Here is a 576716-nt window from a genome sequence, read left to right on the forward strand (position 1 = left end):
CGATTCCCGAAGTATTCCTCAAGAAAGCGAAACACTTGTTCGGTCCGATGTGGTCGGGCTTCATCTTGCATAAACCATTCAGTACCTGGTCGATCCTCTAACGCTTGCTGTGTGGCGACAAATTGTTCCAAAATTGCAACGTAACGTTCACCAGTGACCGTTTCTCGAATGAAAAAAGGGCCAGTACTGCCTCTGCTGCATACTGCAGCCCACACAGTAACTTTAGGAGAATACAGGGGTTTCGCTTCACACCAAAATGGCTGCTTATTCACGTATCCATTCAGGTGGAAGTGTGCTTCATCTGTAAACCAGATGCAGCCAACATCAAATCCTTCACTATCAGTCATTGTGAGCATCTTATAACACCATAGCTCTTATGCTGTACGGATTTATTTTGCTCTTGTTTCATTTAATGTTACATCATTGAGCTTCTGTAAATGTGTTTGATTGAATAGATAACACATAATTGTATACTCCTTTCTTTGTACAAACTTTGATGTCATGGTTTGGTTCAATGCAAAGTAGTATGTCTGTCGTTTAAATTCTTTGTCTCATTTGGAGGGAACAGAACTTACTATACATAAATGTAATTCTGTGTGAATAATTTTTGGCAGAAATGTCAATATGTGCAAATGTTCTGTTTTATTTAATGTATTTGCTTACTGTTATGTAAACTGCTGATCCTCACTTAGGGTTCTTAGTTAATTTGTATGTAAAAGGTGTAGTGGGTCCCCTCAGGATGGGAACTGTGTAGCGCGCGCAAATTGTGGTTGGCGTATGTAGAAAAGGTGGAACTGATAGTCAGTCGGGGACGAGCTACCAGTCGGGGACGAGCGACCAAACTGTGAACTGCCATGTAAAAAAATTGCATATTGTGCTGGTTCCGAGACAGGCTTTTTCTGCCACTTTCCAATGCCTCGGATGGATGGATAAATAGCTAGAAGTATTCTGGAATTTGTATCTATCATCGCCACCAAGAAATGACAGAGTCCAGCAATTCTACCTGCAATTCCACCTACCAACATGCAGTTGCCACCACATTGCGCAATCATTGCATCGGAATACTACAATGATGTACAGTGAAGGATCAGCTTAATGGATGTTTTAGTGTGCACAAATATAAGGTAATTTATACCTAAATTTATGTACCTACCTTAATTTTTTCCTAATCATAATACCTCTCAGGTTCCTTCCCGTTTGAACTGAAGTAATTACCGAGTGTCCCTACTGAAAGAACATTTATGACCAATGTTATGCTAATTATTGACTCTTGAACTTAGTGAAAAGAAAGTTAAAGTTAATGTGGCAAGAGAGTGAGTTAAAGTAAATGTTGCTCGCTGAAAATAATTTTCCTATTAAAACTGCTTACTAAAGTGCTGTGGCCAACTGCAAAATTAAAAGTTCTTAAGACTGAGGCTTATAAAGTTTTGCTTAGCAAATGATCACCTTGCTATCTGTAGTAAATTCAGAGAGGTGAGTCAGTTTCTTGCAATTTTGTCAACATTGTGTTTCGCTGTAGTAAAAGTGGAAAACTGCAATAGTAGGAAATTATATGTTCATGATTGCTAAATGTTTGTCTCTCTTGTGTATTGGAAGTGCATATTAATCGTATAATTGGATCCACAGTTTGTCTATTGTGTTAATGCTGAGTAACAAGTAACGGAAAGACCATTAATTACGAAAATCATAATTTCTTTCTTCAAATGATAGTGAGAAGCAACCTTTCAGTGGATTCCAAGTAACTTTCATTTTAAATAGTAAAGTATTTAACTGAGAGAGACTTAACCTATATCCACTTATTGATTCTGCAGTGAATGTTAATAGTAATGTTATAAAGACCATTCAGTTTGAACAAGCCCTGAAAGTTATAGTGTGTTTCGTCATCTATTATAATTTTACAAATAGCTTGTACTGCTCTAGCTGTTTGTTCCAACCTTAACGTTAACATTTGCAGGTGTCAGGGTTCATTGCACTCGCGTGTGGCCAAGTCTAGGTTGTGTTTGTCCGTTAAAGTTACGCATACCTACTTTCTTAAACGAGAACGTTAATCTATCTCTTGCCCAATTAGGCTGGCGACCGTTTTCCATTATCAGTTAAACAGTGCAGATAGGCAAAATTTTGTTTGTTACTGTTCAAACATTTACGTAATTCTGACTTTCACTTCCGATAAGCCACCTCCGTTAGGTACAACACGGTCAACATAACAAAATTCCTCTCAGAGGGTAACACTGCGCTGTTGCTTTATACCATAGTTGCTTTAACAAGATAGGTCTATTTGACGACCTGCTTCCAACTTTTAAGGTTATGGTACAGCAGTAGCAGACGATAGTGTTATAATCTGATTAGCAAAGGCAACCCTTTGTTGCACAGCTCGTACAGGTATGGCCTGGTGCGTTTGAATTTTTGATTGGATACATGTGTATGCTCTTTCTCAGTATTTTCTGCGTGCTCGAACGCTTCAATCCAGTCTCAGATGCAATTCTACGGACGGATGAAATTGGATTTCGCTGAATAATTCCAGAAACTGTGGCGATATTTTCAGGCGTAACTACGGTTTGCTTGCGGCCAACATGCCCCACTAGATCATCAGATACGCTGCCTCTTCGTTGAAATTTTGCGAAGAGCGTACGAATGGTTTTCGCATCGGGTCCTTTTGGAACATTAAATCCTGATTGAAAACTTCGCCTTGTTGCCGTAGGACTCTCTTCTAACCTGTGGTACTCTAGCACCAGAAAAACGCGTTGTTCAATGGAGTACATGGTTTTAAACTCTTCCTTCGGTACACTAACCTCCTTTCACGTTTCAATAGGGGAACTGATCGCTCTGGACTTCGGATCACTATTTATACTAGGCATTACGTATGTCGATTACAGCGCCATCTGTTAGCAGCTTTTGTAACTATTATTTCAAACTGCTGTATAAACTTTTTACAGCTTTCACAATAAACATACCGTTTACTGCATTCCTCTATCGATCTTTGTTTTCGAGATATTTAATTTTGAAATCAGTGAGTCCTTTTCTGGACACCCTGTAAGTGATTTCTTATTTGCGGTCTCATATTACAGCTGAGGCAACTGCTTATGTCATATTAGCATCAGCATTTCCATATTTAGAAGGCCACGCGGGAAATCAAGACATCAGCATCATTGAATATGACCATGTCATCATTCGATGGACGGGGTGTGAGGAGAGGTACCGCACCCCGCATCCCCCGCGCTCTCGCACAGTAGATAGTAACCTACAATGGCGTGGAAAAGCTGTGAACTCATGACATCACGAAAATAATTTTATACACAACATTAAGTAAGAGATAGCATCTGAATTACTTGAAATAGCGATAATATTGTCAGCTATGAATTACTGATTTCTAAAAATTCATTTAATAACTGCCTCACTACTCACATTGGTATATTTTTTGTTTATAATTATTTCAACAACCCCGCTTCCTCTCTGCCCCATATGGGCAGAGGATGGGCTGCCATCAGGACAACACGCTTTCTTCACCATAGAGCACTAACAGCAATTGATGAAAGAATGACAAAGTACCGGGTGGTCAAAAAGTCAGTATAAATTTGAAAACTTAATAAACCACGGAATAATGTAGACAGAGAGGTAAAAATTGACACACATGCGTGGAATGACAAGGGGTTTTATTAGAACCAAAGAAAGAACAAAAGTACTGCTAGACAGGTGAAAGATCTCTTTCGCGCGTCGTTAGGTGATGCTCGTGTGCTCAGTCGCCACTTTCGTCATGCTTGGCCTCCCAGGTCCCCAGATCTCAGTCTGTGCTATTATTGGCTTTGGGGTTACCTGAAGTCGCGAATGTATCGTGACCGACCGACAACTCTAGGGATGCTGAAAGACAACATCCGGCGCCAATGCCTCACCATTCCTCCGGACATGCTTTACAGTGCTGTTCACATTATTCCTCGACTACAGGTATTGTTGAGAAATGATGGTGTACATATTGAGCATTTTTTGTAAAGAACATCATCTTTGCTATGTCTTACATTGTTATGCAAATTACTGCTATTCTGATCAGATGAAGTGCCATCTGTCGGACATATTTTGAACTTTTGTATTTTTTTTTAGGTTCTAATGAAACCACATGTCATTCCAAGCATATGTGTCAATTTTTACCTCTCTATCTACCTTATTATGTGATTTACTCTTTTTTCAAATTTATACTGACTTTCTGATTACCTGGTATATCAGTTTTACGGATGCAAATATTTAAAAAGATTTTAAAATACAGTCTAGCGACGACTGCAAATGTACAGATTGGGAGCTACAGCTGTACAGAGTGATCTTCTTCGCGTAAGGTTAAAAAGGGAAGTAAGGAGTGAGACAGATAAAGATAAGAAAACAAAAATTGTTATCTAAAGCTTTGAAAAGGAAATGAAATGGAAACGTTGGTTAAAGGGAAGGATCTACGTTCACTAAAGACCTGAAGACCTGTGCTAGTGAAGAATGGCTATAAATTTATAACCTGTTGGTTGATATAAGTAGAAAAAGTGTAGATAGTAACGAGGCCATTGGGAAAGCAGGAAGAAAGGAGTGTAGTGGGGGCAGTGCCATGACATAAGGAGAGGAAGGGAGAGGATGAAATGAAGAGGGAGAAAAGGGGAAGGAGCCCTCATGTGGAATGGAAATGTGTGGGAAAAGCCATACCTGATGGGTTGGGTAAACATCGAAGCCGATTTCATTGTCTGGGAGACAGAGTCAGTTCAAGTTGTGCTGGGATTGCAAATTGACTGTGGGTAGGCATAGTGACTGTGGGAAATGTATGTAAAGGTGTGGCACCATACCAGAGTCGCTGGTAAGAGGGGAGACAATGCGATTAATTGAATCCACTTTCTGGACTGTAAAGAAATGATGGATTCGATGTGGGTGAGGAGGGGTCGGAATATGATGAAATAGTAGAGGTTCCATGTGTGGACGATGAATGGATGTGGAGTGCATGGCGTTCATGAATTGGTTTGAGCATACAGAACTTTGGTGAAGCAGAGATCCATGCACTGTTTGCATAGCCTAAGATGGATGGATAGAAGCCACACTCGTTAACAGGAAAGAGGTGGTCTTTGTTTATGTGTTGATGTATACTTTGGGAAGAGTTGGTTTCTAAGACCTTCCAAAAAATTGAGATGAGACAGATGGGCAGTATGAATGGTGTGAGTAGGACATTTGTGTGTTTCTGGAAAAGCAGAAGTTTCCATAGTTGTTTATAGTAACCTGTGGAAAGGATATCGGTGAACAGAGTTCCAAGGGTGATTAGAGAGGAGCAGGTAGAATTCTTTATGGTGTCTATGCGTAATGCAGACATCGCCAGAAGAAGAGTTGCGCTTTTCGAGGAGTACTTTTTTATGTTGTGTAGCTTTACTCTATTATGGGCTTTCTGCTGGATGGTTGTTCCTTAAGGTTTCCAGGTTAGTTATCAGGTGAGGGTTAGTTAAACATGTTTCAGTTCATTAGTTAAGTGGATTAGATGGTAGTAAATGGTAAGGTAGAAGTCATGGAGATGGAAGGTGCAGGTCGTTTGTCCTATAACTATTGTCTGTGTTTTGGAGGGAGTGAAGTACAGGAGTTATTGGTTGCACCAGTAGATGCACTGACTGAGATGGAGGAATCGTTGGGATTTCTAGAGTGTATTATAGAGGGTGTGGACTGTGGTCTTTTCATTGTACTGATGAAGGTGAATTGATGGGGCTGGTTTGGGGATATCATCATTGTAGGAAGGGATGAAGGAGAGAAAAGAGGACAGAGCCTTGGGGCACTGCTGCAATGGTATGGGGGTACAGGAATTGGCATAGTTCGTAGTAACAAAGGATGAGCGATTAAATAGGAATGCAGTAAGGCAGGCATGGATATTTGGAAGTGCATATGGCTGACGTTTGCAATGGAAACTCGAAAGTCATATATGGTTGTAGGTATTCTCTAGGTTGAGGAAGATAAAAATATTATGTTTATGGCATGTGAGATTATGGGATAGGAGTTAGGTAAGTTCCACAAGTTAGTAATCACAGGAAAAACTGGGATAGAAGCCACACTCGTTAACAGGAAAGAGGTGGTCTTTGTTTATGTGTTGATGTATACTTTGGGAAGAGTTGGTTTCTAAGACCTTCCAAAAAATTGAGATGAGACAGATGGGCAGTATGAATGGTGTGAGTAGGACATTTGTGTGTTTCTGGAAAAGCAGAAGTTTCCATAGTTGTTTATAGTAACCTGTGGAAAGGATATCGGTGAACAGAGTTCCAAGGGTGATTAGAGAGGAGCAGGTAGAATTCTTTATGGTGTCTATGCGTAATGCAGACATCGCCAGAAGAAGAGTTGCGCTTTTCGAGGAGTACTTTTTTATGTTGTGTAGCTTTACTCTATTATGGGCTTTCTGCTGGATGGTTGTTCCTTAAGGTTTCCAGGTTAGTTATCAGGTGAGGGTTAGTTAAACATGTTTCAGTTCATTAGTTAAGTGGATTAGATGGTAGTAAATGGTAAGGTAGAAGTCATGGAGATGGAAGGTGCAGGTCGTTTGTCCTATAACTATTGTCTGTGTTTTGGAGGGAGTGAAGTACAGGAGTTATTGGTTGCACCAGTAGATGCACTGACTGAGATGGAGGAATCGTTGGGATTTCTAGAGTGTATTATAGAGGGTGTGGACTGTGGTCTTTTCATTGTACTGATGAAGGTGAATTGATGGGGCTGGTTTGGGGATATCATCATTGTAGGAAGGGATGAAGGAGAGAAAAGAGGACAGAGCCTTGGGGCACTGCTGCAATGGTATGGGGGTACAGGAATTGGCATAGTTCTTAGTAACAAAGGATGAGCGATTAAATAGGAATGCAGTAAGGCAGGCATGGATATTTGGAAGTGCATATGGCTGACGTTTGCAATGGAAACTCGAAAGTCATATATGGTTGTAGGTATTCTCTAGGTTGAGGAAGATAAAAATATTATGTTTATGGCATGTGAGATTATGGGATAGGAGTGAGGTAAGTTCCACAAGTTAGTAATCACAGGAAAAACTGGGATAGAAGCCACACTCGTTAACAGGAAAGAGGTGGTCTTTGTTTATGTGTTGATGTATACTTTGGGAAGAGTTGGTTTCTAAGACCTTCCAAAAAATTGAGATGAGACAGATGGGCAGTATGAATGGTGTGAGTAGGACATTTGTGTGTTTCTGGAAAAGCAGAAGTTTCCATAGTTGTTTATAGTAACCTGTGGAAAGGATATCGGTGAACAGAGTTCCAAGGGTGATTAGAGAGGAGCAGGTAGAATTCTTTATGGTGTCTATGCGTAATGCAGACATCGCCAGAAGAAGAGTTGCGCTTTTCGAGGAGTACTTTTTTATGTTGTGTAGCTTTACTCTATTATGGGCTTTCTGCTGGATGGTTGTTCCTTAAGGTTTCCAGGTTAGTTATCAGGTGAGGGTTAGTTAAACATGTTTCAGTTCATTAGTTAAGTGGATTAGATGGTAGTAAATGGTAAGGTAGAAGTCATGGAGATGGAAGGTGCAGGTCGTTTGTCCTATAACTATTGTCTGTGTTTTGGAGGGAGTGAAGTACAGGAGTTATTGGTTGCACCAGTAGATGCACTGACTGAGATGGAGGAATCGTTGGGATTTCTAGAGTGTATTATAGAGGGTGTGGACTGTGGTCTTTTCATTGTACTGATGAAGGTGAATTGATGGGGCTGGTTTGGGGATATCATCATTGTAGGAAGGGATGAAGGAGAGAAAAGAGGACAGAGCCTTGGGGCACTGCTGCAATGGTATGGGGGTACAGGAATTGGCATAGTTCTTAGTAACAAAGGATGAGCGATTAAATAGGAATGCAGTAAGGCAGGCATGGATATTTGGAAGTGCATATGGCTGACGTTTGCAATGGAAACTCGAAAGTCATATATGGTTGTAGGTATTCTCTAGGTTGAGGAAGATAAAAATATTATGTTTATGGCATGTGAGATTATGGGATAGGAGTGAGGTAAGTTCCACAAGTTAGTAATCACAGGAAAAACTGGGATAGAAGCCACACTCGTTAACAGGAAAGAGGTGGTCTTTGTTTATGTGTTGATGTATACTTTGGGAAGAGTTGGTTTCTAAGACCTTCCAAAAAATTGAGATGAGACAGATGGGCAGTATGAATGGTGTGAGTAGGACATTTGTGTGTTTCTGGAAAAGCAGAAGTTTCCATAGTTGTTTATAGTAACCTGTGGAAAGGATATCGGTGAACAGAGTTCCAAGGGTGATTAGAGAGGAGCAGGTAGAATTCTTTATGGTGTCTATGCGTAATGCAGACATCGCCAGAAGAAGAGTTGCGCTTTTCGAGGAGTACTTTTTTATGTTGTGTACTGTGTATGGTGTATTTAATTCTGTTTGTAGTATGTTGTTTTCAAGTACTGGAAGATGGGAGCCAGTGGTGAGACAGCAGTGCTTCTCATTCGTGGATTTTAGAGAACTGTCTCAACTGGGATGGATAAGATGTTGGATGGATAACATATTGGATAGATAAGATGCAAGTGGTCAGTTTTGCTCAGGTTGCCATGTAAGCTACAGTTGCGGTGGAGCAGCAGATAGCGAAGTATGGGGTTATTACCGGGGAGTGAAAGTAATGTTTTCCAGTGCTTCGAAGAGTTAATGAGAATTGTAATGTAGGATCTGGTGCATGTCGGGCTCCAGTAGTGGTGCTGTGTTCCATTTAATAAATTCCTGTTGTGTCCCTGTATTTGCCAGTAGAGTGTGAGTCTGCCAAGTCAGGAGTCCACAAGGAGTGTTACAAGCGATGGGATACTTTGAGAAGTAGGAGGGCTTGTGGGGGCATAACTGGGAGAGTGAGTGTATTTGGACTTGGTAGGAATGTGGGTAGATTTAACCTGACAAAGTCTCCTGCAGGAAGGATGTGGCATGAAGGATATAATCAGGTTGCTTTATGGTCAGAGGGCTACCTTCTCATCAGGCACCCTATAAATTCTCATTATGCATTCCAGCTTGCACTGGAACTGAATGGGCCTAACTTGTTGGGAAATTAAGATGAAGGGCATGGGTACGAGAGTTGAGTATGAAATGGTGAAGAGTTCACATAAGTGGTCACTTCAGTCAGATTAAAAACTTCTGCAATGAGATGCCCAAGTAATCAGGGACATGATAGGACCATATATGGGCCAATATTATTTTCAGTACAGGTGTGATGTGCGATGGAAACAGTGCCAGAATACAGGGTCTTGATAAAATGACACCACCACAGGAGACCTGCAGTTGATCTAGTACTTGTATGAATGTTCAAATCAGTGACAATAATGCATGTGGAAAATGTATGGTCTATGTGGGTGAAGTAGAAATAAGAAATGACGTTATGAGATCAGATGTAAGTGGTGGCATAGGTGATGGTGAGAGATTGGATAAAGATCATAATGATAAGGAGTTCAGTGCGCTTGTAGCTAAACATCAATTGCAACTCTGTCTCTTCACATCGGAACAAGGTTATCCATGCAGTGGATGTACGATGTGATTTGAGGAACGTTTCTTTAAGGATCAATGTATGGACATTGTGTTGGACAGGATATGCAAGAAAAGATGTTTTTTGGTGGGTACAGCATATTTTAGTGGTGTCACGCCCTTTTAAGGAGTGAGAGTAATTTCTGTGGGCGAGGACTACAGGTGGTTTCGAGATGGGGTATCAAGGCAGGTGGGAACAAAGTGGATGTTGCGGTGGGAGCAGGTAGGTTTGTTATTGAGATGGAAGATGGAGTAGATGGAGAGTTAGGAGGACAATTGTTATTAAGTGGATAATGTTCTCAACAATGCGAGTTGGGTAGAGGGAACTGTTCAGGCAAATGAGAGTATCAGTGGGACAGAATGGGCAGTCATGTCGGAGTCGACTGATTGTGAATTAGCTTTGATTTCACAGCCTAGGTGGTGTGGATGTCGTTGCAGGTGTTGCAGGTAGGAGGGGATGTGAGGATAGGGCATTGTTTAAGAAAATTGAAGGCATTTGCAATGAGAACAGGTTTGTGGGGTCTTACGATCTGCTTTGAGGCGATCATTATAATGGAGACATATTTGGCAGCAGCAGGCCTGAGGACGTAATCTGGAAGGTTCGACACTTTTGTTGTGCAGATATATTAGGACTCCCTCTTTAAGGGGAAGACCTTTGGTGGTAGCAGATACAGAAAAAAAAAACCAGACAAGGCGAATGGGGCCAAGAGCAGTGCCAATCTGAGAGGCTTTTTATATAGTGAAATAAGGGTAGCTGTTGAGTTCAGATCCAAGTTCCTCATTTGTGATCTCGAGGTCGACCCTGGTGATAACTGCATTGAGTGTTGGAGAACAGTTGGGGTTTCTTGGGCCTGGGTGTGGTGGTGAAAGGTATGAAGGAGGATTTGGGACCAAAAGTAAACTGAGTATTATGTTGTGGCTGGGGTGTCAGTTTGAAAGATGGGATTCATACACTGTGATAAGACACTGTTTTCTTGGTATGATTTTTTGGATGTGATGTATTTGTAGGGTGAAGTATTGGAGATTATGAAATTTTGCATCTGGGTTGGAGAGGATATAGGTGGGACAGATAGGAGACGATGTTGGAGAAAAAGACGTTGCATCCCTGTGGTGAGTGTCATCAGGTTCTGTTCTCGATTTTTTATATATCGGAGAGGGATAGACCCAGGTTTTGGTGATTTGCTAGTTCTTTGACGGCTGTTGGAGGGAAGAATGGTTGTGGGATGGGGTATGGCAGGATATAGCATTCTTACGAGTTAAATGGAAATGGCACCGGTCCTCCAACGTGGCTGACATTGCATCATGCAGTTTCGCTCATGGATGGTTTTGATTGGAAATTCATATGTCGCTACTGTTGCTCAGCAGGCTGTGATGCATGTAGCAGTGGTAGATGCGGTGGAGGCACGTCAGTGAGGATCAGAAGAAAAACACTAGAGGGATGTGGGAGTCATGTGTTGCTGCTGTTTTGGTGCAGAATATGTAATTGGTTGGGGCGATAGACATGGGGGGGGGGGGGACTGATGAGGTGCTCCATATGGTAACACTATGAGCAGGAAATGGGGAGATACAGATGATGGGCATAGTAGGACTAAGGGAATGGCGGCATTGTTTTTTGCGAGCAGTTGCACTACACTGGTAAAAAAGCTTGGTTTAACACACAACATAGTTGTAAATTAGTTATGGTCCTCATCCATGATGCTTCTTCTCAAATGCAACATTGTTTCCAGTCATTCTCCATGTAAAAGGTGCTTTTCAAATGTAACAGTAATCTAAAGTCCATGGCAAAGTAAGTCTGGAGTGCAAAGAAGGTACAAATTAATTTACATGTATAATCATTGTCACCAAATTAAAAGAGGAAAACTGTAAGGAGTGTACTACAAGCTGTTTTTTTTTCTTTTTTTGGCTACGAACATTTGAAATTTTAGAATATATGCATTGAATGTGACAAAACTGACCAGGTTGTTCTGATAACAACATACAAAACACGTATTCACTATAATACTACACTAAGGAATTAGATACACAAGAAAACTGACGCTTTTAATGTATCCAATTAGGCCTAATACTGGCGTAAGCAAAAATACACCCTCAGTTCACGTTGCCACATCTATGATGTCACCTAATTATAAAACGGCGCTAGAAAATGTAACGTTTTGTTGTCTGTGTAGCTGAATTTTGGGGAAATATTTTTCTTGAAAGCAATAACACGTTTAATGTATTTAATCAACTACAATACACACACACACACACACATACACATGCACTACAGAATTCTCTTGTTGAGGAAGGAGGGAATAAGGTTCTAAATTACAATTTATTACTAAACTGCAGGTCGGAAGAGACTGTTCACAAACGCACACAGACAGACACACACACACAGCTAACTTAAGATGGTAAGAGTCATAGCTGTGACATTTCCAAAGACAGTGTCAGAGTCGCAACATTGGAAATAAATAAAATGACTTACCCTTTATTGTGAGACAACTTACTATTTGAAAGATCACTGAAGCTGCAAAATTTAAATACTACCACATTTAAATTGTCTATAAAGCGCATTAAGATGGATGCTTATTGTAATACAAGGAAGAGGTTCACGAAAAATAAGAGTAAAAATTATATTTTATTATATTAGAATTTCACACACCTTGCAAGCAAAATGAGGCAACAAATATGCATAACGGCTAACGCCTAATTCAAGACGTTAACGCTAAACAACTGCTATAACATGTATTAAAATGATGGTATGGACTATAATGAACATATAAACTGTGTGATCAAAAGTATCCGGGCATCTGGCTGAAAATGACTTGCAAGTTCGTGGTACCCTCCATCGGTAATTCTGGCATTCAATATGGTGTTGGCCCATACTTAGTCTTGACGACAGCTTCCACTCTCACAGGCATACTTTCAATCAGGTGCCGGAAGGTTTCTTGGGGACTGGCAGCCCATTATTCACGGAGTGTTGCACTGAAGAGAGGCATCGATGTCGGTCGATGAGGCCTGGCACGAAGTAGGCGTTCCAAAATATCCCAGAGGTTTTCTGTATATATTCAGGTCAGCACTCTGTGCAGGCAAGTCCATTACAGGGATGTTATTGCAGCGTAGCTACTCAACCGCAGGCCATGCATTATGAAGAGGTGCTCGATAGTGTTGAAAGGTGCAATAGCCATCCCCGAATTGCTCTTCAACAGTGGGGATCGAGAAGATGCTTAAAATATGAAATCCAAGTTTTCTTACCTCCTGTATAACTGTCACAGTACTTGCAGTGGATCCCGTTGCAGTTTGGAATTCCTGTGTGATGGTCTGATTAGATGTCTGCCTATTACATATTACGACACTCCTCAATTATAGGCGGAAACAGTGGTCCTAGGGATGTTTAGGGGTGTGGAAATCTCGCTTACAGACCAATGACACCAGTACACTAAATCACCTAACAACGTTCGAAGTCCGTGAGATCCGCAGAGCACCCCATTCTGCTCTCTCACGATGTTTATTGACTACTGAGGTCGCTGATATGGAGTACCTGACGGTAGGAGGCAGTACAATAAACCCAATACGAAAAGCGTTTTTGGATGTGTCCGGATGCTTTTGATCACATAGATGTGATTCCAAGTAGTTCACGAGCATCACCAAACGACGCGCGCAAGAGATCTTTCACGCGTCTAGCAGTACTTTGTTCGGTAATTTAGTGAGTCACAACCAGGTGTTACATCAAAGATTTTACCAACCTTCATGGTGCTACAGCTCAAATATACGCTGAATATGAAGTCCTCTACTACATCGTTCATGTTTGGACCTCCACTATGCCTAAAAGAAAATGACTGTAAATATTAACAGAAATGGTACTTCACCGTTGCAGCGTGACAGCATGACATTGCCGATTTGAAGAATCAGCCCCCTAATGGTGATTTTTGAAGTCGTATAATGGAAATACATAAGAATGAGCTACTCTGCGGCCGGAAACATTCTCATCGTATGGCAGTATTATTGGTAACACCGATTAGCTCCTGCTTCGTAAATACGACGTCATATCCCTTTTTCCCTTTCTACATTTTTAGTGTGGAGGTAATTTTGTTTTTGGAGTATTATCAGCTATTAAGTGACTAATGACGATGTTCAACAGCTGTTTGTAGATTATAAACATGTTTCGAGTTGCTGCGATTTGAGTTTAATATTGTTTCTATTGTAAGCAATACAGAATTCTTTTGTTTGATAGTGCTTTTGATTAGTAAAATTTGTTAAATGAAGTACTCCAAAAGTGTATATATTCACTGATTAATTTTTGTTATATATGCTGTGAAATAACATTTGTGTCACAGAAAGACAATCTCACGTGTCTTGTGAACACTGCCTACCACAGTTGCCTTGGTACAAAGATAGAAAACAAGGACCACCCAAGGTCTCCATATACAACATGCAACTCTTATTCATTCACACTACGATACACACTAAAAGAAACTATTTGTTGCTTTTGCTGTGCCTAATACATAATGCGTCGGCGTAACTCCTAACAACTACCAGAAGACATTCCCTGTAGGCACACCACTATCTGACCACCTTCCATTGCTATAAATGTTACATAAATGCTGTAACACATATTACATTTATATACAGCATAAAGATGTTATAATACTTCCTGTAAGCACACCCATCTCCCACTGCTACCTGCTGATCACATGATCAACGTAAAAGAAGGTGCATGTATGTCTCGAAATATAGCTGCAGGCATCTAGCTGTAACATTATTTTATATACCGATACGGTCTGAGGCGCTGCAGTCATGGACTGTGCGGCTGGTCCCGGCGCAGGTTCGAGTCCTCCCTCGGGCGTGGGTGTGTGTGTTTGTCTTTAGGATAATTTAGGTTAAGTAGTGTGTAAGCTTAGGGACTGATGACCTTAGCAGTTAAGTCCCATAAGATCTCACATTTTTTATATACCGATACCTGTACAGATAGTCGTTTTCTTGCCATGTATGGTGGTGATGCTGCTTTGACACTCATAAACTAAAATATCTAATTTCTGCGTTCTCCGGTTTACTGTCATAGAATCAGTGACTTTCGTGAAGGTGGTAATAGGCGATTGCTGTGTTTTAGGCTAGCTAGTTTCGACTAACTTTCCTCATTATCCAACTACCCACTGTTTTGGCAGATGAATTGCCAAAAATAGCATGTGGAACTTGGTCGAAATATGCCAAGGCCATGGAGGGCGAGGGGGAGTGCCTCTGGTTCCCAGCCAATTGCACGCAAGTGCATCCAAGCAGAGTGTTTATTGTAATGTGATTGCGTGTAGGTAGTCGTCTGCTGTCCAGCATGAAGCCTCGTCAGTAGCAGTGGCCCGCAGGGTGTCTTCTCATCCTGGTCTCGTCTGATTATGCCGTAACATAGCTGCAGCAACAGCCTCACCTGAGAGGCGCAGACTACAGCTGTTCACCAACACACGAAATTTAACTGCCACTGGTTCTGTCGCCCCAGCTCTTGCAAATGAGTTTGAAGTTGCTATAAAGATAAGAAATACGCAACGTGTCGAAGGTGAAGTGCAATATTCAGGGGGTTAGTCGGCCTATTTATACAGTATGACAAAGTACACAGACAAGAAAATGATCCATCTCATACTTCTGTTGATGTTGCCTATGACTGTATATAACAGATATCCTAGATGAGTCAATGGTTGAATTAGCTTCACGGGATGTCGTCATTTACATGCAACGTTCGAGTGTTCTGTAGAAGTATTATCTATACATCGTACACAAGCATTTTCAGTAGATACACTAACAAACTGGTATCCATGTATAGGACTGGTGTACTGCTTCCGCAAAGAAGAGTGTAACTATAGACCGAGTGGAGCAACGATTCAATACTAGATTTCCCCCTGTATCAAAAGTGTAAGCGTTCAGCCCAACAAACTCGTAGGGGCTGAGTTTATGAATGGTACTCCAACGTATGTGTTCGCACCTATTGGACTCGATATAAAACAGACTGCATTTAAGGCTGATAAAAGACGGCTGTTGAGAAATACTGTACTGCAGTGCAGTTATTGTGAATAAATCATTGTTATTATTCACCCCCTCCCACATTTGCTAGTTAGCAAAGAAAGTGGAGGTGATGTGTCGACAAATTAACTTCTTACCTATCTGTAGCAAGACACACACACACACACACAATTAAACGTACACTGCCCGTGTTCATTTCGTTACCATGGGATGGCGCAAGCATGTAGGGTTTTTCTGCTTCAAAACTGGCTTCATTTTCTACTTCAAACTCGTAATTCTGGAGTGGGGCTAGAACTGGCAAACTATCTGAATTTAGAATAGTTTCGATAGCAGAAGGAAGATTAGGGTACTGAACTGTTTCTCTTTTCCTCACTGACAATTCAGCCCGCAGAGGCGAACTCAAGAAAAATTAGCAGCTGTGTGTATGGTTTCTAGTGTCCAACCCAATCATGGGCACAGAAAAAGCGACAAATAATTACTTTTAGTGTTTCTCGTAGTGTGAATGAATAAGAGTTGAATCTTGTAAGAGGAGGCCTTTGCTGATCCTTGTTTTCTACCTTAGTACCAAGGCAATGCTGGTAGGCAGTGTTATTGTGTCACAAACGTTATTTCACAAAAATTGTTCAGTGACTGGCTTCACTTTTGGAGTACTTCATTTAAGAAATTTTACGATTTACAAGCACTAGAAAACAAAAAAGTTCTGCATTGCTTACAATACAAACAATATTAAACTCAAATCGCAGTAACTCTAAACATGTTTATAGTCTACAAAGAGCTGGAGAACATCGTGTTTCGTCACGTAACAGCTGAGAAAACTCCAAAAACAAAATTACACCCAAACTAAAGATGCAGAAAGGGAAAAATGGATACGACGTCGTATTTACGGAGCAGGAGCTAATCGGTCTCTTAATGGTGGTTTTTGAAGTCAAGAGATGGATATACATGAGAATAAGTTACTCTGGGGCCCGAAACATTCTCATTGTATGGCAGTGTTATTGATAATCCCCCACCCCTATTGCATTATTTTTTTTCCTTTTTTTTTTTTTATTACGACTTGTCACTCTGCCACAAAGCAATGCTGAAGCACGGTACCCAGTAATACTTACAGATATTTTGCATAAGCTGTGCTTATTGTAGATCCGAACATACATGATGTTGAGGACTTGATATTAAGCGCATATTTCACCTGCAGCGCCTTCGAGGGCTGGTGGAATCTCTGAGCTCATATCCAGTTGTGTCCGACTAACTGTAGAGTAGAACTACTTCTGTATCTGCACGTAAGCGTCTCTGTGTTACACTTAATAACATCACTTTAATATATTTTGCGGCATTTCTTTAGACTTTATAGCAATGGAGGGTTGTGACACAATGTAATGCTTTAGGCGTTAGCCATGTTTGACTTCATAGTGCTTGCAAGGTGTTTGAAATCATGAATATAAGAAAACTTGCATTTTGTGCCAATTGTCGTAGAGCGTTGTACAGACAATTTTCATGTGTGCTATATTTACATTTTAGAGCTCCATAGTCCTTGCTAACAGCGAGATGTCAGACAGTAAATGGTAAGTAATTTTGTTTGTTTTCCACATGTCGATTGTAATACTGTATTTGGAAAAGTCAAATCTCTCACTTGAACTGTGTTTGCTCGGCTCCTTGCTAGTGTGTGTTCGTAAACTGTTCGTTTCGTTCTTCAGTTCAAGTGAAATATTGTAATGAAGCACTTTATTCCTCCCTGCCCAATAAAACAAATGTGTTAGGTGTATCTGTGTTCTGTAGTTGGTTAAAGGTTATCTCATTTTCGCGAGCGATACATACTTTCTAAAATGCAGCTGCAAAGATTGAAAACACACTTCACGTACTTAGAAACTGCTGCAACTAAAACATTGTGTTTTCCTCTGCATTTTAGACCGCTGTGACATCACAGATGATGGACGTTATTCACATGGACGTTGCAGCATTGTTTTCGCGAATATAAGCGCTACTGGGACTTAGATAATAGATGTAAACAGAGCGCTTTTCTCGTTGTTGATTTTATTGCTTACATTTTAGCGTATTTTGACAGAATTGTCGTAGAAAATAAAACAGTTTATAAAGATTCTATAGAGCCTTCACACAACAGTTCTGTCTTCAAACTTCGTCAGAGTGGGCCGTTGCTAGTCGTAATAACAGCGGTAATAAACAGTCAATACCGATTATATTTGTTCTAGTGAATAACATGATTCATTATATGTGCCCTTGAAAACAATATAAATTGGGAGACATTTACGTCAAGAGAAGACTGAACAGTTATATTCACTGTCAATTTGCTTATGTGCCTACCTGCGTAGCATAGTATTTTAGCTAGGACGTATTTTTTCTAAAGTTGTAAGTCTCTTCAGGTCAGTTTTACGACATAGAATCTAAAATGTCAACTGTTACTAGCTATTAAACTAGCATAAGAGTATATATATGGAATTTAGGACGCTAATTTGGCGAAGATGTGTACATATGGGAATTAACTGGCATTTTCTTTACAATGCAGATATATTTTTTCCGACATATTGCAATATTGTGACACTTGACAAGCATAATTGCTGTGGAGAGTGGTTGGAAACAACGTCGTTCAGTTGAGAAGCATAGTATGTTTGGAAAATAAATGATTTGCGACTTGGTTACGTCCTAGACCAAACGCTTTTCATAAAACTAACGTCTATGGCTTTTATCACACCAACGCAAGTTTTGTACAGTTACCTTTCCGTTACAGTCAGAACGAATAGTGATACAAATAACCAAGTAGGCAGGTTTCTACAGAGGAACCACCTATTGTTGATTGTATCCAGCTAAGACGTAAAAAAGGAACTGAATTTCATTTCGCTTTTCAGGAATTGCAGGATAGTAGTTAAGATTAGACGCAACTATGAATTCCTACTTCAATATTTATTTCTTATTATAAAATATTGGTTTTAAATTATTTATAGCGGTAAATCCTATCTACTCGTTTGAATATTCCATGAATAATGATATATGGCATCAAATGGTTTTTAGCAACGTGTCTGGTGACCTTATATGATTGTGTAGTGTACATTCCTTCACGCATTCATGGGATTGTAAAAGTGGTCCCTTATGTACTAATCAAAAAACGTCATGCGTTTCTAGGTATAATATCTATAAGGTAAAATACGTGTGTGCATAATTATGCTCAGACTTTTCCTGACCCAAGGTGACATGTCGCAGAACCTGTAAACCAGACGACCAGGCTCATTCATTGTTGCCAACATTATGGTTTCGTTCCCCTTAGAATTCTGTGTCCTACATAAAAGAGTCCAAATGACAATCAGTTATAAGCCTCATCGAGAGAGTACACCAAGTTCAGAATGAATCGACTAGGGTGATTACTGTATGAGTCTAATGTACTGATTTCATTAACTTTGAACCATGAACGATATCAAACAAATAACCAGCATTCTAATATCGACGCAGCTGGACATGCTGACGAATTGATCATAATGCCTTGCTACCGACTGAGAGTTCAAGATGTCCTGTTATGGCTGTAATGGTTCTTTATTTACATGGCTAAAAATGGCTCTGAGCACTATGGGACTTAACATCTACGGTCATCAGTCCCCTAGAACTTAGAACTACTTAAACCTAACTAACCTAAGGACATCACACAACACACAGCCATCACGAGGCAGAGAAAATCCCTGACCCCGCCGGGAATCGAACCCGGGAACCCGGGCGTGGGAAGCGAGATTTATTTACATGACCATTACGGTACTCCAACCCCAGTTCTCGATAGCAGTAATATCGTACTACTCTTCTGCGAAGTAACAGACATATTTTTGTGACAATACTCGCATTTGGTTTTATTACTATATAGATACTCCGATGTATCAATATGTTAGAGTGATATGGTTCTTGTGTGTATTCATTTCTGTGAGACTGTCATAATCTTCGACTTACTTGTAACCGTTTTGGCGTGGATGCGCACAGAGCAGTCTGTGTTTCACTTTGCAGAAGTTAAATTGTTATTTCGCTTTGTGAAAGAGCAGTCAAGTCTTCTGTTTGGTTAAAGTGGAAATTAAATATACGAAGATGGATACAAAAGTTTTTTCCTGATGATGTGACTATTAAGAAGAAATATATGTGAATTTACAAGTTTAATGAAAATGTGGATCGTGAACACCAAGGCAAAAGTTATTTCTACCATACCATTGTTCTGATCTGGGATTGTTTGATCATTAAGAATTTCCTGAAAAACGCATTTGTTAGTTCTTCAAATATTGCTAAAATATAGATCTGGACCTTCAGTCAGTCAAAGTGGAATCACCCTAGAATCAACAAGATGAGCCATAACAACTTCGACGAAATCTACGTGGGAATCCATTCAAGATAAGTGCCAAAATTAACGAATTTATTTTACAGTGACTTCATTATTTCCATTCTGACGATACCATCCACAGTCAATAACTTTGTTGTTGTCCGATAAAGCAAACATATGCTGCGAGAGCAACATTATTAATCCGATTTCCAACCTACTTTCCAAGTGGTGGTATTGTTAGATGGCCAAAATCTCTAAAGATCTCTTATGTGTCCTCATAGCGGTCACTGAAATAAGTAACCTGTGCCTGCACAATTCAGATTCGTGAGGATACTTTGACAGTCTCTTACAATGTCCACTCGCTGGTATTCACCTCAGTATCCCAGTTTTCTCATTATTCCATGCTATACAATGTAGTGTCACTAGCCACTCTTTGAGTAAAAATTGTAAGACTAAAGCAAAAGTAAAGAAAGTAGTGTGGAAGTTGCTGGGGAGTGTTGTGTTAACGACCGCGAGCCGTTAGCCACAAGGGTGCGGACACATCGGTCACAATAACAGACATGTTATTGGATTGCGAAGCTGGGATAGCTGTGCACGGATGTAAAGTGTAAAGCAAAGCGCTACCTGTGCAGCCAGCAGGCAAGTCTCGTTGTCATTGACAACATGATTAGGTGCCTGATTTTAGTGGAACAAATGCACGCCAGAGGTATACAGAAAAAAAACTTAATTTCGAGGCTGTGGGTCACTTCTCGTCGCCGGAAACCAGCATTACCATGAAGGCGCCAGAGGAACGCTACACAGCGATACGACTGGGTCTCGCCACCAGTAGCTATGAGTTTGTGACCTGGATGCACCTGCTACCAACAGTAAGTTCTTCTTGAGACGAGACGCCACAGCCATGCCTACCTACCATTCACACTAGCTGGCACCGATGCTGAGTTCCTAGTGGGACATAGTACAATAGCGCCAGCCACCTTCCAACTCTTGCCAAGGGGCAGCGAACTGTACCCCGCACGGAGAAGCACTCGCGTACTGCCACGGTGATTTCCGCGGAACGAGGGGTCACCGGACCCCCACGACATTGAGAAATGTAGGTCGCCATTGACGTCAATCATCTTGGCTTTTAAAGCCTGTCGGCTGACCACGGACTTCTATCAGCAATGCAGAGTACCGACGCAGCAAGAATCGAAGAATGTAGACAGTTGATATGTGAAATATTTCTTACCTCGTGCAGCATACTTATTATTCGACTAAAGAAGACTTTAGAATCAACTGCAACGGGAGTGAACAGGATTACAAGTCTTCGAGCACAGCACCTGGCGCCCTCTTTGCCACATTAACCTACAAAATAGTGTAACAATCTTGTTTATTTGTGTAACTTGAACTCAGCGATTTTAGGCTCTATCTTATGTTCGGCCAGGATTTAACGTAAGGACAAATGTTTTGTTAGAGAATCGTTAATTAATGATATTCATTATATTATTAGAAATAATAATAATAGTTAACAGAGGTAAAAGAATGATTTCAACCAGATAATGCCATTTTGAACAACAGTGCTGACTAGGCACCAATAGGAAAGGTAATACTGAAATTAATACTACTGCTACAACCAGTACTACAAAATATATATGAAACTTTTCGCCTAACATGCAAAGGTCATACGGAAGTTAGGTTGTCGGGAAAAACTTTTGCGAAAACACAGGACAGCTTCTAAAAAGATTATTTTTTGATCGTCTATTATATACTGATATAGAAACACGTTAGCGCTCATAAACACTTTCTAAAAGGCCAATGCTTCTGTAGTATTCCGAATTAATGTCTACAGCAATTTGACCCATCGGCACTTTACTGAAGGTGTGCCCTGAAGTGTGCTAGTGAGCGGTATCATTCTCACCAGATCTGCACTTTAAACAGGACTAGCGCGGAAAGAACCACAACCGCGTTCTGGACACTAGCTGGAAGATTTTCCTGTGCAGACCCAGTAGGAGGGAGTTATGAGCTACAATATTGGCCGATGGCAGCTGTATGAAAAAACTTCTCCCAGGCTCTGTAAGTCGATTCCTTTTGTTTCCCTACCTTTTTCTGTTCCCTTTTACTCTTTCTCTACATCTTAGTTATTATTTAGGCAATTATAGACGTTTTTATATTGAAAAAATGTTTCACCTTTCAATACATATAAGCTCTCTTCCATCCAACGTGAAAACCAAACACGAAATTCAAAAACAACCATTTGACTCTAAACTCTGCTCATGATTATTGCCATACACAAATTCCTCATTATATCTAAACACATAATGGAATTCAGATCCACTGGCATCTGAAAAACCGCGGAACCCTGGAAGCAATTTTCAAATGAACACCATTACGAAACCTATCTCTATTCTCCTTTTTGCTATAACTATTATTTTCTATTGAGAGGAAGAAGACTTTCCTCGGACGTTTGTCCTGCTGTTAAGTCCTTTATACGGCCTTAGTATTTTGTGTTATCATTAGTATACGTTTTGGCAGTGCTACTAAAAATGGTACTTTGGAACGGATTATTGAACAGGATACTAGCGTTTCTTGACCAGTCTTGCGTTACTAAATTTGTTTGACTTTGTAATTCAGAGGTTCTGCTCACATCTTGCAGTTTATGACGGACGACATACAGCAACTGCTCTAAAGTACTTATTGAAACAGAAACTCACAAGTTTCAGTGCAGGAGCTATACTATCGAAGAAAGTTTGGTGCCCTGACTCTAATCTCCCAGCCATTTAATCCAGGCATTGTATCAAATATGCTGCATACGATATAGTAGTGCAGAAAGCAGAAACCTTACGTGCATCACTTGACGAACTTTCTCAGAATCTTAGTCCAACGTTTGCATTGATCAGCTCTTCATGTTTTCATTCTTAACGTGTAATGCAGATCAAACCACGTAATTGAGCATTGATAATCATAGACCACGTACAATTATATAGCAATTGCCTTGAATGTAGTAGCACATTCCAGTAAGAATATCTCTTATAGCAAATGTCTTAACACATAAAGCTCAGAAAACAGATAATACTCTACAGATGGAGACCACCTTGTATAACACCAGTAAGCAGTATCAACAAATCGTAGACAGCTAAATCTCACCCACCACAGTCCAAAACATATCCACTACATCAAAATTAAGCACCAAAATTGACATTAGCCACTTCTCGCAAAGGGACGTAAACTACTTTGAAGTTAAAATCTAGGCTTTAGTTACCGTTAGACATTTTTTCCGTGTTGCAGATGACACGCTCCATTATGCACATATATAGGACTGAAACGGTTCTGACAACATGTGCAATGTAATGCAAAGAACATTTTAGTTAATTATTGTGAACTTTTTAAATTGTTCGATAATTGCGGTTTCCATTCCAGAAGCGATTTGCAACCGTAGATTCCTAGACATGTCCGTGTTAAGATTTTTATCATCCTCAGAATGTCGTAGACTTAGAAGTTTCTCGCAGAAGACGTCCTATATGACTGAACGTCGCTCGATTCGACAGAAGAAAATAAACTTAATTCCCCCGACCTTCATTCGAAGACCACGCACGTACTGGCACATTTCTTTGAAAAGATCAGACGCCCTCGGCGGATGCCGGTCGTTGGCGTACCCCTTCGATATTGGTGCCATTGTGATCCCAGCCTAAGTCCATCCAACCGCCGGAGGGAGGAAAGAGCATATCACCTCCAACAGGACAATGCCTAATTCAGAGTTTTACTAATTGCATCAAACCAGTCTTTCGAGTGGAGACCACAACACCAAAACTAATTTACGTACTAATTCATGGTTTCCGAACCCTTTTTCAAGGTAAGGACTATATTCAAAATATAGACAAAACAACACAGTCTTTCCACTTCAGATATTAAATTTGCAGAAAGAGTGAAGGTGGTAGAACAAAGCTCTAACGTGATTTACGTTTAATGTATGTTGGACTCGACATACAATTGCATTATCACTTCAGCGACCTAATAACATCGTATCTCAAAGCGCTAGCTGTCGGTTAAAATGCATGATCCAAATCCAGTGTTACAATATTGAATGTACAAAAGGGCTTAAACGTGGCAGAAAATGCGGATATATGGTGGCGTTAGCTGCCACCAGTGTTTAGAACGGTAAACGATTTACAACGGCGCAGTGAGCTGGCAGACTATTACCAGAATTGTGGCGAATGAGCCGGAGCTCCAGTCATTTCCTGTACAGTGTTGCCCCACTGCGTCAGTCACAAATTTCTTTATCGTGTCACGCTTCGTTAAAAAAGTTATCACAAATACACATATCCGTATGTGACATGATTCACCTGTAATTTTTGCAGTTATGTTCGATATGAACAGACTTGTTGCTAAAGAAAAGACTGCTACGAAACAAGCTCTTTAGAAACACTTCTAGTTATGCATATTTTCATAGTCATATTCGAGAAATATGGTAAATGGAAAGGCATAAGCTGCTCTCCATTGTCAATTCATGATTATTGTCACCGAAGTTTCCTATATTGAATGTAAAACAGTACACCAGCACTGTTAGCTTTGTTTTCTTCCTAGATGCAAAGTGTAGACTCTTAAAGGTACATACGATGTTAATACGTCCATTCACACAGAAAGGACGTTAAGGGACACCGACAACGATCCTTTCGTTAGTTTTGAGAGACGTTCGACAAATTTTTGATGGTGGTATGAAGAGATTTTTGTGAAAAAGATATTCTTGAATGACCGCAGAATTAGCTTTATCATTAGTCTTAGACTTATCTGCAGAGACAGTCATAAAACATATTAACACTTATCAGTGGGTAAATATATGTATTCTTAAAATGTCCGTAGAATAAACGTGATAGTGCCTCCTAAGTAGACTCATCTATCAATTGAGTCGATACCTTCATATTGTTATATCGTTTCACGTAGTTCAGATTACCTATCACAGTCTGTCACAGTGTGTCACTTACAACAGGTAAATTTATTCATTTATTCGTTCTCCATTACCGTGTATATCACCGTAAAGTGTCACTCCCATTGAAAATGGGGGAGAATGTCCTTGTATAGGTGAGCCATATGAAAGCAAAAACATCGTCTGAGAGAAGTTGTTGCCAATAAACACAGTGTAATATTTACTTTGAGGGGCTACTATTAAATAGACTTTGATAGCTCTATTACCCAGGAACAATTAAGCGATATGATCTAGCTGACATTTTTACATACGAACATTATTTCATCTACAAAGTCCAGGCAAGTGTGCGAGGCCGGTTACGCGTATTTCTTTGTTCACTAATTATGGTTTCAGAATTTCTCTCATCGTTTTTTGGACCACACCACAGAACGAGAAGAAACTAGTATGCTGTTGAGTAGTCTGATCAAATGAGGATACATTCCACTGTAATGGAATAAAGAGGAACTTAATAGCAACTTTCAAGCCCATAGCTTATCACGTAACAAGGTACGAAAAAAAAAAATTCGTAAGTGTGGTTGTTGACGACGTTGATCTAAGATTAAAGAAATGTGGGCCACGTAATTGTACTTAGTATAATCTGATTGTTTACATGAGGTGTTGATATTACTCTCAGTAAGTAAAATGTTGTTAAATAACTTCACTTTAATATTTGTCTGTCGTGTGAAAAGTATTTATAATTACAGTGTGACTCGAAAACGAATGCGGGGTTTCAGTTATGTGCTACATTAATTGCTTCCCTGAGCATTACGATCGGCCCTCCGACCGGCCATTACGATCACTGCTTCACGAATGATCCAGCCACTCGAATGCAATGTGACTTGAGTAAATATGTACACCGTCTAAGTTTTCAATTCAAATTCAATCAAATTCAAGTATTATGAAAATAATTAAATTTTTTATGCAATTCGTGTTTTTTCATGAGACAATTTTAAACGTCCCTAACCGAGTGTTCATTTTCCCATATTTGCAATTTATTGAACAAAACTTCCAACATCTTGACAGAATGAGAAGTACGTCTATACAGAGAAATCACAATATAAAGAGGTTGATCAACGATTTAAGATTAATTTAGTGTGCCGGTCGGAGTGGCCGAACGGTTCTAGGCGCTACAGTCTGGAACCGCGCGACCGCTACGGTCGCAGGTTCGAATCCTGCCTCGGGCATGGATGTGTGTGGTGTCCTTAGGTTAGTCAGGTTTAAGTAGTTCTAAGTTCTAGGGGACTGATGACCACAGCAGTTAAGTCCCATAGTGCTCAGATCCATTTGAACCATTTAATTTAGTCTATCCACGTAGGTAGAATACGTAAAGCTACAGAATATTGTCATGTTACCAGCTGTACGCAAAAATTACATGGATATTAAATAATTAACGCAACCAATGTTAGTACAAAAAATCTGATAGACACACGTTAAAGTCCTCATAAAATAAAAATTTGTTTTGCCTTTATATAACTTCATAGCACACTAAAACCGGAGTATTAGTTGTAATGACTTCGAACAATTGAATACTTTCACAAAGTTCGCTACAGACAGTTGAAATAAACTGCTGGGAAACAGCAACAGGTTTTCTTATCCTTGTTTCTTCTGGCAGTCTTAGAAATTGCTATCGCACAAGAGTAGTTATTAGCTTCATACTCGCCTGGTATTTTCGGAACAATTGGAAGTTTGTAGTCGTTCTTGTGACTGTAGTTTTGACCTTTCTGGCAGACTGAAAGGCGCGATGCCTCTACCCATTCCTTCGAAGGCAGCTTCTTTATTCAAATCATCGAACTGGCGGATGGATGACTGACGTCCATCATAACGCTTTCTTTGCCACCTGGTCAAAATCGTCATTTTAATCCAATCGTGAGCTTAGGTCCCGTATACAGCACTCAAAGAGCATTTACCTACCACGTGTGTCTATGTGCCACGCACACTTTTCTGTTACCCACTTTTCCGCATATATTTTTGATATTTACATTCCCTACATTGCACGTTTGGGTTTTTTTTTTACTCCCGAGTGTGTTGGCTGTCCTTGGAATGCAACGGTCAGTATTCGTTTGTTTCTGCTGTTTGTAAACAACACGCTAGAGGAAACAAGTTTAGTAAGCCTTCTGTACAACAGGTTATGTCGTCTGGCAACGATGTTTCTAATTGTAATTCTTCAACAAGCGCATCGTCAAAGAAGTTCTCTTCATTTTAAAAGAGTTAAAACGAATTTACTGTAAGTGACAAGGGATGCAGTAACATTATGATAAATCTGAGAATATTATCGGATGTAATTTCTAAATTTGTATAATGTAGACAGTGTGATGAGTCACAGAGTGTGAAAATTTGTGAGAGTCCAGTTGGAGAAAAGGCCTAACAATGACTTTGGATTTAATTTGCACTAAATGCTCAGCTGTGATTTCATTTATGATCTCTTAAAAACCAGATGCAAGTGACCCTTATGAAATCAATACTAGATTAGTTTGTGCACTACGATCCTTTGGCAAGGGCATGGCTGCAGAGTGAACATTTTGTTCAGTGATGAACTTACATTAATCACCAAATAACTTTGAAAAACTGGTTGCAATATTACAAAAAGCTGTATGTGATGTTAGTGAGGAAAGCATGAAACTGGCTGCTAGGGAAGCAGTGGAAGAAAATGTTGGATGTTCAGACATTGCAGTTGCACTTGACGGAAGTTTGCAGAAATGAGGACATACTTCTCTGAATGGAGTAGTGAGTGCCACGAGTGAAGACGCAGGTAAAGTGTTGGATATGGAGATAATGTATAAATATTGCAAATGTTGGAAAGTCAATGAACATAGTTGCTAATTTTAGAGGAACAAGTGGTGATACGGAAGTTCATGGAGTACAAAAAATATTTCATCACTCCGTAGAAACAAGAGACATACGGTACACCAAGTATTTGAACGATTGTGACAGCAAGGCATACAACAATGTGGTGAACTCTAAGCCATATGGAGATGCCATTATTATCAAAATACAATGTGTAGGCCACGTTCAAATACGTTTGGGAACAAAGCTGAGAAAACTAACTGTTGATACGAGAGGAAAAGAAATTAGAAGATGGAAAATTGTTGACCGGACAGGGTCGCTTAACTAAAACTGAAACAGAAAACTTGCAGGTATACTACGGGTAGGCAGTTAGCCATGTCATCAGGAGAAAATTCGTGGTGGAAATACAATAGGACTCAGGCAAATGGAGAATCTTATTCTCACCAGCATTCGCTTCCTTCTGCTGTCATTACAGCAATTAAACCTATTTTCAGAGACTTGGCTCATCCTGACCTTCTAAGGAAATGTCTGCATGGGCAGACACAGATCCCATATGAATGCTTCAACCAAATAATTTGGAACCGCCTTCCTAAAACTGTATTTGTAGACATGCGCACAATGAAACTAGGAGTTGATGATGATGTTATTACATTCAATTGTGGTAATGTTGGAAAGTGTTGGGTACTGAAAAAGCTGGGAATTCATCCTTGTCAAAATATAATCACTGGGCTGCAACACTGCGATAAAATGAGGATAGCCGATGCATACAGGTGTGCATCTAATATGGCCAAGAAAGCAAGACAAACATCCAGGAGGAAGAAAAAGAAGCTGGAAGAATTGCTAGAAGCCAAAGAAGGGCTATCATATGCAGCTGGACAGTTTTAATTAACTGCAAGTAACAAATTTCAAAAGTTTTTCCTTTGAAGCCAATTTCCTGCAAACTGAAATATCATAGATCAGAAACTATCATAGATAAGTGAATGAAATTTTCAGAGACTCTGCATAACACAAAAAGCTACCTCTGGTACTACATTCATTAATATTTCCCCTTTAGGAAGTTCACAAAAAATATTTTCTGCAGGAAAAAACTTAAAATTTTTTGTTAAGAAAAGTTTTTCTTAAAAATTATAAAATGGATAAAGTAGATTTTAGTACAGTTGACTCTATTAGCATCAAGTAACATACACTAAAAATATTAACGTCCTGCATCAAACAGTTTTTTTCAGATATGTGTCAAATACTTGCCTATGTACCACGGTTAGATAGGCAGGGTGTGGTCCCCTTAAACGCTACTTGTTCTAAGTCCCGCAGTTTTCTGCATTGTTACATTCCTCTCTACAGCCTCCTAGGCTCTGGTAATCCAGTTCACTGAAATCGGGACCAGAACTAGGTCCAGACTTTGTTTTGAATAGCCTTTTTGAGCATGTAAATAGGTGTACGCTTAGCAGAGTTCTATAGCTGTAATAGTTGGTATGACAAAGGACAATGTTATTTCCTTCTGATACTGAGTCTCCCTGTACTGACTCACGTGTTGCATTATTATCTCTACGGAGATTCGATACTCCTGCTCACTAATGATTTTTCTGTGGACTGTACTGACTCAGATCCCAAACTGTGGATTAACGTAGTCAGATTCATTGCCAGTAGCACCTCCATAGGCTTCTCTGGTCATTGCAATTGATGCAGTTGCTTCAGTTAAAAGGTTGTTCTTAATTTGCGGCATTGTCTGGTGCCGCTTTGCCATTGACTTAGATTTTGCCGCACTTAGCTCGACTGCTGTTTCTTTAATGTTATTTTGAACTTATATTTTGTCTTTTTTGTATGCACTACTACACGTAAAAATTATTATCTGCTCCTGTCTCTTGTTTATTTTCATTATAACACCTGATGATGGGCATGTAGGAGCCCGAAATCGGTAGTATTTAAGTACTGAAAAATAGGAAGAACCTTACAACTGAAGCGGTATTTTCAACCTCTGCCAAAATAAAGCGGAATACTGTTCAGCACACTGTCTCTGTACATTTGCACTCTGTTTCCGTTTTCCGAAGGTGATTCGTTCTTTCTCATACTACCTGTGTCTCAATACTTTTGTTCTTCTGCGGTGGTCTGTTACATTTTTATGTTTCTGAAAATTTTGTGTCTTCTTTTCGTGTCTGTAGTAATCTTCCCATTTTGTTAGTCTATTCTTTGCTGAAATATCAAGATGTATTTGGTCTCAGAATTTAATGTTTTACGGAGAAATAGCTGATACAATAAATTCTAGGCAGCATCTGTGCTCTGCTCATCTCCACACGCTTAAACTCCATCGTCCGTTGCAGTACTTTGATTCTTTTCTCAGCATAAAACCATTTGACTTTATCCACGACGAAAACTGCTTGCTTTCCCTTAAATTTAGTACGCTTTTCACTTCTTACAGGACATTTCGACGTTCATATGTCATTACACATCTGAGTCTCAGCACGGATTGACTTCTTTACATTGTCACCTCCTCATTTACTAAATGTTATCGTAGGTAACACTTTCCTAATGTACCAAAGAATTTGATATATTAATTACACTTGGTCTACGTATATAGAATAAAGAAACATATTTACAGCATGTGTTAGGTTTCACTTACATTTGAGTACAAAATACAGAGAATAATTAAAGGCATTCAAAATACACGGAAGCGCCATAGACATTGGTATAGGCATACGTATTCAAATACAGAGATATGTAAACAGTCAGAACTCGACACTGCGGTCGGCAACGCCCATATAGGACAACAAGTGCCTGGCGCGGTTGTCAGATTGGTTACTGTTGCTACAACGGCTGGTTATCAGGATTTAAGTTTGAACGTGGTGTCATAGTCGGTGCATGAGCGATGGGTGCAAATGGCTCTAAGCACTATGGGACTTAACATCTGATGTCAACTCAGATCTACTTAAACCTAACTAATCTAAGGACATCACACACATCCATGCCCGAGGCAGGACTCGAACCTACGACCGTAGCAATGAGCGATGGGACACAGCATCTCCGAGATAGTGCTGAAATGGGGATTTTCCCGTACGACCATTTCACGAGTGTACCATGGATGTCAGGAATCCGGTAAAACTTCTAATCTCCTACTTCGCAACGGCTGGAAAATGATGCGGCAAGAAAGGGACCAGTGACGACAGAAGAGAGTGATTCAATGTGACAGAAGTACAACTCTTCCGCAAACTGCTGCAGATTTCAATGCAGGGCCAGCGACAACTGTCAGTGAGCGAACCATTCAACGAAACATCATTTACATGAGCTTTCGGAGCCGAAGGCCACACGTTTAACCTCACCCCCCCCCCCCCGCCCCACAAAGCTTTACGCCTCGTCCGGCCCCAACAACACCGTCATTGGGATGTTGAAGTCTGGAAGCATGTTGCCTGATCGGAGAGTCTTATTTCAAAGTGTACTGAGCGTATGGACGTGTACAGGTATGGAGACAAGCTCATGAATCCATGGATCCTGCATGTCAGCAAGGGACTGTTCAAGCTGGAGGAAGTGGTGCAGGGGTAATGGCGTGGGGCGCGTGCAGTTGGATTGGTATGGGACCCGTGAAACGCCTACATACGACTCTGGCAGGTGACACGTACGTCAGAATCTTGTCTGATCACTTGCATCCATTCACGTAAATTGTGCATTCAGACTGACTTGGGCAGTTCCAGCAGGACAATGCGACACCCTACACGTCCAGAATTTCTGCTTAGTGGATCCAGAAACACTCTTCTGAGCTTAAACACTTCCGCTGGCCACCAAACTTCCCAGACATGAACATTACTCACATATCTGGGATGCCAGGAAGTTTCATATCTGGGATGGTTTGCATGATGCTATTCAGAAGAGACCTCCACCCCTTCGTACTCTTACAGATTTATGGACAGTCCTGCGGCGTATATGGTGACAATTCCCTCCAGCTCTACTTCAAACATTAGTCGACTGAATGCCACGTCGTGTTGTGGCACTTCTGCGTGCTCGCGAGGACCCCGCATGATATTAGGCAGGTATACCAGTTTCTTAGGCTGTTCAGTGTTCATACCATTATCCGTACATGAACGGGTAGTGATTAAAATGTCAACTGGCATACTGTGTCGAAGAAAATAACTATTATTACATTCCACGGGCGTAATTTACAACTGCAGTTCTCATACTAAGTTCTATTTCTTTACAAGTCTTACTACAATTATTTCATGTAGTTTTCACTACGATTATTTAAGCTCGAAATGTAATGGAAAAACATTACTTAATCAGTGGATCTGTAAGCAGAAACAAAAAAAAAAAAAAAAAAAAAAAAAAACTGGAGGGAAAGTGATCACAACGACGCACGCTAGTATTAAAAATTCCTACAAATAAAGGTATTATACAGTATTTTCTTATTTTACAGCCGTACACGTTCTACAGGTTAGGTAAAATACGACTTTTACATATCTATCTTAATCATCATTATATGGTGGAGATCTTGTGCATTTCTTGTAGCTTTTAGACACAGCATCTGACTGCATACACACTGCTAGACACTCTTAAATAGTATCAATATCCATCTCCATTACAGGTCAGTTTCCTATATTTTACGACCTCTGCATAGCGCTGATGATGGCATTATAAATGCGAATTAAATTTTATGCACGCACTTACTCGCTTCTATCGTCACTTATTTGCTCGCCCTAACACTGTACGGAAGTGAACTGCGCGAATACGTTCTAAAGCTGCAGGGCATAATAATATAACAAATTCTTCTATCCGATTCTCTACTATCCAAAACTACTAACATTTTTAACCCTTCTCTGCCCTCCAGATACTTTCCAACAACCTGGAAACAGGAACTCATAGGGCCATTAGCGAATCAGAAACGTGACAGACAGGCCTTGAACTACATGTGGCGTTCTACCAGCATTATCCAGAAGTTTACTTTATGTAGTTAACTAATAGTTTACTCACTATTTAAGTTCGAAATGCGCTTCAGATTAATACCAGTCCGGTTTCCTGAAAAATAGCAGCATGACGACAGCTCTTATAGAAGTGACTGACTGACGAATTGGAACAAGGCGTGGGTAAATAAGAGGCCACTATAATGCATTTTGTGGATTTCAGCAAATCTTTGACATTGCCGATTTTGACATTATATATGCTAAATTCACAGATGAAAACTGTTTTTAAAGTTCTGCGCTTTGGTTCCACTCATACCTTACAATTTGCCAACAGTGTTTAAGGGCTGGACCAAAAGGTCACAATAGAGCGATGTAGTGTCGGGTGTACCACAAGGATCAGTACGGGCAGCATTATTCTTCTCACTATGTGTTATCGATGTGTGAACTATACTCTGCAACTATACCTATACGCTGAAGACATTCAGGTACATCTATGTGCAAGTTCAACGAACCTGTGGACAACAATCCAGCATGTAAATGCCGATTTACTTGCCCTGCTGGTGTGGGCCGCGAGGATAGGTTTGAAACTTAACCCAAGTAGAACGAAAGCAAACGTATTGGCTCATAATAGACTAATAAACTCTCGATTAAGTGATTACGTTTCACCATTAATCCAAAGCTGCAGAGAAATAACATATTCCTCTTCTATAAAGAATCTAGGAATAATTCTTTCAAACTGGTCTGAACACGTGACTACAGTCTGTAAGCAGCTGACAGCGTCGCCTTACTCGTTGCAAAAACTAAAAAGAAGCTCAAAGAGACGCTAATACTCCCAATACTTGACTACCGTGATTCCATTTCATGAAAAACTTACGTACGAAAACTCATGCTGGCTGGAAGTGGCGATGAATGCTTGTGTACGATACATTCGTGACATACACTTTTTCGACTGTGTTTCATCAGTCTACGAGCAATTATCATGGATATATGAGAATAAGCGTACAGACTGTCATACGCTATGTTTGCTCTACCGTCTTCTCAGTTATTGCACTCCCTCTTATTTGCTTGCACTCTAAGTCTACCGTCTGAATAGCAAAGCAGAAATACACTACTGGCAATTAAGATAGCTATACCAAGAAGAAATGCAGATGATAAACAGGTATTCATTGGACAAATATATTATACTAGATCTGACATGTGATTACCTTTTCACTCAAAATGGGTGCATAGATCCTGAGAAATCAGAACCCAGAATAACCACCTCTGGCCGTAATAATGGCCTTGATACGCCTGGGCATTGAGTCAAACAGAGCTTGGATGGCGTGTACAGGCAGCTTCAACACAATACCACAGTGCATTAAGAGTACTGACTGGTGTATTGTGACGAGCCAGTTGCTCGGCCACCATTAACCAGACGTTTTTAATTGCTGAGAGATCTGGAGAATGTGCTGGCCAGGGCAGCAGTCGAATATTTTCTGTATACAGAAAGGCCCGTACAGGACCTGCAACATGCGGTCATGAATTATCCTGATGAAATGTAGGGTTTCGCAGGGGTCGACTGAAGGGTAGAGCCACGGGTCGTAACACATCTGAAATGTAACGTCCACTATTCATAGTGCGGTCAATGCGAACAAGCGGTGACGGAGACGTGTAACCAATGGCACCCCATATCATGACGCCGGGTGATACGCCACTTTGGCGATGGCGAATACACGCTTCCCATGTGCGTTCACCGCGATGTCGCCAAACACGGATGTGAATACCATGATGCTGTAAACATAACCTGGATTCATCGGAAAATAGGACGTTTTGCCATTCGTACACCATCGGTGGCGCTCCTGTATGTGATGCAGCGTGAAGGGTAACCGCAGTCATGGTCTCCGAGCTCATAATCCATGCTGCTGCAAACGTTGTCGAACTGTTCGTGCAGGTGTTTGTTGTCTTGCTAACGTCCTCATCTGTTGACTCAGGGATCGAGACGTGGCTGCACGATCCGTTACAGCCATGCGGATAAGACGCCTGTCATCTCGACTGCTAGTGATACGAGGCCGTTGGGATCCAGCATGGCGTTCCGTATTACCCTCCAGTACCCATAGATTCCATGTTCTGCTAACAGTCATTGGATCTCGACCAACGCGAGCAGCAATGTCGCGATAGGATAAACCGCAATCGCGATAGGCTAAATTCCGACCTTTATCAAAGTCGGAAACGTGATGGTACGCTTTTCTGCTCCTTACACGAGGCATCACAACAATGTTTCACCAGGCAATGCCGGTCAATTGCTGTTTGTGTATGAGAAATCAGTTGGAAACTTTCCTCATGTAAGCACGTTGTAGGTGTCGATACCGGCGCCAGCCTTTTGTGAATGCTCTGAAAATCTAATCATTTGCATATCATAACATCTTCCTGTCGGTCAAGTTTCGCGTCTGTAGCACGTCATCTTCGTGATGTAGCAATTTTAATGGCCAGTAGTGCAGTTCTTCTCAACTAAATAAAATTCTCTCTCTACCATCACATTACACAGCCATCTTCTCTAAATAACTGTCTGTATCAGAACCAGACTATGGATCAATCTTCCTGTAAAATCAGAGAAATTCTTTCCAAATTTAGAAACACAGCTAATGTCCTACCTGTCCATCACAATAGACATCTTCTCTATTAATTCTGTATCCTATAACACTATACATTCCTTAAAATATGCAAAGCTAACTTACATGATGCTAAACGGACTTTTCTATCATTATTATATTTATCCTTGTTATTAGTGTGAGTTATTATTACCATTATTCTTATTCTTATTGTTACCATTGGGAATGTTTTGTAATATCTTCGGTATGTGTTGCTCCTCGGAAGATACAAGAGGGGGCTTTAAGGCACTTATCTGTTCAAGGGAAATAAGTAATAAATAAATAATAAGCAACAAACCGTCAAATCAAAACTGATTTTCATACAAATGAATGAAGAATTATGTCTAACGTTTGTCCTGTTTTGAATGGTTACAAGGATGCAGCTGTTAGAATGCAACCCATAAAAATACTCACAGAATGTTTTGAGAAAAGACAGATGATAAAGTACTAAGTCTGGTTTCAAAAGTTCCAACACTAACTTCATTGCACTTTCAAACTCTTCTGACAACATCACGTGTAGTCCTTATGACGTTGCCTTCGCCTTTCTTTTACGAGGGCACGGCTATTGATAATTCTATTTGTCTTCTGAGATTACGTATTCTTTGTAGACGTCGTACTTAGCTATCGCCACATGCAACAGCCTTGGTGTCCGAGGGAGTGAGCCAATTCGGTCGAACCGTTTTCTGAAGAATGTTAGCTTTAGGCCGGCCGAAGTGGCCGTGCGGTTAAAGGCGCTGCAGTCTGGAACCGCAAGACCGCTACGGTCGCAGGTTCGAATCCTGCCTCGGGCATGGATGTTTGTGATGTCCTTAGGTTAGTTAGGTTTAAGTAGTTCTAAGTTCTAGGGGACTAATGACCTCAGCAGTTGAGTCCCATAGTGCTCAGAGCCATTTGAACCATTTTGTTAGCTTTAGTTACTGTAGTTACTGTACCAGTTACGTGCGTAGGGGCTCCGGCTTCGTGGGAGAACATTGCAGGCCTTGTAGCCTACGGGACCTCTCCTAATAATACTACCAGCTCGTTTCCAAGAAAGTGGAGATAATGGTACTTTGTAAGACGTTAGTCCCACTCTAAGGCCCACCATATTAAGCCACTCCTTTACGAAGAAGCATTCTTGAGAACTGTCTCACGGCCAAGGCATATGGGTTTTCGTCGGACAGCAGACATGAACTTCTAGTGTTATTGGTACCGTCAGCAGTAGAAGTGGCGTCATCGGTAAAAAGTGTTCACCACATTACTCGGTCTTTTATATCCAGCTAATGGAAAAGTCTTGCATTTCTGCTAAGAGGTATTAATTGAGATCCAAACGATGGCCGAGGCCACGCATGCGTAGTGTACGCCGTATTTTTGTATCCGAAACAACGGTACGCGGAGAAACTCAGCGTGTATTTATTCATGGACTACATTCTACTAATCGAGTAATGGCATCTACTATATACACAATATGTTCATGTGACTGTTCAGGTGAAGTATGACTGTTGGTCATTAAGCAAGCCTCACACTGTTTGGTGAAAACGTGATCAAGAGTCTTGAATGTTGTACTCTGTGCTTAGGGAATCATCTAGCGTATTCTCTGCTAACAGCAGCGGCGTTTCCATCACAACTATCACATCGACATACTCAGATTTTGTAAATACGTGCCGCAGGTTTAGACGATACTGTGGAACTCGCCGATAAATCACACACGAAATTCAGTTACTCAGATTCATTCTCATCTCCACAATTTGAACTTTAAATCAAAAATTAAAATCAATAAGTAAACTCATAACAACTAATGTCCTAACATACTAAATAAAAGGTACTGTCTGTAGCCTGCCGTATCTCTGGAACGAATAAAATTTTGACACACGTTGTATGAAATGTTGTATTCTAATTAGCCTATTGTAGCACATCCTCTGGAATTAACTATTCCTCCCTGTATTTAAGCTTCATTCGCGTGTCTGTATGAGCAATACAAACTAAAGCAATAAATAGTGAGAGCTATCTATTTCTGTAAAAAAGCAGTGCAGTCTAAAGTACAAGGTTACAAACCTTGTCGAATGAATTTCAGGTTAGTTTTTTTTGGCTTCGGTCATTCAGATATATATATCTCAGTCTAGTGTCAGAGGAATGAGTACCTCTGGCTATGTGAACGATTGAGTAGGAAGAAGTAAACCGATTTCTGTTATTAGACTTACGTAACTGTAATCCACAGGCTCTGGAGGGACCACTGGTATCGACCGGCTTCTGTTTTATCATTCTGCGAAACGGTATGCGGGGGTGTGGGGTCAAAACACAGCTCTCCCTGCTGTCGTCGTCAGTTTTCGTAGCGTGTAGCCGCTACTGTTCGGTCAGTCAGCGTTTCAATTGGCGTCAAGAGGATAAGTGCACCGCTTGCCACTGCTCCCACGCAGTTCCGAGAAAGATTAAACAATACATGCCGGCAGTTTCGTTTCTGTCCGCTACTGTGTGAATGAAATTCCATTCATGCGGATTACACGCATAACAGCTGCTGCACAATAACACAAAAGGCAATACCTTTTGTACAGAACGTGAAACAACTTCCCTGTTTTCAGGAATTTGGTGAGCTTCTGCGGGGAAGAGTAATTGTATTTACGTACATCAGTTGTGGACCTTTATGTAGCCGGAGAGTTTTACCGGGAAAGCAAATAATGTACTTTACACATAACTAAACTGAGAGTTTCTTTTTCTGAATTCCTGCACTTCTAGTAGGTTAATTTCCCAGTTGAATAAACTGTTTTCACTTTCTCTGAATAATATTCGTTTTAGTGAACTGCTCATCGATTTAACAAAATAAGGTACGTAATATATCTTAAGGATTTGTACGATTTAGCGAGACTATATCTTTAACGTGAATGTACATTGAATATACGGGTGCATTTTAACTTAACATACCGAAACTAAATGTCTACTGTTGGCCCAGTTGTAATTTTACGGTTCCCTCATTGTCGGCAAGAGTCATTCCGGTAAAATTAGCTCCGTCGCCTGCAAACCCCAATGTGCGAGTAGAGGTTAGGCTGACTCAGTAGCAAAAGGTGTTGTTCTTCTCTTTTTCAATACGTGTAATTCAGTTACAACAGTGAAGCGTTAATTTAGTCGACACAGTGGTACTGAGCGTCCTACAAACCAAAGCATTCGATGATGACACCAAGAAGAGCTCATTGACGCCGAACGCGGGGTAGTCTTTGGTATTACAGATACCAATTATTTACCGTACAGTTCGAGTGTCCGGCCTGGTCGCACCACAGTTGTGCCGTTGCAGTCAAAGCGTTGCGGTCGTGTTATGTCATCAAGATGGTAGGAAATTTCTGTTTTGTTAGGACATTTGCAATGTGTCGAGAAATTTAAATATTAAAGATGGTGGTGAGCAGGAAATTCAAAAATTAGAGAAGGTGGTGGTGAGTGGAAAATTTAAAAATATAATTTTATTAATGAATATTAAATTTAAAAAGTAGAAAGATGGCAAAAAATTAATAACTGAGTGGCAGATTGGATTATTTTTACTTACATTTAATTATGGTACAGTCGCTTCTTCAAGCGAACTGTAAGCAAATGTATTGTCAACACTAGTGTAATTCTAAATAAAATTCCCCCCATGAATCATGGACCTTGCCCTAGGTGGGATCGCTTGATTGCCTCAGCAGTACAGATACCTGCACTGTAGGTACAACCACAAGTGATGGGTACCTCATGGGAGGCCAGAGACACGTGTGATTTCTGAAGAAGGGCAGCAGTCTTTTTTGAAATTGCAGGGATAACAGTCTGGATAGTTGAGTGGTCTGGCCTGGTAATATCAACCAAAATGACCTTCCTGGGTGGTAATGCGAACGGCTGAAAGGAAGAGGAAATTACTGCTGTAATTTTTCAGGAGGACATGTAGATGTACCGTATGTTTAAATGATGATGGCGTCCTCTTGGCTAAAATATTCCGGAGGTAAAGAAGTCCCTCATTCGGATCTCCAGGAGGAGACTATTCAGGAGGATGCCTTCAGGAGAAACAAAACTAGCATTCTATGGGTAAGAGAGTAGAAAGATAGATCCCTTCATCGTGCAGGTACTTTAGAAAACGGAAATTGATACATTAAAGTTAGGGATAATGGGAATGAGAGCATTTCGATGGCAGGAGGCATTCTGGTCGGGTGAATGCATGGTTATAAATACAAAATGGAATATTGGTAATGCAGGAGTAGGTTTACTAGTAAGAAAAAGAACAGGAACGAAGGTAATTTACTATGAACAGCATAGACACGAAGAACAAGTTTATATGCGGACTAGCTGCGCAGATGAGGAGGAGATTGAGGAAATGTATGATGATATAAAAGAAATTATTGAAATGGTTAAGGGGGCTGAAAATTTAATAATCGTGGGGGACTGGAATTCGATGGTAGGAAAAGGAAGAGAAGGAAATGTAGAACAGGAATAATTACTTGGGGAAAGGAATGAAAGAGGAAGCCGCCTGCTAGAATTTTGCACAGAACATAATTTAATCATCGCTAACATTTGGTTTGAGAATCATAAAAGGTTTCATACGCGGAAGAGACCTGGAGACACTGGAAGTTTCAGAAAGATTATATAATGGTAAGACAGAGATTTAGGAACCATATTTTAAATTGCATGAAACTTCCAGGTGCAATTGTGAGCTCAGACCACAATTTAATTGTCATCAAGTGTAGATCAAAACTGAAAAACCTGGAAAAAGATAGGAAGTTAAGTAGATGGAACCTGGATAAGTTGAAAGAGCCGAAGGAAATTATGACCTTCAAGGGGAAGGGGATGGGGGTGGCACTATATAACGGTTGTGTAGAACAGGAGTAAATAATACAGTAGAGGACGAATGGGTAACTTTAAGAGATGAAATAATGAAGGTAGCAGAGGATTAAATAGGTAAAAGGCAAGGCCTAGTAGAAATCCGTGATATCACAGAGATGTTTGGTTTATAAAGGAAGAAAAACGATTAAAAATGAGATTACCAGGAAGCGCAATATTTCTAAGCAGGAATGACTAGAAGACAAGCTTAAGGATTTAGAAATATACACTCCTGGAAATGGAAAAAAGAACACATTGACACCGGTGTGTCAGACCCACCATACTTGCTCCGGACACTGCGAGAGAGCTGTACAAGCAATGATCACACGCACGGCACAACGGACACACCAGGAACCGCGGTGTTGGCCGTCGAATGGCGCTAGCTGCGCAGCATTTGTGCACCGCCGCCGTCAGTGTCAGACGATTTGCCGTGGCATACGGAGCTCCATCGCAGTCTTTAACACTGGTAGCATGCCGCGACAGCGTGGACGTGAACCGTATGTGCAGTTGACGGACTTTGAGCGAGGGCGTATAGTGGGCATGCGGGAGGCCGGGTGGACGTACCGCCGAATTGCTCAACACGTGGGGCGTGAGGTCTCCACAGTACATCGATGTTGTCGCCAGTGGTCGGCGGAAGGTGCACGTGCCCGTCGACCTGGGACCGGACCGCAGCGACGCACGGATGCACGCCAAGACCGTAGGATCCTACGCAGTGCCGTAGGGGACCGCACCGCCACTTCCCAGCAAATTAGGGACACTGTTGCTCCTGGGGTATCGGCGAGGACCATTCGCAACCGTCTCCATGAAGCTGGGCTACGGTCCCGCACACCGTTAGGCCGTCTTCCGCTCACGCCCCAACATCGTGCAGCCCGCCTCCAGTGGTGTCGCGACAGGCGTGAATGGAGGGACGAATGGAGACGTGTCGTCTTCAGCGATGAGAGTCGCTTCTACCTTGGTGCCAATGATGGTCGTATGCGTGTTTGGCGCCATGCAGGTGAGCGCCACAATCAGGACTGCATACGACCGAGGCACACAGGGCCAACACCCGGCATCATGGTGTGGGGAGCGATCTCCTACACTGGCCGTACACCACTGGTGATCGTCGAGGGGACACTGAATAGTGCACGGTACATCCAAACCGTCATCGAACCCATCGTTCTACCATTCCTAGACCGGCAAGGGAACTTGCTGTTCCAACAGGACAATGCACGTCCGCATGTATCCCGTGCCACCCAACGTGCTCTAGAAGGTGTAAGTCAACTACCCTGGCCAGCAAGATCTCCGGATCTGTCCCCCATTGAGCATGTTTGGGACTGGATGAAGCGTCGTCTCACGCGGTCTGCACGTCCAGCACGAACGCTGGTCCAACTGAGGCGCCAGGTGGAAATGGCATGGCAAGCCGTTCCACAGGACTACATCCAGCATCTCTACGATCGTCTCCATGGGAGAATAGCAGCCTGCATTGCTGCGAAAGGTGGATATACACTGTACTAGTGCCGTCATTGTGCATGCTCTGTTGCCTGTGTCTATGTGCCTGTGGTTCTGTCAGTGTGATCATGTGATGTATCTGACCCCACGAATGTGTCAATAAAGTTTCCCCTTCCTGGGACAATGAATTCACGGTGTTCTTCTTTCAATTTCCAGGAGTGTATTTCACTAGGGGAAAAACGGACGTCGCCTACAGGAAAATTAAAGAAACCTTTGCCGAAAAGAGAAAGACCTGTATGAATATCAAAAGCTCAGATGGAACACCATCCTAAGCAAAGAAGGGAAAGCTGAAATGTGGATGGAACATGTAAAGTGTCTGTACAAGGCAGATAATCTTGACGGCATTATCGTAGAAAGGGAAGTGGGCGGAGATGAAGAGGAGATGAGAGATACGTCACTGCAAGAAGAATTTCTATGTATCTGAACTGCTCTTAAGGATCTAAGCAGAAACAAGGCCTCGGGAGTACACGAATATTTCTTCGGACAGCCTTAGGACAGCGGGACCGATGACCGTAGCAGTCTGTTCCCTTTAATCCCACAAACCAACCTTAGGATAGCCAGCCACGACATAACTGTTCCACCTGGTGTCCAGGATGTATGAGACAGGCGAGCTACGCTCGGACTTCAAGAAGAATATAATAATACCAACTCCAAAGAAAGCGGTGGTTGTAAGGTGTGAAAATTACCGAATAATCAGTCTAACAAATCATGGTTGCAAAATACGGGCCAAAATTGCATACAAAAAATTATAAATTTGATGTAAGCCAACCTCAAGGAAGATCAGTTTGCATCCAGGACAAACGTAGGAAAACGTGAGGTAATACTGACTCAACGACTTAGGATAAGGGGAGACAAACCTACATTAAATGCATTTGTAGACTTAGCGAAAGCCTTTGACAATATTGACTGAAATACTCCATTTGAAATTCTGAAGGTAGCAGGGACAGAATACAGGGAGCAAAAGACTATTTACAAGTTATACAGAAACGAGACGGCAGTTTAATACTAGAGGGTCATGATAGGGAAGTATAGGTTGAGAAGGGATTGAGACAGGGTTGTAGCCTATCCCAAATGTTATTCAGTCTTTACATTGAGCAAGTGGCAAAGGAAACCGAAGAAAAATCTGGAGTAGCAATCTAAGTTTAGGGAGAAGAAATAGAAACTACAAGGTTTGTCGATGACATTGTTATTCTATCTGAGACAGCAAACGACTTGAGAGAGCAGCTGAACGGGATGGACAGCGTCTTGAAGTGGGGATCTAAGCTAAATATCAGCAATAGTAAAACAAGGATTAGATACGGAAACGAGACACTTAATTTAGTAGATGAGTTTTGCTATTTGGCCAGCAAAGTACATGATCATAGGCGAGGGAGAGAGAATATGAAATGTAGACTGGCAATGGCAAGAAAAGCATTTCTTCAGTAGATAAACTGTTTAACATTAAGTATATATTTAAGTGTTAGGAAGCCTTCCCTGGAGGTATTTGTCTGGAGTGATCTATGTATGAAAGTGAAATATGGATGATAAACAGCTTAGATAAAAAGAGAATAGAAGCTTTCGAAATGTAGTGCTACAGAAGAATACGAGAGATTAGATGTGCCGATCACGGCAGGTGAGGAGGTACCGAACAGAATCGGGGAGACATGGAATTTGTGGCAAAATGTGACTAAAAAGTGGACTGGTTCATAGGTCACAATCTGGGACATCAAAGTATCTCCAATTTAGTATTGGAGGCAAGTGTGTCTGGTATAGTTTGTAGAGAGAGAATAAGAGATGAATACAGTAAGCAGATTTCAGAAAGGTTTAGGTTGCAGCAATTATTCGGAGATTAAGAGGCTCGTACAAGATAGAGTAGAATGGAGAGCTGCATAAAGCCAGTCTTCGGCCTGAATACCACAGCAACAACAAGCTACTTTACTTTAATGAGCTAAGTGGTGTTACTCAGCAAACACATACACTGTCCACAGTGCTCAAAAATATTTAATCGCTCAGTATGGAGCCACATTTGTCCTAAATATTAGACGGATGGAGTAAACTACTAAATTTCAAATTACTTAAAGAGTGCTGAAAAGTATGCTAGTGGTCTGAAACTTTTTGTCCAACACTTACGCAAAAACAGTTCTTTACAGAGTATAAAATTTATCTGAATGCTCTGAATGCGAAATTCCAACATATCTACCAAAAAAATTAATATATATCAATAAATGCTTAAGTGCACATTAGAAGTGAAGACTGAATTAAATATTTGTGCTCATCTAAATTGTTGTGAAGTATCACAACGTAGATATGTAGGTATTTGCAAGATTAAACTCCTTGGCTGAGCGTTTTGCTTCCGGCTATGAGTCTTGTGTCGCTGACGACCAATCAATGTAATACGACTCGCACCTCTTATATTACAATGCAGCTTTGGCACCACAGCTTAAAGTCTACCTGTCGACGAGAGTACACATTGTTATTTCCATGCCAAAACTCTCCTTACTGCTCACTTCGTACTGGTAATTGTAAGGATATTTAATGCATTGAACATAGTTTGGAGGACCACTGTGATAATTCTTGGAGAATGGAATTTTCAGTCCAGTTGTAATGAATTAGTTTTTATGCAGCAGCATTACTTAACAACATTACGCATGTGTTTTGGGAAACGCATGTGTTTTGGGAAAAGCTATATTGTACTTACCTTGCAGACGGTGGATGTACGAAAACAATACTTCTAGAGAACAGTGGCACAGAGATTTGTATTGACTCTTCGGAATTAATTGTGGTTTCTGTCATAATCTCAGGCTGAGGGCACACCATCATGCAAGGCATACGGCCGAAGATATTATTGCTTGAAAAAGTATACGTATTTATCGTGATGGATTTCAGTTGTCATCATGCAGTGTCAGTATGTAATTTTGGTAAGACCTGGTATGATTTCTAAGGAACCAGCGCTGTTCACCAATACAGTGTGTTCACGAGTGGGTGACAATAACGTGCACCAAGACGATTTATAGTGAGCTATCTGCACTTAGCAGAAAGCTGGACTTCACAGCGATAGTATCCTTAGCAGATAGGACGATGGCACGACACCTGGACAAAACTTGTTATTAGCCGTGTGACTAGGTGTGGGGATTTAGTTAATAAATGCACCTCAGAAACATATAAATAGTAGCAGATTTCGAGACAGAAGCACTCTTTGAATCCAGTGTCACTATCACCACGCCAGGTCCACACCAGAGAACGAGAGGACTGGCCTCCGCGAGCTGCGGCCGTGGGTTCGAGTTTCGGTCAGGCCAGCTTCCACCAACACTGAGAAGTCTAGTGGGACTTAGTGTTATGGCGCCACTGTCTTACTACCTGCACCTGCCGCCGTCCGATTCTTGCCAGAGGGGAGCAAGTCGTGTCCCGTGCACAGCAGTCTTCATTCGACTATGCAGTGGACGTCGCTAAGCACCGCTGATGTCAAGGTAGTGGGTCTGTTAAGCCATCGTGTGTCATCCTGCCTGACGTCAGCACGGCGGGGTGCTGACGCCGTTCATTCTCGCCAGCGCAGGACCTGGCACCTGCGTCACTGCGGCAGGGCATGTCTGCCTCACATTGCTAATGCCATAATGTATATCTGAAATCAACAAATTATTGGTTCTCGGCCATCAGTGTATTTACTGGGCCCCACCCGATCGTTATAACACAATTCACCCTACCGAGCACTACCGGTACCTGTCAGGGGTTAAGACAGCTGATATCGCCACAGTACATCGTCAAATCTGCAACCTACTGTCATTTCGTTGTTGGGTGACTGAGACTATTAATTTTGTTTGTTTGTTGATAGTTATGGCGTCAGGAGCTAACGGTATTGATAAGTGTAGAGTTACTCCCTTGTCAGGCCGGAAGGACCACTGGATACCTAATAGTTGAAGGGTAATTCTAGGAAAGAATGTACGGAGCCTGTGTAACACACACAGTGTAATTTAAGTGTGCATTCTGCCCCTGCGTTTGGTCTGTTGCAGTTATTTGTTTAACACTTCACCATTTCGGTCATATGACTAAGGCAATGCAAGGATTCCAGGCGACTCACGATTAGACAGAAGAAATGAGTATGGGAGTGTGGTAATATAGGAGCTAAGGGTGAGGTAATGGTCAAATAAGGGACACAAAGTGTCAGTGGAGAGCAGGCTATACAATCATTGCTTAATCAATTAATAAAAAAAGTGAAGGCTGAAAATACCCCATTTATTAATATGGCCTGTTTCGACATGTTTAATTGGTCATCTCCTGATTACCAGCAACGCAAAAACATTAAAGTACTTGTTAATTAGGGAATTCAGCCTTTACATGGTGTATACAAAATATCAGAAATATAGTTGCATGATATTTGGTTGGAGGGTTACATAACAATGCGAAAGATCAGAGGTACTATAGTGTGATGTTCACCCATTTTACTGGAACTGGCGGCATAGTGAACACCCGCATCTGGTTACAAAGGGAACTACTGTTTGGGGCTATTCTGGCGCGGGTTCAGTAATGCTCGAAGTCGCTCATATTTCCAGCATTACAACAGCTGGAGACAATGGGAATTTAACTTAAGTAAAAACCAGTATATCTTGTGAATGGAATTTCAGAACAATATGACAACTGTATCTATAGCAATCCGAATACAACTAATCAAATGATTAATACAGGTCCTTAATAATCTTGCCATGAATTTATGAAATACTTTAAACAGAAGCGCTGAACGGCCATTGGTGCCACTTCTTCGTACTTCTGGTTATGACGTTTCCATGGAAATATCGACAGAATGGGTATTCGTAGTCAATGATTGTACTGCATGATGCCATTCCATAGAGACTCTGAATATTGGCCGCCGGCAACTTAAGATGTATGTAGAGAACGGTGTTACTATTGAGACATCGTTCAGATGGCCATAATGGTTAAAGAAGTATTCTTTGAACACAGTTCCCATGGTGTTGTTGTATCAGAAGTCGTAGACCACTATGGACGTATGTAGATAACGACGTTACAGTTACGATGAAAGCGCCTTGTGTCGACTTGAAATACCAGCGCAGGGGTAAGTTGAATTTATGCCACATGTTGCTTCATATTACTACTACTAAAATGATTATTTATTTATTTATTTATTGTTCCGTAGAACCAAATTAAGGGGAAGTCTCCATGGTCATGGAACGAGTCAATACACAAAATTATAAGACGATATTAGAAACAGATAAAACGAAATATAAAAAAAAAACATATTCAGGTGTCAAGTTGTAAATTTAAATAAAGAAAATAAACAATGTAACACTGGAATTTGCTTAATTTTTTGGCTCTTCCAGGTGCTCCTCGATAGAATAGGAGTGAGCCATGAGGAAACTCTTCAGTTTAGACATAAAAGAGTTTGGGCTACTGCTAAGATTTTTGAGTTCTTGTGGTAGCTTATTGAAAATGGATGCAGCAGAATACTGCACTCCTTTCTGCACAAGAGTCAAGGAAGTGCATTCCACATGCAGATTTGATTTCTGCCTAGTGTTAACTTAGTGAAAGCTGCTAACTCTTGGGAATAGGCTAATATTGCTAACAACAAACGACATTAAAGAAAATATATACTGTGAGGGCAATGTCAGAATTCCCAGATTATTGAATAGGGGCCGACAAGAGGTTCTCGAACTTACACCACATATAGCTCGAACAGCCCGTTTTTGAGCCAAAAATACCCTTTTTGAATCAGAAGAATTACCCCAAATAATAATACCATACGACATAAGCGTGTGAAAAGATGCGAAGTAGACTAGTTTTCGTTTTGAAGTGTCACTTGTTTCAGATACTGTTCTAATGGTAAATAAAGCTGCATTTAGTTTCTGAACAAGATCCTGGACATGGGCTATCCACAATAGCTTACTATCTATCCGAACGCCTATGAACTTGAACTGTTCCGTCTCGCTTATAATATGCCAATTCTGTCTGATCAAAATATGGGTTCTTGTTGAACTGTGAGTTATAAACTGTAAAAACTGAGTCTTACAGTGATTTAGCGTCAAATTATTTTCCACAAGCCACATACATATTTCATGAACTGCATTATTCGATACTGTTTCAATATTACACACAAGATCCTTCACTACCAAGCTGGTGCATCACCAAACAGAAATATTTTTGAATCACCTGTAATACTGGAAGGCATATCATTTATATAAATAAGAAACAGCAGTGGCCCCAGCACCGACCCTTGGGGAATGCCCCACTTAACAGTGCCCCATTGGGACTGAACATCACTACCACTCTCAATTTTGCGGAGAGTTCCATTCTGCTTTCTGTTCTCAAAGTAAGAGGCGAACCAATTGTAAGCTACTCCCCTTATTCCATAATGGTCCAACTTCTGCAGTAATATTTTGTGGTCAACACAGTCAAAAGCCTTCGTTAAATCAAAGAAAACACCTAGCATTCGCAACCTTTTATTTAATCCGTCCAAAACCTCAAAGAGAAAAGATAATATAGCATTTTCAGTTGTTAAACCATTTCTAAAACCAAACTGAACATTTGACAGCAAATTAAGTGAATTTAAATGCCCCAGTAACCTTGTATATACAAGCTTCACGGTAACTTTAGCAAACACCGATGGCATAGAAATAGGTCTAAAATTGTCAACACTATCAATGTCTCCCTTTTTATAAAGTGGCTTCACTACCCAGTACCTTTATCGGTCAGGAAACCGACCACTCCTAAAGGAAAAGTTACAGATATGGCTAAGCACTGGGCTAACATACATAGAACAATACTTCAGTATTCTGACAGATACCCCGTCATAACCATAAGAGTGCTTCATCTTTAGTGATTTATTTTTTATTAACTCAATCTCCCTTGTGTCAGTATCATGGAGGAGCATTTCAGGTAACAGTCTCGGAACACTTTTTTCAAAGAGCGCTATATGATTCCCTGTTGGGACTAGGTTTCTATTTAGTTCACCTGCTATATTCAGAAAGTGATTATTAAATACTGTACATATATGCGACTTATCAGTAACACGGACATTCCCACTAGGCACTGATTCTATATCCTCAAACTGTCTCTGCAGACCAGCCACTTCCTTTACGACTGACCACATGGTTTTAATTTTATCCAGAGACTTAGCTATTCTATCTGCATGCCACATACTTTTTGCCTTCCTAATAGCATTTTTAAGCACCTTACAATACTGTTTGTAATGGGCTGCTGCATTTGGATTTTGACTGTTTCTAACGTTTTGATATAATTGCCACTTTGTTCTACAAGATATTGTTATCCCTCTAGTCAGCCACCCAGGCTGCCTGTTTGTGCTAGTACCCTGTTTTGAAAGTTCTAACGGAAAGCAACTTTCAAAGAGCACGAGAAAAGTCTTGAGAAAAGCATCATATTTATCATCTACTGCATCAGCGCTATAAACATCTTGCCACTCTTGTTCCTTGATAAGGTTTACAAAGGTCTCTACAGCAACTGGATCAGCTTTCCTAAACAGCTGATGACTGTATTTAACACGTGTTGCAGCACAAAAATCTTTTAGAGTTAAAATTTGTGCATCATGATCTGAAAGGCCATTCACCTTTTTACTAACAGAATGCCCTTCCAGTAATGAGAAATGAACAAAAATGTTGTCTATGGTTGTTCTACTGTTCCCTTGCACTGTCGTTGGAAAGAATACGGTTTGGCATCCTTTTCCTTGCACAATCACTTATACAATTAATGTTGAAGTCCCCACATATAACTAACTTTCTGTATTTCCTGTAAAGTGAACCAAGAACCTCCTTTAGCTTTAGCAAAAATGTTGTGAAATCGGAGTCTGGGGATCTATAAATAACAACAGTTAGAGGTTTAGCTCCATTAAATTTAACCACACCTGCACAACATTCAAACACCTTTTCAGTGCAGTACTTTGAAACATCAATTGACTCAAATGGGATTCCGTTTTTCACATACATGGCTACTCCCCCACAGCGCAAAGTACTCCTCGAAAATCTGCCAGCCAACCTGTATCCAGGTAAAGGAAGCCTCTGAATTATCTCCTTATTTAAGAAGTATTCAGATATACCAATAATTTCAGAGTCAACATCTATAAGCAGTTCACTAACTTTATCCCTGATACCTTGTATATTTTGATGAAATATACTAATTCCCTCATTACTCGGATACCTAAGCTTTATCAAAAGTGGTTCCTTTGTTAGAGAGACTTCCCTTAAGCAGGAATACCAATCAGCTGACTCCAATCTAAAAAAAGGTGCAGCTCTAACACCCACTACTGCAGGAATTTTCCCATGAGTGGTCCCACCAACCCCACATATGCTGTCACCTATAAGCTTTGCCAACCTCCCCTTCCCACAGCTGTTGAGGTGCAGGCCATGTCTAGTGAAACCCGTCCTGCTGATAGTCTCCACCAACACCACTGAAATGTGACCCATGCTTTCTGTCATCAGCGCACCCCCAAGTCTCATGTTATTACGCCTGACGGCTGTATTAAGATGAGGCCGATCGTGACGCTGAAACAGTTCCACGAAATGCACATTCGTGTTGCCAGTCTGAGTTGCTATCTTTTCCTGGTCACCATCTATGTCATACTTCCCATCCCTATCAATACTATTACCAGCCCCACCTACAATCACTACCTGATCCTCTTTAGTAAAATCCCTACACAACCCCCCTATGTTAACAATCACCTGAGCCGATCCTGCATTAGGCTTCACAATGCTGGTGAACTGGTACTCACTCCCCAGCACTTCCTGCAACTTCTGGCCTATACCTCTGCCATGACAACTACCTAACAGCAGAACCTTCTTCTTCCACTTCGACTTTGCAACTGTTCTAGCCACCGTAACTACTGAGGTCTGCTGCATACTTCCTACATCTACAGCGTGAAAGAACATTGAAGTAATAACTGGATAGCAGAAAAAAACGTTAATTCCAAATAAATGACAGTAAGGGTTCTTGATTACAAGTTTAAGCTTAATAAAAGAAATAAGGAATATGAGTTCTTAATAGTGGAAAATTTATAAGAACTATATTGAAACTATAGAACGAGTGAAGCCAAGAAATCAGTAAAAATATTTATTTTTTTGTGAATCATTCTAAAAATCTTTAATAACTTTTTAAACACACACATACAAAAATGGAAGCCTAAGAATATGAAAAAAGCAGAAGCAACAATCCTTCCCCACATTGTCCTTATTGTTGTAGCAGTCTTCACTCCGAAGACTGGATTGAGGCAGCTCTCCAAACTACTGTATTCCGTGCAAGCCTCTTCGTTTAGGAGAAACTAATCCAACCTACATCTTTCAGAATCTGCTTAATGTATCTCTTAGTCTCCCTCTACGATTTTTAATCCCCACACTTCCATCCAGTACTAAATGCCCCCTTGACGTCTCAAAATGTGTCCTACATTCTTCTATTCAGGTTGTACCACAAATGTCTTCGCTCCCCGATTCTATTCGGTACTTCTTCATTACTTCCGTTATCTGCCCACATGATCTTCAGCATTCTTTTGTAGCACCACATTTCAGAATCTTCTATTGTCTTCTTGTCTAAACTGTTCATCGTTCATGTTTCACTTCCAGGCAAGGCTATACTCCACAGAAATACTTTCAGAAAAGACTACCTGACATTTAAATCTATACTTGATATCAACAAATTTCTCTTTATCAGAAATTCTTTTCTTGCCATTACCATTATACATTTTATATCCTCATTACTTCGGTCATTATTTTTCTGCCCAAATAGCAGCACTCATCCACTACTTTAAGTGTCTCGTTTCCTAATCGAATTCTCTCAGAGTTATCTCATTTAATTCGACAACATTCCATTGTTGTTCTTTTGCTTTTGATTTTCATCTTCTATCCTCCTTTCAAGACACTGTCCGTTCCGTTCAACTACTCTTCCGAGTCCTTTGCTGTATCTAAGACAGTTACAATGTCTTCAGAAAACCTCAAACTTCTTACTTCTTCTCCCTGGACTTTAATTCCTGTTCCAAGTTTTCCTTTAGTTTTCTTTAAGCTTGCTCGTTGTACGGATTGAATAGAATTTGCCAAAGGCTAAAAACCTGTCTCACTCCCCCCTTAACCACTGCTTCCCCTTCATGTCCCTCGACTCTTATAACTGCCGTCTGGTTTCTGTACAAGCAGTAAATAGCATTTCGCTCTCTCTATTTTACCCTGTAGAGTATTCTAGTCAACACAGTGTAACATCCACGACTATATTTTATTCAAAACAATATTCACGACAGCCTTGTGTGTGGAATTTGAGCGAACATTCTCGTGATATTAAAAAAGAAGGAGTTCATCGATACTAAAATAACAATAAATAAATATTGTCATTGACATAATTAAATTTTCTGTGAATCAGAGAACACTCATGCAAAATGATAATGGAAATCTTCATCTTTTGTTTTCTGTGATTCTTCTAGAATAATCCTTCTTCTTCTTCGACCTGTTGTAATGATCGGACTTGATTGATGTCTCGTAACACAGAGGTCTGTAAAAAACTATATTGTGTTGTTAATTAAAATTTGAAAAATAGAATTTTTACGTGGCTGAAATGAATTTTCCTTCATTAAACTATTATTTTATTGTAATTCTCGTCCTATATGAATGTTAAGTTTTCTGCACAGCTACAAACAATTTTTGAGGCGTGGTCCAGACAGGAACTTGCTCAGTGAGGCTTCAGACACATGTTCATGCAAAGAGGTTTTAAACTTACGTCCGGATTCTCCGATGTCTACTTTCTCGCATTCGCTACACTTCAGTTTACACCCCCCCGAGCGAGAGTATCGGTCAATAGCGTTTCCAGTCCAAAGGTTTAATTTATTCAGAATGATGATGGATGCAAAAAAAGCAATGGAAACGTCTGTATTTTTAAAAAGTCTATTAAACATACTGCCTCCTTTGTATTATAATGGGTTCCAGGAACTTGTAGTAATAATGTCATTGTTGGTTTTCTGAAAATAGCAGGAAAATATTTACCATTATTACTAGAGACAGCGAAGTCCCGAAAATTTATGGTTCTTTGATTTTCATGTTCGACTGTGAAAGATCTGGGTGAACAACATTTAAAGCAGTGGTGAAATCGATTAACTCTTCTTTAGATCCATGTTATAATGAAAGTGTGTCATCTAGATGGCATTTTTTTCTGTATAATTTTCCTGAAAAATTGCGTTTTATCTCTACGAAAATTATGATCCGTGTATGACGGATAAAAATAAGGTCCAATTTCCCAATGCTTGGCTATCATTCTGTGTATACGTCTTATAGTCGAAACAAAAAGTGTTGAAGTTTAATGCAGTTTCTATGATCTCAATGAATTCCGAAACTTATTCATCAGACTTCATACTTGTTTGTTTTAGCAAAATGTTTTTAGTAATATGAGTAGTTTCAGCTATTGGAATATATGCTTCCCTGGACGTCAAGACCCTGTACTCAGATAATGTAATAGTCGAAGCTATTGATATCATTAAAAGCAATTTTTTAAAAGACAAAATTACGAATTTTGAAGAAATTACGGAATTCATTCAATTCATTGAATCTACATCAAGCTTTAACAGCTTTTCTTTCGACTGCAACACTTACAGACAGAACGGTGGCCCAGCGAAGGGAAATTCCAACACCATCATTATTGCCGATATTTCTGTCAACCATGTAGAAAACACATTTCCTAGAGGTAATTCGCATATTCTCAGGAAAATTATATATTGCAAAAATTACATAGATGAAGCACTTCTTCTAAGTAACGGATCTAATATAGAATTAAATAATTTAACCACTGCTTTGAACAATGCATTCCCAGATTTAACTTTCACAATCGAACATAAGAATTTTCGGTACTTGACTATGCCTAATAATAAGGATAAATTTTCAGAAAACCGCCAAAGACTCAAGTCACTATTGACGCAAAATCTTGCCATCCACTGAAACAAAAAAACGCCTTCAAATCGCTATTGCCAGTAAGTATGTATCAAAAGTAGTGAACGATCTATGTAAAAATATCGCTCAAAACAACCCCAAACTTACCGCCCATCAAATATTTTCTGAAATGATTTACGGTATCCAGTGGGATTAATAGATTTTTTAAACACACTGACTTTGCCTGTCACCCGCAAAAAGCTTTATAAATTAATTAAAGCTTTCGATTTGGAATGGGATTGGTCGCTTTTCTGGCTAAACTAACATGTAATGATTGTATGCAGTAATACATCGGACAAACCGGAAATAACCTTAAAACACATGTTAAGGAACACGTGTCAGGAACCTAAAGGATCAAGTTGATGTTTGGCCCACAGGTCACAAATCTGTCAAAAAGTCTCATGCTATACAAAATTTCTCTTATACTGTAGTAAATTTTGCTCGCAACCAATTGTGACGTCAAAGTTCTTTCAAGCATTCTAACGTCGATAGCTTCAAGCAACTTATGATGTAACGTCAACTTATACCTGCAGTGGTGTATCACATCGATAAAAGGCACCTTCATCGCAATTGTGACGTCGTTTTCTACATACGTACGTTTTTGATGGCGAATGGCTAAAGCAGTCACAACATCACTATCGAAACAGTGTCCTATATATATATATATATATATATATATATATATATATATATATATATATACGTTTAACCGTTAAGGGACACCTGAACGACGTCTCCACCGTAACACCGTCCCCTAGATACATCTTTAGCCACCTGCGACCCTTATACAGCGTTTTCAAGGAAATGAAGCCTTACAGCACAATTTTTTACTACCAGTAACCATCATGTTGATATTTCCCAGGCGAGGTCATCACTAGAAGTACGAAGAAGATTCGCCAGTGGGCATTCTTTTGGAGCTCCTATTTTAAAGTCTTTCATAAATTTGTGGCAAGATTATTAAAGACTTGTATTATTTCTTTCAACCGTTATGTTTGTATAAGGACATACAGAAACTTGATCTATAATTGTTATAATTCATTCATAAGTTATAATTATGTTTATGTAAGATAAGTTCCAATTGCCTACAGCTAACCTAATATAGCAAGTGCGGGCGCCTTCGTACTCTATATAATCCGTGACCGAAAAGCCACTAACATCAGTTCTTGTTATTTCCACACCCAGCTGTTCATTGCGTCGACGTCTCAAGGCAAAAGGCTAAACTCCAGGATGTAAAAATATCAAAAAAGTTTTGCATCACCTCCGTTCCGGGAATTCCGGAACCTGTAAAAGAAAATTCGAATGCAGATTAACATAAACATTCCCGCACTTTATATTGATCATGAAAACCACACATTGCATGTTGCACCACCATATGGCGAGACCTGCAGAGGTGGCGGTTCTGATTGCTGTACGCACCGGTACCTGTAATACCCAATCTTAAGTCCTCCTGCATTGATGCATGCGTGTATTCGTCGTGGTATACTATTTACGAGTTAATCAAAGCACTTTTGGTCCAGATTGTCCAACTCCTCAACTGCGATTCGGCGTAAATCTCTCAGAGTGGTTGGTGGATCATGTCGTCCGTAAACAGCCCTTTCCAATCTAACCCAGGCATTTTCGACATGATTGAAGTCCGGAGAACATTCTGACCACTCTAGTTAAGCGATGTCGTTATTCTGAATGAAGTCATTCACAAGATGTCCAGGATGGGGGCACGAACTCTCGTCCATGAAGACGAATGCCTCGCCAATATGCTGCCGATATGGGCCCACTATCGCTCGGAGGATGGCATTCAAGTATCGTACAGCCGTTGGGCGCCTTCCATGACCACCAGCGGCGTCATGATGCCATCTCAGAACAGCAGGGAGCCTCCACCTGGCTGCACTCGCTGGACAGTGTGTCTAAGGCGTTCAGCCTGACCGGGTTTCCTCCAAACGCGCCTCCGATGATTGTCTGGTCGAAGGCAAGTGTGACACTCATCGGTGAAGAGAACGCAATGCCAGTCCTGAGGAGTCCATTCGGCATGTTGATGGGCCCATACGTACCGCGCTGCATGGTGCCATGGTAGCAAAGATGGACCTCGCCATGGACGTCGGGAGTGAAGTTGCGCATCAAGTAGCCTATTGTACACAGTTTGAGTCGTAACACGACGTCCTCCGGCTGCACGAAAAACATTATTCAACACGGTGGCGAGGCTGTCAGGATTCCTCCGCGCTATAATCAGTAGATAGTGGTCATGCACTGCAGTAGTAGCTCTTGGGCGGCTTGAACGAGGCATGTCAACGACAGTACCAATCCAAATGTATCTTCTCCTTGTCCGAACAACATCGCTTTGGTTCACTCCGAGACGCCTGTACACTTTCCTTGTTGAGAGCCCTTCCTGGCACAAAGTAACAATGCGGACGCAATCGAACCGCGGTACTGGCCGTCTAGGCGTGGTTCAACTACAGACAACACGGGACGTGTATCTCCTTTCTGGTGGAATGACTGGAACTGATAGGCTGACGGACCCCCTCCATATAACAGGCGCTACTCACGCATGGTTGTTTACATCTTTGAGTGGATTCAGTGACATCTCTGGACAGTAAAAGGGACTGTATCTGTGATGCAATATCCGCAGTCAACGTCTATCTTCAGGAGCTCGGGAAACCGGGGTGATGCAAAACTTTCTTTGATGTGTGTAAATGTACCATGTTTAGTACCTCAATGTGAACGGTATGATATATGTTGCTCACTTCCACAAGAGACAGGGTAAATTTCAATTGCGGAAGTGATTCTGCCTCCTCAGACAAACTAATATCGTGGAAAACAATTTAACTATTACGACTCCTCTTCCTTCCGGGGCTGCAGATCGATTTCCTCTGCTTCACCACTACCTTCTAATCGTCTGGGCACCTCAGTATGATAGTCGACAACCACCGACATTAGCCTCTGAATTCCATTTTTCTGTTGTCCTTCTAACTTCACTGCCCCAAATCTTTAATACTGTCCCCCCAATTAACATGCTGCGCCTGCACTGTTTTGACTTGCCTATAAGATGGTCCACTCACTAAAAAAAATGTCAACAAACCGCCAAGCTCTTGTAAAACATTTATAATCATAGAGAAGGTCGCACTCGCCTCATCTATTTATTCCAGCCTGACGCGTAACGTTTTGTCAGCTGGTCCCTGCGGCAGAGTACCATCTCATCAACACTGCCTTGCATATCCTCCCGTAGTATTAGAATGCTTATGCTTAACCTTCCTTCTTTAAATCCCGAACCCCCAGAAATTCTAGGTATCTCAGCTTCCTGAAACAAATTTACACGACAGTCTCAGTTAGCAAAAAAAGTGAGCTTCAACAACACCTAGCCTGCTATATTTTCCTTCGACTGTTCATCAATATTTTCTTTTTATAAATCCACTATCTGATACAACGAGCCGTGAATATATAGGGATTTTGCGAAATAGAACCTACTGGGTCGATACTGGTTGTCAAAAAAATATTTTTAAGCACATTGACAGGTACAAGTCTGACTTCAATACAGCATTGCTGAGCAGTTGCGTATCATTTGTAGTACTCCTTAAACTTTAATGAATTGAATTTGGTACCTCACAAAATGCAATGACAATTATCCATGCAGATTGCGTAGGTCATTACTAAAGCTCACTTCCAGTTTTCTGAGAAAGATGCAGTCTCATCGGACTAGCAACCTTTGCAAACACGAAAATCTTTCCACAAATAAAATGTATTAAACTGATCATTCCCTTTTTCAAAAAGAAATGCCAGTTGAAATGATCTTTAAACAATCATGCTTAAAACAAAAACAGTTAGTTACTTCACTGCAGTGTGTTCAGTAAGGTTTCTGTTGTTAATGGGCTTACAGCGATTGTCAGTTTTCATGTATATGTGCATCCTGCCTTTAATCTTAACCTGTGCAATAAAACTCATAAGCTGACTTCTCAATATTGACCAGTCAGCTTCCCAACAGTTCTAGCATTGCCTCTCTCCCTCTGGTCTTAACATGTATTTAGGTGTAATAGTGAATGACACTCAAAGTTCGAAACAGCTAGTCTTACTACCAGTTTTAATTATTATTAGAATGAGCGCATTAATCCTTTTGCCGATACTTTACAAATGCACGTATGGAGTCCACTTACGTTCTCTAACATAAACACTAGCTTCTCGTGTCACACAAAATCAGAACTCTAACTTTAAAACGTCACAACGCCTTTTGAAAACTGCCAAATACCGTTTGCTTAAACAGCGTGTCGATCACCATCTGCGATGTCCATCATTGATGATGGATGAATTCCAGATCCATGCACCTTATTCTGGGCCTGTGGGGCTTCTACCAACGGACAACGCTCCCGTCACAATTCTGGCCGCCTTGCTTCCAGTCGCAGAGTCCACACACTGCCTGCTGTCTGGATGCAAAAAGGGACAGTAGGTTTCACAATGGCACTCTCTCTGCCAGTGGCCACAGTCACTTCGAGATCTTCACTTCTTACCCAATATCATTCTGTAACTGTACCACTTCTCTCACTCTTTCCAGCAACAGTTTGTGTATACATTCCGCTTAGTCCATGTCTTTGGTAACAGCCTATTGACGTCATGATAATAACTTTGCGTAATAGATACAGTGACAGGGTTCAGGAGCGTAATTTTTTTATAATAGATTTTTATTGGATCTATTTTTTGTATGAATTGTTTGGCTTCCCGTTCCTCTGTAATATATTACAAAGAGATAGATGAAATTCGATGTTGATTACGTAGTGCGGTATTTGATAGAAAAAAAACATCAAATGTAGTTATTAAGAAGTAGTATAACACGTTCAGATAAACGTCAGTGTAGTGTTAAGACACACAGAGAAATACATGAGATTTACTGACAAGACGTTATAGCATTCAATGTTAACACCTAGTATGAAAACGAGTAAATCAAAATGGCAATGAAATTTACTGATGATGCTACAATCTATGACATAAATATTTTTATTTGTTTGTAATTACGATAGTTTTTGTATACGAAGAAATATCAATATCTAGCACTGTGAATGGTTGGAAAATATTTACCACCAATTCCACATTCTTATTTTTAAACTTGAAACGTCCCCTTAGAACAATTATACACGAGACTGTGCTCATCCTGACACACAATGTTTTCAGAATGAGATTTCCACTCTGCAGCGGAGTGTGCGCTGATATGAAACTTCCTGGCAGATTAAAACTGTGTGCCCGACCGAGACTCGAACTCGGGACCTTTGCCTTTCGCGGGCAAGTGCTCTACCAACTGAGCTGCCGAAGCACGACTCACGCCCGGTACCCACAGCTTTACTTCTGCCAGTATCTCGTCTCCTACCTTCCAAACTTTACAGAAGTTCTCCTGCGAACCTTGCAGAACTCAGTTGGTAGAGCACTTGCCCGCGAAAGACAAAGGTCCCGAGTTCGAGTCTCGGTCGGGCACACAGTTTTAATCTGCCAGGAAGTTTCACACAATGTTTTGTTAGCGCAACGCAATCTGACTTTCAAAAATCCCTACAAAAGAATGGCCCTGACTAACGTTAACCTATACCTTTCACAAATCACTTACCTCACAAAAAATCTTCGCTACTCAAGCTACTGCAATACAGAGAGCGCCACTAATGCCAGCTAAATAAAAGATTCAAACTACTGAAGGCACTAACTACTGATAGGCATAGTTATCAAATGAAAGATTTTAATAGAGAACAAACAATGTATTTACCTTAATAATTTTGAAAACTCATAATATACATACATAGCAGTTCATGACATCCAATCTTAAAAATTTCAAAACTCCGCCATCTCTCTCCCCACATCCACCACTGCTGGCGGCTCACCTCCAACTGCGCAACGCTACGCGCTGTTCACATCCAGCTGCCGCTGCCCAACACTACAATGGCAGACAACAATGCAACCTAGCCACAGACTGCACACAGCACAGCCAGTGATTTTCATACAGAGCGCTACGTAACGTTGCCAATAAGAAAACATAAACAGCCTACTTACAAACTTACTACCATTTCCATACTCTATTTTTTTTTATTTTTCGCCATCGTCCATCTTCAATTATCAAAATTACTGCCATCTACTACTTTAATTTTAAATTTACGTCATGTTTAACTTTTAAATTTACAGAATCTGCCACCTTTAATTTTTAAATGTACTGTCGTATTTAATATGTAAATTTCCCTCACTCCGTCAGTTTTATTTTTATAAATTTACTGCCTGCCGTGTTTCACATTCTTAACTTTTCCTTCATCTACACTCTTGAATTCTTTAAATTTAACGCCATCTGTCATTCTGTATTTTTAAATTTACCGTCGTCCCCCATTTCGTGACGTTATAGAAAAAGGAGCATGCCTTTCGACCACAGTATGATGCCGTCATAGCCGGGGGGCGTAGCTTCTGACGTCACCGCTATGTTACTGACCTGTGTCACGTTACGTCACTTTCATAAAGAAAGTCCTCTCGATGGTTTATAGACACACTACTTACGTCAGTCTCTTTTTCTGACATTTCCACTTAAACTTATCGTCCCACATATTTGCTGTATATATTCCAAACTCGGTATACCGCTACCATTTCTCCAATCTATTGCTCCGTCCTTTTTTTGATCCCGTCCTTTCATCTAACAGGTGTCCTAGTTACAAATATCTACCACAGATTATTGGTCCAGCCTGTAGTAAGTGGTCATTCGTAGGAGCCTAGCGCGGCACTATGTATCGTTGTCCTCTCAAACGTAATGTAAGCCTAAACGAGTTACGTTATACGACATACGAAAATGAGAAGTGATCATCACAGAATATAGTAATTCTTACGTTATTAACAGGAAAAGCAGTTGATTCAAGGTAAAACTTATCATTGGTAGTGAAGAATGCCTCTTGTGGTGAGAGAGAATGCGGACGTCCAGTAGAGATACCTACTGATGGTCGACACAAACGCTGCTGTTAACAACATTAACATACAGTGACTTTAAGAGAAATACTTTAAACAGTTTAGAAACGAACAATGTAGAAATTAACAGGTATGTACTATAGACTGATGAAGGACGATATGCTTAACATCTGTTCTAAACTGTTCACTACGAAAGCTCTCCTTCCACTTAGGTCAGCTTGATTTTCTGTCCTCCCCGATAGCAGTTCCGCTTGGGACGCGACAGCGACGGGACGTGCCGGTACTTTCGCGTAGTCGTAGCGCCGCAAGCCGTGTTTATAGACTGTCTAGGATTGTGACCTGTGATATTCTCAGTGCTTCTTCACTACCGTAGTACACAGGCTTCTTAATTCACAGCGGTCTCGGCCGCTCATATAGCGCAGCTATGGCTCTCAGTGTACCTCGTAAGAATACCCTGTGTTTTGCATTTGACAAATCTTTCAGGAATGTGCAACCGAGGTCTCCAGCAATCCATGACTAGATGGTAGATATTATTGCCATCACGTCCGACCACGTCCACACAGAATATTATGACATGGCGGAATCCTGTTTCTTTGTGAATTTTTTAGATCAGATACAATTGGAGAAAATTTTGGTGAATACTGGTGGGAAAGCAGAGTTTCGACATTGTGATCAGTCGGTGAGTACAGTTTCAATTACTAACCCTGACATCGAATATAAACAAGTGCGAGTGTTCAATTTGCCACCTGAGGTTGAGATTTGTTTTCTTAGAGATGTCCTTGCCAAATACGGTGACAACCGACAGATTAGAAACGAAAAATGGTCGAGCCGTCACAAACTCCTATGTTATAGTGGGATTCGCTCAGATGACATTGCCATTAGAGTCAATATCCCATCCTATATAAAGGTTTGCAGTTATAAGGCTCATGTCATTTACGATGGACAAGTAGGAACTTGATTTCTCTGTAACAAGAATGGCCATTTATGAGATGATTGCCCACGGCGCGTTCTCGTACTTCGAAACAATCTGCAACAACGACAGAGATTAACATTGGCTCATGTCATAACTCAGACGCTTTCTGTGATTGACTCACAACCAAGTGCGTCTGTGTCACAAAAGGTTCAAATGGCTCTGAGCACTATGGGACCCAACTGCTGAGGTCATAAGTCCCCTAGAACTTAGAACTACTTAAACCTAAGTAACCTAAGGACAACACACACATCCATGCCCGAGGCAGGATTCGAACCTGCGACCGTAGCGGTCGCGCGGTTCCAGACTGTAGCGCCAGAACAGCTCGGCCACCAGCGGCCGGCCTCTGTGTCACAGGAGAACGATCTCGGTAAAGACACCTTCCCACCCTTACCTCAGAAAACCGTGACTATTCACCCGTTAGCCGCCGGCGTTGCATTATCTGTCGGCAACAAACGACGCCGTACTAGTGACGGTAGTGGCTCCGGTGACCAGGTCGTAAAAAATCAGGCCGATGACGCGGAGATACGGGCCTCTACACAGGACAGGCAAATGTCGTACGGCTCAGTTACGAACCGCCCAATTCACATTGAAACTCCCGTCGCAGAAACTGTCAATACGGGTGCACTCGATTGTTAACATACAAGAGGCGGAAATTAGTCAACTGATAATCGTAAACACAGAGGATGATGCATGCGGTGTAGAGCATAACTTAAACACCCACCATCTCGGAACTGCTTGCAAACAACGCGAGGAAACGGAAAGCTGCATACAAACTGTCAGTGCTGCTCCAAACAAACACACTGCGTCTTCGAACTTTCCGTTACCCGTTCTCAAACAAGGACTTTCACATACTGCTTACAGTCATGACTCGCAACTCCGGCGTCTTCTGTGACACTTTGGACGACTGTACGACGGCAAAGTAAAGTTAAGTGAAATGACTCCGTGGCTAGACGTAAGTCAAAAATTAAGGTCAGTGCAAAAGCTGGTACAAAACCAGCGGATGTAGGTTCGAAGTCGGACAGTGAGATGGACTGGGCTTCCAACGCTTCCCAACACCCACACGTCTCTGACGATCATGAGTCAAGCTTATTAGTTTTTGTCCCTGAACATTAATAGAGTTAGGACAGATTTAAAATTAACAATGTTACGGCAGTTTATCTATGAGTCCGAAGCTGCCATAGTTCTCTTACACGAAGTGTTAATCTTAAGTTTTCATGTATTAGGAATTGCAACAATCGCAAACACTGCTGGGGACGAGGGTACAGGTATGGCCATTCTATCATGAGACGCAATCCCAGTAAGCAAGATCAAAATTTTTTTACTCCCGTAGAGGAATAGCTTGCCACCATCGTCAATATCTATGCTCCATCTGGAACGACTGTAAAATCAGAAAGAGCTAACTTCTCTAAACAAGGCATCATCTGCATGTTACGCCGCATTCCAACCCAGTTGATAATTAGTGGTGATGTTAACTGTGTGATCCACAGGAAAGATCAGTCGCCAGACTTTAATTACTGTAGGGAACGACATGATCTGGTGCTTCACCTGCAGTTGAAGGATGTGTGGGAACTAAACTTTCCCATCCTAGTAAAGTACACGTACCTGACCTCCACCGCATGTAACTGTCTAGACCGTTTGCACATCTCTGAGAACATTTGCCAACTTGTTCTGGACGCCGATGTCATTCTGGCTAGTTTCTCCGACCATTGCGCCCTCTGTGTCACGATAAATTTGGCCAAACAGCAAGGCAACCGCTACTGCTCTTGCTGCCCGACCTAACTTTCGCAGCGGTTTTATTTCCCTTGGCACTTTTTTTCCTCTGCCCTTCAAACCGCTACCCTTCGTCAGAATTCGACCAATCTATCTCCGGATGAGCGCGTATTAATGGTTAATCCTAACCAGACGTACGCAAACATCGCAGTACCCACATCCTGCGACACCTCACTTTAGTGAATACTAACCCTTATGCAGAGATGGCAGTAGACCTTTTGTGTTGGCCATCATGGCGGTGTGGGCGTGGAGGGGCTCCACCTCTTATTATATGTTGGACAAGGAACCTCTCAGCGTAATCAGTTGGCTCTTCCGAACCTTACAACCCACCGATATGCACCCACCCGTAGATGAAAGTAAAATGCATTAGAAATTACGACATGTCAAGCAGTTTTTTCGTGAAATATGGTATATACACTCCTGGAAATTGAAATAAGAACACCGTGAAATCATTGTCCCGGGAAGGGGAAACTTTATTGACACATTCGTGGGGTCAGATACATCACATGATCACACTGACAGAACCACAGGCACATAGACACAGGCAACAGAGCATGCACAATGTCGGCACTAGTACAGTGTATATCCACCTTTCGCAGCAATGCAGGCTGCTATTCTCCCATGGAGACGATCGTAGAGATGCTGGATGTAGTCCTGTGGAACGGCTTGCCATGCCATTTCCACCTGGCGCCTCAGTTGGACCAGCGTTCGTGTTGGACGTGCAGACCGCGTGAGAAGACGCTTCATCCAGTCCCAAACATGCTCAATGGGGGACAGATCCGGAGATCTTGCTGGCCAGGGTAGTTGACTTACACCTTCTAGAGCACGTTGGGTGGCACGGGATACATGCGGACGTGCATTGTCCTGTAGGAACAGCAAGTTCCCTTGCCGGTCTAGGAATGGTAGAACGATGGGTTCGATGACGGTTTGGATGTACCGTGCACGATTCAGTGTCCCCTCGACGATCACCAGTGGTGTACGGCCAGTGTAGGAGATCGCTCCCCACACCATGATGCCGGGTGTTGGCCCTGTGTGCCTCGGTCGTATGCAGTCCTGATTGTGGCGCTCACCTGCACGGCGCCAAACACGCATACGACCATCATTGGCACCAAGGCAGAAGCGACTCTCATCGCTGAAGACGACACGTCTCCATTCGTCCCTCCATTCACGCCTGTCGCGACACCACTGGAGGCGGGCTGCACGATGTTGGGGCGTGAGCGGAAGACGGCCTAACGGTGTGCGGGACCGTAGCCCAGCTTCATGGAGACGGTTGCGAATGGTCCTCGCCGATACCCCAGGAGCAACAGTGTCCCTAATTTGCTGGGAAGTGGCGGTGCGGTCCCCTACGGCACTGCGTAGGATCCTACGGTCTTGGCGTGCATCCGTGCGTCGCTGCGGTCCGGTCCCAGGTCGACGGGCACGTGCACCTTCCGCCGACCACTGGCGACAACATCGATGTACTGTGGAGACCTCACGCCCCACGTGTTGAGCAATTCGGCGGTACGTCCATCCGGCCTCCCGCATGCCCACTATACGCCCTCGCTGAAAGTCCGTCAACTGCACATACGGTTCACGTCCACGCTGTCGCGGCATGCTACCAGTGTTAAAGACTGCGATGGAGCTCCGTATGCCACGGCAAACTGGCTGACACTGACGGCGGCGGTGCACAAATGCTGCGCAGCTAGCGCCATTCGACGGCCAACACCGCGGTTCCTGGTGTGTCCGCTGTGCTGTGCGTGTGATCATTGCTTGTACAGCCCTCTCGCAGTGTCCGGAGCAAGTATGGTGGGTCTGACACACCGGTGTCAATGTGTTCTTTTTTCCATTTCCAGGATTGTAGATGAAAACTATCTCACGCAGGATTTACCGACGACGAACCTGTTATTAAAAAAATAGACATACCCAATAGCCCGGAATCCTATAGAACTTAAATTCCCCAGTGTTCAATGGAAAACAGTTTGAGATAACATAAGTTTAACCGTCCACACTGCTGAGGCGGCATCCTCATGGTATACAGTGGTAAACGATGTTATCCCCACTAAAGATAGGTTGCATAGAATTGGCTTATGTGACAGTGAATAATGCGTCCGCTGTGGTCTGGTCGACACCTTACGCCATCGCTTCACTTGTGGCGGCCATCTCATTAACTGGAAATGGGTGCATCAGAGGCTGGGCCTGATTACCCGCAGCAGCCCAGCCAGCCACTGCACCGACATCCAGCTCTGGCCGGACACGAAACATTTTCCGCTACCAAGAACAACTTCGTGGTGTGGCTGTTAGGACAGTATGTGACACATACCATCATCCACAATATTGAAGATAATCTCATCAGTTTCGAGGCTTGTATGAGAACGGCACATTGGAAGATGAAACGTTACCCAAATGTCAGGACGATGCTTGGTAACATGTTAGACATAATTTTTTGAAAAACAGGGCATAGGGTAATTCTCAATGCCGGTAAGGGCTCAAATCACATGGACGACGATGTAGCGGACAAAATACACAACAAATAAGCGGATACACCTGTTCCCAGGACTGCTCCCAACATCTCAACGCTGTTTATTAGCTTCATTATGACGTTTTCCTCAATTTACGTTGCCTGTGCATGTCTCGTTATTAGTTTCTATGCTCCAAATTACTTTCTGTGAAGAGTTTGGACGGTTGTGAATCAATTGACACAACTGCTATTGTAGTTGAGACAGTCAATTTTATATATATATATATATATATATATATATATATATATATATATATATATATATATATATACGCTCTCAGGTTAGAATCCTGCCTCGGGCATGGATGCGTGTGATGTCCTTAGGTTAGTTAGGTTTAAGTTGTCCTAAGTTTTAGGGGACTGACGACCTCAGAAGTTAAGTCCCATAGAATGGTTCAAATGGCTTTGAGTACTATGGGACTTAACATCTCAAGTCATCAGTCCCCTAGAATTTAGAACTACTTAAACCTAACTAACCTAAGGACATCACACACATCTTTCCCCGAGGCAGGATTCGATCCTGCGATCGTAGCGGTCGCGCGGTTCCAGACTGAAGCGCCTAGAACCACTCGGCCACCAGCGGCCGGCTAAGTCCCATAGAGCTCAGAGCTATTTGAACCATATGTGTTCTATGTCTCTGTCTGGATTAAAGATGCTATTATCAGTTTAAACTTTTTGTTATGTGTTATAAGCTTAGAAATGGCACTAAGTATATTGAAATGTATTCTTCTGTAAAATGTAGGATATAATTTGTGTTGAAACAGTTCCAGTATTTGTTTTTGTGCTTATGTTCTGCACATGATTGTTTAATAAAAAAAATAAAAATGTACCTGAGTGGTCACCGTGATGGATAGTAGTCCTACAGGCCCGGGTTCTATTTCCGGCTGGGTCGGAGATTTTCTCCGCTCAGAGACGGGGTGTTGTGTTGTCTTCATCATCATTTCATACCCATCCGGCGTGCAGGTCGCCCAATGTGGTGTCGAATGTAATAACACCTGCACCAATGCGGCCGGACCTGCCCCGCAAGGGGCCTCCCGGCCAATTACACCAAACGCTCATTTCTGTTGACCATGTTCTTCTGTCCTTTTTCCAGTTTTAGTGAGGCATTTCCTCTAAGTCCCCAAACTGTGTTGCAGACTTTTTGAGACAGCGTACTAATGTTGGAGTGAACAGAGAAATTATTGTGGTAGATGCAATCATAAATTTGTTTCTGCTGTACACTGGTATACAAATCTTAACGATGGAGGTACGTAACTTCACCGTGTTATGCCACGGCCTAATAATATACTGCTTTGAAACTTGTACCATATACAGAACGAACTGCAGAAGTACAATGCTGAAGTTAACTGAAGGAAATAGACAATGAGACGAACAGCAACAACACTTTATTCAAAGACAATAAGTACGCTGAAGTCACCAAGATCCATGATATTCCGCTGGGCATTACAAAGGTGGGAATGCTCCTTAATAATGTGCGTTCACCATGGACGCACTGAATTAAGGAGCTTTTGTGGCAGCGCGTTCCACTCCTGCAACAGCTCTGTTGCTACCTGCTGGACAGTAGATGATACTCACGGACATTCTCCGATACATCTCCTCAACGCATCCGACTTGTGTTAGATGTGATTTAAGTCAAGGGACTGAGCGGGCCCGTTCATTCGCCGAATATCCTCACGTTCCACGAGCTCCTTCCCCTGCACAATTCTATGCGGCCACATGTTGTCAACCACAAATGTAAACAGAGGAACGAATGGACTGCTCAAGAAAAAATGCATATCAGGAAAAAGTACATGGACCGATGATTGTACCACGTTCGTAGATCTGAAGATTAGTATGCCTATGCAGAATTAGATCTCCCGACGCCATAACATATGGATCATCTAAACGATAGTGTTGCAGAACATGCTTTCCGATTCGTAGTGATCACTCTCCCTATTAAGAACAATGGCGCACCTTTTGTAATGTCCTGGGGACCGACCTTAATCATGGTAGCGTCACTACATTTAATGTCTTCCAATAAGAGTGTCACCTCTGTTCGACTCATTGCGTATTGCTTTCAGTTACCTTCTGTATCGTACTGTACTGCACTGTACCGTACTACACTATACTATAGTGCAGCAATTCTTTCTATGTATGGGCCGATATTCATCGAGGTATGTTACTTGACAGTGATACCTCATTTGAAAGTTCCTTTCCTCCTTATGTTTAGTACACCAGCGAACGCAGGTTCGCGTGGAAGCAAATTCTTAAAATATCATGTACATGTGAGGGCAATCTATGCTCAAATTTCTGAAGAACCTTTTTTTTTTATTTAATTCCTTAACGCTCCTTCGAAAACACAGAGAACACTTTACTGTTTACTGCTGGCCATTGGATCTTCGTCGTGTGCTCTCAGGCACGGAAAGCATGGCTTAGGAGCTTTTTATAGGCCACTGTGTCTCACAGATAAATTACTTTTATATCTGATTTGGGTGGCCCCCTGTTTGTGGCCAAAGTGGCCATCCCTGCCCTTCTTCAAAGTTCGCAGCAAACCTTCATCTGTGGCCGACAAATATCGTTCTCTGAGATTGTTTCGGCAACTGATTGTAACAAACATGTTTACAAATACCGAGCTTTAGCTGTTTGATGTGTTCTTGTACATCAAGGTAAATATCAGTGAGTCTGAATTCTCTTCTGACAGTAGTTACATTAAAAGAACTGGTGGTGCATAAAAATGGGGGAAAACATAAAAAATTCTAGATCATCTCGAAATCATAGAAAGGAGTATTCATAGCTTAATATATCGTTGACATAATAATGATGTTGAAAACTATCGTAAACAGCTGATAAGACGAAATTCAGATTGAAATAATACCCAAAAGCACACAATCTTCCGATGAAGACTTATAAACGAATGCAGAGTAAGAAGTTTAAACGAAAACTCTGTCCCCTGATGGATCACAATAATATTATGCAAAGAATTTTCGTTAGCTTAACCGTGCAATTAGCTTAACCGTGCAATTAGAAAGAGTAAAGTTTAATAATGAAGACTATGCGCAACGTTACCTGGAAGAAATTTAGTATGCGATTTCATAACTGCACCGGCGTCCAAAACTAAAGCAAGAAACTGCTATTTCCCCGTCCTGTGTCTCATTCCATGACTGTCAACAGATGTCCGTACGATGATGTTCTGCACGGTAAATGTCATTCCGGCAACGCACAACAACGCTATCGATGAAGTCAGGGGACCTGTCAAACACAGTGGGACTTCACAGCTGGTTTCATGTCCGCAATCTCTGTGTAAACTGTCACAAAGGGTGCAGCATGGCACAGAGAAGACGCCTACCAGACTCTCTGTGGGAGAAGGCCTAGGAAGAATGGAAGCAGGACAGTCTCAAGCTGATGTTGCCCGATTGCTTAATGTGAATCTTTATGTTAGTTATCTGGTGAGGCGATTGTTTATAGAGACCTAGACTGCGCCCAGAAGACTAGGGCAGGTCCGACCACGTGTGACACAGAAAGAGACCCTTGTTAGGCTGTAACAGCAGGACGGTACCACCTTAGTACTGTACGGCAACTGACATCTGACCTCGCAGCATTCAATGCAAGCATTGTATTAAGGCAGAGTGGCCTTTAATCGTGTACCTCCAACGCGTCTTCACTGAACGAAACGTCTAGAGTGGAGTCGTCAACATGTTACCTGGACGGACGAATAGTGGGACAATGTCCTTTTTTCAGATGAGTCCCGATTTCGTCCAGAGAATGATTCCCGACGGATTCTCATATGGAGGGAACGTCGAACACGACTTCATGATGTAAACATTATGGAGAGAAACCAATATATACGAGGATCCCTAATCGTGTGAGCAGGGATTATGTGGACTCTCGAACACCTCTTCTTGAAATTATACAGGTGAGTCAGCAAGTTTAACTGCTGTCGGGTATCGTGACGAGATCTCGGGACCTCATATCCGGTTGTTGCTACGTGCTGTGAGCCCAGACTTGGTACTGATGGACGATAATTTTTGACCTTATAGAGCACAGGTGGTGGATGTTCTCTTGGAAGATATTTTACGGGTGGCGTGGTCTGTACACCTCCGATTTCAATCCGACAGAGTACGTCTGGGATGCAGCAGGGACACTGGTTGCCACCACCAACAACACTCCAAGGTTTGTGAGCGGCTCTACAGGAGGAAGGGGCATTATGGCCTCAGCATCAGAATGAGCACATCATTCGCAGCATGCGCGTCGTTGTCAGATCTGTAATGCTGGCGTGGGCGGTCACACCCCCTACTGAGGACATGAACCAGTTGTCGGAATGTGTGTGCAAATCCGTTAAATTGAAAAAATGAACAACATTTTTGTCTACAGTTACGTTGCAGTTGTTTAAGTTACGTATTCTTTACGTTGTTTCTACTTCACTGTCGCCTGTTTATAGTGTTTTACGGCAAAATAAATGCAGCCCTAACGAATTTCCGTTTGCTGCTTTAATTTTGGTCACCACTTAATAAGACTCACATTCAGTTCAGCATAAAACATAAACGTACTTAACATGAGCAATAGACTTTACAAATAACCATGATGCTTGACAGAGAGCTGCTAAATTACTCCAGTCTCTTACAGAGGAATAACGATATGAGGTAATTATGAAAGAACTATTCCATGAGCTTCTACGATCGTAATTACCTTTCAGGTATGCATGTAAACATATGGGTTTAACATGATTGATATATAGGCTTCTGTTCTTGATGTAGCCCAATATATCTAATCATGCGTCTCAAGACTGGAATGAATATCTTCCATAGCTGTAAAAAAGGATTAAAACGTACCACAGTGCTGAAATTCTAAGGTAATCTGTTCTCATATATAACCGACGTAAACAGTAGCCGACGAGACAATGAACAAAATATCATTTCAAATTCTCAAAGACATTACTCGATACGATGTCAGGAGGGGAAAGAAACGTTCAATTATCCTCTTTGAACTACACAAGAAGAGCTGAAAGGAGAACTATTCTGTCCACACTTTCATAATTACGGGAGTATTTAAGTTACTGATGAATGGCAGTATTGATTTATATTTTATTACAGTTCAAATTAGCGTAAATAAACCGTTATAGTAGATAATGGAATAAGTAGGATGTTATTCGAATACATACCTGCCCAACCATCGACACGCACACACACACACACACACACACACACACACACACACACACATACACACACACACACACACACTCACAGATACATACATTCACACACTATGAAATAGATAAAATACAGAGAATGAGTATGCGAGATAGTATGGTAACTTAGGTTATTTCAGGAGAAACAACGAGGAAGAAATTGAGTGGTCAAGCCGTTACTAGCAGAATGAGCAATATTGATACGAATGAAATAATTTTTAACACAAATATGCCGATGACCACGATAATAATGGTGAGTTCTACTTTCAGTTTCTACTATTAATTTCTCGATAAACGAACATTAGTAGCCCGCGTTTGTAACGTTAGAAGTGTAACGTTCCTTAAAAAAATGAAAGAATAAACTTTACTATTACGTTGAACGAATGTCTGAACTGTGGAACAGATACAGATCTCGAATTGTTGTGTTGCGTGTTGTAAGTGCTAGTGGTGTGCTTACTTGGTGTGATTGTTAGCAAAACTTTACGAATCGATTGGGCAACTCTCAGTTCCAATAAAGAAATACAGCCATTGCAAAATAAATTCAGCCCCTTAAGCACTGAATCATAAAGCACTGTTCAAAACTAATAACTTTGATCCCAGTGCACGTAACAAATAAACTAAACTGTCTCACCTGTAAAGCAGGAAAAGTGGAACGCTATACATTCTAGTCTCTCATTAAAAAAAAAAAAATGCTAGCTACAGACTCAGCAGTGTGCAATGCTGACCGTGATACTTGAAATACGCATGAAATTCGTTTCGATGATAGACGAGAACATTTAAAAAAATCCAACTCTTTTGAAAAATATACGACCTGGACTGGGAGGCGGTACTGATTGTGGTGAATTACTAACACTCAGTTTTATTAGCAAAGTTATATTTAAGTTAGATTTGGCTTTGCAAAAACATCTGATAATTGAAGTTACGTTACTCACAACTAATTAACAAACAGCAACTACTATCTAACTTCATTAATCCAACGTAAATGCAAATCATCAAATTAAATGTTGCTCTGTTAACAAATCTTAAAAGCATTACAAAAATGAAATATCTAACAAGCCTTTTTATTAATACTGTTTACGTACATTCTGGGGATACTCAGCCATCACAAATCATTAGCCAACTCATCTATACTAACGCGCTTTCAAAAAAAGAAATCATAATCATTGAACATCTATGCCTTATTTGCATGAAGACTTCTGCTTCATTTTTCAACAGTATTGACAGACCTTCATTAATCTAACCCCTGGTAGCTTCACACAGCACACCACAGAGACTGCCTACTCCATCGTCTTTCCCTCACAGATCTACAAATGTGCGCCGAGCGCTCTGTTACTCCTACAAAGCAGTAGGTATCTTTGCTTCTGCAGTCGCTCACGGTCACCGATCCTTATTATCGAGGCTGTAAGAGATATTCATCGTTTATAGTGTACTAGTTTAATTTTTATCTCTTAATATTCTTATCTCATTCTAGTGCCACATTCAAGTTCGCCCCAGTATTCTCTTTTTCACGTCGTACCAAATTAAAGAAGTCACTAAACAACGTCCAAATGTTATGGAATCGAGAGTTGCCATTCCGTCCATAAAGCTATTTCATGGTTCAAATGGTTCAAATGGCTCTGAGCACTATGGGACTTAACAGCTATGGTCATCAGTCCCCTAGAACTTAGAACTACTTAAACCTAACTAACCTAAGGACAGCTATTTCATGTGATACCAGGAGGGGAAATAGTGTGTTCATTTACTGTCTTTGAATTACACATGTAGAGATGAAGGGAAAACTAATTAGGTCTTGATCCATGCTTTCATTAATACCTGTGAATAGTTACGACATAATACTGACCATTGGTTGTATACATGGAAGAACCCTGGAGATACTAAAAGGTATGAGATAGATTATATAATGATAAGACAGAGATTTAGGAACCAGGTTTTAAATTGTAAGACATTTCCAGGGGCAGATGAGGACTCTGACCGCAATCTATTGGTTATGACATGTAGATAAAAACTGAAGAAACTGCAAAAAGGTGGGAATTTATGGAGATGGGACCTGGATAACCTGAAAGAATCAGAGGTTGTACAGAGTTTCAGGGAGAGCATAAGGGAACAATTGACAGGAATGGGGGAAAGAAATACAGCAGAAGAAGAATGGGTGGCTTTGAGGGATGAAGTAGTGAAGACAGCATAGGATCAAGTACGTAAAAAGAAGAGGACTATTAGAAATCCTTGGGTAACAGAAGAAATATTGAATTTAATTGATGAAATGAGAAAATATAAAAATGCAGTAAATGAAACAGGCAAAAAGGAATACAAACGTCTCATAAATGAGATCGACAGGAAGTGCTAAATGCCTAAGCAGGGATGGCTAGATGACAAATGTAAGGATGTAGAGGCTTATCTCACTAGGGGTAAGATAGATACTGCATATAGGAAAATTAAAGAGACCTTTGGAGAAAATAGAACGACTTGTATGAATATCAAGACCTCAGATGGAAACCCAGTTCTAAGCAAAGAAGGGAAAGCAGAAAGGTGGAAGGAGTATATAGAGGGTCTATACAAGGGGGAGGTACTTGAGGACAATATTATGGAAATGAAAGAGGATGTAGATGAAAATGAAATGGGAGATACGATACTGCGTGAAGAGTTTGACAGAGCACTGAAAGACCTGATTCCAAGCAAGGCCCCCGGAGTAGACAACATTCCATAGGAACTACTGACGGCCTTGCGAGAGCCAGTCCTGACAAAACTCTACCATCTGTTGAGCAAGATGTATGAAACAGGCGAAATACCCTCAGACGTCAAGAAGAATATAATAATTCCGATCCCAAAGAAAGCAGGTGCTGACAGATGTGAAAATTACCGAACAATCAGTATAATAAGTCACAGATGCAAAATACTAACGCGTATTCTCTACAGACGAATGGAAAAACTGGTAGAAGCTGATCTCGGGGAAGATCAGTTTGGATTCCGTAGAAATATTGGAACACGTGAGGCAATAGAGACCTTGCGACTTATCTTAGAAGAAAGATTAAGGAAAGGCAAACCTACGTTTCTAGCATTTGTAGACTTAGAGAAAGCTTTTGACAATGTTGACTGGAATACTCTCTTTCAATTCTAAAGGTGGCAGGGGTAAAATACAGGAAGCGAAAGGCTATTTACAATTTGTACAGAAACCAGATGGCAGTTATAAGAGTCGAGGGACATGAAAGGGAAGCAGTGGTTGGGAAGGGAGTAAGACAGGGTTGTAGCCTCTCCCCGATGTTATCCAATCTGTATATTGAGCAATCAGTGCGGGAAACGAAAGAAAAATTCGGAGTGGGTATTAAAATCCATGGAGAAGAAAGAAAAACTTTGAGGTTAGTCGATGACATTGTAATTCTGTCATAGACACCAAAGGACTTGGAAGAGCAGGTGAATGGAATGGATAGTGTCTTGAAAGGAGGATATAAGATTAACATCAACAAAAGCAAAACGAGGATAATGGAATGTAGTCGAATTAAGGGGGATTAGATTAGGAAATGAGACACTTAAAGTAGTAAAGGAGTTTTGCTATTTGGGGAGCAAAAAACTGATGATGGTCGAAGTAGAGAGGATATAAAATGTAGACTGGCAATGGCAAGAAAAGCGTTTCTGAAGAAGAGAAATTTGTTAACATCGAGTATAGATTTAAGTGTCACGAAATCATTTCTGAGAGTATTTGCATGGAGTGTAGCCATGTATGGATGTGAAACATGGACGATAAATAGTTTGGACGAGAAGAGAATAGAAGCTTTCGAAATGTGGTGCTACATAATAATGCTGAAGATTAGTTGGGTAGATGACATAACTAATGAGGAAGTATTGAATAGGATTGGGGAGAAGAGAAGTTTGTGGCACAACTTGACCAGAAGAAGGGATCGGTTGATAGGACGTGTTCTCGGGCATCAAGGGATCACCAATTTAGTATTGGAGGGCAGCCTGGAGGGTACAAATCGTAGAGGCAGACCAAGAGATGAATATACTAAGCAGATTCAGTAGGATGTAGGTTGCAGTAGGTACTGGGAGATGAAGAAGCTTGCACAGGATAGAGTAGAATGGTGAGCTGCACCAAACGAGTCTCAGGACTGAAGACCACAACCACAACAAACTGACCATTGGGAAATATTGGTTCTCGACGAATAAATCATAACGAAAATGGCCTACCGCCTCGTTAAAACAGTAAGATAAGTGAGCACATCTTTATTAAAACAAGAAAGGAGGCTAGGCAGAAGACACTATTGTTGAAGGTGGAATGTCGACGAAAATGAGCTTTATTTAAAGTGCAATCGCGGTCCACGAGGTCGCTAGGAACAGAAGTTTTGTTCGCATCTAACACAATTACGGCGTGCACGCTTTCACCCGACGTCCTCCTCTATTGAATTTGGAACTTCTCAGAACAAACTGAGGGGGCACTGGACGCAGTTTGGGATGATTGTCGCCGTCTTCCGTTGCTCTCTTGTCGGTGGGCTGTGGAGGGTATGAGGCGCGGCGGGGTGAGGGCGGGGGTGGAAGCTGGAGAACCGTGGGGCGCACGTAGGAAATTTTCCAGAAGCAAATGTTCACAGTACGGCGGAAAACAGCAAGCAGCGCTGCATTACTGTTGATTGTGTTCCCCTTTTAATGGGCAGCGCTTGACAAAATTTCTGAGGAGGTTTAAAGCTTTTTCAACTCAGTCACCAATGTAGTAGAAGATACCAGCGGTAAAACTGCCTATTGGCTTCTGTCTCGGGTTCTTCGGCCGACGTTCATCTAATGATTTTTCTGACGTTTCGCCAGCACGAGTGGCTGGCATTGTCAAAGCTTCACCCTCCATTGCCGGTGGTGAACTGGAGCCGAGCTCGCGGGCGCAGACTATATGTACCTGGCGCGCCAACGTCCGAGGGCTTCTCCGCGGTCATTTCCGGTGCGGTTCTCCTCTTGCTACCTGCGACGGTCGTTCGCTGCAGTACGGGAAGCCAGGATCTGTTTACCTTAAGGCTTTCCTCTTTCTTGTTCAAACTGTTCGCGTGTTTTTGTATTTCTACAGCTTCTCTGAACAAGCGCGTGTGATAGTGGTTCTCTACAGCCAGAACTTCCGTGTCGGCGAATTTTATTACGTGGTCGGTCTCATTCAGTGCGTGTTCTGCCACGGCCGATTTCTCCACCTGCCCCAACCTGCAATGTCGCTTATGCTCCTTGATCCTGGTGTTAATGGATCGTCCAGTCATCCCGACATAAACTTTTCCGCATGTGCATGGTATGCGGTATATTCCCGACATTGCAAGTGGGTCTCTTTTCTCCTTCGCCGATCTAAGACACTCTTTGATCTTCCTTGTCGGTTTGAAGATCGTCTTTACGCCATGTTTGCGCGTGAAGCTTTGACAATGCCAGCCACTCGTGCTGGCGAAACGTCAGAAAAATCATTAGATGAACGTCGGCCGAAGAACCCGAGACAGAAGCCAATAGGCAGTTTGTCAACAAGTGGCCACGAAAGCCTCAACAATTTTGTATACCAGCGGTACGTGGTGTCCTGCTACGGGTGAGTGCACTCGTTGTGGAAACAAAGAGCAAAAATCAGTTCACTTCAGATATAGCTGTGTATATCTTTAACAGGTTAGAAAGTACAGAACTAAATGAAGAATAATTGACGTATAAATCAGAAAGCTCATATTCCTCGAACACCCTGCGTACTTTATGAACCCACTCTTATTAGAACATCTGCTGCAATGTGGGAGAGAAGCAATTTGAAACACAACAAGCTAAGTTGTAACTAAGCGCATGGATCGATATACCAGTCTACTGGCAGTAAACGAGTATGATAGCTCTGTCTAGAATTCCAGCTCATATCTTCGTCAGCCATACTGGTCTGCTCGTACTGTCTACCACCAAGATGTATAAACTAACCAAGAACATCTAAGTGGATTCCCCGTAAACCCTCTATTCGTCTTGCATGGGATTTTCATATAATTAAACCTTGTGATACACTACAACATAAGCCTTTACTTCGTGTTACCGTTTTGATTTTCAGGCGTCTCTCTCTTTGACTTTACTCTGTATTTCTGTCCACTGGAAGACACACGAACGTCGGATTGTAAAACCAGAGCAGTGAATGACCAGGTGAATGTTGAAGTTTCAGATACAAACACTTAATTCATTTAGAATGGTCGATGGTCCTGCTATACATTAAACAATAATACTTTGCTCCTCATATTTCATGCACTGTATCTGCACCGCTTAATATAATTTCTCGATGGAATGATCTCAGCTATGACAAAAAGCGAAACAGTTATGTTCATTCACCCTCTGCTCAACATCATTATAGATTCAAACGTAGTGGCTTCCGTAACAACTGCAGACGTCTTTTTAGACACTAAGAAAGACACCGAGAGGAAGACAGAAACTATAGTGTATTGGTAATCGACAGGAGCTTACATATAGTTTCCATAACCTTAGCACACACTACTACGGTAATTTCTTCTTATTGTGTAGTGCATTCACTTGAAAGCTGCCATCTACAGAGCGTAAAGGAGATACGTGATAGAATGAGTCGCCATACTTCAAACAAACGGCTTTTTAGTTCTTCTACTGTCCCAGTAGTGACCATTTCATTAGGAAAGCTGAACGGAAATAGTTCTGCATCAGTTACGTCACATTACATTATTCTTTTGATTCAGCATTGTTCAGTTGAAAAGAACGTTTAGCCCAGTGTATATGAGGAAAAATTTATACCAACAATATATTCGCAGATATAAATAAAAAGGTGAGAGTAACTATGTATTATTCGTGTTGTACAGAAGGTAATCAGTCATCGCTCTCGTCACTGTCGTACGTGATCCATGAGCCACAACGATTGCTCTGATCTCCTGGTTCATATATTACGCATATATATGTGGTGTAAACTATACCTCTAATACTGATTCTTCTGAAAACGCAGTCTATACTCCAGAGTTGTCTACCTGTCTACAAAATGTCACATGGTGAGAAAACTTGTATCTAGGGATACTCTTGTACAAACTTCTCGTCCATGTGTATACACACAGCCCGCTGTTACAAAACTTTCTCTGCCCTCAGATTTCCCACTAAATTTAGGAATATAGATTAAAATTTAAAATACATTAGCCGTCTTAAAGTTCTCATCTGTTGACTGAAGAAACTAGTTACAGCCAGCAATTTACTTTTCAGTGTCTAACACTTTTCCCGTTGGAAGTGTACGATCTCAAAGAAATCTCGCAGCATTTTCGTTGCTGTAGAGAAGAATGGAGATTTTTTTTCTCAATCCTTTGATCACTTCCATGACAGACAGAATAATAGTACGCAATACGATCAACTTCTTTCCTACTAACAGCACTCACGAATTAGTGAATACAATATGTATTCTAAATTGAGGGACATTCCGCATATCATTCACCTGCTAACAAGAAAAACATAGACACAAATGAAGTTGTATTAGACACACATTCAGTTTATTGTTGCTGCTGCTACCTGTCTGCCTCAAAACTGTCACGTCTTTCCCTCTTTTGCCCCTGAAGCTCTCACCACACAGTCGAATAGGCAGTTACATGATGCTTATGTGTCAAACAGCGATCATATCATACATACAACATGAATTTAAAGATATATATTTCTGTGTACTAGTTTGAAAGGAATGAAAAGTTAAACAATTTCATATCTGTACTATGGACGAGGTGAATGCGAAGTGGGGCCGATAGTGCCGAAAAAAAGCTGTAATATAAAAATATGTAGAACAGACGTCACGGCCAACCAACTGTGATACGGGTGACCATACAAAAAAAATAAGTCACGCTGCAAAATACTAACGCGAATTCTTTACAGACGAGTGGAAAAACTGGTAGAAGCCGACCTCTGGGAAGATCAGTTTGGATTCCGCAAAAATATTGGAACACGTGAGAAAAATATTGACCCTACGACTTACCTTCGAAGCTATATTAAGAAAAGGCAAACCTACGTTTATAGCATTTGTAGACTTAGAGAAAGCTTTTGACAATGTTGACTGGAATACTTAATTTCAAATCCTGAATGTGGCAGGGGTAAAATACAGGGAGCGAAAACTATTTACAATTTGTACAGAAACCAGATGGCAGTTATAAGAGTCGAGGGGCATGAAGGGGCAGCAGTGGTTGGGAAGAGAGTGAGACAGGATTGTAGCCTCTCCCCAGTGTTACTCAGTCGGTATATTGAGCCAGCGGTAAAAGAGACAAAAGAAAAATTCGGAGTAGGTATTAAAATCCATGGAGAAGAAATAAAAACTTTGAGGTTAGCCGATGACATTGTAATTCTGTCAGAGACAGCAAAGGACTTGGAAGAGCAGTTGAACGGAAAGGACAGTGTCTGGATGCAAAACGAGGATAACGGACTGTAGTCGAATTAAATCGGGTGGTGCTGAGGGAATTAGATTAGGAAATGAGACACTTAAATTAGTAAAGGAGTTTTGCTATTGGGGAGCAAAATAACTGATGATGGTCGAAGTAGAGAAGATATAAAATGTAGACTGGCAATGGCAAGAAAAGCGTTTCTGAAGAAGAGAAGTTTGTTAACATCGAGTGTAGATTTAAGTGTCAGGAAGTCGTTTCTGAAAGTATTTGTTTAGAGTGTAGCCATGTGTGGATGTGAAACATGGACGCTAACTAGTTTGGACAAGAAGAAAATAGAAGCTTTCGAAATGTGTTGCTACAGAATAATGCTGAAGATTAGGTGGGTAGATCACATAACTAATGAGGAGGTATTGAATAGAGTTGGGGAGAAGAGGAGTTTGTGGCACAACTTCACTAGGAAAAGGGATCGGTTGGTAAGACATGTCCTGAGGCATCAAGGGATAACCAATTTATTATTGGAGGGCTGCGTGGAGGGAAAAAATCGTAGAGGGAGGCCTAGAGATGAATAAACTAAACGGATTCAGACGGATGTAGGCTGTAGTACGTACTGGGAGATGAAGCTAGCACAGGATGAAGTAGCATGGTGAGCTGCATCAAACCAGTCTCAGGACTGAAGACCACAACAACATCAACGAAAAAAAGGAAAAAAAATTATTCACAGAGAAGCAAGAAGTAACCTACGTCTGGAGCGCAGGTAGAATCTAGATCGTTCAATGATATTTGCCATTCCCGCTACACACGTTGTTACATAATCACATATGTATCATATCATTCTTCCATGCATAAAAGTGATGCAGACAGTTGCTATGATTGAAATATTTGAATGACAGTTAAGCAGATAGCTGTGATGAAGAACCTGTGATTTAACTAATCATGTACCTCTGAATTTCAAATAAACTATCAGCAAGATCGGAAGGAATCTAGTACCTTGTCTGCTCTTACAACTCCCCAAAGATTTCATTTTACAATCACCAGATATTCCAAGCATTTGTACTGTCGATATAATCTGACCAGCAATATGTCAGGGTGTCGTAATGCTCCAAATTTAGGGTCAAACAGTACAACACTTAGAGTTGAGATTAAATTACTCCTTCAGTAGACAACTGTAATTATTACAAAATTCAGCAGTTGTATTACCACCTATAAAATATTCGTAACATGAATTTGTGAAATCATTCAAATTAAATTTAAAGGAATACAGTGCAGTTATACATAATCGTATATAAGTAGAATCCAAATTCGAGCTTCATTGGAGATATAATACCGAGGATTTTACAGTTAAATTATATATTTCGATGATGTGGTCAATATAATCATATAGTTTCATGCACAATCTTACAGTGATGCACTGCATCCACTGCCAGAAGCTCATCGGATGATAACATTCGATTAAAGTCTTTAATCATATGTTATACTAATCTACTTCATGACTACCATTTATCCAGCAAATCTGTGAGAATATGTCATTGTGTTATACAAACGTCATTTGTTGCAGGCCACCATTGCGATTATAGTGACCACATTGTTACACTATTATAAGACGGGCCAGGCTCCTTCAGACAAACTGCCGGCATAGCTGTAATGTGCCGTTCTTGCAGTATGGGCAAGGGGTTTATTCCACCAGTGGATTTCAGTGGTGTTGCCGAGTGCATGCCTACACGTGGTATATTGGCATAAGAGATGAGCTGGTACCTTGTATATAGTTGTCAGTTTTGTAGCAGTGTAAGTCGCAGAGCAGCAGTTCCCAAGCACCCAGAGATACGCCACATTAGGAGATGAAGCTGCTTGCAGCAGTCATGAGTTTAGATCTTCATCACAGTTCCAGCATCCTTCTTTAAGTTCGCCCTCCAGCCTTAGTGCCACGTTGCTGTGAACCTTCCTGGCCCATTCCACTAGTAGACAGACTCCTCCCCTGGAGGCAATGGGTCACAGCTCATGCCTGGTAGCTGTCTTCTATCACTACACTGGGTGTGTCCACGAGCTGCACACAGAGTTCCCGTCAGTGTGGTCGTTCTTTGCTGAATTGGTTACCACTGTAGGTTTTCTTTCTGTCTTATGCATTGCTGACTTCTGTTGTTTCTGGCTCATGCTACAGATTCACATGCCATGCACTTAGTGTGAGCTTGTCTCCAGCTGCAATCCTGCCAGGCTCATGCCCTGTTCCCATGGTGCAGTGGTGTGACTGCCATCCCATGAAAATGTAGTGCCAATGCATCAGTTCAAAATAAAGGATTAATGTTGGCAACTGCTTCTCCTGCCTCTCTCTGGGCCTTCACCAGCATGCTACACCCTCCACTATAGGCTATCCTGATATCATGGCCATATCTACATTCCTGAAACAGCTGTAATTGCTAACGTAAGTGGTGGCGGCATCTCCAGTAGGCATGAGGTGAAACATTGTCCATACAGTATGACGCTTTGTCCATGGCCTGCAGTGGCAATATAGTGGGGTGAGTGACAATACTATTGGCTATTTTTGGTGTGTGCGACGGAAGTGGAATATTGGAGGGAGTGTCACCATAGCTCGAGGGCCTCTTGTTTAGGCCAGAGAAACAGACTGATGTGTCTGAGTTTTGGAAAAACTGAAGGACAGCTATTTGGAGCCTGTTAAATATTCACAGAGTAGTCTGCATGGGTGTTCGGCACTGTACACTGAGTTAGTGTCTGCAACTTGTTTCAATTGCCACCCTTACGATCATGCTGCGAGGCAGTGTTTGGAATCTAGATGGTTAGTGATAAAATGTAAAGTGTAATTTGTTATTCGTTTTGTCATGTTGTAAATTGCTGTAAATTTATTTTGTGTGTACTGGGTATGAATGTGTGGTAAAGATGTTGCAATGGCAAGAGTCAGAGACTGTTGATGGGAAAAGTAGCACAATTGTCACCAGATAATGCAGAGTTATGACGACAAACTATGGTTATGAAATCGTGTTGCTCTAGCCAATAGACCATTTGAGAAATCCAGCTGCCACTATACTAATCCTTTCCTGTTGTAAAAAAATCGTCTGAGGATGTGGTGCCGTCGGTCGACGACCTGACAACTGCGGCGGATATTGGTGTTTCGTCCATCAGTCAGTTGTTATAGGTTGTAAAATTATGTCAAGTAGGACAGGCGAAAATATTTGTGAAATGTACAGAGACGTTGAAATTGGGGAGCCGTTGAAGAAGTTAAAGGAGGGGTTTCAGCAAGGGTACAAAATGTAGAAGAGTACAAGATTTTTATATTGCGATTGGCCACCTTACCACTTTGCTATCCGTGTATGACTCATGGCCAGACGCTAACCTTCATATGTCGTCAACCACACATCTACCACCTGTACTCGTACATCCATTTTGTATATTCCGGCACATGTGAGACGTTGTATTTGAAAGTGGCTTGCCGGTATAGGCAGCTAAGTACGATATTGCAGAGCATGTGTTATTCTGATTACGATGCAAAGTTTCTTTGGATGTGCATGCATCGTGATCAGAATAACACAGGCAGTGCAGCATCATATTTATCTACCGATACCGGGCAAGCGACTTTGGAGTACAACGTCTGATCTGTAGACGCATGGTTGACGACAGATGGAAGTTTGGGTCTGGCCTTGACTAGTGCACCGATAGCCAAATGGAGAGAGGACCGCTAGCGATAAGCGCGTAATCCGGCTTCGAGTCCGAGTCCGGCACAAATTTTCATTGTCTCCATTCCATTCTACTGTTAATGGTAGTTCTTACTCGGATTTGCGAATTCATATGATGTGGATTTACATTTAACCAGATATGACTGGTATTCAGTTTTGGGTTTACCGTCCTCCCTCAGCGTGTTGTTGTGTTAGACTAATTCAGCATCCGATTTCATATATTGGTGTCCAGCGTGCTAACAAAATCACTATGTGTAGTGGTATGTTAATTTAGCAGGTCATTGATGTACAGATGGACTGAAGGTGCATTACCAACAAGTTGGTCTGCGTTGTAGCAGAGTAACACACCTCGTTTATGCTTCTGCTTACTGGTAAAGGTAGTTTGTTCCGTAGTACGTTGTTGTTTACGGTTTAGACTACTATTTTCTCTTACTGCAGTCCCTACTATTACGTTCCAGTTAGCATCAAAATGGTTAAATAAAACGAACCTCAAATACAAGTCGAATTAATGAATACTGCAGGAACCTTTATTTAAACTTGTACATAGTACCTAACAGAAGAAAATGATGTTTGAGGCTTTTACATTAGAATGCACAAACTCGTAAGCAAACGTGCTTACTAAATGTGGATAAATTGCAGCTTACATCAAATTATATTGAATTAAAAATGTAGGAAGCTGCTTATTAATGATTAACACCATTATAGAGACAATAAGGCACATATTTAAGAAAAACTTATACAAAGTATTAGGTGTTCTATACGTCTCTTTGGTCGTTAATAACTATATGCGCGTTAGTGCAGAGGGTGACATGTATCTCCCTTGTTCAAGAATATCGATATTCTTTTTTTCTTGTAACATTTTCAGATTTTCTCCATGTTCTCTGTTTTGTGTTAATGTGCCGGGATGCATATGAAGTTTGTCCTTTGCTATGTTGCTGCCTCAAGGAACCCTCTCCGTACGTTATGTAAGTGATTGTACATACATACTACGTGGGATACGTCTCGGCTTCAGTGTGCCTAGACCAGAACAACTGCACAGTAAAAGATCTGCGCCGTTACATGGTTTCGCGTCAAATGGTCTACTTGGCCCAAACAAAATCTGAAGTAGATCAGCCCTGGGGTGCAGAACCTACTAGGAATTGGTCTGCAGATAAACTGCAAGCAATTATTTATCATATAGCTCTCAAGCCGGATGTAATCGGTCACAGGTAGTAAAGGAGTTACTGTGTACTGACCAGTTGTATGAGTGCACTGACTGAAGTGAGTGGCAGCTATTAGGAGCTGGTTCCTTCTGGAACGTTGTAGCTGCCTTTATTGCCTGCCCACGGGGAGCTGCCGTGCAGCTGCTACTGACAGCCGCTGACAGCCCAGTACACAGTGCATGGCGTCACACGTCTCTTAAACTTTTATGACTATGAAAAAATGACTGAATGTAATGCAACGGAATATCTCAAATAATTTCTTTTGTAAACTGCATGCTCGACTGACTGACGAACTGCAACTCCTCATACGGTTTATCATGACGACATACTGCCTGTAACGTATAATAAGTGGTATCTCCATTTTCTAGCGAAATATTTCCTCAAATTTCTATGTCAACACTACGAAGATTCATTTACTGGTCGCAAGTTCTAGAATAGATGGCTAAATAACTATGACACATTGACACAGTGCATTTGATAACGAGTCTACAATTTCTTAATTTCATAGTTTACTTTTTCTCATGCGCACTTAAAGAGCAATGAGGATTCTAAAGCAAGTATAGTTTTCTGACTGTCAAAAGTTCAATCTAAAACTATTTCTAAAAGTAATTGCTAATACCTTCGAAAATACGAATGTTCGTGAAACAAATCTGAATGCACGTATGCTACCGTGCTATACAAAGCCTAACTCTGTCTGCCTGTGACGAAACAAAACTGCCATCGAATAATGACTTAACTAACAATGAGAGTCCTCATGTAATAATAGTGACACATCTCCCCGGATATCTCACGTACGTAAATTCTGAGATAGCTGAAACAAAAAATATTTACGTTTTTCAGTATTAACTGAATATTACACTCACGTACAGAAGAAAGTTCCACAAAACTATAACACGATGATCATTAACAGATTTGTCAAAATGAAAAAGTTTACCATACCATAGTATTTCACTTAACGTACTGCTGTCTGCTACTCTAATGGCGGATATAACACAACGCTCGTCTTTGACTGGCACAAGACTTCATTTCGCAAGACAATAAGCACAAATCAAAAAAAAAAAAACATCCAAATGCAGATAGACACAGACAACACACATAAACATGTATAAGCGATTAAAAAAGCGAATGAAAAATAAACGTCGAATACCTCTGGTCTCATTAGTTACCGTACTTGTAATACAAAGGACAGAGTGAGAAGTTTATGGGTTTATAAAATTATAACATTTGTAACAAAAGTTATTTATGAACGGTACAACTATTATTATTCACTGTGCAGTACTGTAATTATAGCTGCCCTACAGTGACTCTTGATCATAGCCACTTGTTGCAAATGTAGCAGGAAAGCGGAATGTTCGTGCCGTTACCGTAATTAGCGAAACAACGTTGAGTGACGAGTGTAAGACACGCTACACATAATTAACGTGAGATGTATAGCGCCGTCATAATGTCTGTTAGTGTTAATGGTCACAGTTTCATATGTATGGTTTCCCGTTCGATCGCGTCTCGGCACATTTCGCGCTACAAACATCCGCAATAAGAAAGAGCATTAACATGTTTGTAATTTGAATTTACAGTACGAGGTAGGCCCCAAACGATCAGTACTGTCCACAAAGATCACCGTACAATCACATGAATAGCGCAGCGAACGATACACCATACATTGAAGATTAATATTCTTGATATCAATTAACGACAAGGAAATGAATTGTCATATTTTTGCTTAAGCGGTGTGCACCAAACAGTCTGTGCTATCGGCAATAAAAATAGTGTACAACAGAGTTCACGCGGCTTAGAAGTTTGCACAACATTGTCTTTGATATTAATGTGCCGATTAGCAGTTCCGACTAATAGGTAACCCGATTCCTATGGTCATTAATTCCTTGTCCGCGGTACACGCCGAAACCACAAAGCATGTCACGTTCGAAACCAATTATTTAGCTTCGGGCATGGACACAATATACTATTCAGTCCGCAAGACAATAAGCACGGAAACAAGGAAACATCCAAATGGAGATAGAGACAGATAACACACATAAACATACATATGCGATTAAAATACCGAATGAAAAATAAAGATCGAATACTTCTGGTCCCATTAGTAACGGTAGTAGTTACTTGTAATACAAAGAAAAATAAAATAGAAATAAAATGTAAAATAAAATAGTAATAAAAATTAAAAAAATAACACAATAAAAATCACCTTGTTCTCGCTCCCAACTATTTGTTGGTTCTTTTCTCTGTCGACCTATCGATATGTTTCAAAAAATGGTTCAAATGGCTCTGAGCACTATGGGACTTAACAGCTATGGTCATCAGTCCCCTAGAACTTAGAACTACTTAAACCTAACTAACCTAAGGACATCACACAACACCCAGCCATCACGAGGCAGAGAAAATCCCTGACCCCACCGGGAATCGAACCCGGGAACCCGGGAAGCGAGAACGCTACCGCACGACCACGAGATGCGGGCTATCGATATGTTTCTATACCGCTCAACAAACCTCACTTCACATTAAACTCTCAAGTATTCAACATATGTCGATTTACAGTTTCATGTAAAATTACAATCTCACATTACTATCTTCATGGAACAAGGCTCTAAACAAAAAGCTACTCGATGAGAAAAGATACTGCATCTGAACAAATAAAAATAATTCCATTCTTGGCTACTGCATGACGTAACAGAAACAGAGCTGTACATAGGAATACGTACGCAAAACTCTCCTTGAAGCAATTATTCCGATTTATCATGCAAATAAGGCAAAAAACTTAAAAAAATGCACAGGAAAGGGAAAAATAATCTATATTGTTCTGTAGTGTTACCCCACATATCTAAGTGCGAAATATGCATTAACTGAAACCAGTTCTCAAGAATATATGTCAGTGCCAGTCAACGTGTAGAACTTCACTTTTAGTAGTTCGTTAGTTTCTTGTTACACGGATCACATTCAGGATAAAAACCGTGGTACGGAAAACTGTCAACTTATGAATTACCCAGATAATGAAAAATTTATCTATATCATTACGAGGCCATTTACATCCACATCCATACTCCACAAGCCACTTGATGGTGTGTGGCGGAGGGTACTTTGAGTACCTCTATCGGCTCTCCATTCTATTACAGACTCGTATTGTTCGTGGGAAGAAAGATTGTCGGTATAATTCTGTGTGGGCTCTAATCTCTCTGATCTTATCCTCATGGTCTCTTCGCGAGATATACGTAGGAGGGAGCATTATACTACTTGAGTCCTCGGTGAGGGTATGTTCTCGAAACTTCAACAAAAGCCCGTACCAAGATACTGAGCGTCTCTCTTGCAGAATCTTCCACTGGAGTTTATCTATCACCTCCGTAACGCTTCCGCGATTAATAAATGATCCTGTAACGAAGCGCGCTACTCTCCGTTGGATCTTTTCTATCTCGTCTATCAACCCTATCTGATACGGATCCCACACCGGTACTCAAGCAGTGGGCGAACAAGTGTACTGTAACCTACTTCCCTTGTTTTCGAACTGCATTTCCTTATGATTCTTCCAATGAATCTCAGTCTGGCATGTGCTTTACCGGCAATTAATTTTATATGGTCATTCCATTTTACATCACTCCTAATGCCTACTCCCAGATAATTTATGGAATTCACTGTTTCCAGTTTCTGACCGGCTCTATTGTAGTTAAATGATAAAGCGTCTTTCTTTCTATGTATTCGCAGCACATTACACTTGTCTACATTGAGATTCAATTGCCATTCCCTGCACCATGCGTCAATTCGTTGCAGATCCTCCTGCACTTCAGTACAATTCTCCATTGTTATAACCTCTCGATATACTACAGCATCATCCGCAAAAAGCCTCAGTGAACTTCCGATGTTATCCATAATGTCATTTATATATATTGTCAATAGCAACGGTCCTACGACACTCCCCTGCGGCACGCCTGAAATCGCTCTTACTTCGGAAGACTTCTCTCCATTGAGAATGACAAGTTATCTCTTTAACTATTTCTATTCAGGCGTTCCTTTATGTTATAGAACGAGTTGTTGCCTAAAAACATCTTTAATCGACATTTGGAAACACATCTGCCATCATACATTTCCAAGGATAGAGGTCAAAGCGTTTTGCTCCTGTACATTTCACATCTTTCTCGGCGAAAAGTAGATTAAATAATTTGTTGTGTAGATTACTTTTCCCTCTAGTGCTTCACTTCTGAGTACGTTTATTACTCTCACCCATTCGTCGATAAGTTGTATAAGTGAATAAATGTACTGTAACGTTGCCGCTAACATTCCCCGCTACGTAAGATGCGCTTGCAATAAGGACGTATACGAAGTTCAGATCTAATTTTAATTATTTAATGTTGTGCGATGAATACTTTTGGCCTTAATTAATAGCTATCCAAGAATATTATCCTATGGGTTTCGATCCAACCCTTGAGCTAGTGAAAACCTCTGTCCTTAGTAATCACAAACGTCGCAGGTTCGCCCGTCAGCACATTAATCTTGAATGAAGAAACGTTAAATTTGGCGGCCGGAGACTTCTTGCATAAGAGGTCGCGCTCAATTAGGCAACGGCCTCGTAAAAGAGGGAGGAGCTGCGGGCAGGAATTTCACAACCCTCTCACACTCTGTTGCCATTGGGGTGCGAAATTATCCCGAAAGGCGGAAGAGTCAGCAGTTATCAAAGGAATGATATTGCAGAAAGCAATGGAAACAACTGCATTAAGTACTGGATTTTAAGGTGGGTACCCAGGAGAAGATATACATTCAATTCAACTTTATAATGGTGAAGAGTAGCCTGAAGTTCAACAGATTAATCAGAAAGAATCAATAAGCAAAGAAGTGGGACGCGGTAGTACTAAGGAATGAAGAGATACGCTTGAAGTTCTCTTAAGTTAAACATATTGTGATAAGGAACAGCTCAGTAAGAAATTCAGTTGAAGGGAAGTGGACATCTCTAAAAAGTGGAATGACAGATGTTGTAAAGAAAAATATAGGTTCAAAGAAGGTAACTGCGAAGAGACATGAGTAACAGAAAAAATACTGCAGTTGATCGATGAAAGAAAGAAGTAATGAAACGATCAGGGAAGTGTACGAATACAAAAATACAAGTCATTTTGGAATGAAATAAATAGGAAGTGCATGAAAGCTAAGGCGAAATAGTTGCATGAAATATGTGAAGAAACTGAAAAGTAAATAATTGTCGGAAGGCCTGACTCAACATACAGAAGAGTCAAAACAACCTTCTGTGAAATTGAAAGCAAGGATGGTAACATTAAGAGTAGAACATGAATTCCACTACTAAATGCTGAGGAGAGAGCGGATTAAGGGCAGCTATAGGGGAAGGACATGCCTTATAACGTGATACAAAAAGGAACAGGCGGCGACAGGGAAGAGATAGGGGATCCCGTAATAGAATTACAATTTGAAAGAGCTTTGGGTCACTTACATTCAAATAAGGCTGAAGGTATGGGTACCATTCCATGAGATTTTCCAATATCGGTGGAATTTTGTGGCAACAAAACGCGTATTCAACTTTTAGTGTAGAATGTTTTACTCTGCCGATATACCATCTCACTTTCGGAAAAACATCATCCACACAATAGCGAAAATGGCAAGTGCCGAGGAGTGTGAGAATATTGAACTATCAGTTTAACAGCTCATGCATCCAAGTTGCTGACAAGAGTAATATGCAGAAGAATGGAAAAGAATGTTGAGGATGTTAAAAGACGATCAGTTTGGCTTTAAGAAAGGTAAAGGAACGAGGGGGGCACTTCTGACGTTGTGGCTGATAATGGAAGCAAGACTAAAGAAAAATCAAGAAACTTCGTAGGGTTTGTAGACCCGCAAAAAGCGATTGACAGTGGCAGTTCTTGCAAGAAATTCTGAGAAAAATAGGGCTAAGGTATACTGGAAGACGGATTATATATAGTATGTGCAAGAACCAAGAGGAAATAGTAAGAGGGGAAGGCCAAGAATGACATTTTCGGATTGAAAGCGTTTAAACAGGGACGTAATCGTAACCCCTACTGCTGAATCTGTGGAAGAAAAAGCAATTAAGGAAATAAAAGAAAGGTTCAGGAACGAAATTAAAATTCAAGGTGAACGATATCACTGATAAGACTCGCAGATGACCTTGCTATCCTCAGAAAGAAATGGGAAGGAATCAGACAATCTACAGAACGGAATGAACAGTCTAATGAGTAGTAAATAGAAGAAATACAAAAGTAATGACAGGTAGTAGAAATGAGAATAGCCCTAATATTTACATCAGGACTGGTGATTATGAAGTACATGTAGTCAAGAAATTCTGCTACTTAGGCAGTAAAATAACTCATGATGGATGGAGGAAGGACATAAAAAGAGACCAGCGTTGGCGAAAGAGGCATTCATGGCCATGAGAATTGTACTACTATCGAACATAGGCTGAAATTTGTGGAAGAAATTTCGGAGAATGTACGTTTGGAGCATAGCGTTGTATGGTAGTGAAACAAGGACTCTGGGAAAACCTTAAAAGAAGGGACTCGAAGCATGTGAGATGTGGTGCTACAGTAGAACGTTGAAAATTATGTCGACTGATACGCCAAGGTGTGAGGACGTTCTCCGCAGACTCGATAAGGACAGAAATACAGGGAAAACACGGACAAGAAGAAGAGACTAGATGGTAGGACATCTGATAAGATGTCACGGAATAACTTCCATGGTACTAGAGGGAGCTGTAGAGTGTAAAAACTGTAGAGGAAAGCTAATATGCAAATTCATCTAGGAGATAATGAGGACGCAGGTTGCAAGTGGTACTCTGACATGAAGAGGCTAGTACAGGACAGAAATTCGTGCCACAAGACTGACGACACAAAAAAAAAATAACAAAAAAATATCTTCGGTAGCTTACTTCTATATATACCGATCTCGCATGCCTTTCAAATACAAAATCTGCTGTGATTAAATGTTTTTGCAGGTCCACTAATGGCTTTTCTACCTTACGTTTTTACCAAAATGCACTAAACGTAGGATTTTTTACATTATTTATTATTTATAGGTGTAATAGCCCCTCCATGAACCATGGACCTTGCCGTTGGTGGGGAGGCTTGCGTGCCTCAGCGATACAGATAGCCGTACCGTAGGTGCAACCACAACGGAGGGGTATCTGTTGAGAGGCCAGACAAACGTGTGGTTCCTGAATAGGGGCAGCAGCCTTTTCAGTAGTTGCAAGGGCAACAGTCTGGATGATTGACTGATGTGGCCTTGTAACAATAACCAAAACGGCCTTGCTGTGCTGGTACTGCGAACGGCGTCCTCTTGGGTAAAATATTCCGGAGGTAAAATAGTCCCCCATTCGGATCTCCGGGCGTGGACTACTCAAGAGGATGTCGTTATCAGGAGAAAGAAAACTGTCGTTCTACGGATCGGAGCGTGGAATGTCAGGTCCCTTAATCGGGCAGGTTGGTTAGAAAATTTAAAAAGGGAAATGGATAGGTTGAAGTTAGATATAGTGGGAATTAGTGAAGTTCGGTGGCAGGAGGAACAAGACTCCTGGTCAGGTGACTACAGGGATATAAACACAAAATCAAATAGGAGTAATGCAGGAGTAGGTTTAATAATGAATAGGAAAACAGGAATGCGGGTAAGCTACTACAAACAGCATAGGGAACGCATTATTGTGGCCAAGATAGATACGAAGCCCACACCTACAACAGTATTACAAATTTATATGCCAACTAGCTCTGCAGATGACGAAGAAATTGAAGAAATGTATGATGAAATAAAAGAAATTATTCAGATTGTGAAGGGAGACGAAAATTTAATAGTCATGGGTGACAGGAGTTCGAGTGTAGGAAAAGGGAGAGAAGGAAACATAGTAGGTGAATATGGATTGGGGCTAAGAAATGAAAGAGGAAGCCACCTGGTAGAATTTTGCGCAGAGCACAACATAATCATAGCTAACACTTGGTTTAAGAATCATGAAAGAAGGTTGTATACAGGGAAGAACCCTGGAGATACTAAAAGGTATCAGATAGATTATATAGTGGTAAGACAGAGATTTAGGAACCAGGTTTTAAATTGTAAGACATTTCCAGGGCAGATGTGGACTCTGACCACAATCTATTGGTTATGACCTGTAGATTAAAACTGAAGAAACTGCAAAAAGGTGGGAATTTAAGGAGATGGGACCTGGATAAACTGAAAGAACCAGAGGTTGTAGAGAGTTTCAGGGAGAGCATAAGGGAACAATTCATAGGAATGGGGGAAAGAACTACAGTAGAGGAAGAATGGGTAGCTTTGGGGGATGAAGTAGCGAAGGCAGCAGAGGATCAAGTAGGTAAAAAGACGAGGGCTAGTAGAAATCCTTGGGTAACAGAAGAAATATTGAATTTACTTGAGGAAAGGAGAAAATATAAAAATGCAGTAAACGAAGCAGGCAAAAAGGAATACAAACGTCTCAAAAATGAGATCGATAGGAAGTGCAAAATGGCTAAGCAGGGATGGCTAGAGGACAAATGTAAGGATGTAGAGGCCTGTCTCACTAGGGGTAAGATAGATACTGCCTACAGGAAAATTAAAGAGACCTTTGGAGAGAAGAGAACCACTTGTATGAATATCAAGAGCTCAGATGGAAACCCAGTTCTAAGCAAACAAGGGAAAGCAGAAAGGTGGAAGGAGTATATAGAGGGTCTATACAAGGGCGATGTACTTGAAGACAATTTTATGGAAATGGAAGAGGATGTAGATGAAGATGAAATGGGACATATGATACTGCGTGAAGAGTTTGACAGAGCACTGATAGACCTGTGTCGAATCAAGGCCCCCGGAGTAGACAACATTCCATTGGAACTACTGACGGCCTTGGGAGAGCCAGTCCAGACAAAACTCTACCATCTGGTGAGCAAGATGTATGAAACAGGTGAAATACCCTCAGACTTCAAGAAGAATATAACAATTCCAATCCCAAAGAAAGCAGGTGTTGAATGGTGTGAAAATTACCGAACTATCAGTTTAATAAGTCACATCTGCAAAATACTAACACGAATTCTTTACAGACTAATGAAAAAACTAGTAGAAGCCAACCTCGGGGAAGATCAGTTTGGATTCCGTAGAAACACTGGAACACGTGAGACAATACTGACCTTACGACTTAACTTAGAAGAAAGATTATGGAAAGGCAAACCTACGTTTCTAGCATTTGTAGACCTAGAGAAAGCTTTTGACAATGTTGACTGGAATACTCCCTTTCAAATTCTAAAGGTGGCGGGGGTAAAATACAGGGAGTGAAAGGCTATTTACAATTTGTACAGAAACCAGCTGGCAGTTATAAGAGTCGAGGGAAATGAAAGGGAAGCAGTGGTTGGGAAGGGAGTATGACAGGGTTGTAGCCTCTCCCCGATGTTGTTCAATCTGTATATTCAGCAAGCAGTAAAGGAAACAAAAGAAAAATTCGGAGTAGGTATTAAAATGCATGGAGAAGAAATAAAAACTTTGAGCTTCGCCCACGACATTGTAATTCTGTCAGAGACACCAAAAGACTTGGAAGAGCAGTTGAATGGAATGGACAGTGTCTTGAAAGGAGGATATAAGATGAACATCAACAAAGGCAAAACAATTATAATGGAATGTAGTCTAATTAAGTCGGGTGATGCTGAGGGAATTAGATTAGGAAATGAGACACTTACAGTAGTAAAGGAGTTTTGCTATTTGGGGAGCAAATTAACTGATGATGGTCGAAGTAGAGAGGATATAAAATGTCGACTGGGAATGGCAAGGAAAGCGTTTCTGAAGAAGAGAAATTTGTTAACATCGAGTATAGATTTAAGTGTCAGGAAGTCGTTTCTGAAAGTATTAGTATGGATTGTAGCCATGTATGGAAGTGAAACATGGACGATAACTAGATTGGACAAGAAGAGATGTGGTGCTACAGAAGAATGCTGAAGATTAGATGGGTAGATCACGTAACTAATGAGGAAGTATTGAATAGGATTGGGGAGAAGAGAAGTTTGTGGCACAACTTGACGAGAAGGAGGGATCGGTTGGTAGGACATGTTCTGAGGCATCAAGTGATCACCAATGTAGTATTGGAGGGCACCGTGGAGGGTAAAAATCGTAGAGGGAGACCAAGAGATGAATACACTAAGCAGATTCAGAAGGATGTAGGTTGCAGTATGTACTGGGAGATGAAAAAGCTTGCACAGGATAGAGTAGCATGGAGATCTGCATTAAACCAGTCTCAGGACTGAAGACCACAACAAAAACAGGTGTAATCGGTTAATAAAGGGTGGGATACTTCTGACAGTAAAAAACTGGAAGAGTTGTGTATTCTAGAAGTTTAAAGCTATCCCATTTTGCAGCAACACTCAGTAACTGACACATAAACATAATTTACTATTCTCTCTGTTGATGCTTCTTGCTCGGCTTGACGATGATGCTTGTATCATCTACAAATAATACAAGTTATGACTCTTTTTTCAAAATAAATGACAGATCATTATTATAAGGCAAGAACAGAAGTAAACAAATGATCGAAAAATGGTTCAAATGGCTCTGAGCACTATGGGACTCAACTGCTGAGGTCATTAGTCCCCTAGAACTTAGAACTAGTTAAACCTAACTAACCTAAGGACATCACAAACATCCATGCCCGAGGCAGGATTCGAACCTGCGACCGTAGCGGTCTTGCGGTTCCAGACTGAAGCGCCTTTAACCGCACGGCCACTTCGGCCGGCCCAAATGATCGAACTTTATGGGATTCCCATTACCATTTTTCCCCCGTGCAGATGTCCTGACACCTCTCTTTGTTTTGTGCTTTAGGTAGTGATTAATGTAAAGCAATTGATGTGCACAGCTATCACAAAAGGTAGTAATCCTCTTTCAAATTGTATTTTGAGCTAGAGGTTGCAACAACAGCCATGGCTATCTGAGATTTTACTGGGCAATGCACATTCACACATACTGGGAAATAATATCCGGGAAACAAAATTGAAGTACGCCCTCTAACTTCGTTTCGGCGCAGGCACTTGGAAAGCTTCTTATTGCTGTAAAGAAACCAGTAGCAATCGGAAGCCCCTCTTTTTGAACACGATGTTACCTTTGTGTACCATTGGAGGCAGAGAATATAGCCTAGAACTCTTCGTTAAAATTGAAATTTTAGCAATAAAACAAAAAGGTATATCTTTGTTGTAAATATGTACTTAAGCAGCACTGGGTACCAGCTCTTTATTATTAGTAGCTTAGAGCCCTCTGCTTCGCTCATGTATACTTTATAGCCTGCAGAGACTTTTTTTCGCTTTTGTTTAAACGAAATTTATGTTGTTCACAAACTGAAACACCTTCTAAGCTTTTCATGCTAATTGAGGCCATAAAAGCATGGTCTTTTCCGAATTTACTTCTGACCAAAACATTATTCTGGTAGGTAGAGTCCTAAGTTTTTGTTAATCGCGTCTTTTGCGTTCTGGTGGACATATTTCCATAGCAACATCCACACCGTAACCATATTCCTAATATCTAACTGAGACATGTAATACTAATTTTCAAAAATGTAATTTTACGAGTTTTGAATATAACCATATATTTTTTTTAAAATTTGTATGACATATTTCAGGTGGAATTTCCAAAACACTGAAACACGCAGTTATTCATTTCTAACAGGGAAGTCACATACCAATTTTCATAGCTTCAGTTTAAAAAATGCTGAAGTAGTTATGTGATAACGACCAACGAAATAAAAGAAACAGTGTAAGATCCATGCCCTCTCCAAACGTCAAGTTCCTGTCCGTAGCATTGAGCGTAATGGCATAGACATTATATTAAACAAAATTAAAAAGACATTTTGTGCAGACCAGTCTATGTGGAAATCCTTCTGAAATTGTTATTAATTATTTATGACGAATTTCCTTAGTGGATACATTTATTCAGAGGACGCAGTTAAGATGCCTAAAAGTGTAAGGACTTAGTACCCACAGCTTCGCTCACGTAGAATGTATGGTCTGCACAAATTTTTGTTTTGGTTAATAGAATTTTTGTGTTGTTCTCAAATTGCTTTCCGTAATTCTGTCCCAATCATAAAAATTTTATAGCTGGAGGTACGAAAACAGGTATTTGGTTGCTCAGTCTGAACATAAAAAAAAAAAAAAATATGTGTTGAAGCATTATTGGAAATTCAAACACTTGGAGGGTAAAATAGTCTGATCCAAAAGCGATTCTGGTTGCTGGAGTCCAAAATATTTGTTAATCATACCTTTTGCGTTCTTGTAGAGATATTTCGACAGCAACGTTCATCCCCGAACCAGCATTTCTTTTTATATAACAGCGAAATGAAATGCCAGTTTTGATGAAGGTAGCCTTAATTTTTTTAATTTAACAAAACATTTTCACCTCTTATTGCACTCCCTTAGCGACTGAATTTCTAGAAACATTGAAACACGTATTTTTTTAATTGCTAACTGAGAAGTCAGATAGTTGTAATAGATGTAGCGATAAGAATTTTTAGTAGCTCTTTACTAATTATTTACTTTCTAAAAAACTATCGCACGCTATTTTATTCCCTTAGTGGTTGAACTCGCAGAAATGTTGAAACACATATTTTAATTTTTTGTCTGAGAAACGAAGTGCCAGTATCCATAGTTCTAGCTACAAATTTCCATTAATAGCAAAAACCTTTCAAAAAGGTTTTCATTCCCTATTTTAAACCCCTTGGTAGTAGAATTCAGATAATCCCACGTTAAACGAAACCTACAATATAACCTTCTGCAAACTTCAAGTTTGAATCCTTGGCGGTTTGGGCTGGTGATGATGAGTCAGTGAATCAGTGAGTTTCTATTTCACCTTCATAGTGGTTGAATTTGCACGAAGGGTGAAAGACGTATTATCCATCTCCAATGGGGAAGATAAACACCTATTTAAAAGATTTAGCTTTAAAAATATTTTCGCAATGAAAGATACTCATAAAATATTTCAGCCTCCCCCGCCCCCTCCCTACTTTACCATCTCAGGGGGTTGAATTTCCGAAAACAGTGACATGCTTATGTTTTATTTCTAAAAGCAGACAAATACGAATTTTCATAAATTTATGTGATTCTTGAGTTTCTCCCGGCGTATTTGATAATCAAAATATCCACAGGTGTACTGCCGGTCTACAGTGTCCAACGGGCATAATATTTCGGCGATCATACATGTCGCCATCATCAGGTGAACTGACGGACGGAGCTCCTGTGAAGGTGCCGGCACGGAGATCCGTACACTGCGGCTGCTCAGGGGGAACTGGGTTCGGTCGCGGCGGCGGCCGATTTAAATACCCTCCGCCCGCGGCGCGCTCACTTCGCCGTCCGCGCCCCACGCCACCGTCGCGCGGCGGAACAGATTGCGACGGCGTCTGAGATGACGTCGGTGTGATTGCTCTGTCCGCCGTGGTCGTCACAACTATACATTTGCTCAATTTACTCTTGATTAACCCAATCGCTGGTTCCCAAGCCTTGCTAAGATTATAGCCACAGTCACGGTTTATGAGGTCGTCATTGGTGCGAATTTCGATGGCCTCTGTAACAACGCTGTCCCAGTATCTCGACGTCTGTACCAGAATCCTCGTGCGTTCATACTCCATAGCGTGATTTTCCGACAAACAATGTTCAGCGACCGCCGACTTGCTCGGATACATCAGTCGAGTGTGACTCTGGAGTTCACGGCATCGATCCTCGACGGTACGCATCGTCTGACCAATATACGACTTGCCACATTGACACGGAATCTGGTACACGCCGGCCTTCCTCAAACCGAGGTCATCTTTGGCGCTCCCCACCAGTGCACGAGTTTTATTCGGAGTACAAAACACAGTTCCGACCCGGTGTTTCTTCAAAATGCAGGCGATTTTCCCCGAGAGTGCGCCTGTATATGGGATAAACGCAGTGCCTACCTCCTCCCTCGTGATTTCATCCATCTCCACAGGTTGTGTTGTAGTGGTTGGGCGGGGAGCTCGTTGAATCTGCCACTCTGAGTACCAATTTTTTCCCATTTTTTTCTTTCTTTTTTCTTCTTTTCCTCTTTCTTCCCATTTTTTCTTTTTTGCTTTTTCTTCTTCTTTTTTTTCTTTTTTCCTTTTTTCCTTTTTTTTCGAAAAAATGGGTACTCAGAGTGGCAGATTCAACGTGCTCTCCGCCCAACCACTACAGCACAACCTGAGGAGATGGATGAAATCACGAGGGAGGAGGTGGGCACAGCGTTTATCCCATATACCGGCGCACTCTCGGGGAAAATCGCCTGCATTTTGAAGAAACACCTGGTCGGAACTGTGTTTTGTCCTCCGAATAAAACTCGTGCACTGGTGGGGAGCGCCAAAGATGACCTCGGTTTGAGGAAGGCCGGAGTGTACCAGATTCCGTGTCAATGTGGCAAGTCGTATATTGGTCAGACGATGCGTACCGTCGAGGATCGATGCCGTGAACACCAGAGTCACACTCGACTGATGTATCCGAGCAAGTCGGCGGTCGCTGAACATTGTTTGTCGGAAAATCACGCTATGGAGTATGAACGCACGAGGATTCTGGTACAGACGTCGAGATACTGGGACAGCGTTGTTACAGAGGCCATCGAAATTCGCACCAATTACGACCTCATAAACCGTGACTGTGGCTATAATCTTAGTAAGGCTTGGGAACCAGCGATTGGGTTAATCAAGAGTAAATCGAGCAAATGTATAGTTGTGACGACCACGGCGGACAGAGCCATCACACCGACGTCATCTCAGACGCCGTCGCAATCTGTTCCACCGCGCGACCGTGGCGCGGGGCGCGGACGGCGAAGTGAGCGCGCCGCGGGCGGAGGGTATTTAAATCGGCCGCCGCCGCGACCGAACCCAGTTCCCCCTGAGCAGCCGCAGTGTACGGATCTCCGTGCCGGCACCTTCGCAGGAGCTCAGTCCGTCAGTTCACCTGATGATGGCGACATGTTTGATCGCCGAAATATTACGCCCGTTCGACACCGTAGACCGGCAGTACACCCGTGGATATTTTGATTTCATAAATTTAGCTCCAAAACTGCTTTCACAGTGAAATGTTTCCATAAAACTTTCAACCCCAATTTCACCACCATAGCGGTTGACTTTCCAAAAACTGTGAAAAATGTTCTTTTTTTATTTCTAATTGAGAAGTGCAGCTGTACTGTATGATTAAATGATGATGGCGTCCTCTTGGGTAAAATATTCCGGAGGTAAAATAGTCCCCCATTCGGATCTCCGGGCGGGGACTACTCAAGAGGACGTCGTTATCAGGAGAAAGAAAACTGTCGTTCTACGGATCGGAGCGTGGAATGTCAGATCCCTTAATCGGGCAGGTAGATTAGAAAATTTAAAAAGGTAAATGGATAGGTTAAACTTAGATATAGTGGGAATTAGTGAGGTTCGGTGGCAGGAGGAACAAGACTTTTGGTCATGTGATTACAGGGTTATAAATACAAAATCAAATAGGGGTAATGCAGGAGTAGGTTTAATAATGAATAAAAAAATAGGAGTGCGTGTTAGCTACTACAAACAGCATAGTGAACGCATTATTGTGGTCAAGATAGACACAAAGCCCATGTCTACTACAGTAGTACAAGTTTATATGGCAACTAGCTCTGCAGATGATGAAGAAATTAATGAAATGTATGACGTGATAAAAGAAATTATTCAGGTAGTGAAGGGAGACGAAAATTTAATAGTCATGGATGACAGGAGTTCGAGTGTAGGAAAAGGGAGGGAAGGAAACATAGTATGTGAATATGGATTGGGTGGAAGAAATGAAAGAGGAAGCCGCCTTGTAGAATTTTGCAGAGATCATAACTTATCCATAGCTAACACTTGGTTCAAGAATCATAAAAGAAGGTTGTATACCTGGAAGAATCCTGGAGATACTAAAAGGTATCAGATAGATTATATAATGGTAAGACAGAGATTTAGGAACCAGGTTTTAAATTTTAAGACATTTCCAGTGGCAGATGTGGATTCTGACCATAATCTATGGTTATTAACTGCAGATTGAAACTGAAGAAACTGCAAAAAGGTGGGAATTTTAGGAGATGGGACCTGGATAAACTGAAAGAACCAGAGGTTGTAGAGAGTTTCAGGGAGAGCATAAGGGAACAATTGACAGGAATGGGGGAAAGAAATACAGTAGAAGAGGAATGGGTAGCTCTGAGGGATGAAATAGTGAAGGTAGCAGACGATCAAGTAGGTAAAAAGGCGAGGTATAATAGACATCCTTGGGTAACAGAGGAAATATTGAATTTAATTGATGAAAGGAGAAAATATAAAAATGCAGTAAATGAAGCAGGCAAAAAGGAATACAAACGTCTAAAAAATGAGATCGACAGGAAGTGCAAAGTGGCTAAGCGGGGATGGCTAGAGGACAAATGTAAGGATGTAGAGGCCTGTCTCACTAGGGGTAAGATAGATACTGCCTACAGGAAAATTAAAGAGACCTTTGGAGAGAAGAGAACCACTTGTATGAATATCAAGAGCTCAGATGGCCACCCAGTTCTAAGCAAAGAAGGGAAAGCAGAAAGGTGGAAGGAGTATATAGAGCGTCTATACAGGGGCGATGTTCTTGAGGACAATATTATGGAAATGGAAGAGGATGTAGATTAAGAGGAAAAGGGAGATAGGATACTGCGTGAAGAGTTTGACAGAGCACTGATAGACCTGAGTCGAAACAAGACCCCGGGAGTAGACAGTATTCCATTGGAACTACTGACGGCCTTGGGAGAGCCAGTCGCGACAAAACTCTACTATTTGGTGAGCAAGATGTATGAGTCAGGCGAAATTCCCTCAGACTTCAAGAAGAATATAATAATTCCAATCCCAAAGAAAGCAGGTGTCGACAGATGTGAAAATTACCGAATTATCAGTTTAATAAGTCACAGCTGCAAAATACTAACCCGAATTCTTTACAGACGAATGGAGAAACTGGTAGAAGCGGACCTCGGGGAAGATCAGTTTGGATTCCGTAGAAATGTTGGAACACGTGAGGCAATACTAACCTTACGACTTATCTTAGAAGAAAGATTAAGAAAAGGCAAACCTACGTTTCTAGCATTTGTAGACTTAGAGAAAGCTTTTGACAATGTTAACTGGAATACTCTCTTTCAAATTCTGTAGGTGGCAGGGGTATAATACAGGGAGCGAAAGGCTATTTACAATTTGTACCGAAACCAGATGGCAGTTACAAGAGTCGAGGGGCATGAAAGGGAAGCAGTGATTGGGAAAGGAGTGAGACAGGGTTTTAGCCTCTCCCCGATGTTATTCAATCTGTATATTGAGCAAGCAGTAAAGGAAACAAAAGAAAAATTCGGAGTAGGTATTAAGATCCATGGAGAAGAAGTAAAAACTTTGAGGTTCGCCGACGACATTGTAATTCTGTCAGAGAAAGCAAAGGACTTGGAAGAGCAGTTGAACGGAATGGACAAGGTCTCGAAAGGAGGATATAAGATGAACATCAACAAACGCAAAACGAGGATAATGGAATGTAGTCAAATTAAATCGGGTGGTGCTGAGGGAATTAGATTAGGAAATGATACTCTTAAAGTAGTAAAGGAGTTTTGCTATTTAGGGAGTAAAATAACTGACGATAGTCGAAGTAGAGAGGATATAAAATGTAGACTGTCAATGGCAAGGAAATCGTTTCTGAAGAAGAGAAATTTGTTGACATCGAGTATAGATTTAAGTGTCAGGAAGTCGTTTCTGAAAGTATTTGTATGGAGTGTAGCCATGTATGGAAGTGAAACATGGACGATAACTAGATTGGACAAGAAGAGAATAGAAGCTTTCGAAATGTGGTGCTACAGAAGAATGCTGAAGATAAGGTGGGTAGATCACGTAACTAATGAGGAGGTATTGAATAGGATTGGGGAGTAGACAAGTTTGTGGCACAACGTGACTTGAAGAAGGGATCGGTTGGTAGGACATGTTTTGAGGCATCAAGGGATCACAAATTTAGCATTGGAGGGCAGCGTGGAGGGTAAAAATCGTAGAGGGAGACCAAGAGATGAATACACTAAGCAGATTCAGAAGGATGTAGGTTGCAGTATGTACTGGAGATGAAGAAGCTTGCACAGAATAGAGTAGCATGGAGAGCCGCATCAAACCAGTCTCAGCACTGAAGACCACAACATCAACAAACAATTTTGAAGTAAAATTTTATCTTTCGTAGAGATTACTTTAAGAATCGCTTTCATATTAAAATATTTTCGTAAAAAATCTCATACGCTATTTCATCTCTTTGGAGGTTCAGTGTCCAAAAACACTGAAACATGTTTTTTCTTTCGAATTTGCACCCGAGACGTGAAATACCGTTGATCATATATGTAACTTTAGAAATAATCTTATAGGTCCTTAATAATGATATATTTTGTAAAAAATGTGTCAAGCACTATTTCACAACTCCAGGGCTAAATTTCCAAAAATGTTGAAACAAGTATTCATTTCTGACCGAGAAACCAAATAGTAATTTTCTTAGGTCTAGCTTCTAAATTACCTAAATAGCGACATTTTTCAAAACCTTAGGGTTGCAATTTCGAAAAATCTCTTCTTACACGAAGCCTACAGTGTAAGAACCACACCTTCTCGAAGTTTCGAGTTTCAATCCTTAGGGCTTAGTCAGTGCCTCTTATCTGTGGAGATGTCGTATCTAGTGTAATTAGAAATATTTTGATTGCAAGAGAGCATTAATAATATGCACATGCTGACGACAGACTTTTTTAGGTCTCCATTGATGCTGAAGACTCATCGTGTATTATTTCCATGGCAGAGAAAATCGTTAACGACTTGATGGCGATACGTAGAGGGGTGCACCATACATGCACCGTCATGTAGACAGGAGTGACACCACCAGCAGTTGACCAATGGTGGAAACGCCCAGATGCCCCCTACGTAGGGTTGAAACCGGTTGGCGGTATTATAACAATAATAAATGCGATTAAGACTGTTCTTGAATTATTGATTAATCATACTAATCGCTGCTTCTGTCCACAACCATGTTGTCCAAATACTTCCTGTATGTTACCGTCGTTCCCAATTTCTCTCGGAATCGAACCTGCTGTTGATATAAGGAACTTGACTTTCACCTTTAGGCAAGTCTTTCCTTACGGAAGTTATTAATTTCTGAGTTTAGTAATTATTTGGCTCAGTTTGTTCAAAACAGGAAAATCAGTTACCTCTCTTCCGTATTACAGAGAAGGAAATGGTGAACCTCACATATGGCGTAACATACTTCCCATGTTATTTATATGGTAAGAATTTGATAATAGTGACACAGCACGCAACACCTAACTGGCCGTTGCGGTTCAAAGCCCCGTGAAGCAGATTAATCTACTGGACACTAAAGCCTACTGCTGCGACAAGATATTGCAGTGCGTGTCTCATTGCGAATATGGACAAGCGTCAGCTGTGTCATGGAATGACGACAGTGAAAATTTGTGCCGGATCGGGAATCGAACACGTATTTCCCGCTTATCGCTAGGGATTGCCGTACCATTTCGCTGCCCGCGCACAACTCAAGTCCACACTCAAACATCTATATAGCGTCAACTATGTGTCTAGAACCTGTGCACGATGGTTGGTTGGTTTGTGAGATTGAAGGGACCAGACTGTGATGGTCATCGGTCCCTGTGAACGTTAATCCATTATTTGTATTCCAGTACAGGCAACACATTTTACTTGAAAATCGCTTGCCCAGTGTCGGCGGATAAATACGATACTGCAGTACCTGTGTTACTTTGAAATACGATGCTGTGTTCCTTTGGACAAGGATGCTTGTCCTAGGGACACGTGATTTTCGATTTGGGTTCGATCGCGGGTCGTGTTCGGATAGCCAAATGGAAAGACGACCGCTTCGTACAAGCAGAAAACAAAGGTTCTAGTTCAGGTCTAGCACAGATTTTCATTGTCGCCACTCCATTGTTGTCCATAATAGCAACTGTGAATTCATTTCGTATGAAGCATACTGAGTTCGATTTTGAGGTAAACCGTAAAGAAGGAAGAATGCGTTTAATGTCACACCCACATCGAAGCCATTAGAGACGGAGTACAAGCTTGGATGGTGTAAAGGACGGGAAAGAAAATCGGGCTTGTCCTTTCACAGGAACCGTCCAGAAATTTGCCTAAAACCATTGACGATAAACATTGGAAACCTAAATCTGGTTGGCCGGACGCAGGTTTGAACCGTCGTCCTTCCGAATATGAGTTCAGTTTGCTAACCACTGCGCCGTCTCGCTCCTTGAGGTAAACCGTCAATCACTTAAGAATCACAAGAAAGCAGGTGACAGTAGGAGGGCTGGTATGTTACGAATAGATGTCAGACCACTGTGCGTATTTTGCAACAGAGCCACTATTCATAGTATATAACAGTGGTTCTGCAGATAAAAAAAAAATGAAATCAGAGGCCTCATGTTTCCTAACAACATGAGGGGAGAAGTGTTCAGTGAGGCATGTGATGACACGTCAGCACATCAAGGAACAACAGAACTGGATTTGGCTGTACAGCTCTGATGGCGAGCTCGTAAGCAGGTTGTTGAACAATATTTGAAGGTATGTGTAATGAGGCAATCGGTGTATTCCACTAACCAAGCAGGGAATCGATATGTTCAGACAATGATAGATCATTTCTCGAGCTAATGGCGAAGGTAGCTATCGCAAACAGCAAGTGGCTCAGATCACGGTAAATATTTGGTTGTTTAAATTTGGTATCCAAGAGACATTCATTATAGATCAACACCCAACTCCACCGAAGAGTGAATGCAGCAGATTTATTTATTACATACCAGCTTAGTACCTGATGCTGCCCAGATATATATTCATTCCAGGCTGTTATTTATCTGCCAACGGCCTTGCCGCAGTGGTAACATCGGTTCCTGTCAGAACACCGTAGTTAAGCGCTATCGGGCTTGCCTAGCGCTTGGATGGGTCACCGTCAAGTCTGCCAACGCTGTTGGCATTCTGGGTGCACTCAGCTCTTGTGAGGCTAAATGAGGAGCTACATGACTGAGAAGAAGCGTCTCCGGTCGCGAAAACTGCCAACGGAAGGGAGAGTGTTGTGCTGACCACATGCCCGTCTGTATCCGCATCCAGTGATGCCCATACGCTGAGGATAACAAGGCCATCGGCCTTTACCGTTAAGGTCTCCCGAGACCAGTTCGGAAGGAGTTCAGAGTTTATCAATCCCTTTCCACCTCTACCTAAGCTTTTATAGCATTCCTGGTTTCGAAAGTAAGATCAAGCGCATTACGTCCCCAAGTTAATGAGACTAGAGAAAGAGATCATCAGATAACTGATGTACAATTGTCAGAGTATATAACTCTAAGATTATCGAAAGTATGGGCCTATAACCATACGAGGTGGTGTATGGTTGGAAAACATCATCGCCAATCGAACTAGTGAAGCACATAATAGTGAACGCCATTGAGTTGGTATGGATTACGGAAGAACTTTGCGAAAGCCACTGAAGCAAGGAAAAGAAGTCTATACAAAAACTCTTGAAAGTCAGGAAATGAATGGGGACTGGGGACAGCCTAGTCACTTGAATACCATCCTGGACAGTGATTGATATTAATGTGCCTGTACCTCCAGAAAGGAAAGACAAAAAAATTCTTCACATTTTATCAATGTTCGTATGAAATGATTGAAATTATAAGACGGGGGAATGACAAGCTAAAACTTCCTACAGGTTCTACGGTCGTCCACACAATGAAGGTATAGTCGAGGTATCGGTACCACACCATAGGTTGATAAGGTCACAAGCACACTGCCTGGTCTTCGAAATGTCCCATGAAAGAGTTGACCAAACCAGGAGTAAGTGGACTACCCATGGCTACGCCTTCCAGCTGTTAGTAGTCTTATAGGCACTCTGTTGTTCCTTATCTGTATAAACTATATCGGAGGCAATCTGAGCAACAGCCTTAGCTTTTAGCAGATGATCCCGTCGTTCATATTCTAGCAAATTCACCAGAAGATCAAAACCTATTGCAGATATATTTAGTTACGATATCTGTATGGTGCAAATATTGGCAACTGACCCTAAATAATGACAAAGTGTGAGGTCAACCACATGAGTGCTAAAAGGAATCCGTTAAACTTCGCTTACTCGATAAAGCAATCAAATCTAAAGGCCGTAAATTCAAATAAATACGTAAGAATTACATCTACGAACAACTTAAATGGGAAGGAACACGTAGAGAATATTGTGGGGAAGGTGAACTAAAGACTGCGTTTTATTGTCAGAACACAGAAAATGCTATAGATCTACTGAAGAGACTGCCTGCAATACGCTTGTCTGTCTTCTTTTGGGGTATTGCTGCGTGGTGTGGAATTCTTACCAGATAGGATTAACGGAGTACGTGTAGAAACTTCAAAGGAGAATAGCGCGTTAGACCGTCACGGACATGATATAGTATTTGGGTGTGCATCGTTAACACAAAGACGTTTTTCCTTGCCGCGGAACTTCTCAGGAAATTTCAGTCATCAAGTTTTTCCTCGCAATGAGAAAATATTTTGTTGACAGATGTGGAGAAACGGTCATCATATTAAAAAGAAGGGAAGTTGGAGCTCGAAAGGAAGAATATATGTGTTCGATTCTTCAGCGCTTTGTTGGAGTGTGGAATAAGAGAGGATTATTGTGAACCCTCTGCGAGGCATTTCAGTCTCATTTGCCCAGTACCCATTTTGTGTAGATGTAGCATTGAGGTAGAAAAGGACCAATAGCTACCCTTTCTAGATGTTCATGATTGACACACTTGCACTGTGCAATGTTACTTCTTTTATTTTTGGGGTGGGGGGGTGGGGATGTGGTCATCATTCTTCTGACTGGTTTGATGCAACTCACCACGAATTCCTCTCTTGTGCCAATCTCTTCACCTCACCTACGTCATCAATTATTTCTATTCCAATCTCTGTCTTTCTGTCTTTCTCTACAGTGTTTGGCCTCTACAGTTCCCTCTAGTACCATGTAACTCATTCCCTCACGCCTTAACAGATGTCCTAGCCTCCTCTCCTTTCTCCTTATCAGTGTTTTCCACATATTCCTTTCCTCTCCGATTCTGTGCAGAACTTCCTTAATTCTTACGTTAAAAGTCCACCTAATTTTCAACATTTGTATCCAGCAATCTCAAATGCTTCGATTCTCTTCTGTTCCGGTTTTCCCAAAGTTCATGTTTCACTACCATAGAATGCTGTACTCCTGAGGTACATTTTCAGAAATTTCTTCCCCAAATTAATGCCGATGTTTGATACTAGGAGACTTCTCTTGGCCAGGAATATACTTACTGCCATTGCTAGTCTGCTTTTTATGTCCTACTTGCTCCATCCATCGTTGGATATTTAATTGCCTAGGTAGCTGATTTCCTTGACTTCATCTGCTTCATGGACATCAATCCTGATGTTAAGTTTGTCACTGTTCTCAGTTCTGCTACTTCTAATTACTTTCATCTTTCTCCGATTAAGTCTCAGTCGACATTCTGTACTCATTAAGTCTTTCATTCCGTTCCACAGATCATGTAATTCTTCTTCATTACCACTTAGGATAGAAACGTCATCAGCGAATCGCATCAATGAAATCCTTGCACCTTGAATTTTAATTCCAGTCCTGAATCTTCCTTTTACTTCCATCATTGCTTTTTCGATGTACAGATAGAACAGTTGGAGCGAAAGTCCACATCCCTTACACTATTTTTAATTCGAGCGCTTCGTCCTTAGTCGTCGGCAATTATTATTCCCTCTTGGCTCTTGTAAATATTGTATATTACCCGTCTCTTCCTATAACTTACACCTATTTCTCTCAGAATTTCGAAAACCTTTACATTGTCGAACGCTTTTTCCAGGTAGACAAATCTTATGAACGTGTCTTGATTTTCCTTTAGTCTTGTTTCCATTATTAACCGCAATGACAGAATTGCCTCTCTATTGCCGTTTCCCATTCCAAAGAAAAACTGATCGTCATCCAATACATCCTCAATTTGCTTTTCTATTCATCTGTATATTATTCTTGTCAGCATCTTGGAAGCTTGAGCTCTTAAGCTGATTGTGCGGTAGATCTCGAACTTGTCAGGTCTTGCAGTCTTTGGAATTCTGCGGATGACATTTTTCCGAAAGTCAGATGACATGTCACCAGACTCATACATTCTAAACACCAACGTGAATAGTTGTTTTGTTGCCACTTCCCCAAATGAGTTTAGAAATCCTTATCAAATGTTATCTATCGCTTCTTTGTTAATTGATCTTGAGTCCTCCCAAGATCTTTTAAATTCTGATTATAACACTAGACCCCCTATCTCTTTTAAATAGCCTCTTGTTACCTCTTGTATCACATCAAACAAATTCTACCCATCATGAGACTTTCAGTGTGCTCTTTCCACCTATCCGCCCTCTCCTCTGCACTTAGTAGTGAAATTCCCTTAGCACTCTTAGTGTTACCACTCTTGCTTTTAATGTCACCAAAGATTGTTTATACTTTATTGTATGTTGAGTCTGTCCTTCCCACTATCATTTCTTTTTCGATTTATTCCATTTTTCCTGCACCCAGTTTGTCTTAGCTCCCCTACACTTCCTCAGCGACTTGTACTTTTGTGTTCTTGAGTTTCATGGAAAATTTTTGTACTTCCTTCTTTTTTTCAATCAAATGAGGTATATCTTCTCTTACCCATGGTTTGTCCGCAGGTCGTGGTCATGCGGTAGCGTTCTCGCTTCCCACGCCCGGGTTCCCGGGTTCGATTCCCGGTGGGGTCAGGGATTTTCTCTGCCTCGTGATGACTGAGTGTTGTGTGATGTCCTTATGTTAGTCAGGTTTAAGTAATTCTAATTTCTAGGGGACTGATGACCATAGATGTTAAGTACCATTGTGCTCAGAGCCATTTGAACCATTTTTCTTCGCAGTTACCTACTTTGTAGCTATGTTTTTCTTTCCAACTTCTGTGATGGCCCTGTTTAGAGATGTCCATTCCTCTTCAACTGTACTGTCTACTGAGCTATTCCTTATTGCTGTATCTATACTCTTAGAGATCTTCAACCATATCTCGTCATTCTTTAGTACTTCTGAATCCCACTTCTTGGCGTATTGATTCTTCCTGACTAATGTCTTAAACTTCAGCCTACTCTTCTACACTGCTATATTGTCATCAGGGGGTCTATATCTCTGACTGACCACGATGTAATCCAATTGAAATCTTCCCATATCACCCTGCCCTTTCCAAGTACACCTCCTCCTCTTGTGATTCTTGTACAGAGTATTCGCTATTACTAGCTGCAACTTGTTACAGAACTCAGTCAGTCTTTCTCCTCTCTCATGCCTTGTCGCAAGCTCATACACTCTCACAAACTTTTCTTCTACTCTTCCCATACAATTGCATTCCAGTCTCCCGTGACTATTAGATTTTCGTCTCCCTTTACATACTGTGTTAGCCATTCAGTAACCTCATACACTTTATAACTTCCACTTCAGCTTGCGACGTCGGCATGTATACCGTAATTGTCGCTGTCGGTGTTGGTTTGCTATCGATTCTGATAAGAACAACCCTGCCACTGAACTGTTCACAGTATCCCACTCTCTGCCAAACCTCCCTATTCACAACGAATCCTACTCCCGTCATGCCTCTTTCTGCTGCTGTTGATATTACCCTGTGCTCATCTGACCAGAAATCCTTGTCCTCTTTCCACTTCACTTCACTGACACTTACTATATCTAGATTGAGCCTTTGCATTTCCCTTTCCAGGTTTTCTAGTTTCCCTACAACATTCAAGCTTCTGACATTCCACGCCCCGATTCGTAGAACGTTATCCTTTCGTTGATTATTCAGTCTTTCTCTCATGGATACCTCCCCGTTGGCAGTTCTCTCCCGAAGATCCGATAAGGGGACTATTCCGGAAGCATTTGCCTATGGAGATATCATCATGACACTTTTCAATTACTGGTCACATGACCTGTAAATACAAGTTACTTGTCTTCAATGCAGTGGTTTCCATTGCCTTCTGCATCCTCAAGCGGCTGATCACTGCTGACCCTTCCGCATTTAAGGGCAGTTTCCCACACCTAGGACAAGAGAGTGCCCTGAACCTCTGTTAGTTCCTTCACCCTCTTCGACAAGGCCGTCGGCAGGACGAGGGTGACTTCTTATGCGGAAGTCTCTGGTCGCCAATGCTGATAATTAATCAAAATTAAGTAGTGGCAGAATCCGAACCCGGGACCGAGGACGTTTTGATTACTAACCAAAGACGCTATCCCTAGACCACGGGTGTAAGCAAGACGAACATGTGAGCCGCAGCTACTAAGACGCGAGAAGCAACACCTGGAAAGTGTTCTGAGGAGCAGTGGGTATTTCACCAGTTACAAGAGAAGAATCACTTTGCCATGCACTCTCAGAGTGACTGAGAGAATCGGCCGTGCATTGAGCAAACACAACTAAAGATTGTTTATAAACTGACAAAGAAGATGAAAGTGAGTCTGAGATCGGCAAAGGAGAAAAGGGACATACATGCTATACGGAAATATACCGCATATCATACACATGTGGAAAAGTCTATATTGGAATGACTGGGCGATCAGTCAACACCAGAATCATCGAACCTAAGCGAAATTGTATGCTGGAGCAACCAGAGATGTTGGGCGTGGCGGAGCACGCGCTGTGTCAGTTCACATAGTGAAATTCGCCAACGCGAGAGTTCTTACACTACAGAAGAGACACCTTCTTGCTCATGGAAGCTACAGAAAAACAACAATACGACAACAGGTTGCAGATATCAAGGGGACATCAGCATGGAAAAGTATTTCGGCGTCAGCGTGCCATAGAATCACCGATGGATGTTCCAAGGTGACATACGAACGAAAAAGTTATAGGACCCTGGCGTGACAGGTACATATAATCAGCTGCTGCGAGGTCGACTTCAGTTAACCATCAGCAATGGAGAGTGAAACTTTGACAATGCTAGCCACTTGTGCAGACGGAACTTCAGAATAATTACGAGACAAAGGTCGAGCGAACAACCCGAGAAAGATGCCAATCTGGTGTAGCACAGCACATGGTGTTGGTAATAAGAGACTCGTTTTCAGGTATCATCTAAATCCTGTCCTCACTTTCATAGTCGATGTCCATCAATGCGTGGAGTACAATTCACCATTCCGAACTTCCACTCTATTACCTACCAACTTAATGGGTCACTCCTAAGGTTCGAGCAATGTAGTTATACCGGCCACAGTACAATTCGTGATAGAATTAACAAAGAAGGAAGGACTAGGTGTGGAAATTTCAAATAAGAGTGACACAGAATGTAAATAGTACTGTAATATTTTAGGTAATTAACTGGTTTAGCAGCAGCCTGAGATTTAGTAGATCGAACTTTCAACGAAGGGGAGGATTGTAGAGTAACACCCCTCCAGCCTGTGTTCAAAACCTGTCGCAAGGCGGGGAACCCTGCTGTCTATAAAATACTCCCGCATTGGCCAGACTATAGATAAAATACCATGGTCCAAGGCTCCAGTCCATCACAGTGGCGATTGAATTCCCTCGTGTAGTGGGCCAAGACTACACTGACTTGGCCACCTTCATGACCTAAGGCAGGGCTTTCTCACAACAACTTTGGCAAGAATCTCTACAATACTCGCTACTCGGATGATTTTAGCAGCCCATTATCGTCAACTACTGCACAAGTCAAGACATAACAAAGCTGCACGTCCCATGAATTCCCATCACCTTTGTCCACATTTGGATTCTTCTAGCTCCTGGTCTATGCGCCACTGCTAGACCTGAAGATGCCGGGGCTGGAGATGGTACCACATGTAGTGGTCCACGTCCAGAGAGATTTCGTCCAATCTCTTGGGGTCTCCAAAGCATTCTGGGTTCAGGACTTGTTCACCCACGAATCTGGCCAGCTGCATGATTGGCTGGCTGCCCAGCACATAGAACTACCTCCTTCTGACGCCTAACGTTAGTCTGGTGTAGGCGGCTACAGCTAGATATAAGGGTCCTGCAACGTACGTTACAGCACGTGACAATACCGGACCTACGACATGCAGTAACCTTCTACAGTGTAAAGCGAATTACTGTCTGACACCACTTTAAATCTTCGTAGCTCTGCGTTTAAACAGACTCACACTGTCGATAACACATGACAAAGTTAATTATCTTATTCCGCAGCTTTTCATTGACACACCGATTTCCCGCCTGGCCCTGGAAGTAGACGAGCGTTCGTGGTGTACGTCTAGCAGGGCAACAAATTTGACGTCATAAGTTAGTTGCGGGGCCCGCTTGAAGGCAAAGGCGCAAGAGTTACTGTGAATCCTGTGAGACAACACACCTAAACGGCGTCCTTTTTCTGTCGTTGCCAAGGTCGCGGCCATGTGCTATGTTACTATATCAAATGCTGGTTGGCTGTCTACACAAAACACCAAGTCAACGTCATCAGCTTCTGTACTAAACACGTTTCTAAATGGCTGAAATAGCTCTAAGCACTATGGGACTTAGCATGTAAGCTCATCAGTCCCGAGACTTAGAACGACTTAAACCTATCTAACCTAAGGACATCACACATATCTATGCCCGAGGAAGAATTCGAACCAGAAACCGTAGCAGCCGTGTGGTTCCGGACTGAGGTTCCTAGAACCGATCGGCCACAACGGCCGGCGCATGTTACACTATAAAGAATGTTACTGTTGACTGTGGACGACGCTTTATTTCACAACCACCAGGGAGCTGTTAGTATACAGTCCATAGTCTTCCTCACGTTATCCAGCATCAACCGCGCTGGTAGAAAAGGTGTCCGCAAACCCGACACTGTTACTTATGCAACAAAACGTAAAAATAAGTACTTCGACCTACAGGTGCTAAATAACGTGATAATAGAAATACGTTACCTCATGACATGCTACTATCTAATGTATCCGTTTCAAATGGCCACATCATCGATGAAAAATTAAATCATAACCTTCCTCCATGCTGTCTACACCCTCATCATCATCGGTGACTCCTCCCCCACTGACGTATGGAGGCTTCCAACCATTTCCATGCATTCAATTTTCGAGTTAGATTCATCTGCGTGGTTTCTGCATGTTTTCTGATATCTTCTACCCGCGTTCTATTGGGTCGTTGACTCGGTATTGTCTTATCTCTTAGAATCCAGGAAAGAAGTACCTAGCCCCTTCTCCCACCAGATTGTTTAGCTATATATAAGACACACTATTTTAATTTCATTTCTAACGGAGGCAAATTGTCTTGTTCGGTCAGTTCCTTATTTCGTTTGGTTTGGAATCAGTCTGTTTATCTAAATACTAATATACCGAGTATTAATGCCATTACTGAAAACTAGTAAAAAACTCACAGTCTAAACATTCCCTTTGGAATTTATTTCGAGAAAAGCCTGCAAAATTTGTGACGCAGATGACAGGTGAAGATTATCACGGTTCTTAGGGCTCCAACGTCACATCCATCACAGCTGCGCCTACAAGACACTGTCGTCTTCTACCAAGTGCCTGCCTGTGAGAGATGCTGCGCAAACATCTCTTGTTAGTTCAGGCTGCTTCGGGCTTTCAGTAACCCAACCGAGCTGACGTAAAACACATTCCATAAGACTTGTATTCTGGCTTCGGTGAGCGTAACCGAAGTATTTATTCCTCTTAGGATGATATATAGCATGGGGGTTGTTATGGAAAGATGTTACATTTAAAATAAGGATTCGCTTAAGATCTGTATGTCTCTTTAGTTTCTGGAAACAGTGAATCACAAAACGAGAACATACATCATTCCTTGTGTAATTTACTGTTCCTAGACTTTAGTCAACCACGTAGATCTTACTTCAAGGCCGATATTAAACGTAGCATTATTGTATTGATTAATAAAGATATATAAAAATTAAAACTGGCTCCGAAAATTACTCGTGTTGCAGTGTCAAAAAATTTGTTACAAGAGCTGTTTTCCTTACAAAGCTTCCGTAAATGTGGCATGGGTCTAGAAAGTAGGTCTGTGATAATATTTCTCCCCCCGGGTGACTTCAAGTTTCATTAGGGGTTTCAATTACGACTTTCTAAAATTTCCATGAAAGATGATTCACAGCATGTTTTGTTAAAAATAAGCTGCTTCCTACGACATATATACAGGTTTCCAAACTTATCAACTCTCTTAAAATGCGTGTTCCCCTGGCTATAAGAGGAGCAACAGTAAAATAATCTTTCTAGTACACTATGATATATTACTAACGACTTCACTGTTTTTCTAGATCGACATAACATGTTTCATCGATCAACTTTATGTGTACCACAGTCTATCATTCACTCACTTGGAACTTGATGCAAACAGACTTGTCACACGATGATGCCCTAACTTGTTTATCCCCATTGAGTGGTACATAATTGGAACGAAGTGTTAATTTTAGCAGTAAACATCTAATTCTATGTACATTACCTACATTTTGTGCTCCCTAATATCCCTTCTCTCTTTATCATCCGTATGAATGAGTGAGACAGTGTGTGTGTACGCTGAATTTTCCGTATTATAGCAGTACAGCATCTGGCTGTCTGATGCGGTAGCAGAAGTGTAGCCAACGTAGCTTTCTCAGTGTAGGCAAAGAGATTTTCACCCTTTCGGCAGTCATTCGACAGTAGATTAGTTGGTGGGGAAAGCCCCCCCCACCCTGGCATTTTACGGCTACCTGGCGATAGTTCTTTGCAGAGAGAGCCCACTCTGGGCACCCAGAACTGGAGTTTTGGTGAGTGAAGACGGTACTCTTAAGAGCATATCTCGCTGGTGAGTGTAATGATGTGTGAAGATGTGTGGCTGTTGTAACTGATGTACACGTTTGACCAGCAACTTCATTTTCAAGGTCAGTAATCGAATTCTAATATTTTTCAGGCAGTGGTGACGAGTATATTTTCTGCATTTAGTAACGTTTTCCGATCCTTGCTTTGTGTTAGCAGAACACGTGGTGTAGGAAGTTCGTTCCTCCAGCACAGATTTAAAATTCAGTTGTCTGACTTTTCTTGTAATTGGAATGAATGTGTGAATTTTTCTCGTGTGTAAGTGTTCTATTTCTTCTGATTTTATTTTGTTTTAGTTTTAGTACTGTATAGCTATGTCCATGCCACGTGGTGGTAATCGCATCGTGTGTAATTTCAGGACCATCTTGGGTATGTTTTATTCTTTATTCTGTGTGAAATTTTATTGTTATTTTTTGTCTATACAGATTACATTTGTTTTCTGAAGTTTTAACGAGTGTTGATAATTTTGCTTTGTTCTTTTGTATTCAAGGCATTTGCTGGTTTCTCGCGCCAGGTTACCTTAGTTTCACGTGCAAGGTGATGCACATGAATTACTTTGTCAGAAAATTCTTCATAGTATCAGTATTCACAATAAACCAATCATATGGACAGCTGAAAACTTTTGAGATATTAACTTAGTGTGCTGAGCAAAATTGTATTTATCTCTGTTCTTGTGTGTATGAACTGTGTACGTTTGCGTGAACATTTCCCATGAGTGCCTAAGATTTTCTTTTCATTTTCCATCCAATGTACCACAGCACTCAACATAATAACAATATATCTGAGTTCATAAATTACGAAACGGGCCACGACAGATCGTAGTTCAGAATTATCTTATGAATTTTTAATAAGATGTTTTATCTTAATAAACTATGTTCAACTGTCATCAGTGTTTCTGAGACTAAAACGTCCGCTTTTGTATGATTATGTACAATACATCCACCTGGCATTTCAGAAGCGCAAAAGGCAGGCCTTACCCTTGTTGAGTTCGTCTGATTATCTCATTCTTTTTGTTGAGACATTGTTTATTTGATTGAAGGGTTCTACTTAAACTGTACCCGTGTGCACATTTCATATATTACCTTGTATCTATTTGTTAATATTAACGCTTTAGCTATGCTTACCAGTACAGTGAGTAATTCAGTTCTTTTATCAAAATTTCCCAAGTATAATTAAACTGAGTTGCTACACAGAAAAATTTTGTGGCATACTAAACTCACAGTAGATTGCATAGTTTCACACTGGATAACTTTACCCGGTTTTGGTACGCAAATCACTCTCTAGATAACCGTTGACACATTGATAACCATTTATTTGGTGACCCTGCATGCGAACATAACTGGAGCTGTAGAGAAACAGTCAGTAGGTAGGATGTATTAACAGCTTACACGTTGTACCGATACGATGTCTTCTCGTTACTTTACATCGTTGTTCATGTCTCGGACTTGCATAGTTATACATCGTGTATATATGACTTCTGTACGCTTGGGAAATCTTTTGTTTTATTATGTGTGGACATATATTGCGCGTGTCGAGTCCACGTGTGAGGATATGGGTGATAACTGTATTCAGAATGCGTGTGCAACTTGTATTCTTTATGCCCGTGTAAGAAAGTAAACGTCCATTACTTTTGGCACTTACTTGGTTGTAGATATTTGATAGTGATATTTTGCGGAAGTGGGCTTCGCCTATGCTGACTCGTTCCTTGTTCAAAAGCAATAATAGCCACGAAAATGATGACACAATAGAACAGAGCAATCGTTCATTTGCGGTGGTCGAGCAAACGGGAAGTATAGTGGCAGGGATTTCGTGCGTCTCTGATGTAGTTCAGGCTAATGAATAATTTTCACTTGGAAACATTAGCAATTGGCTCTGAGCACTATGGGACTTAACATCTGTGATCATCAGTCCCCTAGAACTTAGAACTACTTAAACCTAACTAACCTAAGGACATCACAGACATCCATGCCCGAGGCAGGATTCGAAACTCCGACCGTAGCAGTCGCGCGGTTCCGGACTGCGCGCCTAGAACCGCTAGACCACCGCGGCCGGCGAAACATTAGCAACAGTACCACCTATGTAAGTTATGAAAAAGTCCAGACATCATCCGCTTTCTTGTCGGATAGTATAGGAAAGATCCTAAGTAGTAGTACTGAAAGTAGAACTGAGTCGCCAATCAACCCTTTAGTAAACCATCAATTTGATGTGAGACAGCTAGTAAAAATATTATCTGAGGAGAATCGTAAGGCGTTAGAAGAAAGTAATAAAAACTATCTGAGGAGAATCGTAAGACGTTTTTCGAGGAAATGTATGAGGAATAGATCAGAAGCTGTCGGGTCTCGCAGTAAAGATGAAAAACGATACATTTGCGGAATATAAGGAGCATATCCTGATTCTCGACCAGTGCGTTCGCACTTCTGCAAGAGGAGCTGCTGCACTCTAGCGAACAACTTAAGCTGCAGGAACAGCGTCTTACGGGGGATTTCCTGCGCAAGCTGATTCGTGTAATCAGGAACACGCTGAGCTGCGGACGCTTGTGGAAAGTCCGGCGGTACAGATACCCGAGCAGATTTGCGGGAGGGTTGACGCTAATAGCGAAGTGATCCATGCATTGGAAGCCGAGGTCGCAAGCATGGCCAGAGAGGTAGGGGACTCGTTCATTAGCAACAGTTGCGACAAGAATGCGCCGATCAGCGTAGATGAGAAGCTAGGGACGAGATGAGTATTGGAAACTGTACTGAGTGGGTGGGAAGCTAATGAATCGCTGATTGCAGAAACAACCCTTGTCCACTTATTGGTTAAATTGAGTTAAGAGCTGACTTCCATGTAATGGCGCTCCCTCTATCGAATGAATGCAGAAACAACATTTGTCCATCATTCTTAATGGGACAAACAAGATCCCGACGTTAAGAGTGAGAGGAGAAAGAAAACTTGTCCAGGGCTAGTGCTATTTCAGCAGCCAATGTTGGCTAGCCTGTTGTGTAGTATCATCTCTGTGTTCGCACGTTTTTTCTTTGTGAAGCAAAGCAGTGCTGAACAGGGAAGATATGGATGTACATGAAGGTGCTGAAAGTAGAAAGAGAAAAAGAAAAGGTGTAAATAATGTTGAGTATCAGCATGAAATCATAAGAAGGTCGCGAATTAAAGGTTTAGAGTACCAAAACTACAGTGTAAAGTTAGTTTCAAAGAAAGGCATTGGTGTGGAAGAATGCCTGAAGAGGAATGAACTGAAGTATATACACTTTTCTACAACATGACATCAAACGACTCACAAGATCCTTATCTCCAAGTGCTGATTACTGTAGGTAAAATTTCCAGAAGACGAAAAAGAGTACCAGAAGGAGATGATTGGGAACGAAGATGCAACAATTTTATTAATTCCAGCACTGGACGATCAGAGATATGCAAGAAAGCTTGCTTATGTATCCATGTCGTCACAAACCAAAGGGTAAGGAGGATAAGCAATCTTCTTGCTTGTGGAAAGTCGCCTAGTGACCAGAGGGGTAAAAATGCATCGGGAAATCAAATCGGTGGTGCAGAAATAAGTTTGATAATTGATCACATAAATTCCTATCCCCATAAAATTACTCACTATGGCACAAGAGAACAGCGTTATTTAAATAACCAACTTAATGTCAAAACCATGCATGAGCAGTTTAGATTACGACATCCCCAAGCAAGTATTTTTAAGTACGAATTTTATTTCAAAATATTCAAAGAACGTTTTTCACTTATATTTGGTCGACCACAAGTTGACACATGTGGTACTTGTGGAGAGCTGCAAAATAAATTACGAAACAAAACACTGAATGAAAAGGCTAAGTGGGTTGCCGCTTCAGAATTGAAGGTTCATAAACGCCGGGCTGCAAAGTTTTCTGCTCGTATTCGTGAAGTACAAGTACTGTGTCAAAAAGCCGAGGATGTTGCAGATATTGCCATGGATTTTATGCAGAATCTGTCAACTCCTGCCATTTCAGTTCAGGATGTTTTCTTCTTTCGGCAGCTCAATGTTAATGTATTCAATATCCACAACCTGAAGACAGGATGTGCAACATTCTACATTTATCACGAAGGCGTAGAAAAGAAGGGTCCCGATGAAGTCTGCATGTTTCTGCTGGATTACATACGAAACGAGTTGCCACCAAATATAAAATACCTGCATTGATTTTCAGATGGCTGCCCAGGGCAGAATAAGAATAATACTACGGTCAGGTTCCTCATGGCAGTTGCAGCATCTCAGCGTTTACTCAGTATTTATCATTATTTCCCGGTCAGGGGCAATTCATTCTTACCCTGTGACAGGGACTTTGCAGTGATTAAGAGCAAAATTCGAGCTGTCGATAGGATTTACAGCATCATGCAGTTTGTAGAACTTATTGTTGCTGCAAGTACCTTTAACAAATACCAGGTTAAAGTTGTTTCAACAGAGTTTGTACTGGCATTTAAACAATGTTGGCGTAAATTTTACAAACGCAATGCATTGTCTTTGGAAACAAAGAACCGCAAAGTGCTCACAAGGAATGAGAAACAATCCTTCACTGTTTCAGAATTCATGGAATTCGAATACAACAGTGAGTGTGGTGGGAAAGTCATTGCAAAACCATACATTGGAAGCCTGGTGACGCACACTTTTCGTTTACTTCTTGATTTAAAAAACAGCAGTAACTCTACCGACGGCTGCAGCATGCGAAAAATGTGTACCACTGAGAACAAAATAGCTGAGCCGTATATCCCTGAAGAGCACCTATCCTTTTATAGAGCTCTCTACAACTGGCCTTCAGTAGACAGCAGAGGGTCTAAAAGTGAATAATAGACATGGCTATAAGCAATATTTCACGAAGCTTGCTATTTACCTGATTGTAATTTGTAGCTAAAGGAAGTTGTTTAGAATCTGTTATTTATACATAAAATAAGAATTTTGGTAATGAGAAATAATATAGCTGATCTTCACAAACTCTTATGTAGCCTAATAATAACAATTTTTGTTTTGAACATAATAAATTTAGAAATAAACTGCTGAATGACACAGACGTACACATCTGGCAACCAACGGATTTCAGAAACAGCACATGTCCACGAACGTTGCGTATTTAAATCATTATATAATCTAATCATTACATCTTTGAAAATAGTGTCTGGACATCACCAGAAACTGTGCCGCTCAAAGTAAAATAGAGCTGTCAAAGAAAATAGATTACTCAGGCCCAAAAACTTCTTTTTCCATTTTTCTCAAAATCTACATGCATGGACTAATGTTGTTTCTACAATCAGTGATTCAAATATACAACACAGAGACCTTAGGACAAAGTTGTGGGAGCGGGTAGTGCACTTCTCTTCTTAGGTACAATTCAGAGAATCTCCAAACGCAGACGGGTTTGTACAGATCGGGACTCTGGTCACGATGCTGATTCGGACGAAGATAGGGATAGAAGAAAGGTAAATGGGGGGCGGTTGCGAGCGATCTCTACGAAAGGAAAGGCACGGATATGACTTTAAACATTTCTCTCACTGGGAAGATTCGAAGTGTTTCGGAACGCTCCAAATGACGCTCATCCCAGGTGTTCATTACAACATTTCCAATTTTCCCTACCTCCTACCTCACCAGACTCTCACAAGATTGAATACATGTGTGGGTACTACGATAATGAGCCAGCTATACTCATAGGGCGGCAGAAGGTGACTGCAAGTCAGTGAAGGAGTTCCAACAGACTTTTCTGTCGGCTTACTGGTCTGAGGCCGCGTCAAACAGGGGATAAATATGATACCGAACTTGGGTCATTCCCGCTATCGAAGCCTGGCTCAGTTATTCGAAGATATGCTGTACAAAAGACAGTTCTCTTACGAGCCTTACGGACCGACAGAACTTATTCGCATTTTCATTACTAAGTTACCAATGAACTTAAGTCACATCATCATTGCAGGAAGATGTACAGACGACATAGAGAGATTTAGGTCCATTCTACAGGAACTGCAGCACGATGCAGGCACTGGCACACAGTGTAGCGGATCACATGCACATGGACAGAGGCATCGCGACCGTTGTCGCGGCTGCTGCGAAAACAGGGAGCTGGACCGCACCCAGAGGCGAGACCGATACGAGACTGAAACGCATCAGCCATATCAGAACTGGCATAATAATAGCAGGGAACATACGTATTGTTACGGCAAAGAACAAAATTACGGTAACCAACAAAACTGCGGCAACAGACAGCATTTTGGGTATCGACAAAATCAGGGGAACTGTGAGGATCACAGGAACCGTAATCAACGAAGTAACCACGAGAACTACAATCAGTCTCTGAGAGAAAGGCGTACGAACGATGGTGCACCGGGTCGTACCCTTGGAGTCGAGATCAGTACAGAAAATCCCAGACACAATCAGGCGAACACTAGTGGACGGACAGCGCAATAATTATCAGATACTCAGGACGAGACGCTGTGTTAAACCATGACAAGAGCGAACGGTCGTGTACCCTTTCTTCGGAAGGAATGATTATGATTTTCTGATGTATTGGTCTTTACCATGAAAGACTGTCTGCTCACGAGTGATTCGGTACAGGTTGTGGAAGTACAACGAAGGTATATTCGTAATTTGGTTGTTGAAGTGGAATTTTATGTGGAATACATGTATTCCCTCCAGTTGAGGATGATGTTATGAGTTTTGTGGCTCCTACTGTGTTATTTAACAGATTGCTTCAAACACTGTGGGTTAATGGATCCACTGTGTAGATAGATGAGTAGATTGTGTCGTTAGCTCTCTTTTAGGCTGAGGTTGTACGGGTTCATCTTTGTTTTTCAGTATTTGTGAGCAGCTGGGAAGTAGTCATGCAGGGTTACACAAGACTGATGCTTGTCTCGGAGATTATTGTAGTTTAGTCGATTAACTGATTAACTGATTCCCAATGCTTAATGAGAAGACTATGCCTATATGAATAATGTTAATGAGCAGATGGTTTTGTTTGCCAGTTCAAAGAACAGGAGGTTGATGCCCAATATTCATGACGTTACGTTCTGTTCAAAGCGCTGATGCCTGGTGCATTGCAAAAGCGTTAGGGAAACAGGGTCGGAAATATGTGATCTCTCCTTGATGAAGTAACTCTCTGTCCAATTAGGACTACAAGGATTGTTTTATTTTAGACGCCTAAGAGTGAAAGGAGGCCAATAATATTTGATTTGATCTTGTAACAGTATTGAAAATTGGCCACCGCTAGCTAATACGTCAGTTACAAGAGACCAGAATAGGGGGATTACATTGATTTAAAGTTTGGGTATCAACTACTACTTGATTATGTGGCAGGTGTGAAGCCAAAGGAGGCTGAACAGAAGCGTACCCGCGAGAATACGGAAGAACTGGTCCATGTCGTGTAAAACGCATTCCAAATCTGAATGAGACGTTCTGGAGACAAAACTCAAAGAGCTTGCATCACATTTCGAATGTGTAACTGTTAAGTGAACGAGCAGTGCGCCGATGGACGCAGAAAATGTCAGGGTGACAACATTGATTTGTCTGTAGTTACTGCTGGTTAAGTTTTCTTTGCTAATTTTTGTGAATTAATTTTAGAAGTTAACTGTAATTGTTATTTTGTGGTTAACTCTAAGAGTTATGTTTTGAATAGTCTTTTATTCTAGGTATACAGAGGAAGAGTTTTTCTGTTTTTTTTTAATTGAGTGAGTAATCAGTGTTTTCTTGCTGAGGTGTTTTTCAAGGCAAGGTTTCTGCGCTGTTTTCCACAGATCATCAAACGTGTAGACCACAGAGGAAGTCAAATAAACCATGGTAGCATAGGTATTAGCTTTCAAAATAATAGTCTTCCTATCTTTTTATATGTTGGTATCATAGGGGTTACACTTGTTTCTAGTAAATTGTCTTAATTCGGAAGATCGTTGTTTATGGCAATGAAGTTACTGGAGTTAGTTTGGCAGCACCACCGAATCCACTGCATTTCCTTACCAGATCTTGTACAACACATCTCCGGACCAATTTCGCATTACGAATAATGTGTTTTATCTACACTGTGTAAGAATTCACTTAATTATCTAAATTTTGGGTCTCACTCTTGTAATGTTCAAAGAGTTCATATATGAATCCCAGTGAAATCTTGCTCATACCATGAACTCTGTGACACGTAAATTCATTTCCTTTTCACACTGAAACATTTTTGAAAGCTTAATAATTTAATTAGGTGGTGACGAAGAAAAATTTTGTGGCACACGAAACTTATAGTGGACTGCATAGTTTCACATTGGCTAAATTCTCCAGTTTATGTTTGCAAATCACTCTCCAGATAACCACTGACACATTAATAACAATTGAACTCTTTTGTTAACATGATTCAAAATACTGTTTTCCAGACCACTTGTCTTACTATGGCGTATTGATGTATCCTCCCTCTCGCTAATCTTAAGTCTTTAGTCATGTTTAGTACGCCTTAACGTGACCTTAAACTTGCGTCTCTCTTTCGTAGACTTTTGGGTATTAAGACTAACAGCTAACCTATGAAACTATCTGTTATAGTCCTCACATCCCATATTACCTGTGTTTACTACATTTTAATTTTTTTTAAATACAGTATCTCCTCTAGTTTGTTCTGTGATATATATATTTCCTTTTCTGTCTCTTATAGTAGGCAACGGCCTTGTCACAGTGGATACACCGGATCCCCTGCTACTCGACCGAATAGTAGTGGCTTCGGTCAAGAATACCATCGTAACGACCGGGAGGGCGGTGTGCTAACCCCACGCCCCTCCTATCTGCGTCCTCCTCGGAGGATGACACGGTCATCGGATGGTCCCGGTAGGCCACTCGTGGCCTGAAGACGGAGTGTCTCTTCTAGTAGTGACAGTGATTCATTTGTTACTGAACAACGGTATCTGGAGCGGATTTCGCATGAATTACCCATTTCTTTTTGCCGAACGTCAAACTACATAATGCAGACTTGTAACGGGACGTCCTCCTCCAGCATTAGTTTTTCTGATCGGTAGTTGTCGATACCAGTATCATTTTTCGAATTTTGGACACATCAATATTATCTAAGCTGCTTTTTGAAAACTTTCATATAATTTTATACACAGTATATTATATTTCAAGCTAAAATTTACGAACAGAAATTACTTTTCTTTAGATGTTACAATCTACAAGTAGTAGCTCTGAATGTACAGATAAAATTATTTTTTTAGAAACTTTAGAAATTACGAATTATTAGCCACACTTTAAGTTTGTGTCATTAATTACCAATCTAGTACTGTTTATTATGTATATTTATGGTTTCATTTATGAAATAATAATCGAAACTTGTATAAATTCCTTTGGGGTATTATTATTTCCACTGAGTGACGCAGTAGTAAGCATGCCTTTGATGTGATCGGACGTATTTCTGTACTTTGGGCGAACAATGTAATTTAGGTTTTGTTCTTGTGAATATTCAAAACACTGTATGATATACTAAACTGTGACAGAATACACTAACGTAACAACAAAAGTTCTGCACCAACAATCTTCATATGTTTTTAGATCAATTGAGCCATGAGGAACTGATATGTGAGAATTTCAGTTTCAAGAATCAGATCCTACACAAGAAGGACTGGAGCCAGCTGTACGCGAAAAGTTAAGTAAATTAGAAATTTTATTGTAATCTACTCCATTCTAAAATTTTTCATAAAAGATTACGCTTATTGTGGACAAGATCTGGAATTAGGATGGACGGTGGAGATTACACACTGCAGGTAATACATAATTCATGTAGACATTGAGTTACAGACACAACATTATCTTATCCTTGGTACATTTGTCTTTCAGCTAATTAGCATTCTTCGAGTCAAATCTTACTGGACCCAAAGCCCCACTAAAATCAGAAAATGAAAATTTAAAACATTCTTAGAGTTTGTTCAGCTTATTAATTATATCAGCAAGAAATATATTAATGTTTTTTTTCTTTTTTCTTATATAGATTGGAGGTGTTAGTAGAATACTGCAACTGAGATGACACTATCATAGCAGTACATTGAGTTTCTTCAAAGCTGTAAGAATAGGTTCTTCTGTTATTTCTGTGGCTTAAACGGATTATAATGCAACAGTTGATTGGAACAAGGGACGTTACTAAAATAGAAGGCGAATAGTAGCTTTGAAAGATGAAAGAGTGAAGGCTGCAGAGGTTAAATATTTAAATAGACTACTCCTAGTGAAAATTCTTGAGCTAAACACGAGGTGTTAAATTCTAACGGCGAGGCAAGACAATAAAAACCTGTATCAAATAAAGCAAGAAAAAGGGAACAAAGACATCTGAAACATGAGTCTCACAAGGAGTGATAAATTCCGAAGCCGGAAAAGCCAACATAGGGAGCAGTAGAAGCATCCAAGGCTTACGGGAAAACTATAGATGTCTTTGTGGAAAAAAGAGGCATGTGTTTGAATGTTAAGAAAACAGACGGGTCGAGTGTACTAAGAAAAATGTGGAAGATTGGAAGATGCAAGCAACATAGACAACGACAACAGAAAGGAAATAAATTTTGAAACAATATTACACATATCGAAGGGAAATACATGAAAATCGGATGAGGGCAGGTCCACTTTCTCCGAGTGGACTAAAAGCATAGTTTCCATCCGCAGGCCTAGATTAGCCTGTCGGTACCGACCAAATTTTGTGTCACCCTTCAATGACGTAACTGGATGCGGAATGGAGGCGCATGGAGTCAAAACACTGCTCTTCGGCACGATGTCAGTTTTCGTAATCTGTAGCCACTATTACTCGGTGAAATAGCTCCTCAGTGACCACCAAAAGGCTGAGAGCATCCCGTAACAGTCCTTCTTCGAAGGAAAGTTCCCTGTACTTCTAGGAATAGAACTCAGTTCCTCCACAAGGCAGTTCGCCGTGCTGACCACTAAACTGCAGAGACTGACACCAGGGTGGTTAGTTTTCCAAGAGATTTGAGATTTGCATGCGTGTTGTCAGCATAAAGCACTCCTCCACCCAGACCAACTCCGCTCTGCAGCCAATTGAGTGTAAGATCAGCTCCCAACAATTTGTATTTCATATGTACATACTGCTTTTAACGAATTAGGTCTAAAAAGTTTCAGAACAGGACAATATGTGCTTATGCGTCATCACATTGCTTCTAGAAGAAAAATATCAGTAACTGTTTTGCCAATCCATGGCTAATTATTAATGTTACTATTAGCTGGATGTACTTAATTCTACAGTTTTTGCTGTTACTGTTACAGACTGAAATCTGTCGCTGTTTCCTCCAGCACCACAGCATGGCTACCCAGCATGTAGCACCTGGTGCTGTTCGACTGTGATGTAGCTCAGCCACAGCAGTAGCGTAACCCTGAGTCTCACATTACATTTTAACTGTGTGTGGATATAAACATGTAAATGTTGACTTAGAACTTCACAGTGACATTGATATGGCGATTGAAACAGAGAATGTTCAACATCTTTGTACTAGGGTACAGTATTCGTGGTACGAATGCTGTCATCTGTGTAATATGATAGACTTCAAACAGGGAAAGATTAGAGATGAATACAGTCCATGACATATTCCTATTAATATTAGCATGTTAAAAGGTGAGGCTACAATTATCGGTATGTATGAGGGGAAATTTCTTGAGGATATGAGCACAGTCAATAAATATTCTAGTCTGATAAGGTTAAGTCCTATGTACAATGGTTAATAAGTTTCTGCAGGCTGACTGTGGTACAAGCGTCCATATGGGAGAGGGGTGTACAATGAATTTGTTGCACATTCTCGCAAGAACGGGGTAGATGCAGACCAAGTGTATCAATGCGTCAATGCCTGAATTCGACCATAGCATACTGTGTAACTCTAAACATAGTACAAGCTGAATTTGCTCAAGGAACACCAATGTATATAAATACACCTATCAGTTTGAATACGATTCGGGCTGAATTCAAAGCATGTGATAACAATTATTAGCCTAATTTTGTAAAGAAGAATGAATGTGCATAAAACTTTCAATAAAATAAAACTGTTCTTATTTACTTCCACTCTACAATGGTGACAGGATCAAATAACATCAACACAGATGTAGCAGATTAGCTCATTGTTTAGCAACATAAATTATACATGGTTTTAAAAAAGAGATACAAACGAAGAATGTTTTGTTTTTAATTTAAATAACATGACAGATCGACAATAAAGTACTTGCACCTGCAGTGATACATTATACTTGGAGAGGAGGAGAATGATTTTTTATTTTGCAGTATATGCACTATACAGGGAGTTGCTGCACCATATGAAGAAAACACTCCCCCCCTCCCCCCCCACACACACACACATACATTTACTCAAGTGAATAGTGTGAGAGTGGGAGGGTCCCAGTCCCATTCACAGAGATGTAGTGAGTGTCGTCAAAACGTGACAGACCGGCTTTTAGTGGCAACGTAACACAAAACTCTTGGTCCCACAACCAAAAGACTACTTGCTGCATCACATCAGTTGGCTCATCATCAGAAGATACACACCTTACAGTCTTTAGAGTGGGAGGGTCCCAGTCCCATTCACAGAGATGTAGTGAGTGTCGTCAAAACGTGACAGACCGGCTTTTAGTGGCAACGTAACACAAAACTCTTGGTCCCACAACCAAAAGACTACTTGCTGCATCACATCAGTTGGCTCATCATCAGAAGATACACACCTTACAGTCTTCCATCGTGAGCACCAATGAGGCTGCACGATGCACACCCTTAATCTTTTTCAGGATGGCACTTGCAACTACGTGATATGCGTACATTTCCGATCTGAGCCTAGCAAACTCTACAATCTACGAGCCATTCGCTTCGCTTTCATCAGACCGACAACTTCCTTGTTCTGAGGTCTCATGCATAAGAATTCCTTCGGATTGTAACTAATTATTTCTTATGGATCACAGCCTTTCACCCAGTAGACGCAACCACATAAAGTACCTTGACATTAACGGAGTCTCAAGTCTGCAAATTCGTAGTGGAATCTGTAGGTACGCGGTTTGGTGAGGTACAGACCACACATACCGATATGGACAGCGTTCCTGCACTCCACTGATATCTTACCCATCTCCACAGCGACTAATTCTTCACTAAAGACATAAAAAGATTGAAGTACCGTTACAGCACTTTTATCCGTCCTATATAGCAAGTTACATAAGAACCAGTGTCCCTTGCAGACGGTGGTCAGTTGCTTTCTGAACATGGTCTAAAAAGCCAAAAACGAGTTCGAAAGAAACAAACATCAATAGAACAGAAACAGGTACTTGTTATTGAACCTTAAATGTGAAAGGATTTGTTATTCAAACAGCTTCCATGACCAGAAATTTAATGACAGGTAAACTCTGGAATTCTCTACACATTATACTTTCAGATTTTCTCCATGTGACAGAGGTAAGTGCGGTACTTTCCATGTCCGTTTACCAAGCATAACTTTACGCCTCTCTTCTCCCTGTCCTAGACTGTACAAGTTACTATCAGTAGCATTGTGAGCTAGAGTCAGTTCCTTCTTAGTGTTCGTAATTACACCATTACTTTCCCTAATGAAACTCACTGACACTATGAGTGGAACACATGCACTAAAGGAGTTACCTATCGACCCGTACATGAACCATCCAGGACATTCAAATCGAATGTATAGGCAGAGATATTAGTCCAGAGGATGGATGTGATAGCAAAGGTTCTGGTGAGTCGATTTCAACCCCATTCAGTTCCTTTCTTATTTCTTGAAAGAGAAAGGCCAATGCACTACGTGCAAGGTGCGAAGTTACTGATGCTGCTGTACCCTTCTTACCTGTAATTCCCCCTTCCAAATATAGGATGCTCTTGCTTGGAACTGTCAGTATATCCTGATTTAGAATACTAATTTGTCTATCGTCATTACTGTTAGCAATTGCTGAGGCAAAAGGTTTGTGGAAAATATCCACCCCCCACAATATCTATCCTGACACTTCCACATCCTTTCTCTGTCCACGTCATATCTGGCAATGTATCCCACACCACAAAACCTAAGGAATTACAGTTTTCTGGAGTGTATAAGCAGCTGTATGTAAGCAGTCTGTCCGCTAGTCTCATAATGACTTCTTTTTGTAATTTCCAAGTTCTTACCTGTATAGTTTCAAATATAGACTTTCGCTAATAACGATGGCCTCCATGACCATATTATGTCGTTTAGCTTCCTGTAGCTGTTTCTCTGAGTTTCATTGCTAGAGTTATGGCAGCTGCTCCTCCTGTTTAGAAACCAATGTTTGACAGGCCAGCAAATGCAGGAATTAAACATAGAATTACGCCACCAGATGTCTTAGGTATTGGCAAAAGCCTGACGTTGTAAAACATCCTTTTCTCCCAGCTTTCTGCCTCACGGCACCTTTCCCCACAGTCACCACTGAAGGGATGCAATTTTTTAAACATCCCTTAACTTTTCTTTTCTTTTTAGCGTACAATGAGGTGAATTGATTGTATGCTTGAAGGTTATTCCAGCGCTCAGTCTCTGTTGGCCACCCATTGCCTTATTGACCACGAATGGAGCAGTACATTGTCCAATAATAATACCTTTTCTTCTCTGTATCTCTCTGGGTTTATCACTTTATATTTAGCCTGCAGCGTGACATTATTTATTTGTAGCGTAGCCCATACAATTCTCCTTGCAAGTGTTATCTAGAATTTTAACCGCTTATCGCCACAAGCCAGGTGCTTATTCAAATTTGTTCCCTGTCCACAAGAGCTTATTATATCTGTAAATATGAAGTTCGACTGGTAGATTCTTGAGAGTACCAACCACACCTGTGTTGATATGTTTCCTCACACTCATATCACCGCATGGTTAGAATACTGTGTGTCCTACTATATAGCATACTGCGAACGTTAACCCAACTGTCGTGCTTTCGTAAGCAGCCTACCCATGTCTTATCTCACTCCATGCCTTATGACCCCCTTTATGAGGAAAATGTCCTGTTCAAAGCTTTTCAGTAATACCTCTGTGTAAAAATTCCTTTCAGTTTCTTCACTATCACTGCCCTTAAAAATATATGTTTAGTGTGCTGCATCTTACGAACCCTAAACATCTCCAAAGAACAGTTTGGTAGGAAACACTTCTAAAATAGAGTTTTGTATTTCTAAATATGTACCAAATCCTCTACATCTAACGTCTGCTTGTGTGGCTGCAACATCTTAACAGACTGTGTATTGTATTATAAGCCCATTGTCATGGACATCTATTTCTCTCTTCTTAATTGTGTGATAGTGACTCATTTATACTCATCAGTATGTTCTGATAAAATGTTTCGTCATTCGTAGGACCCTTGATAATGGAATTGCCTCCAAATGAAGTTTTTATCATCCTGTTGAACTGTTTAACAAAACTGTCTTTCAAATGGTAGAACGTCGAGAAGTGATATATCTTATATCGTTTGCTCTCTACTGTGCCGAGGAGAATATTTTGTCGTACTAGCATGGGCCTGTTGCGAAGGAGGTTGCATTATACAAGAAAGTTATTGGGTACAATCAGCTGAGAGATTACTGATGTCCACCAATGGCTGAGGGGGTAGCTTCCAGCTTTCGATTATGACTGGTCTCATGCGACCACAGCACCACAATTGACGACGTCACAGTGGATAACCACACAAAAGCAGAAACAGAAATTCAGCTTCCTTTCACAGCAACAGCATATGGCAAATCATAAAATAACAGAACGTGCTATTATCAACATAGCAGCGAGTAGCATCGACGTGTGTGCCAAGTTGGCACTTAAAATGAGACTTAACTTGGCATCATCCACTCGGACAATTGGTTTGACTTAATTGATCTGGAAGAGGCATTTCTCAGAATTGTCAGTGAAAATGCAAAAGGAATTCGTCAAATGACGAGCCACATTCTTTCTAAATCCAAGCTGCCTATGCTGAGAATGGCTGTAGATAAATGCAATGATCATTGTGAGCTACACAACAATTTTCTCGTCATAGTCCCAGCAGGGCAGTGCGCACATCATAATGCAAGAAGCCCAGTATGACACGAAAATTCGTTTGATGTTGGAAGAATTAACGTAACAAGAATTATCTCAGGACCCAATACACAGAATACTGAGCAAGATGTAGGAGCCCTTCAAGCAGTATTTACAGGAAGAGACTTTCATTAAAACATTCCCCTCTCAGGGATCTTAATCACTTACATTTTGTGGCCTTCCGAACATCCATAAGAAAACCATTCCCCCTCCCATAGCCCATAATTTGCAGTGACTTAGATCCCTGCAAAACATCTGGCCAGCCGCCATACGAGGTGCATTCAAGTTCTAAGGCCTTCGATTTTTTTTCTAATTAACTACTCACCCGAAATCGATGAAACTGCCGTTACTTCTCGACGTAATTGCCCTGCAGACGTACACATTTTTCACAACGCTGACGCCATGATTCCATGGCAGCGGCGAAGGCTTCTTTAGGGGTCTGTTTTGACCACTGGAAAAACGCTGAGGCAATAGCAGCACGGCTGGTGAATGTGCGGCCACGGAGAGTGTCTTTCATTGTTGGAAAAAGCCACTAGGTGAGTAGGGAGCATGAGGAATCACTTCAAAGTTGTTATCACGAAGAAACTGTTGCGTATCGTTAGCTCGATGTGCGGGTGCGTTGTGTTGATGAAAGTGCACACGCGCAGCCCTTTCCAGACGTTTTTGTTGCAGTGCAGGAAGGAATTTGTTGTTCAAAACATTTTCGTAGGATGCACCTGTTACCGTAGTGCCCTTTGGAACGCAATGGGTAAGGATTACGCCCTCGCTGTCCCAGAACATGGACACCATCATTTTTTCAGCACTGGCGGTTACCCGAAATTTTTTTGGTGGTGGTGAATCTGTGTGCTTCCATTGAGCTGACTGGCGCTTTGTTTCTGGATTCAAAAATGGCATCCACGTCTCATCCATTGTCACAACCGACGAAAAGAAAGTCCTATTCATGCTGTCGTTGCACGTCAACATTTCTTGGCAATATGCCACACGGGCAGCCATGTGGTCGTCCGTCAGCATTCGTGGCACCCACCTGGATGACACTTTTCGCATTTTCAGGTCGTCATGCAGGATTGTGTGCTCAGAACCCACAGAAATGCCAACTCTGGAGGCGATCTGTTCAACAGTCATTCGGCGATCCCCCAAAACAATTCTCTCAACTTTCTCGATCATGTCGTCAGACCGGCTTGTGCGAGCCCGAGGTGGTTTCGGTTTGTTGTCACACGATGTTCTGCCTTCATTAAACTGTCGCACCCACGAACGCACTGTCGACACATCCATAACTCCATCACCACATGTCTCCTTCAACTGTCGATGAATTTCAATTGGGTTCACACCACGCAAATTCAGAAAACGAATGATTGCACGCTCTTCAAGTAATGAAAATGTCGCCATTTTAAGTATTTAAAAGAGTTCTCATTCTCGCCGCTGGCGGTAAAATTCCATCTGCCGTATGGTGCTGCCATCTCTGGGACGTATTGACAATGAACACGGCCTCATTTTAAAAAAATGCACGTGTTTCTATCTCTTTCCAGTCCGGAGAAAAAGAATCGGAGGCCTTAGAACTTGAATGCACCTCATACTTCGCCTGTTAGTCACTGGTGGAACTATATCAAGAACGTGCAATACCCTGACAGTGGCTGCTCACTACTAGAACTGGAAATTCTAACACCAGAAGTTCACAGTGTATGTGCCATAACGTGACAGCTGGTGTCAGCTACTGGATTTCAAAAAGTATCACAAGCATAAAACAAGAGTGTCATAAATAACCCCATCCATCCCCATTGTAAAAAAAAAACCCATAATCACCGCTCTTTCTCCAAACTGTAATGAATTGCTCCTTCCATCGCCAACTAAGCAAGATTAGGCACAGTCAGGCAAACTACGACCTGCTGAAACTTGCATAATCGATATTTTTCAAGATGAGACATAATAGTGTCACCAACTCATTAAGTTAGTTTCATGTCAGCACCCAGTCAACGAAGTCGCAAGACATACTGCCTGTATATACTACGTTGTCATCGTGTCATCGAGGTCACTGACCTTGACTGCATGACCTCAAAAACAAATAGATGGCTACTGCTGATTGGCTGCATTTTCTTAGTGGCAGCTAAAATTCTCTGCTTATCATGATGTCATACTGCTAAAATCATTGACCAATGCATAGTGTCTTCAATAAGTAAATACAGCAACAACCCCAAGGAATTTATTAAATCCCTTGGGCATCTTACAGACGTAATGAAATTGTAAAAATTTACAGTAATAGTTTCAATGAAGGGATACTGATAATCAACAGAGTCATGTTTTAGAAAAAGAGATGAAATAGCAAAACTTTCTCAATAGGGTTGTCTGTAAATGAAGAGGTGCTGAATAGCAGAATACAGCCATGTGAAAGAATACAGCCATGTGAATTACACGTCAGTGAGAAAACTGATGAAATCAAAACAAAACTAACAGATACGTGTGGATGTATGAAGGTGATAAGTAAGGCACCTGACTTCCATCGTCACCCAAAGTATATATAAGCAGTATGCCACCGCAAAAAAGCTCAGTATGCAACAACATTTCGACAACAATGCATAACATTATTGAGGTACACAAGGCTCTTTGATGGATGTTGCGACAGTTAAAATCAGGACAGCTCCGAAGAGATCAGCATCTCTTGTAAAAGCTTAGTGTAATAACTGACAGCGTGAGAGGGGTGTCACACGCAACAGAAGGAGGCAGAAAAGAAGAAGGAAAACAAGAAGATGATGAGGGTCTATACGCTGTTACTGAGTTCATTTGCTGCTGCGGTATTGCTAAGTTAGACACATCACACAGTATCAGCAGGACGAAACCATATACTTTAGGCACTCACCCGGTACCTTTACGTGACAATGCATTCTGAGCTGGGGATAGGGAATTTGAAAGAACGCCCCGTTTGTTAGAGTTAGTATTCTTAAAAACTTGTAATGTTTTACCCTAAAAAATAAATGAGTATGGTCAAATATTACATATGACTAATACACTTATGACATCAAGATGCCGAATGAAACCCTCAGAGAGTGACAAATATAAGGAAATAATTAAACCAGTATTAGCAGCTGAACATAACGCTGGTAAAGCGGTTGAAGTTGAGCACAAATGTCTAAACAATCTACCTCTGGAGTATATATATATATTACAAAGACTTTAATGAAATCATATCAATCATATCAGACATTTAAGGGAGGCACATCACTGAGTAATTATAGAGCTGCTATTCACGAGCTTAAATGCTACCATGTAGTACATTTTTTGCAGACATGTGATGAGGGCTCCATGATTTATGGCAGGCTGATCACATACTCTTCACAGAACTCTCTTGGTCGAATAAAGATTTATAGTATATTTTAATGTTCATAGATACATATTCGAATTTCACTTGGGCTCTACCTGCGTAAGGAAAGATGGGGAAAGGTGCTTCAGAGACTGCTGCCGCCTGGAATCAATCGCAGTCCTGATAACCTTCAAACCGACCATGGAGGTGAACTTTACAGCAGGCACATATCAGCGGGAGTGCAATGATGTGGAGTCATCCTCCCTTCATGACAGTTAGTAGGAAGGCTAGAGAGAATAATAAATTAGCCTTCTTAGCACGCAGCTTCTAAAGACGTTCAATAGGGGTCCCCATTTTCTCCTACAAGGGATGGCAGGTGGAAATTTGTATGAAGTAGGTAGAAGATGAGAGGGATATTGGGTATGTGGAACAGGGAGAGGGTGAGACTTGGCATGAAGATGAGGTACAAGGTGGGAGGAGCAAGGTGGAAGAGGAGCAGAGTGTATGGAGCCAGACACAAGACGCCCATTTTGTGATGATTCAGGTGAAGAACAGGAGAGATAAACAGAATTGGGATGTTTCAAATAACTTTCGGGAATTCAGCCAGGTAACACTTTCAGCGACTGCCGATATTTCGGCGGCAGAACACTGCGCCATTTTCAAGGCAACTGCAACGGATAGGCGACGTACATGCAAATTTAAAACCTCGGTTCTCGGACTGGTGCAGGAAAGATAACACACACATTGAACACTAGTGCCAGCAAAGATGACCAAAGTCAGAGCTATCGATAGTGAGACTACGAACTCGCAGGTGAGGTAGCATTGACTCTGTCCGTCTGTTTTTTGACAAGGGAGAGAGTCGGAATCCAAACAGAGTTTAAACAAAAACCTCCATCCCTGTTAACGAGGTTGCTTGCTAATTTAATCTCAACTGCCTCCTTAATAACATTGGTCCAATAGCTGGACGTGCATGCCAATTTCTCGCTGTTATTATAGAACATGGGGTGACCAGTATCCAAGCAATGTTCGGCAATAGCGGATTTACTTGGCTGCTCTAATCGTGTATGCCGTTTATGCTCAGTACATCGTCCTCCATGGTCCTGATATTTTGACCAGTACATGCCATGCCGCAGCTAAGAGGAGTACGATAAACACCCGCCTTACGCAGACCAAGATTATCCTTAACAGAACTAAAAAGTACTCTAGTTTTGGATGGAGGCCTAAAAACACATTTCGCATCGAATTTCTGTAAAATAAGACAAAAATTGTTGGACGTGTTTCCTTCGTAAGGCAAAAAGGCAGTAGACTTTGGTGTCGACTCAGAATTACCATCAATCACCCGATGTACAGTCGGTCAATATTGCAACGCACGTTCAGTCTGTCTATCACTATAACGATTTTGACGAAACGTAATTTCAAGATGGGACAGCACAGCTGGCAAAGTCTCAGCGTCGGAAACGACGTGTATCCTGTGTACCAAGGTGCGACATGTGCCAGGTGCACCTCATTAACAGGGATGAAGGTTTCTGTTTAAACTCTGTTTGGATTCCGACTCTCTCCCTTGTCAAAAAACAGAGGGTCAGAGTCAATACTAACTCACCTGCGAATTCGTAGTCTCACTATCGATAGCTCTGACTTTGGCCATGTGTGTTACCTTTCCTGCATCAGTCCGAGAACCGAGGTTTTAAATTTGCATGTACGTCGCTTTTCCGTTGCAGTTGCCTTGAAAATGGTGGGGTGTTCTCGCGCCGAAATATCGGCGGTCGTGAAGTGTTACCTGGCTGAATTTCCGGAAGTTATTTGAAAGTTGTATACGCTAGGAGAAACTCAGGTCTCACAGATATGGGATGGTAGATTAAGTGAGAAATTTAAATTTTAGCTGACTATTTTGATGAAACAGTTTCAATCAAGTTCAGTACATACACTGCTCATTTCTTTGGAATTAGGCTTCCAGGGGACTAGTAATCCACAAAAGTCACTACTACATCATATAAGTTCTTCTACATAGCATAAGTGCCATTAATAGTTCTATTCATTTCTTTCAGCATTACGCTCATGCACTGGATTCACAATCATCATAATATAGCTGATCAATTTATATTTAACTATCCATCACTAGGATGGTGGTTAAACAAACATAACAGTTCGTGAACCTTCCTTAGAGTTCCATATGCATAGTTTTATAATGTACAAAATAATTTGTATGAATTTTTGCACTATTGTCACTTCCAGTTCTGTACAGTGAGTTAGAACAATTAATGTCAATTAAATTTCATTTTTTTTTTTTTTGCTTTCTCTGAGGTATAACAATCGCAATTTAAAGTTGCTTTGCTAATCTTCCTTCAATTCAGTGACCTCAGAATTAAGGATTCATGCATTAAATAATTCTCATAACGACTACACCTTAACGTATATTCTGAGCAGTAATTATGTACTATAGGAGTCCGATCTCTGACTCCTTCAGTCTCCAGGTGAGAGCCAGGTTGGATACAGTACTTAGGGCCTACCTAGGGTCCCTAACATATTGCTTGACATCTCATTCTCTCGTCATCCATGAAAATTTTCCAGCAATTCCTCTATGAGTTGTTCTTCGTCCACTATGACCTGACAACTTATTACAGTCATGTGCTTGTGGCAAGACTTCATTCTGGAGGGTATATCTCTCATAGTTCACACCTGTTGTTGTGTGAAGCAGGACCTCACGTAACACGAACACAGATTGTGAGCTGAATTGCTGTCAGCATTAGTAGCTTGGGCCCCTCGCCATTCAGCACTGCTCCAGCCCAATATTTGTGGAACTGCAATTTTTGTAGTCAAAATGTTGGTGTTAGCATGCCTTTCTCCAGACTTGTGTATTACCTCCTAATGAAATTCACTCAAACGAAGTGCCCATCTTCTTAATTTGCTGCAGGGTCCTTTAATCCTAATAACCACTTGAGACCAGGGTGGTCCCTCACTACTTCTTTTGCCAGTATAAATAACAGCGGAAGTGCGTGACACAGTAGATTAATGCTCAGATCACCTTCTCAGGCATGGAATTATTTTTCTCTGCTTTGTTCAGCTGTTGGAATGCTCTTTGAAGTCTATATTCTCTCATAGGACACTCCTATGAGCCCTATTACTTGCATCACCAAACAGAATAACATTTTTAAAAAAATCAGGTAACATCAAAACTGGGTTCTCGCTTCAAACTATCCAACGCCACCTGAAATTTGGTAGAACATTCAGATATTATTGCTTTTCGTAACAGGTGGTTCAAAGCTCTGGAAATTTCAGCAGTTCTTAAAGAACCGACGATATAAATACAGAGACTGATGAAACCCCGCAACTGATTAACTGTCTTTGGCGGCGAGAAATTATTAATTTCTGAGAACATGTTTGGATCTGTTCTCGCACCTTCCTTGCCAATTACATACCCAAAACAATTTACTTTTATTGCTATAAAATTATGTTTATCAGTGCTTAGTGTTAGTCATGCTATTCTCTGTTTATTGAATACCTGCTTCAACTGTCATACATGCTTTTCAGTGTGCTTTGGAAACACTATAAAGTTATCCCAAAAGATTATTTTACGCCATAAAATAATACCTGAACGTGTTAGGGGCACTCTTCAGTTCAAAAGGCATACGACGTCATTGCGAAATGACCCCCTGCAATGGAAAAATGTGTTCATGGTCAATCTCAGGCTCTACATCCAGATGATGATACTCTCTATTCAAATCCATTGTGGAGAAGTTGAGTCATGTCGTCGGGATTCGGTGTTACATTTGGTACGGGAAAAGCATCACTGGTCATTCGTACATTGAGGTATTGGTAATGACAGCAGAAACTATATTTTTAGTTCTATCTGGTAATTTTCAGGAATTAAATTACGGGTGTTCCGAGGGGATATCACTGACCTCAGTAACACCATTAGCTAGAAGCAGGATGATAAAATCTTCCATTTTCGATTTATAACCTTTGGAGCTCAAACTGTATTCTTGTACGCTGAAGCACCATTCCCTGTTGGTAGTCTGTGTTGCATGAGTGGTGTTGCTAGAAATGGACCACTCAGAATAAACAAATCCACAAACTGCAGCAACCAAGCTTCCATAGCTTCTCTATGATTTCCCAGTAAATGTTTCACTTTCTCAAGTAATGCAGATACATTAATGATTGGCTTATGACACAGGTCCTCACTTGATCTCTCAATGACATCTCCCTCCAAAACGTCCAAATTAGCATATAGTAATCCCTTTGGCAGACTCACTTCGTCGCTGGCAAAAGTATCGTGACTGTCTGTAACTGACGTGAAATATAATTCTGTGTAGAAAAAGGTGTGACATCGAATTCTTCGCTAGTTTCCACTGCCTATATAACGTATAATACTTCCGTAGTTATGTCCGTGTTATGTACTCATCCAGAACCACTTCCCTTTACGTTGCTGTAACGTAACACGTGAACCGATCTTCAGTGCATCTGTGTGCCGTTTATTGGGTACTACCTTACTGATCGGTGAACCATGCGACCGTGTAACACTGGAGGAAACAAGAGTCCCACCAAGTTCATATGTATGCTGCAGACGGTCGATTCAGCAAGGATGTCGAGCTCCAGGATTGCAGAATAGCCCCTCCACAAAGCAACAACAGTTCTACTTTCTCCCGAAAATACTTATTTACCCACGTTGAAACTGACAGCATTATCCCAATGACTTCACACTACTATCACCCGTGGCACATAACCGATACCATGCCACTTTCTACCCTAAAATATGCAGAGTGGTTACTGACACGCTAGCCTCTGCGTCCACGAGAAATTTATGTTAGCTGCCATTTAATTTGCCCAGATATCAGCACTCTTCTCTACATTTGTCTCAGTGGTCTAGTGTCCTACTGGGAATGCCATCCGACAGATGAGGCACCCACTTTCCCGTTTGTTTATTAGGACGTTGCTTGTCCCACGCATTTTTGTGACACTCACGCGTACAATGGCCCACCTGCCCACATTCATAACATTGGGATGACGACATTGTTTCCTAATGTGGCGCATGCGTCCACATCAGATCACGGCGATCACTCTCTTTTCGCGTGTAGCCTGGGTTCACCTTTGTGACTCTCCTAGACATACCAAAAGAAATGCCTCTTAGAAATTCATCCAGCCAGAGAACTATTTTCTGCCTTGCACATAATCAATCAGCCTCCGCTTTATGCGTTAGTTCATACGTTTGCGAGTTCAATGTCCTCATCCTGCCAGATAAGGAATCCACTGATTCAACGCGCTTGTCCAGTACTCCACTGAGTTATCCCTCAAAATCTCACCTATTTTGCTTCTGATAGCACTGTATTAGACCGTTATCCAGTTCATCAAATGTTTGGTCATCACTCAGGGTCTCATGGTATAGAACGTACGTTTTTGGGCCATCCACTAAACTTCATCTACCCACTTTAAAGTATGCATCTCGGGACCGACATCGCTTGCGACCACTTTTCCAATTTGCCGGTTACTTTACGTCGCTAATTAAAATAGGCACCTCTTCAGTTGTTTTGCTGGATAACGGCACTATGAGGTTAGCTGACGCTGTATTGGTTGAATCTATGGCTACGCTCAACACGGTTTTATTTTCTCCTAAATCAAAGAGTCCTTGCCTCCAACAACTTAATACTGCTCTATTCGCCTACGCAATGTTCCATTGTCGCACGGAGTGGCCGCGCGATTAGAGGCGCCATGTCACTAATTGCGCTGCCCATCCCGCCGGAGGTTCGAGTCCTCCCTCGGGCAAGGGTGTGTGTGCTGTCTTTAGCGTAAGTTAGTTTGAGTTCGTGTAAGAAGTGGGTAAGTCTAGGGACCGCTAACCTTGGCAGTTTGGTCCCTTAGAAATTCACATACATTCGAACAATGTCTCATTGTCTTGCCCTGCTGCGTTGTACTTGGTAACAACGTGTGTCTGTCATTATTGTAATATGCAACTTGCATTATACCAGAAAAGAAGGAAACTGCACACGCAAAAGACAAATAACAAGAAATAAACTGCACTTAACCTTTAAGTCATATCATAACCCGAAGAGATTCTGTGCACTGGTGTGATTAGTGATCAATCATTCTACACTTACTACAGGTATCTGACATGGCGTGAAGACTTGGAAAGCCATGTCCTGATACATTACGATGAGAACAACTCACTGGCTTCCAGTACACTTATATATTGTTTCCATGGAACTGAGACAAGTCTGCAGGTATCTGCGGTCTGACAAGTACACGATTGGCTGCTGTTGTTCTAGATGTGTGGGTGCGGCGGTAGGCATAAACGTTTTTTCCCCTGGTAACCACTTGTTGATACCAGATGCATAATAGGCTGGATCCCCAATTTCTACACTAGTCGGGAGAGAGGCGGGTGGGATGTAAAGCTGACGATGTAGCTTTGTTCAACAGTCTGAAGGAAACATCAGTGACCATAACATTTTTAGTAAGCAGTAATACGGAACTGTCTTAAAAAGCACCGTGCCACAAGTGGACTGGAAGAGCAGCAGCCTCGTCAGCAGAAGAGTGACAGTACGTGTCCGACATGCGGTTCCTCCAGTGAAGCGAAGCGTTGGGTGGCTGCTGCGACCTGACGTGTCGGCCATCAACCAGTGGACGCGACTCCCTCCAGCTCTACGTACACATCTCCAAAGTGCTCTCCTTTCAGACGAAGATTTGCACTCAGCTATCACGGCCCCAGGTAAACGTGAAGTAGTTATTGGCTAGCAGGGGTCAGCTCTGAGCCCGTGTTTAGGAGATAGGAGTCGACAGCATCGGTTTTGGCCTCATGGATGGTATGAGCAGCAGAAGTGACCCTCCCCCTCGAAAGAGGATTACGAACAGCGTCCAGGTCGTTCAGATCAAGCCTTCAGCTGACCTACAGGTTGATGGTTGCCTCATCGCCCCATCAGCTGCAGTGCAGCCTGATTCGTGGACAGCTAGACGTGACGAGGGTCCACTTCCATAGCATGCCCTCTCAGTGGATAACTGCCGCCGACACAGGGGCTGAGACTACACTCGGGGCAGTCGGCAATCAGCACTCAGCAATCACACATTTGTTAAGAAGGTTGGGATATTTGGGATGGGGCTTCACGTGCTCACGTCATCAGTGGGGATGTCTATAACATGCTTTCTGGTTTTGCCCCCAATGGCATCTCTCCTATACAGACTTTCGCAACTGCTTCTTTCAGAGGTTATTTTTTGGTGGTTTGGCTTCTCAGCACCTAATGTTGCACAGTATATTTCGGATTCCATGATGTCATTATTCTTAACTTGCAGACTTGGGTGCTGCCGTTACCCCATTGTGCAATAGCATCCGTGCCTACCATAACTCGCTCCGCGTTTCGCCATAGCTGGCAGTATAGTGGTCGTTAACACAGGCTGTTGGGCTTCCAGTAGCTGCAAAGGTAGAACCTGACGAATTTTAATGTCCGCTAGGAATACCGTCTTGGGGCGTAACAGTATGATCAGTCACATATCTGACATATTACAGCTTTTAATGTTCGCATTTACACTACAGATACGTCAGTGAATACAATTCATCACTTCATTTGTTAGTAAGAGGTTTTTAACAATAATAATCAAGTTTAGAAACGTCTTCCTCGTCTCTGCTACCTGCTAGCCATCGGTTGGTGTCCAGTAACATTCGATACATCTACTGCCGCGTGTGGAATAGCACTGGAACACCTCTCCGTACTTGATCGTGGATTATGAAACAAATAATAAAATTATAGAATGAATTCACATAAAATTTAGAATGCAGAATTGTAACACATATTCATGCTTGCCTAAAGGCGTTCATTTGAACATGTCAGTGTTTGCACGACTTAAAGTAAACACTACAAACTCCCACCGTCAGATGAGCAGCTCTAGGTTTAAACTAAATACCAATTAACAACTTACGTTGGATGGTATAGCGTCTTGTTCAATTTTATGTATTGATTTGCTTACGCAGGTTAGGTCATCCTTTGTGTTAAGCCCATTTGTCTAGATAAATCTTAAACACTGAGTTAGTAAGCATTCATATGGACACATAGTGAAACCATAGTCTGCCTTTACACGAGTTTTCAGGGTGATTCCGCTCGCTTGTGGGTGGTGAAATTTCAGCTCACTCACTTATCATGGCGTCCTCGTCACCTATATACTTGGTGATAAAAATGACGCACAAGACTTCTTTTTGAATGTCTTACTTGCTTTCTAGACCAGGAGAAGAGATAGACGTCCATAAAAATGCTGCCAGGTCACTTCTGTTACAAATATACAAACGTACTTCATAAAGGTCATTAGGCTCGCTTTTGTTCGCAAGATAAGATTAAAAAACACGGGCGTGAAAAACTTATTGACGAAAGAAACTCTCCCACGAAGTGTCACTACCAAGTAGCATAGCTAGATGACACATGGACCACACACAGAAAGAACTGCTGCAGTATAGCTCAGAAGATAACCGAAAGAAATACGTAGTCAGGTCACCAGAAATGGCGCTTTCATTCCAAGAACTTTTCTTCTTTAAGTTTCGCACTCCAGTGTAGTAGTTTTTTCAGTACCAATACTTCATTTCCCGTAGCAATCCTACTAAAATACCAACTGTTTATTTGGGGCAGTATACGAGTATATGAGAAAAATTAGGACGACATCTACAATAGACGGAATACTGCTGTATATCCCCAGTTAAAGTAGAAAATCACCCACCGCAGAAACGTTCTGTTCTGAGGACCTTCATGCATCGAGCGGAAGCAATTTCAGAGATTAAAAACCTGCAAAAGGGACTGAGACACTTACGAACGGTACTAAAATAAACTGACTGCAACAACCGACAGATCTCGTAAGCCCTCTCTCTGATGACGTATAAGCAAAAGGAAACGAAGAGGCCCGTATTTTTGCTAATCAGTGGCACGTAAGATTAGCCGACGCTTAAAGAGTCATAAAATAGATTCGATCCTTAGGCTTCTATCACAATCTTGACAGTTCTAGAGACCTGTTACTGACGAAGTAGGCCTCAAAATACTAGTAGCATGTAAAATACTATGTGATCGTTAGGAGTGTTATGTTGGATAGACTGTGCGTACCGTTGATCAGGCCGGTGAAGAACACTAGAGCTGCTTCCGCCTACGGTATCCAGAGAAATTATCTGCATTCGATGAAACGTCTGTTACTAAATGAACAAGTGGCTTCTTGGATAGATTTTTAAGAGGGATCATCATAAGAATTTGGGACAGCACCTTCAATGAAGATGGCGGCTTGCAGCTAAGTGGAGCTTTGGACCCGGCCATCGAAAGGTTGAGGTGAGTGCACATTCATGGGGCTGCACCGAACATCAGTGACATCACAGCCGGCAGCGCAGCAGTCTAAGAAAGGCAGGCTTCATCTGACGTCGTCTCGTGGATTTTGAACATGTTGACATGGATGATGCCCTGGTAATTTTATCAACAACGACAAAAAAATGTTCAAATGTGTGTGAAATCTTATGGGACTGAACTGCTAAGGTCATCAGTCCCTAAGCTTACACACTACTTAACCTAAACTATCCTAAGGACAAACACACACACCCCTGCCCGTGGGAGGACTCGAACCTCCGCCGGGACCAGCCACACGTCCATGACTGCAGCGCCCCAGACCGCTCGGCTAATACGGCGCTGCAGGAATTTTCTCACTATATTTCACTGCAGAAACATGCATTCATATTAAGTTCAAAATTATATTTGTCAGAGGTAGCTAGCTCCTCATTATAATCAAAAAATAGCTCCGAGCACTATGGGACTTAACATTTGAGGTCATCAGTGCCCTAGAACTTATAACAACTTAAACCGAACTAACCTAAGGGCATCACACACATCCATGCCCGAGGCAGGAATCGAACCTGCGACCGTAGTGGTCGCGCGGTTCCAGACTGTAGTGCCTAGAACCGCTCGGTCACTCCTGCCGGCCATTATGATCAGTAAAACGCTTTTTGTAAACTGTACAAACTGGAACTGAATACTCAGGGCTGTAAAATGATAACACCACAAACAACTAATTTCCGTGTAGTTGTTTTCTGTGTATAAGTTCAATATTCACATTGTTAAGAACAATATTAAATTAAAAAATAACGTAAAAGTCAGTGATTTTACAGAACTCTTACGATTTTCAGTTAGCTACATCAGCATGCTCATCACTGAAGACTCCAAGGGACAGCGTTTTCAAGGCGGTGCGGAAGACTCTTCCACAGTCTGATGTCTAGCTGCTTTGTCTATGCTCGAATGGTTTTCCCCTCGGATTTCATCGCAAATCTGATCAAGTCCGCTTCTACGTTAACTGGGGATATACAGCACTATTCCGCCTATTGTAGATGTCGACCTAATTTTTATCATATACTCGTATATTGCCTCAAATAAAGAATGGGCATTTTAGTAGGATTGCTACAGGACATGGAGTATTGGTACTGAAAAAAACTACTACACTGGAGTGTTAAACCTAAAGAAGAAAAGTTCTTCGAATGAAAGCGCCATTTGTGCTGGTCTGACTGCGTATTTCTTTCAGTTATCTTCTGTGCTATACTGTAGCAGGTCTTTCTATGTGTGGTCCACGTGTCATCTAGCCATGCTACCTGATAGTGACACTTCGTGGGAAAGTTTCTTTCGTCAATAACTTTGGAACCCCCGTGGTTTTTAATCTTATCTTGCGAACAAAGGCGAGCCTAATGACCTTTATGTAGTATGTTTGTATATTTGTAACAGTGTATAAAAATTACCCTGACCCACCAACTCTGTTCCCGGACGATGCTCGGGAAGCTTAAATACAACCGACGAGAGGAAACGTTTCAAAAGTTGAACTTCAGTACTAAGAAGCGACCCTTAAGGGCGGAACACAAGTCAGATTACCAAAGGTTCGAGAAATAAGTTGGCTTTATATTTAAAAGGATCTCCTTAATACTAGCCGTAACCAATTTTGTGCTACTATGGATATCCAAAAACAAGATGATTATATGGGGAATTGAACCCATCTCTTCCTTAATACGATTCCAGCTCCCATCGTTGTATTCCAGCAGATTTTATAATTACGTTTCCGAAGTGTGGAATTGTTTGTAGATTGTCGTTTTGATTAACACACCTTGCATATTTCTACCAATTTTGTTGACAATCATAAGCAGCCTTGTAAAGAAAACAGTCAACTGGAGAAGTATTGAGGAACAGGTTTCCATATATGCGGTACTATATTAACATCCGCTGTTAGGACCACTGATATGTAACTTAGATTCAGTTTACAACCCTGTCTCTCCTGTAATATTTAACATCAACACTTGTGTGAACGTCTTCCATGCATAAGTGGAAAATATGTATTGCATAACGTCTGTTTTGCAATTGTTTCAAACTCTTCGCCCACTGACAATCTATTCCGATGTAGTGTAGTAGCACCTACGTGCTAATTTCATTCAGTAACAGCAGTGCCAACCATAAGGTAGACATACAATAACGAAATAATAATCAAGATAAGCTATTTAGCGGCCACAAAGTGAACACCGGAGCAAGGAGTAACGCTTTCAAGTACGCCGCACATCCACGTCAAACCGATGTTTAGCAGAGGTGCGTGCAGTGGTCCGTTTCATAGGTACGAAATACCAACCGCTTTCGCTCGAGTTGTGGTAACAGCGCATTAACTAACTAATAACGGCTCGGGGTAATAGAACTACAATTAAACCGCAGTAGGTGTCGTTTTAAACCTACTAAGCCTTTACACAAGCTTTGTCATTGCGATGAGTGTTCAATTATAGCTTTTAGGGTAATTTTGCTACAAATTATTGTACCTCTGTGAAGTTTAAGAAATTTTCTCTTTCATAACCATCCCTGAAACTACAACTAAATACAGCTGGCTCTTCTATAATGTTTACGAAGACTAGTTTTTGATTTTATAAGAATAGAAAAACTGCCGATTTGGGACTCAGAAAACGAGATGGCAAAGAAATATACAAAGATATTGTTAGACAAGTAATTGATACACCAATGCAGGTGCCGAAACAAGCCAATGAACCATTTTTGAAGTAGACTACGTATATCCTGTTAGCAAAACTCCCTCGTAGTAATATATTATGCGTAGTGACGTTGTGGGCTCTGGTGATACGTTGCACGAACTTAGCGTGGGTCTTCTCCTTAGTCGTTATTTGTCCTTCAAAAGTTTATAGTGCATTGTCCACTTGTCTGTTGGACCTTAAGGTTTGTTGGAAAACGGCGTTGTAATAGTTCACGTTGCAATGAACGCCAGAAGAGTCTTTCCGTAATTAACAACATGATATCTGATATTGTAAGTAGGCTGTTTATGTTTTCTAATTGGCAACGTTACGTAGCGCTCTGTATGAAAATCACTAGCTGTGCTGTGTGCAGTCTGTGGCTAGTTAACAGCCAGCTGCCGCTGCCCAACACTACAATGGCAGACAACAATGCAAACTAGCCACAGACTGCACACAGCATAAGCACAGTCATGTATATATTGTTCTAAGAGGACGTTTCAAAATAACTTAATCACATTATCAATTAGACTAACAAACACATATATTGTTGTTGTTATTGTGGTCTTGAGCCTTGAGACTGGTTTGATGCAGCTCTCCATGCTACTCTATCCTGTGCAAGCTTCTTCATCTCCCAGTACCTACTGCAACCTACATCCTTCTGAATCTGCTTAGTGAATTGATCTCTTGGTCTCCCTCTACGATTTTTACCCATTACGCTGCCCTCCAATGCTAAATTTGTGATCCCTTGATGCCTCAAAACATGTCCTACCAACCGATCCCTTCTTCTAGTCAAGTTGTGCCACAAACTTCTCTTCTCCCCAATCATATTCAATACCTCCTCATTAGTTATGTGATCTACCCACCTTATCTTCAGCATTCTTCTGTAGCACCACATTTCGAAAGCTTCTATTCTCTTCTTGTCCAAACTAGTTATCGTCCATGTTTCACTTCCATACATGGCTACACTCCATACAAATACTTTCAGAAACGACTTCCTGACACTTAAATCTATACTCGATGTTAACAAATTTCTGTTCTTCAGAAACGATTTCGTTGCCATTGCCAGTCTACATTTTATATCCTCTCTACTTCGACCATCATCAGTTATTTTACTCCCTAAATAGCAAAACTCCTTTACTACCTTAAGTGTCTCATTTCCTAATCTAATCCCCTCAGCATCACCCGATTTAATTTGACTACATTCCATTATCCTCGTTTTGCTTTTGTGGATGTTCATCTTATATCCTCTTTCAAGACACTGTCCATTCCGTTCAACTGCTCTTCCAAGTCCTTTGCTGTCTCTGACAGAATTACAATGTCATCGGCGAACCTCAAAGTTTTTACTTCTTCTCCATGAATTTTATTACCTACTCTGAATTTTTCTTTTGTTTGCTTTACTGCTTGCTCAATATACAGATTGAATAACATCGGGGAGAGGCTACAACCCTGTCTCACTCCTTTCCCAACCACTGCTTCCCTTTCATGCCCCTCGACTCTTATAACTGCCATCTGGTTTCTGTACAAATTGTAAATAGCCTTTCGCTCCTTGTATTTTACCCCTGCCACCATCAGAATTTGAAAGAGAGTATTCCAGTTAACGTTGTCAAAAGCTTTCTCTAAGTCTACAAATGCTAGAAACGGAGGTTTGCCTTTTCTTAATCTTTCTTCTAAGATAAGTCGTAAGGTTAGTATTGCCTCACGTGTTCCAACATTTCTACGGAATCCAAACTGATCTTCCCCGAGGTCCGCTTCTACCAGTTTTTCCATTCGTCTGTAAAGAATTCGCGTTAGTATTTTGCAGCTGGGACTTATTAAACTGATAGTTCGGTAATTTTCACATCTGTCAACACCTGCTTTCTTTGGGATTGGAATTATTATATTCTTCTTGAAGTCTGTGGGTATTTCGCCTGTGTCATACATCTTGCTCATCAGATGGTAGAGTTTTGTCATGACCGCTCTCCCAAGGCCATCAGTAGTTGTAATGGAATGTTGTCTACTCCCGGGGCCTTGTTTCAACTCAGGTCTTTCAGTGCTCTGTCAAACTCTTCACGCAGTATCTTATCTCCCATTTCATCTTCATCTACATCCTCTTCCATTTCCATAATATTGTCCTCAAGTACATCGCCCTTGTATAAACCCTCTATATACTCCTTCCACCTTTCTGCCTTCCCTTCTTTGCTTAGAACTGGGTTGCCATCTGAGCTCTTGATATTCATACAAGTGGTTCTCTTCTCTCCAAAGGTCTCTTTAATTTTCCTGTAGGCAGTATCTATCTTACCCCTAGTGAGACAAGCCTCTACATCCTTACATTTGTCGTCCAGCCATCCCTGCTTAGCCATTTTGCACTTCCTGTCGATCTCATTTTTGAGACGTTTGTATTCCTTTTTGCCTGCTTCATTTACTGCGTTTTTATATTTTCTCCTTTCATCAATTAAATTCAATATTTCTTCTGTTACCCAAAGATTTCTATTAGCCCTCGTCTTTTTACCTATTTGATCCTCTGCTGCCTTCACTACTTCATTCCTCAGAGCTACCCATTCTTCTTCTACTGTATTTCTTTCCCCCATTCCTGTCAATTGTTCCCTTATGCTCTCCCCGAAACTCTCAACAACCTCTGGTTCTTTCAGTTTATCCAGGTCCCATCTCCTTAAATTCCCACCTTTTTGCAGTTTCTTCAGTTTCAATCTGCAATTCATAACCAATAGATTGTGGTCAGAATCCACATCTGCCCCTGGAAAAGTCTGACAATTTAAAACCTGGTTCCTAAATCTCTGTCTTACCATAATATAATCTATCTGATACCTTTTAGTATCTTCAGGATTCTTCCAGGTATACAACCTGCTTTTATGATTCTTGAACCAAGTGTTAGCTATGATTAAGTTATGCTCTGTGCAAAATTCTACAACGCGGCTTCCTCTTTCATTTCTTCCTCCCAATCCATATTCACCTACTATGTTTCCATCCCTCCCTTTTCCTACTGACGAGTTCCAATTACCCATGACTATTAAATTTTCGTCTCCCTTCACTACCTGAATAATTTCTTTTATCTCGTCACACATTTCATCAATTTCTTCATCATCTGCAGAGCTAGTTGGCATATAAACTTGTACTACTGTAGTAGGCATGGGCTTTGTGTCTATCTTGGCCACAATAATGTGTTCACTATGCTGTTTGTAGTAGCTAACCCGCACTCCTGCATTACCCCTATTTGATTTTGTATTTATAACCCTGTAATCACATGTCCAAAAGTCTTGTTCCTCCTGCCACCGAACTTCACTAATTCCCACTATATCTAACTTTAACCTATCCATTTCCCTTTTTAAATTTTCTAACCTACTGCCCGATTAAGGGATCTGACATTCCACGCTCCGATCCGTAGAATGCCAGTTTTCTTTCTCCTGATAACGACGTACTCTTGAGTAGTCCCCGCCCGGAGATCTGAATGGGGGACTATTTTACCTCCGGAGTATTTTACCCAAGAGGACGCCATCATCATTTAATCATACAGTAAAGCTGCATGTCCTCGGGAAAAATTACGGCTGTAGTTTCCCCTTGCTTTCAGCCGTTCGCAGTACCAGCACAGCAAGGCCGTTTTGGTTAATGTTACAAGGCCAGATCAGTCAATCATCCAGACTGTTGCCCCTGCAACTACTTTAAAGGCTGCTGCCCCTCTTCGGGAACCACATGTTTGTCTGGCCTCTCAACAGATACCCCTCCGTTGTGGTTGCACCTACGGAACGGCCATCTGTATCGCTGAGGCACGCAAGCCTCCCCACCAACGGCAAGGTCCAAGGTTCATGGGGGAAGACACATACACTCCTGGAAATGGAAAAAAGAACACATTGACACCGGTGTGTCAGACCCACCATACTTGCTCCGGACACTGCGAGAGGGCTGTACAAGCAATGATCACACGCACGGCACAGCGGACACACCAGGAACCGCGGTGTTGGCCGTCGAATGGCGCTAGCTGCGCAGCATTTGTGCACCGCCGCCGTCAGTGTCAGCCAGTTTGCAATGGCATACGGAGCTCCATCGCAGTCTTTAACACTGGTAGCATGCCGCGACAGCGTGGACGTGAACCGTATGTGCAGGTGACGGACTTTGAGCGAGGGCGTATAGTGGGCATGCGGGAGGCCGGGTGGACGTACCGCCCAATTGCTCAACACGTGGCGCGTGAGGTCTCCACAGTACATCGATGTTGTCGCCAGTGGTCGGCGGAAGGTGCACATGCCCGTCGACCTAGGACCGGACCGCAGCGACGCACGGATGCACGCCAAGACCGTAGGATCCTACGCAGTGCCGTAGGGGACCGCACCGCCACTTCCCAGAAAATTAGGGACACTGTTGCTCCTGGGGTATCGGCGAGGACCATTCGCAACCGTCTCCATGAAGCTGGGCTACGGTCCCGCACACCGTTAGGCCGTCTTCCGCTCACGCCCCAACATCGTGCAGCCCGCCTCCAGTGGTGTCGCGACAGGCGTGAATGGAGGGACGAATGGAGACGTGTCGTCTTCAGCGATGAGAGTCGCTTCTGCCTTGGTGCCAATGATGGTTGTATGCGTGTTTGGTGCCGTGCAGGTGAGCGCCACAATCAGGACTGCATACGACCGAGGCACACAGGGCCAACACCCGGCATCATGGTGTGGGGAGCGATCTCCTACACTGGCCGTACACCACTGGTGATCGTCGAGGGCACACTGAATAGTGCACGGTACATCCAAACCGTCATCGAACCCATCGTCCTACCATTCCTAGACCGGCAAGGGAACTTGCTGTTCCAACAGGACAATGCACGTCCGCATGTATCCCGTGCCACCCAACGTGCTCTAGAAGGTGTAAGTCAACTACCCTGGCCAGCAAGATCTCCGGATCTGTCCCCCATTGAGCATGTTTGGAACTGGATGAAGCGTCGTCTCACGCGGTCTGCACGTCCAGCACGAACGCTGGTCCAACTGAGGCGCCAGGTGGAAATGGCATGGCAAGCCGTTCCACAGGACTACATCCAGCATCTCTACGATCGTCTCCATGGGAGAATAGCAGCCTGCATTGCTGCGAAAGGTGGATATACACTGTACTAGTGCCGACATTGTGCATGCTCTGTTGCCTGTGTCTATGTGCCTGTGGTTCTGTCAGTGTGATCATGTGATGTATCTGACCCCAGGAATGTGTCAATAAAGTTTCCCCTTCCTGGGACAATGAATTCACGGTGTTCTAATTTCAATTTCCAGGAGTGTATATTAATGGTAATTTATTTTGTTCAGTAATAAAATAAACTGTAAGCTTCATATGGCTGAAAATCAGGTCTGCTGCACAACAACAGTGCCCAGTCATTGATAAAATCAACCTACAAGGGTATGTAGCAATAGTAAATGTGAGTCGAAAACGAACACATAATATGACCAAGGCTCAGTGATAGAAGCCAATCGTGTATACTGTGGAGACTAGTCAACCAACATGAATATGTACAAAGCATCTCACAGTCTGTCCATGAACCATATCAATCGTATGTTAACCTAAAACTGCATTTATTGCCTATGAAACTCCGCTGTCTGTGTAAAATATAAATGACATGAAAGAAAATGGTTAGTAAGTAACAACAAGTAAAAACAAGTAGCCCATCTGTTGCCAACAACTTCGCACACAACTGTAAGGAGAGGTGGGCTACAGCGTGGTGGGCCTACTGTCGTCGTATGAAAGCTGGACAGGAGCAGAAATGATTAGCGAACAAGGTGACACAACCAGCACAAGATTTACTTAAGTTGTATTTCTCCAAGCTTACGAAGACTCATCACAAATAGTGTCGCAGGAGTCCAGCCATGCCATTGTCAACATGTGCGAAGCACGAACGAAGATGTCTAAACGTAGTGGCTCCAAGTGCATGTGGATTGAGCGGTTGCCGCCAGCCACATTATGTTTCGGCGGCAGACGGCGCTCAAAGTACAGAGCAGGTGGAAGTGTAGCTCAATGGACGCTCAACACTGGGTATGTCAGAACCTGGACGACTGATACCGGCGTCAGACCGAAACTTGCCATCCCATTACCAACCTTGATACGCCGTGGGCTTGTGTCGATATGTGATACCACACCATCAAGAGCATAGCATTAAAAACTCAAAAGGACTGCCTTCTAGCCTTTATTAAAGTGTGGGCGTTCTCTGCTCGACGCAGAAGTGAGGTCACCGCAAAATAGTAGCACAAGATTATATAATACTATAGGAACCCTTAGAACACAATATTTCCATATAAGTGAAAGTTAACCTGGTCCCTACCTCCAACTAGTGGGAGTTCCAGCTTTCATGGTGGGTGGTAGCTGGTAGGATTTTGAAAATATTTTCATTAGATTTTCAAGGAATTTTGATATAAAGCATATTTAAGTAATTATTGATGTATCGTTTAATAGGCTGCAAATCTTCTTTTCAAATTTTAACCACTAAAATATCTTCCCTATTTCATGAATAAGTATTGATGTGGAAACTGTGGGTGGTTAAAATTTGTTACTGTTGACAGAGACACAAAAGTGTATGGTAGTTAAAAAAAGTTCAACACCCCTGCTCTACATGATACATAAAGAGCATAAAAAAGATAAATTCGAATCCTATTTGAAGCTGCACTATGTGATCAAAAGTATCCAGACACTCCCAAAAACATACGTTTTTCATATTAGGTTCATATTGCTGCCGCCTACTGACAGGTAAATCATATCAGCTATCTCAGTAGTCATTAGACATCGTGGGAGAGTAGAATGGACGTTTCGCGGAAGTCACGGACTTCGAACGTGGTCAGGTGATTGGGTGTCACTGTGTCATACGTCTGTACGCGAGATTTCCACAGTCATAAACATCCCTAGGTCCACTGTTTCTGAAGTGACAGTGAGGTGGAAACGTGAAGGGACACGTACAGCACAAAAGCGGACAGGCCGACCAACTCTGTTGACTGACAGTGACCGCCGACATTTCAAGAGAGTCGTAATGTATAACAGGCAAACATCTGTCCAGAACATCACACAGGAATTCCAAACTGCATGAGGATCCACTGCAAGTACTACGGCAGTTAGGCAGGAGGTGAGAAAACGGATTTTATTCGCACGCAGCTGCTCATAAGCCACACATCACGCTGGTAAATGCCAAACGACGCCTCGCTTGGTGTAAGAAGCGTAAAGATTGGGCGATTGAACAGTGGAGGAACGTTGTGCGGAATAACGAATCACGGTACAAAAGGTGGTGATCCAATGGCAGAATGTGGGTATGGCGAATGCCCAGTGAACGTCATCTGCCAGCGTGTGTAGTGCCAACAGTGAAATTCGGAGGCGGTGGTGTTATGGTGTAGTCCTGTTTTCATGGAGGGGGCTTGCACACCCTTTTGTTTTGCGTGGATCAGTCGCGGTACGCAGCACCAGTGCTCTTGGGGTAGTGTCTTTGATTCATGATCAGAACGTTTTCAGTTTTGAGTAGGAATCCCGCTGCTGCTTAAGTTTTGATTAATAATCAGCATGTGCGGCCGAAAACTTTCGGCATAAGAAGTCACCCTCATTCTGCCAACTGCCTTGTCAAAGAGGGCGGAGCAGCGAACAGAGGTTCAGGGCATTCTCTTGTCCTAGGGGTGGGAAACTGTCCCTAAACCTGGACAATCAGCAATGATCAACTGCATTCGTGTCGGAAACGTCACAGTTCATGGTAACTGACGGGAAGGCATCGAGTGAAACAGAAAGAGTGTCTGGCGTTCCTCGAGGCTCTCATTTGTTCGTGATCTACGTAAACGATTTAGGAGACAATCTAAGCTGCCCTATTAGACTGTTTGCAGATTACGCTTTCATTCACCGTCTTGTAAAGTCATCACATGATCAAAACGAATAGCAAAGGAATTTACACAAGATATTTGTATGTGGCAACTAAATCGAAATATTGAAAAGTGTGACGCTATCCACATGAGTACTAAAGGGATTCCGCTAAATTTCAGTTACACGATAAATCACATAAACCTTAAGGCTGTAAACTCAACTAAGTAGTTAGGGATTATAATTACGAGTAACATAAATTGTAACCATCACATAGATTATGTTGTGTGGAAAGGAAACGAAAGACTCCAAAGACTAATTATTGGCAAAACACACAGAAGATTTCTCCTAAAGTCAGTGCTTGTCTGCCCTCTGCTGTAGTATTGCTGTGTGGTACGGAATTTGCATCAGACAGGATTGACGGAGCACATCGAAAAAGTTCAAGGAAGGGCCTCTCGTTCTGCGTTATCGTGAAGTAGGCTGGAGACTGTCATGGTTTTGAAACATTAATTGGAATGGCAGTCATTATATTTAAGTCGTTTTTCCTTGCGTTACAACATTCTTATGATATTTCAGTAAGCAACTTTTTCTCAGGGTGTGAAAATTTTTTGTTGACGCCCACCTACATAGCGAGAAGTGCTCACCATGCTAAAATAACTGAAATAAGAACTCGCACGAAAAGATTTAAATGTTCGTTATTCCCGCACGCTGTTTGAGAGAAGAATTAGTTTAAAGGGGGTTCAATGAACCATCTGCCCGGCACCTAACTGTGAATTTGAGGTTAATCATGTAGATGAAGATGTGTATTGGTATTGAGATAATATACACTCAATAACAAACCCTAATAGTTAGTTTCTGCAACATGCATTGTAACACAGAAAACACAAAATCTCTCTCAGACGAAGAGGAGCGTTGAAGGCAAGTCCTAGCAGTTCCTGAACTAGGTAGCTCGCTGACTCCAAGGCAATACTACACTAGTATTAGCACATAATACACAAATCTGGCACTAGGAGGATACTACAAACAATACATAAAATGACAACCATTATGTCTAGTCCAGGCTGGAAGTGATACCTTTATTAGTAGAGACATACAAAATAAACGAAAAAGGAACTGTTATCTATTACTGTACTACTTCCCTTGCGCTACAATGAATAAAATGTCCAATGGAGCGAAATCATTAACTTATTATGGGAAGCAGGACACCATCGTATGACTGGAAGGCAGTAATGCACGAGTATTAGCAGGAAAAGCAAGTGAAACGTCTTCAGAGTACCCTTACGCTACACATAATGAAACCAATCCGGAAATATACGGATAATTCAAGCAGTTAATGAAATTAAACTACATCGTCTACTACAGATCAGAAGTGATAATTGTATAGACAGACAGTAAATGGAAATACGCGGAAAAGGAACTCATGAGTCTATTTTTGCAATCCTTCACATGCACTAAAACGAAAATTCCCCCGAAATCAACTCTATGTGAAGTAAGACCCTGCTCCAAGGAGACGTCAGATTGACGATATTACACACGTCTCTGGCATTTCGCAGTCCACATGAAGAAATGCAACGATCGTCGCTGTATGGTAAATTGCTCCTGTATTACTAAAGACAAAGCAAAGAACTAGGACCGAAACACAATTAATCCTGCAATAGTGCATTAGAAAGCTAAGATAACGCCGCCACATAGAGTGACAGGGCATCTTTGCTACTTGGAGTGAACGTATAGCCCAGACCATGTATGTAACTAGCGACAACCTGCTTGATACTTGGTACTAGATGAGTCTCTGTGTAGGCATGCTTGTGGCAAGTTGTGTCAATGTATGCGGTGACGTTATAATATTTTTCTGAAGCAATATTGCAGGTTTTAATTACGACAATGTCCAAGTCATTTTCTTCATTTTGATAATACATGAACGATTTGCGGTACATCCATGGTAGTTATGTTTATGCATGTAATATATTAAATGCCCGACACGTGTGTAATGTTGTCATTATGACCTTTCCATACACTATGATCCTTCATCATATAACTGATTTCTCGCCCACGATAATTTTGATTTTAGCGCATTTGAAGAATTGCGAGATTAGATTTATGAGTTCTGTTTCTGTATTTTTTGTGTATATAGAATAATACACGTGTCTCTTCCGACCTGGACTAGACGATAGTGTTAACATTTTATGTATCGCTTGTCGTATCCGTGTAATGCAGGATTTGTTTATTACGTGTGACCTGCATGTACTACAATGACTTCAGCTGTCTTAACCATTAACACTAACGCAGTATTTCCGCATAGTCAGGCAGCTACACAGTTTCTGATGTCTTTGGTTTGCATTGATTCCTTCAATATTCGTTTTCCTCTGAGAGTGGTTATGTGTTTCATGGGTTGTTATGCATATGTCACACGACAATAATCAGGTTTTCTCATAAATCTCAGTGCCAGTAATATCCTGTTTAGTGAGGCAACCCACAGATACAGGTAGTATTCGCGTTATTCGTACCACCTAGAGGATTGTAATGCTTGTGTCTGACCGACGGTGTTTTTGGCTTTTGTAATCCTACTTTACGACGACTGCTACCTTCGGTCTTGAGCAGACAACTTGTGCGGTTTGTTATGGACGACAGAGCAGGCATTAACTGGTGTGTACACTAAGATGACAAAAGTCTTGGGACAGTGATGTACCCATATATAGATAGCGGCAGATTCACGTACACATGGTATAAACGGGGAGTGCATTGCCGGAGCTGTCATTAGTACTTATGTGATTCTTGTGAAAAAGTGTGTGACGTGATTACGGTATTAAAAGGCCTTGAACGGGGAATGGTAGTTGGAGCTGGACGCATGTGACCTTTCGTTTCGTAATTCGTTAGAGGATACAGTATTCCGAGATCCTCAGTGTCAAGAGTGTGCCGGGAAAACCGAAATTAAGTTATTACCTCTCAAAACGACCGACAGCTGCTTGAAATGATCACAGGAATCAGTGCCGGACCTACGACAAACGTACCCATTAGGACAGTGCCACGAAATTAGCCATTAATTGGTCACGCCGGCAGACGACCGACTCTAGTGCCTTTGCTAACAGTGAAACCCAACATGCAGCGCCTCTCCTGGACTTGTGAGTATATCGAATGAACCCTAGACGACTGGAAGAAAGTGGCCCGGCCACCTGATCAGATGGGTCCCGATTTCAGTTGTGAGAGGTAATGGTAGGGCTCGACAGTGGCGCTGACCCCACGAAGCCATGACCGAAGTTGTCAACAAGACACTGTGTGATCTGGTCGTGGCTCCACCATGGTGCGCGTTGCATTTACACAGAATGGACTGATTGCTCCAACTGAATCGACCGTTAGTTGGGAATGGTTGTGTTCAGCTACTTGGGGACCATTTGCAGCCATTCGTGGACTTCTGTTGGCATAAAACAATGGAATTTTTATATACAGGGTGAATCAAAAAGAATACCACAAATTTAGGAATTTAAAACTCTGCAACGACATAAGGCAGAGCTATGCACTATCTGTCGGCGAATTAAGGGAGCTATAAAGTTTCATTTAGTTGTACATTTGTTCGCTTGAGGCGCTGTTGACTAGGCGTCAGCGTCAGTTGATGCTACGATGGCGACCGCTCAACAGAAAGCTTTTTGTGTTATTGAGTACGGCAGAAGTGAATCGACGACAGTTGTTCAGCGTGCATTTCGAACGAAGTATGGTGTTAAACCTCCTGATAGGTGGTGTATTAAACGTTGGTATAAACAGTTTACAGAGAATGGGTGTTTGTGCAAAGGGAAAAGTTCTGGACGGCCGAGAACGAGTGATGAAAATGTAGCACGCATCCAGCAAGCATTTGTTCGCAGCCCAGGAAAATCGACTCGCAGCGCTAGCAGAGAGCTGCAAATTCCACAATCAACTGTATGGAGAGTCCTACGAAAAAGGTTATTTATGAAACCTTATCATCTGAAATTGGTTCAAGCACTGTCTGCAGCTGATAAGATTAAAAGAATCGATTTCTGTGATTTTATCTTTGCTCAAATGGAAACAGATGAACCTTTCGTTTCAAAGATTGTGTTTAGTGATGAAGCAACTTTCCACACTAACGGGAAAGTCAACCGTCACAATGTCTGTATATGGGGCACTGAGAATCCGCGGGAAACAACTCAGTATGAACGTGACTCGCCTAAGGTGAACGTTTTCTGTGCCATTTCAGCCAATAAAGTTTTTGGTCCCTTTTTCTTCGAAGGTGCTACTGTAACTGTACTACAGTATCTGGAGATGTTAGAGAATTGGCTGTTCCCTCAGCTCGAACAAGAAGCACAACAATTCATATTTCAGCAGGATGGAGCGCCACCACATTGGCACTTATCTGTCCGTAACTATCTGAACGTCAACTACCCGAGGCGATGGATCGGCCGCCAGGCAGCCCGTGTCAGAGCACTTCATCACTGGCCTCCAAGAAGCCCTGATCTTACCCCCTGCGATTTTTTCTTATGGGGGTATGTTAAGGATATGGTGTTTCGGCCACCTCTCCCAGCCACCATTGATGATTTGAAACGAGAAATAACAGCAGCTATCCAAACTGTTACGCCTGATATGCTACAGAGAGTGTGGAACGAGTTGGAGTATCGGGTTGATATTGCTCGTGTGTCTGGAGGGGGCCATATTGAACATCTCTGAACTTGTTTTTAGTGAAAAAAAACCCGTTTTAAATACTCTTTGTAATGATGTATAACAGAAGGTTATATTATGTTTCTTTCATTAAATACACATTTTTAAATTTGTGGTATTCTTTTTGAATCACCCTGTATAGTAGTACGCCATATCACTGGGCCACTATACTCTCTCTAATTATTTATTTATGTTTCTGTCTGAAAACATTTGATACTCCTGGATTACTTCTTTCCACTTTACAGGATTCTTAGCGCGAGATAGGTCTGCGGGGATAGCAGAAGATGACGCATTTGTGCTATTGAGACTTGTTACATTTGACTTTAACAAGATATAGTGTGGTAGAAGGTTGTCATTATTTCCTGCCATAATCTTGTTTTTGAATGTGTTTTCACAGCTGTAACTGGTTGAAAAGGCCGGTACTGGTGTTACTAATACAGTGATGGTATTGATCGGCAGCCCTTTCTTGCGGCCTTAAATGCTTACTGCATACTCAATAGGAGGACCTGCGTCTTTTTAGAATATTGGTTTCGAAGTCCGATACATTATAAGAACTTTTGTTCATCTGCTCTACCACCAGTGTCCCAATAACTTCAAGATTTACCATGGTCATGCTGAGCTTGTGCTGATTCCCAGAAGTACCTCCCGGTCATCATATGGAACCAACTACATGCACATCACTTACTAAAAAGGAACGAGGAACTATAAAGGCGGGATCGCAACACGATTTATGTCGAATACTGTTTCTTCGTGTGTCATTTGAAATATGCGAAGAGGCCAGTGCAATTTAATTAAATGGAAATGAGGGGAACCACTACATGGAAAGAAAGATAAGAAGATCTTTACGAGAAATGTTTAATAGGTACATTTACTCAGAAGTACGGCACATTACCACTTCAGGTGTGGAGAGCGAAGAGCAGGTTTATTCTTTATATTAAAGTGCTCGTACATTTTGACATTCAGATATTCCTCCATTACAAGTATAAATTTTCAGTTATACGCAAAATAAACTCAATTATGCGTAATTTTAGATTCACAAGATGGCAACTCTTGTAACATGTTTAATGTAATGGCAAACACGTGCCATGTAGTTGTGTGCACTTCTCTTAACCGTTGAAACAGGTGAAAGGAGTAAATGTTGAGTACTGTTACCAGGCAGATATTTTCTCAAATAATAATTTATTAAAAATTATTTTAAATATTTGTACATTACATTTCATGTTCTTCTGAAATCAGAAAAGAACACGAAAAATGGCTATGGAAGAAAATAGTAAACTAGTTAACAACAAGCAAAGCGAATTCGCTGATGCAGAAGTTGGAAATTTGCGCAGTTCAGATCATGATCTAGGAACACACTCTGAAAGTAATTGCAGTGTTTCAACGCATGCTCTTTTCTGAGAGGTTGGTGCTGATCTGGGTGATTGTTTATGCAGTGCCACGTTCTGCATGATGGTGCTCCGAGTGGAGAAAACATTCAAATAGACGATACTTCATGTGAAATTAACATACGTAAATAAATGAACAGCTAGTTTATGCACCCACACAATTATTACGAAAGATTAAATCAACTGAGGACAATATCACAGTGCAATTACAGAAGCAATCTGTGCAACAGGAAATGTCCACTGAACTACAAAAACGATCCAGTTAATCACGAAAGCAGTGTGGTGATTTAGGAAAATTTTATTTTACTTTCAACAAATTCTCAGCGGTGTATTATTCAAGTAGACAATAATTCACAAACAAGGAAGGCTTCATCAGTAAACACTTCTGGGCTTATTTGTTAACATCGAGTATAGACTTAAGTGTCAGGATGTCTTTTCTGAATGTATTTGTATAGGGTGTAGCCATGTTTAGATGTGAAACATGGACAATAAATAGTTTAGACATGAAGAGAATAGAAGCTTTCGAAATGTCTTCACTTTGTTTTTGTTGATGTTCGTCTTATATCCTCCTTTCAAGACACTGTCCATTCCGTTCAACTGTTTTCATAGTCCTTTGCTGTCTCTGAGAGACTTATAATGTCATCAGCAAACCTCAAAGTTGTGCATATGGTACACACACATATTTATTACTTATTATGCTGCCCTTGGAGCAGTACAGATTCTGTCTCAAGAACATACGAAACTAAATGGAACTACGGTAAAATTAGCAAATAAAGTCGATACGTTTGTGGGACAACATAATGCCAAAGTACAAAAGCAATTTGGTACTCATAATAAACACATAGCTGAAGACTTTTCAGCATAACTTTCGCATAATGAAATATAAATTAATGACACATTAGATTCGGAGTTAGAATTGCTGGTGAAAGGGTCGCAATGCTGTGTCTGAAAATACGGTTCTGGAGAAACGGTCTGAACTGGTAAAAATAAAAAGCACTACAAGCAAAGATTTTCCAGAAGGGCATGTGAAAGTCACTCCACAAATTACGACAGTGCAGCAGGAATTGTCTGTAGTTAGGTGCATGTTTCAGGGAACCACATCATCTACCAACAAAGTACGTAATAGTCACAGCAAACCTCAGTACGAAATGGTTCAAATGGCTCTGAGCACTATGGGACTCAACTGCTGTGGTCATAAGTCCCCTAGAACTTAGAACTACTTAAACCTAACTAACCTAAGGACAGCACACAACACCCAGCCATCACGAGGCAGAGAAAATCCCTGACCCCGCCGGGAATCGAACCCGGGAACCCGGGCGTGTGAAGCGAGAACGCTACCGCACGACCACGAGATGCGGGCAAACCTCAGTACGTTTACAAGGAAATTTAAATAAACTGGACCAATGCCAGGACTTTATGCCAGGTATGCCAGACTGCTAAAGCTAACCTTTAACGCAGAATTATAATTCATAGTGGCCGAATAACTATTGCACTGCACACGACATGTCAAGTGAGAGACAGAAGTAGGTTTTATGACAGTACATGTAGTTACGTTATTCCCATTTTTAATTTCAAGGAATCTCGTTGTTAAATGCTAACTTAACACTGAAATTTTCTGATAAGAGAACGCAATTTTAGGCTATTCTTTGGGTAAGTGGTATTTGTACAGTAAAGGCAATAATGTCATACTTGATTTAATGCAAACATCGGTAGCACATGGCAGATATTATTAGGATATCAAGACGAAATTCCTAAAAGTAGAGAGTGCATCTGTGAATAATTCATGTGGTCTCTGTAGTTAGAATAAGAATAACAAAGCCTACATCAATGATTAAAAAAAGCAGAAAAAGAAACCTAGAATCAACCTATCTCTGCTTAGAACAACAACAAAGTTACGAAGTGTACTTATAAACTACTAAGAAATATTTAATGAGAAACCAGGTGTAATAAATATGTGTGTGTACCATATGCACAACTTTGAGGTTTTCTGATGACATTATAACACTGTCAGAGACAGCAAAGGACTATGAAAACAGTTGAAAGGAATGGACAGTGTCTTTAAAGGAGGATATGAGACGAACATCAACAAAAACAAAGTGAAGACAAATGAATGTAGTCAAATCAGGTGATGCTCAGGGAATTAGATTAGGAAATGAGAGTGGTGGAAGAATTTTGCTATTTAGGGAGCGCAATAACTGATGATGGTGGAAGTAGAGAGGATATAAAATGTAGACTGACAATGGCAAGGAAAGCGTTTGTGATGAAGAGAAATTTGTTAACGTCGAGTATAGACTTAAGTGTCAGGATGTCCTTTCTGAATGTATTTGTATAGGGTGTAGCCATGTATAGAAGTGAAACATGAACAATAAATAGTTTAGACATGAAGAGAATAGAAGCTTTCGATATGTGGTACTACAGAAGAATGCTGAAGTTTAGATAGGTAGGTCACATAACTAATGAGGAGGTACTGAATAGAATTGGAGAGAAGAGGAATTTGTGGCACAATTTGACAAGAAGAAGGGATTGGTTGGTATGACATGTTCTGAGGCATCAAGGGATCACCAATTTAGTATTGGAGGGCAGCGTGGGGGGTAAAAGTCGTAGAGGGAGACCAAGAGATGAATACATTAAACAGATTCAGAAGGATGTATGTTGCAGTAGGTACTGGGAGATGAAGAAGCTTGCACATGATATAGTAGCATGTAGAGCTGCATCACACCAGTCTCTGGACTGAAGACCATAACGACAACAACAAAAACAACCTCATCCTCTAAAATAACACCTTATCATATCAAAATATGTGCAACAAGGAATTCCCCATCTCCTTAGACAAAGCAACAGTAATAGCTGGCATTTGTCTGTATATTAATTTCTTCGTCATTTTTTACCAGATCAGTTCCTCAGTAGCTCAACACCATCAAATCTGCTAAAGGAAAATGCCATCTGGATTCTGACAGAAAATTATCAGTCCGATTTTGGTATTCCAAAATATTCCTTGGTAAATTCTCATATCTCGTGCATTCAAAAACGAAATTCTACTTCTACTTTGCCAGTGACGTATTTTTTGTCTGAACGTGGTGCCCATCTGTTTCCAGTGCCAGTAAAGGTCAATAATTTTAAAGTAAACATGATTAGTGTTGCAAGTAGGGTACATTCAGTGTGCGAGAGTGCCTAATCGGCTACTGAACTGACAGCCTCAACTGTAATAAAGGCGCACTAAAAATTTTACTATTACGCATTAAGATACTGTGTGATCACCAGGCACTGTGCTTTTTATTTACCTCCAAGTTATTAGACAGTCGACTCACAACATGGACAGCATTTCTTTCTCAAGAATACAGTTTTGATACGAAACATGTAAAATGTAATGATGTATTAGGAGACACCTCATCACGTCCCCCGCGAACTCTGATCTTATTGGCATAGCAGGAAAAGTTACTGATTACCGAATTCCCTTAATGATGCATATTGTAGGAAACACTGTTTATTGACATGGCCAGGTAACACTATGCAGATCGTAATCGGCACAAAGCCAAGACACTACTCATACCATCTCTTGAAAATCTTATGCAACTCTACACAGGACAAAATATTGTTTTGATGTAAAGACGAAATGTTCAAAATAACAATTGGTGTGTATGTGTAAGAGTGTGTTTGCGCACACTCAGGTCCACGTGCGTGCGCGCCCATGTGTATGTGTGTGTGTGTGTGTGTGTGTGTGTGTGTGTGTGTGTGTGTGTGTGCGCGCGTGTGTATACGTATACTTGATATTTGCAGAAACACTTCCTTTTGGCATAAGCATTACGTTCGGGGGGCATTGCAGTGCATTAAAATCTCTAAGGAAGAGAAACCATTACTGTTATTGTCCCAGCATGTGAAGATATGTAGAAAATTTTGTAAAAATTTCTCATATGTGTCAAAGAACAAATGTCACGGAAAAGCGCTACCGCATGGAATTACACCCTACACCACCAACTTAACCCTGGCAAGTCATATCTGTCGAGGTGGAGGGACCAGTAACTTTAGCATTAGAAGCAGTTGAATACATAGAAGGTCTTCATTATTTTTATCTTTTTTATCTTTTCCCGAAATACGAAATCTATGCCATAAAGACAGAAATAGAGCGTGCTATCATCGGACAATATTTTAGGAACTACATTAAATCTTCATCTACGTCTACATCTAATTGATTGCTCAGCTATTCACAATAAAGTGCCTGGCAAGGGGTACAATTTACCACCTTCATGGTGTCTACCGATCCACTCTCGTACGATCAGCGGGAAAAACGAGCACCTAAATTTTTCCGGGCGAGAACTAATTTCTCTTGTTTTATCGTGACGATCATTTCTCACTATGTAAATGGATGCCAACAGAATGTTTTCGCAATCGGATGACAAAACTGGTGATTGTAATTTCATGATAAGACTCCGTAGGAACGAATAACGCGTTTGTTTTAATGATTTCCACTGCAATTCAAGTGTCATGTGTATGGCGGTATCTTCCCCATTTCGTGATAATACAAAGCGAGCTGCCCTTCTTTGAACTTTCTAGATGACATCGGTCAGTCCCACTTGAAGCAGATCCTACACTGTACAGCAATCCAGGATACGGTGGACGAACATGGTGTAAGCAATCCCTTCAGTAGACCTATTGTACCTTCTAAGTGTTCTGCCAATGAATCGTAGTCTTTGGTTTCCTCTACCCACAATGTTATCTATGTGATCGTTGCAATTATGCGTAACCCCTAAACCCATGACCCTATGGCGCAAGTCAAGGAATCTGCAGCCCACACTGTCACAGAACCGCCTGAACCTCTGATTCAGACCCTCCACTCGGCTCTGCACCAGAGGACCATAGTCAGTGCTATCGACGATGTTGCGAATGGTGAGCTACACCTTAATCTCGCAAACAAGACTGGCACTCTTAACCATTTCCACTGTCCACCCGAAACGAGGTTGTATCTCCCCCGATCCAAACTCAACACTTCACTGGTACTGACATGAACCACCACCTGCAGTTGTTTGCGCCCTGTACTCATGATTGCATCTGGAAGCACCATTTCCCGACCCGGAATGACTCCCCCCGGAATGCACAAGGTGTAGACGGTCCGGTCTTTCCCCACCTTGGCAGCCAAGTTCCTAAGGGGCTCCATTACGTGCGTTACGTTGGAACTCTCAACTACCAGCAGCCCACCGTCAGTCAATGCCCAGACTTTGCGGGTTGAGAAGCTTCTTCTGGAACAGGATGAATTACTGCATCCGGCACAGAGGCTTCGTCAGCTACAGATAACGCCCGCAACCTGTTCGTCAAACGAACAGGGGAGGCCGTACGATCGGCCCCTCGGATATTCTTTCGCTTCCTGCCAGACTTTGTAATGATCTCCAGCTCGATCGCAGGTGAGGGGTCAACCACAGTGCAGACAGCAACCGAGGCGGCGACAGCAGTGGACCGATTGGGGGACACGTGGGACGTGCTCGACGTCCCTCGCATCCCCACTTCCGACCCCATACAGTGATGCACCTTGACAGCAGCCGCAAGCTGTGTGACGGAAGCCAACACAACCTTGAGCTGTGCCCGAAGGGTCACCAACTCAGCTCGATCTGTACACAGCAATCACAGTTCCTACCCATTACTGAAGTCACTCCTGTTTGAAGCTCGGAAAAATGTGTAACACACTAAAAGTGTACTCGATATTAGACCAAAACCTCGAGGCTGTCTCTCACTGATGGTCTAATCGACAGTTGGTAAATCCTTCATATTCCTTACAGTTACTGTATCAAACTTTACATGCAAATGATACAAAGATTTCTTACAGAACTGAAACATTAAAAACATTTTATATCAAAATTTCATATACACAGTTAACCAATGGCACGTTTTTCAGAGCATTTAATAGTTTTTGTATGAAAGTATACAAGTACACAACATTTCAATTGGGTACAAATCATTGACCAATTTTAGGACACAGTAAACAGTTTACCAGTTTACACAACACCATATATACATTCAGAACTCTTAACGAATACCAAAGAAGTTAATAATCAAATAATCACTCAGGCACAACTGCAAATAGAAGTATTAATGCTGGAAGAAAAGGTAAAATGTACAGTCATTGCAGTCACTGAACAATCTAGAACTAGAAGATAAGGTGAACAGGAACTACTGTACACTGGACCATATAAGGTCATTTGGATCCTGCAAACGGGAGATACCTTTTGGCTTTTCTGAAAAGAAGCAAATTTAGAGTAGTTAACAGTTACCAGGATTTCAAAACGTATCTACATGAATAGCAGTGACGATTTCATTGCCCTGAGTTGAGAAAATATAAAAAGCATAGATATTTGTTTAGTAACGTAAAAATCTGCTTAAGCTATTTTGTATTTGAGTATTTTGTCTAAGATGTGCAAATCTACATACTGCATATGTAACATATAACTGTGAACTGTTTTACCTGAAATTTGCTATCAAATGTTAGTCCCTGAAACTAGATACACCAGACAGAAAGAAATCACATGCGTAGAATGTATAGAGATGTACTTCACCTATAGTATGTGACAATGTTCCATACTAAATATGATGATGTTCAGTAATGCAAAATTCTAGAATAATTCTAAAAAAGAAACTCTTACATTCGTTGCTATAAGCTAAAGAAACAGATTTTTTAAAGGGGCAATACCTATCTAGTGGCAAAGTTTTTATGTATATGTGTATATAATCGATGTTAAAATATCTCGAGAGCAATCAGTGGTTGTTTGATCAAGATAGTAAAGCAATTCAAGATAATATGTGCTCTCAAGCAGAGCATAAAAAGTAAATATGAAGATGCAATTAGTGGTCTGGTAAAGCTGTAATATTCTTTAAAGTTTATACTGGTAAAATTAAAATTCACGTGCCTGAATGATGTAAATTTATTGTTAATTCACCATCAGTAGATATGTAAATATAGGTGAGTGGTGGACGATTATCTTAATGTAGATCTTGTATGTACAGTAGGATATGATAGGCTCAGCTATAATTTTGCACCTGCACGTGGCATTTGTTCTGCTTTGAGCAGATGAATCACTTTCAATAATAAGTTAAGCTCTCTGGTCCTAGCTCTATGTTGTGATGAGTCCGTACTGTGGTGAATCAGCTCAATCAAATCAATACCTCACCGAAAAGGAAGGGTAGTTTATACAACGTGACTACCTTAGTAAATAATGACAAGAGAGTAACATCATAAATGTGTAACTAATTTACTTCGTTTAAATTAAACGATAATATTTTATTTTTTTAGTTACAGTAAAACTAATCCGATCAGCGAACAGGCACTTGAAGTTTTGTCGTTTGACATAAATGATAAGATGCCAGAGTGAAATGCAATGTCGCAACTGTTGTGAAATTGTTTTTACATTTAAAAACAAGTAAACAATTGCTACTGAAGTAAGGGCATTAACGTACTGGGTAATGTGTGGGAGAAATCCAGCGTCAAGCGTATTTTGCGTAGTGCAACCGGACGTTTTCCTCACGCCAATTAAGTTGCTCATTGCCTGCTTCTCAGTGGGCAGAAGATTGAGGCCCTTCCGCAGTCTAACGGGGAATCCTGCACCAGAACGCACACGAACACGGGAGCTACTGCACTGTGTCGCCAACTGTCTGTGAGCTTTAGCCGTTCACGCAGCTTGTGACAATTCCTGTCTCGCAAGAGGAACTAGAATGTTGTCACAAAGTCAAACAGGCGACACCGATAAAATATGTTCAGACGACACGATCGGAATTGATATGAAAATAAATGTATTGAGGGCGCATATTGTGTGAAGCGTGAAAGCGATTCAACGTTTGCCGTGATGCATAATATACAGGATGTTTATCAATGAAAATCGGCGTTTTAAGGCTTCATAGTATTTATTATACGAGGGTCACACCAAAATAAACGCACACTATTTTTGTAAAAATACAGTTTTCATTCTGCATGTGTGAAAGTTTTATAGTGTGTAGATACATCCTTCCCGCTTGTTTCCAAACTTAGTTCAATCTGTTCCCATGGGTGGCGCCGTCAAGAGTATGTCTTCAAGATGTTTGCTACACTTGATGTTCGTCAGAAGCAACGTGCTCTCATAGAATTTTTGTGCTGTGAAAACGAGACAATGGGAAATATCCGCAAGAGGTTGAAAAAGGTGTATGGAGATGATGCTGTCGATCTCAGTACAGTTAGTCGGTGGGCAAGCAGGTTACGTGAAGAAAGCGGGCACGGGAATATTGAGGATTGTCGTCGCAGTGGTAGGCCTCGTACTGCACACACTCCAGACAAAGTGCAGAGAGTTAACGAATTGGTGACTGCTTACAGATGCATCACAGTGAACGAGTTGTCACGCTACGTTGGGATAGGAGAAGGAAGAGTTTGCAGAATACTGAAAGTGTTGGCGTTAAAAAAGGTTTGTGCCAGGTGGCAGTGGCTCACAAAGAAACAAGAAAAACGGTATGCAGCGAACTTTTGTAACAGTACGAGAATGGTGGAGATGAATTTCTTGGAAGAATTGTGACAGGTGATGAAACATGGCTCCATCATTTTTCACCAGAGACGAAGAAGCAATTAATGGAGGGCATCATGCAAATTCACCCAAGAAAAAAAATTCAAAACCACACCTTCTGCTGGAAAAGTTATAGCTCCGGTGTTTTTCGATTCCGAAGGAATCTTGCTTGTGGACATCATGCCAAGTGCACCCACCATAAATTCTGATGCATATGTCACGACACTATAGAAACTTGAAGCTCGACTGAGTCGTGTTCGACCACATCGACAAAAGCAGCATGTTTTGCTGTTGCACGACAATGTACGGCCACATGTTAGTCAAAAAACCATGGAAGCGATCACAAAACTCGGATGGACAACACTGAAACACCCAACGTACCGTCCTGAACTGGCTCCATATGACTATCGTCTCTTTGGGAAACTTTAAGACTCTCTTCGTGGAACAAGGTTTGACGATGATGACTCCCTTGTGAACGCTGCCGAACAGTGGCTCCAACAGGTTGGTCCAGAATTTTACCGTGCGGGTATACAGGCACTGCTGCCAAGATGGCGTAAGGCAGTTGAGAGGGATGGAAATTATGTGGAGAAATTAAAATATTGTTCCTAAAGGATGTATCTACATAATGTAAAACTTTCAAACATGTAGAATAAAAGATCGATTTAAAAAAAAATTGTGTGAATTTTTTTTGAGTGACCCTGTTTGAGTTGCTCTTTCATTTGACATATCATTTATAACTCAAAGTTTAATGCAATAAATATTGTAAAGCTTTAAAAACCCGATATTCAGTTATAAACTCCCTGTATATGAAACCAATGATCCCCGCTGAGAGATGAAAAGAAATGACACAGGGAATCGATGTCTCCGTAGCAGGAACAAAAACATGTGAATGACTGAAATCTATTTTCGTGTGATAGGTTCGTACGTAAAATGTAGGGAAAAACTTGGGTTGCATAAAGGTACTTATTACTTTTGCAAAACCGTTGGGAGCTGTATATCTCTGATTCCGCTGTACTGTTGTTACTGGGAACGTGACCAATGCTGGTCAACTAATTGTTCCACGATTGACAATCCGGTTCTTTCTTGATGCCCTAATACAACCCCCTCAGTTCACTCTTTCGGACTGGCAGCGTGCGACAGCCACTGACATCCCTTGTCACCGGTTACGTATCCGTATTTCCATGTCGACAAATCCTGAAAATGTATCAGCTAAACTACTGTAGTTTTTGGTAACTGCTTAATGACTGCTGTCCTGAGCCTTCTTCACACGACAATAGCACGGTTGTTTACGTGGATCTGCTACAGGAGATGTCATAAACCTAAGAAAGCCTAAAAGAAGAAAATGGAAAAAAAAGTTTTTTCCATGTCACTGTGTTTGTGTATAAATATAATGTATTGTATAAACGACGCGGTTGATGACCACTGATGGACTGATTTGAGTTGAAAATTATATAACATGATGTAAAGTTATTATTATTTCTTGTCCTAACCTTGTTTTCGAATTTATTTTTAGAGCTGTAGTCGGGGGCAAAGAACGGTGTAGGTGTTACTAATACTGTGACGCTACTGATCGGCAGCAATTGCTGCGGCGTTAAATGCATTCTACATGGCAAATAAAAGACCCTGCGTCTACTGAGAATTTTGCTTCCGAAGTCCGACACATATAAAGAAGAACTGCTCCTCTACACTAATACCAGCTGTGCACTACCTCTACCCTAATACCAGCTATGCATTACCAGATTTTGCTGATGCTGAGAACATTCATCCTGGTGATTAAGATAATACCCTCGCTCTCTTTTTTTGCTAATAACATCGAGCAACAATATTTAAATAACTTATTAGAGAGGGATGAGGAGCTACAGCCCTGAGTCCTTGTGATTAATACAATACCCTCATCTCCCATTTTTTCCCTAATAACACAGATCAACAATACTTAAATCATTTATTGAAAACGGATGATGAGCTATAGCTCTAAGTCCTCGTCCTCGGCGTTAAAATAATTTCCTCATCTCTCTTCTTTTGCTAATAACATGGAAAAACAATATTTAAATCATTTACTGAAGAGCGATGAGGAATTATAGCCCTAAGTCCTCAATTATTTATTGGATGTATCCCATTCTATGTCTTCGCCTTTCTCCCCTGTGGTTCGTTCTAGTTCCAATGAAGTCATTCCCAGATGCCTTAACAGTTGTCCTGTCATCCAGTCTCGTTTTCTTTTTTTTTTATATTTCCTCCTCTTCACCTATTCTGCTGACGCCCTCCTCATTTCTTATTTTATTATTAATTCTGTAGCACCTCATCTCACACACTTCGATCCCTTTCGTTGTCACACGCCGTTTCTCTCCAAACATATAGCCCCAGAATTTTTCCCCCTAAATTAATGTCTACGTTTGATACTAACAGAGTTCTGTGTTCCATTTCCCTATGCTAGTCTGCTGTTTATGTCCTCCTTCCTTCGTCTTTCTTGTATTATTTACTTGCCGCAGTATCTGAATATGTTAACGTCGTCTACGTAGTAGTCCTTAACTTTGATGTTAAATTGGTCGCTAATCTCCTTTCTGTTACCCATAATTAATTTCGTATTCCTGTAGTTCTCTTTCAATCCACATTCTATACTAATTAGACTTTTCATTCAGTTCACCAAATCCTGTAATCCTTATTTACTTACATTGAAGGTAACAATTTCATCAGCGAATGTTTCATTAACATCCTTACACCTGGAATTTTAATCCCTCTTATTTTGAACTTTCTATGCCTTTCCGCCACTGCTTGTTCGATACATGCACTGAATAGCAGAGACGAATGTTTGTATCCCCTACCATACATTATTTTTATTCCGAGAACTTTGTTCTTCGTTTTCCATTTTCATCGTTGCCTCTTAATTTTCGTACCTAGTGTGTAGCACCCACCTTTCCCTATCGCTTATTCTTACCCTTCCCTGAACTTCGAACATCTTGCACCATTTTACATAGGCGAACTACAGGCACCACTTGACATAGCGAAATTTCTTCCACCACTTTACATAGCCGAACTTGTTTTTTGGCATACAACTAAAATAAACGAGCACAGATTATTCTTACGTCCTCCTTTCGTTATCACACTCAACGTCACAACTCTCTCTCTGGTGCCTTCATCTTTCGTAAGTCGAACTGATCAACATCTAACACTGTCTCTAACTTTTTCGCATTCAGATGTGTATTACTGTTGTCAGGAATGAATGCGTGGGATGTTCAGCTGACTGTGCGATAGCTCCTGCTCTTAGCTGCACTTCCCATTTTCAGATTTGCGCGGGTGACATTTTTCCGAAAGTTTGATAGTGCATTCCATGTCAGCTACTCTCCACGCACTTACTTGAGCAGACGTTGTTTGCCCCTTCCCGCAATGATTTTAGAAATTCCAATGCAATATGTACGCGAAGGACTTGCCCCCCTTCTAACAGCCGTGTACCGCAAGTCTCTAGAGGAACGGAGGGTTCCAAATGATTGGAAAAGAGCACAGGTAGTCCCAGTCTTCAGGAAGGGTCGTCGAGCAGATGCGCAAAACTATAGACCTATATCTCTGACGTCGATCTGTTGTAGAATTTTAGAACATGTTTTTTGCTCGAGTATGATGTCGTTTTTGGAAACCCAGAATCTACTATGTAGGAATCAACATGGATTCCGGAAACAGCGATCGTGTGAGACCCAACTCGCGTTATTTGTTCATGAGACCCAGAAAATATTAGATACAGGCTCCCAGGTAGATGCTATTTTTCTTGACTTCCGGAAGGCGTTCGATACAGTTCCGCACTGTCGCCTGATAAACAAAGTAATAGCCTACGGAATATCAGACCAGCTGTGTGGCTGGATTGAAGAGTTTTTAGCAAACAGAACACAGCATGTTGTTATCAATGGAGAGACGTCTACAGACGTTAAAGTAACCTCTGGCGTGCCACAGGGGAGTGTTATGGGACCATTGCTTTTCACAATTTACACTCCTGGAAATGGAAAAAAGAACACATTGACACCGGTATTTCAGACCCACCATACTTGCTCCGGACACTGCGAGAGGGCTGTACAAGCAATGATCACAAGCACGGCACAGCGGACACACCAGGAACCGCGGTGTTGGCCGTCGAATGGCGCTAGCTGCGCAGCGTTTGTGCACCTCCGCCATCAGTGTCAACCAGTTTGCCGTGGCATACGGAGCTCCATCACAGTCTTTAACACAGGTAGCAGGCCGCGACAGCGTGCACGTGAACCATATGTGCAGTTGACGGACTTTGAGCGAGGGCGTATAGTGGGCATGCGGGAGGCCGGGTGGACGTACCGCCGAATTGCTCAACACGTGGGGCGTGAGGTCTCCACAGTACATCGATGTTGTCGCCAGTGGTCGGCGGAAGGTGCAAGTGCCCGTCGACCTGGGACCGGACCGCAGCGACGCACGGATGCACGCCAAGACCGTAGGTTCCTACGCAGTCCCGTAGGGGACCGCACCCTGGGGTATCGGCGAGGACCATTCGCAACCGTCTCCATGAAGCTGGGCTACGGTCCCGCACACCGTTAGGCCGTCTTCCGCTCACGCCCCAACATCGTGCAGCCCACCTCCAGTGGTGTCGCGACAGGCCTGAATGGAGGGACGAATGGAGACGTGTCGTCTTCAGCGATGAGAGTCGCTTCTGCCTTGGTGCCAATGATGGTCGTATGCGTGTTTGGCGCCGTGCAGGTGAGCGCCACAATCAGGACTGCATACGACCGAGGCACACAGGGCCAACACCCGGCATCATGGTGTGGGGAGCGATCTCCTACACTGGCCGTACACCACTGGTGATCGTCGAGGGGACACTGAATAGTGCACGGTACATCCAAACCGTCATCGAACCCATCGTTCTACCATTCCTAGACCGGCAAGGGAACTTGCTGTTCCAACAGGACAATGCACGTCCGCATGTATCCTGTGCCACTCAACGTGCTCTAGAAGGTGTAAGTCAACTACCCTGGCCAGCAAGATCTCCGGATCTGTCCCCCATTGAGCATGTTTGGGACTGGATGAAGCGTCGTCTCACGCGGTCTGCACGTCCAGCACGAACGCTGGTCCAACTGAGGCGCCAGGTGGAAATGGCATGGCAAGCCGTTCCACAGGACTACATCCAGCATCTCTACGATCGTCTCCATGGGAGAATAGCAGCCTGCATTGCTGCGAAAGGTGGATATACACTGTACTAGTGCCGACATTGTGCATGCTCTGTTGCCTGTGTCTATGTGCCTGTGGTTCTGTCAGTGTGATCATGTGATGTATCTGACCCCAGGAATGTGTCAATAAATTTTCCCCTTCCTGGGACAAAGAATTCACGGTGTTCTTATTTCAATTTCCAGGAGTGTATATAAATGACCTAATAGATAGTGTCGGAAGTTCCATGCGGCTTTTCGCAGATGATGCTGTAGTATACAGAGAAGTTGCAGCATTAGTAAACTGTAGCGAAATGCAGGAAGATCTGCAGCGGATAGGCACTTGGTGCAGGGAGTGGCAACTGTCCCTTAACATAGAAAGAAGGATCCTTTATTGTATGATTATATGATAGCGGAACAAACACTGGTAGCAGTTACTTCTGTAAAATATCTGGGAGTATGCGTGCGGAACGATTTGAAGTGGAATGATCATATAAAATTAGTTGTTGGTAAGGCGGGTATCAGGTTGAGATTCATTGGGAGAGTGCTTAGAAAATGCAGTCCATCAATAAAGGAGGTTTCTTACAAAACACTCGTTTGACCTATACTCGAGTATTGCTCATCAGTGTGGGATCCGTACCAGATCGGGTTGACGGAGGAGATAGAGAAGATCCAAAGAAGAGCGGCGCGTTTCATCACAGGGTTATTTGGTAACCGTGATAGCGTTACGGAGATGTTTAATAAACTCAAGTGGCAGACTCTGCAAGAAAGGCGCTCTGCATCGCGGTGTAGCTTGCTCGCCAGGTTTCGAGAGGGTGCGTTTCAGGATGAGGTATCGAATATATTGCTTCCCCCTAGTTATACCTCCCGAGGAGATCACGAATGTAAAATTAGAGAGATTAGAGCGCGCACGGAGGCTTTCAGGCAGTCGTTCTTCCCGCGAACCATACGCGACTGGAACAGGAAAGGGAGGTAATGACAGTGGCACGTAAAGTGCCCTCCGCCACGCACCGTTGGGTGGCTTGCGGAGTATAAATGTAGATGTAGATGTAGATTCCTTCTGCCTCATTTGATCACAAGTCTTTCAAAGCTCTGACATAGCTGCGACATGAATTCACGAAGGACGTATTCGATAAACAACACACATTTTGTTAAACGCTGAATAGGTCGCAGAGGGAAACATCATTGAGTAGATGCTAGATGACTTAATTATTTCAATGTTGTGCCTTTCGGATATTTCTAACCTCACATACCCTGAAAAATCATGGCTGCACAAAGATACAAACGGTACATGTTATAGTCTTGAGGATCATAAGCGGAGTCTGCTTGTTCACTTTAAAACGTAAAAGAAATATTGGTAAAATAAGTAATTAGAATAATATTGAATGTTCAGATATTTAATTAGGTATGTTAAAAATGTACCTTCTGCACAATGAGTACAGCCTATTTTCTACGCAAGACCGCTACGGTCGCAGGTTCGAATCCTGCCTCGGGCATGGATGTTTGTGATGTCCTTAGGTTAGGTTTAACTAGTTCTAAGTTCTAGGGGACTAATGACCTCAGCAGTTGAGTCCCATAGTGCTCAGAGCCATTTGAACCATTTGAACCTATTTTCTATATATGGTGTTTCAGAAACCAGGTTACCTACGTACACACGATGTGATCTGCAAGCTTCTTTAATTTGCGTTGTACCAGAGGTTTTCGTTTTTGAAAATTAATTGAGAATAGTGGTGTACATTGCAAAATTCAAAACAGTTACAAATGTTGATTAGACAGTTTTCAAAAACGTTACTTAAGTATCAGCTTTTATTTGGTAAATATTTCATATGTGTCATCGTTGCGAAGGTATTCCCTCGAAGCCTAATATGCGAAATTGCCGTTTGGGGTGTATTTAATTCCTTAAACCTGAAATTGTGCACAAACAATGAAATACATACTGCATCGTTTTTCCTCTCTACACATCCACGAAGTTCCAACAAGCTATTTTATTTACAATTGGAAATATTCTCTAGTGAGTTGCTGGAAAATATGGGCTAACCTTCAGGAATTAGAGCGGAGAAAGACTAATTGAGTTTTTCATTGCATTTGAGATCGTAATAACCAATACTTTGTCCAGATATGACGATCTTATGATGGAGCTACTACCATTAATTTCAAACAAAGCGTGCTTCGTACTTTTAATTTTGCTTCTGGGCGAAAAGTTACATGAAGCACATAGTTTCCTCGACTACTTCTCGGTAATACACCGCTTAATATCTTATGATGAATCCCTTTTGGCCTCCTAACCGCTGTGTCTACACAACGAGCTGGGAGGAACCAAAGATGGTCGTCAGCTATACTTGCGCCCACACGCAGAGTTGCCCGCGTCCACCTTGCGAAGCAGGGCCATTTCTTTTAGTTCGCCGACTGCGAATTCTTTGACGTTAACTGTATTAGGTATACATCCATTACCCATTTGTGAAATACGAACATTATTGCCAAACTGGGACTGGAACCCCGATATCCCGCTTCTGACAAGCTGTCGTCTTAACCACTTCTGGTATCCGTGCACGCTCCCCCTACGGACCGAAACATTCGTATGTCTCTCTGTCTATATCGTTATCTCTCAGTCCACTAAATTTCTATTCGTCTTTTTTTCTTTTCTATTAAGTCATATTTTCACTTATTTAAAATAAAATTACAATTTCGTGTAGTAAATTCTTTTATAATTTAGACGTAAGATTCACCACCCTGATGACTGTGGGTGAATATCTCGGTATTTCGCAGGAAGCTGTTGGCTCCTAGACGCCATACTTGATCATGTGTTTCCAGAAAGAGACGTAACAAGTAATTTATGCACCATTGTAAAGTCAATTTCGGTAACACTAATCGATCAATATGTAGCTTAATGCAGCTGTATGCAGTTTGTCAGCTCCCAAAGAGTCTGAAGTTCGCAGTTAATATGTAAATGTCTTTTTTCCTTTTCCTTCTTCTTCTTCTTCGTCTTCACCATCAATAGTTCACTCGTTTTGTTGCATATGAACTCTACCTCTATCCTAGTGCATATGTGTCTTTAGAAACATCATTTGCTGATTTGTTTAGATGTATTCATTGACCAGCGTTCCTAACGGCTTCGTATATTGGCCTTACAGCCGTTATGTTGTGTACCTGTGATGCTCTTTTATGTTCCTGTAATTCCCGCCGAAGAGGACTGTTTGTTCTGGGGTTAGTAATTCCCTACATGACCAGTTTTGTATCTGACTTAGACGGTTTAAGTGCATGTGATAAGGTCATTGTAAAGCTAAGGAGTGCACTATTCTATGGCTAGGATCAGCATGTTTCAGTCTTAACTGCTCCGAGACGTCGCAGGAATACGTGTACATTCTTCTTACTTCATCGCGAACCTCCCCTTCACATTGTTAGTGCTACCACTGATGTGGTACTGAACACCCCTGAAAATCTAAGCGAGATGAGAGTAAATAAGGTGGCCATGTACAGTCTGCAAATAAAAATTCTGCTTCAAGAGTGAACAGTGGTATGATCGTAGAACTGGTAAAGGTAGTTTCGGCGAAGTAAGCACTTTTAGAAATGTCCAGTGGCGAGTGAGTTACTGAATTTCTCCGGTGCAGATGGCAGAGCCTACCTGAACCGTGATCAATTCTCAAAGAATATTCTTAAGAACTTATTTTATTTACCAGCGATTCATCAAGAACATTAACACATTTAATCACACTATGTAAGCAGGGAATTAGTTGCCAGGAAGTAACTGATGAAATCATAACCAAATTACTTTTAACAAATGGGAATTTTATTCACTTTCATAGTGCCTAAAATCATTTTTTTAAAAGAAACAGATTTAAAATTATAATCAGAAAGCACCCTCTAAATATGAAAGTTAGAATTTATTCAGAGGCAGAAAGAAACAAGTTTTGACTCCATGAGGTTTCGGGCAGATAACCTTGCCGATCCCTTTTCACATGGCCGTAGTTACGACCGCTCACAACAGCCTCTGAAAGACTACCCCCCCCCCCCCGTAGGAGGGATGGAAATGGTACAAACACTAACAATTAAAATATTAACCATGCCAACGAATTTGCATCTTGATTTTAACTTCTAAGAAAAGTCTTACGGTGAAAGGGTGACAACTTTATATACTAAAATGATCATTTAAATAAAATCCCATGAAATGCAATCTTATATAAAATTCTACAAGGTTGGCTAAACAATAGTTAAGATGCTCTATAATACACAGATACCGTACAGGCTCCGTTATCACGCTGCCGTAGTAGCAGGTGTACATGACTCATTGGCTAAGACAGAAGTGGCGATTTCTTTCACAGTCTCCGACTCCAATACCGAGGGCTGTATAGCAACGAATGTTATCGCGCATTAACTCTCGACGTTAGAACTCATTAAAAGATGTCCCTGCCACGTAATGTAACTACTTGGGACAGTCAAGATAAATGGAAGTTCCTCTGCAAAAAAGCATGGAAATAATTAGACGATAATAATTACTCACAGTTCGTTGTAAAATAGTTTAATCATCGTGAGACTCTACTTCGCAGCATTGCAATACTTGCAGAAGAATGTTATTTCTGAATAAAGATGTGTATGGCTACACTCTTACGTGAGCCCTTCTGTAGGGGTTAATGCTGAAGCTATCAAAGTTTATGTTCGAAATGGAATCGACTATAGTCATACCAGAGTTAAAATACTCGAAGTTCATGCCGTTAACATAAGACATGATAAGAATATTTAACGTCATGTCTTCGAGGTGACAAGAAGCCGAAAGCTATACAGCAATTTTGCTTCCATAGATGTGTCCTGCTGATTCAATAGTTCAGCCTGACGTGAAGTAAAACATAAGTAAATAATATCTATAGTATAATTATGCCACCAGAGTATCGAGGCCAGGACGAGCTAACCGTGAGGCCAAATAGAATCCATCGAAACTTCGTAAAGTTTTTAGGTCAGTCTTTCGGTTTTTTGGATCATATAAGTAGACACCTGCTGATCTGGAAATATCACTTTGGACGCCATCACCTCCATACAGTAGTGATACGTGTTGACAGTACCTGCAGTGCGTACAAGTTGACTTCGGTAGTGTTATCCAGCAGTGTGCAAGACTACTACATTGTCTGTTCTTTTGCTACTGCTTGAAACCACATTGCCAAAGATATTAATGTGGTTACTACTGGGATGTGGCTCACTATGCGTTCACCAGAAAACGAGGCCTACCTGTAACCTCAGCATAGTAGCCCGTTTTTGCACGACTATTTTAGCTTTGGCATTAATAGATTAGTAGGATATTTCATAATATGTTTCGGACACGAAGAGGGGTAATTTCGTTCTAGTGTTTTGGAGTTCATCGGTCTTATGGTTGGTTTGATACGACCCACCACGACTATCCTATTGTTTCACTCTCTTCATCTCAGAACAGATTTGTTACGCAACGTCCCAAGTTATATGTTGTGTACACTATAATCTCTGTATTCCCCTACAGTTCTTACCGTCTGCATCTACCTCTGGTATCATGGAGGTCGTTCTCTGTTCTCTTAAAAGATATCCTGTCAACATATCACTTCCTTTTGTCAGTGTTTTCCACATATTCCTTTACTTTCTGATTCTGCAGAAGACCTACTCGTTTCTGGATAGTGGTAGCTGCGTAATTAAGTACTTTTAGTTTCCTTTCCCTTAGATTCGTACGAGTGGAAGTAGCACGGACCTTTTAATGCTACAGGGTTTAAAATTTTATTGCATTCCATTAGCGCTGAAATTTCTCTTGTAGCTCCGTATACCGACTAAAGTCCACTTTCGTCAGTAAACAGAGCTTTGGGAGAATGTTAGGCGTCTCTCGGATTTATTAACCTTACACGAGGACATTTATAATGGAGACACTTACAAGTTAAATAATCCATGATTTCCGCTTGACAATTTTGGCTACGCCTAATGCAATACTAATTTTATGAACTCGCAAATGGGATCATGTCTTCCCGTAACATGTTGGGTTAGGTAAATCACACCTTTGGGTTAAGTAAATCACACCAATTCTATTGATGTCGCTTGGTTGTTTCGTAACTTATCTGATACAATTAATGTTCATAAAATAACTGTGGATATTACGAATTCGCCACCTGTCTCAGATTTCAGCACGAAATGCTATTAGTTTCAACGCGCCAACCATAGGGTTCAGAAAACGTTACCATGAGCCACGAAGGGATATCTTTGTTTATCCTGACTTGCTTACTTTCTTTCTCTAACTCCTACCTTAAGGTCCCGAGCTAACACCTAAAACCGTGAGGAGTCAACAGGGCTTTTGACATACCTCTGTACATGGCAGAACGATCCGAATTGGTGAGACTGACCGATAGTCAGATCTCTGCCCAGAGCGTCATGTTATGTGATAGAACTGAAGCCCTGCGATAAAATATCAGAATACGGGAGACTCTAGCGAACGTGACACATCAAATGATGCGCCTCAGAAATGTAAATAAAAAGGTAAATCGCCAAATCATGAAATTAACCACTGGTCCAAATTAACTCCTGTTTACTATAAACCTCTCTTTTGGCATATATGTGAAGAAGAAGTAATATCATAGTCTACTCTATACTGAAATAGCAGAGAATGTAAAACCTGGCAATTACTGACATGGAATAGCTCTAATGTAACAAATAAACGACGTGGCAATCAACAAAAAGCTTTTGTGAATGGGCTAAAACCGGAATCTAGCAACTGAGTTATGGAAAGAAAACTCTTTGGTGGACAGGTAGTAATTTCGTGGTTACGCCTGGAAGGTGAAAACTACGACATGAAAATGACATCATTAATAGTGTCATGAACCCTCAGTCATTAGAGAAGAGTGTAAGACTCACGAAACCTACTGTAACAACATGTCCACCAAGAGGCAGTAAGTCTTATAAACTGCTCGCCTATGCTGCAATTGCTCACCATATTCCGCACACAATAATGTGAAAAGTTTTGAATACCGTGATCTGCTGATTGTGACAACATCCCTTCTAAAATCCACATTCGAAGAACTGTATATCTTCTCAGCATTTGAGGACCGAGTACTTAAAACAGGATCTCCGGGCGATGTGTTCTGCTCAAAGACCCCAGGGGAAGTGTTCTCTTCATAATCCTCAGACTTAATGTTCTCTAGCGAAACAGAACTTTCTCTCCCATTTACCAGTCCGCTTTATTCCTGTACGCAATGAAATAGGCTCTTCAAATGATGACAATGATACTGCTGCTAATGAAAAACTAATTCTCCACCTAGCTAAAGTTTTACAATGTTAACCAGTCGCCTAACGTGATGTGGCCTCTTACAGATTTTTAGAGAAGAGGGGGTTCACCTCATAATATTCGAGGCGCCAGAATGTCGGCTCATCGCTTTGTAGAAGCAGAAAGGATTTCCTGAGCATAATTCAGATGCATCTCATTTCGCAAAAGACAGAGATCTATATGTGCATCTGGCATTCCCTTCCTCAACATAGCGGGAAGGTGACCTACTAGCAAAAGACAAAGTATTTAAAAATGAGTTTCCACCTTATAGCACAGCTTGGAAAAACCAATCTTCACATGTGCATATACTACTCACAGCACATTATACGACTTCTTTGGGCGGAGGCATGTATCCCATAGTGTGGATGGCGTATTACGTGAAAAACGGCTGAAACGCGGCTTCAAGGTATCCGAGGAATGTGCTGTGGTGTTGTATATGCGGCAGGTGGACGCTTCTCACAATCCCCTTGCTTGCATGTGCATGTTGTATGGAAAATCACCACGAGAGAAGATAATGAATTAATTTAAAAGCAGATAAGTTAAACATAACACTATGTATTACAGGCATTATATGTTAATTAACTGACAGGGATATTACTCAGACTGTGATTAATAATTTCCTTTTATTATTAGTGCGTCCTAAGCATGACTGAAAATGTTGGTTCGGAAGAAACCCAATTTGCACTCCGTGTGCAAACCGGAGGGAGTCATCCAAGATGTGGAAAGGGTGCTTCCGGATGCCATGAAGGGTACAGGATGTAGCCACCTGCAGGTGGTGGCTAATGTCGGCACTAATGATGAGTGTCTGTATGGGTTGGAAGAGATTCTCTCTGGTTTCCGGCGGCTATCTGAGTTGGTCAAGACTGCCACTCTTGCTAGCGAGATGAAGACAGAGCTCACATTCTGCAGCATCGTCGACAGGACCGATTGCGGACATCCCGACTCAAATGATACGCTTCAAAGAATCTTGAATCTCATTACAATTAAGCACCCCATTCATACAGTTATAACTGGTGGAGACTTCAATTTACCCTCGATTTTTTGGCTAAAATACGTGTTCAGAGCCGGTGGTAGACAGAAAACATGTTCCGAAATTGTACCAAATGCTTTCTCTGAGAATTACTTTGAACAATTAGCCCACACGAACTGTAAACGGTCGCGGAAACACACTTGACCTCTTAGCCACAATTAGTCCTGATCTAATAGAAACCGTCATGACGGATACAGGGTTCAGTGTACTCAAGGTCATTGTAGCGAGGCTGAAAACCATATCAACCAAAACGACTAAAAATAAACGCAAAATATATCTATTTAAAACAACAGGAAAAAAGTCGCCTAATGCCTTCCTAAGAGAGAGTCTCCATTCCTTCCAAGCTAATTATGGAAGTGTAGACCATATGTGGCTCACATTCAAAGATACAGAATCGACAGCAGTAGATATATTCATACCACATAAGTTAATAAGAGACTTGACTGATCCACCATGGTACACAAAACACGTCAGAATACCGTTGCAGAAGCAAAGGAAACAGCATGCCAAATTCAGAAGAACGCAAAATCCCCAAGACTGGCTAAGTTTAACGGAAGCTCGAAATATAGTGCGGACGCAATGCGAGATGCTTTTAATAGTTTCCACAATGAAATATTGTCTCAAAATATGGTAGAAAACCCGAAGTAATTCTGGTCTTACGTAAAGGACACCAGTGGCAAAAAAAAGTCAATACCGTAACTGCGCGATAGCGATGAAAATGTTAACCATGATGGTGCCACTAAAGCGTAGTTACTTAATACAGTTTTCCGTAATTCATTCACGAAAGAAGATGAAGCAAATGTTCCAGAACTCGAAACCACAGCAGCTGTTAGCATGAGTGGCATAAAAGTAGATATCTTAGGGGTTGCGAAACCACTCAACTCAATTAAGAAAACAAGTCTTCTGGTCCAGATGGTATACCAATCAGGTTCCTTTCAGAGTATGCAGACTCAAAAGCGCCCTTCCTAGCAATCACTTACAACTGTTCACTTGCCGAAGGGTCTGTTCCTAAAGACTGGAAAGTAGCCCAGGTGACACCAATATTCAAGAAAGGAAATAGGAGTAACCGATTGAATTACAGACACATATCCCTGACCTCAGTTTGCAGTAAGATTTTGGAGCATATACTGTACTCGAATATTATGAATCACCTTGTAGAAAATGACTTATTGATACATAATCAACACGAATTCAGAAAATATCGTTCTTGTGCAACACAGCTAGATCTTTATTCCCATGAAGTAATGAGTGCTGTCGACGAGGGATCTCAGATCGATTCCATATTCCTAGATTTCCAGAAGCCTTTTGATACCGTTCTTCACAAGCGACTATTAATCAGATATGGAGTATTGTCTCAGTTGTGTGACTGGTTTCATGATTTCCTCTCAGAGAGGTCACAGTTCGTAGTGATAGACTGTAAATCATCGAGTAGAACAGTAGTGATATCTGGCGTTTCGCAAGGTAGTGTCTTAGGCCCTCTCCAGTTCCTGATTTATATAAATGATCTAGGAGATAATCAGAGCAGCCACCTTAGATTGTTTGTAGATGATGCTGTAATTTGCCATATAGTAAAATCATCAAACGATCAATTCCAATTACAAAATGATCTAGAGAGAATTTCTGTATGGTGCGAAAAGTGGTAATTAGCACTAAAAAAAGAAAAGTGCGAGGGCATCCACATGGTTACTAAAAGAAATCTGATAAATTTTGGGTATACGATAAATCGAACAAATCTAAGGGCTGTCAATTCGACTAAATACCACGGAATTACAATTACGAGCAACGTAAATTGGAAATACCGCATAGATGATATTGTGGGTAAGACGAAACAAAGACTGCGCTTGTTTGGCAGAACACTTAGAAGATGCGAGAAACCCAGTAAAGGGACAGCCTACATTACACTTTTCCGTCTTCCACTGGAATGTTGCTGTGTGGTGTGGGATCCTTACGAGGCAGGATTCACGGAGGACTTGGAAAAAGTGAAAGTGCAAAGAAGGGCAGCTCGTTTCGTAGGGGTGAGAGTGTCGCTAATATGCTATGCGATGTGGGGTGCCAATCATTGAAACAAAGGCGGTTTTCTTTGCAGCGACATCTATTTACGAAATTTCAAACACCAATTTTCTCTTACGAATGCGAAAATATTTTCTTGACACCCACCTGCATAGGGAGAAATGATCATCATAATATAATTAGAGAAATCAGAGCTCGAACGGAAAGATTTAGGTGTTCGTTTTTTCCACGCGCCATCATTCGAGAGTAGTATGAAAATGGTTCGCTGAACGCTCTACCAGGCTCTTAAGTGTGAATTGCAGAGTAACCATGAGGATGTAGATGTAGACAGGGGATGAGATTCTTTACAATAGATTCTTTTACTTATCTATCAACCATTCTTAAAGCTATTACATACTTTCATTCCAAGTGCAGGAACAGATGTTGAGAAATTGGCTTCAGGTATTATAATAATGGGAAACCAGCTTACATGTTTCATCCCCTCTCTTCATGAAAACTTCGCAATCATTATACTTTGAATAAATTTCTCATTCACTCAGATTCTTTTTTACCATATTTTGCAATGCTTGCTGACTGTCAGTCTCTCTCCAGCTCAATCTAATGATAACTCACTCTTCTGATCACTTCCACTTTACACTTGAATAATTAATAGCAGTCACAGTCACTCATTACTTGAACAAAATTCACATTCATCCTCTGTCCATGACTATGGAAATAAAATATTTATTCAGACAGAATTCTAAACTTTCAACATAACTAATTTAGAGAGATCCACATCAGTTGTACCAGTCGTGGTTTAAGTAAATGTTAGTATAGTTGAAGAGGATCTCTCTAAATTAATTATCATGCCTCTCAGTTGCGGATTTCCTATATAGCAAATATTGTGTGTAAGACGTGTATCTTTGTGTTGTCTGTTATCAACCCACAATTTATGAAAGATGTTTATATTTTATTAATAGGATTAAGTAGGAATACTTAATATTTCTCATGTTGGATATTATTCTGGAAGTGGGAATGTCTGCACCAAAGTATTGTTGGCAGGAGAGATCCCACAATGATATAGTTTTAAAAAGGGTGGGAGAGACCGCGTATGGATACATTTTAAGAAAAGTGCGGGAAAGACCGCGCATTTATACATTTTTTCTGCACCAGAAAGCATTGTTGGCGGGAGAGACCACACTTTAGCGTTCGTAGGAAGCCAGTAGTAAGCGAGATGTGAAGCGAGTCGGTAGCAGGTCTGAAGCGAGAGGTTGAGAGGAACTGTGTGCCTGCCAGCCACTAGCTATGATTTACAAGAGATTATAAATGGATGTACAGAGAGATCAGGTAAATATTTTCATAAGAGGAACTAATATTATTGAATTAATTTATTGAGAAACTCAAGACAGCTGGAAGTATGTTTGCCCAGTGCTAGTTGTAAGATTATTGTCAAACGTAAGTCACATTGGAACATTTGTAAAATCATTTCTTCTTCTTCTTCTTCTTCGTTTCACCCAACTTTGGGGTACGTTGAATCAATCACTTCTGTGTGTTCTGTGCCTTTCTTTTCGCCCAGTACTGCTTCATTCTTTCTGATCTTGCTTTTCTTTCCTCATCAGAGATGACAATCGTTCTTTTCTTCCTATTTTAGAGCTGGAATCCCTCTTTTCTGTCTTTGCTTTTTCACGTCACTACTCTCTCGAATGGTTTAAAATTTTGCTCTTTGGTTTATTTATTTATTTTTTGATTATTGGCGTAACAACGCATATATGGAAAGAGTTACGTGAAATACTTTTAACAATGCTGTGCTTTGAATTTCTTTATCATCGTTACCTTTTTGCAAAATAAAATGTATCTATGGAAGTCTTATTGTTCTGTATCTGGCCTACAATTTAAAGAACGATTTTTCTTAACTGCAACTCATGCTAAGGATCAATATAACTTCCCTACTTCATAGTTATTAAAAGTTGAAATTACTTTTAATGAACACTGATGTTACAGTTCGTATGATCGTTCAAAAACACAAGTTCGCAGTGGATTTTATTTCTTGGTGAAATACTATTTCATACCACGACTAGCTCAAGAACATGAGACTCTCATAAAAAAATTACGTTATCACTATAAAGTTTGCCAGATCAGAACGGAGCACAGCAAGATTACTATCAGATTTTGAAGGTACATTAAATTATTTGCACTGTAAATTATATCCTATCAGCAGCCCGCGTCAACCTGCAACACATCATAAAATCTGCTGATCTTCACTGCCAGCCTGGGAGCTAAAAGAAATAATATTATTTTACTATTATTTTACCGCTTCCTTGCGGTATGCTCGACTATATTGTAAGTCGTTTAAATACGCCGCGGCAGCGGCTCTTCGTTCTCCACGCAGCTCAGCACCACAGATAATATTTATATAACTGAAAAATGTCTCAACAGGATGGGATAATAGGCAAGCAAGCTTTAACAATTAATAATACAAGTTTTCATTTAAACAACTCTATTAAAACATTTAAATATCTCATTGATTACAGACCTGTGTGAATTCACACGTAATGGCGTACATTTCCCAGTCTCGACAAAAGAATGCTACATTCGCGTTCTCCACGACAACAACAGGAGATCTTACTCTCACAACTTCCAGACAAAGAAGACAAAGAATTTCATTTACATCACGCATTATATACTAGTTCCTTTTGTAATCTCTGTTCAACATTTATCTTCTGTGGCGGTTTTATTACTCGCAGACGCAGACGTTCTCAAAAATAAATAATAAAAAAAAATACATAATTTTACACAATGACACAATATGATACATCTAATTTTCTAATTACTACATAATATGTTGTTTTTGTTTCTTACTAGACGTTACAATGCCCCCTGGCAGCAATTGACTAACGTTGAAAATGTTCGGCAATATGCTGCCACTAACGTCTGTTTGGTTATTGTCTGTTACCTTGGTTGGAACATTCACTTTACACTTCTTAGTTCTTTCACACTGTAGGTTTAATTACACTTTTTATACTGTTCTTACACTTTGCGAGGTGACCGTCAACCTAGTCCCAGGGTCATTACATTTATTTGGCTCCCCCATTCGGGCTACGTGCGATCAGAAAACCTGGGAAAACTGCGCCGGAGCCATGGTCATCTCACAAAAAGTTCAGACTCTATTCAATGTTCACATATAACAAAGGCTATTTGTGATAGTATGTTAAACTTTTAGTCTCTTTGTTATCAATATAATATTTGTGTTCTGGATTGTAATGAAAGTCACTTATTACACATTTTTACAATAGTATAATGAATCGTCCTTGCACTTACTCGCGACAGTTGGTTTAAAATGTCTAGCATTCGTGCGAGTATCCTTCATTAACATGACGAAAACATATTAGATCGATACATCACTAAACCCATGAATACTTTGAATTTGTGTTGGATAACTCAAAAAAAAATGTTTGTCACATCATTTCGTGTCCACTAAACCCTATTCATGTTAGTGCATTAGACACATAGTTGATAGTTCATTTGAATGACAACAATGTTGTACGGAGCTGGCGGCGCGAAGTAATTGTTGAGTAGCGTCGTCTGGAACGCCGCGTGCCGACGGCCGCTGGGTTCGACGACCGGCTCTCAGTAACAGCGACGTCGTGTTGACGTGGCGCCCAAGCAGTCGCGAACCGCGGCGAACCATTCGCCGATGTCGGCGAGTGGCAGTGGTTTACCGCGACCGGCTGGCTGGCGGCACGGCACTCGTCTCTGCTTCTCCGCGTGGCTCCCCGTCGTAGCGCATGAAACAAACATTCCACAACGGTGTACTGTCTTTAAGGACACAGATTACTAGCTGTGGAAGAAGATGCAACTTGTTAAAAGCGTTTATTGTTCAGTAGCCGTCGCTTCACTGGTATGCACTGGTATGTTTTGGCGTGATAACAGGTTTCTTGTGGCATTGTGACACTGGTATTCAGGGTTCGTCACACGCACATTGTACTACACATTTTCACTCACTCCCACGGTTGATACACTGCCAGAGCGTCTTTCAACACGCGAAAATGTTTCGTTACACACATACTAAATGTCTCCGTCGAGCGATGTTTGTTTGAATCGACTTCGAACGGATCAATAACTACTGTTTTTATACACTGTCTATTGTTCGTTGAGCACTGCACTAGGACAGTCTATCACTCAACACTAGACTTATCGACGTATATATTGGTACAGATACAATAGTCATTTTCTGTCCCTACTACACACAATATTCCGTCCTTTCCTTAATTGTTTATGCACACAGTTTATTTTTTAATACCTTTTAACTGTTCTTCGCATAATTACTCTCATCTACATGGCGTCTATTTGTTTTTACCTTATCACAACACAGTTTTCATATTGTTACTAGGCGTATATAGCCCTTTTGTAAATTTTTTAAAGGTGTGTGATTTTTTTTTTTTTGTACATAGTTTTCCTTTCCTCCTTTCAGTGTAGCTTGCCTGGTTATCACCCATCTAGCAAACAGATTTTACCATGTGCATGACAGCTTGACTTGGGCATATTGCTCAATAAATACTTCATTTAGCACTAGCATTATTTTTAATGAATTTTCCTATATGACTACAGTGTAGGTTCCGCATTGGTTGACTTAATTCGCGTATCGCGTAATGAATATTCAAGGGCGTGTACCAAGTACACAGGCTTCAATTGAAGCATTGCTACATACAGAGCGGAGTTTCCACGGAACGGGCTTGTTTTTAATTAGCTTCTGCTCCAGTGTCGTTCTCAAATCACTACTGGCAGCAAACATCACATCACATAATTGTTGCATATTACAAAGTCAATGTTTGGCTAGTAAAGACTCTCTCTCTCAGGGTTCCTTATTCTAATACAATTACAGCAATTACCTTACTATATAAGATTGCATCATTAATTGCACTTACACACTACACATAGAAAATGGTTCAAGAAATTAATCCTTTATAAAATGATTCAAGAAATTAATCCTCACTTTATCAACAAGAAGATTGTTCGTTGCTTAATGAGCATATAATATTTTAATGACTAATTGTCTGTAAACAAAATCTTTCCTGTGTAAGCTATTGCTCACTTTCTGATTCCACTTCCTCCAAGTTTAATTACACACAAATTTCTTTCTTAATACTAACATACTTATATTCTAAAACACAATTAAAATCTTCTTACAACTATTACTCTTTATATGTGATATGTCACTGAATAAATAACTTCACATCTTTACGTGGATATAATCCTTTGATCTTCCCCGTATGGGGATGTGCTAACAAATAGCTACATTCGTGTGGCACGCTTATTACTTCAAAGGGCCCGGAATATAGCAATTGCCACTTACTATTCTGTTTTAAGGTGGCTGAAGATTTAGGGTGGTTACGAATAAGTACTAGGTCTCCTACATTATATTTCTGTTCGTTAGTTACACCTCGATCGTACCTCTTTTTTTCTTTGGCCACTACTTCTCTCCTCGACCAAGGGATGGAGTAAGTTGCGCGACAGTATGTTTTATGGGGCATCACCTCTAAGTGATAGTGGTACCCTTTTACTATTCCTGGTCGGTCGGTAAATACCATAGTATATTCCGATAGCAGCTGCGTCAACTGTTGCTTTTGTGTATCACTTAAACCTTCAGATTCGTGCACTTTGGTTTGAAATGCCTCAACATTTGTTTCAAAATTTCGCTCCTCTAAATTCGGGTAATAGAGGTCTGCTGCATGTGAAAAATCATCGAGGTGTAGTACCCAAGGGTTCCTACCTTTGATATTGATTCGATTACAACACGGCACAAGTACCTCCTTCGATTTCATCATAGATAACTCAATCCTCCTACCCCTATTAATTATGCTTAATTTCCCCAAGGAGAGGTCGATCAATGCGTCCCTCTCACGGAGAAAATCTACTCCCAGAATGCAGGCCACCTTTAATCCTTTAACAACGAGGAACGAGCTCACTATGGCTTCGCCCTCCTTACAAATCTCCACCTGCACCTGGTACTTAACTAACTGGCTCTGTGCACTAATGGCTCCAGACACCTTACAATTATTAACCGGGAAAGTCGGAATGCTATGTCCTTTTCCCAGTGCTTTAAATAACTCCATACTCATTAAACTTACTGAGGCACCTGTGTCGATGATTATATTCACTGCAACATCATTGATTTTCGCTTCGATAATAGCTTGCACATTTTCGTTATTATCTTTCTTACATTCGTGCGGTTCGTTCAGTAGATCTTTATCCATACTGACACCGTCGTTGTATCGCAGCATACGTATCCCAGGTATATTATTATCACTCGTGTTGCTCTCACTCCATCCCTCGGCCATCGATGGAGAGCAAATCGAGGCCGATTCTAGTTTGTTGGATTGCTTACTTGTGAGGTACTTGGACGGCTATTGTCCGCGACCTCCACTATATGTACAATCTGATTTGTAGGCCGCCACGGCTGCGCAATAGGCGCGTTTTGCGGTGGTGGTCTATTGTTGTCATACCGGCCATTACCCTGTCGCTCTGGGCTTCTTCGCTGATTCTGTTGCCAATTTTGATTACTATCACTATAATTGCTCTGCCACTGACCTCGCGCATTTTTCCAGCGGTTGGTCCCTGACATTCCGGATTCGTACCGGTCGTCAAATCGACGCTTTTTGTTATAAGTTGGTTGTCCATACCCGTTCTGGCTTCTACCATTACTACCATTTTGCGAATGTTCTTGTCGCTTGTTACCACCCCCACCATTTCCATGGTTGTGGTTTTGTGCACTACTATTTCTGTCATGTTTACATCCTGACCCATTATTCCGCGAGTGATCGCACGCTGATTTTGCGTCTTCCTGTATCAAGTCTATTGAATCTAGAACAGACAGGAAGTTTTCCATGTCGCTTTCTGGTACGTGTATTAATTTGTCTTTGATATGAATGGGTAAATGTGATTTTAGCAGTCTTATTATGTCTCTTGGTGATATAGGCTCGTCCCAGTAGCGCGTTTTGTTTATATATTTTTCAAAATACCGCCTCAAATTCCCAAGACGGGGTGAGTACGGTTCGGGATTATATACTTCTTTTCTTAGCCGCTCTTGTATACAAGGCGACCAATATTTCGACAGAAATGCCCTTTCGAACTGTTCGTATGTCCTGCAGCTGTCTGCTACTTCTGTAGCCCACAACGCTGCGTCACCTTGAATGTACGACATTACGTATTGAATTTTCTGTGTTTCGTTCCATACACTGGGCAAGATATTTTTAAAGCTTTTTATGAATACTACTGGGTGTACTGATTTCCGTTCAGTAGTAAATGTTTGAAATTGCCTATTTTTGATTAAACTTTCTTCCACTAATATTTTTGAACTACATGGGTTTGCTCCTGGGACATATGCTGTGTGCTCCGAACCGGAGCTACAGCTCTTCGCATTATCGACTACAGATTCCCCATTGTTGTATCGTGTATAAGTTTGTGCGTTGCCAAAACCATGGGCTGTTGGCGATATAGGTTCCTGTTCCAGATGTTTTCTGCTTTGTGCTAAACCCTTCTCCAGGTCGGATATCCGTTTGTTAACATTCACTTGCCACTGCGGAATATCCTCACTGAGTATTTGTTTGATGGTTTGCACATCGTTCTGTACCTGACTATTTACTGCGGTACTGAACGATTCGGAATCTTTATCTGCTATGGCTGCTTGTACTTTGGAATTAATATTTTTGTCAATCTCACTCTCCTTCACTTCTAGCCATGAGTTGAATTCTGTTTCAATTTTAGTTGCTTGTCCGTTCCACTTCTGCTCTACAAGCTGTGTGGAATCTATTTCTAGCTTTTCTACTCGGTTGGCTAATACACCTATTTCATCTACCATGTTAGTGTTTGCTACTTGCAGGTTGTTGACCTGTTCAGTCAGCTCCTGCACGGCCTTAGGTATCGACTCATAATTCTGTTTCATATCTGCAATCTCTGTTTTCATATTTTCTAACGTCTGCACAAGTTGCTGGTCACGCTCAGCTTGCTGACGATCTCGCTCAGCTTGCTGACGATTTCGCTCAGCTTGCTGTGCGAGAAAAATCTCAATTTTCTCGTCCTTTTCAGCTTGTTGTTGCGCAAATTTTGCCTGGTAATCTAACACACGCTCTAATATAGCCTGAAGTGAATACCCACCAGGCAGATTACCACTCTCTGGTTCCTGCTTTTCTGGTGGTGGTACAATTTCTTTATCTACATCTCCTTGATCACTAGTGGGCGGTGGCACCACTTCCTGTGCCCCTGCCCCCACATTTTCGCATGTTATATCCTCAAAGAGAGTACTAGTACTACTTGAGGTACCCGGTTCCACATTTCCTACGCTACCTAATTGCTGTTCCTCAGTATCCATATTGCTTGGACGTTGACTACGCAACTTAACCATATTCCTAAATTGCTTACTAAAACACAAACCTGACAGTTTTGTCACTTGCACACAAAATCCGTTAATTTATCTACACTACACTGCACACTAAAAATTACTATCTACCATCAACTTTGTCCTGTCCCAAACGCTAACATCAAACTACGCACAATATGCACACCACCAGCGATATGAGATCACTTCACTGGAGCTCAACTTCTACAAACAGGACAACTACACTGTAGTCTTACCTTTAGTTTATCTTATCTCGGGGTTCGGCTGCCCCCGGATTACGTAGTCGTTAGAGCTTCTCAGTACTATCAGGATCGTCTTCTCAGACTCGCTTGCAGTAGTACGTTTTGTCATGAAAGAGTGTTTGCACATTCATTAATGCATAGCATTGATCATGGTATACATACATACATTTATCACTAAATACATATATATATATATATACATACATAACAATCAACCCTGAAAGAAAAGTACATAAAATTTTATAATTGTGGCCACTGCAAATTCGGGCCCCGCGTTTTTGGGCGCCAGTTTCACGTCACTACTCTCTCGAATTGTTTTAAATTGTTGCTCTTTGGTTTATTTATTTATTTTTTGATTATTGGCGTAACAACGCATATATGGAAAGAGTTACGTGAAATACTTTTAACAATGCTGTGCTTTGAATTTCTTTATCATCGTTACCTTTTTGCAAAATAAAATGTATCTATGGAAGTCTTATTGTTCTGTATCTGGCCTACAATTTAAAGAACGATTTTTCTTAACTGCAACTCATGCTAAGGATCAATATAACTTCCCTACTTCATAGTTATTAAAAGTTAAAATTACTTTTAATGAACACTGATGTTACAGTTCGTATGATCGTTCAAAAACACAAGTTCGCAGTGGATTTTATTTCTTGGTGAAATACTATTTCATACCACGACTAGCTCAAGAACATGAGACTCTCATAAAAAAAATTACGTTATCACTATAAAGTTTGCCAGATCAGAACGGAGCACAGCAAGATTACTATCAGATTTTGAAGGTACATTAAATTATTTGCACTGTAAATTATATCCTATCAGCAGCCCGCGTCAACCTGCAACACATCATAAAATCTGCTGATCTTCACTGCCAGCCTGGGAGCTAAAAGAAATAATATTATTTTACTATTATTTTACCGCTTCCTTGCGGTATGCTCGACTATATTGTAAGTCGTTTAAATACGCCGCGGCAGCGGCTCTTCGTTCTCCACGCAGCTCAGCACCACAGATAATATTTATATAACTGAAAAATGTCTCAACAGGATGGGATAATAGGCAAGCAAGCTTTAACAATTAATAATACAAGTTTTCATTTAAACAACTCTATTAAAACATTTAAATATCTCATTGATTACAGACCTGTGTGAATTCACACGTAATGGCGTACATTTCCCAGTCTCGACAAAAGAATGCTACATTCGCGTTCTCCACGACAACAACAGGAGATCTTACTCTCACAACTTCCAGACTAAGAAGACAAAGAATTTCATTTACATCACGCATTATATACTAGTTCCTTTTGTAATCTCTGTTCAACATTTATCTTCTGTGGCGGTTTTATTACTCGCCGACGCAGACGTTCTCAAAAATAAATAATAAAAAAAATACATAATTTTACACAATGACACAATATGATACATCTAATTTTCTAATTACTACATAATATGTTGTTTTTGTTTCTTACTAGACGTTACAGCTTATCATTTTTGCGGTCCTGTCTGTGCGCATTTTTTCTGTGATGTGTAGTTCTCTTTAATCTTTCTCTGTTTGGATAAACCAATCTGGTTTGGATTTTTTATTCCTGAAGTAGTCAAATATTCTTTTTGTAAGTCTATTTGGGTTCATTCTGAGAATGTGCCCATAAAACTCAATTCTTCTTTTCCTCATTGTATCCGAAAGTTTTTCTGTGGTTTTGTAGAGTGTTTCATTTTTGGTATGAATTAGTTTGTCGTTATGAAATTTGCGGCCTCAAATTTTTCTCAATATTTTTCTTTCTTTGATCTCTAGCCTTTCAATTGGGCCATGGTTAGTGATAGATAATGTCTCAGCTGCATATAGTGCTTCTGGTTTAATGACAGTGTTGTAATGTTTTATTTTTGAATTCCATGAGAGGGACTTTTTATTATAAGTATTTTTAGTGAGCTGAAAGGCTAGTTCAACTTTGTTTCTTCTTAATTCTATTGCTTTTTTCTCAAGGGCGTTCCAGCTAATCCATTCACCAAGATATTTGAATTCTTTAACAATTTCGATCTTTTGGTCTCTTACTTTAAGATATTTCATTGGCTTTTTTATATTTGTGATTATTTTGGTTTTTTCAAAAGAAATTTTAAGGCCTATTTTCTCTGCTTGTTTCTGTAATTCGAGGATCTGTTCTTTGGCTTCTTCCCATGTTTCAGCTAGTAGGGCCATATCATCTGCAAATGCTAGGCAATTAACCTTGATGCCTTTGTTTTTTGTTCCTAGTCGGATTCCACTATTGATTTTCTTGTTCCATTCTCTTACTATTTTTTCTAGGGCACAGTTAAATAACAATGGAGAGAGTCCATCACCTTGTCGTACTCCAGTTTTTATCTCAAATAGGTCTGAGAGTTCTCCCATAAATTTAATTTTGGAGTATGTGTTGGTGATGGTTTCTCTAATTAGGTTTGTAGTTTTATTGTCTAGGTTCAATTCTTTTAATATGGAGATTAGAGATTCCCTGTCTATGGAGTCGTACGCCTTTTGAAAGTCAATGAATGTAATGACATACGCTTTTGCTCTCGATTTTTGGTAGGCCATAAGATTTTTGAGGTTTAGAATTTGTTCTGGGCAGGATCTTCCCTTTCTGAAGCCTGCCTGGTATTCTCCAAGTTGACAGTCTAGCTGGGGTTCTGCTCTGTTCAAAAGGACTTTAGACAGCATTTTGTATGTTACGTCAAGGAGCGAAATCCCTCTGTAATTGTTGGGGTCTGTTCTGGATCCCCTCTTATGAATTGGGTGAATGAGGGCCATCTTCCATTCATCCAGAATTCTTTCTGTTTTCCATATTTCTTCAAATATGTTTTGGAGAGATTCTACGGCATTTCTATTGACATTTTTCCACAGTTCAGCTGTAATTTGGTTCTCTCCCGAAGCCTTATAGTTTTTGAGATTCAAAATGATTGATTGTAGTTCCTCGACGGTGGGTGGTTCTGAGTTAGGACTTGTTGAAGTTGAGTTGCTGAAATCCATTTTTTCAATTGGTTCTTTACAGTTGAGAAGGTTTCTGAAATATTCCCTCAAAATTTTGCAATTATCCCTGTTGTTGTGTGCAATATTACCATTTTTATCTTGTAATTGGAGTGTCGGTGGGCTGTACTTGGTTATTTTTTGTTTAAAAGTTCTGTAAAAGCTCCTAGTCTTGTTTTTGTTGAAGTCTTCGTTGATCTGCAAAAGGAGTTGATCTTCTTGTGCTTTTTTAATTCTTTTGAGGTTTTTACTCACTAGTTTTCTTACACTCAGGAAATTTTGCCTATTATATTCATTTTTCTGAGATTGCATCTGTTGCCATGCTTTCTTTCTTTGCTCAATACGTTTGTCACATTCCTCTGTCCACCATGCGTGTTTTTTGATTTTGGTTATAGCTGCTATTTGTTCAGCTTTGGTTAGTAGGCTTTCCTTCATTTGATCCCAATTTTGGTTCCTTATATCTTGAGTCGCGAGGGGAAACTCCTTCGAATTCATTATCTTTTCTGGATCGTATCTTCTGCTTTTGGGTTTACTGTTTCTATCTTTCCTTTTGGGGATAATTTTGAGTTTTATTTTAGAAAGATAGTGATCAGAATCCAAGTTTGCTCCTCTGAGTACTTTGACATTTTGTATTTCTGTATGGTGTTTCCATTTTATCGCCACATGATCAAGTTGAAATTCAACCAAGTGTGGGTTTGCTGAGGTCCATGTCTTCTGTTTTCTGGGTAGTCTCTTAAAGGCTGTGGATTTCAGGATCAAGCCATGCGCTTGGCAGAGTTCTACTAATCTGACTCCATTTTGGTTAGTTCTATTGTGCGCTGGGTAGTTTCCAACAATATTTTTGTATTTCTTCTCTTTTCCTACTTGAGCATTGAAGTCCCCCGTAAGTATGATATTGTGTTTGTCTGGGATCTTTTGCACCGCGTCATCTAGTTGTTCCCAAAAACGTTCCACCTTTTCCTTATTTCTCCTATTGCCTTCATTTATGGGGGCATGTGCATTCACAATTGTCTATACTCTATTAGCAGATTTAAAAGTGAGTGTGGAGAGTCTTTCCGATTGTGATTGAAAGCTGATAATGGAGTCTAAAATACTTTTATCTATTATAAAGCCCGTTCCGAGGTGGGGCGTGTTTTTCATTATTCTTTTGCCTACCTTTCCTTTGTATATTCTGAAACCTCCGGAATCAAAATTGTTTTCACCTATGTATCGAGTTTCTTGTAGTGATGTTATGAGTATTCTATGATGTTTGAGGGTATCTGTAAGATGTTTTAATTTTCCTGTTTTTAAAAGAGAGTTTACATTGAAAGTAGCTATGTAACTTGTTTTTTTACATTTCAATTTGCTTGATGTCTTATCATGTCCCGATTCATCTCTGTGCAATGCTGCAGACTCCCCAGAATCCGATAGTCTGCTTGCGCACTTTGGTGCGGTGGATTGTCCACCTGGGGTAATTTGTTTCACATTACACTCTTCCATGATTGATAGTATTATGTAAGGGGTGACTCTTCGAGCCACAAATTTACAACCACGGTTGTTAGCCCTGGAGGTTTTTCCCAGCCGCCCCTGACCTGGGGAACAGACGCTGACCAAAGACCGCCCAATGTGAGACAGTCGCCTTTGGATTTCTGGTCCTGTGTTGGTCCGCGGGTGGTATTTTATTTCCCACCTACCCTACATATCTGTAGAGCTTTCCCTTATCCGCCACCTGGGGACGCGCCCGGTAGGGGAACAGGTTCCCCCTGGGGGTAAAATCATTTCATTCAGAATATAATTCATTTTTGCCAGCAATATTGCATTACTGATTATAATCCACCCAAAAAACCATAAACCTAAAACTTTGCAAAATTTTATTATTGTCAAGAAAAAGTTTAACTATGAATTACGTAACGTCAGTCAAATTAATTAAAGAATAACGTCAGCTTTGCTATTAAGGAATAACGTCAGCTATGGTAATAAATACAGCCACTTATTATGACAGCCCACCAGCAGCTAATAGAGTACAGTAAAATAGAGTAAGTGTATTCATGTTGCAGTTCAATGTAGCAGTCAGATGGCGATCCAGAAACAGTAAGAAAGGTAAGGAACAGTTCTGGGTTATTGCAGGTAATGACTGAGGGCCACGACGCCGACAGATTATATGTTTCGTCGAAATAATCAGAAAATAATTTTTAATAAGCAGAATTTATATTTGTATGCGAAGACTGAGAAAGAGAAATAATTTCAAAGGGAAGATTTCAAATGTGGTTATCAAGCAAAAGGTAGAAATCCTAAGGGAAGATTTCATAGGTGATTGTAGAAGGGAAGGTTGCGTAACAAAAAGGAGATATAGGGGAGACGGGAAGGTTTCATGTGTTCTAAATTTTCGATTAAAAAACAAGAATAATAAATACATAGGCTTGTTGTAAACTCAGAAATTATCGTTAGTACATCATTTTCTCTGCGAAAATAGATGATAGTGTAGAAATTAAACATGGATAATACCAAAATATTCCATGACATGAAGAATAAAAAATTCTAAAATTAATCAAGTAATCTGCAAACTTGTTTTAATGAACTTAAGACCGTCAGCAATGTGTTTTATTACATACAAGGAAAATAAATGTTCATTGATGTAAATTAAATTAGAGTGATAAGCAATAACATAGAATTATCACTTACAATATTTTAATCTCAGGAAGAATCAATCCCATCCTCTCCACAGGGAAGTCAAGCGTTACATAATATCAACTATAAAATTACAAAAGTTTACTACAAGCTATGACTTACACTATATTAACAAATTGCAGAATGTTAAAACACACCAATGATGGTGTGTCGAAAGCATATCACTTTAGTTGTAACTGTTCCATCTATTTCATTTAACAAGATAAATAATCTACATATACAAATATCAAAGACAATTCTCATGAATTCAGAGACAATCCCTGAAATGAAATAGAGCAGCATGGACTATAAGTTATCAATTCTAATTATTTAATTTATCACGCGAGTCTTATTTGTCATGGTTCAATCTGTTTGTAAGAGAAAGTGAGACAGAGTTGTGGTTCATTGGGGACTGAGTGGATTTCATGTACTGTACATGAAGGACGTCGTGGGGTCGAAATGAACTCCAAAATGTTCAGTCCAAATTTCTTCCAGTCCTCTTCCATTTATGGTCACCATCTAATCTTTCAATATCTCATTTTCGCTCTGCTGACCACCACAGTACCAGACAATTCTCACGAAAGGCAGTCCTCACAATCTTCACTTCTCTCCAGAATCGACTATTATCAATACGTCCAATTGAGACTTGAAAGGGGCGTGCTGAAAAGTAATGCTCCCAAAATTTTGTGTGTCAATTCTTAAGGGGCTCCGGAACGACCTATACTTGCAATGTTAAAATAACGCTTATAAATTACATCTTTCCTCACAAAGTATTTGAGGTAGGAAGTTGAACTTTTTACAGATTATTTATTGGAATATGGGCTACAACTTAACACTGGGATTTTACAAAATTTTAGTTCAGTTATTAACGATGATTTTTTTTCAATTGTAATGAAAATTCATACATTTTTTTGCAATTTTTTATTTATATATTCAAAAATACACAGTTTTTTGGAAAAAGGCTGTGTTAAATTGTGCAGAACGTACTGTGTAACATTTACTGAAAGTTTGAAACAAATATGTTTGGAAGATCCTTAGAAAATATGTAATTAGTATGAGAAAATAAAAGTTTTGGGAATCGAGCGACAAAGATTGGATTAACTTTTTAGTGCATTCCAGGTGCATAGGATGGATTATCTTCATCCTCTGCAAACTCCTCCTCCAGCTTCCTCTTGTTCCTCCTCCTGTTTACTCTTGCTTGTATTTCTAGACTCTTTACAGCCCTGTCTGCAGCCCGAAGGCGTTCCTTGTCTAAAGCAAGCATCGCTCGTACCATGTTAGAACCTATCTTCATTCCCATATTTCTAAATACCTTGCACCTTACAATGTTGCCATCATTGAAAGTCGCAACAGCATCATACACACCAAAGTGAAGTGTTTCTATTCCAACAAATACAGTCTTGGGGATTCTCGACCATATAACACTATTTACACTTTCATTGAGGTTTGGGTTTTTCCGTGAATACACTTTTTCAACAGTTCAGGTGCTGCTAAGTCTCTGAAAATAGGTTTTATCACCTCCATTATTGCATGAGGCAGACTATGCTTATGAGTGTACACTTCACCAGTTAGCAATCCTTTGTTATATTTACACCAACTGTCTTCTTCTTTGGGACACAGCTATGTTGGGGATTTTCATCGGTTGAAGAAGTATGAAAAAGAAGAGCCCAAACAGCGTTCTTCATTTCGTCGACACTTTGTGTATTTTGCCTAATAGTCATTCCATAATAGTTCTGTATTTTGTCAATTACACTGTCAGTTAACCTTCCCTTCCCATCCAACCCTTTACCATCACTGAGTTTTTGTTTTTTGTACGAAGCTTTCAGTGGCCGAAGTCTTGTTCCCATTTGCTTCTGTACGTGTCCAATACACTCAAATTTCTGCACTACAACATCATCACCATAGGGCTTCAGTCCTTGAACATGTTTGAAACTTTTAGAATCACCGTCACCAAGGTAATTAACATATCGCACTTTATCACACGCCTCAGAACGCTGGAATATACTGGCAACACCAGCCACTTCCATTCCTCCACTACTGCCACTATAGTTAGCTTTGCAATTATTTTCATGTGTACCTTTATATTTTTGTGGACATCTACAATACTTTGATATTACTGCTACATCTAAAACATTCCCTGTATACATACTGGTGGCAGATACTACACCATGAAGAGATGTGTGTCCCCGTTTATGCCAGGTACCATCGAACGCTGCAGTCAAATCTCTGTTACCATTATTTTCCATTACTGCCTCTTCCACAGCGTTCTTCATAGATCCTATACAGACATCTTCTACTTTAGACCCTATTAATTTATTATAGGTCGTAAACTTGGTTGGGGGATTTGGAAGATTCATGATGCCACAGAAAACTGCACCTGCAGTAGCACCCTTACCAACTGAACGCAAGGAATAAACAAATCTAATGTTGTGTTCGTAGATTTTGCTACCATTTTCTTCAGTTGCAGTTACTGCAACACTGTTCCAAAAGGTGGTCATGTATGAACACTTATCACATTTCAGTTGTATTTCACTAGCAACCAGACCAACTTCACTACAATGAATACATCTTACACAGTTTGAAAAAATTCCTTTGAGAACCGACATATCAAATATTTCATTCACATCCGATTCGCCCATAAAACATTAATAGTTTTCACTCATTGAACCAAGCTTCTTCTGTGAAGTATTTTCTTTCCCACTTTGACTGCTATGGGCAGGTGTACTTGAGAGGTTAGGTTCACTCACTTGGTTATCGTCTTTATTGTTTACAGTAATAACACATACCTTTGGCTTTCCAACATTTCTCCTTTTCTTAAAAGCCTTCAGAGGATTTCTAATAACTTTACTTTTACTCATTATTGTACTTCAACAAAACAGAGACTGAAGAAACAGAATTATTTACGAATATTTTCGAGATAACGACAGAGTAAATAAACATGAAACAATCGACAATCACACCAGCGATATATATTGAACCATCACAGGTTAGCCACAACACATACTTTATCTCACATCACTAAAATGTACCTGATGAACACGGACGTTAATAATAACACCATTTGACAGCAGTTTAACAGCGCCACAGTGGGTCACCCACATGTAGAACACATTTCAAAAAAAATTTAAAAATAGTTGTAGTCTTCGGAATTGAATAAATTATATATATATATTAAAAGGTAATAGTCTGCAGATTCAGAAAACGAAAAAAAGGAAAAATTGAACTTTTCATGAATTTGGGCCTTTCCGGTGCCCCTTAAAGGTTTTTTTTTAAAAAAAAACAGAATTAAAGTTCTAGATCCTTATTTTTCATGTCCGCGTATTTATTTCTTAACGTAGTATCACACACATTTCTGCTAACGAAAGACGCATTGTTGATACCGTCCTTGAAGAATGTCTGACTTGCTTCATCACTGCCAAAGAGAAGTTCTCTATAACATTCCTTACGTTTGGAAACATATAAAAATTGATTGGGGCCGTGTCCACTCTGTGTCGAGAACGACCGATGACAATGAACCAAAGCCATTGTTGTAGATGTTGCAGTGCCTGTTTGTGGCCAGGCATTTTTAAGTTGAAAGAGAGGATGATCCCTGTGCTGACGAACTCTTCAGCTTTGAAACTTGAATACAGAACGCTATTTCTCACACACGGACCTTGTTACGTCACACATTGTTTTGTTTTGTTCCACAATTCGGAGCCTTCTGGCAGCGAAGAGTGCTAGAAAAATGTAAACAAGAAAAATAAAGTAGTAGAATGTTAACAACGTCAGTTTTATTTAAAATAAGACGGCTGACAGCGGCCACTCAAGCCACTTGCACTTGCAGCCTCATCATTACGACACCATCGTTAGTGATAAAGTACATCGATTCTCTTCCTTGTGGATATTGTGATAGATATTGTGATTGCTGGACTCTTAATTCCTGCTGCATTGTTTGTAATGAATCTTCAGTCGTTTAGAGAAATACAAGTTAAGTAAATCTTCTGTTTATTGGGTTTACTTATTCACCAATTATATCTGCTGCTTTCTAGTTGTTTTATGATGACGTTTGCCGCACCACTCTTTAACCCACCTCATCTTACAAAAACGTTCACAATATACATAAAAGTTTGGAGGCCTGCTCTTCGGCACAGCTTCGTACATCCGAACAATAAACATTTCATTGGCTACGACCATCTCAAGCTGTCCACGCTGTAGTTTCACTCGCCTGAGTTTTACGACTTCAATTACATATGCACTGTGAGACACGTAACACTGTTCTTAGGCATTATCCTCTCATATGATAATTGTTGATAGTTCACACATGGTACCTATCTCCATTAACGAATACTCCCTCACTTAAGTAAGAATTTTCTTTTGAGAAACCTTCCACGAGTTTTTGGGAAAGGTATATTGTTCCTTATTAAAGGTACAGAAGGAAAGAACATTCCAGTTCAATAAGTCACATGGACAGCGAACATGTCAATTGTCCTGATGCAGGCCCCATGTGGACATCATAACTAAAGCAAAAAAATATGACCGAAAGTGTTTGTCATATGTTGGTCGGTGTTTACACATCAACAATAGCAGCATCGTTACAGACAACTAGCGGTTAATCATAGCGTCTTCCATTGGGACGAGCTCCTATCGGATACTTGCAGTCTGCTGGTGTTGGCCCAAGTAGCAGAGATTCCAATTCGGAATGCAGTCCGGAGCGTGTGTCCTGGAGTGGCTGGAAATGGGAATGCTAGCCTAATTGCGTGGCATGGGTAGTCCTGTCGGAATGGGGTGCTGCTGGGCTCCCGCAGTGGCGGTGGAAAGCGACAAAGCCCCTTTTGCCCCAGCTGGAGGCTTAGTTTTAATTCGTTTGTGATGTCAGTATTGAAAAAATCTGTGGATACGATATCTCAAGTCAGAAATTAAAACGAAATTATGCGAAGTTTTGTAGGTACCGCTACTGGTACTGTTTTCACGTTCAGTGTTCCTTCAAGTTTGTATCTTTTTCTGGTGTCAACAAAATACTAACCAGCTTTAGTTTTATTCGTTTTGATAGCTACAGTGTACCATTTTCTGCCATTCTGGTTCCAGAAGACCCCTCGTGAGTGACGGTTTTCGACTCTCCCACTTTGTAACTAACAAGCGGCAGTATCTGAAACCCATACCTACCTGTAAACATACCTGACATTCCAGTGATGAGCGTTGGTCTATGAATAGAAGGGAAAACACACTCAGTTGTCTGCCTAAGAAGATGAAAATATTACTCAGCCTGAACTCAGTAGTAGTGCGATCGAATGACAGCCATGACTCGCATCTCGTTTCCACATCCGATCTTGTACTACCGCAAACAATGTGACAGAATATGTTTAACATGTCAATACTAAAGCAATAACAGTGACATAAGTGAACCAATAATGACGTCACATCATTTCCTAATATTACACTAAGAACATGATAGTTAATCACATAATTGTCTTAAACAACACAGAATTTATTTGGATAGCTCCTGAAAACCTTGATTCACACACAAAAGTTTTACCAAAGCTAAGTGTATAGCTACAAGATTTTACTAATAACGGCTGTTCAACATTTATCTTTCTCAAGAGTAGGGTAATACTTTCATTTTCTCACACAGGCAACTGACAGTGTGGTTTCGTTTCAAAGATAAACGTTAGTCAACAGATGGTCAGATATGTTTATAGATAGGTACAGGTTTCAAATACAACCTTTTGTTGCTTCCATCGTGGCAAAGTGGAAAACCGTAACTCACGTGGACTTTTCTCGACCCCGACTTTCAGAAAATAGTACGGAAGTGGGTACATTGTAGAATATCAAACTGGGAAAAATCCAAGTTGGTTAGTACTTAATTGAAACCAGAAAAGGATACAAATTTTAGCGAACACTGAACATGAGAGTAGTACCAATAGCGGCACGTACAAAATTTCACGTATTTTCATAGTATATCCAGACTTGAGATACCATATTCAGTAACTTCTTCAGAAATGGTATCACAAACGAATTGAAATCAAATAACGTTATCGACTACCGAAATGAGACATAGTAAAATATATAAATTCGAACCATGGCACGGGCGTACAAAAATTAATATATAATTGAGTATACTCCCAATAAAACGGGGAATATGTTAAAAAAAATTGCCGTTCCAGATATAAAGAAATGTAACTTACATTACTGATTATACTAAAATCGGACTTAAAAAATATGTAAAAATTTCAGCGGTTCATAAACTCAGAAAATAGCAACAAACTAACATTGCACACTTCCAGCAGAGTATCATTCCTCTCCGGATTTCGACTGTCAATTATTTGCATCACACCTCAGACATGATCGACCTAGTATTTCATATTCCTTGCAAAATGGACGGTCACGTTTGCGGCATCTGTTGTTCAATTTGTTATATGTTTTCTCGAGGGATGGCGGACGAGAAACTGGGCGACTGATACCTTCTCTAGTTTCAAGAACAATTCCTATTTCGAGGCTTAAGGTTGTCCTAATCATCATAGTAGCTTACCTTCACATGAGGGTCAGTCAAGCTGTAGGCAGGAGTTTTCAAAAAATCTGCTCAAGAAAATTTACTTCCAGCTAACGTGATTAAAACGCAGCTGTATACTGCCATTAAATCGAACAACATCTGATACACCTGGCATTTCACGCGTATTTATTTTGCATTTTTCCTATTAGAACCGAAACCCTGTATGTACTCTGGCAACAAACTCGGTGCGAGCTGATACCAGACATTTTCTGTACGCTAGACGGCAGCTGCTTCGCGTGACTACAACGCGATTTCGTAAACCTCTATGGCAACGCCTCTTCACAGACCTGTAGGCGGGTAATGTTTTCAACTACAGCCGTTTGCACATCGCAGTTGAAAGCTGTCAAGAGTCCTGCCAGGTGTCAGAGGCTTCCTTAAGTGGCCTCGACTGAAGGAGTGTGTTAGCAGCAAAGAATAAATGTGTTAAAGCTTCGTGCATGAGGCTGCATTTTTTCACGTACCTGTTTATGACGTCACATCTGTTCAACTACATCTCATACAACGATATAATTTTATAGGTACATTAATCGAGATATTTGGATACAGCATGCCAAACGTTTAGTTAATAGAATTAGTAGCGAAGAAGTAATTAATTTTAACGTCATGCACAATAGGGCAGCTTTTCACACAGCCCAGTGTTTATGATGTCACATCTCCTGAACTATGTCTGATACTGTAATGTCGCGAGTCAATACGCAATAGTATTTTATTGCAATAAGCTACTTTGCAGTACGGGCTAGTAGCTCTGGAGCCGATGGCGGTGGCAATATACAGCCACTAGTATCTTATCGTGACTCACTCGCACCTGTCGCTAGCCTAGCCATGGGAAGCGCAAACTGTGTTAATTCGAGTGACAGAATATTCAAGCCCCTAAGAATCTAAATAAACTATATTAAATATTACTCAATTTAGTTAAAAGTCAGTATACTGCCCTTTGTTATTAAAAGGAAGATTGTGTAAAACTCTCAGCTTTCTATCTGGCATACTTTCAGAGTTAGAGAAAATTACCTAAAACACCCCAAACCGACAGTTGTAGGATTAAAGTCAGTTAGGATTCATAATATTTTATCTTTTAGTATCATTTGGAATCATTACTGAAGTTCACAAAATGTTAGGTCAATTTGTTTGAATTTTCATTACTAAAAACGTTAACTACTTACAATTTACGTAATATTAAATTCAGAAAAGCTCAGTATTTATTTAATGTGTTGTTGTGTGAGTAAATGAGAATGAGTGAGAGTGTGTATGTTGGACGTATGAAAAAATTCAGTATTATCTCATGTTAAACATTACGTAACTATGTCACGGGAAAGTGTTAATAAGCAAGTAGAAATGAAAAATGTTCTTTCCTCACCTTGCTACTGACGAATGTGTAAGGGTACTTGCTTCTGTAAGAAGGCAGCAAGATTAGCCACTTGCAGAGTAATAGTTTTCTAAAGTTATTTCAACATCAGTTTTCTTTTCGTTTGGTTTTGTTAAACATTTTATCAATATTTGCATGACTAAGTAACGTAAATGCATCTCTGAATGTTTATTGGCGTAAGACAGCTTTAGCGTAAAAAGAACTCGAAGGATTGTTTTGATTGACTGGTTATTTTGAACCACAAATCAGAGTTAAGCGTTTCCCGCACACTGCAAGTAGTTACAGGCTCTGGAAGAAGCAGCAGCCAGGGAGTCGCTGGCTAACTTGCAGGTCATGTTGGACATGTCCGTCCACATTATGAGTAAATTGAAGAAGTTACTGGTTTCTCGCATCCGGATTGTATTGCCGTCAAAACAGTTTCATTTACGGACAGATTGTTAAGATTTGAGCTTTGTGAAGTGTTTTGCAGGGAAGAGAAATGCGTGTGAACTTTCGGCCTTTGTAAAATTTCGCAGGCTTGTTTCATATTCATCTAAGTAATATCTGGCGAGCAGCTTCTTTGTTAGAAATTCACTGAAAATGACCGAATGTGAAACTCATATAATGTAGCTGAGTAATGAATGTAAATCACGTAATAATTCGATTCGGACTTAAGTACATTTCTGGCTGCCTTGAGCGTGTACTGGGTTGTATGAAACTGTCAACTGAGGACAGTGACATTATTCATTAATTAAATACGGGCTGATGACAAGTGTTTATTTGGAGCTTAAATCAATAAAAGAACTCATTGCAGAGTATTGACATTTTTCTAAACAGATGAAGCAATCGCCCTCCACCCGAAAATTGTTGTAAGATAGTAAAGGATAGCTTGTTAGCAGAGTTTACGCGATCTTTGCAAACGGAAGTATTGACGGTGTTTTTCTTCAACGCCGCTTTTAACGCCGTCTGAACAGTATCTACGTATGCAGAGAAGCGGGATAGTGATCAGACGCCGTACTGAGGTAGATGGAACTCTTTCAGTACACAGTTCGACTAGAGACAATGATCAAATATTACATGCAAAAATTTATACCCGCGCCGCCACAGTACCATGATATAATTTTGTAGATACACTTAGCAACATTTATGAATGCGACCTGCGAAATTAGTGACGAATAGAGTTAGCAGCAGAGACATAATGAACTTAGTATCATGCATGATAAGTCAGTTTTCCACGAATCTAACTATTTGAGATATCCCCTGAAATGCGATACGTAGGTGGTTCTTACCCCCCCCCCTCCCCCTCCCCACAACAAACAAACACACATACACAAATTGTTGCCTTAAAATAAGGGATAAGCCATCAATTTAACTAAAATTGGGTTAGTGATTTAGGACGAAGTGTGGAACATACGTGCATACCTATATGATATATTTTTGAAGTATCTATGGATACCATAAAAGTTCAGCAAGGGTCAATGACAAGAGCTCTTCTTTGTTGTGAAAGAGAGGCACATCTTGTAGAAATGATCAGCTCCACCTTTCGTCAAATTATAGAATTAATGACATCAGGATTCTGTGTATCACAATTTATGGTTACTGAATCGTGATTCGTGGTTCAAAATATTATGTTTTTGTTCTTCATTTGAGAGAAGGGGCTAGCATTTTGTAGGGCTGGTAAACAGATCTTGATGTCAAAGGATCTAATCCTTTTGCAGCCAGCAATCCAGAAGATATTTCTCTTTTGTTCTTCCGCATGATGCCCACAAAAGTGAATTTAAGTTCAGTAAGCTACTTAGTCCATCTTTGTGACGCAAACTAGTTGTTGGGTATTACACTGCCATTGGCATTGTTTATGTTTTCATAAACGTGAATGACATATCCACATTTATTGGTTTCTTGAGACATACATTTTCGTAGGGACACTCCCCTATAAAACTAAGAAAAAAGTTTCATTCAAAGTCACATATTCGAAAGAGGGGTTATTTGTCTTACACTTTGCACTGAGAATATCCCACAATTCACGAAAGGGCCCTGATTTATCATTTCTCCTTCTTTCATCCCGCTTTTGTTAGAATCAAATCGCAATTGTGAAAGAAATAAGCAGAATCGGATTTCAGACGTCACACATCTCAAAAGTGAAAGACCAAATCATCGCGAATAAGGAAGGTAGAGATTCACGTCAGAGTTCTTGGTATCGACAGAGAGAAAGACAAATCCGATTTGTGTTTTCACCTCTGCGTCATCGGTGAGTCCACTGTATCTCTCCAACTTCGGGGACAAAGCCTTTGTTTACATATATTCTCATCAGTGTGAGGAATAACACATTTGAATAATAATAACTGAAATAAGAGAAGAGCAGATTTTTCTGATTGGACGGCCCCTGTTGATCCAGGAAAGTGTGAAATAATCTTCCTTCCGGGAATTCTGGCTGCAGAACCTCTCATTGTCAAAATCGTCCAAATCGTCGCTCCAACTTTCCCAAAACGAAGTTTCAGTTTTTACAGTCGTCTAAATCTGGCTGCTACAAAGGATACTCAGTTTCTCAAGGGCAACGAAGAAGTCGGTAGACACAATATCGTAATTTGGTAAAATTTCGTTCTCCACTTGGCTGTCTATTTTTTCAATATCGTCGTCTTCAAGTGGTTCTTCTCTCTCCAACCCTGCTATGAATCGTTTCTCACTGACGAACGAAGGATCTCGCCAGCGACCAGGCATCTTTTAAACAGGGAAAAACGTGGAGGAACAAAACATTACATTCAGGTTGGAAAAAAAATAATACGTTTCCAAAATACCAGTATGGACAAAAAAAAAAGGGAATCATATGACCACAATACATTTAAAAGTTAAGCTGAAGGTAGCTGGACTTGTTCGAGCGCCTGCGCAGGCAGTGAACTTAATCAGTGGAAACGGTCCTCACTATGATATTGTATTACTGTATCTCACTATCTTATTCCTTATGTTCTCTGTAGTAGTTGAAACAGTACCCTCATTCATTTTATAATCACGTTATCACTACTGTATTCCCGGTGTCTTAGTCTCACATACTAAATGGATGTATATGAAGAACTTTATTCTCTATCACATTACCAATCCGCACGTACTCCGAGCCTGTGATTGCTGTGTACAGATGCTAGCTTAGTGGGGCACCCTTCGCCCACAGCTCCAGGCCGCGTTGGGTTCTCTCACACATCTTGAGGCTGCTTCCAAGGGGCATCACTGTTATGGGTCAGACACGGAGATGCAAGAGACGCCGAGCACGTCTCACGTCCCACTGCTGTCGCCGTCCCAAGTACTGCCTGGACTGAGGTTGACCCCTCACCCGTGGTCGCGTGGAAGATCATTCCAAAGTCTGGCAGACCGAGAAAGAATTTTACGAGGGGTCGTTCGTAGGATCTCCCCTGTTCGTTTGACGAACTGGATTCGGGCATCATCTGTGGCTGAAGATGTATCTAAGCCGAATGCAGTCGTCCATCCTGTTCCAGAGGAAGCTTATTGGCCCACAAGGTCTGGGAATTGACAGAGGGTGGGTTTACTGGTAGTTGAGAATTCCAACGTTAGGCACGTAATGAGGCCTTTAGGAACAAGGCTGCCAGTGTGCACTTCGTGCGCATACTGGGGGGAGTCATTCCGGAGGTGGAAGGCGTGTTTCCGGATGCCATGAATAGTACAGGGTGCAGCCAACTGCAGGTTGTGGCTCATGTCGGTACCAGCGACGTTTGTCGTTTTGGATCGGAAGACATTCTGTCTGGTATCTGGCGACTATCGGAATTGGTTACGACTGCCTGTCTTGCTTGTGAGATTTAAGTGCAGCTCACCATGTGCAACATCGTCGATTGAACCGACCGTGGTCCTTTGGTGCAGAGCCGAGTGGAGGGTCTGAATCAGAGGCAGAGGCGGTTCTGTGACCGTGTACGCTGCAGAATCCTTGACTTGCGCCATCGGGTGGTGGGTTTCCGGGTTCCGCTTAATAGGTCACGAGTCGACTACACATAGGAGGCGACTACACTGGTAGCGGGGACTGTGTGGAAGGGACTGGACGGTTTTTTTTATGTTAGAGGGCCTCAGGAAACCACTGAAAAGGTGTCCATCTAAAAGGGGGCACGTAAAACATAGTAAGGTAGTTGTAGAAACGATCGGTATTGTAAATTGTTGTAGCTGTGTTGTCAAAGAAACAGTGCTCCAAACGCTAATAGAAAGCACTGAAGATCAAATAGTTATAGGTACAGAAAGCCGGCTAAACCCGGAAATAAGTTCAGCCGAAATTTTTTCAAACGATCCCACAGTGTTCAGAAAGGATAGATTGAATACAGTTGGTGTTTGGGTATTTATTGCTGTCAGAAGTAAATTGCCTTGTAATGAAATTGTAGTAGATAGTTCCTGCGAAATAATATGGGTACTCGTTATACTTGACATTCGGAATAGATTAGTAATTGGATCATTTTACCGACATACCAACTCAGAAGGTATAGTTGCTGAACAGTTCAAAGTAAACTTGAGTCTCCTTTCAAACAGGTACCCCAATCAAACAATTACAGTCGGTGGTGACTTCAATCTACCCTCAATATGTTGGAAAAATTAAATGTTTAAAGCCGTCGGCAGGCATAAAACGTCATCCGAAAATGTACTGAATGCTTTCTCAGAAAATTATGTTAAACAATTAGTTCATGAGCCCACTCGAAGGGTAAATGGTTGCGAAAGCACACTTGACCTCATAGCAACAAATAATCCTGGACAAACAGTGAGTATCATGATGAATAGACGGATTAGACATCTGCTGCTAGGTTGAATACCGTAACACCTACAACCATCAAAAATAAACGCTAAGTATATCTATTAATAAGGCTGATAAAAATGTTCTTAACGCATTTTTAGGAGACAGACTTCACTGCTTGGGACCTGATCAAGGAAGCGTAGAAAAGTTGTGGAATGATTTCAGAGAGATAGTATCGACAGCAATTGAGAGATATATAACTGATAAATTAATATCCAATGGTACACAAAACGGGTCACATAGTTGTTGCAGAATCGGACAAGAAAGCATGACAAATTTAAAAGTACGCAAAATACCCAAGACTGGCTAAATTTTGCAGAATTTCGAATTATAACGATTACTTCAATGGGAGGCGTTTTTAACAATTTCCACTACAAACCCAGTCTCGAAATCTGGCAGAAAACCCAAAGAGATTCTGGTCATACATAAGGTACACCAGTAACAAGACGCAATCAGTACCTTCACTGCGCAATAACAACAGTGAAGTGGTAAAGCAGAGATACTAAACACCGTTTTCCGGAACTTTTTCAGCAAAGAAGATGCAATAAATGATCTGAAATCCTATCAAGAACAAGTGCCAAGGTGAGAGATACAGAAGTAGCTATCCTTGGTGTAGCAAAGCAGCTTAAATCACTTAATAAAGGCAAGGCCTCCGTTCCAGATTGTATACAAGTCAGGTTCCTCTCAGAGTATGCTGATACAATAGCTCCATATTAAGCAATTATATATAACCGCTTGCTCGCCGAAAGATCCGTATCTAAAGGCTGGAAAATTGCTCAAGTCAAACAAATAATCACAAAGGGAAGTAGGAGTAATCCGCTGAATTATATGCCCATATCACTAACGTCGATTTGCATTTGAAGTACCTCGAAGTAAACGATTTGTTTACACATAGCCGGCCGCGGTGGTCTCGCGGTTCAGGCGCTCAGTCCGGAACCGCTTGACTGCTACGGTCGCAGGTTCGAATCCTGCCTCGGCCATGGATGTGTGTGATGTCCTTAGGTTAGTTAGGTTTAAGTAGTTCTAAGTTCTAGGGGACTGATGACCTCAGATGTTAAGTCCCATAGTGCTCAGAGCCATTTTGTTTACACATAATCAGCACGGATTCAGAAAATATTGTTCTTGCGAAACACAACTAGCTCTTCATACTTAAGAAGTAATGAGTGCTATCGACAGGGGATGTGAAATTGATTCCATATTTTTAGACCTCCTGAGAAGGTTTCCTCACAAGTGCCAAACTGGGAGCGAATGGAACATCGCCTCAGTTTTGCAACTAGGTTCCTAATTTCCTTTCAGAAAGGTGACAGTTCGTAGCAATAGACGAAAGGTCATCGATTAAAGTAGAAGTAATATCCAGCGTTCCCCAAGGAAATGTGTTTAGGCCCTCTATTGTTCGTGGTCTATATTAACGACTTAGGGGCCAATCTCAGTAGCCGTTTTAGATTCTTTTGCAGATGATGCTGTCAATTACCGTCTTGTAAAGTCATCAGATGACCAAAAAGAATTGCAAAATGATTTAGATAATGTATATGTACGGTGCAAAAAGTGAAAATTTACCCTGAGTAAAGAAAAGTGGGAAGTTATTCATATGAGTACTAAAAGAAGTCCGCTAAATTTCGATTACGCGATAAGTCACACAAATTTTAAGGCTGTACATTCAAGTAAAGACTTACGGATTACAATTACAAATAACCTAAACTCCAACGACCACATCGATAATGTTGTGGGTAGAGCAGAGAAAGAGTGCGATTCATTGGCAGAACAATAGAAGGTGCAACAGGTCTATTAAAGAGACTGCTTACACCACGCTCGTCCGCCCTATTCTGGGTTATTGCTGCGCGGTGTGGGATCCACATCAGGTGGGACTGACGGATGACATCAAAAAAGTACGAATAAGGACAGCTCGTTTTGAATTACCGCGAAATGAGGGTAATAGTTCCACAGACGTGATACATGAATTGGAGTGGAAATTATTAAAGCAAAAGCGTTTTTAGTTGCTGCGGGAACTTCTCATGAAATTTCAATCACCAGGTTTGTCAAATGGTTCAAATGGGTCTAAGCACTTTGGGACCTATCATCTGAGGTCATCAGTCCCCTAGACTTAGAAATACTTAAACCTAACTAACCTAAGGATATCACACACATCCATGCCCGAGGCATGACCCTGCGACCGTAGCAGCAGCGCGGTTCCGGACTGAAGCGCCTAGAACCACCAGTATTTGTCCTCCGATTGCCGGCCGCGGTGGCCGTGCGGTTCTGGCGCTGCAGTCCGGAACCGCGGGGCTGCTACGGTCGCAGGTTCGAATCCTGCCTCGGGCATGGGTGTGTGTGATGTCCTTAGGTTAGTTACGTTTAAGTAGTTCTAAGTTATAGGGGACTTATGACCTAAGATGTTGAGTCCCATAGTGCTCAGATCCATTGTCCTCCGATTGCGAAAACATTCTGTTGACACCCACCTACATAGGGAGAAATGATTATTACGATAAAATAAGAGAAATCAGGGCACGCTCAGAAAAATTTAAGTACTCGTTTTTCCCGCGCACCGTTCGATTGTGAAACGGTAGAGAGACAACTTGAAGGTGGTTCATTGAACCCTCTCCCATGCACTTTTGTTGTGAATAACAGGTTAATCACGTAGATGTAGGCCTAGTTATCAGCAGTATCCATTGACTCCGATCCTTTTGCAAATAGATTTCCTGACGGGTAATCTTTACTGTCACTGTCTTTTTCTTCATAAGGATCAGCTCTTCTCGTCTTCATCAAAGAACTTCCTTCATTTACATTCACAGAAAATCTGTCTGTTTATTTTCTAATTTCATCACGTTATCATCCGAATCCTTCCCAGAATCACTTCTCTCGCCTTCTTCTGACGCAGTCAAGAACGCATCAACAAATTCCCTCAGGCTGAATATGACATAAATCGGACTGTTGTGTTCAGTAATATTGTACCCCATGTATTCAGTTTCTTCAGATTCTGACTCAATGGTGACTATCTATCCCCAGTGTCCATTATTACCTTCGTAAGCATGTTCGTCATCTCCAGTACTCACATAGGTCACAGGAGTAGTAGTTTTTGAGCCACAGAGAACAGTGTCCGTTTAGATCGTTCTCCTCGTCCTTGGTTTTTACTTCGCAGTTACTCATATTTCTTCATAGCCTTTCTCATTACTCGTAATGTCCATGACCGAGAACTTCAGTTACTCAATCTGCCTATCGCTTGAAGGAAGCTCGTCTTTACGATCTAACATAACAGGATTGTCATCATTGGTGACCAATAGCCCTAACGCACAGTATCTCTTTTCACCTGCTTGCTTGGGACTATATCTGAATTTTAACTTAACCTATAGATCGTCTACTTTCGCCATAGTAAACCTTTCCTTAATATGCACAAATACGTTTTATTGTTTTAACGAATCTAGTCCTAAAGTGGCTTTCACTATCAGATATTGTACAACTAATTAGTTTGTACTGAACATGTGCAATTGGCATTCAAAGTCAACTCCAAACTGCTCTTTCACTTCTGCATCTTTACTGCTCACAGCTCCGACCACTCTCAGTATCTGCTTTCTAAATACCAGACATACCTTGTATTTGTCAAAAGCCTCACATACAGAACCGTCGAACAACGTGACCTGACTCTCTGAATCCAAAACAAACGTAACAACGCTACTATTCGTATTTACACTGTGGATTAGGATTATGACTCTCTATCACACACATTCTCTAAAACGGCTTTCGTTGCCGCTTTCACGGTATTGATGCTCGTGCAGCCTATAATATAGTGTGACCAACTATCTCGTAGCAACTATCTATTCCACTGGGAGCCCATTTCGCCTCTGAGGACTTCTGGCTCTCTAACTGTGGTTATCAAGTGCTCCTCCCTCCGGTGGAAAGATATACTGCACGAAGTGTACTGGTCCAAGTACCTCTGCAGAGTGATCCTAACGCAATTCTTATAGCAAACTATCAGAGACTGTCGCATCCTCCTATATCAATTTGAGATTGCAGTCGATAAAGTTACTTTTAAGACAAATTTTTACAAGCTCTGTTGGAGCGAATGGAATATCAAAGAAGTGATTGCAACAAACATCTCCTCAAAATATTGGATTGGATTCTGATACCTGGAGCTACTGTAAGCTTCCATCCCATGCATCAATACTTTCACTTGATGTAGGCTCACTTCTGACCATTATTCCTCCGGGAGCGCACGCCCAAATCTAGCGTCGGCTACATTCTCCTGAATGAAACACATGTGCGCTGCCGGCTTCTTCTTGCACCTGTCCAAAGATGAAATTAATCTTTAAAGCATGCGCCGACAGTTGTGGCCTAACCGTTCTAGGCGCTTCAGTCTGGGACAGCGCGACCGCTACGGTCGCAGGTTCGAATCCTGCCTCGGGCATGGATGTCTGTGATGTGCTTAGGTTAGTTAGGTTTAAGTTGTTCTAAGTCTAGGGTAATGATGACCTCAGACGTTAAGTCCCATAGTGCTCAGAGCCATTTGAACCATTTTTTATAAAGCACGCGACCAAGACATTGGCAAAGCGTCTTGGAGCTGACTCACATGCAAATAGTTTCATGGCTAAGGAAAGAGATAATACTTTCCAACTGTTGCAAAATACAAGCGCTTTACATCTGAATCATAGTCAATATCATTACACACGCGGTAGCGCACATCTTCAACTGTTTTCTCTAATGCGGTATAGTTTATCAGTCAGATTAATTCTTCTTCCTCATTTTTCTGCCTCACTCGTAATCGACCCTGCGTCTTTCGTAATTACTACGATGTTCCTTGTCTCACAGCAGCTGCTGCGACACCTACCGAGTCACTTGATAAATATTGATCTGATCTTCTTGGAAATGGAGTAATTCTTTAATTTCTTCGTGTTGTCTTACATCTGGTGAAATTGTAATTAAAGTTCTTCCACGGTCGACATAACATTCTCACCTGCTCTGCTACCTTAGTAACCTCATCAAGACGTATTGTAGCCCTTTCTTCAATTACGGACACTAGGTGTCCAAGTTACTGACTTAAGGTGGCTTGTCCATTAGTAATCCTTTTGATTTGTCCTGTAACTTTTTGCAATTGCTTATAGCTTTCGTCTCTCCCATCATTCGCTTCATTTTACACATCAGTATCCTTATCTATGCGTACTAAAAACGTTTTGAGGGCAGAAAAATCAATTGCAGTTGGTACAGCGGGAGACGGCACACGAACCATGAATCTGTGCGCCGTTTCCCAGTGCAGGAAACCGTCTGCGTCTCACTTTTCCGTAAAAGCCTCACCACGGTTCACGTTAAATGCTGAACTGGGCCCTAGGCTATTCCCAGTGCTTCAAGTTCCTCACATACCAACCTCTTCACTGTCTGAGTTCGGTGAAAACTTCTTGTCTCGCTGACACTAGGCTATTGACCAATTTCCTTTTCGTTCTCTATGTTGCCCTCACTATCTTTGATCCCCAAACTACAAGTATTCTGTTCCAATACATTCATTCTAGATAAATCTCTGCTCGTGTCAACGTAGGGATTGCTTAGTAAATCCACAAATTGTAATATGCGAAACACAACTGACACTTGAATAGAAAAATTGTAAAAGTGTAAGGTATCACTGCTTTCGTCACATCACTCATAAGAAAACCACCTGTAACCAAAGTAGTTACCAAATCCATTACCCCTCCAAAAGACTGCTAAGTGCATAACGACACCTTTTTTAAAATGAAGGTGAGCCAGCAGCAGACAACGTTGAACCGGAAAAATGCTGCAAGATTAAAGTATTAATCGTTGTCACAAATACAAACTAACGAATGATCATCAGTGGTACTAAATACTCAATCAGGAAAGAAAAAAGTTGAAATAGCAAAATGCACAGCATTCTAATTCTTACACTGTTATTTCTAACTGCGGATCAGATTGTCTGAAGGAATAGAAATCCTGTATAGTAGCAGCCAGTTTTATATGGGGGGGGGGGTCAACATACCTCTTGACATAGCCATGTGGATGTCGGAACGATTCCAATCAATTGGATTGATCGATAGTCAGATCGCTCCTCGTGGGCTCATCTATATCTACATCTACATACATACTCTGCAAGCCACCTGACGGTGTGTGGCGGAGGGTACCTTGTGTACCTCTATCGGTTCTCCCTTCTATTCCAGTCTCGTATTGTTCGTGGAAAAAAGGATTGTCCGTATGCCTCTGTGTGGGCTCTAATCTCTCTGATTTTATCCTCATGGTCCCTTCGCGAGATTAACGTAGGAGGGAGCAATATACTGCTTGACTCCTGAGTGAAGGTATGTTCTCGAAACTTCAACAAAAGCCCGTACAGAGCTACTGAGCGTCACTGGTGTAGCGTCTTCTACTGGAGATTATATATCATCTCCATAACGCTTTCGCGATTACTAAATGATCCTGTAACGAAGCGCGCTACTCTCCGTTGGATCTTCTCTATCTCTTCTATCAACCCTATCTGGTACGGATCCCACACTGATGAGCAGTATTCAAGCAGTGGGCAAACTAGCGTACAGTAACCTATATCCTTTGTTTTCGGAGTGCATTTCCTTAGGATTCTTCCAATGAATCTCAGTCTGACATCTGCTTTACCGACGATCAACTTTATATGATCATTCCATTTTAAATCACTCCTAATGCGTACTCCCAGATAATTTATGGAATTAACTGCTTCGAGTTGCTGACCTGCTATATTGTAACTAAATGATAATGGATCTTTCTTTCTATGAATTCGCAGCACATTACACTTGAGATTCAGTTGCCATTCCCTGCAAATTGCGTTAATTCGCTGCAGATCCTCCTGCATTTCAGTACAATTTTCCACTGTTACAACCTCTCGATATACCACAGCATCATCCGCAAAAAGGCTCAGTGGACTTCCGATGTCATCCACAAGGTAATTTATGTATATTGTGAATCATACTTTAGTACAAAGGATATATAGAGGGTGAGTCACCTAACGTTACCGCTGAATATATTTCGTAAACCAAATCAAATACTGACGAACGGATTCCACAGACCGAACTTGAGGAGAGGGGCTAGTGTAATTGTTTAATACAAACCATAAAAAAATGCACGGAAGTATGTTTTTTTAACACAAACCTGTGTTTTTTTAATGGAACCACGTTAGTTTGCTAGCGCATCTGAACATATAAATAAATATGTAATCAGTGCCGTTTGTTGCATTGTAAAATGTTAATTACATCCGCAGATATTGTAACTTAAAGTTGACGCTTGAAATCTCCGACGTTCAGTTGCGTGTTGTAACAAACACGGGACACGGTCGGCGAGCAGCATCTGCAGGGACATGTTTACAATGACGACAGTGTTTACGGTGTGGCTGTAGTGCAATGTTGTGGTTTGGTCTAGCTGTCGCAGTGTCCGCATGTAGCGCTTGCTGCTATTGTTATACTGCATTCGTCTCCGCACGCAGACCAACTGTAGTACAACGTGTTACCAGACGTCTGTGATAGTGTAGTATTGTAGGAACTGTGTCCATGGTATATTCGAACTCTGAAAAGGCGAAGTTGATACTCATCTACGGCGAGTGTCGACGAAATGCAGCTGAAGCCTGCAGGGTGTATGCAGAACGGTACCCGGACAGAGAGCATCCAACGTGCCGAACATTGCAAAACATCTACCGCCAACGGTATGCAACAGGTATGGTCGTAGCACGCAAACGGGTCCGTAACAGGCCCGTCACAGGAGAAGCGGGTGCAGTTGGTTTGTTAGCTGCTGTTGCCATAAACCCACACATGAATACACGGGACATTGCGAGAGCCGGTGGACTGAGTCAAAGTAGTGTCATGCGCATACTGCAACGTCACCGTTTTCACCCGTTTCATGTGTCGCTACATCAGCAATTACATGGTGATGACTTTAATCATCGAGAGCAATTCTGTCAATGGGCATTAACAGAGAATGCGTTGCAGTTCTACCTGTTTACCGATGAAGCGGGTTTCACAAACCACGGGGCAGTTAATCTACGGAACATGCATTACTGGTCAGTGGACAATCCTCTCTGGCTCAGACAGGTAGAGCGACAGCGACCGTGGACTGTAAATGTATGGTGCGGAATCATTGGCGACCACCTCATTGGTCCTCACTTCATTGCAGGGGCCCAAACAGCTGCACCATACATCGCGTTTCTACAGAATGATCTGGCCGGCCGCGGTGGTCTAGCGGATCAGGCGCTCAGTCCGGAACCGAGCGACTGCTACGGTCGCAGGTTCGAATCCTGCCTCGGGCATGGATGTGTGTGATGTTCTTAGGTTAGTTAGGTTTAAGTAGTTCTAAGTTCTAGGGGACTGATGACCACAGATGTTAAGTCCCATAGTGCTCAGAGCCATTACAGAAAGATCTGCCAACGTTGCTCGAAAATGTCCCACTGGAAACGCGTCGACGTATGTGGTATCAGCATGATGGTGCTCCTGCACATTCCGCAATTAACACTAGGCTGACCCTTGACAGGATGTTCGACGGGCGTTTCATAGGACGTGGAAGACGCATAAATTCGCTAGACCGTTCTCCTGATCTTACACCTCTGGACTTCTTTCTGTGGGGTACGTTAAAGGAGAATGTGTACCGTGATGTGCCTACAACACCAGAGGATATGAAACAACGTATTGTGGCAGCCTGCGGCGACATTGCACCAGATGAACTGCGGCGTGTACGACATTCATTACGCCAGAGATTGCAATTGTGTGCAGTAAATGATGGCCACCACATTGAACATCTATTGGCTCTCTTCAAATGGTTCAAATGGCTCTGAGCACTATGGGACTTAACTTCTGAGGTCATCAGTCCCCTATAACTTAGAACTACTTAAACCGAACTAACCTAAGAACATCACACACATCCATGCCCGAGGCAGGATTCGAACCTGCGACCGTAGCGGTCACGCGTTTCCCGACTGTAGCGCCTAGAACCGCTTGGCCACTCCGGCCGGCATCTATTGGCCTGACCTGTCGGGACACACTCTATTCCACTCCGTAATTGAAAACGGAAACCACGTATGTACGTGTACCTCAACCGTCACGGAAATGTACATGTGCGTCAGCGAAAAAGACCAATAAAAAGGTGTTAGGATGTGGACGTAATGTGCTGTTCCAGTCTCTTCTGTACCTGAGGTCCATCACCGTTCCCTTTGGATCCCTACGTAATTCGGTGCTGTCCGATACACACGACCGAACAGCGGAGGAGTGGTACTCAAGCATCAATTTTAGGTTACAATATCTCCGGATGTAATTAACATTTCACAATGCAACAAACGGCAATGATTACGTGTTTGTTTATATGTTAAGATGTGCTAAAAAACTAACGTGGTTTCATTTAAAAAACGTAGGTTTGTGTTAAAAAACATACATCCGTGCATTATTTTATGGTTTGTATTAACCAATTACACTAGCCCCACTCCTCACGTTCGGTCTGTGGAATCGATTCGTCAGTATTTCATGTGGTTTACGAAATATATCCAGCGGTAATGTTAGGTGACTCACCCTGTATGTTGCATGGCTCTAGTAACCGCGAGAAATGGGCGTTACACATCTCAAATGAGATTAAGTAGGGTATCATCTAACTATGAGATGAGACACTGGTCCAAATTAACATCTATTTGTTACAGAAATCTCTAACACTTACATGACCGGACAAAGACTGGATACTTTGGGTGAATCTTATTATTAATATGTTACGGAGAAATAACTCTGTGTTGGACACACTGTGATGGCCTCATTGTGCTTGAAGGCTCAATGACATCACTAATCGAATACTGAATGAACCTTCGGTCACTTGAGAAAAGTATATTATTTTCGGAACCTGTTTCACTCTAACAATATGCCTACAAACGCTTTGTAAGTCTCACGCCCTTCTGGCTTACTCTGCAGTTTCTCATCAAATTGTGCCTGAGCAGGGCAAAAAATTGTGAGCCCCTTATCTGTAGCAGTCTGCATTATATCAACCCCTGATTTCGGTGACATTCCTCCTCAAATCTTCTATGGAAAGTCTTTCTTTTCATCATCTGAGGATCGAGTGCGTCTTACAAGATCTCCAGGCAACTTGTTCTTCTCAGAATCCATACACCAAATGTTCTCTTTCGAAACAGACTTCTCTCTTCAGTCGACATAACTGACGTATATAAATGAAAAAAGCTCTGCAAAAGTTGGCCGATGACACTGTTGTTCAAAAAAATGGTTCAAATGGCTCTGAGCACTATGGGACTCAACTGCTGTGGTCATAAGTCCCCTAGAACTTAGAACTACTTAAACCTAACTAACCTAAGGACAGCACACAATACCCAGCCATCACGAGGCAGAGAAAATAACTGACCCCTCCGGGAATCGAACCTGGGAACCCGGGCGTGGGAAGCGAGAACGCTACCGCACGACCACGAGATGCGGGCGACTACTGTTGTTAACAAAATAATTAATACCGACATGGTGAAAGTTTTACAATGTCAACTAACTGTGTAACTTCCATGTATGCAGTTCTTAAACAATTCAGTGTTTCAATTGCACTTTTTGATTTAAGCCAATATCCTAGAATCCATGATAGAATTTTTCAGAAGCTGGCGTCTTCACCTACCCTCTGCTGCTATTTTTTACAGTTCACGGATTAGGGTGCCCTCTTACACGCGCAAAGATAGGGTGGAAAAGCCGAGTGATGGCTTTGCCGACAACTGATAAAGAAGGGGGCAATCAAAAAAAATTTAGGACTGCTTCACTATTCTTTCATCTTTACAAACAGCAGGAAAGAATGATCTTCAGTCGCTTCCCACCTGTAGTTGACCACCTTCTAATACCTCAACAAGCTGTATTTTGTCGTGGTGAAAGCTTCACTGAACTACTGCTGAATTTTACGCGGTCCGTAGAAGGTGGGTTTGAAACTCATAAGGTGACGGCAGTTGTATTTGTCGACTTATCAGCGGCCTATGACACTGTCATCCACCAGCTATTAGTACTCAAGGTACTCAATATGACTAAGGACTTTAGCCTCACTAGGTTCATCGCAGCAATTCTACAAAACCGCAGGTTCTTCGTTGACTTTGAAAGACTGAAAATACGGTCTTCCCCAAGGAAGTGTGTTGTCTCCAATCCTATTCAACACCTATGCAAACGACCAAACTATAGCCCTCAACACCAGGGGGTTCTTTTACGCTGATGATCTTGCTCTTGCCATACAGTGCTCAGAATTTGTATCCGTGCAGAATACCCTCATGAATGCCCATGAAGCTCTATCACGATACTACAGCACAAAACCAAACTCCTTAAAGACTTTGTCCATTTCATTTGAGAATTAGGGAAGCTACTAGTAAATTGATGATAATATGGCCAGGGGTTGAGCCGGCCGCGGTGGTCTCGCGGTTCTAGGCGCGCAGTCCGGAACCGTGCGACTGCTACGGTCGCAGGTTCGAATCCTGCCTCGGGCATGGATGTTTGTGATATCCTTAGGTTAGTTAGGTTTAAGTAGTTCTGAGTTCTAGGGGACTAATGACCACAGCAGTTGAGTCCCATAGTGCTCAGAGCCATTTGATTTGGCCAGGGGTTGAAATACAACACCGCTACATTCCAAAATGCCTAGGAGTGAAGCTGCACATATCTCTTATTTTGTTGGACACTGCATGAGCTGCAAATTGAAAGTTTCCACCAGGATCCGTCTCTTAATAAAATTGACTGTGTAACAATTGGGCAGTGAACTTGGAACTTTCCGAACCTCCGCACTTGGACTGGCCAATTCTGTAGCCGAGTACACTTGATCTGTTTCGTGTAGTTCATTACATCCAAGAGAGGTGGACATAGCTCTCAACGACACCTGTGGAGTTATAACAGGCTGTCCCATTGAAAGAATTTACCGTCATTCAGGAATACCATCACCCCACGTTCGAAAGGAAATTGCAGAGAATATGAGGAATGAAAGAAAGTGGAACAAGAGCAAACCAATCCCTGTGAGGGCATATACTGCGTTCAAGGTGATTGAATTCAAGGAAGAATTTACTTAGAACGTCGAAGTTAGTTACTATAGCTGTTGAAAATGTCAGGGTTCAACTGTGGAGGGATTAGACTTCTCATCCCCCTGGTTGAAAAATAGTTTCTTTAATTCTGCCTCCAGGATATGACAGGGAATGGATGACCTGTAAATCTCTGACAACGCTGAGATCGTTAGTAAATACTGTAGATCAAGGTTAAGTGTTGCAAGACGAGTATACAATTTAGAAAACAATGTTAAGTGTAACTCCTCAGGTTTTCCCAGCGACCCAATGACCCCTTGGGTTGACTGGTGTTCTGACGGATATCAGCGTCGGTCTTGCACGATATTTCGGTAACATAGCTCGTAACCTTCATCAGGTGCGACCTGAAACTGCTCCTCGAGTGGACCTGCTCCAGTATTTATGTCTGTGGCCTTCCCCCTCCACCGGCGGATGCAGGTGTTCCCTCTGCGGTCAGCGCCCGCTCGCTGCGACCTGCTGGAGCGCTGCCGTTCTGTTTTCCGTCCGCTGCGGTAGTGGGCATTCGCTCTGCGGTCCGCGCCCACTAGACCCGCTCCTGGGCGTTCCATTTTCGGTCTGCTGCGTTCGGAGTTCTGTCTGGGTTGCCATGCGTTCTCCCTGTGGTCCTCTCCCACTCACTGCGATCTTCTGGAGCGTCGCTACTCTGTTTTCTGTCCGGTGCAGTTCTGCGTGTTCCCTCTGTGGTCCGCACCTGTCGGAATCGCTACCGGGCATCCCATCCTCGGTCCAGAGAGCCTTGCACTCTGTCTGGTGGATCGTTTCTGTATCCAAGCCTTCAGTTCTTCTATTTACGGAGTGCTTCAGGAGACCCCATTGTTCGATTAACAATTCCAGAGCGGGATCCCAGGATCTCCTTAGCTGGTAGTCCATGTCGCAGTTCATGAGATCGTCAGTTATTTTTAACTCTGTCGATTCCCTTATAACACTGTCCCAAAATCTGGGAGTCTGTGCCAAAATCTTGGTTTCATCAATACCCATGACATGATCTACTTCTAGACAGTGTTCAGCAGTGGCTGATTGGCACACTTTATGTTGTGTTTAGAGAGGCTCCTACTGATTCAGGCAGAAATAGAACCAGTATAGGGCAGATACGCCACCTCCTTTGCTTCATATGTCTGTGCTTGTGGAACCTGTGATGTAGTGACTGGTTTGACTGCCATCTCAATTTGTTTGGTAGTACATCCAGAGATGTCTAATTGGAGAAGTGTTGGTTGCACACTTGTGACGGTGGCCAATCTAAATTTTCAGGCTTCCACAGCTGGTGTCTACCTCATTAAGATCCTTCCGGGTATGTTGCCGCGTAGTCTTACCAAATACTAAAAATGCTGACTTATTAAAATAACCTATCTTTCGGACGCTTTACAGCGGTCATTCTCAGGACATAGACTGAGTAATTTCTGGGTTCGTGTCTGTGAATTGAGTTCACACTGTCTCTCATGACACATTTTTTTTTAATTTTATTGGCGTTGTAAGAACTGCAGTACACTGAAGCACCTACTCGCCAGCTAGTTATGTACCCCTCAGGCAAGCCGTTGCAACGTGGCCGAAACGTCAGTTTCTTTAGTATTTTACCAATTTTAGTGTTATTGAAGATGGTGCACCTGAAAAGACGATGTCGACTTCTGTCTCATGATAGCATATGCCACTGGGGTGTTAGCAGATGTACTGATGTTGCTTGGAGGTCGTCTGCGAATAGACAGTGTAGTTACATAGCTACCAGAGTGCCACTTGTAATAGCGAATACTTACAGCGAGTGCCCAGGTGCAGACGTGTAGATCCTGCAGTCTACAGTGCCACAGGGATACACGTGTGATTCCTACAGTGGACCGAGCGAATTAGAAAAGAGTCAAATTGTGGCTTTCTGAGAGGCGGGATGATCCTTGTGCATAATTTTCACACAGTTCAGACTTGCTGCAACGGCGCTGCTGTCAGTGCTCATTCTTATAGATGCAGACGAGCTTCTGGACGTCAGCCGGCCAGTGTGGCCTAGCCGTTCTAGGCTCTTCAGTCTGGAACCGCGCAACGGCTACAGTCGCAGGTTCGAATCCTCCCTCGTGCATGGATGTGTATTATGTCCTTAGGATAGTTAGGTTTAAGTAGTTCTAAGTTCTAGAGGACTGATGACCTCAGCAGTTAAGTCCCATAGTGCTCAGAGCCATTTGAACCATATTTTTCTGGACTTCGACGCATCCGAGACGCCTGCAGGGTTCGTACAACTCCCGTAGCACAGATAAGAGGGCTTGTGAGCACAGACGTGCCAACATGAACTATTGCCAATTCACATTTGTAGCCCATCGTCAACTCACGCACGTCTACAGCCCAATCAGTGCCATCAGAGGATCACTTGGGAAGTGCAATGGCACGCTGTGGTCTTCAGCGATGAAAGGAGATTCTGCCAGTACACAAGTTATGGTAGTTTGCGCATCCAATGTAGACCTGGTGAGCGCTGCCTCGTAGGGTGCATTCGCCCGAGACATACTGGTCTCACCTCAGGCTTTATGCTGAGGGGTGCGACAAGTTCGCATTCTTGTCCACTTTCATTCTGGAGGCGACGCTAGCCACCGCTCAGTAGGTGCAGAATGTTGTTACACCCGTCTTTGTGCCATTCTTGCAGTAGGAAGGGGATGTGTTGCTCCGGTAGGCTAAATCTCGTCCACACACCGCCCATGAACATCAACGTTCTGTGAAAGACATGCAGTAACTTCCCTAGCCAGCACTCTCTGCACATTTCTGTAATAAAGCATGTGTGGGATTTGATGGGACAAGAACTGATTCATGCGACTGGTCAACTAATAACTCTTACAGTTGTACATAAACAGGTCGAGCAGGCTTAGCAAAACGTAGATTTTTGGACCACATGGTTGTGGAGATTAAGCAGCGATTAGTATGGTTAATCAATTATTCAAAAACAGTCTTAATCGCATTTATTATTATTATACCGCCAACCGGTTTCAACCCGACGTAGGGGTATTTAAAATATGTTACCCATTAATCGGCTGCTGGTGGTCTCACTCCTGTCTACATAATGGCAGGAAACTATGCGAGACTAACCCTTCGTATGGGCTTAAATAGCGTGCTGAGATCACGTGAATAGACGGCAACACCCCCAACGGCGAACAAAGGCATTTAATACAGTTTATTATATGTAATTACTAGTCACCTTGGTTTAACATAAATTTAAGTGACAGGAAATTTACATCGGGCAAACAGGGAGAAGTCTTAATACCAGATTTAAAGAACATACTACTGGAACATCACGTAATAAATCACTCGTCGGACAGCATTGAGATATTGGAAAACATGTAGAAATCATTAAAAGGGAAAATCAGAAGGTACTGCAAGTAACCCAAAAAGGACCTATGATGGATATTGTAGAGAGCATGGAAATTTTTATACATAATAAACGGAATCCGGGAGCGATGCTGAATGAACATATACAGAGTCACGATAAAAAGTTTTTTGAGGTGTTCGAAAATATTATTTGTACACAATGATCCTACTTTTCCTTTTATTATTTTAAAACTTTAATTCCTTTAATGGGTACTACAAACGTGTAGTAAATTTTTGTCCTATCTTTAGATTTTTTAGGTTATCCTTGATTGTCGATATTTCCATAACCTCAAATAAGTGATAACATCTCTGTGGATGAAGAGCCGCAACGAAGAGCGGATGAAGAGCAGCAACGAACGCCGTGGCCAGGGCAAAGATAACACCATACGAACACACCAGCTGCTACCATGACGACGGCGTCCTCAGTACACAGACTAGAGGGCGCCTGATATACGATTTATAATCCATGGCAACGGCGTCCTCACCACGAGGAGTAGAGGGCTTTGTAGTCCTTCCATATTAGCCGTTTTTTAGTAAATTGACCCCAAAATTTGCAACGTAAATGTACGAATAGATATATTATAATACGAGACGACACCAGTTTTTGTGTGTCACAAATTGTTTTAATTTATATTATGGCACATAATATAATATACTTTTACGAATTTTACGACTTGACTACGGAAAATTTGTTATTAATTTATAATTAACAGTATAATTGTAACTCTTTTTAAATGGATTGGTTCCGTTTTCTGTTATTTACTGTAACTTAAATTTATGTTAATCCAAGGTGACCAGTATATACATATAATAACCTGTATTAAATGCCGTTGATCGCCGCTGGGGGTGTTGCCGTCTATTCACGTGATCTCAGCACGCTATGTAACCCGATACGAAGGGTTAGTCTCGCATAGTTTCCTGCCGTTATGTAGACAGGAGTGACACCACCAGCAGTCGACCGATGGGTAACGTGTTTTAAATTTACGTCATATTAGCTGTTGTATAATGGAGTCTTTCTGACGGATATCTATGATTTCACAGTGTAAACGCCCAGAAGGTGACCCTTACGTCGGGTTGAAACCGGTTGGCGATATTATAATAATAAATGCTATTAAGGCTGTTTTTGAATAATTGATTAGCATAACGTATCCCAGGACAGTACTCGCCGTCTGTACGTTCGACTGGAAGACCGAGTCAGCGCCGTCAAGCCTACACCAGGTACTAATGTAGCGTTTCAGCATGCTTCGTTAACTGGTACCTCAAAAACTCTTGTCCTGTTGATCTTTGAAGGTAATGATTTCATGTGTTGCATTGTTGCAATATGTAATCTTGAGTGATATTGACACTTGCCAATACTGTTTGTCCAGCAGCATATTACCCATTATCACATTCCCCAGACCTAGCGGACAATGCATTAGATTGATGTTAGGCAAGTGAAGTTCAGCAGTCGCCATAACGCGTTCCTCTCCTAGGCTGGGCGACCTCTGGGCCGGCCGTCGCGGCAAGTGCTAGCTGTGGGCGACGCGGGCCAGGGCGGGGCCAGACACAGGAAGAATTTATATTGGCGATCTCGACTGCGGCGCGGCGGGCGCGGCGTGCCCGGCCAATATATATTCAGTGGTGGCGCCAATAAACTCCGATCGGGCCGTCCGGAATACTTGCTGGCGGCAGTGGCCGCCGTCCGTCACGGCGCTCCTCCCGTCCGTAGGCAAGCGCCCCTAGCAGGGCGACTGCCCGCCAGCCAGCCGTAGGATAGCGCCCCTAGATGGGCGACGGCCCGCCAGACAGAGTCCGTCCTAAATCACGCAGCTCCCACAGATTAATTTCACCGCTCTGACGCCACTCAACGAGCGGACTGCACAGACACCACTGAATGCATGTCTTGCTGTCCGTACGGTGTAAATATGCGGAAAGCAGGATTCACAACTTTGTAAAACATCGGTTTACCTGTTTAAAAAAATTTCAGTGCCTGGTGGCCTCATGATAGTTACCTTTTTCTTCTTTATTTTCTGCGTCTTCAACGTCGTCTTTCCTTCAGGGAGAGTACCTTTACAGATTGCGGCCTCTTTCTATGTTTTCCTCGGTCAGTCGACGCTATGAAGGATCTTGCAAATGTGAGTATTCGATTTTCGATACATTGCATACGTATGACTTTACCACGTTTTCCAGTAGTCCGTTATCTTGTGATTCGGGGCCAATACATTCAGCTCCTGACGAATATTTTCATCCCTTTATCTCTCCTGTCTTTACATCCCATTACTGATACTAAAAATCTCGTCCTTTGCTAGTATTTGTTAACGATATTTTTTTCCCAGTTCTCTGTACTTCGTTACCGATTTCTTAAAGTAGGATCTATAAAATTTCTCTTACCAACTTTATCACATAACGTTCTTATTATTTATCCACACATTAGTCGATATTTTGGCAATTTTTCCGTAACTTCGACGATTTGATTATGTGATACATCACAGCCTAGCTTTTTAAAAGACAAATTTATATTTTCTTCTACGAAGACTTCCCCTTAATTCCATTACTGTAGTCTAGCGTGTAAAGATCTTACAGTTGCCGGCCGCTATGGCCTATCGGTTTTAGGCTCTTTAGTCCGCAATCGCCCTGCTGCTACTGTCGAAGGTTCAAATCCTGCCTCGGGCATGGGTGTGTGTGATGTCCTTAGGTTAGTTAGGTTTAAGTAGTACTAAGTCTAGGGGACTGATGACCTCAGATGTTAAGTCCCATGGTGCTTAGAGCCATTTGAACTATTTGATCTTAAAGTTATGTTCCTTATGAATTCGAACAAGCCTGTGTACCTGGATCTCCAGATCGTCTTCCCTTTTCCGAAAACTATTTCATCGTACGCATGTATAAGAGTGTTTAAATATTTCTCACGCCATGTCTTAAAACACAGAAAAATAGGAACCAAAGTCACTTACAACTGAAATAAGTAGGAGAAGCTCAGAAACTAAGACAAAATTGCTTCAGGATAAATGAGAAGACACAGAAAGGGCTATGATTTTCGGGTGGACTGACTCGTCATATAGAAAAGTCTAAACAGTCGGTGAAACTGAGAGAAAAGGTGGTAACACTAAGAGTATAATGAGAATACCACGATTAAATGATTTCGTGATCAATGGTGACGACAGAACTGCCTCTCTGGTGCCTTTATCTTTCATAAAGACAAACCGATCGTTGTCTAACAGATCTTCAATTTTCTTTCCATTCTTCTCAATATCATTCTTATCAGCAAAATATATGGACGAACCGTTAAGCTCAATGTGATATAATTCTTGCACTTGTCAGATCTTGTAGTCTTCGGAATTGTGTGGATGATACTATTTCGAAAATCAGATGGTATATCAGCAGACATAAACACCAGTGTGAATAGTCGTTTTATTGTCTCATCTCCCAATGGTTTTAGAAATTCTGTTGGCATATTATCTATCCCTTGCGCCCTTTATTATCTCAAGTCTTCCAAAGTTCGTCTAAATCATGATTCCAATAGATGATTCTTTATGTCTTCAGTATCGATTCACGTTTATTCGTCTGTGACGTCAGACAGATCTTCCCCCTCATAGAGGCCTCCAGTGGATTCTTTACACTTACCCGCTCTGTATTTAACAGTGGAATTCTGGCTAAACTCTTGGTGTTACCACCCTTGCTTTCAATTTCCACTTGACTCTAATACACTCTGAGTCGGTCTCAGCCATTTCTTTTTTCGTTTTCTTCAAATTTCGCCTTGCCTTCTTTTCACTTCCTGTTTATTTCATTCCTAAGCGACCTGTATTTGTGCGTTCCTGAACGTACCTAAACAATATTTATGCTTCCTTTTTTCATCGATCATCTGAAGTATTTCCTCTGTTACCCATGGTTCCTTCGCTATAACTCTCTTTGTACCTATGTTTTTCTTTCAAACTACTGCGATTGCCCGTTTTAGAGATTTCCATTCCTCTCCGAACTGCCAACTGAGCTATTCTTCATCGCAGTATCTATAGCATAAGAGACAATGAAGAGTATCTCTTCATTCCTTAGTAATTCCGTATCGTATATCATTGGACATTTATTGTTCTTGACTAGTATCTTAAAATGACTGGATTGTGATCTGGGTACATATCTGCTCCTGGGTTCACCTTACAATATAGTATCACATTTCCTAAATTATGTCTTACCATGATGCCATCTAACTGGTATTTTCTCTTTTATCTAGGGTTTTTCGAAGTATACTTCCTCCTCTTGTGATTCTTGAACAGAATATTCTTTATTATTAATTAAAATTTATTGCATAACTCTATTGGTCGTTCTCTTCTCTCAGTCCTAGTGCCAGTTCCATACATTCCCGTAACCCTTTGTGGTATTCCTTGCACCACAATCGCATTCCAATCCCCATTATTCTTAAATTTTTATCTCCCATTAAATACTGAATTACCCTTTCAATACCTTTATATACTTTCTCAATCACTTCATCTGTCAATATATATATATATATATATATATATATATATATATATATATATATATATATATATATATATACCTAAAGTGTCTTCGTCGGTGTTGGTCTGCTCTTGAGTGTGTTGAGAACAACCCTATCATTGTACTGTTCATAGTAACTCACTTTCTGTCCTAGTCTCGTATACATAACGGATATTACTCCCTGAAGTCCCTGGGCTCTAAGGACAGAGCGGATCCGGTTATATTTGTGGAAAGGGTCCAAAATAATTTACTGTCAGTTGTACTCAACATATAAACTTTATTTGTTGAAACGCACAGTCACATAAGCAGGAATGAAAACCCTCAAGGTTTTAACGAAAGACCTCCTTTGATTAAATTTAGATCGGCAGAAGGCAACATCGAAAATCGAAGGCACCAGGCCTAAGCAAGGAATTGAAGTACAGGAGTTCTTCTGGAGGTTGCACTTCTTTCGAAAATCAAAATTATCTTCAATATAAAGAGGCTGAAAGGCTTAGCTTAAATTTTTCCCTTAGAGCTCGGCTGAAGGCCTCACATTAATCAAGAACAGTGTTACGGCTTAAGGCCAAGACAAATATTTTCAAAGTTTAATTTAAATAGTTTGAAAAGTCGGCTGAGGCTCGCATATCAACAAAACAATTTAACGGCTTAAGGCCTAGCAATAAGAGCTTTCAATTTGGAAAGGCTGAAGGCCGTATCTAAAACGTATTTCGTGTAAAACTAAGCTAAAGGCCTCATACTAAAGAATAAAAATCATACGACATAAGGGCAGAACAAGGATTCTGAATTTTCAATTTAAGAGAGATTAAAACTCTGCTGAAGGCCTCACACCATACAGAAAAAATTTTTACAGCTTTAGGCCTAAAGGGAAGAGCTTCTAAATTTCAACTAAAATAGGCAAAAGGCTTTATCCTAAAAGGCTTCACATAACTCTCAGCTGAAGACTACAAGCGAAACCCAAGAATCTCATGGCTTAAAGCCCAGACAAAGAAAATTGCCATTTTTAATTTAAGCTGGAATACTCGGCTGAAGGCCACATAAAAACTAGAAAATATTTCTTATGGCTTAAGGCCTAGACAAAATTGTAAACTTATAATTTGAGAAAGCTGGAAACTCGGCTGAAGGCCACATATCAACTTGAAACTAATTAACGGCTTAAGGCCTAGGCAGAAGGAATTTTCAATTTCAATTTTCAAAGGCTGAAACTAGGCTGAAGGAGACATACCTAACAAGAAACAATTTTTCTTACGGCTTAAGGCCTAAGAAGAAAAGCCTTGCAATTTTAATGAGCTAAAATTCGGCTGAAGGCCACACAGAGTACCTAAGACTAAAAAGGAAATCACTACGTAAAACACAAGGAGCGGCGCGCAGAAGGTTCCAAGGGTCGGAATGGGAAGGTCTCTAGGTGAGACAGGCAGCCAGACCAACAACCTCGTAATCGGAAAGCAACCCAACCGAAAGACTGCCGTCGAACCAACCAACAAGATCATTTCTGCTCCACCCGACCAGCAAAACGACAACAAGATATCAATAGCACAACGTAGAGGATACTGGTGCTCAATCAGGCCAAGTCGGAATAAATCCCCCAAAATACCAACAACACCTCAGCTGTCGAACTGAACGCCGTGCTGGACAGCATCAACACAGCGAGGAAAATACACTGCAAAAAACTACATCAACGAGCAGTGCAGGTCACCGGAACATCAACGGCAACAAGGCAGAAGATACTGCTGGTACATTTAATTAAAGAAGGAATGAATTACATTAAGTTAGGTGTCACACAGGAATACAGCTGCTATTCTAGCAGATTTCAATGCACACTCATTGTTGCTCGCGGGAATCTCCCAGAAAGCGACAACCAGGATCAAACGAATAGATGTGATAGCAGTTGAGACTCGATAGTATGTTAAGTGAACACTCAATTTTAGTATCCAAGATTGATGGGCGACGAACTTCGTAACCCTCGCGAGAAGCGCCTCACTACTCAAACCGCGTGTGCACGCTGCCAAAGGCTCCGGCCTGGCTACCCGCCACGGAAACTTCCTCGCTGCTCTGCCCCAACCGACCAACCGCCACACACGGCACAACCGGCAAATATGTCCGCCACACCAAAGATAGTACAGCAGTACCAGTTCCGATACACTCTGACGCTGCCACTCACAGAGAGAAGACAGCAACGTTATTTCGGTAACCGAAGAAGAAATAAGACACCACTGGACCGCAACCAAAGATAAAGAAACAAGGTATGACGCTAGCCATGGTTCATTCCCGTTATATCATTACCTCCTGCTATTAGTATTATGCTTCACTTTTCGGAAAGAAATTCTTGTCTTCTCTCCATGCAATTTATTGACACCCCTCTCCCCTAACTAGATTGGGCCTCCGCACTATCCCTTTCAGATTTTCTAACTTCCATACCGCATTAAAACTTCTGACATTACGAAAAGGTTCAAATGGCACTGAGCACAATGGGGTTTAACATCTGAGGTCATCAGTCCCCTACAACTTAAAACTACTTAAATATAACTCACCTAAGGATATCACACACACACATACCGAGGCAGGATTCGAGCCTGCGACCGTAGCGGTCGCGCGGTTCCAGACTGAAGCGCCTAGAACCACTCGGCCACTCCGTCCGGCTCTGGCATTACACTCCCTGTCCTTTAGAATGTAATAATTTTGTTGATATTTTTTTTCTCATGATTTCCTACCCTATACAGTCCACTCCCAGAGGTCCCCATGAGGGTCTATACCGCAATATTTTGCCAATGCAGAGGTCATCGTAAGATTTCTTCAATTACACGTCACATGTCCTGTGTATACACATGATGTGTCTTTAAAGCGGTTGCTTCCATTGCCATCAACATCCTCCTTTTTCTTTTACCATCATTCTTCTGACTGGTTTGATGCTGCCCGTCGCGAATTCCTCTCCTGTGCTAACCTCTTCATCTCAGAGTAGCACTTGCAACCTACCTCCTCAATTATTTGCTGGATGTACGAGGTGCGGCTAGAAAAAAACCGGACTGATGCTGGAAAAAAAACATTTATTTACAACTATTTACAATTTCATGTTATCTCCTTCAATGTACTCTCCTCCTCGGTCTCTACACCGCTCCATACGAATTTTCCACTGTTCATAGCAATGCTGCAGATCATTTTCGGTAAGTCCATACATTACTTCCGTCGCTTTTTCTTTTACTGCTTCAACAGTCTCAAATCTAGTTCCTTTCAAAGCTGACTTGACTGTAGGGAAAAGAAAAAAGTCACAGGGGCCAAATCAGGTGAGTAGGGTGGATGATCTAAGATGGGAATGTTGTGTTTTGCCAAAAACGTCTTCACTGACAACGCACTGTGAGCTGGGGCATTGTCTTGGTGAAAGATCCATGACTTTTTTCTCCACAATTCGTTCCGTTTGCTCCGTACTCGCTCACGTAGGGTAGCCAGGACTCTAATGTAGTAATGCTGATTCACTGTTTGTCCCTCTGGTACCCAATCAATGTGCACAATCCCTTTGATGTCAAAAAAAACAATCATCATTGCCTTCAATTTCGATTTTGACATTCGTGCTTTTTTTTTGTCGTGGAGAACCAGGAGTTTTCCAATGCATCGATTGGTGTTTAGTTTCGGGATCGTAAGTAAAAAACCACGATTCATCGCAAGGAATAACATTTTGTAAGAAGGTGGGATCACTTTCAATGTTTTCCAGGATGTCAGAACAAATCATTCCTCGGCGTTCCTTCTGTTCAATTGTGAGACACTTTGGAACCATTTTTGAACACACTTTGTTCATGTTGAAACTTTCATGAAGAATCTGCCTAACACTTTCCTTGTCAACTCCTATTAACTCAGACACTGCTCTGATTGTTAAACGGCGATCTTGTCGAACAAGTTTACCGATTTTTTCAATGTTTGCATCAGATTTTGCTGACAATGGTCTGCCAGTGCGAGTGTCATCACTGGTGTCTTCGCGGCCATCTTTAAATCGTTTAAACCACTCAAACACTTGTGTTCGCGATAAACAATCATCGCCGTACACTTGTTGTAACATTACAAACGTTTCACTTGCAGATATTCCTAGTTTGAAACAAAATTTGACGTTAACACGCTGTTCTTTCTGTACACTCAACATTTTCCGACGCACAGACAAAACGTCAACTACTTAAAACAGACGCCACGGGCAGACTGAGTGCAGGAGGCAGATGAAACTCGAGCAGTAGGCGGAGCGAGAGTCACGTGACAGGCCACGCGACTTTCAGCCTTATTGCATTCGTTTTGTTGTTTCACCAGTAGTAGTCCGGTTTTTTTCTAGCCACACCTCGTATTCCCATCTCTGTCTTCCTCTATAGCTTTTGCCCTCTATAGCTCGCTCTAGTACCATGGAAGTCATTCTCTCATGTCTTAACAGATGTCCTATCATCCTGTCCGTTCTCCTTAATAGTAGTTTCCACATATTCTCTCCTCACCCCTTGTGTTATCTGTCCACCTAATTTTCAACATTCGTCTGTAGCACCACATCTCAGATGCTTCGAATCTCTTCTGTTCCGGTTATCCCACAGTCCATGTTTCACTACCATACATTCTCATGCCGCTGATAATTGCTGATTTTTCCGCCTTTAGGGCAGTTTCCCACCGCAAGGGCGAGAGAGTGCCCTGAACCTCTGTCCGCTCCACCGCCCTCTTCGATAATCCCAGTGGCCGCCTATGCTGATGAGCTTTATTCAATATTTGAAGCTGTGGCGTAGTTCGAAACAATGGCTGAGGACATTCTGATTAGCAATCAAAGACACCACACCTTGACCACGGGTGGATGGTTTCTGGAAGACTTAAGATTAAGTGAAGCAGAAGGGGTAGGCAACATTCTATCGTACTTTCTAAAATCATTGGTAGAAGTGGCAACAGAATCACTATTGAAGGTAGTGTGTACGCTGAATGAGGCTGGCGATATACCTTATGACTTTCGGGAAAGGACCTTTTTTTTTCAATCTTACTTCCGCTACATCAGAACTGCTTCTCTGGGAACTCTGCCTTTCCTAAGGATAACTGATCTTCGTCTAACAGATCCTCAAGTTTCTTTTCCATTCTTCTGTGTATTTATCTTGTCACAAATTTTGATGCATGAGCCTTGAAGCACATTATTTGATAATTATCTGGTTTATCGGTTCTTGCTATCTTCGAAATTGTGTTTTAAAGGAGGAAAAATTTCCTATGAACATTTGTCCGGGAATGTGTCGTTGCCCCGTTAGATGGCGCTGATGAGTGCCGTTCCTCTGGCTACGTACTGTGTGTTACTTGGGTGTTGCAGGCTGTGTGATTGACGCAGCGTACTATAAACAGCAGGATGGCGGAGCTGCGCGTACACCAAAATAGGAGGACGGGGTTCTACTGGATACTGAGACGAACAATAGTACAAGCTCCAAATCTGGTATACTCTCTATCCGATGCCTGCCTCCTCGTTCGCCTGTCTGAAAGACACAATGTGATGCAGCTGGTATCTGTGAGGATACTTGTTTTGCTATAGCCGTGCTGCCTGTTGATAGTTTCCATCTCCTTGGGCGCACAAAAGTGAGATCTTGGCTTGTTTACGACATGAATTTAGGATCATCCTTCTGATCACAGTACTATCACTCATCCGTATGGTGGAAGTTTGCAGAAATAACAGCTGGGTATTCTAAGTCTTACTGCCCTCTGTACTCACTACTGAAGCTGAAACATTCTTCTGTACCGCTGGAAGACCAGTCTAAATCGATCTCACAGCAGCAAGACGTCGATACCGCAGTGGTAGATGTTGTCTGAATCTCGTCAACCAATAGTAGCAGCCATTGTTCTGCAGTAAAAATTTCATAAGAAAGGTTACACAATCCCCTGCTCCAGCTGATCTTGCTGTAATTAATCGATAGTGCTGTGCCGGTAGGGGTAAGCCAGAAAACCTCTCCCATGCCTTTCCACAATACTGAAGCTAACAAGTCGTAAGGCTTACTAGTAGACATACGAGAGAAAACACGCCCTCCACACAAAGAAAGCCTTTTGCAGAGATCTGAAGAAAACACGCTTCTTTGGGGTAGCTACAGAGGCAAAAGGTGATACTTATACCCTACCGTCTGTTACATGCTGCACCTGGCTTAGATTTTTATCTTTTTCTGAAACTATCCTTCCCTGGGTCTCGACAAATACTGATTTTTGATCCTCTGTACAGTTCAGAGTATGGCAATTTGTTAAGCAAATCCCGCATTCAACTACGCGTGCTGAAGTCAGCCCTCAGCCCTGAATTGCTTCACATAGTCCAGTAAACATCTATATATGCCCAACCAGACTGGAAGCTTTCAGCTCTGCACAAAAGTAATCAGCTCCCCACCATAATAAAAGACGAGAAAATCAGAAGCAATTAGCTGGTCAATCACTGAGAATTATGTTACAGCGTAAGAAATCGTCTGTGTTGACCTAAGGGACGAGCATATAATATCGTCCAATATAGTTTTGGTGAAAAACCACCCCAGAACAAAACCCCTTACAAGAGTAGGGTGTACTCAGAAGTAAAACTACGTTGTATGATCCAGTACAGAAAGTATTTAAATTTTTAGAGTTAATAATTAACCTCCTAGATCAAATAATAGGAATGGAAGTGATAAAGTACGATCTATTACATATACTGACAAGTACCGTAACAGGAATGTAGTCATAATTGTTCTTAGAGCAGCTGAACAGAAACAAGGAGTTGATGAACTACGATGAGTTATTTGGAGAAATAAGGTACCACCTAGGGCAGCGATCGTAAATCTTCTTTGCTCAAGAGCCAGTACTAACGTTTTTGGGGTGACACCTCTGCCAGTATACATACCCATCTTATAATTAAGTGCTGGCCTACATGCAAATAGCCCCAACTGGCAAACTATAGTAACGGCGTTGTAAGTACCGCAGGCCACCTATGACTCATCGATAAAAGTCGGCACGTTTCGAAACGCTTCGTGTCCACTGTTCCTCGTTCCAGATTGGTATTACTCTCTGTGACACCAGCTATGAGGCACTCTTATTCCATGACGAGGTGTTATTATGTTGTCTGTGTGAGCTGATGATTAGTTAAATATTAAGGAGAACTGTCTCGAACATGGCTGTTAGAAGCAATTAATAAAGTACACAGTCAATCAGTTACCGAATTTTATTTATTTTTTCGCTTGAACCAGGATTGATACCGCGAATGGTATCTTTTTCTGGAGAAAGAGGAATTACTTCGATTACGTTACATATTTAGTGACAAAAGTATTTACTAAATGTTTTGAACGCCAATTTTTTTACTATTGCATTGTGTCACAACATCCTTAATTTAATTTCACATTCTTAGCCACAAATAAGTACTGCATTTCAAGACGACCGCCTCTCTAATGCTTATTAGGAAACCCATTGTTCCTTGTGAGTCAAAATTTATACATCACCTGATCGATACGAGTCGCGCACGCGTCTTGGTTGTCAGTACTGAAAGACAGTCAGTCGAGCATTCAACCTTCCACATCCTCTAACTCCCTTAGTGAACGCGCAGTTTACTCCTGTACCCCTGAGGTAAGCGGCCAGCCTTACTTAGGTCACGACCGAATTGAAAGCAACCACATCATAAAAGGTTACTGTCTCTGTAAGTACGTAGGTGAAGGAGGGTAACTCGTTGAAACCATGGAGAGAGATACTTCAGTTTATCGGCGAAAGAAAGAAGTACAAAAATGTTCAGAAAAATTAAGGAATACAGAAACAGAAGTTACACTGTTAAAAGAAAAACCTCAATTGGAAGTACAGGAAAGATAAGACAAAAAGGCTGCATGCAAAATGTAAACAAATGGAAGATGAAATGATTCTCGGGTGGCAGTCAGCACACAGAAAACTCAAACAACCTTTGGAAAAATTAAAAGCAAGAGCGGTAGTATTAAGAGTGCAAAGGGAATTCCATTATTAAATCTAGAAGAGAGAGCAGGTAGGTGGAACAGCACATTGAAGGCTTCTACCAGGAGAAGGACTAATCGGATGTCGTGATGGAAGAGAAACAGAATTCGAAAAGGAAGAGATAGGGATCCATTATTAGAATCACAATTTAAAAGAGCTTTAGACGACTTAAAGTGAAACAAGGCAGAAAGTACAGGCACCATTCCAACGTTCCATCGGAATTTAGGAAATCATTTTGAGAAGTGTCAACGAAACGACCAGTCACGTTTCTGTGTAGGATATATGAGACTGACGGAATCCATCGGACTTTCAGAAAAATCTCATTCTGCCAAGTCCGAGAAGAGCAGCAGCCGGTAAGTAAGAGAAACATTACGCAATCGGCTTAACAGTTCATGCATCAAAGTTGCTGAAAATAATAATACGCAGAAGAATGGAAAATTGAGGATCTGTCACAAGACGATCAGTTTGACTTTAGGTAAGACAAAGGCACCAGAGAGGCAGGTATGACATTGGAGTTGATAATGAAAGCAAGACGGAGGAAAAGTCAAAACACTTTCATGGGATTTGTCGACCTGGAAAAAAGTTCAATAATGTTAAATGGTGCAAGATGTTCGAAATTATGAGAAAAATATATGTTTGCTACAGGGAAAGACGGGTAAAATATGATGTACATGAACCATGAGAGAACAATAAGACTAGAAGACCAAAAACGAAGTGCTCGTATTAAAAACGGTGTAAGACAGGGATGTTATCTTTCGCTTTTCTATCTATACAGCGAAGAAGTAATGACGGAAATAAAAGAAAGGTTCCAGATTTAGATTACAATTCAAGGTCAAAGGATATCAGTGATAAGATTCGGTGATGTGATCATTGGAAGTGAAGATGAATTACAGGATCTGTTGAATGGAATGAACAATGCGTTGTATGCATATTATGAACTGAGAGTAAAGCGAAGAAACACGAGAGTAATCAGAGGTAGCAGAAATGTTAGCAGCGAGAAACTTAATATCAGAACTGATGATAACTAATTAGACGGAGTTCAGGAATTATGCTACTTAGGTAGCAAAATGGCCCATGAAGAATGGAGCAAGAAGAAAATGAGAAGTAGACTAGTGCTGGCAGAAAGTGCATTCCTGGCCAAGAGAAGAGCAGTGGTATCAGACATAGGTCGTAATTTGAGGAAGAAGTATTTGCGAATATACTTTGGAGCACTACACTGTTGGCATAGAAATAAGGATTGCGAGAAAATCGGAACAGAAAACAATCGAAGCATATTAGACATGATGCTACAGACGAATATTATAAATTCTGTGCACAGATAGGGTACGGAATGAGTAGTGTCTCCCAGAATTTTGGTGGAATGGGATATATTGAATATACTGCCAAGAGAAAAGAACGATATCACAGGAAATTTGTTAAGACATCAGGGAATATCTTCAGTTGTGCTAAAGAGAGGTGTAGAGGGTAAGACAGGGATTTCGATACATGCAGCAAATAACTGGGGCTGTAGTTTTCAATTGCTACTCCCATATGGAAATTTTGGCACTCGATAGGACATCGTGCCTGTCAGTTGCTAGATGCATATTACTATAAAATGTGGCTGAGAACTTCGGAGCTCACGAATACTTGATTGGGGCCGCATGCGACACGTCGACCGCAGATGGACGATCACTGACCTAATCATAAGAGTTCGTACATTCGCGGCGTGGTCGAGAACAGGGATGGGGGCAAAACGTTGACAGTTGCGTAAATTGGAAGAGTGTTACGTCTACCACTTACGAAGAGAGATGTTATACAATATGCAGGGTGTCCCATTTATCATGGCCATCCAAAATTACTTTTTTCTAGAGCGTTAGCCGGCCGAAGTGGCCGTGCGGTTAAAGGCGCTGCAGTCTGGAACCGCAAGCCCGCTACGGTCGCAGGTTCGAATCCTGCCTCGGGCATGGATGTTTGTGATGTCCTTAGGTTAGTTAGGTTTAACTAGTTCTAAGTTCTAGGGGACTAATGACCTCGGCAGTTGAGTCCCATAGTGCTCAGAGCCATTTGAACCATTTTTTTTCTAGAGCGTTAAATAGAAGATTGTTTTAACGAATATTTTTTAAATCGTTGGGTAGTTCTTGCTGAGTGTATACGTTTTATGTAGGATATCCGGGATGGAGGTTAATATTTTAAATTGGAACCATTTACATTTCATTCAAAATACACTCACCCTCTCAAAAGAAGTATTCAAAACTTCATCACATTGTGACATTTTATCCATAAAACTATTACCTATGGATGTGGCAAATAATACCTAACTTCTCCAATTCAAATATCACTTCCGTGCGTTTCACTAACTAAATTGTTTAACTTCCTCAAGGCGCGTTTGAATGTTTTACAAATTACTAATAAACACTGAATGGGACAGTACTGCACTGTACCATAGTTGAATCGTGTTATTGTGTATTACCGTATTACGACAATGCAGAAGTAACATTGCCCTTTGTAGTAACTTTTACTCTGATACTATAGCTACATGACGAAGAGAGTGTTTACGTCACATGCTCAAAAAGGTGACCATTGGCATTCATACATAGGGTTACTCTGTGGATGAAGGACGTACTACATCGTGTTACTGCTTCCTCTCTGATAGCTGTGCGAGCATCAATAATGCGTTGCTGCGTGTCCTGTGGTGTTGTTGGAACATTTTGGTAGACATCTTCCTTGCCTGCTCCCCACAGAAAAAGAAATCGATCAGCGTAGGCTACGGAGATCGGACAGATCAACTACTTGGCACACAACGTCCAGTGCACCTACCAGGCTATTTACGGCCCAGAAGTTGTTGTGCTCATAAGGAATTATTTGTAGAGCAGCCATCATGCCGATACCACATGACCATCCTCTGGTTCACAGGTACGGCGACCAAGACAACAAGAATAATGTGCATTAGAAATCTGGCGTATTGTCTAACATTTTAGTTGCCATTTCGAAGGGAAGGTCCGTTAATGGTATCTCCAATAATTTTGCACCAAACATTATCGTCCCATGGACGTTGATGGCCTACCAGTCTGAGCCTTCGTGGATTGTTGAAGCACTAGCAATGCACATTTCCTATATCGACTATTCCTTCGTTGGGGAATGGCGCCTCGTCGGTAAAAAGAGCATCTGAGAAAAAATTAGGATTAGGCAGAAGTTATTACTGAGCCCACTGACAAAATTGTACCCTATTGTTGAAGTCACGTCCATGAAGTCGTTGGTGTAAATAAACATGGTAAGGATGGAATTTACCACGTTGGAGAATGCAATGTGCACTTTTGTATATTTGTTAATCAATTTGCAAAAAGGATTTACATAAAAATTAATGCAAGAAAATCAGGCAGGAACGTACACAATGACACCGACTCGAGTTCAGATTCAAAACCGTAGGCTGTAACCTGGAATAAATCTAATCATGAAATCAATAAAGCAAATATCACAGAGCATATCCATTTGACTGCTATAAGTGTTTGGCACTCAGATTGTGTGAAAAATAGCAGCCATCTTGCTTGCTGTTAATAGTTCTACTACTGGAATTTTCTTAAATAAATATTTTCTGTCAGGCAAATTATGTCTTATTAGCGCGTACCTTTCTTCAAATAACTGCTGATTAAGTTTTGCATGACAATTTAAGGAACTTCTGAAACGCGAGCAGAAATTACACAAAGGAATAAATCATTCTGCTGTACAGTACTTCTCAAAACTCATTGAAATTTGATTTTCGTAGTCATTGAACGATTATACTGGTTTTTAAGTGAAGATTTCGCTGAGCACAAAATTTGGCTACCATTATCCGTCTCCATTTTTTTGTTTTGTTTTTGTTTTGATAACTTTCACTTTGTTAAACGAATATTCAAACTTAAATTTGCTCAGCAGCTTTAATCTTTTTAAAATAAGAAGGTAGGACACTACATGGTAATTGTTCAGGTTTAAGCACTAGTAATACAGTGTTCAGGCTGAGTTGGTAATTATTCACAGAATAGGACTACTGCGCTGGCTACCTTTGATACATTCTCATTCCTGAAATATCTAAAATTTTCATTCAAATCTTAATCAATAGTTAATTAATGAAAGACATCTTTGGCCTAACAGAAAGTATATTCCAGTTGGTCTGGGCTTACTTCAGTGAATGGTTGCTGGTGCTGCGTTGGTAAAATTCATCGAAAATGGATGACAACAGGCTCTTCTTAGCGTTGCTTTCAAACAAGCATTTTTAGGGGCACAAGTTACTTCTTTCATATTAATTCCTCTTGATGCCTTCTGTGCAATTAACACCATAATTATGCCTGGACATAACATCAAATTCTTCGAGTTTGGAACCGTAGAATGTGCCGCTCTACGTGCTGCTAGGAATCATTAGCCCAATGCAGTTCTGTCACACTCTGCTGCACAAGATCTCGAGATAGACTCCAGTGCAATGTACACGTCAGCGTCCAGCGACAGCATTCCCTACTTCAAATGCACTGTTGGACTTTTCACAGCAGCAAATCACACTGACGAGACCAGCGTGTCTCCTACATATTGTTACATAATCTCTTAAGATACTGCATTTAGATTATATAATCGTATTTATTCATAAGAAAACAGTTACAAAATAGTGACAAAAATATTACATAAAAACTAATCCATTACTCAAAATTACAAAATCAATACTGTGAAAATTTCTTTTATTAGACATTGTGTTATGTTACACGGTCAGCAAACCACCGCTGGGACTATGGCTCTGAATGGCTCTGAGCACTATGGGACTCAACTTCTGAGGTCATTAGTCCCCAAGAACTTAGAAATAGCTAAACCTAACTAACCTAAGGACATCACACACATCCACGCCCGATCGCTGGGACTATCGCCACCAAGAATAAAAATAGTAAAACTACTGATGGCGGATGTGATTAACATAAAGGTAATCCTTCCATTACGATCGCCTTAAGCGACTCCGACATTTGTCGCGCGTAAACCTAATGGGGCTACATAGACCGGTTGTAGACTAAAGAGAAAGAAACAAGAAATGTTATTCAATGCGTTTCACTATCAGACTTACACTCAAGATTTCATTGATTCATAGGAGCAACTGTGTTGACGACCCGTGATCTAAAGCTTACACTGAAGCTCTCTTAGCAGAAAAATTAAAGCCATTTACAGCTTTCATCACCAAATGTAATATCTATGAATGTGAAAGAGTGTCTGTCGCTTATCTACTGTGTATACTGCTGATGCGATGCTATTGGAGGTAATGGGTAACACTTTTTCGGAAATTACATATTTTACGGTAATGGTTACATAACGATTAGTTATTTACAGTAACGATATGAATACGTATATTCTGCATTTGTTTAAAGTATCTATCTGCCTTTACAGTGATGGTCTTACTGTTTGTTAATCCTGACAAAAAGAAATTAGGATAATTCATAGATCGGCATGTTATTTTAGAAAATTCATAAAAGGATTTTCTCAAAAGGCAGCTCCATTAAGTGAATTGCGAAAGAGAAACAGGAAGCTCGAGCTGGAGAAGGCTTTCAGTCCTTTAAAACAGGCGTTATGCACGGCTCTTGTGTTAGTCTGAAAATTCTATTCTCAGTCAAACTGTAATTGGTGAAAGTTTTATTACTATGAAAAATTTTAATTATTATTAGCCTGGTGAAAAAGGTACGGAAATAGGATGACCTCTATCGCTGACAGTATAATCAATAATCTGTGATATGTAACTGAACAACTTGAATTAAGAAAGCCCTTATTCCGACATGTCAGTATTCAGATAGAGAACAAAAAATGAAATTAATTAGCTTCCTATAGACGATGAAAGTTCAGTTCTCTAGTGTCTGATTGCTATTTTCAAAATATTGTCTAAAATCTCCTAACAATTTATACTGTAATAGTTCTGCTCGCAGCAGACAACTTACCTCGCCTTGCCCCTGCAATTGTGCGACCAACAACATGCTAAAATAATTCAGAAGATGTACTGGAATCCATGCAAAATACAATGCATGATCACAACCACTGATGCTGTTATTCCTTTTTTTTATTTGTATAGACATTAAATGATGGGTCGGGGTTGAGTCAACAAGCCTTAAGCAGTGTAAAAGAATAAAAGGAATCAATAAAAACTTTTAGTTTAGTATATTCTGAAAATTGAAGATTCATATACTAACAAACTTTACTCAGACCTTTCTTTTCCTTGGGCATTTTGACTATCTAAAACTTTAATTACTCCGCAATGTCCAAATCAGTAACCACGTGAGTAGTCAATACTTTCAAATCATGCATACACATATCTGACAAAATCCCTCTAGTACGCAAGCAAGCAACAAATACGTGCATCAAACACGGAAATTATTTAAAGAAATATCCTCAATTAAAGGAAACATTTACTCCGGCGCTACTGGTAGTTTGCGATCTCTCCTGACGCGGGGCTTCTCTCCACGCCAGGCTGCATCTGATTACTACCGACAATTTTTCGCTCGCTACCACTCGCGAAAATAATATCTCAGACTCATAGTTTATGTATGCACGCAACAGCAGAATGAGTAGCCAACTTTCCACAAAAAATATGAGCGTCCAACATTCAAGTTCTACCTAGTGTCAGTAAATAATTTGTATTACGCACAGTTTATATTACAGATCTACGCCTCGATATCGGTGGTTGGCACACTTTTCGTATAAGACGAGGATGAGGTCAGACACTTGACAGCATATGTATCAAGAACACTTAATCATTTAGAAATACTCGTAGAAACACTGTTCGTAAGATTTAATTATTAGCAGTATTCTTTGACTTACGCTAATTTAAGTTTTATCTTAAACATGCACATTTCGGTTTAGAAACTGACAACACAGCCTTAAGCAGGTATTGGGAAAACCACATAACATGGGACGCTTCGCCAGATGGACTTCTAGAATGTTGGGGTTCAGCTTCCAGGATGCTAATGTAGGAGGAGATGACAGTATAATTTCTCGCACTTCAAGCAGAATGTTTGCATAAGAAGTGGTAGGGAAAGAACAGCAACCATGTATGATTATTTTAAAACTTACCTGAGTTATTCGTAAGGATAAAACAATACAGCGAAATTCCTAACGTCAAAGAAAGATTGCAGGAAGCTCTGAATATCAAACCATAGTCCCTAAAGCAGGAAGTGCTATGTTCCATTGCGGAAAAAGGTAAGAAACCTTAAACAGTAGCGACTCAGACATCAGTGCCATACACATTTACCTATTGTCACATATAGTCTGTGGGATGCCACTACAGAATCTTCAACTGTCGAAATAAGATAACAGAATATTTCATGTGGTTTAATATGGACGCAGATATCAAACATAATTAGATGTTTGTAAAGTTCGTGCCGAAAGTAAGCCAGCTCAGAACACGGAAATGACTTCTCCCCATCTAATCCAGTCGAAAATGTCTTAGATAAAAATCTTTGTTTATTTGGCAGGATCACTACTAACGTCGGGATATGGGAGTTGCTGCATAGCTGAGTCGATGCTTTTTCACGTTTTACTTGGTTCTGTCCCACGAAGGTGGCCACCACGGAGATTGTTATTCAAGTGCTGCGGATCATGCTCGCCATGTGCGGCCCGGTCAGGACATTAGTCACCAGTAGTAACACATGCTTCACGTCCAATGGATTCAAGAACTTTGCTATGGTATTATAAAAATCCTGTAGTACCAAGATACTGTACTACCATATCTCTACCTACTGTGAAAGAGTAAGAAACTTTACATTCATTCTTGACAACCGATCACACTCTCAACCAACAGACAAGGGCCTGATCATTGCCATAGCTAATGTTAGCGATTAACGCTGAAAAAGACCACATTTACCAGGCTACACTTGCTTAGTTATTCCGTGACTGCCTGGCTGCCAATCCTCTGAGTAATTTATGGTGATTGGGTACCAGTTGTCTGAGAAAATATCGCCTCGGTACTAGATTACACGGTAAAGAAGGGCATAAAAAACAAGAAAGCTCATAAACGAAAAATGCTAAGATATAACAGGGACCTACAACCGTACCCCAATAAGGTGAGACATAACGTAATGGTTCAAAATTTAAGGTTTACCAGGTGAGCAGTGTACAACATTACCTACAAGCTCCTGCCACGATTTAATAAGCAGTTGGAAACCACCAGTTGCCTTGTTATTATTTGACTTTGAAAGAAAACGAATCTTTCGAGCTGATATTTCACAAGTCAAAACGGTGAATAACCAAATTAAGTATTCTTGTTGGTATATTGTCGTTCTGAAGCTTGTGCACCGTAGTTTAAAGTACTGTGGTAGGGGAGTATGTACCGATCAGCACCAAAATGTAGACCGGATGAGCGCTGCCTTGTAGAGTGTATTCATTCGAGACACACTACTCCCATCCCAGGCTTTATGGTCCGGGGTGCGACAAACTCTTGTTCGGTTTCATTCTGGAGGAGACGCTAGACACCGCTCAGTAGGTGTGCAATGTTGTTAGACCTGACTTTGTGCCATTCTTGCAGTAGGAAGGGGGTGCGTTGTTCCAGTAGGCTAAAGCTCGTCCACACACAGCCCATGAAAGTCAACGTGCTCTGAAAGACATGCAGCAGCTTCCCTAGGCAGCACTCTCTGTACTTATCTATAATGAAGCACTTGTGCGATATGATGGGACAAGAACTGACTCATGCGACTCGTCAACCAATAACTCTTACAGTACTGCACAAGCAGGTAGAGCACACTTAGCATAACGTATCCCAGGTGTGAGGTAAAGGTAAGTTTGGTGTTGGCATGGCCGCACGGCGTGCTCGTCAAGCTGGGGCTCGTCGGCAACAGTGTGGTGCCAACGTTAGTGTAGCAAGAGGGGTAGCCCCAGCGCATGGTCCAGGCCGACCGCGTGGCTGGGAATTCCATGGTAACGCTGTGTCGAGGACTGTGCTTTGTGTCGATGAAGAAGATTCGTATACAGGGAGTGCTAAAGATGGGGGACTTTGTAAAACACATAATGGCAGACATCTCACAGTTCATGTAGAAATTAATAATAGCCAGAGGAATCATGATACCTCAAACAGAAACATGTACATTACCATTATTTGCACAACTCTGATCATGTAATCAGATTTTCAATATCTTTATTAGTTTATAGTTTAGTATCTGATAGTAAAATATGCTTGTACCACCCAGCAACAAATTTCCAAAATCTAAACGGTTCATCCGATTTTGTCGATCGACATGTCTCTAGAGAGCTATTAGTGTAAAGCTATATTGGTATAAATTACAGGGATGTAACTTAAATAGTATATGAGTTATTAGAGGTTAGAGTGGCCGATTACTATCGATCGCGTCAGACCCTAAGTACTCCACAGTTACACGAAAAAACGGTAGCAGTATCTTATAAATGTATTGATTCATCCAAATCTTCGTTAATATCCGACATATGCTATTCTTGAAGAAACTGGTCAATTATTTACTGTATTTTAGAAAGGGCAGAGTCATTAGGCTCCAGGCCTACGTTTTGCTTCCTTTCTTTTGACGTACGTTTATTTTATTGTTTATGTATTTAATAATTTGTGTTAGAGCGTGTTTATGGTCCATCCGTAGGAATATTGATTTAATTCCGTGTTGTTTAAATGTAACTCCAGTAATTCGTATGTGTTTTAATATGTGTGTGTGTGCGTTGGTTTGAAGACATAGCGCGAGTGCTCTAGCCAATCACAGCGCTCGTAAATGGTGAGACTGAAAGGAAGTGGGGGAGGAGCATAGTTGCGAGAGAGGACACAGTGGCAGATCTGGTGGTCAATTAAATACAACTTAAGGGAATTTGAGCATACTGTGACTCAGTCGCTTGCGTTATGACTTTGTTCCTAGAGTATCGTTTTCCGCTGGAGGGAATCTCTAGCGATTGTTGTGGTTGGTTTTGAGAAGTGGTTTGTTGAGTAGTTTCTATTTTTGGTTTCGTTGTAGACAGATTTGTCACGATAAACGGTGGAGCTCGGAATTCAAAGGCAGACACGATTTCTGCGAGGCACTTGGTCAAAGCAATGATCTGAGATGATCAATTCTCCGTGCTAAACTCCGTGTGAGTGTGTGTAGTGAAACGAAAAAAAAAAATTGTGCAAGAAGGCACCTTAGCGCTGAGTGGCACAAGAAGTGCTTACAACATCGCACATTAGTATAATTGCAATAAAAAAATTTATTTCTGGTCCAAAAATTTATTTATGCAGAATTGTAATGCAGGTATTTATTTAATACGCCGTTTCGTTCATAAGTTGTCTAAGTTTAAGTTATTTCGAAATTCATGGTGCTCCCACACCACTACTAAAATTTGGTAACACTACTAGACTGCCGTTTTAATCACTTAATTGTGTTCTTAGAAATTTGTTTTATATGTACTTGTGTGAAATGAAGGGTGCTACTTATGAACATTCCGCCAAGCCGGAATGATAATAAGTGGTGATGTGTGGGGTAACGGGCGAGTTGTGACCCCCTGAAAATATTCGAAGTTCAGACTTGGCGACCATAGCTCGGGCCGTTTGGCAAGGTGCGGCTTGTCAGCAAGCTCGTGGTTCCTCACAACGGCCGTGGTCCATCGGCCGCGTCGCTGGGAATTCCGCTGTGACCAGGACGGTGCTTTCGGTCGATGAAGGCGACACGCCAGGAGTGCCAAAGATGGCAGACATTGTGAAGCCTTAGTGGCAGAAATTTCACAGTTGGTATGGAAATTAATAATAGCCAAATGAATCATGATACATTAAAAAGAAACATTTACATTACTATTATTTGCACGACGATTCTGATGGTGCGATCAGATTTTCAATATGTTTATTAGTTTAAAGCATAGTATCTAATAGTAAATTATACAAGTACCACCCAGCAACGAATTTCAAAAATAGAAACGCTTCATCCGATTTAGTCAATCACCATGTCTTCAGAAAGCTATTAGTGTAAAGCTAAATTGGTATGAATTACAGGCATGTAACTTAAATAGTACATGAGTTATTGAAGGTCAGAGTGGCCGATTACTATCGATCGCGTCAGGCCTTAAGTACTCCAGAGCTAAGCGAAAAAACAGCAGCAGCATCATATAAATGTACTAATTCATCCATATCTTTGTTAATATCTGATATATGCTATTCTTGAAGAAACTGGTCAATTATTTACTGTGTTTCAGAAAGGGTAGAGTCATTAGACTCCTGGCCTACCTTTTGCTTCCTTTCTTTTGATGTATGTTTATTTAATTGTTTATGTATTTAATAATGTGTGTTAGAGCGTGTTTATAGTCCAGCCGTAGGAATATTGATTTAAATTCAAGTTATTTAAATGTAACTCCAGTAAATCGTATGTGTCTTAATATGTGTGTGGGTGCGTTGGCTTTAAGACATAGCGCTAGTGCTGTAGCCAATGAAAGCGCTTGTAAATGGTGAGACTGAATGGAAGTTGGGGAGGAGCATAGTTTCGAGAGAGGACACAGTGGCAGATCTGAACAGTACGGGACAGGACACGGAAAGGGCTGGACGGTGTGACGGACGGGCAGTGGCGGCAAAGACTTCGAGTGGAGCAGTATTTTGCACGTGATATTCAGAGAAAGAGATACTTCGGAGTGCTGACTCGTGTGCGTTTGAGAATTCCGTGGCCTCTGCAGTGAAGACGAAGTACGCGTTTGAAAGCAAATATCTCGAGAGCTGTGTTGTTGTTCATTACTGATTACGTGTTGTAGGAAGCTATTGTTTCCCTGTTATTCAAGTTATTTTTTGTAATTGCTGGATCATCGACACCAATAAGTGTTTGGCAGAAATATACCGCTTTGTCAAAAGTACTTCTACTATCATACCCATCATGGGCAGTCGTTAACATAGTACCTGCAGATTTTATTTGGTTGCAATTTTTCATTTATAAATTTCTATATTAATTCGTAATTGCCAAGTGATAACAACCTTCGACCATTCGATTCATGTGTGTATTCATATTGTATACTGTTGACTCAGCAGTGTTTGTCTTGTAATGCGGCAACTAAGTATCCCAGCTTCTAGAAAGCGAAATAAGCCAAAGCTATGAATATTGCAACGTTGTGTCGGAGGGTGCGTATTTATTTTGAAAAGCTCGCACTGTGAAACTTACCTTAATGTTGACCTAGACGTTTTGCTTTGTCTGACTTTACAGAAGAGAAGTGAAGGTTATTCAAGCGAAATGATTCTATGCTGTTTAATTTGTCTTAACGATTAACGCTCATTGCGTTTGCTTTTTAGATGAGCTGCATCTCCTGGTCTACGAGTTGTATGTAGAGGCCGATCTGAAACTACGTAATATCGTATAACGGCAACAGCCTCGCTGCAAACCGTTGTGAATGTACTGACTGGCCTAGGGAACTAGTTTGTGACTTTCATACGCTGGCATTCCGACCACGTAATGAAATAAATATTGTCTGAATGAATGGTTGTCGATGTAACTAATTAATTGATGGATTTAATGAAAGTATTATTTCACTGTTTTATGTTTTTCATCTGTTGCCCGAGTTTAATTAATAGAAGAGTAATATTATCGCCCTGTACTCCTGTCATTCACTGTTTGCTCCATATCTTCCTGAGGTACAATATGTAACCATTATTTAGAGAGAAACGAAATTATTCTTGAACTTTGATTATTTAGTTTTGAAAGTTACTCAGGGAATTTGTATTGGCGATTGTCCTCCTGATATACCGGAAAAATTTCACTCATTCTACCGACATACAGTCGTCATGTATTCGAGGTGGCTTTGCAGAAAATTTTTTGTGCTAGCACACGATCTCCAATTGTTCGAGAATTGGGATTACAGACAGCTTGTTTTAAAATTTTACAACAGAAAGAGCAGCGCGAAAGGATGTCTGCTAGAGACACACAACCATTTCCGGTTCTCAGGAACGGAATCGAAATTAAGCAGCCCGTAGATTACCAGCTGCACTGAATGGCGACGACCGTTCATTATTAGCAGTGCTCACACTATGTAGACAATTCTTCTGACCCTCTGCATGCTATAGTCTTAGAAATAAACTGTGCATGAAATTACAAAACAGAGTGGAAAGCAACTCCAAAAGTGTAATAACCAGACCAAGAAGACGACTATGCGAGTTCTTAGAGTAATTCGTCTAAAGAGAAGTTTCTAAATTATAAACTTTAAGTGTCTAAATAACTTACACATTGACTATATTTAAGTTCTATAAGCGTTGACCACACTCGTGTTAGAGATGGAATCTCCAATATATTCCTCAACAACTATTCAGTTCACGAGATAGCTGGATTACTTATCATGTTGCGGCAGTCAACATGGCAAACAGCAAGCACGTCTTCGGTGGTTAATGGGAAACTAAGCGCACACTAATACTCCTTTCCTGTAACACTGCTTACTATCGAAAGAATTATGAATTGTGAATGATGGTTGTATACGTGGAAGATACCTGGAAACACAGTAAGTCAGATTGATTGTATGATGGTAAGGCTAACTCCACGTGTGTTTTGTCGACGTGGTTTGAGCTGGAAAGAAATGCGACATGAACGGAGAGCTGGAATTCACGCGGCTGCAGCAGAGGAGCGGAGCGTTTGCAAGGTCACGAACAGCAAAATGCACCACGGGCTATTTATCAGCTGGAAAATAAGCTGCTTGAGTGGTCACACGAGCGTGTTGTCAAGCAGCGTTTAGCCTGTGAAGCCCTCCCGGCCATAACACAGATATGATGCGCAACATGGAGTATGTACAAGGCGAGCTCTTAATTCTGTAACCCAACAATATCCATGTATTTATGATGTAAGATGACTAGACTATACAAAAGGAAGTATTAAGATAGAGTTGTAGTCAGCAATAATTATCTTGTCACTTTTTGGTGAAGTATGGGAGAAAATAGAACCAGAAGAAAGATACAAGAGTTATAAATTACGAAAACTTTGAAAAAACTTTCATTTATTAAGGGAGATAGGGGCTAGTGGACTTGAGTTTGCTTTTTGATTTTTCCATTATTTTGATCTTTCCACTATTTTGGAGAGATTGTGCTGAATGCGGTTGACAGCTTAAGTCCTTGATTAGGAAACCTTGAGCACCCATTTGCTTAGGCTACCCCGAAGCTTGCAATTACTCCAACTGGTCCCCAATGTGGGGTTCGTTGGCATGCCCCTAGGGGTTGAGTTGCATAACCTGATGTCAATAAGGATATCTAGGAAAAACACAGTAATTTTCCAGCAAATAAACATTTTATTTTCTCAAATTTTTGAGGTAACTTCCTTTTCAAAATTTAAATTCTTCAAACTAAATAATTCCTCGTGATAAAATAACACCTGAACGAAAAAAAATTCTCCTTAAATCCATAAAACAAAAGAATGGACTGAGATGTATGAACAAACAATGGATCATTACAGAAAAATAGGTTCTGCTTATTATTGTAGCTACCTCTAATTATTCAAACACATTATTTTCGACGTTTTAAATGCACTTGGAGTGTAGAAGTTGGAAGCTCGTTTATCTGAATACGTGGATTCAAATTCCCCACAATTTTTCTTTCGCCGTATCAAACCGAATCATCCTCGTCTGACGAGCTGCAGTTTTCCGCCTGTTGGCCATGGTGGACACGTCAATACCGTTGCCATCAGTTTTGACAATCTGCCCAGTGTGTTGGCTGGCGTGCGTGGTACTTCAACTAAACAGGCATTTATGTGTCATTCACGGTGAAATACGCGGTCCTAGGCATGGTGTGGATTTTTTGTTGTTCTCGTCCAGTGTGACCTGTTGGCCTTTTTTTTGAGGTTCTCCAAGGTTAATGGAGTAGTCAGATGATAGATATTACCATTTTTTATCCGATGGCCGAGGGCGAAGAGCTTTAGCCATGGAGAGTTCTTTCAGCCTGTGAACCATTATTAGGGGAGATAACAGACGTTTTTTCGGCATACCTAAGATGTGCCAGTCTATGATCAGAATCTCTCGAAGAAAAATCTGATCGACTTATCCACCTTTGACCGTTTTAGATGCGATTCTATTTTTGATGTAATTGTCCTACCTTTTTCGACTGGTTGGACTCAAGCTGGAACTTGTATTGGGCAAAGAGAAAATTTCTTCTGAGGTGATGTGTATGTGTATGTGATGAACAATAACGGGGTGATTAGGTGTAGAAGATGTTGGCTGAATGGTCATATTTATACTGAGAGACCCCATAGCTAATTATGCCATCTAACCCCAAGGGAATATCAAACGTAAAATGAATACACACATCAGACACAAGATGCTATGATACACACATACAAACACTGATAACCACTCTATCGGAAAGAGTCCTCAGTAGCGCCTCAACTCGAAATACACATTCAAGAGACGAATGAACTTTACATGAACTTTACGATGTAACATGTACTGTGCAGTCGGAATAACGACGAGTGAAGGGTCATTTCTTCTTGAATCTTCCAAGGAAACTGACGTTTCGGTGGGTGGTGCACCATTACATACACTCTTCACTGTCACGATGACAACACCCTACTTCAAGATGGCGGAAAGTAGAAGCTGTGGGCAACTAACCCCTTACACCGACAAACCTCCGTTTCCTCTATTTCAAATACACACACATCAAAAACGTTTTGCATCACATCGTTTACCAGAACTCCTGAAAATGGACGTTAACTGTGGGTATTGCACTACAAACAAAGTCCCTTTGACTGTTCTGGGATGTCACTAAACCCGACTAAAGATGTAAACAACCATGCATCAGTAGCGCCTATTAGACGGAGGGGGTCCGACAGCTGATCAGTTCCACTCATTCCACCAGGAAGGAGCTACACGGCTCGTGTCGTCTGTAGTTCAACCATGCCTAGACGGTGAACACCGCGGTTCGATGGCGGTGGCGATGGCGGTTTCTCGATGAGGCAACCCAAGGGCTACAAATCCAATGGATGACCGCTACCTACGGATTATGGCTCGGCGGAACCCTGACAGCAGCGCCACCATGCTGAATGAAGCATTTCGGGCAGCCACAGGACATCATGTTACGACTCAAGCTGTGAGCAATAGGATGCATGATGCGGAACTTCACTCCCAACGTCCATGGCGAGATCCATCTTAGCAACATCGGCACCATACAGCGCGGTACAGATGGCCCCAACAACATTCCGAATGGACCGCTCATGATTGGAATCACGTTCTCTTCCCCGATGAGTTTCGCACATGACTTCAGACAATCGTCGGAGATGTGTTTGGAGGCAACGCGGTCAGACTGTGTGTCCAGCGAGTGTGGCAAGGTGAAAGTTCCCTGCTGTTTTGGGGTGGCAATATGTGGGACCGACGTACGCCTCTGGTGGTCATGGAAGGCGCCGTAAGGGCTGTATGATACGTGAATGCCAATATGCAACCATATCGGCAGCATATTGGCGAGGCATTCGTCTTCATGGACGACAATTGGCGCCACCATCGTGCACATCTTGTGAAAGACTTCCTTCACGATAACGACATCGCTCGATTAGAGTGGCGAGCATGTTTTCCAGACATGAACCCTATCGTACATGCCTAGGATAGATTGAAAAGGGCCGTTTATGTGCGACTGGCCCCGCCAATCACTCTGAGGGATCTACGCCGAATCGCCGTTGAGGAGTGGGATAATCTGGAGCAACAGTGCTTTCATGAACTTGTAGAAAGTATGCCACGCCGAATACAGGCATCATCAGCGCAAGAGAATGTGCTACTTGGTATGAGAGTTAACGGTGTCTACAGCAATCTGAACCACCACCTCTGAAGGTCTCGCTGTACGGTGGTGCAACATGCAATGTCAAGTTTTCATAAGTAATAAAAAGGGCGAAAATGATGTGTATGTTGATCTCTATTAGAATTATCAGTACAGGTTCTGGAGCTCTGGGAAACCGAGGTGATGTAAAACGTTTTTGATGTGTGTTTACAAGCAAGTTCCATTTAAAATTGCAGTTAGGTTAGCCTTCTCAGACTGACCGTGTGCATCTATTTTGCCGAAGTACTGATCCGCAGATAGCGCAGAAGTAGACTGCAAAGTAGTCTGTGGCCAATTTACCGCTTGTGTTCGGTCTAATTCCGCGTTGAGACATACTTGTCAATGGACAACTCACGGTATCCTGAAAGCTGTAAGCGTCAACTGTCCATATGTATATGTGATGTACACAACATGTTTTAACTCTAATGTCTAAAAAATTAACATTCACATCTACTGGCCAGGTTAAAATCCACCGTTTATTTGCAAAATGCCAAATACGAATTCACCAAAACTCCCGGCCCTTGATAATCTGTAGTTCAAAAAAAAAAATTTTTTTTGGAGACGTCATGTTTCTTGCTCGATAAAGTCTCAAGAGATATTCATATAGGACAAATACCTTGTCAGCCATAAATACAAATGGAAGATGGGTAGCGGTAGGACAGATCGGAAGAGATCTCACTTGCTGGTGAGAGTAGATTATTTCCCCTAGACCAGTTCCTTTGGACAAATTTCAGTTTCCTTCATGACCAAGGCCTCATACATTATTGTACCTGAAACATTCATAGCTATATGAAAGAGCTACTAGGGCGATCTAAGAAATATTTTTATAGTCAATAAAGTCTCTTGCCACTCTGTAATGGTTTTGTAATCCTAATGGGTTTCCCATGTGTTTCCTATCAAAGGCTTTCACACAACGAAGGAAACTGGCCTTAATCTCATACATCTTACTGTTTCCCATCCAGTATTCAGTTTTTGGTTGTTCCATTGGTTCTTTCCATGTGTTTCCCATCAAAGGCTTTCACACAACGAAGGAAACTGGCCTTAATCTCATACATCTTACTGTTTCCCATACAGTATTCAGTTTTTGGTTGTTCCATTGGTTCTTTCCGGATCGTTCTCCATATAGCCACCCTTTTATCCCGAATAATACTTGGAATGGAAGAACGACCAATTATAAACTCTAAGTGATGTAAACAGAATGAGTTTCTTGCTACTAGATGTATGACAACTATTTGAAAATTGTGATCAGCGTATCACAATGTGTATAATTATATTTTGGGTAAGGAGGTATAGAGACGCAGTAAAAGCATGAAGGACAGAGATCTGATAACCTTAAAATTGCAGGGAAGCAGAAGTGGACGTGCAGCGAAGAATAAGAAACATTATCTCTGTAGCAAGCAAATGTACTTTGTCCAGTCAAGTTATTAATGAAGACATATTAAAAACTTCCAATGACTACTGCATTCGTTTTAATCACTGCGATATAGAAATTTTTTTTACAGGGCAACAGGAAGCATTGAGGAGCAAATTACAACCATTGGTTGCGCCTGTTTCAAGGGCTCCGATACGGTCTAGAAAAAGAAATTACGTACCAGACCTATTAGAACAACATATGATTAAAAACACTGTAGAACTACCTGACGTGTACCACCTTACAATGTGCCTATTTAGATGGGACAGTTTAGCAGCGAAAATTCCTGCTGTATGAGTCCCGCATAAGGCAGGTGGTGTCAGATATCGGTGTGTGTGTGTAATCTCTATGCGATCTGGTAGAGGACACTGGCTTACTGACACTGTTTGAGTTGCAGTCAAAATAATGTTCTTTTTATTTACAGTTCTGGTTGCTTAGTTTTCTGATTCTTTATTAATTACTGTTATAATTGGCTTAGCTATGAAACTGAATGAAAATGCGAAGCATAAAGTTTTTATACTATACGCTGAAGTAACTGGTCCCGTGAGGAACGTTCGAGAATGGCGCATGTGTTAGTCACTCGTAATGGGGAATTTGTTACAAACCATTTCGTCAATATATGGTACTGGGGAAATGAGATTATGGTTTCGGTAAAGTAGTTTTGTTGAGAGGTAATTAATTTTATTTTTTTGGGTGTTTCAGAATTTGCTTATGTTAATTTACTTTTGTGATTCAGTGACAAATTTTGATTGGTTCTGTACATATTCGCGGGAATCAGCGGGTTGGGTGCTGCTTTCCGATTGGTCTCATGTTTCTCTGACAATCAGGAATTAGCATATTCGCTCGCTTTTGGAGGCACTATAAATTTTGTTTGTGTAGAGACATGATTAGTGTCGCGGCTTGCATCTCAATGTGATCAGACCTACTGATATGTGCCCCACTGAAAATTAATCATATTTTGATAGTTAGGTACCAAAATGCTTAAGAAGAGTTGTAAAGTGTGGAAGAGAGTTCGATTTAACGCACTCTGTGAAATTCGGAAACTTCTGTCGACACCGAGCGAGGTGGCGCAGTGGTTAGCACACTGGACTCGCATTCGGGAAGACGTCGGTTCAATCCCGTCTCCAGCCATCCTGATTTAGGTTTTCCGTGATTTCCCCAAATCGTTTCAGGCAAATGCCGGGATGGTTCCTTTGAAAGGGCACGGCCGATTTCCTTCCCCATCCTTCCCTAACCCGAGCTTGCGCTCCGTCTCTAATGACCTCGTTGTCGACGGGACGTTAAACAACACTAACCTAACCTAACCTTCTGTCGACATTTTATACAACTAAATTCCTCGTGACGCGTTGCTTACTCGCGAAAGGGAACGTTTTATTATGTAAGTCTGATTATAGCAACATTCGAGCAAGCTGTTCTAAATGAAACAAACCGTTTGTAAACTTTCTGGGAAGTATCTTTAAAAATTACCATAAACCGGCTGCATTTATGAATGATGTGTACGTGTGGACTTTTCAAACTTTTTGCAGCTTAGAGTAAGGCTTTTTAATAACAGAGTGAAATATTACGGAAACATACACTTTCATTTAACTATTTCTTCCACCGAAAAAACAATATTTTCTGCAACCTGTGGTAACGAGGTGTACGGCTGTTTTTACTGTAGCTTTTTTGGGCTGAGAACTGCGTTTCAGTAACTTGAAAGATACGTGTGTGTGAGAAGAGATTTAGCACAATGCGAGTGGATACTCACAACGCACCGCGCCGCGACATTTCTCCCCAGAATACAGATCCTGCTGAAATGCTTTTACTGTCCCAAATTCCAGCGAAGAAGAAATTCAACCATATCCAGCTGAAATTTTAAAAATTTGTTCTGTCTTATTCAGAAACATCAGTATAGCCACCAACGCATCCCAGCGCAATTTTATTTGATACCACCCGTATTAACCTTCCACCCTTCCAAACTGCAGTTACAGCTGAAAGCTAAATGGAGTACGGATTATTGTGCCATATCGTCAGTTTATAACAGTAGTGTGATACATGTCGCTGTAGGAAACATCGTGGCTGCAACTGAACTGTAGTGTTAATAAAGTCTATCGTAAAGTAACTGCTAGTCATTCTTCTGTACTAACACAATCGCTCATGGCTGTATTTATTTTAGAAATGTCAGTTTGTACCGTACATAATAGATTTTCTCAATGAATTAACTGACACTGGATAGTAATCAAAAAATTATTTGGCTATGCCTTTAGTTCCTAATGCAGGAGAAAGAACTTTACCTTTGTTGACATATGAGTTGCTATTGGGTGGAGTTACCATTTCCTTGGGTATTTCATTTTGAACGATGACGACGATAACAAGTAGTACACACTGTGTGAAAACTTCGTTGCTATATAGATAAACACTTCCCTTTTTTTTCTTGCAACGTTGCTTCTCTGTCTCGTGTAGCTGGTCGTCCGACTAGCACTAAGCAGCAGTTATTCCAGCTAAATGTGGCCGCCAGAATAACTGGAATTCCTACCACATTGTTAGCTGCTCAAATCTCGCTGGAAAAAACGCCTCTGCGGCCGTAACCTTAGACAGAGATTTCGGAGTTGGATTTTAAACTATAAAACATTGCTTTGGGCAGGCAGGGACTCTGACCACAATCTTTTGGTTATCAGCTGTGTAATAAAACTCCATAAATTGCAAAAAGATACAAAATTAAGGAGATGGGACCACGATCTAGATAAGTTTAAAGAACAATAGGATGTTGAGAGATTCGCAGGAAGCCTTAGCAAAATATTGACAGAAGCAATGCAAAGAAATATAGCAGGAGCCGAATGGGTAGATTTGAGAAATGATTAGTGAATACAGCAGAGGGTCAAGTAGGTAAAACGATAAGGCTTAGTAGAAATCCCTGGATATCACAGGAGGCGCTGAATTTAATTTATGAAGGACGAAAATATAAAAACGCAATTTGGAAATTTGTGGTAAGGTCTTATGGGACCTAGCTACTGAGGTCGTCGGTCCCTAAGCTTACGCACTACTTAATATAACTTAAACTAACTTACTCTGTAGACAACACACACACACACACACACACACATGCCCGAGGGAGGACTCGAACTTCCGACGGAGGGAGCCGTGCAGAACGCGACAAGGCGCCTGAGACCGCGCGGTTACCCCGCTAGGCTAAAAATGCAGCAAATGAAGCAGGTGGAAGGAAATACAAGCGTCTAGCAGAAAATAAGTTTTAACAATAGCAAACCCTAGTTTGTGCAAGACGGGTGACATTGCTTTGCGAGCGCGCGTAGTGTCGCAACGTTTTTTTATTTTTTCGATCCAGGACTATTGTCTCTCCAAAAAGGGCTTTCTCGTACGTTTTGCCACTTTTATGTTGATGTTAAACTGAAATACTTAATTTTACAAACGTGACTGTAGTCATCATATATGTTACGGTAAAAATATGGAAGATAAACAAAAACTAAAACTAAAATACGAGACGAGATGGAATGAAATGTTAGTGAAAACGAATTCGATCATGCTGCCGTTGACAATGGTGAAACCTCATTTCCATCACAGCCAGGAAATTAATTCCACCACCAGCTCTTTGAAAGACTCAGTTGTCAAAATATGTGCTTGTATTCAAAAATGATGAAACAAATGTAGTTCGAGAAAAATGAAACGTCATTCCACTTAGATGAAAAGTTACTTAGTTAACTGAGATGTCATCCAATATAAATGAATGTTAAATAAACCTGATGGCAGCCGTTTAAACCAGTAGCCATCTCCTCAGAAATATAATTAGCCCGTGAAAATTTTTATTCAAAATTGGCACATATAGGGCACCTTCCTGCTGCTGAGTTTTGATCCCAGAATGACGCTGAAGAAGAAGTAATCAAAACCGGAGTAGATCCCTACGAAACTGTGTTAAGTAACTACTTAATAAAGGCACAAGATAATGTTACCTCACGGTTCACTAATGTACAACAGGAGCTATTTATTGTAATACAAACCGTATATGACACACCACCTTCTTCAGTTAAAATCGGTAGGGAAAACATCAGATATACACCACCTGGCGAAATGTAATAAAGTAAAGCAAATCATGCCGATGTCACCCAATGACTAATCCTATGGCTTTGGAGCAGCACTATTATTTACAGTCAATTTTGTTACCCGAGAACTTACTGGAAGACAATAAAAATTCAGATAACCGCAACCAGGAAGAATGACAATAATAGCAATAAAAACAGCAACGCGGCTAACATCCCTCCCACTCAAGTCAAATTTTATTGTCGTGGCTTGTCAAAGGCTATAGCGTCAGTTCTATGAAGAAGCCGACGACATCGTCATCAACCATCGATCGCATACTGTACATGGCAACCACGCCTCATTACGATAAGAAGGGATGGTCACAAGTACCAAAACAGTTACCATCTAGTCGGGATAGAAAAAGGGCATGGAAAACACTATCACTGGAACGTAAACGAAACATATCTGCACGAAGGACACGTAAAAACTGTACGGTTGAAACTAACTGTCTATCAGGGAATCGCGCTGCAAATATTGGTGAGGTAGCTGAATACCACGCTCGCAACGGTAAGTTTCACCAGTCACATGCAACAACAAACTGTAAGCTGTGTGATATCGTGAGGGCGATATATGTAATTCAGCCAGTCTATTATGACTCAACGAAGATCGTAGAATGCATTTTTGGCGTTAATTTCCTAAGGGAAATGCAGGCAAATGCTTTCTAAACGTCGATGGCCAAAATACTGTAGCCGACATAGAGAAAAGAAAGCCAGAGCTGCCAAGGCTAAAAAGTGGATTTTCTCAACACGAAGACAACATAGACCGACAGCACACCGTCAACCAGTTATCGAGTTGAGAGTATTAACATCAAGTAAAAGACAAGGCTATATAATCTGCAACCACTGACTCCTTGCAACAAGCAGAACTAGAGGCTTTGCAATTAGCTGATGTCAATGTGTTTGTGGAAAGAAAACAGATTCTGTTACTACCTAAAGTACCAAATGACACTTCTCCTCCACGAAACATACTTTCAGAATACGTAGTCCATCCTATAGACCAGAAGAATGGCGCTCACGAAGGTAACACAAAGATTAGCGACACTCACTGTATAAAAGGACTTAGAAAAGCTTATTGTGACAAGAAATTACTAGAAATGCAATGATGTAAGCCAGGAGAAAGAACGTTTTTGAAAACTTACCCGAAAACTTCACCTCTACTCAAACAGAACTATACGTGGCATCTATTGTACATATGTCCTTTGAAAAAAAGTCAAAAATTGTTCGTCTGGCTTATCCTACAACAAACAAAATCAAGGTATTCTGTACCCACCAATATCTTAGAAATACGTACGTAAGTGAATAGTCTTATTTGCATATCGAATCAAATTCTTGGATGTACCTGATTCATTAGTGGTAACCTAGCAACTGACCTAACCAGTGAGAGTAGTAGAAACTCTTACAACCATATGTAGGCAAAGTTTCCTTACGGAATGAAAGAATACTATATGATTAGCATTAATATTAGTTGGACATTTATTAAAAGGAGAAAATTTAGACTACTAGTATTAGGTGAAGCAAGTTTGCACTCATTGATTGTATACGTCAAATAAATTGATTTCCAGGCACTGCACTGCCTATGTTACTCTGACACTTACTGGTATGTGTATGTAAATAGTAGGTATTAATAATACAAGGCCAAAAGACCCTTTATTACTTGTATGAATACTGCATGTACAGAACACTGTGATAGACAGAACTGCTTGTTTTGGTACTCCATAACACGAGCGTGAAATTTCACGGCCTCAAGTTGTTTGATCGAAATCAAGAGACAAGATCCAATTGGAGATTAGTATGTCTATGTTTGGTGAAGAAAAGGAAGACATTTATAGATTAGCAAATCTCAAATCTCCACTGTGCTGAGAGGCAGTTACAATGTATGAATTGAAGCATTACGTATTTAGCTGCAAGCATTCTTTCTTTATGTGTTTTTCTAATACTTGAAGAACAAGTGAAATGAAAAACTACTGGCACAAGAAAGACGAGCGTTCATTACCAATTACTTACTAGTACGTAACATGCCGTGTTCCTGTGTGATATGGATAGGAAGTTGATTTAGCTTAGTAGCATTCAAAGCTAAGTAAAAAGATACATTTGTACTGTAAGCAGGATTTGAATGATTACGTTTGTTTCGGTACCTCTCGTGTTTCAAGTGAATATTCTGCTCATATTTGAGCTCATGTTTCGTGGTACTCCTTGTCCTGCTGATTTTCGTGTGTGGTTTTGAGACAATATTCATACCCAAAGGTAAGTTTAGTCCAATGAATTCAATATGTTGTTCTGCCCTGGTAAAATTCTGAAACACGGAGAAGCAAATGTCTTACAAAATCCGGGTAGATTCACAAAAAAAAAAAAGATTCTAAAGACTGTAAACCTAATTTTATGATAGACCCTGTATATAATCCTTGGGGGATAGACGTACACAGCTCTTAAGTACGCATTACACCTGTATTTCACTCTACTTGAATTGTGGTGATCTGACGAGATGATGACAACGCCCTCAATTGTGAGTAATAAATGTGCAGAAGCTACTATCCAGTGAACTCAAAACTTCAAAAAGTGCTTTTGCATTAGTGAGTATGAAGGAGAGTTGAGGCACAGGCCAACTAGTCAAGTGAGCACATACGATTGTTTGTAGAAGTGGGAGGGGGTATCTGTGTGCAAGATCTTGGGGCATGGAGTATTTTTAATTTTGAAAGATGAATGGTGACTTGCAACTAGCCATTAAAATATGCATTTCCGGACCTGTTAAATACCTCCACAGCACCTACTTTCCAATCATTTTCTTGAACAAAAGATACCTGACTGCAGTGTATTTTTTCCTTTCCCTGAGAGTAGCAGACGGGGGAGGGGGGAGGTGGCGCCTTCCTTGTTGCAACTAACAAGGTATTAGGGCGTGTTGAATTGGACGACTAGGACTGAAGCTCCGACGAAAACACTAACAAGAACTTTGGACTTATCTCAGATAAATTTTGCTATCAATGTGGTAGTGGTGCAAGATGATCAAGTGTTCTCTGTGTGGAAAGGGACGATTTGTTACCCACACCACAGAGAACTAAGATTTTCGAAGCGTAACCGACACAATTCAGCGGGATGGTTGCGTAAAAGTTCTGCTTGGCGCGTACAGGACTTCATTAGCAAGTAGGCGTTCTGGTCGCGCCGTTATTATTTGATTTAACTGTATTTTCAGAATAACGGAAAATTTGCCCTACAAAGACGTTTGCAAAATGCATGTTGTAGACTTATGTTACCAGATGAATTTCGACTCTATGAAGTTCTTCGTCGTAAATATTGATGGTTTAAATAGTTGTTTGCTGGGCACTAAATTACGCATCTTTCATGAAACTGAAAGAAAAGAGATTTTGTTCCCCCCCCCCACCTCCCCCCCCCTCGCCCCGTCACACTCACTCTGCGCTAAGCTCGGATACATTTAATGTATTTTTATCTGTTCTCTTTTATTTTCATTGTGTAAAAGACGTATATTCACCAAATTACTCTTCTTAGCAACACGTATGTAAGTCTTGCTTTACATGGTAGTAATTATGTTGTACCACTGTTAAATGCAAATGGACAACGGCGGAGTGCTTGATGACCTTGAGAGGCAAAAAATGGCTCTGAGCACTATGCGACTTAACTTCTGAGGTCATCAGTCGCCTCGAACTTAGAAGTAATTAAACCTAACTAACCTAAGGACATCACACACATCCATGCCCTAGGCAGGATTCGAACCTGCGACCGTAGTGGCCGCTCGGTTCCAGACTGTAGCGCCCAGAACCGCACAGCCACTCCAGCCGGCCCTAGAGATGCTGCTGAAGCCATAAACAGAATTATCTCCACCATTCAAATCATCAGGCTTTCATTTTGGAATAGTACCGTAACGATGGTCAACATATCTTGAATCCTGCACTTTGATCCATCTTGCCTCGCCATCGCCAACGGGAAAACCAACGATCATCAAAATCTCCCATCTCCAGTTTCCTTTCATCTACTTTTGGGCTATAAAAATGAAAAACTACAAATGAACTGAGACTGTAGAATATTATTAACAGGAAACTCAGGCAAAAGATGTACAAATAAAAATAAAAAAACAAATGGTGATGGTGTTGAGACAGCAACCAGCCACATATTTCTCTTCAATTCCTTTATTCCAAAGGCACTGTTACCGGTTTCGAATCATTACGATTCATCTTCAGACAGTTTTCATGCTTTCATTGAATCATGTGGTGGGTTTTTTTACAGAGTAATTGTCCTAAAACATAAATAATACATAATTATAAGCACGCCACCCAGATGGGTGCGTTACAGATTTGTATTGGATGTGACTTACGTGAAATGTCGGTTTGGAGTGTTTGTTTTGATAATTTTCGTTCAACAGATATGAATACATTCCCACTGCCATCTTATCGTTGCACACGTTAATTTTACTCACTGAACACTTTAGATTTGTCACAGTCTGAAGATCAATCGTAATGATTCGAAACCGGTAACGGTACCTTTTGAATAAAGGAACTGAAAATAAATTTGTGGCTGGTTGCTGTCTCAACACCAACAAAATTTGTCTTCCAATAACAGCCATGGTCTTGATCATATGACAAAACTGCAAAAAATAAAAGCACTTAAGGGTAATAGGACGTCGTTGAGGGCCGAAAAAATGAAACTTACTTTTCATTTAATAAAATTGTGTGATTCTTGCTGCTTCAAAAATTGTATACTATGTGAATAGAAGCTCATAAATTTCGTGCTTAAATGCCTTTCTATAGCAGATGCGTTGCGTGAATCCTACCTTTCACACTACTGTCTAACACAAAACCTTACCAAAAATTGTTCGTTGTTTAATTTTAACGCTGCTGTTTCCATAGCAACCTATTTCTACAATGTCCTTGAAGTACTCATCAACTATATTATGAGCCAGGATTTATTGCCATGGCTTTTTTTATCGATACAATCATATTTCCTGAATTTACTAACTGTTTTTTTGTGCCATGATGGATCTCCCACTGCCACCTGTCAAATTTCAGGTGCATTCAAACTTTTTGTTGTGAGTGTGTATTTCAACCATTTTACACAATTAAACGAGAAAATCTAAGAAGTTTAACAGCAGTCATAAACTGTACGGTTATCAACACAGGCGTTTCGCTGGGAATCTTCAATATCAAGAATCTGGTCCACCACAGTGAAGTGACGTTTGGCCTAAAAGTTCACCAGGAAGTGATTCAAAATGCAAATTGAAACCTTATCGAAAATGTTGGTATTGTAAATAGTGAAGTAGCGGTTACTTTTTAATTAGTAAGTATAACGGTTCAAAATTTCTTTTCTCTGTTGGTAAATGTAAATACTGTAATAGTGAATGATTTCCTACCTTTAGTGAGGACCTACTGTAGAGGAATGTCAGAGGTATAAAGTGAGGAAATCAGCAATGACATCTCTTGTAACATAAAAGAAATATAATCAATTGAATATTTTCCTTGCTTATACCCTGAGATGCATTGGGAAGGGAAGGAAAGCATCTCAGATATTTTGTGCCATGATGGATCTCCCACTGCCACCTGTCCAATTTCAGACTTGTGACTTGTTACAAACGTTTTCGTAATGCCCTGGCGTAAGTCAGTTTAGCATCTATGCCCAGGTCAGCTGTATTGGACGGTTCCTGGCAGAAGATAGGTCATACATCGCTTAAGGGTGTTCTCACTGTTACCTTCGTAGATAGAGGCAAACTGCTGGTCTATGAAAGTGTGACAAAACAGTGACGTGGTTGTGCCTAAAATGTAAGTGAACACAAATGTGACAGAAAATTTCAAGGTTTCAGTTGTAGAAAACCAGAGGACAATCTCTAATTTTACTAGGTCACTTCCTAGACATGCTGTGAAATACACTCAACACCTTGGTGATGATGACTAAAGGCTTCAGTGGTATTGTGGCTGCTAACCCATATAGTGAAACTCAAATTTAAAAGAAAATAGACTGTATAGGACACGTATAGAAGAAAATGGGGACAAGACTTACGAACATATGCAATGGCGTGACCGGGAAAGAACTTTCTGATGGCAAAGCAGTTGATGCGTAAGCCTTTCTCCCCAAATCACAGAACACCTCGCAAAACGCTATGGCCTAGAAATTAGGAGAAACATTGAAAATGTCAGTGAGATTTCAAAAGCAGTTTCGGGAACTATGACCTCTGAATCACGGAATATTCACTGATGGGAATCCACAGCATGGCCTCTGCCCAAAAGGAAAACTTCATTGTACATGTGTAATAGGTGTGAAACAGATGGACAAAAACATAAACATACACACCTCATGCTGGACACTGTTATGGTAGAACTAAAGCCAATAAGTAGAGATATTGTAGATTCTAAACTCTTGCAAAAATGTTTCTATGGCAAAACACAGGTTCTGAATAAGACCTTCTGTAGTTGCATTTGAGATTGCTTGCCACAAGTGCTTTTGTTGGCATGTCAGCTTTTGCGATTGATGTGATGGACGGCAAAATATGCTTTAATGATGGGGTGAAATGCAGATTGAAGACCATGAGCAGACTAGTCATCCAAACTCGAGAAAACTCGAAAAGCAGGCTGCTTCATATTTACAGACATTATGTCAGTGAAGCTGAAAATCTGCTGAAAGCAATCAACTGAAATCAGAATAACAAGGAAAACAAATAAAACCTATGAATCAACCTGGTTATGCAGCCGGTATGTTTCGCCACATTATTATTGAGGAGAAACCGACATGCAGATCTTTAGATTCAGTTTGCCTAAATCGACATTTTTTTTTCCTTGGGTATCATTATCTGAGCCAATGTTAAAGCCACATGAAATGTACATGAATAATAGTATTGGGCTTGACTATACAGGGACCACATTATTCAACACTGTACTAAAAATTCTGAGCTGGAACATGTCATATATTTTTAAGAACTAAGAGAAAAAATTGGCTTCTAAAAGACACATTTTTGAAAATACACAAAACAACAAACTGGTAAAAATTTCTATTTTACTGTTTAAACAAATTAATAACTAAGTGAATAAAATAATACTGAATTTATGTGTCATTGCTTTGTTATACTTTTTAACTCTGAAATCTATGGAAAACTCAGCCCCCCCCCCCCAAAAAAAAATGTAGCAATTTTCTCCAAAACATTATTCAAGTACATCACAGTGACAAATGAACGAAACATCTACTTTATTTGTTTTTGTGCACATTGTAATATATTCACGCTTGAATCTTAAGTATGGATAACTATACATTTTGTGTTTGTTTTTTGGAGTGTGTGCTTGTAAAATGACACGAACATTAAATGTATAGCTATTAGCGATTAAGTGGACCACTCAACAGTCATGGCAACTGCACTTTAAAAACCCCTCGTCCCCTATGCTTTCAATATACGTTAAAGGCAGTTTCAAAGAAAAATGCTGGACTTTTGAATTCAGTAATCTGGGTAAATAATTGACTTCATATTAAATACATGTTCAAAACATTATACACTCTTCAGAATAGCTCTGCCATAAGCACCTAACTTTCTCTCCGGTTTTGTTTCCACTTGCTTTACTACAGTCTTGGATTATACGTTATATGCAATGTGCTGAAAGTTAATACTCTGTTGTTAAAGTCTTGTATGCTGTATTTCTACTGTAGTGTGTATATCAAGTCATCTTTGTCTCACCTGTGAGTTCTCGTGGCCCGTTTTATTTCACAGAAAACATCTTAAGGTAGACTACAGTAATTTCAACTTTCGAAGTTGAATTTCCCAGTTCGTATACGTAGAAAATGGTTTCCTTGACAGCTACAGAATCGTTTCCCTGGTAACGGTTTTGTCTAATGGATGAATCATCTCGTAAATTTCAGAGGATGGTCCACTTATGATGTTCTACAGCATAGACAACAATTTCTACTGAGGATGGAAGATTATTCGTGTTGGTACAAAATGTACTTGAGGAACTCAAATTATAACAAAATAATTTCAACAAAGAGTAGCTTGATAATACTCGTCAATTTTCTACATACGTATTGCAGGTATAATAACCAGTGAAAACAAATAAAATATCTAGCACATACTGAGTTCTCAAGGGAACCGTGAAAATCAACTTTCTTGCAGGGCTAAATTTTAATAATTAAGTCATCTGCAACTATTCATCTATCCAAATACCTGTCCTTCTTGTTGCCTGTAACTATATTGCTTAACATAGTTAATAGCATCGAAGAATATTTTAAATTTATTGAGGAATAAACTTAGAAAGTAGCACCACTTGACAGTGTCACAATTGCATCTGCCCATCACTTAACCAGTAACGTGGCCGATAAACTAAACTAAGCTCCGCCCTAACATGCCATGAAGGCCCAACGGTAAAGAACGGTCGCTGTTGCCGACACATAACGGCATGTGGTCATCACACCGCTCTCCCTGCCATATGTAATTTACGAGACCGGAGCTGCTACTTCTCAAACAAGCACCTCCTCAGTTTGCCTCACAGGTCTGAGTGCATCCCGATGGCCAAGAGCGCTCGGCAGACCGAATGGTCCCACAGTCAAGTGCTAATCCGGCCAGACAGCACTTAACTGGCGGGAACCGGTGGTACAACTGCAGCATGGCAGTCGGCCAAGATGACCGATCGCCTAAGTAATTCTTTATAAGGACTGGAAAGTCCTGGACAGTGTCACAATGAGAGTTCTTTATCGGAAGACCATGTCAGATATTGAAGCAGGTAACAATGAGGTAATTGTATATATTTACAGCTACATACGCAATAAGCATCCAACTATAAGGTGCATGGTGGAGGGTATGATGTACCGCTACCAACCATTCCCATTACTGTTGACACACACATATATGTACGGAGGGAAAGCTGCTTTGTGCCTGCATACGAGCTCTAGTTTCTCTCGACCTCAGGGTCCCTACACAAGCTGTACGCATCTTAGTGGCAGTAGAAACGTTCTGCAGTCAGTCGCAAATACCAGTCCTCTGAACTTTCTCAGAAATATTTCGCGAAACGAACATTGTCTTTGTTCCATGTCGTCCATAACGGAAGCCCTTGTGACAGTAAAACGATGGTATCGTGCGAACAACTTGCACTAGTGATTTCTTAAACGCGATATTTAAAACTTCAAATTGCCTTTTGCTGCCTGCTAGTGCCACAGGAAACCGGTTGCCGAGTGACCAAGTAGAATCCTTCGACCTCCTCGTTGATGTAACGTGGGGACAAAGTTGTATCTGGTCTTCAAAATTGTTCAAATGGCTCTAAGCACTATGGGACTTAACATCTGAGGTAATCAGGCTCCTCGACATAGAGCTACTTAAACCTAAATAACCTAAGGACATCACACACATCCATGCCCGAGGCAGGATTCGAACCTGCGACCGTAACAGCAGCGCGGTTTCGGACTGAAGCGCCTAGAACCGCTCGGCTACAACGGCCGGCCTACCTGGTTCTCGACAAAACCTTTCGCGGACGAATTTGTATGCTTTGTGCATCCGGCATTTTACCGACTCACAAATTTCTATTAACTTTTACATGCCAGTACTTCTGCGATGTTGTTTGAACCGAGAGTGCGGCAATTTCGTTAGCGGTTTCTTAATTTTGTTACTGAACTATGGTGGCTCCTTTCAGTCCTTAAACGCAATTAGTCGGCCCAAAATTTTCCAGAGAGCGATTTACAACCAGTTTCACTTTTGACCATTATTTATGCGCTCTATATTACAGTCATAATAATAAACACATAAAACGTAGCTAAGTTATGTGGTAGCTCATATCTGGTACAGCAGGGCAGACATGAAAGTGGCCGTTTTAACTGACAGTGGTACGGGTGTTTGTGGCGCTGTTAACTTGTGATTAGGAGCCGCTCAAGCTGAGTTGCTGCAGCTCTCTTCAAAAGCTCCTTCCAGTGCCACTGAAAAAACACATGTAGTTACAAAAAATGTTTGGTGTAATAGCTTGACAACTCTGAACGTTAAAAATTATATTTTCAGTTAAATTTACTGCCGCACCAACACAATTAGACCGCGAGGACCGGTGATGCTGCAATGTACCATATCACATAAAAAAAACACTTTTAGCAAACGAACCGTCATTAAATTTAGTAATTCCTCAGGTTTTTTAACTCGGCAACCTGCTTTCCCGCTTCTAGATGCATACTGAAAAATGTGCAGTGTTATCGATGTCCCAGAAGTTAACATCCTAGCCTTCAAATGTAAGAACGTATCCTGCCTCTATTGTACAGGTGTCTGTTTATAGAACCCTCTGCTACAATATCCGGTCAGGAATGTGGCGTTCTGGTAGTTTAGTCACATAAATTTGTAGGCTGATAGGGATGCAACAGCTGCCATTCGTAGAGGAAAGTGGGCAGTAAGGAGGAGTAAGGTGGTAAGACTGGGGAAAGAGCATCGGCCACTGTTGAACAATCCGTGCAGTCTATGTCAAGAACAAAACTCCCATTTGTCCGTAGCTGGTGGTCCAGTGGTTATCATTGTGTCTTTATAGATCAAGAGATCCCAGGGTCGATTCCAGGCCTGGACGACGATTTTTCCCCCCTTAGACAGGGTGTTCGTGTTGTCATCATTTCATCACTATTAAGGGAAATGTAAAGACTGGACAGTGAAAAAACTGGGAATTTGTACGGGTGCTGATAACCACGCTCCTGAGTGCCCCATAAACTAAGAAAAACTAAAAAAAAAGTAACTGTTTGCTGTGACAATTGGGATTGTATTGAGACGAACGTTTCTCTGAGAGTAGTGTACATATTTAAAAAGGCCAAGATATGATGCTGTCATACCCACCCCACAGGTGAATCCGTTTCTGCGAGTCATATATGTGGCAGTCTCTTGTAAGCCTTGTTCATAATATTTACGTTAGAGTCGGTGTTATTGATGTCAACAATTTCTGTAATGGTTTTCGGGAGGTGAACTATAATTGTTGTGGACCACAAACAGTATTCTTGATTATATGCCAACAGCAGACACATTTACTCCGTACATCATCTTGTCATAAGAAAATGGCAGTATGTCACCATACGTTACCATGACACCATGACCTAATATTGAAGTAACTTCCAACATTAACACTTGGTTGATTTTCTTTTCTTCTGCTTCGGCTGATCTATAAAGTTGCCTGAGTGGTTCAAAATGGCTCTGAGCACTATGGGACTTAACAGCTATGGTCATCAGTCCCCTAGAACTTAGAACTACTTAAACCTAATTAACCTAAGGACATCACACAACACCCAGCCATCACGAGGCAGAGATAATCCCTGACCCCGCCGGGAATCGAACCCGGGAACCCGAGCATGCGAAGCGAGAACGCTACCGCACGACCACGAGATGTGGGCCTTGCCTGAGTGGAACGTAACTTGATTGAGGTAAGCCGTCTCTTACTTAAACGACACACCAAAGCTTATACTTTGATAGATATGTTGTACGTGCTTTCCCTGCCTACGTAGATATTTAGTGATATAGAGTGACAGTGTGTATATGGAAGAAACTTAGGTAGAGTTTTGTAATACGTTGAGAAGCGTTATTACTGTTAGTGGAATGTAATTTGTCGTGCATCACCATCTTTCTTTAAAAAACATTTAATCACTCCTGTTTTTTTCAGCACTGGAATGTGAGGCACAGTGTCATTGCACTATTAATAATAAAGAAGGAATGGTACGGTTACATAGTACAGAAGAAGTATCTGTGACACCGTAAAACTTGACACAAGAATCATGAATCTACAGCAAGGGAGTAACTATCACCATGAACATCGGAAGAATTTGATGGAAGGGGCGGGGGAGTTTACACTTTATGTAAAGTGGCTCGAATTAAGGAGGTGGAGCAGGCAAATGACTTACCTCTTAAGTGCCGGAGAAGATGATAACGTTTTAGATAACTCGCCTATTAGTATGTCTTGAAGCACGCTATGCTCAGCCTCACATATGAAACAGAGAGACGAGATCGTCAGGTCTTCATCAGCGTCTCACTACGCAGTGAGATTTCGCATTAAAATGACGCCTTCCATCATACAGGGTGTTTCAAAAATGACCGGTATATTTGAAACGGCAATAAAAACTAAACGAGCAGCGATAGAAATATACCGTTTGTTGCAATATGCTTGGGACAACAGTACATTTTCAGGCGGACAAACTTTCGAAATTACAGTAGTTACAATTTTCAACAACAGATGGCGCTGCAAGTGATGTGAAAGATATAGAAGACAATGCAGTCTGTGGGTGCACCATTCTGTACGTCGTGTTTCTGCTGTAAGCGTGTGCTGTTCACAACGTGCAAGTGTGCTGTAGACAACATGGTTTATTCCTTAGAACAGAGGATTTTTCTGGTGTTGGAATTCCACCGCCTAGAACACAGTGTTGTTGCAACAAGACGAAGTTTTCAACGGAGGTTTAATGTAACCAAAGGACCGAGAAGCGATACAATAAAGGATCTGTTTGAAAAATTTCAACGGACTGGGAACGTGACGGATGAACGTGCTGGAAAGGTAGGGCGACCGCGTACGGCAACCACAGAGGGCAACGCGCAGCTAGTGCAGCAGGTGATCCAACAGCGGCCTCGGGTTTCCGTTCGCCGTGTTGCAGCTGCGGTCCAAATGACGCCAACGTCCACGTATCGTCTCATGCGCCAGAGTTTACACCTCTATCTATACAAAATTCAAACGCGGCAACCCCTCAGCGCCGCTACCATTGCTGCACGAGAGGCATTCGCTAACGATATAGTGCACAGGATTGATGACGTCGATATGCATGTGGGCAGCATTTGGTTTACTGACGAAGCTTATTTTTACCTGTAGGGCTTCGTCAATAAACAGAACTGGCGCATATGGGGAACCGAAAAGCCCCATGTTGCAGTCCCATCGTCCCTGCGTCCTCAAAATGTACTGGTCTGGGCCGCCATTTCTTCCAAAGGAATCATTGGCCCATTTTTCAGATCCGAAACGATTACTGCAAAACGCTATCTGGACATTCTTCGTGAATTTGTGGCGGTACAAACTGCCTTAGACGACACTGCGAACACCTCGTGGTTTATGCAAGATGGTGCCCGGCCACATCGCACGGCCGACGTCTTTAATTTCCTGAATGAATATTTCGATGATCGTGTGATTGCTTTGGGCTATCCGAAACATACAGGAGGCGGCGCGGATTGGCCTCCCTATTCGCCAGACATGAACCCCTGTGACTTCTTTCTGTGGGGACACTTGAAAGACCAGGTGTACCGCCAGAATCCAGAAACAATTGAACAGCTGAAGCAGCACATCTCATCTGCATGTGAAGCCATTCCGCCAGACACGTTGTCAAAGGTTTCGGGTAATTTCATTCAGAGACTACGCCATATTATTGCTACGCATGGTGGATATGTGGAAAATATCGTGCTATAGAGTTTCCCAGACCGCAGCGCCATCTGTTGTTGAAAATTGTAACTACTGTAATTTCGAAAGTTTGTCTGCCTGAAAATGTACTGTAGTCCCAAGCATATTGCAACAAACGGTGTATTTCTATCGCTGCTCGTTTAGTTTTTATTGCCGTTTCAAATATACCGGTCATTTTTGAAACACCCTGTATTTTAACACTTACTGGCAGCTAAATTTTGTGCCTACGTAGATATTTCGTGGTACAGAGTTGGCATGTGCGCGATTAGTAGATGTAGTATTATGTGAAACTCTTATGCTTAATTATCACTATTACCCGACAGCAACCATCGAAAATTCTTCAAATGATGTGCTGTGGTAGGTATTACTGTACTGAGCAATGTACTGCAGCAGCCTCTTTAGTACGTTCACTGCATGTGCAGATGTTTAGGTGTGGAGAGTAGTTGTATGTGTATTAAAAAAAAAAAAGAAACAGACACGCTGCTTAGAGCAGGACTGGCAGGGTGTGACTAATTCCAAAGGATCTGTAATTAGTAGGGGGATTAGAAGGTTGACAAAGGATTTAAATATTTGTGAGACAGTGTGGAGCGTCAAGGCAGTTAGCTTTAAGGAAAATTATCCTTTTCACTCCTTACCTTCTCACAGATTTATTGACAGTTTGTGAGAACTATATACACAGGAGTCTAAGTAGGGAACGTATATGACAGTGGTGGCTTTTTAAAAGCACTGTGTTATTCCTGAAATGCTGACATTTGAATTATGTGTAGGAGTTGGCCTTTGATCTGGGGAATGCTGTACTGAATGAACACGCAAAATTCCGCTTCAAAATATTTTGCCCGTGTGTCAGCGTTTGCGTATCTCCTATGTGTGTTTGCAAGTCTCTCTCTCTCTCTCTCTCTCTCTCTCTCTCTCTCTCTCTCTCTCTCTCTCTCTCCAAACATACACAGACACACTCACTAATAATGCAGGATGTAGGTATGGCGTAGAGTCGGCGGTATTTAGCAAGAGTTTGGCTAGTTTATATATCGTGGAATGCCAAATTAATAGTACCTACATGTCATGTCACTCTTTTTTATTTTAGTTGAGAGCACTAGCTGCCTGGCTTTATGCTGTGTCCTGGCGCAAACGGTACTGGTGTACTCAGAATTTACAGATTTACACATGGCAGTAGACTGGTCTCGTATCAACAAGTCCTAAGATGTTGGGGAATGCAAAACGTAGTTAGCGAGTCAGTACTTTAGCAATCACCGACAGTAAAAATGCATATGTGCTTTTCGTAGGACGTACCGAAATACTGAAAAAGCCAATTCTGCTAGTTCAGGCTTACTTCTGCCTAATCGACATGGTGTCAGATTAGGCCAAAGAAATACTTTACACACTTACACTACAACATACGGACGCCTGAGGCTCAATCTGTCTGCAGCAAGCTGTAACGGAATGTAAATGTCAGAGCTGTCGAATAATTACTGTTAACGCACTCAGAAGTCAATATAAGGCATATTTCTAAATCGCAGTTTCTCTCAGTCTTGTACTCAGAGTTGATATTTATGTAAAACTTTAGCTACAATTGTAAAAAATTACGGAAAACGTCCAATACTTCGCTACTAATTTTGCTAATTACGATAAAAGGCTTGAAGGCGGTCATTAATTGCCATAATATTTCATTAATTGCCATAATATTTCATAGCATTTTCAGGTAGGATAGGACCCACCACACACACTACTCACTCACAGGACTAACCTTTTTGTGCAGAATTTACGATAAAGTCATTTATTTATAGTACTCACAAGCGAATGTTAATGTACCTTTCATTAACATTCACCACACTTCTGCCGAATATGCTTTAATGTCATTAATTTACACTATGTGATCAAAAGTATTCGGACACCCCCAGAATATACGTTTTTCATACTAGGTGCATTGTGCTGCCACCTACTGTCAGGTTCTCCATATCAGCGACCTCAACATTCAGACATCGTGAGAGAGCAGAATGGCGCGCACCACGGGACTCAAGGACTTCGAACGACGTCATGTGATTGGGTTTCATATGTGTCATATGTCTGTACGCGAAATTGTCACACTCCTAAACATCTCTAGGCTCACTGTTTCCGATGTGATAGTGAAGTGGAAACGTGAAGGGACACTTACAGCACAAAAGCGTACAGGTCGACCTCGTATGTTGAGTGACAGACACTGCAGACAGTTGGAGAGCGCCGTAATGTGTAATAGACGGAAATGTATCAAGACCATCACACAGGAATTCCAAACTGCATCAGGATCCACTGCAAGTACTATGACAGTTAGGCGGGAGGTGAAAAACTTGGATTTCACGGTCGAGCGGCTGCTCATAACTCACACATCACGCCAGTAAATGCCATACGACGCCTCAGTTTGTGTAAAAAGCGTAAAAATTGGACGATTGAATAGTGGAGAAACGTTGTGTGGAGTGACGAATCACGTTTCAGAATGTGGCGATCCGATGGCAGGGTGTGGGTGTGGCGGATGCCCGGTGAACGTCATCTGCCAGCGTGTGTAGTGCCAACAGTAAAATTCGGAGGCGGTGTTGTTATGGTGTGAGCTTTTCATGGATTGGGCTTTCACCCCTTGTCTTTTTGTGTGGCACTATCACAGCACAGGCCTAATTGATCCCACTGTTGCCTCCCAATGTTGAAGCGCAAATCGGGGATGGCGATTGCTTCTTTCAACACGATCGAGCACCTGGTTCATAGCCGGCCGAGCTGGCCATGCGGTTCTAGGCGCTTCAGTCCGGAACCGCGCGACTGCTACGGTCGCAGGTACGAATCCTACCTCTGGCATGGATGTGTGAGATGTCCTTAGGTTGGTTAGGTTTAAGTAGTTCTAAGTTTTAGGGGATTGATGACCTCAGATATTAATTCCCGTGCTCAGAGTCATTTGAACCATTTTAGTAATGTTTCAAAAGTTTGAATACTGTATGTAACTGTATATTGTGATCCACGTTACCAGCAATATCGCTTTCATTCGCCTCCGCGTTTTCTTGCAGGAATTTCTTGTTTAACGACTTTCTTTTTGATTCACACACATCGAATATTTTATAATGGAATATCGCTGGCGAAATGCCGGTATGCGACACACAGATAAAGGACCACATGTTAAAGTTCAATCAGATAAAAATGTATGTATTCGGGGATCTAATTAATTATCTTGGACTCACTGTCACAGTGAGAAATATGAAGCGAAAAAAATGTTAATTAAGCTCTGGCCACCATTAATATTTCAGAATAAAAGCAATATAATTAATTACATTCGGAAGTTAGTCTTGTTATACTGTTCTGTAAAATTTACTGGTAAAAATTTTAATTACTTTCAATATTTTTGAAATTGCTTCTGAAATAATAAACTTCACATATGGCTTCCTGATTTCATTAGGTGAACAGGTTTAAAACCCTTAGTCATATAACAGTAATCTGGCGACAAGCGCTGGATTTAATTCAGTTTGGAAAAACTCACTATTTCCAAAATTTAATAGTGAAATGTTGGTTTTCTACACTTCCTAAACTCCTACGAAGGTCTAACGTATCTCCGCTGACGCAGAAGATGAGACCAGTTCATATAGTCCGCATTCTAGCTGGAATGAGATGAAAATCTTCCAAATGAAATATATTCTGCGTATTTCACTGAAATGCCAGTAGTCAGTCGCAGTTCATGTTGACTCATCATGTCAATGGAATTACATCTGTAAACATTGCGCCTCACTTTTATGTGGCCATCACGGCACGTCGACTTACTTTAGAGTCCTGAGCGACGTTTTTGAGGCTACACAGTCGACTGCAGACCTCTTCATTCTATTGAGGCAACATATGCCTGCCACAATACAGTGATATTACATGCCCCATTCCACCAACTTTTAGTCCATTATACATACCATTAGTCTGTGGAAGGACGTATGTATGTTTTACAGGATACATACAGGTATTACCAAATGAACATATAACCCATGGAATTTTCCCAGTGACTTTTGCCATTCCTAGCGGCATCTGCGGTCAAGTCTATCTTTCCGGTGTGACCAGCTCGCTGATAACGAACACCGTCTGCGACAGAATCCATTGTCTTCAGGGGCCTGGTATTGAGTCCACAGTTGCTGGACTATCTACTGACGCGTCAGCTGTGCGTGGGTTGGCGTTGGTTTGTGCTGCCACTATATTTCTAGTGTCATTTGAATCGTAAGGACAGGTTCGTATTACATCTCCCAAAATATCGGTTCACTTGCCGATCGTGGTGGCTATCCCTTTTAAATACGTTTCCTTACCTGATGTCTGTCACAGACAATCTTACAGTAATTTACAATGATAAGTTTAGTGTGTCGGTAATCTCCATGACTTGTAAGAGCACAAACATTTATAGCGACCGTTGATTGACGAAGGTGCCTGTTGTGTTGATCATTGTTGTAACCTGCATATTTGTGGGCAGAAGTACTATCTGGGCGCATCGCTTGTCTGATGATCAACACAATACCCCATTCCAAACACAAACTGACTCCTGTCAAAACCCCAGATCTCCCTGTATTTTAGCAAGCTGAGCTTTATCTTGAGCTATGACAAGAAAAACTAGTCCCACAATACGCTAATTATCTACAAAGAATCCTCACGTAATCGCCGCTACTCTAGCAGTATTCCATGACCCGACCCATTTCCCGAAATCAATCAAGATGGAATGTCCACATAAATAGGGCTTAGCCGATTTCCTTCCGCATCCAGACCCAAACGGAATGTGCGTTGGCCATCCGCTGTGACCGAGTGGCTCTCGGCGCTTCAGTCCGGAACCGCGCTTCTACTACGGTCGCAGGTTCGAATCCTGCCGCTGGCATGGATGTGTGTGATGTCCTTAGGTTAGTTAGGCTTAAGTAGTTCTAAGTCTAGGGAACTGATGACCTCAGATACTTAGTCCCATAGTGCATAGAGCCATTTGAAAATTTGAATGTGCGCTGTGTAACAGTTGATCATGTAGGCAACGGGAGGATCAATTCTAATCCTGCTTCTATCAATCTGTTAATTAGTTTACTTTTTAAGTATATTGTGATTAAATACAATATGTATCCTCCTGTTTTTCTAAATTCATTTTGCTGCACAAAAAAAAACCATTTTGGTTGTAAAGTAATCACTGTACGAATAAGGGAAATAGTTATTCTATTGAACGAATGATGCTATGTTCATTAGAATATTTTTTTAATCAATTTGCATGACTTTTCTTAGACATCCTCTCTTTATCTGTTTTGTGCCATTATACATTTTCTCTGATATTGGCTTTTTTCTTGCTGGTTAGAAAAATCCTCATTTTTTATTTTCGGCAATTTTTCGTTAATTCAGAGTCAGTGTACGACGAGATGTACATGTCAGTGATCAGGAATGCATGGGGTGCATGGGGGACCACTAAGTGATAGGCGTGGAGGAGGAGGGAGGAGGAGGAGGAGCGGTTTACAGTATGTGTGATATAGTTCACCATCCGGTGCATCCACTGATACTATATTCATGCTCATAAATTAAGGATAATGCTGATACATGGTGAAACAACGCTCTGGTGTTCGGTTCGAGGGTTTACATCACCTCGGGGTGTGCCCATGCAGTGCATTTGACCTGCAGTCGTCGCACGGTGGCGCTGACTGCAGTCCACATATACAGAGGCGTGTTGGTGCATGTTAGAGTACGGTGCAGCGAGTAAGTGTGCAGACGTTTTCAGACGTGCTAATGGTGACTGTGTGTTGAAAATGGCTCAAAGAACACACATTGATGACGTTATGAGGGGCGAATGGAGGCTGGTCAGACACAGCAGGTCTTAGCATGGGCCCTCCATGTGCCACAAAGTGTGATCTCAAGAATATGGCCAAGATTGCAGCAGACAGGAAACGTGTAAAGGCGTCCACAGTGTACAACACCACAAGAAGACCGATATCTCGCCATCAGTGCCCGCAGACTGCCACGGAGTACTGCAGGTAGCCTTGCTAGGGACCTTACCGCAGCCATTGGAACCGTTGTCTCCAGACACACAGTCTACAGACGACTGAACAGACATGGTTTATTCGCCCAGAGGCCTGAAAGGTGCATTCCACTGAACCCTGGTCACAGGAGAGCCCATAAAGCCTCGTGTCAAGAACACAGTACATGATCATTGGAACAGTGGTCCCAGGTTATGTTCACGGACGAGTCCAGGTATAGTCTGAACAGTTATTCTCGCCGGGTTTTCATCAGGTGTGAACTAGGAACCAGATAACAACCCCGTAACGTCCTTGAAAGAGACATGTATGGAGGTCGTGGTTTGATGGTGTGGGGCGAGTTTAGTATTGGTGCACGTACACCCATGCATGTCTTAGAAAGAGGAACTGTAACAGGTCAGGTGTACCGGTACGTCATTTTAGACCAGTATGACCGCCTCTGCAGGAGTGCAGTGGGTCCCACCTTCCTCCTGATGGATGATAACGCAAGGCCCCACTGAGCTGCCATCGTGGAGGAGTACCTTGAAACAGAAGATATCAGGTGAATGGAGTGGCCTTCCTCTTCTCCAGACCTAAACCTCATCGAGCACTTCTGGGATGCCCTCGGTCGACGTAACGCAGCACGCTTCAAACCCCTAGGGCAAACCAGGAGCTCCGACAGACACTGGTGCAAGAATGGGAGGCTATACTCCAGCTGCTGCTCGAACACCTGATAGAGAGTATGCCTACCAGCGCTGCGGCCTGTATACGTGTGCATGGTGTTCATATCCCATACTGATGTCGGGGTACATGCGCAGGAAACAGTGGCGTTTTGTAGTACATGTGTTTCGGGACGGTTTTCCCAACTTGTCACCGATACTGTGGACTTACAGATCTGTGTCGTGTGTGTTCCCTATGTAACTATGCTACTAGCGTCAATTCTGTGTAGTGCCACGTTGTGTGGCACCACATTTTTAATTTATGAACATGAGTGTAAAATACAGGTAGGGATGACGAAGTACATGCACAGAGCGAACCAGACCAACGGTTGGTAGTCCACAATTGTCATAGCATAGTCTGTTGTAATTTCGTTTACGATGGAAGGCAAGGTTGTATACGACAATGTGATTTTTTATTAGTGACTGTCGACAAAGTTCAGAGCTACACCGTAATTATCACTATAGTAAGGTATTTCTTAAAAATTAAGTTTTAAAGTGAAAAGTAATGGTTTGCTGCGCGCTCCACAGTTGTACTAACCACAGCGCATAGTTAAGTTAGTTAGATATTAAGTGTCATATATTTCCTAAGAATAGTGAGGAAAATTCGAAATCCACAAATGCATGTAAACGTGCAGACAGGACACCGTTCAAAATGCTCGTGTCTCGTCAATACAATTTCCTGAATCGGATTATGAAAGGAATATGAAAAGTTAGCTATTGAATATTCCTTCGAAACGCTAGCTGAAAACTGATTCCATTCCTACTTTGCACCCACCATCCACTGGCGACGATTTACGACGTAGTAATGAGTCTACTATTGAGACAAATAAATATGCGCAAAAACGAAGCAACCGTAATAAATTATATTTTACAGAAAATGTATTACCAGCTAACGAATAAGTAACTGAGACTAAATTTTAACTGTGAAAGAATGACTTCAATGAATACGACATTTTGCGCTTACGCCAACAATTAGAAATTACGGAACCGAAAATGAAGGACTTTAGACCAAAAAAAATGTGGATTTACATGAACCTTTGTCTTTCTCGATGTAGCGTTGAGTTATTAAAATCAGAACATCTTGAAAAAGGGGTTCAGGGCTCTTTTTCTGTCTGTCAATAACAATTAGTTATGAAAGGACGCTGTACTAACTGGTCTTTTGAAGATACTGCAAAGTCTGCGACCTTATTTTGCCTATCTTATACAGCGTTTCGTATGTCAGAGACGTACTGAAATATCCCCTTCGTAGTGAAATCACTATTAAGAAGAACGCTCGGATAATTTAACATTTCACCAGGTTCCATTGATTTAAGCCTCAGTGTTTTGAAAACTAAGTCCAAATTATTAACAAACTTTGAAGTAGAAGAAGTTTGGAGAGTATGCACTAGTATTTCACCACCCTTAGAAACAAATAGTCTACCTAATGCAAACTTGATAATAATACCAATATTAATGATACACTAAAGCAATGAATATTACATTCATACCTATGTATGAGTTAAATTAGTGTACACCATGGGCGCAAGAACGTCAATACAGTGTGATGTGGTGAAGGGTCATGGTGACGTTACAGCTGACAGCGAGTCCTATCGTATATTCTAGTCTCCGTGGCTGCGTCGTTTCATATCAGTTCCAGTTTTACGTCTTCCTTTCAGACAGAAATAAAGGTAATCGAACTCATTAGTTTTAGTAATGGTGATGTATTTGCCATCATTCTGCCAAACAAGGAGTAGAGTTTTTCCAGGTCTGCGCACTGGACAGTAGAGAACACTTATTAGTCATCGAAAATGCTCAGTTATTTCATTTGTAGGTATAGTTTCGGATAGCTTTGACAACTATACTTTCAAATATGACAGCTGGAGACAAATGTTTTACAATAACAGTCACATAGCTCAGGTAGTTTTCAACAGTGTAAGGTGCCATAAAACATTTGGTATCAAGCAGGGTTTAAAAGAACACTGATATTCTCTATCGAAAAATATTTGTTAGTTAGTCAGGTTGACCTCTTGCTTTCTGATTGTCACAACGTGAGAGTGTATTAAAATAGGAAAGATAGATTCAGCATTGGTGAAACACGCTTTATCAGAAGACGAGGTATAGTGCTTACACTGTGAGCTCTTGTATAATACTAAGAAATACCAAGAGCAATGTTTAAAATCGCTAAACCGAATGCTAGTTTACATTTAAACGAAGACATATTATTTCCTTTTCTCCACTTTTAAATATTGTTTCACTTATATGGTGAACACAACTTTAATGTAATTTTTAAAATGTAATTAACTTTTTTTCAATTTAAAGCTGTAATTTGTAAGGGCTATGTATTTCTATCAATAATACTTACGTTTCTTGGAAGTATCTGCGGTATTCGCTTGCTACCTGATGCTGGCCATAGAACCCAAAATAGATAAATAACGATTATGCAGAACATCAAGTAAGCATTCTTTGTTATGCTTGTCATGTTCTGCCGAGTAGCAAATTCAGTTAATTTAAGTAACAATAACTTCGAAAATTTTACCACCAACATTTAATACACGTAGATCTTTATTCACATAAGTCACTTGCTTCAGCATATACATATTTTCATATTTCAACAGCACGTGTTTCATGCGAGATCTTGGAAGATTTGGATGACAATGTTGTAGTGTTATAAAGCCTAACACCATGTATTTTGTATCTTAAGAAATCAAATGAACGAACGACTTCGGGATGTTTCTTTCACAGCGTAGTTGCTCAGTCATCAACATCCTCCTAGATAACGGAGAACAATGCCTCCAACAAGACAATTAATTTCTGACCTCAGTTACAGATACTTGAGAACGGTACTGTTCTACGACGTAGCATGTAAATTTACCCATAGGAACTTTGTGTGCAGGATTAAACTCATGTTCACCTACATGCATAAGAAGAAGGGGACACTAGAACCTGCTTTGAATGTTGAGAAACTACGATAAAGTGCCATTAAAGAACAATATGCTAGAGACCCTGGAAGCAAGAGAGAACGTGGAGGAACAGTGAAAAGAAATAAAGTCCACGGTACTAAGTGTAGCGGAGGATATATTGGGAAGAAAGAAGATAATGAAGGAGAAGAAATGGTTCAACGAGACATGCCAGAAGGCTAGAGAAAAGAGAAGGAAGATGAGGGAGAAGTGGCTTGCAGATAGGTACAAAGAGCAGAAAAAATAACATTTTATAAACGTGAGAAGGGAGACAAAGCGAATCTTAAGACCAGAGAAGAGAATATAACTAACCAGTGTGCTCGAACAAGTTGAGGAAGAGAGCCAAAACCTGAATTCAAGGCAATTCTTAAAATACATAAAAAAATCGGAACCGTGGATCTCAGAGCCCAACTTTTTTCATTAGAGATAAGAACGGCAACTTGTTAAATGACAAGGACAGAGTTGTAGAAAGATGGAAAGAATACTTCTCATAACTGCTGAATCGCCCCCCCCCCCCATATGAGATGTTACCTGAAGATACAACGGAGGAACGGGAAGATGAAGAAGAATGGGAAGTTAATAAAGAAGACGTGTAGATAGCAATCAATGGACTCAGAAACAACAAAGCACCAGGGGAGGAGAGAATAACATCAGTATTAATCAAGGAGGGATGTGAGAGCTTACACTTACAGATATATAAACTGATCCAGTTCATATTGGAGAAGGAGACACTACCAGAATAATGGTAACTGGCTATAATATGCCAAATATACACGAAGGGAAGGCAAATGTAATGTGGTAACTACAGAGGAATCAGCATGTTAAATGTAACGTATAATTTACCGTCCATCATTATCCTCAAAAAGTTATAACCATTCATAGAGAACATACAGGAGTGCCAAGCTGGCTTTTGACCAAACCGATCGACAGTAGATCACATTTTCACACTGAAACAACTGTTTCAAAAACACTGCGAATATAATAAAGATATACACAGCCTGTTCGTCAACTTTCAATGTGCGTATTACAGCATCCACAAGAATAACCTATACAATGCAATGCGTGACATCAGAATCGCTGAGAAGCTATTGAGAATGGTGCAAGGTTGTATGGAAAGGCCAAAGGCAGCAGTACCTTTCTGAGGAGTCACATCAGAAACATTCGATACTGAGACAGGCAACAGACAAGGGGATGCTGTCTCATGTGCTCTGTTCAATTTCGTCATAGACAAAGTAATAAAAGAGTGTAGGCAACACGAGTGGGCTGGAGTACGGTAACTTCAATTGTCTCGCATATGCAGATGACATAGTACTACCAAGTGAATCAAAGCATCGGTTTAAAGGAATGTCACAGAAAATGGACAGTCATGCACAGAAGGTAGAGCTCAAAGTGAATAAAGACAAAACAGAGTTCATGCAATTAGGAAGAAGACATGAGCAGGATGAGTTTCTTGACATAGACGACAAGAGGTTCAAGAGAGTACACCAGTTCAAATACTAGGGATCTTGGTTTACCACGGACAACAACATAAAAATTGACATCAAGGAAAGATTAGTAGTGTGAATGAAATGCATGAATTCCCTCACAGAGACGGTCGGCTCTAAATCGATCTCAGTGAAGACTAAGAGGAAAATCTGCAGCACAGTGATATGCCCAGCAGCAATGTACGGTTCAGAAACGTGGAGCATGACTAAGCGAGAAAAGGAAAAACTATTAATATTTGAAAGAAGAGTAATGAGGAAGATATGGGGACCAGTTTTAGATAACGGAGAATGATGAATGAGGAGGGAAAACGGGGAGATCTACCTTTTGATGCTACAACCAACTATCCGACAGAAGATACAGAGCAAAAGATTACAATGGGTGGGCCATGTAGCCCGTATGCCAGATGTCAAAGGCGAAGATGGCTCTGGAGGGTATACTAAACACCAAACGCTCAACTGGATGACAAAGGCAGCTGTGGATGGACGACCTGGCGAAGGGCCTTGCAGCACTACGGATTGAGGACACCTGGAGGAACCGGGCACAAAACAGGAAGGAATGAAGGCCGTTTGTGGAAGCAGCGCGTGGTCTACAGGGCCTGTGATCGCTGGACCATACTTCTAGTAACTCACATAATCAGATCTGTAGATCATTTGATGGAACCTGAACAGGTCACAATTTTACAAGTTTACAGGGTGGTCCATTGATAGTGACCGGGCCAAATATCTCACGAAATGAGCATGAAACGAAAAAAACTACAAAGAACGAACTCGTCTAGCTTCAGGGGGGAAACCAGATGGCGCTATGGTTGTCCCGCTAGATGGCGCTGCCATAGGTCAAACGGATATCAACTGCGTTTTTTAAAGTAGGAACCCCCATTTTTTATTACATATTCGTGTAGTACGTAAAGAAATATAAATGTTTTGGTTGGACCACTTTTTTCGCTTTGTCGTAGATGGTGCTGTAATAGGCACAAACATATAAGTACGTGGTATCACGTAACATTCCGCCAGTGTGGACGGCATTTGCTCCGTGGAACATTACCCGTGTTAAAATGGCCCGTTTACTAATTGCGGAAGGGGTCGATATCGTGTTAATGTATAGCTATTGCGATCAAAATCCCCAACGGCCGTATGCTAAGTAAGCTGCTCGGTATCTTGGACGACATCATCCAAGTGTCCGGACCGTTCGCCGGATAGTTATGTTATTTAAGGAAACAGGATGTGTTCAGCCACATGTGAAACGTCAACCACGACCTGCAACAAATGATGATGCCCAAGAGCAGAGCTCACAAGATCCATGTACTAATTTATATTTACGTGACAAACCCTAATTCTAGGGCTATATTTCATTTTTGACAAATGGATCTATGCCGACATTTGTAAAAACGGCGATGGTATATTAGTCCTTACTAATGTAAAATTGCCACCTTCTGAAGAAGAAAAATTTATATTTGTCGAAACCTAGGTAAAGAATTATTTATCCATTGCAACTGGTCGGCTGTTTATAATTTTATTACGTGGAACTGTTGCTGTTGTGCAGTTATGTTTAAAATATATATCGATACCTTCAGAGGTGTTTTTCCAGACTGCTGCGCACACCTGCCCTTCTATTACCCAGTAGCACGTCCTCTTGCATTGATGCATGCGTCTATTCGTCGTGGCATACTATCTCCAAGTTCATCAAGGTACTTTCGGTACAGACCGTCCCACTCCTCAACGGCGATTCGGCGTGGATCCCTCAGAGTGGTTGGTGGGTCACGTCGTCCATATACAACCCTTTCCAGTCCATCCCAGGCGTGTTCGATAGGATTCATGCCTGTAGAACATGCTGGCCACTCTAATCGAGCGATGTCGTTATCCTGCAGGAAGTCATTCACAAGATGTGCACGATGGGAGCACGAATTGTCGTCTATGAAGACGAATGCCTCACCACTATGCTGCCGATATAGTTGCACTATCGGTCGGTGGATGACATTCACGCATCGTTCAGTCGTTACGGCGCCTTCCATGACCACCAGCGGAGTACGTCGGCCCCTCATAATGCCACCTCAAAACAGCAGGGAACCTCCACCTTGCTGCACTCGCTGGACACTGTGTCTAAGGCGTACAGCCTGACTGGGTTGCCTCCAAACACTTTGCCGACGAGTGTCTGTTTGAAGGCATATGCGACACTCATTGATGAAGACAACGTGATACCAATCCTGAGCGGTCCATTCGGTATGTTGTTGGGCCCATCTATACAGCGCTGCATGGTGTCGTTGTTACAAAGATGGACCTAGCGATAGACGTCTGGAATAAAGTTACGCATCATGCTGCATATTGAGCATAGTTACAGTCGTAACAAGATGCCCTGTGGCTGCACGAAATGTATTGAACATGGTGGCGTTGCTGTCAGGGTTCCTTCGAGCCATAATCCACTACGAGACGCCTGGACACTTCGCTTGTTGATAACCTTCCTGGCACAAACTAACAATGCGGACGCGATCGAACCGCGATATTGACTGTCTAGGGATGTTTGAACTACACACAACGTGAGCAGTGTACCTCCTTCCTGGTGGTATGACTGGAGCTGATCGGCTGTCGGACACCCTCCGTCTAATAGGCGCTGTTCATGCATGGTTGTTTACATCTTGGACGGCTTTAGTAAAATCTCCGAACGGCAGTGGGACTTTGTCTGTGATACAATATCCACAGTCAACACCTATCTTCGGGGGTTCTGGGAATCTCGGTGATGCAAAACATTTTTTGATGTGTTTATATTGAGGCAGGCAGCTTGAAGGATTAACATTTGTGACTCCTTGCTGCTGGCATCATAGCTACTATTAGCATTGCATGTGGCTCAGAATCCATCCTCAAGTGAGATGAGAACTAACGTGGAACTGGATACTTATCATATGTTCGTAGACAGTGGATTTGCTTGGTATCACTCTTCGCTCGAATTAACAGGATAGGGTGTGAGGGCCTCTTATGTTTCATTCCACCGATTGTCGAAATTCCTTCCATTTTTTTTTATATAAGACCACTAGTGGTGCAATAACTGCAGTATGCCACAGTTGTTTTAAAGCACACAATTAGGAATATAGCAGAACATTAAAATCCGTCGATAAAAGCTGATGAAGAGACCAGAAAATCTCAGTAGACTGCGCTTCCCAACCTATACTGTGTGGGGTGGCGATACCGGCAATGTGTTATTTAATTGGCCACCATATGCAGTTCACCAGTAACGAACTTTGCTCATTAATACACAATTACGAGTGGAAACACAAATACCACATAACAACGTGCAGTTTGATTAACAAGTAGTCATACTGATACTTTTATAGTTTTATAGATTTATATATTTTTTTAATAATTACCGTTTCTGGGAACGTTTTGATGACAGAGTTGTTTATTATATTCGAACTGCGCGAGATAATTAATGAAAGGTCGTAAAAACTGTTCAGAAAATTTGTCTATGACAAATTTTTAACAAATTACAGTCGCGGTAAAAAAAGGAAGTTAGAACTCGTAAATAAACTACTGTTGGTATACCGTAAGCGAAAAGGATTGATGAGATAGTTGTTAACGGCGCATCAGTGCGCCCATCTCCGTTGTATTTACACTGTTTTGTGCAGCCAGAGTGTAGTGACTTCGCCTCGCAAACTTCAACATATAACGATGTAAAGAGTAGTCAAAGATGCTGAGCCACATTCATTCAATAGTTTTGGAGAGAATAAATCATCATTTGACTTTATATTACTGTATTTATCTTCTGTGCTATCTAGATTTCGGATTTTATGCTGTTATCAAATAAAATGCTGGAGGACCTTTTGTGATTAACACGTCATATCTGGTAAAGTAAATCCAAAGCACGTAAACAATATAAGAAAAGGCAATTGCAGATCTTGTTTATCTGTTTTGGACTTAATGTACCAGATATGACGTGCTAATGCCCTACGAGCTCTCGGCATGGTACTTGATAAAGACATAAATAGAAATCTAGAAAGTACGAAAGATAAATAGTACAGGTCAATTGTTGGTCTATTCTTTAAGAAATAAATAAATAAATAAATAAAATGTTGACAGTAGTCGAATTTCGGGATCGTTAATACAAGAATCTGTAATAATTATGAATGATTGGCACCATGCTCTGACCTAACATACCTGAAACGTTATTGTTCATTGAGAGAGAGTCATTGTAGCCAAATAGTTGGGTATAGCGGAATAATTTTGTGCAGTAGTTGCTAAAGTCAACGTAGCAACATTTGTGATGCCGTTATCACGCATTAGGGGCGTGATGGAACACTGCATACGACTGAAATGTTTGCTTCTCGTCTGCCATTGTTGTCCACAGCAATCCCCATAACGAAGGGTTACTGTTGATTGCCTCTGACTGGCTAGCGTCCCTAAAGGAAGATCCCGGACGGACTGACGCGAGGACAGAATGTGAACGTGTGTGCAAAAGGACACGCACGAAAGGGGGTCAGTTAGTGGTGCCGGAAGCATCCTCCGCTACAGATGCTAAATGGCTTGCGGAGTATGAGGCAGAGGTACGTGGCGCACATTCGTGCTGTAAATATAAGGCCGACCAATAAATCCTGTTTGAGGGGGTTGCTGCAGCGTATATGCAGCCCAACGCGACTCCGATCCGGGTATATAAGCACTTATATTTAGGCCAGGGGTTAGTGTGGTTCCGCTCTCTTTGTTATTGCTCGAGTAGCAACTAATATATTGATAAATGGAGGACATAAAATAGTTGCAACGAAAAGAGCCCTGAAATACTTTTTCGGGATGCTGTGCTGTGACTTTCTTTGGATCATTAATTTTCAACAAAACAAAATGTATATGTTCTGGATCTGGCTTTCTATGAAAGGAACATTGTTTCGTTACTGTAACTCCTTATAAAGTTCAACATATCGTTCTTACTTTACAGTTATTGAAAAGGTTACTGAGAATTATTTCGTTATCAGTACTGATGTTCCAGTACATGATGTTTGCTCAACATCAAAATTTGCAGTGGATTTTTGCTAACGTTGAAACACCAATAAGTACCACGTCTAACTCGAGAACATGAGACATCCTCATAGAAAAAATGTTTTTTACCATAATGTTTGCCATGCCAGAACTACGCACAGCAAGATTTCTTTTATGTCATGAAGGTAAACTATCTTATTGCACCGTTAATAATACAACATCATCCGCAGCCCCCTTCCACCTGTAAAACACATCATAAAATCTGCTGCTCTGCCCTGCAATCCCGAAAGCTGAAAGAAATAATTTTATTTCACTACTACCTGTCCGCTTCTTTGTGGTATGACTGGTTTTATTTAATGCAGTTTGAATGCGCTGCGGCAGCGGTTCGTTCGTTCGTAGCGCAGCTCTACACCACAAAAAATATTTAAATAGCTGATAACGTCTTAAAAGGATGGGATAAAATACCATGCAAGCTTATTACAAATCATAATGCAAGCTTTCACTAAGTAACTCTACTCAAAATATATAGACAGATTACATTCTTATACAACTTTACAAATCAATACCTAATGGCGTCTTTCTCTCAATCTTGACAAACGTTTGCTAATCATGCACACAATATTGCGTCACAGGCTCATCCTACTCACGTAATTCCGAAAAGAGGACAGAGAAATCAATGCTCGGTCACTACTATTTATACTCAGTTTGATATATTTACATCTTTAATAATGGCTCTGAGCACTATGGGACTTAACTTCTGAGGTCATCAGTCCACTAGAGAACTACTTAAACCTAACTAACCTAAGGACATCACACACATCCATGCCCGAGGCAGGATTCGAACCTGTGACCGTAGCGGTCGCGCCGTTCCAGACTTTACATCTTTGTTTGATATTTAATAAGTATGGTCTGTGGTGGTTTCAGTAATATCCGACACAGATATTATCTTTAAATAAATCGGTACATAATTCTATACAACTATAAAACATGACACATAATTGTTTCTCTTTGTTACATGAAATTCACACAATCATTGTCCACGCAACTACAGCCATTCAGTTCAATTATTCTTTTCTCCTTTTTTACCACATACAACATGTGTTTTGCCAGGAGACGTTACAGTGGCCTTAAGACGGATATTTTATCACTCCTTGTATTACTGATTTCACTTTTAATGCGTGTATTTCAAAGTCGCTGCGAACAGGATTGATGCACTTTCCACAAGGTTGACTCTCCTAAAGTGTCTGAATGTCCACTATCAGCAGTCAAGCAGCGACCGCCGTTGCATTCAAGGTGAAAGCTATCAACGGACGCACAACCTCGCGATATTTTTTGTCAATGGGATGCACCTATTTCTAGTCTTACCCAGCTTTTTGCTACTTAATTTCTTAGTAACATAAATACCTCGTGTAACCTGTGCAGGAGAAACACTTTTAGTTCTGTATTTAAACTGCTACGCCTAAGATCTTTAGTAGCATCCGTTCGCTTCACTTCTCTTCGTGAACTCGGGGAGGCCCAGAGTGACTTTAGATTTAGTGCAATACAAGAGAGATTGCACTCCTGCTACCGTTTTTAATGCAACATTTTCTGCCATTTTATCCGAGCGCCACGACTATGTAGGTGTTTCTACGGATGGGTCGAACCAGAGGGATTCCGTTGGTTGCTCTGTTGTTTTTCCGGATCGTGTCCTTCGTAGAAGCCGAGAATTAATATTTCCTATGTTTCTATTAACCCTCTCGACATAGAACATGTTACTGCAGTGGGAACACAAGTTAGTGATAGAAACGATAATCAGAAGATATATAGCTGGATGTAGGACGTTGTGATCTACAAAACCTGGATCCACAATCATGAAGTTTGTATCATATACAAAATGGTCTGAAACCTTAATAGTGATGCTGAAATTCGGAATGACAGGTCTTATAATAAGCAAAGATTTCACCCTTAAAAGACCAAAAATTTTGAATAGTGTGATATCCGAATTTGGGGTACAAACGTGTGAAAAAGAGATAGGAGGATAATGTAGCAGACAAAGGCTGGGAAAAAAAGCAATGCAGATGAATTCAAAAGGCTGTGCGTTAGGAGCTAAGAAATTGTCAACTCATGCAGTCATTAGTTTTACTACTGTGTCTGCATTGTTATTGCAGAACATACCTGACCATAATTTTCTGATCTACCTAATGATTTACTTAATCTGAGGCATTGTTAGAGGGAAAACATTTCTGATCCCTACAGCTGCTGAGGTGTATATCACTTTCTGGAAACAATGGGGGGCGGGGGGGGGGGAGGGGCGCTTAGATAATATTTTCCCCTGGAGTCAGGGATGCCAAGGTACTTATTTTTTTTTCCTTATTTTTCAATGCACGCTTGTGTCTAAGCACAGATGGAAGAATCAGAGCATTTACACATCTAAAAGTTCAGGACATATTTCGAAACCCACAACAGGTCCTGAAAAAGACACAGATACACAGCAGATCTTTTGTCTAAAAGATTCTCCTAGAAATCAAAGCACTGCCTATAGACCAGAGAAATGGCTGGAACTTTCGGTGTCCTGCAGCTGATGCTCTAAAATAACAGTACCGGGTGGGGGACACCATCTCAGCTCTCGGAACCAGAGGAGGCTGCTCCACCTGGACTTTCGTCTGACACTCTAACAGGAAGACAGCACGTGACTCTCCATTGCCACGGAACTTTCTGTAGATACCTTATTCTATCCCTGTGCTTTTGAACCAATGTGGAGAGTCCCACGCCCCCCTCAAACGATGGCTTGTGGCTCTCTGACTTCATGGAACTGCCTATGAATAGAGCATTCTGATTGATTGTTACTGAATTTACCCGCCAAATTGCTGCTGCTGGGATCGGAGCACTGATGATGATGATGATGATTAGTGTTTTAGGGCGCACAACGGAGCACTGAGTGCCATTTTCTACACATTGGTGTATTACAAGAATTTAGTAGAGAACGAAATACATACACCCTGCAAATTTGTCTACAGATCATGAAGTACAGAATCTGTCGCCAATGACACTTAGTCAGTTTGTAAGTAGGCTGTTTATGTTTTCTTATTGGCAATGTTGCGAAGCGCTCTGTATAAAAATCACTGGCTGTGCTGTGTGCAGTCAGTGTCTGGTTTGCATTGTTGTCTGCCATTGTAGTGTTGGGCAGCTGGCTGTGAACAGCGCGTAGCGTTGCGCAGTTGGAGGTGAGCCGCCAGCAGTGGTGGATGTGGGGAGAGAAATGGCGGAGTTTTGATATTTGTAAGAATGGTTGTAATGAACTCCTATGTATATTATGATCTTTCAACACTATTAAGGTAAATACATTGTTTGTTCTCTACTAAAATCTTTCATTTCCTGACTATGCCTATCGGTAGTTAGTGCCTTCTGTAGTTTGAATCTTTTATTTAGCTGGCAGTAGTGGCGCTCGCTGTTTTGCAGTAGTTCGAGTAACGAAGATTTTTGTGAGGTAAGTGATTTGTGAAAGGTATAGGTTAATGTTAGTCAGGGCCATTCTTTTGTAGGGATTTTTGAAAGTCAGATTGCTAAAAATATTGTGTGTCAGGATAAGCACAGTCTTGTGCAATTTTTCAAAAGGGGACGTTTCATATGGCGACCAAAAGAAAGGGGCCATTATCCTCGCTATTGACGTTCCTTTGTAGAAAGCATCGCAAATATGACACGCTCATTACTTGAAAACATAAGATTACTCGTACTTTATGCTACTTACTGAAATGCTTATGAACTGATGGGAAATATTCGTACATCTGCACACCTGATTATGACAAGTGTCTTTCTACGAGAATTGAGAGAATTTATACTAACTTATGAAATGCCATATGGCTAATGAATTACGTTTCACGCCTTGCTTTGCCTATTTTGTTTAATATCTAGTTTCTAGCTGCACTGCAGCATTGGTTAAAATAAAATTTTATAGATGTACTATTATAAATATTTTCTGTCTACAGATCCAGTAAATAATAGTTTTGTGATATATTTCCAGAAAAATGAGGGAGCACAAAAAGACATTTCCCTTCACAGGAACTGCATACATAATTTTCTTCACAATACTTGGTAATTTATTTCATAGAATAAGTTTCTATGGTGCACCACTTTAATTACATAGACATTAAGATGTGAATAGACGTTTCCCTTATGTGCATTGTTGTCTTTTGTGTACCGTTTTTTCTGCTTGAGCTTTGTCATGTTTAGGTATAAGCTACAGCATTTGCTGCTGCTGTTTGCCAGGCATAGTGCTACTAAATTTCACTTTGTATTACTGTGTTAAGCTAGTTTTACTACTGATTTATTTTTCTTGTTGCTGCACATTGGCTCATATTAGTTGTAATGTTGCATTGCTTGGTAATTTAGATTTACTGTAGCTTGCTTTGCAAATTTCCATTTTTTTGTCATTGCTGTTTGTGTTAACTGTTTTGTGCTTCTGCATTGCCTCGTCCCTTAGTTTAGCATCTGAGCTCAGTAGATTTAAGTTAGCTTAAGAGGGGGTAGCCAATAAGAAAATGAGTTGCGATGATTCAAAAATGGTTCAAATGGCTCTGAGCACTATGGGAGTCAACATCTTAGGTCATAAGTCCCCTAGAACTTAGAACTACTTAAACCTAACTAACCTAAGGACATCACACACACCCATGCCCGAGGCAGGATTCGAACCTGCGACCGTAGCAGTCCCAGTTGCGATGAATTTGAAGAAATGCACTGAGAGGCCATACGAGAAAAGTACAGAAAGCAGGTATAGATAGGACTTTTGGAAATAATGAAGAACGAAGGGAGATCTCCGAGAAGTAAAGAAAGTTTTGTTTGCAAAATACTGCAGTAAAACAAACCCTGTCCTTTCCTTGTGTTATCCCACTATGTGTTTGTGTACCCTTGTGTATTTATGTTCTTCCTGTCTTTATATGTTTATCTGATAAGACTTATGTTGTAGAATTTTTCTAATACTCAGCTACATGAAATATGATGAGGAATACTGTTATCCTCAAAAATAATTTGCATTAATAATATGTTATTTTCTTTGTAAAGGTGTTTAGACATTATATATTCTGTTCCGTTTTAATGCTCATGGGTGAAGTTCATGTTTCGAAAGTTACTCTGATCTTTTATGTATGTACTCATGTCATAATTCCTGTAACACTGATGTATATGTTATTTCGATTCTTTTGTAAAGCCTGTACTACAAATGTTATCTGTATTGTTATGTTATTTAATGATGTTTTTTTCCATTTGTAATTGTATTCTTATGTTATAAAATTGTAATTGACACCAGTTCATCATATTATTAACTTGTAAGTTCCATTTCACTGCACACGTTTCTGTTGGTCATAGTATATGGACAACATGTGAGAAGTAGGGACTGTTAGTGTTTGCACGTGTGTTAATAATTCAGCAAGGTACTGGATAACAGCATTGCTGGTTCTAAGGACAATTTCAAAAACTTTGTGAGTGCACAAGTGGTGGTTTATGGACTTGCTATATTGTCCGCAAGACTCTTCGATGGTGATTGTGCACCTGCACAGTTGCAACAGATGGCTGCTGGCCGTCTCTACATGGACTACAGTGGGTCTGCATCTTTGATGGCCCACCAATACGATTATTTCTACAAAGACTACAGTGGGTCTGCACGTTTGATGGCCCACCAATACCATTATCTCTACAAGGACTACTGCATCTTTGATGGCCCACCAATACCGTAATCACTACAAGGACTACAGTGGGTCCACTCTGTGATGACCTACCTACCAATGGTCTTCAAAACTTTGACTGACTCTGCGGTGGGTTTGCTCTGTTGTGGCCCATTACCTGTCTGCATGTCAAGAGTCAGCACTGTCTTTTCATTGGAAGGACAACACTACTTCTTCAAGACTGCATGGAAATCCACTACTTCCATGTGCATTTTCTTCTATTGCTCAGACTTTGAGAAAAACACTGCTATTTTACTGTGATGAACGATCAGGACTGAAAGAAAATTTTAGCTTTTGACCAACGTTGTATCAGTAAGTGTGTGCATTTGATTTCTTTGTTATTGTAATTATGAAAAATTGTATCAAATCCTTATTGGCCAGTGCCCAAAACAATTTGTAAAATTTTTTGTGGGGAGCATGGGGGCTATGTAAGTAGGCTGTTTATGTTTCCTTATTGGCAATGTTGCGAAGCGCTCTTTATAAAAATCACTGGCTGTCCTGTGTGCAGTCTGTGTCTGGTTTGCATTGTTGTCTGCCATTGTAGTATTGGGCAGCTGGCTGTGAACAGCGCGTAGCGTTGCGCAGTTGGAGGTGAGCCGCCAGCAGTGGTGGATGTGGGGAGAGAAATGGCGGAGTTTTGATATTTGTAAGAATGGATGTAATGAACTCCTATGTATATTATGATCTTTCAACACTATTAAGGTAAATACATTGTTTGTTCTCTACTAAAATCTTTCATTTCCTGACTATGCCTATCGGTAGTTAGTGCCTTCCGTAGTTTGAATCTTTTATTTAGCTGGCAGTAGTGGCGCTCGCTGTTTTGCAGTAGTTCGAGTAACGAAGATTTTTGTGAGGTAAGTGATTTGTTAGTCAGGGCCATTCTTTTGTAGGGATTTTTGATAGTCAGATTGCGTTGCGCTAAAAATATTGTGTGTCAGGATAAACACAGTCTTGTGCAATTTTTCAAAAGGGGACGTTTCAAGTTACACTGCTCTGATATTGTCAAGGAAAGCTTGAGCTTTGCACCACCGTACCATATCGTTGTAGCATAAACAATTCGTATCGTGCACCATAAAAAATCATCAGTTCTTCATCTTGCATACAGCTATCGTCCACCAGACACTCATACACATAACTCGAGGAACACAGATCCCAAAAACGTAAGAACATGCACCGCTCGTATAGTCACAGTACTAGATATACCACGGGGTGTTGGTCGATCATCCCCCTCCCCCCGCACACGCTGATATAATGCACGATGAGAGCACCCTCTGCGTTCAGCATCCTATCTCCAAACTGATGCACAAATGCTAGGCTACTTTTTCCGGCACATAGGCGCCAGCTAACGGTACTGTTTTCTTCCTGGCCTATTTGCTGCCGTGGTTCCTGCAACGAGCTGGGGCCGCCTCCAGACACTGGGACACAAGAATATTTACTTTCTGAGCTCTGTCGATGAGAAATGCTTCGTCAATCGTGAATTAATTGACCGATTTTGCACTCCGGAAAACGACGTATTTGTGACACTTTTATGCTCAAATCATCGACCAGCCTATGGGAATTTCCAGAACTTCATATATTTCACGTGGTTTGTCAGAATATCATACCATTTACGCGACTGTTCTCGATATCAAGCACGTAGCATACGCTACCGATCGCTTGCACAGTTTAATTCGGAAGATAAAGAGTGAAAATTGTATGATATAAGAGACTGCAAATCATCCTTGTTCTTTACAAACTAAGCTTTTAACAGTCGTAATCGTATGTGTTCCTCATGTCTAGAGAACTAGCAAATGTCTCTTCCATTTGAGTTTCACCATCTCGATGCAAGCAACACATCACAATCGATGTTCTCTCAATGTATAATGACGTTACAAGCAGTCAACCGATGAATTCAGATGGGGCAAAGAATAATTGTCCAGCGTAATCACTTGCCATACTGAATCTTCACAAATTTCCACTTACAAATCTGTGAATGCTCGCAACACACAAGATCACGAAGGCTGCCCAACACATACTTAGTACTAGTTCGCTGTCTACCCGCCCAGAGGGCGACACGGTAAGGTCGGCCTCGTCCCCATTCTCTGCCTCACCGATTAAGGAGGCTCAGCAGCAGCTCATTCCGGTTACCACCTACCTCTTCCACACGCCACATGTGCCTAGCTGTGTCGTCGCAGGAGACCAGCCGCGTATTTATGAGTTTAATTGCAATGAAATATTACTGCTTCAAAAGCAATCAGGTGAAATTCGACAATGAGTGAAGTGTCGGAAGCAACTACTCCTCGTGACTGTGACTCGGCAAAATATTAAATTCGTACACAAACCAACTCTTATATCCTCCTTATTACTGGATATAATTTTCCACGTGAAACCTTACATATCCCTTACAGTCATGGATACATTGAAATGGAAATATCCCATGTCAGATCTATACCTACTGTACGACCAGACAAAGCTATTTTCTTTGCACATGCCGGAACACTGACCACACTAACGTTACGTTACAACAGCAATAACTTTCCTGATAACTAACACGAGTATCATTTATAGATGTATCGCATCTCAAAAATTATGGTATGTCCACTCTCACAGCAGCAGGGTGTCATTTCACACGGCCTATCACAGCTTCCCTGTAGCAAAAGCCTCTCGCCACATCGTCGTTGTCACGTGTTTCCAGAGGAGTAAAGAGCACAACTACAATTATAAAGCGCTCGCGTCTTTTATTTTTGTTACATAAACAAAGGAGCCCCCAAAGGAGTGAAATAGGGACACAATTATTGACTGTGTCATCATCATCATCATCATACAGCCTAAACAGCCAATGTCAGAAGCTTGAAATTTAGAGATGGTGTGGGTCATATACTGTAGCATAGCTTAAGAAGGGATTGTTGGGACTCTTCTCGTAAGGAAGTGAAATAGGAGATGAAAGACTTTTGAATTGTGTCGTTACTAAGGCAATTCCAGTGCCAGAATTACGAAAAACTGGTATTCTGTTTTTCTGCTGGGAATAAAATAATTACGTGTTTCAGCAATTTTTAAAGTTCAACCAATAAGGAGCAAAATGGTGCATGAATATTTTTTTTGCTGACAGTAAAATAATAATCACAATATAGAATATGTACACCGATTTCCAATAGTCTTCAAGTGTGACATTTCTCCTTAAAACAAATAATTACAACTCATAACTTCCAAACCGGCACACTGAAAGAAATCACTCAAGACCATTGGTTAAACAATAGATACAATTCTTGCAAATCCATTCAAAACGGAACTTAACTTGTGGTGGTGGGGTGGTTAAGCACCACAATATTGCTAACAGTTCTTCCTTCATTGCACTTCTTTATAGAAGACCACGTCTTGGCCTTTCTGGTCGGAATAACTTAGATACCTTTAATATAAACCTGTAAGCACTAGGCATAGAAAAGAAGTCAAAATGCATTATTATGATCTTTAATAACGGCAAAAAACACACGTAACCCCACGTGCCCACACACACGGAAAATTAGCCATAAAAAACAGTTACAAGTATTAGAATCATCATTTGACATTAAACGCCTGAAACTCGTTTAATTTTAACCTTTTAATTTAGCCTTCTGTGAATTAAACCAATGGTTGATTCTTCCCTCTCACACCAACTTAACAAACCAACAGTTTCAGTGGCTTCCAGACACTTCCAGTAAAAAGTAACTAGATCACTTGATTTTGTGAAAAAATCCGGATCACCAGCAGTATAAAAGTCATAGCCAGTAACACGTACTTCACATGCACTCAGTCAACAGATAGTTCACTAACACCCTCTCTGTTTATGAGAAGCAACATGTCATCCCACTTAATCGTACTAGAACTACTAACACCTCAGTGATCGTCCACCCAGCTAATCTTTACTTAATGGCTGAGTAAGAGTCACTCCCTTTAAAGCACAAAATATCTAAAATACGTTAAAACAACAACAAAAGCTCAAGATAGTTCTTTAAATATGAGAAAAGTACTAAATTACAACGAACTAAAGCTAAAGCATTTCTTAAAAAGCCAATGTGCAGGGCCCAATTAAAATTCAACCAGGATAAGCTTAAAATTTAAACTACTACTACTACTACTACTACTACTACTACTACTAAGTGATCAGGACCAGTGGACCTCACGCATCTACAAAATTTATAGGAAAAAAATTTAGAGGAAGTGGAATTAATCATGAAGATTTTTTATGAGGAGGCCAAGCCAAATCTGTACTGCCCTTTGTGACCTAAAGTAGCACTATGTACTTTGATAAATACTCGGCAACTCAACATAGTTATCTTAAATAGAAACACTTAATGAATTAATTACTCTTTGTAATATAATTTTTATAGTCTGGTTGTAATACGAAAATCGAAATCTATTGATAATTAACGCACTTCTTTATTTTTAAAAGTCAAAAGACAAAATACATGCACTTATACTACTGTTAATCCATTTACATTTTTAAATATGAGAATGTATCAAAAGTTTTGTCTTGTAGCAGTTGAGCCGTTTCAGTTGATGGTGGTGTTAGTAAACAGTATTTCACAATATCCTCGTGTCTCTAGTAATGTATACAATTATGGCTGAGCACGATGCATTCAAGAACAGTTGTTCTTGGTGTATTTTTGGTACAGTTACATCACCACAATTTATATCCGGGAATCATAGCATGTGCTAGAAATTTTTCTTGAGACACCTTATAACTGTGCAAACTAACGCGACATTAATTCATTAACCTTATAGTCACAATTTTGACGCACAGAACTGTTTGTTATGGTTATACACATTAACAACTCGACTTCACTACTTAGTAGATTTCTAGCTGGTATTAACGTCGGAACAAACTGACATGGTGTTTGTGTACGGCCAAGAAGATGGAAATGGTCGAGAGCCAGGACGGCTATACCCAAACAACTATCCTCACAGTCACCAACCACATCACGTAACATTTCGAGCCCTTTTTGGTAGTTTGTGTGTTCACGGGATTTTTAAGACAGACTAGCGTGCAGGAAGACGGTGGACGGTGTATACACCAGATTAAGAGCGCTGGGTTCTACGGGATATTGAGACGAACACTAATACAAGCTCAACCAAGCTGCCCGCGAACACGGTGCAAGCTCAAGTGCGATTACATATATCCTGCATGACAACCGCGACTATCTCTATCATCTGCAGTTCCCACGAAGGCCACTTTGAGCATCTGGTGTGACATGGATGCCATGACATTCTCTACTGTGCTGTTCTGAACGCACACCATCCATTTCCGGACATACGTTCACAGGGACATTTTCCTCCATTTCTAGATAGGAATACGTCCCTGAATTTTGTCGGTTTCATTAATCTTCACTGTATATGATCCTCAAGCTTAAAGTCTCTACCCAATCCTCAATTAACGAAAAATTTGAAAAACAAAAATCTTTCTACTGAACTGAGTACTCCACCGCGCCAGGAGCGTGAGGTTTGGCTATTGAGCGGATGTACACAAAGGCAACCAACCTCACGCGAGTTTGCATGGGGGAAGAGCACTGTCGCTCCCGCACTTCTTTTGCTCAACATGTGTTTTGCTTGAACGTGTAACATTTTCTTGAATAATATAAAGAGTGAAATTAGACTATTAAACTACTTCAAGCCAGTCTGTTGCATTCTTTTCATTTAGTGCTTTCATTTTAGAGTTTTTGCTGTTGAGGTCTTCAGTCCTGAGACTGGTTTGATGCAGCTCTCCATGCTAATCCTGTGCAAGTTGCTTCCTCTCCCAGTACGTACTGCAGCCAACATCCTTCTGAATCTGCTTACTGTATTCATCTCTTGGCCTCCCTCTACGATATCTACACCCCACGCTGACCTCCAATACTAAATTGATGATCCCTTGATGCATCAGAACATGTCCAACCGGCCGATTCCTTCTTCTAGTCAAGTTGTGCCTCAAAATCCTCTTCTCCCCAGTTCTGTGTTCAATACCTCCCCATTAGTTATGTGATCTACCCATCTAATCTTCAGCATTTTTCTGTAGTACCACATTTCGAAAGCTTCTATTCTCTTCTTACTTATCGTCCATGTTTCACTTCGATACATGGCTACACTCCATACAAATACATTCAGAAAGGACTTCCTGACACTTAAATCTATAAACTATGTCAACAACTTTCTTTTCTTCAGAAACGCTTTCCGCTCCATTGCCAGTCTACATTTTATATCCTCTCTACTTCGACCTTAATCAGTTATTTTGCTCCCCAAATAGCAAAACGCCTTTACTACTTTAAGTGTCTCATTTCCTAATCTAATTCCCTCAGCATCACCCGAGTTAACTCGACTACATTCCATTATACTCGTTCTGATTTTGTTGATGTTTATCTTATATCCTCCTTTCAAGACACTGTCCATTCCGTTCAACTGCTCTTCCAAGTCCTATGCTGTCTCTGACAGAATTACATTGTCATCGGCGAACCTCAAAGTTTTTATTTCTTCTCCATGGATTTTAATATCTACTCCGAATTTTTCTTTTGTTTCCTTTACTGTTTGCTCAATATACAGATTGAATTAGATCGGGGAGAGGCTACAAACCTGTCTCACTCCCTTCCCCACCACTGCTTCCCATTCATGTCCATCGACTCTTATAACTGCCATCTGGTTTCTGTACAAATTGTAAATAGCCATTTGCTGCCTGTATTTTACCCCTGCCACCCTCAGAATTTGAAAGAGGGTATTCCAGTCAACATTGTCAAAAGCATTCTCTAAGTCTACAAATGCTAGAAACATAGGTTTGCCTTTTCTTAATGTAGCTTTTAACAAGAGCCGTAGGGTCAGTATTGCCTAACGTGTTCCAATATTTGTACGGAATCCAAACTGACCTTCCCCGAGGTCGGCTTCTACCAGTTCTTCCATTCGACTGTAAAGAATTTGCGTTAGTATTTTGCAGCCGTGGCTAATTAAACTGATAGTTCGGTAATTTTCACATCTGTCAACAACTGCTTTCTTTGGGATTGGAATTATTATACTCTTCTTGAAGTCTGAGGGTATTTCGCCTGTCTCATACATCCTGCTCACCACATCGTAGAGTTTTGTCAGGAATGGCTCTCCCAAGACTGTCAGTAGTTCTAATGAAATGCTGTCTACTCCCGGGCCTTGTTTCGACTTAGGTCTTTCAGTGCTCTGTCAAACTATTCACGCAGTATCCTATCTCCCATTTCATCTTCATCTACATGCTCTCCCCTTCTACAATATTGCCCTCAAGTACATAGCCCTTGTATAGGCCCACTATATACTGCTTCCAACTTTCTGCTTCCCTTCTTTGCTTAGAACTGGGTTTCCATCTCAGCTCTTGATATTCATACAATGGTTCACTTTTCTCCAAAGGTCTCTTCAATTTTCCTGTAGGCAGTAACTACCTTACCCTTAGTGAGATAAGCCTCTACATTCTTACATTTGTCCTCTAGCCATTCCTGCTTAGCCATTTTGTACTTCCTGTTGATCTCAATTTTGAGACATTTGTATTCCCTTTTGCCTGCCTCATTTTTTGCATGTTTATATTTTGTTCTTTTATCAGTTTTCAATGTTTCTTCTGCTATCCAAGGATTTTTACTAGCCCTCGTCTTATTACCTACTTGATCCTCTTCTGCCTTCACTACTTCATCCCTCAAAGCTATCCATTCTTCTTCTACTGTATTTCTTTCCCTCATTCCTGTCAATTGTTCCCTTATGCTATCCCTGAAAATCTGTACAACCTCTGGTTCTGTCAGTTTATCCAGGTCCCATCTCCTTACATTCCGACCTTTTTGCAGTATCTTCAGTTTTTAATCTACAGTTCATAACCAATAGATTGTGGTCAGAGTCCACACCTGCCCCTGAAAATATCTTACAATTTAAAACCTGGATCCTAAATCTCTGTCTTACCATTATATAATCTATCTGAAACCTGTCAGGCTTCTTCCATGTATGCAACCTTCTTTTATGATTCTTGAACCAAGTGTTAGCTATGATTAAGTTATGCTCTGTGCAAAATTCTACCAGACGGCTTCCTCTTTCATTTCTTACCCCGAATCCATATTCACCTACTACGTTTTCTTCTCTTCCTTTTCCTACTACCGAATTCCAGTCACCTACGACTATTAAATTTTCGTGTCTCTAAATATTGCCTGCCATTCCTGAGAAATAAATTAATATTGTAAGAAAACTTCAGCAAGTTAATTACATCTGCATTGGTGATTTACCTGATATTCTAATACCTTATTCAACAAAAGAAAAAAACAAAAAATGCATTCCTAGTTGTCATTCTGCATTGTTCGAACTGGAACGTTGTCTTGACGAGTGTGAAGTAAAAAAAAGCATAGTTATGATTGTTATGCTGCTTGTAGAAGATGCAACGTGGACGAAAGGTAGCTTCAAAAGTATAAACAAAATGAAAGAGAAAACTGAAAAGCACGAGGAGCAAAATAATCAGTTTGAAAATGTATAAATCAGTTTCAATGTCACTTTTAGGAACCGTCCATTTTTTAATATTTTTGATTCATCAGTCGTCTGTCTGGTTTGAAGCGACCCACCCCGAATTCCTTTGCTGTGCCAATCTCTTCATTTCCGAGTAGAACTTCCACGTAATCAATTATTTGTAAGATGTTTATCGATCTCTCTGCCCCAACAGTTTTTAGTCTATAGAGCGCCTCTGGTACTGAGGGGAATATTCTCAGATGCCCTAAGACATGTTCCCTTCTTCTCGTGAGTCTTCTCGATATATAACTTTCCTTGCCTATTCTGCGGAGAACCTATTCATCCCTCATGTTATGCGTCCACCTGATTTTCAACATTCTTCGGCAGCACCACGTTTCAGACGCCTCAATTCTGTTCGATTTCGGTTTGCCCACATTATACAGTACTGTGCTCCAAATGTACATTCTCAGAAATTATATCCAGTGTTCGATACCAGCAGACTTCTCTTAAACAGGAGTGACCTCTTTGTGTGAGCTAGTCAGTTCGCTATGTCCTCCTTGCTTTGTCCGTCATGGGTTATTTTGCTTCTAAGTTAGCAGATTCTACACTTCTATTTCGTGATACCCAATTTTGGCATTAAATTTTTCCTATTCTCATTTCTGATACTTTCCTTATGTCTTTTTTTCCGGGTTACTATCAATCCATATTCTCTTCTCATTAAACATTTCATTGCATTCCACCGATCCTGTAATTCTTCTGCTCTTTCTCTGAAGATACCAATGTCATCAGCAAATCCTGCCATGGACATATCTTTTTATTTCCATCATTGCTTCATCGTTGTATAGATTTAACAATAAGGTGGAAATGCTACATCCCCTTCTTGCCTCCTTCTTGATCGGAGTCCTTAATTCTTCGTCTTCAAATCTTGTTGTCCCCTATGGATCTAATACATCTTGTATTTCACCCGTAGTTCCCTGTGCCTTACTCCTATCATTCTTAATTTTGAACATCTTGCAACATTTCACGTTGTCGCTCTTTTTCCAGATCGACACATCCTATGAAGGTATTTTGACTTTTCTTCAGTCTCACTTCTACCATCCACCTCAAAGTCGTACTGCTTTTCTGCCGTTGCCTTTCCTAAAGACATACTGAGCGTCATGTAACAGATTCACTATTTTCTTTTAATCATTCTGTGTATTATTCGTGTCAACAGCTTGAATGTATAGGATGGTAAGCTGATTGTGTGACAGTTGTCGCAGCTAATTGTCCTTGCTGCCTTCAGAACTGAGTGATATATTTCCGAATGTCTGCTGATACGACGCTCGTGATTTAGGTTCTACAAAAACGAGTAGTTTGTTGATTGCCATTTCCCCCAATGGCTCTAGATATTATGATGGAATTTGGTAAATTGGAAATTTGTGTTAAGGCTTACACACTAATTAATCTAACTTATGCTAGGCACTACACACGTACCCATGCCCAAGGGAGGACTCGAGCCTCCGACGGGGGTGGTGCGTGGGGGGGGGGGGACCGCGCGAACCGTGGCTAGCCGCCCTTAGACCGCACAGCTACCCTGCGCTGCTTGATACGTTGTCTGTTCCTTCTCTTTTATTTGATGTTGTGTATTCCGGATATCTTCCAACTGCTAACACTAATACTGGAACCCCTATGTCTTCCTTATCGACTCCACTTTGTTCTTCTGTCAAGTCATCAGGGAAGTCTACCTCTCATAGTTGTCTTCAATGCACTCTTTCCACCTGTTAGCTCTTTCCTCTGCGTTTAACATCGGAATATCCATTGTATTGTCCCCATTACCACTTTAACTTCATCGAAGAGTATTTCAACTTCTCTATAAGCTGAGTCACTCCTTCCAACGAACATTTCTTTTTCGAGTTATTGACGTTTCTCCTCTAGACATTTCGTCTTGGCTCCCTTGCATTTCCTATTTATTTCGTGCATAAGTGATTTATGGTGCGGTATTGCTGTCTTTCCTGAGCACTATTTGTACTTCCTCCTATCGTCGAACAGCTGAAGTATATCTTCTATTACCTGAAGTTTCTTTGGAACTACCTTCCTTGTACGTGTGTCTTACTGCCAATTTTAAAGATATCCATTTCCCTTAAACTGAAGTAACTAATATGATGCTTCTTGTCGCAATATCGGTATCGGTTACGACTTTTAGATGCGTCTCATCTCTCCCGGAAAAGAGCTCCTTTTGCGAGGTCATAAGAGGCCAATAATATTTGCGGCACTCGACGCTCCTCATATTCTCTACCTTGCAACCACAATATTGGCTGCCAATGGCAACAGGTGGCGAGAATGGGAGTATCCAACGGCGAGCACAGCATGAGAGTCCGGAGCGTACTTGAAACGCTTGGCTGACCAGTAGCAACAACGCTACAATGCTAATCGTATTGATACAAAGTAGAGCAATGACATTGATAAACAAAGCAAACATTGCATTATATCTACAACAGTTGCCGAACTTCACAGAAAGGAACGCAGGGTATTTCGCGCCGTAAGAAAGAACTGACAAATGAAATATTAGCGTTTCAGCAAGACGAGTCAGTGGAATGGGTTACGACTTATACGCTCGACTGAACGGACAATGAACGTGAGGAGTACGATGATGACGACAGGGCTTAACAAGTGAAAATCATACTGAAACAGTTGTCGAGCCAGATAGTTTATAACCTTGGTCACACAGGGAGCCCCAAACCTCTTGCGCGGTGAAACGTAGTAAAGGACAATCGATGTCCAAGGAGAGGGCACCAAACATAATTACGTACATGGAAGATCATCCGCGTAGTAATAAGATACCAGCTCAGAACACATTTCGTGAAAGACCGCAGCAGTATGACCATGTAGTGCATAAGAAAAAGTACGGATTTTCACGGAGGGACGAAGCGCACTTTCTACAAAATCTGGTGTTTGTGCGTTTCTAGGTGTTCGCTACTATTTACTGGAAGTGAACGATAGTGACCTATTACGTTATGCACATCAAACTGAACATGACATAGATCACAGTGATATCAAGGGAAGCAGTGGATGGTGGCATAACTTCTAACAGTGCTATAGACCTGGAAGATGTAAGAGAACGAAATTTCAAAGAAAGCGTCAATTTGACGATGCACGATAAACTACGGGATGTGCCCGCAAACTTGTAGGTGAGATAAACAAACATATTCCATCTTCAGTAAGGAATTTGTTTTGAACACCGACCAATCGGGCTCTGAAGAGAAAACGCATGTGAAAGGAACGCTGGAAAATAGAGGTAGCAAGAGAGTCGTATCAAGAGCAACCAACATCACTTGCTTAAGGGGTTAATGCACAGTCCTGCTGACTGTTCATCATGATGGTAAATTGGTAGGAAAGTCATTTATTGTGCTGCGAGAAGTATGAGGTGTTCTTCCCCTTACGATTCCTTCTTGTGCGTGTGGCTTTGCACGAGCAGTAGGGAATATTTATATCACGGCAAGCTACAATGGAAAAATGGGCCCATGAATACAGCTGTGGTTAGTGCTCGTTTTGGGCAATAATGCGCCGCGTGAAAGCTAAACTGTAGGATGGAATTCGTTTCAGATCTTGGTTAAATACTTGTACTAATATGTGTGAAGTATGTTAAATGTATCTGAGATATTTCGGACATGGTCACATGCGGCAAGGTCACAGGGAAAAAGCTAGTCCTAAATCCTTGGAACGGTTTCAACCAAATTTGGTACACGTTCTAGTTAAGCACTGGAAAGAAATACTTTCGGGGTAACACTATCAGCCTCTTTCTGCGGTGGAGTGATAACGTGTTGAAAGAAAGAGTGCAGAGGGGATGGACAAAGAGAAAGGCAGGAGGAGATGGACAGAGAATGGGGTGGGGCAGATGGACAGAGAGAGCAGTCTGACAGAGGCAGGCTAGTGCGAAGATAATCAGATTGGGGCAACTGAAGATGCACAGAGGGAGGGGACGGAGGAGGTGGACAGAGAGATCGGAGGTGGGTACAGACATATTGAGAGGGAAGGAGTAGATGGACTAACAGATGACTGGAATAAATACATACTTGAGTAAACCTGCGTACTCAGCTAATTACCCTATAATCGTCTCTTTGTCGATTTACTTAATTGACAAACACTCTATCCTGATTCAGCCTCTGCATTTCCCTTTTCAGGTTTTCTATTTTTCTTACTACGTTCAAATTCTAGACTTTACATGCTGCGACACGGTGATTGTTTTCCCTTCACTTTCCTTTCCCGATATCTCATGGTCGTGTCCTTTTTGGTAGCTCGTCCCCGTATGAAAGGGGGACTAGTCCAGAACCTCTTGCCAAAGGAGAGATCATCGTGACACTTTTTCAATTACAGGCAGAATTTCCTGCGGATACACAATTTTGGTTTCTAATGCAGTGGTTTTCATTGCGTTTTCCATCCTTAAGCCATTGCTCATGCTGATTTTTCCTCCTTGAGGGGTAGTTTCCCACCCGAAGGGTAAGAAAGTGCCCTAAACGATTATCTGCTCCTTTGCCCTCTTTTACAACGCGTTTGACAGAGCGAGAGTAACTTCTTATGCCAGTAGTCTGTGGCTACCTTTTCTGATGGCGCCGTAGTAAGACAAGTGCTTAAAATTGATAATCTATAAATCAGTCAGTATCACTACATGGAAAATACTGTCGTGATATGAGTTGCAGTAGACCTTTGTAATGCGAATTTTTTCCTTCGCAAAGAACCGTCAACATTTTTCAATACACTTGATGAAGTTCCATGCAACGTCTTTGACTATACAAGGGCAGGTAGACAAGCGTATCCAGTGCGTTGAAACACTGTCATTCGGTGGGATGGGTTCCGTCGACGTTCGGCAAAAGCGCACGAGAGTGTTCGAACGAATGCATCACAACAGATGCGACTTTGAGTCGTCACACCTTTCCCCATCGAAAGTGAAACCTGGGGTGGAAGGAGGGGAGCACGAGAATGATGTGACTGAAAGGACTCAGAACTGTACATTAGCACCCTGTGTAACCTGCTCTTCTCACAGTCTACACTCGCAAAAAACTGTAATCCACGTATTTTAGTTACTGACTTACAAAAAATTTTAGAACACTCATGCACTCATTTCTTCGGCTTAACCGAGTACTACGCAGCTACTAAAAGTATGGAAGGAATTAAACGTATGTCTGTCGAGTTTCGGAGACACGTTACAGCGAGAGTCTTGGTTGGGTCGTTTTGAGGGGGCCAGCTGGAGTGGCCGAGCGGTTCTAGGCACTTCAGTCTGGAACCGCTCGACTGCTACGGTCTCAGGTTCGAATTTTGCCTCAGGCATGGATGTTTGTGATGTCCTTAGGTTAGTTGGGTTTAAGTAGTTCTAAGTTCTAGGGGACTGATGACCTCAGTTGTTAAGTCCTATAGTGCTCAGAGCCATTTGAAACACTTTTTTTGTTTTGAGGGAAGAGAACATACAGCGAGGTCATCGGTCTCATCGTATTAGGGAAGGGCGGCGAAGGAAGTCGGCCTTGCCCTTTCAAAGGAACCATCCCGGCATCTGCCTGGAGCGATTTAAGGAAATCACGGAAACCCTAAACCAGAGTGGCCGGACACGGGATTGAACCGTCATCCTCGCCAATGGGAGTCCAGCGGGCTAACCAATGCGCCACCTCGCTGGGTTAAGTCTTGGTATAACAGGATTTACCGAGGTGCAATACTTTTAAGAGAATGTATTTAGTCCGAAATTTATTCTAGTATGCCGATTCTTTACCCACAACATGACCCAGGTCACAGAGCTTGGAATCTGAACAGGTCCCAAAGACCTGTCCCGTAAACCTGTCTGCTCTGTTGCTTACGGCTCCAAATTATTTCAGCCATATCCGATATCTTGGCTTCAGTGAGATCGGTCGTCCTCCAGTATTGTAACACCGCTCCTTCCGTTCATAAGCAATTTTTAGATTATTTCGGGTGCACTTGCAATTAGCACAACCTGTGCGAGGTGCAGCTGGTCCGGGAGCGTGTCGTTGAGCGACCACCAATTGAAACAGGCAAACATACGTTTGGCAAGTGTTATCTTGTGATCTTCGTTAATCGCAGTATCTGCTCTATAAACTAACCACGACAATACTATCTCCTCGGGTGTGGTTGCAATGATGAAACGCAATGAAGGCTCCGCGAAAATTGCATTCCATACGTTCCAAAACACAAGGGTTCCGATAATAGAGCGTAGTAGTGCAGTGAGCTACCCCTGTTTCAAAACAAAAATAGCGTTAGACAGGAAATTTGAACGCGGATGCAATTGGAAATTAAAGCGGTGCTAAGCCCAAAGTTTTCAAATATCCCTTGCAAACACATAAATGAATCTCGAGACATGTAACTAGAAATTGGGAGCAACCTGCAATAGAGTGTACAGACACCTACACAAAAAAGCATGCCCGTTACTCTCTCTAGAGCGTGGGAACAGACACACGTAATCTACGTATGATTTATACATTGGTCTAGGAGCAGCATCAGGAGTCAAAACGCAGGTTTGCTGATACCGCAGACATTGTATACAACACCAATCATTTAATCTGTTTGTCCAGCACCTTCCAGGCGAAATTCCATCTAATCTTCATCCGTGTACTGAAAACACCCGAATCACCACCCAGTGGCGTTTCAGGACAATAACTGAACACGAAAGAAACTAAAGCAACCGGCAATACGACTATATGACTTCGATCTCTGCGGTCTACTCTACACAATAAGTTGCTCATCACAAAATTGGGCATATCCGTCTCCCCCTTGTACAAATGTTCAACTGTGTATGAAATCTTATGGGACTTAACTGCTAAGGTCATCAGTCCCTAAGCTTACACACTACATAACCTAAATTATCCTAAGGACAAACACACACACTCATGCCCGAGGGAGGACTCGAACCTCCGTCGGAATCAGCCGCATAGTCTATGACTGCAGTGCCCTAGACCGCTCGGCTAATCCCGCGCGGCCGTCTCCCCCTTCCTTATCCTTCCCTTAACAGAACTTACGGTCTACTTCCTGCTGTTCTTAACTTCTCCAAAGAGCACTGAAAATTCACTAAGAGTGGCACAGCTTTGATTACTTAATGGTTCTGGTGAACTCTCCCTAGGAAGTCTTCTGATAGTGTTCGTTCGTGTCCTGGTTAAACATCTAACACAATCCATGCATCACGACGATTTCAGTGTCACGAATATACCTAACTTTAAACTGAAACACTGATAAACATACTACTGATCTAGCGATTCACCTGGTACACCATCTTATTGCCAGTACACAAACGAATGTCTAGTCTAATAGTTGGTGTTACAGATGCAGATTAAATTTCTCGAGGGTGGAGGAACGAACTTGCTAGCGCCTCTAGTATCGAGAGGGCCACAAACGGGCCCTTCATTTATAGTAGAACGCACCTAGTGGAATCGACCAGTGATTTTTCTGCAAAGGGGCTTTTTTCGTGAGTGTCCCTTAATATAGCGTAGTATGTCACTTAGGCTTCCCTGACTTGCAGAGTTCTTTGTCATGTGATCACCCCACACATTATTGCAAACGAATCCGGACGCTCGCTTGCGTTACTAATTTTAGCTTTCTGCAACCTAGGAATAAATTATAGATAAAAGTAGATTGATAGAAGGAGAAACAGGACTCAATAGAGAAGATAACGGGATCTAGTTGTTGTTGTGGTCTTCAGTCCTGAGACTGGTTTGATGCAGCTCTCCATGCTACTCTATCGTGTGCAAGCTTCTTCATCTCCCAGTACCTACTGCAACCTACATCCTTCTGAATCTGCTTAGTGTATTCATCTCTTGGTGTCCCTCTACGATTTTTACCCTCCACGCTGCCCTCCAATGCTATATTTCTGATTCCTTGATGCTTCAAAACATGTCCTACCAACCGATCCCTTCTTCTAGTCAAGTTGTGCCACAAACTTCTCTTCTCCCCAATCCTATTCAATACCTCCTCATTAGTTACGTGATCTACCCACCTTATCTTCAGCATTCTTCTGTAGCACCACATTTCGAAAGCTTCTATTCTCTTCTTGTCCAAACTAGTTTTCGTCCATGTTTCACTTCCATACATGGCTACACTCCATACAAATACTTTCAGAAACGACTTCCTGACACTTAAATCTATACTCGATGTTAACAAATTTCTCTTCTTCAGAAACGATTTCCTTGCCATTGCCAGTCTACATTTTATATCCTCTCTACTTCGACCATCATCAGTTATTTTACTCCCTAAATAGCAAAACTCCTTTACTACTTTAAGTGTCTCATTTCCTAATCTAATTCCCTCAGCATCACCCGATTTAATTTGACTACATTCCATTATCCTCGTTTTGTTTTTGTTGATGTTCATCTTATATCCTCCTTTCAAGACACTGTCCATTCCGTTCAACAGCTCTTCCAAGTCCTTTGCTGTCTCTGACAGAATTACAATGTCATCGGCGAACCTCAAAGTTTTTACTTCTTCTCCATGAATTTTAATACCTACTCCGAACTTTTCTTATGTTTCCTTCACTGCTTGCTCAATATACAGATTGAATAACATCGGGGAGAGGCTACAACCCTGTCTCACTCCTTTCCCAACCACTGCTTCCCTTTCATGCCCCACGACTCTTATAACGGCCACCTGGTTTCAGTACAAATTGTAAATAGCCTTTCGCTCCCTGTATTTTACCCCTGCCACCTTCAGAATTTGAAAGAGAGTATTCCAGTTAACATTGTCAAAAGCTTTCTCTAAGTCTACAAATGCTAGAAACGTAGGTTTGCCTTTTCTTAATCTTTCTTCTAAGATAAGTCGTAAGGATAGTATTGCCTCACGTGTTCGAACATTTCTACGGAATCCAAACTGATATTCCCCGAGGTCCGCTTCTACCAGTTTTTCCATTCGTCTGTAAATAATTCGCGTTAGTATTTTGCAGCTGTGACTTATTAAACTGATAGTTCGGTAATTTTCACATCTGTCAACACCTGCTTTCTTTGGGATTGGAATTATTATATTCTTCTTAAATTCGGTGGGTATTTCGCCTGTCTCATACATCTTGCTCACCAGGTGGTAGAGTTTTGTCATGACTGGCTCTCCCAAGGTTATCAGTAGTTCTAATGGAATGTTGTCCACTCCCGGGGCCTTGTTGCTGGAATTATCTGACTATCAGATCAACAGCCCATGCATCCAAGTTGCAGACAAGAATAATATACAGAAGAATGTGTATGAAAATTGAGGATCTGTTACTTGACTATCAGTTCGGCTTTAGGAAAGGTAAAGGCAGCAGAGAGGCAATTACAACTATTTTCAAAGATGGGGCACCTCCACGCCCACACCAGCGTGGTGACCAAACGAAAAGTTCTACTGTCACCTCCGTATGTTAGTTCTAAAATCGTGAGTCAAAGGATGCGGGCTGTAATGCTGTCCATGCGTCTGAGTAGGATTACTCATTGACATGATCCATCAGGAGACAGAAAGTCTAAGAAAGCGAACGAAGGGTAGCGGTTTGTTATGGCAGAGGGGAAAAAAGTTCCTAGGCAAGCGAAAAAGGAAAAAAAAAAACTCTGCGACAGTAGGACTGGTAGTAAGGGTAATAGCGACTTGCTAGCTGCGACAGTGCATGCAAAGTGTGGTTATATTAGTGCGAGGTATCGTGCATCTTTACCTTTGTCGCTGCGGGTGCTCTTTGTCGGGCCTGCTGCAGCTGCTGCGTCCCTGTAACACTTCAATGTCGTCATACATCAGTGAGCGATCGGTCATAGACAAGCTCACAGTTTAGGGTGTGTGTGTGGCTGGTTTGCGTGCTGTGTGCTGTACGGTTTCCCTGCGATTACCTGATTTTCGGCGGGTCGAGTATCTGGGGTTGCTAGTAGTAGCTGTGTTGCAGGGGCTCGCCAGTACTGTGGTGTTAGCGTGCTATGGACCATAAATATTTAGTTTCTTGCTAAATGTGTCTTTGGTCTATTATGTTTCCAGCTATAGTTGTGGTCGTAGTTACCCAGAGAAAGGATAAAGGGGTTACGCGAGTGTCTCGTGTTTCTGTCCAGTTGTGTGGAAAATTTTTGGAATACCTGGAAGATATCTAGCCGATATTCCCGGTGAAGATCCACGATGCGTGTTTAGAGCGGAGCGTTGCTTATAATTCTGAGTATTTTGTTCTGTATGAACCGCAGACGGTGCAGGCGTGTGGGCGTAGCGTATTCCCAGACGGGAGCAGCATACGTCATCAGAAGTCTGATAAGTGTGGTGTACATTGACCTGGGCACCCTCATATTCAGTTTGCTACGTCTGTTAAGCATAGGGTACAGTTGTTTGAGCCTCGAGTTTGCTTTGTTGGTCACGTGGTGAATGTGGTAGTTTCCGGTCCAGGCAGACACCGAGGTATTTGACCTCCTCACGGAAACGTAGTGGGCGTGCGTATAGTGCCATTGGGTTGCATTGTTGATGTTTGCGCACTAGTTTCGGTATCCTAGTGAACAGAACAGCGTCGCACTTGTCGACGTTCACTCTAACACTCCATTTCACCAGCCAAGGCTGTGCCGCTCTGAGTGCAGTCTGTAGTCGAGAGTTAAAGTTATACGGCTTCCAGTCTTCCTCGAGGATGGCAGTGTCAACCGCTTAGATTGCCACCGTCATGTTTCGTGTAGCTGGAAGCTCATTAATGTAGAGGTTAAACAGTAAGGGCCCTAGGATGCTTCCTTGAGGTAGGCAATTATAACGTTGTGGTTGAGAATGAAAGCGAGGCTTAAGAAAATTCATGACACATTCGTAGGATTTCTAGAGCTGGAAAAGGCGTTCGACAATGTGAAATGATGAAGATGTTCGAAATTCTGAGAAAAATAGTGTAACCTCCCAACAGTTAAATAATATAATTATATAATTCACATTCCTCGTAACCTCCCAATAAAAAAAGTGACAAATCTCTCAATAAAATTTTGACTCACTTATAACCTTTCAATAATTGTCTGTGAATTTAAACCTGTAAATTTTGGGCGTCAGCAGTGCTGCGTCATGGCCCTGAAAGATCATACTGAATAAATTGAAAATTCTTACCTCAATAAGGTCGCCGGATAACGCGTGTATATCTGCTCCTGTAAGAAACTTTTCTGGCACAGCCGAGTGCAATGCTGGCCGATAGATTTGTCATGTATAAAAAAGAATCAACTGACTTTTCTTTACAATAATCGGGATGACCATCGATTGGAGATATTAGGAAATTCTTTAAATTGAGATGAATGATTGTCAAAAGTTACTTTTTATAAGAAAGATTATTACTAAGAGATCTTTAAAAAAGCATTTATATGGGACGTGATATAACAATAGTACATATGCGCGAGGCTGCTTTTACCTTATACTACAACGCTCAGGCACCGCCATCGCTCTCGACGACCGGCCCAGCCAACTCGATACGCACCCCTGCTAGCTACTACTTACTCCTACTGCCATTGAAACTGCTCTTACTGCAGTCAACACTGCTCTCTGGTCTGAGATTCTCTTATAGCTAATATATCGCTGGCAGCACGTTAGCACTCCATGGAAATTACATCTGCTCGAGTGCGGTAGAAATAAATTACTTAGTCATGGACCTCTTACAATACGAATTGCGTACAGGGAGAGGAGCATAACATGCAATACGTAGAAGAACCAAGCGGGAAATATAAGACTGAAACACCAAGAACGAAATGCTCGGATGTAGTCTTTCGCACCTACTTTTCAGACTATATAACGAAGAAGCAATCACGGAAATAAAAGAAATGTTCGCGACTGAGATTAAAATCGAAGCTGAAAGGATGTCAACGATAAAATTCCTTGATGACATTGCTGTCCTCAGTGGAAGTAAATGAGAATTACAGGATCTGTTGAAAGCAATGAACTATCTAAAGTGTACAGAATTTGGGATGTGGGTAAATCGAAGAAACATAAAATCTAAGAGAAGTAATAAAATTGAGATAAGCGAGAAAATTAACGTCAAAGAGGTGAAGTTGAGGAATTATTCTACCGAAACAGCAAAATAGCCCAACTCGCTTTATTTGTTCATGAGACCCAGAAAATATTAGATACAGGCTGCCAGGTAGATGGTATTTTCCTTGACTTCTGGAAAGCGTTCGATACAGTACCGCACTGTCGCCTGATAAACAAAGTAAGAGCCTACGGAATATCAGACCAGCTGTGTGGCTGGATTCAAGTGTTTTTAGCAAACAGAACACAGCATGTTGTTATCAATGGAGAGACGTCTACAGACGTTAAAGTAACCTCTGGCGTGCCACAGGGGAGTGTTAATGGACCATTGCTTTTCACAATATATATAAATGACCTAGTAGATAATGTCGGAAGTTCCATGCGGCTTTTCGCGGATGATGCTGTAGTATACAGAGAAGTTGCAGCATTAGAAAATTGTAGCGAAATGCAGGAAGATCGGCAGCGGATAGGCACTTGGTGCAGGGAGTGGCCACTGACCCTTAACATAGACAAATGTAATGCATTGCGAATACATAGAAAGAAGGATACATTATTGTATGATTACATGATAGCGAAACAAACACTGGTAGCAGTTCTTCTGTAAAATATCTGGGAGTTTGCATGCGGAACGATTTGAAGTGGAATGACGATATGAAATTAATTGTTGGTAAGGCGGGTACCAGGTTGAGATTCATTGGGAGAGTTCTAAGAAAATGTAGTCCATCAACAAAGGAGGTGGCTTACAAAACACTCGTTCGACCTATAATTGAGTATTGCTCATCAGTGTGGGATCCGTACCAGATCGGGTTGACGGAAGAGATAGAGAAGATCCAAAGAAGAGCGGCGCGTGACGTCACAGGGTTATTTGGTAACCGTGATAGCGTTGCGGAGATGTTTAGCCAACTCAAGTGGCAGACTCTGCAAGAGAGGCGCTCTGCATCGCGGTTTAGCTTGCTCGCCAGGTTTCGAGAGGGTGCGTTTCTGGATGAGGTATCGAATATATTGCTTCCCCCTACTTATACCTCCCGAGGAGATCACGAATGTAAAATTAGAGAGATTCGAGCGCGCACGGAGGCTTTCAGACAGTCGTTCTTCCCGCGAACCATACGCGAGTGGAACAGAAAAGGGAGGTAATGACAGTGGCACGTAAAGTGCCCTCCGCCACACACCGTTGGGTGGCTTGCGGAGTATACATGTAGATGTAGTGCAAGGAAGAAATTAAAAGCAAGCTAGCTGTAGTAGAAAGTGCATTCCTGGCGAATAGAAGTCTACTAGTGCCAAATATAGATCTCAATTTGACGAAGTTGTTCTGAGGAGGTACTTTCGCAGCACACCTTTGTATGGTAGTGAAACGGGCTGTAGGAATACCGGAACAGAAAGCAATCGAAGCATTCAAGGTGCGGGTGCTACAGAAGAATATGCGGTGCTAGAGATGAATATTGAGAATCAGGATGACTGATAAGGTAAGGGATGAGAAGGTTCTGTGCAGCATCGGGGAGGAATAGCATACGAGTAAGATATTAACAAAAAGTAGGGACAGGACGACAGAACATCTGCTAAGACACCACTGAATAACTCCCATGGTTCCAGAGGGAGCTGCAGAGGGTAAAAACTGCAGAGGGCGACAGAGACCGAAATACATCCAGTAAATAATTAATTCTACAGTTTGCACTCTGAAATGAAATGGTAGGCATAGGCGAGGAGTTCGTGGGAGCCCGCATCAAACCAGTGAGAAGAGAAATGATTCAAAATACGACTTGATGAACAGGTCAACCATAGCTAAGGAAGGGCATCCACAATGATTTTGCTTTCCGATTTGTTGACTTAATGATACATTCATACACTCAGTTCACTTCTGCTCCACCCAGTTAATTTATCTTAGGTTCGTACCAGTACATCACTCAACAATTCAGACAGTAATTTACAATACACACACAGTCACGAGCGAGACAACGGTAGTCCAGTAATCAAAAGACGTGGGTATCGAAAGCGAACAGTGACACTGCTTCACTACTGAATGGGAATCATCGGCAGTGTTGCTAGAAGGCTTCCGACATAAGAAATCACCCTGGTTGTGCCCACGGCCTTGTCACAGAAGACGGAGCAGCAGAAATAGGTTCGCAACACTCTCTTGCCCTTGGGGCGGGAAATTGCCGCTAAGAGGTGGAAGAATCAACAGTGGTCCATTGCATGGGTCAGATAACCGAATACAAAAAAAAAAGTGGTGTGTCAGATGAACCTGACAGTACATAATTCCTTTGCCCTGTCAACAAGATAATTAACAACTTGGGCTCTAGTTCTGTTAACTAGTGAGCGAAATGATTCGTTTGGTTCGAAAGCTGCGATCTTAATGCTGGAGACGGCGTCACTCACCTCTGCTTGAAGCAGGCCGGGCAGGGCCACAGGACACGGTGTGCTACGTCAGTCACACTGCCCGACGCGTGAGCACCGTGAATCTGTAACATTTTACTAAGCCCATCTTTCCTCAGCCACGCGACCCCGGGCACCTTCCTGGCGGCTATGTTGAAACATTACAGTTGCGAGTAATATTCGACATAAGTTGCATGAAACCTATATAAAATAAATGCTTGCATAGAAAAACCACCTTCAACATGAATCAACACAGCTAATGAAAGTTATTCACTGTTGCTCTTAACTTTTCCCATAAATGAACTCCGGTTAAACACAGGAAACCAGCAAGACTGGAATTACCGCTCTCATGAACTAAGACTCAGAACTTTCATTGGGCCTGCGACACCAACGGTTATCTTTTTCACGATCAGGGTCTTTCTGAATAATTAATAAGGCCACACAGCACCTCTGACCAAACAACGAGGTTCACCAGGGTTTACAGTCCCGAACAGACAACATTAAGACTTTGCATCAGTCGATGGTACCCGTCGCCGTTGACGATGCAGAATCGGGAAAAAGAGACACGTCCCGCTTGTGTCAAATGGTTCAAATGGCTGTAAGCGCTATGGGACTTAACATCTAAGGTCATCAGTCCCCTCGGCTCAGGACTAACTAACCTAAGGACATGACCAACATCCACGCCCGAGGCAGGATTCGAACCTGCGACGGAAGCGGCAGCGGACTGAAGAGCCTAGAACCGCTCTTCCACAGCGGCCGGGAGCCTGTGTCCTCTGGCAGGGTGGGCTCCATCGATGGTTCTTATAGGTTGAAGGCTGGTGGCGGGACTGCTCCTGCCATTACACGGCAGTCCGTTTGGTTTAGAAGGCGCCACCGTCGGGACTGCCCACATCGCTCCTCACAACAATGTGTGGCCAGGGAGCGTGCGGGCGCTCCAGTGCATAGCAACAGTGACGAATTTGAATCGGCACAGTGTTATGAGCACTTGTTCGTCTTCACTACTGTTGGAAAAGTGCTCATACATCTTCAGGTATGCATTTCAGAGCCCATGTCTACTAGCCATATTTATCTTATTTTATTCCGTATTACCACTATGATACCTTGCCGGGAGAATTATGGTCCACCCAGCAAGCAAGTGACCTCGAGTACAGCGATGGAAGCTCCATGAGACTGCTGGCCAACGAAGCTGTTGTCCATCGTAAGGTTATAGCGTCAGAAAAATGTAGCTAAAAGCAGGAAGTCTGGCAGAAAATCTACAAATAGTGGAGGGAAGGGCAGTTGACTGTGAACATAAAAAAAACCGTATTTCTCAAAAAGCGGCAAACAGATTGTGGCGAAACAAGCGCTGCGTCTTTTGTGAGATACAGAGGCGAGCGAGTGTGCCGGGACTTACGCCGGCCGCTGTGACTGAGCGGTTCTGGGCATTACAGTCTGGAACCGCGCGACCGTTACGGTCGCAGGTTCGAATTCTGCCTCGGGCATGGATGTGTGTGATGTCCTTAGGTTAGTTAGTTCTAAGTTCTAGGGGACTGATGACCTCAGATGTTAAGTTCCATAGTGCTCAGAGCCATTTGAACTGGGACTTACCCCAGTTCGCTGCTAGAAGCGCCACGTCACCATTACGAGCCATTATTTAAGAATGAAAATAGAATATGAAACTGCTTCTTAAATCTTCCTCAACATATGCTGCAGTATATTAATGTTTAAATTATGAAATCAACGAGTGATCGAATGAATGTCTTTCCCTAAATACAAGGTTCTAAGAAAAACATAAGTGGCTCTAAATAACAAATATAGGAAGCCAAAAATTGATCAGAATGTGCAAATGTATGTCAAAATAAAAGTGTTACAACTTTAAACTTGATCGGAACATAGTTTTAGTCAGAATCAAGTTTTTACGAACAATTAGTGGCACCAAATAATCAAGTTAGAAAACCAAAAATCTGTATGAAGCTTCTGATCAACTTAAAAATGGTAACTAAGTGACCTCACTGGGATACCTCTAGTAGTTTTCAGGTAATTTACTGAAAACTAAATTTCTAACAAAAATGTCCTTCTTTTTAGTAGATTAATTATCTGTTATATTAATGCTACCAAATTCTGATTACAGCACGTGGTGAAACCAATTAAATAATGCAGCTATAACAACTTTCAAGTTCTGGATGTAATTAATAGCAAATAATAGGTCTCTTAAAGCTTTAGTTCAGAGGTCATGTTCTACTGTCAGTTACGTTCTAAAATTTTTAGACCAAAAACGTTAAATGCAGGCGAGCTTAAACATTTTCTGTGACTTTAACCAATTTAACTACATTCATGGAAATATTACAACAATTTAAAATTAATACACAAGTGTTATTAAATATTTGGTGTCCGAGAAAGCGGTCGTTTAGAGGCTACTACTGGGTGCATAGAGTTCATGACAGCTGGTGTTCCCTTGGCCCTCCGCTACGCCGGTATATAAATACGGCCTGACAGGCAACACTTCACTTCGCACCCAGCTACCGTACGGTCCACGTCAGCCAAACGGCGGAGTATGGGATGCCTCGGATGACGTTGCAGCCAGGCGGCAACTAAACCATCTTTTCAGTTCAAATAGGAAGTGAAATCGCGAGGACTGTACATCACCATGGGTCGCTTAGATTTCGCGGAGGTAACTGTTAGTGTGCCGCCCCTAACGTTAACAAATCCGCAAGACAAGTGATCAAATTATTTTCCCCTTTTGTGGTGCGATATTAGTTTGCTGATTAGAAGTCATAGTGAACTATTTAATAGGAACTTACCGTAGATGGCACTTCTGAGCTGCTCATAGTGCTGTTTAGGATAGCGAGATTTATTATTAGTATGAACATCACGAATATTGCGACGTTGTGCGTGTGAGATTTTATCAAATCGTATATCTATAAATTAGAACTCAAAATCTTCACTTATAATTCCTGACTCCGCTGTGAAATAGAGAATAGAAACATTTCTTTCAGTGGGCTGGACAAGGATGTGGACTTTCAGACCGGAAGCTATGGCCAGTATGTTCTACATTGCTGTCTAGCTCGCCACACAAATACTTCCAGGCTCTCGTAAAAGTCTGAGAACAATATTCTAACATTTCCTATTACTTATGGTTTATATTACTATCAACCCGCCACCCCACAAGATCTATTACTTTGCGGCTTCACTACTGATGAACTGTAAAATAACTAACAGTAGCCATCCGGAGCAAAATGAATTCGAATTAGCACATAGGAGGTGTGTAAGTTGAATAATGAGACTAACAACTTCGCTATCAATGTGACAAAGCTGCGTTGTTATACCTTTCTAGACCGATATGTTCACTCCTTCCAGATACTCTGTCCGAGTTTCAGTTCCGTACAGCCATCACATGATTTTTGAGAGCGCCGTCATTCAAGTTACGTTATTGTTGTGATACGAAAATGGAAAGCGGCATTCAGAGCAACGTTATGCCATCACATTTTATGTTAAACTTGAGGAATCCGTGAGTGTGACCTTTGAAAAGTTTAAACACACCGATTTCGAACATTATTTATTAAGAGCACAAGTTCTTCGCTGGCACGAATCAGTTTTGAAGATGAACTTCGTTCATGGAGAAATTCAACTTGAAAAACAGAACCTGTGCGTGTTCTTGTGAGATATGACCGATGTTTAACAATATCAAGAGAGTGTTTTACTAAGATGTCCTTGGAAGGTTCGGGACAAAGATGAATCGAGGGAGACCGGGCATTGCAGACAAGTAGATGCTGCATCACGATAAAGTCCGCCCCCCAATAGTTGAGTGGTCAGCGCGACAGAATGTCAATCATAAGGGCCCGGGTTCGATTCCCGGCAGGGTCGGAGATTTTCTCCGCTCAGGGACTGGGTGTTGTGTTGTCATGATCATCATCATTTCATCCCCATCGACGCGCAAGTCACCGAAGTGACGTCAAATCTATAGACTTGCACCAGGTTAACGGTCTACCTGACGGGAGGCCCTCGTCACACGACATTTTTATCATGACAAAGCATGTCAAAAGGCCACCTTCACCACGAAGGTTTTGATCTCAATATGTCTTCCTTTAGTTCCAACAATCCCCCCGCCCCCCTATTCACTTGATATGAGTCCTTGTGTCTTTCTTCTTTAGCCGAAATCGCAAAAGTCTCAGAGGAACGTCATTTCTGGGCTCCTTAAAACGTTTAAAACAATATTACCGAGATGTTAAATGCCCTACCAGTTTAAGTCTTTCAGAAACGCTATGAAGACTGGGAACAACGACTCCTCCTATGTGAAGCTGCCAAAAGAACTACTTTGAAGAGGATAATATTCTTTTTTGAAAAGCAAAAGATTGGAAGATGAAAAATCAGTCCCATTACTCTTCGTACACACCTCGTAAGACTTATTCCAGGAAAAGCTGATGTCAGGGTGAAATTCATTGGAAGAATATTGAAAAAATACTGATCCACAAGGTAAGTATCGCCACGTAGTGTGAGAACGTTACCAGACTGATCATGGAAACATTTTGTAAGAGCGAGCGCGTTACAAAGACGCTAAGACACCTTGGGGCAGACGATAAAACAGAGGCGTTGTTTGTCTCGGGAAAATTTGCTGTTGGTATTTCGAAGAAGTACTTACGAAAAAGAAACGGCCAACATGTTACTTTTTGTCATGCATATCTTGTGAAATGATTCGGACGAGAAATTCCAGATGTCAGAACTCAAACAAAGGTTAACCGACAGTTGATCTTTCCACACACCATCCGAGGATAGAACAACGAAAACAGAAAGTGACATTGGAACCAAAATCACCCTCCACCACACTGAAGAAGGTGGGGTACAGAGTATATGTTGAATGGAAACGTAAAACTGTCACCGGCAGTATGGGTGAGCTGCATATAACGTACTATGTGGAACTGCTGTATAATGTGTCCCATGACCAACGGAAACCTATTTGAAGTACTGATTTGACAATATTATGAAACAGATTGATTGATACTCAACATATAGTGGAGACGTCGAGTCGCAGACAGGCGCAACAGAAAGACTACTAAAGGCTTAAGCTTTCAGCCAAAATGCCTTCTTCTGAATTAGACAACATACTCACACACATTTAAGCAAACGCAGCTCACACGCACATGATCACTGTCTCTGGCTGTGTAATTCAGAAGAGGGTTTTCTGGCAGAAAATGTATGTGTTTAGTAATCTTTTTGTTGTGCCCGACTGCGACTCAACATCTCCGCAATACGTTGAGTTGCAGTGTATCTTTTTTTTTTTTTATTATTCCGTCACGGATTTTCCACCGTTTGAAGTACAGCTCTTAAATAGACACCGCGTATCTCTTTTGAAACCCCATAACTGTCTCCATTTCCAACGCATGATTTTGAAATTTGGCTCGAAGATCCCTACGATTGTCCGTGAAAAGCATGGCGTCCTGTAATATTATCATCGGACCTGGGGACAAGTCAGACAGCAAGGTGTCGACATATGCGAAAAAAACTTGCACAGCTCCGTTCTTGTGAGTTGCACCGTGGGTTAAAGATATCACACCTGCACCAAATTTCACCACAACTCTGCCCAACGCCACCATGGACGTGGCACATCACTTAATAGGTGTTGAAGGGGTTGCCTAGCCCTCAGGCGCTCGAACTGCTGCAATGCTGAAAGTGTTTCGAAGCTGCTGATAGCTACATTTGTAACGTGCTCAACTAAGGCACGTGTCGTCTTTGACCGCGAAATATGTGGGAAGAAACGCCCCAAAGGAACGAAGGTTTCATTGACACTCTTTGTTCCACCCCGTTTCACATGTCGATTCTGGGAGGTGATGTGTCTGAAATGTTTTCCAAGGACTCTTACTTTTAAGGGTGATTTCAACGCTTGGTTTCGCGGTTCTGTCATCCATCGTAGAGGCATCAAAAGAAGGGGCGAAACGTACGTATGATGTTGGGTGACGAACTCCCAATCGTGTGACACGTCCATGGTACCATTGGGACGAATAAGGGTGAAATTATGTGCCGATGTGACATAATTAATGCACCTTGCAGGTCACTTTTTTTCGCATGTTTCGACACATGGCTGTTTGAAGCACCGTAGGCACCGAAGATGACGTCACAGGGCGCCATGCTTTTTTACCATTACAGAGAAAGGTTGTAGACATATGTGAGCTACATCTGAAAGAAGTTCGTCGGAATGAGAAACAATTCCTGGGCTTCGTAAAAATGCAAGGTATATTCAGTATTCGTTGTTTTAGACCATCAGCAAACTTTTATAAGGGCGTTCTATTTTCAGGTGTCTGTTATGACATTTCGCAAAAAGATCGCTTACAGCGATTTTCGCTTTATGAAAGTCGGCTAGTCGACCTAGTAAGTTACGGAAAACTACTGTTCACCTTCAGAGTCTGTTTGTACACAGCTAACGCGGGTAGACTCTGCAGTATGAAATGTAGTGCGCGTCCGTCCCACGCAGCACTAGTAGCGGCATTCAGCGGCGCTGACAGATCGTGTGCGCCTGAGTGGCACATAGTGCTACGGGTGTGACAGCAGTAACGGGCAGAGGCGGCGGGCGATATTTCTATAGTGGGGCGAAGCGGCGCGATGGGATCACGGCCAGCGCCGACGGAAGGAAATAGGGAATACTCCAACCCCTTCGCCTGCGCCGAAACGTGAAGCTGAGGGGGGGGGGGGGGTCAGGCGGAAGGGCGGAGGGGGCTGGTGTGTACCACTGGTGGCGGCGCGCAGAAGCGAAGCGGTTCTGGGGACCCGGAGGAGGCGGCAGGCGGAAGAGATGCCGGCAAAGGGGGGCCCGCGCCGGGCCACGGGGGCGGAGAGGAAAAATCCAATTTACTTGCGTGGGAAGACGGAAACAGAAAGAATAAGAATACTAGGCTGCCAGTCGTAGAAGGACGAGGAGGAAGTGGCGCGCTGCAGCGACTGCTCTGTGTGTGTGTGTGTGTGTGTGTGTGTGTGTGTGTGTGTGGTGCAGGGTGGGGGAGGGGAGGGGGTCGCAATCGGAAACGAGGGAGTCCTGTTGGCGTGGCACTGTGTGGCCGTTACCGCGCGAATCAGAACGCTAGGCGCTGCCGGCGAAATAACGCGCAGGGTGGCACATCTCTGCAGCTGTGAGGTGCGAGCCGTTCTGATGGTTGCTCCAGGCCCGTTTCTGACCGAGCGGCGCGACCTCTTGGTCGTCTTACCCCAGACTCCGCTTCTCCGACATTCGTTGCCACGATACGTATTTGCTCTGAGCGTGCGTTTATTAGCCGTCAAGGCCTTAGGATTGCAACTGCAGCAGAGCTGGCGAGAGGTCTCTGCAACTGCACATGTTTTCAGTTCATTCCAGTCATTCCAGAGGAGATCACTGGCTTAATTCTCTCCCTTTCCAGGTAACGCTTGGAGTGTCAGATGCAACTGAGATTACGACCAAGGGTTTTAAGACATAGTCCATCTCTCTCTCTTTCTCTCTAGCAGCATTATCCTTCACTGTCAGGACAAACTGCAAAACACAACATGTGTTTAACGTAATGGGATAGCGATGTGCACATTTAGAGAGGGCGTTAGTATCCTGTACAAAAGGTACAGAAGCGAAGTGCATCCGCGGAGCTGTAATTTGTACTCGAATGATTAACGTCGAAAAGTTTCCTAAGTGATTATGATCGCACGTCGGCAAATAACATACTTTGAACGTGGAAGTGTACATGGAGCTAGATGCAAGGGACATTCCAGTCGGAAAAAACGGTTAACAGCGCAGTATGTTACCTCTCGTTACTGCAGTGCAGACTGTGTGTGTGTGTGTGTGTGTGTGTGTGTGTGTGTGTGTGTGTGTGTGGTTAGATGGGTGTGTGGGTGGGTGATTATGTACGCGTGACGGCAAATAACAGACTCTGAACGTGGAATGGTAGATGGAGCTAGGGGCATGTGACATTCCAATTCGAAAATTGTTAGAGAATTTAATATTCTGAGATCCACAATATCAAGAGTGCGCCGAGAAACCGAATTTCAGGCATTACCTCTCATCACGGACAACGCAGTCGTCGATGGCCTTCACTTAACAACTGAGAGCAGCGACCTCTGTGTAGACTTGTCAATACTAACGAACAGGCGACACTGAAATAACCGCAAAAAGCAATGTAGAACGTACATATCCGTTAGGAGAGTGCTGCAGAATTTGGCTTTAGTGGGCTATGGCAGCACACGACCGAAGCCTTTCCTAATATCACTACTACGCTAGCAACTCCTCTTCTTGGCTCTAATCATGTTAGTTGGATCCTTGACGATTGTGGAAATTGTGGTCTGGTCAGATGAGTCCCGATTTCAGTTGGTAAGAGCTAATGGTAGGATTCCAGTTTTGCGCATATCCCTGCGAAGCCATGAACCCTAGATGTCAATAAGGTACTGTGCAAGTGGCTGGTGGCTCTACAACGGTGTGGGCTGTCTTTACGTGAATTTGATTGGGTCCTTTGGTCAAACGTAACGAACTGAGACTATATGCAGCTTCATGTTCCCATACAGCGATGAACCCTTTGTGACTGACGGTGCACCATTTTCCTAGGCCACAATTGTTCTTAGTTTGAAGAACTTTCTAGACATTTCGAGCGAATGATCAGACCACCGATATCGCCAAATATGAATCTTTCGGACATTTATGGGACATAATTGGGAACACATTTCATACACTAAATCCTGCACCGGCAACCCTTTCGCAATTATGAACGGCTTTGTATTCTGCACGGGCTTCCAAAAACTTGTTTAATCCTTGAAACGTCGAGTAGCGGCACTATGCCGGGGGAAAGGTGGTCCGATACCCATTTTGCCACCTCAATGTAGTTCGAGTTCTAAAGCTCATTTCTGTGCCTCTCATTACGTCTCATAATACTGGAGACATCATCAGACATTCTGCACACGCAGATAGCAGTTTGAATTTAAACTAACTCAGCTGAGCCATCATTTACTAAACGTAAATTGTTTAACTGTCCAAAGCCTGAGAGTGAAATTGATCAGTAACTGAGAATTCTGAATTTTTTTCGAAATATTGATTGGCAGTGGAATAACTGTCAATGTTTCTTATCTTTGACTACTGTACTAACTTTGAAGGTCTGAAGTACGTCATTGTTCGTAACAGCAAATAGGCCTTAACAGATTAAACAGCAAGCAAGTCCTGAGTAATTACTGGAGTTCGTAGTGATCGCAGTGAGATAGCCTTAATATCAGTTTGCAGACTTCGTACTTGCTGGTTATTACCGTTCATGCAGTAAGACTTGCCCGCAGTTAGTTATAAAGGCTGTTAATAACAGATAATAATGATGTCAACAACATGAAATATAAAGTATTACACAATTTGGTAAATGAATTAGTGGTTATTACTGTTGAAACGCACTTATCTTAACGTACACTTATTAAATGTACAGTGTCAGGGGGAGGAAAGGTTTAGAGTAGACTAACTCGTGAATGATGTCAGACAAACGACGAATATTAATTTTACAAAAATGGTCATATCACTGACTGTATTAATCCGAAGTTTTACTAGCACCATTTTTATGTTTACACGTTTTAAATCCCTTTAGTCGTATTCTTATTACAGATAGATGACATATTCTACAGATAGAATATTGTATCTGTCCTAAAAAGGAATAAACTTCAATTAAACAAGAAAGAAGAGTAACAAAGCTTTTGTGACTCCATGATATTATTGTAGTACTTGTCGAATTTGATTAAGTTCCAAGCTGTTACTTCAATACAGTCTTCGCATTACAAGACTAAACTTTAGCACGGAAATATATTGCGGAGCACAGCATAATGCTCCCCCCCCCCCAAAAAAAAAATCAAAAAGTACACCAGTTACCGTAGTCAATAGAGAATACCGTACAATCATTGGAATATTTCTTTAAACATTTGTAGACACTAATGGAGGTGAATCAGAACCAATTTGGTTTAAACAATGATACAGCAAAATTAGCGGCAAATTAGATATATACTTAACGCAAGAAAATACATTGGGAGGTGATGCCATTTCAGGAGACAGAAGACAAAAATTTCAGATGCTGATTGAAGTTGTAAGTAAGCTGTTTAGGTTTTTTTTATTGGTAACGCCACGTAGCGCTCTGTATGAAAATCACTGGCTGTCCTGTGTGTAGTCTGTGGCTAGTTGGCATTGTTGTAATATTCGCCATTGTAGTGTTGGGCTGTTGGCTGTTAACAGCGCATAGCATTGCGCAGTTGGAGGTGAGCCGCCAGCAGTGGTGGATGTGGGGAGAGAAATGGCGGAGTTTGGAAATTTGTAAGACTGGATGTTATGAAATGCTATGTATATTATGATTTTTCAACACTATTAAGGTAAATACATTGTTTGTTCTCTATTAAAATCTTTAATTTCCTAACTATGCCTATCAGTAGTTAGTGCCTTCCGTAGTTTGAATCTTTTATTTACCTGGCAGTAGTGGCGCTCGCTGTATAGCAGTAGTTCGAGTAACGAAGATTTTTGTGAGGTAAGTGATTTGTGAAAGGTATAGGTTAATGTTAGTCAGGGCCATTCTTTTGTAGGGATTATTGAAAGTCAGATTGCGTTGCGCTAAAAAAATATTGTGTGTCAGTTTACGCACAGTCATGAATAATTGTTCAAAGGGGACGTTTCATATGTCGACCCTTAGCCGAGGATACCTCACTGGAATCTTCTGATTTTTTTCTTGTAGTTTGTGTAATTAGTGTAGCTTTTGTTTATTGCTAGCGCGTAATTATAGAGAGAATTTCCTTTGTAGTTGTAGTTTTTCATTGTTGTACAGTAAAACATTTGTGACATGCATGTAGATTTGCAGCAAGTATTTCGCAGCTGCGATTGCAATTAACGAGATATTATTTTCAGTGCTACGATAATGTGTTCTCTTATTTTTGCTCTTTAAATTGTGCTTTTCTGTGTCATCGTGTGAAATATTGTGAGAATAATGGCGTGTGAAAAACGTAAAACTAGGCTCCAAAGTAAACTGAGAAATGACAGTGAAGACGAAAGCAGTGTGTTAGCGCCACCGAGTAATAAATTAATTAATGTTCAAATTAGTAATTTGGTAATTGAACATAGGGAAATGGAGCGGGCTGCAAACAATGGTGTAGACAGTGAAACAATTAGTGAACAGGGAAGCATTATCGATCGATGGGTCGGCAACAGCTTGCCTCAGGAATCCGAAATGACAGGACACAATCTAGCAAATACTGTAGATTCAGGTTTTGCGTCCTTACCGTTTTCTCAAATAAGTCAAGACACATTTTCTGCTTTTCAAACTGTGAATATTGCCGGTTCAAATGTATTGCCGAATAGCACTGAGGAACATGTTTCAGACACCAGTGCATTGTTATTACAATTAATGCAACAAATGGGACAAAAGCTTCAAAAGTTAGACACAATGGAAAAAAATCTTAAAAAGTTAGACACAATGGAACAAAATCGGAGACAAACACAGCAAAAGTTTCAAAAATTAGACACAATGGAACAAAATCTTCAAAAGTTAGACACAATGGAACAAAATCAGAGACAAACACAACAAAAGCTTCAAAAGTTAGACACCACACTTGAACAAACACGTGAAGATTGAACTACTAAGTTACATAACATTGAATCGAAATGTCAAAAAGTCTGTAATGACGTAAAAACACAAATTTGTGAGCATTTTCAACCTATTTCTTCGCTGCGTGAAAATGCAATACAGAATCACGAAGCAGTCATAAAAGAACTGCAAACCATTGTTCATGAAAATCATGAGACTTTGTGGGCTAAAATTGACTCAGTTGCATCTACCGACTCGGTTACGCAACTTGCAAAATCTCAGGAAAACTTAAAAGACACAGTAGATACGATTTCAACACAAATGGACACTCTGAAACTTGGTTCAGAAAAACACACAGAGGAAATAGTCTCACTAACGGATAAAGTAGCCGAACTTTCTGATCAGTTCACTAACTTATCTACAAAGGTAGATGATGATCTGAATGACACAAGACCTGTAGCCTTCTCGGACACTGAAGAGTATGAACAAATTAGAAAATTCAAACAAAATCAAAATCAAATCAATACTCAGTACAAAAGAGAAATCCGGGAAGTACAAGATCAGTTGGCACAAGTCATACAAGAATTACATACACTCCTGGAAATGGAAAAAAGAACACATTGACACCGGTGTGTCAGACCCACCATACTTGCTCCGGACACTGCGAGAGGGCTGTACAAGCAATGATCACACGCACGGCACAGCGGACACACCAGGAACCGCGGTGTTGGCCGTCGAATGGCGCTAGCTGCGCAGCATTTGTGCACCGCCGCCGTCAGTGTCAGCCAGTTTGCCGTGGCATACGGAGCTCCATCGCAGTCTTTAACACTGGTAGCATGCCGCGACAGCGTGGACGTGAACCGTATGTGCAGTTGACGGACTTTGAGCGAGGGCGTATAGTGGGCATGCGGGAGGCCGGGTGGACTTACCGCCGAATTGCTCAACACGTGGGGCGTGAGGTCTCCACAGTACATCGATGTTGTCGCCAGTGGTCGGCGGAAGGTGCACGTGCCCGTCGACCTGGGACCGGACCGCAGCGACGCACGGATGCACGCCAAGACCGTAGGATCCTACGCAGTGCCGTAGGGGACCGCACCGCCACTTCCCAGCAAATTAGGGACACTGTTGCTCCTGGGGTATCGGCGAGGACCATTCGCAACCGTCTCCATGAAGCTGGGCTACGGTCCCGCACACCGTTAGGCCGTCTTCCGCTCACGCCCCAACATCGTGCAGCCCGCCTCCAGTGGTGTCGCGACAGGCGTGAATGGAGGGACGAATGGAGACGTGTCATCTTCAGCGATGAGAGTCGCTTCTGCCTTGGTGCCAATGATGGTCGTATGCGTGTTTGGCGCCGTGCAGGTGAGCGCCACAATCAGGCCTGCATACGACCGAGGAACACAGGGCCAAGACCCAGCATCATGGTGTGGGGAGCGATCTCCTACACAGGCCGTACACCACTGGTGATCATCGAGGGGACACTGAATAGTGCACGATACATCCAAACCGTCATCGAACCCATCGTTCTACCATTCCTAGACCGGCAAGGGAACTTGCTGTTCCAACAGGACAATGCACGTCCGCATGTATCCCGTGCCACCCAACGTGCTCTAGAAGGTGTAAGTCAACTACCCTGGCCAGCAAGATCTCCGGATCTGTCCCCCATTGAGCATGTTTGGGACTGGATGAAGCGTCGTCTCACGCGGTCTGCACGTCCAGCACGAACGCTGGTCCAACTGAGGCGCCAGGTGGAAATGGCATGGCAAGCCGTTCCACAGGACTACATCCAGCATCTCTACGATCGTCTCCATGGGAGAATAGCAGCCTGCATTGCTGCGAAAGGTGGATATACGCTGTACTAGTACCGACATTGTGCATGCTCTGTTGCCTGTGTCTATGTTCCTGTGGTTCTGTCAGTGTGATCATGTGATGTATCTGACCCCAGGAATGTGTCAATAAAGTTTCCCCTTCCTGGGACAATGAATTCACGGTGTTCTTATTTCAATTTCCAGGAGTGTATTTCAGAGGACAGTCGCGCTCCAGTACGGAAGAGGGTCATAGAAATACGAAACAACCACAAAGTAATATCACAGGACACTTCAGAAATTATGAAAGAAATAGGCAAGGCGCATTGGATTTTGAGATGGAACCGCCGAAACGAAGTAACAATGAGCGATGTGCGACTCGCCGACACGATGATTTTGACTATAAGCTGTTCATTACTACACGTAAATTCAAATCATTTAAGAATTCTGACAACGACATTCATCCACAAGCATGGCTTCATCAATTCTCTCATTGTTTTCCACCCAACTGGTCATTAGAACACAGATTAGGATTTATGTGTAGCTACTTAGAGAATGAACCATCTGTAAGAATGCGATCGGTCATTCACGATTGCCACAGTGAAGGAGAATTTTACCATACCTTCCTCTCAGCATATTGGTATCAAGCCACACAAGCCCGAGTGAAACATAGCATCATAATGATGAAACGTTTCGAACAATCTGAATTTTCCAGTCTTATGAAATATTTTGAAGACATGTTGCATAAGAATCAGTATCTTTGAAACCCATGCAGCCCCCCTGAACTCATCCGCATTTGCTTAATCGAATTGCCTGAACATTTACGACATATTATTTTAGCAGTACGTTGCAAAGACGACATTGAAGCTTTTCAGGGACTGTTACAAGAACTGGAAATTGACACTGACAATCGCGGAACGCGACAACAGGAGCACAACAATTACAGGTCACATCTCTCACAATTCCGCAATGACATAAATAATACACGACAAGGCTATTCTTACAACGTAAATCGTGACCAAAACAGACACCACCCGTATGACAACCGTTGGCAGAGTAGTAATAATTACAAGGAAAGATCACCTCTCTGCAGTAATGACTATCACAGAGACTATCAGAGAAACAGACAATATGGGAAACAAAATAATTATTATCAAGGGAGAAAGAATAACTTTAGATGCAACGGTCCAGTGCACAGTTACGATTCAGGGAGAAATTCTCCACCACGTGACTGACAAAAAAGTAACTATGGAATCTACCGACATGACGACAGACGATATGATCGTAATGACAGACCCGAATTGCATCAGAACTGGCGGGATTCAAACAGAGCAGGGCCCTCGCGACAAGGTGAAATTGTAGAAGTTAGGTCTCCAAATCCCAATAACGACGCGCGCCAACAAAGACACAATAGGCAATGAATCATACCGCTCGCAGCCACAAAACGTACTTATGAAACTGACGACGCAGCTGCCGTAGCAAGTAATTACGTAAAAATGGAAGACATTAGGGACATCTTACTCCAGGAACACGACGTAAAACATAACAACATTGCATATCCTGTGATCCACATTACAGTAAATGACGTAAAATTTACGGCAGTACTTGACTCTGGCAGTCCCATTTCAGTAATTACTGAAACAGCCTATAGCAAATGCAACAAATCGAACGATTGCCCCACACTTCCGTTACGTAAGATTAAATTGCAAGGTGCAATCACTGGAAAAAGTTTAGATGTACGCCAACAAACCAACTTAGAATTCTTTTTCAAAGCCACAGCTTCTCTATGAGCTTTCTTATTGTTCCATTATTGTCGACGGAAATTATACTGGGAGTAGACTTTTTGAATGAATACAAAGCAATCTTAAACTTTCACGATGCTGACATAAGTTTAGAGAAAGAAGGTAAGTCAATAGATTCGAAATTTGAAGATTGGCTCTCAAACCATGACGAGGAAATTAATCGGCTTTACCATCTGTTAGACAACAGTTCGGAATTTTCTACAGAAATAGACACTAACAATCACTCTGCAAGTACTGACAGGGATGATATCGACGACATATTTGATACTAATGAGTTAATTCACAATAAAATTCGAACAATTGATAATTGTAATGACACTGATAGGCAAGACCTTTTTGAGATTTTACAAGCACATTCTACAGTTTTTACTCACAAAACAGGAACAATCAAGGGATTTCAATACCAATTTCGTGTTCGTGAGCATACTAAATTTTGTGTTAGACCATACGTAATTCCAGCGCATTATAGGGACCGTGTCAGAACAGAAATACAATCAATGCTTAACGAGGACATTATTGAGCCTGCAGTAAGCTCATACAACAATCCATTACATGTTGTTGAGAAGAAAAATGGATCGATCAGGCTTGACTTAAATTCGAGACAAACCAATACTATCATTATTCCTGAAACAGACAGGCCGCAAACGTTGGAAGAACTTCTTAAAAATTTTAATGGTGTAAAAGTGTTGTCTTCCATTGATCTCAGATCCAGCTTTTATCAGATCGAACTTCATCCATAATGTAGAAAATACACAGCTTTCCTTTGTTTCGGCGTTTGTTATCAATTTCGGAAACTTCCTTTTGGTTTGAACATTTCTTCGGCAGCTTTCATTCGCGGGCTATATTCCATATTACCTGAGTTATTAAAACGTCAAATCACCTTATATGTGGACGATATTGTGATAGCAGAAGCCTCATGGGAACAACACAATCGCATCCTCAACAGCGTGTTACATATTTTTGCAGAATCTGGAATTACAGTTAACTAGGAAAAGTCATAATTTGGTAGGACAAAGGTGAAGTTTTTGGGACATATTATTTCTTCTGAAGGCATTCAGCCGGGTCCTGAAAAGTTAGAAGCAATCATAGCCATTCCAGTTCCATCCACAAAAAACAAGTCCGCAGTTTTCTAGGTCTCGTAAATTTTTACCGTCGTTTTCTGAATATGCAAATTCTTGTTACACCAAAACTTTGTTCTCTCACTGGAAAAAATACTATTTGGAACTGGAACGAAGAAGCACAGTTGGAATTCAATTCTTTGAAAGAAGCGTTACTTAACGCGCCAATACTAGCTCATCCAGATCTGTCACAAGATTTCTGCCTTAGCACAGATTCTTCTAAAGTCGGTCTTGGTGCCCATTTATTTGAAGAAGCCATAGAAAATGACACTACTGGTCAGAAAACCATTGCTTTTGCTAGCCGAGTGCTAACAAAATCTGAAAAAAATTATTCCGTTACTGAATTAGAAGCTTTAGCTATCGTTCGGGCATTTAACAAATTCTGTTTCTTTCTTTCTGGTAAGCACGTAAAAGAATCATCGTGCATTACAATTTCTTATGTCTTCAAAATTAAATCATGACAGGTTAAAACGTTGGGCATTGTTCCTGCAAGAATTCCACTTCACAATAGTCTACATTCCCGGCAAGGAGAACATTGTTTTGCGGACGCACTGTCACGCGCACCGTCTGGGCTTGAGAAAAGTAACACAGAAGGTAACCTCGAGAAAAATTTCAGTATTCTTTACATTCAGAAAGTCGCCTGTGAAAACTTCATCACCACATCTTTAAAGGACATTGCTCATGAACAAGATAAAGATCCGATTTGAAAAGACATCAAAAGTAAACGGCATGAAAAGACACACACACAGATTCGGCATTATTATCTTGTTAGAAACAACATACTGTTCAAACGCTGCACTGTTGATGACAAGCTATTTGTACTTTGCATTCCAGATGATTTTGTTAATAAGCTCATTTGGTACATTCATTTCAGCTACGCACATTTTGGTCCACGAAAATGTTATCATATTCTTCGGACGACTTGTTATTTTAACAATATGGAAAAGAGAATTCGAAGAGTCTTGTCTGTTTGTAAACTTTGTCAAAAGGCGAAACCATCTACTATCTCACATCGTGCTCCGTTGTTTCCTATTATTCCTTCTAAATTAAAAGAATTTGCTGTTGTTGATCTCTTGGCACCGCTTGTTAGAACATCTAATGGATTTTCGTACGTTCTAGTCGCTGTTGAACTTACTTCAAAATTTGTTTCTTTCACAACGTTACGTAAAGCCACTGGACGGTCTGTATCTAACGCCTTTGTTAAAAATTTCTTACGTGAAGTTTCAAGTAAATACTACCAGTTATGACAGCTAATTTCATCATGAGGAAACATAAAATGACAATTCAGCATGATTAACATAGATAATTCAATATCATTAATAGAAACTGGTTGTAACTAATTTTTTTCTCTTACCAACTAACCATGACGACTATTACGCATTTCTAAAATCGATGGGGCACGTCCTACATAAAACACACCATTCTGATAGTATTTATGGAATATTGCGTCGGTACTTCGAGGAAGACATACATATTACAAACCTGAATATGCAATCTTTATATTTCACAGCAATATTTATTTAATAGATCGTTATGAACTGGATTTCGTCTTCCTAGGCCGTCGTCAGATAACTTGACACTAAGTAGATAGTCCACCCAACCTCAGGAAGAATTCGTCTCTCTACAATGATTCTTCTTCCAAGATATGTGTCATAATACAAATAAGCCTTATGTTTATTTTAACCTTTGTATCTCGACAACAACGCATCATACAAAAAAGAAGAGTATTCTACGTAGAGAATAAACATTATAGGGGACATCTGCCAGAGCTACAATTGGTCACCTTCTAACCAATCCTAATGCGAGGTTTGTATCAGCTTTATATTTTAAAATGGGTGCCCCTCAATTTTTGATGCACATTCGAATTCGAAACCAAAAAATAAATTCGGTTTACTACACTTTCGGTTTACCGTAACAGGTAAATATCAAGTGTATCCGTTTTTGTAATAAAGAACATATGCATTAGGTTCGAAGTTTCATTTAAGATGTATATGTTAACCTTTGTGTTTAAGCACTTATTGCGAATTGCATTTCTGCTGAGAGGTAAGGAGACTCACCGAAATCAAGCACCTCGATGGTGACAGGCAAGGGCACACCCAGGAATCAAGTACCCCAATCGTGAGATGGAAGTGGACTCACTGATATAAAGCATTCCGAAGTGAATATAGTGGTGACATACACGTCACTGCTCCTGGATCATAATAAACAAGTTCCTAACAAGATGTTGAAATGTCTAGCCGTATTGTGCTGTAAATCAAATTTGCCACACTAAAGTAAATTTGGAAGATAAATGTCAACGGCTATCACATAAAGCTTTACATTTATGTCGTAAATGAAATGTAGAATTAAATGTGTCGGATCTTAATTGCAAAAGCAGGCACATTTGGCATTTGTCAGCATCATCTACAACGAATGAGAAACAATTCATTCTTGAACAATACGTATTTTCTCGCCTAGCGTCCGCATATGGAACAAAAATGGGAAGGGGTGGTGATTCCCATTTTAAAATACAAAGTTAATCCCGGCCAGGCGGGGAGGGTGGTTAGGAGGTGGCCAGTTGCAGCACAGACAGATGCTCTCTTTACTAGCATTAATATTTCACCTACGACATTTGTTCCTTGGGATGAATAGAGATATTTAGTTGTCTAAAGGTAAAACAAACGCCCTATATATCGATAAAAAAAACACAAGCATAGATTGGTTCCCAAAAATCTCTGAAAAAAAATTATAGTACAGTTTACTCAGAGATTAAAACAATAGGAATGTAAGAGGGAAAAACAGATACGTTGTGCAAGTGCGTAATGACACCGGTTACTGTGGTATATGGTCAAACTGATGAATGATATGGACAGGCTGCTGCTTGGGTTAGGGTGAATAATGAAACAGTGTTTGGTTATTAATGACCAATGATTTTCTTAATGGCCAGAATTTAGAGCAATATTTGTTTTCTGCTTCAGTTCCTCTATGGAGGACATCACATTTAAAATGATGAGAATGACATTCATTCAGAGCACGTTCGGCATAGGTGGAATCTTTCTTTTTGAGTCTCCTATCTCATTGATCCGCAAATAATTAGTTATGTTGTGGAAGTGAAGAACATCAGTAAAACATAGAAATATATTTTTACTGATAATAATTCCAAACACCTAACAAACATGAAACAAACAGCACCCAGATTTTGTAGGTAACCTAAGCTTCAAAATGAAAAGGGTATTCCAGTAAAACATGTAGTGTCTTCAGTTTCATTCAGCACTTTGCCATAAATTAGCCAAAGGGATATTAGCCAAAGGGTTAGATTCAGTTATTAAAACAGAAAGTAAACATGACAAAAAATTCAGTTGCATTAGTGGAAGGAGGAATTAAAATATATCCCCCCATCAAGTTGTGCTAAGCTGTTGTCATTTAATGTATGCAGAATATTTTCCAATATTACTGGTATGGAGATTTTAATTAAATTGTTATTTGAAAGCTGAACAAATGCAGTGGAGATGGAAGATATTAGATTCACAACTGAGACATACTTAAAGCAAAATTTTATCCAGTTTCAACAGAATCTGTGAGGTCAGCCACATGGATAAACAACTGGATCCCATGTGGCCTCTTACTAACTGAGATATTTATGGGTAATTTTGAGCAAACATTTTTAGACAAAGAACCTCAAGTTCTAAATTAGAATAGTGGGGTTGGAACAGGGAAGATGTACTGTATTTGTGGACTGGTACCACCAGACAGTAACATAATTTTTTTTTAATATTTGAGTTCACTCCACAGTAAAATCTAGTTTACAATAGAGTTGAAGGACACTTCATCAAATATTTGGACCTTTCCATTGACTTTGGTATGCAAAAACATTTATTCAAGATATACAGGGAAGGAAATTTTAGAGACACGTTAATACTGGCCAGTTCCCAGCATCCCACAATACACAAACACGTAGCCTTCCGCTCCCTGGTGCACCACCTACTATCTATAGTACAAACCAAACCAGATTTTGAAAGTGAATTAAAAGTAGCGTACGTCGTACCTTATAGTCCTACTCTGACTGACAATATACTCAGTAGAAAGAAGTAACACAGAATAAGCCACGTAGATAACAAATAGGCCCCCATGCTACATGTAAGCAGAACTCCACAAATATATGCCAGCAACCTAAAATACAGGCAATTTACTCCAGATTTTTACATTAGGAATGCTGTTGCGCACATTCTGTTCAACGTTAAAGGTAGGATTCCACCTTTGGAACAGAGTAAAATTTGTAGGTCACCCTGCAACAGGCGTGGCAAATTAAATGTAGGTCAGTCAAGTAGGGTTATAAATACTAGACTGACTGAGCATGAAAGGTGCTGAAAACGGAAGAAGGAAGATTTATTTTTACTGGACATGCTGGGAATGAATGTCATTCTTAAGATATTGAATATGATGTCCTTCATAGAGGAATTATAGGCAGATAACCGACATCACACGAAACTATGGTCGTTAATGAAGATTTATTTTTGCTGGACATGCTGGGAATGAATGTCATTCTTAAGATATTGAATATGATGTCCTTCATAGAGGAATTATAGGCAGATAACCGACATCACACGAAACTATGGTCGTTAATGAAGTTCAGTCAAAGAAATCTAACATTGTCCCTATCAACGAAACACAATTACCTTATTCACCCTTACTAAAGTACGAGCAGTCAGTCAGTATATCTCAGTTTCACACTGGCATTTCACAACCGCCTGGTCAATCTCTGACCATCCCGCCCCTCTTCTTTTGGCCTATTCATCGCATTCTCCAGTTTGTCCATACATCGTAGTAATCTGTGTCGTTACTCCCTCGTAGAACTTTATTTCGCACGTACATAACTATACATTTAATCTTTGGGTATAGTGTAATATTAGATCATTTTGTTGAGAGCTTTTTCGGGAAATTTGGAAATATGTGGTAAGGTCTTAAGGGGAGAAACTGCTGAGGTCGTCGGTCCCTAAGCTTACGCCTACTTAATCTAACGTAAACTAAGTGTACGCTAAGGACAACACACACAACCATGCCAGAAGGAGGACTCCCACCTCCGACGGGGGGAACCGCGCAGTGCGTGACAAGGTGACTCAGAATGCGCGGCTACACCGCGCGACTGTTCTTTGGGTATTACATTATGCTTGTATTTTTATACCGCTATACGCTTGAAAAATATTACATATCTTTGAAGAACAATATGCGCCATCTATGAGCTATCGATGCAGTTGTGTGGACTATTTACTTAGAATTAAACGTCGGAATACAAGTGGAGTTACTTTATTCCCACCTTCTGCAAATATTGTTATTTAGTTCGTTAATTAAGTTGCGGTATATAAAAATTTGCATGACATTTCTTCTTATCTACCTTTTTATAGATTGCAGTTAAAGTTTTTGAAACTTATAAATTAGTATTCGCTGCTGCATCTTGTTATGTACATTATTGCTGTTTAATTAGCATCTACTTTTTAAGGCTGCCAGAAAGTACACAGTTTATCAACTGTTCTTATAGACAAATTTTCTTCGAGTGGAGATCAATTAGCCCGAGCCGTTCGAAAATGGCTCGAAAAACCAGGAAAGTACTCCCAATTTGTTGAGATATTATTTTGTCTGAGATTTTTAAAACATTTGATTAAATGAGAGGTATTATGCTAATATTTTAGAGCTATGTATTAATATACAGATCAAACATGAATACATAACTGTATTTGCTATAAGCATGAAGTTCTACAGAAGTTCTACGAAGAGTTGGTGTTTCTAGTTACACAATGAAATATTATAATTTTTTCGGAAATCTTCTCCGTCGTATGAAATCTGCCGACGTAGGCAATGTTTTGCTACCGCGTCGATTTAGTCGTGGTGCAGACATTGACAAACGTCCGGCAAGAACACTGGGTTGAATTTTGAATCCCCAGGTGCTGACTGCTTTGCTGCTACTGCCGTCAACTTTCCGCTGCCTCTTTTCCCGGAACTTGGACTGCTTTCTGCTGCGCACGTCATGAAAATGTTTAAAGTACAGCTTTACACAGCGATTAACTTAGAGGCTGAACGCTGCAGGATGAAATACATGAGGATTATGCGTTATTATTGTTTATTCAGGACAAGGTGTGCAGATATTAAGCTTGGGGATTTATTCTAAATCATCATACACATTTATTACAGATGCCTCGGTTTGCGCTGCGCAGAATTTTATACATGTAAATGGAAGATATGGCATGACCTATCTATAGTTTATAAATTCATAGAGCACAGATTCTCGCTGATTTACTGCGATCTGCAGATGTTTAATGCTGCGATCGTACATTGTCTGAACCGCGTCGCTATCGATTAGCGAGGTACGCATATTCTTGTCTACGAGTGAACCTTAGCAGTCTCAAACACACTAATCTCAGCTTATCCATACGTAACAATTTCCTATACAGTTTTCACTGTCACTTTCACAGAGGTCTTTTACACAGTTGATTTGCGATACGACAGGCTTATATCAACGTTTTGACTTAGTCGGAGTTTTCAAACATAATGTTCGATATTGCACAGTTTTCTACCAAGAAGTGTTTATTCTTCATTACAAACATATTACCAATCATAGTTTCAAGTCACTAAGACATTTTCGTTTGATTCTAGTAAGTGACCAGACTGTAGGTAACTTTTACTTTCTTTATTTGACTCCTATTCGTCTTATGGAAGAGAACATTTTCTTAATAAACGTCGTGTACACAGACCCTGTAAAGCCCTTCACGTAGCAACTGCCATTTCTAACGGCTTTTGTGCATAATGGATGACTTTGGGTGACTCCTTAACAACAATAAGTAATTTACTTCAAATGAATGTGCATTCCTCACACCACGGTTATATTTTAATGTCCTGGCTTTGGCGCTGTTGAATAAGTTATCCAAGACTTCTGAGTATCTCTGTTCTGTGGACGTTTCTGACCTTGGAAAGCGAGATAATGGAACAGTCCTTTCGTTTCTTTCCTCACTGCCTATTAACACCTCAGCTGGTGAGTACCCAGTTGCGGCATACGGTAGATTACTATGATTCTTCTGAAAGAATGACACATTATCCGCCCACTGAGTGTGCTAATTGGGTGCATAGGTTCTTAAGAATCCTCCCTTAAGTATTGTTTCCACCTGAAACCAGCAAAATAAGATACATTGAGGTTTACATACTTTAATTATGTAGTACTTCTCCATATTCGGAATTATTGGCGGTGTTATGGACGTTTTAAGAGTGTAATATTTGGCATGTTTTGAGAATGCATACACCAATTAGGTACTTAACACCACCTCTTGCCCTGAGTAAGCATCCTCCTATGTCAGTTGACACTAACGGCAAAGGACTAGTTGGTACTACCGTATGTAAAACGTTGTTACTTGACCTGTTCATGCGCTTTGTCTTCTGGTGTATTTCACAGATTCGTATTGGGTTTTGTACGAGTACTTGTGTTTCGAGGTTACTGGCATGGTAGTGATTGTCACAGAGTTACTAGTTCCTACGTACTTCCAAGTCAAGGGCTGAATTTTCTATTTTACATCGCTCGCTTTGGGCACAAACTGGGTTTTGGGACAAGGCTGTTAGTATGTCATTCCAAATCGGATCTGAGTTTTGCAATTCGGAAATGTCTTTACAATTCAGCAAAAACGTTTGCCTGAGTGTATAATCCCTAATTAGCAACACTTCATACTCAGAAGCCTGTTCAGTCAGCTCAGTATGAGAGTCCATAGTACGTGTTAGGCACGATAAAGCATCTGCTATTACGCTGGCACAACCTCTCGTGTAAAAGTTTGCACTTAAGAAAAAAGCTCAGAGCTTTTCTGAATTACTCTAGATGTATAAATGGAACTTTTTAAGCCTTTCTCTACGGTGAACTTCTGTAGCAGTCGGGAGCGAATGTGACGCCCAGCCGGTGGACTGCTGTAGCAGTTCCGCCTCGCATTAATATTTGTCTACATCAGTACGGTCGACTTCTGTGGAAGTTTGACCTATGCACTATCTGGCGGCTTTCTTCAAAGTCTGTAGTTAACAACAGAGTCACTAGATGGCAGTTGCATTCCGTTTCAAAGCGTTGGTTTCGCTTGAGTTGCACTGTTCATTTCCCGCCTTGTATATAATGTGGAAGTGACATGTTGCTGACCTCAGTTAGTTTCTACTAGAAGAGATACGGCAGATAAGCGCTATATTGTGGAGGAAGCCGTTTCTCTCATACCGGGTAGTGACTTTGAAGATGAAAGCGAATCATCGTCCGAATCTGACGATGAACATGAAACACCTATTTTAGCTGCTTCTACATCAGCTACACGTGCTACTCCAGCTGCTCCATTGACATCCCCAGACTTGGATTTGTTCACGGACCGACATACAATATCAAAAACAAGTGTGATTCGTATAAATATTTTGCCGAATAAATATCTAGTATAAAATACTTCAATTGCGATAACACTACCAGTGTGAAAGCAGGACAAAGTAGCGCCGCAGTAAGCGCGAAAAGTGTACCGTACAGTGGGCACAGCCGGGCGGGACTGGAGCTCGTCCACTGCGCACGACGCAACAACCACGGCGCCGACGTGAAAGGGTTAACGGCCCAAACGACTGCTAAGGCTTCTAACTCCGTTACCGAGTAGGATCGCCCACAACTTGTGAGCACATAATTTCCAAAAACCAATCACTCATATTTCTTTCCAGTCATTCCCTTCTTCTACCTGACACAGACAACGTAGTAGCCCATACGAAGAAGCGTATGCTGCAATACAGAACGCATTCATCGTATGCTCGTGCTACAGCAGTTTCACTTCTTAACAAGGCTTCTTAGAAAGTTGCAAACGCTTTCTGGCATTCTGGTGACTACAACCATGGTGCGTTTTTCTCTAGTAATCACTACAGTGGTTCATTGTTCAAAATATGATCAGGCACAAAATGCAGCAAAAACGACATGACACTGATGAAAAGATCTAACTGCCTCGTCGTTCTCTATTGAGAAAAGAATCAGGAAAGTGCCTGAGGGTGAAATAACTTGTCCTAGAAATCTGATTCGGTGTCTGCCAAACTTCGATTCCTCGAACGAAATGATAATGAAATCAAGACCCTAAGCTGTCGACAGGCTTTGATATACATCAACTAGGACAGTTGAAATATATGCAGATGGTATCTGTTCTTTGTGACATGTCCGAAAGAACAGATACCATCGGTGACCATGCAGCTCTCTTAAAATGAAATGATAATGAAATGAAGACTCTAAGCTGTCGAAAGGCGTTGATATTCAACTTCATACAAAAATCGATTCCTCGAGGTCTGCAGTAACCCTTGCTTCGGCGAATTTTCGCAGTACCAGCTCTGAAATCTCTACATGCTCTTCCCGTTATCCTCATGTAACTTTACTCAAGAGTTGCCGGCCTGAGTGGCCGTGCGGTTCTAGGAGCTACAGTCTGGAGCCGAGCGACCTCTACGGTCGCAGGTTCGAATCCTGCCTTGGGCGTGGATGTGTGTGATGTCCTTAGGTTAGTTAGGTTTAATTAGTTCTAACTTCTAGGGGACTGATGATCTCAGATGATAAGTCGCATAGTGCTCAGAGCCATTTGAACCATTTTTCACTCAGTAGTTCAAGGCCAAGCACTATACAAATCCCAGTCATAAAGACAGTTGCACTAACGTTCAGGCCAAATTCTAATACTCTAAATTGGTAGCTACTGCCACAAAATATGAATGCTGTATAGATCAAATCAGCTATAGTTAACGGAATCTGCCAGTAAGATGATTTTCAATCGATCATGAAATGTAGCACCACAAAATTTTTGTAACAGTTCCTCCAGATTCTCCAGTCTGGAGCGAAATGGTACAGTTATCATAATTATGTCTCCATCATCTAAAACCAGAAGGATTTTCCCATCAGCTTTAGCTACAGAACTAAAGGACTAATATATTGTGACAAGGAACATTCTAATATCCCCATTTAAACTTTTCCCTAGTTTCATGGTGACTGACTCCTCCTTGGCCCACGGTATGGAGTAAGAGGCGTGACAAAATATATTGTGAAGTATCACCTCTTGTTGTATTTATATTCCCTGTCAGAAAAGACCTCTGCCTCAACAGTCCGCATCTCGTGGCCTCGGGGTCGCGTTCTCGCTTCCCCAGCAGGGCATCCCGGCTTCGATTCCCGGCGGTCAGGGATTTTCACCTGCCTCGAGATCACTGCGAGTTTGTGTTGTCATCATTTCATCATCATTCGTGAAAGTGGCGAGATTGGACTAAGCACAGCTTGGGAATTTGTATGGGCACTGATAACCGCGCAGTTGAGAGCCCCACAAACCGAACATAATCATCATCTACATGAGTACATGCAAGTTGACCTAATTCGACCTGCTGGCTGCTAGTAAGGTACTCTCCTTCTCGTGTTATCGAGATGATCAGCTTTTCCAACTGCTCTAAACTATTTTCCCAGTGTTTGAGTAGTAGAATCGCTCATTACACATCGTACTGCAGATTTCCAACTCACATTGATCCCTACACCTAATTTGGATACTTTGGGAGTATTTGCCTGGTACATCCTTTGTCCTCAACATTACCAGTGACACTCCCCTTCTTTCAGTTGCTAAAACTTATTTCACTTTTCGAGAGGTTTATTTGGCTCTGAGCACTATGGGACTTAACATCAACGGTCATCAGTCCCCTAGAACTTAGAACTACTTAAACCTAACTAACCTAAGGACATCGCACAACACCCAGTCATCACGAGGCAGAGAAAATCTCTGACTCCGCCGGTAATCGAACCCGGGACGGTAATCGAACCCGGGAACCCGGGCGTGGGAAGCGAGAACGCTACCGCACGACCACGAGCTGCGGACAGAGGTTTATTTGCTTTCGTCTCCCAGAGAAACTGGCAACTCAGAATACAGGGACCTGAGTGTCCTCGAACTATGGAAAAGATTGCTTTAATGGCTCCCTGTCATACATTATTACAATCTGAACCTGAAATTTTATGAATAGCGACTGGATGCCAATAGCAGTTGTCACCCAACAGTTTTTCGCAGGTACTGTCTGTCGCCTATGGGCCTGATAAATTTTCTTAAAGAATTCGACACCTGTTACGTTCGTAGAAGCTCCGTGTCTGTGATTATATTCACAGGTACGCCAAATAAGTTCCCATCTGTTGTGGCTTCCGCAAGTTCTCTATACGTCTTCGAACACGAACGCTCTTCATTCAGCAAATCTTGTTATATGTTGAGGCCATCGCCGTGCCTCGACATAGATATGCCATTGTCATTAGTGAGTCATGTTGTTCGCACTCCACCGGACGGCTAACAATGGAAGTGCATATTGCGACCGAATGTGGTTTAATGGAACGGATGTACTGGGCTGGTTTCCATTCGTTACCTCAACTAAACGCACGTTTTGATTATAATTCTGATGTTTTTATGCATGAGGCTTTAGTCCTTGCTCAATTGTTTCGCTGTTGCATGTTGGAACTACTAGACGCTGGACCCTTACTTATATTCCAGGTTTAGGAATACCATCCTTGCCCAGTATTTATCCATTTCGCACTGTTATTAGGGCTTGAATGGTTTCTCTTCTCGTGGCCCCTTTCTCAGTTAAATGACTGATTGCCATAATCGTTCTGTTGTGTATTGTTGTTATGCGTGTAATTAAAAAAAAATCAAATGTGTGTGAAATCGTATGGGACTTAACTTCTAAGGTCATCAGTCCCTAAGCTTATACACTACTTAACCTAAATTATCCTAAGGACAAACACACACACGCATGCCCGAGGGAGGACTCGAACATCCGCCGGGACCAGCCGCACAGTCCATGACTGCAGCGCCTACGACAGCTCGGCTAATCCCGCGCGGTTGCTTGAAATCACTCGTACCACCACTTCCATTGTCGTAGCTATGCAGTAAATGGTTGCGTTTATCTCTCTTGGATAGAGATGCGTCATGCTTCCCATTCTCATTACTACGCCTCATGTCTTCTTATATAAGGTCACTAGAGTCATGTATGGACATAAATTGCTGCAGATCATTTTCGGATACATTGATCAAGGTTTTTTTTTGATATTGTAAGCTAACCTAGCTTACAATAAGCGAATGAAGTCTTTATTAGGGATCGGTTCATCCCAGTAATGCGTTTTTTTATGTACCTCCCTAAATATTTCCTCAAAGAACCCTGATTTGAGTTGTATAATTCTGGACTGTAAATCTGTTTACGTAAACGCCCTTCAATAATAGTTGACCAGAATTTCACTAGAAATGCTTTTTCGAATTGTTCTTGTGAATTGTAAGTCTCTGAAACTTGTGTGGCCCATAATGCTGGTGCACCTTGAATGCGAGACAAAATTTTCTGCCTGTGAGTCAAAGTACTAGGTGCAATATTTTTAAAACCTTGAATGTACACAATCAGGTGAAAAAACTTCTTTTCACAGCTTATGTTTAATTAAGCTTTCCTCAAGCAATAAATCATAAACCGGAGGCAGTGCCCCGCAACTGACGAATGATGTCAACTGATTACACAGTGACTATTCTACGCGCATGCTATTGCTGCTGGAATGTGCTCATTACAACACATATTTTCACATGTCACACCACAGTTTTCCGTATGCCTACTGTCTACTGGACTGCATTTCGTGTCAAAACACTCTGCAGCACTTCGCTGCCAGAGAGTTTGCTACGTTTGATTTTGTGCGCTGTGTCGTCTGACACAGCTGCAGCGGAACCGATGTTGCCAACTTTGTTGCTTGGTATTTCGATTTTTAGGCGCTGTATCGAACACTATACTTGAGTGTCTATGTGGTCGGTAATCAGTACAGTACAGTACAGTACAAAATAATATATTGGTACAGATACGTAGATGACATAATTTGCTTAATAGATGAACCACTGTCCCGCATAAAAGAACTTCATGATAACATAAACTCCATCCACCCACAAATACAATTCACCATAGAAACACAAACAGATGAAAAACTTAATTTCTTAGATCTCACTATACACAAGAGAAACAACAAACATGAATTCACAATCTACAGAAAACCCACACTCACCAGCACCATTATTCATAACCAATCCAATCACCTCCTAACCCGCAAAGAAGCCAGCTTCAGATATTTACTTCACAGGCTGAACAAAATACCCATGAATAAGCATGACTACACACAAGAACTGAACACAATCAAACAAATTGCACAGGAGAATGGATATGATGCAAAGGGAGTAGACAAAATAAACCACAAAATACAAAAACAAACAGCACATAACCATGAAACACACACATATACAAACACAACTCGTCACACAACAAATCGGCAGACTGTAAGCAACAAATGGCACATAATGACTTACAACAACAAAGTCACACACAGGGTTGGTAATATAATAAAGAAACAAGGACTCAACATAGCATAGAGAACCAACAACACAATGCATAGCAGACTTGGAAGAATTACTACCAACACTGACAAATACAGCCAGTGTGGCATCTACCAACTTACTTGCAACTGCTGTCAATCTGTATATGTGGGCCAAACATGCAGGACCTTCAGAACCAGATATAATGAACACCTCAGAGCACTGAAAAGCAATAGCACACACTCAACATTTGCAGACCACCTGGTAGCACTGGTAGCACTGGTAGCACTGAAACTGACCTTCACATCCTAAAAACTAGCAGCAGCCTATACCAAAAATTAACTATAGAAGAAAACTACCACATCCAAAAATCAATAGCCCAAGGATAGAAAGTATTCAATGAATACACATCACTGTGCAACAAAACTCTCTTCGCTACAATAGAAGAAATATACAAGTTAAACATACACACACACAAATCCTCTCTCTTTTCTTTCTTTCTTTATTTCTTTCTTTCAGTCTCTCTCTCTCTCTCTCTCTCTCTCTCTCTCACACACACACACACACACACACACACATACACCCTCTCTCTCTGCCCCAGGAGTCATCACACACAGGCAAACCCACATATACCACACACAACTAACACCAAATACAATTCAAACTCGCTCGCCTCAGCCAGCAGAACACGCTACGAAACAAATGAACGCCACACAGCCACAACAACACGTAATGGCAGCGGAAACTCCGCCTATGTTTTGAGTAATCGAAAAACTGCATTACCACACGAGCACAGGCAAAGAAGTAAGCCCATTTACTTCGCCAACAAAACAGGAAAACGTACCACAACTTCAAAACTGTAAGTTACAGAAAGAAAACGTGATACAGTCTTATTTCCGTTCGTAAATACATAACAAATAGAAAATAAATAACGTTTTGCTGTTTGCAGATGACATGTTGTATATTGTGTAGCATAACAGCTACCAAAACAAGAGGACAATAATATAATGTAAGGTATGTTCCTTTTCGCTAATTAAGTTATAAATGCAACTTTTACATAATGTTGTAAACGACGAAAATGTTAATATGTTAACAACAAATTTACAGTTAAAAATAAAAAATAAAAATAGAACCCACTGATGATACCACAAAAGTGCTGAAACATGTATGGGTGAAACAAAAGAAAAAAAGGTGTCTTGCATAAGGCGGAACTTCTCATCCTATTTTCTTAGCAAGCACGGAGACAACAAGAAGAACTGCACCACAAGATGATTAATCTCATTTTCTTTTTTATCTAAACAATTATTCAATTCAGATTGTCCGTCCTTTGCTTCCTCAGTATTTTTCGACTTATTACTTGCGTCTGGTGCCAAAGACCGTCCACTTTGCACTCCCGTCTTCTTTCTGTAAATTCATCCGTTAATTCTTTCATTTCCACGATTAATTTATTGTCGCTCTTTATCTCATGTATTTCTCGTGAGCTGTCGTTCCGTTTCACGTTCCGCTAATTTTCTTCCAGTACCTTATCACGTTCTCTCTCACGTTCTACTTGCAAGCGATCGCGATAATTTCCACAATCTGCTTGCTAAGCAATCGCGTTCTTTGTCGCGTTCTCCTAACTTACCTGTAAGTTCAGCGAACGGACCGGTTACCCATCCATGTCCCTTTCGGTAACTCGTCTTTCCGGTGTCTCAACTCCTGTGCCTTCAATCGTACTACTTTCTGTAAAAGATAGTGTACCAAGTTCACTAATTATGTCGGTTCCTTGCTGAATATCGGCTTCAGTATGTCATGTTAGGTTATCTACTTCAGTATCTTGTACTGTTTCTTGGCTCGATTGCAATACACAAATAAATGGTTTAGTGCTGCAGTACTGAAAGAAATACCACCAACACCAGAAACAAATGCCACCAACACCAGAAATAATCTTCTGTAAATTCACTTCAATAAATACTCGACAATAGGGACTTACTTTCCATGTTAGAGCGAGCTCATTTTACTACGTCTCTTCAACTCACATTAATCATGGAGTGGAAAAACACAGCAACAGAACGTACCAGCGTGACATCAAACACTTTGTTACAGTAAATGTTCAAAATGTCATCCGTTAGCGAGGATACACGATTCCACCCTCCGTCGCATGGAATCCCTGATGCGCTGATGCAGCCCTGAAGAATGTCGTATTGTATCACAGCCGTCCACAATACGAGCACGAAGATTCTCTACATTGGGTACCGGGGTTGCGTAGACAAGAGCTTTCAAATGCCCCCATAAATGAAAGTCAAGAGGGTTGAGGTCAGGACAGCGTGGACGCCATGGAATTGGTCCGCCTCTACCAGTCCATCGGTCACCGAATCTGTTGTAGAGAAGTGTACGAACACTACGACTGAAATGTGCAGGAGCTCCATCGTGCATGAACCACATGTTGTGTCGTACTTGTAAAGGCACATGTTCTAGCAGCACAGGTAGAGTCTCCCGTATCAAATCATGATAACGTGCTCCACTGAGCGTAGGTGGAAGAACATGGGGCCCAATCAAAACATTACCAACAATGCCTGCCCAAACGTTCACAGAGAATCTGTGTTGATGACGTGATTGCACAATTGCGTGTGGATTCTCGTCCGCCCACACATGTTGATTGTGAAAATTTACAATTTGATCACGTTGGAATGAAGCCTCATCCGTAAAGAGAACATTTGCACTGAAATGAGGATTGACACATCGCTGGATGAACCATTCGCAGAAGTGCACCCGTGGAGGCCAATCAGTTGCTGATAGTGCCTGCACACGCTGTACATGGCACGGAAACAACAGGTTCTCCCGTAGCACTCTCCATACAGTGACGTGGTCAACGTTACCTTGTACAGCAGCAACTTCTCTGACGCTGACATTAGGGTTATCGTCAACTGCACGAAGAATTGCTTCGTCCATTGCAGGTGTCCTCGTCGTTCTAGGTCTTCCCCAGCCGCGAGTCATAGGCCAGAATGTTCCGTGCTCTCTAAGACGCCGATCTATTGCTTCGAAAGTCTTTCTGTCGGGACACCTTCGTTCTGGAAATCTGTCTCGATACAAACGTACCGCGCCACGGCTATTGCCCCGTGCTAATCCATACATCAGTCTGCCAACTCCGCATTTGTAAAAATTGCACTGACTGCAAAACCACGTTCGTGATGAACACTAACCGGTTGATGCTACGTACTGATGTGCTTGATGCTAGTACCGTAGAGCAATGAGTCGCATGTCAACACAAGCACCGAAGTCAACATTACCTTCCTTCAACTGGGCCAACTGGCGGTGAATCGAGGAAGTACAGTACATACTGACGAAACTAAAATGAGCTCTAACATGGAAACTAAGCGTTTCCGGACACATGTCCACATAACATCTTTTCTTAATTTGTGTGTGAGGAATGTTTCCTGAAAGTTTGGCCGTACCTTTTTGTAACGCCCTGTATACAGGGTGAGTCACGTAACATTACGGCTGGATATATTTCGTAAACCACATCAAAAACTGACGAACCGATTCCACAGACCGAACGTGAGGAGAGGGGCTAGTGTAATTGTTTAATACAAACCATACAAAAGAGCACGGAAGTATGTTCTTTAACACAAACCTACGTTTTCCTTAATGGAACCACGTTAATTTTGTTAGCACATCTCAACATATAAACAAATACGTAATCAGTGCCGTTTGTTGCATTGTAAAATGTTAATTAAATCCCGAGATATCGTAACCTAAAGTTGACGCTTGAAACCTCCGACGTTGAGTTGCGTGTTGTAACAAACACGGGCCACGGTCGGCGAGAAGCATCTGCAGGGACATGTTTACGTTGACGACCGTGTTTACGAGTGTGGCTGTAGTGCACTGTTGTGGTTTGGTCTAGCAGTCGCAGTGTCCGCATGTAGCGCTTGCTGCTATTGTCATTCTGCATTCGTCTCCGCACGCAGACCAACTGTAGTACACCGTGTTACCAGACGTCTGTGATAGTGTAGTGTTGTAGGAATTGTGACCATGGTGTATTCTAACTCTGAAAAGGCGGACATGACACTCATCTATGGCGAGTATCGACGAAATGCAGCTGAAGCCTGCAGGGCGCATGCAGAACGGTACCCGGACAGAGAGCATCCCACGTGCCGCACATTGCAAAACATCTACCGCCAACTGTATGCAACAGGTATGGTCGTAGCACGCAAACGGGTCCGTAACAGGCCCGTCACAGGAGAAGCGGGTGCAGTTGGTGTGTTAGCTGCTGTTGCCATGAACCCACACATGAGTACACGGGACACTGCGAGAGCCGGTGGACTGAGTCAAACTAGTGTCATGCGTATACTGCATCGTCACCGCTTTCACCCGTTTCATGTGTCGCTACATCAGCAATTACATGGTTTCAATCATCGAATGCAATTCAGTCAATGGGCATTAACAGAGAATGCGTTGCTGTTCTAACTGTTTACCGATGAAGCAGGTTTCAAAAACCACGGGGCAGTGAATCTACGGAACATGCATTGCTGGTCCGTGGACAATTCTCGCTGGCTCAGACAGGTAGAGCGACAGCAACCGTGGACTGTAAATGTATGGTGCGGAATCATTGGCGACCACCTCATTGGTCCTCACTTCATTGCAGGGGCCCAAACAGCTGCCACATACATCGCGTTTCTACAGAATGATTTGCCAACGTTGCTCGAAAATGTCCCACTGGAAACGCGTCGATGTATGTGGTATCAGCATGATGGTGCACCTGCACATTCCGCAATTAACACTAGGCTGACCCTTGACAGGATGTTCGACGGGCGTTTCATAGGACGTGGAGGACGCATAAATTGGCCAGCCCATTCCCCTGATCTTACACCTCTGGACTTCTTTCTGTGGGGTACGTTGAAGGAGAATGTGTACCGTGGTGTGCCTACAACCCCAGAGGATATGAAACAAAGTATTGTGGCAGCCTGCGGCGACTTTACACAAGATGTACTGCGGCGTGTACGTCATTCATTACGCCAAAGATTGCAATTGTGTGCAGCAAATGATGGCCACCACATTGAACATCTATTGGCCTGACATGTCGGGACACACTCTATTCCACTCCGTAATTGAAAACGGTAACCACGTGTGTACGTGTACCTCACCCCTCATGGTAAGGTACATGTGCTTCAGTGAAAAAGACCAATAAAAAGGTGTTAGCATGTGGACGTAATGTGCTGTTCCAGTCTCTTCTGTACCTAAGGTCAATCAGCGTTCCCTTTGGATCCCTATGTAATTCGGTGCTCTCCGATACACACGATCGAACAGCGGAGGAGTGGTACTCAAGCGTCACCTTTAGGTTACAATATCTCCGGATGTAATTAACATTTTACAATGCAACAAACGGCACTGATTACGTATTTGTATATATATTCTACTTGAAAAGACGTAGGTTTGTGTTAAAAAACATACTTCGGTGCATTCTTTTACGGTTTGTATTAACCAATTACACTATCCCCTCTCCTCACGTTCGGTCTGTGGAATCGATTGGTCAATATGTGATGTGGTTTACGAAATATATCCAGCGGTAATGTTAGGTGACTCACCCTGTATATGCTTGTGGACCTAGTTGGGTACGGCGCCAACTTTGTTGTGACTCTAGATAGAAAATAATTTTGGTCTTTGTTATTAAATGCTTTTATGGTTTTCCTCGAACAACTCCAATTATTGTTTGGAAATTACCTCCTAAATATTGCATGAGATCTGAGCATAACCCGTCTGATTGCGACGTAAGTTACAGTACAATTATTAGCCACATTTACTTTAATAGTCAACAACTGAATCTTACATCGAATGATGATACCAACAATGACCAAGAAGAAAATAATCTCTGGACCGTAAATGTTCGTAGCCAATTTACGAAGTGTGGTGTAAATGTGCGTGTGTTGTGTTCAGCAAGATTACGATAAAATTAGTTACTTAATATTAATGTAACACGAGGATTTATTTAATCATTGCCTTTCTGGGCTAATGAACGTTTTTGTTAATGAAATCTCCACCTTGAAACATTAAGCAATGTTGTCTGACAAGGAATCTAAATGTCACTAAGTTCAATCATAAAAGTAACCATATACAACCAACAAACAAGCAAAATGTATGATATGTAAGCCGTTGTTTAAAATACTCTTACGTAGCTACTGCTCTTTTATCAAAATTAACGCTACTCTTTTCTTTAAATAAAATGATCAGTTTTGTCACACAATACCACAGGTACATAGCAATAATGTATATCCCTACTAAATCACCAGGTTTCAGACAACAGCAGATAAGAATTTACATCACTTAAGATGCTGCTTGCATTCATAGAAGTTCAATGTATTCACACTCTAACTGTAATTAATTACTTCAGAATGGATCCCGCGCTATTAATACACAATTATTGTGTCAATTATAACCAACAGCATTTACTTCTGTACAGAAAATCAATTTAAAACAGCGGCTGCCAAATTTCACTAAGAAGGTAGATGAGTTAAGATTCTGCTTCACGCTGTGTTTTACTTATAATAAATAATATACATTAAATCTTCTCTGATTTTTACTATATATATTAACATATGTCTCAGTATTACAAGACACATTAATGTTCCCCATTTCCCCATCAACTGCGCTGTAAATCAATAGCTCTAATGGCTGCGCTCTATGGTAGCTGAGCAGAAAACCTAAAGTTTCTCTAGGACCAGAATCACAATGAAATAAAACGCCAAACAAAGAACATTCATATCAATTACAAATAAACTCTATTTTCAAATATCAGTTAGCAACATAGCACAGTTTTTTACAGATCTCAGTGTTACAAGACATCAGTCACTTTCTGTGAGTACACTGAATCAAACAAGAAGAAGAAGAAATTAGCCACGTTGCGGCTCGCGTTGGTGCCGTAGTCTGTAGATTGTCATCATGTAATCGAGATGGTGGTGTCTCGGTTCCTTCTCGTGTTTCTGGGGCCACTACTTTTGCTAGCATTTTCTGTCGGCAAGTGACAGCGGCAGCAGGTATCAATATCTAGTACCCCAGTACTATCTTTGGAAGGATGTCGAGTGTTTTCCAGATCGCAGGGTATCGGGTAGTTCGGTTGGGACGGACCAGCAGTGACATGAGGCACTGCTGGGACATGCCGGGACTGATGGTGACACGCAGGCACTGACGGATCGCGGGACTGTAGTGGCGAGGGCGAAAACCTCGTTCTCCACCGGAACCAGGATGTTCGAGTTGACTGAACATTAACCCAGTACTGAAACCTCCATTATTTTGAGATCACGCTGTTTGTTCACGCATTGCTGCTTGCAGGGTCGCTAACACAAAGAGCTACAGGTGGAGTGTTTGGAGTTGGTGAAATTAATTAGCCATCCGCCACCTTTTATTATTAATCATTGAACTATTTGTGGTTATGGATGAAGTTCAACCAGCGGTGTTTTCCTGCCTAGTGGCCGCTAACGCCCCAGTTACCTGTCCCGAAAGTTAGCGTATTTTCGCGGCAGTGTACCTTTCCTCGCCTTGCCGCTGCTATCTGGTAAGGCATGTAGTTCGACAGCCTCCTTGATTATGGTTCGGATGTTTATTTCTTTTGGACTACTTTGGTCGTAGTGTGTCCTTCTGCTTCTGGATGTTCTAAACACCAGATTCAGAAGACGCAGTGCTGTTCGCTGGTTCCGCCTTGCCTGGGTTATTCCATCGTTGTGTTGGTTATCAGATGTTAGGTAGAAACTAGAGTGTTGATCTGCGTTTGTCTCTTGCTAGTGAAATTCTGTTGATTGTTCTTTTTATAATATTTTAGTATCCTTGACTTAGCCGCCCGTTTGCGTGTTACCGTTCTTCAGACAGTTGACGTCATGCCGTATGTTGTGAGTGCGACAGAGGCGGCCGTTGAGTTTTAGTGTAATGCTGTTAGGAGTCTTGAGGACACCATCGGCTTTTTTGAGGTCACTCAACCCAGTGGCAATCAGTTACATAAGGTGCGGGCACAATTAATACAGTTTACCAACCGGAAAGCGGATTTAAGGACATTAAAATTAGAGGGTCATTATAAGGGTACCCGGGGTCTAGGGGTAGCGTCTTTGATTCATAATCAAAACGTCTTCGGTCCCGGGTTCGATGCCCGCCACTGCCTAAATTTTGATAAATAATCAGCATTGGCGGCCGAAGACTTCCGGCATAAGAAGTCAGCCTCATTCTGCCAACGGCCTTGTCAAAGAGGGCGGAGGAGCGGATAGAGGTTCAGGGCACTCTCTTGTCCTATGGGTGGGAAATTGCCCCTAAAGGCGGGAGAATCAGCAATGATCAACGACATGAGGATGCAGAAGGCAATGGAAACCACTGCATTAAAGACACGTAACGTGTATCCTCAGGACATGTGGCCTGTATTTGAAGAAGTGTCATGATGATCTCTCCATTGGCAAAAGATTCCGGAATAGTCCCCCATTCGGATCTCCGTGAGGGGACTGCCAAGGGGGAGGTTACCATGAGAAAAAGATTGAATAATCAACGAAAGGATAACGTTCTACGAGTCGGGGCGTGGAATGTCAGAAGCTTGAACGTGGTAGGGAAACTAGAAAATCTGAAAAGGGAATTGCAAAGACTCAGTCTAGATATAGTAGGGGTCAGTGAAGTGAAGTGGAAGGAAGACAAGGATTTCTGGTCAGATGAGTATCGGGTAATATCAACTGCAGCAGAAGATGGTATAACATGTGTAGGATTCGTTATGAATAGGAAGGTAGGGCAGAGGGTGTGCTACTGTGAACAGTTCAGTGACCGGATTGTTCTAATCAGAATCTACAGCAGACCAACACCGACAACGATAGTTCAGGAATACATGCCGACGTCGAAAGCTGAAGATGAACAGATAGAGAAAGTGTATGAGGATATTGAAAGGGTAATGCAATATGTAAAGGGAGACGAAAATCTAATAGTCATGGGAGATTGGAATGCAGTTGTAGGGGAAGGAGTAGCAGAAAAGGTTACAGGAGAATATGGCCTTGGGACAAGGAATGAAAGAGGAGAAAGACTAATTCAGTTCTTTAACAAGTTTCAGCTAATAATAGCGAATACTCTATTCAAGAATCACAAGAGGAGGAGGTATACTTGGAAAAGGCCGGGAGGTACTGGAAGATTTCAATTAGAATACATCATGGTCAGACAGAGATTCCGAAATCAGATACTGGAGTGTAAGGCGTACCCAGGAGCACATATAGTCTCAGATCACAATATAGTAGTGATGAAGAGTAGGCTGAAGTTCAAGACATTAGTCAGGAAGAATCAAAACGCAAAGAAGTGTGATACGGAAGTACTAAGGAATGACGAGATACGTTTGAAGCTCTCTAACGCCATAGATACAGCAATAAGGAATAGCGCAGTAGGCAGTACAGTTGAAGAGGAATGGACATCTCTAAAAAGGGCCATCACAGAAGTTGGGAAGGAAAACATAGGTACAAAGAAGGTAGCTGCGAAGAAACCATGGGTAACAGAAGAAATACTTCAGTTGATTGATGAAAGGAGGAAGTACAAACATGTTCCGGGAAAATCAGGAATACAGAAATACAAGTCGCTGAGGAATGAAATAAATAGGAAGTGCAGGGAAGCTAAGACGAAATGGCTGCAGGAAAAATGTGAAGACATCGAAAAAGATATGATTTTCAGAAGGACGGACTCAGCATACAGGAAAGTCAAAACAACCTTTGGTGACATTAAAAGCAACTGTGGTAACATTAAGAGTGCAACGGGAATTCCACTGTTAAATGCAGAGGAGAGAGCAGACAGGTGGAAAGAATACATTGAAAGCCTCTATGAGGGTGAAGATTTATCTGATGTGATAGAAGAAGAAACAGGAGTCGATGTAGATGAGATAGGGGATCCAGTATTAGAATCGAAAGTTAAAAGGGCCTTGGAGGACTTACGGTCAAATAAGGCAGAAGGGATAGATAACATTCCATCAGAATTTCTAAAATCATTGGGGGAAGTGGCAACAAAACGACTATTCACGTTGGTGTGTAGAATATATGAGTCTGACGATATACCATCTGACTTTCGGAAAAGCATCATCCACACAATTCCGGAGACGGCAAGAGCTGACAAGTGCGTGAATCATCGCACAATAAGCTTAACAGCTCATGCATCGAAGCTGCTTACAAGAATAATATACAGAAGAATGGAAAAGAAAATTGAGAATGCGCTAGGTGACGATCAATTTGGCTTTAGGTAAAGTAAAGGGATGAGAGAGGCAATTCTGACGTTACAGCTAATAATGGAAGCAAGGCTAAAGAAAAATCAAGACACTTTCATAGGATTTGTCGACCTGGATAAAGCGTTCGACAATATAAAATGGTGCTAGCTGTTCGAGATTCTGAAAACAGTAGGGGTGAGCTATAGGGAGAGATGGGTCATATACAATATGTACAACAACCAACAGGGAATAATAAGAGTGGACGATCAAGAACGAAGTGCTCGTATTAAGAAGGGTGTAAGACAAGGCTGTAGTCTTTCTCCCCTACTCTTCAATCTGTACATCGAGGAAGCAATGATGGAAATAAAAGAAAGGCTCAGAAGTGGAATTAAAATACAAGGTGAAAGGATATCACTGATACGATTCGCTAATGACATTGCTATCCTGAGTGAAAGTGAAGAAGAATTAAATGATCTGCTGAACGGAATGAACAGTCTAACGAGTACACAGTATGGTTTGAGAGTAAATCGGAGAAAGACGAAGGTAATGAGAAGTAGTAGAAATGAGAACAGCGAGAAACTTAACATCAGGATTGATGGTGACGAAGTCAATGAAGTTAAGGAATTCTGGTATCTAGGCAGTAAAATAATCAATGACGGACGGAGCAAGGAGGACATCAAAAGCAGACTCGCTGTGGCAAAAAAGGCACTTCTGGTCAAGAGAAGTCTACTAATATCAAATACCGGCCTTAATTTGAGGAAGAAATTTCTGAGGATGTACGTATGGAGTACAGCATTGTATGGTAGTGAAACATGGACCGTGGGAAAACCGGAACAGAAGAGAATCGAAGCATTTGAGATGTGGTGCTATAGACGAATGTTGAAAATTAGGTGGACTGATAAGGTAAGGAATGAGGAGATTCTACGCAGAATCGGAGAGGAAAGGAATATGTGGAAAAAACTGATAAGGAGAATGGACAGGATGATAGGACACCTGCTAAGTCATGAGGGAATGAGTTCCATGGTACTAGAGGGAGCTGTAGAGGGCAAAAACTGTAGAGGAAGACAGAGATTGGAATACGTCAAGCAAATAATTCAGGACGTAGGTTGCAAGTGCTACTCAGAGATGAAGAGGTTAGCAGAGGGGAGGAATTCGTGGCGGGCCGCATCAAACCAGTCAGTAGACTGACGACCAAAAAAAAAGAAAAAAGAAAGCCATCAACTGCTGAATTGGGGTCCTAGATTAATGAATTGCAGTATAAGATCACATGTTTAGAGCTTGATTCGAATAGGACTGGGGAGTAGGATTTACTGTCTTCAGTGGGGTGCGCGAGCCAGCCCAGGAATGATGCATTTATGTCTTCCGAGAGGTTAGACGCAGCGTTTGCTAAATTGCCTAATCCTCTGCTGCTTCTTTTTTGCGACATCACAGAATTAGTTATAGACCGTTTCAAGCAAATTTAAAGGTTTTTAATGGTTGTTGGTTCGCTTTGAGCCCCCCACTGTTGCCTTTGGTTACATCAGGATGAGTTACATCAATGTACTGGATAGCATCAACCGTCTTTTGGTGTGACATCGCTCTGTAGGTTTTCATATATTTTTAGGTTTTAGATACATATTTTAACGATTTTTGTGATAATATTTACTATATGAGTGACTTATTAGTGGTTTCTTCATTGACCTCTACCTTACTTGTGTTGTGACCTGATATTTGTGAGTGTTTCGTATCGAACAACTTAACCTCTTACCCGTGTTTACATTCCGCGCTGACCAGTTGCAGCTGTAGCGGCGCATCGAAAGCTAAGTACTAATTAATTGTTTGTGTATAGTAGTTTATTTAGGAACTTCAGTAGTCTTTAACCGGTGTTCTTGGTGTTTTCTGGTGAAATAATTTCAGAAGAAATTTTTGCGAACTGCTTTAAGTTTCGTTACTGTGTCATTAGACGTTTGATTTTCTTTCTGTGTCAGTATTTTGTTATATTCTCATTTGTTGTTGATTAATACTGTCAATAATACTATTTACTTCCCTTGTAGAGCAAGTTTGTGATTATTGTAGTCAGTTTTTAACATCTTCTTATTGTAGTAGCGGAACTTAGAAAAAGTTGTTTTCTTGTTTCAATAACTGTAAAATTTTACCATGAGTGAGAAGTGTGGGCTTTGCCGTAGGTTCGTGAGTAGTGGATTGCGATGTGAGACTTGTTCGAAGTATTTTCACTGGGAGGAATGCTGTGGGGAAGCCAGTGGGCATTCTGGTGAGATCCTCTCCTGGAACTGCAGGTTATGTAGCAAGAGTAAGTTGATAGAGGAGCAGGAGCGAAGACTGTGCCCTTCAGGTGCAGTTGAAAAACGCACAGGAGGAGCTAGATAGGATGAGGATGGAGAAGGGGGTTTGGGAATGGGAGCTGGCTGTTGGCAAGAGGTCTGCTAGGAGAAGGAGATTTTCAGATAGTTTTACTATTGGTGTTTGCAATAGATATGACCAACTGTCAGAGTCTAGTGGAGATGAATCCCTAGTAGCTGTAGATGTAGGAGGTATGCAGCAGACCTCAGCAGTTGCGGTGGCTAGGACGGTTGCAAAGTCTAGGAGAAAGAACAAGGTTCTGCTGTTGGGTAGTTCTCATGGTAGAGGTGTAGGCCAGCAGTTGCAGGAAGTGCTGGGGAGTGAGTACGAGGTCACCAGTATTGTGAAGCCTTATGCAGGATTGGCTCAGGTGACTGTTATCATAGGGGGGTTATGTAGGGATTTTACTATAGAGGATCAGGGAGTGATTGTGGGTGGGGCTGGTAATAGTATGGGATGGGGAATATGACATAGATGGTGACCTGGAAAAGATAGCCACTCAGACTGGCAACACGAATGTGGACTTCGTGGAACTGTTTCAGCGTCACGATCGGCCTCATCTTAATACAGCCGTCAGGCGTAATAACTTGAGACTTGGGGGTGCGCTGATGGCAGAAGGCATGAGTCACATTTCAGTGGTGTCGGTGGAGTCTATCAGCAGGAGAGGTTTCACTAGACATGGCCTGCACTTCAACAGGTATGGAAAGGGGAGGTTGGCAAAGCTTATAGGTGACAGCGTAGGTGGGGGTGGTGGGATCACTCATGGGAAAATTCCGGTAGTTGTGGGTGTTAGAGCTGTACCTTTTTTATATTGAACTCAGCTGATAGATATTCCTGCTTAAGGGAAGTCTCTCTAAACAAGAGAAATCACTTTCGACAAAGCTTAGGTATCCGAGTAATGAGAGAATTATTATATTTCATCAAAATATACAAGGTGTTAGAGATAAAGTTAGTGAACTGCTTATAGGTGTTGACTCTGAAATTATTGGTATATCTGAACACTTTTTAAATAAGGAGATAATTCAGAGGCTTCCTTCACCAGGATACAGGTTCGCTGGCAGCTTTTCTAGGAGCTCTTTGCGGTGTGGGGGAGTAGCCATGTATGTGATAAACGGTATCCCATTTGAGTCAATTGATGTTTCAAAGTACTGCACTGAAAAGGTGTTTGAATGTTGTGCAGGTGTGGTTAATTTAGTGGAGCTAAACTTCTTACTGTTGTTATTTATAGATCACCAGACTCCGATTTCACAACATTTTTGCTAAAGCTAGGGGATGTTCATGGTTTACTTTATAGGAAATACAAAAAGTTAGTTATATGTGGTGACTTCAATATTAATTGTATAAGTGAGTGTGCAAGGAAAAGGATGCTGGTAGAGCTCCTTAATTCATATAATCTTATGCAAACCGTATTATTTCCAACGATAGTGCAAGGGAACAGTAGAACAACGAACTAGAAGGGCATTCTGTTAGCAAAAATGTGAATGGCCTTTCAGATCATGATGCACAAATTATTTTTGTGCTGCAACACATGTTAAATATAGTTATCAACTTTTTAGGAAAGCTGATCCAGTAGCTGTAGAGACCTTTGTAATCCTTATCAAGGAACAAGAGTGGCAAGATGTTTATATGGCTGATACAGTAGACGATAAATGTAATGCTTTCCTCAAGACTTTTCTCGTGCTCTTTGAAAGTTGCTTTCCGTTAGAACTTTCAAAACAGGGTACTAGCACAAACAGGCAGCCTGGGTGGCTGGCTAAAGGGATAAGAATATCTTGTAGAACAAAGTGGCAATTATATCAAAACGTTAGAAAGAGTCAAAATCTAAATGCAGTAGCCCATTACAAACAGTATTGTAAGGTGCTTAAAAAAGTTATTAGGAAGGCAAAAACTATGTGGTATGCAGATAGATTCGCTAAGTCTCAGGATAAAATTAAAACCATATGGTCAGTCGTAAAGGAAGTGGCTGGTCTGCAGAGACAGGTCGAGGATATAGAATCAGTGCATAGTGGGAATGTCCATGTTACTGATAAGTTGCATATATGTACACTATTTAATAATCACTTTCTGAATACAGCAGGTGAACAAAATAGAAACCTTGTCCCAACAGGGAATCATATAGTGCTCGTAGAAAAAAGTGTTCCGAGACTGTTACCTGAAATGCTCCTCCATGATACTGACAAGAGGGAGATTGAGTTAATTACGAAATCACTAAAGACCAAAAACTCTCATGGATATGAGGGGGTATCTAGCAGAATACTGAAGTATTGTTCTATGTGTGTTAGCCCAGTACTTAGCCATATCTGTAACTTTTCATTTAGGAGTGGTCGGTTTCCTGACCGATTAAAGTACTCGGTAGTGAAGCCTCTTTATAAAAAGGGAGACAGCGATAATGTTGACAATTATAGACCTATTTCTATGCCATCGGTGTTTGCTAAAGTTATCGAAAGGCTTGTATATACAAGGTTACGGAAGCTTTTAAATTCACATAATTTGCTGTCAAATGTACAGTTTGGTTTTAGAAATGGCTTAACAACCTAAAATGCTATATCCTCTTTTATCTGTGAGGTTTTGGACGGATTAAATAAAAGGTTGCGATCATTAGGTGTTTTCTTTGATTTAACGTAGCCTTTTGACCGCGTTGACCACAAAATATTACTGCAGAAGTTGGACCATTATGGAGTAAGGGGAGTAGCTTACAACTGGTTCGCCTCTTACTTTAAGAACAGAAAGCAGAAGGTAATTCTCCGCAATATTGAAAGTGGTAGTGATGTCCAGTCCCAATGGGGCACTGTTAAGCGTGGCGTTCCCCAAGGGTCGCAGCTGGGGCCACTACTGTTTCTTATTTATATAAATGATATGCCTTCTAGTATTACAGGTGATCCAAAAATATTTCTGTTTGCTTATGACACCAGCTTGGTAGTGAAGGATCTTGTGTGTAATATTGAAACATTATCAAACAAAGTAGTTCATGAAATAAGTTCGTGGCTTGTGGCAAATAATTTGATGCTAAATCACAGTAAGACTCAGTTTTTACAGTTTCTAACTCACAATTCAACAAGAACTGATATTTTTATCAGACATAATGGGCATATTATAAGCGAGACAGGATAGTTCAAGATTCTAGGCGTTCGGATAGATAGTAAGCTGTTGTGGAAAGCCCATGTTCAGGATCTTGTTCAGAAACTAAATGCTGCTTTATTTACCATTAGAACAGTATCTGAAATAAGTGACATTTCAGCACGAAAAGTAGTCTACTTCCCATATTTTGATACGCTGATGTCATTTGGTATTATTTTTTGGGGTAATTCTTCTGATTCAAAAACGGTATTTTTGGCTCAAAAACCGGCTGTTCGAGCTATGTGTGGCGTAAGTTCGAGAACCTCTTGTCGACTCCTATTCAATAATCTGGGAATTTTGACATTGCCCTCACAGTATATATTTTCTTTAATGTCGTTTGTTGTTAGCAATATTAGCTTATTCCCAAGAGTTAGCAGCTTTCACTCAGTTAATACTAGGCAGAAATCAAATCTGCATGTGGAATGCACTTCCTTGTCTCTTGTGCAGAAAGTAGTGCAGTATTCTGCTGCATCCATTTTCAATAAGCTACCACAAGAATTCAAAAACCTTAGCAGTACCCCAAACACTTTTAAGTCTCAACTGAAGAGTTTCCTCATGGCTCACTCCTTCAATTCTGTCGAGGAGCTCCTGGAAGAGCTAAAAAATTAAGCAAATTACAGTGTTACATTGTTGATTTTCTTTATTTAAACTTACGACTTGTCGCCTGAATATGTTTCTTATATTTCATTTTATCTGTTTCTACAATCGTGTCATAATTTCATGTACTGACCGGTTCCATGACCATGGAGACTTATCCTTAATGTGGTCCCTCGGTACAATAAATAAATAAATAAAGAGTCAAGACAGCCAGCTTGGACTTGTTAGTCGACTGACCAGATCGGGAGTTAGTTTCTGTTGTCCTGAGGGGAATGCGAGTGGCAGATTAAAAGCACTTTGTTTTCGTGGTTGTCCCTCCACCTGGGAAGAACATTGTGATGGCTTTGTAGCAATATCTGGGTTAGCGCTCGCGGACGATCCAGGTTGTGAAATTAAGGCTCAGCCCGAGAGGCATTATCAAGGAGTACTCAGGATAATTTACATCAGTAGAGTATTCTAAAAGGGAACCGTGGAGTTGCTTCAGGTGTGTTCGGCAGGTCATTTAGTTCGTTCTTGCGTTCAGGCGAGCGCATTCAGAGCCAATAAAAGATGCTGGGCTGGGCAGCGACCTCTGGATCAAGTCCTTAAAGCATGGTGTGCCCGTTTCGCTAGTTGATCATCTCCTCACCTGCCTTATATTTGTTCTCGAGTAGGTTGCGAACCTATTTGTGCCCTTTTGGACTCCGGTAGCTGCTTTTCGTAGTTGAGCTTGGAATGATTTCTTGATTTTAGTCATCTTACGAAACTTAGGTGGTCCCATTTTCAGTACAGACATATCGCCTTGTCATTGGGTAGGTGTTGCCTCTGCATGGTTGGGTCCGAGGTAGTATCTCGGTTGCGGATTTCTCCGGGCCCTTGTCTTTGGCCCTGGTTAAGAAGCTGCTGGTGGATTTGATTTTGGAATGTGATTTAATGAGTAAAACTTTTCTTGGATTATTCCGGGTACACCGTCTTCTTCACGTTCGCTTAGCGCTAGGTGCATCGAAATCCCGGCATGCTGGCTTTTGATGCTAACGTTAATGAGTTTGATCTCACCCATATGTCTTCACAGCAGACCTCTGAATTGGGGGATTTCTTGCAGAGGTTACCCTAGCTTGTTTGTGATAGACTGGAGGTTACTAATTTTCCTGACTACCATCTGATCCTATTCCCATCAGGCAGTTCCCATATCGTCTCTCACAGCCTAAGATGAAGATACTAAGAGGAAAGATCTCTAAAATGCTTGATCAATGTGTTATTAGGCCTTCTACATCTACTTATGCTTCCCCCATATAAGTTGTTCCTAAGGATCAGCGGCGTGATTTTTGGCCTGTTGTTGACTACCAGCGCCTGAACACCAAGGTTGTCCTCAAATCAGTTCCTTTACCTGATATTTATAACTCTTTTACGTGGTTTGCCGGTGCTAATTTGTTCACTGTGCTTGATCTGAAACGAGCCTATTATCAGATTCCCTTAGCCGAAGGATGTAAACAATTTACAGCACATTGTACTGATTGGAATCTGCTTCAGTTTAATAGGGTTCCCTTTGGTTTGGCTACTGGTGCAACTATTGTTACTCAATTGCTGGTTAATATTCTTCGGTACTGGAAATTAGTCTGTGTTTATAATTATTTGGACGACTTGTTGATTTATAGTCATTCGTTTCAGGAGCATTTGTAACATATCCAGCAAATTTTTGCTAGGCTCCATGGGGCCGGTTCGAACCCAGTAAGGTGACATTAGCGAGGCAGCAGGTATCCTTAGGTCACTTAGTATCATGCGAGAGCATTCGCATTGTCCAGGAGCGGACTAATGCATTGAGAGCTCTCCCGCCGCCTGCTGATGAACGTGGGATTGCCAGGTTCGTAGGCATGGCGAATTACTGTCAGCATTTTGTCCCAAACTTTGCTCAGTTGGCGGCTCCTGTAATTGAATTGTGTGAAAAAGGGGTACGTTTTGAATGGGGACCTGCCCAAGAGGCCGCGTTTGTGCACATTAAGGCAACCCCCCCCCCCCTTCTCGGATTGCCTGATTTTAGTTGTTGGTGTTGTTGTTGAGGTCTTCAGTCCTGAGACTGGTTTGATGCAGCTCTCCATGCTACTCTATCCTGTGCAAGCTTCTTCATCTCCCAGTACGTACTGTAGCCTACATCCTTCAGAATCTGCTTAGTGTATTCATCTCTCGGTCTCCCTCTACGATTTTTACCCTCAACTCTGCCGTCCAATACTAAATTGGTGATCCCTTGATGCCTCAGAACGTGTCCTACCAACCGATCCCTTCTTCTAGTCAAGTTGTGCCACAAATTCCTCTTCTCCCCAATTCTATTCAATGCCTCCTCATCAGTTATGTGATCTATCCATCTGATCTTCAGCATTCTTCTGTAGTACCACATTTCGAAAGCCTCTATTCTCATCTTGTCGAAACTATTTATCGTCCATGTTTCACTTCCGTACATGGCTACACTCCATACAAATACTTTCAGAAACGACTTCCTGACACTTAAATCTTTACTCGATGTTAACAAATTTCTCTTCTTCAGGAGCGCTTTCCTTGCCATTGCCAGTCTCCATTTGATATCCTCTCTACTTCGACCATCATCAGTTATTTTGCTGCCCAAATAGAAATACTTCTTTACTACTTTAAATGTCTAATTTCTTAATATAATTCCCTCAGCATCACCCGACTTAATTCAACTACACTCCATGATCCTCGTTTTGTTTTTGTTGATGTTCATCTTGTATCCTCCTTTCAAGACACTGTCCATTCCGTTCAATTGCTCTTCCAAGTCCTTTGCCGTCTCTGACAGAAGTACAATGTCGTCGGCGAACCTCAAAGTTTTTATTTCTTCTCCATGGATTTTAATACCTACTCCGAATTTTTCTTTTGTTTCTTTTACTGCTTGCTCAATATACAGGTTGAACAACATCGGGGAGAGGCTACAGCCCTGTCTCACTCCCTTCCCAACCACAGATTCCTTTTCATGTCCCTCGAGTCTTATAACTGCCATCTGGTTTCTGTACAAATTGTAAATAGCCTTTCGCTCCCTGTATTTTACATCTGCCATCTTCAGAATTTGAAAGAGAGTATTCCAGTCAACATTGTCAAAAGCTTTCTCTAAGTCTACAAATGCTAGAAACGTAGGCTTGCCTTTTCTTAATCTAGCTTCTAAAATAAATCGCTGGGTCAGTATTGCCTCACGTGTTCCCATATTTCTACGGAATCCAAACCGATCTTCCCCGAGGTCGGCTTCTACCAGATTTTCCTTTCGTCTGTAAAGAATTCGCGTTAGTATTTTGCAGCCGTGACTTATTAAACTGATAGTTCGGTAATTTTCACATCTGTCAACGCCTGCTTTCTTTGGGATTTGAATTATTATATTCTTCTTGAAATCTGAGGGTATTTCGCCTGTCTCATACATTTTGCTCACCAGATGGTAGAGTTTTGTCAGGACTGGCTCTCCTGATTTTAGTAAAAAATTTAATTGTACAAACCGATGCATCTAATACGGGGATTTCGGCCGTTCTCCTACAGGACTTCGGGGGTCAAAGGCAGCCATTAGCGTACTCGTCTCGTCGGTTATCAGTGCCGAACTTAAATTTTCTGTTTAAGAATGTGAGGCACTGGTCGTCTTGTTCGTGCTGGAGAAGTATCGTTTTTATCTCGATCATAGAGTATTTCAGCTAGAAACCGACAATCAAGCATTAAGCTGGTTGCTAGCCAGGCCGCGTAAAACTGGATTTATAACCAGGTGTGCAGTACTTATTTCAGCGTTTCAATTCGAGGTTGAACGTACTAAGGGGACTGAAAATGTGCTCGCGGACGTATTCAGCCGTCTGTTTACTGAATATCCATCTAGTGAGCGCGCCCAAGAAACAGAGGAAGGCAATTTTAGTTGTGTGTGGCGTTTGGTGGTATTCCTCATTTGTTTAGTGACAATGCTGACCTTCAGGATCACGACACAACTTGGGGACCAGTTAAGGAACGGCTGTCTTCGGGGGAACCTTTGGATGCATACGTCATCAGGAAAGGCATTTTGTGTAAAAGGGAGAGACGTGCCAAGAAGTTGAAGACCTGCCTAATAGCCTCCCTGGTACGCCCTGTTTTTCATTACTTTCACAACTCGTTGATTGGCGGGCATTTAGAAACCTGTAAGACTTTGCAGAAAATTAAGGAGCATTAGACTTGGCTGTCTGTGGACCGAGGCGTTAGAGAGATTGTTTCTCAGTGTCGGTTATGTCGTGTGGCCAAGCCTAAGATGGCTCTTAAACTGGGCTTCCTGAGTTCTGAGCGCGAATCCTGCCCCATGGACAAACTCTATATCGATTATGTGGGGCCCTTACCTTGCACCAAAAGACGCCATCGGTACGTATTGGTTATTATTGACGCGCTTTCGAGGTTTACCTGGCTTCTTCCGAGTCGTACCATGACTGCTGCTACTAGTATTGAGCACTTAAGTAACGTATTTAGTATTTTTGGACCTCCTAAGCAAGGTGTTAGTGATAATGCGCCTGCTTTTCTTTCGGCTCCCTTCAAGGCTTTCTGCTTTCAAAGTGGTTTGAAGCATGTGACCACCACACGTTATTACACACAGGGCTCCTTTGCAGAGAGGGTCAATCGTAATCTCCAACCCACACTGATTGCCTTGCATCAGAAGACGTTCAGTAATTGGGATACTAGTTTCTCTTGGCCTAGTTTTGCCTTCAATACCACCAGTCATGAGGCTTTGAAGGCTAATCCGGTTTTCTTGATCTTTGCTTATCGTGTTAATTCCCCTCTTTCGAACTTATAGGGAATTCAAGATCTAATCCCTGCGGATATCACCCCTCAGATCGTCAAAGAAAACTGGAATCGTGCCAGACGCAATATTCTCAGGGCCCATAACAGACAAGCTGACTGTTTTAACCGTAATCGACGAGTCTTTAGATGTAAACCAGGAGACCTGGAATATGTTCGTAATTTTCCCGGGAGGTGCCTGTAGTATTATGTGCATTTTAAGCCCAGTTAATCTTCTGGTTAAGGACAACCGCACCGGTAAGCAATACCAGGTCCATCTTAATCAAATTAAATTTGGTTGGGCCACTTGTTGGTTTACCCCAAAGTTGGTGTTTGAGAGGGGGTGGTTGATTCATGTTTCTTTTAAAGTTTGTGCCGTTGGTAGGTTGGCATCGTGTAATAGGGATACTAGTGTTGTCTGTCCCCGAGTGGCACCGACAGTGGTTATCGATATCTAGTACCGTGGTACTATGGAAGGACGTCAAGTGTTTTCCGGATCGCATTGTGTCAGGTAGTTCGGTTGGAACTGAGCAGCAGGGAGATCCGGCAGCACAATCATGCCGGGACTGCTGGCGAAACGCAGACACTGCTTGATCGAGGGGCTGTAGTTGCGAGGGTGAAAACCTCGTTCTCCACCCGACCCAGGACGTTTGAGTTGAGTGAACATTAACCCAGTAGTGAAACGTCTACTATTTTGACATCACGCCGTTTGTTACTGCTTGCAGGGTCGTTAATACGAAGAGCAACAAGTGGGATTTTAGAGTTGACGCAATTAATTAGCCATTCTCCACCTTTTATTATTAATAACTGAGTTCCTTGTGTTTATTGATGAAGTTCAACCAGTAGTGTTTTCCTGCCTAGTGGCCGCTAACGCCCCAGTTACCTGCCCTGGAGGATAGTGTATTATCGCGGCAGTGTACCTTTCCTCGCCTTTCCGCCGCTATCCGGTAAGGCATGTAGTTCGACAGCCTCCTTGATTGTGTTTCGAATATTTGTCTGTTTTGGACTACTTTGGTCGTAGTGTGAACTTCTGCTTCTGAATGTTGTAAACACCAGATTCTGTAGACGCAGTGCTGTTCGCCGATTCCGCCTTGCCTGCGTTATTCCATCGTTTTGTTGGTTATCAGACGTTTGGTAGATGTTGCAAGAGTGTTGGCCTGCGTTTAAACTGTCACTAGTTTGCCATCTGGTTAAGAAAATACAACTCTTGGCTGCCTGTCTCATCGTTTACGAAGTTGTGCGACTTTCCCAGGTCGACCCTTGGAGCATTGTCTGAGGTGCACTTCTCTCTTGATTTGGTCAGATTGTGATGATTGTCATTAAGGCCTTCAGCTATGAACGCAATTTGTCTTAAGATATTTCAATTAGATATTGTCTCTAACGAGTGAAAATTTGATGATTGTTCATTCTAATAATATTTTAGTATCTCTTGGAGAAGTTAACTGCTTCTTAAGAATTTTCTATCTAGGCCATCAGCCATCAAATTGTTTTTTGAGTTATGACTACTGGTGCCTTCAGCCGACAAGTAATTTGAATTTCTTGTCCATAAGGCCTTCAGCAGTGAATATAATTTGTCTTAAGCATTTTTAATTAGATATTGTCTCTTAATAGTGAAAATTTAATGATATCCCTTTTTATAATCTTTTAGTATCTCTTGGAGAAATTTAATTCGTTCTTAAGAATTTGCTATCCAGGTCTTCAGCCGTCAAATTGTTTTTTTGAGTTATTACTATTGGGGCCTTCAGCCGACAAATAAGTTGAATTTTAAGTGACTAATTTCTTCAGCTGTGTAAATTGCTTAAGAAATTTTGTTATTAGACATTGTGTCTTAACAGTTACATTTCATAATTATACCCTATTGTCCACTTATTTACAATTGTTTTCAAATAAAGCCTACGTGATTTAAAAAAAATAAGACTGAGCATCAAACAGTAACAGAGTACGGCGCAGTCCACACTGAATCCATCCTTTCTCTAAGTACCACGTCTCAAGAATTATTCCACGAAATTATTGGTAACATAAAATTAAAATTTTCATTATCCTTTTACATGGTTATTGTCTTAGGTACAGTTTTCTACCTTAGATTACATTATGTCGTTTACAATAATTATTTATTTCTTTATTAACGACGAAGTCCTTTTTATTATTATTGTGAGAATAGCATCTAAGTTCAGTCGTATTCCACACACAATGCAGTCGTGAATATTATTTTGAATAAAAGATAGGCGTGGATATTACAGTTTCTACGTAAAGTACTTCTTTTCGCACCACAGAATTAACTGTGACATTGTAAATGACTATCACTGTAAATATTTTTAATTTGCTGTAATGGTTTAACAGTGCATAGTCCTACAAGTTTCCTTTATAACAAGACTTGCAATTAAGTCTTATTTTCTTCGTATCCATGCCATCTGAAAAATCAATTATTTATTGTACACCTACTCGTTTCGCTCTATAAAATCTCCTCCATATTCCCAAGCTCCTGTGAAATTTACATGTTATACTAGCGGCGCAAGCAGCTGTGCGACTGTAAAGAAAAGTATTAAAATTCAAATCTGACGTGTAATGGCGAAAATCTTGTAGCTCTTGCGATGCTACGTTGACTTGTTTCTCACCGGGCTAGAATTGCTTTAAGTGTTTCTTTATTAGACATAGGACGATTACAACCACGTAATGAAAACATTAAATAACTGTTTAAGTTAAATATCTATTTCACACTTAATAACACACTATACAGTTTTACAGACATAATGCAGGGCCGTCTTATAAGAACCACAGCGTCAGAGGAATTGAGCCAGATACAGAATGTGAAGGACACAGATGCTGTCATACTGGAGCTTCTCTACATATGTTAAACCGTAAGAGTCACAGATACAAATATACTGTTTCGTTGCAGATTATATCGAGCCTCTATTGTCATTGGTTTTCTAAACACAGTTCGTATAATTAACTATCTTGTATTCCATGCCGACTGATTTTCTTTCTCGCTTGTTTCTTTTACTAAAGTCAGTCTGTTCAGTAATTCGTAACAAATATAAAAATTGTCGTGATTAATGCATATAGCGACACTAGAACAATTGTGTTCAAGAAAAGTATACAACTGTCCTAATTAATCAATGAAAACCGCACCTGTTATTGTTGGGAAATATAATTAGTGTACCGCTGGTTTCTGTCTTCAAATCACCTCATTTTGAAGCAGTTTTGAATATGTGATAAATATATAGACGTGGTATATTGCAGAAGAGTAGAAAACAAGGTTTACGTATGGATAATATAAGTACAGAGTATAAAATATGGGGCTTCAAGAGAATACAGTTACCTATTCGTATATGTCAGACTTGACATAATTATAACAGAAAAATTTTCAACACACGTGTTTTTTGTTTGTGTTTAGTTGTACTAGAGGTCAAACGATTCTTTCAACGGTGTTTCACATGAAAATTAAAAGTTTATGTAGTTCAAAGTAACAAAAGGTCATATGACGATTCCCTGATGACGTCATGTTGCCGCCCCCGTGTCAAACCGCTGGATCGAAGGGTGGTGGAACGGATAGATGGAGCTTCGGCTGCCGTCGACCTCTCGCTCGTCTGGATCTGTAGCTGTCTGCAAGTATTACTGCAGCAGATCATGCTACCCTCGTTCCACGCTTCTCTCGTACTAGATGGGTACATAAAATGTCGTAATTAGGTGTCAGAAATAAGGTAATTATTAAATTCATTCTGTGGAAGAAGTGTTTCGGGTTCACTTTTATTTACACTGATTCATACTGTTTATTTTCGGATGGAGTTCTGCACATTAATAACGTTCATTTGAGTGTAGTGATTCATTGTCAACTTGAACTAGCTATGCACTTGTACGGTACTGCACCGTTTTTCGGTCTGGTGTCCATCGTGTGCTTTGTTTATTTTCTGCGGTATGCAAACATTTGCACGAGGCTGTGCACAGCCAGCGTTGCATTATACTGTTGCCGCGAGGCTGGCAGTACAGTCTGTCTCGTAACATTAGACACACGAAGATGACTCGTAACAGCTTTATTTGAGGTCTGCAATTTTATATTAATTTTTATATTGTTAACAGTTTTTCAACATCCACGTTGTTGTTTCTAACATTAACACTCTATAAGCGTTCATATGTTCACTGATCACAGCTATAATCATTGTTTTTCACGAGTCGAATAAACTCTCACAGTTCTTGTGAGACATCCGTCACTGTTCTGATTACTGTTAGTGTTTCCTAAACCACACGACAGACAATCTTCTATACACTAAATACTTTACAAAGTAATGATTTTAGTTCATGTTCACATTCTTCCATATTGTAGTAACATGATAACAAAGATCATATACTGGCAAATAAGATATGACCAGAGACTGTTGGAATCCTCTATATTGTTGTGACCATAGGATCATCATTGTACTGAGTATGTGGGGCGGCGATTGGAAAATTTACTGTTGTATAAATGTTTGTAGAATGTAGAAACACTGCATTCCTTGCCGTTTTAACCATATGTGCGGCGGGGGGTGGAATTATTGTTGTTAAAAATGTTCCTATTATTTGGAATGTTATTTATGCTGTCTTTCGCCGTTCTCAACACTGGCTCTCTAACTACAATATTGGCAACCAGAAAGTGATTAGCAAAACGTGAAGCCTGTAATTAGAATTCCTAGTGCCCACTTCATCTGAGAATACACTTATAGTTACAGCTTATAGCTCTGCGGAATTAGGAGATTGTCCGGGATTTATAATCAAAAACGGTCGTGAAAAAAAAAACGTTCTGTATTCTGAAAGTCACAGATGAAAAAATAATCCACACAATCTAACTAACAGAGCAGTTCAGAGTCTAATGCGCTGATGCCACTATAACTGTCCAAGCTAAATATTTAAATGAATGCTCGCCATAATTTGATGATAAGGTTCATCAAACGCCGCGCTAAATAATGGTAGAATGTTTGTCCCGCGGCGGCACGTGAAAATAAGACAATACGCAAACTGAAGATCGATAATTAAAGTCAACCCAGAATTAACACTTTACTCGAAAATGATTTGATGGTTACGCGTATTCCGAGTAACTTAATACGGCATCCGAGGCTATTTGTAGCAATGATACCGACGCGACGCGACTCCCTACACAGATGACGTGCTTTTCAGCGCCTGGAGAGAACTGGGGCCTTCCTTCCTCGCGCAGCGTTCTTATATATAAAGCCGCGGTGCGGACGGCTAAGGGAACGCCTGATCAAATCGGCTCTCCCGACTAGCTGCTGGGCTAGTAATGCACCACTTTAACTCAATGAATAAATGATAGCTTCTCTTGCTGATGGCCGATGAAGCTCTTAATTTAAATGTGCATTCAGCACGCAGGTAAGTATTGATAATAAAATTTTGACGTGGCTAAGTTAAATATTTTGGGCGAGAGAATTAATTTAATTACACTGCACGCAGTAGACGAGCTCTGAACCGGCCCTTTGGACATACGCTATCGCTATAGTTTTATAGGTATTCAAATGAAACTTCTCACATCTTCATAGTTATAGCGGATCTCCAACCTACTTAAATATAAACATCCTAGCCTTATTTATTAGCCTACTTAATCGATCTTGCTTCCTTAAGTTTTAAGACAAAAACCAGAAAATCATGAATTTCCACAAAAATTTTAATTTGTGAAACCCAAAGTACTGTTTTTATTAAATTATTATGAAAGACGAATCTAAATTTAAATTTTTAACTTTCTAGCTCTTTTCTGTTGCGCCAATGATTTTTACAGAAAAACGTCCAAATTTCGAAAATGGCGAAAGTTATTGAACTGATATTCAACACATATGAATTTAGTATTACTCCTGACATCCTAGAAACATTTTAGGTTATTTGCTTGATTTTTAAAGTACTGTGCAACATTTATGACGTCAGAGCTAGTTACAGCAGACTGGCTGGCACACAATGGAAAGACTGATGTGAATTTACTACAGCGTGAGTAGGCTGCTTCCCTACAAGTAGATACCAATACATTTCCGTATTTGATGGCATACATTTTATTTGTGTTCATTCATACTCATTCATTCATATCCTTATTAGAATAATTACCAGATTATGGGACAGATGTCTATGTTCGGTTCACCTAACAAGAGAGAAGCTTATGGACGCAAACGGCAAAGACAACCGCATAAGGAAAACGTACCCAAAACGCTACTCTAAAAAGGAAATGCTCCATACAGAGCAAACGCGAATACAGACTAACAGCGAACTAACACGCAACTAACATCCATCACGTGTGTGTGTGTTTACATAGGTGACGTTCATTGAAACATTCGTGACTCATTTACCGTCGTACATGAATAAACACTGTATCTATATACATTGGCAACTTCTATAACCTACACAGAAAATATAAGAAAATTATGTTTAGTGAGATAGCATTTACACTACATTCTATACGGTAAATGACTTTTTCAGTATAATTACATTTTTTATCATAAAACATTATTCTTCCCTTATGAGATTTACGTTTCATGAATAGTATAGTTTAATTACTGACATGTAACCTTCCAGACTAGTATATATGAATTCATGAAATTACTTATGATAACATTTTCACTGTAACTGCTACTTAAATTATTACATTTGAGAAATTGTGCGTTTGCACTGGATATATTATTCTCCTTACAGAGAAAGAAAAGTGGTTCCCTACTGCAAATATTTCTTAACGTCTGTATGCGTATATAGTGCATTTAGGTTCCCTGCACTGACATCTTCCAGTACATAACACTCGTCATGTGGGATTGAGGTTATTTTAAATGGTCCGTCGTACAATAATTGCCATTTCCTATGTCCAGGGAACCGAGTACGAAGCTCTACAACATGTCTTTTGGGGCTAGAATTTCATATGATAAAGTCTTTTATGGTTCCTGGTAAATCTCTAAATACCTCTTGATATCTGGATGGCAAGTTTATTAATTGAGCAGCCTATGAAGTGTCAATGCAAGATGTCTGTTTTACCTTCTTCTTTATTGTTGTGCCGATGTCACTCATGGTATTGGTTGCATCATTGTTTCGGTTAATATGACACTTTTTTGGGTGATCATACTCGATCATAAAAAGTTTTTGCTTGCCGACAGGTACGTCTAATCCTCTTATCAGCGGAAGGCTCGCACCGAATTCCTGATTGAACTTCAGCGTTATTAGTCGTTCCCGGTACTAAGTACACATGTTCCCTGGGCCAGATCTAAAATAGCGTCTCTTCTCTGTAAAAACTCCAGGCCAAGTAACACCGGTATTGATAAGTTTTCCATTCATACGAACGTGAATATAACGCTATCATTTACAAAGGAAGCCTAAACCTGTGTCTGGTACTTTATAACGTGTGCCTTCTTCCCTAGCGCTCCTACAACTTTGCAATTCGTAACAGGCAAGATCGGCAGTCTTTTTATTTGCGTTACCTTCTTGAAAAATTGTGCGTACGTCACCGATACACTCGCAACTGTGTCAATCAACGTAATGGTTACTACTCCATTGGTGGTTCCATTGACACTTGCCTGAATACTTTCCTTTTCTTCCCTGTCAGCGACGGTAGATTCTTGATAGAGTTCATCTTCGATTTTCTTACCATCCTGATAGCGAATCATATTGATGTTCTCTTGCGTAGACCTACTGCCTTCGTTCTTAGTCTCGGTCTCCTGGCGAAGGATTAGAGGGACCGAGATTAGTTTGTTCACTTTCGTATATTCTGTTTCGGCTCCACTATTTTCACATTTTATGATTCTGCAGTCGCAGGTGGTCTGCTCGGGTCACATCATTGTGGATACTGGCTATTTGGCCTGGGTATAGCCAGTACATAATTTACTGGCTGACCCGGATTCATAAAATTTTGTTGCGGCTGCCAATGACTTTGCCCTAGTTTTTGCCAATATTCATTGGCGCCATGCATGTTTTTTTTTATACTTGTACGGACTGTTTATTTTCGTTTCGTCTTTTAAGATTACAGTTAATATTATTGTTGGCATTTTCATTACTATATTGCCTTTGATTACCATTCGAATGCTAGTAGATCAGTATCTGTGACGTTCACCAGTTTCTTTCTAATATTAATTGGTAATCTAGCCCGCAGTACTCGTAACTGGTCTCGAACAGTTACTGGTTCATCCCAGTATCTTGTCATATTAACCTATTTTTCAATGTATTTTCTTAAAGTACCTGTCTTTGTGTTATATATCTCTGCGTCATACACAATTTTCTTAGTCGTTGAGTTGAAGCTGGCCAGAATAGGTCGAAAAACGCGTTCTGAAACTCGTTCAATGTTTTGGATGTTTTTGCTGCGTTCAACGCCCAGAGCGATGTGTCACTTGAAATATGTGAAACCTAAAATTGGAATTTCTGTTCCTCCGTCCAAGACTTTCAAAGAACACTTTTTAAGGTTTTAATAGAAACTGCAGGATGAATATTCTTCTTACTTTCCTTGTTGAATACCTGGAATTGGTGGTGTTTGATCAAGCTATTTTCAGGCATTCATGTACTTAATTAAGTGCATGGGGCTGTAGTTAGCAGGCGGTGTACTGGCTTTATTGCAAGTACACTCGGCTTCGTAATTCGGGTTTCTTGGTGAAAGAAATTGCTTGGGTAATACAGATTGATAACCGAAACTTAGTCTATTATGCACTGCAGTAGAGGTTGTTGGTAAATTATCAATGTTCTTTTGCCCGTCAGTACCAGTTTCCTCATTGCTGTGTGCTGACAATGTTTCAAATGTTTCACTGAAAATGTTGGGTGTTCAGTACCTTGGCTGCTTCCGTCCGGACTTGTTTCTGTGCTTCAGTGTGTATCATTCTGTACAGACTCCACAGTAGTAGTCAAAGCCTTGACATGCGTCTCTATCTATTTAGATTTGAAGATTAATCACTTCATTTGGAATGTTTGCCAGCTGCTTAATAATAGTCTTTCTTGCATTGATTTCTTTGTCGAAATGATTTGTAACTGCTGTATCGCAATGGACTAAGATCTCATTATATCTCTGTACAATTTTCTTAGCTCGTTGGATAAAGATATTGTTTATTTGTTACATTAATTTTCTATCACGCACCTGCCCCCGTGAGATCGTGTTGTTGTTCTTTTGTAGCCTTTTCTTGCCTACACATTTCCTTTTCGTGATCCATGGCACTGAACTTTCCAAATAATAATGTCAGCAATTTACCATCCGGTAATTGCATAAACTGGGAATTGCTAATTTCAGCCCCTTGCCGGGTAGAAATAGTTTCATTCACTTCTAAAGGTTTAACTGCAACAAGGTCCGCCTGTGTTGACAACTACTCAGTTTCATATTCATTCAGAATATCACGTAATGTCTCGTTGTCATCTATATTTACATTATCAGAGACTCGCACTAAAGTGTGTGAAGGCTGATTTCTTTGACGGTCTGATTCCATTTCCGCGTCAGCATGCTCATTCGACTTTACTTGCTTCTTCAGTCTAACCATGATTGACACTAATATTGCACAAAAATATATCACAGTCTTCAGTCCAAAGACTGGTTTGATGCTACTCTATCCTGTGCAAGCTCCTTTATATCCCAATATCTACTGCAACATTACTTCTGAATCTGTTTATTGTATTCATATCTTGGTCTCCCTCTACAATTTTTACCCCCGACGCTCACTTCCAATACTAAATTGGTGATCCTTGATGCCTCAGGATGTGCCCTACCAAGCGATCCCTTCTTATAGTCAAGTTGTGCCACAAATTTCTCTTCTCCCCAATTCTATTCAGTACCTCCTCATTAGTTATGTGATCTGCCCATATAATCTTCAGCATTCTTCTGTAGCACCACATTTCTAAAGCTTCTATTCTCTTCTTGTCTGAACTATTTATCGTCCACGTTTCACTTCAATACATGGTTACACTCCACACAAATACTTTCAAAAACGACTTCCTTACACTTAAATCTATACTCGATGATAACAAATTTCTCTTCTTCAGAAACGCTTTTCTTGCCACTGCCAGTCAACATTTTATACCCTCTCTACTTCGACCATCATCAGTTATTTTGCTAGCCAAATAGCAAACTTCATTTACTACTTTAAGTGTCTCATTTCCTAATTTAATTCCCTCAGCATCATCAGATTTAATTCGACTACATTCAATTATCCTCGTTTTGCTTTTGTTGATGTTCATCTTATATCCTCCTTTCAAGACACTGTCCATTCCGTTCAGCTGCTCTTTCAGATCCTTTGCTGTCTCTGACAGAATTACAATTTCATCGGCGAACCTCAAAGTTTTTATTTCTTCTCCATGGATTTTAATTCCTACTCCGATTTTTTCTTTTGTTTCCTTTACTGCTTCCTCGATATACACATTGAATAACATCAGATATAGGCTACAGACTTGTCTCACTCCAGTCCAACCCTGATTCCCTTTGATGCTCCTCTAGTCTTACAACTGCCATCTGATTTCTGTACAAATTGTAAATAGTCTTTCGCTCTCTGTATTTTACCCCTGCCACCTTCAGAATTTGAATGAGAATATTTCAGTCAACATTGTCAAAAGCTTTCTCTAATTGCATTATATGTTCCAACATTTCTACGGAATACAAACTGATCTTCCCCGAGGTCGGCTTCTACCAGTTTTTCCACTCGTATGTAAAGAATTCGGGATAGTATTTTGCAGACTTGGCCTATTAACTGATAGTTCGGTTATTTTCACATCTGTCGACACCTGATTTCTTTGGGATTGAAATTATTATATTATTCTGGAAATCTGAGCTATTTCGCCTGTCTCATACATCTTCCTCACTATATGGTAGAGTCTTGTCAGGACTGGCTCTCCCAAGACTGTCACGTAGCTCTAATGGAATTTTGTCTACTCCCAGGGCCCTGTGCCGGCCTCGGTGGTCTCGCGGTTCTAGGCGCGCAGTCCGGAACCGTACGAACGGTACGGTAGCAGGTTCGAATCCTGCCTCGGGTATGGATGTGTGTGATGTCCTTAGGTTAGTTAGGTTTAAGTAGTTCTAAGTTCTAGGGGACTTATGACCACAGCAGTTGAGTCCCATAGTGCTCAGAGCCATTTGAACCACTTGAACCAGGGCCTTGTTTCGATCTAGGTCTTTCCCTGCTTTGTCAAGCTCTCCATGAAGTATCTTATCTCCCATTTCAATTTCATCTGCATCCTCTTCCATTTTTATAATATTGCCCTCAAGTATGTCACCCTAGTATAGACCCTCTATATACTCCTTCCACCTTTCTGCTTTCCCTTCTTTGCTTAGAACTGGGTTTCCATCTAAGCCCTTGATATTCATGCAGGTGGTTCTCTTTTCTCTAAACGTCTCTTTAATTTTCCTGTAGGCAGTATCTGTCTTACCCCTAGCGATATACGCCTCTACATCCTTACATTTGTCCTCTAGCCATCCCTGCTTAGCAATTCGGCACTTCGTGTCGATCTCATTTTTGAGACGTTTGTATTCCAATTTGCCTGCTTCATTTACTGCATTATTATATTTTCTCCTTTCATCAATTAAATTCAATATCTCTTCTGTTAGCCAAGGGTTTATATTAGCCCTCGTCCTTTTACGTACTTGATCCTCTGCTGCCTTCATTATTTCATCTCTCGTAGCTACCCATTCCTCTTCTACTGTATTTCATTACCCGAGTCTGCTCAATCTTTCCCTAACGCTCTCCCTGAAACTCGCCACAACCTCTGGTTCTATCAGTTTATGCAGGTCCCATCTACTCAAATTCCCAACCTTTTTGAAGTTTCTTCAGTTTTAATCTAGTTCATAACCAATAGATCATGGTCAGAGTCCACATCTGCCCCTGGAAATGTATACGACCTTCTTTCATGATTCTTCAACCAAGTGTAGGCTATTATGAATTTATGCTCTGTGCCAAATCTTACCAGGTGGCTTCCTCTTTCATTCCTTACCCCAATTCCATGTTCAACTACTACGTTTCCTTCTGTTCCTTTTCCTACTATCGAATTCCAGTCACCCATGATCATTAAAGTTTCCTCTCCCTTCCCTATCTGAATAATTTCTTTTATCTCATGATACATTTCATCAGTCTCTTCGTCATCTGCGGAGCTAGTTGGCGTTTAAACTGGTACTAATGTGGTAGGCGTGGGATTCGTATCTGTCTTGACACAATAATGCATTCACTATGCTGTTTGTAGTAGCTTACCCGTATTCCTGTTTTTATACATTATAAAACATACTCGTGCATTACCCATATTTCCTTTTGTGTTTATAAACCTGTATTCACCTGACTAGAAGTCTTGTTCCTCCTGGCACCGAACTTCACTAATTCCCACTATATCTAACTTTAACCTATCCATTTCCCTATCTAAATTTACTAATCTACCTGCCCGGTTAAGGGATGTGACATTCCAGGCTCCGACAATTAGATCGCCTGTTTTCTTTCTTCTGATAACAACGTGCTCCTGAGTTGTCCCCACCCGGAGATCCGAATGGTGGACTATTTTAAATCCGAAATATTTTACCCAACAGGACGCCATCATCATTTAACCATAGAGTAAAGCTGCATTCCCTCGTGAAAATTACGGCTGTAGTTTCCCCTTACTTTCAGCCGTTCGGAGTACCAGTACAGCAAGGTTGATTTTATTAGTGTTACAAGGTTAGAAAAGTCAATCATCCAGACTGTTGCCCCTGCAACCACTGAAAAGGCCGCTGCCCTCTTCAGAAAGCACACGTTTGTGTGCCCTCTCAGCAGATACCCCTCTTGTGGTGGCACCTACGGTACAGCTATCTGTCTCGCTGAGGCACGCAAGCCTCCCCACCAACGACAATGTCCATGGTTCATAATATATCCCCCAAAATATCTTACAAGTAACATACACACAAGTAAAATTGGCTAAATGGGTGAAATGTGTACACACAATATCTGCCACAATAATTAGAATCTAAAATAATACACTCGCTACCGGAATATTTGAACACTGATATTTAAGGCTGCTTTCACTTTAACTTAATTGCTTCTACTGCTTGTATTTGTTACTGCCAGTTCCCAAGCTTAACAAGAGAATATTTTGAAATAGTACACTACAGCTGTTAACAATTACCATAAATGTAACATTATAATAACTCTTGTCGATTCTGGACCTCTGTTTCGTTGCGCAAATGTGATGTGTGGTTTCACTGTGCGCATGTTGTGCTGTGCAAGTTCAGCAAGTTTACAATAAGAATAGTTTCATATCCTAATGTAACTTGAGGATTTATTTAATCACTGCTTTCTAGGCTAATGAACGTTATTTCGTTAATGAAATCTCCATCAGGGAACGTGTAGCAATGTTGTCTGACAAGCAATGTAAATGTCACTAAGTTCATTCACAAAAATAATTATTTACAACGAAGTTAAGTGCATGATAAGTAATCTCTGCTATACAAGATTAATGATTTTTGATAATTTCAGAGTGGTTATTTAAAAGATTCTTAGCTAGTTGCAGACACCTTATCAAAATATACACTCCTGTTAGTCGAGATGGCAACTCTTTTCTTTATGCAGATGAAACAGTTTTGTCACACAGGACAACACGTACACAACATTAATGTATTTTCCTGTCAATATATTTCATAAAAGTTGTTATGAAAATACCAGGCTTCATACATCAGCACATAAGTATTTACATCAGGTAAGATGCTGTTTGCATTCATAGAAGTAAATGCATTCACAATCTAACTGGAATTTACCACCTTAGAGTAGGTCCTTGGCCACAAACACACATTTATTATTGCAATTATGGCCAACAGCATTTCAGTCCGTATAGAAAAAAAATGGTTCAAATGGCTCTGAGCACTATGGGACTTAACATCTATGGTCATCAGTCCCCTAGAACTTAGAACTACTTAAACCTAACTAACCTAAGGACACCACACAACACCCAGCTATCACGAGGCAGAGAAAATCCCTGACCCCGCCGGGAATCGAACCCGGGAACCCGGGCGTGGGAAGCGAGAACGCTACCGCACGACCACGAGATGCGGGCTGTTCCGTATAGAAAATCTGTTTATAGAAAATCTGTTTACAACAGCCGGTGCAATATTTCAGTAAGATGGCGGCTAACATAAAACAATCGCTTACCGATTCCGCTTCAGACTGTGTTCTACTTGTAATAAATATGATATATATTAAACCTTTTGTCACTTTCACTATATGCATTAACATTTGAAAATATTTCTGAGTCTCACAAACGCATTAAAATTCGCCATTTTCCAATAAACTGCCCTGTAGATCAATAGTGCTAATACCTGCGCTCTTTGATAGCTGAGCAGAAAACTTAACATTTCTGTAGGACGAGAATCACAATGAAATAACACTCCAAGAAAAGTAGAATCATTTCAGTTACACATAAACCCTATTTTCTAACATGGGTTAGCAACATTGCACAGCGCCTTTCTGTTACGAGACATGAATCACATTCTATGAGTACAATGGTTCGAACAAGAAGAAGAAGGATTATTGTAGGAAGTCATAGATAACAAAAAATTAAGGTTTTCATTATCTTTTTAAATGGGTATTGTCTGTGATACTGTTTTTACCAAATATTTAATTATGTCGTTAACAATAATTATTTATTACTTTACTATCGACGAAGTCTTTTTTTTTTTTTTTTAGTATTACGAGATAGCATGAAAGTTCTGTCGTATTCCGAATACAATGCAGTCGGGAATATTATTTGGCATAAAAGATAGGTGTGTATGTAACAATTTCTACGTAAAGTACTTATTTTCACACCACACAATCAAATATGCCATTGTAAATGACTATCATTGTAAATATTTTTTCCTATAATCTTTTGAAAGTACATAGTCCCACAATTTTCTTTAATAACAAGGAAAAGGATTGGTTCCTAGCCAGGCCAGTTGAGAAATCAATGATATACAGTACACCTATTCGTTTCGCCGTAAATTAAATCACCTCTAGATCCGCAGGCTCCTGTGAAATAGATATGTTATACTAGCGGCGCAAGCAGTTGTGCGACTGTAAAGAAAACTATTAAAATTCATATCTGCGACGTAATGGCGGTAATCTTGTAGCTCCTGCGATGCTACGTTGTCTTGACTTCTCAGCATGCTTGAGTACAATACAAGTGTTTCGTATTTAACACAGGACGGTTACAACCACGAAATGAAAGCATTAAATAACAGTTTAAGTTAAATATCTATTTCACAATTAATAACACACTGTGCAGTCGTACAGACCTGGTTAGTGCAGGCGGTCTTACAAAAACGACAGCATCACAGGAATAGCGCCAGATACAGAATGTGAAAGAGAGAGATGCTATCATATTGGAGCATCTATATATATGAGAAACCATAAGGGTCACAGATACAAATATACCGTTTCGTTGCACATTATATCGAGCCTCCATTGTCATTGGTTACCTGAACATAGTTCGTAGAATTAATAACCTTATATTCCATGCCCCATGATATTTTTCTCACTAGTTTTTGCGTTATATAGATTTCCTTTTATTAAAGTCATTCTGTTCAGTAATTTATTAGAAATATGAAATGATCGTGATAATTACATATAGGGACACTTTAACAAATCTGTTGAAGAAATTGAAGAAAAGTATAAAACTGTCCTTCAATAATCAATGAAAAACCGCAACTGATACTGTTGAGACCTATAATTAGTCTATCGGTAGTTTCTGTCTTTAAATGACCTCATTTTGAAGGGGTTTGGAAAATGTGACAGACATTGTATATTTGCAGACTGTATAAAACAACATTTACATACGTATAATATAAGTACACACAGATTATATGACACATTATGCTGTAGAGAAACACCGTCCAATTGATACCACTACAAGTGAGGCGCATTTAAAATATTCTCTGCCCATTTATATCGTCAGGAATATGTCAGTGTGAAATGTTTAACGCAGTATAGATTAGTATCTGCACTATAGCTAATCATAGTTTTTAAGAGGATTTATAGGAAAGGGGATTTATTCGAAAGTTCCAAATCGCATGTTCTACAAATAAAGGACTAAAATTACTTTTATGATCTACTAAAAGCGAACAAAAAATTGCTCATCAATTCAACCAACCGTTTTGGAGTCAGCAAATTTCAAACCTGATAAAACGTCAGTCAGCCTCCTCTCTGTATTTCAAAAGATGATTTCATTAATACAGCCATATGGAATAACAGATTTCAATCATGCTCGTTTTGAAGAGGATATAACAGACTTATTACTATAGGTTGATTGGCGACTCCATGGAGTGTTGTGTGCACCAAGGAAAATCACCATTGGCCGTATTTTGTTAATTTATTGTCAGCGAAATCGATTTTCAGTCGCTTAGTGACCATCCTCAGTGCTGTAATATACACTCCTGGAAATGGAAAAAAGAACACATTGACACCGGTGTGTCAGACCCACCACTAGCTCCGGACACTGCAAGAGGGCTGTACAAGCAATGATCACACGCACGGCACAGCGGACACACCAGGAACCGCGGTGTTGGCCGTCGAATGGCGCTAGCTGCGCAGGATATGTGCACCGCCGCCGTCAGTGTCAGCCAGTTTGCCGTGGCATACGGAGCTCCATCGCAGTCTTTAACACTGGTAGCATGCCGCGACAGCGTGGACGTGAACCGTATGTGCAGTTGACGGACTTTGAGCGAGGGCGTATAGTGGGCATGCGGGAGGCCGGGTGGACGTACCGCCGAATTGCTCAACACGTGAGGCGTGAAGTCTCCATAGTACATCGATGTTGTCGCCAGTGGTCGGCGGAAGGTGCACGTGCCCGTCGACCTGGGACCGAACCGCAGCGACGCACGGATGCACGCCAAGACCGTAGGATCCTACGCAGTGCCGTAGGGGACCGCACCGCCACTTCCCAGCAAATTAGGGACACTGTTGCTCCTGGGGTATCGGCGAGGACCATTCGCAACCGTCTCCATGAAGCTGGGCTACGGTCCCGCACACCGTTAGGCCGTCTTCCGCTCACGCCCCAACATCGTGCAGCCCGCGTTCCAGTGGTGTCGCGACAGGCGTGAATGGCGGGACGAATGGAGACGTGTCGTCTTCAGCGATGAGAGTCACTTCTGCCTTGGTGCCAGTGATGGTCGTATGCGTGTTTGGCGCCGTGCAGGTGAGCGCCACAATCAGGACTGCATACGACCGAGGCACACAGGGCCAACACCCGGTATCATGGTGTGGGGAGCGATCTCCTACACTGGCCGTACACCACTGGTGATCGTCGAGGGGACACTGAATAGTGCACGGTACATCCAAACCGTCATCGAACCCATCGTTCTACCATTCCTAGACCGGCAAGGGAACTTGCTGTTCCAACAGGACAATGCACGTCCGCATGTATCCCGTGCAACCCAACGTGCTCTAGAAGGTGTAAGTCAACTACCCTGGCCAGAAGATCTCCGGATCTGTCCCCCATTGAGCATGTTTGGGACTGGATGAAGCGTCGTCTCACGCGGTCTGCACGTTCAGCACGAACGCTGGTCCAACTGAGGCGCCAGGTGGAAATGGCATGGCAAGCCGTTCCACAGGACTACATCCAGCATCTCTACGATCGTCTCCATGGGAGAATAGCAGCCTGCATTGCTGCGAAAGATGGATATACACTGTACTAGTGCAGACATTGTGCATGCTCTGTTGCCTGTATCTATGTGCCTGTGGTTCTGTCAGTGTGATCATGTGATGTATCTGACCCCAGGAATGTGTCAATAAAGTTTCCCCTTCCTGGGACAATGAATTCACGGTGTTCTTATTTCAATTTCCAGGAGTGTACAATTAAAATTGGTAGGCGTTGGTATCAAGCTAATCAAGCTATATCCACAAGCTTACATGTGATCGCTCTAAGCTTGTGGTTATAGCTTGATACCAGTGCCTACCAATTTTAATTGTGTATTACAACACTGAGGAGGGTCACTAAGTGACTGAAAATTGATTTTGCTGACAATATAACAACAAAATACGGCCAATGCTGATTTTCCTTCCAATTCTCTACCATAGATTGTCTTTAAAAGATTAGTCCTCAAGAAGCAAAGCTGTTTGTTAATGTTATAAGGTACATTAAACTTTCTGATTGTAGTGAAACATTCAAAACCGAAAGAGGAATAAGAAAATAATCTTCTGTAATAACCCCTCAACTTTCAGAAGATCTTATAAGACTTCCCAGATTCATAACTTTGGATGATGAAGGAATATATCTACACCACCTATACAATGCGTATGTCATAATACCACTCGCCCTAGTGCAGATAAGTTTCGACAGAGATTGCTAGGATATATAATCTAAGTTTTAAAATAAGTTGCAATGTTATTTATAACCAAACAAAACAGCATATTATCAACAAATATAAAGGGAAACTATGTACATGAAAACTGAAACTGCAGAATATATTGACGATATTTTATATTTAATGCAGTGAAAGAAACGACGGAAACGGTGGAAAAAGATATAAATGGATACGTAGGTAAACTGATTGCATGTTAAACCGTCTCCCTCTCACACGTAGGTCTGGATGGAAGGAAGAACCATTAGGGTTTGACGTCCTGTCTACGACTGTCGACATAGATGATAAACAAACCCGTTTTACTAGGCTGGCATATGCTGTGTCCTTCTCAATGAAATCATTCCGGCATTAGCTTTAACCTGTTTAAAGAAATCACATATAAGCTTCATTAGGAAGATCATACAGGGACTGGAATCACCTTTCTCCAGAATACGAGTCCACTGTCTTATTACTACCCATTTCGCTCTGTAAAAAATTTGAAGAAAGAGCCCGGATTACTTTTGGTAAGAAGAAAAGAATTCACAAAACTAATAACTCAGAGTGCATTTATGAGAGAGTCTATGACTACAGTGTTATATCAGTTGTGAGTTATTGCACTGAGAACAATCATAGATGTTTCGTTGTAGTTCTTTGTATCATGTCCAGGAGTGTCAGATGGGCTGTTGTACATGTTGATTTCTTTCAACCATAGCTGGAGGATGTGCTGTAGAGCTGTAACTCTTTTAGCCAACAATATCAACAGAAAATGTTGTACGAGAGGATTTGCAGTTCTGACATTCGCCTAATTACCGAACAAAACTTCCCGGAAACCATTTTGGGAAGTGGGAGGCTGGAAATTGGTTTGGTCTGTTCATTGTCGTAGAGCGCTTGTGTGTGTGTGTGTGTGTGTGTGTGTGTGTGTGTTAGTGTGTGTGTGTGTGCACGTGTGTATGTTTGTGTATATGAGAGAGAATATTGAGGTGCTAGTATCTTATCTTTATTAAGTGCAAAACTTGAATTGTCTTGCTCTGGCAGAGTGTGACATCGATTACTACGTATCTGCCATCGCTGTCATCCTTTAGTTTATCAATCGCATTATGATAAATTAGAAACTGCTTCACGTCTCTGGAAAGCCGGTAAGTAGGGTATCAAAAACGAGCTTAAGCCACTGACTCGTGGTAGAACTGTGGTTATTAACCTTTTGACGACTTATCGGAGCTATCATATTGCATTCATAATGAAACACACAAACCCCGTACCGGAACACGTGCATGAAAGGTGTCATCTGAAATATTAGTTCTTCACCACGTCATTCTCAAGTGATAATTTTAACAGTATTAGTCTCCAGAAAGATCTTACGTTTCGCTTCTTCCATCTCATTTTCTTTTCATTTGTTACAATAATATTGTTGTCTGATGATTACAGTAATATTATTATCGGGTGACAGCATAGCAGAAAAAGATATACAGTAACATTCATTTTAGAGTTTCAGAGATACTACCATATAAATCAAAGTACCTATTTAACAACCGATAGTTCCAATTTAATTAGAGTACTTAGCATTTGTAATATTGCATACACGTTGGAGAACAGCTGATATTTTACTGCAATGCTGGAGAAAAAATCTCAACAAAGTATTAGTGCGCTGCCGAACTGGAACAACAGCAGACCTAGGGGTTTCCTAACATATTTCACTTACTACTTCTGAAAATAGTGGACGCAGTTTATCATAGCTGCAATGTGATGATCACTGGTTTTCGGACCATTGGCTGCAGAGACTCTCTCAAATGGTCGGTGAACGTAATGGACTGTAAACGTTGTCTGGGATAAAACTGTGTCGGAACCCACGTTTATGACCAGCTCTCAAAGAAATTGCGAACATAAGGTTTACCTGGAAGTCTTGCGTGTACGTCGACTGCTGTGAATGTGACTGTGGTAAAGAAGTAGCGGAGTAGGGTCTGTCAGTACTTAATGTGTCATCAGAGACGGTTAGAGACAAATCATGAGCTCTAATAGAGCTAGGTAGCGTAGAAAATCCGAATCATCGATTTCAAAGAAGCTGTAGCGTGATTCGCAATGACCGATTTTGTACGCCAAGTTAAATCGGAAAGACCAGAATGGAGCTCAGGATAGTTCCTTCCAAATGCACTTTCACTGTCTTGACTTCCGCTCCATCTGTTTCGGCTCATTAGAACCGGTCAGCTTCCTAATGAACCAGTAGGTCCCCGAGTGAATTACAGCAGTATTTGTCTCTCTATGTTTCGGTTCATACAAGTCCCCACGTAGCTGACTCAAAAGTAGGCGATCGTAAGAGATGCTTACTATCAGAATTTTCTTCTATGTTCGATGAAAATATCACTGTAAACTGGGTTAACCATGATGAACAAGGAAGCTTTAGGTAAGCATATATTACTCAAGAGCAGGTGTTCCAATGGCTCACGAATGATAGCATTGGAAGCTGGTATCATAATAAAAAAAATATTATAACTCCTAAAACGAAGCCCATACTAGCAAATGGTCTCTTCAAGCAAGCCAGCCGTTGTGGCCGAGCGGTTCTAGGCGCTTCATTCCGGAACCAAGCTGCTGCTACAGTCGCAGGTTTCTTATCCTGCCTTGGGCATAGGTGTGTGTGCTGTCCTTAGGTTAGCTAGGTTTAAGTAATTATAAGTCTAGGGGACTGATGACCTCAGATGTTATGTCCCATAGTGCTTAGAGCCATTTGACCCATCTTCTGGCAACACAGATTATAATTTCTTGCTGACTGAAAAGTTTATAAAATTCTATGAGTGGGAACAGCCAGCATGAATGGAAGGTCTCAAGGTGCCGAAGTAGTGAAAGTAACGAAGCAGCCTATTATTGTTGAAATAATTCTACTTATTAACATTTTTTTAAATGACAAACTAATTTATTACAGAACAGTGGACAGCCCCCCCACCCCCCCATGAACCATGAACCTTGCCGTTGGTGGGGAGGCTTGTGTGCCTCAGCGATACAGATAGCCGTGCCGTAGGTACAACCACAAAGGAGGGGTATCTGTTGAGAGGCCAGACAAACGTGTGGTTCCTGAAGAGGGGCAGCAGCCTTTTCAGTAGTTGCAAGGGCAACAGTCTGGATGATTGACTGATCTGGCCTTGTAACAATAACCAAAACGGCCTTCCTGTGCTGGTACTGCGAACGGCTGAAAGCAAGGGGAAACTACGGCCGTAATTCTTCCCGAGGGCATGCAGCTTTACTGTATGATTAAATTATGATGGCGTCCTCTTGGGTAAAATATTCCGGAGGTAAAATAGTCCCCCATTCGGATCTCCGGGCGGGGACTACTCAAGAGGACGTCGTTATCAGGAGAAAGAAAACTGGCGTTCTACGGATCGGAGCGTGGAATGTCAGATCCCTTAATCGGGCAGGTAGGTTATAAAATTTAAAAAGGGAAATGGTTAGGTTAAAGTTAGATATAGTGGGAATTAGAGAAGTTCGGTGGCAGGAGGAACAAGACTTCTGGTCAGGTGACTACAGGGTTAACAACAGAAAGTCAAATAGGGGTAATGCAGGAGTAGGTTTAATAATGAATAGGAAAATAGGAATGCGGGTAAGCTACTACAAAGAGCATAGTGAATGCATTATTGTGGCCAAGATAGATACGAAGCCCACACCTACTACAGTAGTACAAGTTTATATGCCAACTAGCTCTGCAGATGATGAAGAAATTGATGAAATGTATGATGAAATAAAAGAAATTATTCAGATAGTGAAGGGAGACGAAAATTTAATAGTCATGGATGACTGGAATTCGAGTGTAGGAAAAGGGAGAGAAGCAAACGTAGTAGGTGAATATGGATTGGGGCTAAGAAATGAAAGAGGAAGCCGCCTGGTAGAATTTTGCACAGAGCACAACTTAATCATAGCTAACACTTGGTTTAAGAATGATGATAGAAGGTTGTATACATGGAAGAACCCTGGAGATACTAAAAGGCATCAGATAGATTATATAATGGTAAGACAGAGATTTAGGAACCAGGTTTTAAATTGTAAGACATTTCCAGGGGCAGATGTGGATTCTGACCTTAATCTATTGGTTATGACCTGTAGATTAAAACTGAAGAAACAGCAAAAAGGTGGGAATTTAAGGAGATGGGACCTGGATAAAGTGAAAGAACCAGAGGTTGTACAGAGTTTCAGGGAGAGCATAAGGGAACAATTGACAGGAATGGGGGAAAGAACTACAGTAGAAGAGGAATGGGTAGCTTTGAGGGATGAAGTAGTGAAGGCAGCAGAGGATCAAATAGGTAAAAAGACGAGGGCTAGTAAAAATCCTTGGGTAACATAAAAATTGTTGAATTTAATTGATGAAAGGAGAAAAAAATAAAAATGCAGTAAATGAAGCAGGCAAAAAGGAATACAAACGTATCAAAAATGAGATCGACAGGAAGTGCAAAATGGCTAAGCAGGGATGGCTAGATGACAAATCTAAGGATGTAGAGGCTTTTCTCACCAGGGGTAAGATAGATACTGCCTACAGGAAAATTAAAGAGACCTTTGGAGATAAGAGAACCACTTGTATTAACATCAAGAGCTCAGATGGAAACCTAGTTCTAAGCAAAGAAGGGAAAGCAGAAAGGTGGAAGGAGTATATAGAGGGTCTATACAAGGGCGTTGTACTTGAGGACAATATTATGGAAATGGAAGAGGATGTAGATGAAGATGAAATGGGAGATACGATACTGCGTGAAGAGTTTGACAGAGCACTGAAAGACCTGAGACGAAGCAAGGCCCCCGGAGTAGACAACATTCCATTGGAACTACTGACGGCCTTGGGAGAGCCAGTCCTGACAAAACTCTACCATCTGGTGAGCAAGATGTATGGAACAGGTGAAATACCCTCAGACTTCAAGAAGAATATAATTCCAATCCCAAAGAAAGCAGGTGTTGACAGATGTGAAAATTACCGGACAATCAGTTTAATAAGCCACAGCTGCAAAATACTAACACGAATTCTTTACAGACGAATGGAAAATCTAGTAGAAGCCGGCCTCGGGGAAGATCGGTTTGGATTCCGTAGAAATACTGGAACACGTGAGGCAATACTGACCTTACGACTTAACTTAGAAGAAAGGTTAAGGAAAGGCAAACCTACGTTTATAGCATTTGTAGACTTAGAGAAAGCTTTTGACAATGTTGACTCGTATACTCTCCTTCAAATTCTAAAAGTGGCAGGGGTAAAATACAGGGAGCGAAAGGCTATTTACAATTTGTACAGAAACCAGATGGCAGTTATAAGAGTCGAGGGACATGAAAGGGAAGCAGCGGTTGGGAAGGGAGTAAGACAGGGTTGTAGCCTCTCCCCGATGTTATTCAATCTGTATACTGCGCAAGCAGTAAAGGAAACAAAAGAAAAATTCGGAGTAGGTATTAAAATCCATGGAGAAGAAATAAAAACTTTGAGGTTCGCCGACTACATTGTACTTCTGTCAGAGACGGCAAAGGACTTGGAAGAGCCATTGAACGGAATGGACAGTGTCTTGAAAGGAGGATACAAGATGAACATCAACAAAAACAAAACGAGGATCATGGAGTGTAGTTGAATTAAGTCGGGTGATGCTGAGGGAATTAGATTAGGAAATGAGACACTTAAAGTAGTAAAGGAGTTTTGCTATTTGGGGAGCAAAATAACCGATGATGGTCGAAGTAGAGAGGATATAAAATGTAGACTGGCAATGGCAAGGAAATCGTTTCTGAAGAAGAGAAATTTGTTAACATCGAGTATAGATTTAAGTGTCAGGAAGTCATTTCTGAAAGTATTTGTATGGAGTGTAGCCATGTATGGAAGTGAAACATGGACGGTAAATAGTTTGGAAAAGAAGAGAATAGAAGCTTTCGAAATGTGGTGCTACAGAAGAATGCTGAAGATTAGATGGGTAGATCACATAACTAATGAGGAGGTACTGAATAGGATTGGGGAGAAGAGGAGTTTGTGGCACAACTTGACCAGAAGAAGGGATCGGTTGGTAGGACATGTTCTGAGGCATCAAGGGATCACCAATTTAGTATTGGAGGGCAGAGTGGAGGGTAAAAATCGTAGGGGGAGACCAAGAGATGAATACACTAAGCAGATTCAGAAGGATGTAGGTTGCAGTAGGTACTGGGAGATGAAGAAGCTTGCACAGGATAGAGTAGCATGGAGAGCTGCATCAAACCAGTCACAGGACTGAAGACCACAACAACAACAACGTGGACAGGAAGTAGATTTCAGTCGAAAAAACATTTTTTCCTTACCCTTCAGTCTGGGTGTCTTGGACCTGATCTGGAGGAAATGAATGTGTAGGACGTCTCGCCTGCATGACATGTACGCCAGTCAAATTAATGGTTTTGGTACTACCACAAAAGAGAAAATAGACACTTATTAGCTAAGAGTTTGTTTGTTCCCGCACAACGACTCCTTTACCCGCAGCGTGTGAGAGTTTGGGTGGAATGCAAGTGCCGGCGTTGTGCTAAGTTAGGTTGAATGATAATGAGAGAGGAGAAAGTAAAGAGTAATGCCCGGTGCTGGTGCGTAGCCAGATCATTTAGAGTATCAAGCAAATCAGCGAATTTAACAGTCCCATACGGTGGACATCACCATCAAATCTATCGCATTACCTCAGTTCATGAAAGATTGTGGGCAGGTTTCCAATTTAATACAGAAGTTGGACCCTGGATGGGTGATCAGGATCTTTATGCCACATCTCCTCTCCTTCCCATAGAAATACTGGCAGTGAAAATTCCGTCCACCACCATGATTCGAATCGACTACCGCAGAAAGACGCGCAATGCCACAGGTACGCTTTAGTGACAATTTGTACCTCAACTTCATCTTTATTCTTGCTGGTGTTGTACAGGGTAATCTCCTTTTGTATGCATGTTGTGAGTAACTGTTTACCAAATATTTCATATTGTAAACCTTCTGCGTTCATATTCATTATCATGTTGACCTTTTTCCAGCTCCAGACTGGATCTGTTTGGAATACAAGGCTGACCATCTAGTCCTGTTTTGCCACCATCTTTCTGTGTTCACTCCGGCCGGGTACTCATCTCTTTTTTCAACACCCTCCTCGACACATTTCAGACATCTCTCCCTTTGTCCTCCTCTTGGTCGCTTTTCGCATGTCCATTTCATGCATCTTCTGCGTTGCACATAAGGAAATTGAGATGTACTACACCAAGAAATGATGTTTCTTTTTCTTCTCCTAACTGCAAGAATTTTCTCATCTCGTTTTTGTTCTTTCGCTTTCCGAAGATCCTCTTTCAGAGTATCCAAGTCCTGTATTGTTTTACACAGAATACTTTATTTCTATTTCGTTTTGTTTTACATCGCTTTCGTACTTAAAATACTTCTAAAGTTGCAACAAAAGTAAATTCAAATAATATAAAAATTATAAGTGATATGCATTTACCGTTTCACTTATCAGATCACTATTATTTGTATCTGTATTGATATGAAGAGTTATCGTTTTATAATTTCACCGAAGGGAAATTTAGCACTTAATAGATTTAAATTATGTACCCTCTTACATTTCTAATTGTAAGTACGTTCCAATGTTGTTGTTTGTGTATTTCCTTCCGTGTGTATTACACAAAATGATCTAGCGTAAGATCTAATAGTTTGTCAACTGTACATAAGATCATAGCTCACGATTTTGAATTATAGGTTGTCAAATTATTTGCTTTCCTGTACGATAGACTTCTCACAGAAATGTGTTATACCAATGAGAACATTCCATAAGTCTACTTGTTTCGGATTATAGCTTACTAGCCTAATATCCGCATCCTCATGCGATTTAATTCTACTAAATTCTATTACCGTTGTTCCGAGGTACCAGCAGTTCCATTCAAGTGTACTTTGCTGCCTCCGGTTGAATTATAGTGTCGTTGGTAAACCGTCCAGTTTCTCTTATTCCACCTGAACTATAGGTCTGTTTCCAGTTTTCAGCTTCGTTTACCTTACTGCTTGCTCAATAGACAGGTTTAATTACATGGAGGACAGTTTACACATCTCTCTATCTTCTCAACGAATGTATGCTTCGGGGTGTTCAGATGACAGTTCGTTTCTGTTTTAGTGAGGCCAGTCTCGCGGTGCTAAAGCCTACTTCTAGGGAGAGTGTAATTAGGGAGTGTATCGAAATAAAGACGCATGATGACCTTATCAGCAGGAACTGGTGTCTCATTTTATACGTGCATTGAGGCCCCGCAGTAAATCTATTAAAATTTCGTCAACCATAACATCCCCCAAAGGTGAAAAACGCCCAGATAATGTACATTTCACGGAATGTCAGTATGAACTCTGAGAAAGAAAGGGCATCAAAGGGCTTCTTGGGAATAGGTAGTCGACCTCACTCTCAGCTACAAAGTGATGCACTGGTTAGAGTCCATACAGAGAGTAACACATCACAGCACAACAGCCACACCTGAAGAAGACGAGTTATTTTGCCGGCGAATTACTGTGCATAAAACTGAAACGATGACTCGGCTTAACAGCAGGAAATACACCATTAATTAATTGTGCCGAGAAAACCTGGGAAAAAACAACCCTTTCTTGCCATTCGACTCTCATAGCTTACAGTGTAGTTTTCGTTCAAGTTACAGACAGCCTTTCACATCCTGCGTTTTATACCAACATGCTTCATTACTTGTGTGAGGGATACGTTTTAACATTACCAAAACCTTTCTCTACATGTGAATCTACAAGTACTACAAATATGTTAGCCTCTTTGGTAACTTCCAAGATAGTTCGTATTGTGACCGTCGTCCTATCGGTTGCGTGGTGTGGACTTTAGCGTTTCCTATCTATAAATTAGATAACGATGTAGGCAGTACTATAAAACAGATCAAATTCCCACGTCAACTTTTTAAATTGGTAATAACCTTGCAACGTGGAAAACTATCAGCTTCGTATGTGAGGTTTATCAAAATCGAAACATTTTAAACTTCTTATTACCTTTCTACTTGCTCTAATACACGACTAGTAACTTCGTATTTGGTCCTTATGCGATGAATGGAAGTAGTCTGTCTTGTCACCTTGGAGAGATGGTTCACACCAAGTGCCCATCATTGCCGCATCGCTTTGTGTGATGAAATCCCCAACGACGTGACGTGTCGTTGGGTAGCAAACAGGAGGCTGCGACTATAGCAACCGAGCGGTAAATCAACGGACAATGCCCTGTTTAGGGGCTTTGCAGGAATAAGCCCTTCATTGTGTTTGTAGGCTGAGCTCCGTTTAATGGCAGTCCTTCATTACTGTTCATTAATTCCGGTTAGCATTATATTTTGTGGAGCGCTCTTCATGAATCGGCTTCGGACGGATACGATTATTGGGGTCATAAATTATAGTTGGCGTTGCTTCAAAGCTGATACAGCTGTCATAATCACAGTTTACATCGTGCGGATGTGGGCGGAGTATAGTTTGGTGATTAAAGAGACAGCAGAATGATAGCGACCATCCTCGCTCTTTACTGCTGCACTTCCATTGTTCAACGAAGAGTCGGATGGTTAGCAATGGAGAAGATAGATCGTCACGTATAGTTCTGAAGACTGTTTTTTTGTCGAAATGATGTTGACTGCATATACAATATCACATAAGTCATGTTACAGTACCTATAAGTGTTCGAAGTATTGCATACGACCAACCTCAGTAGCATTATGCAAGTACTTCTCTCATGTTTATAAACCTCGGGAGTCAGTTTTGATTAATGTCACATTAAATGTCGAAACTTTATCTTGCAAATGCATGTCACATTGCTTTTATATTAATGGTCCGGCTGCCAATAACCAAAATTATGATTTCTGTTTTACGTTTTGTAAATACGCCATAACACATCGCCTCACATTATATTACTGAATCGTAACACCACATTTCCTGTTACGCACACGTCGGACCATATCTTACGGATGTGTGCCACTTTTGAGCTATTTAAATGTCTTATTACCCTATTTTGTCCATTTCGTTTACAGAATCAAGCGATCGGTATTAACTGGCATCATCGATGTATCAATTCCCATGACATCTGCCGTTCCGAAAAAGTCATACAGAGCCCTCATTACGTCACATGATCCAAACTTCCCGCTAAGTGGAAAAGTTCTTGGGAAGTAAATAATTCGAACTCACATTCATATGAAGCATATTGAAGCATAAATTTAGTTAACACGCTAATAAAAATCACTGAATGCGTCCACCAACTGCTCATGAAGTAATTTCAATTATATTCGTAATTTTTTGGAAGAGTTGTTTTTTCTTTCAATCTGTCCGTAGATGCTGTATTTGGTTCTAAAAATTTTTCTAGTCTCCTGCCATATCACATCGTAGGTACTGTAATCTTATTATAGTGGTGTGAACAATACTCTTAAAATGATACTAGTGTACAATGAAAGTCTCTGATAGGCTCGATAATGTGGATAGCTGACTGTGTGCGACCACAGAGCCAAAGATACTGCACTGCTAGTGTTGGAGTGAGAGAGCGCTTGGTGAACAGTTGTAGGTAGCTGTCTGTGAGGGAAAGACGATGGAGTAGGCAGCTTCTGTGATGTGCTGTGTGAAGCCACCAAGAGTTAGATTGCTGTAGGTATGTCGATATTGTTGAACATGGAAGCAGAAGTCAACAGGCAAATAATGTAAATGTTTAAATAATTATGATATCTGTTTTTGCCAGTGCGTTAGTATAGATAAATTGTCAGATAATTTGTACTTGTTTGAGGAAAAGACTAGTTAGATATTTCAATTTTGTTATGCTTTTAAGATTTGTGGACAGAGCAGTATGTAATTTGATGATTTGTATTAATGTTGTATTAATGAAGTAAGATAATACTTGTTGCTTAAATCTCATTGTTTTTTAATCAATTGTGAGTAATGTAGCTTCAATTGGCAGATGCTTTTCAAACGACAAACTTAACTTGAAATATAATTTTGCTAAGAAAGCTCAGTGTTAGTAATTCAGCGTAGTCAGTACCGCCTCCCAGTCCAGGTCATATATCTTTTTAAAGAAGTTTAATTTTCCTAAATGTTCTCATTTATCAGCCAAAAGAATGTCAAGTGCATTTCAAATATAATGGCCAGCATTGCATACCGCTGAGCCTGTAGTTAGCATATTCATATTTTTTATGAGACACCACAATATATCGCATTACTCCGTTGCTGCTTCAGAAGTAAGACAATTTGATTTATTTGCTAAGTGCCGAGGGATCCTAGTTATCTGTTTTGAATGGGGCCAGACGATTAAGTGCCCAAGGGGCTTCATGTATTTTGCAGTGACTGTATTCCGTTATTGCTATTGGGAGTTGCGTTGCCGAATCGATTCGTGTGAAGTTTAGCTAACAATAACACAGAGAATGCACACTACTTGCAGTTACAACACGCCACACGACAATTCGAGTTCTATATCCATACCACAGATCAGACTTCATTCAACGTAATCGTAATCTTTCTTGATTATTTACTAAAGAATGATCGTTACAAGGATTCAGGTCAGGCCAGTCCATTACAGGGATGCTACTGTCGTGTAACTACTCCGCCAGAAGCCGTGCATTATGAACAGGTGCTCTATCTTGTTGAAAGGTGCTACCGCCATCCCCTAACTGCTCTTTCAACAGTGGGTAGCAGGAAAGTGCTTAAAACATTAATGTATACCAGTGCTCTGATAGTGTCACACAAAACAACAAGGGGTGCAAGCCCTTTCCATGAAATACACGACCACACCATAACAGCACCGCCTCCGAATTTTCAAAAATGGTTCAAATGGCTCTGAGCACTATGGGACTCAACATCTTAGGTCATAAGTCCCCTAGAACTTAGAACTACTTAAACCTAACCAACCTAAAGACATCACACACACCCATGCCCGAGGCAGGATTCGAACCAGCGACCGTAGAAGTCCCGCGGTTCCAGACTGCAGCGCCAGAACCGCACGGCCACCGCGGCCGGCCCTCCGAATTTTACTATTGGCTCTACACACGCTGGCAGATGACGTTCACCGGGCAATCGGCATACCCACACCCTGTCGTCGGATCGCCAAATTGTGTACCGTGATTCGTCACTCCACACAACGTTTTTCCAGTGTTCAATCTTCCAATGTTTACGCTCCTTACACAAGCGAAGCATCGTTTGGCAGTTACAGGCGTGGTGTGTGGCTTATGAGTAGCCGCTCACCCCCCGCCTAACTGTCACAGTGCTTGCGGTGTGTCCTGATGCAGTTTGGAATTCCTGTGTGATGGTCTGGACTGATGCTTGCCTATTACGCATTACGACCCTCTTCAACTGTCGGCGGTCCCTCCACGTTTCCACTTCACTATCACATCGGAAACAGTGGATCTAGAGATGTTTCGGAGTGTGAAAATTTTGCGTACAGACGTATGACACAAGTGACACCCAGTCACCTGACCATGATCGAAGTCCGTGAGCTCCACGGAGCGCCCCATTCTGCTCTCTCGCGATGTCTATTGACTACTGAGGTCGCTGATATGGAGTACCTGGCAGTAGGTGGCACCACAATGCTCCTAATAAGAAGAACGTATGTTTTTTGGGGGTGTCCGGATACTTTTGATCACATAATGTATTCCTTACATTCTTGAAAGTCTGGGACATAGCACTGTTGAAGCTGTGAAGTCGATAAAGACAGACCAGATGCTTCCTGTTCGGAACGATGTAAGATCCCGTTATGATGTTTGCCGTGAAACGCATTGTGCTCACATTGAATGCATTGAAATTTGAACTTAGCTCTTTGCAGGTACGTTGGAACTGTGTTTCTATCTTTTATAGCTTTGAAGCAATAAAAGGGTGAAATTTATTCCTTTTTTTTTTAATAGCCCCGTATTTATATGCCATTAGATGTCGGATAGAGTAAGTAATAATTCATGGGTAGGTAGAAACTTTTATCCTGGTTGCTAACCATGTGAGCTACCTCACAGATTAGAGTCGCTCATGTGTATGACTAAATCAGAAGATGTATTTCAGTTAAACGTACGTGATGTACGTTAGACAGGTGAAGATTAACATCACTTAGGAAATACCTGATTGAAGTCATCAGAAGTCAGCCTCTACTCATATCTGAATTGCAACACCGCTAGCCATTAAGTGAATAATTCTTCATGCCGTTGTATTTTGCAAAAATAAAATAATTATGTCAATATGAAAAACGCGTAAGTTGTCAGAAATTCCAGGAAATCTCTGCTTTGAAATTCGCAATGAATTGTAACAAACAGGGTCGAAGATGTATGGATTAGAAACGAATTTTATGCATAATGTTTCTCAAATACGTGAAAATATGCAGATGCCAAAAGCCTTATGAAGATATTTAAATCTTCGAATGTGGAAGTCTTACACAACAGTGAATGTCACAGGCTCCTCAATTGAAGGACTATGGATCGATTTCACCCGGACAAAAAGTGGACAGCACGCTTTTAGTAGTAGACTGGACCCCAGAACAAGATTCTCTCTGTGAGGGAACTGGAGAACTCATCTTTAGCTGACACAACAGCTGATAATTGTTCCACTGAGCACTCAAGTATGAAACAATTGTATGCAATGGTAAGCGGACACCAAAGCAGTATTTATTAAACATGTGTGTCGAGAGAATACCCAAGGTATGAGTGTAGCAGGGTGTGCATGTGCTACTATAATCAACGACTAAAGCAAGAGCAAGTGCAAGAGCAAGTGTAACAAAAACTGTTGTATCAACTGACTTTTCTACGAAACAGTTTGAAACTAGGGAACCTTTGTTAGGAAAAGAGCTTAACTGAATTACTGAATCAGAGAAAAAAATCAGTAATATTGTTTGGACTGTCTAAGATGTGAAGAAATGTGGCACTTGATTGACTATAGCAAAAGGGGACACGTTAATGTCGATAGAGATTAATATTGGATGGTATATCTGAATACTGATAGCCTGGGTAAGAAAAGAAAACAGACTAAATGTCCTAAAATGCACAAGTAATTCCAGAACGCAAACAAGTAGAAATAATTAGCAGCTTTCCCTATGTATTGCATCAAGGCAGCTATTAAATTCTTGAGAAATGACCATTTCCTGAGTAAGGATAACGTTTTCTTCTTTTTCTCCAGAACTTTATCTCGTTGTTACTAATTAACAAATTCCTCTTCGTTCAACATGATAAAGCTACACAAGGTCACAAATTGCTTCATACCGTCAACTTGTCACAATTCACAACGTAGAATGAGAAACATATAGTAGTCTCCGAATAGAAATATACTGCAACATTAGATACAGGCCTAACTATTTCTATTAACGTAAATCACAGTTCTGTCTGTAGATTGAAAATGAGTTGCGATTTTACTTTTACTAACATACGTACTGTGTGTCGGACCGATAGCCGGCCGGGGTGGCCGAGCGGTTCTAGGCGCTTCAGTCTGGAACCGCGCTACCGCTACGGTCGCAGGTTCGAATCCTGTCTCGGGCATGGATGTGTGTCATGTCCTTAGGTTAGTTAGGTTTAAGTAGTTCTACGTTCTAGGGGACTGATGACCTTAGAAGTTAAGTCCCATAGAGTCCAGAGCCATTTGAGCCGGACCGAGACGCGCAGAAGAGCTTCCGTCAAATCTGGAAGATAGGAGACGAGGTACTGGCGGATTTGAAGCTATGAGGACAGGTCGCCAGTCGTGCTTCGGTAGCTCAGTCGGTCGAGCACTTGCCCGCGAAAGGCAAAGTTCCCGAGTTCGAGTCTTGGGTCGGGAAACAGTTCTAATCTGCCAGGAAGTTTCATATCAGCACACACTCCGCTGCAGAGTGAAGTACACTCCTATTAGACCACTAATTACCGTCCCAGGCAGATGATTTCTCTTTTTCTTTTTCTTGCTGCAAAACTATGTATCTACACAGTGATTCCGGAACAACCTGCAAAAATGTAATAGGAATCAGGGAATGCTCAACTGAGCAATTTGAGGTAGGGACCATGGGATCAGAGAGGTAAGCTTATCCCATTCAGTCCTGAATTATTTTAAAAATAGAAAAAAATTCACTTTATCGTGTCAATATGGACCTACTTATTGTATATTCGAGCAAAATTTCAATATGTCATACTTGGTTTAAAAAATGAAATGTTGTCCAATGAATTGCACATTGGGTCTTGGAGGTGTTGGTAATGTGAAATAAGAAGTCAGTAGTTACAAATTATACAGCAATATTTATTTTGCAAAATCTTATCAAGAGTGGAATTTTTTTACAAAATACAGGAATCTATACGTTTTATTAATCATTTTAGCTGCTGGTACTATGATTTACAGAATAGTTCATAAGTTGAACACTTACAGAAGACAGTTTTCTTTACATTCATTTTGTATGAAAGGACACAAAGCAATTTGCATCTTTTTTCTAGGCAAAGGTGAACGTCACATTTAGAACAGATTATTTTTGATTTCCATTGACATGGTGCGTTTTTGCATCTACCTCCATCTTTGCGTAGATCTACCACTGGGAGACGGTTAATACCATCGTATTACACATTTGATTGAGGTCGTCTCGCTGCTTTGGATCTTTACTGTTCAGTCTCTTTTTCAGGTTCTTCACTGCTAGGCCTACCTCTTCATTTCTTTGTGGTCGTCCCTGCTCTCACAAGACTTTCAGCTACACTCATTCGAAAATGCAGTAAATCGAGTACTTTGTTGTCTTGAATTTTTTTTCACTGAACAGTGTTTTCGATATTCTAACCAGCTATTGACCAAAGGAAAATCAACAGCATGTATCAGCATTCTTAGAGCCAATTTTCTGGATGTAACATAGATTCTGTACAGTCCAATAAGCTAATCAAACAAGTTTACTCCATCCTCTAATTGGTTGTACAATTTAACAATTTCAGGGTACCTGATTTTTACATAAGATCTTGAGATTTTGTCCCATCGTTCAACAGTGTATTCTTTACCTATTCCAACTAAATTTGAACCCAATACCACAGTTCTGTTATCAAGCCACCTTGTCAGGAGTACATTACTGTCTCTACTGACAACCTGGTCAGCAAATCCTCTGTCCTTCTTTCTAACATCTTTGTCATTTATCAACGTAGGAGAAAAATACCTGTTTACACGAACTGTTCCTGCAGCAAATGTTTTTCTTTATATTAGTGCTTGAAGAAGAGATAAGAAGAGTAGTAACTGTCAAAAAATAGCTTGTGTCCTTCATTTCTTAGTCTGTCACACAATGGAGAACAACAGACGCTCCTAAACCGAATAGTTTCATGTTCTCTTCATCAAGCTCAGCCGTACTACCCTGATATATTAGGAAGTCATAAGCAACACCAGATCTTCCAGCCAAAACAAATACCTTAATTCCCCAAGTACACGGCTTGCCTTTCAAATAATGCTTGATTGGAAGCTGACATTTGAATGGAACTATCTGTTCATCAATACATATAGATTCTTCAAGGGGGAGTTCTAAACATCTTCTGATGGTATTGTGCAAAGGTCGAACTTTATGCCATTTGTCACTTGAGTTTACAGGGCCTTCCAAATTCTTGACAATATACAGAACATTTCACATCTGGAAAAACCTATCTCTAGTCATAGAATCTAAGAATAAACCTATTCCAACAAACCTGTCCCTTTAAAGTATCACTCGAGGAAATTTCAAGTTTCTTATCGCTATATGTAGGCCAATGAATGCTTTTATTTCATCTGGGTTAGTTGGTTTTAAATTTGTATAACCAGATAGTAACTAATATACACTCCTGGGAATTGAAATAAGAACACCGTGAATTCATTGTCCCAGGAAGGGGAAACTTTATTGACACATTCCTGGGGTCAGATACATCACATGATCACACCGACAGAACCACAGGCACATAGACACAGGCAACAGAGCATGCACAATGTCGGCACTAGTACAGTGTATATCCACCTTTCGCAGCAATGCAGGCTGCTATTCTCCCATGGAGACGATCGTAGAGATGCTGGATGTAGTCCTGTGGAACGGCTTGCCATGCCATTTCCACCTGGCGCCTCAGTTGGACCAGCGTTCGTGTTGGACGTGCAGACCGCGTGAGACGACGCTTCATCCAGTCCCAAACATGCTCAATGGGGGACAGATCCGGAGATCTTGCTGGCCAGGGTAGTTGACTTACACCTTCTGGAGCACGTTGGGTGGCACGGGATACATGCGGACGTGCATTGTCCTGTTGGAACGGCAAGTTCCCTTGCCGGTCTAGGAATGGTGGAACGATGGGTTCGATGTCGGTTTGGATGTACCGTGCACTATTCAGTGTCCCCTCGACGATCACCAGTGGTGTACGGCCAGTGTAGGAGATCGCTCCCCACACCATGATGCCGGGTGTTGGCCCTGTGTGCCTCGGTCGTATGCAGTCCTGATTGTGGCGCTCACCTGCACCGCGCCAAACACGCATACGACCATCATTGGCACCAAGGCAGAAGCGACTCTCATCGCTGAAGACGACACGTCTCCATTCGTCCCTCCATTCACGCCTGTCGCGACACCACTGGAGGCGGGCTGCACGATGTTGGGGCGTGAGCGGAAGACGGCCTAACGGTGTGCGGGACCGTAGCCCAGCTTCATGGAGACGGTTGCGAATGGTCCTCGCCGATACCCCAGGAGCAACAGTGTCCCTAATTTGCTGGGAAGTGGCGGTGCGTTCCCCTACGGCACTGCGTAGGATCCTACGGTCTTGGCGTGCATCCGTGCGTCGCTGCGGTCCGGTCCCAGGTCGACGGGCACGTGCACCTTCCGCCGACCACTGGCGACAACATCGATGTACTGTGGAGACCTCACGCCCCACGTGTTGAGCAATTCGGCGGTACGTCCACCCGGCCTCCCGCATGCTCACTATACGCCCTCGCTCAAAGTCCGTCAACTGCACATACGGTTCACGTCCACGCTGTCGCGGCATGCTACCAGTGTTAAAGACTGCGATGGAGCTCCGTATGCCATGGCAAACTGGCTGACACTGACGGCGGCGGTGCACAAATGCTGCGCAGCTAGCGCCATTCGACGGCCAACACCGCGGTTCCTGGTGTGTCCGCTGTGCCGTGCGTGTGATCATTGCTTGTACAGCCCTCTCGCAGTGTCCGGAGCAAGTATGGTGGGTCTGACACACCGGTGTCAATGTGTTATTTTTTCCATTTCCAGGAGTGTATATTTGTGTTCCAGGAAAACATTTCCCATTCTCGTTCAGTTACATATTTCATAAAGTAACAGACAGGTACTTCTTCAATTTATTGATGAATATAGCACTGATGCTCAAAATGGATAGGAGGAGGTGACCAAGGATGACGTCTATACTTTATTTCTTCTTTCCCAGTGAGATAGTCATATTCTGGTTCACTATTACACACAGTCCCTGCAAGTACAGATAGATCGTGTGGCTCTTCGTCACCTTCTACGTCATTATGAACTGACGCTACCTCCACTGCATCTTCTGTGAATTCAAATTGTGTCACCAAAAAATCATCTTTCGCTGTCATTTTCTAGCTTCCTGTCCTTTCCTTGTAGTTGTGGAAACAGCACTGGGATATTTTAAAGACGATCTTTGTCGTCTGAAATATCGATATCACAAACATCTACTGCGGCTAAGAGGTCCAGGATCTCCTTGATGTGGTCTGTATTTCTTGTGTCGTATAACTTGCTGTGATATAGAAACAAAAATCGAGTTTTAGCAAACTACCATGTATGTTACAGATGAAAACGTCATAAAATACAAAGCTAATTACTGGATACCACAGATAAAATAATTTATTAGCTAACATACTATTGCTATGAATCCAAAGAGAAACGTAACATTAATTGTAAGAACGTTATAAGGCAGTAGTAGGTTGAAAACAACCATGATATCAACGCCTTCACTGCAGCTCTTACGGAAACATCGTGTATAAAGGTGGTATATTAATCTGTGGACTAATATATGTACATTGCTATTTCACGTGAGCATGAGACTGCGGAAACATGTTAATTTCGTAACCGAGGGGAAGTAAACCGTGTTACATTGTGTTCTCTGGGAACAAAACGGTTTCCTCACATTTACTAACTCGCAAACTTGGAAAATACTGGCCAGTATTACACAAGAGTTCTTAACCAATAGCGTTATAAAACATCGAAAGAGCCTTGGATATCAGGACAAGAGTATCATTCAACAGAGTAAGAAATGTTCTTTGTCAATGGGATATTTGATAGATTGATAGAGATGTACACTGCATTCATTCACTGAACGTAATTATGAGATCCGTCTGCAAATACATTCAAATTGGCTACGTTAAAAACAAATATTTTTTAGCGCAGCTTATCTGCATGACCACAGAAAAAGCCGCAAACAGCTGTTAAAGCTTGTAAGTAGGCTGTTCAGGTTTTTTTTTTATTGGTAACGCCACGTAGCGCTCTGAAAATCAGTGGCTGTGCTATGTGCAGTCTGTGGCTGGTTTGCATTGTTGTTGGCCATTGTAGTGTTGGGCAGCTGGGTGGTAATAGCACGTAGCGTTGCGCAGTTGGAGGTGAGCCGCCAGCAGTGGTGAATGTGAGGAGAGAGATGGCGGAGTTTTGAAATTTGTAAGACTGGATGTCATGAACTGCTATATACGAGTATACTATGACTTTTGAACACTATTAAGGTAAATACATTGTTTGTTCTCTATCAAAATCTTTGAATTGCTAACTATGCCTATTTGTAGTTAGTGCCTTCAGTAGATTGAATCTTTTATTTAGCTGGCAGTAGTGGCGCTCACTGTATTGCAGTAGTTCGAGTAACGAAGATTTTTGTGAGGTAAGAGATTTGTGAAAGGTGTAGGTTAATGTTATAGTCAGGGCCATTCTTTTGTAGGGATTATTGAAAGTCAGATTGCGTTGCGCTAAAAATATTGTGTGTCAGTTTAAGCACAGTCTTGTACAATTTTTCTAAGGGAACGTTTTATATGTCGACCATTAATCGAGGATACCTCACTGGAATCTTCTGATTTTTTCATGCAGTTTGTGCGATTAGTGCAGCCTTTGTTTATCGCTAGCGCGTAATTGTAGAGATAATTTCCTTTGTAGTTGTAGTTTTTCATTCTTGTACAGTAAAACAGTTGTGGCATGCATGTAGATTTGCACCAAGTATTTCGCAGCTGCGCTTGCAATTAAAGACATATTATTTTCAATGTTATGATAATGTGTTCTCTTATTTTTGCTCTTCAAATTGTGTTTTTCTGTGTTGTCGTGTGAAATATTGTGACAATAATGGCGTGTGAAAAACGTAATACTAGGCTCCAAAGTAAACTGAGAAATGACAGTGAAGACGAAAGCAGTGTGTTAGCGCCACCATGTAATGAATTAACTAATGTTCAAAGTAGTAATTTGGTAACTGTTCATAGGGAAATGGAGCGGGCTGCAAATTATGGTGTAGGCAGTGAAACAATTAGTGAACAGCGAAGCATTATCGATCGATCGGTCGGCAACAGCTCGCCTCGGGATTCCGAAATGACAGGACACAATCTTGCAAATACTGTAGATTCAGGTTTTGCGTCCTCACCGTTTTCTCAAATAAATCAAGACACATTTTGTGCTTTTCAAAATGCGAATATTGCCGGTTCAAATGCACTGCTGAAAAGCCCTGAGGAACATGTTTCAGATACCAGTGCACTGTTATTACAGTTAATGCAACAAATTAGACAAAGGCTACAAAAGTTGGACGCAACTCTTGAACAAAATCAGAAACAAATGGGACAAAATCTTCAAAAGTTAGACACAATGGATCAACACCAGAGACAAACACAGCAACAGTTAGACACAATGGAGCAAAATCAGAGACAAACACAACAAAAGCTTCAAAAGTTAGACACAATGGAACAAAATCTTCGGAAGTTGGACACCACACTTGAACAAGCACGTGAAGATTTAACTACTGAGTTACAAAAAATTGAATCGAAATGTCGAAAAGCCTGTAATGACCTAAAAACACAAATTTGTGAGCATTTTCAACCTGTTTTTTCGCGGCATGAAAATGCATTACACAATCACGAAGTAGCCATAAAAGAACTGCAAACTATTGTTCATGAAAATCATGAGGCTTTGCAAGCTAAAACTGACTCAGTTGCATCTACGGATTCGGTTACACAACTTGCAAAAACTCAGGAAAACTGAAAGGACACAGTAGATACGATTTCAACACAAATGGACACTCTGAAAATTGGTCCAGAAAGACACATGGAGGAAATTAGTTCATTATCAGAGAAAGTAGTAGAACTTTCGGATCAGCTAAATAATTTATCTACGAAGGTAGATGATAATCTGAATGACACAAAACCGGTAGTCTTTAATGACACAGAAGAAGGCGAACAAATTAGAAATTCAAACAAAATCAAAATCAAATTAATACACAACACCAAAGAGAAATCCGGGAAGTACAAGATCAGCTGACACAGGTCATACAAAAATTACATATTTAAGAGGACACTCGCGCTCCAACACGGGAAGAGGGACTGAGAAATACGGAAAAGCCACAAAATAATAACACATGGCATTTCGGAAATGATGAAAGAAATTGGCAAGGTGCACCGAATTTTGAGATGGAAACGCCGACACGACGTAACAATGACCGATATGCTACTCGCCTACATGATGATTTTGACTATAAGCTGTTCATTACTACTTGTAAATTCAATACCTTTAATAATTCTGACAACGATATTCATCCACAAGCATGGCTTCATCAATTCTCTCATTGTTCTCCTCCCCACTGGTCATTAGAGCACAGATTAGAATTTGTGTGTGGCTACTTAGAGAATGAACCAGCTGAAAGAATGCGATCGGTCATTCACGATTGTCACAGTGAAGGAGAATTTTATCATGCCTTCCTCTCAGCATATTGGTCTCAAGCTACACAAGACCGAGTAAAACATAGCATCATAATGATGAAACATTTCGAACAATCTGAATTTTCCAGTCTTGTGAAATATTTTGAAGACATGTTGCACAAGAATCAGTACCTGTCAAACCCATACACCCCCTCAGAACTCATCCACATATGCTTAATCAAACTACCTGAACATTTACGACATATTATTTTGGCAGGACGTTGCAAAGATGACATTGAAGCTTTTCAGTGACTGTTACAAGAACTGGAAGTTGACACTACTAATCGCGGAACGCGAAAACTGGAATACAACAATTACAGGTCACATCCGTCACTATTCTGCGATGAAAGAAATAATAACTGGACACGGCAAGGCTATTCTTAGAACGTAAATCGTGACCAAAACAGACACCACCCGTATGACAACCGTTGGCAGAGTAGTAATAATTACAGTGAAAGATCACCTTTCTGTAGTAATGAATATGACAGAGACAATCATAGAAACAGACAATATGGCAACCAGAACTACTATTATCACGGGTGACAGAACAGACGCAATGGTCCACCGTGCAGTGATAATTCAGGGAGAAATTCTCCACCACTTAACCGACAAGAAAGAAACTACAGGAACTACCGACATGACGACAGACGATATAATCATAACGACAGACCTGAATTTCATCAGAACTGGCGGGATTCAAACAGGGCTGGCCCCTCTCGGCAAGCTGAATTTGTAGAAGTTACGTCTCTTAATCCCAATAACGACGCACGCCAAAAAAGGGATAGCAGACAATGACTCGCACCGCAGGCAGCCACGTGCGCCGGCTGACTCAGAGAAAAATAACATAGACGCTAACCCTAAGAAAAATTTGAGCATTCTTTACCGACATACCACATGATTATTCCGTTGAAGCTGGAGCTCTGCATAGTAGGAAGAGTAAAGGCTTGCACCAAATTTCACATGTAAAACCGTTTCCTGAGAGATAATCTGCTTTTTAACTTTGTCTTTGCCATATAACTTTTCACTTTACATTACTAGTATGCTTTGTCAGGCTTAGAATCTGATGACATGCAACACTGTTTGAAGTTAAATATCCAGTCAAGAACCAAGAGAATTTATTTAAACAGAAATTACGAATGCATTGTTATTGTGAACAGACGACACAGTATTATTGTGTGTGTACATTCTTGCTTGTTAGTTGCATGATTACGTAACGACTATAAGGCTCACATACTTAGAACATTTACCAGTACTGCTAATGAGATTTTAATGCAACATTTTGGTTTACTTGAAAATACATTCTGGATTTAAAGTACTTTCTGTGAGATACCAGATGACACAGTGTTTAGTTTATGTGAGAGCTACACGATTTTATCACAACGCTACTAATGAGTGACAATTTACAATGTTGCTTTTGCGGTGTATCTGTTTTATATCTGCACAGTTTTTCTGAATTCTCCTGTAAAGTGAAACATGTTTTAGTAGTAACTTTTGTGGTATAGCTACAAGGAGACAGCCTTTTCCGTAGCACAACAATACGTTACAGCGCAGTACTTTCTTCATCACGACAATAAGCGTAATAACTAATATATCTATACGCAAAGCATTTCACTTTTGTTTATCATGAGGTAAGTACATTGACTTCTGCAGAACTTAGCTGTCGGAGGACGATAACTACGACACTTCCACAGAGATTATCTTACAACGAGACGCAAAGTACATGTATTTGAGTGATTAATTTTGTAATTAAAACATTTATTTTTAAAGATATTTGAAGTACAATGGATACAAAGGTTTTCCGTGATACATTTCATTCCATTGCTGTAATCTGTAACACCTGAGGGTATAATTACATTAATCCTCGGCGGGGCACACGCTTACTTTGTGTACCATGTGTCTGGCAAGCACAAGGAGCCCTAGCTAATATGGTATTTGCTTATACAACTTTACACATCGGTACCATATTTCTCTAACACATAAATTACACAGCTATCTGATCATTTTACTGAGAGATAAACTTTTTTTTACTACATCAGAGACTCATGCTTACGCAATTACACAGTTGGATAACTTCATACTTACGAAACTGTATTTGGTCTGTACCTTGTGAACTGTTCATATTTATTCGGAACCACTGTGATATCATGAGAGTTTTGAATGAGATGTGGTATGGGATCATGATTTTTAAAGTACGTTTGAGGTAGATGACACTATTGAAATGAGCAGAGAATTTTCTTTAGGTTTTGAAATTACTGCAGAAAGCTACTACGTTTTTGAGATTAGACTGAGATGTTATGATGTTATTATTACGACGACGATGTGTATTATGCTTCTGGGGTATGTTCATGATCATGAGATGATGCTATATGAGTAATCTGATTATGCCATGTATTTATTACGATGAAATATTGAAGAAGTGTCGACGAATTTGTATATGTGTAATAAGGTAAGGAGTAATGAGTTGTGGTTAGGGAGTCTGACTTGTGAAAAAGGATGATGGAAACCAAGAATCGTACTTTAAAGAGTTATGAAATGTGTGTAAATGCCTAAATGTATCACAATACCGACGAAAATTTTTTGGACACTATTATATTTAAAGGATTTTGTATCTACACATTTGTAATGCAAATTCTCGATCTCTGAAATTTTATATGAGACTGTCACTGTAGTGTAAACTGGTGTCGTAAATATTTTGGTAAGAAAGTTAAGTGTCCTTCACATAATGCGTCATGGGCACCCAACTGCGCGACAGTCGCCTGGAAAAAAATCATTAGTGTGTGCCTCTCAGAGGCACAGGTGGTAAAAAAAGGCCATTATCCTCACTATTGACATTCCTTTGTAGAAAGCATCGCAAATACGACACACTCAAACTTGAAAACATATGATTATATTGTGAAGCTCTTAATTTATGATATTTTTATTAAAATGCCTAATGAAATGGTGAGAAACATTTTACATCTTTTGTCTTTCTAGTTGAGAGATTTTTTTTGCCTTTGGAGACGCCACTTGCCTAGTGAATGACGTTTCATATGTTGCTTTATGTATATATTTGCTCATTTTGTTTGATATCAAGTTTCTAGCTGCAGCAGCATTGGTTAAAATAACATTTAATAGATGTACTAATATCACTATTTTCTGTCTACAGACCCAGTAAAGAATACGTTAATGATGTACTTTCTTAGACAAGAGAGCACAAATAATCATTTCCCTTCACAGGAACTGCATAAATATTTTTTTTAAGATTTGGTAACTTGTCTGCTAGAGTAAGTTCTCGTGATGCATCACTCTAGTGTTAAGATGTGACATAGGTATTAGACATGGCCATCTTCACTACAATATTTTTTATGCTTGAGCTTTGTCATAATTAGATATAAGTTATTGCATTTGCTGCTACTGTTTGCCAGGCATAATGTTACTGAATTTGACTTTATATTACTCTGTTAAGCCAGTTTTACTACTGATTTATTTTTCTTGTTTGCTGCACATTGTCTTATATTAGTTGTAATATTGCAATTGCTTTGCTAATTTATTCTTTCTTTCCTGCTTGCTTTGCCAATTTGCATTTTTTTTTGTCATTGCTGTTTGTGTTAATTGTTTTGTGCTACTGCATTGCCTTGTCCCTTAGTTTAGCATCTGAGCTCAGTAGATTTAAGTTAGCTTAAGAGGGGGTAGACTATATAAGAAACGAACTATGATGAATTGGAAGAAATGCATTGAGAAGCTATCAGAAAATGGTTTGGCCAAAAAAATAGTGTACAGAGAAAAAAAAACTATTTTTGAGAGGATGTGAACAGAATACAGAATGCATGCTTGGATAGGATTTTTTTTTGGCTGGAGCAAATGTTGAAGTAAGAGGGACAATCTATGGAATGAAGTTTTGGGTTGGACTGCAGCACCAAATGTTACACTGAAAACAAACCCTGTCCTTTCCTTTTGTGTTATCCCACTATGTGTTTGTGTATCCTTGTGTATTTGTTTTCTTCCTGTCTCTGTGTACAGTTTCATAGAATTTGTTCTCTTCTAATACTAAGCTACATTCACTATGATGAGGAATACAGTTATCCTCAAATATAATTTGCATTAATAATATGTTATTCACTTCGTAAAGATGTTTAGACATTATTTATTCTGTTTTGTTTCAATGCTCATATGGGAAATTAATGTTTCGAAAACTATTCTCATTATTTTATATATTTTCTTATGTCATAATTCCTGTAACACTGATGTATATATTTATTTCTATTCTTTTGTAAAACTGTGTAACTACAAATGTTATCTACACTGTTATGTTCTTTAATGATGTATTTTGTACCTTTGTTATTGTATTCTTATGTTATAAAATTGTACTTGACACCAGTTCATCAGATTAAGTAACTTGTAAGTTACATTTCACTGTACACTTTTCTGTTGGTCATAGTATATGGACAATATGTGAGAAGTAGGGACTGTTAGTGTTTGCATGTGTGTTAATAATTCAGCAAGGGACTTTTTTTATTGGTAACGCCACGTAGCGCTCTGAAAATCACTGGCTGTGCTGTGTGCAGTCTGTGGCTGGTTGGCATTGTTGTTGGCCATTGTAGTCTTGGGCAGCTGGATGGTAATAGCGCGTAGCGTTGCACAGTTGGAGGTGAGCCGCCAGCAGTGGTGGATGTGGGGAGTGAGATGGCGGAGTTTTGAAATTTGGAAGACTGAATGTCATGAACTGCTATATATATTATGACTTTAGAACACTATTGAGGTAAATACATTGTTTGTTCTCTGTCAAAATCTTTGATTTGCTAACTATGCCTATTTGTAGTTAGTGACTTCAGTAGTTAGAATCTTTTATTGAGCTGGCAGTAGTGGCGCTCGCTGTATTGCAGTAGTTCGTGTAACGAAGATTTTTGTGAGGTAAGTGATTCATGAAAGGTATAGGTTAATGTTAGTCAGGGCCATTCTTTTGTAGGGATTATTGAAAGTCAGATTGCGTTGCGCTAAAAATATTGTGTGTCAGTTTAAGCACAGTCTTGTACAATTTTTGTAAGGGGACGTTTCAAGCTGTTGATGCATAGGAAAATCTACCCCAAAATTGCCACAGAAGCAGTAACGTTTCACGACCGTTTTCCAAATGTTGTAGTTACCAGAGAACTCCTGACCTAAAACTGACACACACACAGGCACATACATCTATACACTATAATATCGCAACTTATTTCGGGTAATTTTCACGCGTATACCATATTTTGACTTTTGGTCGGATTACATTCCCTAGAAGAATCAGTATGTAATTCAAACAATGCTGCTACCATTTTCGTTGTATTCGTCGAATTTTAGGAAATATAAAAAATATAGCCATCATTTTACGAGTATAACTTCAGCTTCAGATTTCACTCCTGTTAAAACTTATTTCTGAGATAGATTTTGCTTAGAACCTACTTCATCATTGACATGTACACTCTATATTGCCAATAATTTCGAGGCATATTTTAATTTACGTTTCCATTCTAAGACTGCTTATGTTAATATGACGAAAGCCACAGATAGTTGTTACCAAATGTAAATGTGTATTATTTACTTATCCTCATCACCAAATTACTTAACACATGATAGGGATAATCTAGAAAGGTCGTCTAGCTTTAATTTCATGGGCTTTTTCTTTATCTTTTCCGTAGGGATAGGATTGTATAGTTGCTATTGAGACTATTTTTTGATATGGTGACATATGCAACAGTTCAGATGATACAAATTAAACCCTGTCATTTGCTAGCAGGAAAGTTGCACGTTAGTGTGGTATTGAAAACCGCCACTCGGTAATAGAGCAAGTTTTCGTTACTTCTATGGACAACGAAACTTAGTAATAACACCTGGCCAGCGTTGTTATAAAGTGTAGACCTAGAGTCATGACGTAAATTGTAAGGGATTCTGTGGTATATAATCATATGCTTACATATTTTCTGTTTCACGCACTAACAAAACAAACGTACGAGCGGAAAACGTTTATAACACTGTACAATGAGTTGAGAGTGGAATTCGCCGGTGAAGCAGTAAAGCTGCAATCTTAAATTCCAATTTTCTATACAGACTAACTTGCCACCAGCTAAGTACTTACGTTAACTTAAATTCCAGATGGGCGGATCTGTGCAGGGAATGGGAGCAATTACATTCAATGAAAAAATTCTTGAAATGTTTACAGAAATTTGAGCGCGCTCACAGTAATTGCGAAGCCGTGAAGAAAAGTAGTGCCTACGAATTTTTTATGTAAAAGCTCTTAAAGGTTTTTAAATAATACAAAAGTAATTAACAATTCGTCTCTATTCTTCATGTCTACACATTTATTTCTCAATGTAGTCACCCAGGCGACGAACACATTTCTCTCAGAGAGAGATCTGTTTTGGGCTATTTGTTTGTACCGTCACTGTAGAATGTCTGTCTTTGTTAACCGAGCAGCTGCCTAAACTCTGTTCACACCGCTTCATCACTATCAATGTGAAGTCCTCGAATGCGTTCTTTAAGTTATGGTACAGGAAAAAAGTCGGATATAGTCATGTCGGGATTTAATGGAGGATGGTAGATGACAATTAACCCAAGATGTCGGTAAGCGCCGAGCACTCATGTGTGGTCTGGAACTGTCATGCCGAAGGAGACGGTGCTTCATATGAGCACGAACTCTTAGAATTCGTGATGCTCTATTACAGCACGCTCTTCCTTAGGTACCATCACCGTTACGTTGTACGCCGGCATGTTGCACGCTACAGTTCGGAGACGTCTCGTGACAGCTGCAAACATGTAAATATGATGATGTAGAACGTTAACAACATTTGTCTTATTGAAAAGGCTTTAAGAGTTCTTACATAACAAATTTGGAGGAATCAATTTTAAGCACACTCTCCTAGCTCACGCGCTGCTTGATTGTTTTTCAATAGCAGCCATTGTTGTTAACAGATTGTGGAAATGATCAAGTATGAAAATTCAGTGTGTTGGCTGATTAGGTATTTTATTTCTTAGGCCCACGGTAATTTTATCTAAGAAATAGGTCTCTGAGAAAACCAATGGAATCGCGCGATAATAATACTGTCATATTGGGATCTGCACTGGACGAACCCATTTCGTGAGAAAACCCACTTTCAGATCTGATCGCATTACTTACGTAAAAGATTGAAGCTACGTCTTTACTGATAAATGAAGTCTCATCGGATTTCACGACCTTGTCACAGAATCAAGAAACGAAGTCATTCGAGTTGAGAAAACTACCACAAAAACAGGAGGCAGTCTCATCAGAGATAAAGAATGTGTCGCGAAATCGGGAAATTATGACTCGAAATGAAGACGTTATCGCGTCCGAACTCTAAAAATTAGCCTTAGCACGTCATCTTCCGGAAGCGGTAGAACATGACTTGCTAATAAATCAGGCAGGCACAGTCTGATTTATTCGGAATTTTCAATTATTTGTCTACAAGGATGGATAATGTGGAGGCATGGCAGGAAAAATCGTTGCTGAATAAATTTGAACAGCAAGGGCAGCGATACGTATAAGAAATTAATACGTGAATATATGAAAAAATGCCCTCATAGATCTTGATGTGTCGGCAGCTGGGCCAACACCTTGTAGATAGAGGTGGCTTAAAAGGCACGCTAGACTAACGCTGACGGGCGTGAAGTACTGGAACAGGATACGTAATTAATGCTATGAAGAAAAGTACGTAGCTGGTATAATACTTATCTGTAATCAATCATTGTGGTACATCGCACAAAGGAGACTTTAATTACAATCACTGTAAGGCTAATGGCGCCTTGCTAGTTCGTAGCCATTAACTCAGCTGAAGGCTATTCTGTCTCTCGGCTAATGAGAGAGAAAGGCTTCGTACGTCTAATCTCTAGCTCTGTCGTCTGTACAACTGGGCTGAGTTCGAGTCAGTCTCTCGAGACCTGCCTTGTGGTGGCGCTAGGTTTGCGATCACACAGTGGCGACACGCGGGTCCGACATGTACTACAGGACCGCGGCCGATTTAAGCTACCACCTAGCACGTGTGGTGTCTGGCTGTGACACCACAGATCTCATATAGAAATGCATATTCAAAAAGTGGGCAGTAAAATTGTGAAAGATGTCCACGTGGAAAAAAACCCCACAGACAGCCTAAGCAACGAACACCCGTGATCTATGGGGCGGCCGGCACATTAGCTCAGCGTATTCGATGCCGAAAACTGGCTGCCCTCATTAAGAAAGAAGAAGTGAAGTATTCAGCGATTAAGTTGAATGGGTGTCATGTGACGTCCGCCCATATTAAATGCCGAGAACAATGACATACACAACAAAGAAAACGAAATTGGTAAAAGAGAGGTTAGCATCTTTGATTAGTAAGCAGAACATCCTAGGTCATGGCATAAATCCGACCACTGCTTAAAAAATTATGATCAATGGCACGCTTATTTCGCCAACTGCCTTGTGAAAGAGGTCGGAGGAGGTGACTGACTTCTAGGGCACTCTCCTGAACTTGGGTGGAAAATTGTCCTAAATGGTGGAAGAAACAGTGATGATCCACCGTATGAGGATGCACAATGGAAACCACATCCTTAAAGACACATAATATGGACAAGCAGAACATATGGTATCCACAGGACATGTGGCCTGTATCTGAAAAAAAAGTGTCATGATGATCTCACCATAGGCGACAGATTCCGAACTAGCCCCCATTTGGTTCTCTGGGACTGGAGTCCCCAGGCGAAGGTTAACATGAGAAAAAGGCCGAATAACCATCGAAAGAATAATGGTCTATAAGTGAGTGCGTAGGATGTCAGAACTTTGAACGTGATAGGGAAACTAGAAAATCTGAAAAAGGAAAAGTTGAGGTTCAGTGTAAATAGAGGCTGGGACTCTGAAGTGAAAGGGAAAGTAGGATTTCTGGTCAGGTGATTATAGTGTAATAACAAGAGCAACAACGGGAGTGGGATTCGTTACGAATAGGATGGTAGGACAGAGAATGACTTACTGTGAACAGCTCACTGACGGGATTGTTCTCATCAGAATTCACGGTAAACATACACCGACAACAACAGTTAATGTATACATGCTGTCGTGGAAAGAAGAGAATGAAGAGACTGAGGAAGTCTATGAGGACATTCAACGGATAATTCAGTACGTAAAGGGAGAGAAAATGAAGATGAAAATCTAATAGTCGTGCGGGACTGGAATGCGATTGTAGAGGAAGGAGTAGAAGAAAGAGTTACCAGAGAATATGGGATTGGTATAAGAAATGAGACGGGAGAAAGACTAATTGAGTTTTACAGTAAATTTCAGATATCAGCGAATACTCTGTTTAAGAATCACAAAACGAGGACTTGTACTTGAAAAGGCAGGGAGATACAGGATATTTTCATTTACTTTACATCATGGTCAGGAAACGGCTGCGAAATCAGTTATTGGGTTGTATGGCGTACCAAGTGGCTGATATAGACTAGGACCAAGAATGGGTTCAAATGGCTTTGGGGACTATGGCACTTAACATCTGAGGTCATCAGTCCCCTAGAACATAGAAGTACTTAAACGTAACCAACCTAAGGACAGCACACACATCCATGCCCCAGGCAGGATTCGAACTTGCGACCGTAGCGGTCTCGCGGTTCTAGAGAAGCGCCTGGATCCGCTTGGCCACACCGGCCGGCGACTAGGACCACAATCTGGGAATGATGAAGAGTAGGCTGAAGTTTAAGAGACCAGTCAGGAGGAATCAATGAGCAAAGAAGTATGATAGAGAAGTACTAAGTAATTAGGAGGTACGCTTGAAGTTCTCTGAGGCTATAGATACTACGATAATGAAAAGCTCAGTAGGAAGTTCAGTTAAAGAGGAATGGCCATCTCCAAGATGGACAATCATAGAAGTTGGGAGGAAAACCGTACTTACAACGAAGCTAACTCCGAAGAAACTGTGGGTAAAAGAAGAAATATTTCAGTTGATCGATGACATTCTCAGGGAAATTCAGAAATACAAGTAACTTAGAAATGAAATAAACAGTAAGTGCTGGAAAGTTAGGCGAAATGACTAAATGAAAAATGTGAAGATATCGGAAAAGAAATGATTGCCGAGAGGACTGACTGGGAATAGAGATTAGTCAAAACAACTGTCGGTGAAATTTAAGCGAACGGTTGTAACATCAAGAGTGCAATGGGAATCCCACTGTTAAATGCAGACGATAGAACAGACGGGTGGAAAGATTACATTGAGGTCCCGTATGAAGAGGCGTTGGGGGAGGGGGGAAACCCGAGAGAAGAACGAACAGGACTCGACAGGGAATAAATACTGGCTCCAGTATTAGGATAAGAATTTATAAGAATTCTTGAAGACTTAAAGTCAAATAAGGCAAAAGGGACAGATAACATTTCATCGAACTTTCAAAAATAATTGGCGTGAATGGCGCCAAAATGATTATTGATGTTGAGGTATAGAATTTCTGAGACTGGTGAAATACCATCAGACCTTCGAAGAAACATCATAAGCAACTCCCAAGACTGTAAGAGCCGGCATGTGCATTCATTGCGGAAAATAACGGATGAAGGGCACAGATTAGAAAGTGCGTAAGATACGGGGTTCACCTTACGCCCGTGCTGTCAGTCTGTACGTCGCAGCCGGTAATAAATGAAAGGTTCAAATGTGATTAATATTCAAGGTGAAAGGATATCAGTATTTGGATTCGATGTTGACATTGCTATCCTTACAGAAAGTGAGGAGAACCTGCAAGATCAGACGAAAGTAATTAACAATCTAAAGAGTACCGAATGTTGACTGAGACTGACTCGAAAAAAGGTAAAAGTAATGTAAATTAGCAGAAATGAGAAGAGCTAGGTATTTAACGCCATAATTGGTGATCACGAAGTTAATAATGAAGTTAAAGAATTCTACCTAGGCAGTAAAATAATCCATGATAGACAGAGCAAGGAGGACTTAAAAAGCAGACGACTAACTATAAGGGCATTCCTGTCACATAGAAGTCCACTAGTATCAAATACAAGTCTTCATTTGAGGAGGAAACTTCTCAGATTGTACGTTTGGAACATAACATTGTATGGTAGTAAAACATGATCTGCGGTAAATCGAAATAGATGGGAATAGGTCTGAATTCTGCGCTCCAGAGGAATGTGGAAAATTAGGTGGACTGATAAGTAAGCAATCAGGAGGTTCTCTGAAAATCACGAAGGTAAGGAACATATGGAAAACACTGACAAGGAGAAGTGATTGATGACAGGACACCTGTTGAGACAGCACGGAATAACTGCCATGGTACTTGAACTGTCAGTCTACGGTGAAAACTGTAGAGGAAGACAAGCATTGGAATACATTCAGCAAATATCACTGGAGAGGAATTCGTCGCGGCGAGGCTCTTCAAACTAGTCAGAAGACAAAAAAATAAGTACATCTAGATTATGTGTTTTCGTGATGGCCGGAATAGGTCAGTGAAGAAATAAATGTTCTAAAAAGAACTAGTTAGAGTGAGAGACATCATGCAAGATAAGCAATCGTTAGATCCAGGGTGTGAGAATGGACACACTACTGAAGAGAAACGAAATCAGTTGCAGCACAGAAAATATGAGCAATCCACGTCATTCTTGCTTGAGTTGCCTTGCAAAAGAATTATTTGTTTGGGCTGGGACGCTATCAAATATGATAGTGTTAGAAGGAAATAGGATACGCCACTTTCGTTGGAAAACAACGACGCACGCTATTATTTTCCTTCGTTCCTTCAAAAGAGTAATGGTATACCCTAGCAAATGCAAAGAAAATAGGCCTAATCTTTTGCTATAAAAAGGGTTTTGCAGCGTGATGGGCTACTGAAGCTGTAGAAAAGTGTAACACGGATAAAGATTCGATAAGGCTACTCTCGCAAAATTTTATTCTGCTGGAGTTCAGGAACAGCTTCGCAAGGACGTTTATAATCCCGTATCGTTTCAGTCAAGGTAAGGTAATCTTAGAACTGTACTAAGAAAACAATCCAGAGACACCTGCGGATGTGTTACCGATTTTAAAAGCAACGGTATCAATGCATTTAAGAGAGAAACTTATCACAGTGCCGGAAGCTAAGTTAGAGGAAGTCCTCTCAGTATTAGACTCCATCTTTCTAATTCATAAGGATGCCAAGCAGTATCTAACAATGGCACATTTAATGGTGAAAGGCGCAACCTAAATTTAGAACAAAATGCCAGTGTCTGTCATAGCACGCTGCTAAGTGGTGCAGAACACTGACAGAATTGCAGCATCAACAACAAGACAGTGCGAAGTCTGTCGGAACCAACTGTTTCAAATAAAGAAATATTTATTTAATCTTGGCTTTAGAGTGCTTTTAGCAAAATGAGAAAATTCAGCCAACCATAGAAATTATACCAGTAACATGAACACGTGAAAACCAAAGTGTCATGACACCAGTTTCAATCCGAGATACGGCATTGTCAGTGGGAGTATCAGCAGCTACACTCACAAATTTATCCAGCAATTCGGATGTGGAAAATCACAGTTCGGGTTAGTGATGTGACAGACAAGGTTAACTGCCCGTCTACACTATTTCAGTTAAACGACCTACGACCACAAGAAACCCAATGTGGTGGTTGAGGAGTAGAGTAGGGGTAGTGATCAACGTATGCAATTGATCCGCTACGATCATGGTAATGACATTAGGAATGAGTCCTATTTTGATGACTACCAGTCCAATAATCAACGTGTGACTGTGTCACAATAAGCATTTAATGTGTATGCAGGCAATATTGTAATCACAGTGGTTCTGGACACACGAGGATGTGATAATCGGGTTCTTGCACCGCTTTTACAAGAAACTGTGCAAGTAAAAGCATGTATCGCCTTTCGCAGTGAGTTTTTGTAAGGTACTTGGAGGTGTGCCAAAAGTTACTTAACATAGAATGGCAGGTCCGCGTACCATTCACACTAGGAAATGCAGTCATTCTATTTTAGTGGTAGAATTTTAATTTGCGGACTGCATCTCGGGCATTGAATTCCTTCGAGAAAGGGATGCAACAATTGACCTTTCTACGGGGTAATGGAAAATGATTATTTACGAAAGGATGATACAGACAGACGTGTTGCAAGCGTATTGTCATATCGCTGGTTTAGTTATGGAGTATCTTTGCGGGCAGCCGCGTCTGTAGAGAGTCGAGCGCGGGACACGGTATTGTTATGTTGTGTAGTGTGTAGCTCTGTATGTAGAAGCATTGTGAGTATTCAGGATGAATTGTTGCTACAAGTGCTATATAGTAAAGTGATTAAATATGGAAGTAATTCAGAGGAAAGTGCGTCAAGATGTAATTAAAAATGAGCAGTGCCACCGATAACGTATTTCCGTATCCTCTCGTTACGTGTCGCACATTATCAACCATCCGCACCGTGTTCGGTCTCCCAGAATGAAATTATGTAAATTAGTAGAAATTAGTTGCCATAATAGAGTGCAGTCAAGTGCCAGTGTCTTGTAGCGAACGTGAGGACATGCGTTCGATGTTGTGACTTGGCAAGACAGCCAAGCCACTATGAGAGGAAGCCGAAAGGCACGCGTTTAAGCTCACGCCGGCTGGCGTGAGGTCTGGAACAGTTAAAGGAGTTGAGTCTAGTAAAAAAGGTACGTAGCTTCTGGAATATTTAACTTTAATCCATAATTGGTGAACATCGGTCTGACGGTACATGCATCACAAGATAAATAGCAAATGATAATGGCGCCTTGCTAGGTCATAGCAAATGACGTAGCTGAAGGCTATGCTAAATATCGTCTCGGCAAATGAGAGCGTAATTTGTCAGTGAACCATCGCTAGCAAAGTCAGCTGTACAACTGGGGCGAGTGCTAGGAAGTCTGTCTAGACCTGCCGTGTGGCGGCGCTCGGTCTGCAATCACTGATAGTGGCGACACGCGCGTCCGACGTATACTAACGGACCGCGGCCGATTTAAAGGCTACCACCTAGCAAGGGTGGTGTCTGGCGGTGACACGACATTCCATCATCGCGTTTCCGCATTATCAACAATCAGCCGCGCCGCGACGGTTACGCGCACGCTCGTACAAATGAGAACTGAGAACTGAAAAATTAACTTTACGAACAGTGTTATATCATTACTAGTACCAAGGAGGACTACTACCAGGTATCTGTATGTGTGACGAACGTAAGAACTTTCGTTCGATCATTCGGCTTCCGCATCATCAACAATCACCCGCGTCGTGTCGGTTACGCGTACGCTCGTCTAGACGATATTTTGTGGACGGTTAATCATCCATTAATTACGATAACACTTCTGAATTAGAATTTAAACAGTGCAACCTGCGATTTTCCTTTAATCGTCTCAGAATATAGCTGTTCATACCAGACGTCGAACAGTGCTGTGTTTTTAAGGTTGAGTGGCTCCCCTTTTTCGCTTGCATATGTCGATAAATAATTTCAGGCAAGCCACCAGCAGTGTGGAGCAGAACAGTATGACCGCCGCGGGATTACCAGGTACGTGGTGTGGACAGGGCGCACGGTCACGAAACGAGAAGACAGTTAAAAGTTCCCCACCCATTCGTACTCTCGGGCGTGTTACAGTGTTAAAATCTGAAGTAGGGCACGATAAATATCTCCAGTACCTGAAGGTCAGAATTATAAGCAGCAAGAAAACTTAACTAGATGTGCTATTACAGGTATTGAGTGTTGTGACTGATATGAAGGAGGAGGCTGTAGAAAAGACAGGGCAGTGTACTTGCTTAAACTATGAGCAATGCAGAAGCTGAGAAAGTATTTCTACGTACTATGCCAAATATTTTAAATGGGAACAGTAGCTATCACAAGATACGAGCATTACCTACATGAAACCTACTGTCGTTATATCAGTTCAATTCCACGTGTCTGAACATAGTACGTCACCAAACAGTCGTGATGTATATGATATTTACCGCTGTTTAAAGAAATAGTTAATAATTTACCAAATATGTGTACAGCGTGCCCACTCCATGAATTAATTTTTAAGAACGTAGAAAGAAACTAATGAATCAGTCCTTTATCTAAAATGGCAATGGATAACATTGTTTGTGATGGAAAGGTGAGCAAAGCCGTTATAGCATTAACTGAAAGAGTTGTATGTACAAAAAATACTTTGATAGACGACGAGAAAAAATGGTTCAAATGGCTCCGAGTACTATGGGACTTAACATTTGGGGTCGTCAGTCCCCTAGAACTTAGAACTACTTAAACCTAACTAGCCTAAGGACATCACACACATCCATGCCCGAGGCAGGATTGGAACCTGCGACCGTAGCAGTCGCGCGGTTCCAGACTGAAGCGCCGAGAACCACTCGGCCACACCGACCGGCCAGACGACGAGAAAAGTTACAAAAGTATGGGATAGGAAATCAGGTACTACTGGGGAAGCATCATACATCTTCTCATTCTAGTATATTGTTTCAGCTATCTCTCTTAGACTTGCTGTAGATTGCACATTCTGCATGAATGCTGGAAGCTACCTGTGTAGGAAACAAAATATCTATGAAACACCCTGCCGACTGATTAGGCTGCTGCTGTTTGCCAACCACTTTAGCTTGAAACGACAGCCAAAGAAGTAACAAGATGCGTAGCTATGGGGCGGAGGTGCCATAGATGCTTTACGTTCATCATGTTTATTTGAACTCCTTGCTTTAATGCGATTAGTTTTAACTTGCATAGGTGTACTAAACTCGAGGGGTTTGGCAAAACAGTTAGCATGTTGTATTGTGAGAATATGATCTAAGTCAGGCTGATTTGCATTCGCTGACTGACAATGCAAACATTTGAAGCGTTAAGTAAGGGACTAAGACGTATGTGAATAGATACTGGAACGTGGTCAAGGGAAAGCAAGACAGCTTCTATGTGGGTAAAGATAAATTTTATGAAACACTTACCTTCACACAGCAATCCAGATCTCGAAATTATGTACTCCTGAATGTCTCTATGTATATGAAAGGAGACCGTTGCTATTGTGAACACGTATACTGTTATGATGTGATCGACGCTCCACATTCGACACATGAACTTAAGGGTAAGCCTGTTGGAACTGGATAACCACCGAGTAAGCAAGAATTAAACTTTCATGCCTAGGTTGCTAACGACGAACCGAATGCTAGAAGCTTCCTGAGATGAAGAGTTATGAATAGCTGATGATCCACTGTCTTTGTGGAAAAGAGACAGACAGATATAAAGTGAACAGTGAGAATCTGCTTTGATGAATATATGTTGGAGCTAATGAGCACCACATGAACGACTGATATACAGGGTGAGTCACCTAACGTTACCGCTGGATATATTTCGTAAACCACATCAAATACTGACGAACCGATTCCACAGACCGAACGTGAGGAGAGGGGCTAGTGTAATTGTTTAATACAAACCATAAAAAAATGCACGGAAGTATGTTTTTAACACAAACTTACGTGTTTTTAAGTGGAACCCTGTTAGTTTTGTTAGCACATCTGAACATATAAACAAATACGTAATCAGTGCCGTTTGTTGCATTGTAAAATGTTAATAACATCCGGAGATATTGTAATCTAAAGTTGACGCTTGAGTACCACTCCTCCGCTGTTCGATCGTGTGTATCGGAGAGCACCGAATTACGTAGGGATCCAAAGGGAACGGTGATGGACCTTAGATACAGAAGAGACTGGAACAGCACATTACGTCCACATGCTAACACCTTTTTATTGGTCTTTTTCACTGACGCACATGTACATTACCATGAGGGGTGAGGTACACGTAAACACGCGGATTCCGTTTTCAATTACGGAGTGGAATAGAGTGTGTCTCGACATGTCAGGCCAATAGATGTTCAATGTGCTGGCCATCATCTGCTGCACACATTTGCAATCTCTGGCGTAATGAATGTCGTACACGCCGCAGTATATCTGGTGTAATGTCGCCGCAGGCTGCCACAATACGTTGTTTCATATCCTCTGGGGTTGTAGGCACATCGCGGTACACATTCTCCTTTAACGTACCCCACAGAAAGAAGCCCAGAGGTGTAAGATCATGAGAACGGGCTGACCCATTTATGCGTCCTCCACGTCCTATGAAACGGCCGTCAAACATCCTGTCAAGGGTCAGCGTAGTGTTAATTGCGGTGGTGCACCATCATGCTGATACCACATTAGTCGACGCCGTTCCAGTGAGACATTTTCCAGCAACCATTAGCAGATCATTCAGTAGAAACGCGATGTATGTTGCAGTGCTCTCCGATACACACGATCGAACAGCGGAGGAGTGGTACTCAGGCGTCAACTTTAGGTTACAATATCTCCGGATGTAATTAACATTTTAAAATGCAACAAACGGCACTGATTACCTATTTGCTTATATGTTCAGATGCGCTAACAAAACTAACGGGGTTCCATTTAAAGAAACGTAGGTTTGTGTTAAAAATCATTCTTCCGTGCACTTTTGTATGGTTTGTATTAAACAATCACACTACCCCTCTTCTCACGTTCGGTCTGTGGAATCGGTTCGTCAGTATTTCATGTCGTTTACGAAATATATCCAGCGGTAACGTTAGGTGACTCACCCTATATATAGAATAAAAGTTATGGTGGGTGCTATCAAACTTTTAACACTGACAGCTCCTCTCTAATCCATCCTATTGTTGCCAAGTCGTATTTTTATGTTGTGAGGCGTACCTCGTTCGTTTGCCTATTCACGTGTTTCTTTTTAAAGAAGTTATTAGCATGTTATCAGTTCCCAAGCCAAGAGTTTTCTACGACTGATTCACATAAGTCTGCCATCCCGTCCTAGATACCGAGTCTGTAAGTTGCATATTCAGTCGTATTGAGGTTCTAATTGCTGATAGGAAAGTTGCATGTTTGCCTGGAGCAACATCTGCTACACCGACGAAGCATTTTACCATCAGCTTAGTTGCTCGTCACATTTAGAAATCGAGAAACCTATCATAATATGTTTGTATCTCCATGTTCTGAAAGTAATCACGAAAAAGTAAAACTTTATAAAGGATAACCGAAGTACAGGGTGAACTCAAAGTCTTCCCTTGATTATAAGAATTTATTACAGAATAACCGTTTGTTATAATAATTTACTTTTGATGCCGTTACATAGGTTAGTGTTACTAGATTTTTTAAGAACACTTACGTTAGTTAACCTCAGCGTGTGCTCCCTTTGTACCTCGGAGAATGTCGAAGCGGTATTCCATTTTCCACCAAGTGTTTCGTAACATGGGTTCTGTCACAGTACCCACAGCAGCTTGTATCATAGCCTTGAGTTCGTCGATGTCAGCAACAGGTGTGACGAAGACGCTGTCCTTGATGTAGCCCCAGAAAAAAAAAGCCAGGGTGCGTAACGTCTGGAGAGCGGGTTGGCCATGGTGTTGGACCGTTCCTTCCAATCCACCGATCCGGAAATGTTTCATCCGGGAAGTCACGTACAATGAAAGCCCAGTGGGTGGGGAGGGGGAGGGGGTTTGATGGTGTTCGATCTTGATGGAAAATTATCCATGGTTTATATTCTCCTAACTGAGGGGCAATAAACTGTAGCAAAACGTCTAAGAAAATTTTTGCTGTAATGCATTTTACCGCGAATAAAAAAGGTCGAAATACCTTGTTATCAGGGCAAGACTTAGTGCTCATCCTGTGTATCTTTCAGAAAAGAAGCGATGTTCATCGATCCATGATAAGAAATAACTGTACGGGAAAAACTCGGTAATGGATTTTTCCGCGAAGAATAAAGATCGAAATACCTTGTTATCAGGGTAAGACTTTGTGCTCACCCTGTATATCTTTCAGAATAGAAGCGATGTTCATCGATCCATGATGAGAAAGAACTGTAGTGGAAAAACTATGATTCATAAAAATCTTACTGTTAACTTTCATGCATCATAAACTTGTACCATTGACAAATGTTGTTCTAGGTTGCGGTCATATTCCAGGTTTTCCCGGGGTTTCGTCGGACCATGCCTGAATAAAGGGTGGGAGCGGGGGGAGGATTTTTAAATTCGAGTCAATGTATAAATAAATTCCAACGTTACAATAAGAGAAAATGACAGCGATCAGGCAGATATATTGTCAACATAGACACTGTATTCACGCACTGTGAACACGAAAAGAAATATTAATGTTTGGTTCTTGTTACTCGATGAAATGTAATCAGACAATATAATGCAGGGGTAACAACTTTATTGCGAACTGTCTCTGTCTCTACGTGCAGAAAAGCATATAAACAAACGTAAACCATAAATGACACCCATGTCCTGATAAATACAAACAAAGATACCTTCCAAACAACAATTAAAATAAAAATTCCCAAAGCATTATCACCAACACATGAGACATAAATTAACAAAGACGCCATGAAATGAAATAAAAGGCTACTAAAATTGAATTCGCAACTTACTTGTTTACTCAGTGAATATACTCTGTTACTATTAGGGACTGTGCAGTATTCCATATCGAATAATTTTTAGACGTTTTCGGTTTCTTTTACTTTTGGCCGGTTAGGTTCCACAGACGTTTCCGCACATAATTCATACATCGCTGTAGGCATTTTCGTTCTACTCGCTGACTATTAGAAAATATAAACTGCATAGTCGCCTTTTTATGAGCCTCAGTTCTCCTTTAGAGTCCACTTCTGGGTACGTACTTGTGCTTGGGCTCTACTTCATCATTAGAGCTTACTGAATCGATCAGATATACTATATCTTGACAATCAAATTTTATATTTGATATACTGATAGGAGGAATCGATCATAAGATTACGTATGTTTATTGTGAATAAGGCCACAGATAGTTGTATTAACCAGAGATGTGATTATCCTCATCACTGAGTTATTTAAGACAGGAAGGGGATAATCTGAAAAGGACGTCTAAATAATCTCGTGCGCTGTTTCGTGATTATAATTAGAGGGACAGTATTTCATAGCCCTTATTGAGACAAAATTTTATTACGATGATATATAAACATGGCACATATGTCGAATATAATCTACATACTAAATTAAAGCCTATGGTACTAAAAGCAATCCATTGCCAACTGCCACCATAAAAGACCGTCACTGTCGTAATGAACACCAGCACTCGGAAACAGAACACAGTTTTCGCTACTCCTATGGTAGCCGAAAGTTTATAAAAGTGCCTGGCAAAAGCTATTACACAACACACATACGAACAATTCTCTCTCTCTCACTCACATCCCAGTGTATTACATTAATGTTTATTTTTCCAGTCATTAGTGCAACAGCACCGTATCTAGACCTCCACGGTGCTGCAAATCTTATAACTACGTTCTGCATTGTCTTGAAATCATTATTTGTATTCGTACATATCTGTCCAATAATTTGTGCGCATGGTTTCATCCATGGGAAGTGTCAAAATGACGAAATTCTATAATAATTATTTGATACCAGTTTATGATCCAGAAGTTGTTTTACAGTTGTGTAGTGAAATACATAGTTCTTCTCTTCAAAGACATGTGGAGCACAACAATGTCATTTTATATGAACAATGCCTGTTTATTCTTTGAACCTCTTTACGTGAACAGCAGGTTTACTCTGCTATTTCTCCGTAGGACAACTACAGCAGTTACCCAGCAACATAAGAAAACTGGAGATTAGAAGATACTGCATCGTCGCCCGACTGTAAGGGCTATTAACATCTCGATATATAATGTAAAATTCAACAGTTTGTTTAAAACAACTGGCCTAAACCTGTTGATTGCAATACCGTATCTACATCAACAATTAACGGTACCACCTATGCCTCTTCCTTTAAACTGAAGTTGTTCAATATCAGCAATAAGCTCAATACGCTATTTCTCCTCTAGTACTTTTCAGTAGGGGATCCCTTTCTAAGTAAGCTGAAGTAATGTAATGGGCAGTGACGTAGCTTTGTAACCAAGGGCACCGGAGCGAAAGTAAAATTGGCATTCGGTTTAAACTAAATTAAGTACTTTACAGATGCAAAATTACTTCATCATCAGCCCCTTGCTGCCTACTGCATGGCATAATAACACAAACCTACTTACTGCTAAGTAAATTAATATGTGTTACGCAGCAGATAATGTTTACTCGTACTTTCTAATAGTAAGGTAAATGTGAAAGTTTAATTGTTTGTCAAAATTTCCCACAAGAAATATTGGCTGGATTTGAATGAAATTTTGCACACGGATAAAGTTCGACCCAGTTACGAGATACGGTACTTTCATACTGATAAAACGACCCTGTGAGATAATTTTCAGTGTAGGTCCTTACTAGGCGAACGAAGTCAGGGGCAGACGCTAGTAAAAAATAAACAATAAAGAAGTGTAACTCAACCACGAAACAATGCTCCTTGCCGTGAAGCACACTGGGAACGGTCAAGTCAGGATTTGCGCGTCCATGGTGGCATGGAGGTCCCGGGAGGAGGGCTATTGTCTTTACCGGCAACCCATTCTCGCTTAACTAGCGTGTTGTTAGATCAGTGAACCGTATCGATCAACCTGATTTCGTTTAGGGCAACGATTTCCGATCGGTAATCGTCGGTAAGTGTCGGGGGCAGGGGTCATGTTTTCGTGGGTGTAGTGCAATATGGTTAATAATATAGGTAGACAATAAAAAGAAGTAGGCAATTTTATTTTATCAGTTTATATTACGATCTTCTTCTGCCTTTTTTCCCCAAAATCATCAATAAGTACCGTTAATTATAGATTTAATGGAGGCTGATTTTCGAATTCTATGAGTGTGAAATATCAGAGTCGACCTTGACCCATACTATTCCTTAAATAAGTTTTGATTAATTTTAATTTCTTGAATGATCTTTTGGCTGCTGCAGATGTGACTGTTATTGTATTAAATAATGAAACTGTGGTAAACACTTCCGTAATGTCGCATTCTAACACTGCATATTTGGTGAAGAGTCCATGTCAGAGTCAATTTAGGTAAAACTAGGTCATAACTATTAATAAACTGGAGTGAAAAATTAGGGCCTATTGTGTCAAACTACTTCATCTGGAACTCCACACATTTTAGTAATGAAGCTACCTCATCTACAGCGAACAAGAATGATGGTGTTAGTAAATGAAGTATCTGACAGACTGCACTCATGCGAGACAAATGTGTATGTAACTGAACTATTACTGTGCCTAGCACGTTCTTGAAAAAAAGTTACTTTATATATTTATTCTCTCTTTCGAAATGGGTGGTCAGAAGCTAGTTAATGAAAATGTTTTTAACTTCCTTCCCGCTTTTTCATTACAGTTGTTGTCTATGTCATATATTTTGCAGTTCCACTGGCTTTGCGCTTAAATGATTCGAAACCATTTCTATATATTATCAATTCTGTTTTAACCCTCGAGCAGGGGCTGCGGTTTTCGTAACACGAGCGGACGCACGGTGGACTTTGTACACATGCAGTCAAAAGCTGTTATCATGCTACCAAGCGAAATATGTACGAGCTAAACTATACTTTAATTTTAGATTATTTAAACAACAATACAAGAAACTTTTATTACATCACTAATTTAGTATATGATTAAACAAATAAAAAACTTTCACATCATTCTGTTGCCGAAGCTGACATTTTAATTATTCCAACACTTTTTAAGCACATACTGAACAAAACCCCTTCATTTATCGCAATAAAAAAGGACGAAGGCTTTATATGATGATGAAGTATCTGTTATCAGAAAGTTCCTTCCATCTACACAATCAATTGTCTTGCACATTTTCGGGAAATGCTTTACATTCTCACAAGTATGAACTATTTTTACATGTCCTTTGCAAACAAAGCTATGCATGAGTTACAACTTACGGTAGTAAATGTTTCTTGCTCTTCCATATGTGACACATAAACCTCTTTTCTTGGTGGCAGAGTCCTCAGTTCTTTCAACAAGTTGATCTTTGTATTTCATGAGGAAAGTTGCAGTGTCCGCAGGAAGTGAGGGAATATTACTTCTTTCCACTAGTTGAAGCTCCATAAGAGACAGTGCTAAATCATTCAAGAAAATTCTTCTCTTCTTTTTTAGATTTGCCGCATTTGCTTGAAAAATTATTGATTCCTGCTACATCCATTAGAGCATAGAACAGAACCAGTGGCCACATTCTTGTCGCCAGTGCGGCGGAATACGCATCTCCCAGTTGATCGACTGTGTCGACTCCTCCCTGTGTTGTATTGTAATCCGAATCTATCTCTGGTTTACCTGTAACTTCATCAACGGTTCGAAAATCGCGCATAGTTGCAAGTAATATAACTGCCTTTTCTTGTCTCGGCAGATATGAAACTAGCCTCTTATCATTCTGAAAACCAAATAAAGTGTGGATAGCCCTACATTTCCCAGGTAAAAATTCTCGTGGGACATCGCCTTTGTTTTTTCTCAACGTGCCGATGCATGTTAGTCGCTTTTTCAAAAGGGAGTTGGCTAAGGAATAGCTAGCGTACCAATTATCCATTGTAACGTTCCTTCCTGAGAATCAGTGTGGGTAACTAGCCTTCCTACGATACCACAGGGAGAATTAAAAACATCGTATGGTCCTTTGGGTTGTTTTCCACAATCTACTTCAATATTACTAGTGATGAATATTTTAGCATCTACTAAAACAAAAGTGTTTGCAGTTCACCACAAAGGTATCCAATATTTGCCTCATTGCAGCAAATATATCACTACTCTTCATTATTGCTTTGTACTCTTGTCGTCAAAACCGTTATACCATAAAAGGAATAGAAATTTTCTATAGCTCATCATGGCTCTCGTAATCTCCATAACAGTATTATATGCTGTCCACAGTTCAACGACATTTTTGTGCTTTGTTTTCAGGAGCAATCCCAACAATATCATTTCGCACCTTGTAGTTTCCTTAGCGCCCCTTTCTCTGGAATATTGTACACATTCTTTCTTGTATTGAATGTATGTGTTCGTGTATTTTTCAGTTTCATCAATCATTTCCAGGCTAAATATTGTCCATAAGGCCTCTGTTTCACTTGTGACCCCTCTGGCAACACTTGTCGTCCCATGGAATATTTTCATAATATTCCTTTTTTTTGTTTTCGAAATTACATTAGGGCATACTTTATTCCATTACACGTTTTGTCCCTCAGAATAAAAATTCGAACAGTGGAGAGTGGCTCTTCACAGTCATCATCTGTATCGTGAACTTGATAAAAATCTGAATCGTGATCACATCGTGTGATAAATTACTCTGAAGAAGAGTCGTCATAGTTTTCGTTGTCTGGTACATAGTTAAACTCTGGATCCTCGTTGAGCAATCAATTAAGCTCGTTGACTGTCAGCTTTGACCTCGCCCTGCGCAGTGATATACCGGCTTGTTATGTGTTATCTTTTGCTTGGATGAAAAAGGAACGAAATAAAAGTGAAGGAAAAATTACTTACACGACCGGGCGCGTGGCGTACTTAGTACACTAAGATGACACACTCGCAGTTTATTTTGATTTACTGTAGCTCACGTGAACCTATGACAACGCATCCTCTCACTGTGCTAGCTGAAACAATAGTGCCGTAATAGGTAAGAGCTTCCTATTTTAAAACAACAATAGGACTGTGAAGGACAATGTTATTTGCGATTGGCGCACTACAGATGCACGCCCGCTCGAGGGTTAACATCTCTTAAGGCTCTACTTGCCTCGCCCAATTCGATATCGCGTTTTTGTAAAATTTTGGATGCATAATTGATGTCATTCAACATTTGCTGCGTGAATTCACAAAGGGATATGAACTCGAAATCTAGCATCTTTGTTTTAATACTTATCGCTTCGCTACGCTCCTCACTGCTGGATCACTTGAGTACTATCTCTAGTAATGCTTTGATTACACAAAAAAGAAGTTTTGTGGCAGATATTGTGTTAACTCTATCAGACCATCGAGATGGAGCTAATAATTTTAGAGTAGCTTCTGATTCGCCAGTGAATTTCGACGGTAGATTCCGACGCTTAATGCTATTCCCGAAAAAATTATGTAACTTTTGCATTGTTGGGAAGAAAACCTTCACTTCCACACAACTGCATATACGGCGTCATTTATAACTAAATTCAAAAGTGTGACTGGTTCAGTGTACGTATTCCACATTTTGCTGAATATTCTTAATCTGTTTTCGTACACCATTATGAGCACTACTCATCACGCTGGCCCAAGTATAACCTTGACTTACACACTTCCGTAAATCAATATTTTTGTCAATAAAAAATAATTTAGTCACCTGTTTGACTAAATCTGCTGCGCCATTTTTGATGACAGCATAAAAGCCTAGAAAAAGTTATTTTACTTCTATATCGACTGGTTGTCCATTTTCAGATCTTGTTATTGTTGCATATATCAGAACAATGCTTATCTGATCCCCCTTCGACATATCATGTGTAGTATCCGCTATGACGGCGAAAGAGGCTGATGTTCTAATTTGTTCTAGCTGATTTTCAAGTTTCTTCCCTAAGCACTCAGTCACTACATTTTAAATTATTGGACTCAGGTACTGCGTAGATCCTTAAAACAACAAGTCGTGATCTTAAAAATGTTTTCGAAAGTAAACAATTAAAAAATTAACAAAAAATGAAATCCTAAAAAATTTCTTTGAAATAAAAGTGATTACCTTCGGGCATATCCAAAACTTGCCGCAAAACGTGATCATACCGGACGAAAAGCCCTATGACGGACAGAAAAATCGCCTGATTTAAGTTATCTAGATGTCCTCTGAAAACAAAAGAACTTTTTGCTATAGTGTGTGTGATATCGAATAACCTTGTATGAACCATTTTTCAAAATGACGGTTCATTACGAATTTCATTTCCAACGTCCTTTTCGATAGTAGCATTCTTTTCCCACAGTTTGTAGAATTTTCGAATCTTACAGTCAGAAAAGATTAACCGATCCATACACTGAAACTGGTACGATGTTGAAAAATACCTTTTGTTCTGGTGGGGATATTTAGGAAATGGTCCTGAAAGTTGTGAGTGTCCCCTACCAAGAACTACACTTTTTGTATCACATAGTGTCTTCTTTTGTAAGTTTGCAAAGTTATAGGAAGTTTTATGTATCTTTTTTAAGAGTCTATAGATCGGCTTTCATTCCCTGTTTCTTATGTCACGTGTATGTCGTCCACACGATCGGTGGCGTTATCTTGGCCGGCGGAGTTTTCAGCTGCAATTATTGTCGGATCGTCTTCAGGAAGCTTCTTAACAGATACCATATTACTTGAGTCACAATGAACACAAATATTTTGGTCGCTAGTACTTGGAGAAGACTGAGTGAAAAATTTGCCAATTTGGTCAATTATTTATGTATTCCCTCCTTTCTTCTGACATTGTTGTCGCTTAAATGCACCACTGGATTTTACTTTTTATCTATGATATTAGTTCGCATCAACAAAAACTTCGCGAACCAAACAAACAGACCTAATGCTTGGTTACACGTATGTGTTCGTGTCGAGTACTCACTGTACGGAACTGACTTTATACGTTGTGAAGAATATAATTTATGTAAACGTTACGCTATACTTCCGCATTTACTACACTGGCCTAATCTTCCTTCGGAGAGCACTCAGCTAAGACGATAATAAGTTGTGCTGTAACGTCACCAATGAGAGCGAAAAAAACTGACAACCACACCAATATTACCGGCTCAATTCCGATGACTGGAGAGCCATGCCTGCTCACTCATAATTATGGGAAAACCTGCAGATAATTTGTAGAAAAGACGACCGGCGGAGAAACAACAAAACTGCAAGTGTCAACTGAATTTAAGACAATGAGTAAAAATACGGTACAACTTTGGAAATAGGCAGGAGAAGAACATATGTCAGGTCAGAGAAAGAGCAGGCGAAGGAAATGAAGCCACTGAAGGTAGTACTTACCGTCGTTAAGTCACCTTTTAAGTCACTCGATATCTGTATCCGATGGCTACAGCCATACAGGTCATCACTGGAGCTATTTGCTACACAGATGAGCCAACCACTAACGTACTCCACAAAACCATCTAAAACCACGATCAACATTTTGTCTTTTTCTCTTGTGAAATTCAGAGTGTAGTTGGTTACAACATTTTATAGGTATCTATAATTAAGGATCATTCACTTCAGGAATTCCCTACACCATCAATCGAGTTAGCATGCTTAATGCCGTATCGTTGCTTGTTCGCTATGACTTGGCCCCTCGCTGCCACGCAGAATCCTGGAAAAACACAGATCAAGGTCTTGACAAACATTTGTTTTGCAGAGCCTGCAATTTCGCACGCAATACGTATCGTTTTCGACGTTAAAAATGACGAGCGCCAGCAGCAATAATCAGCCATAATATATTTTTAACACATCGTATTCAAATGCTGTCGCACACTGTATTTTCAAACACACCGCTACTAATTCAGCGCCAATCACTCTTAGCTCGCAAAGATTTGCAGCCGTGGCAACTCCGACTTCAACCGACAACACCCTAACGGTGGTTGGTCCACGTCTTAGCGGACAAGAAATACACCCTGTATGTCTGTATTCTGGAGGTGGGAGAAATTTCTGTGCTTCATGTTCGTGCTGTTCGAGATTTGTTGGTCAGGGTCCTAAAAGTTAAAATTAGAAAATTCTTGATTCAGCTATATAACTGTATCGAACGTCCTTCATGGAGGCCGAGTGGCTCCTTCAGCATGTGAGCCGCGGGTCACCTTCCCGTTTAGCCCTATGTTAGCTGCACCACTGGTAATGAGCAAGATTCAGTTTATATGTTTTAAGACAGAGGTTGTGGAAACTTTCTAATATATCAAAAAGTGGTAGCGCATCAGTTTTCAAATACAGATCAGAATACGCACTTAGTATCTTACACTTGAATAAATGCCATACACTGCAAGCTCTTCATCATTCATTTTCTGTTATTGTTTCACCTGTCAGCAGAGTACTTAAAATTCTCAGTTGGATCTAAATGATGTTTCACTAAAACACCTACTACTGACATATTCGTATGGAAATCTACCTTGCCGAAAATCAGACTAAACTCTTCTTCATTGGCAAACATTTTCTTACTAACGTGCCATCAACTGATTTAAAATATGATCCACATTTTGCTAGGGAACATGCTAAACATGTTGTTTCGGTGCATTATGGCAATATTCTTAGAAACTGACTGGAGTCCTCCATATCCTGGATCGATCCATTCTCATCCATTTTATCACAATATGTCATCACATCTTCAGATCCGTTTATGGTAAAAGAAATGGGTGTCATATTGCTGAAGTTGTGAAATTCAGTGCGTACCTTAATACTACCTAAATTTGCAGAATGTGCACCAACATTATGACAGTGATCACTGTATTTCATTTCACCATCCTGAAACTGTTCGTGGCAAATATGATAAGGCTTTGCTGACTGAAATTCTAATTCTTCTTCTTAAATTGCGTCCATTTATTTATTTTGCTTTAGGTTCATTCACAGTCACAGCAATGAAATATAACTGACGTGTGAATCATTTCATACAATCACTTGCCCAGTGGAAATAAAAATCGATAAACTGATTAGGGAAGTCATACGCTGTAGTGAAAGATGTATGTGCATTTACTTGATCAGTATATGACCCATAATCTTAATGACCCTACTTTACAACTGGTTTCAGCATACATTCATTTTCTGCAAAGATTACAAAAGGCACCTGTGCCTTGTTCCTGAAGTTGATAAATTTTAGATATTCATCTTTCCTATTTATAGTTTTAGTATTACCTCCAAGCATGTAGCATTTCACCGTTACGAACTAACGCATATATCAGAAACCTCCGTTTCGGCATCTCTAAGCTGTGTAGCTTCATTATTCTTTGTGCTATGTTGATAATGCTGACAGTTCACTTAAGATGTTTCGTAGCTGGTCTTTAAACAGAAAGACGATGTGTCCTCCTAATAAAGACACCAGTACCTTAATCCTTGGTTTTAAGACACAACTGCTTTAAATTTCTATAAATATAAGGTAACAAATGTTTAATCTCTGACCTATCAGTAAGCCAACCTGATATTGACCTAAGATCGAAAGTAGCGAAAAGCTATTGTGACATTCAGTAGAGTTAGTTGTGCTTTTCAGATGTAGGACCTATTCATTATCTTCTATTCTCTAAAAGGTGTTGGAGGAGGTGAAGTATTACTGATGTCGTAGTTATACTTGCATGTTAAAGAAAATATGCAGTTTGCATGGTATAACACATAAAAGAGCTATATACCACATTAAAGAGCTAAGTTATCTATTGTAGGAGATTTTGAGTGATGGTGTATGTACGAATGTTTGAGGTGTAAAAATAAGATTGCACCACTTAATTCTGGGGTACACTGTGCCTCATATGAGGTTGGGTACGAACATCATACTACAGTTGACACCAAGTGAAACTTCACCTACGAGTCAACATCACTAGTGTTCATAAAGTAAGCCATATGTCTTTTGCACTTTTATACGGGCAACTTGGACATAAGATTGGGGCATTTAATTTCAGAGTTCATTGTACCTTACACCCTTGTAGGTACTAAGATCCAACAATGGTCTTGTTAGGGCGCTAATCAATGTAAAGACAACAATACAGTCTTCTGTGAAATACACACTATTTCGACTTTCATTGTTTATGGCGGTAAAACAGTGGGCTGGGGTTGAGAGAGATGCATGCGTCTGCGCGTCTGTGTGTGTTTGTGCGTTGCTGTATGTGTGCACATGCATCACCTTTTTTTCCGGTCTCTGCACTCGCCACGCAACCTACCATTGTAAGTAGGAAACTGGTGCGCCTGACGTCATGTGGCCGGTACTAAGGTCAGTACTTCACCAAGATAAACTTATGGTCGGCCAGATACCCTGTAAATGGACTATACATTAGTGTCTTCATGTAGGAATTGTAAATATTTATTCTATCTGCAACTGCCGCCATTCCCGTTCCGACTGTTCCCCCTGTTTATACAAATATCTTGGTTTGGGAACTATATTGAACAACTCATACATGTTGTGTCATAACAGGAGCCTATTTTCCGACTTATCACCATAGCACTTCAGTGATGGATCCTGCGCTTTGGTGAAATGTCTGACACAGTGCGCTGCTCTTGAAGTGGTGTATCTCCAGAAGTATGTAAATTTGTATGTAAAATACTCATTAGCAGTCAGTATTAGAAACTGCCACCTGGTCGTCGTAACTTTGGAACAGTAGCCAAACAAGTAGGTTGATGATCTGAATGAAGTTCCAAGTTAAAGGGTGCCATTGGAGCTGCCGTCTTCAAAGTCTTCCGATAACTCAACGGGAGTACAGTGTTACGTTCAGAGGATCCGGAACGTTGGGATTCCAGTGGAGTGCAAGGGACGGAGACTTTCAGCGTAGTAGGAAAGTCAGTGGCTTTCAACTTGTGTGCACTTCACGCTTCGTTGGTTCGGCAACGCCGAGAGCGGCGCGATAGCGAAAGAGTGCGTCCAGCCCTGACATCCTCTCTTAAAAGGGAGAGCCGCGGAGTCTTTTAATTAAAAGAACGTTAAGAGGAAAGCAAAGATGGTGGGGATGCCCTCTGAAAGTCCCTCGCAAGGCCGCGGTCTCAGAGTGTCGCCCGGATGAATAGTATCACACTGGCGTCCCTCCTGCGTCTTTTGCATTTCCTTTTGGGGGGAAAGCCTCGTTAGTTAGTTCCTACCCCTTATGCGACACACATTCAGGACATTATACGGGTTACAGGAAATTTTTAATTCGTAAAATATTCACTGAAAGACGAGGAAATAATACAGTTACCTCGATAAACTACTGGAAACGCAGCTGTATAAAGAACTCATTTATTGGTTTGTAAAGGTTCTCTATATCAATTGCTTTCATTATTTTATTATTTTATGTGTAGTAAGCCAACATTTTACATGTTATTGCCCATTATAAAAATTTGTTGTTTGCCCTAGAAAAATTTTATCCCCTAAAATAGCAATTAAACCGTCAACGGCTTAAAAAATTGCTGTAAACTAACAAATCGGAGCTCACTACGGATTAGATTTCCATAGCAGTTTCTTCTAACAACAGACTGACAGTCTGCACAACATTATGAAGAGAAGTCATTTTACTGTATTTAGGTGTAATCATATGTCTCACAACTCACAACGATTTTTTCATCCTATACAGGCACACTGAGCCTCGGAAAAGAAAAAAAAAAAAACAAGCTCTACTTCTGCTGCATGTTATTGTCACAATGTGTACAGAGCGAGTGATCAGCGCACAGGACTCGCATTCGGGAGGACAACAATTCAGACCCGCGTTCTGCAATTCAGATTTGTATATTCCGTGATTTGTCTACATCGATTTAGCCAAACGCCGGGATGGTCCCTTCGAAAGGGCACTGTCGTTCTCCTTCTCCGTTCTTCCCCAACCCGAGATCATGCTCCGTCTCTAATAATCAACGGGACGTTAACCCTAATCTTCCTTCCTCCTTTCTTCCTTCCTCCCTTCCAATGTGATGGATAAAAATACATGTACAATGAATCAGATAAATGTACCACAAGTCCATCTTGCATCTACATCGAATGGTTTGTGATTTTTTTTTTTTGAAGTCATGAAAATGAAATCATGCAGTCATGCATCGTTCGTCTTTCTGTACCTGAACGTGACAGAAATTATCTATTGTGTTATATATTTACGGCCACGTGGAAGCAGAATCAGTCTACTTACTGAGAAAATAAAATAGCACTGGACTATATTTTGTCAGTTAAGCTCTATGATCACCAAAGATACACCAGACATCCATCCAAATTGTAGACACTCTCTCTAAAGCTATTTGTTCTCGACCTTAAGCCAATAGTTAATATTTTCCATTTACAAATATCACTTGCATAACAAGCATCAATGTTCCTAAAAAATAAATTGAAATTAATTCTGTAAATCAGTTTTCCGCTTATTGCTGTTTTTATTTTGACAATGCACAGATTAACGTCACATACCACAACTGAATCGTTTGTTTTTAAAGAGGCACCTGTCGACAGGAATCTACAATACCGGAGAGACAAAAAACTGTGTATACTTGACAAACAGTTATTTTTACTTTTTACTTTATTCTCTCTATTACTATATGCTGCATAGTGATGTTTACAAATATATGCATAGAAATATCAATATTTAATGGTTTTCAAAAATGTGCATCCAAATATAAATACTTTTCTTCCCGGTCACGGCCTTTTAATTTTGTAGACATGTGTCCTTTTTAAAAATATATATAGTATTGTTCTTCATAAAATATAAAGTGTTGCTGCTTAATAGGATAGTATTCACAATTATTTGCAGGTCATGCCAGAATGTCCTTGCCAAATTCCTCATTCTTTTGAGAGACGTATTGCATCACCCTGCTGATGTCTTGTAGTTTACTTGAATTGATAGGTATTTTCTGAGTGTAAGTCGTGGATGTTTGTAACTACTTGTTATCAGTATCCTGTTCAGAGCTTTTTAGCATTCTGACTGTGTTCCTTAGATTTCCATCATGTGCATGTATGACACTATCATTCCTGATACTTCCCTGCTATACACAAAGTGAAAAAATTGGCTGACTGCAAAAATTTTTTTTTTTCCTTAGAACACTTTTGCCCAATCACTCTACACAAAATGTATCTTTTTTTTTCATCTTGTCTACCATCGTTTATAATCATTGATGTCTTCAGTTTTCATCAGTGTTACAGTAAATTTAACAGATCTCTTTGATTCTGCAACCAATGTAGCAAATTCTTCTTATGGCAAAGAACTTTTTATAGCACTGAAATTTCGACGAATTGGAAGGAAAGTCTGTCCCTTGAGTGGAAAAAAACTGATTCACATATTCGGATGTGCCAATAACTGTTCGAGCGTAAAGAAATGAAAAACAGTGTGAATACGGTTTCGTCACAAACTCTCAACTGAAAAAAAACATGAAAGTGTGTTATTGTGTTAGGAATATGATCATTTATATACTACTGAATGACGACGCATACTTCATTTGGGCCTTTCCGGGCCTGTGCTCCATGATACACCGATACAAAAGTATTTCCTGTCTGGAGGTTACGTATTCCAACTACATTCACCCCTAGCTGCAGGAAGTAAAATATTTCCTCAACTGGAAAAGGTCGTAATGCCCAGTTTTCCGTATAATCCACAACTATTCCGCACACGTCGTAGGTTTTAGTACGGAGTTCCTTAATTTCTTTGATTTTCGCATAGAAATTTCGAGCACGCTTGATATGAACTTCCATTCTGGCCATGCTAGCCATTTGATTCAATGAAGTACTTTTCAACCTTACCCTTGTTTCTTCATATTTAAAAGATACGTATGTTAGTGGTCTCTCCTCTGTGATAACGTACTCTGCACCGGGTAATCTTGCATTCCTGAGAACATTCACTTGATATGGTTCTTCGCTTCTAACAACACGTTACTTTTCCTTGAATAATTGCTGCTATGCCGCTGTCTTTAGGCGAATAAAATTTAGGTTCAGTGCAGTGTGCCGTGTTGCAAACATTGCTTCTTGTTTTTAAAACGGTACGAATGCATGAATGATGTTCTTTTAAAACCAAACACTGTTTAACTGTCGTTCTCAGACACACAATAGATGTAGGTAGAAGTGCTGTTTCTTCTCAGAAGGTGTATTTAAGGGTAAAATGCCTGCTGAGTAATAAATCAAGTTTGCAAAGTTGTGGACAAGTGCACCTTTAAAAAGAAAATATTCAATTGAGAGTCTCATTACAAGACGTGGACAAGTCGTGACTCATGTTATTTCAGCAAAAAAAAATCTACATTTAATCTGAAGCATGAACAGCGTCCAAACAATATTCATAGTATGTTCAATACGAACACCTTCTCTATTAACGTTCGTTTTAAGTGTACAGTCTATAGTTAATACTTAAGAAGCAATTTTTCCTTGTACTTGTCTAGTATTTATAGAATTTTAAGGAAAAAACTGTAATTTTTTCACAGGACAAATTTAATTTCTTTTCAAAATGCTGGGTGGGAGTATGTAATAATGAAAACATCATAATGTATTGTTTTCTACAACAAACCAGAGGTTTAGTAATTCCTATGTTAGTTTAGTTACTCCTACGTTAGTTATTCCCATAGTAGCTGTTATTCATTCGTCACCGATTATGTAGCTCAAATATTTACTGCATATACTTGACATTGTTACAATTAGGGGACGATCTTGATTAATACTGGAAAAGCAGTAAGCAATTTCAAACAGCCACGGTAGATTTGTAGAGAGTATTTACTACAACCACTGACACGCTTATCTTATATTTTTTAATATAACTACTTAATGCCTACTTGGAATAAGCTGCAGTAGGTTCTTGAAGTACTCGTATTTCGTCTCACTGCAGACTAAGAGACCCTGAAATTGGGTCTACTTCACGTTCTAGAGAAAATGATGATGCTCCTGTTTTAATACCCTTCTCCCCCCCCCCCCCCCCCGCGACTCAGTGCTGTCAGTGACTGTAGTAGCGGCCGCTTCTTCTGTCTAAAGTGTGTTTGATTTCATTGTTGATGTGACGCGTTCGTTCAACCCATGTCACATAACTCTTTCGTCCGAGAGCTTTTTAAAATGCTCCGAAATCTCAAATTTCTCTTTTGACATTTCCTCCTTCCATCTGTGTGCTCCAATAATGCTGGAAATATGTATTTCCATTTCATAAGCTATATCTCATTAGGAACTCCCGTCTTCTGGATTTCTTCGTGGCAGTTAGTTAATTATGCTCTACCATTCCTCCAGCAGAATCTCTTCCTTCTCCTTCATTTTCTTTATCTGTTCCCTATCTTCCTAATTTAAATCCATTCAATCACGCTTTTTCCTCACCTTACTTCTTTTAGTCTATGATTTTAATGTATCTGGCAGTATTTTAAGCAAGCTTGCGCCTCGACTTATATTTTTTAGTAGAGATTCACCCCCTATTTATTGCCATTTCTAATATCGTTCCCGTATTTTAGTCACTAATATTTGACCTTCCTTGACATATCGTTGCCCTTGGTAGAAACCGTTATTTTAATAGAGCTCTTCTACTATAACTCAGATTTTCATAACACGACAGTTGCTTTCCGAAATTAGATTTTCATTAACTCTTTCATTTTCTCCTATCTTCACAATTACATCACTTCAAACCATTTTCTTTAATTTTTTTTTTCTCGAGCCACTGCGCAACTTTTTCTCTTGTTTTTATTTCGTCTTTTTCCAGTGAATTAACAGATTTACAGAATGTTATAAAAGTGAAGACAATTCAGATCGAAATGCAAAAATTGAACAACACTGCAAACAGCTTGAGAGGCTTTGTGCTATACACGTATGATCTGAGTTGAGCTCCCTAACACTTCTCTTCATGTATTTCTTCCCTAACACAATTTGAGATGTCCACATTTTCCATTCCAGACATTCCCGGATATTAGATAAATCAAATAAGGACTCTTAATGAGGGGAACGTTTGCTATTTCAAATGGTGCCTCATAAGCGTCGAAACCATATGAGATTTCAGTATTGATTGCCTGACCTTTCTTGCGTTTCGACCAACACCTTACGTCTAAAGGAGTTGTAGTGAAACAGTTGTTTCCATCACGTCTCCCCTTCCTGGGCTGGCTACTTTTTCCCGTTCTCTTCCAAATTTTTTCATTTTATTGTTCTTTCCATGGTGGAACAGACACATTCTTTTCTAGTATATTTTTCAGCTTTGTGTCTAACATGCCACTATAGATATAGATGTTACTTTTTATGTACTAGACTATTCCTTCTACTTCAAATTTCGGTACATATTGTAACGATGTAATATGTCGCCCACTGCAATATGTGTGACACGACCTTCCTATACATCTCATACATGTCGTTAAGCTCGGTTCCTTGCTGTGTGCCAGCCGCGGTGGTCTAGCGGTTCTCGGCGCTTCAGTCTGGAACCGCGCGACTGCTACGGTCGCAGGTTCGAATCCTGCCTCGGGCATGGATGTGTGTGATGTCCTTAGGTTAGTTAGGTTAGTTAGGTTTAAGTAGTTCTACGTTCTAGGGGACTGATGACCACAGATGTTAAGTCCCATAGTGGTCAGAGCCATTTGAACCATTTGAACGTTGCTGCGTAGTAGGCTGATATATACAGAGTCCCCAAGGCTCTTCATCTACACTTTTCATGTAAAATAGACACTGAGGATCTCCCAGCCGAGAAAACATCAATGTAGTGCTTTTATATAGAAGTTGTCCAGACTGGAAGCTTCCTTTTTCTTGAGATTGCCAAATGCCAACGTGACCTCCTCCAATGCAGATGGGTATGCAGTGTTTCCAGTTGTATAATACATGCATAGTTCCTCTCTAAGTCTTTGTTGTTGTACTGCGTCCGTCTTGGGATCATCGTCTGCGAGTAATTCAACAAGCACAAATTATACGAGGTTTCTCCATTTTTGGGTCATGGTACCATCGTCCCTTAAAATTCCCTGAGCTACAGCAGATTTTACCTTCTCAGCCTGTTTAATTCAAGCTTTCAGCTTGTAATTGGTTGCTACTTGTTCCTTCCAGTGCTTTCTTCCTTTTTTCCTGTAGTCTGTCCTTGAATGGTCGTTTGAATCTCTGCAGTTCCGTGGTCTGATGTGCCTGTCTCTGGCTGTGATTGGCCTCTGGTGATGTCTCCTTTTCCGACTTGTGTCATGCGTTAGTGGAGTTATTTCAGCGCTCCAGGGTGCTGCAGTCCTGTGTCTCTTTGCTACACATCGTATAGCAACATGTTGCGTAGTCTGTAGTATCTCGGTTAGTTTATGTGCCCTATGCCACCAATATCTAATTCTAGGTCCCACAGTCTGTGGGTCCTTAATGTACCCCAATCAGTTTTTCTCAGGGAAGAGTCAGTGGTACAAGGCGTTGTCCTATGTATCCTGTTGAACAACTATGATGATGGTGATGTTGTGGACGCTGGTTATGGCTTGTGGTACGACTGTCCAAGTGATGTTCGTGCTAATGTTTGTGCCATTGGTTAAAGTCATGCCGATGTTCCTCATTCTGGCATATGGGTTGCCCTTTACGTAACTCAAATAAGTTATTTTCCTGTGTAGCCTCGTGAACAATTTATCCTCTGTCATCAGATCTTTCTGATTTTCAGAGCACTGATCTAGCATTGCAGCCGGCTCATCTTAGTAACTTTTTATTTCCGACATAGTGTGTTACATCCCATATGTTTACTGTTTTGAGTCAATGGAGTGTGGATAGTGAACGTGCAGACTTAAAGTCACCCACTTTTTCCACCATACTCTGCTCAATTGTCTCAAGATGTCTACTGCATAGTTGCGTAATCTTGATGACTTTCATTTTACGACTGAGAACAGTAACTGCTGCCTTGGCACTAAGTCTCCGGTGATTGTCATTGCATGTTTTGGGAGGCATGTAACTGAACCATTCTGCACATACGGCTCCTGCAAACACAGAATGTCAGTTATACGAGTGGGTAGTGTCAGTCCTTTCTGACATGTCAGAAAGAATACATAAATGTAATTGATTCGCCTAGATGGGTACTGTGATAAACCTTTTGCATTTCCTTTATGTTTTCGTCTTCTTTAAAGGTAAAGAGAGAAGATGAAGCGGTAGCACATCATAGAGCCTATGCCTACCGTCATGTATTTTTTGACTTTCGGTTGTTAAAAAACGAATGATTTTTTTCTGGTACCAGTAGGAGGAAGGAAGGATTCGCGCTCAGCTAGTGAACGAGTGAGAAGCACGCCATGTTTAGTGAGTAATTGTAGACCGCCATTTTGGGGTCACTATGAATAAGTGAGGTGTATGTATTTCATATGTGCACCGTTTAGAAAAATACAGTATTGTTTTATTAACAGAAAGGTCGTGTGAGTTGTTATTTCAAATAGTACAATAATTACAAGAACTGAAGCCCACCTGTGTACTTTGGAAGATTACGAAGATCCGATAAGCTTAATGGGAACACGGCCAAGACTTCAAAGGTGAACACGGCGACCAAACGTAGCATTATAAAGAATTGTAAGCACAAATCTACAGCGGAGAAAGAAACTACTTCGCCCTGCAAAATAATATGTACTAATACGAACTTATTTCCAGGCATAGCTGAGCTTATTGTGCTTGTCATTCATGCCGAAAAATTAATCTCATTAATTCAATACATTTTAAAAAGCCACGCATTTTATTATTATCTATTCCATTATTTTATTATATTATAAAGTGGCGACCGTGACAGGACGTTGTTCAATTTCCATTGCGATGTCTTGTAGTTTTGATTCCTTCTCAAGGTCTAGTTCATCAGTTCCCCTACTGTATACTGTCGGAAATAAGTCTCTTTATTTAGGGAGACAGTATAATACTTAATACATAACCTTCAGTGTGGGTGCGCGATATCGTTCAAACTGCTGCGGGAATTAAATAAGCGAGCATAGAAGACATGGACAGGGACTTCAGATAGGTTGCGCAGGTGGGAGTGTGGGACAGCTGGGTATCATACCAAAACTGTCCGCCAATTTGTGACAAACACTGTGTCCGGATGGCGCAGTGGTTCATGCAGATGCCTGGATTGTTGGCGATTCTGGCTTCGAGTCCTAATGTGGCACATATTTTCTCTAGCCGCTACTGATTCTCCATAAAGTCCCAATTTAGCTGATATCATTAATCCCTTTAATGTCTCACACCTCCACTCTTACATATGAGGTTTGAGTTCATTGACGAGCTTTGATAGTTCTGTAGCCAGCTGAGTGTTTCTTATTATGTTTTGATGCAGGAGCCTCAGGGCAATTTTTGTGTACACGATGCTCTTTGTTCTTATTTGTTGTGGGCCACGGAAGACCTCATAATAGGCTCTGACCATGCCTTTGTACACCTAAGGAATGAGATAATGGGGAATGGGGTGGCGTGCTATTCTCACATGTGAGCAGATTCAGTATGAGTACTCGTTCTAGACTTACCCTCAATTAATTGGAGGTGGGAGCACTTAATGTTTCCAGGTGTATTCTCGAACACGATCTTTTTTGCAGTCCAGGTGTTACGGTATGGGGAGGCCTAGTGCTGCTTGGGCGTACTGACCTCCAAATCTTTGAACGAGGTACAGTCACTGGTTTACGTTATTGTGACAGCGCGTCTTTTTAGAGCTGTCTTCTGTTCTGACTTCATTTGTGTGGATGGCGATGAAGGACCGCATGAAATAGTGCAGCAGCAAACAAGAGGATATGAACGAACTACCAACATCGTGTCCATTATGGTAGTACATTGCAGAATATGGAGCATGCATTCGTAGCATTGTGTTCACACACATTATTAAGAACTATGTCCCATCATTTGTGGAGTTCATGGGAATGTAATAAATCGCAGTGACCGGTGCAATTGTGTCTTTGAATAAAATTGTTCTGTTCGCCTTATTCCGTATTTGTTTGAGTTACTTTCTGTGATATTCTGTAGCACTGCTTTGTATATATGGTCCAATTTCCACCGAGCAGTGAAACATCATGCGGTAGCTACTTTCGCTCTTAACTTTTGTATACTAGTGTATTAGAACCTATATGGCATTCCGTCTCACTTAAATATAATTAGTATTCCTATCACGATTCAAATAGACAACTTAGAAAGAAGAACTATATCTATGTGAGACACTGGCCTAATTTTGGTTACCGTGCCCGTTCATTAACGGCAATATTTTTCTTCAGGATTTCAAGTGAAACTGCTGTATCTGTAAGGATGTAAGATCTGTAGTATGGTTTTTATTTATCAGCTACCTCAAATTAAGTTGTACAGCTAGTTCTGTGTGTTTTTATGTCGTAGTACACTTTTGAATCCCCATGTCAAAGTACCATTGCACCCCGCTACAGAAGTCCTTAGAAAATGCTGCTTCCGTTTAATAGAGTGGAGTATCATGCAGTAATTCATTTGCAGCAGAAGACAAGTAAGAAACATGAAGATGTCATAAGTGATGACATGGCTGCAGCATTTCTGTTGGTGCCGAAAACAAATTACCGCTTCATAATCGATTTTACCAATAGCCTGCGCTATCTTATTTTGATTCTTCTACGAGAATGTGGTGCAGGCATTTCAATGTGTAGTACATGTACCAGAGATACAGGCAGTTGCGTGTAAACAAACTACGCTGCAACACACACAGAAAATGCACCACGGAGAAATTGCTCGAATGGGACAGATATTGGTGGATGTACATGTACAGACAACTAAACGATTACTATTTCAGAAAAACTGGATGATTTTCTCACGAAAAGGAGGTTCAGAAACAGTGCAAGTTATTAATGCTTTCATCCTCCTGTGATCCATATGCAAGCAGGTATTCGACTTGTCGTTGATTTACAGTTATCCTGAAGGATATCATGCCGAAATGTGTCCAATTGGCGCCACCTTAAATCGTCAAAAACCCGAGAAGGGTGGAGAGTCCTACCCAAAGCCTCCAAACTTTCTCAGTTACGGAGAGATCCTACGACCATGCAGGCCAAAATAGTATGTGACAATTCCGATGACAAACAGTAGAACCCTTGCCGTATGCGGGCCGGCATCCTATTGCTGAATTGCAGGCCCAGGATGAATTGACATGAATGGCAACAGAACTGGGAGTGAAATATCGTCGACGTACTACTGTGTTGTAAGTGCCATGAAAAGAAATGGCGCCTCAGACCATTACTCCTGTTCCTCAGGCCTTATGGCGGGGAACAGTCAGGTTGGTATCCCAGAGGTGTCAAGGCGCCTCCAACCACATCTTCGGCCTGGAATGTAGTAGAACTGTGTAGTAGAACGGTGACGAGTCTCGTTCTAATTGAGCCCTGATGGCCATTCCTTTTCATAGCAAGACCTCTTTGGATTTTGTGTGTGGCACTCTTACAGCACAGCGGTACCTAAACGATATTCTTTTGTTGCTCTTCATGGAAAAGCAATCCTGGGCTTACAATACAAAAAGATAAAGCCATCGTACACACGTCGGGAGTCTCTACTGCTTGCCTTCGTGCTTGCCAGAACCTACCTCGATCAGTAAAAGACTCCGGACCTCTCCCCAGTTTGGTGCGCTGGGAGCATTATGGACAGGGCCTCCAACGATCTCTTGATTCTGAGCATATGAAGCTAGAGTTGGGCTGAATTTGGCACGACATCCACCACGAGGACAGCCAACAGCTATGTCAACTGCTTTCATAAGGGCCAGAGGAGGTGTGGCCGTGCGGTTCTAGGCGCTTCAGTCTGGAACCGAGCGACCGCTACGGTCGCAGGTTCGAATCCTGCATCGGGCGTGGATGTGTGTGATGTCTTTAGGTTAGTTAATCTTCTTTGATCCATTATGGATTAGTTAGGTATAAGTAGTTATAAGTTCTAGGGGACTGATGACATCAGATGTCGAGTCCCGCAGTGCTCAGAGCCATTTGAGCCAAAGGCCCAGAGGTGGAGCCAAAGTATTATGGACTTCCTCAGTTAGTGAACATATCATACAGCTTTTCTAAAACTACAATCACATTTTTTGTTTTTACATGTTAATTCGTTTGGACAAGAAGAGAATAGAAGCTTTAGAAATGTGGTGCTACAGAAGAATGCTGAAGATTAGATGGGTAGATCACATAACTAATGAGGAGGTACTGAATAGGACTGGGGAGAAGAGGAGTTTGTGGCACAACTTGACCAGAAGAAGGGATCGGTTGGTAGGACATGTTCTGAGGCATCAAGGGATCACCAATTTAGTATTGGAGGGCAGCGTGGAGGGTAAAAATCGTAGGGGGAGACCAAGAGATGAATACACTAAGCAGATTCAGAAGGATGTAGGTTGCAGTAGGTACTGGGAGATGAAGAAGCTTGCACAGGATAGAGTAGCATGGAGAGCTGCATCAAACCAGTCTCAGGACTGAAGACCACAACAACAACAAACAACATGTTAATTACACATACGTATTTCCGTCTCATTCGAATAATTCCTTGGTCGTGCGCATATTTCTTGCAGCAGAGTTTAAATCTAAATTACCTAGCCTTATATTTTCAGGACGATACGTAAAGGTTTGCGGATCCAATCTGCTTTTGTCACATGTTATTCAGTTGCCCTGTTTCCCGTATTTCACTTTGTACAGCTACCTCCTCAGCACCATACGAAAGCCGCTCTTGACTTTCGCCAATAAGGACCTCGCTGGAGCTTTCGTCGTGAGACGCGCAACCTGGCGATAGCCTGTGGTTACCTGTATTGGGTACACTTCGGCTCCGCCGCTGATTGCTGCGGTTCCACCCCAGTAAGTTGCGTAATTTTGGATGCCAATTGGCTTGCGGTGGCGCGACCTGTATTCGTGGCGGCTAGTGCGGATCCCCGCTACACGTTAACGAGGAGATTGCGTGCATGTTGCCGGCTCCGAGTATCTGGCCGAATATAACGTGCATAACGCGTATTCCGTGCATCGCCGCGCTAATGGTTGCACCAGCTCTTTGGGACAGTAATACCGCCGTCCTCCGTGTCCCGATACAATTAGGCCGCCGGTCTCCGTCGCTGCGGTCTGCGTCTGGTTGTTCGGTCGTTACTTCGCCACAGTTACAGCAAAATTCCTTCCGTGAAACTAGAGTTCAGCATCGTGATAAATGTTTATCGTAATGTAAACACGGTCAAAAAACACCGAATGTTGCCGCTGGTACTCTTTGAAATGTATGACTCCCGACTCCGACACGGCAATTTATATGACAGTTCATTAAGCGACTGAAAGAGGCAAGTTCTTCAGTAACTGATTATATTTCTTGCGTTAATGTGCTGTACAGAATTGTGTAACGTAGGATTCAGGTGAGTTCGGAGTGGAAGTTGTGTAGATGAAGGATTCAGTAGGTTTATTACTTTATTTATTATGCAAAGATCAATTTAACGAGATAGAAAACTCTACTACAAACAAAGTATTTTTTAAGCCGACATAAAAGTTTTCTGGGTATGGTACCGCGTCGTAATGTGTAAAACTACTGCTGCTCGAGGAAATGTAACGTTTCGGCCACGGTTGCAGTGGTTTTACACATTATGACGCGGTGCTACTCCCATGTAACTTTTATGTCGACTGACTCTGACCGCGGAAGCCTACGCATTTAAATTCTTTAAGCTCTTAATAAACTTAAACAGTGCTTTAATAGCACAAGACATCTTTTAAAGTAATAATAATAATTAATACAAAACGATTCAGTCTGCCCCCACATTGTCACCCCACATAACAACGTCACATTTTATAACATAATGCCTTAATACTTCAATGGTTGTGGCAATAATTGAGCTGGTGCGCTGCTGGCGCCAGTCTCCATAGCTTGTAATCCTGATCGTTCTGAATCGATTTTCGATTCTGCTTGTCTTCTTCGCATCTTTGGCGGATGGCTATTTAACTGCGATGCGCGCGCTCTGCAGGGGCTGGCGTTCGGGTATCAGCTGAGTGAGCTACATCGACGTGTGGCGCTGGCGAGTGGCCGAGTCGGTACGACGAACGACGTGGGCAGCTGCTGCGGTGTGTTTAGCCGTTTGAATGCAGATCCGCTGCCGACGGTAATAGGGATTTCCTTGAGACTTGAATTCCTTCGCGTCTGTTACATGTTACTCAAAGTGAATGAACTGGAGTCGTCGAATTGTTTCTTGGTGGGTTCTGTTCATGTTAACTGAATACCCGATTGCACTGAAAACTATTTTGATTGTTTCAGTTACTTGTCCCTGTATTTGGTCTGGCTGCCTGATATGTTGATGGTATTTAAGGCAGTGCTACGCACAATCAATAGACGTGAAGCCGTGCTTAATGCGTAGCTAAAGATCATGCCAAGCATTACGTAGGTCTGTGCTTGACATGCAGGAGCAGGCGGAATTAATTTTCCCTTTTTCCTTTTTACTATTTTATTATTTTATTTGTTGGTTCTGGAGAAATGACAAATCACATTTTAAGAGCCGTTACTGACAAGTTGTCACGTAGGTTAGTTCTGCTTGGGTTCGTTTGTGCCGTGTATAATGGAAGGTTCACTTATAACATGTTCGGCAGATATGTTTTGTGTATCAGTTGCGCCAGAATATTGTCTGTCGCTGATGTGTTTGTGTTTCAGATAACTAGCAGTGCTCGACGCGAGCAAACTCCGATCGGGTTATCACGTTGGAAGAGGGAAATTTAAGGACCTAGATCGGTGTCAATAGCCTTCCGGTGGAGCATTGTGGTTTTTCTGGAAGTTTAATTGTAGCTCAAAGTTGGGTATAGTTCTCCTTTACCTTTTGGTCCGTGAATCTCCTGTGCCTGGTAGAACCTTTCGGTGTGCTCGCGCCCATCACCAACTTTGAACGTTAAATTGAAACGGCTCCATTTTAAAACTGTTTAATATGCTATTATTCTATTCTTGGGAAGAAATGTATGTTAACCTCGTACCTGTAAGTGATACTAAAGAGAAGCTTAGTTGAGTGTATTAATCTGATAATACTTTTAATTTGTTACAATTGCTTAAGAACAGTCCATGGAAAATGTCTTAGTTGCTGGAAGCAGTTTTAGAACTTGATATGAGTTATGTGAAAGTTTCTTTGTAAGCCATGGAGTATTCAGTTCTGTCAGTTAAATTTGATTAATTGTGGTTTTATGAACATTGTCCAATTAGTGGAAATTGGTTGAGTAAATTTTTTAAGATCTGTGCCTATAACACTTAAATGCATTAGTGTTACGATCTGAGTCCTGCTGCTCGTTCTGTGGGGCAGATGCATTTGGTTATAACAGTTGTTACTGTTGATTTCATTAACAGCACCAGTTTCTTCAAAAAATATGGTTCAAATGGCTCTGAGCACTATGGGACTTAACATCTGAGGTCATCAGCGCCCTAGAACTTAGAACTACTAAAACCTCACTAACCTAAGCATATCACACACATTCAGGCCCGAGGCAGGATTCAAACCTGAGACCGCCGCGGTCGCGCGGTTCCAGACTGAAGCGCTTACAACTGCTCGGCCACCACGGCCGGCGCGTGTTTGTAATAAAGAATTGTATGGAAACTACAAACTGGTTACGTGTTTAATTTCGATGTGTCGAAAGGATTAACACATCAATAGAAATTTATTATACTATCAAATATACTGATTATCCTGAATTTTATGATCAGCGTCCAGGCGATAGTAGCGTCACTTGGCGAGGAATGATTGCTAGCCAGACACACGTACTGTGCCTGTAGTATCACTGGGGGGTGCTGTTTATGTGTATAGTGGGGAAGGCGCCTATCTATCTGAATGTTACCGATGTCAAATTGCGATAGCCCGGAGGCTTTAGACGAGCATTTTAAAAACTACATGACTTGTCGTGGGTTCGAGAAGTGCTGTGGTAAGTGTCTTCAACACGTGGCGAAGCCAAGGTGAAACCAGGCCCAGACGTCGTGGGGACCCTCATTGCAGAAGTCAGATATCGTAGGCTGGGCAGACTGGTAAAACAGGCACACAGCAAACTGTGGCGGAACTAACATCAGAGTTTAACGCAGGGCAAAGTGTTACTGAACAAACAGTGCACCGAATACTCCTAACGATGGGTCTCCACAGCCGAAGACCCACGCATGTTCCATTGTTATCACCACGACATCGGCAACAATTACTGAAATCGGCACGTGACCATCGGCACTGGGTGTTGGCACAGTGGTAGAGCGTTGCACGGTCTCATGACTCCAGATAACTTCTTCGTGATGCTGGTGGGAGGGTGCGGATCCGTCACCTTCCAGGGGAACAGGTGCTTGACATCTGTACTGCGGGACGGAGACAATCTGGAGGCGGCCCCATTATGCTCTGCGGAACATTCACGTGGGCATCCATGGGTTCATTGTAGGTCGTGCAAGGCAGCATGATGTCCAAGGAGTATCGCACACCTGTTGCAGACCACGTACAGCCCTCCATGACAATCCTGTTTCCTAACAGTTCTGGAGTTTTTATGCTAGTTAGTGCGCAAAGCCACAAAGTCAGGAGTGTGATGGAGTAGTTAGAGAAACACAGTGGCGAGTTACACTTAAAACGCACCAGATCTGAACCTGATCGAACGCATCTGAGATGTGATTGAATGTGGCATCAGAACTCGTCAGCCCCCCCCCCCCCCAGAATTTACGGGAATAATGCGATTTGTGAGTGTACATGTGGTGCCAAGTCCCCCGAGAAACCTTCCAAAGCCTCACTGCTTCAAGGCTACGACGTGTCGCCGTTGTTATGCTTGCCTAAGGTGGAAATACCGATTGTTGGGTAGGTTGCCATAATGTTTTAGCTGATAAATATATTAACTTATCTATAATGATAGAAAACTGTTTAAAATCGCTACTAGCTACTCCTTGCCTGACTACTACTAGCTTACACACTTATGTCTCAGTGATCAATCCAGCAGTCACATACACAAGGAATTCATTCGTATAGGAGAACACAGCAATTCACAGTACACATGAATGAATCACACATTCGATAACAACAACAGTACCGAGTGAACCTAAGAACGACAGGGTACAGAAAAGAAGCAGTTTAACATATGCGCAATTATAGACACAGCAGGTGCTGATATGAACCGGCTTGCTTTGTGACACAAATCTCACTTTAGGACATGCCGGAAGTGTTACAGAACATTTACTTACAAACAAATCTCCAGATGTCAGACAATGATATCGGTGCCAAACGTTGTCTCTCGATAGAGTGTCAACCAAAACACCGGTTTAGTTCATGCTGTGTGCTGTCGTCCAGTAGAACATTCACAAATAATGATTAAAAGTAAAACCTGAAATGCGGAGTACAGGAAAAGCGTATCTATGAGGCGTTGACCTGGTTATCTCTGGTAGATGATTTGGTACAGCATCAGATCGTTGTACCAAGGTTCCCTATTCCAAACCCACGGATAGTGATGTTGTTCTTCTTTTAACAATTTACATGTGCTCAGAATGAGATTTTCACTCTGCAGCGGAGTGTGCGCTGTTATGAAACTTCCTCGAAGATTAAAACTGTGCGCCGGACCGAGATTCGGCCTCGGGCCCTTTTTCTTTCGCGGCCAAGTGTTGTACTGCGCCGAGGCAATCGCATGCGTCTAGCTCCAGCAACCATTCCGGCTAACATCACATCGGGAACCTCTTCACGTGACTGCTGTGTTACAACAAAAGTTTACAGATGCTGATGACATTTTCCTGAAAGAAATTTTTTATTTTTCACATGAATCACCAAAGTACACTACTGCCCATTAAAATTGCTACACCACGAAAATGACGTGCTACAGACGCGAAATGTAACCAACAGGAATAAGATGCTGTGATACGCATTGATTAGCATTTCAGAGCATTCACACAAGGTTGGCTCCGGTGGTTACACCTACAACGTGCTGACATGAGTAAAGTTTCCAACCGATTTCTCATACTCAAATTGCAGTTGATCGTCGTTGCCTGGCAAACGTTGCTGTGATGCCTCGTGTAAAGAGGAGAAATACGTACCATCACGTTTCCGACTTCGATAAAGGTCGGTTTGTAGGCTATCGCGATTGCGGTTTATCGTATCGCAAAATTGCTGCTCGCGTTGGTCAAGATACAATCACTGTTAGCAGAATATAGATTCGGTGGGTTCAAGAGGGTAATATGGAACGCCGTGCTGGATCCTAACGGCCTCGTATCAGTAGAAGTCGAGATGACAGGCATCTTATCCGCATGCCTGTAACGGATCGTGCAGCCCCGTCTCGATTCCTGCGTCAACAGATGGGGACGTTTGCAAGACAACAACCATCTGCACGAACAGTGCGACGACGTTTGCAGCAGCATGGACAATCAGCTCGGAGACCATGACTGCGGTTACTCTTGACGCTGAATCACAGACAGGAGCACCTGCGATGGTGTACTCAACGACGAACTTGGGCACACGAATGGCAAAAGTCATTTTTTCGCATGAATCCAAGTTCTGTGTACAGCATCATGATAGTCGCATCCGTGTTTGGCGACATCGCGGTGAACGCACATTGGAAGCACGTGATACTTCGCCATCTGTATGCAGGGTGTTTGGAAATTCCCTTTACAAACTGCTGGGACTTGTAGAGGGGTGTGAGGACATAATATTTCTTATAGGATCCCATACACCCTTTCCGTTCTACGATGGTTTCAAATTCAGGTGTGTAACCAGTTCACGTCTACTGAAGGAAAGAGAAACGTTTGAGAGCTGCTTGTGGTGGTATGCAGCAGGGCAGACAGGATGGCGTGTACTGCGTCAAATGGCCACCTGATGTCACTAACGTCTGCGTTGTTACGAGACTCATGTTGACAAAAAGGGAAATCCGCTGGCACGAGTTCTGGCCGTTCCACTGGAAATGGAAGAGATACCGAGTGTGGTGGACAGTATGAAACAGAACATGCTTCCTTGGTGTACTGTCTGTAGCAACGTTGGCGGTTACCATTGTGCAGTGGAGCTTCAACTATTGCAATTAAACTTGTATATTGAATACAGAGTGATATTTATGAAGAATTCGTGTTACATTTATCTAGTACTTCACCAAACTCTTTATAACAAAATCTTCGTAGGAAAGACATTACCATTATGATCTGGAACAGGAACAATTTATATGAAATAACCCGTTACAGAAAGACAAATATCATGATGCTTCAACTCCACTTACATTCGAAAGCAACGCCACAGTGGTTCCTAACACTTTGTTCGAGTCGTATTTGGTATCTCACAACTAACAGTGATACGAACTCCACAATACTAACAGGACATATATGGCTCCGAAACAAGCCCAGCTCAGAATTATTCAAACACAGATTGTAGTGTGTAGGTTTCGTGTACTCCCAATCGTTCTATATCCACACAGCTCGGTATTATAACATTCTACACAGGCCCTCTCTGCACTCTTACCTCTTAAAGTTTCAGTTAACGCAAGTAATAGTATTAATATAATGCCGGCCGTAGTGGCTGAGTGGTTCTAGGCGCTTCCACAGATGTTAAGTCCCATAGTGCTCAGAGCCATTTGAACCATTTTTATTAATATAATCGGAAATCAACAATAGCATTACTAAAATCCAGAACTACGACATAATTCATTCGTTAATAAATTTAAAAGCATGTTAATATAGGACATAAGGCTCAGCAAGATGTAAAACAAATATTAACGAACAAAAATGGTCTATTGACACACAATCAACAAGAATTTCGAAAACGTTCTTGTGAAACACAACTAGCTCTTTACACACACGAAGTCTTGAGTGATACTGACATGGGATTTCAAACTGCTTCCATGTTTCTACATATCCAGTAGGCTTTTGACACTGTACCACACACGTGGCTTATAGTGAAATTGCATACTTGATGAATATCGTCTCAGTTATACTACAATATACGTTATTTCCTGTCAGAGAAGTCACAGATCGTAGTAGCTGACGGAAAGTCATCGAGTAAAACAGAAGTGACTTCTGGCCTTTAAAGGCACTCAGCTATGCCCTGTCTATATAAAAGATTTAGGAGACAATCTGAGCAGCCGTCTTAGGTTGTTTGCAGATGATACTGTCGTTTATTGTTGAGTAAAGTAATCAGAAGATCAAAGCAAATTGCAAAACGTTTTAGGAATGATATCTGTATGGTGCGAAAATTAGCGATTGACCCCAAATGATCAAAAGTGTGGGGTCATCCACATGAGTGCTGAAAGGAATCCGTTAAACTTTGGTTGCACAATAAATCAGACAAATCTAAAGGATAATAAATGAAAAGCACCAGTTTGCGTTTGTTCTATAATATTATTTTTATTGCTAACCGGTTTTCGGCTTACAAGGCCGTCTTCAGACATTTACTGAGTATTATCTCCAAAGAAGTTAAATGTTAGCAGACAACATTGGAAGAGAAGTAACACATCTAGAGTGAAGTAGAACCATACAGTGAGTAACATCTTTGCGATGAAATAGTAAAAACTGAACAGTACATAAATAACAATGGAGTTGACAGGAAAACCTTTAGCACAAAATAGGAATAGCATGCCTACATAATGGTTTCCATTAATAAACAATACTAATGAAATAAGCTAAAATTAGTACTAGACAAGGCTGCATCAAGAGGTATGGACCATGGAGAGTGATACACAACCAATGAAAAAAGAAGAGACAGTTGTCAATGTAAATACAGAATGCACGAGGAACTTAAATAATATCAATAAGATAAACAGAAATTAGTAAATGCCGGAAAATTGAGGTGTTTGAGGGAACCTACAGTTTGAGAGTGTGGCGGTACAGCATTTTAACATTAACATTATAATCAAAGCAGTGGCTGTATACCAGTTTACATTAAATAAATGATCAAGTAAAATATGAACAGTATTTGATGAGACAACTACAAGGGGGGTTAAACATGGACAGTAATACAAGTATAAGTTAAAAGCAAACCCTTAACTATTGAAACTACAGCATATGTGGAATACAAAGACAATTGCAACAAATAAAACAACTTAATGACTACAGGAAAATGGGAATTTGTAGGAAGAGAGAGTGTGGGAAGTAATGAACAACAAAGATGACTATATGAAGTTTAGGAGAGGGGAAGTGTTGAGTTATGTCTGGTCATTTAGGATGAGATCTGGACTGTGAGCAAGATGTTTGTTAATTTCCAGCGCTTCCAGCTGGTTGAGTTTATGGCCTTTGTTTGCTAAGTGAAGTAGATGGGACACTGGCTGGTAGTTCTGACCCTCACTCAGTACATGCTCAGCAAATGCAGAGTCAGAATTCTGCAACCTCCAGCTGCGTTCATGTTCAGCCAGCCTAGTTGATATGTCTCTGCCTGAGTGACCAATGTAAAATTTGTCACAATCAGAACAGGTGATATTGTATACCCCACTGTTGGCTAATAACTGGATCTTCTCTTTGCTATTAAAAACACACTGGACTGTAGTGTTCCCGACATAGTAGGAAACCCTATACTTGCAAGATTTCAGTGCTTTGGCTGCAGTCTGTGATACCTGACCTAGAAATGGTAGAGTACACCATTTCTTGCAGACAGTGGATGGGGAAGCAGGTGCGATATAGAGGAGGGGTATAATTTTCCGTTTTTGTTTCCTGTGCAAGATGTGGTCAATAAGAACTGGATTGTAGCCATTGGCTGAGGCAATAAATTTTATTGTATCTAACTCTGCTTTAAAATCATCTCTGGACATGGAGATAGATATGAGACGGTGTACCATTGAGTGGAAAGCTGCATATTTGTGAGCTATGGGGTGTTGTTAGGAAGAAGGTATTACTATGTCTGTAGTTCTTGTTTTTCTGTAAATTTTGAAACAATGTGTGTGTGTACTGATGTCAATGGTGAGATCTAAGAAGTTTATGGATTTGTTGCCAATTTCCATAGTGAAGTGGATATTTTTATGTTGACTGTTTAGGTTTTTCATGAATGTGTTGAGTTGTCTTGTAGTACCAGTCCACATACACAGGACATCATCTACATATCTAAACCAGTATTTGATGTTTGCACTCAGAGGTTCTGTTTTTAGAAAATTTTCCATCTAATTGTTTATAAAGGGTGCCTGGGAACTGGAAATAGTTTTGTGCAAGGCAGGTCTGTGTGGCCAGTCTCAGGTCATTCAGTTCCACAGGATTGACATTAGACTTGTGCATCAGCTCTGTCAGAATGTCAATACATTCTACTGCTGGTATGTTAGAAAACAAACTGCTGACATCAAAGGATACAAATTTATCACTGTGTGAGACAGATATACCTTTTAACTTGTTTACTAGGTCCACAGAGTTTGAAATACCATGCTTTGGTTTGAATTTAGTCTTGCTCTTAATTAGGAGATCAAGTTTACTGGCTAGTTTGTAAGATGGAGCAGTGAATGATGATACAACTGGACTAATAGGAACATCTTGTTTATGCAGTTTAGGAAGCCCGTACACTCTAGGAGGCACTGGGTTCATATTAGTTAACAGTTTTACTTCAAATTCAGAGAATATGCTTTTGCATGAAATGATTGCGTATTTAACATCCACTTTGAACAATTTGGTAGGGTCTTTAGGAAGGACTTGAAAGCCTGTGGTATTCAGAAAATCATTAACTTTATCCACATAATCACATTTGTTCAAAAGCACAGTACCGTTGATAAAGGCAATCTTTGATGATGCCTATCTTGCGCATGGACTACTCAGTTTGTATACTTTGCTTTTTTTCATAGTGCCACACAACTTCTTTCTGTTTTCTCGATAGATCTGTGTTCAGTTTTTCAAAGCCTATCCAATGTGCCAACTTATAACTAAATCTGAGGGGGGTGCGAGGGGGAGGTTCCCTTGTTAGTAGTTCTTGACGATAAATGCGATAACAAGCTGTCACCGGATCTCTGATTTTATTGGAATACATGTGCAATGAAAACCTGAAATCTAATGCATCGACATTGTTAGTCATAACGAACCTCCCAACGACTGAGATGAGGCACAACCATGTCAGAACAGTGATAGAATCTTGAGGAGCTGGGTAACTAGATTCGTAACTGGTGCCCTCGCGACAGTAGTGGGTTTAGGTGGGTGGGGCGCAGGCAAAAGGCAGGGGTATACGAAGCTCGCCTCTGAACGGCCCTTGCATCCCGACCGGCAGAACGTTCTGGCGATATTGTCCCAGTGCGATGGAATCGCTGCAGTCCGAAGCGAGAGAGTTACACACACACAGTTGTGGGGGGCGTGGTAGCTGAGCTCGTGTGCAGCTCGGCGAGGGTGTCGGAGAGGTTGTAAGGGTTAGCGTGTGGGAGCCAACGGTTGGGTAGGGGGGAAGGGAGGGTAGGTGGTGGGGGGACGGGTAGGAGAAGTCGCCGGCTGGTCCCGTGGCGATTACACCTGCGGCGCGGCGTCACGTGCCTCGCATATTCAACACGGGCGGCCGGGGCCCAGACGGCTTCAGTATTCAGGGCGCCCTGCCGCACTGTGCTTTAGCGAGAAACACGCGACGGCGCGGCGCGGCGCCCTGGGCCCGTGGGCGCCGCGCGACGGCCGGCGCGCTCGCACCTCGCCTATTTTATTACGCGCAGCCACCGGCTGGTCCGCTCGAAATTGCGTGATGTTCGCGAATAAGTGAGGCGCCCGACACAGCTCGGAACCTACTACTGGGCGCCGGCGATGTCGTGGACGGCATAAATAAGGGCGAGAAAGGGCTGGATGTGACCCACGGCAGAGGTTGCGGCAGACTTCGGGAGTAGCTGGGGTAGTACAGTGGTGGAGGAGTGTCTCCAGCAACCTGACAGATGGAGCATGCCTCACGGAGACCCGCATGGGCAACATAATAATAAGAATCCTGGCGTAGAGAAACAACGTAAACAGTTGATAAGAAGTAAATCGGCAGGTCCGAATGGTACCTCAATTCAGTTTCACAAAAAGTACTCTACGATAGTGTCCCCTTACTCAGCTTGCATTTATCGCGAATGTCCAGCCACGCACAAAGTCACAAGCGACTGAAAGAAAGGGAAGATGACTAGTCTACATAAGATGGATAATGGAACGAACCTGCAAAATCACAGACCCTTGTCCTTAATCTCAGTTTGCTTCAGAATTCTAGACCATGTTCTCAGTTCGAACGTAATAATGTTTCGAGAGACACAGTTATGACAACAAAACAACACGGTTTTAGAAAGCAACTCTCTACTGCTGGGAAATGTGATAAAATTGCTATTATTTTCTGTACACATAAATGATGTGGCACCCAGGCTGGGCAGCTATCTCCAGTTGTTGACGGATAAAGCTATGGTGTATGGGAGGTTGTCGAAGATGAGTGACCGTGGGATAATACAAAATGACTTAGACCAAATTTCTAGTTGATGAGATGAACGACATCTGACTCTGAATGTAGAAAAACGATAGTTAATGCGCACACCTAGCAAAATCACACCTGTAATGTTTGAATACAGATTTAGTAGCGTGCTGCCTGGAACATTCTCCTCGTTCAGATATCTGTGCTTAACGTTACAAAGTGGTATGAAATGGAAGGAGCATTTAGGGACTGTGATAGGGAAGGCGAATGATTGACTTCGTCTTATAGGGAGAGTTTTAAGAAAGTGTGGTTAATGAGTAAGGGAGGTAACATATAGTACACTATTCTTTAGTATTGCTCGAATGTTTGGCATCCACACTAGATCAGATGAAAGGAAGATGTCGAAGTAGGTCAGAGGCAGGCTGCTAAATTTGTTACCGGTAGGTTCGAACAGCACCCAAGTGTTACAGAAATGCTTTGGGAGCTCAAACGGAATACCTGGAGGGAAGGCGACGCTATTTTCGAGGAAAACAACTGAGAAAATTTAGAGAACCAGCATCAGAACCTGACTGCAAAACGATCCTACTGCAGCCTACATATATTTCGCATAAAGACCACGAAGATGTAGAGGCATATAAACATGCCTTTTCTTCCCATTCTCTCTCTGTGAGTGGAACAGAAACGGAAACGACTGTTAGTTGTGCTGGATACTTTCCGCGACGCTCCTTACGGTGGGTTGCAAACTTTTTATGATGATGACAATGATGAGGTCCCATACTCCGAGGAGCGTAAGGGACGATGCGAAAGACCCAAATGTTCAAACGTGTGTGAAATCTTACAGGACATAACTGCCAAGTTCATTAGTCCCTAAGCTTACACACTACTTAACCTAAACTATCCTAAGGACAAACACACACACCCATGCCCAAGGGAGGACTCGAACCTCCGCCGGGACCAGCCGCACAGTCCATGACTGCAGCGCCTTTGTCGGAAGACCCGCACCGCTGTAGTAGGTAAGGTCCTAGTGGAGGTGGTTTGCCATTGCCTTCCTCCGACCGTAGTGGGGATGAATGATGATGATGAAGAGGACAAAACAACACCGAGTCATCTTGAGGCAGGAAAAAATCCCTGACCCCGCCGGGAATCGAACCAGGGACCCCGAGCGCGGGTAGCGAGAACGCTACCGCAAGACCACGAGCTGCAGACTATCACGCAAGGAATGAGGTAGAAATAAATTCTCGTAAAAATATTAATGACCACGGACTATTACTGAGTAGAAAGTGTAACTAAATACAATCCACATTACAAGCAGCTACTACTATGCGCAATTAAGGAAGTAAAGGGGAACAATTGCAGAAGGTTAAACATCGCCGTAACGTATGTGAGTAGAAACGGAGGGAGATTTGGTTTACTCAAAGCGGAATTCTTTCCCAAAACATTTTTAAAGCACCATAAACAGGAACTGATCTCAACTATATCATGAGGAAACAGAATCAGGGTTCTTCCTTTGTGCTGTTTCTCTTATACAATAAACTTATAATGCTACATAGTGCCAGACGAATATTTATTGAATTTATTCTGTTAGTGTTAATTCGACTCTGTGAACGTTCCTGAATTATCAACTTTCAGTCACAGGAAAGAGATTGAGAATGAGACGGCTGCAAATAAAAGTTACATTTACTGGAGTCATACGGTAAACTAGTAACAGGTTCGGTCATTTCTGAGACACGTAGATTCTAGTGTTCATGATGCTGCTTTCCAGATTAACAACTATATCACCGACTGATTGTAGCTAACTTAGGCAGAGTACGTTAGTTGTAGGGCTGTATTGAGTCACTTTTACACATTTAAACTGTGACGCTACAATATGATTTCATAAACATTTAGGTATTAGGATGCATTTAAAAATTTGGCAATTATTTACAATTGAGTGTTCTAGTTATGCAGTGTGCAGGGAGGAGACCCCCGAAGAGGGATCATTGCCGACAAAATTTTATTAAATAAATTTTCCATGCATAATGCTCGGCCGTAGCCGGTTTGGGCATACTGTGGTGGAAGGTGCTGGCCGGAGAACCATGGTCGGCACATTCCTGCCACGTGCTCCTCGGTCTCACGGGTTGGTTGCGCTGACGGGGGTACGCTACTAGCAAGGCGCGTTGGCGGAATCAATCCTCCAATCAGAGACTAATCGTGTGATCACGTGGGGACGCGGCCGGGAGCGGCGAGGGCGGCTTGGAAACAGCTCCGCGCTCTCTTAGCTTCAGACCTCGGCCCCGAGTAGTCGCTCCTCAAGCCTCTGCCTCTCTGATGAGCAGACGGCAACCCATCTTCGGGCTGCTCAGTCCTACGTAGGCACCAATGTATCATCGCTACAGGAATAAACTGGGTCCATTCCACTTTATTACTTTTCATTTTACAACGCCCTCCGCTCCTGACCTCTATCCTGACGAACTGCACTGTAAATTGAACAAAATCAAGTGTTTATGTTGATCTGGAACACTGATAGCTCGTTTGGAGCAAGCTTCATTGAATATGTGTGGTATACTCTAGATTATCACTATTAACAATACTTCACCTTATTATGGCCAGGATTGGGAATTCTCGATATAGTTTGCAACATTTCAGCTACATTTCTTAGTACTGTTTAAACGTCTCCAATTCGTTTTGTTTTATTTTATTTCAAGTCACAATTACTGGTAATTATAATAGCGGAAAAGACTGCACCTATATAAAAAGATAAGAAATCATGCAAGCCATAAAATTACGCGGATAAATCGCTTTGTTTTAGTAACTTAATAATGTCTTAAATTACAATAGTCACTTAAGAGAGAGGACATGATACGACGTTAGCGAGGCGGAACCTTGGACATTACATACAGCAGGCAGTAATATACTATGCTTGCGTTACCGTGACCAAAAGTTAGATGGTTGTGTTGTTTTCTAGGGATATCAAAGACGTTAAAAACTGTTTAATTCAATAACATACTGTAAAGAACATAACATAATGAATGTGTTGCCTCTGTTAGATTTAATATAGATCCACCCCTTTACAAAACTGAGTGTATTTAATGTGACTCATTGAGAGGAATCATATTTCTAGCGGGAAGGGTAACAGATGTGGTGTTGGTGCAATCATAAGTCGCCACCAAAATGTAATAGTGGTAGGTGATGTACATGAATGCCAAGCTTACATTGATCGTTTCTAAGCTGGTACAATATTTTTCAAAGTTTAGGACTGTGGTAGGTCGGCGTAGTCGAGTTAAACACTGTTTTAACAAAATGGGTGAAGTAATCGAAAGTATGGATTTGCATTTGCGAGTATTTCCGATAATTGGTCTTCACTATTCACACACAGAGATGGCAGACTGGCCTCTTGTTCAGAGTATTAAGTGCTGACTTTTTCTCCAGTTCTGTAGGGTCGAAGTGTGCAGATAGGTTTCTTGTAGAATCAGTTTTTAAAGCCCGGTATAGCAGTGAAGGTTTCGGCACATACAATTCTACAATTTTTAATATTTTCTAACTTCAAATACCTTGTGGTAGTTTTCTTCGGTTCTATAAACTGCTAATGATTGGATAGTTTATTTCTCTAGTGAGTAACTGTTTCCTGCTGAAGTTAACGATTAACGTGACAGAAAGAAGTATCCGTAATGGCTCGTAAAGAAAGCATTCATGAAATACAAATGTCTTAAATGCTATTGTAATTCATAATTTGCTACCTTGAGATGCCGACTCAAAGATGACAGTGCGCCTGTCGATAGGAATTGACGCTTCATTGCTGCTTTCATCTTTTTATTTGTAGCTAATTTCCTCTTTCCCAAGCTTACTGCTTTAATCAAGATTTCTTCTACACAATTACAGTGTGTACTAAAGAGGGAAGAATAACAGGATTATCCTTGAACGCAGAATCGATAAGAAGCTAACATGTTAATACTCGATGCGGTTGCAACATCCTACAAACTGTGAGTGTCATTGGTGTGCCATCTGCCCTGACTAATTAATATGTAACGTGGCCATAAAGTAGCACCTTGTAACACTCATTTACATACTTTGCCGTGATTTACAATCGGAATTAGGTATCATTGTTAGGTTATTCATCGTATGTATGAATATTTAAAGAAGACACTGCCACGTACACCTTGTAAATAGTTGTTAACGCTTAGTGCATGAAAGGTTATGGCGTGTCTTTATTATCAAAACGGCGTAATGAATGACTGCCTATACTAGCAGAGTTGGAACGCCAGTGGAAATAAAACGGCACGGGTAACTCAGGCCATGGCTGAAAAAGCCCTCACAGGTGTGTTGGTCCTGCTTAACACAGGAAGTAACCCAAGACGGACGGCCGGGGCACCTGAGCGATGAAGCACAATACAGCGGTGACTGGCAGGTTTTGTAGCGGAGCCAGAAGGATGACTAGGTAATACTTCGAAAACTCTGATAATCTTGGACGCTGCAGAGAGGATCAAGGAAACGTTACCTCGGAAATCACGCAGGCTGGGTTACTTAAAATGATTTTTACTCTGAGAAGCGTACCATTGTATTAATTCCTAATTAACGGGTATAGGTATTTCCTCGCAAACTTTCCGCGCTGAACAACAAAAGACTAAAATATGTTTGGTCGGCGTTCGGAAGAATCTGTACAGAGGGTGAATTTTCCGTGGTTTCTAGAATATGATTCGCCTTCTTCTGTTACGAGTTAGGGGAGCCGAGCTTTGCTGGAAATCCGTTGGTGGAAAGAAAGAGGTCCTCCGTTTTGAGCGCCCGTGTTTGATGATAGCTCAGTACCAGCTTTGTTGGTATAGACGGACTTTCTGTCTTTGCTCTCAGGAGTTTTTATAGTTAGACGGTTGGGTACTGCACGGTTGCCAACTTATAAGATTCTGAAATTCGCCTCCGGGTAGGGAGTCGTCACTGAGTATGCACTTTCAGTGACTGAGAGCACTTCTTCTGTCTGTACCCATGTAGAGACGTTATCTGACTTCCGCCCTTGTGGTTGGGAGCTCATGCTTCTTCTCTGTACAACACAGAGAGGAGAAGACAGTATTATATTATATTACTCAGAGGATCGCCTTCTGCCCTCCTAGTGTTTGAAAGAGATTTTATTCTGTGGCTGGAGTTCTTCCATCGTCGCACACATGTACGAGAACCATCACTCCGACATACCGGATGCAGTACATATGGTGACACTGTTAATTGCTTCGGCAAATTAGGGCTATAAAGCCTAACAGCTGTGATCACGTGAGTTTCATTTCCACTGAGGTTGCACTGCATCTTGGATGTTTCTTACCCTACGAGGATCCTACTTAGAGTCTTCTGATATTAGTCATAAAGTTGTTTGAAACCTCGGAAATTGTCAAAAAGTTTTTCCCATTTATAAAGATTAGGTGTTATTAACAGTGATCGCCAGCCCGTTTGAATAGTTTTCAGTGTTAAAGTCACGAGATAACATTAAAAATAATATTTCTGAATTTAATGTATTTCTTTTCAAAGACATTGCTCTTCAGCCCGCTGGCTACAATTTATTGACATTTATGTTATGTCATTTGCCGTTTTAGTTTTTTGTATTGTAATGACATTGCTCGTTCACGACGTTGCCATTAGTTTAGCTTGTTTGTCGTAAATATTTTATGTTACGTGCCCATTACATAATAAATATGGGTATTGTAAATAGTGTGTACTTTTAAAAGTGAATTGTTACTAGGAATCACTCCATGATAAGTAGGGTGAAAGCGCGCTTAATAGCACAATAGTTCACTAGTTTTAGCCATATAGAAATGGCAGATGTATGGGGCACTCAAGAAAGCCTATGGGATGAGAAAGAGCTATCTTGGTTAGCAGCACAAGGCACTGGTGAGGAGAATATAGATCCAAGGGAAAATTTTGAGGGTGATAGACACAGTCAAGCCTGTGGTGGGCAATCTGATAGTGAAGCTGAGGAACAAGACACACTGAGGGAATAATAAAAATACGGGACTGTAATGTAGGGAGTCCTAGCGAACGCAAAACAACTAAGAGTCATGGTACATCACCGTCAGCGGCTTCGTCAAAGGGCAGCATGCATATCAGGTGCGCGCGGCGATGACTTTCTTGAATACCAGGAAATGGAAAGGGAAAAGGGCTGGAGATCACTTAAGACTAGAGGATGAGAAAACCACAACAGGAGAGAAGATCTCGATAACACAGTTGTGTTGGACATCCTTGCATACATAAAAGCAATGGGAAGTGAAATGGAAAATAAAATTCAAAAGGTCAGCTCTGAATTGGGAAGCCAAACAAAAAGGGGGAATGATGAAGTACACGCTGAGTTGGGCGATCAAATAAAAAAAGGGGAATGATGAAGTACGCTCAGAAATCGGAAGTATCATTCAAAACATTAGTGGCGAAATGTGAAGTAAAATTCAAAATATTAGTGCTGAAATAGGAAGTAAAATTCAAAAAGTTAGTGCAGAAATAGGAAGTAAAATTTCAATACCTTAGTTTCGAGATTCAATCGATAAAACATGAAACGAGTGAAGTGAAAAATGAGGTAGTGATTCTCCGAACAAAACTAGCGCAAGAGCATGCGGAGATCAGAAGAACCGCGAACATGGCGCTACTATTAGCAAGGACGGCAAAGCGGATTGCTCTTGAAACATAAGAGAAGACAGAAAACACGGCAAAGATAGGAAGAAGTGCATTAACGAAGTTGCAGAGGGGTGTGAAACAAGTAGAATTAACGCAACTACAAAAGACAGACATTGCGCCACGTAAGGCAAATAAGGCACAATTTAAACATAACAAAGGAAGCGAAATTAGGCAATTATCTCAGGAAGTCAGGTCACAACCAAGTCAAAAATCACATCTCAAAAATGAAATAGTAAGCGATTTGGAAATAACTGAAACCGTAAGAGCGAATTCAAAATCAGCGCGACCATGCCCAAGCTCAGACGCTACTAGAATGTGCTCGAATGTAAGAGTTGCTCGTCAACTGCAGATTGAAGGAAATATCGATAGAGATATGGCCCCCATGTCTACACTGGGCACGACAGGGTCACAAATTGCGAATACAAAGAACAGCAATTAGAGATATTTCATATGCCTAATTGTTACCCGATAATGCGCAACACGGAACATTTTTCCAGTGATGAAAATGTGGCAGGGAGGAGAAGAGAGGATGCACTCGGTAATGGTAGACAGGAAACGTTGGCGCCAAGTGAGAATATGGCAGGCTGCGTGGGAAGAAATTCTAATGAAATTTTCGATTTTAAGCACTTTATCTCAGTACGAAACTTCCCCCATTACAAAGACGAGGGTAATGTCTTAAACCCAAAAAATTTTTATTCCATATGTTAATTTATCATTACCTCTTCACTGGACTCCGATGTACAAAATGGACTTCGTATGTTCACATATCGAGAGAACATCGGCCGAATGCATGCGAGACATTGCAAAAACGTGCACGTCATACGAGGATTATCGTGACGTATTTTCAAACAAATACTGGTCCACGGAGACACAGGACAGGATCAAACAGGAAATAATGATGAGCAGTGACTTGGAGACTTCAGGGTTCCGTAGTCTGGTGAAGTAATTCGAAAACTTGACAAAGAAAAACCAGTATTAGGAAAAATCAGAATTGGGACGACCCATCAGGCTAAGATCATAAGATTGTGTTACATGAAGTTGCCAGTTTCCTACCAGCTAACGCTCGACGGCCGATGCGGAAGTGATGAAGGAACATTCAAGGGTATCCTAAGAGAGTTGGAGGTCGCTTTCAATGAGCCTCAGGCGCGAGAAAAACGTAGGCAGGGAGACGTGCAAAGTGAAACAAGGGAGAACAATGGAGAGAATAATAGAGGCCATAATTGCCAAAACAATGTAAATCCGCCGCCTCACCAAAACATGGACCATAGATATCGTAGTGGGAACAATGTCCAGTGGAAGAACTATGGCAGAGAATATAGAAACCAAAATGAACGCAGATGGGAGCCACAAAGTAATGGCGCATCATAGGGCGACGATAGAGAAACACGTCAACGGTCTGACCGAGGATGGGGTGGATGAATAACAACAGGAATCGGGAACAATCAGTTGAAATTAGACCACCTAACCCTGAGAGAGTACGGGAAAATGACATAGAATAAGTAGGAAAAATTAAGGGAGCTTTTGTTGTGGTTGTGGTCTTCAGTCCTGAGACTGGTTTGATGCAGCTCCCCATCCTGTGCAAGCTGCTTCATCTCCCAGTACGTAGTGCATCCTACATCCTTCTGAATCTGCTTAGTGTATCCATCTCTTGGTCTCCCTCTACGGTTGTTACGATCCACGCTGCCCTCCAATACTACGTTGGTGATCCCTGGATGCATCAGTACGTGTACTACCAACCAATCCCTTCCTATAATCAAGTTGTGCCACAAACTCCTGTTCTCCCCAGTTCTATTCAATACCTCCTCATTAGTTATGTGATCTACCCATCTAATCTTCAGCATTTTTCTGTAGCACCACATTTCGAAAGCTTCTATCCTCTCCTTGTCCAAACTACTGATCGTCCATCTTTCACTTCCATACATGGTTACACTCCACACAAATATTTTCAGAAACGACTTAATGAAACTTAAGTCTATACTCGATGTTAACAAATTTCTCTTCTTCAGAAACGCTTCCCTTGCCATTGCCAGTCTACATTTTATATCCTCCCTATGTCGACCATCATCAGTTACTTTGCTCCCCAATTAGCAAAACACCTTTACTACTTTAAGTGTCTCATTTCCTAATCTAATTCCCACATCACACCCGACGTAATTCGACTACATTCCGTTATCCTCGTTTTGCTTTTGTGGATGTTCAACTTACATCCTCCTTTCAAGACACTGTCCATTCCGTTCAACTCCTCATCCAGGTCGTTTGGTGTCCCTGACAGAATTACAATGTCATCGGCGAACCTTAATGTTTTAATTTCTTCTCCATGGATTTTAATACCTACTCCGAAATTTTCTTTTGTTTCCTTACAGCTGTCTGAATATACAGATTGAATAATACTACAACCCTGTCTCACTCCCGTCCCAAACACTGCTTCCCTTTGATGTCCCTCGAGTCTTATAACTGCCATCTGGTTTCTGTACAACTTGTAAATAGCCTTTCGCTCCCTGTATTTTACCCCTGCCACTTTCATAATTTTGATGAGGGTATTCCAATCAAAATTGTCAAAAGCTTTATCTAAGTCTAAAAATGTTAGAAACGTAGGCTTGCCTTTCCTTAATCTACACTCCTGGAAATGGAAAAAAGAACACATTGACACCGGTGTGTCAGACCCATCATACTTGCTCCAGACACTGCGAGAGGGCTGTACAAGCAATGATCACACGCACGGCACAGCGGACACACCAGGAACCGCGGTGTTGGCCGTCGAATGGCGCTAGCTGCGCAGCATTTGTGCACCGCCGCCGTCAGTGTCAGCCAGTTTGCCGTGGCATACGGAGCTCCATCGCAGTCTTTAACACTGGTAGCATGCCGCGACAGCGTGGACGTGAACCGTATGTGCAGTTGACGGACTTTGAGCGAGGGCGTATAGTGGGCATGCGGGAGGCCGGGTGGACGTACCGCCGAATTGCTCAACACGTGGGGCGTGAAGTCTCCACAGTACATCGATGTTGTCGCCAGTGGTCGGCGGAAGGTGCACATGCCCGTCGCCCTGGGTCCGGACCGCAGCGACGCACGGATGCACGCCAAGACCGTAGGATCATACGCAGTGCCGTAGGGGACCGCACCGCCACTTCCCAGCAAATTAGGGACACTTGCTCCTGGGGTATCGGCGAGGACCATTCGCAACCGTCTCCATGAAGCTGTGCTACGGTCCCGCACACCGTTAGGCCGTCTTCCACTCACGCCCCAACATCGTGCAGCCCGCCTGCAGTGGTGTCGCGACAGGCGTGAATGGAGGGACGAATGGAGACGTGTCGTCTTCAGCGATGAGAGTCGCTTCTGCCTTGGTGCCAATGATGGTCGTATGCGTGTTTGGCGCCGTGCAGGTGAGCGCCACAATCAGGACTGCATACGACCGAGGCACACAGGGCCAACACCCGGCATCATGGTGTGGGGAGCGATCTCCTACACTGGCCGTACACCACTGGTGATCGTCGAGGGGACACTGAATAGTGCACGGTACATCCAAACCGTCATCGAACTCATCGTTCTACCATTCCTAGACCGGCAAGGGAACTTGCTGTTCCAACAGGACAATGCACGTCCGCATGTATCCCGTGCCACCCAACGTGCTCTAGAAGGTGTAAGTCAACTACCCTGGGCAGCAAGATCTCCGGATCTGTCCCCCATTGAGCATGTTTGGGACTGGATGAAGCGTCGTCTCACGCGGTCTGCACGTCCAGCACGAACGCTGGTCCAACTGAGGCGCCAGGTGGAAATGGCATGGCAAGCCGTTCCACAGGACTACATCCAGCATCTCTACGATCGTCTCCATGGGAGAATAGCAGCCTGCATTGCTGCGAAACGTGGATATACACTGTACTAGTGCCGACATTGTGCATGCTCTGTTGCTTGTGTCTATGTGCCTGTGGTTCTGTCAGTGCGATCATGTGATGTATCTGACCCCAGGAATGTGTCAATAAAGTTTCCCCTTCCTGGGACAATGAATTCACGGTGTTCTTATTTCAATTTCCAGGAGTGTATTCTCTAAGATAAGCCGTAGGGTCAGTATTGTCTCATGTGTTCCAATATTTCTACGGAATCCAAACTGATCTTCCCCGAGGTCGGCTTCTACCAGTTCTTCCATTCGTCTGTAAAGAATTCGAGTTAGTATTTTGCAGCCGTGACTTATTACACTGATAGTTAGGTAATTTTCACTTCTGTCAACACCTGCTTCCTTTGGTATTGGATGTATTATATTTTTCCTCTCGGGTGCGAAGACTTGTGTGAGGTCTTGCGTTGTCATGAAGAAGGAGAAGTTCGTTCTGATTTTTGTGCCTACGAACACGCTGAAGTCGTTTCTTCAATTTCTGAAGAGTACCACAATACACTTCAGTGTTGATCGTTTGACTATGGGGAAGGACATCGATCAGAATAACCCCTTCAGCGTCCCAGAAGACTGTAACCATGACTTAACGGGCTTAGGGTATGGCTTTAAACTTTTTCTTGGTAGTGGAGTGGGTGTGGCGCCAATCCATTGATTGCCGTTTTCTTTCAGGTTCGAAGTGATGAACCCATGTTTCATCGCCTGTAACAATCTTTGACAAGAAATTGTCACCCTCAGCCACATGACGAGCAAGCAATTCCGCACAGATGGTTCTCCTTTGCTCTTTATGGTGTTCGGTTAGTCAACGAGGGACCCAGCGAGAACAAACTTTTGAATATCCCAACTGGTGAACAATTGTGACAGCACTACCAACACAGATGTCAAGTTGAGCACTGAGTTGTTTGATGGTGATCCGTCTATCATCTCGAACGAGTGTGTTCGCACGCTCCGCCATTGCAGGAGTCACAGGTGTGCACGGCCGCCCCGCACGCGGGAGATGAGACAGTCTTGCTTGACCTTGCGGCGATGATGACACACGCTTTGTGCAACGACTCACCTTGCTTTTGTCCACTGCCAGATCACCGTAGACATTCTGCAAGCGCCTATGAATATCTGAGATGCCCTGGTTTTCCGCCAAAAGAAACTCGATCACTGCCCGTTGTTTGCAACGCACATCCGTTACAGACGCCATTTTAACAGCTCCGTACAGCGCTTCCACCTGTCGGATGTCAATGAAACTATACGAGACGAAGCGGGAATGTTTGAAAATATTCCACAAGAAATTTCCGGTTTTTTCAACCAAAATTGGCCGAGAAAAAAAATGTGTTGCATTACTTATTGAACTGCCATCGTACATTGCATGTATGAATATTTAAAGACGACACTGTCATGTACACCTTCGACATAGTTGATAAGGCTTATTGAAGGAAAGGTGATGGGGTGTCTTTGTTATCTAAACAGTGTAATGAATCATTACAGAGGTTGGAACGGCACTAGAAATGAAACGGCAGGCGTAACTCAAGGCCTGGGTGGAACACTCACACAGGTGTGCTTGTCGTGCTTAACACGTGAAGTAACCCATGACCGACGCGGCTGCCGGCCAGTATTATAGCAGGAACGGAAGGGTAACCGGATAATACTTCGAAAACTCTGATAACCTTGGACGCAGCAGAGAGGAACAAGGCTTGGTTCTTTTCGAGGATTTTTACTCTGAGAAGCATACCATTGTATGAATTCCTAATTAACGGCTATAGGTATTTCCTTTCTAACTTTCCGCTCTGGACGACAAAAGACTAAAATATGATTAGTCAGTGTTCGGAAGAATCTGAATAGATTAAGAATATTCCGTGGTTTCGACAATATGGTTTGCCTTCTGCAGTTACGAGGGAGGGGAGCCGAGCGAGAGTGGAGAGAAGGAGTTCTTCCGTTTTGAGTGTCCGAGTGTGATAGTCACTCAGTATCAGCCTAACTGGTGCAAATGGACTTGCTGTCTTTGCTCTCAGGAGATTTCATAGTTAGACGGTTAAGCACTGTACCCTTGCGAACTTATAAGATACTAGACTTCGCCTCTGGGTAGGGAGTCGCCGTTGAATTTGCACGTTCAGTGATTGAGGGAACTTATTCTGTCTGTACTCATGTAGAGACGTTATATGAATTCCGCCTTTGTGGCAGTGAGTTGACATTTCGTGTCTGTAAAACACAGAGAGGAGAAGAAAGTATTAGATTATACTAGTCGGAGGACATTCCTAGTGTTTGGAAGACGTTTTATTTTGTGTCTGGAGTTCTTCCATCATCACAGACGTGTACGAGAACCATCACTCCGACATACTGGATACAGTACAAATGGTGACATTGCTAATTGCTTCGGCATATTACCGCTATAAAGCTAAACAGCTTTGATCACGTGAGGATTATTTCCACTATGGTTACACACCAATGTAGAGCATCTTTGAAAGTAGTGTCTTGTACTGTTTGGTATATAAATGATGTCAGTCATCTTGCAGTATTTATATTAGATCCCATAGCCATAAAAAGGGGCAGGTTTGGGCAACTGATCTGTAATATTAGTAGGAAAATTCATATGCTTCTCTTTATGCCCATTGGACATTGATATATAAACATTTGTAACGTATAAAAGGGGTTTTTATCTACAATAAATGTTTAAACAGGAACAAAATTTATCATGTAGTAGCTACTAGTTCCCTTAATCATTCATTTATGGTTCAAAATGGTTCAAATGGCTCTGAGCACTATGGGACTCAACTGCTGAGGTTATTAGTCCCCTAGAACTTAGAACTAGTTAAACCTAACTAACCTAAGGACATCACAAACATCCATGCCCGAGGCAGGATTCGAACCTGCGACCGTAGCGGTCTTGCGGTTCCAGACTGCAGCGCCTTTAACCGCACGGCCACTTCGGCCGGCCATTCATTTATGTTGATGTGGTAATACATATGTTAAAGACCAAGGAGGAGAAGATAATATCAACATTGAAAGATCCTAAGATCTGCTTCAGGGGTTAGTCAGATAGAACCTAATCTTAATTTTTGCGTTTAGTATTTTACGTTGCGCACATTCATGTTACACTCGCCTGGAGTACCAAAAACTGATATCGTACGTTAATTTCACATCACTTAACAAGCTTAGCAGCAGGTGACACCTTCCACGTGCTTTTTCAAAGCGAATGGTAGCTGTTCCCCGTGGCTATATTTTCGAAGTGCTGTAAAATTAATGTCAGTCGAAGACGTACGTCATGGTTTCAAGAATAACCTGTGCACCAAGAACAAAATAACAGATACTAATAACACTACAAGACTCGCACGAAGCTGCGAATATCAAGCATATATTTACCATATGATGATGAATCGCTAAGCGACTCGATACCGTCAATGGAAAATAAAAACCGATGAATGAAACAAATGGTGAATTGTAACAATAATTTCTGGAAACTTCGAAACGATTCTTCTGTAATAATTTCGTACTCTTCTCTGTGTGAAATATACCAATAGCAAAGTGTTACACCGTTTTTCTGAGAGTGTGTTCTCAGAATGTACGGTAGTTTTATTAGCTGACCGTCTAACAAGTATTGTTCAGAAACTGTATTACATTTTGATTGAGCGCAATTATTTCGAACATGTCTGCAGTTTGTAACGCCTATTTTCGACCTGTATCGATATTTTTATATCAGTTTGTAGTGTTGCTCATGGCTCTGAGCCCTATGGGACATAGCTTGTGAGGTCATCAGTCCCCTATAACTTCGAACTACATAAACCTAACTAACCTAAGGACATCACACACATCCATGCCCGAAGCAGGATTCGAACCTGCGACCGTAGCGATTGCGCGGTTCCAGATTGCAGCACCTAGAACCGCTTAGCGACCCCGGCCGGCTATTGCTTATGTACAATGTTGTATCTGTCATGGAAATTCCTTGACTGTGTATACATATTTCAGTTATGAGGATCTTTTGAACGATGTTATTTAAACCATGCTTATGGATTGAAGTAACTACTGGAATGATTTTTATGTAATGTACTGTAAACTCTGGAAAAGTATATACTTTAGTCCATAGTGGTAGATTTTCAAACCTTTTCCACATGTTCTGAACCCGTGGGCAGTCCTACAATGCCTCTGATAGGGACTTTACAAGTCTGGAACTACAGAAAATGGAAAAGGGACACAGTGTGTACTCCCCACGAATGGTTCACAGTACTACAGAAAGCAAGGAAACGCTTTCATATTGAACTCTGCACACACGACGGATCTCTTGACTGTCAGAAACATCTAAATTAATTTTCTAAGAAGTCTGCGATTGTGAAAGGAGAAAAAGGGGCTGTTACAAGTTACAAACTATTTGAGTACACTGATCAGTCAAAATGCGTCCTGTTCCTCCCAGTAGTAGTGGAATGGTGAAATATGATTTTCAACTGGGTAAGGCTGGGTAGTAGGTGAATATGGATTGGGGCTAAGAAATGAAAGAGGAAGCCGTCTGGTAGAATTTTGCACAGAGCACAACTTAATCATAGCTAACACTTGATTTAAGAATCATGATAGAAGGTTGTATACATGGAAGCTCCTGGAGATACTAAAAGGTATCAGATAGATTATACACTCCTGGAAATGGAAAAAAGAACACATTGACACCGGTGTGTCAGACCCACCATACTTGCTCCGGACACTGCGAGAGGGCTGTACAAGCAATGATCACACGCACGGCACAGCGGACACACCAGGAACCGCGGTGTTGGCCGTCGAATGGCGCTAGCTGCGCAGCATTTGTGCACCGCCGCCGTCAGTGTCAGCCAGTTTGCCGTGGCATACGGAGCTCCATCGCAGTCTTTAACACTGGTAGCATGCCGCGACAGCGTGGACGTGAACCGTATGTGCAGTTGACGGACTTTGAGCGAGGGCGTATAGTGGGCATGCGGGAGGCCGGGTGGACGTACCGCCGAATTGCTCAACACGTGGGGCGTGAGGTCTCCACAGTACATCGATGTTGTCGCCAGTGGTCGGCGGAAGGTGCACATGCCCGTCGACCTGGGACCGGACCGCAGCGACGCACGGATGCACGCCAAGACCGTAGGATCCTACGCAGTGCCGTAGGGGACCGCACCGCCACTTCCCAGCAAATTAGGGACACTGTTGCTCCTGGGGTATCGGCGAGGACCATTCGCAACCGTCTCCATGAAGCTGGGCTACGGTCCCGCACACCGTTAGGCCGTCTTCCACTCACGCCCCAACATCGTGCAGCCCGCCTCCAGTGGTGTCGCGACAGGCGTGAATGGAGGGACGAATGGAGACGTGTCGTCTTCAGCGATGAGAGTCGCTTCTGCCTTGGTGCCAATGATGGTCGTATGCGTGTTTGGCGCCATGCAGGTGAGCGCCACAATCAGGACTGCATACGACCGAGGCACACAGGGCCAACACCCGGCATCATGGTGTGGGGAGCGATCTCCTACACTGGCCGTACACCATTGGTGATCGTCGAGCGGACACTGAATAGTGCACGGTACATCCAAACCGTCATCGAACCCATCGTTCTACCATTCCTAGACCGGCGAGGGAACTTGCTGTTCCAACAGGACAATGCACGTCCGCATGTATCCCGTGCCACCCAACGTGCTCTAGAAGGTGTAAGTCAACTACCCTGGCCAGCAAGATCTCCGGATCTGTCCCCCATTGAGCATGTTTGGGACTGGATGAAGCGTCGTCTCACGCGGTCTGCACGTCCAGCACGAACGCTGGTCCAACTGAGGGGCCAGGTGGAAATGGCATGGCAAGCCGTTCCACAGGACTACATCCAGCATCTCTACGATCGTCTCCATGGGAGAATAGCAGCCTGCATTGCTGCGAAACGTGGATATACACTGTACTAGTGCCGACATTGTGCATGCTCTGTTGCCTGTGTCTATGTGCCTGTGGTTCTGTCAGTGTGATCATGTGATGTATCTGACCCCAGGAATGTGTCAATAAAGTTTCCCCTTCCTGGGACAATGAATTCACGGTGTTCTTATTTCAATTTCCAGGAGTGTATAATGGTGAGGCAGAGATTTAGGAACCAGGTTTTAAATTGTAAGACATTTCCAGGGGCAGATGTGGACTCTGACCACAATCTATTGGTTATGACCTGTAGATTAAAACTGAAGAAACTGCAAATAGGTGGGAATTTAAGGAGATGGGACCTGGATAAATTGAAAGAACCAGAGGTTGTACAGACTCTCAGGGAGAGCATAAGGGAACAATTGACAGGTTTGGGGGAAAGAAATACAGTAGAAGAGGAATGGGTAGCTTTGAGGGATGAAGTAGTGAAGGCAGCAGAGGATCAAATAGGTAAAAAGACGAGGGCTAGTAGAAATCCTTGGGTAACAGAAGAAATATTGTATTTAATTGATGAAAGGAGAAAATATAAAAATGCAGTAAATGAAGCAGGCAAAAAGGAATACAAACGTCTCAAAAATGAGATCGACAGGAAGTGCAAAATGGCTAAGCAGGGATGGCTAGAGGACAAATGTAAGGATGTAGAGGCTTATCTCACTAGGGGTAAGATAGATACTGCCTACAGGAAAATTAAAGAGACCTTTGGAGAAAAGAGAACCACTTGTATGTACATCAAGAGCTCAGATGGAAACCCAGTTCTAAGCAAAGAAGGGAAAGCAGAAAGGTGGAAGGAGTATATAGAGGGTCTATACAAGGGCGATGTACTTGAGGACAATATTATCGAAATGGAAGAGGATGTAGATGAAGATGAAATGGGAGATACGATACTGCGTGAAGAGTTTGACAGAGCACTGAAAGACCTGAGTCGAAACAAGGCCCCCGGAGTAGACAACATTCCATTGGCACTACTGACGGCCTTGGGAGGGTCACTCCTGACAAAACTCTACCATCTGGGGAGCAAGATGTATGAAACAGGTGAAATACCCTCAGACTTCAAGAAGAATATAATAATTCCAATCCCAAAGAAAGCAGGTGTTGACAGATGTGAAAATTACCGGGCAATCAGTTTAATAAGCCACAGCTGCAAAATACTAACACGAATTCTTTACAGACGAATGGAAAAACTATTAGAAGCCGGCCATGGGGAAGATCAGTTTGGATTCCGTAGAAAAACTGGAACACGTAAGGCAATACTGACCCTACGACTTACCTTAGAAGAAAGGTTAAGGAAAGGCAAACCTACGTTTATAGCATTTGTAGACTTAGAGAAAGCTTTTGACAATGTTGACTGGAATACTCTCTTTCAAATTCTAAAGGTGGCAGGGGTAAAATACAGGGAGCGAAAGGCTATTTACAATTTGTACAGAAACCAGATAACAGTTATAAGAGTCGAGGAACATGAAATGGAAGCAGCGGTTGGGAAGGGAGTAAGACAGGGTTGTAGCCTCTCCCCGATGTTATTCAATCTGTATATTGAGCAAGCAGTAAAGGAAACAAAAGAAAAATTCGGAGTGGGTATTAAAATCCATGGAGAAGAAATAAAAACTTTGAGGTTCGCCGATGACATTGTAATTCTGTCAGAGACAGCAAAGGACTTGGAAGAGCAGTTGAACGGAATGGATGGTGTCTTGAAGGGAGGATATAAGATGAACATCAACAAAAGCAAAACGAGGATAATGGAATGTAGTCGAATAAAGTCGGGTGATGTTGAGGGTATTAGATTAGGAAATGAGACACTTAAAGTAGTAAAAGAGTTTTGCTATTTGGGGAGCAAAATAACCGATGATGGTCGAAGTAGAGAGGATATAAAATGTAGACTGGCAATGGCAAGGAAATCGTTTCTGAAGAAGAGAAATTTGTTAACATCGAGTATAGATTTAAGTTTCAGGAAGTCATTTCTGAAAGTATTTGTATAGTGTGTAGCCATGTATGAAAGTGAAACATGGACGGTAAATAGTTTGGACAAGAAGAGAATAGAAGCTTTCGAAATGTGGTGCTACAGAAGAATGCTGAAGATTAGATGGGTAGATCACATAACTAATGAGGAGGTACTGAATAGGATTGGGGAGAAGAGGAGTTTGTGGCACAACTTGACCAGAAGAAGGGATCGGTTGGTAGGACATGTTCTGAGGCATCACGGGATCACCGATTTAGTATTGGAGGGCATCGTGGAGGGTAAAAATCGTAGGGGGGACCAAGAGATGAATACACTAAGCAGATTCAGAAGGATGTAGGTTGCAGTAGGTACTGGGAGATGAAGAAGCTTGCACAGGATAGAGTAGCATGGAGAGCTGCATCAAACCAGTCTCAGGACTGAAGACCACAACAACAACAACAACAACAACAAGGCTGGGACAGTCCCTCATTTCCATAATGTGCGAAGTGCATATATGGTCGTCATTCCTCTGAAACCAGAGGAACTGAAGGATATTGCACGCATGATTGACGTTATATCTTTGCAGTTTCGTGAGTATTTTGATAGCCTTATAAAGCAATGCGACATTACGAAACTGACTGGTCGAGAGGACGCCAATGTATCTGGAAGTGGAGTTTGGGACAGTGATCAAGATGGACATTTTATGAACATATATCTCTGTCAATATGAAAAGGGTTGCTTAATGAGTAAAACATGTGGAATTAACTCTCCCATGTTACATGTGTATGACCATGTTGAAATGATTAAAAATAATATTTTGCTTGTAGATGTGGTATTTTGTTTCGTTATACAATATTTCTACATCTACATCTACATCCATACTCCGCAAGCCACCTGACGGTGTGTGGCGGAGATTACCCTGAGTACCTCTATCGCTTCTCCCTTCTATTACAGTCTCGTATTGTTCGTGGAAAGAAGGATTATCGGTATGCTTCTGTGTGGGCTCTAATCTCTCTGATTTTATCCTCATGGTCTCTTTGCGAGATATACGTAGGAGGGAGCAATATACTGCTTGACTCTTCGGTGAAGGTATATTTTTGGAAACTTTAACAAAAGCCCGTACCGAGCTACTGAGCATTTCTCCTGCAGTCTTCCACTGGAGTATATCTATCATCTCTGTAACGCTTTCGCGATTACTAAATGATCTTGTAACGAAGCGCGCTGCTCTCCGTTGGATCTTCTCTATCTCTTCTATCAACCCTATCTGGTACGGATCCCACACTGTTGAGCAGTATTCAAGCAGTGGGCGAACAAGCGTACTATAACCTATTTCCTTTGTTTTCGGATTGCATTTCCTTAGGATTCTTCCAATTAATCTCAGTACAATGGCTGTTTTTTAAATCAAAAAGGGGATATGTCAGTAATTTTCTGTTACTATTTTCTACTAGTTGCCTTCATCCTATGTTACAGAGTGTTAGTATAACATTCCATTCTTCCTTACGAGTCTGTGGGACTAAGGCTTAGGAATTACGGTATTCAGAACTGTACAGTTTTTTAAATGTATCTCAGAACATCAACTTTGTGACATTCCCATTTTGGATCTCAACGCCTCAGTTGTCTCCCTGTACTTCTACCCTTTGTGAGTGCATCGGCCAGCGCTGTTTATGTCCCAGCGTGACTGACTGAGTTAGTCGGCCTGTGGCAGTAGCCGTGCGTAAATGGAGGACACGGTGGCGGCTGCCATCACCCCACGAAGCCTCAGCAGAGAGATGGTAGTACCAAGACGGTAAGGCAGCCAGAAAGAATACATGGCAACTTGCAGCTTCCTAGCAGGGCAGTTGACCGGCCGAGAGGCAGAAGGGAGTTCGTGTAGTCGGAGACTAACTTGTTGTGACTTGCTGCGAACATAAGGCTTCAGTTCCAGTCTCGCCGAAAGGACGGCGCTTTTCTTCGTGGATACAGAGAGCACTGGCCTATCAGGATACAATTTGTTGTGGTGCATGGTCAGGTTCAGCGGTTAGAGGAGATTGTGCTGGTTGTGTTCTGTACTAATTTTTGACATGAAAAATACTGTGTCTGCTTTGGCCAGTATTGACTGTGCAGGAGGTCACAATCGAACCATGGCGAGGTCATTGTAATGTCTAGTGTGACAGATCTTGAGAACCTTTTTTTATTATTTATTGTGTTCGGTGGATTCTGATCCGTCTCTAATACTGATGTTCACTGATTTGCTGTCCTGATTCGTTGTGGCTGTGATCAGCACCGGATACTATGAGTTGGTGTGTACTATTACTTATATTCCGTTGTCTCCTTTAATGATTAGATAGTTTTAGTTTATAATACCTAATTTTGGTGGAGTGTACTTTGGGAAACAGTATTCTCGGATAACTTACTGATGGTATATTCTTTTATGCTTCCTTACCGCAAAGTTTAGGAGATCTAAACAGGAAATTATTTTAACATGTGCTCAGTTCTATAGACATTAATACTTATATATCAGTAATTTGAGAGCTGAATGAGTTACTTGGTCACCTTGTACATGCTCTCGGCGATGTTAAATTTGATTAACAAACCCATTAAAATATCTGTTAATGCTTTACTCCTTCACAATCCTCAGCCACTTTCCACTCCCACCATTCCTTTCAACGTGCAGTCATGTTCAAAATATTATAAATTCTCTGCGTGGTGCATCAGAACTTCATGGAATGCTTGAAATTTACATAATACATAAGTAAAATGTGGGTCCTGGCTGCTATTATTTACATAATTACCAACTTCCGAAGCAACAACGTTTAGAGTTAGGGGACTATGCCCGTTAAGTGTTAATATAGTTGACACCGACGAGACAGTAACCATCTTCCTTTTGTTGCTGAATAGGCATCAACAGCCACAGTACCGTCAATACCTCACATAATTCTTCATTGTACTTCATCTGTGTTTGTACAAGTTACTCCTGTGCGATATTCTGCCCCAGATAAAAGCCAATCTGATGGTATCTTTGCTACCAGAACTGGTTCTGTAAGCAGATGCATTGTTATTAGCTCGAAATGAAATGCACAGCTTAATATATGAATGATGTCATAAATATTCCAGTCTTCCAGAATTATAAAGTAATCTCTATTATTCCTGACGTGTATGAGAACAATTGGTTTGTAAGTGGCACGTGGTCACATAACTGAATAGTAATGACGCAAGACAGTGAGAGTTGTATTCTACATTATTGTAGATCATGTGAATTTGTATAGTATTACATTCATTGTTGTCTGTGCATGCGTTGATATTTGTTCACAGGCATATGTGCCCGTAGATTAAAGACGTGGGGTGGGGGTGTGGGGGGGGGTGGGGGGTGGAGGGTATTTCAGGAGGTGGCACTCGCCCCTTCAAGAGTCTGGGGAAATATTATGGCATTAGCACTCACTCATATTTTGATGCTTGCCAAGTTGTTTCCGAGAAACTGTGCCGTCTTCTTGGCGTGGCGGCGTTTACGGAGTTGTCCTCGAGTCAAATATTATGTGAACATTCATAGAACACAGCGCATCATCCATCAATATTTTTCGAGCTACAGTTCATCTACATCTACATCTACATTAATACTCCGCAAGCCACCCAACGGTGTGTGGCGGAGGGCACTTTACATGCCATTGTCATTACCTCCCTTCCTGTTCCAGTCGCGTATGGTTCGCGGGAAGAACGACTGTCTGAAAGCCTCCGTGCGCGCTCTAATCTCTCTAATTTTACATTCGTGATCTCCCCGGGAGGTATAAGTAGGGGGAAGCAATATATTCGATACCTCATCCAGAAACGCACCCTCTCGAAACTTGGCGAGCAAGCTACACCGCGATGCAGAGCGCCTCTCTTGCAGAGTCTGCCACTTGAGTTTGCTAAAACATCTCCGTAACGCTATCACGGTTACCAAATAACCCTGTGACGAAACGCGCCGCCATTCTTTGGATCTTCTCTATCTCCTCCGTCAACCCGATCTGGTACGGATCCCACACTGATGAGCAATACTCAAGTATAGGTCGAACGAGTGTTTTGTAAGCCACCTCCTTTGTTGATGGACTACATTTTCTAAGCACTCTCCCAATGAATCTCAACCTGGTACCCGCCTTACCAACAATTAATTTTATATGATCATTCCACTTCAAATCGTTCCGCACGCATACTCCCAGATATTTTACAGAAGTAACTGCTACCAGTGTTTGTTCCGCTATCATAAAATCATACAATAATGGATCCTTCTTTCTATGTATTCGCAATACATTACATTTGTCTGTGTTAAGGGTCAGTTGCCACTCCCTGCACCAAGTGTCTATCCGATGCAAATCTTCCTGCATTTCGCTACAATTTTCTAATGCTGCAACGTCTCTGTATACTGCAGCATCATCCACGAAAAGCCGCATGCAACTTCCGACACTATCTACTAGGTCATTTATATATATTGTGAAAAGCAATGGTCCCATAACACTCCCCTGTGGCACGCCAGAGGTTACTTTGACGTCTGTCCACGTCTCTCCTGTGAGAACAACATGCTGTGTTCTGTTTGCTAAAAACTCTTCAATCCAGCCACACAGCTGGTCTGATATTCCGTAGGCTCTTACTTTGTTTATCAAGCGACAGTGCGGAACTGTATCGAACGCCTTCCGGAAGTCAAGGAAAATAACATCTGCCTGGGAGCCTGTATCTAATATTTTCTGGGTCTCATGAACAAATAAAGCGAGTTGGGTCTCACACGATCGCTGTTTCCTGAATCCATGTTTATTCCTACAGAGTAGATTCTGGGTTTCCAGAAACGACATGAAACGCGAGCAGAAAACATGTTCTAAAATTCTACAACAGATCGACGTCAGAGATATAGGTCTATAGTCTTGCGCATCTGCTCGACGACCCTTCTTGAAGATTGGGACTACCTGTGCTCTTCTCCAATCATTTGGAACCTTCCGTTCCTCTAGAGACTTGCGGTACACGGCTGTTAGAAGGGGGCAAGTACTTTCGCGTACTCTGTGTAAAATCGAATTGGTATCCCGTCAGGTCCAGTGGACTTTCCTCTGTTGAGTGATTCCAGTTGATTTTCTATTCGTTGGACACTTATTTCGATGTCAGACATTTTTTTCGTTTGTGCGAGGGTTTAGAGAAGGAACTGCAGTGCGGTCTTCCTCTGTGAAACAGCTTTGGAAAAAGGTGTTTAGTATTTCAGCTTTACGCGTGTCATCGTCTGTTTCAATGCCATCATCATCCCGGAGTGTCTGGATATGTTGTTTCGAGCCACTTACTGATTTAACGTTAGAGCAGAACTTCCTAGGATTTTCTGTCAAGTCGGTACATAGAATTTACTGAACGCTTCACGCATAGCCCTCCTTACGCTAACTTTGACATCGTTTAGCTTCTGTTTGTCTGAGAGGTTTTGGCTGCGTTTAAGCTTGGACTGAAACTCTCTTTGCTTTCTTAGTAGTTTCCTAACTTTTGTTGTTGAACCACGGTGGTTTTTTCCCGTCCCTCACAGTTTTACTCCGCACATACCTGTCTAAAACGCATTTTAAGATTGCCTTGAACTTTTTCCATAAACACTCAACATTGTCAGTGTCGGAACAGAAATTTTCGTTAAACAGATAAACCTTCCTCCCTTTTTTTGTATTCCTATTGACTTCCATATTCAGGGATGCTACAACGGCCTTATGATCACTGATTCCCTGTTCTGCACTTACAGAATCGGAATGTTCGGGTCTGTTGGTTATCAGTAGGTCGAAGATGTTATCTCCACTAGTCGGTTCTCTGTTTAATTGCTCGAGGTAATTTTCGGATAGTGCACTCAGAATAATGTCACTCGATGCTCTGTCCCTACCACCTGTCCTAAACATCTGAGTGTCCCAGTCTATATCTGGTAAATTGAAATCTCCACCTAAGACTACAACATGCTGAGAAAATTTATGTGAAATGTGTTCCAAATTTCCTCTCAGTTGTTCCGCCACTAATGCTGCTGAGTCGGGAGGTCGGTAAAAGGAGCCAACTATTAACCTAGCTCGTTTGTTGAGTGTAAGCTCCACCCATAATAATTCACAGGAACTATCCACTTCTACTTCACTACAGGACAAACTATTACTAACAGCGACAAACACACCACCACCGGTTGCATGCAATCTATCCTTTCTAAACACCGTCTGTGCCTTTGTACAAATTTCGGCAGAATTTATCTCTGGCTTCAGCCAGCTTTCTGTACCTGTAACGATTTCAGCTTCGGTGCTTTCTATCGGCGCTTGATGTTCCGGTACTTTACCAATGCAGCTTCGACAGTTTACAATTACAATACCGATTGCTGCTTGGTCCCCGCATGTCCTGACTTTGCCCCGCACCCTTTGAGGCTGTTGCCCTTTCTGTACTTGCCCGAGGCCATCTAACCTAAAAAACCGCCCAGTCCACGTCACACAACCCCTGCTACCCGTGTAGCCGCTTGCTGCGTGTAGTGGACTCCTGACCTATCCAGCGGAACCCGAAACCCTACCACCCTATGGCGCAAGTCGAGGAATCTGCAGCCCACACGGTCGCAGAACCGTCTCAGCCTCTGATTCAGACACTCCACTCGGCTCTGTACCAAAGGTCCGCAGTCAGTCCTGTCGACTATGCTGCAGATGGTGAGCTCTGCTTTCATCCCGCTAGCGAGACTGGCAGTCTTCACCAAATCCGATAGCCGCCGGAAGCCAGAGAGGATTTCCTCCGATCCATAGCGACACACAGCATTGGTGCCGACATGACCGACCACCTGCAGATGGGTGCACCCTGTACCCTTCATTGCATCCGCAAGGATCCTTTCCACATCAAATCAGGTTTATCAAAATGTTGCCGGGATTTCGGTGACACTTCCTAGCACGGTATAGCTATAGTACACTCCTGGAAATTGAAATAAGAACACCGTGAATTCATTGTCCCAGGAAGGGGAAACTTTATTGACACATTCCTGGGGTCAGATACATCACATGATCACACTGACAGAACCACAGGCACATAGACACAGGCAACGGAGCATGCACAATGTCGGCACTAGTATAGTGTATACCCACCTTTCGCAGCAATGCAGGCTGCTATTCTCCCATGGAGACGATCGTAGAGATGCTGGAAGTAGTCCTGTGGAACGGCTTGCCATGCCATTTCCACCTGGCGCCTCAGTTGGACCAGCGTTCGTGCTGGACGTGCAGACCGCGTGAGACGACACTTCATCCAGTCCCAAACATGCTCAATGGGGGACAGATCCGGAGATCTTGCTGGCCAGGGTAGTTGACTTACACCTTCTAAGGCACGTTGGGTGGCACGGGATACATGCGGACGTGCATTGTCCTGTTGGAACAGCAAGTTCCCTTGCCGGTCTAGGAATGGTAGAACGATGGGTTCGATGACGGTTTGGATGTACTGTGCACTATTCAGTGTCCCCTCCACGATCATCAGTGGTGTACGGCCAGTGTAGGAGATCGCTCCCCACACCATGATGCCGGGTGTTGGCCCTGTGTGCCTCGGTCGTATGCAGTCCTGATTGTGGCGCTCACCTGCACGGCGCCAAACATGCATACGACCATCATTGGCACCAAGGCAGAAGCGACTCTCATCGCTGAAGACGACACGTCTCCATTCGTCCCTCCATTCACGCCTGTCGCGACACCACTGGAGGCGGGCTGCACGATGTTGGGGCGTGAGCGGAAGACGGCCTAACGGTGTGCGGGACCGTAGCCCAGCTTCATGGAGACGGTTGCGAATGGTCCTCGCCGATACCCCAGGAGCAACAGTGTCCCTAATTTGCTGGGAAGTGGCGGTGCGGTCCCCTACGGCACTGCGTAGGATCCTACGGTCTTGGCGTGCATCCGTGCGTCGCTGCGGTCCGGTCCCAGGTCGACGGGCACGTGCACCTTCCGCCGACCACTGGCGACAACATCGATGTACTGTGGAGACCTCACGCCCCACGTGTTGAGCAATTCGGCGGTACGTCCACCCGGCCTCCCGCATGCCCACTATACGCCCTCGCTCAAAGTCCGTCAACTGCACATACGGTTCACGTCCACGCTGTCGCGGCATGCTACCAGTGTTAAAGACTGCGATGGAGCTCCGTATGCCACGGCAAACTGGCTGACACTGACGGCGGCGGTGCACAAATGCTGCGCAGCTAGCGCCATTCGACGGCCAACACCGCGGTTCCTGGTGTGTCCGCTGTGCCGTGCGTGTGATCATTGCTTGTACAGCCCTCTCGCAGTGTCCGGAGCAAGTATGGTGGGTCTGACACACCGGTGTCAATGTGTTCTTTTTTCCATTTCCAGGAGTGTATATCTATCTGCAATCCATCTCAGTCTACACAAGGATGCCTCTCTTCCTGCTGCACAACTCGATCGTAGCAGCGGATTAGCCTTTGAATGGAATGAACAGTTGAATGATTACAGTTACGTATTCAGAGTAAACCGAATTAAAGCGAAATTGATGAGAAGTAGTAGAAATGAGATTGGCAACTAATTTAACTTGAAAAATGGTGTCAACAAAATAGACGTGTGAAGAAATGAAGCTAAGTCGGAATGAAGGAACCACATGATGTAACTTCCTGGCGGATTAAAACAGCGTGCCTGACCGAGACTCGAACTCCAGACCTTTTCCTTCCATGGGCAGGTGCTCTATCTACTTAATCACCCGAGAACGACCCAGGACTCTTTCTCACAGTTGTACTTCCGCCAGGACTTCGTCTCCTACCATTTAAACTTCACAGAAGCTCTCCTCCGAAAATTGCAGAACTACCACTCTCGGAAGGATGGATATTGCGGGGACACGGATTTGCGCAGCCTGCGGGATGTTCTAAGAATGACATTTTTACTCTGTAGCGGAATGTGGGCTGATATGAAACTTCCTGGAAGATGGAAATTGTGTGCCCGACCATGACTCTAGCTCGGGACCTTTGTCTTTCGAGGGAGAGTACTATACCGTCTGAAGTTTTGAAGGTAGGAGACGAGGTACTGGCAGGAGTAAAGCAGTCAGGACGGGTCGTGGGTAGTACTTCGGCAGTTCAGTCGGTAGAGCACATGCCCGCAAAAGGTAAAAGCCCCGAATGTTAGTCTCGGTTCGGCATACATTTTTAATTTGCCAGAAAGTTTCATATTAGCACACACTCCCCAGCCGAGTGAAATGTCATTCTGGACCACAATGAATGAAGCAACGTGGACATACAAAGCAGACTGGTAAAAAAGAGGGCATTCCTGACCATAAGAAATCTAGTAGCACGATACGTAGGCATCAATATGAGAATGAAGTACCTTATTATGTTTGTTCGCAAAACAGCTTTGTATGGTAGTGGAACGTGAAATTTGGGAGGAAAAGAAAGGAGAAAATGGAAAGGTTTAAAATGTGCTGCTACAGAAAGGGAGCTTCAAGCTAGGCAGTCTGATAACATATGAAACATGGTGGTTTTACGCAGAACCGGCGAAGAACACATCACGTGGAAAAGACAGACGAAGAAAAGGCAAGGTGTCAGAACACGTGTTAAGAGATCAGAGAGTAATTTCTGTAGTACTGGAGGGACCTATGAATGATAAAACTGCAGAGAGAGACAAGAGAGTGGAATGCATCCCCCAATTATTCAGGGCAAAGGGTTCGAGTGGTGCTCTCAGATGAAGACATTGCTACAAATGACGAATTCGTGGTGGACCACAACAAACTGAGAAAATAACATTTCTTTGTCAACAACGTTTACCTTTGGCCACTTCCTCACTCCAACTCTTCAAAGAAGGAATATTTTCGCGTTAAGCACGCGTCCATACTACTCGTATATCGTTGGAATGTACATGTAGATATCTATGTAACCGAAGTGATCCGTCGCGAGAGAGCAGGAGAGCCGAAGACAGTTTTTGCTCCATTACAGGCTGTCAGAGGTCGTTTCTATTGTTCAATCTGAGGAAGGTTACTGTAGGTTGCGCACGGTCATCTAGTCGAATCCCAGGCCTGAGCTACACTCTTCCTTACGATATCAACAAATGTCGATTCTGAGTACATTTCTTTTAACTTTTATTATGCCAGTCGACGTTACGGACAGAAGACATTAAAATAGAGCTATACCTCCATTAGCACTATGAAATATATGGTTTTGTAACAAGTTACAAAAGGCATCGGATTTGAGAATGGGTTATTCAAAGTTTATTTTGTGTTTCTCAGTTTCAAGGAATACTAAGGTGAAATTTTCTGCAGTTATTTATGTTCTCATTCACTATGATTCCCACGGTTTCCGAAATTTTTATCTGTTTCATAATTTATTTTTCGATATCCATGAATACTTATTAGCATTTTAATAAAAAATGCTCTTTGTGAAATACTTCTTGAATAGTCTTCATTTGTCTTAAGATGAGTGTTGTTTCTAATCGCTGGTTGGAAGACATTTCACTCAGATTCATATAAATAAACGAAATCAGTCTGTTTTGCAGACACCAGCGAAATATTCCTACCAGTTAGATATGACGGAAATCTAAGAAATGTTGAGTGAATACCTCCCAGTCATTTGAGATACGGAAAGTTTTTAGTACTTTTCGCCAACTTTGGTGTTGATGCGCGGTACGTTCTCACACTCACCGAATCGGATACATAAGAAAAGGGAATTCCCGAATTTTTGACGTGTTTGATATTTCTGTAGATGCCCATGTTGGCAGGAAATGTAAGGTTACTGTTCGACAGGGACCTAGAATTATCGTATATCGCTTCAGTGCGCAGTGATGTACGGGCGAGTTTTCTTGCTCCGCCACTGTGTCGCATTAGCTCGTTCACTCAGAGGCTAGTGGAATGCTTATCAAAGTACTCGTCAGTCCGATAGGATGAGCTCAAGACTGTCCTCCCTGCAATGAAATAGAAATGGAAACAATGTGACTAGGTGAAGGAAGTTGTGCCAGGCCACTAATTCTAAGAATTCGTTATCAGCTTTACGTCTTCTTGACGGCAAGTTCCCATCATCTTCTGAGTTGCGAGTGGATGGTAGAAGGAATGTGGTATTTACATATAACTGTAGAACGATCTTGCCTTAGTCTTAATTCTCATGCAAGGCCTTAAAAGTATGATAAATTTCTAGGTATACCAATTTGCTTCATTTAAAATAATTTTTACATTCCTTGTGCCTTCTGTAGCTCTGATCCTAATCTCCCAGTAACAAATATGTTTTTGACAGTACTCTCGTATATGTGTTATTTCCATATGCCAATTTAAGCATATATCATTGTCATTTAGTGTGTTAACGCTTGAGTAGAACGTTGATTTGTGTGTATATTTTACTTTTCAGAATAACAATTCGTTCTATATTCCGAAGAAGTCTAAAGACTAAGTTCAGGCTTCATGTTATGTGCTAGGATATTGTGCTCCATCGCTCCGATGCAGGTCCGGCTACTGAAGGAGGGGAGGGAGGAAGGATCGAAGGAAGAAAGGGAGGAAGAATGATCAGGATATAAAATCACTTGAAGTCAATACAGACGGAGAACAACGTAGGATTCGGAAAACAAATCGATCGTGCCGTTTCGTAGGATACACCGCAGCATTCGCCGGAAGTGATATAGGGGATTCACAGGAACCTATATCAGGCTAACCCGGAGGAGACGTAAACTGTCGTCCAGCCGGATACGATTCCAATGTCTTACCTGTGCTCCACCTGGTTAAGTCCGCTATAGTGCTCCACTGCATGTGCTGCTGGGCCTCTGGCTGAAGAAGCAAGCTTTGCTAGGTTAAGATGGATGTTTTCTGGGAATGGGACAACTGAAGAAGCCGACGTTTCGGCAACGGTTGTAATGACCATCTTCTCGGTCTGGTCCCACAATCCTATGAAATTAAAAAGTTGTCAGTTTGTTCTTCACTATGTCTTCGTCTTCTCCTTACCGACATTCGTGTGAATTCTGTGAGTTGCGGATTATTTTGTATTATTTCCCTGCGAGAAGAGTATAGTGTGCAGAGTGAGTATATAGTCTTTTCCTGATTACAAAATTTATATCCTAGAATGAATACTACACATTGATATGAAGCTTCTTGTTGTTGTTGTTGCTGTTTTTTTATGGATCACTCCCTCATGCATATGCGGATTATTGCGCATGGTAGCTTAGCTCATGTAGCTTTTTGGATACATTTCTACACGCTCCCACAAAATCTGACTTCTTTTGTGTTTCTCCCTAGTAGTGTAGTTAGGAGTGCTACTGAGATCTGTGCAGTGAAAGCGCAAGTTCTTGAGGGGTTTCATGAACTGCGGTCGACGGTTAGGAGACGTCTATAGTACGTATACCTCAGAGCACTGTAGTGATGATTTTACAGAAGCGGATGCATTTCAGTGCATAAATAGTGCCTCTCCACCAAGGTTGGGGACAGATGAAAGACACAGATGTGCTGAGTTTGCTAGGAAAATGCTTGAAAGAAAGAATGCGGGCAGTGGTTACCTTAAGAAGGGTTCTTTTCCCCTTAAATAAATTTTTCGCTTCTCCGGGAAGTTAAACACGCATAACGTCAGCATCTGGAAGTCAGAGAGGCGACGTATCGTGGGAAGGTACTGCCTGAAAGTGAATATGTAGTGTGGCTTGACGCACAGCGCGATATTACTTGACTGCTCTTTTTTAGTCCGCCTCCGCGCGGCGCGATCAGTGCAGTAGGTTGCTAACTGAAGCGACAAGTTGGGCTGCCAATTTTCTCCGCTCGGTGACTGGATGTTGTGTTGCCGTTACATGGCTATCGTCATAACTGACATTACAATATGGAGATGGCTGTATGGATGCGTCCTGGAACCCAATAAACTAAAAAAAAAAAAAATCGCCGAGGCTGACATTACGGTAACAGTTTGCGTGGTTATGTTGAAACATGGTGTCGCACTTCAGGCACAGATATTTCAACCATGGGTCGTGTTCCAATAAATTGATTCACCGCCAGAGTGGGTGTTAATTGTTCACCAGTTCTTGAATTAAACATCTCTGGAGAAATTGATCTGCAGAGATAGTCCAACATCATGGCCACTACATACTTGAGAATCAATGACTTTTGAATTTTTTGTGGGGTTGTATTATGGATAAAAAAGTTCACTATTTCCTGATATGAAGACTCTTACGATAAGAATACGAGGCGCTTTAGAGGAGATTGTGTAAGAGTTGTTGGGGAAGACAAGGAAAGAAATTGTGTACCGCTTAGACATTCCATGGGTAATAAGCAGAGCACGTGGAAAGTACTGAGAAACAACGTTTTCTAACACACCACATAGCTGTGTCTAGCATTATTCTTTATATTTTCTTTGGACTCTTTTTTACAGTAGACTTCATATCGGAAGCTATTTCGACTTCCACCAATAAATCTACTTGCTCTGTCGTAAGGCATGCGTTAAAATACAGATGTAGTGTCACAAAGCGCTTAAATAAAGTGACGAATAAAGGAATGTGATTTATTTATTATATTATTTACCACTGTTAACAAATGCTATTTTCCGTACATAATGCAAATACCAATAGATCAAATACAATGCTTCAAATATTCAAGCGGCAGAAAATACTTTGTTTTATAATGGTGAAACGTTCTGCACATTGTCCTCTGGAAATTGTCTTGGACATAACGCAAGGATCTGAATACTTAAAATACTGGCTGGTCACGGTAGGACGAACTGCGCGATGCACAGTTAACTGTCGCTGCGGTAACATAACGAGCAGGCTGCCTCTGGGAGCTCGAGGACCGCCAGCGGAGGCCAGGCCGGTGGACGCTGCTGAGGCGCCCCTCCTCCTCGAATGCCTTCGGGTAGGCGCGGCGGCTAGCCGGTCTTCCAGCCAGCCAGCCAGTGGAGGCGACGCGCACGCGCAGTCGGCAGTTAGAAGCGAGCCGGGCCGCAGCGTCACCGCGTCGCCGCGGCCAGCAGCGTCCAGGCGCAGGCGGCAACCAGCAGCGCACGGAGTTCGGCGGGCCGCGCCGCCGGGCCCTTGCTGCCGTGCTGCATCGCGGCCGGCTCCTCTCCTGCAAAGAAGAGCACGCACCGTGTCACGCACTGCGAACGACCGAAGAGAACTAATCACGTCCATTCCCATAGGGATTTTCAAAACTGCAAAACTTTCGACAAAACGAAAATCTCCTACAAACAGTGATATTCGTTGAATGAGGGCGACACCGTGTAGATGCGTTTACGGCCTGTCCGACAGCAGAAAATATTAATTCTATTTTATGTCATTTCCTTTCCTGCAGAGTCCTTTTCACCTCTTACCTCGATGTTCAACATGGGTTTAGAAAACATCGTTCTTGTGAAACACAACTAGCTCCTTATTCACATGAAGGGCTGAGTGCTATTGACAAAGGATTTCAGATCGATTCCGTAATCCTGGATTTCCGGACGGCTTTTGACACAGTACAGGAACAGGAAAGAGAGGTAATGACAGTGGCACGTAAAGTGCCCTCCGCCACACACCGTTGGGTGGCTTGCGGAGTATAAATGTGGATGTAGATGTAGATGTACATGTACCGGATAAGCGGCTCGTAGTAAAAGTGGGTGCTTATGGAATATCGTCTCAGTTATGTGACTGGATTTGCGAATTCCTGTCAGAGAGGTCAAAGTTCGTAGTAATTGACGGAAAGTCACCGATTAAAACAGAAGTGATTTCAGGCGTTCCCCAAGGTAGTGTTATAGGCCCTTAGCTGTTTCGTATCTATGTAAACGATTTGGGAGACAATGTAAGCAGCTGTCTTCGGTTGTTTGCAGATGACGCTGTCGCTTATCGACTAATAAAGTCATCAGAAGATCAAAACAAACCGTAAGCCGATTTAGAAACAATATCTGAGTGGTGTGAAAAGTGGCAGTTGACCCTAAATAACGAAAGGTGTGAGGTCATCCACATGAGTACTAAAAGGAACTCGTTAAACTTCGGTTACACGATAAATCAATCTAATCTCAAAGGCGTAAATTCAACTAAATATCTAGGTATTACAATTACGAACAATTTAAATTGGAAAGAACACATAGAAAATGTTGTGGGGAAGGCTAACCAAAGGCTGCATTTTATTGGCAGGACGCTTAGAAAATTTAACAGACCTACTAAGGAGACTGCCTATCTACGCCTATCCGTCCTCTTTTAGAGTACTGCTGCACGGTGTGGGATCCGAACCAGGTAGGACTGACGGACTAAATCGAAACAGATCAAAGAAGGGCAACTTGTTTTCTATTATCGCGGAATATGGGAGAGAGTGTCACAGAAATGATACAGGATTTGGGCTGGAAATCATTAAAACAGAGGCGCTTTTCGTTGCGACGGAATCTTCTTACAAAATTTCAATCACCAAATTCCTCCTCCGAATGCGAAAATATTTTGTTGATACCGACCTACATAGGGCGGAACGATCACTACGATAAAATAAGAGAAATCAGAGCTCGTACGGAATCATATAGGTGTTCATTCCTTCCGCTCCCTATACGATATTGGAATAATAGAGAGTTGTAAGGTGGTTCGATGAACCCTCACCAGGCACTTAAATGTGATTTGCTGAGTATCCATGGAGATGTAGATGTAGATGTATACTTTTGTAACATAATGTGCAAGGTGATGTAAGGTCTTCAGTTTATTTTTTGAAGTCGAAGAGAGAAATTTGAGCTCTATTTTTACCGATGAGTCACAATCGAATACTTGATAATTTTACGCCGATGTCTGTAATAGTCTATATCTTACGCCACAGAGGTTCTGAGTACAAGCAATGTGATCTTCGGTTGTAAGTAGTTTGTCGTACCACTATAGCACTTCAGTGCAGTAAGTGGCACAGGCTGGTGCCCGTGATGCTGCTGAGCGTCTTTGGAAAATAACCAGCAGAACGAACAGATGTGGACACAGTGGACGTTGGTTTTTTGAAATATACTTGCTTTTACTTTCAAGGATTTCTCTACTCTTCAGCGGTTGCCCTGTTTCCACTCGTCAGCTTCCACAATCGCAGCAATCATCCTCTTTCAGATCTATCTGATACGTGGGGAGGCACCGGTGCCAGTTTCTTTCTCCGTTCGATTAACCCAGATCGATTGTTTCCCTCTGGCGTTGCTTATCTTAGCCTCGTTGGCCGGTGGTGGTGCTGGTGGGCTGGCGGTCAGACTGGGTTTTGGGAGTGAAACTTCTGTTTGCGTGGAGTCAGCTGGATTTCACCGGTGTATGTGGCTCGGAGAGAGGAAGCGGGCCTGTTATTGAAAGTTCTTGAGGCGTGACTGGACCATGGTCTTCTACACAGGACGCTTAGCAATTTGGCTAGTGGAGTTGAACTATGTACCACGCAGCTGTCTATTGAAGAAGTAGGCATTCAAGCTTTCTAGTTTTGCTCTCTAACTTTTCTCATGCGTGTCAATTTTGTATCGGAACTGCGACGTACTGGTGTAGTAATATTATGCTTTTTATTATCGTTGCCCTTTAGTCTGTTTGTGCTGGGGCAATTTTACATATTTTGAAATCTGAAGTCCACAGTTAATTCTTTTAACCATTTTTAATTTGCCTTTGTCTTGATGTGATCTATCTAGGCAGAATCTTACTATTTTCTGGGGCTGTTAACATTGTTCCTTTTGTCTGTGGCTGTGTGTGTGTGTGTGTGTGTGTGTGTGTGTGTGTGTGTGTGTGTGTGCTTTTCTTTTGCAGCACTGTAGTGGGCACCTAGTCCATGCCTAAATCGATATCCGGAGTACGACGCCTTGGCCGACCAGTACCAGAGGAAACGGGAGGTTCTTTTGGCCGCGGAGAAAATGGCAACCGATACGGCGGCCACTGATTTCTGCGGGTTGCAGTGGGTGAGTATCTTGCATTAAATTAAGTTTCCTCTGCATTGGGACGCCAAGGCGTCTGTTTCGTTTGCTATACTGCTTATATATTTACTTTCAAAACCACAAAGGAAAGAGACTAGCGTTCTGAATTATACCTTACGTTCAGCGGGAGTTGAACTTATGTACATGCTAAAGAGAAATACTTGATGGGTAGCGGAAATTGGAAATAATGTGAATTGTCATATTGCGCTTGCCCAGGTGACCTATTTAAAAGAAACTTATTTCACCTTTATTATTCAAGTGCCCTTTTTTAAATGAAACTGATTTTACATTTTATTATTTAAGTGGTTACAGTTAGTATTGAAGTTATAAGACGTTCTTGTTTGCAAGTAATTCATTCAGAAAGGTTTTATGTAATGTGTTTTACTAGCTTGTAAATAAGAGACGCTTGTACAAACTTATTGGTAAATATTGTGCCGTTTGGAATAAACTGTTGATCAGTAATAAATTAGTTGTATTTTGCAAGTCCTCTGTACTTGTTGTTATGTCAATTGTCACCGGTTTGCACGTAAACTTCACGTTCCAGTATCGGCTGTCCATGCTTCATCCTTCTTGGTGGTAACCTTTCCAGGATTGCTTTTGCCTATCGTCCTTGCGCCATTTCGCACAAATGGCTATACGATTCAAGATTGTTTATTCCATATTCATTATCTCCATATTTATCTCACTTCCTCTCCGCTCTGTTGTGGGTATCCTGGCTGCTCTCATTCCATTCATCTCTACTGCCTGCACTCTGGTTCTCTGCCTCTTCGCCAAGGTCCATCCTTCTGCACCTTTTGATAGTTTACTTTCTACTACTATTTGCAGAATCCTCTTCTTTGTTTCTTTTGATATCGTCCGGTTCCAATGAACTCCATTTACCATTTTAACTGTTCCCCTTGCATGTTGCCTTCTGTATCGACATCTGCTTCTCGAGGAATGGATAATCGATCCTGAGTATTCAAACTATTTCGCAGCTTTAACAGTTCCCTACACCACTACTATATCCCTTCCATCTTCTCCCGCTGCTAGATATTCTGTTTCGCTCATATTTACTCTAATCCCGCCTCGTTCAAATATTTCCACTAACTTCTTTATCATAAATTTGAAGTTCTTCCTACTTTGTGGCGAAGATCAGGTAGTGATAGCACAAAGTAGGGAGGACAAATTTGGAAATATGGTTTTGTAAAGATTGACTTTACAACTGCGAAGATACTCGGGTAATGTTGCCCCTTATCTGCTCACATGGCTTGGATTCGGAGTCGTAGATTTGCCACTCCTTTATCATTTCATTATCGAGTTACTTGGGAAAGTTACTCTCTTTGTGAATTTAGTGAAGATCGTTGTAATTGTTAAAAGTCTATTTCCTAACACAGTTTTCTACATCTGTCAATGCGCTCAATTTATGTCAGCGTCCCCTTACTAACGTTTCATTTTATATTCGAGTGTCATCACATTGCAATTAGCGGAAGACACTTAAAGTTTAGTAATGTTTCCAAAATGGGAGATTCAACAGCTGTTCAATATGTAATAAAATCCATTTCAACCATCAGCATTTTATTGTCCAATTACTCATCTACATTCTGGATGATGGTTAAAAACTGAAACTGGTAGATGACTAATGGGACAATAATAAGCTGATTCTTAAAATGCATTTTATGTAAAAGAACTTAACGCTTAATCGACAATTCGGTTAGCGTAGTTGGTTTTCCTTACATTGCACTTGAGAAGGGTTTCCTCAGCTCGTTTTCTGCTGCGTTGCATTCTAACATTCTGCACTTTCGAGCAGTACTGAGTTTCCGTTCCCACAGGATAAGTCGCGAAAGTTTGTTGGGGCCACCTTAACATCATTGTTAGAACGCAGTAACGTTATTTACAGTCAAGCGCTGCACTACAAATTCGCGTCATAGACACTTCAATTAGGGTTTAGTTCAGATCTCTTGGCACACATTCGTACTCATACAGAGGTGTCTTGCATGTTCACGTGCGTGCAATTGTTCGGAACTGTACTCAGTTTGGGTACGCAAATTTTCTGGTCAATTTAACAGAAGAATTTTGGGCTTTTATTCTTTCAAAACTCAGTTTGTAATTTTATGAACGATTTTTACTCTTTTAGTATTACATGTTAGAATTGCAAGATATATATATAGTGACGTCATGGTTTTTAGCACTGTTCACTGCACTGCATAACACAGAGTTTCACATGCTAACTTCTTTAGTATACAGTATTAGGATTATTAATTATTATTAATAAAAGTTAACTGAAATACAGTTACAATAGTTTTGATGGATTTCGTGACACCTTTCATCATATAGCTTTCATGGGTTTCTACGCTGGAATATATATCGAATCCAGCTTAGAAAATGAAATTATGGGTTCCACCCTGGTTACCAGAATGGTAGGAATTGGCCAAATGCAGGGCAGTGGTTGTCGGGGCAGAACCATGGTAACCAGTGGAGATAAAACTGTCCACAGAATAGTAATACACCAAACGGAAATCACGGCTAGAATCAATCTGTATCCGAGCCAAGACCACAAACGGGATGTTCACAAACCCCTCGAAATGGGATAACACAAATTGTGGAGTGCGTGGACGAGCGGCATTTACAAATGAACAGTGCGTTGCACTGAATACAGTCTCATCACGCTCCTTGATTGTGATCGTGCGAAATAATGGGGTAACACTTGTTTCAATCCGGCGAACTTGCTACGTTGTAATGGTATTCAAGATATCCTATACGAATTGTGTAGTGATGCGATATCACGTAGGGAAGTCTGGGTAGATCAAGTACAAGCGGCAGTTAATGGTGTAGTCGAAGGTATTGCAGTCACCATAGTGATAGACACCGGAGCTAGTATGCGTGTGATTGACACTTATTGATTAGATGGAATTTACGAAAAAAAACTAACGTTCCGACGTTACGGGTACAGATCTCCGTTGTGTCGGGAGCTTCTGGCGACTGCACGCAAAGAGTAGAGTTGCAAATATTGGTTTTAGTAGAATTTGAGACCGCAGCAGTTGAGTGCACGTTCTTAGTGGTTGAGAGTCTAGCCGCACTTTGCTTGGTGGGGATGGAGTTTCTAAGGCGCAGGAATGCATATGTCAGCCTCCAGCATGGAACATGCACCCTACTTGTTAATGAGAATGAGGTGAAATTGAAATTAATTCATACTAAGGAACATCAGAGCGTATCATTCCAGAAACAGTTAATCAAATTAGTCAGTGCAAATATACTGTCAGCAGGCAGTCATTTTTCAACACTGAAACAGCGTCAGTCGATGTGAGTGATGATCTACCAGCATACACAAATTTCGCATCAAAGTTCAGGAATCTGTATGGTTTGATGTACAACAAAAGAATGAACTTATGCATTTACTAATGACGAAGATACGTGTTTTCTCTAAAAATCCTGGTATTGATAAGGTATATGGTATTGAAAAGGGATACGTCTATCACACGAATGTTGTTCCCCATGACAATTACTGTAATCTAACCTAAGCCATTTCGTGGACCAGGAGGGATATGGTGAAAAAAGAAATACGCAAGATTCTCGCGTGGGACATTACTGAGACCTCGCTCTCTCCCTACTGCAGCACCTTGTTAGCCATAGCTACCAAACCATCCGGAATCCCTCGAAGAGGTTGTAACACTACGCTACTGCGTGCGATACTTATTAAAGCCTGTACTATGGTAAGTTGACGGGCTTCACCTTATAAGAAAGGATTTTGGGGTAGATATTGACCGCGTGACCCGAATGGAGGCAAAATCAGACTTTCACCCACTCAGTAACAACAATGATGCGTCAAGCAAGTCTGAAGTGCAACTACACGTTAGGACGGACAAGAAACGACACAGCAGATGCTACCAAATTGTTAATAATACGGTCGCCAGCCTAATTAGGCATTAACTGAGTTTCTTCCCAGTACAAGTTGATGTATGTTCATACAAAACAACACGTAATAGCACTGCATAATGTGGTAAATTTTAGAACCAGAAAATCTACAGAACTAATGATTTCACTTTCTGTACTAATGTGAACAAGCCATAAATACACAACAATACACTATAATGTTTACTACAAACTTCGTACTGTCTATTGATCTGATTAAAATCGGGCATAGGTTACCCTAGAAATAGCGCTTTCGAAACATACATACAATGTCAATTTTGAAAAAGGTAAAACGCTAATAAATTTTGGTTTTATATTGACTTTAACTTTGCTAGTCAAATCAGTTCAGTACACTTCAGAATTTAAATCAATAGAAAAGATAAGGGGGGGGGGGGCCTTGAAACTGTTATGATCACTGTACTGAGATTTTAGTTGATCGAAATCCTTAAGCACTCAAGATTTCCAATACATGAGTTACTACTCTTTTTTTCTTATTTCTTGCTTATTTAAATATCATTATTTTTGTCTCAAATTAATTAAACTTTATTACTAAACCAATTTCAACATTATCTTCCAACTTTGCCAGACCTATATATTCATTAACAACAAAGTTCTTTAAGCATCATTCTAACATAGATAGGTCTGCAGGTAAGTATTATTAACATAAACTTTAAATCTTCATTTCGGGACACTCGGATTGCACAACATGTGGAAAGGACCCTGTCTAGGTTAGTGATGAGGATAATTAAATGATAGGACAGTTCTGGTAAAAGTTAAGTTGTTATTGAACAGTCAGGGACAAAAGTAACACTGGTCCACACGAATACAGTACTAAAAGTTTCAACCTGTTCGTATCGATGCGGTGGTTGGCGGGCGGCGAGATGGCGAGGCGCAGAGCACACATACAATCACAGCTATGGCTCGTGATGTATCGGCACTTTGCTTCTTCTTAGCGTCGCAATACTTTTCCCTTTAGTGCCTATGGAATATAGCCATGCTGTATAGTCGTCGGAAACGGCCATCCGAGGCTCAATGAAATCACGTTTTCCAGGAGAGCCTCTTCGATCCAGAGCGTGTTTCTCAGACCGATGCCCAACTCCGACTTCTACTGCTGAGCCCGTTATGCCGTGACGCGCCCGTGTGCATTTTCCCGCGCTCGCCTGCCATCCACCTTTTACCGCTCCCCTAGAGACAGGGTATTCACCAAAGGTTTTGCATTCCACATATCCTAATACATTGCCTACGTATGGACCAGGCGCATAAATAATACTTTAACATCTTACAACAGGTTCAACATTCCTTACATTTCCATTTTGTTATAATATTGCTTGCAATTTGACATAAACATTAATATTCACATCGAAAATTGGTTAGAGTGCCTTTAACATCATGGCATGAAAAGAAAAAGAAATGAAATCAGAACACCGATTACACTAATTTAACGAAAATCAGAAGAAAAAAATTATAATATGTACAGTTGTTGTTGTTACACATGCCCCTGTTTCCAGTAAATTTCACTAAGTGCAAATTTGATGGGAACACTAATTTTTATATTTATACAGTAGTTCTGAATCTTTGTGTGAATTTCCCATCCAAAAAAATTTATACCACAAGCTTCCTTTCACTCACATTATATAGGTCTACACTTTTTAACATATCAAGAACATTTACTTATCATTTACATAAGTGCCTTAGGCACAGTCCAATCTCCTATCACAACATTATTTAAATAGCAAATTACTTATTTTTTACTAAATTCCTCAAAGAAATAATTTCAAAATCTGGAACACAAACATTTAACTACAAAAGCAAATGCAAATATCTATATACACTATAAGACAATTTGTTGCTGCTGGCATTGAATGGCAGTTCATTTCCTTACTTACTAATAAACACACAATAATATGTAGAAAAATCACTACATATATTTGCTGCCTATTATTCAGATTTGGGCAGTCCATTTCGCATCATTTTACCACATCACCTGTACCACACTTACAATTCTCCATTGACTATTTATCTGCCCTCATTGGTGTTTGGCAGTCCTTTATATTATGACTCATATACTGCCCACTTTGATTTTTGACAGTCCCATCTTCTATTTGGCTTGCAGCATTTACCCTTTCTTTTCATCCCTTTTCTCCATACATCTTTACATTTACAGTACATTTGGTAATCTGAAACTCACATAAGTACATTAGCACACTGATATTGTTACATGTATATTTACAAAGATTAGTTACATTTGGAATAAAATAGTTTCAGTATAAAATATACATATTTATTGCAAATTGCTTTCTGAGTGTACTTAGGTCACTCACTCCTAGGAACATACAGTTTCAGGTCCACAACATTTCTTACACCTAAAGGTATTTGGATTTTGGGTAGATCAGGTAGTAAGCATTATCGTGTGGAATGTTCTGTATTATATATGGCCCATTGTAAATATATTTAAATTTGGAAATGTCATGGTTCAGTTCAAAAAAATGGTTCAAATGGCTCTGAGCACTATGGGACTCAACTGCTGAGGTTATTAGTCCCCTAGAACTTAGAACTAGTTAAACCTAACTAACCTAAGGACATCACAAACATCCATGCCCGAGGCAGGATTCGAACCTGCGACCGTAGCGGTCTTGCGGTTCCAGACTGCAGTGCCTTTAACCGCACGGCTGGTTCAGTTCACTATACTTTTCGTAGGTTTTTTAAAAGAACATAATCCCCAATTTTAAATTTTGAAACTTTCAGATTTTTATCATGTCTTTTAGATCTAGATTCAGCTTTTTGCTTTGCCCTTTTTCTGACTAATTCTTTCTTTTGACTCAACCCCAAACTTGTACAAGGTGGAAACTCTAGGTTTCCTCAATTAAACTTTTACTTCGGTTGCCTAACAAAATTTCTTCCGGTGGGAACCCAGTAGTTTCATGATGTAATGTGTTCATGACATTCTCAAAATCCGATATAAATCTGCCCCAGACTCTAAATAATGCCCCTTCCTGTTTTTTCCACAACGCACCTTGGTCGACTGTGACATTGTCCCAAGATACGTTCCTGACCCGTGAACCATTTATATCTGGCGGCTTTTTCGGTTTCTGGAGTTCAAAGTCTCTACTTACTTGAACTCTTTGTAAAATGGACCCTGAGTCGTCAGGTGGCTCTTTCTTTCTTTGTTCAGTCTCAGCATCTGGGTTTTGTTTTGAAACTTCATCATCAATATATACAATATCGCAATTAACTGTATTTCCATTATTTCCACTATTACCGAAATATTCGTCATCTGAACTATTGTCAGAATCCGAGCATTCTGGATCGCTTTCAGGTTCTAACATAAAAGCTTTTCTGAAACAGGCATTAAGTTCTCCCTCTGCATTTTCGTCAAGCTTTGATTTTAATTTAATATCCTCTTTTGGCAAAACGGCCTCATTATCAGCTTTACTCACATCCACTGTTACTTCATATTTAATGTAATCCTCGTGGACTTCAATTATTTTCATGTAATCACCTGCCTCTTCCCCACGGTGCCTTTCGGTAGCAGCTTGTACTGTTGGCGGATCATTAACGGAAGTTACTTCCTCGTCTATGCTGAGGATTTCATTCTCCAATTCCTTTCTATCTTTAACCTTCGACCGATCGGCAGCACGCGTACTTTGCGCGGCGCTATTTACTCTCTCCTCTTTAAACTCGGGCCACGTCACCTTATCGACGTCCCTACTATCTCCTTTTTCACTAATTAACTTCCTTGCTTCATACTCCTTCTTAAAATCCTCCCACTCACATTGCTTGAGGCCCTTGTACAGATCGTCGATCTGCACACGCCAATTACTTACTTCCGCTAATTCATTATCGCCTTTTACTTTATTGCTAACACTGCTAACCGCACCTCTCTGTGTATCCACAGTTTCATCCATTATTTCCTTCGCCACGGAATTACCACTCGTAATGTATTCACCAGCTCTTACGGCAATGTTCGTATCTAATGCTGCCTCATCGCTAGCGGCTTCTCTCTGAACAGCTGTTCTGCTAGGCTGGGCCGTTGCCCTCTGATGCTATACTCGCCTGTTAACAAGTATCGCTCTGCGCAGCAAAGATGACTCATTCGCGCTCGCACCTGACGCTTGTTTCGCAACAACACGTTGCGCCGTTCCACGCCTATCTTTAACCTGTCTCATAACTTTACTGTCGGTCCGGTAACATTTCTTAAATCGGGGCCGGTATATACTGTCCGCTTCCGTTTGGCCCGCAACGTTCGTGGAAATCAGTTTCCCACGTCGTTATTATTTTGCGCGGTGTACCCTCTACCGCGACCTGGATAACTTCCTCTTCCTCTTCCTCTTCCTCTACCTCTACCTCTCTGTATCATATTGACGCGAAACCCATCGCCGTCATTTCTCTTGTCATTATTACGGTTATTCCTGTTACTAAAATTTTGATGATTGGCACGACTTACGCGCCAATGGCCTTCGTCTTCGACCCTATCGAGAAACGCTTGGAAGCTGCGATGATTGCTTCCCACGTATCTCTTCGAATCTTCTGGAAGCTTTTTATATAGCTCCCATATGATTTCCGAATCGGATCTTCTCCCTCTTAAATGCGTCAACTTCCGGTACCAATATTCGCAGAAATCTTTCAAAGAATCCCTGCCCCTGTTATCATGAAGCTTGCCCATGATAAACTCAGGCCATAAATGATCCTGTTTTTGTTCGGACCAATATTCTTCCGTAAACTTTTGCTTCAATTCTTCGAACGTCATTCGTTCGGTATTCAAATTAATTCCCCAGCGCTTATCATCACCTGCTAAGGCGCTAACTACTACGTTTATCTTTTCCTGATCAGACAAGTGTTCAGGAAATATCCTCTCGCAACTTTTGATGAAATCTAACGGATGCCATCCGTTATGTTTCTTGGCGGGATCGAAGAGTTCCTCACCTTCTAACAGCTTCGTAAGTGGTGTGCCACTACAGACAACACCAGGTCTATCTTTAATTTTACTCTCAAGATCGAAAATTTTGCCTTGAATTTTCGAAGTATTTTGTTCACATTTTTGTACACATCCGGTAACTTTCTCACCTAAATCTCTTTCAGTGTCTGAAACTGCCTTTTTCAACTGTGCGATTCCGTGTTGACATTCGTTTACGATCTCAGTTTTAAGACCGAAAACTTTTTCGTCTACTTTTGTTTCGACTATAGGCTCTACTTTCTCTTGGATGTTGAGGATTTCAACGTCAAATCTACTGTTAATGTTGAAAATTTTCCCCTGCATAGTATCCATATTCATGTTAATTGTGTCAATTTCAAATTTCATAGTATTTACTACAGAGCTTAAATTACCCACTTTTTGTTCTACCTGTTCTATTTGTTTACTAATTCTAATTCCTTGTTCTTCGACCTGTGCTTTAAGCCGCCCAACGTGTGTTTTAAGCTGCTCGTTCTGTGTTTTGAACTGATTACTTTGTGTTTTAAGCTGCTCGTCAACGTGTGTTTTAAGCTGCTCGTTCTGTGTTTTGAGCTGATTACTTTGTGTTTTAAGCTGCTCGTCAACGTGTGTTTTAAGCTGACTAACCTGATTACTGACTTGTTTCTGAAGCTGATCATTCTGCGTTTTGAACTGCTCTGCAACGTGTGTTTTAAGCTGATTATTCTGTCCCGCAATTTGTTTGGTTAATTGTTCAAATAAATCGTTCATGCTTAAAATTTTCACACTGTTTTGTTCTACGGAATCTGTGTGTTCCGATCCTACTTCAAAAGTTTCTTTCGGTTCTTTCTTTATCTGTGGAGAATCAAATATGTCAGTGGATTCATTCTCATACCCACTATCATCTACAAAGTCACACTCTACTTCTTGTTTTATCCCTTGCTGTGTTCGAGGCACTCTTGACATTTTAATCTGTTCGTTAACGTGTTTGTGATATTGTATGTACGCCAATTGTCTTCCGCTAACGCCATCTGTTATCTGGCTGCGTACACTCCTGTCATTGCCATGCGCATCTTCCATTATGCTCGGCACATCTAACGTGTCTACGCTCCTGTCCATACTGAATGCAAATTATACCCCACTCCACCGTACTTGACGTTCACTGCTATTTACTTTACTGAATAATATTGCAATTCGTGCCACTGAACACCCACTGTTCGGTATTCACGTTCATTTGTGACCGACAACAACTCGATGTCCTGTCACCGGGAAGCCACTTGTAACACTACGCTACTGCGTACGATACTTATTAAAGCCTGTACTATGGTAAGTTGACGGGCTTCACCTTATAAAAAAGGATTTTGGGGTAGATATTGACCGCGTGTACCCGAATGGAGGCAAAATCAGACTTTCACCCACTCAGTAACAACAATGATGCGTCAAGCAAGTCTGAAGTGCAACTACACGTTAGGACGGACAAGAAACGACACAGCAGATGCTACCAAATTGTTAATAATACGGTCGCCAGCCTAATTAGGCATTAACTGAGTTTCTTCCCAGTACAAGTTGCTGTATGTTCATACAAAACAACACGTAATAGCACTGCATAATGTGGTAAATTTTAGAACCAGAAAATCTACAGAACTAATGATTTCACTTTCTGTACTAATGTGAACAAGCCATAAATACACAACAATACACTATAATGTTTACTACAAACTTCGTACTGTCTATTGATCTGATTAAAATCGGGCATAGGTTACCCTAGAAATAGCGCTTTCGAAACATACATACAATGTCAATTTTGAAAAAGGTAAAACACTAATAAATTTTGGTTTTATATTGACTTTAACTTTGCTAGTCAAATCAGTTCAGTACACTTCAGAATTTAAATGAATAGAAAAGAAAAAGGGGGGGGGGGGCGGCCTGAAACTGTTATGAACACCGTACTGAGATTTTAGTTTATCGAAATCCTTAAGCACTCAAGATTTCCAATACATGAGTTACTACTCTTTTGTCTTATTTCTACTTGTTTAAATATCATTATTTTTGTCTCAAATTAATTAAACTTCATTACTAAACCAATTTCAACATTATCTTCCAACTTTGCCAGACCTATATATTCATTAACAACAAAGTTCTTTAAGCATCATTCTAACATAGATAGGTCTGCAGGTAAGTATTATTAACATAAACTTTAAATCTTCATTTCGGGACACTCGGATTGCACAACATGTGGAAAGGACCCTGTCTAGGTTAGTGATGAGGATAATTAAATGATAGGACAGTTCTGGTAAAAGTTAAGTTGTTATTGAACAGTCAGGGACAAAAGTAACACTGGTCCACACGAATACAGTACTAAAAGTTTCAACCTGTTCGTATCGATGCGGTGGTTGGCGGGCGGCGAGATGGCGAGGCGCAGAGCACACATACAATCACAGCTATGGCTCGTGATGTATCGGCACTTTGCTTCTTCTTAGCGTCGCAATACTTTTCCCTTTAGTGCCTATGGAATATAGCCATGCTGTATAGTCGTCGTAAACGGCCATCCGAGGCTCAATGAAATCACGTTTTCCAGGAGAGCCTCTTCGATCCAGAGCGTGTTACTCAGACCGATGCCCAACTCCGACTTCTACTGCTGAGCCCGTTATGCCGTGACGCGCCCGTGTGCATTTTCCCGCGCTCGCCTGCCATCCACCTTTTACCGCTCCCCTAGAGACAGGGTATTCACCAAAGGTTTTGCATTCCACATATCCTAATACATTGCCTACGTATGGACCAGGCGCATAAATAAAACTTTAACATCTTACAACAGTTTCAACATTCCTTACATTTCCATTTTGTTATAATATTGCTTGCAATTTGACATAAACATTAATATTCACATCGAAAATTGGTTACAGTTCCTTTAACATCATGACATGAAAAGAAAAAGAAATGAAATCAGAACATCGATTACACTAATTTAACGAAAATCAGAAGAAAAAAAAAATTATATGTGCAGTTGTTGTTGTACAAGGTACTGTAAAAGTTTTCGGGAATGAACTTGTTAATGACTCTCGATCTCCGGTCATCGTACTAGCAGATCCCATTGTCAGAGTATTCTAGGAAGTACACTGCTTCTGTCTTCGCTGGATGGTCGTACCAGTTTAAGTTGCTACTGTTTGGTTTGAACGTCGACTCTGATGTATTTATTACAGCTTGTTAGACAGAGTTACCGTCTCCGTTGATGTGTGTTAATAGCCACAGATTCCCTGGAGGATCACATACAGCTCTTATGGCGTTTTGCAAGGGTTTCCGGAGTAAGGTGTGACTTCGACCTTGAAGAAATTGGAATTCGGTAAACAATAGAAGAAGTGTTTAGTACACATCGTACCTCCGGCAGATATAGTACCTGATCCAAACAAGATACAAGCTATAGCCAAGTGTCTCACACGAACGTCTCTAAAACAGCCGAAAGATTTCCTGGACAGAAACCCTATCAGATGTTTTAGAGATGTTGGTGGCAGCCATTTTGCTGTAGCTTGTATCTTGTTTGGATCAGGTTCTATTCCTGCCGGGGGTATCATATGTCCTACACACTCTTAAAGCGTCATTCTTTATGCAGTTCAATACGCATCAACTCTTAAATCAGCAAGGCCTACTGGACTGGTTAAAGAAAAATGTTTCCTGGTCCTGGCCTCCCCAGTGCCAGGCAGTATGGACAAAATTGAAGATGTGCTAGTCCTCGCTGAAATCTAGCGCCATACTGATATGGAGAAGAATTTTTGTATCGCATCAGGTTTGTAATACTCAGGTCTTGGATCTTGATTATTTCAGACAGTCGAGGATGAATGACAAATGGAAGTTCTTGTCGTCAGCTTTGCCACTAGGGTGCTGACAGAGTGTGAAATGTCATATTTGGCCATTGAATTAGAGGAAGTCTCCTGGTTTGATCTTTCAAGAAAAATAACTTTATTTGCAGCCGGTATGTTAAAACGTTATGCAACCATTGCGCTTTAAATTACTTTTTAACCTGTACGCCACTCCACAAGAGGCTAATGCGGTGAGTGTTATTGTTCGAAGAATATGATTTAGAAACTGTTTATATGAAATGCAGTGAAACTATTGTTGCTGATGCCTTATCCAGCTTACCCTTTGGATAGAGTTTAAGAACCCTCTCCCCTGATGATATTATTTAGAGTTGTGTAATGATACGAAAGCACAATAGGATGCAGATCCTAAGTGGTCAAAAGTTAAACGTGACTTGGTACTTCAGCTAAATCACGGACTGAGTCTGTATTACACCTTGCATAATGATGTGTTGTTGCATACAAGTAACATATACAATGAGTTGTGGTGTGTGTGTGTGTGTGTGTGTGTGTGTGTGTGTGTGTGTGTGTGTGTGTGTGTGTGTGTACCTCCTGCATACCATGATCACCTGGTGTGCTGCATGCACATGGGCTGAGGGTATTGTGGGACTGCGAAGTATAAATGGAAAATTGTCACATACCCGTCACTTGCGGTATCCGCACAGACATTTGCATCATTTGTTGCGAGCTTACATTGTCTGTCAGAAGAATAACTTCATGAAGCTACCCAGTAAGATTCTTTTGCGTCCTATTTTCACAGCTAAACCTGGACAACTCGCCTCCATTGACACTAAAGCATCATATCTTCACGAATGGGAGGTGTAAAATATTTAGTTTGAATACACAATTTCTTTTCAAAAAGTGTCCATCACAAAGTCTACTCGTATCGAGTGAATACTCAATTTTAAATTCTATGATATATCTGTTTACTATAGTGTATTTCGTGATATGTTTTTTCAAGCGCATATGTATTTATGATTTGAATATATGTATGTACGTAAGTTCTGTCTATGTCCGATCGTGATACAGAACGTGATTTAATGGGTAGGAGGTTAAAGTGTGTCATGTGGGGCTAGCTGTACTATCTTGTTGCATTGGCGTTCGCGACTCTTGCTGATGTTCTTGCTTTGGTCGCTTTTCTTTATTTTCTGTCATGTTCTGGTTTTGGAGGCTGGATATCCCAAACTTTCATCTATATTGTCTTATTCGTTAGACGAATTTGCAAGTGTTTGACTAACTGATAGATTCAAAACTTGGAAAATATAGCCGACTTTTGAGAATCGCTCATTACTTGTTATTGACCTTCTGTAATCGATTATGAAGTACGCTTTTACGAAAACGAATCTCAAAGAGACTCTTGCCACGATCCTGGGTCTGCAGTGCTAACATTACGCACAGTTCTAGTGAACATGCTATTGTTAGACAATCGTGTGACGACTAATGATCCATACTATGTGAAGTGAAGAAACTCACAAACACTTTGGCGAAGCAAAATTTTCTCGCCACTGTGTGAGGTCAATGAACACGAAACAAAAGAATATGTATAGTAGTGGCGTTTACTCACCTCTGCCAGACCACGATGAAGTAATGTACTGATGCATTGTGAAGCTCTTGGCCACTGTATTGCTGTGATCCTGCAGGTAGTGCACTCTTCGCGAACACTGTCACGGGTTTAATAGCGTGAGAACTCAAGAGTCGCCTGCACGCGCACGTTAGCCGACGGACATGACCTCAACTATAAATTTGATTCTTGTCACGATGTGTGCCCTGCTCGACTTTAAATCTTTATGCTATGGCAGCAAAAATTTACATGTATGCCAGACATGAACGCTCCAGCGGTGCATGTATCGTCATTTTTTCATAAACATGAATTTACGAGACATTTATGCTCTCTACAGCAGTGTTGTCTCTTTCGGAGTAAACGTTTTGAACAGAAGTAAATGTTGAGTTAGCACATAGTGCGTATAGTACCAATTTACTGACACTAAATATAAATCGAGTCTTCAGTGAAGAGGATCGTGGCCAAAGTTTTGCATAAAACCAGAAAGTGCACCACGGTATGAGTTCAGCACATAGCGTTGTTAGAAATGCGTGGACAAGTCTTTATCAAGCACTGACGGTGGGATCTGACGTTGTTTCATGAACCTAGTGGAGTAGTGACCAAATAGTTGGCAGCACTCCGGAACCTAGCAGCACTCGTCTGTGCTCTCGAGGCTCATGGCTCCTGAAAGCCGGTGCACTTGCGGTGTCGGTGGAAGGAGCTACCAGCAGTCATCAGCCATCCACCAGAGGGGGCATCTGGCTCTCTCCGCTCTCTCCCCTTCCACTCCACCCAGCACTCTGCCGCTGATGCACAGGATAAAAATATCAATAACACGCCGACAGTCAGTCCACATCATTTAAGAATTCCATAAACGGCTCCACCAGATGACCACGAGCCTAATTTGCTTTTGCATACGCTCATTTACCTAGACAATTATGACGTTAGTCAACATAAGATGATGACGAGTCTACTTAGATTTAGATAAATTTCTTAAAATTTGGATATTTTCTTCGACAGCTAGAAGGCCTCGAGTCTGCTTTGCTTTGTATTAAGCCATTACCTTCGAACTCTCCTACGTCAACCATAGCCATATGTCTACGATTCCCATTTGTGAGCCGGCCCCTGTGCCCGAGCAGTTCTAAGTGTTTCAGACAGGAACTGCGCTGCTGCTACGGTCGCAGTTTCGAATCCTGCCCCGGGCATGGATGTGTGTGGTGTCCTGAGGTTAGTTAGGTTTAAGTAGTTCTAAGTCTAGGGGACTGATGACCTCAGATGTTAAGTCCTATAGTTCCTAGAGTCATTTGAACCATTTGAACCAATTTGTGTTCAAACAAATTCGCTTTTCGTAAAACGAAATTCCTGATCCAGACACGGAGGATATCGAGTCTACATTGCGTATACATGGGCCTAAACGTTTGTTAGACCATCGCTGGCTGTCAGTCTATGTCGATATCAATTCTTGTTAGCATTGTATCGACCAAAATTTCAAGGAAATAGTAGTGATGTGAAGCACGATCATTCCAAATTTCATCCTTCCCAAATCTACGATATGAAGTCATTGAAATATATTATGCTACGTGATATCTGATGTGAAATGTTTGATTTATAAAACATTGAACTTTTACGAAATCATTAAAATATATGCTATACTACGTGAAATCTTTAACTAAGCAAGATTACTACATGAGATCTTTATCTAAGCAAGTTGATGTGAAGTATTAAATTTGTAAAACATTGTACCTGTATGAAAAATTTTTATCCTTGAAGTTCTCACCGATCTATGGATCAATGAATCACTTATAAAGATGCATTTTAAGACTGATTTCGAACTATAATTTACTTAAATAACTGCAACATATGCTGCTAACTAAATGAAAATCATTTTCTGACTCTACTGTATGTAATCCGCTCTGAATTTCTTATGGTATATGCACACTTAACCTGTATGTAAACTTACGTTATGTGTTGAAATGCTTTCTGGAATTAAAATATTGCAACCTATTGTGCAATCGCCTTCACCATAACGCTGGTCGAAGACTTGAAAGTATTCGGTGTTTCGTATACCTTCAAGTTTTCGAGGGCGGCATGTATTATTACTCTTTTATTCACCATGTTTTGTATGGATTAACTGTTGGTGAAGTAACTCTGTAATACTTTACACTTACACATTTATGTGACTGTGTCGACTCCTAAAATCTCTTGTCTAATAGCTGGATTAATTTCGTTCGTCTGACATTATTGTACTGCGGTAGTTTTATCATTTTCTGTAAGTTATATTTCTTTTGTTGTCTCGTTCTCGTAAGGTCGGACGCCAATCTGCTGTGCTTATTGCATAGATTCTTATGTAAATGGCAATTACGTATTCTTAATATAGTACGAAGTTAAATGTATTCTCCCTTTTATTTCTAACAAAAGTAATGTCACATTTATATGATTTCCAATTTGTATGATGTGTCTTCAGAGGCTTGCGGCTGGAACAGAGGCGTCGACGGCACATTGTTAGTTGACGTTAATGATGGAACACCTTCAGTCATTACTTTTCACTGCGTCTTACATTATACGTCCTTCAGATGCTTGGATCGGAAATTTTATTTGTATATTGGGGGATTCTCACGCAATCTGTGTAAGGAATGATTCGGTCATTCGTCCACTATCAGTGACGTCGTTGTGCGGCTTGCACCATTCGGACACACGCCCAACGGACATTTAAAAGTTTTTGATGGAGGTTAACTTATACGTTTCATTCTTAAATTAACGCTGAAATTGGTACGAAGCACTGGCTGTATTACCGAGGTGAGCCGTACGTATTGCGGACGACAATACGCTCAACCACCTTGTGGCGACAGCTACCCTTTCCCTTGAATTTATATTAAATAACTGGTATATTGATTCTTTTTTACGGGTAGTAACGTGTCAGTTGGAGACCCTCACACATGCACTATTAGGGTTCAAAGGGCCACCGACCGTAAATTGGGCTTCCGTGACACCCCAAACCGCCCATTTGAGTATGGAAGACATGCTCGAAAGGGAACATAATAATATCGAAAGAGAGCGCATAGTCATTCATTGCTTTCCCCTACTTATACCTCCCGAGGAGATCACGAAGGTAAAATTAGAGGGATCCGAGCGCGCACGGAGCCTTTCCGGCAGTCGTTCTTCCCGCGAACCATACACTACTGGAACAGGAAAGGGAGGTAATGACAGTGGCACGTATGGTGCCCTCCGCCACACACCTTTGGGTGGCTTGCGAAGTATAAATGTAGATGAAGGTGTAGATAGTTAAATGCCATGACGACAAGTGCGTCGAGACAATCAAATATTTGAATGTGAAGCTCAGACAGCAAAAGAGAGAGGCTCATGTGGAGCGGAGAATCCATAGTAGTCTGCAGAGTGGCTGAGAAGCACTGGGGAGAATGCGAAAGAGATTGTCGAGCGGCTGCGAAGCACTGCAAGGTGCGCCACGGAAGTACGGGCGTTGCATACGCCCACTCACCAAAAGTGAAGACAATGTTGTTCCGTCCACGGTCGCAAAATGTGCCGAAGTCAGACAGCTTTTGGAGAACTGCAGGTGTTTCCATAGGTGGAAGTGGCGAGAAATATTGAAGACGTCTGCCACGGAAACAGGGGACAGTGCATACAATACGGAAAGCTTAAACTATTAATGACGATGAGAGCGAGGTTCAGGTACCTAACTTCCGCAGAAGGGCATTATGCGGCTCAATAGAGTAGTGTACAGCTGTAGTGGTATCGAAAATTGAAAAAGGCTGTTAACAGCACCTTGTATTTTGTGAATAGTTTCTCTGTTGTAGTGACTGGTATTCGTTGTGCCTAGGTAGTCAGTTCCTGTGCGTTCCTAGACTGCGGGACACTGTGCTACGTAGAGGACGAGGATAATAGGAGCCGCCTGCGTTCGACAGCGTGATACTTCTATATATGGGGGTTATCATGCAGCTCCCGGAAGCGCTTTACGATTTCCATGTATGTTTTCTTTGTTGCTGTATACACTTAATTGTAACACAGAGTATTGCATCAACTTTTGTCGTATTACCTTGGCAGGTGTTCAATATAATGACGCTAGCGTGATGGGCGGGAACCAAATATTTGATGAGATTTGTATTGCAGCGAACAGAGGCACACCAAAGGTACCGTGCGTTTGGAGTCTTAGCAATTTTATCTTGGCAAAATAGTCCATGAAATGTGTATTGAAGCGTGTTGGGATTATTTTTCATATTCGAATTGGGCATGTTAAAATCACTCGGGTGTGCAAAGTTAGGTAGTTTTTATATTATTGACGTTAGAGTTCGTTTACATGGCTCGCACAGCTGACACTGTTAAACTTAGTGAATAACATTATTTCACATGTTAAAAGTTAAGGGTATACTAAGTTAGGTACACGAACAGTTCTCAATGATGCATACCATGTTCATAATGATTGTAGGTTGTGTGGTAGGAAAGAAGGTGCTAATCTTACTTTTGTCCGTGTTTCATATGAGGAAAGCAAATTCACTGAGAAGGAACACAGTGCACCGTTGTTGAAAACGTAGAGGCGTTACCCATACAGTCCTCTCCGGCTTGGATCAAGACAGTCCAGTAATGTACGTCACCAAAAACGTATTGTTCTGTGTTACGAAGCCTTTGAACTGAAACTCAATTTGAATTCATTTTATACAGCTCTTACATAGATAGTACTACTTTATAAGGTCAAACTTCTGTCCACTTTCGTGATTTTGAGTGTCTTTAGTGTTTACGATGTTAGAATTTCTGGCACATAACTCTTTTATAAACATTACTGAGGTGTAAAATTAATTTTTGTTTCGCGTGTTTTAATTATAAGTGTCTTGCGTATTTCCCATGCTGGCATTTGTGACGTGCAGCTATTTGATAAGCATATTTCAGTGTAAAGTTCAGGTTTGTTTCATATGTCTCAAGTCTATGTGTTGTCTCGATATATAGTACTCTCATGTGAGATGAGATTAACAATACTATTCTGAGTAGTTTATTTTTGATTTTCACACAACTCGATTATTACATGTTCATTTTGCATTAGTCTTACGTACATCTGTAACGGTATCAAAACGTTCACTATGATTTGTGTTCCTCATTTATTGTTTAGTTGTTTTAATATTCATTTATCTGTACAAGTCTGTATATTAAGGACAGCCACATGTGTAAATAGTGGACTGGACTTGACATGTTAGGGCAAAATTGAAAATGTAATATTACCGCAACAGCCACGTTAGTGAGTGAGGTGTTAGTGTTAGTATTACTGATTGAAAATTTTTTGTTTTTTAAGTTTTCGAGGGTGTGTGCAACGGGACAAGTGAACAGAGACGGGCCACTTTGCCATGAGTCTCAATCTTCTGTAGCAGAAGCTTCACACTCATGACAAGGAACTGTGTGTTACCTCAACGCCGGGGCCTCTTTGTTTCACTCATACCACCAGCGACCGAGGAAAAAGCCGGCCGGAGCCCATGCGGCAAGCGCTCGAGAAGTGGACACTGGAGCACTGGAGACATTCTGCTACCACTCTCACTCAAGTTAAGAATGGACACGTTGCGAAGAGCTTGATAGACAATCACAAGAGTGCTAAAAGCTGATGGATGCCTGCAGTCATTAGAATGGAACGTCAAAAATACACATGCGGAAGTATGTGAGTTCCTCTGGCGTGGGACGGCCGGAGTGGCCGTGCGGTTCTAGGCGCTACAGTCTAGAGCCGAGCGAACGCTACTGTAGCAGGTTCGAATCCTGCCTCGGGCATGGATGTGTGTGATGTCCTTAGGTTAGTTAGTTTTAATCAGTTCAAAATTCTAGGCGACTGATGACCTCAGACGTTAAGTCGCATAGTGCTCAGAGCCGTCTTCTGGCCTAGTAAACGACAATGAGTCCGCAGCTCGTGGTCGTGCGGTAGCGTTCTCGTTTCCCGCTCCCGGGTTCCCGGGTTCGATTCCCGGCGGGGTCAGGGATTTTCTCTGCCTCGTGATGACTGGGTGTTGTGTGATGTCCTTAGGTTAGTTAGATTTAAGTAGGTCTAAGTTCTAGGGGACTGATGACCATAGATGTTAAGTCCCATGGTGCACAGAGCCATAAACGACAATGAGACCGCAATTGCAGCACCCACAGTCAATGGGAGGAGCGTACACAAAACGAGATAAATTTTCACATGGAGGAGTTCGACAAGAGTGAGCCTTCTTAATTTTTTTTTTTAACTGTAAGGTCTCTCCTTATAAATCACAGACGCTGGCAGATTTTGAGACAAAGCACATACATTAGTCCGTCCAGCCGTCACTTCGAGACAGCAGTTACAAAGATGTGCTATGTGGTTGCTCTCACAACAACTTTGGAACGCAGAGAAACATCGGAATGGTGAAGATAAAGTTGGTGAGACAATGTGGAAGGAGGAGGTCATTGAGACTCTTCCATCCACCGCCCACATTCGCCTTTCGACAACGCGATACCGCAGCTTTGGCCGCGTAAACCACAACGAGCAGACAACACGGAAACCGTACCTGGCCTTCGCCGCAAATTAGCGACTGCCAATGAGAGCAGCGGACTCGGACCGCACAGCTCCGAGACGATGCGTCTTACCAATGCAGCGCCTGCCGCCGATGGTACTACATGAAGATTGATCACGAATAATGGCGAGACGATTCATGAATCCGTCTTTCCCCTTAATAAATGTGTCGTGTCCATGCCCAGTGATAAGTGGTCCTGAGTTATGTATTTTGTATCGGCCTGTTTAAACTGTACTGAAAGAAACACATTTTTGCATTTTATAGTCATCTAAGTAATCTTTCCCCTCCATACCTTAACCCCTTAATCTCGTACCCTTTCGTCTTTCATTTCACTTAATTGCAGATGTCAATCAATAATTGGCTCCCAGTGTGGGGCGACTTCATTGGTAGTTTTCATGTTATATCAGGTCACAAACAATTTCTCGAGTTCACTACAGTATAAATGATTCATTTTGGTAAGCTTATCTGAGACTCTAACTGTTGTCTGACGCATAGCCTCTGGTGGTATCTCCAGTAATGGAAGTCGTAACGTTAATCAGTTAAACGTGTTTCGGATCATGGCCTAAAGCCCATAAAAGAAAACTCACCGACGGATGAAATGTTTACACAATATGAGGAATAAGTTCTCTTTAATACGTCAGATAGTTCTTTAATCAATACGACTCTCTGACAGCAAGTGAAATCTTCGATGCATCACATTGGAAGACTAACATAAAGCCGCTGAATTACTTAATAATAATAACAAAGGTAATAATAATGAGTATTTAGCATTCAAAGTTCTGTTACATTCAGTAAAGGAAAGGGGATGAAGATAAGGGCCTTTGCTTAATTTGGGAAGCAGTAATACTCATCTTTGGAAAGGATTCATTATAGTGGGAGTACCGTTGCGTTGTGTGCGTGTGTGCGTGAGTGTGTGTCTGTGTGTATGTGTGTGTATGTGTGCGCGCGCTTGTGTGCGAATATGTATGTCTGTTTGTATGTGTTATTAAAATGTCGCATGGGTGCGTCTTTGACCATTGTGCATTTTCTCTGTTTTCTTTATGGCCCCATGTGCTAAATGCTCTTTATGAAATTTCAGAATGTCGTTTCCTCTTTTAACTGCAAAGCACTGGAGTGTCCGTTATTACGAAAGTATAATTGTATTTTTCTTAAATAGATTTCATAACAACCAATGGATGCTTTGAAAAATAACGTATCTAAATCTAAACGACTGCATACAAAATATATATGTTTGTACAAATAAATACTATGATAGTCAATTACTTTTGAGAAAAATGAATACGACAGAAGCTATTAAATGTAATATCCTTCATTAAAAAATAAAAAAGTACAATTAAGTTGCTAAAGAATAATGGTTTTCATATTTACAAGATAATTTAAGTAGCAACTGAGGAAGTTTAACTCTAAATGTAAATACAATTGTAAAACTCCCGTTACACATTGAATTCAAGTTTTTGTGTAATTTATGAAGAGCTGCTGACAGGAACGAAACGATTTTCTTATCAATGACAAGGAAACGAACCACAGACAGGGCCTCGGTCGGGTGACATGAGTATCTCGAAGACAACGGTGACGTGACCTCGTCGGAGGCTTGCTTGTGGAGAATCTACAATAGCATACGGTTCCTGAACAGTGCTTTTCCCGTAGCGTCAGAGGAGCGTGACCACATCACTGGCCGGCCGCGGTGGCCGAGAGTTCTAGGTGCTGCAGTCCGGAACCGCGGGACTGCTACGGTCGCAGGTTCGAATCCTGCCTCGGGCATTGATGTGTGTGATGTTCTTAGGTTGGTTAGATTTAAGTAGTTCTAAGTTCTAGGGGACTGATGACCTAAGATGTTAAGTCCCATAGTGCTCAGAGCCATTTTAACCACATCACTGACTGTTCTACCTCTGCAGCATTAGCCAACATGACCTTCTTAGGTGATACTTGGAACGGCTGAAATCAAGGAGGAACTATAGTCTCTACGTTCCTTGAGGACATGTAACTCCTATGTTTGTTTGAATGTTGATGGCATGCTCTTTGGTGATATATTCTGTATGAGAATTTTGATAAGCATAAGGGAGAAGATAAAACTTTAAGATTAGTGAGAACATGCTAATACTGACAGGGAGGTCAAAGGACAATGAAGACTCGTTGGCCGAAATGGATAGTATCCTAAAACGAGTTTACAAGACGAACATCAACAAAAGAAAATTAAGGATATTGGAATATAGCAAATGTAAGTCAGATGACGATGAAAAATTAGATTTGGAATGAGACGATGAAAGTAGTATATAAGATTTGCGTTTTTGGCAGCAAGATAACGGGCGTTGGTAGAATTAGAGACGATTTAAAATGCTGACAGTAAGGGAAGTGTTTCTGAAAAAGAATAATATGTTAACACCGAATTTAAATCAGTATTACTAAGTCGTTTCTGCGTATCAGGAGCCTAGCTTTATATGGAAGTGAAACATGCTCAACAATAATTATAGAGAAGACGTGGGTAGAAGATGTTGAAATGTGACTTTCTTGACGAATGGTAAGGGTAAGAGGGATAGAGAAGAGGTAATTAATTATTTTGGTAATATAGCGGCGTTGTGCCACAATTTTACTGAAAGAAGATAAGCTGCTGGTTGAGTTATGAAGAGAAAAAACTGCAGATAGCAATCAATGCTTGACTACTGAAGGCAAAGTACAGATGGATGCAGGCTGCAGTAATCATACAGAGGTGAAGAGACTTGCATAGATCAGACTTCACTGGGGAGTAGCATAAAACCAATCTTTGATCTGAGGGCAATATAGACAACATCTTCTGAATTTGTCCCATGCTAATCAACTGCCTATGTCATATCGGGTGGCCTGTGACGGAATAAGATTAAAATCGTGAGAAAACGCAATCACAGTAAAAAATCATCCGAGAATTGGATGTTTCAGTCTCTGTAACAGAAATGGTATTTGTTCAAATAGACTGCAAGAAATCTAGCCAAAGGCAAGGGCATCGTTGCCGTGCGATATGCTGGTGCAGCCTTACGCAACGCCACCCACCTCACCTGTTTGGTCGGTGACCGGCGAGTTACTGTAATGAGGGATACTTCAGCTCGTGACGTTTGTAGCGATCACCACACAACAAGCTCATTTCTGAGTATGTACTTTTGGAGCACAGCATTCTATGTTAGTGAAATATGGGCTGTGGGAAAACCGGTGCAGAGGAAAATCGAAACATTTGAGATATGGTGCTACAGACAAACGTTGAAAATTAGGTAGTCTGATAAGGTATGGAATGAGGAGGTGCTGCACAGAATTGGAGAGGAAGGAATATGTGGCAGGGAGAAGGGACAGGATGACAGGACATCTGTTAAGTCATCAGGAAATGACTTCAGTGGCGCTTTAGGGTGCTCTAGAGGGCAAAAACTGTAGGGGGAGACAGAGATTGGAATATATCAAGTAAATAATTGAGGACGTAGATTCCAAGTGCTGCTCTGAGCTCTGAGATGAAAACGTTGGCATAGGAGAGGAATTCGTGGCGGGCCACATCAAACCAGCCAGAGGAACGATGACTCAAAATAAAAAAAAAAGTCGTCGTCCACTAGAGTGTGGGCTTCCACCTTTCAGCCGTGAGGCTCCAACCGCTCAACTACAGTACTGACAGGACCATATGCACCGTCATTCGGTCACAGCACTGATGGGCCAAGGGCCAAGGGCCAAGAGTCGAACTGAATCCCCCTCCCCTATCCCAATGCTGACACATCCACCAGCACCAGATGTCACCAGCCAGGTGCCACCCGACGGACTGTGGACCAGTGTCTGCCTTGCATCCGTCACACGCCACATCTGGGGCAGACTCTTGGCATTTCCTATTCTCCTCCTGACCTCCTGATCGTATTTCTCTCGCGTGCCAGCTGCTGACGAATGTCAGTCACACAGTCGGGGCCAAAACGTTGTGAGGTCTATCCGCCATCAGCCAAGATGGGACCAGGAGCTTCTGCCATCATCACGACAAGACGTCGCCCCTGAGGTCCATGGGTTCGACGCATGTGGGCATGAGCTCCTACTGCAAACTGTTGGATGTAAATAAAAGTCTTATACTGTCTTCGAGCAGCTTATGACCCACCTACCTCCATCAGAGGACGCCCACTCTTTCTAGATAATATAAATACAATTCCTTGGGTGTTCTCAAAGAGATCAAAGTTATACTCACCTTAGAAAATTTATTTGCGATAGTTAACGTTACAACTCAACCTCACACTTCTGTAACGGGCAAATTACTGTTTTGTCAAATTTTGAGTGTGATTGTCTTTCTAATAGTTTGTTGGGTAGCCGGAGTAGGAGTTATTTACTCGTTCCGAAACACGCCATATTTGTTATACAAAAGAATGCTGATAGCAAAAAGGTTCGCTTAGGTAAGAGAAGCATACTGTTACGAGTTGTAGCAAGGTAGCATTACGGTAGCGAAACCGTTTAGTCTTACATTTTACTAAGCCAGACAATTGTAATCTTCACATACAAAATTTCAGTAATTAAGCGGATTTCTTAACTAACTGCTTCACGAGAAACCTATTTCATAGAATCAGATTTCCACTATACTACTGATTTATCTTTTCTCTGTGGGATACTCACTAACATCACTCGCTCAGCCTACTGATTATGAACATATCCAAGATGGTTCCGCGTAAAACAACACGGAAGTTAACCTGCAGGATTAAGCGCTTTGCAGCCAAAGACCTTGTCTCGTAGAACACATCGTTTCTCATCATATCAGTGAAGGTAAACAATTTCGACCGTGGCCAGTACTTGTATGGGTAACTGCTCGGGTACGCCACGTGCTGCTGCCTGCTTTCAGTTTGCCTTTACGGCAAAGAAGAGGTTCGGTGGTGCCGCAAACTGGCTCATCACCAGTTTTTGCGCCAACGTCCTGCATTACATCCAAGACTTCTCTTTAATGACTCGTGAAGTGAGGGCCTGTGACACTGTTCTTGGTGTACTGTCCGTCGGATGGGGACGTTTAGCTCGGCTACCCACTTAGTGTTACTGCAGAGGAGGAAGCTCTCCCCTATCTCATCATTATCCAACACACACACAAGACCCTACACTGAAAACACCCATCACAGCCACCTATACTTAACAGATACGCTTAAAAACACAACTCAATACTAAGCGAAAGAACGCTGTCAATACGAGCGAACGACACAAACGCTTTCCAATAAGGCCGCAAACCTGCATTTCCGGGCCTTCCTGTCAACTATGCCATACCACTCTCCTTCCTGGCTTTCCTTAGACAGATGTTCTGCCAGCACACATAAATGTGAGTTAATACACTACTGGCCATTAAAATTGCTACACCAAGAAGAAATGATATTCGGGTATTAATTGGATAATTATGTTATACTAGAACTGACACGTGATTACATTTTCACGCAATTTGGGTGCATAGATCCTGAGAACTCAGTACCCTGAGTAACCACCTCTGGCCGTAATAACGGCCTGATACAAATGGGCATTGAGTCAGAGCTTGGATGGCGTGTACAGGTACATCTGCCCGTGCAGCTTCAACACGACACCACAGTTCATCGAGAGTAGTGACTGGCGTATTGTGACGAGACAGTTGCTCGGCCACCATTGACCAGACGTTTTCTATTGGTGAGAAATCTGGATAATGTGCTGGCGAGGGCAGCAGTCGAACATTTTCTTTATCAAAAAAGTCCCGTACAGGACCTGCAACATGCGGTCGTGCATTATCCTGCAGAAATGCAGGGTTTCGCAGAGAACGGAATAAGTGTACAGCCACGGGTCGTAACATATCTGAAATGTAAAGCCCGCTTTTAAAAGTGCAATTAAATGCGAACAAGACGTGACCGAGACGTGCAACCAATGGCAACCCATACCATCACGCCGGGTGATACGCCAGTATGGCGATGACGAATACACGCTTATAATGTGCGTTAACCGCAATGTCACCAAACACGGATGCGACCATCATGATGCTATACACAAACCTGGTTTCATCCGAAAAAAGACATTTTGCCACTCGTGCACCCAGGGTCGCCGTTGAGTATAGCATCACAAGCGCCCCTGTCTGCGATGTAGCGTCAAGGGTAAGTGCAGCCATGGTCTCCGAGTTGATAGTCCATGCTGCTGCAAACACCGTCGAACTGTTCATGCAGATGGTTGTTGTCTTGCAAACGTCCCCATCTGTTGACTCAGGGATTGAGACGTGGATGCACGAACCGTTACAGCCATGCGGATAAGATGCCTGTCATCTCGACTGCTAGTGATACGAGGCCGTTGGGATCCAGCACGGCGTTCCGTATTAACCTCCTGAACCCACCGATTCCATTTTCTGCTAAGAGTCATTGGATCTCGACCAACTCGAGCAGCAATGTCGCGATACAATAAACCGCAATCACGATAGGCTACAATCCGACCTTTATCAAAGTCGGAAACGTGATGTTACGCATTTCTCCTCCTTACACGAGGCATCACAACAACGTTTCTGCAGGCAACGCCGGTCAACTGCTGTTTGTGTTTGAGAAATCGGTTGAAAACTTTCCTCATGTTAGCACGTCGTAGGTGCCGCCACCGGCGCCAATCTTTTGTGAAAGCTCTGAAAAGCTGATCATTTGCATACCACTGCATCCTTTTCCTGTCGGTTAAATTTCGCGTCTGTAGCACGTCATCTTCGTGGTGTAGCAGTTTTAATCACCAGTAGTGTATATTGTATCCACACATACATAAAAGAAAGAACTGCTAAACAATATCTGAACATTTATCTTAACTGTACGTCAAATGGTACTGCCAGATGCAGGCTGTTTTAAAAGAAATGTTTCACTTTTTATGAAATTCAAATTCTATTTTAAATTTGCGGAATAAATAAACATAAACATTTTTACGTTCATTGAACCATGTACTAAGTCGCCGTTACGGAACATTAGAGAGGTATATGGAATAGTTCCGTTCAAAAGTAGTCACCTCACGTGTTAAGGTGTTTATCCCACTGTGTGACAAGGCGATTAATTGAATTTTGTAGCAGGCGCTCGGCGTTCGAGAAACTCAATGAGCAGAGACAGCATGCAGTCGAAGGAGTCATAGCCATGACTCTACCGACACTTGTACGGTGGGGAGATGTGGGACGCTTCCACTCGTGACTTCGCGGTTCACCCTCGGGCTCTCGGACGAAATCATGGTGTAGCTCGAAACCTCCCACCTCCACACGGTCAATCGGACGAAGGTTACGCTTCACCGACTTGATCGGGGAACAATGCAGTATCCTCCATACAGCCCGCAACATTTTCCCATGTGGTTTTCACATCATTAACGACCTGAGGAAAGGACTACGTTGACATCGGTTACGGTTGTACGAGGAAGTGCAAGAGTGGCTGCGGTTGTTGATCCGTCAGCGGCCGAACGAGTTCAATGAAACGAGAATTAATCGTCTACCGGTCAGATGAAAGTCTTATCGCGTGTGGTGATAACTTTTGAATGGAAACATTCCATGATCCCGTTGTGGTGGGTGTTCGCTCTTCATTTGACTACTCCTCGTATTTCAGCAACATTACCCGAATACCGTCACACATAACACGCTTTGGCTCGACACGTAGATACTGACCCACGTGTTTTGGTTCAAATGGTTCAAATGGCTCGTAACAACACGGCACTTAACAACTGAGAACTTTGAACTACTTAAACCTAACTAACCTAAGGACATCACACACATCCATGCCCGAGGCAGGATTTGAACCTGCGACGGTAGCGGTCGCGCGGTTCCAGACTGAAGCGCCTAGAACCGCTCGGCAACATCGGCAGGCCCCACGAGTTTTTAGAATACAAAGAAAACAGTACTTTGTGCAGAAGCGATGAAACGAAGCGTTGTCTCGACGTCGACAAATATTACGTTGATATAGCAGACATACACTCCTGGAAATGGAAAAAAGAACACATTGACACCGGTGTGTCAGACCCACCATACTTGCTCCGGACACTGCGAGAGGGCTGTACAAGCAATGATCACACGCGCGGCACAGCGGACACACCAGGAACCGCGGTGTTGGCCGTCGAATGGCGCTAGCTGCGCAGCATTTGTGCACCGCCGCCGTCAGTGTCAGCCAGTTTGCCGTGGCATAAGGAGCTCCATCGCAGTCTTTAACACTGGTAGCATGCCGCGACAGCGTGGACGTGAACCGTATGTGCAGTTGACGGACTTTGAGCGAGGGCGTATAGTGGGCATGCGGGAGGCCGGGTGGACGTACCGCCGAATTGCTCAACACGTGGGGCGTGAGGTCTCCACAGTACATCGATGTTGTCGCCAGTGGTCGGCGGAAGGTGCACGTGCACGTCGACCTGGCACCGGACCGCAGCGACGCACGGATGCACGCCAAGACCGTAGGATCCTACGCAGTGCCGTAGGGGACCGCACCGCCACTTCCCAGCAAATTAGGGACACTGTTGCTCCTGGGGTATCGGCGAGGACCATTCGCAACCGTCTCCATGAAGCTGGGCTACGGTCCCGCACACCGTTAGGCCGTCTTCCGCTCACGCCCCAACATCGTGCAGCCCGCCTCCAGTGGTGTCGCGACAGGCGTGAATGGAGGGACGAATGGAGACGTGTCGTCTTCAGCGATGAGAGTCGCTTCTGCCTTGGTGCCAATGATGGTCGTATGCGTGTTTGGCGCCGTGCAGGTGAGCGCCACAATCAGGACTGCATACGACCGAGGCACACAGGGCCAACACCCGGCATCATGGTGTGGGGAGCGATCTCCTACACTGGCCGTACACCACTGGTGATCGTCGAGGGGACACTGAATAGTGCACGGTAAATCCAAACCGTCATCGAACCCATCGTTCTACCATTCCTAGACCGGCAAGGGAACTTGCTGTTCCAACAGGACAATGCACGTCCGCATGTATCCCGTGCCACCCAACGTGCTCTAGAAGGTGTAAGTCAACTACCCTGGCCAGCAAGATATCCGGATCTGTCCCCCGTTGAGCATGTTTGGAACTGGATGAAGCGTCGTCTCACGCGGTCTGCACGTCCAGCACGAACGCTGGTCCAACTGAGGCGCCAGGTGGAAATGGCATGGCAAGCCGTTCCACAGGACTACATTCAGCATCTCTACGATCGTCTCCATGGGAGAATAGCAGCCTGCATTGCTGCGAAAGGTGGATATACACTGTACTAGTGCCGACATTGTGCATGCTCTGTTGCCTGTGTCTATGTGCCTGTGGTTCTGTCAGTGTGATCATGTGATGTATCTGACCCCAGGAATGTGTCAATTAAGTTTCCCCTTCCTGGGACAATGAATTCACGGTGTTCTTATTTCAATTTCCAGGAGTGTAGATTAAAGTTCTCTCAATTGGCAAGAGGCAAAATAATGTCACTCCACATCTTTATATGTTTTAACAAAGTTTCAGCAGAGGCTGTAATCCCTGGAATTGTGGTTAATTTAGCATCGCATCATAGCTGCAATGTGCTCAGTCTGATAATTAACGATTGAATGGTCCGTTGTTCTCAGTTTTCCTCTCCCCTCCACGTCTCCACTGGAGAGCTTTCGCGCCACTAAGACGAAGATATCACCCTCCAGCTTTTCCTGCCCCAGAGCTACAGTTCTGTCCATCTTGTACATGGTTCAGTAAACTATATAATATTTCTCAGGTTAATAAGAGGTGTAGAATTTTTGCTATTCGGCGCAAAATCCTAGGTAATCATAGATAGTAACAAAGGATACGCAGACTAGGGGTCAAACGTTACCTATAAACAGTTGAAAATTACGAACGGCATGAAGTGTTGGTATTGCGACTGGCACGATATTTGCCCACCTTGATGCTAAATTCACACGATTGGCTGAGCGCGGGAAGTCGGTAGCGAGGTAGGCAACTTTAACGCCTCCACTCAATTTGGCGGCGTTGATAGGGCCGTAGGTGGGCGTCTTGGGCCGTTAGGGGCGGGTCACGCCCTGTTGGCGGCAAACGGCACGTATCGGCCGTCCTTTGCTCCCGGTCTACGACCTTTCGCTCCCCCAGCCAGGAAGCGGAAAATAGGGGCTGCTACGCGCTCTCGTTCCGCTCTGCTACCTCCACCATACTTCGGAGGCCCTTACCGCTTTTTCCTGTGCCACCCGCTTGTCATCCGTGAAATGTTTCTTCTTTAAGGCCGTGAAGCACAATATGTATGTACGATCCAGGTAGGTTCCAGTATAAAATCAATGGAAGAAGAAGGAACATTAGTTTTTCACCTTTCCGAATAACAATAAGAAATCATGAGATTCGTTAACAGACAAATGCATCCAGTTTGAGTTCATGCAACAAAAGATACAGAAGACAACATTGCACAATGAAACATCAATATTCAAGCTATATGCTCTCATTTTTCCACAGACATCGGTCATTTGTCAAAGATAGGCGAGCCCTGTATTCTGCGCTCATAAGAATCTAAATGGCTCTGAGCACTATGGGACTTAACATCTGAGATCATCAGTCCCTTAGAACTTGTTGTTGTTGTTATAGTATTCAGTCCTGAGACTGGTTTGATGCAGCTGTCCATGCTAATCTATCCTGTGCAAGGTTCTTCATCTCCCAGTACCTACTGCAACCTACATCCTTCTGAATCTGCTTAGTGTATTCATTTCTTGGTCTCCCTCTACGATTTTTACCCTCCACGCTGCCCTCCAACGCTACATTTGTGATCCCTTGGTGCCTCATGGCATGTCCTACCAATCGATCCCTTCTTCTAGTCAAGTTGTGCCACAAACTTCTCTTCTCCCCAATCCTATTCAATACCTCCTCATTAGTTACTTGATCTACCCACCTAATCTTCAACATTCTCCTGTAGCACCACATTTCGAAAGCTTCTATTCTCTTCTTGTCCAAACTATTTATTGTCCATGTTTCACTTCCATACATGGCTACACTCCATAAAAATACTTTCAGAAACGACTTCCTGACACTTAAATCTATACTCGATGTTAACAAATTTCTCTTCTTCAGAAACTCCTCAGAAAAGTTCCTAGAACTTGTAACTACTTAAACCTAACTGACCTAAGGACATGAGACACATCCATGCCCGAGGCAGGATTCGAACCTGCGACTGTAGCGGTAGCGCGGTTCCAGACTGAAGCGCCTAGAAGCGCTCGGCCACAGCGGCCGGCTCATAAGAATCTGAACCCGTTGAAGTTGCCTACCGCCTTACGGCTCTTACGTTAGTATCTAAGTCTGAAAAATCTTAACCACATTGTCCATATTCGCAGACGAATTTGAACGTATTGCCATTTGAAGTTTGTCTTCCTCCCTGGCCTGACTCCTTTCAGCCTAGTCAGTGTGCACCGTCATCCATAGAAATTCCATCGTTGTTTGAGAACATGAAGTTCATGAAAGGTAGCAAATGGTCTCCAAGTAGCCGAACGTAACTATGTCGAGTCAATAATCGGTTCCGTTGAACCGAGAGCAAACCATATAAACACCATTACGGAACCACTACCAGAAAACACAGTGCATGTGGGCGATTTGGGTCTATGGTTTCGTGAGGTCTGCAACACACTCGAAACCTACCGTAAGCTCTCACCAATTTAAATCGGGACTCGTCTGACCAGGCCACAGTTTTCCAGTCGTCTAGGATCCAACCGATATGGTCACGAGCCCAGGAGAGGTGCTACAGGCGATGTCGCAATATCCTAACCGATACGTTCGTCGCACGTCCCACATTGATTTCTGCTGGTATTTCACGCAGTCTTTTTTGTCTATTAGCACTGAAAACTCTACGCAAACGCCGCTGTTCTAAGTCTTTACGTGAAAGCCTTTGGCCACTACGTTGGCCGTGCTGAGAGGTAATGTCTGAAGTTTGGTATTCTCGGCACACTTGTTACTATGGATCTCGAAATTCTGGATTCCGCAACTATTTCCTAAATGCAGAGTCCCGTGAGTCTAGTTCGAGCTACCACTCGAAGTTCAAAGTCCGTTAATTCCTTCCCGTTCGGCCGTGATCAGGTCGGAAACCATTTCGCATGAATCACCTGAGAGCAAATGACAGCTTTGCCAATGCACTGTGGTTTTGTACCTCTTCTATGTGATACTACCGCCGTCTGTGTGTGTGTGCATCTAGCCATCTTGTGACTTTCGTCACTTCAGCACATACTGACCTCATTCTCATAGAGACAAGTACTCTACAGGTTATTAAAAATCGAGTTCGAGAAAGATTATAGCCTTCAGTATACTGTTTGATAACAGATCTGGATACATCTGGAGGCAGAGAATGGTTTTCACGACTAGTATTACAAATACATATCAACTTTTTCCCAGAGTAAGACGCTAAGGATACAAAACACATGAAATACTTCACGAACACTGAAGTTTTCGTTCCTTTTGCCGAAATATAATCACTGCCTGAAGGAAGAAAGTATTCTCGGTTTTCTTGTGTCTTCGACTGAGGTATTGTGGTATTGTGATGGTCAGATTGGGAACAATCTGAGACACTGTTACAGTCAATGATATAAGGTTTAGAGCAAGAAAATATTTATTTATTTCTGACTCTAACCCATAATCACGTATAGACTCTTCCAAAGCTTTTATCTAAGTACGGTATGTTAGAGAGGGGATCCCAACAGTACAGGAGTATTAGTACCTAGTCATGTGCATCGTTATGTCTGGTAGTTTCTGAGAAGAAGTAGTGATATAAGGTTTAGAGCAAGAAAATATTTATTTATTTCTGACTCTAACCCTTAATCACGTATAGACTCTTCCAAAGCTTTTATCTAAGTACGGTATGTTAGAGAGGGGATCCCAACAGTACAGGAGTATTAGTACCTAGTCATGTGCATCGTTATGTCTGGTAGTTTCTGAGAAGAAGTAGAGGTGACTACCTGTTTGTCTGTAATATTAATTTTCTTCTGTGAATTGACGTATTTTTCAATCTCTGATATCCTGGGAACCATCATTTTTTTAATAAGTTTTAACATTGGGTTTAATCTTTATTGTTTATATTTAATGCGTATCGTACTATTGATACTGCACACTTGTACGACCTGCAATCACGCAGTTGGGTAATTTTGTCCCTTATTGTGGTCCTCTTGTACTCACTCAATTAGTTTCTGGCTGATTTAATTACCATAGGAAAAGGATAGGAATAGTGTTTCCTTTTATACAGATACATAGCAAATTGGCCGATGCTCATGAACGGCTGGAAGAAACGTTGGTCATGACAGATAGGCTACAGACTACTGCGATAAGCTACCGCGACTTTGTGCTCACTGTGGCGGAAGCTATGACACCACTGCGCAGCAAAAACACTATTAAAAGTCAGTCTTTCAAACCGTAGCATCTGAGCGGTTTGCCCGTACTCTGTGTAAATGCGTATGCGCCCGCTCTGACGTGTGTGTGTGTGTGTGTGTGTGTGTGTGTGTGTGCGTGTGTGTGTGTGTGTGTGTGTGTGTAGGGGCATTGCGTATATCGGGGCAGGAGGCTGAAATGGTAGGTGGCTTTGTAGCTCTCTTTTGGTTGGTAACAAATTTAAGACACGAAGTGACACTTCGTCAAACAGGCAAATGGACGATTTTCCTTATTAGACAAGACATCAATAGAGGGTCGGTGTGTAGGTTGCTCGAGCTCCAACGTTAGGTGCGTAATGAAGACCACAAGAAAATGTGAGAAGGGTTGTGTAAGGAACCCAGTGTGCACTCAATATGATTGCCGGTAAGTCTCGTTTGAGATGTGGAGGACAATGTGTTTCCACAGAATTTTTAACAAGACAAGCCACAGCTGGCACGTGAACAGCTATTTGCTTCAGGAAACACGTCACATACCGTTTCGTTTAAATTTCAGAATCCAGCATTCTCATAGGGTCTTACAGTTATTTTACAGAGAGCACACGCTTCCTCATCTGAGCCTACTTGCTCACAGGTATGTCTGGGTATTGTACCACGGACTGGGAAACATTTTCTGCGTTTCTCCCCACCTAAGAGCACTATTTGTAATGAATAACTAAATTCTGGAATATCAGGAGAATGTTTAGGCTTTCTATTGAAGTTCACTGAATGGAACTGAAAATGTCCGCTTCCACAGGCCGATGAACTCACGTTTCATACCATGTATACTGAAGAAACTTGCAGGGTGATCATGGAGGAAAAACTTGTTAACGGAGGACTAATGAGGCGAACCCCGCTCTCGTACAAAAAACTACGTTCACTTGGGTAGTGAGGGTCTACAGCCGCGGCTGCCTCCACCTTCCGTATTTACACCATGAGCTGGGTAAGCTGGGCCAGTGTTGTGATAAACAATTCCGTACGGACGTAGTATTAGTTCATATTCGTCAGCAGTTGCTTGACTGGGCCACCCACATTATCAGTTATTCATTAAGACATCTCAATTGTCCAATATCAACGACTTAGCATGATCATGTGGAATGGTTTCCTTCTCGTGATTCCCTGCTCTGTAGGTCACCACAGGCCAGATTCAATGCAAACCTGCACAACTGACATCCCACGTAAGACACTAGACTTGCATTCGGGAGATCAGCGGTTCGAAATCGAGTCCGGCCAAACGTAAATAAGCCCTCCGCCACACGCCATTAGGTGGTTTTCATATTATTTATGTAGTAGAAACCTTATTCGTCGAACCGGGTGAACCTTATAATGTTTCACGGGCTAGTTTCATGATCCCGTGCCCAGAGAAATCGTAGTTGGTGATGTCATTCGGGAAATTTGGTACGGATTGCCTTCGTTGTGCACTGAACAGTGTTCTCCGAAGTAATTGTACCTACACCAGCATTTTCCCCTGACTTCAGATCTGCCGTCAATTGCCGTTCATCCTACGTTCCAGAATGGGCAAATCTCCGACCTCTTCACGACGAGACATTACCTATCTCACGCTATCGCTGACTCGTGTTCGTAGTCTCAGCCTCCTGAAACCACTTGCCACACACGCTTGTAACAGCAGCATGCCAACGGGTGACCAGTTCACCATTTTGCAGATGATCGTTCCCAGACAACAGGCAACAATCTAACCTTTATCAGAGTCGCTTATGTTAGTGAATTTCCCCATTTCCAACCCATATTGTCGTTGAAAAGATTCTACATTCGTCTCTATTCCGCTTATTCACGAAAAATCACCTAAAAGTTGTACCAATAAATTGCGGAAATCGAAAGTGCTATGGACGTGGGCTTTTCACAGAATGGATTGGTAGTCGGAGTCTCGATTTGTTATCTAATCGATTGTAATAATACTTAGAAAGTGTATTTTTGTGCAAACAAACACTTTTTATACGTAATAACGCCTATTAACACCAACAAAATAATAGTAAGATAAATTGGAAAGCCAGTGGCGCCTGTTAAAGAATTCTAGTGCGTGGCGCTTACGAGGTATCGTGTTTTGAAAAGTTCCCACACACACATGTGTAAGTACCTGTGGTAGTGCACACTAAAGCGCAACACAAGTGCATAACCTAATTATGCGGATTCTGACCAGTAACGAGACAACTGACCATCATAGGTTGTGTTCAAAATGACCACTGGCATTTCCTGTTTTGTATACAACGAATGCGGCACACGTCCTACCATTTCAGCGGAGATGTCCGCTGCAGTAATACGTCGTTGCATGTCATCGGGTGTAATTGCTGTGTCGTCATATATACACGAGTGGCCATTAACACTGCTACACTACGAAGATGACGTGCTACAGAGGCGAAATTTAACCGACAGGAATAAGATGCTGTGATATGCAAATTATTAGCTTTTCAGAGAATTCACACAAGGTTGGCGCCGGTGGCGACACCTAAAACGTGCTGACATGAGGAAACTTTCCAACCGATTTCTCATACACAAACAGCAGTTATCCGGCGTTGCCTGGTGAAACGTTGTTGTGATGCCCCGTGGAAGGAGGAGAAATGCGTACCATCACGTTTCCGACTTTGATAAAGGTCGGATTGTAGCCTATCGCGATTGCGGTTTATCGTATCGCGACATTGCTGCTCGCGTTGGTCGAGATCCAATGACTGATAGCAGAAAATGGAATCGGTGGGTTCAGGAGGGTAATATGGAACGCCGTGCTGGATCCTAACGGCCTCGTATCAGTAGAAGTCGAGATGACAGGCATCTTATCCGCATGGCTGTAACAGATCTTGCACCCACGTCTCGATCCCTGAGTCAACAAAGGGGACGTTTGCAAGACAACCATCTGCACGAACAGATCGACGTCGTTTTCAGCAGCATGGACTATCAGCTCGGAGGCCATGGCTTCGGTTACCCTTGACGCTGCATGACAGACAGGAGCACCTGCGATGGTGTACTCAACGATGAACCTGGGTGCACGAATGGAAAAACGTCATTTTTTTAGGATGAATCAAGGTTCTGCTTACAGCATCATGATGGTCGCATCCATGTTAGGCGACATCGCGGTGAACGCACATGGAAGCGTGTGTTCGTCATCGCCGTACTGTCTTATCACCCGGCGTGGTGATACGGGGTGCCATTGGTTGCACGTCTCGGTCACAATGCTTGTTCGCATTGACGGCACTTTGAACAGTGGACGTTACATTTCAGATGTGTTACGACCCGTGGCTCTACCATTCATTCGATCCCTGCGAAACCCTACATTTCAGCAGGATAATGCACAACCGCATGTTGCAGGTCCTGTACGGGCCTTTCTGGATACAGAAAATGTTCGACTGCTGCCCTGGCCAGCACATTCTCCAGATCTCTCACCAATTGAAAACGTCTGGTCAATGGTGGCCGAGCAACTGGCTCGTCACAATACACCAGTCAGTACTCCTGATGAAATGTGGTATTGTGTTGAAGCTGCATGGGCAGCTGTACCTGTACACGCCATCCAAGCTCTGTTTGACTCTATGCCCAGGCGTATTAAGGCCGTTATTACGGCCAGAGGTGGTTGTTCTGGGTACTGATTTCTCATAATCTATGGACCCAAATTGCGTCAAAATTTAATCACATGTCAGTTCTAGTTCAATATATTTCTCCAATAAATACCCGATTATCATCTGCATTTCTTGTTGGTGTAGCTGAACGTGCGGGCGGGCCAGTAGTGTACCATCTTCCAGCTTTTCACACAGAAATAGTCAACAGGGGTCAAACCTGGGAAAACGGCCGGCCAAGGTACAGGTCCTCTGCGCCTTGTCCAACCATTTGGAAACAATCGTGATAATATTCAGCAGTACTTCGTGTATCATGAGCTAGAGAACCATCATGTTAGTACTACAGCTTCCTCGTAGTCTACAGAGGCAAGTCCTCTAGCATCCATGGAAGATGGTGTGTTAACAGGTCGCCATACTTCTGCGCGTTCAGTGTTCCGTGCTGATGGTTCACTATTCCATACCACACGTTTACTCTCCATGGGCGCAGACATTCCACCTTACGAAGCCAACATGGGTTGTCAACGGATCGACAATCTAGCCACGACTGGTAAAGGTGGCTTCTTCATCAAACATGATACATAACACATCTTTAGTATCCCGCCTTAACGCTCACATATATAAGTTAACACGATTCTCGCAATCACTTCCACCCAATCCTGATGGAGAGAGATTTCGAATCCTGCCTCGGGCATGGATGTGTGTGATGCCCTTAGGTTAGTTACGTTCTGAGTTCTAAGTTCTAGGGGACTGATGACCTCAGATGTCAAGTCTCATAGTGCTCAGAGCCATTTGAACCATCTTTTTTGATGGAGAGAGATGTGACAGGGCTGGAACCTAAGTCGATGGAGAATTCGTAGGACATTTGCCTAACTTATACCAGTCTCTCGTGTTATTAAGAGGGAGCTAACCTGTGAATCAACTGCAACAGCAGCAAGAACATTATTTCCCCCTCTTCTGTTGTCATTTTTTCCTTGTGTTACGTTGTCTAGGTATTACAGTACCACTTTTACGTAATTGGTTAGTTGACATCTACTGGGATATCTTCATCTACATCTACATCGATACTCTGCAAATCACATTTAAGTGCCTGGCAAAGGGTTCGTTGAACCACATTCAAAATTCTCTATTATTCCGATCTTGTAAAGCATGCGGAAAGAATTAACACCTATATCTTTCCCTACGAGCTCTGATTTCCCTTATTTTATCGTTGTGATCGTTCCGCCCTATGTAGGTCGGCGTCAACAAAATATTTTCGCATTCAGAGGAGAAAGTTGGTGGGTGGAATATCGTGAGAAGATTCCGTCGCCACGAAAACGCCTTCTTTTAATGATTACCAGCCCAAATCCTGTATCATTTCTGTCACACTCTCTCCCATATTTCGCGATAATACAAAACGCGTTACCTTTCTTTGAACTTTTTAGATGTACTCCGTCGGTCCTATCTGGCAAGGATCCCAACCCGCGCAGCAGTATTATAAAGAGGACGGACAAGCGTAGTGTAGGCAGTCTCCCTAGTAGGTCTGTTACATTACTAAGTGTCCTGCCAGTAAAACGCTGCCTTTGGTTAGTCTTCCCTACAACATTCTCTATGTGTTCTTTCCAATTTAAGTTGTTCGTAATGGTAATACCTAGGTATTTAGTTGAATTTACGGCTTTTAGATCAGACGGATTTATCGGGTGACCGAAGTTTAACGAGTTCCTTTTAGCACTCATGTGGATGACCTCACACTTTTCGTTATTTAGGGTCAACTGCCACTTTTCGCACCATTCAGATATTTTTTCTAAATCGTTTTGCAGTTTGTTTTGATCCTCTGATGACTTTATTAGTCGATGAACGACAGCGTCATCTGCAAACAACCGAAGACGGGTGCTCAGATGGTCTCCCAAATCGTTTATATAGATAAGGAACAGCAAAGGGCCTATAACAGTACCTTGGGGAACGCCTGAAATCACTTCTTTTTCTCCATGACTTTCCGTCAATTACTACTGTATGTAGGCTGTTTAGGTTCTTTTATTGGTAACGCCACCTCTGTATGAAAATCACTGGCTGTGCTGTGTGCAGTCTGTGGCTGCTTTGCATTGTTGTAATACTCGCCATTGTAGTGTTAGGCAGCTAGCTGTGAACAGCGCGTAGCGTTGCGCAGTTGGAGGTGAGCCGCCAGCAGTGGTGGATGTGGGGAGAGAGATGGCGGAGTTTTGAAATTTGTCATGAACTGCTATATTTATATATGATGATATCAAGGTAAATACATTGTTTGTTCTCTATTAATATTTTTCATTTGCTAACTATCCCTATCAGTAGTTAGTGCCTTCCATAGTTTGAATCTTTTATTTAGCTGGCAGTAGTGGCGCTTGCTGTATTGCAGTAGTGGGAGAAACGAAGATTATTGTGAGGTAAGTGATTTGTGAAAGGTATAGTTTAATGTTAGTCAGGGCCATTCTTTTGTAGGGAATTCTGAAAGTCAGATTGCGTTGCGCTAAAAAAATATTGTGTGTCAGTATAAGCACAGTCGTGTATAATTGTTCAAAAAGGGGACGTTTCATATGTCGACCCTTAGCCTAGGATACCTCACTGGAATCTTCTGATTTTTTCTTGTAGTGTGTGTAATTAGTGTAGCTTTTGTTTATTGCTAGCGCGTAATTGTAGAGAAAATCTCCTTTGTAGTTGCAGTCTTTCATTGTTGTACAGTAAAGCAGTTGTGGCATGCATGTAGATTTGCACCAAGTATTTCGCAGCTGCAATTAACTAGATATTATTTTCAGTGTTATGTTAATGTGTTCTCTTATTTTTGCACTTCACATTGTGTTTTTCTGTGTTGTCGTGTGAAATACTGTGACAATAATGGCGTGTGAAAAACGTAATACTAGGCTCCAAAGTAAACTGAGAAATGACAGTGAAAACGAAGGCAGTGTGTTAGCGCCACCGAGTAATGAATTAACTGATGTTCAAAGTAGTAATTTGGTAATTGTGCATAGGGAAATGGAGCGGGCGGCAAACAATGGCGTGGACAGTGAAACATTTAGTGAAGAGGGAAGCATTATCGGTCGATCGGTCGGCAACAGCTCGCCTCAGGAATCGGGAATGACAGGACACAATTTTGCAAACATTGTAGATTCAGGTTTTGGGTCCTCACCGTTTTCTCAAATAAATCAAGACACATTTTCTGCTTGTCAAAATGTGAATGTTTCCGGTGCAAATTCACTGCCGAAAACTACTGAGGAACATGTTCCAGACACCAGTGCATTGTTATTACAATTAATACAACAAATGGGACAAACATAGCAAAAGCTTCAAAAGTTAGACACAATCTAACAAAATCTTCGAAAGTTAGACACAGTGGAACAAAATCTTAAAAAGTTAGACACAATGGAACAAAATCAGAGACAAACAGAGCAAAAGCTTCAAAAGTTTGACACCACACTTGAACAAACACGTGAAGATTTAATTAGTGAGTTACATAACATTGAATCGAAATGTCAAAAAGTCTGTAATGACGTAAAAACACAAATTTGTGATCATTTTCAACCCATTTTTTCGCGGCATGAAAATGCATTACAGAATCACGAAGCAGCCATAAAAGAACTGCAAACCATTGTTCATGAAAATCACCACACCTTGCAAGCTAAAATTGACTCAGTTGCATCTACCGATTCGGTTACGCAACTTGCAAAAACTCAGGAAAACTTAAAGGACACAGTAGATACTCTGAAACTTGGTTCAGAAAGACACATGGAGGAAATTAGTTCATTATCAGAGAAAGTAGTTGAACTTTCGGATCAGCTAAATAATTTATCTACGAAGGTAGATGATAATCTGAATGACACAAAACCGGTAGTCTTTAATGAGACAGAAGAGTGCGAACAAATTAGGAAACTGAAACAAAATCTGAATCAAATTAATACGCAACACCAAAGAGAAATCCGGGAAGTACTAGATCAGCTGACACAGGTAATAAAAGAATTATGTATTTCAGAGGACACTCGCGCCCCAACACGGGAAGAGGGACTTAGAAATACGGAACACCCAAAAGATAATAACACAAGACACTTCGGAAATTATGAAAGAAATTGGCAAGGTGCACCGAATTTTGAGATGGAACCGCCGACACGACGTAACAATGACAGATATGCTACTCGCCGACACGATGATTTTGACTATAAGCTGTTCATTACTACACGTAAATTCAAAACATTTAAGAATTCTGGCAACGACATTCATCCACAAGCGTGGCTCCATCAATTCTCTCATTGTTTTCCTCCCAACTGGTCATTGCAGCACAGATTAGAATTTATGTGTGGCTATTTAGAGAATGAACCAGCTGTAAGAATGCGATCGGTCATTCACGATTGCCACAGTGAAGGAGAATTTTACCATGCCTTCCTCTCAGCATATTGGTCTCAAGCCACACAGGACCGAGTAAAACATGGCATCATAATGATGAAACATTTCGAACAATCTGAATTCTCCAATCTTGTGAAATATTTTGAAGACATGTTGCACAAGAATCAGTACCTGTCAAACCCATACAGCCCCTCAGAACTCATCCGCACTTGCTTAATCAAATTACCTGAACATTTACGACATATTATTTTGGCAGGACGTTGCAAAGACGACATTGAAGCTTTTCAAGGACTCTTACAAGAACTGGAAATTGACACTGACAATCGCGGAGCGCACGAGCACAACAATTACAGATCACATCCGTCGCAATTCCGCGATGAAAGAAATAATAACTGGACGCGACAAGGCTATTCTCACAACACAAATCGTGACCGAAACAGACACCACCCGTATGACAACCGTTGGCAGAGTAGTAATAATTACAGGGAAAGATCACCTCTCTGCGGTAATGACTATCACAGAGACAATCAGAGAAACAGACAATATGGGAACCAAAACAGTTATTATTACGGGAGACAGAATAACTTTAGACGCAACAGTTCACCGTGCAGTGATAATTCAGGGAGAAATTCTCCACCACTTAACCGAGAAGAAAGAAACTTCAGGAACTACCGACATGACGACAGACGATATGATCGTAACGACAGACCTGAATTGCATCAGAACTGGCGGGATTCAAACAGAGCAGGGTACTTTCGACAACGTGAATTTCTAGAAGCTAGGTCTCCTAATCCCAATAACGACGCGCGCCAACAAGGGAACAGACAATGACTCGCACCGCAGGGAGCCGTGTGCGCCGGCTGGCTCAGAGAAAAATATCACAGACGCTAACCTTGAGAAAAGATTTAGCATTCCTTACCGACGTATAAAACATGACAATTGCTTTTCAGTTGCAAGTCTGCGTACTAGGAAGAGTAAACGTTTACACCACATTTCACATGTAAAACCGTTTATTGAAAGATAATCTGCTTTTTAACTTTGTTCTTGCCATATAACTTTTCACTTTACATTACTAGTATGCTTTGTAAGACTTAAGAAACTGTTAACATGCAACAATGTTTGAAGTTAAATATCCAGTCTAGAACCTAGGGAACATTTTTAAACAGAAATTACGAATGCATTGTTATTGTGAACAAACGACACAGTGTTATTGTGTGTGTGCATTCTTGCTTGTTAGTTGCACGATTACGTAACGACTATAAGGCTCACATACTTCGAGCATATACAGGTACTGCTAATGAGATTTTAATGCAACATTTTGGTTTGCTTGAAATACATCCTTTATTTGAAGTACTTTCTGTGGGATTAAAGATGACTTAGCATTTGATTTCTTTGACAGCTACACGATTATATCACGACGCTACTAATGAGTTACAATTTACAATGTTGCTATTGCGGTGTTTCTGTTTTATATCTGCACAGTTTTTCTGAATTCTTCTGGAAAGTAAAACACGTTTTAGTAGTAACTTTTGTGGTATAGCTACAAGGAGACAGCCTTCTCTGTAGCACAACAATACGTTACAGCACAGTACTTTCTTCATCCCGGCAATAAGCGTAATAACTAAGATATCTACACGCAAAGCATTCCACTTTTGTTTATCATGAGGTAAGTACATTGACTTCGGCAGAACTTAGCTTTTGGAGGATGATAACTACGACACTTCCACAGAGTTTATCTTACAACAAGACGCACATTTTAGCGCTACAGGACACGTATTTTAGTGATTAATTTTGTACTTAAAACATTTATTTTTAAAGATTTTTGAATTACAATGATACAAAGGTTTTCCGTGATACATTTCATTCCATTGCTGTAATCTGTAACACCTGAGGGTATAATTACATTAATCCTCAGGGGGGTACACGCTTACTTTGTGAACCATGTGTTTGGCAAGCACAAGGAGCCCTAGCTAATATGGTATTTGCTTATACACCTTTACACATCGGTACCATATTTCTCTAACACACAAATTACACAGCTATCTGATCATGTAACTGAGAGATAAACATTTTTTTTACTACATCAGAGACTCATGCTTACGCAATTACACAGTTGGATAACTTCACACCTATGAAATTGTATTTTGTCTGTACTTTGTGAACTGTTCATAATTTTTCGGAACCATTGTGATGCTATGAGAGCTTTGAATGTTGTATTTGGTGTGGGATCATGATTTTTAAAGTACGTGTGAGGTAGATGACACTATTGAAATGAGCAGAGAATTTTTTTTTAGGTTTTCACATTATTGCAGAAAGCTACGACGTTTTTGAGATTTGACTGAGGAGTTATGATGTTATTTTTACAACGACGATGTGTATTATGTTGCTGAGGTATGTTTATGATCAATAAGCTGATGCTATATGAGTTATTTGATTATGCTACGTCTCTTATGATGAAATATTGAAGAAGTGTCGACGAATAAGGTAAGGAATAATGAGTAATGGTTAAGGGACTCTGGTTTGTGAAAAAGGTTGTTGGAAACCAAGAATCGTACTTTAAGAGTTATGAAATGTGTGTATATGCGTGAATGTATCACAATGCTGGCGAAAATTTTTTTGACGCTGTTATGTTTACAGGATTTTGTTTCTACACATTTGTAACGCAAATTCTTGACCTGTGAAATTTTTTATATGAGAATGTCACTGTAGCGGAAACTGGTGTCGTAAATATTTCGGTAAGAAAGTTAAGTGACCACCTGCACGTAATGCGTCGTGGGCACCCAGCTGGGCGACAACCGCCCGGAGAAAAAGCCATTAGGTGGAGAAAAAAAAGAGGCCATTAACCTCACTTCTGACATTCCTTTGTAGAAAGCATCGCAAAAACGACACGGTCGAACTTGAAAACATATGATTACACTGTGGAGCTCTTAATTTATGATATTTACTGAAATGCCTAATGAAATGACGAGAAATATTTTTACATCTGCACACCTGATTATCACAAGCGTCTTTCTACGAGAGTTGAGAGAATTTCTACTAACTTATGAAATGTCACATGACTGTTGAATGATATTTTTATGCTTTGCTTTTTATAGTTGCTTATTTCATTTGATATCTAGTTTCCAGCTGTGTTGCAGCATTGCTTTTATAAAATAAAATGCATTTGCTAATGTGAACACTTTCTGTCAACAGATCTATTAAATAATAATTTTGTACTCCACATTCTTAAAAAAAGGAGCACTTGGAAAGGAAAGAACAATAAGAAGGGACTAGTAACAGTAACTGCACACATAATTTTCTTTTCAAGTACATGGTAATAATTTTTTTACAATAACTTGTTGTGGTGCACCACTTTAATTACATAGACATTAAGATGTGAATAGACATTTCCCTTTTTCTGCATTGTTGTCTTTAGTGTAATATTTTTTCTGCTTGAGCTATGTCATGTTTAGGTATTTCATTTTCTGCTGCTGTTTGCCAGGCATAATGTTACTGAATTTGACTTTGTATTACGCTGTTAAGCCGGTTTTACTACTGATTTATTTTTCTTGTTTGCTGCTCATTGCCTTATGTTAGTTGTAATTTATGCTGCCCTCTTTGCCTTTTGTATTTTTTTTTTGTCATTGCTGTTTGTGTTAATTGTTTTGTGCTGCTGCATTGCCTCGTCCCTTAGTTTAGCATCTGAGCTCAGTAAATTTAAGTTAGTTTAAGAGGGGGTAGACTATATAAGAGACTGCGTTGTGATGAATTGGAAGAAATGCATTGAGAAGTTATAAAAAAAAAAGTACAGTAAGCAGGTATAGATAGGACTTTTTGGAAATAATGAAGAACGAAGGGAGATCTCCGAGAAGTAAAGAAAGTTTTGTTTGCAAAGTACTGCAGTAAAAGAAACCCTGTCCTTTCCTTGTGTTATCCCACTATGTGTTTGTGTTCCCTTATGTATTTATGTTTTTCCTGTATTTATATGTTTATCTGATAAGACTTACGTTGTAGAATTTTTCTAATACTAAGCTACATTCACTATGATGAGGAATACTGTTATCCTCAAATATAATTGGCATTAATAATATGTTATTTACCTTGTAAATATGCTTAGACATTATTTATTCTGTTTTGTTTTAAAGCTCATGTGTGAAGTTGATGTTTCAAAATTTATTCTGTTCTTTTATGTATCTACTTATCTCATAATTCCTGTAACATTGATGTATATGTTTATTTCTATTCTGTTGTAAAGCCTGTACTACAAATGTTATATGTATTGTTATGTTCTTTAATGAAGTATTTTGTACCTTTGTAATTGTATTCTTATGTTATAAAATTGTAATTGACACCAGTTCATTATATTATTAACTTGTAAGTTATATTTCACTGCACACGTTTCTGTTGGTCATAGTATATGGACAATATGTGAGAAGTAGGGACTGTTAGTGTTTGCACGTGTGTTAATAATTCAGCAAGGGACTGGATAACAGCATTGCTGGATCTAAGGACAATTCCAAAAACTTTGTGAGTGCACAAGTGGTGGTTATGGACTTGCTATATTATCCGCAAGACTCTTCAATGGTGATTGTGCACCTGCACAGTCGCAACGTATGGCTGCTAGCCATCTCTACAAGGACTACAGTGGGTCTGCATCTTTGATGACCCACCTGTACCATTATCTCTACAAGGACAACAGTGGGTCTGCGTCTTTCCTGACTCACCAGTACCATTATTTCTGCAAGGACTGCAGTGGGTCTGCGCTTCTGGTGGCCCACCAATACCGTAATCTCTACCAGGACTGCAGTGGGTCTGCTCTGTGATGACCTACCAAACGATATTCTTCAAATCTTCGATTGACTCCGCTGTGGGTTTGCTCTGTTGTGGCCCATTACCTGTCAGCATGTCAAGAGTCAGCACTGTCTTTCCGTTGGAAGGACAACACTGCTTCTTCAAGACTGCATGGAAATCCACTACTTCTGTGTGCAATTTCTTTTACTAATGAGACTTTGTGAAAAAAAACTGTAATTACTATTATGATGAATGATCAGGACTATCTTTATGGACTGTGAGAAAATTTTAGCTTTTGACCAACATTGTATCAATAAGTGTGTGCATTTGATTTCTTTGCTATTGTAATTATAAAAAACTTTTTTTAAATCTGTATTGGCCACTGCCCAAATTGTAAATTTTTTGTGGGGAGCATGGGGGCTATGTAAGTGGGCTGTTTAGGTTTTTTTATTGGTAACGCCACCTCTGTATGAAAATCACTGGCTGTGCTGTGTGCAGTCTGTGGCTGCTTTGCATTGTTGTAATACTCGCCATTGTAGTGTTAGGCAGCTGGCTGTGAACAGCGCGTAGCGTTGCGCAGTTGGAGGTGAGCCGCCAGCAGTGGTGGATGTGGGGAGAGAGATGGCGGAGTTTTGAAATTTGTCATGAACTGCTATATTTATATATGATGATATCAAGGTAAATACATTGTTTGTTCTCTATTAATATTTTTCATTTGCTAACTATCCCTGTTAGTAGTTAGTGCCTTCCATAGTTTGAATCTTTTATTTAGCTGGCAGTAGTGGCGCTTGCTGTATTGCAGTAGTGGGAGAAACGAAGATTATTGTGAGGTAAGTGATTTAGTGATTTGTGAAAGGTATAGTTTAATGTTAGTCAGGGCCATTCTTTTTGTAGGGAATTCTGAAAGTCAGATTGCGTTGCGCTAAAAAAATATTGTGTGTCAGTATAAGCACAGTTATGTATAATTGTTCAAAAAAGGGGACGTTTCACTACGAACTGTGACCTCTCTGACAGGAAATCGCAAATCCAGTCACATAACCGACACGATATTCCATTAGCACACAATTTCACTACGAGCCACTTGTGTGGTACAATGTCAAAAGCCTTCCGCAATCCAGGAATACGGAATCGATCTGAAATCCCCTGTCAATAGAACTCAGCACTTCACGTGAATAAAGAGCTAGTTGTGTATCACAGGACGGATGTTTTCTAAACCGATATTGACTGTGTGTCAATAGACCGTCCCCTTCGCGGTAATTCATAAAGTTCGAACACAATTTATGTTCTAAAATCCTGCTGCATATCGACGTTAACGATCTGGGCCTGTGCATATCGACGTAAATATGGGGATATCTCGGTTCATACACCATGTTAGAACGAACTGCATTCTTCCTAAACTCTCTATAGACCATGACGATGTCTGCTTTTTCTGCATTGCTAAATCCTATCATCAACTGACAAGCTACTGCTTGGATAGTCACACACTAACTGACTGTCAAGCCGCAATGCACTCAAGGAATACAAAAGCACACTGTAAGGAACATATCATCATCGTACTTAGCAATTACGCAGTTGAATGGCAAAAACAAGTTTCGGTGTGGAAGCTTTTCAGAATACGAAATCTCCTAATCAAATAACACTACAATGTAGAGCCACTGACCTTCTACGTTACCCTCCTTTTAGTCTGTTAATGTCAACAGACAACGTACCATTTAAAAAAAGTGTATGCTGTCACAAAAAACACACTTTGTAAGTATTATAACAATCTTTCTATTTGATGACAATACGAGCCCCTGACTACCAATCCATTCTGACAAAATCGCGCATCAGTAGCACTTCCTATTTTCGGAATACTTGCTGTGCACGCTTTAAGCAATCTCCCCTGGTACATCCACTGCCTCCACAAGGCGGTATCCAACCTCTTGGTGGACAGTGATCGCTGTGTGTTGTCTGATCAATGGATCAATGGATCAAGTATTATCCGCGCTATAGAGTATGTGCTTTAACATTTCTCTCGCCATCAATACGAAAAGTATAAAGTTCTTCCAACAGCTAATGTTGAGTCATTGTGGCCTCACAAAAAGCCGGGAAAAAAATAGATACAGGAACATACCCAGGTCCTCCTTGACCCAAGGGCAACGTGTATGGAAACTCCATTTTAACACAATACTGAATATTGAGAGTCGTAGCTGGTGTACAATCCCATAATCACCCGAACGTGTGTAATATCATGTACGTTATCGATAGTTTACAGTCTACACCATTGTGATCTGACTATATTGGTATTTAAATTGATAATATTTGTGCATAACTTTATTTAACAGCGACGAAGAGTTATTAAATTAATTTTGTATTAGATGCTTGTTGACCATAACAGAAGCTAAAGGCACTGGACCATATCGTTAATATCTAAGTTTTCTTCCACGGTTCTGTAACTTATTACGACGTCGCGTCTGTATGTCGAACTTCAGTACTCTGTAAAAACAGAATATTGCCCATAAAAAGAAATCGTCCGGAAAAGGATAACACAACGTGAAATTCATATCAAATACATTGGGTACTGAAATGTGTGATGGGACTGCGGGTTTCGAATTGCTGTTTCTAGGCTCTGTACCAGTAACCGTCCTGTTTAATTCACCTACGTTTAATTGGCTGACACTTCCGTTGGGTAAATGAGACGCCATATAATTCGCGTCAACGCTGTATTAACAAAGCATCCTTGGAATAACACGCCTTCACATTTCAGTTTCTACCACTTGCCTTCACATCTAATGGAATATTCTTCAAAATACATGAAACAAGAATAACGTACTACGTAAGTAGAAGGATGAAACATGGGAAACGTAAGCCATTTCCTCAACGAGATTTTTAATATTAATAACAATTATGTTGTTGCAACAATGCTAAAAGTAACGCTGTAATTGAGTTATTTTTATACTGTGAAATGAAAATAGTGGAATTTACCATGGAAATAGGAAGGTCCAGCACCGAATAGGAACCTGTAAAAAGCGTAGATATCGGCGAAAATATAAAAAAGTACATGAAATGCATTCGCAGTTACGAATATGGACAACCATCAACTGGATAAAGGAATGACGACAATGAAAATCAATGGCGGACCGTGACACTGCCTGGATTTCTCTCTAATCACGACGAACATTAGGTTATCCGAGCGCGACTGACTGTTAGATATAAACTTTCACATATCGTTAACCACGTATACTTGATTAGTCTGGCCGTGAGTCGTATTCAGACGGTCAAATGTTAAGGCGAGAGTTTGCGATAAGCGTGAATTCCGGGTTCGAGACCCGGTGTGGCACATATTTTCACTGTCGTCACTCCATTATACAACTGATGGTTGCCAATATTCACAAATGTGAATACATTTTAAGTATTTCATAAGGGCTCTAGTAGCCGCAGTGCCTGTTGCGTCGCACGTTTATGTAAAAAGCGTTTCAGATGGTGAGTGCTGGGATGTAAGGGTAGGGAAAGAGAGTGGTACTGAAATGATCAGTGAGAAAAAACGAAAGAGGAGGCTGAGATATGATTCACGAGATGTGCAGACATCGCAAGAAGCGTGCAAAAATAGATAATAGACTTAAATTGTGGCTTCATGAACTAAAAGGGGCAGGGAACGTCTACGCCATAAACGAGACAGAACCTACTCTTACTAATAAACAGAAAATATCTCATACCATCTGTTTCATCATTTTAAGTACAATACAGGAATTTCCAGTCCAATAATAAATAACTGTAACGAAGAAGAAACACCAGTAGCAGAAGTACTGCTTCTACAAACTAAAATTTTTCGCTATATTATGCCTTATCGAAAAAAAAATGAACTTAAAGAATTTACATATTTTAACGCAAAAACTGAAAAGCGTTGCTTACATGACCTACTATGGTTCTTTCTATCTACCATTAGAATAAGAACTGTCGGATCAACTAAGTGAATCGAGGAGAGAATTGTGTGGGAAGGGAATGTTTGGCTTAAAGGGGACCACACCCTGCCTATCTAACATGTCAATTTAGGCAAGTATTTGACCCATTTCTGTAAAAAACTATTTGATGCAGGACCTTGTACGTTACATAATGCTAATAGAGACAACTGTACTAAAATCTCCTTAATCCATTTTACGGTTTTTAAGATATACTTTTTTGAATTTATTAACAAAAAATATTAAGTTTTTCATGCAGAAAATATTAATGAATGTAGTACCAGAGATGAATTTTTGTGTTATGTAGAGTCTGTGAAAATTTCATTCATTTATCAACGATAGTTTCTGATATAATGGGGCATATGAACTGAAAATTTTAGTTTGCGCGAAATTGAGTTTAAAGAAAAAACTTTTCAAATTTGTTACTTAAAGTTAATTAAAACTATTCTGCTGCATATGATGGCCCTTCTTTGGCCTCTAGATGTCTTCCAGCTTCTTTTTCACCTTCCTGGATGTTTGTCTTGCTTTCTTGGCCATATTAGATGCGGACCTGTCTGCATCGGCTATCCTCATTTTATCGCAGTTTTGCAGACCAGTGACCATATTTTCACCAGGATTAATTCCCAGCTTTTTAAGTACCCAACACTTTCCAATATTACCACAACTGAATGTAATAACAGCATCAAGAACTCCTAGTTTCATTGTGTGCATGAGTACAAATACAGTTTTAGGAATTATGCTGTTGAAACATTCATTTGGGTTCTGTGTCTCCCCATGCAGACATTTCCTTAGAAGGTCAGGATGAGCCAAGTCTGTGAAAATAGGTTTAATAACAGCAGCAGGAAGATAATGCTGGTTAGAATAAGATTCTCCAGTTGCCTGAGCCCTATTGTATGTGCACCACGAATTTTCTCCTGCTGGACACAATCCATGACATGGCCTTTCATCAGTAGATGACTTACGGAAGAATATGGCCGAAACATCTCTCTTCATTGCCTCCAGATTTTCTTTATTTCTCCTAATTTTCTGCCCGTAGTAAAACTGCAAGTTTTCTGTAACAACTACCCGCAATCGCACTTGAACAAAACTAACCGCATGTTTGAAAGCGTGTTGTTTACAAACAGCAGAAACAAAAGAATACCGACCGTTGCATTCCAAGGATAGCCAACACACTCGGGAGTAAAAAAAAAGTCCCTAACGTCCAATGTAGGGTATATAAAGATCTAAAACATATGCAGAAAAATGGGTGACAGAAAAGTGGGCGTGGCACATAAACACACGTGGTAGTAAAATGCTCTTGAAATGGTAGAAAAAAATTTTTTCAGCAAAATCCTTTTCAGAGTACTTAAATAAAACCTTAATTTATCGAAATATTATGAAAACAGAAAATCGATTTTTTTCGACCTGAACGATGGTGAGGTCCCCTCAACGTTTGATCGACGACGATGTCACTAGATACGGAGCAGTAGCTTCGTGTAGAAATTTAGGGAAACCACTGTGAATCTTTCATCTTCATCAACGAACGGGAATTTCAAACGCCACCTTCTCAAACGCATGTTCAGTTTCATACTACTAAGCCACATTTCTCATTTTCAGCGTCTCTTGGCCGACGACATCAACACATAAATAGAAAACCTCTAGGTGATACAATGAATGAGCACCTGATATGAACGGATAAATGAACAAAGTCTCTGAACGTAGCTGACGTGAGTTCTCGGCTGTAATAGCGACAATTGTCCCATTACAAAGAGCCTTTCTATGCGCGAGGCTGTAATGTTAGACGCATGGCCACCACAGGGAGCCCATCCAGCAATTACTGGCGGCAACAAGCTAATTGCAGGCTCTGCTGATGGTGTTTACCGATCTGGGCGGCTGTCGGTTTGATGCCCGCGATGGACTCACTCTGCTGTGTTTGTGGGATCGATGGCACGCTAAGCCAGCCAGTGTGTTTGGTCTGTGTGAACGGCGCATTCTGCCCAGTAGTTTCCATCTGCGCACGCGACGCTAGTAATTGATGCCCAAACGGGACTCGCTTCGGAATACTTGCGAATTACATGTCCCATCGCACATACGGACAGATCTTCCTTCCTACTGTCATACTGTTTAATCTCGTTAGCTATTGTGAGGCCACAGACAAATAACTCTGTGTAAATATTTTAGTCCCTGCAATATCACTATAGTAACAATGTCTGTGGAACATGAGACCATGACGCTTCATTGAAGGAAAGGAAGTTGACAGGTTACAACTAGGTCATTACAAATGGGGATCAAGACTGCCAAAGTATGATAAGGAAGACAGCCCCTGCAGTTTTTTAAATGAACCACTGCAGAATTTCGCTTGCAGATTTAGGAAAGATGGCCGAACAGGAATTTCCGTTCCTTCCAAATGAGTGACAATTGTTTTACCACTGCGTCTCACCGTCTCACTTCACCAAAGCCATTTTTTGTCTTATAAGCTAGATCAAGCACAGTTAGGGACAAGGAAACTCATTAACAAAGTCATATAACTATGTTCACGTTAACTTCCTGTTCATTCAACATGTTTGCTTTACAGATTCTTAGCAAGTGTACTAGACCATCTTTGGGAGAGGTATGACATTCTCTTCGCCGTACTACGTTGTGTGTATCTAGAAAAAGTCTCTTTGTCACACTTCTAAAATCATTATACGACATTTCTCAAACAATAGGGTAGAGAGGATTATGATATTTGCCGCAGCATTCAATAGCTGTACTTTTTCGAGGACCGATTACTAATGCCAATGGTCCTGTGTGACTATTGAAATATGTTCTCAGATTTGGACGTACACTGAACAAAGTGGCAGAGGAAATGTATCTATTCACTATAGCGATACCAAATTGACGAAAGCACTATAATCACTGCTGTATTATCGCCACACTTCCATTGGTACTCAAAATCTTTATTAGAATCCTTGTCGTTGAATCGTAGCATATTACATCTTAGTTGCGACAGTGAAAATTAAAGACTGGCCTTCAAGAGGCTACGAATTCACATAGATTGCATTTTGAAGATAGGAGAAGAAAGCGGAAGCAGGATGTGTCAACATCGAGTATTTCTTCTGTTGCAGCCTGAATTCTTAATAAACGCAAGATAAAAAATTTGTCCACTAACCAGTTAATGCTTTAATACGTTTACCTCAAAGTGTAGATTTTGGGTGGCTTTGACAGTTTTTTAAAATTGTACAATGGAAGGGCACCATAAATTTCAATTTTTCCCTAAAATTTTTCAAGAATTTCAAGATCGATGATACTGTTAATCGATAGTAACAACACAAGAAAGACTGTAGAACTATGATGCTATCTGCGAACTTACTTATCTATGTGTTCTAGAAGCATGATCCCTCAGGAAGCTCATCCAGCATGTAAGCCATGGAACCACAGAGACTTTTTCTTCCACCTTTTTTTTTTTTGTGACCTCGACGCACTTAACAGATGAGGGCAGAGCTGAACAGAGGGGGGCTCTCTTGTGGGATGCAAAGCAGTACAGTCGATGTTCTGAAGCATACAGCACAGAATGTTTATTGTAGTGCTCCGAAAGGTCACTAACAAGTTCAAGCAAGTGATCAGGAAATAAACTCCATTTTCATATGTCGTCTCAATAAAGTATTTGTCTTGGATGCAAAATTTTCTGAATACAAACTGTGGCGAAGTAATTTCGACACTGGTACGTCAAGAATTACATCTTTGGAAGACATCACCAAAAGTCATACTTTCTGTATTAACGAAGGTGCAAAGAAATTCTTGTTTTCTTCATCACCACCGATTATTACTGCTCATCCGTAACAAGGCGTGAACTTCAAAGTGCTCCGTTATTTTGAACTGAGTGGGGAGTAATTTCGTCTTTAACCGTGTCTGAAGTTTGATTTTTTGGAACGACTCGGTTACTTAACTCCAAGTAGTTCTTTTTATTAATGTTACCAACAAACATTTATTTGTCATATTTCCAGGCCGGCCGAAGTGGCCGTGCGGTTAAAGGCGCTGCAGTCTGGAACCGCAAGACCACTACGGTCGCAGGTTCGAATCCTGCATCGGGCATGGATGTTTGTGATGTCCTTAGGTTAGTTAGGTTTAACTAGTTCTAAGTTCTAGGGGACTGATGACCTCAGCAGTTGAGTCCCATAGTGCTCAGAGCCAGTTGAACCATTTTTTTGTCATATTTCCATTTACCTCTTTAAACAGAATTATTTTATTGATGAGCTGCGATTACAGTAAGTGTTTTTACTGAAATGACATTGTTAACACCCCTTTTACTTTAAATAACTGTGGTAACTACAAAAAATAAAAATAATAGTACTTTTCACCCTTCATATACCCATGATTATTTTCGCTTTAAATGCAATTTCTTAGTTAAGTAGTATATAACATTTATTAAATATTCCAATAAGTATTTTTTCAAAAATCATAGCTAAACACGTGTGAAATGATAAACTTGCTTGCGTCCATCTTGATCTTAAGTCAGTCTACTACATTAAAAGTAAAGCCTCGAATAATATCTTTCGATGATTTTCAAAAGCAAAGTATAGAATTTCCCCTCGGCTAGAATAGCGACCATAAGACTATCCAACTTGCTTCAGATGGAAATACGAATAATAAGTTAGCTTCAGCTCTCCTCCGTAGGCTGAATATTGTCACTGTTATTTGATGAATATAGCTAAGTTACCAATACGATGACGCAGGTAGACAGTGCAGCGATGTGTTTGTGGCTATAGCTTGTAAGGGAATAACCAAACTCTGTATCGTTCCAACGCTCTGGATTTTACGTGGTAGCCTTTTACAGTATGTGAGATAGTGGTCGAAACACAGTTACGATGTGGGCAATTGTAAAAGCTGAAAGAAAGGACTAATGTGGCAATAGGGTTACAAAATTTTTTACAATACATTAAAAGAGTGTTTGTGGTTACACACGTCATGTGGCATGGTAGTGATATACTAGAATTTAGTACAACCCCCAACACAAAATATCTCAGAATGTTGTGTAAAATTATTTTGGACTGTATTCACATAATAGGAAGACAGGAACAACGCAATCCATTTCGAGTCGAAATAAGAAGAGAACCAGATGATTATGAATATGCACAATTGACCCTAATCAGGATGTAGGTTTAGAACAGCAGTCGTAAACTTCTGAAATGAGGTAATTATTAGAAAACAAAAAAGTGAGTTGTTGAATTGTAATTTTACTATGAAAATTAACATTTGAATTCTACGAATTTGTCTTACGAATAAGATGGAAGTACACATCATGAAAATAGAGGCTAAACATAGTACTAAAATGGAGACCAATAATAGTACTAAGGAAGTTAATGTAGTAACATGGAGATTAATCTTAATAAAAAAAATAAAACCCAGTTTATCTGTCCTCAGACCAAGATTTATAGAACCTCGTAAATCAAAAGGTTTTGTTATGATTGAAATAGCTGAACTTGAAATACAGTTTATTTCATATGACACATGTTTGACTGGTAAGTACAGTGATTGGAGGTGACTGTTGAACTGATTGAGGAAAGTGAGCTACGGGAGTATATTGCAGTGTTAAAAACTGAAATGGATATTTGAGTAGGTTCTTAAAAAAGCAGCTATCGGAAAATGTAGAGAGGTCTGGGGAAACTACTTTAGAAAATCGCAGTGATGTGGAATTGTTGTGATAACGATTATAAAGGGGAACAAAGTGTCTACCATTAGTAGTACACAAAATATAACTCTTAAACAAGGAAGAAAATAGCGACCCACAAGGGAGTTGGCTCCCAGTGGGTTTCAGAAGGATATCACCTCATGAAAAGAGAGTCAAAGTGAAAATCAACACAGCGATTAAATTCAATTTGACATTTTTTAAATTCAAGAAAAAATGCTTAGGAGAATTTTGGTCTATACACAGAAAGTCATGAAGGATAATTGTGAAAATTGATTTCTAAGCTAGAATATCTGAGGAGTAGACAATATCGTAGATATTGTAGCAGTTATGTAAAGAACAGTATCATGATTCGAAAACATAACTGTGCAGCAACCGCAAAACATTAGCCGACTTTGTAGAATACCTTGAAAATGAAGATCAATGCTCAGAGACTCACAGCGAGTGAAATTTCGGTAATTTTAATCGAATTTTAAGAGGTGGCTAAAATGGTCACCAAATTAACTTGACCAAAGGACGCAACAGAGGCAGTTTTGTGAAGTGTGAGCCTTGTAGCTATGAAGATAGCACACAGCGAGCAGTTCATCAGACCAGGCAGTAATGGAGGTGGAGTTCATGGTGAGTGCAAAGGGAGTGCGGAAATCTCTATAGATTAGCATTATTCGCCAAAAAAGTATGAGTCAGAAGATATTGATAAATTTGTTAAGGAACTCAGTCAGATGCATGATAATCTTAGAGAACGTTAGAAACAGAACAACTTGAGAAGGTATAACGAAGGAAGTGACCTGAAAATAAAGGAAAGAGAAGTTGGGAAAGAGATAGGGCATGACACAAAAATACATAATACAGACAAAATTTATATATGAACATATTTCAGATTCAGCAGAGGAGATAGCTACTCAAGATAATGAGCACAATCCAAATATGAAGTTGTTTGAGAGTCATTCAGATTCCAGTCTTCATGAGGTAAGACCGAAGTATGAATACAATTCAGAAGTCATTGAGCGTGTGATAGTTTCTTATTCAATGACAGCAAACAGGACTGGATCAAAAGTACTTTTCCAGAAGTTACTGCAGCTCTGGAAGATTTAATACTAGAGAAAGTGAAGCAAACAAACGAAGGCTGGTCGCGATGTGTATCTTCAGCATAAAGAGTAAGCTTCTGAACAATTAAAGGTCAAAAAGTAGAAAAACCTACAGATAAAGAGAAAATTTTGACGTAGGACACATTTCATTGGCAGTACAGAAGGACTTGCTATGGGAAAGCAATGAGAACAAACGAAAACGTACTAAAAGACCGACCTTAATTCCTACAAATATTGATGTAAGTAATTTGAACTTTCTTATGGACGCAGGTGCACAGATCAGTCCAATCCACAATATCTTCTTCTAAGTTATTTGTAATCAACCTGAAGCTGTAATTAGACAGGGACAGAGATAAAATTATTAAGAGTCACCAGTAGAGTGAGCAACACAATTAAAAATCCAATTTTTATTGATTTGAAAATTTTGTACATAATTTTTAGTGTTACCAGAATCGAATGCCGAAAATGTTTTGGGAATAGACTCCACGATAATACAATGAGTGTATGTTAACTTCGTTCAGAAACTGATTCTGTATACCGCAAATCATCAATTATGTCAGAGTGATCTCTTAAAATTATTTGGATAAGTCAACATGATGACTCAGGAAATAGTTCAAAATAACACCATGTTCAAGCTATTACGAAACTGGATATGGAAGTACACAGTTCAAGTGAAAATATAAATAAAATTGAATATTTGTCATTACATAGAAATGTGAGAATTACATTGAGCTGAAAGAATGTGAGAAGGTATTTTCAGATAAGCCAAGAAGGACTGTAGAATATTAATATCAATTAGATGACTCCTACATGGACCATTTTTCGTGCCACGTTAATGAGTCCTACATCCAGGAATGATGAAGTACGCCAGCCAATGTGGCCATGCGGTTCTAGGCGCTTCAGTCCGGAACCACGCGACCGATACGGTCGCAGGTTCGAATCCTGCCTCGGGCATGGGTGTGTGTGATGTCCTTAGGTTAGTTAGGTTTATGTAGTCTTAAGTTCTAGGGGACTGATGACCGCCGATATTAAGTCCCATAGTGCTCAGATCCATTTGAACCATTTTTTTCTGAAGTACAAAAGCAAATGTGGCTTAAAATGAACTGTTTTTCCAAAATGGACAGCAGACGTGGTTGGTGTTGAGAACTTAGATAAAATGTTTCAAAAGTTATACAGCGATCAATGTGTGACAAGTCTGAGTATGACTATAGTCTAATGGCAGGTGCATCTGGCACCTAAATGACAAACGTTCACTTCAGTGTTGTTTCTGGGGACAGTTAATGAAGCATTGCTTCTCAGATTGAACTTAAATTAAACACTGCTTCGTTGGTGTTTGTAAGAACACTTTAGAGTATGAAATAAGTTCAATGTTACTTTATAATCAGGAGATTTACTGATTACATGTGGATAAAGGATTGAAAGGGTTAAGGAAACTAGGGATGACACCAACATCAAAAAGGGTAATTTTTGGGAAAATAAAATCAGATACCTGGGGCATGTAATTGTGACAAAATACATCATGAAGTATCATTGAAGAAGTAGAAGTGAAAAGGTATTGCCCTGTATTGAAGTTCTCAAAACAATAGAAAGCATTTCTAGGCATGTGTTCTTCTTACCATTAGCATGTGACTGTACCAGCACTTAATGACCTTGTAACAACAACAACTGTACATATAATAATTTTTTCTTCTGATTTTCGCTAAATTAGTGTAAGCAAGGTTTAATTTCATTTCTTTTTCTTGTCATGCCTTTATGTTAAAGAAACGGTAAACACATTTCGATGTAAATTTTAATATTTATGTTAAGTTTCAAGTATTGTTATAATAGAAGTGAAGTTTAAATAATGTTGGGAATATTGTAAGATGTGAAAGTTGTAATTGTACGCCTGGTCCATACGTAGGCAATGTATTAGGATATGTGGAATGTAAAACTTTTCGTGAATACCCTATCTGTAGGGGAGAGGTAAAAGGTGGATGGCAGGCGAGCACGGGAAAATGCACACGGGCGAGGTACGGCATAACGGGCTCAGTAGACAGTCAGAGTTGGGCACCGGTCTGAGGAACACGTTCCGGATTGAGGAGGCTATGCTGGAAAAAGTGGTTTCATTTGAGCCTCGGATGTGCCGTTTCCGACGACTATACAGAATGGCTATATCCAATAGGCACTGAATTGTAAAGGATTACAACGCCAAGAAGAAACAAAGTGCCGATACAGCAAGAGCCATAGCTGTGATTGTATGTGTGCTGTGCGCCTTGCCATCTCGCTGCCCGCCAACAGCCGCATCTACTTGCACAGGTCAATTCTTTACAAGTGTATCCGTATGGACCAGTGTTAAATTTGTTCCTAACTGTTCAATAATAATTTGACTTTTACCAGAATTGCCCTATTAATTAATGATCCTAATCACTAACCTGGACAGGGTCCTTTCCGCATGTTGTGCAATCCGAGTGTCCCGAAATGAAGATTCAAAATTCATGTTAATAAGAATTACGTGCAGAACTATCTATGCTAGAAAGATATTCAAAGAGCTTTCTTGTGAATGAGTATTTTTGGTAAATAATAGACCTGACCAAATTTGAAGATGATGTTGAAGTGGTTTAGTAATGAAGCTTAATTAGTCAGAGACAAAAATAATGGTAGTTAAATGAGGAATTAATAAGACAAAAAGAGTAGTAACCCATATTTTTTAAATCTTGAGTGCTTCATGTGTCCAATAATTAATAGTTTCAACACCGTGACCATAACAGTTTCAGGGTCTCCCCCACCTTTTTCATTCTTTTAATTTCTTTTCATTTAAATGCTAAAGTGCACTGAACTGATTTATTCTGATAAAGTGAAAGCCAATATAAAACCTAAACTTATCAGTGTTTTTTCCTTATTAAGATTGACATTGTATGTGTGTTTCAAAAGTGCTATTTCTAGGGCAACCTATGCCCGATTTCAGTTGGATCAATAGACAAAATGCAGTGTGTAGTAAACATTGTAGTGTAATGTTGTGTATTTGTAGCTTGTCCAAATCAGTACAGAAAGGGCAAACACTAGTGTAGTAGATTTTTCTGGTTCTAAAGGTTTCCATATAATGCAGTACTACTACGTGTGGTTATGTTTGCACGTACATCCACTTGTACAAGGGAAAAACTCACGTAATGCCTAATTAGGTTGGCGACCGTATTATCAATAATTGGTAGCATCTGCTGCGTAGGTTTCTTGTCCGTATTAATGTGTAGTTGCACTTGATACTAGCTTGACGTATCATTGTTGGTACTGACTGGGTATAAGTCCGATTTTGCTTCCATTCAGGTACACACGGTCATCTTATTTAATAAAATCCTTGCTTAGAAGGTGAAGCCCGTCAACTTATCATAGTACAGGCTTTAAAGAGTTAACGTACGCAAGAGCAGGGACGTTACAAGTGGCTTCCCGGTGACAGGACATCCAGTTGTTGTCGGTCACAAATTAAATTGAATACCGAACAGTGGATGTTCAGTGGTTCGAATTGTAATAACATTTAGTAAAGTAAATTGCAGTGAACGTCAAGTATAGTAGTGTGGTGTGATTGCATTCAGTATGGACAGGAGCGTAGACACAGTAGATGTGCCGAGCGTAATGGAAAATGCGGCTGGCAGTAGCAGGAGCGTACGCGGCCAGATAACAGATGGCGTTAGCGGAAGACAATTGACGAACATACAATATCATGAACACGTTAACGAACAGATTGAAATGTCGAGATCGTCTCGCACACAGCAAGGGATAAAACAGGAAGTAGGGGGTGATTTTGTAGACGATAGTGGGTATGTGAATGAATCCACTGACATGTTTGATTCACCACAAATAAAGAAAGAACCGCAAGAAACTTCTGAAGTAGGATCGGAACACACAGATTCCATAGAACAAAACTGTGTGAAAATTTTAAGCATGAACGATTTATTTGAACTATTAACCAAACAAATTGCAGAACAGAGCGAGCAGCTCAAAACACAGAATGATCAGCTTAAAACACACGTCAGTAGTCAGGTTAGTCAGCTTAAAACACACGTTGATCAGCTTCAAAAACACGTCGGTAGTCAGGTTAGTCAGCTTAAAACACACGTTGACGAGCAGCTTAAAACACAAGTGGGTCAAATTAAAGTACAGGTCGAAGATCAAGGAATTAAAATTAGTAAACAAATAGAACAAGTAGAACAAAAAGTGGGGAATTTAAGTTCTGTGGTAAATAATATGGAATTTGAAATTGACACAATTAACAAAAATATGGATACTATGCAGGAGGAAATTGGCAACATTAATAGTAGGTTCGATGTTGAAATTCTCAACATCCAAGAGAAATTAGAACCTCTAGTCGAAACAAAGGTAGACGAAAAAGATTTCGGTCTAAAAACTGAGATCGTAAACGAATGTCAACACGGAATATCACAGTTGAAAAAGGCAGTTTCAGACACTGGAAGAGATTTAGGCGAGAAAATTACCGAATGTGTACAAAAATGTGAACAAAATACTTCGAAAATTCAAGGCAAAATTTTCGACCTTGAGAGTAAAATTAAAGATAGGCCTGGTGTTGTCTGTAATGGCACACCAATTACGAAGCTGTTAGAAGGTGAGGAACGCTTCGATCCCGCCAAGAAACATAATGGATGGCATCCGTTAGATTTCATCAAAATTTGCGAGAGGATATTTCCTGAACACTTGTCTGATCAGGAAAAGATAAACGTAGTAATTAGCGCCTTAGCAGGTGACGCTAAGCGCTGCGGAATTAATTTGAACACCGAACGAATGACGTTCGAAGAGTTTAAGCAAAGGTTTATGGAAGAATATTAGTCTGAACAAAAACAGGATCATTTGTGGCGCGAGTTTATCATGGACAAGCTTCATGATAATAGGGGCAGGAATTCTTTGAGAGATTTCTGCGAATATTGGTACCGAAAATTTACACATTTAAGAGGAAGAAGATCAGATTCGGAAATTATCTGGGAGCTATATAAAAAGCTTCCAGAAGATTCAAAGAGATACGTGGGAAGCAATCATCGCAGCTTCCAAGCGTTTCTCGAAAGGGTCGAAGAAGAAGACCACTGGCGCGAAAGTCGTGCCCATTATCAAAATTTTGGTACCCGTAATAATCGTAATAATGACGAACGAAATGACGGCGAAGGATTTCGCGTCAATATGATACAGAGAGGAAGAGGCAGAGGCCGAGGAAGTTATCCTGGTCGTGGTAGAGGGTACACCGCGCAAAATAATAACGACGCGGGAAACTAATTTCCGTGAACGTTGCGGGCCAAACGGAAGCGGACAATATACACCAGCCCCGATTCAAGAAAAATTACCGAACTGACAGTAAAGTAATGAGACAGGTTAGAGACAGGCGTGGAATGCCGCAACGTGTCGTTGCGAAGTAAGCATCAGGTGCGAGCAGAATGAGTCATCTCGGCCGCGCAGAGCGCTACTTATTAAAAGGCGAGTGGAGCATCAGAGGGCAACGGCCCGGCCTAGCAGAACAGCTGCTCCGAGAGCAGCCGCTAGCAATATGACAGCAGTAGGTACGAACATAGCCGTATGAGCTGATGAATATATTACGAGTGATAATCCAGTGGCGAAGGAAATAATAGATGAAACTGTGAATACAGAGAGAGGTGCGGTTAGCAGTGTTAGCAATGAAGTAAATGACGAGAACGAATTAGCAGAAGTAAGTGATTGGCGTGTGCAGATCGACGATCTGTACAAGGGCCTAAAGCAATGTGAGTGGGAGGATTTTAAGAAGGAGTATGAAGCAAGGAAGTTGATTAGTGAAAAAGGAGATAGTAGGGACGTCGATAAGGTGACGTGGCCCGAGTTTAAAGAGGAGAGAGTAAATAGCGCCGCACAAAGTACGCGTGCTGCCGATAGGACGAAGGTGAAAAATAGGAAGGAATTGGAGGACGAAATCCTTAGCATTGATGAGGAAGTAACTTCTGTTAACAATCCGCCAACAGTACGAGCTGCTACCGAAAGGCACCATGAGGAAGGGGCAGATAATTATCAAAAAGTAATTGAAGTCCACGTGGATTACACGAAATATGAATTAACAGTGGATGTGAGTAAAGCTGATGATGAGGCCGTTTTGCCAAAAGAGAAAATTGAATTAAAATTAAAGCCTGACGAAAATGCAGTAGAAGGACTTAGTGCCTGTCTCAGAAAAGCTTTTATGTTAGAACCTGAAAGCGATCCAGAATGGTCGGATTCTGACGATAGTTCCGACGACAAATATGTCGGTAATAGTGGAAATAAGGGAAATACAGTTAATTGCGATATTGTACCTAATGGTGACGAAGTTTCAAAACAAAATCCAGATGTTGAGACCGAACAAAGAAAGAAAGAGCCACCTGACGACTCAGGGTCTATTTTACAAAGAGTTGAAGTAATTAATGACTTTGAACTCCCTGAACCAAAGAAACCGCCAGATATAGGTGGGGTGAATGTTAAAAGCATATCTTGGGACGATGTTATCGTCGACCCAGATTTGCTTAGGGAAGACCACAACAATGAACAACATTCGACGGTTAAACAAACTGTAATACCAGTTGAAATTTATGATGTGAAATTGCAAGTACTTCTTGATACTGGATCTCAGATTAGTGCAATCTCCCAGTCGTTTTTCGAACATATTTGTGATAAGCCTGGACTAGTAATTATGTCAGTGACAGGTGTAAAGATTGTTGGTGCTACTGGCAAATCTAGCAAGCCCGTAAAGAACCAGATTTTGGTTGAATTTAGGATAAAAGGACAAAACTTTGAACACGATTTTTTGGTTGTACCAGACTTGAGTACTGAAATGATTCTGGGAATAGATTGGTTGGATAAAGAAAAGGTTATTATTGATTGTAGCCAGGAAGTGATCAAAATCAATAATGCATCTAGGAATTTGGAATTAAAATTTGAGGAAACTGGGAAGGTGTTCGATTCAGAAATTGATTCTTTATTGTTGGAGATCGACCAAGGGAATGATGGTTTGACAAACAAGTATGAGGTGTACCATATCCAGAGGTTAATAAATGAGAGTGACTAGCAGGGGCATGATTTTAAAGAAATGGTGGAAAACTTGAAGGGAATATCTCCCGAACAGAAAGCAAAATTGCTCGATATTTTAGATAGTAACAGCACCGTATTTTCGGACAAACCTGGCCTAGTTAAGAACTTTGAATATCAGATTGAGACAATAGAGCATAAACCTTTCTTTGTAAGACCGTTTTCGATACCCATATCAAAGAAGCAAGTTATTCGAATGGAAATAGATAAAATGATAGAATGGGGTGTTATCGTACGAAGTAGCAGCGAATATAATAGTCCGCTTATCATCGTGAACAAAAGGGATGGGGGAGTGAGAGTAGTTATCGACGCCAGGACATTAAACAAAATTGTAAAGAAGGAAATAGATAGGCCTGAAAATCTAGACGAAATGCTCCAAAAATTTTATAACATGAAGTATTTAACAAGTCTGGACATGACCGCCGGATACTGGCAAATCCCTTTGAGTAAGGAATCCTGTAAATATACAGCTTTTCTATTTGCCAGGAAATGCTATCAGTATAAAGTAGTGCCATTTGGGCTTAGCACTTCTGTGGCAGTATTTATTAGGGCACTGGACTTTGTATTAGGGAGAGAATTGAGTTCCCGGCTAACCATTTATGTAGATGATTTACTGGTTGCTACGGAAGAATGGCAAGAGCATTGTGAACTATTGCAGAAAGTTTTTGTTGCTCTACAAGCAGGGGGCATGACACTTAAGTGGAAGAAATGTGAATTTGTGAAGTCGGAAATAAAGTGTCTGGGGCACATTATTACTACGACCAGTATTGGTAAGGACCCGGAAAAGTTAAGTGCAATAGCAGAGTGTCCAGCTCCTGGAAATAGAAAACAGTTGAAAGCCTTTTTAGGTTTATGTGGGTTCTATAGAAAATTCGTCAAGGGGCAAGGTTTTAATAGTCCTCATTTGAATAATCTACTTAAGAAAAATAGTGCTTTTGTGTGGACTGAAGGGTGTATGAGAGATTTAGAAAAATTAAAAACTTTTGAATGACAATATTTTGCATCACCCCATGCTGTCAAAACCTTTCCATATGAGTACTGACAGCAGTGCTTATGGAATTGGTATAGAAGTTTTCCAAGAAATCTGTGAGGGCACAGAAATCGAACACAGGATTATCGCATTTGCAAGTAGGACTCTAACAAAATACGACAGAAACTACACTATATCGGAAAAGGAAGCTTTAGCCATTATATGGGGGCTAAAGAAATTCAGAAATTATCTGTGGGGCCATAAGCTCGCCATACATAATGACCACAAAGCTTTAACTTTTCTTAAAGATTGTCGTTTACTTAATGGCAGGCTGACTCGTTGGGCTTTGTACCTGCAACAATTTGATTACGAGATTTGCTATGTTAAGGGTACTGAGAATTATGTGGCAGATGCTTTATCTAGATTGCCTAATGGTATGAGTGAAGTGCCCAACGAAAGCGGTGAAGAGGGTACTTTTCAGATAAGGTATATGAAAGAGGTCTCAGGGAAAAGGAAAATTGAGCAAATATGTAAAAATATGAGATACCATCAGAATGAGGACCCGACATGGAAATCTGTGAAGGTAAATTTTGACAGTGTGCAGTATCCTCAAATTAAGAAGTATTACAAAATCTTTAAAAGCGTTTTATATAGGAGGAAGGATTTAGTCACTGAGGAATGGAGAGTATGTTGGCCACACCAGTTTGATATTGATGTCGTAGATTATTTTCATTTAGCATTGGGGCATAGTGGGCCAAAGAAATGTTTGGATAAATTGAATAATGTAGTATTGATTGCTGGTAGTGTCAGTAAGAAGGTAAAGGAACGGATTAAGTCATGTGATGTCTGTCAAAAGACCAAAGTACCGAACAAAACTAGTAGAGGTCCAATGCAAAGACACCCTAGACTTATTATCGGTAGATTTATATGGTCCCCGCCCAAAGACTTCGGGAAATTGTGCATATATTTTAGTAATTTTGGAAGTATTCTCAAAGTTTGTGAAATTATACCCCTTGAAAAAAGCAACAGCAAAAGCTGTATTTAATAGGATGGTTGAATACTTCAGAACCATCGGGAAACCCAAGGCAGTACTATCTGACAATGGACCCCAGTTTATATCCAAAATTTGGAAAGAAGGAATGGAGAAAAATAGTGTGGAGGTTAAATATATCGCAGCCTACCATCCTGCGAGCAACCCGGTTGAAAGGTACATGCGAGAAATCGGGAGGTTGTGTAGAACGTACTGCAGTCACAACCATAGAGCCTGGGGCAGATTTATATCGGATTTTGAGAATGTCATGAATACCTTACATCACGAAACTACGGGATTCCCACCGGAAGAAATTTTGTTAGGCAGCCGAAGTAAAGGTTTAATTGAAGAAAAACTAGAGTTTCCACCTTGTACAAGTTTGGGATTGAATCAAAAGAAAGAATTAGTAAGAAAAAGGGCAAAGCAAAAAGCTGAATCTAGATCTAAAAGACACGATAAAAATCTGAATGTTTCAAAATTTAAAATTGGGGATTATGATCTTTTAAAAACCCACGAAAAATCTAGTTAACTGAACCATGAAATTTCCAAATTTAAATGTATTTATAATAGACCATATATAATACAGAACATTCCACACGATAATGCTTACTACCTAATCTACCCAAAATCCAAAAGACCTTTAGGTGTAAGAAATGTTGTGGACCTGAAACTGTATGTTCCTAGGAATGAGTGACCTAAGTACACTCAGAAAGCAATTTGCAGTAAATGTGCTGTAACTTATGCTGAAACTAATTTCGTCCAAATGTAACAAATCTTTGTAAATGTATGTATACCATTGACAGTGTGCTAATGTAGTTATGTGAGTTTCAGATTACCAAATGCACTATAACAGTAAGAATGTATGGAGAAAAGGACTGAAAAGAAAAGGGTAAATGCCGAATACCAAAGTGGACGGTATATGAGTCGTAATATAAAGGACTGCCATACACCAATGAGGGCAGATAAATAATCAATGGAGAATTGTAAGTGTGAGACAGGAGATGTGACAATATGAGGTGAAAAGGACTGCCCAAATCTGAATAATAGGCAGCAAATATGTGTAGTAAATTTTGTAAATATTATTGTGTGTGTTTTGTTTAGTAAGTAAGAAAATGGACTGCCATTCAATACAAGCAGCAACAAATTGTCTTATTGTGTATACAGGTATTTGCATTCGTTTTTGTAGTTAAATGTTTGTATTCCAAATTTTGAAATTTTTTCTTTGAGAAATGTAGTAAAAATGAGTAATTTGCTATTTTAATAATGTTCTGATGGGAGGTTGGACTGTGCAAAAGGCACTTAAGTAAATGACAATAAATGTTCTTGGTATGTTAAAAAGTATAGACCTATATAATGTGAGTGAAAGGAAGTATGTGGTATAAAAATTTTGGACATTCACGTAAAGAGTCAGAACCACATTATAAATTTAAATTTAGTGTTCCCATAAAATTTAGACTAAATAAAATTTTCTGGAAACAGGGGCATGTGTAACAACAACTGTACATATAATAATTTTTTTATTCTGATTTTCGCTAAATTAGTGTAAGCAAGGTTTAAATTCATTTCTTTTTCTTGTCATGTCTTTATGTTAAAGAAACGGTAAACACATTTCGGTGTAAATTTTAATATTTATGTTAAGTTTCAAGTAATGTTATAATAGAAGTGAAGTTTAAATAATGTTGGGAATATTGTAAGATGTGAAAGTTGTAATTGTATGCCTGGTCCATACGTAGGCAATGTATTAGGATATGTGGAATGTAAAACCTTTGGTGAATACCCTATCTGTAGGGGAGAGGTAAAAGGTGGATGGCAGGCGAGCACGGGAAAATGCACACGGGCGAGGTACAGCATAACGGGCTCAGTAGACAGTCAGAGTTGGGCACCGGTCTGAGGAACACGTTCCGGATTGAGGAGGCTATCCTGGAAAAAGTGGTTTCATTTGAGCCTCGGATGTGCCGTTTCCGACGACTATACAGCATGGCTATATCCAATAGGCACTGAATTGTAAAGGATTACAACGCCAAGAAGAAACAAAGTGCCGATACAGCAAGAGCCATAGCTGTGATTGTATGTGTGCTGTGCGCCTTGCCATCTCGCTACCCGCCAACCGCCGCATCGACTTGCACAGGTCAATTCTTTATAAGTGTATCCGTATGGACCAGTGTTAAATATGTTCCTAACTGTTCAATAATAATTTGACTTTTACCAGAATTGCCCTATTAATTAATGATCCTAATCACTAACCTGGACAGGGTCCTTTCCGCATGTTGTGCAATCCGAGTGTCCCGAAATGAAGATTCAAAATTCATGTTAATAAGAATTACGTGCAGAACTATCTATGCTAGAAAGATATTCAAAGAGCTTTCTTGTGAATGAGTATTTTTGGTAAATAATAGACCTGACCAAATTTGAAGATGATGTTGAAAGTGGTTTAGTAATGAAGCTTAATTAATCAGAGACAAAAATAATGGTAGTTAAATGAGGAATTAATAAGACAAAAAGAATAGTAACCCATATTTTTTAAATCTTGAGTGCTTCATGTGTCCAATAATTAATAGTTTCAACACCGTGACCGTAACAGTTTCAGGGTCCCCCCCCCTTTTTCAATCTTTTAATTTCTTTTCATTTAAATGCTAAAGTGCACTGAACTGATTTATTCTGATAAAGTGAAAGCCAATATAAAACCTAAATTTATCAGTGTTTTTTCCTTATTAAGATTGGCATTGTATGTGTGTTTCAAAAGTGCTATTTCTAGGGCAACCTATGCCCGATTTCAGTTGGATCAATAGACAAAATGCAGTGTGTAGTAATCATTGTAGTGTAATGTTGTGTATTTGTAGCTTGTCCAAATCAGTACAGAAAGGGAAAACACTAGTTTAGTAGATTTTTCTGGTTCTAAAGTTTTCCATATAATGCAGTACTACTACGTGTGGTTATGTTTGCACGTACATCCACTTGTACAAGGGAAAAACTCACGTAATGCCTAATTAGGCTGGCGACCGTATTATTAATAATTGGTAGCATCTACTGCGTAGGTTTCTTGTCCATATTAACATGTAGTTGCACTTGATACTAGCTTGACGTATCATTGTTGGTACTGACTGGGTATAAGTCCGATTTTGCTTCCATTCAGATACACGCGGTCATCTTATTTAATAAAATCCTTGCTTAGAAGTCGAAGCCCGTCAACTTATCATAGTACAGGCTTTAAAGAGTTAACGTACGCAAGAGCGGCGACGATACAACCTCTAGTTAAACCACATGTTGAAAGACAACAGCGCATTCACATGTACCTAAGAGGGCAATCTGGCATTGAACAGACTGAAACAAGCTTATCAGAAAACTGTATTTGTACTGTCCAAACTTAAATTAACAGTTTCAGATAAATATAGATAGTTCTGATTTTTAGTTCATAATTCAGATTTTGTAAGAATATCAAGAAAGAGATTAGATATTTCATAAATCAAATACTTTTGTCATTATTTCTATAAGAAAATTATAACAAACCCACATACATTCTGAAAATGAGGCGTTAATGGGAGTAGAGGGCTTATACAGTTAAAATTTTTTTGTGGGGGGGGGGCTGCGAAACAATATTATCCACGCTGCTCATGGAGGCTTAGCTTTTCTCAACATTTGCCATCTGCTACATAATCAAATAACTAGTACAAACTTTCCTTACTACAGTCCGATGTGGAGAATGTAAAAGAAAGTTACAGATTTTATCGAATGGTTTGTCTTACCTCCCAAATGTTATTAAGAACCTTGATAGAAAAGATGAAATTGAAGTCACTCTCCAAATTACATATTTCAAGGATGTGAAAGAGAAGGAAAAAACTGTCAGCATGCAGATGATTATCTGGAAGTAGTAACAAGAAACGATTTGCTGACACAAAACCTATAAAACGAAGGAAGTTTTATGTAATGAATAGAGTAGTTCTACATTTGAGGAAGGAGTAATGCTCTGAAATCTGTAGAAATTGTAGGGCTTCCCATAATATCAATGAACCCACTGGTCACTTTCATTTAGCATATGGGCACTGCTGTGCAAAGAAACGCATAGCGGAGGTCTTGGAATTAAATTCGTTCAAAAATTTAGTCTTTAAAGTAGCAGAAAGAAAGAAATTTTGTGATATACTCAGTGGCAAAAGACACAGATTCTACTAAAGAAAGACCTGTGCAGACCTTCCTAACCATCTGTCTAATGAAAGTAACTGCTGTGGACCTGGATGTACCATTGTAAGAAAGAACCTGTAAATTTTATTTGGGTGTTGGTGGAATTACATACCTTTTCGAATATTAAACTGTACACATTGCGAAAAGGGACAGTCAAAGTAGTGTATAAAATTTGCCAAGGGATTGTTTTGTAAACATGGGAAATAAAAGAAAAACAATTTATCTGACAATGGCACACAGTTTTGTTCAAAATTATCGAAAGAAATAGCTAAAAATCCATTCCAAACTATGTGTATTTCAGCATATTGTTCAGACAGTAACCCTGTGAAAAGAAATATGCTTAAGATAAAGAGTTTATGTCATATGTACTGCTGCATCAGTCACAGTCTTGCAGTATGTGTGTAGGTGGCTTTGAGAGTATCATGGCGTCCTTAAATGACATATCACTCAAGAAGAACTGTTGCTGAACATAAAACCAAAGAATTTCTTTGAAACATTGATTGAATTTCCTCCTTGTAAAGAAATAATCACAGAAAAAACAATAAACTACTTAAATATAATATTAACGAGCATGTTATGAGCAATGGCCGTATAGTTTCAGTTATAAAATTAGAACGTATACTCTGCATTGTTTATTTATGGCTACAGCACACCTGATAATTCTTATAGCCTTTGCTTATACTGTTATCACAATAACAGCTGACGTAAACTAAAAATAACGGGTTGTCACACAGGTCTTAGCAATTCGTCGTTTTGTGAGATTATGGTATGTTATTCATATTTTATCGCTATCCTCTACTTCGATATTTTTGTTATTTGACTGTCGCATAACATTTGCCTTTTACGTATGGGTTGTTGCCAGTTAACTGTATAAGGTAGCTTCCCTGGCTTTTAATTTTAACTTCTTTCCATTGTTATAATAGTGGTATTTTTGACTTGAATTATTGATAGTTACCTAGGAACTGTTTCCTATGTACTACACATTGCCGGTCGACAATAAACTATTCCCAGTCTGTAATATTAACTTAATCCCCTAGTTATTTTTATTATTTTCAATTTTACTTGGGGTTATGTATAAGCTTTGAAGAAGCATTCTTTTGTCTTAAATTTTTTCTGCAGGTTTACAACCTGGAACACTCGCGATGAAGTTTGTAACTGCATAATGTCATAGTCTTATAGGCTCGGAATATGAATGCATATAGTTGCAATATTACAGCTAAGGATGATAGTTTTTACTGCATATTCACCACTTCTGTACTGTTTGGACGTTATATAATTTTAAAAGCAGTAACTGATAACTTATACATTACTGTTAAGAGGATTTGTTACAAGTTCACTTTTACAGCTGGAGTTAGCTCCCCTCATATATTATGTTAAATTGTTTTATATCCTGCTTTTTTGTACAAACTTTTTGGTCTACTTCACCTCCAATCTTTTATTGGCCTTAGGATGGTTGTAGAAACTAATCGAGACTAATTAATGTTCTTTTATTATATACGAAAAATAAAGAAATTGCGTTCTAGGTATTAAAAAGATTTAATTAAAAATTTCATTTCATAAATTACATTAAAACTCTCGTCTCCTCCCTGACAACGACAGGCTTTATTTATTCCCAAGAACGTTCGTATGCTATCGTCTGCAAACAAAGCCCCTTTGCTGATATTAAACGTGAAGAACGTTAAAAGGAAACCCGTAAACTTCAATACCAGTTTCCGATGCGCTTTTGTTTCTTTGTCTTTTTTAAAAAAGAATTCCTTGCGTCAAATACAAGAAACTTCATAGAGACTTCAAATAACAAAGCTTACGATGGAACTGGAACTTATTTAATATCTACATGCTATTGATAGGAGTCATACTAATTTTCTAAAGTCCATGGCATGTGACAAAAGTATGAGGTGAAAAATAAGAAATGAAATACGAATAAAAATCAGGAATAGATGCAACAGAGTTTAGACGATATTCGGACGCCTTTCAAAATGTGTAGATGGATGATCTACATTTCTACGATCTCAAATGGATGCAATAAAAATCGTTATTTCCAAAAGTACGTAAAGTAATGACGGCTGTACCTCAAGGGTGCAGCTTGCGCCGCTAACCCTAAAAGCTTACATGAGCGAAAATTGAGAAAGAGAACAGATGAAAATGAGGGGTTTCACAGATGATATAGCTCACCTAAAAGTAAATAAGACTTGTAAGACGTGTTAAAATAAATGGACAGCACAGTTAGCACACAGTGTGGCTTATGGGGTGTAAGGATAGACAAAAATATGAAACTACTGCAGAGCTGCAGAAAGAAGAATAGCAATATGCTGAAGAGCGCAACTGGGAAAAACACGCTTGTGGAAGGAGTGAAAGAGTCCTATCCAGCGTAGCTTTCAGAACGCCTACAAAGTAAGGATGCTTTGGTAGTCAAAATGTTAACACTAAATGGCCGAAACATTTGTAACCACGTTCTTCAATACACTGCCCACCAAAAAAGTTGTCACGCTCAAATTATTCTTGGAACCGTGAGGTGGATGAGATGCGAAGTATACAGTTCCGAAATATTTAACGCGCAAGGAGCGAAATTCGAAGTGCAGTGTTTATTGCAGTCGACAATAGCCTGTGCTTTCAACATTTATTTTCTTGCTTTAGAAGAAGCTATGTGAATGTTGTTGATGGTTTTTAGGATACCTTTCCTGTGCGACAATCTTTGGACGCTTGGTGCGTACTCATGTAATGGATGGCGAGGTTTGGTGAACAGGTCAGTTCGTTCCAATCTTGTAGCAGTCTCACGGAAGTCAAGGGTAGAGCTCAGAGAGCCAGTAGCAAGCCCGCATACCATCGTTCATCACGCTTGTGTCTGATATTTTCGTTTAATGTGGATTAACTTTCTTGGGACATTATTTCTAGCGTCATCTTTCTGCCCTTTGTTGGGAAAATACTTCTTGTATGATGCGATTGCGGTCAAGTGTGATACCTAAATATTTTTGAGAATTATGTAGCATCCAGTTGACTCCACTTCTGTGATAAACCGTTGTAGTGATTTAGGTACGAAATTATGGACTACACATTCCATGCTGATAACAAATTTTTTATTCGAAAATCAGTGCAGTGTTCACATACGTCATATTGAAGCAACGGATTTTTTGCAAAAGGTATTGCAGTGGTTTTGATTTACATTGAGGAATTCTGCTATCTTGAAGCAAAATAAGTCACAATGGATGAAGCAAGGAGCACATATAAAAGGACTAGCATTGAGGAAGAGAATTCTAGTGGTACCAAACCTAGGCCATAATGTGAGGAAGAAATATCTGAGAATGTACATTTGCAGCACAGCATTTTATGATAGTGAATAATGTACAGTGGGAGAACCATAAAGAAAAGAAACGAAGCATTTGAGATTTGGTGCTACCGAAGAATGTTGAAATTCGAGTGTATTGATAAGATAATGGATGAGTAGGTTTTCCGCGGAATCTATGAAATTAGGAGGAAATGGGGAACAGCGAGAGTAGGAAAAAACAGGATGAAACAACAGGTATTAAGGCATCAGGCAATACCCTCTACGGCGCTACAGAGAACTGCAGAGGGTGAGGACTGTAGGGAAAGACAGATATTGGAATACCACGTGCAAGTAAATGTGGTCATAGGATGCCAGTGCTACTCTGAAATAAAGGGGATGGCACACGTGCACGCGAGTAAAACTCGTGGAATTCTGCATCAAACCAGTCAGCAAAACGATGAAAAAAATACACCACACTGATGTAAACATTATTACCTACAGCCATCGACGTAAAAATTATGCTTTGATTTTGAGGAATAGTTTCGAAGTTATGTTCAGTATACATAATATCGAAAGTGGTCCCTTAAACTCCCTCTAACGAGCTGAACTGATTTGCCCCTATGATTGTTTTAATCTAGAGCGAAGGATGGTCTTATTTATTTTACGTTTGTGATTTCAGCCCTACATTATTTTCGTTACGAAGTTAGAACGTTTACGTACAGTTAGTGGAAGAGGAAACAGTAAATAAATTGGAAAACGGAATTGCATAATTACTGAAATCGAGCGGAACAGAGAGGAATTGCTCTACGGTACCAGTTTGGTCTCGATGCAGTCCGTCTGCTTATTAATCTTCGTAAATTTCGTCAAATTTCTCGCCGAGGGACAAAGGACGGGTTGTTAATTTAAACGATTGCGAGTAATGGATGCCTGTGCCCTCCAGGCTGCGACTCTCATTTGACGAAAAAGACAATTAAACGGGGTAGTGAAAGCCACAGTACTCGATGTACAGAGGCAGCTGCAGAGAATCGCAAAAAAAGATGCATGGAGATAATGACGAATAAAATTGGGAGACGGTGTTCGTAATTCCCATTTTTTTTTCTGGACTGCAACTTAGACACCCTCGTCGGTAGTATCTATTACCCAAGTGGTGTTCAAAAGTGAATTTTCATTTTCCTTATTCTAAGGAATTTATCCCTGTCCTACATAGTCCTACATAACTCTCGTTTGTATTTACTGCAACGTTTCCTATACTGTAACAACTGCTCACTGATATTTTGCCGCGATGTAGCCTTGATAGTCAATGTATATTTAAAATCCTTAAATATCACATAGTCGTTTATTAAGGACACTACCAGTTTCGAGTGATTAATCAACCATTTTCATACATTTTTACGACGACAATTAGAGGTACTCGGCAAAAGATAAGGCAACACCCTCCAATAATTTATTTGTATACTTATTAATTTTTTGCCATCCATTTTCCAAGTCTACAGTCAATAACTCCACCCTTGAACATTCAGTGGCGCCTGTCAACATTAAATAAATGGAAATGAAATATTAACGACCATTCGAAAAATGTAACATTGTAAATGAAGAACACTGGGTCGAAGTTCACTAGTTTCACCTAATAGGTGTTAATATTGTACACGTATTTCCAAAAACGCCCTATTATCTCACACTTACTAGTAGTTCAACGCTCTAGTCCCGAAAATTACATAAATTTCACACTCAGGATTTTCCTGAAATTGAATACGATCTGTAATCCAGGAGTATTAATGTTAGATCACAAACAGTAATTTAATGCTTATTACAAATTAGAAAGGTGTGTCAGGCATGGGCATCTAACTTCCACAAGCAGTACTATTCCAATTCTCATTTTATAAAGTGTGGAGACGAGGTAGTTTCCGGGAACAGCTTAGAGTTGATCGATGAAAGGTGCTCAGATGGCATAACAGGAAGGCCATGGGGTGAAGTCAAACTTTCTCAGTATAACTCTGTAACCAATCACTATTTCGCAAGTGAAAATCATTATATACTGCACTAAGAGTAAAACACTATCAGTTCAAAATATTTGTTTGATATCCTAAGTATGTTCAGCATATATAATAATCAAAAAAATAGTACTTTTATCAAAACCTTTTTTTTAAAATGATCCTGTCTAGACATAGCCAAAAACAAGATAACATTGTTCTTGGTTCCAATGTTGAAAGGTGACACTTTTACTTAGTTTTTCAATTGTACATCGCTGCTAATGAAATGATGTCTCACAAGTTATCCAAACCCAGTCAGACCGTCGCATCCGGGTACAGGTCCAATACAACTAGTAAATAGGTAAGGTATGTGTCGCAATCGCGACATTCTCGACAGTGTAGGACTGTTGCGCTGTTTTATTTACTTTCGGAAACCTTTATAACAGAGATGTGAGGGAGTAAAACCTGCTTGGTTGGTTCGGTGTAGGCGACTGCTCTCAAAGATTTCGTTTTAGCAGGAACGGTCTGCCGAAGTAGCAAGTTGTTAATTTTCTTGAAACATATTTCTCTTTAAACATACTGGTATGTGACGTGTCCGACTAACTAGCCCTTGATGTACATATTAAAGTCAAATAGTTTTCTATAGGTTTAGTCACAGCCCTAACAAAGCAACTTGCTTTTACCTATGCCGTCTACGATATCTGTCATTGACAACAGCGTTTATTTCTACCTGTTCTGTGAAAAATTGATTCACTGGTCGCTTGGGCTAAAGAATCATTTACTGACCTCTTGGCTTCAATCCTATGTATCAATAGCGTCTAGGCCACTTAACAGGAGACAGGTATTGAACAGTGACTCGTTCCTGGTAATAACAGAAGCCCCGTACAGTTACTATTTTAAACACTTGCAGTTCTCTTCAGCGGAGTATGACTCTGTCTTCTTGTAGTCGAAGTTTCTAAAGCTCCGTCAGTAGCTGTTGCCATGTCTCACTATCCACTGGATACTCAACACTCGAAACGGGAAGGTAAGTGGTGAATACTGAATACTGAATTGGTTTATATCGCTGTTAACTGACTCTCGTTGCAGACGACCCTCTTCATTATCTTTTAGCAATATTCCATCCACACGAGATTCCCTTAAGTCGAGTTTAATATTCCTAATTGAATACTGCTTTACTCCTGACACGAATCTCTATATTTTTTTCTCTCACTTGTATGATCTCGACAATCGGCTGATTTGGTGAGGTGACAATTGTTAGCATTACGTTGGTGCACTGACAACCCTCCAAGAGGTAACCAGTGCCCAGCTTATTCAGAAACGTTATCGTTTTCACATAACCTGTCAATCTTTCTATCAGGTCATGTACTCGGGCTGGTACTCATACAGAGCCATGTTTTCTCTTTCAGATCATACATGTAGTTAAAATATTAAAATGGTCTAAGCTCACAACAATACCCTCTCCCCCCCCCCCCCCCCAAAAAAAGTGCAGTAATTTGAACTAAAAAAAGTGTCATTAATAGAATTCAATTTTAAGGCCTTTTTTAATATACACTATTGTTCTGTACCTGAAAGGAAAGACGATATAAACGTTTATTTTGTATGAGCACTCTGCCATATGTCAGTTATAACTACTTCGTCACCTCCGTATCCCGCTCGTAAAGGCTTGTTTCAAGTGTTTTCACACACAGTTGTTCTTACGCAAATGGAACGACAGCAGTTGCCTCCTCCACGCTCACCGAAGAGTTATTGTTACAAATATTCACAGCAATTACATTTTGAACAGATTAATAACACAATAACTAGTACAATTAAATTTGTACCGAAATAAGTAAGAATTTAGATTAGGATGTTCTATTTTCATTCTAATTATGGCCGTTCCTTATCTATGATCTTAGCACCGTCTTTTAATATTTTACATGCTACTCTTAAGCCATCTAAGGCTGATGTTGTAGGTTTTAAAGGTAACTCAAATAGTATCTTTCTCGTTTTAGTTTCTTTACAGTAATCTAAGTTCGTAACTACATTTTATATTACATCTCAATAGGTGTAGTTTCGACCAACTTGACTGGTGGAATATATACATGTGAGCCATACCCTTGTCAGTTCTTCTTAAATCTGTCGAATACTAATTAAATGACCTAACACACCACTGGTTACAAATACATCAAGGTACATAATGTCTTCTATTAAAGATATCGTAAACATTACTTGTCTTATTCATGTTGAATTAGTCTTAGATATTTGAAACCTGAAGTCGATTTTTCAGTCTGAGGTGTTAGAACGGCTTTCTGTGCATTAAGTATTGCACTTACTAATTGTTCATACTGCGTACTTACTTCATTGTATCTTGTAGAACTGTTCACTGATCGTCATGAAGGTAGCGATTCTCCTTAGACGGGGTCTGTAGTCCACAGAGTGTACGTAATGAATTGCTCCAGTTTCGTTATTCCATTTTTGAGAAACTTCGCACTCATGGCGATCTAATCTGCTGCCCGATCCAAATCAGATAATGTGGCCCCAGCTACAGTCACTTGTTCGGTGTGTAATTTCAACAACTGTTTTGACCTAGACCTCCATGTTATGAATGCGAGTATTATAATAGAATCTGCTTCGTCTAAGCTTCAAAACAATATTTCACTAATTTCTCCAAGGATGTTGATAATCATCTTCTTCTGTCGCCCCACTGGCTTTTTAATTGATGTATTACGGTCTCGATTTCTTGCAGTCGTTCTACATTGTGCATAACCCCAATAATTAGCCTGTTACATTCCATATCGCTAATTTTTACTTGCTCCAATCTATCTTTACAGTTTTACACTTCCTTCAGTCTTACCCATTTTATTGTACGAAATTTGTGATCTAGTTTCTTTAGATACACATGGGTTACCAACCTAGAGGATGTATTCATAATGTCGACTTCTCCTTCATGATAGTAATATACTCCTGGGGATGTCACTATCGTGTGAATCTCCATGATCGTATCCATGCACTTGACAACTGTAGATCCATCACCCATCAGTGAGAATCGAATTACAAGTTATCGCTGTCATTAGCACCATCTATACCTACATCTATATCTACATCTATATCCATACTCCGCAAGTCACCTGACGGTGTGTTGCGGAGGGTACTTTGAGTACATTTATGGGCTCTCCCTTCTATTCCAGTCTCGGATTGTTTGTGGGGAGAAAGATTGTCGATATGCCTCTGTGTGGGCTCTAATCTCTCTGATCCTCATGGTCTCTCCGCGAGATATACGTAGGAGGGAGCAATATACTGCTTGACACCTCGGTGAAGGTATGTTCTCGAAACTTCAACAAAAGCCCGCACCGAGTTACTGAGCGTCTCTCCTGCAGAGTCTTTCACTGGAGTTTATCTGTCATCTCCGTAACGCTTTCGCGATTGCTAAATGATCCTGTAACGAAGCGCGCTGCCCTCCGTTGGATCTTCTCTATCTCTTCCATCAACCCTATCCGGTACGGATCCCCCACTGCTGAGCAATATTCAAGCAGCGGGCGAACAAGTGTACTGCAACCTACTTCCTTTGTTTCCGGATTGCATTTCCTTCGGATTCTTGCAATGAATCTGCTTTCTCTATCTCTTCCATCAACCCTATCCGGTACGGATCCCCCACTGCTGAGCAATATTCAAGCAGTGGGCGAACAAGTGTACTGTAACCTACTTCCTTTGTTTCCGGATTGCATTTCCTTAGGATTCTTGCAAT

This window comes from Schistocerca nitens, chromosome 6 (genome assembly GCF_023898315.1).
Source record: "Schistocerca nitens isolate TAMUIC-IGC-003100 chromosome 6, iqSchNite1.1, whole genome shotgun sequence".
Lineage (NCBI taxonomy): Eukaryota > Metazoa > Arthropoda > Insecta > Orthoptera > Acrididae > Schistocerca > Schistocerca nitens.